Raw genomic sequence first — 496,231 nt, 5'->3', positions numbered from 1 at the left:
TCCCTAGGGAGGCCCAATAGCAACCAATGCCAGACTGACCAAGCCCTCTGACTCTTCCAAGAAAATGATGCTTCCTTTACATCAAATACTTGAAGGGAAGGACATTCTACTGACATGAGACTGATGGTCCAATGTTTCTGGTGGAACACCTTGCAGGTTCCAGGTAGTCCTTCTGAGGTTTCCTGGGGCTGCAGACCCCAGCAGCCAGCTGCCTTCTGGTTGTCCGTGGGGTGCTGTCAGCATTTTAAGCTCTGTTCATGGTCCAGCTTGTCAGCTGTCCTCGCAGACCAGCTTCTCTTCCTTGGCTTTTAGTTCTGGTTGTCTGGTAGCATCATTTTCCACTCAGGCTAGAATTGGAGGTCACATCTGTCTTTCTGAATTCTTTTCTCTTGATCAGACTTCCCACCCAATTGATACTCAGTCCTGTTGCTCTCTTACTGAAATTTTTTGGAAATCTTTTTTAAAAAAAGAAAGACCACCTCAAATTCTACATCCTTTGTGCATCTTTCCCACACACCAATTGGGCCAGGGGCTCTCAGAAGAGGAAGGTATGTGTGTTGGAGGTATATCAGTCAGAGAAACTTGTAGCATTACATGGGACTTTGAGAGCTAATGTCCTTGTTGGTCTTGGGTTTTACCTTTATTTGCCCTTCTCTTCAAGGATTTTAAAAAATTTAGCACCTGTTTGTCTACAGCGGTAGATTATGTGCTTCTTTAGAGAAAAGTCTAGGTGTTCTACATCTATAACACATAGTAGTCACTTAACACTTTGTATTCTATCCAACCTATGATACATTCCAGGCACATTTCTTAAGGATCTTGCTGAGAAAAATAGGGCACAATGGTTGTCATGCTTTTTTCATTTTCTCTCCCTACTCCTAATGATTAAGAGTTTGCTTACGAGGCTAGTAGGCTAAAACAGCAAAAATATCAATTTGTCTAAAATTGACTTCAGACAGAACCCTGAAATGAGAGGGTTACATTTGGGTATTCTCCAGACTCTTCCCCTACTCTTGTCCAAATGGTCTACATTTTGTTCCTTCCTTGACTCTACCGGCCTCCCACCTGGATTTTTCCTTTTCTTCGCTCGCTCTCATCCTGTCCCTCCCCCTGGTGTGCCTTTTGCAGGGTGTTCTCATAAGGACACTTCCAAACCCTCTTCAGCATTCACCGGGCAACCAGTGAGCAGGGGACACACTCTGGGCCCAGGTAGCCAAGCTGAGCAGAGTCAGCCAAGGCACTTCAGGACCAGGAATTTCCCATTCCAATTTTAATCGACACATCAAGGGACATTTTGTCCGCAAAAGCAAAACAAACTAAAAAGCACATTCATTTGTGTTCCAGGTAGTAGGTAAGAGGCCCCAGTCCAGCCTTTCTTAAGCCGAAAAAAGGACTCACTCCTAAAAGGAGATTGGGGCAAGATGGAGACTTCATTTCAAGCTGGCTGATTTCTCAAATTGCAACACATAAATTACCTAGTCCAGGCGAAGGACAAGCCTTGCAAGCGGCAAGGCGGGAGATGTGTTCCATGTGGACGACTGAATCATCCCATCGTCATTCTCATTTTTTTTTTTTTCCCCTTTGTAAAGGGAGCGCTGCTTTTTCTTTAGGTGAGGCTCCGAGAAACCTAGAAGGGCTGACACCGAGGCGAGAACGGAGCCGGCAAAGAGGAGGGACTATGGAGGGATCTGCGGGACTGGACCTCCGAGGCAGAGGAGACGGCGGCCGGTCGGCGGGACAGGCGGACCCCCAGGCGGGCAGAGCGCCCGGCGGCAGGAGCCCAGCCCTCGGGAGACCCCGGCCTCCAGCGCCCGGAGAAGGAGCCTGGGTGGGACCGGGGGGCCGGGCCCTCCGGACGGGGGGTGATGGACAGGCGGCGTCCTCCAATGGCGTCCTCCCGAGGCCGCGGGGCGGGCCAATGAGCGGGCCGCGGGGGCGGGCGCGGGCGCGGGGCGGGGACTGCCGCGGGGGCCAGCGGCGGGGAGCGCGGCGTGGAGGTGCCAGCGGGCGCGGGCGCGGGCGCGGGCGCGGGCGGCTGCAGCAGCGAGGCCGAGGTTCCTCCCGCGAGCCGAGCGGGGTGCAGTGGGGCCGGCGGCCCAGTGGCGCGGCGGCGGCGGCGGCGGCGGCGGCGGCGTTGGGAGGACGATGGCAGCACTCGCGGGAGCCGCGGCCGTGCTTGCAGCCGCAGCCCGCAGGCGCTGGCCGTGGCTGGTGCTGGCGGCGGTGCTCGGGCTGTGTGAGTGATGCGGACGCCGCGGCCGGGGCGGCGGGGCGGCGGGGCCTCCCGGGGCCGGCGCCCTCCCCCTCCTCCTCCTCCTCGCGGCGGCCGCCGAGGCGGGGAGGGGGCGCGGCCTGCGCGCTCCGGGGCCTGGAGGGCGCGCGCGGTTGGGGAGCGCCTGGTTTTCCTTCTTCCCGGTCCCTGCGTGTGCGGGAGGAGGGGCGAGCTCCCCACCTTGCTCCCTCCTGGGGGCGCTGCCGGGTGGCTGCCTGGAGCCTGCGCGGGGTCGCCCGCCTTCCCCGCCTGTGCCCCGGGGGTGCCCCGGCCCGCTGGATTCCGGTTCGGGAACCCGGGGTTCCCGACCTTTCCCACCTCAGGAAGGCGGCGGAGGAAGGAAGGTCGCAGGGTTTGCTTTCGCAGGGCCTTTGTTGGCTTGTGTCCTCGTTCTAAACGCACGTCCTCTTTGAGCCTGTAAACTCCATTTCGAATGCTCTCCAGTGCATTTTGTAAGCCTCCGGGATCGAGGAGTCCTGCAATCTCCTGGGTCTCGCCTCTAGCCGCCGAGCACCCATACCGACAGTACATCTGCATTACTTCTGGGTTGCACTGGGAATAGCACTGAAATGACCGGGCTTAAAAAGAATTTGGTCAAATCCCTAATGATTCCAGACAGAGTCACCACGGTTTGACAAGACACCAGACATTAAAAAGCTCATTTTTCCTTTTTTTTTTTTTTTCTAAATGACCTTTCTTTCTTGCCAAATTTCATGGGTCAACTTAAGGTAAACCTCAGGCTCGATTTATTGCATTGGATGAGTTGTTTTATGGACATCTGAAGTGGTGTTGGCCATAGGACATTGTGCTGTTCAAAGCCGAGGACTTGTTGCTGTTTCAGAGTGCGGTTAAGTAATGGCTATAAAGAAGGCCAACTCCTAAGAAACCACGTAGACTTTTTCCTTTCTTTTGTTTCCCAAAATGTCAGTTGCATCACAGTGGCTGAATACAAGTTTACTCAGTAATTTCTCTCATAGAAAAGTCCTTAGTGTAGTCTTTGGGACCAGGAAAACTATTATTTAACCGGTGATTCCAGAGGTGGTGAGGTGTAAAGGTAAAAGCCCTCACCTTCTAGAGGTTGACAGATGAAGATATACGGTGTTTACATAAGTCAGAGTCTATTCTGTATAAATGTCTGTTCTGAGGGAAAAAAGGTTAAAAGTTTCTTGTTGGTGATGGTGCCAGTATTTGTGTTTTAAGTTAACCGGTAGGAAATAGCCTAAACATAAGGTTTATGAGAAATCTTGTGTGTGTCAGACAGAATAATTAGGAAAGTTCAGACATTGCTACTGACTCTAGGTCCTAGAAGCAGCAGAACTGACATACTGAATATTAATGGATATTAATATGAAAAGACCATCAGAATAATAACTACAAACACCTTGGATGGGCCCGGCTCTTCAGTAAGGAAAAATGAATGTTGACAGATGAAAATCAGCCACTAATGCTACTGCTTAATTTTGGGAAACTATCAAATGCTTCCTCTTGCCAAATTGTCTTTTCCTGGTTGTGGGTAGTGTCTATAGCAGTCCACTTTGATAGAAGACCTTCCTGAATTTGATCCAGATACAGTTATTCAGCAAACATTGATTAAGCACCTTGTAAGTATTACAATGCACCAAACATACTTGGGAAGGATGGTCCCTGCTCTCCTGTAACTCACGGTTCAGCGGGAGAAGCACCCTGCACTAAGTCATATAAAAAGTCATTTGATGGTGGTGTGCTGTGAGAGCTTGAAGAAGGGCCATCATCTCAGACTGGAGTTGAGGGCCTGGAGGAAGGGATGCTTAAGCTGAGTAGGCACTGGGCAAGGAAACAGTAGGAGCAGAGTCCTGAATAGACCTGTTCTTACATAGGTAGGTCAGTGTGGTGGGAGATAGGTGTGTGCGGTGGGAGGGAGATGGGGGCAGTGGAGGTGGGGGAGCCAGCCAAAGGCATTAACTCACAAAAGATCTTGTAAGGCTGGTTTTTTATCCTGAGGACTTGGGGAAGCTGGTGAAGGATTTCTTTCTGGAGATGTGAAGAATGGATTGGAGGGGTGGGAGACTGAAGAAACCGGAGAGGGCTATTGTCATAATCCAGAGGTGGAGGATGAGGGGCTGAGTTAAAGCAGTGGGATATGAAGAGAGGACATGCCCGTGAGCTAGTTAGAAAGTACATTTGATAGGGCTTGGAAACGGATTTGCTGTGGCCTTGAAAGAGGAATGAAAGATAATCCTAATGTTTGGGACTTGGGAAATGGCCTATTTTTGGCAAGTGGGGCTTTTCACAGGTGAACGTGGGATTGAGGGAATAGTGTATGAGGAAGATGATGATGACGATGAAGTTACTTTTGGGTATGTTGAATTTCAGATACTGCTGAGACATCCTAACAGAGGTGGGCAGAAGACAGTAGGATAGATGGTTCTGGAGATGAGAAAGTTCTAGTTGGAACTGCAGATTTGGAATGCATCATGTAGATAGTAGTTAAAGCTACCATTGCTTGGATGAGGTCACCAACAGAGACCTGTAGAGAGTGTATTGAAGGAAATAGGAGGGCCAAGGACAGAGCCCTGGGGTATACGGAACCTGAGAAGGAGGTCTGATGAGTAAAGGAAGAACTGGAAGAATGCTGTCTTTGAAACCAAGAGATAATGAAGTTTTAAGCAAGAGGGAGTGGTGAAGAGTATAAGAAGACATTAAATATGATGAGGATTAGTTGGATTTGGCAATTGTCAGGTCTGTGGTCCCCCATAAATAGAAATGAACACACAATATATGAAGAATAAATTTCAGTAATTTGCGCTGACCATTTTATTTTTTTAAGATTTTATTTATTTCTTCATGAGAGACACAGAGAGAGAGGCAGAGACACAGGGAGAGGGAGAAGTAGGCTCCATACTGGGAACCTGATGCGGGACTTGATCCCAGGTCTCCAGGATCAGGCCCTGGGCGGAAGGCAGGCCCTAAACCGCTGAGCCACCCAGGGATCCCCTGCGCCGCCCATTTTAGTAAATGGCACCAACATGCATCTTGTTGCTCAACGCAGAAGCCTAGGATCCACCCTTGATTCCTCCCTGTCTTTCATCTAGCCCCACATCCAACATGTTCTGCCCTCTGTAAAATGCATTTGGAATTTGCCCACTAGTTTTCTCTTAGCGGTCCATTCTTAGCATTTTAGTCAGATTCACCCAGCTGGTCTTCCCGTTCCTCTATCCTGCCTCTTTTCAAAAACTTTTTATTTTTTATTTTTTAAAGATTTTATTTATTCATGAGAGACACACAAAGAGAGAGAAGGAGAGGCAGAGACACAGGCAAAGAGAGAAGCAGGCTCCATGCAGGGAGCCCGAAGTGAGACTCAATCCTGATCGTCTCAATCCTGTTGTAGCCTCATTCATGCCTTGGGCTGAAGGCGGCGCTAAACCGCTGAGCCACCCAGGTGTTCCTTAAAAACTTTTAAAAAAAGATTTTATTTATTTGAGAGAGGGCTCACGTGAGTAGTGGAAGGGGGAGGGGCAGAGGGCGAACCAGGCTCCCCACTGATCGGGAGCCAGACTCTGGCCATTCCAGGACCCTGAAATCATGACCTGAGCTGAAATATTCTGACTCTTTTTAATTCATTCTTCACCCAACTGCAAGAATGATTTTTATAAAACTGCAATCAGATCATCTTGCTTTCTTGTTTAAAAGCCCTAATGGCTTCCCCTTACACTCTGAATGGCATACTGGCTTCTTCCATGGCCTGCAATGCTGTGTGGTCTACTTCCTGTCTCTCTGACTTCAGCTTTATGCCACTTGCCCCCCCGCCCACTATTTTCAAGCCACATGCCATCTTTTGCTTTTTGACATTCATTCTCACCTCAAGTCCTTTGCACTTGCTGCTGCTGCCTTTTCCTGTTCTTTCCCCAGAACTGCCCAGAGTTGTCTCCTTTTCATTCAGTAAGATCATAAATGTTACTTTTTTCAGAGAGGCCTTTCTCCATCCACCCTCTCCAGAGGAACTCCCTGTTATCATTCCTGGTCCTTTATTTCCCTGTTGAAATTTCTAACCACTTGGCTTTTCTTTTTTCTTCTCTCAGAATCTAGGATAGAGATAGTGTTTGTCTTGTTTGTAGAAATATTCCTAGTGCTTAGCACAGTGAATACTACAGATGCCAATGTTTGTTAAAGGGCAGTGAGGTATAGGTATGTCTTGATATCAGTTTGTTAGCAGTTTGTAATATGCAGTTAGGATTTAGCCTGGCATATGGTAGGTACTCAATAAATGTTTCTTGAAAAAAGGAATATTTGTTCCAGGTGTGATTTCATGTATTATCTGGTTATTTTCACTCTTTTAAGTACCAGTTCATATTTCTTTGGAAACGAATGAAATGAGTTAACATTCTTCAACTACTTTAAACACCATAGTTTTAGAATTACTAGTTATTGTATTTTTAAATTAATCATGGTTGTTGTAGCCTTTAAGTATTTTATCAATAGGACTTTTGATGCTTGTTGACAAAATTCAGACTTGAGACACTACCTCTGCAGTCAAAGGCCACATATTTCTTTTCTTTTTCTTTTAAAAGATTTTATATATTTATTCATGAAAGACACACAGAGAGAGGCAGAGACATAGGCAGAGGGAGAAGCAGGCTCCATGCAGGGAGCCCGATGTGGAACTTGATCCCAGGACTCCAGGATCACACCCTGAGCCGAAGGCAGACACTTAACCGCTGAGCCACCCAGGCGTCCCTTCTTTTTTTTTTTTAATTTTTTATTCATTTATGATAGTCACAGAGAGAGAGCGAGAGAGAGAGAGAGAGAGGCAGAGAGAGAAGCAGGCTCCATGCACCGGGAGCCTGATGTGGGATTCGATCCCGGATCTCCAGGATCGCGCCCTGGGCCAAAGGCAGGCGCCAAACCGCTGCGCCACCCAGGGATCCCCCAGGCGTCCCTTCTTTTCTTTTTCTTTTTTTTTTTAATTTTATTTATTTATTTGAGAGAGAGAGAGAGAGAGAGAAAGCCAGAGTGAGGGAGAGAGAGAGAGCTCACGAGCTGAGGGAGCGGCAGGAGAGGGAGAAGCAGGCTCTCTGCTGAGCAGGAAACGCTACACGGAGCTGGAATCAGGGACTCTGGGATCATGACATGAGCCGAAGGCAGATGCTTAACCAGCTGAGACACCAGGTGCCCAAAAGGCCACAAATTTCAGTACTAGTTCCCTCAGCCTTTAACTTACTCACTAGGTGGGATAATATAGTATATGTGCTGCCAAAGCGAGCACACTAGGTGGGATAATAAAATTAAACTTACTCCAGGGGCACCTGGGTGGCTCATTGGGTTAAGCATCTGCCTTCAGCTCAGGTCATGATCCTGGGGTCTTGGGCTCTAGTCCCACTTCCGGCTCCCTGCTCAGTGGGGAGTCTGCTGCGTCCTTTCTCTTCGTCCCTCTCTCCACTTGTTCTCTCTCTCAGATAAACATACAGAATCTTAAAAAAGAAAAAAACCAAAACTTAGTCCTTAAAAAAAGATACTCTATCACTTGTTTTTGCCCTAACTCTAGGGTAGTCATTAGGCTCAGATACTCCAAAGGAAGTAAAAACAAATCTTAAGTGAAAAAGAGATATATGTGAAAAGTACATGAAATGAAAATTTATGTATTTACAAAGTAAAGGCACTAAATGAAAACCTACTGGGTGCTTGGTGCTGTTTTAGTTACTGGGGATATAGCAGGGAGACTGGATCCTATACAGGATGAATATACTGAAAAAAATAAAGGACAGATTAAATTCCTAACAGTCACCACTTTTAAGAAAATATGATTCACCTGTTAAAGAAAATATGATTCACCTCTTGTGAAAATTTGCAGAATTAAACTAGAACACTTGTATTACAAAATAGATAATTTTTAAACTTACAAGAGATATGTTGTAGGATTTCATTAATGGCTGATCTTTCCTACTGAGTTTTTAAAATATGCTTTAATTGGGAAAGACTTGTTATACATGGTTTTTAAAAAACATTGCTGCATGCCCTCCATCTAGAAAATGCTGGCCTACCTGTTGAATATTTCTCACATTCTTTTCTATTCCCACTGAGGCTGATTTATGTGATTCCATGGTCACATTTTTCCTGGATGATTAGATCTTCTACAGGGCCCCAAGGGTGTTTTTATTTAAGTTCTATCTTTTATCTGAGAATTTGAATTCTCTGTGTAAGACATGCCTCTTAAGTGTACCTAAACTTTGCAAAGATTTTAATCTTGTTCTCTAGGATCTCTGGCATCATTTGAAATGAGAGAGTAAAAGGTTTGCTCTGACAGAATTTATTATAGATTAGTTTGATCCTTAGGCCCCATCAAAGGGAATTTAATTATTAGAAAAACTAGACATCTCTCCTGAGGTCTTAAGTATCATATAGCTTTGAGTCTTGGTTCCTAAGACCAGTAAGATATGAAGCTTTCATGTATCTTGAGTGATTTTCCTTTCTTCCTTTTCTACTCATTTTGCCAAGTGCTTGACATTAGCAATGCCCTAGAGTCCAGACCATAGTCCTTGGGATTTTGACTGCCATAACAAGGCAGAGGTCAGATGGCTTTGTGACCATTCATAGTGCCTAAATTGAGAAATTTAATTGTCTCATGGGAACCTCATTTCTTTGCCCTTAAACCACTTTATTCAATATCTTTTTGAATGCATGTGGCTTGCTGTAATTTTTATTCACTTAAAATTTTCCATTGTTCCCATTAAATCTTTTACCAAGAAAGAAAGGATGATTTCATTAATAAATTCTCCTTCAGTTAACTTATCTTTCAAACTCAGACTCTCTTTAGAAATTGTGAACTTTGCAATACCTCTGACTCTCTGGGCATATAGTTGGAATATAGTTGGTCCTTAAACGACACTGGGGTTAGAGGTACTGACCCCTACACAATCAAATTCAAGAGTAACTTTTTTTTTTCTTTAAGGATTTTATTTATTCATTCATGAGAGACAGAAGGAAAAGGAGAAGCAGACTCTCTGTGGGGAGCCTGATGTGGGACTCGAAACCAGGACCCTGGGATCACGACCTGAGCCAAAGGCAGATGCTCAACCATTGAGCCACCCAGGGCGCCCCAAGAGTAACTTTTGACTCCCAAAAACCACTAATAGCCTACTGTGGACTGGAAGCCTCACCAATAACATAAATAGTTGATTAACATATTTTGTATGTCATATGTATTATATATAGTATTCTTACAATAAAGCAAGCTAAAGAAAAGAAAATGTTAAGAAAATCATAAGGATGAGAAAATAAATATACAGTACTGTATTAAAAAACAAATGGGGGGGATCCCTGGGTGGCTCAGCGGTTTGGTGCCTGCCTTTGGCCCAGGGCGCAATCCTGGAGTCCCGGGATCGAATCCCACATCAGGTTCCCGGCATGGAGCCTGCTTCTCCCTCTGCCTGTGTCTCTGACTCTCTCTCTCTCTCTCATAAGTAAATAAATAAATCTTAAAAAAAAATTAAAAAAAAAACAAAAACAAATGTATAAGTGAACCTGTGCAGTTCAAACTGGTATTGTTCAAGACTCAACTGTAGTTGTCTTGCAACTAAGTTTAGCTAAATGCATTTAGAAATGTACTATGTCTTTGTCGAGCCTCAGTTATCATTTTTTTTTTAAGTTTTTTTTTTTTAATTTTTATTTATTTATGATAGTCACACACACACACACAGAGAGAGAGATAGGCAGAGGGAGAAGCAGGCTCCATGCACCGGGAGCCCGACGTGGGATTCCATCCCGGGTCTCCAGGATCGCGCCCTGGGCCAAAGGCAGGCGCCAAACCGCTGCGCCACCCAGGGATCCCGCCTCAGTTATAATTGTAGATAATTGCTGCACAGATTGAAATCCATGACTTGAGCTTTGTTCGTGTCATGCTATAACCAACTGAACAAACTTTGATTTGCAATGAACATGGTTTATGCTACGGCCCTGATACTCTACTTGGGAATCTGAGACTTTATTAAGTGCAATTTAAAAATATTTTTTAAAATGCTTTTATCAAAGTTAAAAAATGTATTCTTTTTCTCTTCAAACATTAAGGATCACAGTGTGGAGTTATGTCACTTTAATGTAATCTTGTGTTTTTCCTAAAAAAGTGAAGGTACTATGTTGTAGACTGAGCTTCAGTGAGAACCTTAGATGACCCTGTACCAGAAGGTATCTTATAGTTAGTTGCTCTTCAGTCGCGTCCAGGTCATATTTGCTATATGCCCTTCTTCAAAGAGTGTTGCTCAGAAACACTGGTAAAGGATTCCATTTCCTAAGAGAAAAATGTGTTAAAATGCAAGTATTTGGGGCATCCCGGGTGGCTCAGCGGTTTAGCGCCCCTTCGGCCCAGGGCACATCAGGCTCCCTGCATGGAGCCTACTTCTCCCTCTGCCTCTGTGCCTCTTTCTCTGTGTTTCTCATGAATAAATAAATAAAAATCTTTAAAAATAAATAAAATAAAATGCAAATATTTGAGACCTTTTTTTTTTTTTAAGATTTTATTTATTTATTCATGAGAGACACAGACTGAGAGAGAGAGGCAGAGACACAGGCAGAGGAAGAAGCAGGCTCCATGCAGAGAGCCCGATGTGGAACTCAATCCTGGGACTCCAGGATCACACCCTGGGCCAAAGGCAGATGCTCAACCACTGAGCCACCCAGGCGTCCCAAGACCTTCTAAATGGCTAAGAAGGGCAGAGAGAAAAGGAATGAGTAGTTTAGGAGAAATTTTGAATTAATTGATACTATATCTGTCTATATAGATATAGATACAGATCCTGTGTGTGTGTGTGTCTTTTCTGCCAGGTATAGTTCTTTCTTAGCCCTTAGAATTTAGATATAAAACTAGCTTCATGCTATTTCTTTTGCTCTTCCCTCATTCACTGAGTGCTTACTATGTGCCAGGTCTGTGCTAAGCAATTATTATTATTTTTTAAGATTTCATTTATTTATTCATCTGAGGCAGGGAGGGGCAGAGACACAGGCAGAGGGAGAAGCAGGCTCCATGCAGGGAGCCCAATGTGGAACTCAATCCTGGGACTCCAGGATCATGCCCTGGGCCAAAGGCAGGTGCCAAACCACTGACCCATCCGGGGATCCCCCTCTGCTAAGCAACTTAAATGCATTATCTCATCTACAATTCTGTGTGATTATTACTATTTTTATGAATTTCGCAGATGAGCAAACTAAGAATCCAGTAGCTTGTGTAACTTGTGCACAAGTCACATAAAGCTAATCCATGGTAGGGATGGGACTCAAAGCATTTATTTGCAACCTCTCTGCTATATTATAGAATTTCTCCTTCAAAGTCTCTAACCATTTCTTAGGAGGTTTTTGGCATATCTGAAATGTTTACATAGAGTCTTTCCTCTGTGCCAAGGTATCCAGTTTCCTGCTCTTTGTGGTAATGTTTGTATAAGAATCTTGATGGCTTGCTTCCTGCTGACTCTGCTGTGGAGGAACAGAGCTGCCATGTTGAAGCCATCCTTACTGACAATGCAGAATCTGTGCCACCCAATGCTCTGATACTCAGGGTGGTTTTTTGTTTTGTTTTTTAAAGATTTTATTTATTTATTTATGAGAGACAGAGAGAGAGAGAGAGAGAGAGAGGCAGAGACACAGGCAGAGGGAGAAGCAGGATGCCTGCAGGGAGCCTGATGTGGGATTCGATCCCAGGACCCCTGGATCACGATCTGAGCCCACGGCTGACACTCAGCCACTAAGCCACCCAGACGCCCCATTACTCAGGGATTTTTAATGATATGTTTTTTGTAGGTTTCTCTCTTATACTGATCCTTCTGGCTACCACACAGAGCAAGTCCATTTAACCAAGCCTCCGATACCACGCTCGGCTCAGAAAGGTCCCTTGCCCCATAGCAGAAGGCACTATGGACCAAGCCAGTGAGCCTGACCTTTTGGATTGGGTTGAGTTCTTCCCTGGAGGCTGTGTAAATCCTTCCACAGTTGAGACTTGTGTCAGGCTAGACCCCTCAGGATGTCCAATCAGGCCCTAGGGGTTTGCAGAGAGGCTCCCCACTGGCACCTTTGCCTGGCCCTCCACTCCATCAGCAGAGGTTCCAGAGCTCTGCTGCTTTGCCTGCCACAAGTCGGAGTCCCAGCCCTTCTCTCTGAACTTGTTGGGGACTTGGTCTTAACCACTTTCAGCTATTAGGAATTTAATCCTCCCTCACCACCCGCCCCCCCTGACTGTAAGTGTAGAAGAACCCCAGTGAGGCTTACTGAATTTTACAACACTGGAGAAATTAGAGAATGTATTATTTTTTTTAAGATTTTATTTATTTATTCATGAGAGATAGAGAAAGAGGCAGAGACACAGGCAGAGGGAGAAGCAGACTCTCTGCAGAAGCCCCATGTGGGACTTGATCCTGGACCCCAGGATTCCTCCCTGAGTCAAAGGCAGACACTCAACTACGAGCCACCCAGGTGTCCCCAGAGAACGTATTGGTAATGAGCAGAGGTGATAGCGATTGTAATCGGACTCTAGCATAGGGATTTCAGAACAGAACATGCTGAGAGGCAGTTTCGCATTGTCATTTCAGAGTGTAGGTCCACAGTCTCTTATCAGCAATTTAAAATGCCCAAATTGGGACGCCTGGGTGGCTCAGCAGTTTGACACCTGCCTTCAGCCTAGGGTGTGATCCTGGAGACCTGGGATTTTTTTTTTTTTTTTTTTTTTTTTAGATTTTATTTATTTATTCATGAGAGATACACACACAGAGAGGCAGAGACATAGGCAGAGGGAGAGGAGAAGCAGGCTCCTTGCAGGAGGCCCAATGTGGGACTTGATCTGGGACTCTGGGATCACATCCTGAGCCAAAGGCAGATGCTCAACCGCTGAGCTGTCCAGGCATCCTGAGACCTGGGATTGAGTCCCGCGTTGGGCTCCCTGCAAGGAGCCTGCTTCTCTCTCTGCCTATGTCTCTGTCTCTCTCTCTGTGTCTCTCATGAATAAATAAATAAAATCTTTAAAAATGAATAAATAAAAATGCCCAAATCTCTGAAAACAGAAACTTTTCCCCTAAGTTTGATACAAGTTCTTTTGGCTGCAAAAGTTGACCTGTACTAAAGAGAGGCTATTATTAGTCCTGATCCCATTTGGTATGATCAATCATGTGTTTCATGACAGAAATACTAATGCATTTGACTGTGGAATGCTGCCCTGAACCCTATTGAGGCTCGTAGATAACATATAGTGAATGCATTGTATTAATTTTTTTAAATCTGAAAAATTCTACATCTCAAACACAGCTGGCCTCAAGGGTTTTCAGTAAGAGGTTGTAGGCCTGTGCAGTATTTTATCTCTGACATTTTCTTCTACTCTCAGAAATACTAAGAGCTACACAAGACATTTTTAGTTCTTTAAATGTTGTGGTACATCTAACTAATTAATGGTTTGCTACTTTAACATGCCTCATTCAAATTCCTTTCTCAGTTTATGTTAGCTTGGACCTGGCCTCCCTATCATTCAGGGGTTCTGGGTCTGTAAACTGGCTCAAGTCTGGAAATTTTTTTTTTTAAATAAATTTTATTTTTTCATGAGACACAGAGAGAGAGAGAGGCAGAGACACAGGCAGAGGGAGAAACAGGCTCCACACAGGGAGCCCCACATGGGACTCGATCCTAGGTCTCCAGGATCATGCCCTGGGCTGAAGGCGGCGCCAAACCGCTCAGCCACCTGGGCTGCCCTCAAGTCTGGAAATTGATTGAGGGGTGTGACTTTCTGTTTCTGTGACTCAATTTAGACTTTCATTCACTTGACCTAGAACTTTTCTGCGTATAAAGATCAAGTAAGAATTTAGTAAGCTGCTCATCTGTATCTCATCTAGGAACACCATGATTGTCCAGCTAATGCTGAATGCAGGTCTCTGCGAGTCAGACTGTTCTGATCCCTGCTCTCATCTCATCTAACTTATTATCTGTTAGAGTAACCGTACCCCCCTCTGGCTATTGCATGCTGCCGCTTTACCCCTGCTGCTCTAGGATGCCGTTGCTTCCATTGTATTTAGGAAGCATTGTGTCCCACTGAAGGTCTGGCGCACAGAGCAGAGTGATCACAGAACTCTTCAAGGATGTGGGGCTCCTCTCACAAATTTATTTCTCACAATCATGGTGAAAGATGTGTCTTCTGGACCCTCCCATAGTGGGTGAGAGGTCTTAAATGACAAATCCACTCTTTTTTTCTTTTTTTTTTTGACAAATCCACTCTTAACATTCCAATCTCTTGGGACGCCTGGGTGGCTCAGTGGTTGAGCACCTCCCTTCAGCCCAGGGTTGGATCCTGGAGTCCCGAGATGGAGTCCCACATCGGGCACCCTTTAGGGAGCCTGCTTCTCCCTCTGCCTATGTCTCTGCCTCTCTCTGTGTCTCTCACAAATAAATAAATAAAATCTTAAAAATAAAACAAAACAAAACATTCCAATCTCCTTAAGCCTTTGAGTCCCTTCCTCTATGTTGAAGCAAGATGGATCTGGCACTTCCAAGTTCATTTACCATGGGCCACATTGTAGCCAAGGAATTGAAACAAACTATAAGAACTCTTTGACTCTCCCAGTTGCAACATGAAATGCAGAATATTTGTTTAGTGGGCCCATATCAATAAATTTGGCCTGATCCAACTTTGTTTCACTTACTGTTATCCCTCATATTTAGTATCCCATCTCACACACATTCCCTGGATTTCTGTCCGTATAAATTAGAAGAATCCAGTAATTCTTTTGGGAGTATAGTGGGTCTCCTTTGTACAGGTAGGGGCCTTCTGTGATTTGAGTCCAGTTATAAATCTGGAAGCAGGGGATCCCTGGGTGGCTCAGTGGTTTAGCACCTGCCTTCAGCCCAGGGCGTGATCCTGGGATTCGGGATTGAGTTCCGCATGGGGCTCCAGTTCCGCATCGGGCTCCCTGTGAGGAGCCTGCTTCTCCCTCTGCCTGTGTCTCTGCCTCTCTCTGTGTCTCTCATGAATAAATAAATATAAAGTCTTAAAAAAAAAATCTGGAAGCAAAGAAGAGCGGTGGGGGTGGGTCCTGAGGAGAACCAGCAGTGTCTTTCAGGGCAGCTGCCTCAGGAGAGGCCATTCCAGTTTCCTTGGGGAAAGCTCTATTCTTCTCCTTAGGGGTAGAGTGGTTACTTCTACGGGCAGAGAAGACTCTTCAGTATTTAGGGGTTCAGGTTCAGTGTTGCCAGCTTCATCAGGGTCCCCAATTTTCAGGATTCTGTTCTTAATCAGTGCCCTCACTTTATTTATTTAAAGATTTTATTTATTCATGAGAGAGACACAGAGAGAGAGAGAGAGAGAGGCAGAGACACAAGCAGAGGGAGAAGCAGGCTCCCTGCCGGGAGCCCGATGTGGGACTTGATCCCTGGACTCCAGGATCACGCCCTGAGTTGGGAGGCAGACGCTCAACCTCTGAGCCACCCAGGCATCCCAGTGACCTCACTTTAGTAGTAGATATCCTCTGAGGTTGGGGATTCAGTTTGCTTTGTAATTCAGCCACTCTCAGGTTGAGATTCTGGGTTTGGTTTCAGCAATCTCATCTCTGTGACTAAAGGAGATAAAAGTCTCTTTCAGGATAGACATAGAAGTTTTCTGATCATTTATTCAACCCTTAAAGTTGGAATTCAAAGCCCTGAGCTCATCTCTTTTCCCACTTCATCTAGTAGCATTAGGAACAATCAGTCAATATCATTATATTCACTAGTTTGATGAATGTTTAGAGGTATTATATACCTGATGACCCAGAACCTTGCCTTTTATAAGCATTTGATTAGGAGTATCCAGTGGAGATATTTTGCAGATCTCTATTACCACATCGTTCCATGGACAGTGTTCTTTTTATTACTAGAAATGGAGTCATTAGTGTCTTTAATCAGATTAGAAAGCTGATTCCAGAAACCCCAGGACCAAATTCAGAAAACTTATCATTGAGATTCTGCTCTTCTAGAACCACTCTCTGTACCAAAATCTGTATTAGGGTCCGAGAAACAGAACCAGCAGGATGGATGGATGGTTAGATGGATGGATGGATGGATGGATGGATGGATGGATGGATGGATGGTTGGATGGATGGATGGATGGATGGATGGATGGATGGATAGATAGGTAATTTTAAGGAAATGGCTCACACAGTTATGGAAGCTTAGTAATTCTAAAATCAACAGGGTAGGCCAACAGACTAGAGATTCAGGGAAGTAGTATAGTTTGAGTCCAGGTACAGTATGCTGGTAGAATTCTTTTTCAGGGGTGGTTATTCTTTTGTTCTTTTAAGACCTTCAACTGATTGCGCGAGGCCCCCCTTCATTGTGAAGGATAGTCTACTCAAAATCTACTAGTTTTAGTGTTAATGTCATCTAAAAAATATCTTCATAGAAACCTCTAGATTTATCTTTGACCAAAGATTATTGGTCCAGCTGGTGACCCAACCAAGATGATATAAAATTAACCATCAATGTAAAAGATAAGGCATATCTCAAATTGTTGGTTTCCCCTGATTGTACCCAATTCTGTTCTTTGCTGTATTTCAGCATTTCCTATTCACATCTCAAGTCAGCGATGTCTGACTTTGGTCTCCTCTCACTATGTGACACTTTGATGAAGGCCACCTGATATTGCCCAGTCACATATCCTCTTCCAGGCCTTTTCTTTCTGGACTTCTTTGCTTTCCTTGACATCGTTAACCACTCTGGTCTTATTTCCTTTGTCTTTGTGACATGACTTGTGATTCTCATCGCCTTTCCCTGTCTGCTCCAAGCGTTGCTCTTCCACCTGTGCCCCAGGGTTGATTTTCCTTAGGTTCTGATAGTCTCACCATGTGCTCATCTTTGGTGATCTTCTTTTTCTCTTTTTTGACTACAACCCATATTCAGTAGGTATAGGCATTCAGTAAGGGTTTGTTAAGTAAATGGTGACTCCCAAATGTATGTCCATCACTCTGAACTACAGACTCTTACCCACTGTCCATTTCCATTAGAATGTCCAGAGGCACCCCCAAACTTTGTTGAAAACTACTTCAGGACACCTGGGTGGCTCAGCAGTTGAGCATCTGCCTTTGGCTCAGGACGTAATCCTGGGGTCCAAGGTTTGAGTCCCACATCGGGCTCCCTGCATGGAGCCTGCTTCTCCCTCTGCCTATGTCTCTGTGTCTCTCATGAATAGATAAATAAAATCTTAAAAAAAAAAAACACAATAAAACTCCATGTATCTCTTCTTTCCCACATGGGGCCTCCACTTCACTCCCCATTGTTCTCACTGTTTCCTGCTTCTCCTTAGCCTTTTCCTCAGTCACCCAAGCCAAAAAGCTTGATCATCTTAGACTCCTCTCTTTCCCTTACACACCTCCATGGAATTTTTTTTTAAATTTAAATATTTTATTTATTCATGAGAGACGGAGAGAGAGAGAGAGAGAGAGAGAGAGAGGCAGAGACCCAGGCAGAAGAAGCAGGCCCATGCAGGGAGCCTGACCCCCGCCTGAGCCTGGCCTGAAGGCGGCGCTAAACCTCTGAGCCACCCAGGACACCCCCACCTCCATGGATTTAAATCAGTCTTGCCAGTGTTTACCTTTTATTTCTGAATCCAGCTCTTCCTTTCGCTTGTGCTAGGACAAGTTGCCAGCCATTTGAAGTCCATATTACTTCGAGAGCCTCCTAATGGTATATGTTCCCCTCAGGTCTACCCTCCCAACTGTTACCAGAGGGATCTTTCATAGGCAGATGTAATTGTGCTACTCCTGTGCCAAGACCCTCTATCCCTATTATCTCTAGGATGAGCTCAGGTCCTTAGCTTGATTCATCTGTCTTGCCCTCAGCACCTGCCATTTCCTTCTTTGCTCTTTATTGATTGTTTGCAGCATTTCTTCATGATGCTTGTTTTGTCTTGATTTTGTATATGATACGTTCACTCTCCCTCCTTTTTTTTTTTTTTTAAAGATTTTAATTTATTTATTTATGAGAGACACACAGAGAGAGTCAGAGACATAGAGGGAAAAACAGGCTCCTTGCAGGGACTCAATCCCCGGACCCGGGATCATGCCCTACTGCTGAGCCACCCAGGTGTCCCTCACTTCCTGATCATATTTACCTTTATATTTACCTGGCTAACTCCTATTTAGCCTTTCAATCTCAAGTGCATTGTCATGCAGCAGATATCCCCAGGTAAGGCCAAAACACACTGCCTCTAAGCTTCCCCTCTATCACTTCATATAAAAAATTATCTTTTATTTATTTATTAAAAATATTTATTTATTAAAGAGAGAGCACAGTGGGGCAGAGGGAGGGGCAGACTCCCTGCTGAGTAGGAGGCCACATGTGGGGCTTCATCCCAGGACCCCGAGATCGTGCCCTGAACTAACGGCAGATGCTTAACCAACTGAGCCACCCAGGTGATGTAGTTTTGGAATATAGGTGAGGTTTAGTGTGGGGTCCAGAGCCAGTGGCCAAGAAAGAATTCTTGAGATGTCTTTGGTGCAAAAAGGTGGTTTTATTAAATCTGGGGGACAAGACCCGTGGGTAGAAAGAGCTGCTGCCCTGGAGTTGTGAGAGGTGGCTGATTATATACTTGAGAGTTGGGTGAGGTAAGGAAAAGGGGGGTTTTCAAAAGAACTTTCATATGCTAAAGAGGACCTACCAGTTACTACAGGCCTTGCCTTTGTTAAGGTGGTTTTTCCCTCTAGCAAGGCATTAAGACAATTGGGAGCTTCCTGGAGGAATGTCACACATAGCACACCCAGTAAGTGTGGGGCCAGGGTGGGGGGGGGGGGGGGAGGTTGCCAGGTGTCAGCTTGTGCTTTGTCCTCAGTTTCTGCTCCCTCATCACAGGCACCCCTATAAGATTACCTCTCCAAATGCAGAAACTGTGTCTTATTCACCTCTGGGTCTCCAACACTTAGCACAATACCTAGAACATGTTGAGTGTTGAATAGGTACGTGAAGTGTTAAACTGAATCCCAGGTGGGAACTATAAACATTAGAGAGTGAGTGAAAATAAGGAGGCAGGTCCTCCTAGAACTTGGGACTTCAAGATCCAGGGAGTCTAGACACTGGATTTCACAGTGATACGGCTCAGGGGGAAATGGTAAAACCAAGCTCTTAAGGGCATGACAGCCAGCAAGAACATAATGTTGGCTTATTAACTGACAGCATTGTAAATGTTGGGAGGTTAGACTGCTTATGTGGGTGGGGCTGGTAGTGCATTTTTCTCCCTGTGCAAAGGCAGACTGTCCTCATAAGATTGCCCAGGGATTATGGGATCAGCTCAGTGGATGTTTATTGAGAGACTATGATGTCTATGGTCTTCAAGGCAAGGTAGCCTGCAAAAACTTTCCATGGTAGTGATATGGTGTGAAGTGGTGGGGTTGGGAGCCCGTGGACAGGAACAAACTCTTGAGACAACTTTGGTGCAAAAGGGTGGTTTTATTTTTTTTATTTTTATTTTATTTTTTTTTAAAAGGGTGGTTTTATTAAAGCTGGGGACAGGACCCTTGGGCAGAAAGAACTGCACTGGGGTTGTGAGGAGTGGCTGATTATATACTTTTTTTTTTTAAGATTTTATTTATTTATTCATGAGAGACACAAGGAGAGGCAGAGACACAGAGAGGGAGAAGCATGCTCCATGCAGGAAGCCCAATGTGGGACTCGAACCCAGGACTCTGGGATCATGCCCTGAGCCAAAGGCGGATGTTCAACTGCTGAGCCACCCAGTTGTCTCTGATTATATACTTTGGAGTTGGGGGAAGTGAAGACAGAGAGGTTTCCAAAAGGATTTTCGTATGCTAGAGAAGACTCACTGGACCCTGGAGGCCTTGGTGTTGTCAGGCTAAGGTTGTTTTTCCCTCTAGTGAAGCTTAAGACAGTTGGGAGTTCGTGGAGGAATGTTATATTGCCTATCTCAAGTGTTTATCAACAGGCTGCAGATTGTAAGGACATTTAATTTTATCATTAAATTTCCGACATTTCCTTCGGCCTTTGTTTCCCTCATCAGTAGGAATTTAAGTGACAGATGCAGCGTACTGGTGAAATCATGCTCTTCCCTAGAGAGTGGTACACTGCTCTCTAAGAGTCACACTCTAGACATGAAGATACCACTTAGGAAGTTTGACTGCTCTGTAGGCTTTCCTGTATCTTGAGAGTTCCCTAGACAGAGCCTGGCATTTACAGTGGATTCTCTACATCTAAATGGTGTCAGCCACTGAGTGTTCACACTTCTCATTTCAAAATACATTGACATCTTTTTCTTTTTTTAAGATTTTATTTATTCATTCATAGAGAGATAGAGAGAGAGAGAGGCAGAGACACAGGCAGAGGGAGAAGCAGGCTCCATGCAGGGAGCCCGACGTGGGACTCAGTCCCGGGACTCCAGGATCACACCCTGGGCTGTAGGCAGTGCTAAACTGCTGCGCCACCGGGGCTGCCCAACCTCTTTTTCTTTAAGTGATCAAGTTTTTACCAGATTTCAGGGTATTTATTATATTAATGTTACATGGAAAAAACATTGGACTTAGGAGTCAGAGTGCACAAAAAATGCACACAAGTGTGGCCAATGCTCATGTCACCTAACAAGGCAATGGCCTAAAGATGAACATATCTCACTCATTTGAATTCTCCCTACTATTTATTTTTTTAAATTTTTATTTATTTATTTATTCATGAGAGACACAGAAAGGGGCAGAGACATAGACAGAGGGAGAAGCAGGCTCCTTGTTTGGACTCACACAAGGAGCCTGATGTGGGACTCAATCCTGGACCCTAGGATCACGCCCTAAGCTGAAAGCAGACTCTCAACCGCTGAGCCACCCAGGCATCCCTTATGTGTCTACTTTCTTGGCCCTCCCACTAGAGTGAAAATTTACACTAAGGCCCAGAAAAGTACCTAGAACATAATAGAAACCCAGTACATGTCTGTTGAATGTATTTGTTGGTTACCATATAACAAAGTGTTGCTATACTGTATTAAAGTTTATTAGTTTATTTTTTTTAAGATTTTATTTGTTTATTCATGACACACACACACACACACACAGAGGCAGAGACACAGGCAGAGGGAGAAGTACGCTCCATGCAGGGAGCCTGATGTGGGACTCTATCCCAATCCCCAGACTCCAGGATCACGCCCTGAGCCAAAGGCAGACGTGCTTAACTGTTGAGCTACCCAGGCATCTTGAAATAGAGGAGCTTTCTGAAATTTTACTTTATTTTATTTTATCTTATTATTTATTTATTTCATTTATTATTTATTTAATTTTAATTTTTTAAAGATTTTATTTATTCATGAGAGACACAGAGAGAGAGAGAGAGAGAGAGGCAGAGATAGAGGAAGAGGGAGAAGCAGGCTCCATGCAGGGAGACTGATGTGGGACTTGATCCCGGATCTCCGGGATCACGATCTGAACCGAAGGTAGACATGCAACCGCTGAACCATCCAGGTGTCCCGCTTTCTGAATTTTTAAAATAAAAATTAAAACTTTCTAAAATTTTAAGGTATAATTTACTTCCTAAAAGTGTGGAAGTTGGGCCCTGAAATTCTCAGGTGCTGCCTTCCCATAAGCGTTGCCATGGCACTCCACGAAGCCTTGGGGAGCTGGATACCTGGGGAATGCAGCCAGAGAGCTTGTTTTGTACCTCAGTCTTAGGGCATGTGTGGATTTACCCTTCATTTGTCATATCCCTGTTGACCAGTCACCTGAAGGAGGTCCTCAGGTGTGCTGTCTCTTGAGGATTTGTTTCTTACTACTCTTACCATCTCTCCTACCCTCTTGTCTTTCTGAACCTTATCATTACCTGAAAATGCACCAACTCCCACATCTCACCCTATAGTTTGAGCACCGTCTCCTTAGAGTCTGACTGCAGAACTTTCTGGAACTCATTATGTCTGATGCCTCACCACTCTTTATTTACATTAGTCATTTCCTGGCTGCTCCTTTCTCCCTCTCCAACCTGGAGTGTGTGGTCCATTGTTAGAACCACCTCCTTGCACATACACCTACCTTCCTTGCCTTCTGTCTCTTCATTGTATTCAGTGAGGAAGCCTATCATCTCGTTTCATCTACTCAGAGTTTTACTGCTCTAGTTATTGCCTCTCTGTATCATGACCATATGATTTGCTCTAGAATTCCTAATCTTTAATAACCCTGGGGTCCCACAGCCCCCCTTAGCTACATTTCCAGACTCCAGCTCTCAGTGAAGTTTCTCAGGAATTGTCTGTTCTCCTTACACACCTCCTCCCTGTTCTTTTTTTTTTTTTTTTTAAAGATTTCATTTATTTATCCATGAGAAACACAGAGAGAGAGGCAGAGACACAGGCAGAGGGAGAAGCAGGCTCCATGCAGAGAGCCCGATATGGGGCTCCATCTCAGGTCTCCAGGATCATGCCTTGGGCCCAAGGCAGCGGCTAAACCACTGAGCCACGCAGGGATCCCCTCCTCCCTGTCTTCATGGAGTCCTACCTTGTCCCAGCTGCCTCTCCCTCATTGAAACTTCTCATGTCAGTGATGTAGTTTTGGAATGTGGGCAAGGTTTGGTGGGTTGCAGTCCGGAGCCAATGGCCAAGAAAGAATCCTTGAGACACCTTTGGTGTAAAATGGTGGTTTTATTAAAGCAGGGGGACAGGACCTGTGGGTAGAAAGAGCTACACAGTGGGGGTGGGGGTTTGGGGGGATGGCTGATTATATACTTGGAAGCAAAAAGGGAGGTTTTTTAAAAAATATTTTATTTATTTATTCATCAAAGACACAGAGGGAGAGAGAGAGAGGCACAGACACAGGCTGAGGGAGAGGGAGAAGCAGGCTCCATGCAGGGAGCCCAACATGGGACTCGATCCGGGGTCTCCAGGATCAGGCCCCGGGCCGAAGGCAAGCGCTAAACCGCTGAACCACCCGGGCTGCCGAAAGGGAGGTTTTCAAAAGAATTTTTGTAGCTAAAGAGGACCTACAAGATATTGGAGGCCTTGCCATTGTCAAATTAAGGTTTTTCCCTCTAGTAAAGTATTAACAGGGCAGTTGGGAGTTTCCTTCTGGAAGTTTGGTTGTTGATAAGAACACTTTTTTTTTTTTTAAGATGTCATTTATTTACTCATGAGAGACATGGAGAGAGATAGGCAGAGGGAGAAGCAGGCTCCCCTGCGAGGAGCCCCATGCAAGACTCGATCCCGGCCTCACGACCTGAGCTAAAGGCAGACGCTCAACCGTTGAGCCACTCAGGTATCTTAGGATGCTTTTTTTCTTATAAATCAGTAAGACATTTGTAAACTGAGGGAGACAGGTCTTACTGGACTGTGATCTCTATTAGTTAACCATTTTCCTTTCTTAGCTTTAGGGCAGCCAGGAGTACCTGAGGAAGGTCCCACGGACCCCTCCACCTGGGAGTGGGGAAGAGGGGTTGCAGGGTGTCAGCTTGTGCTTTGTCCTCAGCTTACCTTCTGCTCCCTAATCATTGGGATCGCCCATGCACTCCAGGCTGTGGTCCCTTCTTATCGTTCCTGTAGTCCTCTTCTGAGACCCCTCTGCCACTCCTCTTTCCTTGGCTTTCTGACACCCTGTTCCCTTCTCACAACCTGCTCCCTTGCGACCATCTTGGCAGGTTCTTCCCTGCCTCCATACCTGACTTTGGCAGATTCGAGTTCTGCAGACTTAAGCCTGGCCTCCTCCTCTTTGTCTACATTATTTTCTGATGTGATGACATTTTCTTCTGTGATTGGATTTGATTTTTTAAAAATATTTTTATTTATTTAGAGAGAGTCCCAGAGAGCACATGCAGGGGGAACAGCAGAGGGAGAGGAAGAAGCGGGCTTTCTGCTGACCAGGGAGCCTGATGTGGGGCTCCATCCCAGGACCCTGGGATGATGACCTGAGCTGAAAGCAGACGCTTAGCCGACTGAACCACCCAAGCACCCCTCTTCTGTGATATTTATTTATTTATTTAAGATTTTATTCATTCATTCATGAGAGACACAGGCAGAGGGAGAAGCAGGCTTCATGCAGGGAGCCCAATGTAGGACTCGATCCCAGGACTCCAGGATCACGCCCTGGGCCAAAGGCAGACACCAAACTGCTGAGCCACCCAGGGATCCCCCTCTTCTGTGATTTTAAATACCACCTGTGTATTGGTGGATACACAGGTTTATTTTTATTTATTTATTTATTTATTAAAACATTTTTTAAAAAGATTTTATTTATTCATGAGAGACATGGAGGGAGGGTGCAGAGACACAGGCAGAGGAAGAAGCAGGCTCCATGCAAGGAGCCCAATGTGGGACTCAATCCTGGGTCTCCAGGATCACCCCCTGAGCCAAAGACAGACACCCAGCCAGTGAGCCACCCAGGCATCCCAATACACAGGTTTATACCCAGCCTAGACCTCCATAAGCTTCAGACCTGCATATCCAGGTACCCTCCATTTAAAGGTGTAGACCTCAGGATGTCTGGGTGGCTGAGTGGTTAAGTGTCTGCCTTCAACATGATCTTAGGTCTTGAGATTGATTGAGCCCCATATCAGAGTCTGTGCTCAGCGGGGAGTCTGCTTCTCCTTCTGCCCCTCCTACCTGCTTGTGTGTATGCTCATGTACATGCTCTCTCTCAAATAAAACCAAAAAACCCTTCAGTCTGATCAAATTATGTTTTTTGCTTTCCGTAATGTTGAAAGCCTTGACTATAAGTGCAAATATAAGAGTATGTCACTTAATTGTATTATTATGGGCAGGAATATTAATAACTTTCAGTAAAAGATAATTTGCAACTTTGAAAGTATGTGTATTTCCTGAAGAAAATTTTCTTTTTTAAAGATTTTATTTATTTATTTATTTATTTATTTATTTATTTATTTATTTATTTATTTATGAAAGTCACAGGGAGAGAGGCAGAGACATAGGCAGAGAGAGAAGCAGGCTCCTCGGGGGGAGCCCAATGTGGGACTTGATCCCAGGACCCTGGGATCATGACCTGAGCCAAAGGCAGTTGCTCAACCACTGAACCACCCAGGTGTCCCTCCTGAAGAAATTTCTGTAAGGAGTCCCTAGTCTATTATCAATCTACCATAGTCAGAACAGTAACAATAGTTTCATTTTTTAATTAGAGCCAAAACTCTTAAATATGTCATTTGTAGGTAGTGGTGGTAACTTTAAAGCAATATGTTTTGGGTCTGATATGATATAGAATTATAAATGTGACAGAGGAATATCTTTTTCCACTCATTCAGTTGATAGGTTTATTGGTATGTTTTATCACTGAAAAGCAGACACTTTGTGAGAATGTTCTCCACAGTTTTTTATGGCTGCCAGAGCCAGCTTCACAGGCATGCAGCCAGCACAGTCACGCAGGGCCCCACATTCAGAAGGACCCTATAACCAACTTGGGGTTTTTGTTTTGTTTTGTTTTCAACTTGGGTTTTAATGGTCTGAGATCACCATCTTGAAGTTTTGAATAATTTATCTTCGCATGTGTGTTTGATACATGAAATCTGATGACACAGTGGGGTATGCACAGACTTAAGAGCCTCTGCTCACATGCAAGCTTGCCTCCTGCCCCTCTCTGCTTCGCTGGGATGGGATTTTACTCAACTGCTGTCCAGCCCTCGGTGTCCTGGGTTCTGCAAGCATCTCCGCTCTGTGATTGCTGCTCTTCTACCAGGAGTCAGTGACAGGTGAATGCTCTATCTGTGGGCAGAGTAATTTGCTGACCATTCCCTTCCCAGTTTGATGGACAACTCAACAGGGACCTTCATCTTCCTGATCCAGGTACCAAGCCCTAGCTTGGGCCCTACAGGCCATGTAGCAAATGGCTGCATTGGGTGACTGGTAGCAAGTACCATGGGAAATTTCTGGACTAAGATCATATTGCCCATTCTCTGTGTTCCAGAGTTGGCAGCATGACTAATCATTTGTACCTTATTTTGGAGCATTCCCAAAGTTACTTGCTAAGAAAAGCACTGTTGTCACTTTTAAGGGGCCTACCTGTAGCTCACCTCCCACCTGTGGGCGAGATGGCCAGAGCTGGGCCACACACAGCTTTGATTTGGCACCTCAGTTTTTACAACCTGCCCTGTTCTTTGATCTGTTAAGAATGTAGGTCTGCCTTTGATAATCAATACAGACCACACTGGTGAAGAATATAACGGAAATGTTTCTCTAAACAACTTTTATCAGTAGCCCCATTAAGGGAAGTGATATTTGTAAAGGATTGTTGAAGTAATAGTACATTTATTTTTGTAGCTGTTCTATGTTTTGTCCTTGGTTTGGCTTTGTGCTTGGACACTTGTGCTTTGGTCCCTTACAAAATTGCTTTCTTTGAATTTGTTGTGGTGTCCTGTTGTTAGTGTGTGTGTTTTTTATGTTTTATTTTATTTTTTATTTTTTTGGTTGCCAGGAGAGCTTGCTTTATAAAACTCACAGTTTACTACTATATGTTGTTTCTGGGGACATGCCTCTTGCATTACTCAGCATGCCCTCCTTACATAATGTGTATGAGAAATCTCTCCTAGAACACTGGCCAGGAAAAGCTTTGTTTTAGCCTGTATATGGACCATACCTCCTGCATATCTGTGTTCTATTCTCCTATCCCCAATATTGCTCTTTTATTTTAATATATATTTTTCCCGATTTCCAAAATTTATTTAATATTTATATGTATATGTACTTACAGTAAGCCACAGCAACTCCTTCATATAAGTAAGCAGAGTATAAGTAAGTAAAAGTAATGATGCCTCTTGTTTCCTGTAGTTAGGTCATATTGTTTCATTTTCCAGTGGTCTAATTCTGGTTGACTTGTCTGTCCTCTGTCTCTGGACTCTGCATGAACAATTGCTGAACAGTCTTGACTTACGGATTACTTTAGAACACTTTCCATTTCCAGAAAAATAGATCTCATTTAGGTGGACTGGGCAGCCTTTCTAGCCTCTCCTTCTAACACTGGTACACCATTGCCAAAGCTAGCCAGCCTACTAGCATTACTGGATACAGCCAAGGAGATTGGCACTGCAGAAGTGCTATGGCAGGTACAGTGCAAGAGTGTGGAGTGACCTATGTCTGCACTCAAGGTGCTTAGAGTTTATTTGGAGAGATAACAAATATGCATGAAATAAATAGAACCAACATTTTTGGACTTCTTACTAACACAGTGGTTGTTCAGAGAAGGGAGGGACAATTGTGTATTTTCATAGGTACCCCTTAGAGCCTAGAAACATCACGTTGCACAAATATTCCTAAATGTTACTGCAGCTGCTTATTTATTTATCAGAAACATGTGAGGAGCTGACCATAGGTCGGGCATTCCTCTCCTAAGTCCTTTGCATCCCTTTCGTGAGACATTAACTCATTTTGCTCTTGTAAAACCCTGTGAGATAGACACTATTATTAGAATACATTTACAGTAAACAAAGCTGGGGGGCACCTGGGAGGCTCAGAAGGTTAAGGGCCTGCCTTTGGCTCAGGTCATGATCTTAGGGTCCTGGGATCAAGACCTGAATAAGGCTCCCTGCTCAGTGGGGTGTCTGCTTCTCCCTCTACACGTTCCCCCCCCGCTCATGCTTGCGCTCTCTCTCAAATAATTTTTTTTTCAAATAATTTTTTTTTAAAGATTTTATTTATTCATGAGAGATAGAGGCAGAGACCTAGGCAGAGAGGAAAGCAGTCTCCATGCAGGGAACCCGACGTGGACTCAAACCCGGGAATCTGGGATCACACCCTGAGCCAAAGGCAGACCCTCAACCGCTGAGCCACCCAGGCATCCCAATAAATAAAATCTTTAAAAAAATTGTTTTAAAGGAAAAAAAAAAGCCAAGACACAAAGGGGTCTTTGCCCCAGATTATACATCATTGCAATTTTATGTACTGCTCTGGTTTCCACACTGGCAGACCACAGGATCACACTGGTAGTTTTTCAGGAAAAATTGTGATACCTTGTTAAAAATATACCTTAAGGCTGAGCAACCTTTTCATATGTTCTTGGTGTCCCCTTTACAAGGGGGACAACTTTTGATATGTAAAACAAATAAGATTCATTAGAAAATGTGACTAAATGAAATCCAAGAGTTTTACACAAAGACATAAAGGCAGACCTCCCTCTGAAATTAAGTTCACATATTGGCCTTCATAAAAGTCCTTTTCGTGGGCCCTTTACAACAGTGAGTGAGCATCTTTATCTGATGGTTTCATTAAATCTGTTTCCTTTTAACTGGGAGTGAAATCACATTTGCTGCCACCAGTTCTCTTATATGTTTGGGTTAACCTTGATGCTGAAATATTTAGTATTCCCTTGGTCATTATAGACAAAGAAGTGTTGTTTTTTTTTAAGTTTTATTTTTATGGCATTGATGACTTTTTAACTTTTATCACATTCCTTTTGTACTTTATTAGCAGGTGCTTAGTAAATAGGAACTTTTTAAAATTTAATAAATGGGATTCTTATTTTACTGTGCATATCTTGAGTTTTAGGCTTAGGTGTAGCCAGTTCTGGGCTGACTGTAGGGAAGCGGGATCAAATGTGAATAAAATCTAGACTTAGATGCCAAAGGCCTGGGAGAAACTGGGAAACAATTATCAAGAAATGTGTTATAGGTAAACAGTCAGAAAACAACATCTTTCCTTTTAGGATTTGGGGTTTACTGCATATCTTTAAGAGTTTTTCATATTTTAATATCTCTGACATTGGGACATGCCTTACAATTGGTGAGTTAGAACCAGCATTTTCAGTTGCCAATGGCACATAAAATAATGTGTCTTACCAGCAGTGGCCTTTTAGAATTTTTTTTTTAATTTATTTTTTATTGGTGTTCAATTTACCAACATACAGAATAACCCCCAGTGCCCGTCACCCATTCAGTCCCACCCCCCGCCCTCCTCCCCTTCTACCACCCCTAGTTCGTTTCCCAGAGTTAGCAGTCTTTACGTTCTGTCTCCCTTTCTGATATTTCCCACACATTTCTTCTCCCTTCCTTTATATTCCCTTTCACTATTATTTATATTCCCCACATGAATGAGAACATATAATGTTTGTCCTTCTCCGACTGACTTACTTACTTACTTACTCAGCGGCCTTTTAGAATTGATGAAACATGCTGGTTTTTATAACTTTATGTCTTTTCAGCATAAGTTCATTTAAACTTCAAAAAATACCCACAAACAGAACCAAGTTGAGGGAGACTTCACAAATGTGATTGTCTTGGAGTTGCCTTGAAGGAAAAGTAGGCGTTGGCCCAATTTGAGTGAGTGGGCTAGTAGAGATGGCATTCCAGACAAAGAGAATAGCATGTACAAAGCATGTTGTTGTTAAGGAATGTATTGTGTTGGAGAAAAGACGAGGACTATGGTGTGGCAGAAATGTTGGAACTAGGGTGAGATGGGGAGACTGATAACCAGGCAGAATGGTAACCTGGAGCCAGCCTTGGTGTGGCAGGCTGGGGAGTGGAGCTTGTTTGGTACACACGTGTACCTGGTATAGCAGCTGTCCCGTTTGCATCAGCGAGGGGGTGGGCAGCTTTGACATAGTAGATAGTGCTGCAAATAATGCATTATGTCAAATAAGATCAGTAGTACAGAGATCTTCCAAATGAAAGGAGCTAGCCCGATGGTGTGGGATTAAATGGAACTTCACTGTGTGGGGCTATTTCCTTCTGCCCCAGTTGAGACTGGAGCTGGGTTTTGGTGGCCTGTTCTGGAAGCCTGTTTCTATGACTGCGGGTGAAAAATAGAGAATGGCTCTCATGGGGCAATTTTAATCCAATTGGATGGAAATTTGCAGGGAAGCATTAGGAAGAGGTGTTTTTGTTTTTTTGTTTTTTAAATTATTTATTTATTTATTCATGAGAGAACACAGACCGGAAGGCAGAGACATAGAAAGAGGCAGAAGCAGGCTCCATGGGGATAGCCTATCGATCCTATCAATAGCCTATTGGTCCTATCGATCCCAGATCTCCAGGATCACACCCTGAGCCAAAGACAGACGCTCAACTGCTGAGCCACCTAGGGATCTCATGGTGTTTCTAAGCTGTATTTGGCTTTCTTCCAAGGGACATTTGTGCTTGAATTTTTTTCCTAAAGTAAAAACATTTATTATTCTCATTTTCCTCTAAAATATAACGTGGTAGAGGAAGGTTTTATTACAATTTTTTTTTAAATATTGGTTTTTGGTTTGTGTTTTTTTTTCCCCCCCAAAGTTTGGGGATTTGATCCATTATAGGACATATTCAGTTTGGGTCTCCAAACAAAGAGGCACAGGAAGGGGCACCTGGGTGGCTCAGTAGGTTAAGCGCCTGCCTTCAGCTCAGTTCATGATTCCAGGGTCCTGGGATGGAGCCCCACATCAGGCTCCTTGCTCGGCGGGCAGCATACTTCTCCCTCTCCCCCTGGCACACGTTCACTTTCTCTCTCTCTCTCTCTCAAATAAATAAAAATCTTAAAAAAAAAAAAAAAAAAAAAGAGGCACAGAAAATTTGTTCATCAGAGAGCCACTGAGATACAAAGAGTTAGAAGACCAGTAAGGAAAAGTTAATGTAACCAGAACTAAACAGTATAGAGCACTGCTGATTTTTCTGTTACTTCCGGGTAATTGTAATTCGTTCCCACCTGCAGCTCCTGAGTGTATTGTACACAGAGCTCTGCATTTTTTTTTTTTTTTTTTTATGATATTCACAGAGAGAGAAAGAGAGAGGCAGAGACATAGGCAGAAGGAGAAGCAGGCTCCATGCACCGGGAGCCCGATGTGGAATTCGATCCCGGGTCTCCAGGATCGCGCCCTGGGCCAAAGGCAGGCACCAAACCGCTGCACCACCCAGGGATCCCCTGCATTGTTAAACTAGTGGAAGAGATTAGTCTATTAAAAATTTTCTTTCATTTCACTTCCAACGAAAATAATTTTTTAAAAATATTTTATTTATTTATTCATGAGAGAGAGAGAGAGAGAGGCAGAGACTTAGGCAGAGGGAGAAGCAGGCTTCACGCAAGGAGCCCAATGCAGAATTTGATCCCAGGATTCCGGGATCACACCCTGAGCAGAAGGCAGATGCTCAATCACTGAGCCACCCAGGCGTCCCTAACGAAAAGAATTGAACATTGCTGTATTGGCGTAGTTCAAAAGTTTAAAAAGAGAGCACACAATAGAAAATCTTCCTCTGTCTCCAGAGTCCTTGCTGAGGAGGACAACGTTGGTCTCCCGTGGATCTTTCCAGAGATATTTAATTGAGACATGAGCAAACCTGTAAGTTGATAGCATCCCATACACGTTGTTCAACAGCTTGCTCTTTTTTTTTTTTTTTTTTTAAACAGTGGTTTTATTGATAAAACTCACCTACTGGGCACCCCGGGTGGCTCAGTGGTTTAGCGCCGCCTTCAGCCCAGGGCCTTGATCCTGGAGACCCGGGATGGAGTCCCACGTCAGACTCCCTACATGGAGCCTGCTCCTCCCTCTGCCTGTGTCTCTGCCTCTCTCTCTGTGTCTCTCATGAATAAATAAATAAAAATATTTTTTATTTTTATTTTTATTTTATTTTATTTTTTTAAATTTTTTATTTATTTATGATAGTCACACACAGAGAGAGAGAGAGGCAGAGACATAGGCAGAGGGAGAAGCAGGCTCCAGGCACCGGGAGCCTGATGTGGGATTTGATCCCGGGTCTCCAGGATCGCGCCCTGGGCCAAAGGCAGGCGCCAAACCGCTGCACCACCCAGGGATCCCTAAAAATATTTTTTAAAAATAAAAATAAATAAAACTCACCTACTATAAAATTTACTCCTTTAAAGTATAAATTCAATGGTTTTTAGTATATACAGAGTAGTGTGGCCATCATTACTACCTTTTTTTTTTTTTTTAACTACCTAATTTTAGAACACTTTCATTACCATAAAGAAATCTGTTACTCTGGGCACTGGTTAAACATCTGCTTTAGGCTCATGTCATGATTCCAGCGTCCTGGGCTCCCTGCTGAGCAGGGAGTTTGCTTCTCCCTCTGCCCTTCCCCCTGCTTGAGCATGTGAGCTCTCTCTCTTTTTCTTTCTTTTTCTTTATCTCTATCTCTCAAATAAATAAAACTTTTTCTTTTTTTTATAAGTCCTGTGCTCACTAGTAGTTATTCCCCATTTCTCTGCCTGCAGCCCCTCTAATCTACTCTCTGTGGGTTTGCCTATTCTGGAAATTTTTTATAAATGGAATCATATAAAATGAGACCTTTTGCATCTAATTTTCCTTAAGATTATGTTTTTCTGGGGATCCCTGGGTGGATCAGCGGTTTAGCCCCTGCCTTCAGCCCAGGGTGTGATCCTGGAGTTTCAGGATCGGGTCCCACATCAGGCTCCCTGCATGGAGCCTGCTTCTCCCTCTGCCTGTGTCTCTACCTTTCTCCCCCTCTCTCTCTGTGTTTCTCATGAATAAATAAATAAAATCTTAAAAAAAATTATGTTTTCCAAGTATCTGTGGTATAGCATGTATCAATATTTTGGTTCTTTTTATGGCTGAAAAATATTTGTGTGGATATACCTTTCTTCGTTTACCTTTTCACCGGTTGATGGGCATGTTTTCAGTTCTCTTGGATGTATACTTGCTAAGTCATAAAGTATCTCAGTGTTTAATCATTTGAGGAACCGCCAAACTTTTCCAAAGGGTTGTACCATTTTATATTTCCACCAGCAACATTGAGAGTTTAAATTTTGCCTTGCCCTCACTAATATTTGTTATGTGTTTTTGATGATCGTTATCCTAATTAGATGTGAAGTGGCATCTCATGTGGTTTTCATTTGCATTTCTCTAATGATTAACGATGTTTCAACATCATTTCATTTACTTGTTGGGTTATTTGTGTATCTTTTTTTTTTTTTTTTTTTTTTTAAAGGATTTTAGTTCTTTATGAGAGGCGCAGAGAAAGAGGCAGAGACGCAGAGGGAGAAGCAGACTTCCCACAAGGAGCCTGATGCTGGGACTTGATCCCAGATCCTGGGATCACACCCTGAGCCAAAGGCAGACACTCAACCGCTGAGCCACCCTGGCGTCCCTATTTGTGTATCTTTTTTGAAGAAATATCTATTCCAGTCCTTGCTCATTTTTAAATTGGTTTTTTTTTTTTTTTTTACTGTTGATTTTAAAGTTTCTTTATATATTTTGGATACAGGCTCCTTATCATATATAAAATTTGCAAATATTTCTCCCATTTTGTGGGTTGACTTTCTTGATGGTATCCTTTGAAGCACAAAGGTTTTAATTTTGATTTAAGTCCAGTTTACCTATTTTTTTCTTTTGTTCTTCATGCTTTTGGTGTCATCTTAGAAACCATTGCTTAGGGACACCTGGGTGGCTCAGCGGTGGGTGATCCTGGGACTCCCGGGATTGAGTCCTGCGTCGGGCTCCCTGCATGGAGCCTGCCTATGTCTCTGCCTCTCTCTCTGTGTCTCTCATGAATAAATAAATAAAATTAAGAAAGAAAGAAAGAAAGAAAGAAAGAAAGAAAGAAAGAAAGAAAGAAAGAAAGAAAGAAAGAGAAAGAGAGAGAGAGAGAGAGAGAGAGAGAGAGAGAGAAAGAAAGAAAGAAAGAAAGAAAAGAAAAGAAAAGAAAAGAAAAGAAAAGAAAAGAAAAGAAAGAAACCATTGCCTAATATAAGATCACAAAGATTTATTGTGTTTTCTTTTAAGAGTTTTATAGTTTGGGCAACCCCAGTGGCGCAGCGGTTTAGTGCTGCCTGCAGCCTAGGGTGTGATCCTGGAGACCCTGGATCGAGTCCCACATCGGGCGCCCTGCATGGTGCCTGCTTCTCCCTCTGCCTGTGTCTCTGCCTCTCTCTCTCTCTGTCTCTATGAATAAATAAATAATCTTAAAAAAAAAAAAAGAGTTGTATAGTTTTAGCTCTCACAGATTGAAGTCTGTGATCCATTTTGAGTTAATTTTTGTATATGGTGTGTCTGTGTTTTGTTTTTTTCTTTTTTTTTTAATTTTTATTTATTTATGATAGTCACAGAGAGAGAGAGAGAGATAGGCAGAGACATAGGCAGAGGGAGAAGCAGGCTCCATGCACCGGGAGCCCGATGTGGGATTCGATCCCGGGTCTCCAGGATCGCGCCCTGGGCCAAAGGCAGGCGCCAAACCGCTGCGCCACCCAGGGATCCCTGTTTTTTTCATTTAATAATATGTCTTAGAGATCATTTCATATCAACACTAAGGAACTTCCCCGTTCTTTCTTACGATACCATGCTATTCCCTTTTAGAGATACACCGACATTTATTTAAACAGTCCCCCCCCATACATAAACATTTAGATTTGGAAATTATTTCAAATATCATATGACTTGAAAAGTAATTTCCTATCAGCCTCCTCAAAATGGCAGTTTCAACCATTTGACCACTATTGTTCTAAGCAGTTCTTGCCAGCTAGAAACCTTTGAATAAATGCCAGTCCTCTGGGGAGTATGATTCCAAAGAATGGTTTCAGGAGATTTCATTTCACTAAATGTTTATAATAAGTTAGGAAGCAGAATATTCAGTTCTGTGAAAATATCTGGGGAAGATACGTTTGGAGGAATAAGGTACGCAAAAATTTTGTTGTACATTTTTTAACTATATTTGGTTACAAATGACTTAAATGAGAATTTGTCCTCCTTTTGCTTTTTTTTTTTTTTTTTTTTTTTTTTTTTGCTGCATAGTTGTGTCTCACATATATAAATCTAAGTGAGTAATAATCTAAACTTTGGGCAATCAGCCAGGCACTCCGTAGACTATAGAACATCTGGGGGTTATGAAATGTGGGTTTTTTTTTTTAAAGAAAGAGTAAACTCACAATGCACCAACACTCGATTAATCTGCAGAGGCTTATCTGGGTACTGGAAAGTAAGCAAAAAAAAAGGAGGGGGGAACAGACAGCTAAGATTAATATGACAAAATCTGTTCCTTCAGTTCTTGAGCTTTACTCATAACAGTTCTTTATAAAGAAACAATTTCCTCTTACTTTATACACTGACCAAACCAGCGTGATGGGGACACCTGGGTGGCTCAGTGGTTGGGCATCTGCCTTCGGCTCAGGGTGTGATCCTGGGATCCGGATCAAGTCCCGCATCGGGCTCCCTGCATGGGCCTGCTTCTCCCTCTGCCTGTGTCTCTGCCTCTCACTCTCTCTGTGTCTCTCATGAATAAATAAAAAATTTTTTTTAAATCCTTTTTCTGTTCTTGGTAACATGGATACCTTCAATCAATTACTTACCCTCTCTGGGCTAGAGTTTTTTTCATCTTTAAAATGAATCCTGAACTACATGAGTTTTTCCATGCCCATAATAGGTTAGAACAATTAATTAGGAGGTGCAGGAGGGGCTACTGGAGGCAAGCTGCAGTCAGCTGATGACTTGATCCAAATGGAGCAGATAATAAGAAAATTAAAAGCATTTATAAAAGTTCAAAAATAATCATGCTGAGGACATCTAGATGGGGGCAAATAGTCCTACATATCTGAGTGGATCCAGAGGGCATCACTAAATTTATATTATGTTCCTGATGGTCATACTAGTCTTGTTACCAAGTAGAAAAAAGAAAAACAAAACAAAACAAAAAAAACAGTTATACAAAATACTGCATTTTTCTATTTTTGTTTTGACATAATTTCAGACTAACAAAGTGCAAAAAGAATGCAAAGAATTCCATTTGCCCTTCACCCAGATTTCTCAAATGTTAACATTTTATTACATTTTCTTAAACCTTTTCCCTCTCCCTCATGTGTGTATTTCTCAACTATATGAAAGCAGCAGAAATGATGGTCCTTAAATCCTTAAATACTTAAATACTCTGTGTGTGTGTGTGTGTGTGTATGTAGAAGACCATCATCCTTAAGCTCTTTGAAGTTTCCTAAAGACTATGGGCATTATTTTACATAACCACAGTGTAATTATCAAAATCAGGAAATTAATACTGATATAGTACAAGTACCTAATATACAGGTGTTATTGAGGTGTTGCCACTTGTCCCAATTGTGTGCATTATAGTAGAGAATCATGAGTTTCTTTGAGTTGTCAGGTCCCTTCTGTCACCTCAGTTTGCCTGCGTCTTTTTTCCTTGATTTTACATTAACATTTTTGGAGAGTACAGGCCAGTTAGATACTAGAATGCCCCTCCATCATGTTTGACGATTTGGGTTATGCACGTTTGGTGTTCTGTTCTCAGGACATGAAACAGGGAGGCATGTCTTCCCAAATTGCCCCATTACTAATGACATTACCTCTTTTTTTTTTTTTTTTTAAGATTTTATTTATTCATGAGAGACACAGAGCAAGGCAGAGACATAGGCAGAGGGAGAAGCAGGCTCCCTGCAGGGAGCCCGACAGGGGACTGGATCCCAGGTCTCCAGGATCAGGCCCTGAGCTGAAGGCAGTGCTAAACCGCTGAGCTACCCAGGCGTCCCTAACATCACCTTTGATCCCCAGTTCAGATAATGTCTGCCATATTTCTGCCCTGTAAAGTAACTATTTTTCCCTTTGTATTTAATAACTATCTTGTGGAGGAATACTTTGAAACTATAAATATTGTTTCTCTGTAAACCTGTTGTCTTTGTATGAAGACAGAAAAAATAATACATTTTAGCAATATTTCCATCAAAATGGTTGTGGTGTTACAAAACAACTTTGAGAAGGGGCCTGTGGGTGGCTCAGGCAGTTAAGTGTCTGCCTTCCGGCCCAGGTCATGGTGTCAGGGTCCCAGGAGTTGGGCTCCCTGCTCAGCCAGGAGTCAGCTGCTGCTTCTCCCTCTGCCCACCCCCTGTTGTAAGTGGCACTTGCTTCCTCTCTCAAATAAATAAAATCTTTAAAAACCAAACAACTTCAAGGAACTTGTGGCAGCCATAGGACAGATCCAATCATGCAGAATCATGAATTCTTTCAAAGAAATTAGATATATGTACTTTCTAGGTTTTGTTTTTGTTTTTTTTTAAAGATTTTATTTATTCATGAGAGACAGAGACACAGGCAGAGGGAGAAGCAAGCTCCCTGCGGGGAGCCCGATGCAGGACTCAATTCTTGGACTCTGGGATCACGCTCTGAGCCGAAGGCAGACACTCAACCACTGAGCCACCCAGGTGTCCTTGCACTTCTTAGTTTTTTAAAAATATTCTTCACATACCTAAAGTCAATTTGTAAACTTACAAATGTAAAAATAATTTGGTATGTTGGTAGCATTGTTGCCTTTTTTTTTTTTTAAAGATTTTATTTATTTATTAATCACACACACAGGGAGAGAGAGAGAGGCAGGCAGAGACATAGGCAGAGGGAGACGCAGGCTCCATGCAGAAAGCCCGATGTGGGACTTGATCCCCGGACTCCAGGATCACACCCTTAGCCAAAGGCAGATGCGCTTAACTGCTGAGCCACCCAGGTGCCTAGCATTGTTGCTTTTGAAAGATTAAGAAATGAATCACACCTGGAAGTTTTCCTTTTGTCCAGTGTTGGGGGCAGAATGAAATGAACAAAAATCTTTCAAGGGCAGAGAATCTATTAATGTCTCTTCTTTCTCTCCTTTTGCTGTTTCTTTCATATCTCCACCAAAACGTCCACTTCTACCATATTGCCTCCTTAAATATACCTGGTGGTGCCCATTTCCCACGAGATCAAGTTCCAGCTTCTCAGCATGTCTTTTCACCTTTGAAGGCTTTCTTCTATTCCAGCCAAATTAACCTACACAGTTCATTTGTAAACATCTTCGCCTTTTTCTCTCTTTGCAAAATTCCCTTCCTTTCCATCTACCTTGGTTTTTCTCAACCTTCCAGCTAAAATTCAAGTTCATTTTCCATGAAACACTCCCTTGACCTCTCCATTTTTCAAACTTTCAACTTTAATTAACCAATATAGTGTTTTGCTAAGGAGATGCTTTCATAGGAACTTTTTAGGGAAGATAAGGTGAAACAAGAAGTAAAATACACTGGGGTGCCTGAGTAGCTCAGTTGGTTAAGCAGCTGCCTTTGGCTCGGGTCAGGCCCCGGGGTCCTGTGATCGAGCCCCATGTCTGGCTCCCTGCTCAGCAGAGAGTCTGCTTCTCCCTCTCCCTCCGCCTCTCCCCATGCTTGTGCTTGCTCTCTCTTTCTCGCTCTCTCTAATAAATAAATAAAATCTTTTTTTTTTTTTTTTAAAGAAGTAAAATACAGACCTGGTAGCGTGTGACTCGTTTGGAGGACTATTTTTTTTTTTTTTTTTTTTGGAGGACTATTTTATTGTGTCCGGACCCTGCATGCTGCTGGTACTCAGTGTCTGTTGATGGATGTGTATGTTCCTGCATAGTATCTAATGAGACTGCACCCCCTGCAGACCTAGCTAGTCCTGAATTTGCTATTCAGGAAATTGGTTGTTTAATTGATACTAATCTTTTTAAATTATCTTTAAATTTTTAAAAATATTTATTTATTTATTCGTGAGAGGCACAGAGAGAGAGAGAGAGAGAGAGAGAGGCAGAGACACAGGCAGAGGGAGAAGCAGGCTCCATGCAGGGAGCCTGATGCGGAACTTGATCCAGGACTCCAGGATCACGCCCTGAGCCGAAGGCAGGCGTTAAACCGCTAAGCCACCCAGGGATCCCCCTATCTTTAAAATTTTTATTATCTTTTTTGTTGTTATTTTATTCTAGCCTGCATCTCAACAGGAAGGGGGGAGGGAAATGTTTTCAGTTCTCTCTTGTTTTATTTTCTGTCCAAGGATGAGCATTTATACTTTGAACTCTCTCTGACAGTGATAAGTTGGTGCTGATGAATCTTGTTCACTGAGGTTAATAAGCAAGTTGGTTTCTTTAATTTACTTGAGGAAAAAAAAATGTTTACGTTTCATTAACAATAACTTCACCTTATAGGAATCCTAAAAATTCAGCTGTTCTCAGGTTGTTGACTACCTTATGTGTTCTTTGAAAGCTTTGTCACCCCCAGGAAGTGTCCTGTATGTTTGGCACACAAAGGCCAAGAGGTAATTCCACCCTTTAAGGGGTCCTGAGTCTAGGAGGGGTACTCGAGATAGTTGCTGTACTAGTACCGAAAAGATTCTTGCCTCTCACTTGAAGATGCAGCTTTAATAATCAGCAGTCATAGGGCAGCCCCGGTGGCGCAGCGGTTTAGTGCCGCCTGCAGCCCAGGGCATGATCCTGGAGACCCGGGATCGAGTCCCACATCGGGCTCCCTGCATGGTGCCTGCTTCTCCCTCTGCCTGTGTCTCTGCCTCTCTCTCTAGCTGTGTCTCTATGGATAAATAAATAAAATCTTAAAAAAAAATAATCAGCAGTCATAGAGAGATGTATGACAAATACTGAGTAGTGGGGCAGAAGAGGTATTCAGGTCAGGGAGGGTTTTCTGAAGTCATGTTTAGGTGCAGTCTTGAGATTCTGTAGGATTTTAGAGATGGGCCTCATTGTGTGTCTCATGAGTAAATAAAAATCTCTCTCTCAAAAAAAATTTAGAATCACTGAGGGCTTTTTTTTTTAATTATTTTTTTTTTAATTTTTATTTATGATAGTCACAGAGAGAGAGAGAGAGAGGCAGAGACACAGGCAGAGGGAGAAGCAGGCTCCATGCACCGGGAGCCCGACGTGGGATTCGATCCTGGGTCTCCTGGATCGCGCCCTGGGCCAAAGGCAGGCGCCAAACCGCTGCGCCACCCAGGGATCCCCCACTGAGGGCTTTTTAAAAATCCTGATGCCCAGGCCATACCCCATATCAGTGAAATCAGAGTCCCTGGGGCTAGAGGTGGGACTCAGACATCAGTATTTGTCTTTACTAGACTTTGTTTTTCACAGCAAAATTGAGAGAAAAGTTGTATATTCATATGCCATAGACCCATATTATCCCAGACATGGATAGCCTCGCTTGTTATAAACCTTCCCTGCATTGATACATCATAACCACCTGTAGCCCATGACTTACATTAGGGTTCGCTCTTGGTGTTATACATTCTCAGGGTTTGGACAAATGCATTATGATACGTATCCATCATTACACTGCCATGTAGGGTATTTTCAGTAGTTTCAGTAGGTATCAGTATTTCTGAAAGCTCTCTAGGTGTAGCCAAGGCTGAGAACCATTGTGCTGTATTTTTGTTCTGGGGCTTATTTATTACTATAAGTTTTGGGTACTTTTTATCTGACTTGTATGTGAAAAGTACCTTTGTCTTCTTTGTATAGTCAGTTCCCCATAAAAACCCATATTTTGTTTGAATAAAAGATTCAGTTAAAGCTTGATAATCAGAGTAGTGAAAAGAGCTAGGCTTTGGGGTCATAAAGTCCTAGATTGAACTTTTGGCTTTACATTTGCTGGATAAGGGACTTGGGCAAGTTCCTTAGTCTCTCTGAACTTTTATCCAGTAGATGACACCCAATAGTGCTGTTGAAAAATAATAAATGGGGATCCCTGGGTGGCGCAGCAGTTTGGCGCCTGCCTTTGGCCCAGGGCGCGATCCTGGAGACCCGGGATCGAATCCCACGTCGGGCTCCCGGTGCATGGAGCCTGCTTCTCTCTGCCTGTGTCTCTGCCTCTCTCTCTCTCTCTCTCTCTGTGACTATCATAAATAAATAAAAAAATTAAAAAAAAAGAAAAATAATAAATGTTCCTTAGTTTAGTAATGCGTTACCCATAATAAGCAGTCAGTAAGTTGTGGTTTTTGCATTGCACTGTTTTTGCCTTATTTTGGAAGTGAGGAATACCCTTCTTGTCATTGGCATATTCTTTAATCACATATTCTTTTGTTGGTTCTAATATTTTGTATTGTTTTTTTCTGATTTGGATTAAATTGTGGTTCAAGTATCTTCTAACATACTGTAGACCTTCTGATAAGATCTGAGAGCTCAGAAAGACAGATTTAAGTACAGTGGTCTTTTGTTTGAATAGAAATTTTAAAAGCTGTTTCAGCACATGAGAAGTATAAAATATGTGAGAGTAGGGCAGCCCGGGTGGCTCAGCGGTTTAGCGCCGCTTTCAGCCCAGTCTGTGATCCTGGAGACCCAGGATCTAGTCCCACGTCCGGCTCCCTGTGTGGAGCCTGCTTCTCCCTCTGCCTGTGTCTCTGCCTCTCTCTCTCTCTCTCTCTCGGTCTCTCATGACTAAATATATATATGAGAGATGAGAGTATTATTTTTTATTGTATTAAATGTGCCCCACCCCCACCCCACCCCCAAGGTTTCAACACATTCTTTATGCTAAGCATTTTAGTCCACTAGAATCTATCAGCAGAAGATCTGATTTCTTACTTTCATCTGTTTTCTAAGAACTGAGAAATGCAGGGCACTTGATGTGGACGAGACAGTTGAGGTTCAGCACATCTGCGGCATCTGTGTTGACTGCCTGACTGTATTGACAGCCCATTTGGGATTTGGATGGAAGCCCTGCCCTGTGTAAAGTCCACAGTCTGTCCGTGTGTGTCCCAGGGGCCAGGCACCGTGCCTTTGCCTTGACACTAGGTATTTGTTTATTTGTCTTCAAGAGACTGTCAGTCTTTTAAGGGCAGAGGCTGAGTCCCAGTGTGCTCTGAAAGAATGAATCGTTGACTGAAAAAAAAGAAAAGTGGTAGCAGGAAAGCAGGATGAACAGTACATACATAGAGGGGGCAAAGAAGAAATACCAGGGCTTTAAGGAGTCAAATGATTAGTTAATGACTGGCCTGATTCAGGACCTTTTGAATGTCTCATTTGAGAAACAGAAAGACTTTTGTTAGTGCAAAAAGGTTAAAGATAGAGATGTGGCCAGCTGGACATTGACTGTGAGTGGAAGGAATTGATTCTGAGGAGTTTAGTAATCCTGTGTGTTAGTGGAAGTACACAGACTTTTCTTTTATTATTATTTTTTTCAAGATAAGTTTTTTTTTTTAATTTTACTTCACGTGTCCTTAATGTACTGCATTAGTTTCAGGTGTACAATATAGTGCTTAAACACTTCCATATATACTACTCAGTGCTCATCATGATGAATGTACTCTTAATCCCCTTCACTTACTTCACCCCTTCTCCCCCTGCACCTCTCCTCTGGTGACCATCAGTTTGTTCTTCATAGTTAAGAAGCTCTTTCTTGGTTTGTGTCTCTCCCTTTTTCTTCCCTCTGTTTTATTTGTTAAATTCCACATATGAGGGCAGCCCGGGTGGCTCGGCGGTTTAACGCAGCCTTTGGCCCGGGGTGTGATCCTGGAGACCCAGGATCGAGTCCCACGTCAGGCTCCCTGCATGGAGCCTGCTTCTCCCTCTGCCTGTGTCTCTGCCTCTCTCTCTCTCTCTCATGAATAAATAAATAAAATCTTAAAAAAAAAAATTCCACATATGAGTGAAATCATATGGTATTTGTTTTTCTCTCACTGGCTTATTTCACTTAGCATTATACTTTCTAGATCCATCCATGTTGTTGCATATGGCAAGATTTCATTCTTTGTTTTATGGCCAAATAATATTCCATTGTATTATATATACTAGATCTCTACATCCTCACCAACACTTGTTTCTTGTGTTTTTTAGCCATTCTGACAGGTGTGAGGTGATATCTCATTGTCGTTTTGATTCACATGTCCTTGATGTTGGGTGATGTGGAGCGATGTTGCGTATTGGCTGTCTGGATGTCTGTGAAGAGATGCGTGTTCACGTCTTCTGTCCAATTTTTAATTGGATTACTTGTTGAGTTTTTTGGTATTGAGTTATATAAGTTGAGCTGTGTAAGTTCTCTTTGTATTTTGTCAGATATGTCATTTGCAACTTTATTCTCCCATTCAGTAGGTTGTCTTTTAGTTTTGTTGATTGTTTGTTGCAGAAGCTTTCTATTTTGATGAAGTTTCAATAGTTTATTTTTGCTTTTGTTTCCCTTGCCTTAGGAAACATATCTAGAAAGATACAGCTGTTGTCAGAGAAATTACTACCTGTACTGTCTTTTAGGATTTTTATGGTTTCAGGTCTTAAATTTAGGTCCTTAATCCATTTTGAGTTTGTTTTTGTACATGGTATAAGAAAGTGGTCCAGTTTCATTCTTTTGCATGCTGCTTCCCAGTTTTCCCAACACCATTTGCTGAAGAGACTTTTTCCCATTGTATATTCTTGCCTCAGATGTTGAAGATTAATTGACCATATAATTGTGGGATTTTTTTCTGGGCTCTCTATTCTGTTCCATTAATCTGTATGTCTGTTTTTGTGTCCATACCATACTGGTTTGATTACTACAGTTTTGTAATATAACTTGAAATCTGGAATTGTGATGCCTTCAGTTTGGCTATTTGGGGTCTTAAAGGACATACACTTTTCTTATTGAACATTTCAAAATTTGAGTCTCCTTTGGGATTCTCTCATCTAGATTGGAAGAAAACTCTGGAAACCTATCTAAGCTTCCTGTAAGATAGTTGTCAGCATCCTAACTTGGCCCTGAGTCATCTCTGGAAATAATGTTTGGGGCATGATCCTAAAGGCATTTGTTGTGAAGCAAGTATACTTTTTATGACTGAGTTTAGTTGACATGTTTTATTTTTCTCTCTTTTCTTTCCTTCCTTCCTACTTTAAAACAAATGTTTGTTGGGATGCCTGGGTGGCTCAGCGGTTGAGCATCTGCCTTTGGCTTAGGGCCTGATCCCAGAGTTCCAGGATCAAGTCCCGCATCAGGCTTCCTGCATAGAGCCTGCTTGTCTCTGCCTCTCTCTCTATGTCTCTCATGAATAAAGAAATAAAATCTTAAAAAAAAAAAAAAAAAGTTTGTTGAACACATTGACAAAAAAGCATTTGTGAAGTAAGGAGAATATGATGACAAGCAAGGTGGATACAGCCCTTAGTGCTTCCTGGTTACAGGCGGTCAGTATTCCTGCAGAGGGCAGGGGGCTTCGCGGGGAGGGCAGGGCAGGATACGAAGGAGCACAGGGTGGGGAGTTTGGCGAGATGTGAGGAAGTCACTTAGATTGAGGCCTGAAGCGTAACTGCAGACAAAGAGTGTAGAGGAATGTGTTCCTGACAAGTGAAAAGCTTAATTTATTCACATTTAGGGTTCATTGAATAGAGTATATTTTTATAGTCTCCACTTACTCTGTGTTCTCCAGCTGAGGGACATCCAAAATAGTCAACCTTGGTTCATGGAAGAGAGGAATGGCCCTGTTCCGAGCATGAGAGGCCCCTGACCTGATGACACATGCGTTGTTTCCACTGATGCACATCATCAGGTGGCTCTACTTTATCCAGCCTGATCGTAGGAGTCACAGTCAACACTCTGAGGGAATCTTGTGCTGAATACTTTCACTGGAGCATTCTGGAATTAAAGAAGTAAATCTTTTATGAGCTTACTGATGTCTTCCTTGCTTTAAAAACACAATTTTTATTGTGAAAAATAATACATATACAAAAGAATGTGTGTGTGTGTGCACACACAAACATACAGTTTGCAGAGCTGATGTTAAAATGATCTTCCATGCCCTCACTGCCCACCCTAGGAAATCAAATGTTCCCATTAGTTGTGTGCCTTTTTCATCCTACCCCCTCCACCCTCTTGCACTCAGACCTATCAGTCTGAATTGTGTTCAAGTTCTTTTATTTCTCTTTTAGTATGTTTTAAAAGGTCATATTTATGCTTGTGTTAGGAGATATTACGGTATCAGATTAACACTGTGTACCAACAGCCAACAAGAGAGGTCAGAAAGCTATTTAAATAAATTACTTGATTGTACTCTTTTAGGCAGGAGAATATAATGGCAACATCAAAATGTTTCAAAAAAAAGTTCAAAACAAAAACCTCCTTTCAATTTCAAGGAAAACCGTAGTGAGGGTTGTTAAAAGGGTGAGGTTTTTACAAACCAGGGTACTGCAGATGGACCTAGCAGTAACAGGACAAGGAACTACTTCAATCGTTAAGTTTCACGATCCCTGTCTAGCCCTTGAAAGTGTTTATTCATTCATATTAATGCTATTGCAGTGTATTTCAAATGATTTTATGGTATGAGAGTTTGAATTTACTTGGAGTAGGACCTTTTGACCATGGTAGTTACAAGACATTATTGACATTGCATTACAAAATAGAAGAATATCAAATTGTGGGTATCGTATTTGATTACTGTAGAAATGACCCCTGGTGAGTTGATTCAATGAACTTTTTGATTACTCATCAAATGATTTTTCAGGCTTTTTTCATTTGAATTGATCTACAAGAAGGGTTGTCCTTATTCGTTTTCTTGCCCTTTGAATGTTAGTGTAATTTAGCAAGATTCCTTCCCACAGGAAGAGAGTAATAAGCTCAGCTCCTGTTACCATTTTGAAATTTACATGTAAGCTAATATATAACTCAGAATCCAAAGTTGGCAGGATATAAAAACATTCATATGTCACGTAATCGTTTTATTCCCTTTCATTTCTGTGTTCTTTTTCCTGAGGCAGTTGGTTTTTCCAGGATGCAACAGGAGACTTTTCCCCATCTGAGTTTTTTAATTAAAGCTTAAATACTTCTCACGGCACTAGCATAAATTGTAGGCCTAAAAGAGCCCTGTTTAATATCTCACTCAGCCGGGGATTCCAGTCCCCAGTGGCATGGAATGGTGGCCTTTACAGCAGCCGGTTCTCCGCATCTCAGGTGTACTTTACTTTACATTTGCATTGGTAGCCATTTTAACGGACTCCCTTTTAGGACTGTGAAGACAAGCCATCTGAATTCCGCAATAATTTTACTCTGTATTTCCATAATATTCCTAGTGACTTGGGGGTGGGGGGGGAAAGACTGGACAAAGCAAAGCATTCCCAATTGTTTAAGAAACCCATGAACTCCTCTCTTGCTGAAGCTGCGTGGAATGCAGTCTGGGAGAGAAACCTGTGCTTTGCCCACATGGAAGAGCCATTCCAGCAGTACCATTCCAGCCCATCGCATTTGCTCAGAAGTGCTGTGCTGTGCTTGGCAGAGTGCCTGGGTAACCGCAGGCACTTTCAGCAGGGGTGTCTCCTGAAGCTCCTCCCTGAGAGTGGCCATGCAGAGCTCCCGGCTCAGCGTTCCACACAAGGCTTACTCTTCCCTTGTCTCTCATGGCATCACAGCTTCCTGGGATACTCACATCTCTTTGTCCTTAGCATTCTCTGTGTTTGAGGGCCCTCATCACAGGCTGAGGAGCAACAAAGTGACCAGGGTGGCTGCTGCAGCCTATCTGAGGAAGAAGACTGGGAGGCAAGGTCTGAGAGGGGGTTCGGAGTTCGCTCTTCCTGGCCTTTGTGGGCCTGTGAGGACTTCGCCTGATCCTGGCTAATGTGGAGAACGCTTGGAGTAGTTTGAGCAGAGGAGTGATAAGATCTGATACATATTTTAAAGAGATCTCTCTGGCCTCCCCATGGATTGGCTACAGTTAAGTGGGTGAAGGTGGAAGCAGAGACACCAGTTTAGGAAGCCACTGATATATCCCAAGTGAAAGATGATAGTGGCTTGGACCAGGATGGCAGCACTGGGAGAGGCAGGGAGAGATCGATCATTTTTGAGAGCTGTTTCTAAGTAGAGACAACATGTTTTATGACAGCATGGAGATAAATCATGAGAAAGAGAGGTGTCAAGAAGGCTCAGCCACTGAAAGGCTGGTGTGTTGCCACTTACTGAAATGGAAGAGGCCATGGAATGGTGGGTTTGAGGGTGGGAATCAGGAATTCAATTTGGACATAATGAATTTGAGATGCCAGTTAGATCCAAGTGAAGTTGGTAGATGTGTGTGTGTGTGTGTGTATGTACAAGGGCCATCAGCATTCAGGAACTAATTACAGCCTTGAAACTAGATGAAGTCACCAAGAGAAGAGATAGGTCAACGGGAGGATCTGGAACTCTCCAACAGAGCTCAGGAGAACTAGGAAAGGAGCAGGCTATGAGATAAGAGAACCAAAGAGTGATGTTTCAGAAGTCAAACGGGGGGGAAAGTGTTCCAAGTAGGAGTGATCAACTGTCCGGTGTTGCAGGTAGGTCAGTAAGGTGAAGTTTGAGAATTAACTGTAGATTTAGCCACATGGAGTCATTAGATTCTTTAACAAGAAGAGTTTTAGTGGAGTACTGGAAATAAAAGCCTGAATTGGGTTTATTCAAGAGAATATGGGAGGAGAGAAATTGGGCACAGTGAGTGTAGACTATTCTTTCAAGATTTGTAAAATAGAAGGGACAAAATGGCCATAGCTGTGGGAAGATACAGGGTCAAGATTTGTTCCCCTAAAGCTGGGATATAAATATAGGTATTTATATGGCTGATGGTAGTAAGTCAGTAGAGAGTGAAAAATTCAAGAGAAAGAGAGAGAACTGCTGGATTAACATCCTTAGCCAAGAAAAGATGAGGGAGGTCCTGTGTACAGAGGAGGGGCTGCCCTGGAGAGGAGTGACAAGTAGATGGAATAGGGAAAGGGGGAAGGATTGGTAGGCATTATTAGGAACCCCCTTTGAAGTTGATGGTCATGAACTTCAGGGGAAACCAGTTGGGGGGATTGTGTGCTTTGCTGCCTTGGTGGAGATGCAGGATGGGTAGAGGATTGGGCTGAGGTCTCGCCAGGAGAGTACATTGAGGGGAGAGGCAAGGGAGCTGATGGCACATGCCAGGGAATGAATCCAGTCATGCACCGTGGAACCAGTTTGAGGAGGACAAATGATGTGCTGAGCATGAGACAGTAAAGAGACTGGAGGGTTGATGGATATTAGGTTCTGATGTGGCTGAAGGATCAACAAAGTTCAGGGTATTGGAGGAAATGCTCTGAAAAGCCAAGAGGTGGCAGAGCGTGGAGAAGCCTGAGATGGTAGAGGGGTTGCTGGTATTAATAATAGGGCCTGGGGCCATGGTTCTCATGTTTCAGTATTGGGAGACATTATTGGTTGCCACAGCGGCAAGGGGAGAAGATGCCACTGACATCTAGTAGAGGCCAGGGATTATACTAAATATCCTGTAATGCATAGGACAGCCCCTGAACAGAGAACAATCCAACCCAGTGGTTAGTAGTGCCAAGGTTGAGAAGCCCTGGCCTAGGGTATGTTTGGGAATGGGTGGCTGGGATAGGCCTGAGGTTAATATAATGGAAGAGAAGATAAACAAAGAGACCAGGGCTTTGAAAGGTTCATTTTAAGACCAATGGGATCTCCAAGACTAGGACAACAGTAGTGCTGGCAAGAAAGAGAGCCAGGGACAAGAGGATGTTAACTAGCTATGTATGGAGCATTTTATTTACTTATTTATTTTTTGGAACTGCTGATTGATGGGAGTTGGAATTCGCAATCCTGGCTATTAGAGCTGCATGTCCTAATTAGTCAAAGAGTGACTTTTTTTTTTTTTTTTTTTAAAGCCACTTGTCCATTAACCAGCTCTGGTATAATTAAGTCTTTCTCAGATAGATTGTCTAAAAGCCATCTAGGGATTTGGTTAGTATTTTTTGGTCAAAATTTAGTGAACTTGGACACATGGGCTAGTTCCATCTTGAAATAACCTCTCAGGTGTCAGATTTTGCTAGCCAGCCTTGAGGCAGGAATCTGGTTTAAGAAAACCTTTGAGGAGACTTATTTATTGACTTTGCAGACCGGCTTCCCCTCAGTGTCCACCACTGTGGAGAAAACTAGTCAAAATCACACAGTAGGGCAGCCCCGGGGGGCTCAGTGGTTTAGCACCGCCTTCCGCCCAGGGTGTGATACTGGGGTCCCGGAATCGAGTCCCATGTCAGGCTCCCTGCATGGAGCCTGCTTCTCCCTCTGCCTGTGTCTCTGCCTCTCTCTCTCCCTCTGTGTCTCTCATGAATAAATAAATAAAATCTTAAAAAAAAAAAATCACACAGTAAATAAGGGTTATAAGCCAATGCTGCTTCCTGTAGTTAAGCTAGTCAGATCGCCTGGTCTTGTGCTTTGTCCTTCATTTTGAACTCAGATGCCTTGGGGCTGCTTTTCTGCCTACCCACAATAGCAAGGAACGTCTTTTGTTTGCTTCTTGTTTGAAAGAAGGGCTTGTTTTGAGGTTTGGGCCACAAATAATAATCCATTGTTCTCTATAATAATAATCCACCCTCTTTAGCAGAAAAAAAATCTGCTTGATGCAGTGTGGCCATCAGTTTATTTAAAAGAATAGCCAAAAGTGCCCATTGTGTTCTGAGAATAAACATTTGGAAGATGGTTGGGAGGACTGGGGGAGTACTCTTGTTCTCCTTGGCCTGGAGTCACGGTTAAGACCTCAGGAAGAAAAAATTCTTAATATGATCATCAGTCCCGGGTGACAGTACCCTTCCTTATTCTGCTCATCTGTTACATTCTAAGAATAATTAGAACACTGTAGATCTGGATTCTTTGCAAACTATTTCTTTAAAAAATATCTTATTTGGAAGATAAGCTTCTCTATATTAGCTTTAATTCATTTCATTTTTAGGCTAAATATTTTTCTTTCTAATTTTCATTGAATCCATAAAAATGTCTTTTGAGTGAAGACTATTTGATTTTATCAGCAATCCTTAAAATTCTTGTAGTTGCCTCTGACTACAGATTTGAAAAAAGGACCTATTTTTATATTCTAAGTGATAGACATTTTAATGACTATTTCTGGGCTTAGACTAACTGAATAAATTCAATGGGTGAAGTGAAGTGACCACAGGGTGGTCAGCTAGTTCTTGAATGCATATGTATCAAGCATGCTGAAATGTAATAGTAGATACGATTTCACTAAGGAAAACAAAATATGTTGTGCATGTTCCTTAAATCCCTTATAGGAAAAGGATCAGTTAAATAATAAACATGACTTTAATTTTCTTTTTTTTTTTTTTTGACTTTAATTTTCTTTAATTATTTATTTCAGAGAAGGAGGAGGGGCAGAGGGAGAAGGAAAGAGAATCTCAAGCAGACTCCCCACTGATCGCAGAGTCCAAGGGTGGAGGCACTCAGTCCCAAGACCTGGAGATTATAACCTGAGCCGAAATCAAGTGTCTGACCCTTAATGACTGAGCCACCCAGGCACCCTTAAACGTGGCTTTACATGAAGTGATACCTTATCTAGCATAATTTTAATTGTAGAGACAGCAGGGTGGCTCAGTGGTTAAGCATCTCCCCCTTCAGCTCATGGCATAATCCTGGAGACCTGGGATCGAGTCTCACATCAGGCTTCCTACATGGAGCCTGCTTCTCTCTCTGTCTATGTCTCTGCCTCTCTGTGTGTGTCTCTCATGAATAAATCAATAAAACCTTTAAAAAAGAGAGAGAGAGAATAGTTTTAATTGCATTAAATACGAAAGATGAGAAAAAGTTCAATGTGATAGCAGTTGAATTTAACAGTAAAATATGAGAACTACTTAAAGAAGTGAAGAAATTAGGGCCTCTACATTATTAAAAATAGATCATCAAGGAAACAACCGAGATGTCCTTCAAGAGGTGAATATCCATAAAATGGATATTATTCAGCAATAAAAAGAAATGAATTGTCTTGCTATAAAATGACATAGAGGAAACAAATATTGCTAAGTGATAGAAGCTAATCTGAAAAGGCTACATTTGCTGTATGATTCCAACTACATAATGATCTGGAAAAGGCAAACATAAAGAAACAGTAAAAAGATCAGCGGTTACTGGGGGTTCAGGGGAGGGAGGAGAGGAATGAATAGGTGGAAGGAACGGGGGGATGTTGAGAACAGTGAGATGATTCTGTGTTTTCCTATAATACATGTTATTATGCATTGTCAAAACCCATGAAATGTGTAACAGGGAGTGAACCCTAATGTAAATGATGAGCTTAAAAAAAAAAGATGAGCTTTAGTAAAAAATAATGTAACAGTATTGACTCATCAACTATAACAAAAGTGTTACAGTAACAAAAGATGTTACTAATAGGTGAAACGGGGCAGGGGTGGGAGTGAGGGTGGGTGGGGATAGAGGTAATCTATGGGAACCCTCTGCTTCCTGCTCAGTGTTTCTGTAACCCTAAAACTACTCTAAGAAATAAAGAAATTTAAAAGAAAATTTAAATGAAGAAAACATAACTTTTTTTTATTGGAGTTCAATTTGCCAACATATACCATATTACCCAGTGCTCATCCTGTCAAGTGCCCCCCTCAGTGCCTGTCAGCCAGTCACCCCAGCCCCCTGCCCACCTCCCTTTCCACTACCCCTTGTTTGTTTCCCAGAGTTAGGAGTCTCTCATGAAGAAAACATAATTTAAAAGAAATAATTTAATTTAAAAGAAAAACATTAGGTATAGCTGAACTGGTGAAAATATCTTCTTACTGAGAAACGAAAACAAAATCCCAGACCGTCAGCAGTTTATCCTGTTTACAAGAAGTACCTGGCTGTGGAATATTCTTCCAAAAATGTATAGGATGCAATGGCAACAGATAATCTGTATATATCACATAACTTTCTCATTATCTCTGTTGTCTTCTCTGATAAATTGCACCATAGTATTTATGCTAAATCCTAAATCTGCTTTCCTTGTTTCTCCCTCTCCAGTGACCACTGATGCATCAGGCTTGGAGGTGTATACCCCAAAAGAAATCTTCGTGGCAAATGGGACGCAAGGGAAGCTGACGTGCAAGTTCAAGTCTACTAACACTACAGGCACATTGACCTCGGTCTCCTGGAGCTTCCAGCCAGAGGGGACCGACACCACTGTGTCGGTAGGAATGCTTGCTTCCTCCTGCTGAGCCTCCCTCTGGGTTCCCAGGGCTCTGTGCTGCCCAGGTGTAATGAGCATCCGTTCTTCTGGTGGTTCACTTCCCAAACAAGTGTGTTGACACATAGATTTTAAGGTCCTTCTCTTGTCCCAAGCTCTCCGGGAAAAATTAAGTTCAGCATTTCTCTCTCTCTCTTTTTTAAAGATTTTATTTATTTATTTGAGAGAGAGAGGGAGAGAGTGGAAGCAGGGAGTGGGGCAGTGGGAGAGAGAGAACTGCATGTTGACCATCCTTTATGTATGGGTACGTGCTTTAGCAGTGTTTCACGTTTCAGGGTGTCAGCACTCGGCAGGGATAGTCGGCCACTTTAAGATAGATTCTTTTGCATGATGATGAGTTACATGGTTGACCATCATCTGGATGCAGTTCCCTTGCATACCTCTGTCATATCACCTCCTCACCTGCACAGGAACAAGTGTGTTCCCCACTACAGATTGGGGAGGGGGAGTGGGAAACCACTCAAGAGGGTCATGATCTAGCCAAGATCACACCATACAGACTGGACTTGTTCAAACCCTGTTTTGTTGCCCTCTAGTTACTGTTACTTCCCTTATGTATTCTTTATCTCTCAGATGGGAAAATTTGTTAATAATGTTTACTGTCTCTAGGCTTTAGAGATTGATTAAAGCAATGTTTCTCTCTCTCTTTTTTTTTTAAGATTTATTTATTTATTCATGAGAGACAGACACTAAGAGAAAGAGAGAGGCAGAGACACAGGCAGAGGGAGAAGCAGGCTCCATGCAGGGAGTCCATGCGGAACTTGATCCCGTACCCCAGGATCATGCTCTGAGCCAAAGGCAGACGCCCAACCACTGAGCCACCCCAGCATCCCAAAGCAATATTTCCCAATCTTTCTATTCATTATCACCTTTTTAAGGAGTCTTTTTGAAACATACTTTCCTAATTTCTGTCCCCTTTCTAGAAATTTTAAGACTACATATATACTGTTACATCTCTGCTTTATGTATAAAGAGGAAGATTTTTTTCTTATTCTTCCGTGCCCTTAGAGCCAGTATTTGCCCCCACTGTGAGAGATGTCACCTCTGTGGAGAATGCATGGTCTAGAAACTTTAGAAGCTGCTATTCATCTGTGGAAGTTTTTTTTGTTTTTTGTTTTAAGATTTTATTTGTGAGACAGGAAGGCAGAGACACAGGCAGAGGGAGAAGCAGGCTCCATGCAGGGAGCCTGACTTGGGACTCGATCCCGGGTCTCCAGGATCACGCCCTGGGCTGAAGGCAGCGCTAAACCGCTGAGCCACCCGGGCTGCCCAATCTGTGGAGGTTTTGAGTGTCGTCCGTCCCCGCTCCCCCCCCCCCCCCTCGGCTCAGAGAGCCTTTGTGCTTAGAATTTCTCCTTGATTCTTTCCTGACAGAATAGAGTTGACTACCTGCCCATTATCTCTAGATCATGATTTCTGGGGAGTCTCCTTTGGGAGAACTTGGAGTGTGTATAGATGACTATAGTCCCTGGAATAAAACCAGTTTTATGTTTAGCCTAAGTAGCTTCGTTTTCATATGTGATGTCTCATTAAAGTTATATGTTTTCTGTTGAAATAGTCTCCAAAAGAAAATCTCTGTTGCACTGGATTGGAATATATATACCTGGTTTCCTAATTCTTGAGTGGACCTGTGTCCCCCAGGATTTACATTAAAAAAAGGAATAGGCCTTGGGTGTTATGCCTGAGAAGGAAGGAAGGGAGGCAGGCAGGCAGTTCACAGAAAATCAAACATCACCAGGAAGACACCCAGTGGTAATAACTTTCTCTCAAATAGTTGGCTGCATTTGTGCTCAAAACATTCTTATCAAGTAGGTTGAGGCAAATTTATATACCTAAAGAACATGCTATATTTTTGATTAGCATTTTTAGCTAATCAATTTATACTTAACCCACCAAATTGATTACAGGTAATTCCAGAATGCTTAGCTATTGATATAAGATCTTATACTTGGAAGTGTCAGAACACATTTAATAAGATGAGCAGGATGCTTTGAATGTTTACAGATTTCCAGGAAAATTCAAGTCTGACATACATACCTTAGATGGCTTTTCTGGTCTGTGGAATCAAGGTCCCCATGTCTAAACTGGAACTCGGGGCACTTGGGTGGCTCAGCGGTTGAGTGTCTGCCTTTGGCTCAGGGCGTGGTCCTGGAGTCCAAGGATCGAGTCCCACATTGGGATCCTTGTGTGGAGCCTGTTTCTCCCTCTGCCTGTGTCTCTGCGCCTCTCTCTCTGTCTCTCATGAATGAATAAATAAAATCTTTAAAAAATAAACTGGAACTCATCTTCTCTCCCCTCTGTTTACCTTCTTTGCTAGTTCTTTTTGGGTAGTTGTGTTTGTCTAAGGACCTGGTTTTAAAATCTTTTTTTTTTTTTTTTTGGTTTTAAAATCTTGAGTCTTGTGGGAGTTTTGTGGTCCTCTCCTCCCTATCTGCTCCCATTTCTTTTCCACCCCTTTTCCTAGCCCAGGAATTAAGAATGTTTGCTATTCTTAACAAGCATGTAGGTTATATTACACACAGCGTGTATGATTGATAAATTGTAGTGATAATAATATAATTGTTATTACTAATATTTTCCAGTGATCATTTAGCATCACGGAGGGTGGGTTTAGAGGAGGTTAAGGCCAGTTAAGAGGCCACAGTCCAATATGATTAGAGCATGAAATGAGGTATTATCAGTGGAGGAACTTCAATAGAGAGAAGAGAGAAACTTAAGAGGTAGAACTGACAGGGTTAGTAGGTTAACTGGGTGGGAAGGAAAGTAGAGGAATCAAGGATTATTCCAGGATTCATGGTTCAGGAGACTGGAGTAATCCACCAGTTGAGATGGGACACACAGGTGGAAGGTGACGTTTACAGGAGAAGGTGACAAACTTGGAGGTGGGGCCATTGAGTTATATAAAGTGAGTAGGCTGGAGTAGGCTGCCGGGTGAGGATTCAGAGCTCAGGGAACCACCACAGATGGAGAGAGGGGTTGAGGAGTTACCAAAATATCAACGGTCCTTAAATCAGAGGAATGGACAAGAACGCACAGAGGTTTCGCTGTGCTCAGAGGTTCTGAAAATGTTGTTTGCTTGACCACAGAGCTTGTGGTTGACTAATGCCCATTTCTACCCTGGTCCACTATGACCTCACCTGTGAATTAAAAGAAAGGTGTGAAGCCTCCTGCAAAGTGACTTGGATTGAAGCCAAGTCTCAGGCTAGATCCCCACTGACTAGGCCTTCCCTAGCTTTCAAGGTGCTGGGCTCAAGGTGCTGGGCTTGAGCGGGTTTCTTCGAGAAATGAGTTCCTTTGCTAAAAGCAAGTATGAGGAAAGTGAGCTAAAGGCTGAATCTTCGAAGAGAAGCAAGAACATTGGGGTGTCTGGGCTTCCTCTCACATGTGTACCCCTAGGAAACCAATATGTAAGAGGGAAAAAGCCTCTCAGAGTAACTGATCTGTGATAATTAGGCTTTGCTTTCTTCACGTCTTTGTATAACTAAATGGTAAGTTTTATGAATTCAGACTGAAACCTTTGGATTCACAGGCTCAATCATGATGTTGTCACTGGCTCTGAAGAGTTAGATAGTCCTGACTTTGACCTTGGATCTACCTATTGTAGTGACCTTGGGCAGATGGCTTCTTTGAGTCTTTTTTTCCTTACGTATGAAAAATGGGCAGTAATCACTACATCAGTGGCATATTGACAAGATTTGAGATGATAGATGAGTTTATCTCTTTAACTGAAAGAGGACTGAATCCTGTGATTTCTAAACTTTGGTCTGGCTTTGATTCCATAGCTTATTTGTCATATGAAGTTGTATTTCTTTCTACATGAAGTCTTTTTGAAAAAACCTTGTGCTGCATGCCTGTTAAGAGTTTAGAGCATCTGCCTTTGAGAAAAGCTCATACGTTCTTTTTTTTCTAATTGCAGTTTTTCCACTACTCCCAAGGACAAGTGTATCCTGGGAATTACCCACCATTTAAGGACAGAATCAGCTGGGCTGGAGACCTCGACAAGAAAGATGCATCAATCAACATAGAGAATATGCAGTTTATACACAATGGCACCTATATTTGTGATGTCAAAAACCCTCCTGACATTGTTGTGCAGCCAGGACACATTAGGCTCTATGTTGTAGAGAAAGGTACTTCCTTGAGTATTTTGGCAAAGGTGACACAGTCTCCTTTATCTCAGATTTAGTTGGAGAACAGAGTTACATTTCCTATTGTGTTTGCGATACAGTTACGCTCCCTGTTTCATGTACCCGTGGCTCCCCAAAATATGCCAGAGCTTGGTGGGGCAGGGGGGGGCCCTGTTTATCCAGCTGTAGTAGCTAGTTTCTTCATTTGTATACCTGGAGCCCACTGATCCAATTTTAGGAGTGTTAATTTTTCAGTATTAATTAGAAGAAGGACCTAGTTCACTATGGTTGGATGGGATGGGCAGTGGAGAATAAGATTAATACTGCTTTGATATTCTCCAAGAGAAAGTTCTAACACTTGCAGTACAGTTTTTTCTTCCCTTTTCTGGAAAATAAGGAGGAAATGCAGCTTCTGGTGTCTCACTTTGAGACAAAGTCTGCTTTGCCAGAGAGCAAATTGAGGTAAATTCACACCCCTGGAATTGCTTTGAGTTCAGAGCCTTGAGTGGGAGGGATTGAGTGTATAGAGATCCTTATTAGCTCTGTAGCTTATTCTGTATCGGTTAACATTTGTACAATATCGGTTAGACAGTGGGAGCTCATAATGTGGACAATAAAAGACGAAGTGGTCACTCCTAAAGCACTTGCTTATTAATTTAATAAAATCCCACTTCCTCTCTTGGTAGCAAAGTACCTTAAAACAATTTTGTTCTTTCTCTCTAGAGATCTTGCCCGTGTTTCCAGTTTGGGTGGTGGTGGGTATAGTTACTGCTGTGGTGCTAGGTCTCACTCTGCTCATCAGCATGATCCTGGCTGTCCTCTATAGAAGGAGAAACTCTAAAAGGGATTATACTGGGTAAGAAACACCATTTGTGGGGGAGGAGGTGGGGGAAAGAATCCAAAAACTTCTATATTTTTTTGTGCAAAAAGAATGGTGAAGAATTAGCTACTTTCACATCGGGATCGGGGGAGTCTGTCCTTCAGAGGTGTGCTGGTGCAGGCCAGCAGAAATCGGTGACCTGCTGGTGAACATGGGCCGTGCACTACTCCCCACTTCCGAACACCTGCCATGGGTTTGTGCAGTGAACCACGCAGCAATGTGGGCTCTGCGTGACAGTACCATATCATGAAACCACACACATCACTCTCCCACTAGGACTGTCATTTGAATCTCTTGGTCATAATCTCACAAGGTTCTTCTTTTCAGTTAGGTAAATAGAAAACTCTAGTCACAGAGTTGTGCTAATAAATGACTCCAGCTGATGTGATGATGAGGGCTTTTCCTTTTCATAGTTTTGTAAGCAGTTTTATTGCTTTGATCATTCTCGAATGCATGGCTCTATTCATCCAGACTGGGGTAATAAGAGTTGGACAGCAAAATATACCAGCAATAAAGAAAAGTAGATTTTTCTTCTTGTGTATGGCTTCTCGAAAAACACCTCGGAGCAAAAGGTGTGTCTAACTGAAGAACCTTCTTTCTCCCCCTCTCCAGTGGGACACCTAGCCATGTAAGCTATGTAGAACTCATGGGGTAAGACTCAGCAGAGGCCGGATTCAGGCTGTCACACGAGCCGGGTCCCCTGTGCGCGGGCTCACCTTACCAGCCCTAAAGGACTGTGAGGGGGTTGCTTGCCCCAAACCCCCTTGCTGGTGGATGGTGGGAACCCGGGCTCTGCTGCTCTGGTTTTTAGGAGTGCTGTGTTTTAGCCAGTTTGAGTGTTCAAATTCAGATCTTGTTTGCTTGGAATGCTTCTTTTCTGCTGACTGTATCTATACCTTGGCATAGTGAGTGCTTTATGATGAAATATAACCCAAGTGTTATACCCAACATGAGAGACTAATCCAGGGTGGTGACATGCCAGTGTGTAGTTCTTGCTTTGGGGTTAATAAAGGAGCAAAAGAGTATGCCATAGAGTCCTGCATGGCATCGTGAATGCTGCTTTTCTTCTTACTATGATTTTTTTTCCCCTTGCCCTGCTTTTTCCACCTTGGTGTGCCGGGATCAGATCCTGCTTATCTTCTACTTCTTAAGAAAAGCTGACATAGACGACACACTGGGACTGTAACAGGGCTGGGGTCCTCTTCCAATCCCACTAGACACATGGTAACTAATCACATTGCCCGTTGCTGTTAACATTCATGTGTATGTATTCAGCCCATCTCCCTTGTTGACAACTAACCAGCTAGCTCTGTGCTAACACAACAGCTATTATGGTTTGTCCACAAATATGTCTTATGTTTGCATTGGCAACTTGTTGAGTGTACCATCCCAGTGAAATTGGGCTGTCAGGTTTCTCAGAGGTTTTATGATCACCTGAATATATATATATATATATATATATATATATATATATATATATATATATATATATATATTCCTCACGTAGAATGACTTTGTGTATGTGTGTGTTTTAGTGTTCTTTCATACATGAATTGTTATTGGTGGCTGAGACCCTCTTTGTGTTAGATACTCAGACCATTTTGGTTTGGGATATAGAGCTTAGAGCTTCCTGATTCAGAGAAGACGCAGTTCACAGAACACAGTTTGCTTTAGTCTTAGTTATAATCACACTAGAATGTGAACCTTCCCAAACTCCTAAGATTTTCTTTAAAAATGCGTTAACAAGGATTTAAGCTGACATGTACCATTAGAGAATCCCTAATGAGGTACCTCCTGCCATTCACTTTCCCTTATTTATTTATGAGATAATGTTTATTGTGAAAGATCCCCAGAGCCCTGAAAAAGTTCAGCCTGTGTGATGTGGCATTCCACAGTTTCTTATCATTCATGACTTCCTGGGTTTTCTTTGGTTGTATTAGTAGGGAAACTAAATATGGGGAACTAAGGAATGAAAGGAATGAGTTGAGCCAAGACTACAAGCCTGGATGTGGATCTGTAATTTTTGGAATACATTCAGCAAAGGTTTGCCTTGTTGCTATTACAAAGGCTTAGCTTGCTCCTTTAAACATCCCAGAGGAGGAGTGATAGCAGGGGAAAAACACAGAGCAGCAAAAGGATAAATGAGCATTATAGGCAGAGTCCCATTCAGCAGATAGTGTGATTGCAAAGTGGGGCAAAGAAGTTGCACTACACAGTTTCTGTACTTACCCTTAAGTAGGTTCATCAACTTCTAAGAAACAGTGTCAGGGATAAGAAATAGTCTCAAGATCTGTGATCATTTTGATACTCATTGTTCTGTTGTGTTTTGTTTTATCTGCTGCTTCACCTTGCCATCACTTGCATTTCTATATTTTTTTCCCATTTATTTTAATTTTTTTTTCTGTTTACATTTGTTCTCCAAATTGCCAACTCATCAGCTGCAGTACATCAGAGAGTGTGTCACCGGTTAAGCAGGCTCCACGGAAGTCCCCCTCCGACACAGAGGGTCTAGTAAAGAGCCTGCCTTCTGGATCCCATCAGGTAACGGCTGATTGCAGTTCTGCCCACCGTACTGTGCTCTGCAGTTTGGTGGTCTGTCACTTTCCTGGTCAGGAAAGAATACTGACCCCTGAGACAGAAAAGAGAGATAACAAGAGGGGAAATTAGAGCTGGCCTAGGAGGACCACAAGAAAATATGGGAGAAGAATCTGACTTGAGGAAAGGTTTCCACCAAAGCAACACTAACAGATGATTTACTAATAATTTGGCTCCTCTAGGCCAATTGAAATTAGGAAATGGCCCCTCAGATGTAAGATGAATTGCTTAAAGAAATAGATCTGGTGAACTAGATTCTGTTTTGAGGTGCTCTATAAGATAAGGAATTAGGAAAAGGTTGATATTCTTGGTATTGAAAATAAATTATTTTGTATGAGTTCTTTAGAAGAAATTGAAAGTAAACATTTATCTGAATAACTGGTAGGCTTGATGAACAAGGCATTGATTTCTACTTCTTTTAGAAAGTACAGAAGAGAAATATCTTTTATTTGGAACTTAGCATAGAATCTAGCATGGTGGTTAGTACTGTGTTTTGACTATGCTCTTGTGACTATAATTGCGGCATGGCAAAAATTCCATAGCTTAGTACCAATTCTGTCCTTCTGGGGTAGAAAGCAATCTAAGGAATTTGGCCAATTACAGGTTTTCCCTGAGGTGTTTTGGAGGTCAGATGGATTTAAAAGGAAATAAAGAAAAGAATAACAGTGTTCTGTGGAAGTAGTACTCAGTCTTATTCCATAACTGTTAATATGTAGTGAGGACCATGAGGCATTGTGATATTAAATCACTAAAAGCATACGCCGAGCGAATCACAGCATTAGGGCTAGAACTCAAGTTCTAGAACATTCTCTGTTAATATCATAGCGTCCGGGCTTGTGACTAATTCCTAGTCTATCTGTCTCTTTTGGATAACGGTATAACGCAGATACCTCACTTCACTAATTTGGATTGCAGATGGGAATAGGGTTAAGAATAAAGGTTTGAGAGTTAGGCATAACATTGGAAAAAGGCTTAGAAGATTTTTCTTCTACTTTTGAAGTGCTATGGGAGTTGCTCACCTGTTGAAAACAAACTAGAAAGAAAAAAAACAACAACAATGGTTTCTGATATTGGAAAGCAGGTTGTGTGGTACTGTAATCCCTGAGAGAAGGGACACAAATAAGAGGAGTCCTGTGATTGTCTGAGTTTACTGCCTTGAGGCAGTTTCCAAGCTGCAGTGCTAGGAGGGGAAGCACAAACAAACTCAGTTGTTTGAGGAATTGAGGAAGAGAAGTCAGTATTTGGGGAGGCCAAGGTTTCTAGGATTTATGAGACAAAGTTCCAGAGAAGAAGAAACTACACAGAAAAAAAAGAGATATGGAATGGCCAGGCTCCTTTGAGCCTTTTCTGAGTAGATAGAGATTTTTGGATGTATGAGAGAAAACACCTAAAACCAGAGAAAGAACCATCTGAAAAGCAGTAAGTTATATGATATCATGCAGGGCTGGGAATTGTTTGTGTTCCTAAAGACCAGAGTGCCTCTTAATACATAGAATATTGGTTGCAGTCCTCCAAATGGTCATGCCCAGTAGTACCGGAATATAGTAGTATTACTATAATAGTAGTACCAGGCTAATGTAGCACCAGAATATGGATACTGTGGACCTGCCATAACAAAGCTTAAAAGGAGGCCTTTAAAGAATCAAACTAAACTGAAAGTATTTTAGCTGCATGCCAGTACAAAATCCAACACTCTTTACAAGAATACAACAAAATCCAGCACCTAACAGTGTAAAATTTTACGATGTCTCACACCAATCAAAAATTACCACACATATGGAGAAGCAGGAAAAAAAATATGACCAGGAGAAAAGCCAATCAATAGAAACAAACCCAGAAATGACAGAACAATAGAATTCATAGAACCAGGACTTTTAAACAAGTATGAAAATCTTATAACTAATCTTAATGATGTAAAGGAAACCTTGACATAATGAGAGAAATATAAAAAAAAGACAAAATGGAAAAAACAAACAAACAAACCACCTTGGATGGCATAGACTATACAGAAGAAAAGATCCATAAGCTTGAAGACACAGCAATAGGAACTATCCAGAATAAAGCATGAAGAGGAGGGCAACTAGAGAAAATAGGCAATATCTGGAAAGAGAAGGGAATAAGAAAAAAAAAAAATAGCCAGAGGCTTTCCATTCTTGGAAACTAATTTTTCTGATATTATCTTAATGTTTCCAAACAACTTTATTTTATTACTACTTCTGGATACTTCAGTTTTAGATATTAACTACCGACTCCATACTATGGAGAATGAAAATGTACATTTCTTTTTCTCCTGGCCTTTCTTCCCACACACGGTTTGTACACATACATATACACAAGCCTCCTCCCAATGAGATTGTATCACTGTATTTAAATATGTTTCAGTATTATGTGTACCTATTTTTTTCCATCATTGTACCACATATATTTGCTTCCTTTTATAATTTTTTTGTTTTTCATGGAGCCAATATTTGCCTTGTTTTTTATTTGCATAGTCTTCTAAGCCTGTATTTATATTCTTTCTCAAAACTCTCCACTTAAACACCTCTGCGCACATGGAAACACATGACGTGTTTTGTTGGTTTCTTTTTTTTTTTTTGGAGACACACCTGTTAGGATCTTCTGCATTTGTTGTGCTTTAGGCTGCTGTATAGCAGTCATCTTGGGCCTTCTCGCCCAACAAATGTTATTTACTCATCTCTTATTTAGACTCAGTTCTTCACCTTTTTTAGTTTATTCCCATATTATGGTAGATATATCCTCCATAATTTTTTTTTCCTCCATAATTTCTTGAGAGAGAAGGCACAGGAGATAAAAATTCTGAGGCTTTGGTTGATAAGCAAAATGATCCCAACGATGTCCACATCCTAATCCCTGGAACCTGTGAGATATATTGCTTGACCTTTCCCAAGGGATTCTGCAGCTCTGGTAAAGGATCCGAGATGGGGAAATTCTCCTGGATTATCCATGCAGGCCTCGTATAATCACAAGGGTCCTCATAAGAAGGAGGCAGGAGGGTCAGGGCCAGCGATTGAAGATGTTATCCTGCCAGGCCTTGAAGACAGAGGAAGGAATCTTCAGCCAAGGAATACAGGCAGCTTCCATAAGCTGAGAAAAGGAAGCGGACTCTCCTCAGAGCCCCCAGAAGTAACACAGCCCTGCTGGTGCTTGAGGTCCTCCTGAGGGTCCTTCTGACCTCCCCAAATGTAAGAGAACCTGTTTGGTTTTAGCACGTCTAAAGTTGTTTTTATTCTCCTTCCTTAAACGTGATGGATAACTCCGTTGGGTAGGATTCCAGGTTAGAAATTGTTCTTCAGTATTTTGAGGCATTGTTGATGTTTCTAGCTTCCATTGTGAAGAAGCGAAGAGGTTGCTCTCTTCTCATTCCTGCTTCTTTGTGTGGTACCCACTTTAAGCCCCTTCTCAGAATCTTTTTTTTTTTTTTAAGATTTTATCTATTTATTCATGATAGACATAGAGAGAAAGAGAGGCAGAGACAGAAGCAGGCTCCATGCCGGGAGCCCGACGCGGGACTCGATCCTGGGACTCCAAAGGCAGGCAAACCTCTGAGCCACCCAGAGATCCCCTCAGAATCTTTTTTTATCCCTTGTATTCTAAAATTTCATAAAATTGTGGGTCCTTTTCATTCATTGTGTTTGCTATTCCGTGTGCCCTTTCAATCTGAAAAGTATGTTCCTCAGTTTTAGGATGTTTTCTCCCATTATGCTTTAGAGATTTTCCTCCTCCTATTTTCTATTCTCTCCTTTGGAAATCCCAATAGGAATTGGACCATCTCCTAGATCAGTCCTTTAGTTTTCTTATTTTTTCTGTTTTGCAGTTTTTGTCCTGCTTTCTATTAATTAATTAATTAAATAATTAATTTACTCATTCATTCATTCATTCATTCATTCATTTATGGGAGACACAAAGAGCGAGAGAGGCAGAGACACAGGCAGAGGGAGAAGCAGGCTCCATGCAGGGAGCCTGATGTGGGACTCCATCCCGGGTCTCCAGGATCAGGCGCTGGGCTGAAGGCAGTGCTAAACTGCCGAGCCACCTTGGTTGCCCTTTGTCCTGCTTTCTAGAAAATTTCTGTAACATTATTTTCCAACTTTAATGGAATATTAAGTTTCTATTATCTTTTTTAAAATTTTCGAAAGCTATTTCTTATTCCCTAATTATAACATCTTGTACTTGTTTTTATGAATGCATTGTGTTCTCTCAGCATATCATTTATGTTTTATGTAATTTTTAAAAATTTTATTTATGGGGATCCCTGGCTGGCTCAGCGGTTTAGCACCTACCTTTGGCCAGGGGCATGATCCTGGAGTCCTGGGATTGAGTCCCACATCGGGCTCCCTGCATGGAGCCTGCTTCTTCCTCTGCCTGTGTCTCTGCCTCTCTCTCTCTCTCTCATGAATAAAATCATAAAAAAAAAATAAAAAGAATTACCTTTTTCTCATAATTTCTGTCTTATGTTAGAAGCTTTACTCAAATACCCAATGATCTTTGGTTATCTATTGATACTTAAGTCACTCAAATCTGATCAGAAGCTCTTTCTGCAGAGAAGAGCTTCCTGGGTGGGTAGTGGGCTTCACTGTATAAAGCACTGACTGTCATCCATTTGGAGACTTAGAAAGTATCCATTGCTGAGAGTCTTTTTCTCTTGGGTTAGTCAATTTCTCTGGAAAGAAATCCCTGCTTCGGAGCTGAGTAGAGGAAGGAGAGAGATGAGGGTTCACTGTTTAATAAGCAGACTTGCTCACCTCTTTTTCAGGGCTGTGCCCTCCCCCCCCGCCCGCCCCCTTGTCTGCTGTCCCTGAGTCAGAGACTGGCTCACTTCCTGTGAGTAAACCCCAGGGTTCTGCCCAGGCCAGACTTCGAACCCAATGGCATTTTCTAGAGGTTGGTAAGAAATAATCCAACCGTTGTATCTATCCGTATTCACATTTTTCAGCATTTGCAGGATAATACCAGATTAGCTTTGAGAGTAAAACTGGGTTCCTCACAGTTGATTCTTAGGTGATTTCCTCTGTGCTCAGGGCAGACCCCTGGAGGCCTCTTCAGCCCCCATCACATCAGGGTTTCTGCCTAGGTGGCCTATACCCAAGTATACTTTGTCTGACTCAGGTTTTTTTTTTATCAAATCATACTGTACCTTTTATTTTACAGTTGTACATCTTCAAACTAGTTTCTGCCTTACATGTTTCTGGAACTTCTAAATCCCTTGCCAGTTAACCCAAGGCTTGGAAGTAGACTATGTGATTGCCTAGCCAATCGGTCTTCTAGCTTTTGTTTTATTTAGATTTGCATTTACTGGTCATGTCCACTTACAACAGGGAATGCTATCCTAAGGTTAAAACAGTTGCTTCATTTACTCCATAAAATTCCTAAGTGCTGTAGAGCATTAGCAGGGGGTCCTAGTGTGTGCTTTAAAAAAAATGTATTTATTCAATTTATATAGAGTGTGATCAGGGGGAGGGGCAGGGGAATGAAGCTCAAGCCACACTCCCCGCTGGTGCAGAGCCCAGCCTTATGACCCATGATCATGACCTGAGCCGGAATCAAATGTGATGCTCAACTTAGTGAACTACCGAGGTGCCCCTAGTGTGTGCTTTTATTCACCATCACCCACCACCTTCAGTTTATGTATCAGGGATGCCTCTCTTTCCAGGCCCCGGAGTATTTGATGGGAGTTCAGAATCCTTATGATATACTCTTTCTTCAGTTTGTTCAAACTGAGGCTGCAAAGTTTTTCACGGTTTAGGAAAAACGTACTTGACCTGATATGTTCCATCTTATTATGGAATTTATGAGATTAATTATAAGTTGGATGCAACGAAACAGAACAGTTCTTTTAAGAATCTAATCAGGGCAGCCCAGGTGGCTCAGTGGTTTGGCGCTGCCTTCAGCCCAGGGTGTGATCCCGGAGTCCTGGGATCGAGTCCTGTGTCAGATTCCCTGCATGGAGCCTGCTTCTCCCTCTGCCTGTGTCTCTGCCTCTCTCTGTCTCTCTCTCTCTGTGTGTCTCTTGAATAAATAAATAAATAAAATCTTTTTAAAAATCTAATCATTCCTCTGGATATTCTGTTTCGATCACTTCCACATACACGTGGGTGTTTACTGTACATGCAGTGTAGACCAGACTCAGAAAGTGCGAGGATAATTAGCACCTGGACTCTGCGCTCAAGAACCTTAGAGTCTCCTGGGTGGTTAAGATCATTTTTAGGCTTTTCCCAGATGTGGAGAATTTTTTTTTAATACCCTAATGAACAGGTTTTTTGGTGTTTTTTGAATACCCTCACAAACAGCCTTGAGAAAATCTTCATATTCAGTTGAACTCCAGGGTAGTGACGTGTTACAAACTAGCACTGACTCTGGGGTCCAGACAATGGTATTAACTTGGGGAGAATTACTTGACATCAGCATCTGTTCCTCCTCTGAAATGAAATGTTGGGGCAAGTTGATCTCATTTTTTTTTTCTATTTTTAATTATAAGGGCTCGTGGCACACTGTGCTTTATAAGGACAGGTATAGGTGGTTGCTGCCCATGCTAGCAATCAGATCGGTGAAGCGGGGATGTGGATGGGAATATTTGCAAACTATCCCTTGGTACTTTCTTCCAGGAGTTCTATTGTGACGCGTTCCCTGATCAGCAAAACCTTCCATCTTCTACCCTCAGGCATCATCTGAGAATCTTTTTCTTTTTTAAAGATTTTATTTATTTATTCATGAGAGACAGAGAGAGAGAGAGACAGAGACACAGGCAGAGGGAGAAGCAGGTTCCACGCAGGGAGCCCGACGTGGGACTTGATCCTGGGTCTCCAGGATCATACCCCGGGCTGAAGGCGGCGCTAAACTGCTGAGCCCCCCCGGGCTGCCCTCATCTGAGAATCTAATTGCATTAGTAATTACTACTTGGATAAATAAATAACTCCAGGAGAGAACTTAACAGGAGTGTGCTAAGAAGGAAATTTATAGAAGATGAACCATAACACCGAAACAGGACATTAAGTTTTCTGTATTATTTTCTGTCTTTGGTCACTATTTTTGTTACCATTGATAGACTTGGTGACAGAAGGCTTGAGTAAAAGTAGCTTTAACAGACAGTCAGGTTTATTAACTCACAAGAGGTCCCAAAGCAAGGTACTTCTGTGTTCTTGAGTTCACTGGCCCAACAGTGTTAAACCATTTTACAAATGGTTTCTTCAAATCAGGATCCAAACATGTTCTTTCCACCATATTCTTTCATCTTCTGTATTTTGTCTTTGTTCTTGAGCTCCCTGCAGCCTCCAGATGGCTGCCGTGGTTTCAGGCAACACCCGAGAAGAGGCAGCCAGGAGAAGAGCTGACTCTCCTCCCATGCAGTTTTAATTATGGAGGAAAATCTTGGCCAGAAGCCCCCCCAGCAAACTTCTCTGAGTCCCCACTGGGAGCAGATCACATGCTTATGACTCTTCCAGTCCCATCTGCAAGGGGACGGGAAATATGATTGGCTTCCCCGCCCCAGGGTGGGGGGGAGGCAAGGAAGGGTGGGATCGTTTATCTGAGCAAAGGGATGGTGACCACTGAACCCAAATTAAGGTTCTTCCAGCAAGTGGAACTGGAAGGTTGGTTTGGGAAGGTTGTTAGGTAGGCACTACTTAAAGTGTTCCAGCATTAGGGATGAGAAGTAAAACTCTTTGTCAAGTTTAGTTTAACATAATTTTTTTGCGTGTGGGTATCTTTCCTGAATCCTTTTCTGGAAATGGTTAATGTTTTGTATGCACAAGGCAGGTATTGGTAGGGGGCGGGGCGGGGGGCAGTGATAGAGTGGACTAGTTACACACCTTTCGGCTGAGTCACAAAGACCCAGTAATGTTTGAAGAAGTATGCAGGCGCATCGCTTCCTCTGGTTCTCACAGCGGCCGGATGAGGTTCTTTTATCCCGTTTTACACATGAAGAAACTGAAGCTTAGTTAGATTGAGTCACTTGTTCAAGGTTACTAGTTAGTGGCAGAGCTGGTGTTAGACCTGGATCTGTCTGGCTCAAAGGCAGGTGCTTATTTTCTCCTGCCCGTCCATTTCTTTTCAAGTCCGTTTTGATAATTGGTTTCATGTATCTCAGAGTCCTAAAAGGTAACTAACTGTGTTTCACACCTATTTTTAGCAGTGGCATAAATACTAAATACTGAAAAGGGTGTTTCATGAACAGTCAGTGAGCATGTGGTAAAAGCAGATGTTCTTTCTTGGTGGTAGTGGTGCTAGAGGATCAGGTGTGATTGAGATTAGGAAGGACCGCAGAGACTACAGAAAGGGGAAGCGGGACATAGCACAGTAGCTTCTGCGTAATTAATACATGCTAACTGGCACTAAAAGAAGAGACCTGGGTCAAGCAATTTGTTTCTTGAAACATTTTCAGTAGTTAAAGACAGTCTGTGTAGTGAACAGTTGGGTAAAAATGTATCCAGAATAATTTTTCATTTGATTGCTGTAATTCTTTGTGGAAAAGCACCCCAACCCCACCCTGCAAAAGAAGTGGAAGGTGGTGGAGATGCGTGCCAAGATGTACAGTAAAAACATCTAGATGCTGTTCATGTATTGTTTTAATTCTCAAATACCTGAAAGTGCCTGCCTTGGTAGTGGCAGAGTCATTTCCATGTTGCTCTTCGTTTCCAGGATCCTCCATGTTCCATAGAGACCCAGAATACTTTCAGGTCCCAATAAGGTTCAGAACCCGGCTTCAAAGAGCTGTTGGAGATTGAACTAGATCTATCAGCAGATGCCTGATCTGGACCCACATCCCAGAATTCCTTTGGTCCATTACATCATCCACGCCTTCTCCAGCACCTACTGGGTCTGCCCACTACTGCTCTAGGCACTTAACTAACAAAGTCCCTGATCTTAGGACCCCATTGTAAGAGGGAAAGGGACTGAGGGCATTGGATAGTGGTAAGCAATTTGGGGAAAAAGAAAAATCCATCAGCAGGAGGGAATTCCTTTTATCTTTCAGTGTTTTCCCAGTTGCCTTCAACAAACTGTTATGTGTTCTTGCCATGAAAGACAACACCATCTCACATGAGAGATTTTACTGATATTTTAACATTTACTGACTGATTACCTATTCTGTGTTCTTTTTCATTTTTGCTTTCTCTGTTCTCTTTCTTTTCCACTCACCTAGTGTATCTGTTACCTATTGCTGTGTAACAAACCACCCCAAAACATAATGACCTAAAACAACCACCATTTATTTGGCTCCCAGTTCTTTAGGTCGTTTGGGCAGATCATCTGGTCAGGAGCAGTTCAGCAGATCTCTGCTGGCCCACCCACATCCCTACAGTTGGCTGGACTGTCTACAGTGGTCTCAATCACAGCTGTTGGTGGGCAGGCTGTTGGCCTGAGAGACAGCCCTTGAGTATTACTTTTTTTTTTATTTTAAAGATTTTATTCATTCATGAGAGACACAGAGAAAGGCAGAGACATAGGCAAAGGGAGAAGCAGGCCCCCCGCAAGGAGCCCGATGCAGGATTCAATCCTGGATCTCAGGATCACGCCCTAAGCTGAAGGCAGACGTTCAACCGCTGAGCCACCCAGATGTCCCTGAGTATTACCTTGTAACTCCACTTTGGGTGCTCCCTGTACAGTGCTGACAGCTGGTGTGTCCCTCCTGGAGAAGTTGGAGTGCCTGCACATCTGCAGGATGACCCTCTAGGGGATGCAGGTTGTGGGGCTCCTGGGTGGGAATAAGATGTTTAGTTGAAACTACAGGCTTCTCGCTACTGAATTTAGGATTCCAAAGTTGAAAGCTTAAGCACAATATTTGACTTCTCAAGGAGAGTTTCCTGGATTGGGAGAAAGGTTGACTTGGGGTTATACTGAACTTGTACGATCAGGGCTATTGTGTTATTGTTGTTTATAACTTTAGAATCCCTGGGTTGGAAGGTACTTTAGGGGTCATGAAGTGCAAACATCCCTCTGGTATTTGAAACTCTTGCTGCTGTTCACACCTCCTCCCCCAGGAGTCTGAGAACTTGCTGTGTCCCCAGGCAGCCCACCTTCCCTGGCTGCTCTGGCTGGGGCCCTGGAACCCCCTTCCTCACTGCTGAGGCCAGGGGGCAGACCTCTTCTATGCTAGTCCATTTAGATTTTTCTTTATATCGCTTCAGGTCATGGCTTTTGGGTTTTCATTTTAAAACAGGAAAACCAGTTACCTGATCTTAGATATCAAAGAAGCAATACTTGTATTGGTTATGATAGGATCAGACTAAAAGAATTACACTCTAAGTAGTACATGGGAGGATATATCTGAAATGTTTTTAAGCGCCTATTTGTACAAAGTGACCCGTTCAAATTGATCATATCTTTTGAGTGACACCCAACATGCTGGTTTCTTACGTGCATCATTCTGAGGCTCACGATTTCAGTGGGTCTCAGGTTGGTAGAAGTGTACATCTTAGTCCTTAAAACTCTGATCCCAGTTACAAGGGTTGAGGAATTCTGTGGCAGGTCAGGTATGAAGATAAGGGTAATTTCCTGAGGAGGAATTTTCTATGTATAGAAATTCCCAGCTACAGAAGTAGACAGTAATGTAACATACCTCCTTGTACCAGCTTTCACAATCACAAGAACATTGTGTTCAACGTTGTGAACACCGTTGTTTTGAAGTCAGTCCTGGACATAGCGTTCATAAGAGGTCTTCTTGAAGACATTCAAAAGAAGGAACTCATTACTCTGGAACCCTAATGTTACCACTTTAATGATTGCTTCTGCACCTGCCCCTGAAGGGACCACCGATTTCCCCAAACCTCTAATTGTCCTTCTCTTCTCCAGGGCCCAGTCATATATGCGCAGTTAGACCACTCTGGTGGACATCACAGTGACAAGATTAACAAGTCAGAGTCTGTGGTGTATGCGGACATCCGGAAAAATTAAGAGAAGACCCAGAACATATCCTAAGCAAGAAACTAATCAAACAGGACGCTTGTGCAGAGAATGTAACCCATAGCCACATGTGGCCTTGGAGACCTGGGCAAGGACAAGCACATGTTTATTCATGGATGGAGAAAAAGATGTGTATAAAGGATATGTATAAATATTCTATTTAATCTGATATGGGGAGCCAATGTTGCATGATGAGAAGATGGTATGATTCTACATATATAAATTGTCTTGCTGTTTTGTACTTTCTTTCAAGGTTGTTTACAGTTGGGAAAAGTCAGAAACATTCTTGTCACTGTCATTTAGATGTGGTTTGCCTTAATGGAGACGGTAGCAGATCTTTAGTATTCCAGTAGACATGGCCCTTTTATCTAAGGGCTTAACCAGTCTTAGCATTTATCGTGGTTGGAGAGTGGAGACACAGATGGAAGTGTGTCCAGGGCGGCCTCTAACCCAGTGTCAGCACCACCTATTTGGCTGTAGGTTTTAGAAAGCCTCCATTAGCTGTGCCGCTTGAACCCAGTTTGAGAAGTTTTTGTGAGTGGTTTTTTTTCCTCTAAAATACAGGGCGGGTTTTTTGCTTTTATAATGTTGTGAGACCGACGTTAATGTTAAACCATTTGTCTTATCAGTTTGTGGATTCGTCCTAGCAAGACCAGCAAAGGATAAATGCCAAGGTCACGTCTTTCTAGGTACTTTTTAGATCAATACCATATACATAATTGAAGTAGGAATCCCAGCCTTGCTTGAGTACTGTACCATTTGGGGAGTAAAAGGTACCCTTACAGTCTTTGCCTAAGACCTTCCTGCTTGAAATAAGGGTCCCCATACAGCCAAAGGAGAGGAGTTTTATTTCCTTTTAAGTAGGCACAAATGGGATAATTACAAAGCCAGCCTGTAGCGTCTCAGAGCCCTCTCTAGAGAGTCCTCTTTATAGAGGGTTCCGTGGTGATTCTGGCAAGAAGCATTAGTCATGGCTCTGTAATAGCTTCAGGGCGCCTCAAAGGTTAAGGATAGTCTAGGGTTTTTTGTTGTTGTCTTGTTTTTTTTTTTAATCAGCAGGGAGGGTTATTAGCACTTCTACTTTGTCACTGTTTTGGAGTTTTGGATAGGGTTCTTTTGATTTTATTTCCCTTTTTTGTTTTTACCTTTTTTTTTTCCTTCACTTTTTCCCATTGTGTCGAATTGGTAGACAACGAGAGGAGGAAAAGTTTGGATATTCCTTCCAAGAGTTCATTTTCTTCCACTGACTACCCTCCTTACCCCATCTCAAGCTTAGGAGTTTTTATCTTTTACTGGGAGTGAAAAACATGGTGAAGGTCACCAAACATTTATATGGTCATTACCCCCTTTCTGGATGATTTGGTTGTAACAGAATTTTTTTTCCGCTTAAGAGGACGTGAAAGCCCCCGGTAGGGGTAGGGCGAGGGCGAGGACGCTGACCTGCTGGTCGCAGAGCACACCCGGTGGTGCTCGCCTTCCTCCCGGGGGGGGGCTGAGGCGGGACTCCCCGGGCGCCCCCCACCCCGAAGGGCGCGCAGGTGAAGGTGTGCACGCGGGGGCAAAACAGCCAGGGCGCGTGCGCCTCGGAACCGGCCTCCCGTCCGTCCGTCCGTCCAGCTGTCCGTCCGTCCACGCGGACTTTTATTTCCCGAGGAGCCCTTGGTGGTGGCGGCTCCGCTGCCCCAGCTCGCGGGGGTCGGGGCGGGGTCCGGGCCCGGCTGCCCGGAGGAGGCAAGCAGGGCCGCCAGGCCGAGCTCAGGCCCCGCGCCCGCGGGGGCGCCCAGGGCTCCCCGAGGCCTTGCAGCCAAGCGGCGGCTCTGCCCTGCCCCCCAGGACTCCAGCGCCCGCTCCGAGCAGCGCAGGCGCCTCTGCGGGGAGGGGCGGTGACCGGGTCGCGCTGTCCTTGCTGCGCCTCCGCCTCCGCCTCCGCCTCCGCCTCGCGCGGCCGCCCGAGCCCGAGTGCGTCCCTTTATAGGTGTCACGTTAACTGACAGGCACTTTTTACCGAGAAAAGGGGCGTCCTTTCCCCGGGTCCCCGACCACAGCACGCGGCCCTAATGCCTCCCGATTGGCCTCCCTCGCCCGGGCCTGCAGCCCGGCCCCGCCCAGCGCGCCCTCGGGCGCCCCCTGCCGGCTCGCCCCGCCCCGCCCCCAGCCGGGCACCTGGCGGCAGGACCTCCTGGCTGCGGTCGCGCAGCTGGGGCGGAGCGCCCGGGGTCGGGGCCTTTTCCTGGCCTCCTCTGGGCTTTTTGGTCCCTTCTGTCGCCTCGTCCCAGTGTTCCCCTGCCTGGCCACGGATGACAACAGTGGGGGCTGCTTTCCGGGTGGCGGAACGGCCCTCTCCCTAATCGTTGGCAGAATGAGACCTCTTAAAATTGTGTGTGATAAGGGGCCACCTAGAAGGAATTTCTTAGAGGTGAAAATCCCAAACCACCTGTAGGTTTTCAGTGGAAATGTATCCAGCTAGGGAAAAAACCATCAAGTTCATTATTAGTTTTTTGTTTTTTCTTCTTCAAAATTGTTGTACTTTTGTGAATGTTTTAATACATCTTTTTCAATTACTGAGTTGTGTTGTATGCTCATTTTTAACCAAGTAGAAAAAGAGATAAAAGTGTTTTCATTCATCCCACTCGGGTGGCACTGTCCTCCTCATTCTTCAGAAACACCACGCATTGCCGGCTTCAGGCCCTTTGCACCTGCCATCCCCTCTGCCCGGAGCACGCAGTGGGCACCTGTTAAGTCTCTGCTCAGAGGTCCCTCTCTGAGAGAGACCTGCCATATATAAAAGAGCAACCTCACCCCCTCCACTGGCTCTCCCAAGCCCCCTTAATTCCACTCTGTTCTTCTCTGTTTAACTGTTCTATCCCTCTACCCATGTGCTTGTCTGTTTTTCCCTGTTGGAGTTAAGCACCAGACCTTTCTGTCTTGTTCACTGCTCCATCTTTAGCACACAGAATAGTACCTGGTACTTAGCAGGGGCTCAGCAGGTGTTGACTGGTTGGATGGTGGATGTAATTAATTCACCACATATATATTGGGAACTATCCTGTGCCAGGCAAGTGTGCTAAGCATGAGGAAATAAATGAACAAGACAAAGCTCTTCAAGGACCTGCCACAGAGTCGGGGCAACAGGGGAATTAACAGTAATAGCTAATAGCTACTAAATCCTTGCTGTGTAGACACCTAACTCTGGGAAACAAGAGTTAGGTGTCTCCTACAAGGGGTAGTGGAAAGGGAGGTGGGCAGGAGGTTGGGGTGACTGGGTGACGGGCACTGAGGGGGGCACTTGGGATGAGCACTGGGTGTTAGACTAAATGTTGGCAAATCGAACTCCAATTAAAACAATTTAAAATATAAAAAATCAATCGATCAATTAATCAATCCTTGCTGTGTGCCAGGCACTACATTTCTTACTCTATAGCATTATGAGTTTAGGCTAGTTGTACTAATCTTTTATTTTATTTTAATTTTTTTTAGAGATTTTATTTATTTATTCATGATAGTCACAGAGAGAGAGAGAGAGAGAGAGAGAGGGGAGAGACACAGGCAGAGGGAGAAGCGGGCTCCATGCAGGGAGCCCGATGTGGGATTCAATCCCAGGTCTCCAGGATCACACCCTGGGCCAAAGGCAGGCACCAAACCGCTGCGCCACCCAGGGATCCCTAGTTGTACTAATCTTAAACTCACTTTTAGAAAGACTGTGTCATGCTTAGAGTATATAACTCACCAAAGGTCACTCAGCTAATAAGGTCCAGAGAGGCAAGGCTGGGTCTGGGGCTACTTGATCCCACTCCTTGTTCTTAAACACCGTGCCCTGTGGCCTATCTCACCAAAAGAAATAAATTGAACTTCTTCCTTATTCAAATAAATGTGCTACATGCCTGTAAAAAGTTTCCTATGTTCTTCAGAGCTACATGGGGGTCAAGTGAGGGAGGTGGTTGTATAGATGGTAGAGACACAGAGGCCCAGGGGTCTTAACCTCGGTTTGGAAGACATTATGATGACAGTCTGTTGAGAGCTGTGTCAGAAATAATGTCTTACTAATAAGCAGTGATGTTTTCTAGTGCTTTATTAATTTTATGAATTATCATGGATGCACAAGCTCCTGGCTTGCATAACTTCATGCTTTCTTGAGTGGGAGAGGAGACATTAAGGCTGGCAGGACCGCCTGTGTATGTGGATCTCACATGAACCGTATCCCTCATGTGTGATGTGGCAAGAAGAGAGACACTTCCCCCAGGACACGAAGGCAGAGTACTGGGAAGTGACAGGTTTTCTGTGGTTCCTCTGGATTGGGAACTGAGTACTGGGGAGTTTCCTCCTGCTGGGGCCCTGGCTTCCAAGCTGCATGGGGAACATGCCAACCAAATACATACTTGTTACCTCTGAGGGCAGCCACAGCCCCAAGTGGGCTGGTTTGGCAGTATTGAAGAGGAAACCTCAGATACTTTCTTACCCCCTTAAAGCTGATCCTTCTGAGTGATTCCAGTGCTAACCAGGTTGGAAATAGGAACCAATGGCTTATTCCTCCTACCTGCCCGTGACTGCTGAGGGAACATTCTCGCAGAGGAGGAAGGTGGCATTTGTAGCGCTGGTGTAGGTGGTGTAAATAACTGACCATCTGTTTTTATGATAGGTTCCCACACACACACATCTTCCTGTGTATTCAAGATATTTTAGAATGAATTTCAAACAGGCACAAAAGAGAATAGTAAAATCCACTTCCACATATCTGTCCTCAGTGATAGCTTCATCCACTCCTTTCTTCTTTTTCCTCTTTTCTGAATCATTTTAAAACAAACCCCAAAACAGGTCAGTTCACCCCTACATTCTTTGATGGGCATCTTTTTAAAAATATGTACATTTTTCTTACATAACCATAATCTCTTGTCACATTTAACAGAAACTTTTTTTTTTAAGATTTAGGCTCAACCAACTGAGCCCCCAGGGGCCCCTAACAGAAATATTTTTAAAAAGTTTGTAAACAATAATTCCTTGATTTTATCTAATGCCTACTTCATACTCAAATTTCCCCTGGTCTCAAAACTGGCATTTTACAAATGGTTTCTTCAAATCAGGATCCAAACATGGCTCTAGTATAACGATGTCATGCCTATTTCAGAAACAAAAAGGACCATAGTACTCAACAGATTGCTTTCTCCCCTCAGCATGGTGTCAGAGAAGCTTCCATGTGAGCACAGAGAGAAAGAACTAGGCCAAGACACCTGGGTGGCTCGGTCGGTTGGGTGTCTGGCCTTGGCTCATGTCATGATCTTAGAGTCCTGGAATTGAGTACCGCCTTGGACTCCCTGCTCAGTGGGAAGCCTGCTTCTCCCTCTCCTGTGCTCTCTCTCTCCCTCTTCACTCTCTCAAATAAGTACAATCTTAAAAAAAAAAAAAAAGAGAGAGAGAGAGAGAGAACTGGGCTGCGAGCCATTAACACCCAGTGGGCCTCCTCTTGGACAGATGCACCATATTTTAAACCATTTCTGACTTCCTGGGTTTTTGTTTCTAGTTGTCTTGTGTTTGTCCCTCCCAAGTGGTACTGTAATTGTCACTTGTGCTTATGAACTGGTAAGGAAAAAAGGCAAATATACATTATCTGCAACTACGGGGAGGCAGCGCAGGATGGGACGAGTCCTCTGGCCCCTTGGAAACGGGATCTGAGGGGGACAGTGGCAGCTGCTAAACTCGCCTCCCCCATCACGTCCTTCCGAGAGCCTTAGGGCTGGCAGCCTGGCCGCAGAGCATGGGGGAGTGGGGTACAGAAGGCAGGCGGGAGCCCTAGCACCTGCAGGGGCCCGGCTGTGTTTACAGGGAAGGAAACCCAAACCTTTCAAGCCGCGGGGTCCCAGAGGAGCCGCTGCTTCCAGCTTCCGTTTCCTTCTGCAAACAGGATGTTGAAACTATTGTCCCTTCTTGGCTCAGGCTTGGGTTTGATTGTCCCGCAGCCGCCCCTTCCCTGACCGGCCTGGGGGCTCCCAAGCACCGGGAAGGGCTGGAGGGCTGGGCTCTTTTTTTCTTTCTTACCTCGACCGTTGGAAGAGGAAGTCTGGCAGGTTTACTCTTCCCGTTTTGCTTTCGAGCCCTGAGCCCTGCCCTCCGGCGCGGTGGCTGACACACGTGGAGTCCCCCCTGCCCCCGTGCCCAGATCTGCGGAGGGAGTGGGCGACAGGGCAAAGCCAAGGCTGCTGGCCGAAGCCCTGAGGCTTGCCTTGCCCTGCTGCGGACTCCGAGGACGCTGAGCTTTGAATCTAGACCCATTCTTGGTTCTTTCTCCGGCTTTGAATAGGGTTATTTTTTTAATTACAGAGTTTCTTTCAACGAGATAAAAAAGAAACATAAATGTTTAACTTCTTTTGTAGGGACTCTCTTAAAATGTACAACAGACCCAGAGGAATGTGGAACATTGCGCAAAAAAAAAAAAAAAAAAAAAAAAAAAAATCAAAAAAACCCAACCAAAACACCCTGCCCTTGCTCTTGCCGGCCGGCCCCAGCAGAAGCCGCGGCACCCGCAGGGCGTGTTGATAACGTGTCCAGACGCTCCCATTTGGGTAGAGCCCGGCCTTTTCTACGTGGAAGCCATTCTTTTTTTTTTTTTTTAATAAATTTATTTTTCATTGGTGTTCAATTTACCAACATACAGAATAACACCCAGTGCTCATCCCGTCAAGTGCCCCCCTCAGTGCCCGCCACCCAGGCACCCCCACCCCCGCCCACCTCCCCTCCACCACCCCTAGTTCGTGGAAGCCATTCCCGAAGGCAGTTGCTCTGCCAGAGGGAGGAGTATTTTGGCAAAGCTTGCTCCTGGATTTTGGTCCCAGAGGATGTCTGCGGGCCACCCCGCACTGAGTCCCCGGGCAGGAGCGCGCAGAGGGCGCAATGAATCGCTCTAACGCGGGACACCCCAGGACACGCAGGCCCTCGGAGACGGAGGCTGGGCTAACGGCTTCATGTTGGCTACGTGAGGTTGAGCAAGAGACCAGGAAGCCCTCCCGGGGTTGGGGGGCGGGGGGGGGGGGGGGGACAGGAAGAGAGCTCATACCTGGCTGGAAAGAACTGGCCGCCTTCCCCGTCCTCTCCAAAACATACCATGGGAGAAAGTGCAAGATTTGGGTTCCTGTTGTACATTTTGTCTATTTCAATTCATTTCAAGCTTTTCAATCTTAGGATTCTTCCAGGGTTACCTGCCTGCCTCCTCCTCCTCCAGGTCAGCAGGCGCGCATTGAAGTCACTGCAAATGCAGTCCCTGCGCATTGAAGTCACTGCAAATGCAGTCCCTGCGCTTCTGACAGGGAGGGATGGAAGTAGAAAGCAGTCCCGCCAGCGAATGACCTGGGCCTTAGACTAACACCAGATCTGCTGTCTGCCACTAGCTTGGCATCCTGGACTTAAAATAGAGAAATACATTCTTTAAAAAAAAAAAAAAAAGATTTTATTTATTTGAGAGAGAAAAAGCACACTTTAGAGAGCAGGAGAGGGAGAAGCAGGCTCCCCACTGAGCAGAGAGCTTGATGCAGAACTTGATCCCAGAAAGTGAGACTGGATCCCAGGAAGTTGATCTCAGGAAGTGGGACTTCATCCCAGGACCCTGGGATCATGACCTGAGCCAAAGGCAGAGGCTTAACCAACTGAGCTACCCAGGCACCTGGGAGAAATACATATTGATAAGAGGTTTAGCCTATCCAGCATGATACATTTTCTCTTAATATGTTAATACCTCCCCTCTGATCCACGCTGGTATTATTCTTTGCTATAGAAATGTCCCGATTCAACTTTCAGTGGTTCTGCTTTGGCATGTTAAGGTTAATGAAGTTATTGCACTGTCCCATATGGTAGTCAGTGGCCACATACAGCCATTTACATTTAAATTTGAAATTAAGTAGAATTTAAAATTCAGATCCTCAGTCACACTAACCACATTTTTTTTTAAGATTTTATTTTATTTATTCATGAGAGACACACACAGAGAGAGAGGCAGAGACACAGGCAGAGGGAGAAGCAGGGTCCATGCAGGGAGCCTGACGCAGGACTGGATCTCGGGTCTCCAGGATCACAGACTGGGCTGAAAGCGGCGCTAAACTGCTGAGCCACCCAGGGGTCCCACTGACCACATTTCAAGTGCTCAATAGCCACATGTGATTCTGGAAAGTATTGGACAGTGCAGAGATAGAACATTTTCTTCCTCACAGAAAGTTCTGTTGGCCAGCGCTGGTGAAGACCATGCAGGAACTGGCAGCCGTTCAGTCCGTTGTGCCACACACATGATCACAGGAGACCGGTGAAGGCCATTCCAGTTTGAGGGAAGAGCCCAAAGGTGCAGGAGGGGAGAGAGAGGCTGAAGTGATTGCAGCATGGGATCTGGCAGGGAGCCAGGCCTTGAAGACTTGCAGTCCCAGTTTCTTAGCTGGGATGTTGTCCTGCAGGCAAATCGGGTTTTACGCAGAGGAGTGGCACACAGGGACTTGCAGGTTAGCAAGCTCACCCCACCAGTTGGTGGGGGTGGCCATCTGAAATCACGAGAGCTGTTAATACGTCGCTATTTCAGAGCTCAGTCATGGAAAAGCAGCCGGATTTTCAGCAGCAGAGGGAAGGACACTGGTCAGGAGGGTCTGAGGAGGGCTGGGGAGACTAGGGAAGGCCTTGGGCAGAATATCGTGACTGGCAGGGGCTGGAGACCGAAGACTCCAGATGAGCAGTGATCCGCACCACGAAGAGGTGGGAAGCTGGGTTGCAAGCAGGTGATCCTGAGGGCGCTGGGGTTGGGGCAGATGGGAGCCGGAGTGATCTAATAGTCCATTTAGCAAGTTCTGGGAAGGCTTCTCCCTAGATATTACTTTGAGCATCCTCCTTGGAAAGCCAATCTCTGATCTCTGTTCTGCATCTTCTGGTATTTCTCCAATCAAAGACTTTACTTCTGTCTCCACTGCCCCCGCTCTACTGCAGACCACCTCCATTCCAGGCTTGCAACAGTCACTGCCTCCCAATCTTCGGGTGGGCAGCTCCCTTCCAGCCCTGCTCTACAAAGGGGTGGTCTTTCTAAAACAGAAATGTGGTGGTCTCCGCACTTCCTCAGGAAAGTCAGCACCTCCTGTGGTGCTGGCAGGTTAAGGTCCCAACCTGGAAGCCGCCTGGTCCACCCAGATCCCACCGGCCTCCCACATGCCTGGCTCAGCAGAGCTCCGTTCAGACCAAGTGGGAGGACCCGGCTCTCCACGGCACTGGATACCACGTCCCCTGGCTAAATCCGATTTCTTCTTCCAGGAAGCTTCCTGGAAACTTATAAAACCACATCAGGGTGCATGCCTCTCCGTTTTGCCCTCCCGTAAACCCTGTGTGTTCCCCTCCATAATTTTGAATTTTAATTGCCCATTTGTTCCCTTTGCAGAATTCTGAGTGCCTTACCTGGATTAACCATATCAAAGGTAGATTCTATTATCATCCCTATTTTTTTTTTTTAAGATTTTATTTGTTTATTTGACAGAGAGAGGGAGCACAAGCAAAGGGAGCAGCAGACAGAGGGAGTGGGAGAAGCAGACTGGCCACGGAGCAGGGAGCCCCATGGACCCTGGGATCATGACCTGAGCCAAAGGCAGGTGCTTAACCTCCTAGAGCCACCCAGGCGCCCACATCATCCCTATTTAAAAGCAAGGGAACTGCCACAGGTAGAGGTTAGCTTGCCCAAGGACACAAAGCTAGCAACCGGCAGTAGATGCAATCTAGTGAGCACCCTGCAGACAGTCCTTGGAGCCCCAGCCCCAGCGCAGAGCCTGGCCACCGCAATTGATGTTAAGTAACTTTCGTTCATCTGCAGGGGGTCCACCTAGGTTGCTCGTCCTCGAGGTGGGTGCCTGTGAGAGTGAACTTGAGATGATCAAATGAAAATGCATCAGTCCGCAAGCACCTCCGAGCGCGTCCTGTCTGCCCCGGCGCCGGCGCGGGCTCGGCTCTGCAGGTGGAGGAGGAGGAGAGGCCCTGCGCTCCAGGACTTCCCGGACCTCAGGGCGGAGGTCAAAGGCTCATGTTTGTTTGTTTTTGCTTTTGTTTTTTTAAAGGCTGTATCATGTCTTCTCATTCCCGTCTGCTCCTGAAGTGCTTTCTCCTCAAAGGAGGTCTAAGCCGAGTCCACGTTCTCCAGCGACGTGGCTGCAGGAGAGGAGGGCGGCCGTCGAGCAAGCAGAAGCGGCTCCCGGGGACCCAAGGCGCCGGCGCGGGCCTGGACCAGAACGTCGGCTTCGGGCGGCGGCCCCGGCCGGAGGCGGTGCTGCCCCCTGCTGGCCCGAGAGGGGAGCGCCCCTGCCCGTGCCGCCGGCCGGAGGCGGAGCCGCAGCCCGACCCGACCAGGGACGCTGGCAGGACCTGTGGGTCCCCTAGACCCGTGGCCTACATCTCTGGCAAGCTCCAAACAGCTCTTTTCTGTTGGCCAAGCAGTGCTCCAGCCTGTGGTCCCTCCTGCACGGCCAGGCTGTCCTACACCCCCTCCCACCTTCAACTCCTCTAGGAAGGGACAATGTAACCAAAATGCTGCTCTACACTCTGTTCTGATCAGGGCACGTCAGGCTCAGCGAGCTTTGCTGGGGTACCTGCTTCCTCTAATGGATTTATGAGCTTGCCTAGGTCAAGGGTTGGTCTTTTATGTCTTTTAAATCATAACTCCACTCCTTCATCAGTCCCTGGTACGTGGTGATTAGTCAAGGCATGTTAGCCGGATGAGTAAATAAGTGAATGAATAAGATGAATGATACACTAAATAATGAAGGCAGTTAGAAAGCAAGTAATTTTTATGTAGCACCATGAGAGAAGTATGCAACTTCCAGAATAACAACTTTGAAGGGGATGATACTTACAGGAAAGTTACTCTTTGATGTATTTATTTTTAAAATCAATCATCAGCCTAATACTACTAATTTTTTTTTACTTGTATGATGTGTCGTCATTTCCAATTTCACCTCCATCGTCTTCTGCGACCCTCACACCCATGCACTGAACCAGGGAGGCTAGGTAATGAGCCACAGGAAAAAAGCATGTGTGGGCAGAGCTTGCCTTGAGACTTAATGCTGTAATTTCCTGGGTTGCTGTTCTTCCCACCTTGTCAGGCCACCAGGCCTCTGTGGAACCCAGTTGTGTTACCAGGATGAGAAATACACACCCTTGCTTTTTGCAGGACAATGAAATGCTGGCTTACTAAAGAAACCCCTGGATGGTGTCACTGCCTGTGGAAGTCAGTATGAGAGATCAAGGTATGCCTTAAAGCAGGACATGTGGGTCCATCAGGAGAACCTCCTTCTGGGCTCAGAAGAGGACTGGAATCAACAAATGGAAATCCTGGTGCACCTGCACAAGAGGGTCCCCTGGTCCATGGAAGGAGCCAGCACAGGGAACTATGGCAGTGCAGATGTGGCCTGTGTCTACAGGGATTACATCTATGCCCTCAGAGGCACAAAATGCCACCCAGAACTGTTCTGTCTGCCAACAAAGGGAGACAGTGACTACACGTGGCTCTGGGGCAGTCTGGAACACGTGGCTCCAATATCTGGGAAATGAAGTTGAATGCTATTGCTTCCTTAAATAAAACAGATTTAACTCTAAGCATGTACATGTACATGCATCAGAATTACTAGTATTTCAACTTAAAAAAATCTATTTCCACAGGGCAGCCCCGGTGGCTCAGCGGTTTGGCGCCGCCTGCAGCCTGGGGTGTGATCCTGGAGACCTGGGATCGAGTCCCACGCCAGGCTCCCTGTGTGGAGCCTGCTTCTCCCTCTGCCTGTGTCTCTGCCTCTCTCTGTCTATGAATAAATAAATAAAATCTTAAAAAAAAATCTATTTCCACAGATACTTGATGCATGTGAAAGCTACAATCAGGCACCACAAAAATGTGTCTTTTCAGGGGATCCCTAGGTGGCTCAGTGGTTTAGCACCTGCCTTTGGCCCTGGACACGATTCTGGAGTCCCGGGATCGAATTCTGCATCAGGGTCCCTGCATGGACTCTGCTTATGTCTCTGCCTCTCTGTCTCTCTCTCTCATGAATAAATAAAATCTTTTTAAAAAATGTGTCTTTTCAAATCTTGCCCTTACAGACCAAGAGAAGAATTTGCCATTTGCAATATGGTGCTACAAAAAGTGGAACAACTAGACATGTAAAAATAACATTTTCAGTTTAATATATTAACTAGAAATGTATCTGTCACAACACATACCATTTTGATATTGATATTTTTCCACAGGACACACATTTTGCATGGGTCAAAATGAACAGGTCAAGTTGAAAATGAGAGCCAAAGGCAGTTTGTATAAAACTGGGAGAGAGTAAGCATGACCCTGCCGATCCTGTCTGACCCTCTAGGAAGAGGGAAGAAACCAGTGTATTTGGTTCTGTGTCTGGAACAGAAGAGAATGTGCAGGGACCTGGGGGGTGCCGGCTATGAGGAAAGGTTAATAATGGATAATCGCAAGAGAAGGAGTCTTCCTGAAATCTTTGTCCTCTTTCATGAAATGTTAGAAAGGATCGTCCAGGATATTAATTCTCATCAGGAATTTGTTTCTCTGAATATCCTGCATCTTTACCTTGTCAGATACAATTTTTTCCCATGATGGGAGACTCGAGATTGTTTTAAGCCATTGGTTTTCTGTTAACTCAGAGCTTGAGTACCACCAATCCTGCGAGTAGGGAGAAGGCAAAGGATTAATTAGTGCTCTTCAACTTGTGTGACCAAGGTTGATCTCATACAGGACTGGTTCCAGTGTCCAGCTTTCAAAACTGAGTGAACCCACTGACAAAATGTTGAATTTTGCTGCCCAAACTCAGATGCTGACACGATTCTTTAAATAAACACATATAAGCACACATCCATTCACTTGTTCAACAAATACTGAGTGCAAGGTGGGGTGCTGGTTGCTACGTGTGATTTTTGCCTTCTAAGAGTTCACGTTCTCAAGGGGGAGGAAAGACATGCATAGCAACATAACACAATGTAGAGAGTGCTGAGGGCCACAATGATGGGGCAGAGATCTTCCTGAAGCAGATATGAATGTGAGGGAGATTCTATGGGAACTTGAAGGGGAAGAGACGGCACACACACCCGAACTATGGATCTCTAACCCCTTTCAGGAAGAGTCCAGAAAGGCCTGTGATGGTCTTCCATGCTTGGGGAAACCTACTAGGCAATAGGTTTCTGGGGCTTCCTTAGAAGGGTGGGCATCCCCATCCTGGCTTGCTGGATGATGGTACATACTTTGTTCATGCTCAGCCAGCATTTCTCCAGCACATTCCCCTGTGTTTCACAGAGCTGTATGGCTGTGTTCAGGAAGAGGTCACAGTTCTGCCCGTCTCCCATTAGTATACAGACATAGGCCATCAGGTGGTAGAGCCTTGGGTAGAAGACAGGACCAGTGGTATTCTGAGCCACTAGACTCTCCAAGTTCTAAAGGAAAAACAGCATATCTGAGTCAGAAATTAGTCCTTGGCCACAAAGATTTTTCCTCTGCAGATGATTTGGAACATTTCAAAGATTTAAGCAATCAAATGAAAAAGTGTATTACAGAGACATACGTACATGTCACCTTGTATGGTGACACATGTCAAGTGAAGTAGCCTCAGACCAAGAATGTGATATGGATGGGCTTACTACTCTTCTCTGCAACCACATTAAAAAAAAAATCTTTTCAGGGGTGTCTGGGTGACTCAGTCGGTTAAGCATCTCCCTTCCACCCAGGTCATGATCTTGGGGTCCTGGAGTCGAGCCTCCCCCACCTCCACACACACACTGGGCTTCCTGCTCAGTGAGGAGTCTGCTTCTTCCTCTCCTTCTGTTCCTCACCACCCCCCCACCCCTGCTCATGCTCGCTCCCTCTTTCTCTCTCAAATAAATAAATAAATAAATAAATAAATAAATAATCTTAAAAAAATTTTTTTGATTAGCAAGGCAATATAGTTATTGTTCAAAATTCAGGGAAAAAAGTATAGACTAAGAATTACCCATAAGCCTAGGATGGAGAAATACTTTTAATATTTGGGTCCATGCTTTCCCACTTATTTCTTTGCCTTTCTCTCTCTCTCTAAAACAACAACAAAAATAAGCAGGCTGGATGTAACATGATAAGAAGGAGAGGGGATTATGTCATACTAGAGAAGATGCGGCCTATCAAGTGTCACCTGTCAATTCCAGCCAAAGGCTGCCCTACTTTAGCACTGTGGGCTTAGAGTCACCAGGTACTCCAGTTTTTTGTGTTTGTTTGTTTCTTTGTTTTAAATATTTTTATTTATTTATCCATGAGAGACACAGATTGAGAGAGAGAGAGAGGTAGAGACACAGACTGAGGGAGAAGCAGGCTCCCCGCAAGGAGCCCAATGCAGGACTCAATCCCAGATCCCAGGATCATGCTCTGGGCCAGAGGCAGATGCTCAACCACGAACCACCCAGGCGTCCCAACATTACAGTTTTTAAAAGAAGAGTCAGAGATTCAGAATTTTTATGTCAAATATCCCAATGTTTAAATGCACCATTTCTGACTCAACCAAAGTCTTCTTTGTGAAGTATATATAGTTTTCATTTTCTCCTAGTTTTTTAATGTTATAAACCCAAGATTAATACCTTCATAGATAAGTTTTTTCTTTGCCATCAGATTTTTCCTTAGGATAATTCCCAGGAAGAGAATTAACTGATGTGCATATTTTAAAGATATTTTGCCAGAATGCTCCCAGAAAGTTTATGGGAGTCTTTCGGAGTATGAATGTGTCTTCTTTCATGTCTTTGCTAATTTGATAATCAATGAAACAGTATCTTATTGTATTTACTTCAGTATTACAGAAACGGAGTTGAACATTGAGTTTTCCTGACCAATCTGTTCCATGTCTATTTCATTCATCAGTTATTTAAGAAATGAAATCTACTGTGAACAAGACATTGTTCTGTGTCCCGTGGGAGAGTTTACAGTGGGCTCTTCACGTGTGCTCCCACGTTCCCCCAGCATCCTCTACCTAGCCTTCCCAGCCCTGGGCCCCCTCCCCCACATACTTTTCTAACTCGGTAAATCACAAAGTCCTTGAGTGCAGAGACAATATTTTTCTCATCTTTATTGTAACCCAGGAGTACCTACTCTATTTTTAACCTGTACTCTGTCTTTGGGATGGGTGAGTTTTATCACTTTACTACTCATTAAATAAAGATGTGTTTCTTTTCAGCACCTGCTAGTTTATCTATCTGGATTTTCATAATATCACTTTGGCCAAAAGTGTGGCACACCTTTATTAGTAATCAATATTTAAAAAAGATAATGACAGCCAGTTCACTTGTCATATGCAATGTGCCTGGCATTTGGAAGGAAAAAAAAAAGAATGTTTGAATAAATCATGTGTAATATGGTAAAAAACAAACCTATTTTAAAAAAAAGATTACTTATTTATTTATTTGAACAGAGAGAGTACACACTAGCAGGAGGATCAGCAGGCAGAGGGAGAGGTCCTGCTTCCAGGACCCTGAGATCATGACTCCAGCCAAAGTCAGACGCTTAATCAACTGAGCCACCCAGGTGCCTCCCCTATTTTTTCTGACCAACATGGAGTTAAGCATGTCTCAAATCCCACATAGGTCATTCTTTCAACTCAAGGAAAGACATTTACTCTATCAAATTACATGAAATTACATAATAATTACATGAAACGAAATAATACATAATAATTACATGAAATGAAATAATGTTTTTTATAAAACCAAGCAATTCCTGAGTGTGAGTCAGTAGAATGCTTTATGTATCAGAAATAATAAACACATGCTCTATGGCAAAGAGTACATATCTCTAAGCGGTGCTGACAATGACCTATAAGTGGTGTGAACAAGTTGCAGGAAGAGACACATGGGTGTTGTGTGAGTATGGTAGCTCAAGGCTCCTACCTGGGCAGATGGAAGGCTCTCTGCAGTTGGGAAAAGGACCTCCCTCCTAGTGAGGTTCTCAAGATTAAAGAAGCTACTATAGGGATGTCTGGGTGGCTCAGCAGTTGAGTGTTTGCCTTTGGGTCAGGTCATGATGCTGGGGTCCTGGGATTCGAGTCCTTCATCAGTCTCCCTTCAAGGAGCCTGCTTCTCCCTCTACCTCTCTCTGTGTGTCTCTCATGAACAAATAAATAAAATCTTAAAAAAAAAATAAAAGAGCTATAGACTTTAAGGTGCCTTGAAGTCCCAGGATGCCTTGTTTTGAAATATTTTAACATCTCTGAAATAGGGACACTCCTAAATTTTCAGCATCTGGATTCTGCTTACAAACTTAAGGAACCTGCAAGCAGTTTCTTTTCTTTTCTTTTTTTAAAGATTTTATTTATTTGAGAGAAAGAGAGAGAGGAGAGAGAAGGAGCAGGTGGAGGGGCAGAGGGAGAGGGAGAAGCAGACTCCTTGCTCAGGACTCAGAGACTCCGGGATCATGACCTAAACCAAAGGCAGATGCTTAACCAACTGAGCCACCCAGGTGCCCCCTGTGAGCAGATTCTTCCCTAGATCATGAGAAAGTAGTTTGGTCAACATCTTGATTTTAAAGATTTCTAAGACCCCTAAGCAGAGAACCCAGATAAGCCTGTCCAGACTTCTGATCTGCCAAACTGTGAGATAAAAGGTTTGTGTTATGTAAGCTGTTAGTTGTGCTAAGTGGGGACCCAGCAATAGAAAACTAATACACCTGTGCTTAGTCTTTTTTTTTTTTTTTTTAAGATTTTATTTATTCATTCATGAGAGACACACAGAGAGATTGGCAGAGACACAGGCAGAGGGAGAAGCAGGCTCCATGCAGGGAGCCCAATGTGGGACTTGATCCTGGGTCTCCAGGAATCCACCCTGGGCTGAAGGTGGCGCTAAACCACTGAGCCACCTGGGCTGCCCCGTACTTAGTTTTTAAGTGAACAAGGCAAACAAGCGTCAAGTCAATACAGGAGATCCAGCCGTTTGCTCCCTTGTAGGGCTTGCCCCATCTCGGCTGTAAGCCTAGAGCCAATAGCAGGTGTAATTTGTTCCTGCCTTGTACTCCTGCTGCTGTACCTGGTGGTTACTACATATCAGCTGAATATTTTATTGATGTATGGATTTTTGCACTCAGCACAATTTTGTTCAGGGAGTGGAAGATATGCATTCTGTAATGCTTATACTGAAGTGTTTGAAGATGCATTTTACAAGTTTCTTTTAAGAAGTTAACTTAAAAGACACATTCAGGGGGTGCCTGGGTAGTTCAGTTAGTTTAGCATCTGCCTTTGGTTTGGGTCGTGATCCTGGGGTCCTGGGATCAAGCCCTGCATTGGGCTCCCTGCTCAGTGGGGAGTCTGCTTCTCATCTCTCCCTCTGCCTGCTGCTCTGCCTTCTTATGTACTTTCTCTCTCTGTCAAATAAATAAACAAAATCTTTTAAAAAAAAAAAAAGGAGAGAGACACATTTAAGGTCAGCTGAACAATTTAAACTTCCTCGTGCAAAGACTTAACCTATCAAGATGTTCACAGGAACAAGAATAAAATGCTACAAAAAATTTCTGTCCCAGAACAGTTTGGCATATCGTCTAACAAGATCTATGAGATTTATCTATAAGAGAAAATACTATGCTTCTTTTTAACTCATGGTATAGAAAACAATCTACTGGCATGAAATTATTCACAATATATTTTATTTGGTAGCATGTTTAAAAAATAGAAATGTGTGCCTGTGTGCATACAGAAAAAAAACTCAAGCAGTGGTGTCTCTGTAGGTAAAAAGAGGTTATCTCTGAGAAGTAAGGTTGTGGGCAATTTGTATTTTCTTCTAATCTGGGGAGAAGGAGTTATCTTAAGAATTTGTACTATAAACATATAAATTCTGGAATCCAAGAAAATTATCGGAAGGAGGCAGACAGAAATCCACTTAAGGAGTGGTCTGTCCTGGGCTTACCTTGAGTAGCTCGACTCCACTATCCTGAGCATTTTCAGATTGATCTTCAATCTGCTTTTGAAGGTAGAGAACTTGTCCCTCCATGTACCTACTGATGCCCTCATAGTATAGAGCGGTCGGTGTTCTTCTTGACACTAAGTTTTTAGCTCTATTGGAAAATATGTGAAAGTTGTCCCATTCCTGGAGCCTGGCATACCTGTGCCATCACAGAAGAAGAACACAAATCAGAGCTGCCCTTGGAATGAGCTGAGGTTCAGAAATGGGTCTCTCTGCAAGTAGAGTGCCTGGTACCCAGGCCCAGAAACCTGCCGCCCACTCCCTGGTTTGGGAAGGATGCGATATGGAGCAGGACAAGAATAGAATTTTTTGATGGTTTGAGACAAGCAGAATCCTGGGGAATGCTCAGGTAATATTAGCAACCACTTGTTTAACTCTTTGGAAACTAAATAAAGTGAAGGATCTTAGACATTTGGAGCTATACATTCTAGAGCTTGAAGAAATTGCTCCACTTCCAAAGGGAGATGGCCTAGGCCAGTGCTACTCAAAGTGTGGGCTACAGATGAGGATCACCAGCGTCACCTGGATGTCCCTTAGAAATGCAGACTTGTTGGTCCAAGACAAGTCTGAGGAATCAGACACTCTGGAGATGGGGCCAGGAATCTGTGTCAACAAGTGTTAACAAGGGATGTCTGGGTGGCTCAGTAGTTGAGTGTCTGCCTTCAGCTCCGGATCCCAGGATCCAGGATCCAGTTCCACATTGGGCTCCCCACAGCAGCCTGCTTCTCCCTCTGCCTATGTTTCTATCTCTCTCTGTCTCTCATGAATAAATAAAACCTTAAAAAAAAAAAAAAAAAAGGAGGGAGAACGGCTTATTGGTGACTGGGGAAGGAGGTAGGCAGGTGGAGCCCGGTACCTGGCCTCTCTAGCCTGAGGGGCAGTGAGGCCCATAGGGTGGGAGCTTCTGGTAGCTCTTCTCTCCACCATGTGGTGGAAAGAGGTCTTTCTTGAAGGGGGAGAACTGCAGTTTTCCAGAACTTCCTGCTGCCAAGTGGGCAAGGTTAATACTGGGTTTCAAAAGTAGGAAGCCCACCTACTTGCACACATAAGCCACACCCTCCCACATCAGTTCCAGCAACAATGTTTTTCAACATAATTCCATCTTGATTGGGGCGGTGGGTGGGCAAGTGGTGCTGTTTATGAGTCTCCCTCAAACACCAAGACACACCTCCAAAGCAAATACTCTTACTCCTCTCTGTGTTACTGTGCCATGGTTTGGATGTAGTAAATGCTTGTAGCGCTGAGTGCACCTGAGGTGGTCTTGCTGGAGGGGGATGAACTAGGTGACCCCCCAGGTGCCTTTCAGATATAGCTGTCTCAAGTATAAATTATAAATTCTTTTCTTTCTATCTTTTCTTTCTTTCTTTTTTTTTTTTTTAATATCATAAGACTCTTATTCAGGATTCAACATTTTCTAATTTGGGAGTTTAGTGATATGCAAACACATTGTTACCAGATAGCAACACTGGAGTAAAGTCCCAGGAGGATTCCACTTTGGAATTTGAGGATTCTGTTGTCTTCATTTTGGTATATGAATTCCAAACATTCTTCAAATGTCTTATAAACAAAGCCTAAAACAGAAATAGGAGAGCCTGGGTGGTGGGTTGGGGTGGTCCTGTTCTGGCCTAGTAGCTCCCAGGCAGGTTTCCCACTGTGGGGAGAGGCCAGAGTCTCTGTTGACTTTATGAATTGTCCAGTGGATGGCAACCACTTTGTGAGCACACTGCCCTGTGTTCACAGAGTTCCAGCTTTTGTGGAAGTGTATGCACACAGGGCACAACTCCATAGGATTGACCAGACAGGAGTGAAGTTTAAACCAGGCCTCCCTGAGGGACCCTGGACTTCCCCATCTCCCCACTGGTGATTCCCTTGTTGGCAGCAGTATCTGTATTCCTTTTCAAGACCACATGGTGGGGAATGAATGCCCAGCTTGGCCCCACTGGTTTACTATGGACACTAAGGGCCGCCTACTTGGTGTAACCAGGAGTTATAGGGACAGAACTTGTTCTCTGAATCTCCAACAGCTACCAGGGCCTGGACTCATTAGCCATTTAACCCTTCATCCTAAAACATCAAGTTTTTAAATGTATTCTGCTAACAAGTACTCTAGTAAAAGAAACATAGTAAAACATTGTTGTCACTACCACTTGTGTGTAAATAGATCTAGATGCTAACCTGGCAGCTTCTTGTGAACTAAATTCTCTTCCTTGTTGGTCCTTCACCATCCTTGCACCTTCCAGATGGCTCCTCAGCTCTTACACCAGGCTCTCCCCCTCCCTGTCTTATATGTCTTTCCAGACCGAGCCCTAGTGGTCTCAAGACCCCAGCCCCCACAGCACCACACCGACACACATACCACATCCCCAATTTCTTGTAAATTCCAAAGCCACATTTACCAGAATAAAGCATGATGTCCAGGCAGACAAAATAGAAAAATGCTTTGCTAAAGATGTGCTCTTCCGTTATAGAAAGGTCCCACAGCCAGCCCAGCACCTGGACCAGTTGCTTGTTTCTGTGGCAAAGGAAGGTGGTAAGATTAGGAAGTGCTGGGGAGGAGAGGAAGGAGGTTAGTAATGATCTCCTCTTCATGCTACCCAGAGTTCCAGATCAAATATGGCCCTGATACAGATTTCAAAGCCACTCCCAAATCTCAAATTGGCTCTTGGCTCAAACTGTTGTCACAGACCTGTGTCTATCACAGGGCAGCCAGATTTGGGCCAAGCTGGCAGGAGCTTTGCTCCTGGCTGCTCTTCTCTGGACATTTGACTCCCCTGTGAGACTCTTCCTGTTTCCTCCCCCTGCCGGTGGAGCACCCCATTCCCCACAGCAGGATGATGGGCTGACTCTCCTCCAGTCACTGACCAGAGTAGACAAACTAGGGATGATGTATGTAAGAGACTGCTGTGCAGGGGTGCCTGGCTAGCTCCATCAATGGAGCGTACAACTCTCCATCTCGGGGTTGTAAGTTTGAGCCCACATTGGATGTAGAGACTACTTTAAAAAAATAATAAAATCTTAAAAGAAAAAGAAGGCTATGCAAATAGTGGTATCCCAAAGACTATGATTATCAGTCACATCATGCCATAGATCCCACTCCCTTGTCACCCCATGGTCAGGGTAAAGTGTGCCCAGAATGCTCAATTATTATGGCTTCCTCCCTCTAATTTTGGAAAATACTTTCAGCTAAATACCTGTTTTTCAAGAAGAGAGATTTACTAAGCCAGCAGAGGACCCTATAGCGTCTGTTGGGATTCTGGAGCAGTGTCCACATCTTCTGGGCTCGAGATCCTGGGAAGAAAACAATTCCAGTGTATTTCAAGGTGTCACTTGTATCTGCATGTCCCTTCTTGCCCAGACAAACTTACCTAAGTCAATGGCCAAGTCCAAGTGACCCATTAAAAGCTTGGTGTAGCCCAGTTTATCAGCCACATATGACACGATTTCAATGCCTGAGTCTTTCAGGGGGAGACTGGAGATCTGTTCCATGGCCATGATTTCATATTTGAACCACATACCCTGGTAGCCGGCCAGTTGGTGGTACAGTGAATAGTCCAGGTAGGCCTTAATGATCTGAAATGGCAGCAGTGGAAAAGAGAAGTGGCAAAACTGAGAAGGAACCCAAAGCAGGAAGCTTGGGGACATCGCCCAATGTTGGCCAGTCCATTGAGGATGGAGCTGGTCCTTAGGCCAAGGCATGGGCTTAGGTACAGAAATTTTTTTTTTTAAAGATTTTATTTATTTATTCATGAGGGAGAGAGAGAGAGAGAGAGACAGAGAGAGGCAGAGACACAGGCAGAGAGAGAAGCAGGCTCCATGCAGGGAGCCCAGACGTGGGACTGGATGTTGGACTCGATCCTGGGTCTCCAGGATCAGGCCCTGGGCTGAAGGCGGTGCTAAACCGCTGAGCCACCCGGGCTGCCCTTAGGTACAGAAATTAAACTGGGTTTCTGCCACCTGTTAATTGGATTATCCAGGACAAGCTCGATGGTTCCTCTTATCCACAGAGTCCTTAAGCAAAATATAAGAGTTTTAATTTTTGTGAAAAATAAGAGCAGTGGCTTATATATGTGAATATATGATTGCGTAGCAAAAAGCCTGGAAGGACTCACTCCATGGTGCATATCTGGGGAGGAATCTGAGGGACAAGAGGGACTTTACTTTTTACTTTATACATTTATGTGATGTTTAATTTTTATAACAAGTGTGTATACTTCTATTTAACAAAAAAGAAGGGTGGGTTTGGTTTGTTTACTTTTAAAAAGAGGAAAGAGTAGTTGTAAACTGAATTGAGAGACTTCTGAGAAGTCGGTTATTTACTCTATAAGCAACTCTTTTAAATGATAAAGTTGCCCCAGAATATAAATGCTTAGGGACAGGTGAAGAGAAAGCTAAAAAAAAAAAAAAGTGTTCCTAATGATAGAAGGAAGCCCCATTAGTGGGGAGGCATGGGGAGGCATTTAGGAGAAAACTTTTTTTTTCTGTAGAATTCTTCAAATCACACAAAATAAGCAGTCCACAAAGTCTGTGTCACAGACAGGTCTGGGGGCATTTGTTAAACCACAAAGTCAATCTGAGGAAGTTCCTGTATTCTTGTTCTGGGCTGTGTTTCAGATGCTGCTACCACAAAGGAAGGGCAGCTGGAAATTGTAGACCAGGAGAGGACCGGCGGGCAAATGAAATGTCCAAAGCTGTGACTGAGCCCAGGACTTCTTGGATCTGGACCAAGAACACAGAGTCCAATGGCTTTACTTTATGGGGAAAATACACAGCTTGGAGGTTATGTGGTTTGCCAGTGGTCACACCACAGATAGGTGAAGTTCCGGAAACTACTCTCTCGGGGCTCATTCTGGGTCTTTCTGTTATCCAACAATGAGTGTCTCATCTGCTTCTGAGCACCCAGGGGAGCACTGGCCAGGCTGCTCTGCCCTCAGTCATGGCCACATTGTTAACAAGCCTCTTTTGATTCACTTTCCAATTTTGGCTTTCCCATTATGGTCTCCTGTCCCCTAGTGCCACCATGTTTTTAAGAGACACCTCGCAAATATGAAGGGGAAGTAAAACATTTTATTCACTAAATATTTCTTGAGAATGTGCCAGACACTCTTATTGATGCTCAGGATATGACAAAGGTGACAGACAAGGTCCCCACTCTCATAGAGTTTACAGGCCAGTAGTGGACACAGGCTATACACTAACAAAGGAGCAAACAAGAAAATGTCAGATGGTACTAAGAGCTACTAAAATAGTGACAGGTTGAAGAGTCAATGGGTTAGGTGGTCAGGAAGGGCCTATGCAGGAGATGACCTTCTGCTAAGCACAGGGAGCCACAAGAGGAGGATGGGCAGAGGGCTATATTTGATGGGCTTTATGCATATTTATGTCTTCTCAGCTTTTGAAAGGTACTAATATGCTGGGGACACACTCCTGGCTAGGAATTTAAGCTCCTCCAACATTTGCAGAGTGGCTTGACCATTTCCCTTAATTCTTGATAATTAATCACTTCAAGAGAAAGTTACTGCTCCAGAAGGAACCTAGACTTGATGCATTTTTTTTAAAAGATTTTATTTATTTATTCATAGAGACACAGAGAGAGAGAAGGGCAGAGGAACAGGTAGAGGGAGAAGCAGGCTCCATGCAGGGAGCCCGATGTGGGACTTGATCCAGGGTCCCCAGGATCACACCCCAGGCTGCAGGCGGCGCTAAACCGCTGTGCCACCAGGGCTGCCCTGACTTGATGCATTTTTATAAAAGAATCAGATCATTCATTAGATGAACTGGATTTAGCTTAATAATTTCTTGATCTTGTCTCTTGGAGTTTCCTGCATCTAGCCAAAGATTTCTCAGTTTATGACCTCACAGGGCAAGGGAAGGCCACCCTGAGATGGGCCATTTTGAGATGAACATAATTTTTAGTCAAAAGCAATCAAAATCCAGCATTCAAGAAAAGTTTTTTTTTTGTTTAAACACATTTATTTGTTTTATTTTTTAAACTGAAATATAATTAACATACAGTGCTATATTAGTTTCAAAGAGCTCTTTACCTGTCGCTCAACTGCCTGCTTTACCAGGAAGAGAGCTACTAACAGAGATTCCTCTTTACCTCAGAAATTTATCTGCATAACTGAGCAACACCTTTGTTTTCCAAACATCTCACCTTCCTGCTAACCGGCTTCCTCCCCTTGGCACCTCTCTCCCCAACCCCTTCCCTAATGTGTATAAGCGTATAAGCCTCGTGTTGCCTTCTTTGAAATTTCACGTCTATGCGGACTCCCCATACATACGCTATTAAATTTTATTTTCTCCTGTTAATCTATCTCATGTCAACTTGATTCTTAGTGCAGTCAAGGAGGACTCTGAAGGGCAGAGGGCAAATTATTTTTCCCCAACAATTTAGACCAGTAGTTCTGCCACTGTGGTCCTGAGACCTCCCTAGAGCATTTCAGGGAGTGCATCAAGAGGGCAAAGCTAGCTTCAGGATATCAAGGCACTATTTGTGTCAGGAAAAATGGTGCCAGACCAAAACAAAACAAAACAAAACAAAACAAAACAAAACAAAACAAAACAAAACAAACAAAACTCGGTTGATGTCCTGTCTAGCTCACTCATTAAGGTTACCTCTGTTACCTTGTCTTTAGGCTATTTTACAGCTCTGTACGAGGCAGAAAACTGCTAATAATGTAAATTATAAATTAGCATAGAAATATAAGTGTTTAGGGGAATGCATGAGATTATTGCCTCATGACTAGACTAGTTTTACATCCAGTCATAAGTTAAATTCTCCTTGGAACCAGTTGTAACATACTAGTTCTCAGTAACTAATGTGTTTAACAGGATCTTTGATATGTATTCTTTTTGTATGTCTATGAGTCACAATTTTATCTTTTTTAAAAAAGACCTATCCTTTAACATTTTCCTTTTTTACCCTCATTCTCTACTGGCCTACAATGCAGTGTTCCAGGGGCAACATCTGATGTTGCAACAGAGTGAAAGTGGAAGCAGATTGAGAATCCAGCTATCTTCTATGAAGTCAGACATTAAGATATTTGCAGAAATTAAATACATGCCACTCTTCTCACTAAATTTTTTGTTTGGGGACATTGGTCTTTTTTCCCCCCAATTAAAATGTTGATTATGTTAATATGTAAGAGATTTATTTTTCTTTTTTCTTTTTTAAATTTTTTTGAGGTTTATTTTTCTTTAAAAATATTTTTTAAATTTCTCAGTTTTTGTTTCTTATAATTTCAGTAGATACAACCCATAGAAATAAAAAAGCCTTGAGGTCCTCAGTAATTATTAAGAGTCCAAAGTGATACTGGGACCAAAAGTGTTTGAGAACTGCTGGCCACGGCAAAACAGTCCAGCCAGGAAGGGCTTTTTACACTCTTGTGATTTTGAATCCCCATTGGCTCCCAGTAGGAGTCTCCCTCTAAATGAGATACAGAAATTTAAAAAGCAGCTACAAGAACACCCTACCTGAAAATCATCTTGAGTTTCCAGTGCTGTATTCACTTGCATCATAGCTGCCAGGTGGCCATAATACTTGTAGTGGAAAAAATAATTTAAGCTATAGATTTGCCACAGCAAGGAGAAGCAGGCTGTTTGCCTGTAGAGCTGTGCCAGCCTCCTCTTCCTATTAGATAAAATACGCACATGGAACAAAGAAAGAAGGTATTGTCACCAGCATGTTTGAGAGAAATGCAAGTAGAGTCCTCATTACTGGCTGGGTGGTCAAAGCAGATGTGAGTGTGAGTCCTGCCTCCTTTACAAGATGGTAAAGTACAGGTACGTTAATTTTTCTGAAGCACATTTTCTCCACCACATGATGGAGACCATAAGACCAACTTTGTGAGGATTCATTAAGATAATTTATGCAAATCACTTGTCCCCAGTCAGGCCACTGCCATTTAAATGAAGTTATTTAAAAAGCACATTTATATAATTCATCACATTTGATTCTGATAACAAGCCTGGAAGAAAGGAAGAAATAATGAACCCCATTTTATGCAAGCAGGTGAGACTCAGGTTAAGTGACTAACCCAAAGTCACACAGCTAGAATGTGGTGGTGCCAAGGCTCAAGCTCTGTCTACTTACAGCCTGGCCATTCCAGTGTGTCATGTCCTCCACTGAGCATAGCTAGCTCTCAACTCAATAAAGGAAATGAACATTTTTAACAATCACATTCTGTTATGATTTGAATGTATCTCAACAGTTCATATGTTGGATCCTAACCCCTAAAAGTGATGGTAACAGTAGGTGGGCCCTTTGGGAGGTAATAAGGTCATGAGGGTAGAGCCCTCATAAATGGGGTTAGGGCTCTTATAAAAGAAACCTCAGGGATGCCTGGGTGGCTCAGTGGTTGGGTGTCTGCCTTTGGCTCAGGGTGTGATCCCGGGATCCTGGATTGAGTCTCGCATAGGGCTTCCTGCAAGGAGCCTGCTTTCTCCCTCTGCCTGTTTCTGCCTCTCTCATGAATAAATACAATTTAAAAAATTAAAAAGAGAAAAGAGAGACCCCAGAGCTCTCCAGCCTGTTCCCACCATATGAAGATTAAAAAGTCTGTGGAAAAAAAAAAAAAAGTCTGTGACCCTGAAGAGGCCCCTCCCTGACCATGCTGGGACTTTGATCTCAGACTTCAGTAATAAATTTCTGCTGTCTATAGGCCACCTAGTCTATGGCATTTTGTTATGACAGCCTGAGCAGACTAAGACACATTCCAACAATGGAATGGAATGTCCCAGGAGGTGTTGAACTCCTGTGCTGGAGGTATTAAAGGGAAGGATGGATGACCACCTACGAAGAATGTGTGGATTCTCAATCTTGGCTTCAACAAGCCATTTAACTGATAATGTAGCCAACAGTCCCTTCTATTTATGATAAAAATGGGAACCAAAGCGAATTTGCTTTGATATTAGTGATTTAACAAAACCAAGAAAACAAAAGAGAATTGGAAATATTTATCAAAAAGCAGATTTTATTTTTTAAAAGGAAAAGGTTTTATTTATTTGAGAGAGAGAGAGAGGGAGAGCTCAGAGGCAGAGGGAGAGGGAGAAGCAGACTGCCCACTGAGCAGAGAGCCCAATGTGAGGCTCCATGACTGAGATCATGACCTGAGCTGAAGGCAGATGCCTAACCTACTGAGCCACCTGGGTGCCCAAAAAACACCAGGTGTTTTTATTTTAAATGAAAACAAGAAAGGAGGAAGAAAGCAATATCCTGGAGACTGCCCCCCCCCCCCGAAACTTTTATTTTTATTTATTTATTTTTTAAAAAAGATGTATTTATTTATTCATAGAGAGAGAAAGAGAGAGAGAAGCAGCCTCCATGCAGAGAGCCCGACTTGGGACTCAATCCCAAGGATCCAGGATCATGCCCTGGGCTGCAGGCGGCGCTAAACCGCTGCGCCACCGGGGCTGCCCGCCCTGGAGACTTTTAAAGAAGAATTCTAGGTACTTAACATTTAGGCATTGACATTGTGTTGTGGAAAGTATTTTTCAAAGCTTTTCAGGAAACATGGACAGGGTACAATTCCTTACAGCATAGGACGTTCATGAGAGACCTACATTTGAGTTGTTTCTTGTGCTCATTTTTGAGATCAGAACTTTTTGACCGGATGGTATTGGAAACCCATAGCTCTACACTTTCTTCCCCACCAGTACTTCTTTTCCCTTTTGCGAGTAACTTCTTATTCCTTTTACAAAATATGCTGTTAACTAGGCTTGTCAGATGTAGGGGATGAAAATGTGGGATGCCCAGGTAAATTTGCATTTCAAAAAACAATAAATAACTTGTTTAGAATGCATACATCCTAAATATCTTCTAGAAGATGTATATGTCTCCTAAAAAAATGATTCGGGACGCTCACGTGGCCCAGTCAGTTGAGCATCCGATTCTTGATTTCGGCTCACGTGGTGATATTGGGCTGGTGGTTTTGAGCCCCACATTAGGTCCCATGATGAGCGTGGAGCCTGCTTACGATTTTCTCTTTCTCTTTCTCCCTCTGCCCTCCCCTGTTCACACACACACACACACACACACACTCTGTCTCTCTCTCTAAAACAAAACAAGTGAAAAAATGATTAGAACTTCAAAGTTAATTAGGCATGCTGTGTTTTTTTTTAATATTTTAAAAAAGATTTTATTTATCTATTCACGAGAGAATAGATAAATAGATAAATAGAGAGAGAAGCAGGCTCCATGCAGGGAGCCTGACGTGGGACTTGATCCCAGGACTCCAGGATCATGCCCTGGGCCAAAAACATGCATTCAACCGCTGAGCCACCCAGGTACTCGGGCATGTTGTGTTTGATCAGACAAATCTACATGTGACCAAACTCTGATTCCCTCCCACCTCTCAGAGAGATCTCTGCTGAACTCTCCCCACCACTCCCTCCTGGTGGCTCCTGAGACAGCAGGCCCTTTCCCAGGAGCCTGCCCCATAAGCTGCAAAGGAGCTCAGCTCCACCCCAGGCTTCCCCACATTTAAGGGAACACTTTTGGGAGAAGGCAGCGGGCGTGGTGGTGTGGAGAAAAGTGCTATAGCAACTGGCTCCTAGAAACAGATGTTTGCATCTCAGGCAGAACTAGTAGGGATACTGCTACTGGCCTCTCCTAACATGGGAGAGATGTCCCCGTCAGCCCTCCAAATCCCCAGCTAGGTGGCATTTCCCTTGGTACAGATTGGGATTGGTGGAATGTATCCAAAAACTCATGTTGTGGAAAATTTCAAAGATACACACAGTAAAGCAGAAAATTATCATGAACTACATGCACTGAACATGCACCTTCAACAACTACCAATGCAGGGCTTGCACTCACAGCCTGAGATCCAGGCCTGAGCTGAGACCAAGAGTCAGACGCTTAACCAACTGAGCCACCCAGGTGTCCCCTTTATTACTTTTGATGGTTCTTTATAGGCAAAATTTACATGCACTGAAATGTATAAATCTTAGTGATTTAATCATGACTGATGGACACTCCCATATCCCTATCCAGATAATAGATGAATGGGCAGTTTGTCCTCTGGCAGAGGCCTTTGGGACCTTCTATGCCATTTTGGGGGAGGGACAATACTCAGTGTCCTACCCATGAATGGAAAAGGGCTTGTGACCGAGGCCCTAGGAGCAGAGGTGCAGCTTCCAGGGGGGCACGGCTGCCCAGAGGGATTGATGGGACCGACTAGGGCCTGGCATCAGAGCTCATCTTGCAAAGGGCTCCCTGAGGTTTTTGTCATCTGGACTCATTTTCACAAAAGCTGCTGTGAAGTGTTCTGTGTTCTGGGCCAACCCCAACCTCGCTTAGTAGCCAACCCACCACCCTTCCACTCCCCCCACCCACCTACCTCCCCCCCCCCGGCACTGGTTCCCTCCTACATCTTTGAGCCTCCATCACAGCCACCAGGCTTTCTGGTGCTTCTTAGAGGCCCAGACTTTGCAGGCAGATGGAGTATGTGCAGGTCTCTCTCGGAAGAGTGAGACCTCCCTCCTTCCCTTACCTTGGAGGTGAGTTCTCTTGGGCCTGTTGATTCACATAGTAAAAGTGTCTGCTTTTCTCTAAATGGGACTGAACAAACAGGGAGATTAAGTTGTGAGGAAGCGTTCGGTTGAGAAGCTTCAGGGCCTTCCGCAGCATTTTCTTAGCAAGCACCATCTGGCCCATGTTGAAACAGACCTGCAGTGAGAAGCAAGGGGGCGAAGAGAGAGGAAAAGGTAACTCAAGCCACAAGAACAAAATCCCCCTGTGCCTGGCATAACAGGAAATGTTTATGAATGTATGAAGGATGGCTGGATGACTAGGATTCTGCATCCCATCTTTATGTGCATGATTACCTCTGAGAACATGTTTACCCATGGATGCCCATTTTTGGAGGTAGTTAAAAAACATCTCATAAAGACAACAACCAGAAGAGCTGGCTGCTGGCAAGTGATGGCAAGGAGGTGTGAGTAGCAGGATTGAGGTTCTACAGTCCGGGGGAGGATTTTTGGCGATGGGGGGGTGGTTGCAGGAAGGACAGGGATGGGTTCTGCTGTCTCTCTATAATGTCCCCAAAATAGTGGGTGGCCATGTTTGTAATGGGTTCTTACCTGACCTTTGAGGCTATAAAATGTAGCTGACTCAAAAGTATGACTCCAGGATTTGTCGTTCTTGAGCATTTTCAGCAACCTCTCTCCTTCATTCAAATATGTGTATGCCTATAGCCAACACAGGGGCACAGAGTATTGAGTCAGTGGGGGTCTGGCCGCAGAGGGACACAGCCCAGTCTCTCTTGAGTGGAGAAAAGCAGCTGCCACGGCAGGTCTACTTTCACCCCCACCCTGGCTCCTAATGAGAAAGGGCCTCCACTCTGGCAGCTCTGGGTGGATAAAGATCCCAGTGAAGATCCTGGCCACCTGCATGCCCATCTGTGTCTGCTGGATCACTTGCTCTAGAGGAGGAATCCAGGACAGTATCCTCCTCTGAATAGTTCCACCCTCGATGGCCCCTATTTCCAACAATGTACCCACTGCTCCTGATGGGATCCCCACATCTATGAGAAGCTGGTCTCAATTTTTGGAGTGACTTATGAACCACTCCCATTTCCTTTGCCAGGGCCATCATTAGAAGGTGGAAGAGAAAGGTAAGGCCCTGAGCAACTTTCCCCACTTCATTTTATTTTATTTTATTTTATTTTACTTTATTTTATTTTTATCTTATTTTTAAGATTTTATTTACTTATTCATGAGAGACACACACACACAGAGGCAGAGACACAGGCAGAGGGAGAAGCACGTCAATGCAGGGAGCCTGATGTGAGACTCAATCCCAGGTCTACAGGATCACACCCTGGGCTGAAGGCAGTGCCAAACCGCTGAGCCACCCGGGCTGCCCTCCCCACTTCATTTTAAATCTTCTTTGACACCATTAGACAGGACAGCTTTGGTACATGTGAGTACCAAGGCAAGGTCAGATACGAAGAGTAAAATAGGGGAAGGTGATATCCTCAAGTCTCAAATAGCTAAATGGCTACGAGTGGGAGGCAGAAGAGGGAAACATGAGTTGACCACCAGTCTTCCAGTCATGGACGTAATAGCTTATTTTTGATAGGAGACAGGATGCAAATGGCACATTCTGGGTAACTTGAACCAGGGCTCTGCTTCCAATCGTTGTCTTCCTGACCATTCCTCAGTCCTTGCTAATTGAAATGCAGGTGCTTAGCAAGTTGGTCCCCCAGGGCTACATAAACCTTCTCTTTTTGGCACTCCTGGCCATATCCCCCTTTTATATATATATAATATATATATAATATATATCTCCACATATATCATATATGTTCATATCTATATCTATATTATATATTTATATGTGCATGGGCAACTTTCATCTTTAACATAAATCCTGAGAGAACTGGGGCTTACCAACATTTTTAATGATTTAATTTTTATAAAAATCTAAGGTATGAGGGTCGATTAGGCTGCTGTGATCAAAAAGCTATTGTAAATTTGGAACAGACCACCAGTGTGGACATGAACTGCAGGCATGCCTATTCAGATATGTGAAGCTATTTCTGAAGCTGGCTCGAGTCAGATGAAGCAAGGGCCAGAAGGGCACTTCTTTTAATCTATTCTTTTTCTTTCTTTCTTTCTTTCTTTCTTTCTTTCTTTCTTTCTTTCTTTCTTTCATTTATTTATTTATTTATTTTTAAAGATTTTATTTCTTTATTCATGACAGACACACACACACACACACAGAGAGAGAGAGAGAGAGAGAAAGGGAGGCAGAGAGACACAGGCAGAGGGAGAAGCAGGCTCCATGCAGGGGGTCCGACGTGGGACTCGATCCTGGTCTCCAGGATCATACCCCGGGCTGAAGGTGGCACCAAACTGCTGGGCCATCGGGGCTGCCCTCTTTTTTATTTAAATTCAATTAACTAACATATAATATATTATTAGTTTCAGAGGTAGAGGTCGGTGATTCATTAGACTTATATAATGCCCAGTGCTCATTACATCGTGTGCAGACAGGCATTTCCCAAAGTGAATTCATGCAATGTTAGTCTAGCTAGCTGCTCTATGAAAAGTGATCTAGGGTCAGGTAAATATGAGAAATACAGTACGCCCCAGAACTAGCCTGACCCTCTGGATGATTTGCATGTATCTTAGCACATTAATGCTATGAAATATTTGCAGTTAAGAAACCTATTTAGCTTTATTCAGCTCAGTGCTTCCCACCTTACTTAAGAATAAATTATTTTTATTTCATTATACATACATTGAATCCTCACATTTCTAGGGACATATTGCCCTGGAATGTTATTTACAATTATCTTGGAGAAACAATAGTGTTTTGGCGGTCTAAAGGAATGTATGGTAATTTAGCACAAATTACATGAAGACTAAAGTGGGTGAGCTCTTTTGGGGATCACAACCAGATTCATACCTATCCAAAGACCTACAGGTAGTTGAGCTTGAGCTCACGGTGTTTTTTTTTTTCTCCAAATATTTTATTTATTTATTCATGAGAGAGAGAGAGAGAAACAGGCTCCATGCAGGAAGCCTGACGCGGGACTCGATTCCAGATACCCTGGCCTGAAGGCGGCGCTAAACCACTGAGCCATCCGGGCTGCCCGAGCTCATGGTGTTTAGGGAGGACAGAAGGCAAGTGCCTTGAGGAGGAAGACTCGGCTGAAACAGCAGAATTAGTACCAATAGTCCTTTTTGCATCATTTAGAGAATGAGATATGACATCTATCCCCATCCCATAGAGGTAGACAGTTCATGGCAAGTTTCTAAAGGTGACAATATTTTAACTGATATATAATGCTAGTTTCAATTTGTTCTAACTTTCATTTCTCAATCTCAGGTCATTTCCCTTCTAAGCAATTTTCTTTTCTTTCTTTTCTTTTTAGCAATTTGATTTTCAAAGGAAAGGGGTGCTGGCAGGAGTCAAGAACATGAAATAAAGAAAGAACCCTAGGGCTTCTCTTTGGGCTCTGTGGTCTCTAACTTGTCTCAAGGGTTGGGGAGACCTCAGTAGAAACACCTTACCATGTAATTATCACCCAAGATGAGATAAGCTGATGTAATTTCTAGGAAGTAATATAAGGCTTTGTTGTTTTCTCCCAAAGCCAGAAAATGGTGGGTCAGAGGCATGATGACGATCTCTACGATCTCTTCACACTGGCAAGATTCCAGAGGAATGATGTTTTCCTTAGACGTCCTCATTTTTGTTATAACTGTGTCAAAGAAACTCAAGATTTTTTCTCTTATTTCTTCAGGTCTGTCCAAATGCAGAAATAAATAGGAGTAATAACTTATAGCTTCACTTGGCTTTTGATAGGAAAATATCTTTAAAAACGAATAAAAGAGCAAGATAATAAAATCTAATGCAGATGCTACTGACAGAAGTCACCATGCATGCACCCCAACATTTCCCCACTGTACCAATGGGGCCAAAAAGAACTGACCAGATGATTTCAACAGTATTCTGAACTTAATGACAATTGTTTATGCTCTACCTCCTAAACAATTACAAATGCCTGTACCTGAGATTTTCAGGAAATAGCTCAGATTTCTTAGGAATCTCTATTTTGGAAAAGGTGATCTCTTCTTCAGCTAGAAAATAAACAAACAAATGAATTGCATGGATCACAGAATGTTCCACGTGGCAGAAATGTTTGGTGTCCACGAAAGACTCTTGTTCCCCTTTTCCGATACAGTTTCTGGTGCCCATCCAGGCTCTATATTTCCCAGTCTCTACTGCATCTCAGGTGAACCCGCTAAGTCATTTAAAATGGAATTCTATCATAAGAAATATATGGCACCTCTGAGCTGTTTGGTATCTTCTCTACCCTTTGCTTCCACCAGAAAGCAAACAATTTTGAGAATCTAAGGGATGGTAAAGAGACAGAATGGAAGGAGCCTGGGTCCCTGACTTATTGAGGTCAAGGCCATTTGTCAAAACTTTCTTTAGATCATTATATGTGCAGGAAAAAAATTATTCTATTGTGTCATTGGGGAGGAAGAATTTCCTCTGCCCTTCAGAGGTCCAATTAGCTGAACTAAGAATCAAATTGACATGAGACAGATAAACAGGGGAAAATCAAATTTAATAAATGCCAATGAGGGGAATACAGGCAGACATGGAAATTCCAAACACAGTGAGGAAACATGAAGTTTATATGAGCTAAGGAGAAGGAAGGTAGAGGGTCTGAGGATACAAAGGGGGAGAAAGACCATTAGCATGAAAGTGAGAGGAGATGTTTGAAAAACAAAGGTTGCCATATTGTGCACAGAAGTTTCTTAGGTTAAAAAATATCTCTATCAATAGCTCTCCTCCTGGTAAAGCAGGCAGTTGAGGGGCAGGTAAAGAGCTTTTTTTGAATCTGCTGGATTTGGATTGCTTTTATTTTATTTTAATTAAAAATATTTTTATTACTTATTCATGAGAGATATGCAGAGAGAGAGGCAGAGACACAGGCAGAGGGAGAAGCAGGCTCCATGTGGGGAGCCTGACGTGGGACTCAATCCTGGAACTCCAGGATCATGCCCTGAGCCAAAAGCAGACGCTCAACCGCTGAGCCACCCAAGTGTCCCTGGATTGCTTTTAATTCAAAATAATATTCATGCCAGAATGGCCCATCTTGGAGTGACCTGCAGTGGCTCCTACAGTGTTAAGCCACTGGCAGTTTGGTTATAGATGATAATATTATCCTAACTAATTTACCCTGCAGCAACTAATTCTAACTATGAGTAAATGATCTGTTTCCAGTGGAGGAAATACAGACGTTTAAATACATACTTCAAAGGCTAACTAAAGGACAGAGAACCTTGAATTTAAAACCTTCAGCCCATTCAGACTCCATAATGATCTTGAAACAGAAAACAAATGAGGATGGTTGGATCTAGCCACTTGTCTAATGTAGAAGGAAGGAAGAACCCCACGGAGGGGAAGGGACTGGTCTCAGATCATCTGTTAGGGATGGAGGCAGGACGAGAACCTAGGTCTCCCAGCTCCAAGGCCAGTGCATCGCTCCACAGATCTTGTAATTTATAAAAATGCAGTTTAAGCACCTAATTATCACCTTCTTTTGAAAGCCTTCTGTGCCCTTGTCCCCAGAGATCTAGTGCCTGGGTCACACGTGCCCTGAGCAGACCTACCTCATGGTTCTTATTACCATACTCTGTGAGAAATAATTTGCCCATCTCTCCTTCTAGATAGCCAGCTAGTGTATTTCTAATGACTAGATGTGAATAAATTCAATTTGGCTTTTTTCTTCTACTCTTCTAAAATCGTTCTTGTAAAGGTTACCAGTGGTTACTGTGTTGTCAGATCCAAAGGTCACATGCTTGTCCACATCTTATTACACCTCTCAGCAGCGTTAAATATCCGCTGAATAAAATGCACATTTGTTGAAAAAGATCGGTAAGAAAGTAAAATGCTATTTCTCCTTCAATATCTCTCTCTATATATTTTTAATTTTTATTTATTTATGATAGTCACAGAGAGAGAGAGAGAGGCAGAGACATAGGCAGAGGGAGAAGCAGGCTCCATGCACCGGGAGCCCAACGTGGGATTCAATCCCGGGTCTCCAGGATCGCGCCCTGGGCCAAAGGTGGGTGCTAAACCGCTGCGCCACCCAGGGATCCCTATATTTTTTGTTTCAAATGGTAATAGTGATAGAATGAGATGCAGAGACCAGTAACATAGGCCAGAAAAGGGAACAAAGTTGGGGAGTACAAGATATGCTTTTTGTCATTATATCATTTACCCCTTGATGAATAATATTTTTTAGTTCTCGATTTTCTTCATTATGGACATATTTTATTAAATTTCCCTACTTTAAAGGAGATCTGTAAAATTCAAAAGGAAAAAATATATAAAAAATGATTGTAGGCTCTCAAGAAAGGAGAAAAGCAAAGATATCACTTGCTCATCTCATGGTTTCAAAGACCTAGAAATAAGATCTCAGGTTCAAGGCGACAGATTGAATTCTTTTGTTTATCTCCAGCACCTCCAGGTCCAGGACATTTTATGCCATTAAAATGAGAATAAAATAATCTTAAAAAGCTTAAACACACTATGTATAGAATGGAAGGGATCCATTCTTGTCTTAGGCAGGAGCATCCTCTTTGCCTGGAATGTTCCTCCTCAGTCATCCATAAGACAAAATCTTTCACTTCCTTTGTTTTTTTGTTTGTTTTGTTTTGTTTTGTTTTTATGAATCTCACCTCTCAATGAGGACTCCACAAATGGCTCTGCATTCCTAATCCCCTTTGCCCTACCCAACACACTTTTCAGTTTTCTTCCTTGGGATGGGATTTACCCCTTGTAACATACTATAGACTTTACTTCTTTATTATGTTTTTTCCTCTATCACTTCTCCACAATAGAATGCTCTTTTGTTCACTGATGTATCCTTATGCATGCAGCAGGTCTGGCACACAGTAGAACCTCAGTATTTGTTGAATGAGTAAATGAAATGTTGGGTGGGGTTTCAACACATGTCTGGAAGACAAAGGAGCCAGAGGAGTGGTTGCTGATGAACACTGATGAAGTAGGTAGAGCGAGTTGAAGGACAGAGCCTAGGAGGAAGCCCATGGACTACAGATCTTTGGGGTTCAAAACTTAAGAAGAAAATAACAGTGTTCAAGAAGGATTGAGAGAGAATTGAAAAGAGAATAAACTTCCTATCTAATCTACACTTAATGCCATGTCTTTGAACCTCTTCCAACTACAACTGACTCTTGAACAATGCAGGGGTTTGGGGACACTGACCCTTTTCCCCTCAGCACAGACGTTAGTCAAAGACACGAGAGGTCAGAGAAGTGCTGGAGTGAAACTGCTAAGATACATTGGAGAATCCAAAAATAAATAAAGTTGCTTTCTTTGACAGCCCTAGTCAGCCTGCTTAAAACCAACTGTGGGGATGCCTGGGTGGCTCAGTCAATTGGGCATCTGATTCTTGATTGTGACTCAGGTCATGATCTTGGGGGTTGTGGGATGAAGCCCCATGCTCAGCAGGGAGTCTGCTTGGGATTCTTTCCCTACCTTTTCCTCTGTCCCTCCCCCATCCCTAAAGTAAGTAAATAAATAAATATTAAACAAAAATCAACTGTGATTTTACCCCTCACTGCCACAAAATGTATAGATATAATTACAGATACAGACTTACCCACGGGTTCCACACAGTTTGGAATCTTCCCTCCCCTTTCTCTTTTATTTATTGTTTATATTATTTTTTTAAAGATTTTACTTATTTATTCATGAAAGACATACAGAGAGAGAGGCAGAGACATAGGCAAAGGGAGAAGCAGGCTTTGTGGTTAAGCATCATGCAGGGAGCCCGATGTGGGACTCAATCCAGGCATTCTGGGATCACACCCTGAGCTGAAGAATCATGCCTTGAGTTGAAGGCAGATGCTCAACCACTGAGCCACCCAGGAGTCCCCTATTTATTTATTTTTAAAGTAGGCTCTGCAACCAGCATGGGGTCCAACACAGAGTTTGCACTCACAACCCTGAGATCAAGACATAGGCTGAGATCAAGATTCAGATGCTTAGGGATGGCTGGGTGGCTCAGCGGTTGAGCACCTGCCTTTGGCTCAGGGTGTGACCCAGGGTCCCGGGATCGAGTCCCACATCAGGCTCTCTGCATGGATCCTGCTTCTCCCTCTGCCTGTGTCTCTGCCTCTCTCTCTCTCTCTCTGTGTGTGTCTCTCATGAATGAATAAATAAAATCTTAAAAAAAAAAAAAGATTCAGATGCTTAACTGACTGAGCTACCCAGGTGCCCCTTGCTTTCCCTTTCTCTTATCTCCCTCAGCCAAACCTCTCCCTCAGTACTTTCACTGGTTCCTTGAACAGGGCCCTGTGTTGGGATCGTCCCTGAAGCTTTTGGATTTGCACTTGCATCCTTGTCCACCCTCACCACCCACCCTCTGGGTGCCGGCTTTGTTGTAGGAGTCTGTCCTCTCTTGGTCCTCAAGTCCTTCTTAAAAGTTGTTATTTTCTTTGAGTCTTCCATTCTAAGGACTAAGGCTCTTCTCACCCTTCCAAGAGAATGTAGGAAGAACTTAAAATGGCTCTAGGCTGGCTTCTTCTTTCATCTGATCCAGAGAAACCCTCATGATCCAGATTCTAAGGCTCTGAACCTAAAGCCTGACTACTCTTTTTTGAAAAGGGAGACAGGCAAGATTTAGTACCGGGTCAACAATAGGTTTGTGCCACAGTGCAAAGCTGCCTTCTCTCCAATCGAGTCCTGAGAGGGCATTGCCTTCCTCACTCTCTGACTCCACTGACTGCTGTACCAAGGAACCTCTTCCAATTTCCCCTGCCAGCTTTGCCCCAAGGTCCTACCCTGCACTTTGGGAAGCTCAGGTGTACTAGGCACACCATGAGCTTGGGAATGAGACTGACCTGTGATTGAATAGTCTATCATTCATTCTGTGGCACTGGAAAAGTTATTGAATCTTCCAGAATCTCAGTTTTCTTGTGTATAAAATGAAAATAACCCTCCACCTTGAAAGGTTAACGTGAAGATCAAATGAGAATGCATGTGAAATAAAGAATTAATGAAAATAAATATTTATTTTGGGGAGTGCCTGGGTAGCTCAGTTGGTTAAGCATCTGCCTTTGGCTCAGGTCATGATCCCAGAATCCTGGGATTGAGCCCCACATCGGGCTCTCTCCTCAGCAGGGAATCTGCTTCTCCCTCTTCCTCTACTCCTTCCCCCAATCGTGTTCTCTTTCTTGCTTGCTCACTCTTTCAAATAAATAATTAAAATCTTTTAAAAAATTATTTTTTGTACCTACTAGTGCTAGGCACTTTACATAAATTTCTTTCCAATTTTTTAAAAGATTTTATTTATTTATTCATGAGAGACACAGAGAGAGAGAGAGAGAGAGAGAGGCAGAGACATAGGCAGAGAGAGAAGCAGGCTCCATGCAGGGAGTCCAATGTGGGACTCAATCCCAGGACTCCAGGATAATGCCCTGGGCTGAAGGCAGATGCTTAACTACTGAGCCACCTAGGCATCCCTCTTTCCAATTTTTAATATCCATATAATATAAGAATTCTGTCTTGTGGCCTCTGCTTTCCCAACCAGATTTAGCCATAATCACCAAGGCCTTTGGCTAGAGCATGTAGCCCTCTGGTGCTCCCTGGTCAACCATGAGGGAGGGCTGAAGTTGGGGTTGCTGCCCTGAGCCTCACATCCATCATGCCTACATTAAGTGAGTCCCTAGTTCCTGATACCCCTTGAATCCTTTCCTGTGTCTTCCTAGATTGTGTGGCTGATTTGTGCTATAAGACTGTAACTTTCTCACTTTTGCTTCACAGATGGTCTTGAATCCCTGCCCTGAGCCCAAGCCCCCTTTTCTGGGGCCCTAACCTGCTTAGGTCTGCATAATTCTCCCCCACTCATATTTTTTCTCTGGTGGAACCTCATTTCAAACCTGACTGCCAAAGCAACATTCTTACCTGCCAAGAAACAGTAGTCCCTCCTGCTCTTGTTTCTGCTTCAACATGTGAGACCCCCCACCCCCACCCCCCACCCCCACCCTTGGATTCCATCCCTTGGTGTGAATTATTCTGGGTCAGTTTTATTCCTCTGGATATTCTTTGAGCTCTGATTGCACCCATTTGCCAGAGTCCCGATCCTCAAACTCTGACAGTCTCACAGTGAGACTATTTCTGGTGGACTCAGCTACTCACATGTCTCCCTTACCCACTCCAGTGACCTACACAACTCTCACCATTAGTAAAGCTTGCTTGAGTAAAGTCCCCTCAAGGGACTTGAAGCCCTCAAGGTCCACATCCACTCCGTTTTCCAGGAATAGCTAGGACTAACTAGGAATGAAGTATGTTTACCTTTAAGTCCCTGGAACTTAGCCATCCTCTTAATGGTATCCATATCCAAACTGTTGAGCCGAATGTTCACTGTGAAGTGGTGGAAGGGAATGAAGTCCCCACTTTGGCAGTGGTCACATTTATGTGCACTCTCCTCTAAGAAGCGGGCACATTTCAAGTGCATGGCTTTCTTCTGGTCCTTCAGCCACAGCTCATAGGCTGTCTTCTGCATCATTGGCCTGCAGAATCGAATGATGTGGCACTCAATTACCTCACTTTCCAGCTCACGGAGCTCTTCCTTCTCACCATGAGCTAGGGAGAACAGAAAGGCAACAGATCAGCCCCTGCGCCCTCACACACATCAGTTCTTTGATCAGATGTGCCTTTAACTGACAGAAAATGTGTGTCACTTCCAAGTTTTACTCACCCATTCCGTCACTGGGCTTCAGAGACAGGGAGCGATAATTCACTTCAAATGAGACTATATTCTGTTTTAGAGCCATTTGGAGCTCCTTGCCATTCCGGAAACAATCAAAGACGTTGGATTCCACTAGACTTGCCAGGGCCTTGATCATCATTTTCATATTCCAACAAGGGAGAATCTCAAACAACAACTCTGTAGTGAAGGTCAGGCCGATAATAGCAGCACATCTCACCAACATCTGGTGGGAAAGGTTCATGCTGTCCAACTGAACCAGAGAGATTTCTGCAGGGGGAAAGCCACACAAGAGGGAACCAGTTACCTGTCTGTAGCAAATACAACTTAGAGATGGACAACTGTCCTACTCTACACTGCTTGTTTCAAAGGAACCCAGGCACACCAAACCAAAAAAGATTTGCTTACTACCTATTTCACAGACAGCATGTGTGTTGCGAGTACAAAAGAGGGAGGTGCTGCTATCTGAAATATGCACAGCATACCGGCCAGACAAGAATGAGATGGATTTCGAGGTGTTTGGGTTTTGGGCTAAAGTGTGACAGGGTTTGTGAGGAGAGGGGAGGCCGTGGTAGGCCATGGCAGTCAGAGGAGAGCACCTGCCATCTATCTACCTGCTATGTTCACTTCTCCAGCTGGGCCTTGTCTGTCCTCCTCACTGACTCTGCCTCCTCCTAGCCACAAGCCTCCTCTCAGCCTCCCCGGAGACTCATTTGTTCTTGAGACATCTACTACTGTCTCTATGCTCATAATAAAGTGCCAGAGAGCTTTGAGCTTCATTTCCAACTTCTCACTTAAGCTTGGGTGTCACAGTCACATGGCTTCCTGGACATCTTGACCAGGATGTCCTTTCATTACATCACCTGCCTTCAGGACAAAATCTCACTTTCTCCAATTGTTCACAAAACACTTGGCAGAAGCCAAGTTACCCCACCTTCCTACTTTCGTAGACATAGTGAATGAAACAAATGCTTTCCTGAAGACTTAGAACCTTGAGGTGTCCTTAAGTCATCCTTCAAACACTTTCAGTTTTTTATAGATGGCATGTCTGGAGCTTAATTCATACTAGAACATGGCTCGAAAGTCATTTTTCTTTAAAGAATAATACTGCTCAGATATAAATTCCATGCTTGTCATTTCTTATAAAAGTAAATGGCAGAAAGTTTCAGGATTTGATTTTCTCTCTCATTATTTGGCTTTGATTTAATGAAAAACGTACTGTACTTCATTTATGCAGTTGAACTAAACTTTGTTCAAATCAGACTCCAGAATATGCTCAGGGGAGCAGATGGCTCCAAAGCAGAGGCAGAAAACCTAAACCTTCCATGGCGATTTCGACTGCTTGGGGCAACAGAAAAGAACCACCACGGTCTGCTATGGTCTTTCTCTCTCCCTTGCAGACAGTCATCCTAGAAAGGACAAGGGGAGTCCAGGTCCTGGAAAAGGAACATGGGGTCAAATTTTCTTTACCTTTTAATGACGCTGGTGGTGACAAGTTTTGCAATTTGACATCACTAGTGAGGTTACAGACTTCTTCAATTTCCTCATCATTACTGAGAGTAAATATTTTTAATTCCTCTGTAGGTCTACTAAAATTCTCTGTAGGGAGATGAAAAGGAAGAAAGTTTGAGAGCCATCTGATTTTCTTTTTTTAAAAAGATTTTACTTACTTATGGGAGAGAAAGAGAGCATGAGCAGGGGAAAGGGGCAGAGGGAGAAGCAGACCTCCCTGCCAACCAGGGAGCCTAATGTAAGGGCTGGATCCCAGGACTCTGAGAGATCATGACCTTGAGCTGAAGGCAGTCACTTAACCGACTGAGCCACCCAGTCACCTTATCTTGATTTTCCAGTAAACTTCAAGATGGATCTTATGAAAGAAAGAGCAGGTAGGGATGTCCGTTGGCTTGCCAAATATTTTGGAATATCATTTTAAGTAAATTAATATATGAAAACCTAAATGGGTTCAAAATGTTCTGCTTCCCCCAAAAGTATTGGTAAGAATTATTGGAAGTCTTACATAATACATGCAGTTCTACAAAAACTTGATTCAAAGGTTATCAGGATGTATCTTACAGTATATATTAACATATATTTGCATGCACATTCAAATACCAACACTCGGATGCAAACACGTTCTGTGGGAGACTGTATTTGACTTACAACATGGTAGTCAGAAAGAGATATTTAAAATGGCAAGGTTGGGTAGCACACTTGCCTAGTAACTTTGTCTCCTGGTACTCCAAAATGCATTACCTACTTATTCCTCCAGACATTCATGTAACACTTGAATCACATGACACTGTGATATGTGATGTGGAAATACAAAGATCAACATAGTTAAGTTTCTAATCTCCTGGATAGATAAGATATGTACACAAAGAGCTAAGCTTCCAGGCAGTAAACATGTGAGTCAGAGTTCAATATTGATACAGTACAGACCTTTTGTGCACCACAGCCTGTGAAGGCTATAAATGTGAATAATGCATGCTTCCAACCCTAAGGAGCTTAACATCTATAGAGACAGATACTGAAGTAATTAGTTATAATGTCAGAAAGAGTGATTCAAGAGCTAAAAAGCACAGAGCAGTGTGTTGTGAGAATAGAGAAGAGAAAAACAACTCAGTCTTGGTGGAGTCAGAAAGGCTTTACGGAGGAGAAAGTATTTTGGCTGAACCTTGAAGGATGAAGGGGTTATCCAAGTGGAAGACTGAGGGGTGATCAACGCAAGGGCATAGAAGAGGACTCTGCAAATTAGGGGACTGGAAGGAAACCAGTGCAGCTCAACTACAGCGTGTTGGATGCTGGAGCACTACTGGGGGATGGGGCACATGTCGGGAGAAAGGGTTTGGGAGCAGATTGTGGAGGGCATTTAACATCACACTATGAAGTTTGGACTTTATTCCAAAGTAAAGAGGAAATATCACAGGTTTCTGAAAGGGAGATAGCAGTCATCCACCAGCTACTTGTAGGAAGGTAACAGGGAAGTGTGTATGGGAGAAGAGAACAAAAGAGGGAAGACTATGTAAGAAACGGTATCAATGGAATATGAAGAAGTGATGGTGGGTAGGACAAGGTAGTGGTACCAAGCGTTGTATGGAGGAAATGGGTCTGAGCAAGGTGGTGATGGAGCTGAGGTGCAAATGTTGCCGAGAATCAAACTGGGAGATACAGGAGGAGGTGCAGTATGGGAGGGAGGTGCAGTATGGGAGGAGGTGCAGTATGGGAGGGAGGTGCAGTATGGGAGGAAGGGCATTAAGGTTTAAGTAGGTTGAGTTTGAGGGGGTCTAGAAGATGATCCAATGGGCAATTGGGAATATGCCCTGAGCAGGCAACAGTTGAGGGAGAGAAGAGCCAACTGTGTGAAGCACCTGAGGAGAGAGGACAGTGGTCTGAAGCGGAAAGGAGTATACTGTGTCACAGCAGCAGAAATGCCAGAAATGCAACCAATGTGGCTGGAACACATTTCAGAGCATTGATGAGTCTAGACGGAAGTGAAAGTCAGATTCTCGAGGGGTTTCCAGTCCTGGTTGGGAGGTTGGATTTCATTGTAAGCTCAGTGGGAAACCACTAAAAGTTGTGCATATGTTTCTAAAAAAATCTTTGTATTTGGAAAGTTTCAAACTTACCAAAAGTTGTAAGAATAAAACTGTGTACTAAGAATAAAGCTATGTACTCTTTATTCGAAGTTACCTATTGTTAATATTTTTCCTCATTTGCCATATCCTTTGTTTTTTCTATATGTACATATTTTTTTCTGGAGCATTTGAATGCAGATTGCATTTTTTTCTTCCAATATGGGATCAAGTCTAGGACCTTGTATTGTATTTAGTTGTCATTGTTTTTTTAAAATTTAGGTGAAATTCATATACAATTAACCATTTTAATGTTTATAATTCAATGGCATTTGGTGCATTCACATTGTTGTGCAACCAAAACCTCTCTCCAGTTTCAAAATTTTTTCATCACCCCAGAAGATCCTGAACAGTTTTAGTGTTTATGTTTACATATTATCTTTTTAAGATAATATGGTTAATATATTGTTGTAACAGACCTATCTAAAAATAATGATCATAGCACTCATTGTCCACCTGATGATCCATTCTCCTTAAAACTAGTTTGAAAAAAAAAAGAAACTAGTTTGGCCAAGAGAAACCTTTCTTAACTGTTTTTAAATCATGATTACCCACAAACAAACAAACAACAACAACAAAAAAGCTTTCTTTTAAAAAGCAAACTTATGTCTCTCATTCTCTGAAAAACAAACCTCTTAACTCAACCTTGCTTTTCTCTCAGACAATTGTCTGTTTCACTTCTCTAGATGTGACCATGCTGGCCATGTGGTCCTGTGGGTCTGTCATTATACACAAAATGACAGGCAACAGATGAAGCCACAGACCAAAACACAGTTCATGGAGGGACATGAGGCCTCTGAGCTTTACTCCATCACTCAGGAGACATGGGGAAGCAAGAGGAATTTTTTGCGTGTGAAATTTCTCTTATTACCACTTTTAGGTGGTAATTTTCTATCCTGCTATGTATAGAAAACCAGCACTATAAGTTCCTTTATTACAAATATTTGTCTAAGCACGACACTGATTTTCCATTCACATGCTCACCCTTAAATGTATCTCAGTAAAGGAGTTGTTATTCCACAAGCTTAGCAATATTAGTGTGCACAGTGCTTAGAGCTATAAAAGAAACACCATCACTTACTGGAGAACTTCCATTTCTAGAAAGATGGAGTATACATGTTTTTGTCTATTCCCCCTGTTAACTACAGCTAAAAACACTGTCATTATATATAAAACAAATATAAGAAGACACTGAAGGTGGAGAGAAGTCAGACTGGCTAGAGACACTGGGACCCAAGGAACAACACAGCAGTGAATTTCCTTATATCCCAGACTTGAGTGAAGAATCTCACAATCCAGAAATAACAAGGGTTGCAAACAATAGCCTGAACTTTCTGCCTAAGGACCAGCAAAGAGGCATCTAGCAAGACAGGAAATTGTTAGACAATAAAAATTTTACTTCAGCCAAACAAACAAACAACAAAAAATCCCCCAAACAAATAACTGTAGCCCTGTCTGCTGCCACCAGCAAAGGCTGAGGGATGAGCCTAGGCTTCCATCCCAAAAGCTGAAAGAAAAGAACTGTCAAACCAGAATCCTATATCCACCACAAAAAGCCTCCACAAATGAAGGGGAAATCAAGATAGTCTCAGATAATGAGACACTAAGACAGTTTGTAGCCAGCAGACCTACCCTGAAAGAATGACTAAAAGACATTCTCTAAACAGAAAAGAAACAATTAAAGAAGAAACAGAATATCAGAAAAGAATAAAGAATAAGATAAGCAAAAATATGGGTAAGTACAATAGATTTCACTTCTCCTTTTTAAGTCTTGTAAATTGTGTTTGCAGTTTAAACAAAAATCATAACAACTTCCTTATGTGGTTCTAAATGTATGCAGAAAAAATATTTAAAATAATTATAAATAGTAGATGGTAAAGGAATGTAAAGGGGGATAAAGTTTCCAATCTTTACTCAAACTGGTAAAAACGGTGACACCAGGAGACTGTGATAACATATGTATATATTATTTAATAGATAGAGCAATCACTAAAAAAGCTATACAAAAAGATAGCCTCAAAAATGCCATAGATTAATCAAGATAGAATTCAAAAGAATGCACAAATAGCTAAGGGAAATAGGAAAATAAAAAACAGTGCCATGGGGAGAAGAAAAGGAACAAAAGATAAAATGGCAGACTTAAACTCTAACATATCAATTATTGCATTAAATGTAAATGGTTCAAAATATAACAATTGAAAGATAAATCACTTGAAAGTATTTATTTTTTTATCTGAGTATATTATAGCACTAAAAATGCATGCATAAGAAAGAAATGTCTCACTGATAATCTAAACCTCCAACAATGAAGAAGAGCAAATTAAACTCAAAGTAAGCAAAAGGAAGGAAATAATAGATAAGAGCAGAAATCAAGGGACGCCTGGGTAGGTCAGCAGTTGAGTGTCTGCCTTTGGCTCAGGGTGTGATCCCAGAGGTCCAGAATCAAGTCCTGCATTGGGCTCTTTGCAGGGAGCCTGCTTCTCCCTCTGCTTATGTCTCTGTCTCTCATGAATAAATAAATAAAATCTTTTAAGAAAGGATTTCAACAATCAACAAAACAAAGGGCTGAATCTTTGGAAAGATCAAGAAAATTGACAAATCTGTAGTTAAGACTGCAAGAAAGAGAGAAAATACAAATTACCAATATCAGGAATGAAACGGGTTATCACTACAGACCTTACAGACATCAAGATGATACTAACGGAATACTATGAACAACTCCAGACACATAAATTTTTTTTTTAAGATTTTATTTATTTATTCATGAGAGACACAGAGAGAGAGGCAGAGACATAGGCAGAGGGAGAAACAGGCTAGTTGCAAGGAGCCTGATGAGGGACTCAATCCCAGGACTCCAGGATCACGCTCTGAGCCAAGACATATAAATTTGAGAACTTAGAGGAAATGGACTAGTTTCTCAAAAACAAAACAAAACAAAAAACAAAAAACCCCAACCCTACCATAATTAATACACTATAAAATAGATTATTTGAATGCCTCGTAACTATTAAGGGGATCAAAATTTTAATTTATAAACTCCCCAAAAAGATGTTGAGGTTTTTCCTTACATTTTCCTTGTCTAGCAGGCAAAATGGCAGTTTTACCTCTTGAAGACACTCCTGTCTCCCCCAGGAGCACCCTACCCATCCATAGAGCTTATGAGTCATAAGAGGAAGAGGCTTCTTCAAGATGGAGCAATGCAATACTTGTAATTTTTGTAAATGGCCCCATCTTTCAAAATGATGTCATTTCTACATTTGATATGTTTGTATTTCTGTAGGATGTATATAGTTTAGGGGATTTGTTTGTTTGTTTTTGTCTTTTAGAAAAGTTAACATGTCTGTTTTTATTTATTGCTTGAAAAAGATCATTTGAAGAAAAATACATTTTCAATCACCAAAGAAACCAACTAAACCAAAACTCCCCCCCCCAAAAAAATCTCCATGGGATGCCTGGGTGGCTCAGCGGTTGAGCATCTGCCTTCGGCTCAGGGTGTGATCCCAGAGTCTGGGATTGAGTCCCACATTGGGCTCCCCCTGTAGGGGACCTGCTTCTCCCCCTGCCTATGTGTCTGCCTTTCTCTCTGTGTCTTTCATGAATAAATAAATAAATCTTAAAAAAAAAAATAGGGATCCCTGGGTGGCTCAGCGGTTTAGCGCCTGCCTTTGGCCCAGGGTGTGATCCTGGGGTCCCAGGATCGAGTCCTGCATCAGGCTCCTTGCATGGACCCTGCTTCTCCCTCTAATTGTGTCTCTGCCTCTCTCTGTGTGTGTCTCTCATGAATAAATAAATAAAATCTTAAAAAAAAGAAATCTCTAGGATGGGATGGTTTCACTGGAAAATTCTACCAAACATTTAACGAAGACTATCTCCAATTCTACACAAAATTTGCCAAGAAACAGAAGAGGAGGAAACAATTTCTATTTCATTTTACAAAGCTAGTATTACCCTGATGTCAAAAACAGACAAAAACGCCAAAGAGGAAGAGGGAGAGAAAAATACAGAACAATATCCCACATGAATATAGATGGAACAATCCTTAACTCCATATTAAGCCAATAGAATTTAGCAACATACAAGAATAAGAATAGAACATGCCTAATAGGGTTTATGCCAGGGATGCAAGGCTGATTCAATATTTGAAGGGTAATCAATGTAATCTACTATACTAGCAGAAAAGAAAATTCACATAATCATAACAATCAATGCAAAAAATAACCTGATAAGATTCAAAGCTCATTCTTTTTTTTTTTAAGATTTTATTTATTCATTTGACATAGAGAGACAGAGCAATAAACAGGGGGAGCAGCAGAGAGAGAGAGAGAAGAGAGAGAAGCAGGCTTTCTGCTGAGCAAGGAGCCCGATGCGGGGCTGGCGGGGGGGGGGGGCTCAATCCCAGGATCCAGGGATCATGACCTGAGCTGAAGACAGAGGCTTAGCCAACTGAGCCACCCAAGGTACCCCTCAAAGCTCATTCTTGATAAATCTCTCAGAAAAATAGAAATAAAGGAGAGCTTTCTCAACTTGAAAAAGAGTATCTACAAAAAACCTACAGCTAACAGCATACTAATGCTTGAAGATTGAATGCTTTCTCCCTAAGATCAGGAATAAGGCAAAGATGGCTACTCACACCACTCTTAAACATAGAACTGGAAGTTCTAACCAGTTGAAAAGGCCACGAAAGAAAATAAAAAGTATACAGATCAGAAGGGAAATAATAAAATTGCTCCTATTTGCAGATGACATGATTTTGTACATAGAAAATCCCAAAGACTCTACAAAATAAAAATCTCTTAGAATTAATAAGTGAGTTCAGCAAGGACACAATTCAGTTGCATTTCTACATACTACCAATGAACATGCGAACACCAAAATTAAAAACATATAACATTTACTATATATATATATATATTTTAAAGATTTTATTTATTTATTCATGAGAGACACAGAGAAAGAGGCAGAGACATAGTCAGTGGGAGGAGAAGTAGGCTCCTCACAGGGAGCCTGATGTGGGACTCAATCCCGGCAGTCTGGGATCATGCCCTGAGCTGAAGGCAGACGCCCAACCACTGAGCCACCCAGGTGTCCCTTATCTTTTTAAAGAGATTTTTTTATTTATTTAAGAGAAAGAGAGAAAGTGTGCACATGTGCACGCACATGCACACACAGGGAAGGGGCAAAAGGAAAGGAAGAGAGAGTCCCAAGCAGAATTCTGCACTGAGCATGGAGCCTGACTCAGGGCTCAATCCCATGACTCTGAGCCACAACCAAGAGTCCAACACTCAACTGACTGTGTCAAGGCGCCCCTACAATATATTTTTTTTAAGGAAATATTTAAGCGTCAATCTAACAAAACATGTACAGGATTTGTATGGCTGAAAACTACAAAAGACTCATGAAAGAAATCAAAGAAAATCTAAAAATAAGTGGAGAGATGTACTGTGTTCATGGATTGGAAGACAACATAGAAAAGATGTCAATTTGCCCCAAATTGATATACAATGCAATGCATATATATTGAAATTCCTATTAAAATCTCTCCCAGGGGGCATCTGAGTGGCTCAGTCTGTTAAGCAGCTGACTCTTGGTTTCAGCTCAGGTCATGATCTCAGGGTCCTGGGAATCTGCTTCAGGATTCTCTCTCTCTTTCTCTCTCTCTGCACCTTCCCTGTGCTCACGTGCTCTGTCTATCTCTCTCAAATAAACAAATCTTTTTTTTTTAAGGTTTTATTTATTTATTCATGAGAGACACACACAGAGAGAGGCAGAGACACAGGCAGAGAGAGAGGTAGGCTCCACGCAGGGAGCCCGACATGGAACTTGATCCCAGGACCCCAGGATCACACCCTGGGCTGAAGGCAAGCGCTCAACTGCTCAGACAGGCATCCCTAAACAAACACATCTTTATTATTATTTTTTTTAACAAATCTTTAAAAAAAATCCCACCAAGATTTTTTGTAGATAAAGATGACATTATTCTAAAGACTTATTAATTTTTTGAAAGGGTGGGGGAGAGGGAGAGAATCTCAAGCCAACACCCCATTGAGTGCAGAACCCACTTGGAGCTCAATCTCATGACCTTGAAAATCATGACCTGAGCTGAATCCAAGAGTTGGATGCTTAACTGAGTGAGCCACCCAGGTGCCCCCAGACAAGATTATTCTAAATTTCATAAGGAAAGGCAAAGGAACAAGAATAGCTAAAACAATTTCGAAAAAAGAAGAATATGGGAGGAATCAGTTTACATGGTTTCAAGATATAGAGTAATCAAAACTGAATGGTATTGGCAAGGGATAGACACATAGATCAATGGAACAGAATAGGGAACCAAATATACACCCCCATAAATACATCCAACTGATTTTTGCCAAAGGTGCAAAAGCAATTCAAGGAAGAAAATACAGCCTTTTAACAAATGGTGCCAGGGCAAGTGGACATCCATGGAGTGTAGGAAGGAGAAAAGAAGGGCTTCAACCTACGTCTCACACCTTATATGAGATCAAGCTTCCTTTCCAACTAGGGCCCAGCAGAATGGCTCCCACAAAGAAGGGTGGTGAGAAGAAGGGCTGTTCTGCCATCAATGAGGTAGTGACCAGAGAATACACCATCAACATTCACAAATGTATCCATGGAGTGGGTTTCAAGAAGCACTCAAAGAGATCTGGAAATTAGCCATGAAGGAGATGGGAACTCCAGATGTGTGCTTTGACACCAGGCTCAACAAAGCTGTCTGGGCCAAAGGAATAAGGAACGTTCCATACCGTACCTGTGTGCGATTGTCCAGAAAACATAAGGAGGATGAAGATTCACCAGGCAAGCTCTATACGCTGTTACCTACGTACCTGTCACCACTTTCAAAAATTTACAGACTGTTAATGTGGATGAGAACTAATCGCTGATTGTCAAATAAAGGTATAAAACTAAAAAAAGAAAGAAAAAAAGAAAGAAAAAAAGAAAGAAAGAAAGAAAGAAAGAAAGAAAGAAAGAAAAGAAAGAAAGAAAATTAACTCAAAATGGGATCACAAACTGAATTGTAAAATGTAAAGCTTTGAAAAAAAGGAAAAACACAGAGAGGAAAACCTTTTATATCTAGAAATAATCACAAGGAGTTCTTGGATTTACATGACTCATAAAAGGAAACATTGATAATTGAACTTTGTCAAAATTAAAACACTTTGAGAGATCCTTTGCAGAAAATGAAGAAAGGCCACAAAGAGAAAATATTTGCAAACCCACATATGACAAAGGACCCATATTTAGACTAGATTAGAAACTCTCAAAACTTGGGGCACCTGGGTGGCTGACAGGGCACTTGAGCACCTGCCTTCAGCTTAGGCTCCTAGGAAAGAGACCCCAGTCGAGTACCCTGCTCAGGGAGTCTGCTTCTCCTTCTCCCTCTGCCTCTTCCCCTGCTCATGCTCTGTCTCTGTTTCTCTCAAATAAATAAAATCTTAAAAAGAACGAAAAAAAAAAGATACTCTCAACATTAAGAAAACATACTCAACATTAAAAAAACAAGTAATCCAATTAGAAAATGGGCAAAAAGCATGGAAAGATATTTACCAAAGATGTAGAGATGGCAAAAGAAAACATATGAAAAGGTATTCAACATCATTAGCAATTGGGGAGATGCAAATTAAAACCACAGTTAGATATCACCAGACATTTATCAGAATGGCTAAAATAAAAAACATAGTGACAACAAATGCTAGCAAGGATTGCAGAAAATTTCAGCTCCCTCCATACACTGTTACTGGTAATGTAAAATTATATAGCCACTTTGAAAATAGTTTGGCAGTTTAGGGGCGCCTGGGTGGCTCAGTCAGTTAAGTATCTGCCTTCTGCTCAGGTCATGATCCCAGGGTCCTGGGGTGGAGCTCCACATAAGGCTCCCTGCTCAATGGAGAGTCTATTTTTTCCTCTCTCTCTGCCTACCACCTTCCTCCCCTACTCATGCTCTCTCTACCTCTCTCAAAAAAAAAAAAAAAAAATCTGGGATCCCTGGGTGGCTCAGCAGTTGGGCGCCTCCCTTCAGCCTAGGGTGTGATCCTGGAGTCCTGGGATCGAGTCTCACATCGGGCTTCCTGCATGGAGCCTGATGCTCTCTCTCCTATGTCTCTGCCTCTCTCTCTCTGTCTCTCATGAATAAATAAATAAAATTAAAAAAATAAAATAAAATCTTGAAAAAAATAATTTGGCATTAAAAAAAAAAAGAACAAAAAACTAACAATGTAACTATTGCACTCCTGGGTATTTATTCTAGAGATGTGAAAACTTAGATTCACACAAAAACATGTACACAATGCTTGTAGGAGTTTTGTTTGTAATAGCCAAAAGCTGTAAGCAGCCCAGATTCTGCAACAGACAGATGGGATAACAAACTGTGATGCATCCAAATTCTGAATACCACCCAGCAAGTAACAGCAACAAAGGACTGATACACAGGACAACCTGGAGGACCTTACAGAGTCATGATGAGTGGAAACACCAATCCCAAGAGATTACACATATTGTATGAGTCCAGTTAGACCCCATTCTCAAAATGACAGAATCACAGAAATGGAGAGGGGATTAGTGTTTGCCAGTGGTGAAGGGGGAAGGGATGGTTGACAGAAGTGAGGGTGGCTATAAAATGAGCCACAAGAGGAATGGTGATGGGAACCTTCCGTACCTTGACTGCCTCAATGTCAATATGATGGCTGTGCTATTATACTGTCACTTCCCATGGTGTTCCTAATAGGAAAACTGAGTAAGCATGCATGAAATCTCTCTATATTGTTTTTTTAAAAATGAGGTAGCTAAGTAGGTAATATTGATTTAGACACTTCATTTATATTCCAAGAGGCTCCCAGAGTTCCTCCTGTGGTGTAAGACACAGAGAAGGTGCTCAGTAGATGTTTGATGAATGAATAAATGAAGAAGGATTTCAGTTCCCTTACCCCCATTTTATAATCACTGCCTACCAAAGACGGTTGTAGCTAGTCCTCAAATATCAGCAACTAACTGGCACAGGTGGCATTGGAACTCTGGGCCCCTGGCTTCACAGTCCAAATGCTCTCTTGATCCCATCTTTTATACCCTCTCTTTCCAAGGAAGAGCTAACATCTCTTCAACCACCATAGGTCTCCTTTATGTCGAGACACATATTTTCGTTGTCGTTTGCTAGCACATGGATTTTTCTTATTACCGCCAACTCCCTAAACAAGTATGTGCACCACAGACTTTCATTGTCATTTAAGCTAGCTTTAACCCTCCACATTCTAGAACCCATCCTTACCCTGCTCTCCCTTTCTCTTCACTAATACTAATCTCCTAAAAATTCCAGCTGGCCTCCTCTCTGCGTTATCTCAGGTTTCAGCCTCTCGTATGTCTCTGCAGCATGGGAACCCTGTTGACAATCCACTTTGAGCTAGAAGTTCTACCTCTGGAAATCAAGGGATTTTGTCCCCCCAACTTAACATCTAACTTCTCTCTTCTGTGTTGATCCTGGGCTTTAAGATTCCCTAGTGTTCTTCCATGTTCTGCCCAAGAACAGCATTTGCAGTGTTCTTCCACCCAGTTCAATGAGTCTCCACAATCACAGTTAAGTTCTCTATAGAGAACTTGGATATCAGGTCCAAGGCTCCTTGCCTCCCCAAACCTCCTGACCCTGTAACATGATACAGCCTATGGAAAACCCATTCCTGCCCTCTCTGCAAAAGGAGCTAGAGAAAGAGCCTGAACTGGGGACTTACTGAACAGATTATTCCAAGACACGTTGGTCTTTTCCTCAGACTCCATCGGTTGGAAAACGAGTACCCTGTGATGGTCAAGGTTTTTTAGCAATTCTTCACAGTAAAATGGAATCCCACAGCTTCCCTCCACCAGGTATCTGCAGTGGAAACAAGGAGACCTCTTTATACCAAACAACCATTTTTTAGGAAGCAAAAATAATTGACTCATTTAATTATTTGAAAGTAACTCTATCTGAAACTAATATTATTCTCTATTTGTTTCTGTTCGTTTTCCTTTTGTAGGGTCACTTTTTAATTTTCCTTTCATTTTTATTATTTATTTATTTTAAATATTTTATTTATTTATTCATGAGAGACAGAGAGAGGCAGAGACCCAGGCAGAGGGAGAAGCAGGCTCCCTGCGGGGAGCCTGATGCAGGACTCTATCCCAGGACCCCCGGGATCACGAACTGAACTGAAGGCAGATGCTCAACCACTGAGCCACCCAGGTGTCCCTCTTTCATTTTTAAAAATTAAATAAAACATTTACATTTTTTCAAAGCCAACACTAGACACTCAGGTACATCAGCAGTCTTGACTCCCTTGCTCTCCTTATAAATAACCACACCAGTCAGTTTCTGGTTTATCTTTCAATGTTTCTTTTAAAAAATGTAAACAGAGGGATCCCTGGGTGGCGCAGCGGTTTAGCGCCTGCCTTTGGCCCAGGGCGTGATCCTGGAGATCCGGGATCGAATCCCACATCGGGCTCCCGGTGCATGGAGCCTGCTTCTCCCTCTGCCTATGTCTCTGCCTCTCTCTCTCTCTCTCTCTCTCTCTCTCTCTCTCTGACTATCATAAATTAAAAAAAAAATTAAAAAAAATGTAAACAGAAACACACAGACTTATTTCACTCCTTTTTCCTTAAAAGACAGGATGTTACACATGCTGCACACTTGGCTACACCTTGTTTTTTCACCCAAGAATGTATCCTGCTCATCCCCCCATATCAGCAGATCTTTCTCATTCTTTGTAATGCCATATAGTGCTTCATTGTGTACATCCATCCTATTTTATCCTACCATCTTCTTAGAGATGGACATCTGGATTGTTCTCAGTCTTTTGCTAGTACAAATAATTCCTCAACAAACCTTTGTCCATATGTCACTTTATACTTTTGTTTAATATATCTTTGAGATAGATTCCTAGAATTGGGGTTACTAGATCAAAAGGTAAATGCTTATACATATATATATAATATATATATATAGTATATATATATATACATAGTATAAATATACATATATAAGTATATATATATACACACACACACACTAAATATATACATACAAATATAGAGAGAAAGACAGAGGCAGAGCAAGAGACAAAGGAAAAGAGCATGCCAAATTCATGCCTGGAGTTATTTTAAATGAGACTGTGCAAGACATCCTTCTTCTAGAAGCAAGGCAAATCCATTAGGAAGAATGGATGTAGATACTAAGGTGGGTTGGTTTTTTTTGTTTGTTTGTTTTAGATTTATTTATTTGTTCATGAGAGACACAGAAAGAGACAGAGACATAGGCAAAAGGAGAAGCAGGCTTCCTGTGGGGAGCCCAACACAGAATTCGATCCCAGGACCCTGGGATCACAACCCGAGCCAAAGGCAGACACTCAACCACTGGAGCCACCCAGGTGCCCCACCAAGGTGGGTTGTAAACAGCCAGCTAAAGAAGGGGCCCTGCCCATGCTGTGAAGGCCACCCCTGTCTGGACCCCAGTAGGGGAGTCATTGAGAAGCTCAGAAAGCAGTAGTTCGAGAGCCAGCCTTCCACACCTGCCATAGACAGAACACCAATTCCAGCCTACCTTAAGGCCAGCTGAGTGAGACCTTGCTTATTTGCAGGCTGTGTCTTTAAAGCTTACCAGTTTGCCTGTGTGGACGCCCTCTGTCACTGTTGATTAAATTGAGCACGCCCATAGCCAGCATAATGAGAGGGAAGCAAAACTCACATCTTTGAGCAAAATTTGAGAAAGCGTAACAGGAGCACAAACAAGGAAAAGGTAAGCAGGGTCCCTCATGCCAACCATGATAAAAGGCTCTTTTGAAAGGTAGGACCAGTGAAAATATGGAAATAGGCATATTCCATATTCTTTCAGATAGATCTTAAGAAACATGATGAAGTCTGGATCTGGAGAATGGATATAGATGTGAATACCTCAGGAGAGAAACAGGATACTCACGTGTCCAGTTCCTTTGTGATGCCCCTGACATTGAGGTCCAGGCAGACCTTGTTGCGAATATCCTTTGGCTGCACGGCTCCAAGAGTGACGTAAGTGGTGTTCCTGTTCTTCATGATGGCATTGGCAGCTTCACAGGGTGTGTCAATGAAGGGAGACAGGGACATGATGATGAAGATAGGAACAGTCCGGATAAGCTTCTCCATAAAGGCCCAGGAAGCTGGATCAACAAACTGGCCCTCATCGATGATAAAAATAATCTTTTCCTCTTTCACTGTCTGCACAAGGTAGAGAAAAAGGAAAATGCTGTAGGACCTTGGGTTTTTATTCATGGGTATAGGTAAGTGTGTGTATGCACTCAGTTTTGTGGTGCTCAATTCAAATATTAAAATCTTTCCGAGGGCAGCCCCGGTGTCACAGCGGTTTAGCGCCACCTGCAGCCCAGGGTGTGATCCTGGAGACCTGGGATCGAGTCCCCATGTTGGGCTCCCTGCATGGAGCCTGCTTCTCCCTCTGCCTGTGTCTCTGCCTCTCTCTCTCTCTGTGTCTCTCATGAATAAATAAATAAAATCTTAAAAAAAATAAAATCTTTCCGATACATTTGTATTAATTTAGATTCCATTAACTTGTAATTTGTGGCCATTTGGACAGAGCTGGCTGGAATGGATTCTTAGTCAAATCCTCGTGTAAAGATAATGCAAATGTGGGGGATCAATGGAGTTACAGCCAAGTAAAAGCACCCACTGCATAAAAATGACTGATATGTTTACCACAAGTCATTTTAATCTCTTGACAAATGAAGATCTCCTGGCTTTATCTAATTGACATTTATTCAACCAACATGTATGTATTCAACACATACTAACTGAGCATCTACTGGGCAAGGTGCTAATACACAGTGCAGAAGGAAACTGACCTAGTTTATGTTGTTCTAGCACCAACTACGGTATATGTTACGCTTGAAAATTGATCACGTGTCCCTTTCCTTGTATAGGTTCCCTTTCTCCTACTAGTCTGAATTATTTATTCGCTCATCAAGTATTTATTAAGCAGCCATCAGGGTTGGGTTTTGTTCTAGGTGCTGGGGATACAGTATTAAACAAAATAGGGGCTTACATTTTATTTTTTTATTTTTCATTTTAAAAAATATTCTATTTATTTATTCATGAGAGACAGAGAGAGAGGCAGAGACAGGCAGAGGGAGAAGCAGGCTCCTCACAAGAGAACCCAACGTGGGACTTAATCCCCCAACCTGGGATCACGCCCTGAGCCGAAGGCAGACACTCGACCACTGAGCCACCCAGGTGTCCCAAGAGCATACATTTTAGGGTCAGCCCCTTGCAGAGCGGGCCCTGCATCCCACTGTGTGAGGTGTCTACACGGAGAGGACCTTCTCTGCTCTTACTGCTTCACACTGCTCTTCACCTCTTCTGGCTCCCTCTGGGGAGATGCTCGATTAGCCCATTCTTCCCTTCATGTTTTTATAAATGAAAGCAGCAAAGCTACTTTAAAATTTAAAATTTCACAAGACAATCATTATAAAGTATTATAATCTGTTTTATTATATATACATAATAAGTCTGACCTTACAAACCAATTCTGTGACCAGAGATTTAGCTCTTCAATGATCTGAGGACATTTTAATAGGGAAGGTAGCATTATATTTATTTTGTTTTTGACTGATACCTTTATTTTCTTACTTTAAAAAAAGATTTTATTTATTTATTTGAGAGACTGAGAGCACAAGTGGATGGAGCAGCAAAGGGAGAAGCAGACTCTTTGCTGAGCAGGGAGCCTCAGGCCTGGGGCTCAATCCCAGGACTCTGGAATCATGACCTGAGCTGAAGGCAGATGCCCAACCGACTGAGCCACCTGGGCACCCCTGACTGATACCTTTAAAAATATAGGGCAGATCAAAATGTGAGTTTTCACTATATGCTGGCTCTGTCAAGCAGGAGCTAGACAAGCATGAATTCCATAGTCCATCCTAGGTCCTGGTTTTTTCATATTTAAAATGAGAAGATTGAACTGGATTCTCTTTGATGTGACTAAAAGCCAACATTTACACTGCACTTACTATGTTCCAAGCACTGTGTGATGCTCTTTACATAAATTAACTCATTTATTCCTCATAAGATTCACAGGAAGTGGTCCTATTGAATCTGTTTACTGAGAAAATTTCAGTTAAGAAACTTGCTAAGGTTGCAAAGATAGTAAATGAGCCGAAGATTACTGTCATCACACTTAGCTAAAGCATAGCTTTTGTGGTGGTTTACAAACTAGATTGCACATCAGGACCAACCGAGGAGTTTTAAAAACAAAAGCCAACAACTGAACAAATTCCTAAGCCCAATCTAAGCCCCTTTGAATCTTTAGGGGGTAAAACTCATAAATTCATGTTTATTAGTTTTTTGGGTTTTCTTCATTTTCTATAGACGGTATTTTTATTCGAGTATAGTTAACATACAGTTTTATATTAGAAGTGGGGAAGGAGAAATTTGTATCAGAAACTTAAGACAATGCCACAAACTTGTATTGATCATTTATAATGTGCCAGATGCTGTCCTGCTCAACAGTAATACAAAAAATGAATCGGGCTCCTTGTCCTTAAGAAACTCACAGCCTCCTGAAGGAGAGAGACATACATATAAGGAACAAATTGTCATAGTGTATGGTAAATATAACAAGAAAGATGTTCAAAGTGCTACAGAATCAGGGTGGAAGAACTAGCATGCCTGGTGCTTTGGGGACTTTTCACCAAAGAAGTGATATTTAAGGATGAATAGCATTTCTCCAGGTTAAAAACAACAACAACAACAACAACAACAACAACAACAACAACTTTTGGCTTCTATGTCATTAGCCTTGGGAATTATTTGCATGTATGAAGTATGGGTTGGTGCGATCTGCCTATGCTCGGGCAGTTATATGGAGGATGAACTGGAGTGGAGAGGTATGAGGCATAAGATTAGTTGGAAGCTATGGAAATGGAATAGAGAGAAGTACAGCAAGGAACAGAGGATGGAGACATTGCAGAGACCACCCATGGGAGAAATGGTAGGAGCTGACAGCTCAGTAGATGTGGTAGCAGCGGCAACCGATGAGGAAGTGGGAGCAGAAGCAACTTTAAATGAAGCTTGAATGAATTTACCATTAATGGAATCAAGGATCAGAACTACATCCACGTGTTATATATGGAAGGTTCTTGGAAATATGGTTCTGGTGCTCATGGGAGAGGCGAGGACTGGAATATAAATTCGGTGATTGTCAACATAGAGTGGATTGTCATGAGATGACTCAGAGATCTAAGATGGGGAGAGTGCTTTTTTTTTTAAAGATTTATTTATTTATTTATTTATTTATCCATGAGAGACAGAGAGAGAGAGAGAGAGAGAGAGAGAGAGAGAGAGAGGCAGAGACACAGGCAGAGGGAGAAGCAGGCTCCACATAGGGAGCCTGGCATGGGACTCAATCCTGGGTCTCCAGGATCACACCCTGGGCTGAAGGCGGCGCTAAACCGCTGAGCCACCGGGGCTGCTCCGGGGAGAGTGTTTCTGATCAAGAGGCACTGTTCTATGTTCTACACAACCCTGTGAGCCAGGTACTACTGTTTCTCTGTTTTATAGATGATGAATCAAAAGCAGAGACAAGTTAAGTCATTTGCTCAAGATTACCCAGGCAGGAAGTGATAGGCCTAAGGGTTCAAATGTTGGTAGTCTGACTCCAGAGCCTACATATATAACCATTTGGATATATACTGTGTCTCATGCAGAGAGAGAAGGAAAGAGGGTTGGTTTTAAGGAGAGGCCAAACCTCGAGGAGTGATGTTCCAGGGACTCTGTTCAAGCATAGCTAAATTCTGAACACTCTTGACTTGAGGTCTGGAAGGAAGGAAGGAGGAGGAGATGCGAATGTGTTAGGATAAAGCTTTCATACACTTCCAAGCTTCTAGCCAATGGCCTTTGAACCCCTCAGCCACCCCCCGTTAGCCTCCTCCATTGATTGACCCACAAGATGCTCTTACTTGCTCCAAAATCTTCATAAACAATGCTTCCAATTGCTTTTGCTTTCTCAAGGTGGTCATCTTGGAAACCTCTCGTGAAATAGGGAACTGTATAAAGAATTATGAGAAGATTGAGTCTGGGGGTATAGCAAAGGGAGCTACTAGCTGTGTGACTTTGGGCAAATCACTTTGCCATTCTGTGCCTTCAAATCCTCATATGTTAGATGATTCACAACGTCCCTTCCAGCTGTGCTACCCTAGATCACTGAGCCTAATAGATACAGGAAGTAACAGGGCATACTCTGTCTTTGCCCTGGCAGTCACCTGAGGGAGCAGAAGGACTCTGCGTGTAGCCCCAGTTAGTAGAGTATACCTCTGATGGAAAGGTGAAGAAAAAAATGAATCAGCAGGTGGCCGTTTGGATTTTCTTGAGTATAGTATTTTTAGATACCTCCAATGTCTCAGGAGGGTGGATGTTCATTCAAGGAGGATTGGGAGTCACTTTCTTATCACCCACATGAGAAAAGGAAAAACTAATAAAATGGCAAAGGGATGCTAAGTCATCCGACCTGAGACAGGAGCTGCTGCAAGTACCCTGCACTCTTTCTTGCAGAGGTACAATCTAGCTATTTACCTGGACATGGAAGATGTCATTTAGGAGACAGTAGAACTTCTCATCCAACAGAGTCTTGACTTTATGTTGAAGGTTGGTCTGTCGTTCTTTATAATGTTTACAAGTATCCAGACCTAGTACATTGGCCATGAGTATCTGGATGGTATAAAAGTTTTGATGGAAGCTGATCTTAGTCAATGCGATAGCAATAGTCCTGTTTATAAAAAAGACAAGAAGCAGAAAAAGGTTCTTAAGTATATTTTTGGAAAATAATAAAGGCTGAAGGAGAGCCCTGACTCTTCATATTCAGTTGTTACAATAGCAATTTCCCAAACTATCTGGAAGCTGTTCATTACTCTGGCTTCAGATACACTCCTTCATTCCACTGTGTCCCTGAGCCCTCCTAAATGACCCTAGCCATGTCCTCTTCTGCAGCTCCACCTGCACCTCTTTGCTGCAAGCCCTCAGACTCTCACCCACACCACTGGGAAACATGCTACTACCCCTGCCTAGCGCCATGATTCATTGCATCACCCTTCCAGAAGCCTGGCATATCTGGATAGATACAAATCCTCTCTCCTATTTACAAGTTTTCAGTGGCTCCTACTACTGAAAGGTGTTAAGTCTAGACTTCTTTTATTTGACATACTAGGCTTTCCCAGATCTCATGATGTCATTTCTTGCCGCTCTGCCCAGCAATCTACCCTCCACCAACAAACTACTGACAGTTCCCTGCACATCCAGAGCTGTTTCTTCTTCCCAAGCCTTTGCGTAGGCTATCTCCCCTGCCAGCAGGTTACCGCTCCTCACAGCCTCATCTAATCCCTCATATCTCCTGCTTCTCTGCAAATCTCAGCTCAGGTGCAGCCTCCTGGAAATCTTCCCCAGGTTGGGTTACAGGCCCTTCTTTGTTTTAGCTTTCATGGTACTCTATTGCACACCTCCATCACTGTCCTCAGAGCATTCTATTTTTATTTTTTCTCCTTCTCTTCCGTGAAAGCTCTTTGAGGGCAGGGATCAGATATTATTCATCTTCGGGACAGTAGCACTTGTCATGGGTTGGCTCATGTCTCCCCCACCAAATTCCTGTGTTGAAGTCAGCCCCCACTACCTCAGAATGTGGTCTTATTGGGAACAGGGTCATTAGGGATGTAATGACATAAGTTAAGATGAGGTGATACTGGCTGATGGGGCCCCTAATGCAAAGTCACTAGTGTCTTTATAAGAAGGGGAAATTGGACACAGACAAGGCACAGGGAGAAGACCATACAAAGATAACAGCAGAAGGGATCCCTGGGTAGCTCAGCGGCTTAGCGCCTGCCTTTGGCCCAGGGCATGATCCTGGAGACCTGGGATCGAGTCCTGCATCAGGCTCCCTGCATGGAGCCTGCTTCTCCCTCTGCCTGTGTCTCTGCCTCTCTCTCTCTCTCTCTCTCTCTGTCTCTCATGAATAAAAATCTTAAAAAAAAAAAGATAACAGCAGAAATTGAGTGATGTTTCTACAGCCCAAGGAACACCAATCATTGCAAGCCAACCACCAGCAGCTGAGGACAAAGGCCTGGAGCAGACTGTGCCTTACAGCCGGCAGAAGTAACTAGCCCAGCTGGCACCTTGATCTTACACTCTTAGCCTCCAGAACGCAGAGACAATAAACTTCTGTTTGCTGAGCCAGCTTATTTGTGGTACTTTGCTACAGCAGCTCTAGCAAACTAATAGAGCACTCAACAGCTCTTGGAATATAGTAGGTACTCAATAAGTGATGGGATAAATGAGTGAATAAATATCTCTGGTTGTTATGAATGATCTCCTTAGCAATGTTAAAGATATTTATAAACTGGCCTTTCTTTTTTAAAGATTTTATTTATTTTTTATTCATGAGATACACAGAGAGAGACAGAGACACAGGCAGAGGGAGGAGCAGGCCCCTCGCAGGGAGCCTGATGTGGGACTTGATTCCAAGACCAGGATCACACTCTGAGCCAAAGGCAGATGCTCAACCGCTGAGCCACCCAGGTGTTCCTATAAACTGGCCTTTCTTAAGCTTGACATTAAAAGACATTAAGGGGCACCTGGGTGGCTTAGTCAGTTAAACATTTGCCTTTGGCTTGGGTCGTGATCTCAGGGTCCTGGGATAGAGCCACGAATCAGGTTCCCGGCTCAGCTGGGAGTCTGCTTCTCCCTCTCCCTCTGCCTACCCCCTGCTCATGCTCTCTCTCTCTCTCTCTCTCTGTCAAATAAATAAATAAAAATCTTTTAAAAATAGAGTAGAAAAACAGCTTAACAATAATATAACGTTTATAAGCATTTTCCCCTTAAAGCTTTGAGGTTCGATGATGAAAGAATATGAGATACCATCATCCTCGTCTTAAGTCATCATCACTGTTATTGAATACCATACTATCCACTGCCTTGAGAGTACCATCAGGGCTGTCCCAGAGAGCCCTCATGACATTTTTCATAAGAAAACATATGAACAGTGCAAGATAAGTACCTTAGCCCTGTCTTCCAAAGGAAAATCCAGAGGCCTATCATTCTCTGTCCCCAGCCATAGGGCTAAATGGTTTGAACTAGTGATTCTCTGTCTGCTAGCTGGATAAATGTCTGTGTTTGTTCTGAAGACCCCATCTAGCCTTGCTCTCAATGTCTGTGCCAGGAGTTCTCAAATATTCTGCACATTGGAATTACTCCAGAAAGCTTTAAAATACTGATATCCAAGCCCTATCTTGCATTAACTTAGGATCTCCATGGGTCAGCATAGCTTCTCATTTATTAGTTCAATATGTTTATTATTATTTATTTAGTACCAAGGGCATGGCACCCAATAACTGAAAGATTGTGGGTGGTTTACATAAGGCACATAATATAAAGGAGAGGAGCATTAAAATAAGTGAAACTCTTAAGGACATCAGGTTTCTCTGGATTCATAAGAAGTAATCATTGCAAGACACTCACCTGTGGTTCTCACCTTGGGCCAGATACTCAATTTCCATAAGCATCTGGCTTTTTCCATATCCTGATAATCCTTCGTACATCAGAACTCGGCTGCAGTTGAACACCAAAAATTCCTTCATCGTACACATGAAGTATTTGATCTCCTTATCACGTCCTGTTGTTTTTATGTTTTAAAAAAGGGGCAAACCTAATCAACATAAAATAGTCTAGAGATATAAGAAAGCACATAGTGATACCACTTGTAAAAATACCTTTTGGGTTTTCCATGGAATTGTTCATGAACTTTCTTGAGATCCTGAGCACTTGAAAAAAATTTTTAAATCTTTTTCTGGAGCTTTCCAGAAATGTAGTGTTACAGTTTGTTTGATCCCCACAAGCAGTGAGGGCAAGTATTCTTATAATGATCATTATAATGTCCATTTAATTTTAGTGTAGAAAACCAAGATTTTGTGTAGCTGACTGCTTAGATTACACCACCAAAAACTAAACCAGTGTTATCTGGCCCTGAGGCTTATATTCTTTTCCTTTTTATTGTTTTCTATAATACACTAGAAGAAACCTATAGATTATTACATTGGAAAATAAATGTATTAAAGTTAGGGTTCCTATATTAAACAATTATGGATAAAATATTTCTAATTCTGGGAAAGAAACTTGCTCTTCATAAATGAGAAATTATACTAATCTCAGGGCTACTAAAAACATTATCAGTGATAAGAACATTCAATTTGCTTTCAGAATTCATGTGTAGATTATTTCTTTCATAGAAACAACCTATATTCTTAGTAAAAATAAGTTATAGTGTCTTTCTGATTATAAAACACATGCTCGCTGTGAAAAATATGGAAAACTTAGAAAAACATAAACATCACCTTGGTTACAATCTGGATGCTGTTATTTTTATGTGTTTTTAAATATATGTAATAGGATGCCCTGACTGAAGTCTCACAAACTTAGCTCACAATCTTTAAAATCTTTAAAGCCAAGAAGGAACTAGCAGAGCTGTAATTTCAAAGGAGTGAGCAATTTCTGTGGAAAGAGCTGGCGACCCCTTCAGGGCTGCTGCTTCCTCCTTTGCTGGATTGGTCACTGCTGAGGGCCCATTTTAGATGTTCATTCATAGAGTAAACACATACCCAGGTGTGGTCTAATGTCTATTGAAAACCAGGACCATTCCTCTAAGCTTCGATGTTTTATACAAAGAAGCTAAGTGTTTACTTGGTAATGTAAATTGCTGGGCATGATTTAGTTAGAACTAGCCTACGGACTATATCCCTTCTTTTGGGTGAAACATTCTCTTTCTGAAAATGCATTTGAACTTCAATATTGTGAGATGTGTCATGCTCTTCTCTGGCCTGAGGCTCACATAGGTAGTCAGAAGACAGAGCCCAGAAGGCCATAGAGCAGCATCTTCTGGCTCTCTATGTCCTATTCACATGGAACCCATAAGGTCAGACCTTATGGATTATCTTTCAACTGGGTTCTAAAACAAGGTCTAGTCACCTTGACTTGAAATACATGCACCTTGTTTCTATCTGGGACAGTTGCATGGATTTTTGATCTTAAACATTTTTTGATTATAGTTTTGTTGATATCTATGCTGTTAGCACATACAATTTCATTTACAGGAACTCTTGTAAAAGAAGGGCACTTCCTATAGTCCTAACCTCTGGCAGTCTCTTTTTGGCTAGAGCTTTAAGGAAAAGATATGTGGGCTTGATTTTTACCTCACACTGGTGGAATCAGGGAAAAAGGCAACTCAAATATGGGCATATTGGACCAATGTGTTCTAATAGGACTGCCATATTGAGTCCTTGATCTTGTAGAAGGGGGTTTGCTGTCAATCATGATCACAAGGATATCGTAGGCTGAGAAGTAAGGCTTCAGAGGAGGGGGGAGAGTGAATATTCCTTCTCCTTTTCAGCCTTCAGGAGTCTGGGCGTCTGCATTTACAAGAAGGGATTAGACTCTGAAAAACACCTGCACGCAGTGAAAATGGGCAAGGCTGCTGACCTTTTGCAGTTTGGGAATGACTGCCTTCTCTCAGACTCTGCTAAAATCAAGATTCTGTCCTGGCAGACAGTGTCCCAAAGTGTCCTCCTAACTGTCCTAACACAGGACCAGGATTTAACCTATGATGGTACTTTTAGGGTTGTTCAACTCTAACAGAAGGAAATTTCAGTGTTCCTAGAAATGGCTGCCTTCAGAATCTATGGGCCTGTCTTCAGGAGGGTCTCTTCCCATAAAGGGTATATCCATCCCTCCTTTTATGTCCACTTCCCTGTCTAGTCTAGTTTTGAGTTAGCTTTCTTACAATAGGGTCTCTGTCACCAAGAATCACAAAAATATCACTGCTACTGCCAGATAGATCACAGATCTAAAGCTAAATTTCTGGAAGAGAATCTTTTTTTTTTTTTTTTTACTGGAAGAGAATCTAAAAAAATATCTTCATGACTTTTGAATGAAGAAAAATTTCTAAAAGTATACAAAAGTACTAACTATAAAAGATTGACAAAATGGATTACATTAAAATATTCTGTTCATTAAATACATAATCAACAGAGTAAAAAGGCAAGCACAGCATGGGAAAGTTATGTACCAGAAAAACAAATGACAGTATACCCATTTTTAGGATATATAAAAAATTCCAAGAGATCTATAAACATACAACCCAATTGAAAAATAGGCAAAAGATTTGCATAGATGCTTTATAAAAGATAATGTCCAAAGGGCCAATAAATATATGAAAAAGGAGCTCAACCATATTAGGGAAATGCAAATGGAAATCACAATACGACACCACTACATACCCAACAGATTGATTAAAATTACAAGGACTGTTTAAACTAAGTTGTTGGTAAGGATTAGGAGCAACTGGAAATCTCATAGCACTGTTAGTCAGAATACAAACAAATACAACCATTTTGGAGATTGTTTGGCATCACCTACCAAAACTCTGCCTTTTGTCCTGACAGTTTCACCCCTACATATGTGCTCGACAGAAACATGTACATGTGTTTGCCAAAAGACATGGATGAGAGTCTATATGGCAGTATTATTAATAAAAACCAAGAACTGGAAATAACTCAAATGTTGATCAATGATGGAATGAATAAATTGTTGTATATTTATAAAATGGAATACTACATAGTGAAGAAAGTGAATAAATTACTGCTACACCTACTACCATGATGAATTTCATAACATAAATCTGATCGAAAGAAAGCATATGTAATTACACATTGTACTTTCCCCTATAGGGATATCACAAACAGGTCTGAGTGATTTAAGGTGTTAGACATCTTGGGGAAAGGGTGAGGAATAAAGTGTGTGAGGGTTCCTGGGAGTACTGTTATTTTTCTATTTCTTTGCCTGGATGGTGGTTGTATGCTCATTTTGAAATAATTCAGTAAGATGCAGGTGTAACATTGGTGTACTTTTCTGAATGTTTTGTTATAGTTCAATAAAAAAGTTTAAAAATCAAGGTCCACTACCTACCCAGCAAAGGGTAGCCCTCATTTCTGTTGCAGATGAGATATGCCATACCAAACATGCTGAAGAGAAGGAAAGAAAAGATGTTAGAGTTAGAACAGGAAAATACCAAGAGCAAGAGGGTTTCATTCTTAGTTCCCAGAAAGTCTCCTTTTCAATCTCTAAAAACAGTCTATCTCCTGATTCAAGGACTACAGATGCCAGGGGGGAAGAGAAAAAGAGAAGTTCTTACCTGGTAATAGAGAGTCCAAACAACTTAACGTAGAGCCTTTACCATAGTGCCTGGTACAGTGTTCAATAAATGCTTGTGAGTCTGCACTGGTGGAACCGAATCCCTTTCTAGGGAAACCAGACACCATTATGGGACCCATAGACTTGGAAATATTCTATCAAGTGCTCAAACAATAATAGCCCACCTTTTGGTGAGTACCTACTATGTGCCTGGCACCATTTCAAGTGCTCTACGTGTATCATCCTTTATTCTTGACAAAAAACTTTTTAAGGAAGTACTATTATGTCCATTTTACAAATGAGAAAATTGAGTTGCAGAGAGTTTAACTTGCCCAAGATCCCATGTGTAGTAGTGACAGTGACAGAGGATACTGACAGAATAAGTAGGGGTGTCTGAGTGGTTCAGGGGTTGAGCATCTGCCTTTGGCTCAGGGCATGACCCCAGGGTCCAGGATTGAGTCCCGCATCAGGGTCCCTGCGAGGAGCCTGCTTCTCCCTCTGTCTGTGTCTCTGCCTTTTTCTGTGTGTCTCTCATGGAAAAATAAAATCTTAAAAAAAAAAAGAAGTATCTATAGAACCAGACCAGGGTATGTACACTTGGCCATTACATAATATGTAATAATATGTAAGAAATATTATTCAATATTTCTTGAAGGAGGCTTTTTGGTCCAATGGATCATTCCCTTGCCTGCACTATCATACTGTTTTGTTATGCCTTTGTTATAGCAGATGCCATCTGCTAATTTTGTATGTTGTATATGTTAGTCTTCCCCATTAAATTGTGAATTTTCAGGGCAGGAACCAGGCCCTGTTCATATTTGTATGTGTATTTCTATACTCTCTTATCTGCAGCAATGGTCTAGAAAAACTAAGAGGCAGCCAGCCTTTGGGATCAGGTAGTCCTGGGTTTCTGTGGTACACTGACTGCATGATGGCCCCATTTGCTCACCCCTACTTGTTTCTATGCCCTGTGCTACGTCACTCTGGAGTGCCCTCCTTCCCTAGGCTCAGTCTTGTGAATGCTTTACCAAAGGATGTTATTAAACACAACAGAGAGACTTGAAAAGTGCTTGGGCTTGCTCTCTCTTGCTCTTCTGATATTGCCACAGCAACATGCTTGGGCCAGTCTGATAAAAGATGAGTCACAAAAAGCCAAACTATCCCCATTATGTCAGCCAGACTTCCCAGTTATCCCACCTGACATGGTCCTGGGTTGACCCACAACCTGTTGAGCCCCAGGCATATGAACAAGCCTAGTCAAGATCAGTCAAATCCAGCCAAGATCAATTAAGCCCCACTTCTTGGTGGGATAAATGAGTGTTTATTGTGGTACTACCACTAAGGTTTTGTGGCTGCCTATAATGCAGATTATTGGGGCATTTTGAGTCTTGGCTTTATTGCTTACTAGATTTATGACCATGGACAAGTCATTTAACATCTCTGAATCTCAGCTTCAAAATTTATAAACTGGAGATAATAATCGATTCTACCTGATATGGTTGATACTAGAGTCAATTATATATTTTGAGGTAGAGTGCCTAGCACTTAATAAGGGTCCACAAAAAATTAGTATTATTCACTCATTTATTCAAACAGCATTTTATTGATGGTCTACACATGCCAAGTACAGTGCTGCAGCCTGGGAATACAAAGGCGAATAATAAAGACTCCTTGAACCAACTGGAGCCTTGATTCTTTTTCTGATCCTTTAAGACCTAGATTCTAGCCTGCTAATATAAAGAATAATACTTCTCCACTTTCCACTTACTCATTCATTTATTCCTATGAGTGCCCACTATATGCCAAGTACTGGGCATATAAAAATGGACAAGAAACAGCCACTGTCCTCAAAGAGCTCATAATGTAGTCAGTGAAAAGCAGATCAGGTCAGTAATTGTGATGCGTATGTGGAGGAGGATAAAGCTGGATTGTCTGAGCTGGATTGGGCAACTCCAGAGCCAGCCTCATGAAGGAATAAATCCCTAAGCTAGATTTCAAAAGTTGACTGTGGTTTCCCAGTAGTCTGGGGATAGGGTGGATGATGGAGAGGACAATCTATTTAGATAGCCCAGAGAAGGGGCACAGGAGGAGATGAAGTTCGAAAAGCAGGTGGTTACCTTATACATCATTTCGAGGAATTTGAACATGATCATGAAGATGATTAGAAACCACTGAAGGATTTTAAGTACCAAGGTGATACTCATACGTCTAAGCTGGGCTTTGGAGAAATATATTTCACTAAAGACCTAGAGAAGGAACAATATCTTCTACTCTTTTGGCCCTATTGATGCCTGGCATACAGTTGGTATGATCAGCATACGGTTAATGATTGGTCACTTTGTCCATCTGGGTCCAAAGAGATACTCACAAGAGGGGATTCTCTGTTCTGTTTGTACAACATTTGAAGAATCACCCTCAGATTATCAGTAGTGATGGTGGAATGGGATCTTACACCATTTATAACATCAGTAGGATAGAGAAAGATAAAGGATTTTGAAATCTGGGCCTTGTTCTGGGAAAGGAATAGATTTTAATTTCATAAGTTGGATTCGGATCCAACATGGGGGACTGATGATTTTTGCTATCATAATTTTCCCACTTCTTTACTAAAAGATACCACAAAATCAATGCCCCACACTCACACTTTCTCATTAAGTCCCAAACACTGATAGACTGGTCCAGAATCTGCAACACCTTTCATAACCTTCTTTGGAAGCTCTTTAAAAAAGTAGGCTGGTAGGTTGCTGCCATTGTAGGTGACAGAGTCACATGTCACGATCCCTGGGTAGTACATCATCATCCTGGCAGCTATGTTGACTTTTTGACCAATTACTAAAACAGAAAGGAGAAAGGAAAAGACCAGGGAGAAAACAGACATTGAACTAGCAGAATGTAATCTGAAACATACTGTCCCCAAAGGGCATATTCGCTTGTTACTCCTTTCGCTTCTCATGAATGATACAGAAGTCTCGCCTTTGATTACCCTTATTTTGCCAATGGTTATTTAAAAATATACAGGGAGTTAACTTGATCAGCTATCAGCACAGTTTCTACCTCTCCTGGGAGGCCATGAGAACAATGTACTCAGAGATAAAAGGGTCTTGTATAAAGAGAGGGTTTTGTATGTGTGGTGGCCACAGGCCTGAGGGCTCTAGATGAGGTACAGCTACAAGACAACCACAAGCTTGGGCAGAGAAAAGTGACTTCAGGAGAGGAACAAAATTGCATCTGTAATGTTCCTATATGTGCAATTTTTCATCTCATTCATTTTCGAAATCAATTAGCTTCATTTGGCAGTTTCTCTCTTTTAAAAAGATTTTATTCATTTTTGAGAGATAGAGACAGAGAGGGACAGACAGAAAGTGAGCGCATGAGCAGGGGGAGGGGCAGAGGAAGAGGCAGACTCCCCATTAAGCAGGGAGCCTGATGCGGGATTCTATCTAAGGACCCTGAGATCAGGACCTGAGCCAAAGGCAGACGCTTAACCAGCTGAGCCACTCAGGCACCCCGTGGGCAATTTCTTAAAAGTGAGTAAACAGGGCTGGGAGGGATGTGTGTGTAAGACAGACTCAGGGAATATTTTAAAGGGTAATACACTGTGGTACATAGAGTCTGTAGCAAGCTGTGCAGGTTTGATCCCCAGCTCTACCTCTACCAAATTACTCAGGCAAATTAGTACTTTCAGATTCTCCCATGCCTCCATTTCCTGATCTGTAAGTGGGGATGATAACAGTATCCCTCTCAGGGGGCAGTTTATAAAGATTAATGAGTCAATTCATGCACATCACTTTCAATAGTGCCTCAATGCTAATAAGTCTTCAATATTGCTACTAAGTAGGTATTAATTATTGCACTGTTAATATTAAATATTAACACAAACACTTCTGATCAAGATACTCTTTTAAAAAACTGCATATTATGGAAAATGCATTTATTGCATTTGGCCATGCAATAAAGCATAGTATCATGAATCTCCACATACCTGTCACTCAGTCCCCAAAGTGACAAACCCGTGGCCAATCCTGCCCCATTCTAACTCCCATCTACTTGCCACCCTGCATTATTTTGAGGAAAATCTCACACATCCTATCATTTCAGGTATAACTATTTCAGTATTTTAGATGTATTGTTTCTTAATATCTTAAACTGTAATAGAGTTGAGAAGGGAAGTAAAAGCAGTGAAATCTTGAGATAACATTTACTTTCCATTTCCTTTTGAGATTTGTATTATTTATCAAGAATACCAATATTCTTCTTTAGGATTTTTAAATTGGAATTAAGAGGTGTAACTGTCTAATGTTCACAGGAAATTATTATAAAGGCCTCCTCACTGCATGAGCTGAGGGCCTCTCCTCTGTTGCTCCCCTTGAATGACTATATATTTGATACTCATGTAGAGCCCCAGAAATGCACACTTTGTAAGCAATGAGCTGCCAATAGGCGAAGCTACATGGCTTGGTTCCTCCTGGAAGATTCTAAGCTTTAGAAGGCCATGTCTTACTTAGTTTAGCCCTTCCTCCCACAAAGCAGGGTGGCAAGGTGCGGCGAGATGAGCTAGCTCAGCACACCTGTGTACTCATGTCTCACAGAGTGTCCGATGATTCCACAGAAGACAATCCCGCTGGCCACGCCGATGGAAACAGTACTGGTGCCCGGAAGAAAGCAAGAGAGTTGTAAGGCAAAAGGGAAAGATAATGGGCAGAGAGAAAGTGGGGAGTGTGGGGACATGATGATGAATAGGGCAGGGGGACAGGGAAAGGATTTTCAACAAGTAACTGTCTTTCATTGTGGGGAATTTCAGGCCACTGTACAGGGCCTAGAAATGGGAAGGAGGAACAGTTTGAGACACAGAACTAAGTTCTTAGAAGTGATAAATCAGTTCACTTTTCTGCTATTTTTAGGTATTCATCTGAGTGACTTTTCTAGAAAATAACTTCTCATCACCTCAGGTGGACTTCCAAAATAGAGTGACTGGTTGTAAATGATTTAAGTATCTTATTGCTAGAAAGAACAAAGTCATTATTTTGAAAGGAAGGAACTCAGATATAGTATGTGGCATCAAAAGCTAACTGTGTTAACACATGAGTATGGCTGAATATATAGGTGACTAGGGGCTGACGTGGTGGAAATATTTAGAGCAAGGGGGTGATACCTGTCAAAGTAGAGCTACAAGTTGGGTCATTGGGGTGCTCAGATTGGATGACCCTGAGGGCCTGGGCTTTTAGGCAGCCAGGGCTGGGGACAGTAAATCTTATTTTCTTAACAATTTTACAGTGGGTATATCATCTTGAGGCCAGATCAATATATGAATTTCCAGCCAAAGGACTCATTGTATTTCCTAGTTATTAAAAATAAACTCAGGTCTCCTACATGGTGTTGGTAGTTCAACCTTTACCAAGAAGTAAGAGCAGAGAGACAACCCAATTAGATTTTCTTGCAAACCTGCTAAATTTAGACTTTTTAAGAGTGTCCTTTCTGCACTTTGCCTTTACTATCCCTCTATCCCTGCATCCCAGCTGGGTTGGCCCTGAATAATAAATACAAAAACAGAAGGGGTTCCAGTCAAGAACAGCCCTCTTCTTACTTCCTGTTCCCTGACACTTGTCTTATCTCCCCAGCTACTAAAAAACCTCAGGAACCACCAGATGGGATCAAGGTCAACACTCACTGGATTTTTTGAACCTGAGAGCAGAAGTCAAATATATCCACTGCACTTTCCAAGGCATGAGTGACCTCATCAGGAGCCTTTTCCCCAGGGAAGCCAAAGACACAGAGGAAGGAGCAGCCCTGTGAGGGAGAGAGTCAGCAAACATAGCTGGTGCATGGTGATCTTTATAGTGGACCAGTCCAAAGGCCCAGTGGAAGGTGGGCAGCAACTTTCACTTTTTGGATCACATTTCATCATGATTTCTCTCATATCTATTTTATTTTTAGCAAACTTCATATAATTTCTAGGGCATCAGCAACAGTAGGGCTCAAGCCTGAGGGGGGCTTGCTTTTCTGCAGAAATAATGGGTTGTACTGGGCTACATGAGCACTCACTTGTCTCTTCCCTTGCCGCCAAGATCTTATGCTACAAGGTGCTAAGTTTAAATCTGAGAAGCAGCACAGAGCAATATGCACCAGCACTGCAATCAGAAAATTTGTGTTCTCAGGCCACTTCACAATTATGGAAACTTGGTTAACCACACACTGTGAACCTCAGTTTCTCAATCTGCAAATGAATATAACAGACCTGTCAAGGTTGCTTTGGCTACTAGAATGAGGGTTGTGTGTGTGTGTGTGTGTGTATAGATACACACATATATAACTTTGTAAACTACTTTATAGTATATATACACCTTACATAATATATATTCCATATTTTATATAGAATATATACTGTATAGTATACATATATATACTTTTGTAAATTTAATGCTATATTTGTAAAAATATGTAACATTATATACACATAGAATGTAAACTTGATATATAGTCACATTTTGTAAACTGTAATGTTCTTTTCAGATATTTTATTATTCTTAGAGATAAAGGCTTAAACTGAGAGTGGTTTTTCTTGGCATAAATTTAACTGTTCCAAGCAGAGATTAAACTCTGAAGCTTGGCATTTTTAGTTTCAATCACCTAAAAAATTAACTCAGTCAGATGCTGTTGTCTCTAAGAAAAGAGCATAATAATTAAAGGACAATGGGCTACAGATTTCAGTCTGTATATGTTATATCCAGATGAAATGCAAAAGAGAATGCCTTGATTTCTTCAACCTTCTCCAAAAAGAGTCTAAGTGTCAGATCCTAGTTGGTGCTGGGCTCTGTCTTGATGGGAGAAAGGAAGCCCTGATTCAGGTTCTGTGTAAAGACTAGGGGGTAACCCTTTCTGCAGAATGCCCAATAAATGGATGAGTGAGTGTGAGTGAGGCAGTACTTTAGTGCTCTCCTCTTTCAATGCAAAAGCACTTGAGATGGGGAATCAATTCTCACTAGCACCTCTGTGGTAATTTGTCTATGACACGTTTTTCTCTGAATTAAGAGCAGATGAAAAACACCCAGAAGCTAGAGGTGCCACCTGCCCTCTCCCTCCCTGCCATGCCCCACCCCCACCCCCACGAAGCTGGAAGGGGAACTGGCGGTGTAGATACGGCAGGTAGGGATTCTTGAAAACAGGCTTCTGGGGTGTAATGGTTACTAGACACCATACCTCAAATGCCTGGGAGATGAGGGGGTAGAGATGCACCCACAAGGAGAGCTAGTAGAGCATAGCACTTGAGGACACTACCCTGGGAAGGCACACTACCCAGGTTTGAATCTAGCCCACTCTATTCCACACTAAGTGGATGATCATGAGCAAAACTTAATCTCACCTTGTTTCAGTGTCTCAGTGACTCAGCACCTACTCTTAGAGGTGAAATGAGTTAATAGGTGTAATGCATTGAGAACAATACCTGGCACATAGTGCCGAATCCACCAGATAAGCTATTTCTGTAATTATAAATAAAAATGGATATTTTTAGGTTAAAAGTGCCTCTTCTTTCCTTCATCAATGTCTATAGGTGTGAGTGCTAACTTTAAATTATTGGTAGGTTTCCACCCCCCTTAGTTCATATTTACCTTGTCAAACATGAAAACTTTATTGATTTGACCTCGGAAGATCCTCAGGACGGAACTGATGTGCATGCAGGCATCTTGGATGGCTGAGCCTATGACTTCTGCTTTGTCTTGGTCCTTAAACACCAGGTTCACAAACACAATCGTCACTGGGCGGAGCTCAGACAAATAACCCCGAAGCTGTTTGTCATCAATCTGTGGGGACAAGAGCAGCTTTCCTTAGCATGTGTCCTTGCCAGTGGACACAACTCCACCTCCCTGACTTTATCACTGCTTGGGAACTAGCTTTTGGAGATTCTTTTTTGTTTTTTAATTAATTAATTAATTTATTTATTTATTTATTCATGAGAGACACACACAGAGAGAGAGGCAGAGACACAGGCAGAGGGAGAAGCAGGCTCCATGCAGGGAGCCTGACGTGGGACTCGATTCTGGGTCTTCAGCATCAGGCCCTGGGCTGAAGGCAGTGCTAAACCTCTGAGCCACCTGGGCTGCCTGCCTTTGGAGATTCTATAGAAAGCTGAAGTTATCATAATGCTTGTGGTACAACATGGCAGAGTCAGCCCAAAGTCGAGCAGATGGAAATGGAATGCACTATTCAAATCTCTCCCAATGTGAACCTCCATACTTCCTAGTGAACACCACAACCATGAACATCTCACCCTTGCCCCAACTGCTAGCTCCCTAGTGCGAGTATGAGCCATCACAGAAACAGAAAGAAGTATTGTTCCTTTTGGCTCTCTTACAATTTAGGGACAAGAATAGCGTATTATGTAATCCAACCTTTTTTTTTTTTAAAGATTTATTTATTTATTTATTTATTTATTTATTTATTTATTTATTTATTTATGATAGACATAGAGAGAGAGAGAGAGGCAGAGACACAGGAGGAGGGAGAAGCAGGCTCCATGCTGGGAGCCTGACGTGGGACTCAATCCCAGGACTCCAGGATCACGCCCTGGGCCAAAGGCAGGCGCTAAACCGCTGAGCCACCCAGGGACCCCCTATGTAATCCAACCTTATATTTCACAGCCCAGGATAGTCCGTCTGGAATACTTTCTATTCTATCCCACTTTATCTTTGAAGGAAATAAAATCATATTATCCCCACTTCACTGATTAGATAACTAGGACATGGAGCAATAACACAAGTTCCCCAGGGTCACAAGGAACCCAAATCTCCAGGTTCCATTTACAGCTCACACCTGTATACCTGGGCAGTATATTTCATTCTGCTCCTTCTCTCCACATTCATCCACAACAGGCCCAGGGAAAGGAAAGAAGGGTGTTCCCAAATCATGCCTGCCTATCATCATTCTTGAATTTTGTTAAAGTTAAGTGCATAACAAACCAATGGAGGAAAATCTTTGCGTTTTCTCTTCAAATGGCACAAAAGTATCAGATGCTCCACGGATGATATAAAACATATCTTCTAGACAAAAGAGGGAATTGTGCATAGGAAATCCTGCAGTCATGCTTCCTAACTGTCTGGGACAGTCCTAGTTTCAGGTAATTTTATTCTCTTCATATAAGATGATTAAATAATTTCTAACAAATTGATGTGATGACTTTCTTTGATTTCACAAAAAAATCACTAAATAAAAATTAATATTAAATATTATTGAAGATTAAATCTAGCAAATAAACGAGTTGAAAATTATTCCATCAGACTGAGTGTTCTGAGTTATGATTTGAAAAATGCAATCTTTGCATCTCTGAGGAGTCTATTCTTTAGATGCAGGACCAGTCTTGGTTCTGTAGTGAAAGGTTTGTCTTTTGCCTCCTTTCAGCTCCCTTAACTGTATCTCTTCACCCACTGTACATCATTCCTACCCACAATTTTTCTGGTGACTCATGGAGTCTATCTTGTATCCCATTCCTGCAGACTTTGTTCTCAGCTGATTGCAGCTAAAGAAGCATAATGTAGTTATATCTCTTGGAGGTTGGAAGGGGAAGTCTTTCTGGAGCTTCAAAAATCTTGAAGAGTCAAACAATTGTAGATACTAGAGGTAGTGCTTCTAAATTGGGCTGAAGACGGAGGGGTATGTTCTGATACCACTTCCACTCACACTGTGAAGGCAGCTGCCCACTGTTCAGGCTTGCCTGAGATTTCCTCCAAGACAGAACTGCATTTTGATGGAATTAAGGGTTAAAACATGCATGTATTAGGAAGGTGTACAGCATGTGCAAAAAATGTAAGATTCAGGGGATCCCTGGGTGGCTCAGCAGTTTAGCGCCTGCCTTCAGAAGCCCAGGGCGTGATCCTGGAGACCCGGGATCGAGTCCCACGTCCGGCTCCCTGCATGGAGCCTGTTTCTCCCTCTGCCTGTGTCTCTGCCTCTCTTTCTCTCTGTCTCTCATGAATAAATAAATAAAATCTTTAAAAAAAAGTAAGATTCAGACAGAACAAAATTCAAATCCTAGCTACAGCTCTTACTTTATACCTCAGGAAAATTCCTGGTATCCTTCTGGGTCTTAGTTTTCTCACATATAAAATGGAAATAAAGATATCTAGCAAGAATTGTGAAGAATAAATACACAAGAGCAGAATGCCTGGCATATGGTGAGTGTTGAGATTCACATGAATTAATATATTTAAGAGAGCCTAGATCTAAGTGAATAAAAATGGAAAATTTTAGGGAATGGAGGTAGTTCTGGGCATTCTAATTATCTGTACTGTTAACTCCCAGAGCTCAAGATCTAAGGTGAGTGAGTTAGAGAAACAGCATACCAATGTTAATTCACTTGAGATCTTTCTGCTATGTGGCATATAGAAAGGGTGACCACATGTTATTTGCTTGGGAAAGATAGTTCCTATCTGCCTAGTTGTATAAAACACACAGTCCTGGTTTACGCCCATTGTCACAGTGTAATTATGAATAATGCCTCCTTTAATTCTTTTTTTTAAATTTTTATTTATTTATGATAGTCAGAGAGAGAGAGAGGCAGAGACATAGGCAGAGGGAGAAGCAGGCTCCATGCACCAGGAGCCCGACGTGGGATTCGATCCCGGGTCTCCAGTCTCCAGGATCGCGCCCTGGGCCAAAGGCAGGCACCAAACTGCTGCGCCACCCAGGGATCCCTCCTCCTTTAATTCTTAAAAGTATACCGATTTGAAGAATACATTTTGTAGTCACCCACACATGGAGAAAGTCAGCCCCATCTCTTAATTTAATGAAACATTTTACTAGCTACTGGTTTTCTTGATCTTTCCTGATGTCCAAGATCCCTGACACCTCAAAAGCCAATAAATTAAACTGTGCAAATACCTGCTTCAATATGCTTTCCATCACATATTTTTGTAGGGACAACTCCAGCTCAGGGTCAGACTCCAGCATGCACGCAAGCCTCAAGAGGTCTAAGAGAGCAGAAGGAGGAGCAGGATCAGAAAAGGAAGCGTGGTTCTGCAGAGCTAGAGACAAGAGCCTCCCAATCCCTGTTCCCTTAGTTGGTGGTCTTCACAGTCCAGTCAGGGGACTATGGGACACCTTGTAGCCAAATAGAACCAAGGAAAATCCACGAAGAAGTTCTTTGAAGTTGCAGGTTTCCCACAATTCAGTTGCATAGAGCTCAAAACCCTGTTACAGTTGTGGTTACACTTCAGAACTTGGGGAGACTTTTATTTACAGACTTGAGCTAAAGCTATTGCCACAGAGGATGCAAATAGACAGATGAGAGTATGACCACAGAAAAGGAAGACAGAATAAAGGGGACAACAGAGGTGAAAGAGGAGCACAGGTAAGATTCAGGAGACTTCTGATATCTGGGTTTCTGATCCCTGGTTTGATACCAACTCATTGTGTGGCCTTGGACAAATCACCTCATTGCCCTGGTGGTCCCTCATTTCCTCATCTGGAAAAAAACTCAGTGAGGTTTCTTTTTTTTTTTTTTTTTTTTAAGATTTATTTATTTTATTCAGAGAGAGAGAGAGAGACTGAGAAGCAGAGACACAGGCAGAGGGAGAAGCAGGCTCCATGTAGGGAGCCTGACATGGGGACTCGATCCCGGGTCTCCAGGATCACACCCCAGGCTGCATGCAGTGCCAAACCGCTGCACCACCAGAGCTGCCCTCAATGGGGTTACATAATTTTTTTAAAAGATTTTATTTATTTATTCATGAGAGACACACAGAGAGAGGCAGAGACACAGGCAGAGGGAGAAGCAGGCTTCATGCAGGGAGCCCAATGTGGGACTCGATCCTGGGACTCCAGGATCACTCCCTGAGCCAAAGGCAGACACTCAGCTGCTGAGCCACCCAGGTGCCTGGGTTTCATAATTTCTATGGTTCCTATCACTATGATAGTTAACAGTTCCATACTCTAGGCTAACAGGAAGTGATAGGAATGAGCTTGAAGAAACTAAAAAAAAAAAAAAAAAGAGAGAGAGAGAGAGAAAATGGTGATAGGTTTTCAGCATGGAACAGAATGACAATGCAAAAAAAAAAAAGAGATGAAAACTAAAAATGAAGTCTTAAAGAATATAAATTAAGAAGCAAATTCATTTAAAACTGTTTATTGAGTGTATTCAAAGCCTAGTATATTCAAAATACCATGCTAGGGAGCACCTGGCTGGCTCAGTGGTTGAGTGTCTGCCTTTGGCTCAGGTCATGATCCTGAGGTCCTGGGATTGAGTCCCACATCAAGGTTCCCCATGGGGGAGCCTGCTTCTCCCTCTGCCTATGTCTCTGCTTCTCCCTGTGTATCTTTCATGAATAAATAAATAAAATCTTAAAAAAAAGAAAAGAAAAACCCAAAATATCATTCTACGCACTACATAGGAATAAAAAAATAATTAGGAAGCTTGGGCTTTTTCCTGGAGGCACTTACTCATTGTATGTTCAAATATAACATATGTGGAAAAGTTAAAAAGGAAAAGAAAAGGTCAAATGGGTTAATAGATTATAAAGAGGAAGAAGTTGTCAATATGAAGTGGTTTAATCAGAAAGAGGTTCACAGGAGAACTAGAGAATCTTCCTGGATCTTTTTAAAAAATTTTGTTTATTTGAGAGAGAGAGATAGTGAGAGAGCAGGAGGGTGGGGAGAGGGAGAAGCAGATTTTCCACTAATCAGGGAGCCTGACATGGGGCTCCATCCCAGGATCCTGGGATCACTACCTGAGCTGAAGGCAGGAACTCAACTGACTGAACCATCCAGGCACCCCAAGAATTTTATTGGATCTTGAATGACTCTGGCATGGTACTAGGATTGAGGAGGCCATGCCTAGCAGAGGGACCAAGTCAGTGAAACTCAAGAATGAGCACAGTATGTTCAAGGATGGTGAAGATTCTCTCCTGGCTGTGAGTACCGGAGATTAAGAAGAAATGATATGGGGCACCTAGATGGCTCAGTCAGTTAAGCGTCTGGCTCTTGGTTTTGGCTCAGGTCATGATCTCATGGGTTTTGAGATAGAACCCCAAGTATGGCTATGCGATCCGCAGGGAGTCTGCTTGAAGATTCTCTCCCTCTGCCCTTCCTCCCTTCACTGTCTCTCAAATAAATCAATAAATCTTAAAAAAAGAAGAAGAAACCATATGGAACAGACTGTGGAGGGAGGTAAGGGGGCAGGAGTTATAAAGGTCTAGGTACTATAGTGCAATGTTATGGAGAAGTAGGTGTGCCTGAAGTAAAATAAAGAATTTGGCTGGTTTTTGGTCCTGGTACCTGGGAAGTAACTTCAAAATCTTGGAATTTCTCAAACAATGGGATTGTCTTTGTTCTTCATGGTAGGACCTTTGGACCACAGCTGAATTTGTGCTAATGAGGTCTCAGGATGGGGTTGGTTATGCTGAAAACAGCAACCATGGGAGGAGAGGGTTGGGGCTTTGAACCATGTGATATGGGCCTGACTTGTGACCTCTGAGGAGGGCAAGGGTTTAAGATTGAGTTTAATCACATGGCCAATGATTTAATCAATCATGCTGACTTAATAAAACCCCAATTAAAACTGAACACCCAAAGCCTGGATGAACTGGTTTTGGTTGGTAACCACACAATAGATGTGCAGGAAGGGTGCTATCCCTGAGGACACAGAAGCCTCATGGTAGGGACTCTTCAAACTTTATCCTATGTTCCCTTGATTTGGCTGGTTCTGATTTATGTCCTTCACAATAAAAGTGACATCATAAACATAGCACCTCCTTAAGATCTGGGAGTCATTCTAGTAAATTATTGGGGGGGGAACCCCTAGATTTACAGACAGTTGTCAGAAGTGTAGGTGGCCTGGTGATCCCAGAGCTGATTGCTGGTTGGTTGCTGAAGTTGCAGGAAGCTCTTGGAGAGAACTTAACCTATGAAATCTGTGCTAACTCCAGGTCCTAGCATCAGAATTGCTTTGTGATACTGCAGTGCCCAAAACAAAGCCTGAAAGAGGTTCTTCATTGAAGGCACCCATAAGACCTAGGAGATGGGATGAGTTAGATCTCAAGGGGTGTCACTGGACCTTCTTAATCTCTGGAGCTGTAGGGTTCTTGGCCATTCCTGGTCAAGTTTCCAACAGTTTCCCTCCTGTCCCACCTCCTGCCCCATTACATACTACAGCTTAGTAAAAGTATAATCTACTATTTTTAATGTTAGAAATATGTAAGGCTTGTACTTAGATGATGAGGAAGGAGAATGATTCAAAGATGCTCCTGAAGTTTCTAGTGTGGAGGAAGAAACAATTGCTGGGGAAACACAAGTAGCATAGAGTTTAGACATTGTCGAAATAAATTTCTAGGCCCATGCTGGAGCTGCTTCTTTTGCCTGTGGTCAGCAAACCAAAACTTCGGGAACTGTCATGTCCCTGAAAATGCCTCAGTTGACCAGAAATGCAGTGTATCTAGCCAGCCAATCCTCAAATGCAAGCCAACTCTCCATCTTTTCACCCCAAATAAGGTTGACTATGTGGCCCCAGACAGTTGGATATTTTCTTTTTGTTGCTTCCTTATTCTTTACTGTAGATCTTATAAAAGTTGCTTGTCTTCCACCCCACTTTGCAGGTCTCCTAAAGGAGACTCCACTTCATGAAGCATTCAAGATTGTTTGCATCATCTAAATTGACTTTAACAACTTTTTAATAATGTGTTAATGTTGGAGTACCTGTTTGACATCTAGTGGAGATGACCCAATGGCAATTTTTTTATGAGTCTAGAAATGATGACAAAAGTCAGGGCTGAATTCTGACAGTTAGAGCTGGGTCTTATGTGAGGCAAGCAACTTGCAAGACCATGACTATTGCCTCCTTAAATTTCATGCCCTAGGCTCCTCCTTTCTCCACCCTAGTCCCAGTCTGCTGAGAGTCCTAGGGAAGTCAGGCATAAATGAATAGAATGGATTTCCAAAAGGGGAGTAGGAAAGACTAGAAGGTCAAGGATAGATCCCTAGAATTACCAACATTTAAGGAACGGGAAGGAGACTAAGCAAAGGTAGTGAAAACAGGTGGCTTAAGGTGTAAAAGCAAAACTAGGAAAGATTATTCATGAACCCGAGGAAAGAGGCGAAGCTCATGTCCAAAGAAAGAGAGTAATCTAAGGCCAACCAGCTAGCATAAGGCATGAAGACAGGTCACCTGCTTTGGCAAATTGATGGTCATTGGCCCTGCCTTCAATGGTCTCAGTAGACAGGAGAAGTGGCTAGAAGCTAGATGTCAGGGGCTCAAGACTGAAGAGTAGGTGAACACATGCCCCCCCCCCCCACACTAGGCATATGCAATTTTTACCCAAGTTTATTGGGTGAATAAATAAGAGAAGATAGAAGAGGAAATACAGACATATAGGTTACTCTTCTAAGAGTTTTGGTGGTGAAAATTAGGAGGGGAAAGTAGGGTTCATAGAAGTTTTATTTTTCCTTAATCATGGGGCAGACTTGCACATGTTTGGAAAATGAGGGGGAAGGCTCATTGCCAGAGCAGAGGTGGAGGGCCTAAGGAGGGTTGTACTTGGAATCGCTGTAATTAGGCATGGGAAGAGGTTCCTTTTGTGTGCTGCTGAGGACTGGGAGGTGTATTGAGGAGGCCAGCCACTTACAATAGGGCCCTTGGTGTTCATAAGACCCTATTGACTACTGGTAGAGATAAAGGCTCTTGTCCACAGAATCTACTTACTTTTGTGGTCACCAGAAGGGTAATAATTCATGAAAGTCATACACTTTGTGAAAAATTCATCAAAGTTAAAAGTAGAAGGTGGTTTTAAGAAATTAACCTAAATAAAGAAAAAAAAGAGAAGTTTTTGGTTATTCTGAGGGTTGTCTCATTCTTTGAATAGAATTTTTCAGCAGAAAGGGCAGGGAGTATGCTTTTTCATGTCCAGGACATGGAAAACAGAGACTGGCATATCTAGACAACAAAGAAAGAAAAAAATAAAAAAGAAAGAAATCCAGATTTCTTTAATCTGGATGTGCTCACATTAAAATCTTTCTGATTAGTCCTTAAGGTCTCAAACTTTAGTGTGTACACACAAGGCCACATCAGGCAGCTCACCTGTGTACTTTTCCAACTCTTGGAACTTTTTTCTTTTTTTCTTTCATAACATTTCAATGTAAATAAAATCTGGTTAAACTATATATCATTTCTTTCTTATAAGGATAAGAGGACAAAGGGGCTGATGCCTAAAAATGTAGTAGGAGCATCATCAGCAATAAGATTCATATCAAGATCAGGATCCCCATGGATCTCCATGGTTCATGGAAATGGTACAGACTCACTTCTGTGGTGTTCTCGCCTCCCACCCCATATGAATAACCTTAGTCCAATCATGAGAAAGTGTCAGGCAATACCAAAGAGAGGAACATTCACTGAAATGGTCAATATTCTTATTGAGGGACATTCACCAAAATGGTCAATATTCTATTAAGTATCAAGGTCAAATAAGATAAGGAAAAACTGAAGAATTGCTATATATTGTGGAAGACTAAGTAAAAATAACAACAAAATGCAGTGTGAGATCATGGATAGAATCCTGGAACATTCCACCGACGATATTCAGTGGGAAACTGGTGAAGTCCAAAGAAGGGTTTTAATTAGTGAATAGTATCATACCAATGCCAGTTTTCTGGTTTGTTTTTTTTTTTTTAAAGATTATTTATTTATTTATTCATAGAGACACAGAGAGAGAATGAGAGGCAGAGACACAGGCAGAGGGAGAAGCAGGCTCCATGCAGAGAGCCTGACGTGGGACTTGATCCAGGGTCTCCAGGATCATGCCCTGAGCTGCAGGTGGCGCTAAACCGCTGCGCCACAGGGGCTGCCCAGTTTTCTGGTTTTGACTACTGTACTCTGATTATGAAAGATGTTAACATTGGGGGAAGCTGAGTAAGGGATATATGGAAACTATTGATTTTGAACTTTTCTGTGAGTCTAAAATTAATTAAAATTAAAACAATTTCTAAAGGTATAGGGAATGATTGAAGATGGGGAGTGGGGCATTGTGAGCCAGCGAGTTGGTGTAGCCTGGGGAGTATGGCAGGAAGAGTGATGGGTGGGTATGAGGGTGGTAGACTGATGCACGATATGGAAGAGCCTCTTGCCTTCACCAGCAGCTACCCAAATTCTCCACCTCCTCTCTGTCACCTGTTCTGGGTTCAGCTGGAGGCACAGCCCTCCTCTCTGCTGCATATGTTCCAAGTCCAGTTTCTCTAACTGGCCATATCCCAAGACAGTTCTGTTTATAGTTAGTCTCCAACTTCACCAAGGTGTTTGCTACTAGATGGGGCTGTGGGGAAAGCCTCTCTCCCCTCACTAAACAGCTGCCCCCGCTCGCCTCCTAACCTTACCCTCAGTGATCCCTGGCCCTGAGTTAGGAGGGTGTTGAGTAGCGCAAGTGATGGCCAATGGCAGCCCTCAAATGACAACCCTCTGCTCCCAGGGAATAGGCAGGAGACCCTTCCTGTTCCTTAAGCAAGGACACTAGCTCCACCAAAGGCCTCCATACCTAAAGTCCGTATCTTCAGTTAGCACAGAAGCCGAATCATTTCCTCTGGAATGTCCAGCCTTGGCTCCTGGACTAAAGCCTTGTAAGTCCAACTCAGGTGGTCTCCACTTGAGGAGCTTCCACCTCAGGAGCTTCATGGGACCAGCCTTCCCAGTGGCTTTCCTGCAGGCGACCCCTGGCACAGAGTCACAGAACTTTCTGCAAGCACAACATTGCACCTACCTTAACTGCTCTCTGATCTGGAATCCTCTCAATTTCGATCATGCTCCGGTCACAGAGCTGCCAGCAGTTTGGTGACAGAATGACATCGTTCATCTGTGCCATGTTCTGTGCCAGGCGCACATCATCTACTGCCTGACCAATCACCAGGAAGAAGTTGCGTGTTTCATCTCCAAAGACCAACATGGTGATGTGGCCAGCAGCCAGTGCTGGCAGGGAGGCAAGCACGAGAAGCTCTGGATTATTCCCCAGCAGCACTGGTTCTCAGGACAGTCAGAATCTTGATGTGACTGTACTACCTCAGAGCAAAATGTAGTTTCTAAGACTTTACACAGGAATCAGAAAATGCCTCTATGGGCCCAGGACTTCCAAAGCTCTTCTTTCTCCCAGAGCTAGAAAGTTGGCTACTAGTCTTCATCTTTCTGGACATTGCTCTCTAGATGGCCCCATCAGCCCCAAAAGTGATTTTATCTTTTCTTCAATTTACTTGTACTTCAGAGTAAGAGAATAACTTTAGTAACTCCTTTCAGAGAGGATATGTGTTTTGTCCGAGATGGAGGCTTTAACTAAGAAGAAACCTTTAGGGTTGAATTTCAGCAATAGGCAGAGGGGAAAGGAGTGGATATTTTGACAACTAGGTTCCCATTCCAACCTTGTGCCCTCTGATTGTTTTCAAGCTGAGAGCTGAAGCTTTTGGTACCTCAGTGACAGAAGACAGAATGCTGTGAAATATGACACGTATACAAAATGTGTATATGAACGACCTATAGGTGATACACAGTTCCTTTAAATTACTGTGATTGACAGCGGCAAGACCTGACAATACTAGCAGTAATAGTGATAACAAAGACTTGCAGAGTGGGTATTTATGTTAACTGCTTAAACTCACTTCTTGGAGCCTGTGAGGTAGATGTCAGGATTAGCCCAAATTCCCTTCACTAGTGAGGATGCCAAAACTCATTCTGGTTAGCCCAACCCCAAAGTTCAAGACACGATGGGTGGGCTGAGCCACTATGTTCCACCATATTCTGTGTTTTCTCTTAGGGAGAGAGACACCTCAGGGGTTGAGACCCATTTTCAGACTGCTGTAGCAGCTCCCCTTTCTCAGGACTTACCGATCTTGACTCGGATATCCAGGCCTTCTTCAGATTCCTGTGTTTCAAACAATCCATGGATCTCCAGGCTACATTTAATTACCACCGTGATAATGTTTTTCAGTTGCCTTCGCTCCACCTTCCAGAGGGCTAGCAGCGCATCACCTTGAAGAGACAGACACACTGGAGGGCTCCTGAACTGCCCTGAGGGCCAGTCTGTTTTGTCTGAAATCTATATAGACACTTCCTCTTCAGACATGCCTCAAGCCAGCCACCGCTTTCTGTGAAGCACCTCCTTTGTGAGAGCACAGGCACCTCGCACTCCTTCCTTACCACTCCCATCTCTGTGAGCCCCCATACCTGCAAATTTTAAGATGTCTCCTCCAAAAAGCAACACTTCTGAGGGGAAAAAAAAGAAAATAAGGTAAATCAAACTCTTAATTTCTTAAAACTAATAACAATTCATTCTCCATCCATGGAATAGAAATTCAGTCCAAAGAACAATTCAGAGAAAAAACTTATATTAAGGATGTCTGAGACAAGTCGCTTATACCCATTGGAGTGTGTTTCCTCAAGTATAGAATATACACATTGAACTAGATGATGCATATGCTCTGTTTCTGGGAATGCGAAAAAATAGAAAAGAAGGTGGGATTTCTGGGGAGGCCTGAGGATAACCACCTACTCCCCTGATAGTGGAATGCTTCTTACTGGTCAATCTATGTTATAAGCTGGGGCTTGAGTGACATGGGTGAGTGGATGAGTGACAGGATTCCATAGAAGTGAGAATCAGAAAATTGGGAAACCACCACTAGGGTCAACTTGGGTTTTGTATACTACCAACTTGTATTTTGTTTAGCCTTTATGACAGAAGTGGGCATTTTCCCCTCTTCTTTATGCATCATCACAAATTTGTTGAGTACCATTGTACTGAGTGGGACACAAACAGGAATTAGATACGGTTTCTGCTTTTAAGGAACATTAACTTTCGTCTAGTGGGTAATATTAAAATATTAACTAGGAAACTTACATCCTGATAAAAGACTAGACCTCGAGTTTACCTTAATAGAGTACATCTTTTTCTTCATGAATAGGTCAAATTAATAATACAAACAAGATGGCAGGCAGAGGTTGAAAAGTCAGTCGTGCTTCTAAATTCCTCATTAGAAGACAAAGCACTAATGAGTTATTTATAAATCACTTATCTATTCATACATGTAGTCTTATCTTAAAGACTACATTTGGGTTATGTTGATGCTCACTTTTTTGAGTAATTAAATATAACTAAAATTCTTTACTTTGTTTTTAAAGATTTTATTTATTTATTTGAGAGAGAGAGACAGAGAGAGAGCATGAACAGGGGATGGGCAGAGGGAGAGGGAGAAGCATGCTCCCCGCTTAGCAGGGAACCCAATGTGGGGCTAGATCCCAGGATCCTGGGATCATGACCTGTGCTGAAGTCAGATGCTCAACTGACTGAGCCATCTGGGCACACCTAAAGTTCTTTTTTTTTTTTAAGATTTTGTTTATTCGGGAACCCTGGGTGGTGCAGCGGTTTAGCGCCTGCCTTTGGCCCAGGACGTGATCCTGGAGACCCGGGATCAAATCCCACGTCGGGCTCCCGGTGCATGGAGCCTGCTTCTCCCTCTACCTGTGTCTCTGCCTCTCTCTCTCTCTCTCTCTCTGTGTGACTATCATAAATAAATAAAAATTAAAAAAAAAAGATTTTGTTTATTCATGAGAGAGGCAGAGATACAGACAGAGGGAGAATCAGGCTCCCAGTGGGAGCCTGGTGTGGGACTTGATCCCAGGACCCCGGGATCACACCCTGAGCCAAAGGCAGATGCTCAACCACTGAACCACCCAGGTGCCCTGCACCCCTAAAGTTCTTTAAAGGTAATCTCTAATTCAGTCTTTTAACTGGTGCAAAACACTCTTTCCCTCAAATAGTCTGTATTAGTGAGGTCTGGTTACATTCCTTTACTTACACTATATTATATTTCAAAAGAGATTGGTTTCTTACACATTTCATGAGGAAAATAAAAATAGCATTCTAACCGGTTATAACCAAAAAATACAGAGAAACAATAGGTGAAATATACTTAAGTCAGAAACCCATGGGGACACTTACTCTCCACTATTGCACTTATGTAGTGGTTGAGGATCTCCACCAACTGCTCAGCCCCTCGGTCCATGTACATGGCTGTGCTGAACTTCTCAGTCATTGCAGTAAAACCTGTAATAAATGTTCACCTAGTTTCCTTGGCTGCTTGGAGGAACCAAGCAGAGCCAGGAAAAGAGGAACTCACTGGAGAGCACTGCGCCTCAGCTTTTAAGAATGGGCAAGGTCTCTTCTCAATGATCTTCAGCTGGTCAAGTGTCAAATATGCAGCCTCCCCTATCTAAGCTTATTATTTTAGAGGGTCAGGGAAAGATGCCAGCTACTTCTTCCCTCCAAATTTCTCACCCTTTACAGGAAAGACCGCAATTCCTTTAACTGGTATAGAACCTTCATTCCATGGTAATGAAAACACACAAAATGTAAACACTCCTGAAGAGGTGACAAGCTTACTGTTAGGATGTAAACAACATCTGAAGAGACCATTTCCTGAGGTCTAGTTTGCCTAGAGGTGTGTGGGGCTTGGGAGCTAGATTTGGTGAAATTGGGCAGGGACATGGAGCCTAAAGTTCCAAGCATGGGACTGGGGCATCTTAAAGGTTTGCCCATGACTGGACATGCTGGGTAAGGGAAGACGAAAGGGCCAGGTACACAGGGTATCCCTCCTCCATTGTTTTCTTCATGGGAATATCTGCTGTAATAGCACACAAGCTCAAAAATGACACCCCCCCCCCCCAGCAATCAAGCTGTGTGTGTTCATCCACATGAAAGAATTCCCCCTGCGCTTGCCTGAAATATCAACAAACATCAGGACTCCATCAAAATAATCCACAGAGGGTAGCTTTGGAGAGAAGTCTCCATAGACAATGAGGTCCGGTAAATGAGCTGCTATTCTGACGATGGCCCGGTCCTGTGATTCTTCTTTTCGAGTGTGCATGTTCAAGGCAAAAGTTCAGGGTCACAGCAAAAAGTCTCCAAATAGGCCTTCTACAAAGAAAAGCTGAGAATGGAGGAAATCTGACTTAAATTAATTTACTCACTTTCCTATTTCTTTTTCTCCACTTGCTTTGTTCTAAACTACAGACTACTTATTTATGTGGTGATGATGCCTGAAGGGTTGAGTCCCACTTGAAAAGGGCTACTTTTCTATATGGAGAACCCCTGACTTGCTGGGTATCCCAATCCTGAACAGCTGTGAAATATATGAGCACTATTATAAATGGAATGGGGTGAAAGAGGATAGCTGAATGAGTCCATTCATTTTCATGAAGAAATGGGCCCTCGGGACACAAGCCCTGTTGAAGAGGAGCCAGTGGCACTATCCACTCAGCTCGTGATCTTTCTCCTCCTGTCCTCATGGTTCATCCTCCTCTCTCCTTCCATTTCGGTCTCCCATTCTTTTCTTCTCCTTTCAGAAAAAAAAATATTTTTTTTAAAGATTTATCTATTTGAGAGAGAGAGGAAGAGTACAGAGAGGGAGAGAGGGAGAGGGAGAAGCAGACTCCTCATTGAGCAGAGAGCCTGACATGGGCCTTGATCCCAGGACTTGAGATCATGACCCAGCTGAAAGCAGATAACGCCCAACTGCCTGAGCCACCCAGGCTCCCCCTCCTTTTTGAAAATTAAAAAAAAGTATAGATGTGAGTTTATGTGGGTATTTATATAAAGGTGAGTAGTAAAGCAACGTATCACATATAAGCAAGAGATTAAGAGAGATTAAGTTTATTAAGGTATAGTCTTAAATAAAAAGAGGGAAGAAATTCAAAGGTGTGTGTGTGTGTGTGTGTGTGTGTGTGTGTGTGTGTGTTTAAGGCTTTAAATTGTAAGTAAAAGGGAGATGTTGAAATTTTAATTTATTGCCCACCTAGTTCTAAGAAAACCAGAATTTCCTAAGACTTTCCTTTAGCTGTTGGGATCAATTAAATGTTCATGCCTGAATGTTGTAAAAATCATGCTCTATGATCGTGAACAGAAATAGGACACCCGATATATTCAGAGCAATCCAAGTTCCTGGAATAAGTAATACAGATAACAAGAGAGTTTAAAAACAAAAAAGGAACTGTTACTGACCGGTTGGAACTGGTTGGTAATTTCAACCAGACACAAATCATACTGGGGTACATGAGCATTAGAAGGAAAAAGTGAGACAGTAAACACGTATCACAGACTTAAGAAAAACATTTTTTTAACAAAACAAGGAAAACATTAGTATATTTAGCAAATTTTAAAATGTACAGAAACCTTTAAAATGGAGTACTAAATATTAGGTATTGAGTAAAGGAAAGGAAAAGCCTTGGTAAACTCAAATGTGAGAGAGTGAACAAAAGAGAAACACATACCCAAGGTTAAAAAAAGGGGCAGCATTTAAAAACTCAATTAAAAAACCACAGCATGTGCTAGGAACAATGAATAGAAAACATGTAAATCAAATAAGTAATTTCAGATACTGAATTTGATAAGTCTTATATGAAAAGTATAACAAATCTTGTTAAGACAGAATTGAACTCCAAGATAAGAAGGTATTTAAAAGCACTTATTTTAAATAAATTCAAGTAGCCAGCCTGAGATAACCTATATACACAAATATTGAAAGAATGGACAGATGTTAATCCTGGGAACAAGAGAGGAGCTGGAAAACTGGAGAGTGGCATGTCTCTTCCAAATTTCAAAAGATGTGGCTACAGAAAACACAGACTGGTAAATACAGTGTCTCAGTCAGTATAAGCTAGATTATGGTTCATTAACAAATACTCCAAAATCACAATGGCTTAAAATAAAGGCTTATTTCCTGTTCATTTTTTACTTGTGCTACATGTCTATTGTAGTCATCTGAGGCTTTGCTCTATTATTGCTTTCACATTGGGATCCAGGCTGGGACATTCTGGCTAGCAAGACAGTGGGAAAAAAGGATTTGATGGGGTAGACTCATTCTTAAAGTGTCCTCCCAAAAGTGAAATATTTCTCTTCTAACTCACGTGACATTGGCTAAAGAAAATTATGTGAATGCAATTTCAAATAAGTGTGAAAGTGCAATTCTACTATGTGTGCAGTGGGAGACAGAGATGGAATATTTGTAATAATTCAAATATTTGTTAATATGTGAGCACTTAGATCAGCAAGAGGTGGTTAAAAGGAGTTAAAATAGATTTAGAGCCAAAAACAAAGTTATTTCCTTTTTTGAAGAGTTATTGAATTTTTAAATCAATAGAATGCTGTAGGTAAAATATATCTTGACTTTAACAAGGCATTTAGCCAAATTTCTCACATCCTCATGGGTAAGATACAAAATTATAAGAGTGATAAAAACACAGTTATCTTTTAACACAGTTAACAATCCGAACCTAAAGGATATTCATTTGTGTTCTGTTATCCACTCAGACAGCAGTCTCCATGGGCATGCTAGAGGACTTAAAGATGTAATTGGAGAGAGAGCTAAGGTACTTAATAACAGAATCAGGATCTTAAAATATCTTAATTGACTAAAATGATAATAAAATTTCAGAAGAACAGAGACAAACTGCTATGTGTAGAATTTTAACAAAATCAAATGCATAGGCATATGGTGTGAAAAACTAGATACATTGCAAATTCCATGCAGCTAAAAAATATCTTTTAAAAAACATTTTTATTAAAGCATAACATGTTGAGGAAAATGAACAATTCATAAGGGTATAGCTTTATGAATTATTATAAAATGAACAATCCATGTAATTCCTACTGATATCAAGAAAGAGAACATTACCACTACAGAAGCTCCTTTCATGCTATGGCCCAGGCATGCCCTCACACTTCTGCCAAAAGGTAACCCCCTCTCCTTATTTCTAACACCATAGGTCACCTTTACCAGTTTTTAAGCTTTACATAAGTAGAATCATACTATATATATGCTTTCATTTTTCTCAAATGTTTGTGATATTCATCCATGTTGTATGTGTACCAATAATGTTCCTTTTTAGAGCTGTTTAGTATTTCACCAGCTGATTAGATCACAAGAATTCATCCATTGTACTCATACCAAGAGTATTCCCTGATGAACATTACACTTAATATTTACTTTATGTAGAATATTCCAATTTTTTACAGGGCTCATTTCATCAACTATATCAAATCTCTCCTAAAAAGTTACATCCTTGGAAAATATTTCTATTTTAATACTGACCTATTGGATGTTTCCAGTTTTAGGCTATTAGAAACAATGTTGCTAAGAACATTCTTGTACATATGTTCTGGTAACACACATGCATTTTGCTTGGGCATCTACTTAGGAGTGGAGTTGGTGGGTCACAGGATATACATATATTGAACTTGAGTAGATCCTGCCAGTTTTCCAAATTGGTCGTACCAATATACACCATATGAGCAAGATAATCAGACTTCAGAATCTCTGTCTCCCAGCCAACACGCTGCTGCCAGTCTTAAAAAATCTTAGCTATCTCGATAGGTGAGTGGTGGTATGTGTGGTTTTGTATAATCCTGGTGGTACTAATGAAATTAAGTAACTTTTCATATGCTTATTGGCCACTGGGATACGAAGCAATCTTAAGGTATACAGGTAGTGTTCAAATCTGATCTAGAGCATTGGGATTAGTTCTGGCCGTTTTATCTGAAGGTCACTAACCATGGAACATGAATGATGGGAGAGATTGGAAATGTTGTCAGGAGATGATGACATTCCAGTGAAAATGCTAGTCATCTTCAAATATTTGGAAATGTGAAAGTTGTAAAGTAGCACGAAGACACAGGTCCCTGTGCAAAGTCTAATGCAGGCCCCTGCACAAACTAATTCCTCTATTTTCTCCCTCAGGCAGGGATTCGGTGTGGCTAAGTGAGAATAAAGTTCACAAGAAGGTTGACAAGTAAAGGCAAGTTAGCTTCCTCAGTAGAGAGGATCAGTTTATCAAAGAATGGGTGATCTTAACAGTATTTCTGTAGGCATGGATGCTCTGAAGAGGCTTGCACAGGTGTGCTAAGCAGCCACAGAACTGAGGTAGGACTGAAGAGAACTGAGCAAGGCTGTAGCTCTATTCCCTCTCCTGCCATTGCTGACTTCTCAGCCATTTTGATTTTGGCTACCATTTGTGAGACTACCAGGATTAGTACAATATATAGGACATTCAATTACATTTAAATTTTAAATGAACAATGAATAATTTTTAAATATAAATATATCCCAAATATTGCATTTTATTTAGCAATGCTGCTTCTAGCCTGTCAATTCTGGTAAATACCATACTCTCCTCACATGCACAGTGTACACTCTCTTGTTCTGGTTGGAACACTGTGTGGAAGGTGGGTTAGATTTATTTTTTGTGGCTCCAAGAGGAGGAACTAGGCTCAATGGCTGGCAATCACTGGGAGGCAGATTTAAATGATGTAAACTCCCCTGCCTGGAAGTTTAGGAAGCACTGGATTTCCCCAAGAAGGGCACAGCTGTCTTCCCTGCAAGATCACGGTGATTCTTATAGTTAATGGAAGGATGATTACTTAGATTCCATTGTTTTAAATAAGGTGATTTGAGAACTTGGACAGTTTTTTAAGTTTATAACTACTAGATAAAGAAAGTAGATGCATTTGGCTACTATTTATGAGAGAAACTAGAGTAAGAAAATGATTTGTCCATGAGCTGAAGAGGCACAGATGTCTAAAATAAATGTTTGTCTTATGAACACTCAGAAGACAACAGAACATTTCTATTTTAGATTAATATTTACTTGTGGTGCACACATTTGAGACCTCTTTATGTGAAGCATTTTACATAGGTTGCCTCAAAACAGCACTGTGAGGTAGGCCCCATCCCCATTTTATAGACGCAGAAACTGAGGTTCAGAGAGATTTCCACAGCTGGAAAGCCCAGGTCGGTGGGATTTGAACATTCATGTTCTTTCTACCACACCTTGCTACATTCATTTGTTTTATGACACTTTAGGGATATAGGTCATAAAGACCTGGTGAAAAGATGTATTTAATCTTAGAGTACTTCCAATGCATATTGATGGAACTGTCATCAATTATTTGGCCAACTCAATCATAATCAAGAAGAGAGCTCGAAAAGAGCAGGCACTGAGGGTGCATGAATGCACTGAGGAATGAGGATATCTGAAAGGATGAAAGAGTAAGCAGGTGGGTGAGGCCTGAAAGATATATTAAGAAAGAGTTCTCTGAAAGAAGGAAGGAGTGCATGGCTTCATTCTAGTTAAAACTCAGCAGTATCTGAAAATGAAAATGAAATTAAAGATCAATTATATCCATCATGGTTTCTCTAAACATCTCTTTTAGAAACTTCTAACAGATTTCAGCTTTCATCTAGTTTTTCACTACTATGTCAAATCAGGCTTTATAAGAGCCCAAAGAGGAGATACTCTGAACTTAAAGGGATAATGTTGTTAGGAAATCTTGCCAGACCACTCTAGCCAAGGCAACTTTTCCTCTGAGTTATGAGGGCACTTTGTGTTATAAATGTATGTGCCTTATTTGCTATTTAGATATCCTTCCCTATCTATTGGTCTGCTTATGTCTTCTGTGATTTAAACTCCTGTTTTAGAGACCATGTTCTACATGACCTTGTTTTCTCCACAGCATTTCCTACCAACCCCCTCACACAGTTGGCATTTGCTGTTTGAGGACTGATAAAGAGGAGGCTATCATGTGAGAAGTAGCAGGAAAGGGGTAACTAAAGAGGGCAAGCCAGGTAAATAGAGCATCCAGAATAAATAGGATGAGGCAACATTTAAGACTTCAAGTTTCTAACCTCACTTGATTGACACAGATTTACATTATCTATCTATTATCTATCTATCTATCTATCTATCTATCTATCTATCTATCTATCATCTACCTACCTACCTACCTACCTACCTATCATCTCTCTAGGATTCCTAGCTCAAGGACTTCCCACTTTCCTCTAAGCCAGTACCTGTCTTCTTCCCAGAGGGGTGACCTCACCTTCACCTTTGCAACCATTCTTCCTACTGGGATGCCACATACCTCCTCTTTCTCCAGGGCTGAGGGAAAGCCAGAGCCTAGATCAGGTACCAGATGTTTCAGGAGTGCAGAAAATAGAAAAGGGGCCTGGGTGACATTATTCTGAAGACAGCAGAAGTGCCATGTCCATCTATAGCTGACCCATAAAATGACAGTTTTGTCTAAAAGCCGTTTTCCAGACCACACCCTCATCAGAAGCTCATTGTTTCACGCTCACTAACTGTGCCTCTGATTGGCTGGCATGGTCCCCCCCCTCCCCCACCAGTCCCAGTGGCCTGTTACTCCTACATGGACTGGCTGGTTCACGTTCTCCATCCAGACCTGTGGGGCAAGGGTCAGGGAGACTGATGGCCCCAAAGTAGTTTTTATAACTCTTTCTCTGACCTAGTAGAGGGGGGTTGAAATTAGGCAATAGTTAGTGGGTGATTATAATAAAGCCATGTATCTCCTGAATAAGCAAACACCCAATTTTGGTTAGTAATAATTATGGCTTTTATCAGGACCGTGAAATTTATCAGTTAAATATTTAGTACTTTAGGGATTTTTGTGAGGTAAATTTTTGTTTAAAGAATTACATATCCTTCTTTTTTTATTCAAGTGCACATTTCTAATCAAATTTACCCCAAAGATAACCTGCAATCCAACATGGCACTGACCATAATGTTTTTTAGGAGGGTTGCAGATTTTTTTCTAACAGCTTCAATCCTGTTTTGATTTTCTAGCTCTTCTTATATATGTCACAACTACAATTAACATTTAGTGACACATATGTAAAACTTGAATTTAAAAAAGTTGAACTTTAAAAGTAAGTAATCATTCTCAAGATGAGTCCAGCCCTATCATTAAATTTACTGTGTTTCAAAATATTGTAAAACACAGTTGTCTTAGGGAGAAAAGAGATTAATTTAATTATATTTTCTTGAGAAAATTTTGTGATGTTAGTTGTGGAAACCAGTCTTAATATAATTAGAATCATACCTCATGTAATTAAACAGACTCCTTAGGGAGAAAGCCCATCTTAATACCAGTGCTTTCTATTTTTGTTTCATCATATAAACAAGCTCCAGTAGAAACTGTTTTCCTTCATGGAGAGGAACCTGGGATTTGAGGTCAATCCTTGTTAAGATTCAACCTTTCACCATCATTTGAACAACTTAAAAAAAAAGACAACCTGTTTACTATGGAGAAATGACAGCACTGATGTACTTTGGATCAATATTTCTTTGAAATGAATGCCAAACCACAAAAAAGATAGGCTAAAGAATTTATCTTTTTTTTTTTTTTTAAAGAATTTATCTCTTCTTGAGCACTCTCCACCCTGCTTCTGGCCCCACATCACAAGCAGCATGTTTTCTGCTTTAGCCTATGAAAATCTTAAGAGTTCCAATAGCTACGACCCCCAGAAAGTGTGCAAATAGGTTAACACAGTTTATACCCTTTTTGCAGATATACTTTGGTATAAGAAAGTACTAATCCTGAAACTTCCTAATTTTACACCCATCATCGACCAAGTCCTGAGTTAAAACATTATTTCTATTAGTCTTTATAACAATCCTATTACGTAAATACTTTCACATTTCCATTTTACTCTTAAAAATACTAAAGCCCAGAGACAAAGATTAATAAGATCTCACAGTTAATATGTACCAGAGTTGAACTGAAACCCAGGCCTGTTAGACCTCGCATTGAGGACTTACCTAATAAAGCTTTCAGGGCTGGTTAGAAATTTTGATATAGAAATCAACTCAATTAGACCGATCAAGTGATCTGTACCATTGTGAAATGTACTTTTATGGACTTCAGTACCCATATTGGTAGTAAGGACTTCTGGCATATAAATTCTAAGTTTTTGAGAGTAGTTGTGAAACTGGTCGTGGACTATGTGTTTCAAGTGGTAAGAATTTTTTTATTGGAAACTTATTAGAGTCCTTTGATTTTTAAGATTCAGTAATGGAGTGGATGAATGTTTTGGGGCATAAAGAAAGCATGAGCTGGTAGTCTGTCAATGGAACTTCTGAGAACCAAAGGGAAATGTGATTGCATCTAACTGCTATAAATAGTTTGACTGACAAGTGGGGCTTAGGAGAACTCATAGGAAAGAGCAGGTTTTTATTTTATTTTATTATTTTTTAAGATTTTATTTATTTATTCATGAGAGACACAGAGAGAGAGGCAGAGACACAGACAGGGGGAGAAACAGGCTCTCAGCAAGAAGCTGATGTGGGACTTGAGCCCAGGACCCTGGGAATCACACTCTGAGCTGAAGGCAGATGCTCAACCACTGAGCCACCCAGGTGTCCCAGGAAAGAGCAGGTTTTAATGAAAAGGAAATATCAGTTCAACATATACATTTTAATAAGCCTTTTGTGTCTATGCCATATTTCTTAAGAGATGGGGCCTGCAAGTGCTAGAGGCGTGCTGGTGGAGCATACTGTCAAAGACGTGTTGCCTGCTTTGGAGAACAACACGTAGCTGATACAGAAGATCACTGAGACATTCACACAGCAGCTTCAGGCAAAGGGAAGAGGACTAAATGAATTCCAGGAAGAGTACAACATTTGTCTCATGGGGGAAGATGAGAAGCCAGCAGCCAAGGAGAACTCAGAAGGGGCTGGGTCTAAGTCCAGCTCAGCTGGAGTGTTGGTCTCTTAAGGACCACGGCCTTTGCATTTTCTTCTACCCCAACTCCCACTTCTTCTAATTTCTCTTTATTGTTATTATTATTATTTTCTCTGCTATTGTAATATTTTTTGTTAATTAAATGTTTTGGTCAGAAAAAAAGGTTTAACCGTAGGAAACACATACACATGTGTGTTCACATAGGCCAAACTAATTTAACAGCATGGTTATACAAAGAAAGCAGTGATAATTGGGCTCTTCAGGACCTCTTCACTTTTTCCTATGTCAAATTCTCTAATCCTTCCTCCTCAAAGATGGACTAAAGAGAAAGGATAACTGATAAAGTATAAGGTTTTCACTGCTAACTGCCAGATTTTGATCACATACAGTATTTTAAAAGTTCTTTTGTCATTGCTTCTTCAAACTTAGAAATAACTTGCTTTGGTGATTCCTCTGACTACAGTTCTACTCAGGACTGGCTCTTGTAGAATTTTTAGAAGGAAACCCACTACTCTAAACAGGAGCTCAAATTGAATAGACTGTTGATTATTTCTAGCACAGAATAATCTATGTTGTCTCTCTTCATAAGAGGGATAAAAGTCGTAATGTTTATAGAAGGCTGACTTATGTCCAGGGCACTCTACTAGACACTTTAATCTGCCCAAAGTCATAGATTACAAATCACAGAGCTGGGATTCAAATTTAGGACTCCAGAACCTTTTCTGCCACATTATATCAATTATGGAATGTAATTCAAAAACTCAGAGATCCTCTGTTACTCTGTGGCTATTAAAGAACTGCTAGCCATTCCATTATCCACTTCTCACTCTCTTTAGCTCTATTTCCTTTTACTTCCAGGGACTTCATCATCCTTCACTGTACAACAGATTATTTAACCTTTTAACCATCTCTGGTAGACTAGAACAGAAGGAGCAAGTATGACTTATTATGGGCAAATAGTAGAAAAGAATGTTACTCATATCCATAAATAAGTTCCTTAAGTCATATATAAAGAAACACTGTTATTAAAAGTTTGCTTTATTTTTCTGTTAAATCAAGTATTAGCCCCCAGTTTACAGTTTGATTTTTTTATGCCTTCCAAACAGTAGCACAGTTAATATCACCTTATCAACAGCCAAATTATAAATCAAATTAGTCCCAGTGGTTTATGTTCACATCTAGATTGTTCAGGTGGTCAGGAACTCTTATTTGTTTGCTTTAGTTTTTAATTCTTGGTTATATCTATAAAGGAAACAGAAAGAAAAATAATTATGAATCACAATAGATAAATGTATAATAGGAAAAGAATGGGAAGTATATTCCATGTCTTCTTTCTCACTAGTCAAGAGGCTATATATTGGGAACTACAATCTTCTCAGGGGCATGTGTGAAACAGGCAGAATAGAAAGTGACTTAAGAATTTTATTTGCATCTAGCCTCTAAATGCCAAAAAGTTTGACAACAGTTTCCTATACAAAACTATTATTTTGGTAAATATTTTCATTCTTGAATTATGTAAGAAGAGTGAAACAAATATGTGAACATATAGATAAAATTTACTAAAGTGTGGTCATCTAGAACTTTTTATTTTATACTTACAAAACATCTGTCCTAAGAATAAAATAAATTGGGAATGGGATCCTGTCTAATCACTAAAAATAAATGTATTTTTTGTGATGCAGGCAGGCTACTGGGTTGTTAGCAGTTTGTAAAAGCTGGGTTAGCAGGACAGTAAAGCTAAGTCCTATTTCCATTCTCATTAATCTAAAGAAAAATTAACCACAAAGCCATAGTCTTTTGCTTCTACAACACCCTGAGCTTCATTTATTATTCTTTCCAGATTTACAAGAGTAGAGAATATAAGCACAAAAAGTAACTTATTCCATGAAGTTTACCATACCTCCCAGATTTCTCAAAAAGTTCTGATTTTAAATACTCAACAGTGTTCTTCTAAATGCTCCAGAGTCCAACATTTATATTTTTAATTAAATCTCCCAATCTGCTATTGTGACTGAGAGGTGCCAAAAATCTTTTTGTCAAACTGCATCTGAGTTTTTGCTTTAGAAATAGTTCTGAACGTTGCACTTAGCATTTTCTTAGCTCTACTACTGAGTTAACATAAGGTTAGAATGAAATGGTGGCTGAGAAAAATACTCGTGAATAAAATCACTGTGCAAATCAAAGTTTATAGGAATATAAGTAAGCTCTAAAACTGTTAGATGATTATGAAAGAATGGAATTATAAACCCAGGGATAGTAAAGATAAATAAAATCAAGATATAATATACTCTGCAGAATAGGATGCCTTCTGAAAGGAAGGTAAATTATAACTGAGTATTTTCTATTTCTTTATTGAGATCATTTAATTTTTTTTTAGCCAAAGAACATTGTCTTGTAATTTAGAAAGGCAGTTCAAACAAACCTAGAGCCTTCATCTAAGATGAGTTCACTCCAGAATGCTAGCCAATCACTGACAAATAACGTTAACTACTGAGTATATTGGCAAATTTTGGAAACATTGTGGGTTCATTCCCAGGCCACCACAATAAAAGCAAGTATCACAATAAAGCAAGCAAATGAATATTTTGGTTTTCTGGTGCATATAAAAGTTATGTTTACACTATACTATAGTCTATTAAGTGTGCAACAGCATTATGTCTAGGAAAGAAGTACATACCTTAATTTAAGAATACTGCTAAAAATTGCTAACCACCATCTATGTTTTCAGTGAGTCGTAATCTTTTTGCTGGTGGAGGGTCTTGCCTCAATGTTGATGGCTGTTGACTGACCAGGGTGGTGGTTGTGAAGACTGGGGTGGCAGTGACAGTTTCTTAAAACAGGACAACAACGAAGTTGTCATGTCAATTAACTCTTTCTTTTACACATGATTTCTCTGTAGCACACGATGCCACTTGATAGCATCTTACCACAGAAGAATTTCTTTCAAAATTGGAATCGATCCTTTCAAACTCTTCTGCTGCTTTATCAACTAAGTTTATGCAATATTCTGAATTCTTTGTTGCCATTTCAGCAGTCTTCACAGAATCTTCACCTGGAGAAGATTCTATCTCTAGAAACACTTTCTTTTGCTCATCCATAAGAATTAACTCCTCATCCATTCAAGTTTGTTCCTGAGATTGTGGCAAGTCAGTTTTATCTTCAGGCTCCACTTCTCATACTTAGTTCTCTTGCTATTTCTACCACATCTGCAGTTATTTCCCTCAGTGATGTCTTGAACCCCTCATGTCATCTATGAGGGTTGGAATCAATTCCTTCCAAACTCCTGTTCACAGTGATATTTTGACCTTTTCCCATGAATCACAAATGTTCCTAGTGGCATCTAAAATAGGGAATCCTTTCCAGAAGGTTTTCAATTTACTTTGACCAGATCCATCAGAGGAATTACAATCTATGGCCTTACAAAATATATTTCTTAAATAAGAAGACATGAAAATTGAAATGACTCCTTGATTCATGGGCTGCAGAATGGCTGTTGTCTTAGCAGGATGAAAACAACACTAATCTTGCCATACATCTTCATCAGAGCTCTTGGGTGACAAGGCACATTGTCAACGAGCAGAAATATTTTGAAAGGAACCGTTTTTCCCTGAGCACTGGGTCTCAACAATGGGTTTAAAATATTCAATAAACCATGTTGTAAACAGATGTGTTGTCAATTTATAGGGCACAGGCAGAGGAGATTTACTATTATTTATTCTTAGGTCTTTAGGATTCTCAGAATGGTAAATGAGCACTGGCTTTAACTTCAAGTCATCAGCTGCATCAGCCCCTAGCAAGAGAATCAGACTGTCCTTCAAAGCCTTAAAGCCAGGTATTGACTTCTAACTATGAAAGTCCTGGATGGCATCTTCTTCCAATATAAAGTTGTTTCACCTACACTGAAGATTTGTTGTTTGCTGTAGCTACCTTCATTACTTAATCTGGTAAATCTTCTGGAAAATTTGCTGCAGCTTCTACATCAGCACTTGCTGTTTCACTTTGTACTTGTGTGTTATGGAGATGGCTTTTCCTTGAAACACATGAACCAATCTCTATTGGCTTCAGATTTTTCTTCTGCAGCCTCTTCATCTCTCTGAGTTTCACAGAATTGAAGAGAGTGAGGATATTACTTTGGATTGGGCTTAGGCTTAAGGGAATGTTGTGGCTGTTTGATCTTCCATCCAGATCACTAACACTTTCTCCAGATCAGTGATAGGCCATTCACTTTCTTATCAATCATATATTCACTAGAGTAGCATTTTAATTTCCTTCCAGAATGTTCCTTTGCATTCACAACTTAAATGTTCAGCACGAGAGGCCACCTTTTGGCCTGTCTTGTTGGCTTTCAACATGCCTTCCTCACTAAACTTATTTCTAGCTTTTGTTTTAAAGTGAGAGATGTACAACTCTTTCCTTTCAATTGAACCCTTAGAGGCATACTGCAGGCTTATTAATTGGCTTATTTTTAGTACTACTGCATCTCAGGGAATAGAGAGATCTGAGGAGGGAGAGAGATGGGGAATGGCTGGTCGGTGGCGCAGTCAGAACACACACATTTATCAGTTCAGCTCACTCACTGTCTTATGGGGGCATGGTTTGTGGTGCCCACCCCAAACAATGACAGTGGTAACATCAAAGATCAGTGATCACAGATCATCTATAACAAATATTATAATGAATACTACTCAGCCATCAGAAAGGATGAATACCCACCATTTGCTTCGACGTGGATGGAACTGGAGGGTATTATGCTGAGTGAAATAAGTCAATCAGAGGACAATCATCATATGGCTTCACTCATACGCAGAATATAAGAAATAGTGAAAGGGATTATAAGGAAAAGGAGGGAAACTGAGTGGGAAAAATTAGAGAGGGAGACAAACCATGAGAGACTCCTAACTCTGGGAAACAAAGGGTTGTGGAAGGGGAGGTGGGTGGGGGTTGGGGTGCACTGATGAGGGCACTTGATGGGATGAGTACTGGGTGTTATTATACGTTGGCAAATCGAACTTAAATAAAAACAAATGTAAAAAAATTTTTTTTAAATGATAATTTTTGAAATATTGTGAGAATTACCAAAATGTGACACACAACAGACATAAAGGGAGCAAATGCTATTGGGGAAATGGTGTCGATACTTGCTAGGTGCAGGGTTGCCACAAACCCTCAATTTGTGAAAATGTGCAATATCTATGAAGAACAATGGAGCGAAATGAAATAAAATGAGGGATGCCCTGTAAACAGTTTTAAAAACTTCCAAATGTTCCTGGAACACTTTCTGACAAGACCAGCAGCTCACTCTAAAGATCATTTCCAATACCACATAACCATACACATTTAGGTCCCATTTTATTATATATAATGATAAAAGATTCATGGAGGAAATTACTTAATATTTCATAAGTTGTGTATGTTGTCTTAGAAGATTCTATGAAAGGGCTACATATCTAGATATAATACACAGACAGATTTAAAACCTAGATAGCAAACATATTGTTTAACACTCTTAACTTAAACCCCTTGACTTTTCTATAAATTTCTGCTTTAGGCATATCCCATCTTATCATTATACATGAATCTAAAAAAAAAAAAAAAGGCATTGCCATCTGGGTGGCTTCTGAGGCAGATTTTTCTTTTTAACACCTTTGATAGGCTTACCTCCAAATACGGAAGAGCTGAGAAGCTCCTGCTGCACCCACAAAGAAATTAACAGCAAACAGACTCCAGTTTTTGGGAATAATTACAAGTGAGTATCTTGACCAAATAAACCCTGTTGAAACAAAATATTTTTTTAATTTTTAAAAGTTTTTGTTTTTATTTATTTTAAAAGATTTTACTTATTTATTCATGAGAGACAGAGACAGGCAGAGACACAGGAAGAGGGAGAAGCAGGCTCCCCACAAGGAGCCTGATGTGGGTGGGACTCGATCCCAGACCCTGGGATCACGCCCTGAGCCGAAGGCAGGTGCTCAACTGCTGAGTCACCCAGGTGCCACAGAAACAAAATATTTTTTAAAAAGCATGGGTACTGCCGCAATATCTTTTGAACATTCAATATTAGAGTAAGATAATTATGCATAAGACCATGATAACATAATGTAGGATAAAGGAAAAAGAAATGCTGTACTTTGAGTCTTTCATAAAGTTGTTATGATTCAGTGTTACACAAAATATTTAATTCTTACATCAACAGGTAATCTTTACAGAGCAAATGTTTATTAACTTTTTCCTACTTATAAAATAGGTTCATGGCAAAAACTTAAAAAACAAAAATCCATGCAGGTACTTATTCATAGTAATTCTCTTCTGCCTTCTCCATGTATAATAATTTCCCAGAGTAAACATTGTTAATTTCTTGGTATGTGTGTGTGTATGTTTGAGTGTGTATATGTGCTTAAAACTTTAAGCTATTAAATAAATTGATGTAAAACAAAATAAATATATCACACGTCCTACATGGAATACAGAAAATATTTAACTTACCTGTGGCCATCAAAACAGCAGATTGAGCTGTGCTGAGTTTCTCTGCAGGTCTGGCCATGTCAGCCAATCCGGCACACACCAACCCCTAGAAATACATGTCAATATACAGAAAGAGAAGAGGTACCATGAGAGTGCAGTAATAATTCTTAATTTAATTAATTAATTAATTAATTAAAAGATTTTATTTATACATGATAGACACAGAGAGGCAGAGACACAAGCAGAGAGAGAAGGAGGCTCCATGCAGGGAGCCCGATGTGGGACTCGATCCTGGGCCCGCAGGATCACTCCCTGGGCCAAAGGTAGGCACTTAACCACTGAGCCACCCAGGCGTCCCTAATTCTTAATTTTACATAAAACATAAAGATTTGAGATTTCCATATGACAGTTGCTGTAATTTTAGTATCCGTGCATTAAGCAAATGTATACATATCATCATGAAAAACTATAAAGAATTCAGGAATGCTTTTTGAATTTGTGTTTTATTAACCACATCAAATAGCTTCATATACTTGAAAATCAGTAGTGTATATGTATTCTAACAAATAGTACTTCTTTCACTTATGAAATTATATATTCTTTATATATGCTGGAAACCACTGGTGTGGTGGATGCCTAAAAGCTCCTTAAGGTAATCTGTATAGATTCCTCCTTTCATGTTTTTGTCAACGTTCTTTTTTAAAAGTAGAAGTATCAGGGACACTTGGGTGGCTCAGTCGGTAAAGTGACTCTTAGTTTTCACTCAGGTCATGATCTCATGGTAGCAGGATCAAGCCCCATGTCAGGCTACATGCTCAGAGTGGACTCTGCTTGAATTTCTCTTTCCTTCTTCTGCCACCCACCCCCTCAAGTTCTCCAGTGCGCTCTTTCTCTGAAAGAGGTAAATAAATCTTTGGAAACAAAAGTGGAAGTTTCAGAAAAACTGTTATAATTTTAGTTTTGGGGTCACATTTTTCTTTAATGTCAAAGTACACAAGGTTATTTCTTCTTCTGCTGGTTTTTTTTATTTATTTATTTAATTTTTTTTATAAAGATTTTACTTAGGAACGCCTGGGTGGTTCAGTGGTTAAGTGTCTGCCTTTGGCTTGGGGCGTGACCCTGGAGTCCCGGGATCCAGTCCCACATTGAGCTCTCTGCATGGAGCCTGCTTCTCTCTCTACCCGTGTCTCTGCCTCTCTCTGTGTCTCTTATGAATAAATAAAATCTTAAAAAAAATTTCATTTATTTGAGAGGGAAGAAGACAAAGTGCACAGGTGCAGGGGGAGGAAAAAGCAGACTCCCCTCTGAGCAGGAAGCCCTGAGTGAAGGCAGATGCTTAACCAATTGAGCCATCCAAGTGCCCCATCTCTGCCGTGTTTTTAACACTGTTGTATAATCCCCCTACTGATACCCTTGCCATTAGTATCACTCAGAAAATATAGTAATGAGTCTTCCTTCACTAGAGTATTAGTTATGCTTTTCTATTGTAGAGATGAGAGTATGTAATAAAATGATTTTTATTGATGAAAAATTCAAGCATACCCAAATAAGAGATGAGTACAAAGAATGCTTACAAGCCCATCACCCAGAGTTAATTATTGAAATTTTGCCACATTTGTTTCATCTCCTCTCTTCCCTTTCTTTTTTTCCTTTAAATATTTTATTAAATCAAATTCTAAATGTCATTAGAGAATATGTTTTTAAGTAATTATTTTTAGGTCTCACTGGGTTTCTAAAAGATGCTCTGACATGGAAAATATAAATCAGCAAAGGGTTTTGTTCCTATGTAGAACATAGATATACTTGTGAATTTATACACAAACTTAAACTGAATACAAAGGGGGTTTTGAATTAATAAAGTCAGCAGTACAAGAAAGCAATGATTCTGATTTTAAAAGGGGGAAATGGTTACACAGAGGAGTATAATCAGAGGCAAATCATGGCTAACACTATTTTGCCTCTTTCTATGCCACTGTTAACTTTCACCCACAGTCCTGTGATTTTTTTTCTCCCAAATACTTCCTTGATTATCTCTCCTAGATTCTTCTTCCAGGTCCCAATATGCGTTTTCTCCATTTCATATTTGTTCTGCTTCTGAGGGTAATATACTGCCATTGGGAAGGGATGAAAGGGATTGATGTCTACTATTAATCTACTGGGTAATCTACTATTACATTGCAGCTTGTTGGATAGATCTATGAACACTATAGGCTACATTCTAACTTTTTTGGGGGAAGAAGTCAGTGGTCAATGATTTTGTTTATGCTCCCAGTATACACTTTATTTTTCTGGGACTTGTTAATAATTGTTCTCTTCCATGAAGGTCTTCAGCTCTTTTCTCATGTTTCTAAAAAACTCTTTTCTATTTCTATATCACTCTACCCTTATGTAAATTACCTTAGAAAATCTCACCAAATCTAATCTCTGTCATTTACTAGCTGGTGACTTTGGTCAGATTACATTAACACTTTGCTTTAAATTCCCCATGTGTAAAATGAGACTATTAATAGCTATCCCTGCAAAAGTAATGTATGACTAAATGAGATATGTCTTAAAAGTATTTAGCACAGTGTCTAGAAAATATTAACAAGAACAAATAGTAGCTTATGTCTGTAGAGCAACAGAGAAAAAGGAATATTAGTTTTCTGTCTTTTCCTGAATTATTAGTCTCAGGATAGGAGGCAGATGGCCTGTGTTCCTTTTCATCTTTATTATGAACTTTATTCAAATGATAGAACTATATAGAGTCTATTCAGAGAGTGTTTAGAATAAGTAATAAGATTATATAAAATACTCTAACATACAAAGCAAGTACTGATCCACAACAACTATCACAACAGTATGTTTAGTATGTATATTTGAGAGAGAGAGAGAATGCACAAGCAGGGAGGTGGGGGGTGGACACAGAGGGAGAGAAGCAGGCTGCCCAAAGAGCATGCAGCCTGATGTGGGGTTTGATCCCAGGACCCTAGGATCGTGACCTGAGTTGAAGGCAAGATGGTTAACTGACTGAGTCACACAGGTGCCCTTCAGTTTTTTTTAAAGATCTATTTATTTGAGAAAGAGAGCGTGCATGCACCTGCGCATACAAACAGGGGAGAGACAGAGGGAGAGAGAATCCTCAAGTGGACTCCCATGGAGCCTGACGTAGACTGGATCCCAGGACCCCAAGACTATGACCTCAATCAAAATCAAGAGTTAGGGCTGCTCAACTGACTGAGCTACCCAGGTTCCCTGTAATCAATCCTCTTTGGCATCTTTTTATCTCCATCGGGTCGGGTAGGTATTCTCCAGATAGTATAAAACATTGTGTTTGTTTCTTTTCTTCAGTATTTTCTCATTTACTAAAAAAAAAAAAAAAAAGTCTTATGACACTTTTAGAGGAATGTTAAAAAAATGAGATACCACTTTAGAATATTCCAATTTCAAATGCTTAGAGATAGCAAAGCCCTCAAGATATTTAAAAAGATTTTATTTATTTATTTATTTATGAATGAGAGAGAGCCAGTTAAGAAGGGGGAACAGGAAATGGAGAAGCATGCTCCCCACAGGGCAGGAAGCCCGATGTGGGACTTGATTCCAGGACTCTGGAATCATGATCTGAGCTCAGGAAGACCGTTAACCAACTGAGTCACCCAAGCACCCAATCCTCAAGATTCTAAGCCATTTGTTTTTTTAAAGATTTTATTTATTTACTAGAGACAGAGAGGTGGAGATGCAGGCAGAGGGAGAAGCAGGCTCCCTGCAGGGAGCCCAAAGCGGGACTCGATCCTGGGACCCCGGGATCACTACCTGAGCCAAAGGCAGATGCTCAACCACTGAGCCACCCAGGCACCCAAGATTCTAAACCATAAATTAATCTATAAATAATTCCAGCTTAAAAAGAAATAGGTATTAAAAATCTGCATGGATAATCTTGAAATAGTTTGATTTATTCCTAAATTGAAGAAAAAACACAAAAATGAGCTATACAAAATGGTATATTGTTTGAGAGTTGAGTGTAACTGTGCAAAAGACTATGAACAAAAATAAAGGAAGCTCTTTGACCTTCACATAATAGTTTCCCAGGTTAGCCAAAGATCTCTAACAAGTTAGAGATCTGTAAACAAGATAACAGATGCCTGAGGCATGCTGAATACCCATGGCTCTTCATTTTATGCTGTATTCACAAATTTTTGCTCTCACTAGTTGAGGTGAATTCTTATCAACTCTGTCCTTAAACCTAATGTAGTAACTTAATGAACAATTAGGTAAATAGGTGAAACACAAAAGAGGGTTGTCATTTCTATGAAAATTAAAGTGACTGCTTTGGAAAGATTGAATAAAGGCAAGTTGTTAAAGCCTGCTGTCAAATTTATGTGAACGAGACAGATATAAAAAGACTGGGTGGGAAAGCCATAAAAATCTAGCAAATTTCTGCTCTTATACTATTGTGAAATTATCTATGAAATTGCTGTGTTTCAAACAAAACTAAAGTGGAAAGTAAAAAAAAAAATTTTTTTTTAAAGTAATCTCTACCCCAAACCTGAGACTCAAACTTATGACCCTGAGTTTAAGAATCACATGCTCTATTGACTAAGCCAACCAGGCACCCCTAAAGTGAAAATTACACATGATGCACTGTGGAATAATTCATCCAAAGTAGAAAATGTGGAACTTGAAAGAATCCTTACACCAATAAAAGCCTTAGTCTTATAGATGATTGCCAAATGAATATATATTAAGTTAAAATAAAATATTTAAAGTATGTAAGGATTATCTGTTTTGTTTTTTATAATTATCCACTTTGACCTCAATGATTAATTATTTGGTTTCAACCAAATATTTAATAAAGTAGCTAATTAAGTGGCTAAGAAGGAATCCGATACAGTTAAATGTCTGAACAAGTATACTCTTAAATTCTTAATATAAAACATATGTGGCTTGGAGCAGCAACTGTCACGTGTCATGGATAGACTACCGTACATGAAGTATTATCAATTGGTCTGGAATAGTATGTATATAAATACATAACAAACAAAAGTAGTCTCCTCACCAGAGAACAAGGCACAGTTTCTACTGCTGTGCTGTCATCAGAAGACTATGTATGATTTCAACATGAACTTAAAATAGATGTTTTTAAAGGAGACAGATAACCAACAAGGCACTTATGAGTATATCATACTGTCAGTGTTTCAAAATACTGGAGGGCCAGATCAAAAAAACACCAAAGCTATTGATAAAATCAGTAAACTTTTAAGTTGTGGCAAATTTGAGGTCAAAGAGAACCCCCAAATTTATTATAAATAGAGTAAGTCATTCTTACTCTTATAATAATAATAGTGCTATAAACAACAGTTAAGCAATCAATTATATTTTATAGACATATAATTACTATATAACTTTCATTGCTGACACAGAGTAGAGGAAGAAAATAATAATATATTTTCCATTATTTAAAAAAAATCACACTAGTTTTAAATGTTTATTTTTGCTTTGATCTGCATTTTAATTAAATTATTATTTTTTAAAGATTTCATTTATTTATTTGAGAGAGAGAAGGAGAACACACAGGGAGAGTGAGAGGGAGAAGCAGACTGTCTGCTGTGCAGAGAGCCCAACGTGGGGCTCGATCCCAGGACCCTGGGATCATGACCTGAGCTGAAAACAGACGCTTAACAGACTGAGCCATCCAGGTGTCTCTGCATTTTAATTAAATTAATAAGTAGACAACACATTTTAAACATTAAAAAAAAAAAAGACATTCATACATCATACTAATGGAGTTTTCTACAGATGGACCATTAGTGTTCGGCACCAAAAATTTCAAGTGTTTTTTTTTTTTTAACCTTTCCCACTGACTTTTTAATTTGTCCCATCCGCAACTGCTTCATTTCTGCTCTGTAGTTATCACCATTTACGTTAAACATTTGCACAGTTTATAAAAATTATGTTAAGGGCAACTGAAGTAGTAATTTTCCTTTCTCTGCTGGTATTCTTTGTTGCGTATTTTGTCATCTCACAATAACTAGATTGCTACAATCTCTATTACCATTTAAAAACTGTCTGAAATTCCATTCTAGCCACGAGAATTAATATATAAACATATTTATTCAAACTAAACACAAAATTATGTGTAAAGTTGAATGAATAATAAAAATGAATTTTATCTTTAATGGTTACTATAATCGCTTCTTGGCCTTTTGGCTAAGATCAAGTGTGACAGTTACTGTGGAATGATTTCAATCATATCCTTTATGATTCTGAATCCCATTATATAAAGAAAGTAATTCATGTGACTGTATAATGTTTACAAATATAAGTAAGACAGCTTACAAGACAAAACTGCTATAAAAGTCTACACTAAAATTCAGTTTGGACCTTAGAATTCTTGTTCTGGGCCTCTTGTGAAGAGTCTCCATATTCATAGAGTTCTTCTACCAAACAGGAATGGTAGAACACGAGTGAACAGGTTTCAGCTGTGGAGTATAGACATATATGGAGGTAGATTACCAAACTTCAATTCCCACTCCTGGGAATAAATGTAGGATTACAATGTAATGATGGAATTTAGTGTACAGTTACCTTGATGAATCTCATTCAATTACAGAGCAAGAAAGACATAAATCAAATGTCTGTTTAACTAAGTCCCATGAGGAGTAGAAAAAATGATATTTATTGTGGGAAAAACATTAGTAAATGTACATAATTCTTGTCTTTAGTAAATTTTTTTTTTGTCTTTAGTAATTGAAAGTGAGTGAACACTACTTACTAATTGCTCACCACGTCAAGAAAAAAATCAGAATGAAATGTCAGGGAAACACATGAAGTTAAGGGCACCATTATTTACAATCACCATAAATGATTGACACTTATTCTGAAAAAAACTTTAAAGACATGAGTGATAAAAAGCAGTATTATTTCCCCCTACTTCAGTATACTACATAGTAGTTCTAAACATAGCTGTAGTACTGTCACACCAAACTAAAACTAGTGTTGAATGTTTTGAGTGAGCATAACCATTAAACATGAATATGTTGAAATTTCTTCTTCTTTTTTTTAACTGATGGGACCTTTTCTCAATATATTGTTAAAAGAAACCCACAGGCCCAAAGTGGCATCACTTAGGCCAAGTCACCAATACCTAATGTAATTGTACTTTTAACCTCCCCTTGAAATGTAGTCTTAACCAGTTAGGAATGTTCTGGTCAGTACCAATGAGGTAATCTTGTCACATGGGTCCTCTCCCCAACTCCCAAAGAAAGATGAGATAATTCACCTACTAAGATTCTTTTTTGGGTCTCTAAATGAAGGTGACCTCACCTGGAAATAATCCTCTTTTCTAAAAGTTTATCATTCCCTTGTCCTACCTTTAAAAATTCTCTTTCTGTAGCTCTTGGGAGCTCCCCTTTACTTGCTAAATGGGATGCTATCCCACTCATGAATCATTTAATACAGCCAATTAGATCTTCAAATTCACTTGGTTGAATTCTGATTTTTAACAATATAAATAATAATAATAATAATAATAATAATAATAATAATAATAATAAAAAGAACTACTCTTCAGTTCTCTGTAAAAGGTAGCTCCCAACCACTAATCTACTCTAGTCATTTTACAGTTAAGGAGACAAAATGGCAGATTTGACTTGCCTAAGGTCGTAAGATTGGGGGACAGTAAATTCTGACATTCTCAACTACTTAGATTTACAACTGAGTTTCTGAAACTGTTCTAACAATTTTAAATGGTGCATTTATGAAAATTAAAATAGACTACAACTCAATAACAAACAACTTGATTAAAAAATGGACAAAGGGTTTGAAAAGACATTTCTCCAAAGATATACAATGGTCAATAAGCACATGAAAAGATTCTCAGTATAACTAATCACATTAGAAAATGTAAATCAAAACCACAATGAGCTACCACTTCACACCCATTAAGATGGCTATTACAAAACAACAACAACAACAACAAAAGTAACAAGTATTGGCAGGCAATGTGGAGAAATTGGAATCCTTGTGAATTGCTGGTGGGAATGTAAAACTGTGCAGCCACGGTGGAATATAGTAGGGCAGTTGCTCAAAATAATACTGATCCAACAATTCCACCTCCAGGTATATGCCCCAAAGAACAGAAAGCAGGGACTGGAATAGATAGATGTATGCCATTACTTACAGCAGCATTATTCACAATTGCCAATAGGTGGAAGCACTTCAAGTGTTCATCAACAAATCAATGGATATGCAAAATGTGGCATCTATACAATGGAATATTATTCATACTAAAAGTTTGACACATGTTACAACATGGATAATAAACCAGAGTGCACTGTGCTAAGTGAGACAAACACAATAAAGACAAACACTGTACAATTCCACCTATTTGGGGTACCTAGAGTAGTAAAATTCATTGAGACAGAAGGTAGAATGGTGGTTGCCAAAGGCTGGGGGGAGGGAAATGAGTAGTTTAACTGGTACAGAATTTTAGTGTTGCAGGATAAAAGGAGTTCTGGAGATTGGTTGCACAAAATGTGATGTACTTAAACAAAAAAAATGGTTAACATGGTAAATTTTATGTGTAATTTACCACAAAAAAAAAAAAAAAGGCCACAGACCAGTATTTTCCAAATTTTAGAAGGCATCAGAATCACCAGGAGGGCTTATTAGAACACAGATTACTAGGCTCCATCCACAGAGTTTCAGATTTAGTAAAACTGAGATGGAGCCCAAAAATCTGCATTTCTAATAAATTCCTGGGCAATGGAAATGCAGCAGGTCTAGGATGACACTTTGAGAAGCACTGCTATAGGCCAAAACTGGCCCTTCCAACATAAAATCAATGTTTTATTATCTCTACAATTATCTCTTTTCAGCTAAATGAGAACTTCAGGAACGGAAACTCTGACGTAAGTTAAAAAGCACTGGTCTTGGAGTGCTTCTGATCTAGGATCAGAAGTCCTAGATTCTACCATTTACCAAATGTTAATATACACTCTTGGATGATCTTTTCTATTTTTTTGAGACTAATTTTCCTTGTCTGTATGTATTTTGGTGTTGGTATCTTCAGTTCATGTACTAAATTAATAATAAAAGTTAAGGGCAGCCCCGGTGGCACAGCGGTTTAGCGCCGCCTGCAGCCCAGGGCGTGATCCTGGAGACCCACGTCAGGCTCTCTGTATGATGCCTGCTTCTCCCTCTGGCTGTGTCTCTGCCTCTCTCTGTCTCTATGAATAAATAAATAAAATCTTAAAAAAAAAAAAAAGTTAAACTGGGGGTAGTTTCTAATTAGTTTAATGTTTTACTTAGTCATAAAATCTTAGAATGAAGTTTCAAGGGTCCACAATTACAAGCTCTTTTTTTTTTTTTAAAGATTTTATTGATCTATTTGAGACAGAGAGAGAAAATGAGAGGGGGGAGGGGCAAAGGGAAAGGAGAAGTCGACTTTCCACTTAGTAGGGAGCTGACATAGGCCTCAATCCCAGGACCCTGGGATCATGACCTGGGCAGATGCTTCTTTACCGACAGCAACACAGGTGCCCCAATTACAAGCTTTTTGATAACAATAATGTTCCTAGAAGGCCTTTTATCTATGGAGTTTAGAACAACTCTACAAGTAGGTAGTGTGCTTTACACAGTAAAAATGACACGTCTGAAATTATTTGCATGAAATCATCTCCAGGCAATGAATACTTTAAAAAGTACATACATCATAAAAGTTACTTTAAATTAGTTATTTACCTTTTTTTTTGCAGATATTTATTTACTTTTAAAAAAGATTTTATTTATCTGAAAGACAGAGAGCATAGCCAAGGGGAGGGGCAGAGGGAGAGGGAGAAGCAGGCACCTTGCTGAGGGAGAGGGGGGCTCAAACCCAGGACGCTAGGGTCTTGACTAGAGACAAAGGCAGCCTAGCCTCTCAACCAAATGAGCCACCCAGGCCCCCCAATAAGTTCCTTTTAAAGAATATTTTTTTCAGTAGTGCCTGCAAAAACTCAAGACTTACCCATTTCATAATTGGAGCCCAGAAAAAAACTGTTTTGGGACCTGAAAAAAAAAGGGAGAAAAATTTAGAAATAAACCAACTATTTTATGTCTTTTCTCAAATTTTTAATTTAAATTCTAGTTAACATACAGTGCAATATTGGTTTCATGAATAGAATTCAGTGATTCATCACTCACATACAATACCCAGTGCTCCTCATAGCAAGTGCCCTCCTAATACTCATGACCCATCTAGCCCATCGCCCATCTACTGCCCTCCATAACCCTCAGTTTGTTCTCTATCTTTAAGGGTCTTTAATGGTTTTCTATGTCTTTTTTCAGTCATCATCACATTTCAAAATCCTCAAAATTTAGCAATCTATTCCTAGTCATTTGTACTATGCTTTCTGCATTCTATGTATTAACATTTAGAAAGTCACCATAGTACCAACCTTACATACAAGTTGTTTTGATTTCCTTGTCAATTACTTGTGGTTTTGTGACTTGTTAAAAATGATCTAAAGCATAAGGGAGATAGTTTGGCAACCATTTCCAAAGCTTTGCCTTGAACATGAAATCGAATGTTAGTTAGTTCACTCAAGGATAACCTCCAAGTTGGAGAAATTAGAAACTAGAGATTTGTGAGATGAGCCTCAATAGCTATTATTCACTAATTCTATTAATATTTCTTACTATAAATGACTTGTTGCCATGTGTATGATAGTAAAAGCTCCTATAAAGAGTTTATACTTCTAGTAAAACAAAATTTTTAAAAAAGATTTTATTTATTATTTGAGAGGGGGAGAGAGAGTGCGCATGGGGAGGGGCAGAGGGAGAAGCTGACTCCATGCTGAGCAGGGAGCCTGGCCTTGGGGGTCGACCTGGGCAGAAAGCAGGTCCTTAACTAACTGAGCCACCCATGTGCGAGTGAAAAATGAGCCTAATTTTAAGGTTCACATGAGAAAGGGGAAAGACTAAGATCTATAAGCTCTGTAACAGCAGGGTTTTTACTTTAGATAGTCTGGTATCCATTGGCCTTTTGCAAAATGTTAAATAAATGTTGGTAGCATTGAAAACAATTCTGGGGTGGGATCCCTGGGTGGCTCACTGGTTTAGCGCCTGCCTTCGGCCCAGGGCCTGATCCTGGAGTCCAGGGATCGAGTCCCACATCAGGGTCCCTGCATGGAGCCTGCTTCTCCCTCTGCCTGTGTCTCTGCCTCTCTCTCTCTCTCTGTCTCTCATGAATAAATAAATAAAATCTTAAAAAAAGAAAAGAAAAAAGTAAAAAATTCTAGGTTCTTAGATAATGTAGAATTTGAGAAATAGGAAGTTTCAAAGCTAGAAGAAACCTCCGTTCATGTAACCTAAATCCTTCAGTTTACTAGTGAGGCTCAGAGCAGATCCATGACCTAGTACAAGTGGGCAGCCAGTAAGCAGCAGAACTGTGACTGGAACGAAGCCTTCTAGCTCTTTAACTACGAAACTGCCCACTTTTAACTCTTCCAAATCATATATCTCATTTAACTTTCAAGAAGCTACAGGGACAGGAAAGAAACAGATTTTGGTCCATGATAATTTAAAATATAACTAAGCATGCTAAATCCAACATATATCAGAGTACTTAACATGGTGAGTATTCTCTCACACACTGGGTCAACAAATCCATTTATTTCTTAACACACAAATTAAACAACTTTATATAAGAAAACTAATTTATTAGCAAATTCAAAAGTTTTAAAATATATTCATGACTATTATTGCTGCCTTAGTATTCTACTTTGCTTTGAAGGAATAAATCATTTGTTTTTATGGATCATCAAAATCATATCTAAAATGGCATCATTATCTAAGCATAATACATTTTACTTCTCTTCCTCTATCCCCAATTAATATTTCTCTTTTTTTCCCAATTAATATTTCTCAATAGTGCCAGCAGATAAAGATGCATTTATCCATTTTCCCCCTAGTAGGTGAGCAAGTGTTCACAGTCATTAATGAAAAGGAGTATTTTTGTTCAATATGTGTAAATAACATTTAAAAGATAAAACTGACTTCAACCTATTATTTAGAAACAAAACAAAATAAAGTGAAGTTGAAAAGGTAATGATTTAAATTAAGACCTAGTTGTAGTTCTGGGTTTAATTTATTGCAGATAAGACTATTCATTCACCCATAATAATTACTGCATGCTTTACAATGTACCTAGCCCTGGGTATATGTGCTGGTAAATGAATACAGGGCTGGCTTTTATTAACCAAGCACAAGAATTCTGTTCAACTAAAGTCACAACTGAAGGCTAACATTTTAGGAAAACTTAGTTTTAACATGCTTATATCAATGCTGCACTAGTTTCACAGTAGGTAATATCATCATCTCAAAGTAAAAATGAGCTCAATGATAACACTCTTTTAGGGGTTGCATTTTGGCTGAACTACTTACTATCAAGGGGGTTGGTATGGGGCACCTGGCTGGCTTAGTCAGTAGAGCACATGACTCTTGATATCAGGGTTTTAAGTTTGAGCCCCACATTGGGTGTAGAGATTACATGAAAAAAACAAAAACTGGAATGCCTGGGTGGCTCAGTGGTTAAGCGTCTGCCTTTGGCTCAGTTCGTGATCCTAGAATCCCAGGATTGAGTCCCACATTAGACTCCCTGCATGGAGGCATGGAGCTTGCTTCTCCCTCTGCCTATGTCTCTGTCTCTCTCCCTCATCTCTCATGAATAAACAAAATCTTTAAAAATAAAAAAATAAAAACTTAGGAAACTAATTGGTTAATCTTAACCCTAAGGAGAGAAATTTGAAAAACGTAAAAATAGCATCTGCTTTCTCTATAACTTTGGCTTATTAAGTAGTTCTACAAAAGTATCACACAAATTATTGCCTGCCTTTAGCATTAAGTGATGGCAATGTTACACATTTTGGTCTATCTTCTACAACTCAACTTAGTCATTGATATTTTTTTATCCCTCCAAACTAATTCACATTGTTCTTACAGCTACTAAATTCATTAATCAATCACATTAATCATAAATGTGATTTTTATACAGAGATCTAAAAATCTACTATAGTGTAAATAATCGACTATAGTTTGTTGTATATCCATTTACCTATCAAAATTATTACCTCCTTGAAGCTAGTGGCTAAAAAGTATTCATACTTGCAGCCCTACCACCTAATGTTGAATAAAAATAAGAGTTAGCCAGCACAGTTGGAAGCAGTTTATATTAACTGGAGTTTAGACTTAAACTGTGATATATAAATATGTACACAAGTATATAAGTATGTGTGTGTATATACATAGGCAAACAATTGAAAAATCCTTTAAAATCAGAATTTTTATCAGTCTGACACTTAAATATTGAAAGTCTGGCTTATAGTCAAAAAAGAGTTTTTAAGTAAGTTTGCTGATTTTCTAGAATATTTAAACCTAACCCTAAAGTTATACTGCAATCTGTCATATTTTCTCAATTTTCAAACTCTAGAAGATCATGGCATAGACTCTCTTTCCTTGTGAGCCAAAACAATTATAATGCTAAACATTTTCTCACATAGATTGGACAGCTAGTCATCTTCCCATGTACTTTCAAGTTTTTCAATATTTTAAATTGTAGTGCAAAAGTGGACACAGTGCTGAAACCGCTCCTGGGAGAATTAAAGCTATTGAGGAGTTCTAAATTTTGACATTCTTATAACTGAGTAAAAATCTCTATATACTCAGTTTCTGGGTTACTGAACTTATCTTTTATCCAGTTCTAAGCTTTGTACTGTACTGATCAGAGCAAACATTACACTCAGAACTCTAGCCATATAACGATCCTCTCTTCTATATCTTGAACAAGATACGGAAACAATGTCCTTTCTTTGGTTAAGACTAGGTTGGAATTTCAAAAGAAATTTTTAGTGGGCTAAAGAAATATAAAAAGAAAACATGAATGCACTGAGTTCCAGAATATAAATTTCAAATCCTAATTTAATTAAATTTTAGACCAGGTCCACTGGTTCTCAACCAGAGGTGATACTGCCTCCTAGGGCACATTTAGTAATGTCTGGAGACATCTGTAGTTGTCACAACTGCAGCGGTGCTGCTGCTGCTGTTACTGATGCTTGCTGGGTACAGGCCAGGCAGGCTGTTAAACATTCTACAATGCACAGGACAGCCTCCCACAACAAGTAATCACCTAGCCCCCAAAATGTCAACAGAGCAAGGGTAAGAAACCCTAGCCTAGATGGATTGACAAGCATGCAACTAAGTTTCCTGCCATTTAATGACTCTAAATCTTAGTTTATACTTAGAATATCCCAATATTCTGACTTGTCTTCATCTGGCTAACTCCTAATATCCTTCAAAAACATATCTTAGATTTCATCTCCTCAAGGAAGCCTTAACATCTCCAGGTTACATTAGATGCACCTTCTCTAAACACCCAAAGCAGCCTGTATATTGTCTATTGTTTTCTGTGCTTAACAATTAAAATGATTTATTTATGCATCTGTCACGTGAACTAGACAAGATGAAGACAAGGCCTGTTTCTTAGTTTTCCTTAACAAATAATATTTGTGAACAGAACTGAATTGAATTAACTATGTCCAGGACAGGTGTTAAGCATAGACATGCAAATTTTTGGTTTGACCAGATATGTCTTGACACTGCTTCATCCTGAAGGGTAGAATCTGCTATTTACTCATCTCCATGGACATCAAGTTCCCTTTACATCAAGGCTGTACCAGATTTTCACTTATTAGTTACTCCACTCTTAGACCATGACACTTTCCTCTCTGGCTCCTGAAAATTCTTCCTCTAAGTCTGATGCCATAACGCACTTGATCTTATAGGTCAATCTTTTCAAACTGTCTAGTTATTTTATTTAGCTTGAGTTTCTGAGATTCCTATTACAGCACACCTGTCTTATTTTTCTTCGCCATATACAAAGTCTCTGGGTCATATGCAGTATCAATTACTAAGTTTACTTTTTAATCCCTACAGGAGGCGTGGCTTCATCACTCAAGGGTAAGTCAGCACATTGTTTTGGTCTCTGGCTTTGAACTTCTCAGCCAACTTCTCTCTTCCTATTTCAAAACTGATGCTTCCTCCTCTGCTATCCTCCAAATTGTTTCCTGAACAATGCCTCTGGGTTCTGGTTCCTTTATGAGCTTAAATATTTGATCCTTCAGAGTTTATGAACAGTAGAGCTTTTCAGTAAGTGTTTGCCTGGTAACTAATTTACTCAACTGCCTCAAGCCAAATGATAATTTAAAAATATTTCCTGTTCCTTTCCCTTACAACCAAACCAAACAGAAAAAAAAAAAAAAACCCTACAAACATGTAATTATGGTTTCTAGAACCTGGACCAAGAGAGGTATAAATATTTTAGTTAGTGAGTAATTTTAAATTTTTTATATTTTTTTATTTTAATTTTTTTTTTTATTCATAGAGACACAGAGAGAGAGGTAGAGACACAGGCATAGGGAGAAGCAGGCTCCACGCAGGAAGCCGGATGTGGGACTCGATCGAGTTTCCAGGATCACACCCCAGGCTGCAGGCGGCGTTAAACCACTGTGCCACGGGGGCTGCCCAATAATTTTAAATTATAAAACAAACCTTCAATTATTTTAATAACTGCTAAGCACTGAATTTAAAAATATCATTAGAAAATATGTATTATAAAACATTCTAAATTTGTTTTTGAAGATTTTATTTATTTATTCACAAGAGACACAGAGAGGCAGAGACACAGGTAGAGGGAGAAGCAGGCTCCCTGCAGGGAGTCCGATGCAGGACTCAATCCCAGGACCCCAGGATCACAACCTGAGCCAAAGGCAGATGCTCAATCGTTGAGCTACCGAGGCGTCCCAAGACATTCTAAATTTTTAATATTTCTGAGATATCTGAGGATGCATCAGAGTGACACAAATAATCTATAAATGCAAAGAAACAATTTTCTTCATTGTTAAGAAAAGGAACCCAGCAGTTTAGCAATACCTGTCATCATACAATGGACTAACAAAAAATTTTAAAGAAAACTTATTTTAGTTTGCTTTTCCATTCTATCTTACTAATCATTTTCTACCTTAAGAGTAAAAAAGTCAAGTATATTTCGACATGTATGAATTCAGGTACAGAGGTTGTTTTCCTGAAAACAGGAATCAATAGTGGAAATGGTAATGGGGAAACATTTCAACTTACTCTAACATTTCTAAAACATAAAATTTTGACAAAACAAAGTATTTGGAAATAAGTATCAAATAATGAGAAGACAACTGTCTTTCTAGACATGGTAAAAACAAGTTCATACAATGACACAGCTATTCTTACAAAAGAGAGAAAAAAATGAGATAACTACGACACCTGAATGGATTAGAATACCTTAACATCAAGATAATCAGAAATATAAACAGAGTATCTAGCTAACATTTATTACAATGAGTAAAAAATTTCAATAGGTAGAAACTTTGAACGGCTGAAAATATACTGAATAAAAATCACCTCTTAAATTTAATTTAGAGTCCAAGATGAGGGAAATGTGTCCCCACCAAACATAAATGTGCATTCTTGGGATGCCTGGGTGGCTCAGTAGTTAAGTATCTGCCTTCAGCTCAGGGCATGATCCTGAAGTCTCGGGATCAAGTGCCACATCGGGCTCCCTTCATGGAGACTGCTTCTCCCTCTGCCTATGTCTCTGCCCCTCTCTCTCTGTGTCTCTCATGAATAAATAAATAAAATCTTAAAGAAAGAAAAAAAGGGACACCTGGGTGGCTCAGTGGTTGAGCGTCTGCCTTCAACTCAGGGCGTGATCCTGGGATCCCAAGTCGAGTCCTGCATCAGGCTCCTTGCAGGAAGCCTGCTTCTCCCTCTGCCAGTGACTCTGCCTCTCTCTCTTTCATAAATAAATAAATAAACAAACAAACTTAGTAGCTTAAAACAACCATTTAAAAAAATTAATAAATGTGCATTCTTTTAGATAAAAAATTAACAGTTAATTAACATATTTTAATCTTGTTTCTTAGAAGTCCACTCTCGGAAGTTAAAAAAGGCCTCAAATGCTGACAATTTGGAAATATCAAAGAAGAATTAAAAAAAAAAAAAATATATATATATATATATATATATGCACAGCAGGGGGAACGGCAGGCAGAGGGAGAGGAAGAAGCAGGCTTCCCGCTGAGCAGGGAGCCCAGTTATGGGACTCGATCCTAGGAGGGACTCCAGGATTATGCCTTGGGCCGAAGGCAGGCGCTCAATCGCTGAGCCACCCAGGCTTCCCAGGTTTGTCTCATTTTAAACGTGAAGTTGATTGAAGGTTCAAACTTTCACAGCAGAATTTGAGAAATTCTGCAAGAGAATATCATAAACAAATATTTAAGAGACATACATTTTCAAACAAATTAACAAATCTAATGGTCTTGAAAAATTCTGATGAACCTGTTGATAAAATAATGACATACATTTACTTCCTAATTTCCTTATCTGAGAGGAATTACTGTTCATGAAATATCATATAAATTCTACCCAGGGGAAAAAAAAATTCTACCCAGGAAGTGTGTCATTTATTGCATGTATGATTCAGTGCTCGCTTCAGCAGCACATATATTGTATGTATGATTCTACCTAGGAAGGATTTTCTTCTTAGAATAACTTTATACACATGCAAACAAGCACACACACAAGTATTGTGTTGAGATGCTTACTATGAGTCAATGTGAAAAATAATGTTTCTCATTGAATGCTTTTCACTTCTTCCTTTCCCTTTCAGACTGTTTCTCTAGTGTGGAATTACCTGAATCAAATACATAGCACAGCAAGGATTAAAAACTAAGACACCTAAATCCTAACTTAACAATTATTACATAGTTTTCCCCAATGAGACCTGAGTTTCTTAAAAACTCTAAAAACTAAGAAAAGCTCTAGTAAAAATACCAAATTGAAGATTATTATAGCTGAAAAGGACCTTAAGGAAAATCCAAGCTTCCTTATTTTAACAGATGAAAAAGAAAGGCACTTAGATGTTAAGTAATCTGTCTTATCCTCAGGTAGTTCCAGATAGAGCAAGGACAAGAACATAGATCTCTTTGATCTTCCTCTTCTACTATGTCATACCATACCTTAAACATTTTCATACTCTCTTAAAACCAAAATTAATATTCTTGAATGACTTTGAAATGTCAAATTATTTATAACTTTCCTTAGGGCTTGCTTCTCCTTTGGTGTATCTGTTGAATTAAACTAGGTGATGCATAAATAGTCTTAATTTCTTAAAATTAGTTTAAAATCAGGTTAATGGACAAAAGTTATATGAAGTATCAAACTAACAGCTACAGCTGGATCATATTCCTTTTATGATCTCTTCTGAAAATACAAAATCTCTGAGTAAGGATTTTTATTTTATTCACTAACATTCCAAGTGCCAGAACAGTATCTAATACACAGTATGCCCTCAATAAATATTGAATAATTCAACATTCTTGGTAGCTACTGGTTTAAAGATATCTTACTTTTCATCAGTATCTCACAGTTGTATGTAAAATCCCAACTTTCCACTTTGGTTCTTATTCTTTAATTTTAAGGGTATGTATATATAAACATAATATATACTAGATATGATATGTAATATAATCTAGATATCTAAAATACCTATATATCTATCATAGACTGTCATTAAAATTCTTCAAATAATTGCTGAAGCAAGAAAATAAACTGTTCTAACAGAAATGCTAAAGAACTATGTTAATTCATAACTATGTGGGCATCTACACTGTTTATTTACTTGATCTACATTTGGCTTTATTTACATGTAATAAAATAATATGTACAGTGAACTAAGGTTTATTAGACTGTCTCATATAACACTATTTCCCTTAGTATTTAACTCTGAATTTTCCCTTAACGATATTCCCTTATGAACACTGATAACATGGGTTCATTTAGTATGTTTTATTTTATTTTTAAAGATTTTATTTGACACAGAGAAGGAGAGAGAGAGAGAGAGAGAGAGAGAGAGAGAGAGAGTGAGTTATCAAGCTCCAGTGAGGGGAGGGGCAGAGGGAGAGAATCTCAGGCAGACTCCAGGTGGAGCCATGGAAGCTGGATGCCGGGCTCGATCTCACCACCCTAAGATCACGACCTGAGCCAAAATCAAGAGTCACACACTTAACCAACTGGGCCACACAGGTGGCCCTGTTTATATTTAAAAACATATTCTTTAGGCGTTTAAGATAAAAAGGGAAAAAACAATTCTCTTACCTAGGAGAAATACAAGAATTACTGCTATTAAGATCTTAAAGTAACTCCTGTGATCCTTCAGAGGAAGAATACCATGTAATGTAGAGAGAATGATAGTCTCAGCAACAGCACACTAAGCACTGCAACTGATTTCACAGAACTATTTTTTCAAAAGATCTCACTTAAGCCAAAATGTAACTCAAGAAAAGCAAAGCGATGGTGAGGTACAAAGAATGATATGGCTCAGAAACCTCTTTTCTGGGCCGACTTAGTTGAAGGATAGTTTTTATTTATTTTTATTATCATTTTATTTCCCCCAGATTCACTGAGATAATTGACATATAACATTGTATTAGTTTAAGATGTACAACATAATGATTTGATATATATTTAACTACAAAATTATTACTACAATAAATTCAGTTAACATCAGTTGCCTCACTTCATTTTTTTTTCTTGTCATAAGAACTTTTAAGATGTACTCTCTTAGCAGTTTTCAAATACATAGTATGGTATTGTTAACTACAGTCATCATATTGTACATTATATCCCCCAAACTTATTTATTTTGTAACTGGAAGTTTATACCTTTAGACCACCTGTAGGATAGTTTTTGGATTCTTGGTCTCCTAACTACTTTTGAATATTGGACTCTATCATTAAAAAAAAGATAAAAAAAGTTTCTTTTTTAAGATTTTATTTATTTAGGGGCACCTGGAGGACTCAGTGGGTGAGCACCTGCCTTCAGCTCAGGGCATGGTCCTGGAATGTCAGGATTGAGTCCCAAATCGGGCTCTCCTTGAAAAGCAGGTTCCTTGCAGGGAGCCCGATGTGGGACTCGATCTCCAGACCCAGGATCACAACCTGAGACAAAGGCAGATGCTCGACCTCTGAGCCACCCAGGCGTCCCTCTTCCTTTTTTTCTGAGCATACATCCCCTACATATATATTGTATGTATTTATAAACTATACATATAATTTATATACATATATACATATATATGTACATATGTTGACTCCACAGAACTCAACTGTGTTCTCCATATAAATATATATATAACTAGACTAATTTATTTTTATATTATAAGATATATACAGAATAGAAAACTTAAAAGGATAAAATAATAGTACACATTAACAGAAGTTGTACTGTTTTCTTTCTACATTCCAATGTTTCATTTTGTGCATACTTCGGGACAATTCACCCTATTTTGGAACTCATAAATATACAAAGGAATGACATGCCTTCACTAACAATGTTTCTCTCCCTCAACTAAGCTTTTAAGTAAACACTGGGCAACATGACTTCAAGGTTATTTCTCTGACAAATACCTGGAATGGAGCTATACTGCTGGTTAGTGTAGAGTCATATTTTTTAGTCAGGAGGTGGTAGTGGAGAGTGATATACCTTATGAGAAGTGAACTTGTTAGGACACACATTTGATTAGAACTCTATTCTTACTTTATAGAGGTAGATCATAATGTGCCAGGAACAACATACATGAATGATGATGGCCGCAAGGTTACTATAATATATACCATTATGATATAATAATATATGACACATATAACAGTACTATAACCCTAGTATATATCTATATAAAGACATATTTTTGCTGCCTTACCAGACATTCTGCCAGTGACAAAATTATATCTCAGATATTTAGAATTCAGTGTATGATATCTGTTAATATCCTAGTCTTGCATATCATTGTATATTGTGAACTTATGTGAATTCCAGTATGTGAATTTAAACTGTTTAAATGAGGATTCAATAACATACTATTATGCAAAATAGTACACAAAAACCTTGAATAGTCACTCTGATGACTCTTGGAGCAATAATTAGCATTTCTTCAGATTTTATTCAATACTAATGAATTAACAGTAATATTTTTCATGCTTCTCCATTTCTACATTGGTGTGGCTACAACTTTTTAATCATAAATAATTTTGCAGGGATAGATATTCTTACTGTGTATGTTGGTTAAAAGCTTAGATGAGAGGGCACTAACATTTTTTGAGAGTCTAAGTGCAATCACTTTGCTAAATGTTTTATAGCCATTATATCATTTAATTTTCACAACAATCCTTAAATGATAATAATTACTATCCCCATTTTATAAATCAGAAAAATAAGGCTTGGGGGCTTTAAGATCAAGGTCACATAGCCAAGATTTAAACCTTAAAAGCAGAACAGGCTCTGAAGCCATACAGAGCCTATTCTTCCCCTACTCTGAAAATGGGGTTACAATAACTGAACTAATCCAAGAATACCCAGATGAAGTGCACAGTCTACAAATGAAAGGTAAATCCTCTTGATTCTCAAAGATGACTAAAGCAATAATTATAAGTGGTTAAAGCCAAGACCCCAGAAAAGATCACTATAAAACTAACCTCCACTTCTGTATTAAAGTAGTTTAAAATGATCCTCCTCTGCCCTGTCCTTATCCTACAGCCCAAATACAAAGCTGAAGAGGGTCAAAGTTGACTCTATAGAATTCAGTTGACTCTAAAACCCAGATTACTACAGAAGCATTGCTCAACTCTCCCTCCTGAAAATCTTTGTCACCAAACACAGCACAATTCCAAAAAACTGAGGGTTAAAAAAACCTAAAAGGCAAATAAACTAAATAAATTTCCTAAAGACTAATTTTATAATGGGTATGATACTGCAGTAAACAATATAATACTTAAGTATAATATTTATTTTGTATTTTAGTAAAGTATTATACTATTCATCATTTCATTATCAAACTGGAAATCAGAGTCAGGAACCATCTCAGACTCCAGAGAGCTCCTTCCTAGTCAAACGTGTGGAGAAAAGACAACTTTCCTAACGATGCCAACTGCAGAGGAAGGAAAAAAGAGTCACTTTTGGGGTGCACTTCAACCTTTCAATTTGTAACATATTTTCTCATTCACTAAATTTTAAGCTTGAAATAGACCTCAGTACCTCGGGTTTTAGTTACCAGCCAAGTAATATTACCGCCCGTTTTATAGAAGAGGTAACAAAACTCTAGGTCTTGAAGAGTTGGAAGGATTGGGATCTTCCAGTTTCTTATACTATTTTTTTTTTTCAGCCACAAGAACAGTGTTTTCCAGCAGGACAAGTGAGAGCTAACACTTGTTAGGCATTTATGAAGACTCAAACGCATGTTATCTTTAATTCTCACACTGAGCAGATTTTACAGGGACTAAACTATCTAGGATTTCGCCCAAGGTCACAGCTACATAGTAAGAGGCACAACAGAATTAAATCCGGGTCTGCCCACATGAAAAAGTCTAGGGAGAATCAGTCAGAAAGGACAGCCTTCAACAAACTGGATCTATGGGACTAGGTATGACACTGACTCGGAAACCCGGGTAACGCATCTGCAGGCCTCGGCCAGCTGGAGCTGAGGGAAGTGTGACCTTTACTCCAAACCGGTGCGACAAGATCCGCGTGGATCAATATACACCAGTACTCGTGGAGGATAAGGGGAGAGAATGAGAATCTCGTGGGGGCCCAGGCCGATCTGTGGCCGCGGGAAGCGAGAAGGCTCAAACCCAGAGGCCCGGGCCGGGGTGTGGGTCGTGCCTAAGGGATGGGGTGCAGCAAAGGTCGCGAAGGGCACAGAATCGATAATCTCAGGTTTAACGAGAGATGTTGGAGGAGATAAAGTGAAAAGCAGGGAGGACGGGAAAGTGAGACCGGGCTCGCTTGAAGGGAAGTAGTTGGGGCTGCGGGCGATACCTCCAGCGGCGGAGTTGTCCGTGGCCGCTAAAGGTCTATTTCCGACGAGGGGGGGGGAGTGAAGGTCTCGCTGAGAGCTATTCCGGGTCTGTTACCTGCCGGGTGGTTGTACAGCGGCCTCAATTTCTCCGGCAGCAGGAGCTCCACTTTATCCAGGACCCGGTGGTAGGTGGCCCGAAGGCCCCGGGCGCCAGCGGCTGACATCTCTGCGGACGAGTGGTCGTGGGCGGTCGAGAGGGAGAGCGGCCGCGTGCTGCTCCCTGGATGACAACGAAGGGCACTCGTCACTTTCTCCTGCCACAGCGCCTAGCGTCCTCCTCTCTCCGAGGTTGCCCTTCCCGCGGCTCAGGCTGCCCCCTGCGAACCACAGGGGTGGCGAGAACCCAGGAAAGCACTGAGGGGGCGGAGATACAGCGACGGCCCGCCCCGGGCCCGCCTCCTTCACTCCCGCTGCCCAGGAGGAGGAGGAGTCATGGCAACAGGTGCCTGGAGGACTGCCTCCCCACGCCAACCCGGCGCCCCGGCGGCAGCGCGCCTGCGCAAGCACGGCCGCCCCACGGTGATTGGCCCGCCTCGTGGTGCGGGCGGGGTCCAGCGCGAACCTCCAATTTCTCCTTCCTGCCCTCGAGGCCATGTTGGAGAAGGGAAAGTGAAGCTGCACGGGCTCTAATCCCCCTCCGCTTTAAGAGAGCCCGCAGTTAAAATGGGCTTTCCGGGCCTTCAGTGCCCCAACTAAAGATGACGCCGCACAACGCTCTTGCTTCCCTTGGAATGAGCCTTGTGACTGAGAGACCTCACATCTCAGCTCCTCCTCTCTCTATGCCTCACTTATCCGTAGAGAATCAAGGAGTTAGCTACAGAACCCACTTTCCTAGGGTTCTGCTCGTCAGCCGTGGCGCAGACGAGCGTCAGCCCCGGGGGTGGTCGTCATCTCGCGAGAAGCGCTTGGAAGGGAGGGTGTCGAGAACGAGGAGAGGGAGGAGTCGCGGCCGCCTCCGCCTCCTCCTCCTCCTGTCGGAGGGGGGCCGAGGGAGGGGACTGTTGCTGATCTCTGGATGTTCTGGGTAGTCTGAGAAGGAGAGTATGAGGCGAGCTCCGGCCCGGGCGCGGCCGGGCTTCGGGGGCGAGGGCGCCGCCGCCATCTAACTCGCAGCGCCCGCGAGGCCCGGCGCGCGGATGGTGCCGGTGCGGCTCGGGTGTTGATCCGCGGTGTCCCCTCCCCCTTCTCCCCTCCCCCACGCGGTGGTCTCCCCTTCTACCCCGGCCCGGCAGAGCCATGTCTCGGGGTGGCTCCTGCCCACACCTGTTGTGGGACGTGAGGAAAAGGTCCCTCGGGCTGGAGGACCCGTCCCGGCTGCGGAGCCGCTACCTGGGTGAGCGGGGGCGCGGGGGCCCGGGGGCGGAGGCGCTGAGGTCGCCGCCCAGAGGGGGGGAGGGGGCCGCGCCGCGGGGGCTGTTGGTGGGGAAGCGCCTCGGCGGGGCCGCCCCGGAGACCCCGGGGTGCTGGGTGGACGTTGGCTGGCGCCCCCGGTGCGGGTGTCCTCCCACGGCCAAGCCCCCTTGCGTGCTGCCGGCCGCCGCCCTTGCTGGGTTTCCCTCAGGGGGCCGGGTGGGCGGCAGACGCTACTGGCCGGGAAAGGTGTTGGGGGCGCGTGTGGAGTGCGGTTCGGGAGAAGACTTGCCCAGCCTCCCGGAGCTGCTTCGTTTGGAGCCAAAGTTGGCGCTTGTGCTCCCCTCCAGCGCTCTCCCCGCTCCGCCGAAGGACTAAGTTTTTGTTGACAGCACTCGCCTCCCCTCAGTCTTCGGAGGGCTGGGGTGTCGGCCGCGGCGCGGCGGCCACCTTGAGGGACTTCGTGCACCACACGGACTCGGCGTAAACTGTGGTGCGGCGCCCAGCCAAAGCCCAAAAGTGATAGCCGAGCTCTCCCCACCCCCGCGCGCTTCCCCGGTTCCCCTGTGCTCTTCAGTTCGTTTTGACCGCTTTCAGGAGGTGTAGGGTTTCATGTTCCTCTTCCCACCCCTGTAAAACACACTTGGCATTTACGGTTTCTTAGTTAAGCTTTCTAAAAACAACCTTCAATACTTGAGGGAACAGTATTCCACTTTTTTTTTTTTTTTTCCCCCCGTTTTGGGTAAATTGGTTATATGAGGATTCTGGGTCAAGCTGAGCTAGCTCAAACAGTCCAGGATCTTGAAAGTGGACGTTTTGAGTTAAGGGTCTTTTTTGGTTTCTTCCTCTGCCGTCTCTCCAGCGCCACTTTGTTCTTTTTTATTTGTCGGTAAGACATTTAAAACGTTTTTCTTTCCAGTTTTGTCACTTTCTGCTAAGGAAGTACTGTTGATGACATTTGGTTTTTGCCTTCAAGTCGGTAGAAGAAAATGAAATCTCCTTACACCTAACGGTTCTGGTTTGTAAATGATTTGAGAGAACTGAGCAAGCATTTTTTTTTTCTTATTCTTGTTTTTTAGTGTCTCAAGTGACATATGAATACATTCTCGTTGTACAGACATAATAAAAATGAAGCAGAAATCCCTGTGATTCCCTCCCATTCCAGTTTTACACACACACTTTTAGAGGTAACTGTTCTCTGTTTCCTGAATATTTTTCCAGACCTTTATCTTTCCATTTTTACAAGCACATATGTACATACAGAAATGCCAAAGTTCTGTGTGCTTTTGTGTGTCTGTGAAACTTGTATATATGGTGTCCTTTTGTAAACTTTGTTTTACAACTTACTTCTACATTAGGTCTTAGAGATCTTTCCAGGCAGTAAAAATAGACCTATTCAGTCTTTTAAACTACCACATAATGTTTAACTGTATGACAGTACAGTAGTAGACTCAAACCTTTCCTCTGGAAATAGATCTTGGTTGTTACTGAGGCATTGCACTGAACATCCTTATACATGCTTGTGCATTTGTTCTAGGATAAGTAACCTAGAGTGGTCTTAAAATTAAACATTAGTGGAGAGTGATTTTTTAAATCATTAACCTAAAAAAGATGTGCAGTATTTCTCTTAATTTTTTTTAAAGTTTATTTATTTATTCACGATAGAGAGAGAGAGAGAGAGGCAGAGACATAGGCAGAGGGTGAAGCAGGCTCCATACAGGGAGCCTGACATGGGACTCCATCCCTGGTCTCCAGGATCATGCTTTGGGCCGAAGGCAGGTGCTCAAACTGCCTTGAGCCACCCAGGCTGCCCCTCTCTTAATTTTTTTTGAAAAAGAACTTAATTTTAGTTTAATAAGACGAACCTTTTTTTTTTTTTTTTTAAGATTTTATTTATTTATTCATGAGAGACAGAGAGAGAGGCAGAGACACAGGCAGAGGGTGAAGCAGGCTCTATGCAGGGAGCCAGATACGGGACTCATCCTGGGACTTGATCCTGGGACTCTGGGATCATACCCGGAGCCAAAGGCAGACACCCAAACGCTGAGCCACCCTCAGCTCACGCCTGAGCAGGCGTCCCAAACGAATTTTAATACTGTGTGTTCTGCATGAGTAAATTTGTTTGGTCCTGTATTAGTTGGACTGTTTAAGTACTGATTTAGATAAGTTTATATATTAATGTTTTTTTCTGGTTCATTTAGTTCAGCTGTATCTATGAAATATGAGTTAAAATATGAAACTCTACATTTCCTTTTTTTCCCTTCCTCCTTTAAGTGTGATGTTTGCATTAGGTAGAGGGAAATTGAAGAGCAAGAGTTCCCTGACATCAATAGAAAGTCTGAATTACAGATTTTCAAATATCAGCATGCATGTGTGTGTGTGTGTATGAGGTTTCTTATCTTAATGTTTTAAGTGTGTGTTAATATATTCTTTATAGTGTATTCTCAAAACAGCATCCTTTAAAAGTGGTTTTCTAAGTACTTGAAAATAGCTTGTGAAGTAATTTCCTGACCTTAGTAGATCTTCTTTACACCATTATTTTATCTAACTCTCCCACACCCCTGTGCTAATCTTGGTTTAGCATTCAGGAAATAGTAAAATCCGCATTAGTAGTACCTGAATCAATGAGTTTTTAAAAAATAGTATTTTAGAAAGTAGATTCCTTTTTTATTTTGAGCCTTCAAACATTTTGGTTGTTTACAGTATTGTAGGTTATTTTTTCAATTTATTCCCATTATTTGCATTTTTAATAATGAATTACTGCTAAATAATTCACAGATAAAATTGACAGATGTTTCTTGTAACGTTTACATTTCAAATTATTTCATTATAGCATGTGTCTTTCTAATACCAGTATTCAAGCTTTGCAGGTGATTTCAAATTTGATAAATTACTACTTTTCCTCCTATCAAAGAAAACTAGAGTTCATAAAACATCTTGTTATGTTGTGGGAATGAAGATAAATAATTTTTCATAAGTTATTTAGAAGAAAACGATATATATGTTCACTTACAATCTCCAAATTCACAAGAGTCACCTGAACTAACAGATTGTTGTTTGGTTTACCATGGATTCAGAAGCTAGGCCAGCTATTGTAATCTTTATGAGCTTGATCTAAATTTCATTGTAGGATTTATCTTTTTATTTTTTAATATTTTATTTATTTATGAGAGACATAGAGAGAGAGAGAGAGAGAGAGGCAGAGAGAGAAGCAGGCTCCATGCAGGGATCCCAATGCGGGACTCAGTCCTGGGACTACAGGATCACGCCCTGAGCCAAAGGCAGTCGCTCAACCCTTGAACCACTCAGGCTTCCTGGATTTGTCTTTTTATTATCTATCTATCTATCTATCTATCTATCTATCTATCATCTATCTATTAAAGATTTTATTTATTTATTCATGAGAGACACACACAGAGAGAGAGAGAGAGAGGCAGACACACAGGCAGAGGGAGAAGCAGGCTCCTTGCAGGGAGCCTGATGTGGGACTCATCCTGGGTCTCCAGACCATGCCCCGGCCAAAGGTGGCGCTAGACTACTGAGCCACCCGGGCTGCCCACACACACAGCTTTATAAAGATAAACATTGCTTATAAAATACACTGGTTTCTGTACGTTTCCTCTTTCTATTCATATTCCTCTCATTTTAAAGACTTGCCCACAACTTGAATTTATACTTTCTAACCCTTCTGTATATAAGGACACTAACTGACAAAAGAGTAAAGAAACTTTTCTAGGGAGTTGCCATGATATATAGTATGTTTAATATAAAATGCTTAAACTATGATTAGGGAGTGTCCTGGTCAGCTTGGGCTGCTGTAACAAAATAACATAAAATGGGTAGTTTATAAACAATCGAGATTTATTCTCTCAGTTTTGGAGGCTGGAAGACTGGGAGTAAGGTGCTCACATCAGGATCTTGGTTTTGTGAGGAGGGCCAGCTTCCTGGTTCATAGCCTTTTCACTGTAACCACACAGGGCAGAAAGAGGGTGATAACTCTCTGTGGTCTCTTTTATAAGGGCACTAATCCTAACCTAATCACATCTCTAAGATCCCACCTTCTTGAAGGTTAGGATTTCAACATAGGGATTTTTGAAGGGACACAACCATTCAGACTATAGCAGGTAGCCAATGATAGCTTTATACTGGGATTAGGAAGTCTTTGTCGTTTGAATGTCATTGGAGCCAATATGTATTGAAATGGATAATTTTGCATTTGGATTATTCTTTTTAAATATTTATTTATTTTAGAGAATGTGCACAGGGGAGGGGAAGAGAGAGAGAATCTCAGACTCTGTGCTGATCATGGAGTCCAACACAGGGCTTGATCCCATGACCCTGAGCCGAAATCAAGAGTTGGATGCCTAAGTTGCTTAGCCACCCAGGCGCCCCTACTTTTAGATTATTCTTTAACATATACTGACTACATCTACATTATGTAGTTCTTCATGTGTTGCTAAGTTACAATGTATTATATGAGAGTCTGTAAATTCTGATTTATGCTTCCTTGTTAGCTACTGGGGAAAAGTTGGTGGAATATTTGTATTTTGTTTCTTTAGTCTTGAAATCTCAACGTTGAAAGATGTCTGATTTTAGTAGTGAGCAATGACTGTCAAATATGACAAATACATGTAATAGAATAAGCTGAATAATTCCTGAAGATAAGACTACCAAAGACATCAATCATAGCAACTGCAGGAGGAAAATAGCTCTATGGTGGATTTCATTTCTTCCTTGTATAGGATGAAAGTGCTTAGAAGGGATAGGAGCTACTGGTAACATAGAATTTATATTACAGGGGTGTTTTAGGTCAGTATTTCTAGAATGTTTGACCATGATCCACAGTAAAAATACATTTATATGGCAACTTGTGATACACACCTACAACTAAAATAAAAGATTTTTCGAGGTGGTGGTGTTACTACTTTCTGTTATGTATCATGTTAAAAATGGGGGTGTTGACCCAGTAGATTATTTAATGCATCTTGGCTTGAGGTTTGCAAAACTATACTAATCATTTGTATTTTTAATAATTATAATAGAATGTTATTAACTTAGTTAATAGGTTGGGTAGGTTTACCAAGTACTTGCAGCAGATTAAAAAAAAATTTAAAACACTACTGGTGGAATGTCTGCGTGGTTCAGTGGTTAAGCGTCTGCCTTTGGCTCAGGGTGTGATCCCAAGGTCCTGGGACCAAGTGCCGAATGGGGCTCCCTAAGAGGAGCCTGCTTTTCCCTCTGCCTATGTCTCTGCCTCTCTGTGTCTTTCATGAATAGATAAAAATCTTAAAAAAAAACAAACAACATTGTGGGCTAATAAAGAAAATATAAATAATGAAATCTTATTTACCCTCAGGAAAAGTAACTAGAATAGGACCCTTTTCAATTCTTATTTCTTCGTAATACCTGCAATGGGATTGCTATGTTGTATAAGTGTATTTAACTTTATAAGAAATTGCTAGACTGTTTTCCAAAATAGTTGTACCATACTGTGTTCCCACAGCACTTGGCATTGAGTCTTCCTAATTTTAGCATTTCTAGGTATGTGGGTATAATAATATTATTATTATAATTTACATTTGATTTATTCCTAATGATTAGTGATGTTGAGTATCTTTTCATGGCTTATTTGCCATCCGTATATTTGGTTAAGTGTTCAGATGTACCTTCTTAATATTGTAAGAATTCTTTATATATTCTTGATACAAGCTCTTAATCGAATACATATTTTGCAAATATTTTTCTCCCAGATTTTTCTTTTTTTAAAAAAATAAATTTATTTATTCATGAGAGACACAGAGGCAGAGACCTAGGCAGAGGGAGAAACAGGTTTCCTGCAGGGAGCCTGATGCAGGACTCAATCCTGATCCCAGGACCCTGGGATCATGACCTGAGCCAAAGGCAGATGCGCAACCACTGAGCCACCCAGGCGCCCCGTCTTGTCTTTTAACAGTGTCTTTTAGTTTATGCTTTTTCTGTCTATTTAGGAATCTTTACCTAATCCAAAGTCACAAAGATTTATACTGTCTTTTTTTTTTTTCCCTAGAAGTTTTCTATTTTCAATTCTTACATTTAGGTCTATGAACAATTTTGAGTTAATTTTTATATGTGCTGTGAGGTAAGGGTCTTTTAATTTCTTTGCATATGAATGTGCAGTTGTTCCAGCATCATCTGTGAAAAAAACGATCTTGTCCCCTTTGTTGAAAATTAATTTGCCATATATGTAAATTTATATCGCTACCATGTTCCACTGATGTAGGTGTCTGTCTTTATGCTAGTTTTTCATGTCTTTATAGTGAATATTGAAATCAGCTAGTGCAATATTTTGAACATAGTTCTCTTTGTTCAAAATTATTTTGGCTATTCTGGGTTCTTTTCATTTCCATGTAAATTTTTTTTGTTTTGTTTTAAATAAACTCCACCTCCATTATGAGGCTTGAACTTTTGACCCAAAGATCAAGAGTTACATGTTCTGTTGACTAAGCCAGCTAGGCATCTCTCATTCCCATGTAAATTTTAGAATCAGTTTGTCAATTTCTGCAAAAAAGACTATTGGGGTTTTGATTGATACTGTGTTGAATCTATATGTTATTTCAGAGAATTACAGTCTTTACAATATTGAACATTCAACACATGATGGTCATTTTTGTCTTCAATTATTTATGTATTCTTTCATTTCTCTGTTTTCTATTTCTCAGTGTACAGTCTTACTCATATTTTGTTATATTTATCCTTGTACCATAATATTTTAAATACTATTTTAGATAGTATTGTTTTTTAATTTCAGTATCCAGTTCATTTTGGGTGTATTGAAATATAGTTGATGTTTTTTTTTTTAGTTGATTTTTTTTATTAGCCTTATATCCTGCAACTTTACTAAACCTACTCATTTCTTCTTCTTTCTCTTCCTCTTCTTCTTGTAATGTCTACCCCTAACATGAAGCTTGAACTCATGACCCAGAGATCAAGAGTTGCATGCTCTACCAACTGAGCCAGCCACACACCCCAGTTACTTCTTACAACTTTTTTTTTTTTTTTTTTTTGCAGATTTAGGGGATTTTTATGTAGATGATACCACTGCATTTTAAAATAGTTTTGCTTCTTCCTTTTTTACCTGTATTTTATTTTTCTTCTTTTTCCCTTTTTCATGCTTAATTGCACTGTCCAGTATTGCCCCAGAATCTTGAGTGGAAGTACTGAGAGTGGACATCCTTACCTCATTCCTCATCTTCGAAAACATTTGTTTTCACTATTAAATATCTTGTTAATGATGTGTTTTTTGTAGACACCCTTTGAAGAAATCTCCTTTCTTAGATTGCTGAGAATGGTTGTCATGACTAGCTGCTGAATTTTGTCAGTTTTTTTCCTGCATCTATTAAGTTGATTATATGATTTCTCTTTCATCAATTCTGTTAACTTGGCATATTGGTATATTGAATTTTTTTTTTAAGATTTTATTTATTTATTCATGAGAGACACAGAGAGGCAGAGGCACAGGCAGAGGGAGAAGCAGGCTCCATGCAGGGAACCTGATGTGGGACTCCATCCTGGGTCTCCAGGATCACACCCTGGGCTGAAGGCGGTGCCAAACCTCTGAGCCACCGGGGCTGCGGAGCTCCAGCCTTCTGATGGTGAAAGTCAATATGGCTGTTACTTTACTTCCAACCACCAGTCTTGTGTAAAGACTTCTTTCTAAGAAGTATACAGGAAAGGAATTCTGAGAATATGATTCAGTGTGAGTTGACACATTTCAATGCCAACACACAATGTTAATTATTTTTCAGATGGGAGGAGTTTCCTGCCTTTCTCTCAAGGATAGGCAATGTGGGCAATATATGCTTTTCTCTCTTTCTTGGGGTAGTTGCCGTTGCCTGAAATGAGAGTGAAAGTTTCCTGCCTCAGAGATAGGAGGCATTTGCTGAGGCCATTTCTGTCTGGAGTTTCCCCAGTGACTTTAGCTTCCCCTGAGAGAAGGGCCTGAAAAGTGAGTGGAGTTTCATTCCTGTGTCCTACCAAACTGGGACTCTTTCTTGTCTTCTGCCCTATTTTCCATGTTTCTTGTGAACTCTTGGTAGAAGCTAATGGAAAAGAGCTGGTGGCCGAATGAAGGACTCTGCCTGTCTATAATCTCAGAGATCCTCAACTGTCTCGCTAGCCCATAATTGGCCTTCAAGCATTCGGTTTGAATTTCACTGTTTTCTTCTTACACACTTTAATGGTAGCCCCCTTGTCTTGTGCTTTGTCAAAGATGAAACAGTTCTGTGTTCTGTCTCACCTCAAAGGTAGTTTTGTCACCCTTTGATTTTCAGTACTCCTGGTTAGCTGTTATGGTGCAGTAGTAGCCAAAGAGGAAGATTATTTTAAGGAGATAGCAGTTAGCTGTGACAAATTAAGACTGAGGTCATGAAAAATGTGTCTTGAAAGGGCCCACTGATTTATCAATAACCTATGATTTCTAAGAATAAAGCCTGTGGAGAGGAGGGAGCTACAGGGACAATGCAGGGGCAGGGGAAAGACCTGACAGTGAGCTCAGGAAGGCAGTATGTGGAGATGACTGGGAAGGTTGGCATAAAGACAAAGAGCTCAAAGGACAATAGAGTGAAGTAAAAAATTTTGTGTAAGTGCTTTTCTATCTCTTTCTCTCACTATCACCAGCCTTATTCTTTTTCCTTAACTGAACTTACCTCAACTCCTAAATGAGGTCATTTACCAAAAAAAAAAAAAAAAAAAAAAAAAAAATTCCTCTCTTTTCAGGCAGTATTAACTTAGAACAATACCACCTGTACATAGGGAGAGAACTTAAGTTTAGAGCTTATCAGGCACATCTATAAGTTTTGAGTATGGTGATTAATTTACTCCTGACAATCTGTTCCTATCAAATGTAAAACTTACAGAAATGTAAACAAAGGCTCTGAGAGGTTATATTTTGCCCAGCTTATGCATAGTATGTTCTAAGTTGGGCATTTGAACCTGGTTTAACACTTCTTAGCTCAAATATCTCAGAGTGTAATAAGGGAGATAGGTGTGTGAATAAATAAGTTACAAAGCTGTTTAATAAGTTATACAGCCATTAAAAATGAGCAGTAGCTCTATACTGTCATTGAAAGATGTTCACTCTGTATTATTGAGGGAAAGCATTATAGAACAGAATGAATGTTATGATCCCATTTACTTATTCATTGATTCAGCAAATGTATATCGAATGCCTATTTTGTCCTAGGTACTGTTCTAAGTAAGCATTTAGGATGCTTGGGTGAACAAGAGTGTTTCCCTTTTATTGAGCTTATATTCTATTAAGATAGAATGTCAAAGCAGTGATGGAGTTCTGAGAGACAGCATGAGTTGTAGGAAAGACTTGAGTAGAAAACCACAGGGATAGGTAAATTTACCTGTAATAATTGTGTAATTGTTGTGAGACAGTTCTCCATGTCTCTTGCATTTGTGCACATTTGTGAGCTGAGCACTGGCTGCTTTGTTCTGGACTATCTTTTCAGTGATAGATATATAGGAAATAACTTTGGAAGTTACAGTATCTCTCTGGAGCAGAGGGCAGATTTATTTATTTCTAACAAAAGTAATGTCACTCTTTGGGCAGATTTGCTTGATATTTTAAAAAATTTGGATTCCCTCACTTCAGGGTCCCCAGTTGTGATTCAAACCCACTGAATGTACAGTATTCACCTAGACTGCTCCGTATTTTCCTGTGGAAATTGGGGGACAAGGAACAAGTGTGAACCTGAGGCTTAACACTGCTTGAGTAAAAAAATCCTTTGCCTCTAACTCAGGAGACCTGTGTCTTCTGCAGGCATTCATGAGGTGGTATAGCAGGTACTTAGCTTATAAGTAGTCTAGACTTCACAGTTTTTAATAACAGGTATGAGTTTATTTTTATTTTAACTTGAGGGGGCTCAGTTTTTTAAACTTACAGTTCGTTTTTGTTTTCATTTTTTAAATTTAGATTTAATTAACATATAGTGTGATATTAGTTTCAGAGGTAAAGTTCAGTGATTCAGCAGTCTTATATAACACACAGTGCATATTTTATCACGTGCCCTCCTTAATGCCCATCACCCAGTTATCCCATCCCCCCATCTCCGTCCCCTCCAGCTATCCTGTTTCCTATGATTAAGAGTCTTTTATGGTTTGTCTCCCTCTAATTTCTCTTGTTCTATTTTGTCCTCTCTTCCCCTATGCTCCTCTGTTTTGTTTCTTAAATTCTGCATATGTGTGAGATCGTATGATAATTACTTTTCTTTTATTGACTTACTTCATTTAGCATAATACCCTCTAGTTCCATCCACATTGTTGCAGATGGCAAGTAGTGCAATTGCTGGGTCATAGGGTAGCTCTATATTCAACTTTTTGAGGAAGCTCCATGCTGCTTCCCAGAGTGGCTGCACCAGCTTGCATTCCCACTTACGGTATAAGAGGGTTCCCCTTTCCCTGCATCCTCGCCAATATCTGTCATTTCCTGATTTGTTGATTTTAATACCATTCTGACTGGTGTGAGGTGGTATCTCATTGTGGTTTTGATTTGTATTATTTCCCTGATGCTGAGTGATGTTGAGCATTCCTTCATGTGTCTGTTGGCCATTTGTAGATGTTCTTTGGAGAAATGTCCATGTCTTCTGCCCATTTCTTGATTGGTTTATTTGTTCTTTGGGTGGTAAGTTTGATAAATTCTTTATAGATTTTGGACACTAGCCTTTTACCTGATAAGACATTTGCAGATATCTTCTCCCATTCTGGTGGTTGTCTTTTGGTTTTGTTGACCATTTCCTTTGTTGTGCAAAAGGTTTTTATCTTGTGAAGTCCCAATAGTTCATTTTTCCTTTGTTTCCCTTGCCTTTGGAGATGTGTCTAGCAGGAAACTGGTGTGGCCAAGGTCACAGAGGTAGTGCTGTCTGTATTCTCTAGGATTTTGTCTGTATTCTCTAGGATTTTGATTTTCTTATCTCATGTTTAGATCTTTCATCCATTTTGAGTTTATTTTTGTGTCTGGTGTGAGGAAATGGTCAAGTGTCATTCTTTTGCATGGGACTGTGCAGTGTTACCAACACCATTTGTTGAAGAGACTGTCTTTTTTCCATAAGATTAGTTGACCCTAGTAAACTTACAGTTCTTTATGGCGTCTGTCAGCTCCTATTTTTTGGTAGTGCATTTAATTACTAAAAGGGAAAAGGAGGTTTATACTAGTTTGTTCTGGAAGCACATTTAGTGGGATGTGTGGACAACACAGTCATTTTGATCTCCAAAGTCACATACAGAAATATCATTCAGGAGCTGTTACATAACTGTAATGTCTCAGTGCATGTTTTTATGTGCAGGTTTCATGTGTAGGAGTTCTTGCTAGAAGAATTTACTGTCTTCTATTCTCATGTCCCACCACCATTTTCTTTAGACAGAGATGGCTAGAGCCCTGTTTCAAACCTAGATTTTAAAAATTTTGGGAAAAATTTTTTTGGTGCTGCTGTTGCTTTTTTTTTTAGCACTTTAATGAATTTTAATTACCATCAAGTTGTTAATTTGAATACTGTTTCTTAACTCTTAATTATATAACTCAGTGGGATTGCCAAGCCTGCCGTTGGCCAAAGGAAGAAAATTTTTTTTAATGTTTTCTGTTTACTAGTTAGCATTTTTTAAAACTGAAACTCAGATTTGAAAAGTTAATTATATAAAGTACAGCCAATTCATGAAAATACTTTACTAAATTTCTGTTGGTTGTTTTATTCCAATGTTTCAGAATCATACAGCATTCCCCCATACACAAAAAAGAAAATTCTTCAACCCACATGTTCATCCTTTACCTAGCCAGCTTACCAGTTATAAGCGAGGAGAAAGAAAGAAAACAATTTGGCTTCAAGAAGATCTTGATCTTTATGTTGAATGGCAAGAAAAAATAATAGAGAAATCTGTCCCTTGTGACAGTATACAGAGAGCATATCAAATTTAATTTTATTTGAGAGCTCATCAGCCTGATTACTTAGCTAATTATTGTTCTTTGTCATATATTCAACTTCTTTTCATTACAGCTTCTGAATAAACATGAAGCTTTTTGGTCCTTCTTTGGCAAAGATGATTCATTTTTTAAAGGGAAACATATTTCTCTTTTTCAAAGGGATTTGTTCTATTTTTGCAGTATTGTTCTACTATTGATGGACATCTAGGCTGATTTTATTTTATATTTTGCTGCCACATTTCATCATTGTAAGATGAACTTTAAAATATTTCAACATTTCTGAAATTGAGATGTGTTTAAAAATAAGTGGTATCTTACTAAACACTGTTTGCCAACCTATTTAAGATTCAAAACTCTATCACCTACTTCCAGTCCTCTCTTACCTTCTCTCTGCTTTATTTTTCCATAGAATACTTTGACCAGGTGACACATTGTTTATAGTCTTTCATAAGCTCATTAGGGTGCAGGGATCTTTTTCTGTTTTATCTCACCACTGGACTCCTAGCTCCTAGAACACGGCCTAGAGTGGAGTGAGTACTCAGTATATTTGTTGAATGAATGGTTGAATTAAGGGAATATTTAAATGATTACTGTGGTCCAGACACTATCCTTGAATGACTTAATCTCTACAATAACCACATGAGATAGGTAAGAACTACCTAATGAGGAAATGAGGGCTGAGAAGGAGGTTAAACTACTCAATATCACTCAGTTTGTAAGTGGAAGAGTTGAAATTGGAGTTTCCTCATGCTGGATCCTGGACTCTTAACTTCATTGTTACACTTTTCTCAACAAAAATGATTTATGATTTATTTAGTTCTTTCTTTTTAAACAGGAAGAAGAGAATTTATCCAAAGACTGAAACTTGAAGCAACCCTGAATGTGCATGACGGCTGTGTAAGTAATCACTATGAAGGACTTTAATACTAAGTGCTCAAATATTTGATTAAATGCCCCATCCTCCCAGAAGAGATTATGACTAACTGTAATAAAACGGGAGAATAAAGCTTTATGTTAAAACATAATGAAGTAAATTTTGAATTTAGAAAAGTATATGGGAGATTTTTTTAAGCACAGATGACTTTTCTAATATTATCAAAAGGCTTCTAAGAGAAAAAAAGACTTCTATCTCTTGTAGTCCACTGATACTTATTTTGTGAAGGTCACTAGTGATTACTTGTGATTACTTCTTAAGAAATTTAGACATTAATTAAACATATGTTCTTTTTTTGAAAGACATTTTTCTCTTGGTTTCTGCTGATACCACACTCTCTTGGTTCTCTTTGTATCTCATTGACTCACTGCATCTTCTTTGTCTTCTTAGCTGACTCCTCCTCTTCTAGACCTTTGATGTTGGATGTATCAAGACTTTGTCCTGGCTCCTCCCAGCCTCTTTTCTCTTCACTTTTCTAAGACATACTCTCCTGTCCCATTGCTAAAAAACTACAACCACTTCCATCTCTCCAATTCTTCCCAGAACTCTAGATTCATGTATCCGGCTCTCTACTTAACATTCCCTGTTGCATGTCTAATAGGCATTCCAAATTTAGCAGGGCCAAGATAGAATCCTTTTCCTTTTAATTTCTGTTATGAAAATTTTAGACATGCTTTTCATGTACTTATCAGGTGGATTTAGCAGTTACCAAGATTGGGACACATTTTCCATTTCATTTTTCTCTTTTTTTCCTTGGTGAAGTATTTCAAAGTAAATCCCAGCTATTATATCATTTCACTCTATATGTGGCCAAAAACAATGGACTTTTTTTATGTAACCAAAATGCCATTATATAATTTAACAAGATTGACAGTGTATTTTTGGTATCATCTGATACACAGTCTATAATCAGATTTCCCTCCTTGTTTAAAAATGTCTTTTTATAGTTGTTTGTTCAAAAAGGGATCTAGGCAAAGTCGCTTCCTTGATTGCCATGCCTCTTAAATCACGATTAGACTAGAGCGGGCTTCCCGTTTTTTCTCCCTGCTATTGCTTTGGTACAGATTCTGACTCAGTTTTGCTATAGACTGTCCCACATTCTGGATACTGATTTGATTTCTTGTATTGTCATTTAACTTGTTTTTATATATTTTTTATTTCCTGTAAGTGGAAGTTACTTCTGGAGGTTTGATTAGATTCAGATATAACTTTTGGGGCAGGAGTATTTACAGATGATACTATATGTTTCATATTATGTGGAATAAAGAGGCACAAATGTTTTTTTTCTATTTTTAGTAATGGTAAGATTGATCATAAGAGTGAGGTGGCTAAAACAAAGACTTGATTTTCCCTTCTAAATCTATAGCCTACATTTCAGTAAGTAGCACCACCATTTATCCAGTTATATAAAGCTAAGAAATTTCAAGTTATCCTTGATTACTCTCTTTCCCTCAACTTCCACATCTAGTCTTATCCATAGATAAATTCTCCCTCCAGAATATATCTGGAATTATTCCATTTCTGTCCCTATGCTGCCGCCTAATTTGAAGTTTCTTCCCTCGCCTGGACTATTGCAGTATCCTTGTATTGGTCTTCTCATTATTCTACTGACTCATTCAACACATAGATCCTAGAATATAAATTACTCCTTTTATGTTATTTTCTCCTTTTTACCTCTAGGATGTAAGACTTACAGTATGGTTAACGAAGGCAGAAAGTTTGAAAAATGTCTTTATCAAACAAGCCCTATGGTTTGAGTTTGCTAGGCTATTTTTTAGAAAATTTTATTTATTCATGAGAGACAGAGAGGGAGAGAGGCAGAGACATAGAGGGAGAAGCAGGCTCCCTTTGGGGAGCCTGATGCAGGTACTCAATCCCAGGGACCCGGGATGACGACCTGAGCCAAAGGGAGATGCTCAACCACTGAGCCACCCAGGTGTCCCGCTATGCTGTTTTTTGATAACTCCCAAGAGTCAGCAGACAGTAATTACCAGCAATTACTGAAAGTCAGCATATTTATTTACATGAATAAGGGTATATTTTTCCTGTTATATTAGAATACCCTATTCATTACAGAAGTTTATCTTATCAGTATACTTATTTTTTAAAGCTATTTTTATTTTTATTTTTATTTTTTTAAAGATTTAAATTATTTGAGAGAAAGAGAGAGAACATGAACAGGGGCAAAGGCAGAGGGAGAGACAGAGGCAGAGGGAGAAGCAGATTCCCCACTGAGTAGGAAGCCCCATGTGAGGCTCGATGCTAGGACCCTGGGATCATGACCTAAGCTGAAGGCAGACACTTAACTGACTGAGCCACTCAGTCTCGCCTGTTCTTCTTCTTTCTTCTTTCTTTCTTCTTCTTCTTCTTTTTTTTTAACACTATGCTTCTAAATTGTTGTGGTATTTTTGAAAGGTACTGAGACCAAAACAAGAAAGGTAAAACTCTGAGATGTAAGGCCAAGGAAATCTATAGTCTTACAGATGCCTTGGGTAATTTTGATCTAGGTGATCCATGGATCATACTTTGGAAAATACTACTATAGCTGCCTATTGAAAGCATGAGACTTGAAAGGAAATTACAAAGGAAAAGTTACAGTGACAAGTTCCTTACTATAAAGAACCCAGCATTTAAGTAAAGAGGGAAAAAGTTTCTGTAATCCTGTCCACCAAACTTCTCTTTTTCCCATCCACAATTATGGAATTATAATTATGTTGTAAGTACAGTTTAGGTATGTATTATTTATTTTATTTATCTATTATTACTATTTTTTAAATGTAGGCTCCACCCATTGTGGAGTCCAGTGTGCGGCTTGAACTCACCACCCTGATGAGATCAAGACCTCAGCTGAGATCAAGAGTCAGATGCTTAACCAACTGAACCACCTAGGTGTCTTTATATATTTTAAAACAAAAAACACATTTGGGGGGAGCAGGTCAAAATAATATATACACATGATTAAAAACAGATCATAACAAAAAGTAATAGATGGTGTCTCATTCTCCCTATTCCTTTCTCATTGTCAGAAACAAATTCTTTTCATAATTTTTTATTTCAGATCTTCTGATGACTTTTCATATCCATGTATTATTTTTATGTTTATCTTTTTTGAATTAACAACTTCAAACATTGTCTACTGAGTTCCTGCTATGATAGAAGAGGATTTAACCTATTTATAAAATGCCCATTTTTTAAGATGTAGGCTTCTTAGAATTTTTATATTACTGTTCTTAGTCTCTACCCTGGTCAGTTGAACTTTAAACAGCATATGTAAACATCCTTTTGTCTTTCTGCCATTTAGAGATAGTATCTTTTGAATGTTCATTCTGTAAGAGACATTTAATTCTTTCATGTTTCATTCCACCTTTTTTTTTAAGATTTTATTTTATTTTTAAATATTTATTTATTCATGAGAAACAGAGAGAGAGAGGTAGAGACACTGGCAGAGGGAGAAGTAGGCTCCATGCAGGGAGCCTGACATGGGACTTGATCCCAGGTCTCCAGGATCATGCCCTGGGCCAAAAGCGGCGCTAAACTGCTGAGCCACCCAGGCTACCCTTAAGATTTTATTTTTAAGTAATTTCTCCACACCCATCATGAGGCTTGAACTCACAACCCAGAGATCAAGAGTATCGTGCTTTACTGACTGAGCCAGCCAGGCACTCCTATCCCTCCACCTTTTTATCTCTGTTTCACACCTCCATCAGCTCGTATGCTTTTATATTCTGAGTGTCAGTTACATGCACCCTTTATGCATGTCCTGGGCATCTTCTGTAACTTGTCTATGTTTTGAAAGTCAGAGTTTAGTAAACTGTGTTAATAAGTCTTATATGTATATGCACTTTCCTTACTTTTTGTTAAACTCCTCAAAATAAGGAGAGGGTGGAAAGAAAATTTATAAAGAAAACTATGTGATAGATCATCTGTTTGTAATTCTCAAGTGCTCCAAACTCTCCAGGAGGTTTCCAGCTAACTAACAATAAACCCAAGGCCTTATTGCTTGCAGGCCCTGTGATTTGGCACTTGCCTTCTCCAGTTTCATCCTGTAACTATGTTCTCAGTTACACATATTTGTTCCAGTCACACTTATCTCTTCGCTGTTCCCTACATACACCAAGTATGCCTCTGCCTTATGTATTTTATGCCTTCTCCTCAGAATCTCTTACCCCGCTGTATCTGTAAAGCTCACCTGATTTCATCTAGCTTTTAAATGTTACCTATCAGAGAAGCTTTTCCTAATCACCTTCATCAAATAGCTCCCCATCCAGATCAATATCGTTCCTTCTTCTGTTTTTTTTTTTTTTCCCCTTCATGGTACCTATCACTATCTGAAATTATAATTATACAAACACATGTATTTATTTGTTCATAGTCTATACTATACACCTGCCCCAGAACAGTGGACTAAAAAAAATCTTTAGAAATGATTTACTTCATCTAGTCTCAGAAGGAGTGCCTGGTACATACATGGTGCTTATGATTGAAGAGGCAAAGTATGTGTTATGTATTATGACTTTATATCTTTAAGAATCAAAGGTCACATCTTTGTCCTTACCCAAAGGAGAATTTTCTAGTATTAATTTCAGATGGATTCTCTCATAACGGACAATTACCTGTATGATATTCTCAAATTTTTACAAGCTGTGAATTCTGTGTTTTCTCATTTTTAAATTTACTCTCAAATTTTATTGAATATATTCTCAAAATATTTTTCTAAGGATGACTGGAAAGTAAACTTTCTTATAAGCTTAACCATATGTTTTTCTGCTTTCACACTTTTTAAAACGTGTTGTCCTTATTTTTATCTTGCATTTAATTTTTAAAATAGATAATACTTTCTCATGGTATAGAAATAAATTATTTTAAAAAGTATATAAAAAGTAGCTCCCATCCTTGTTTCTGCTCCCTAATATGTACAACCACTTATTTTAGTTTTTTGGATATCTATTTTTTCCATCTCCCTTGAGATGTTATTTACCTGTATAGCATTGTGTAGGTTTAAGGTGTACAGTGTGGGGATCCCTGGGTGGCGCAGCGGTTTGGCGCCTGCCTTTGGCCCAGGGCGCGATCCTGGAGATCCGGGATCGAATCCCACATCGGGCTCCTGGTGCATGGAGCCTGCTTCTCCCTCTGCCTGTGTCTCTGCCTCTCTCTCTCTCTCTCTCTCTGTGACTATCATAAATAAATAAAAATTAAAAAAAAAAATTAAAAAAAAAATTAAAAAAAAAGGTGTACAGTGTGATGATTTGATACACATAATGTGTTATGAAATGATTACCAAAATAGGGTTAGTTAGCACATCTGTCACCTCATGTAATTACCATTTGGTGGTGGTGAGAACATTTAAGATTTACTCTCTTAGCACCTTTTGAGTATATGACATGGTATTGTTAACTATAGCCACCAGCCATGCTGTACATTAGATCCCCAGAACTTATTCATCTTATACATTAGGTATATATTAGGTACATAGATCCCCATTTAGGTCTGTACATTAGGTCCCCAGAACTCGTCTAATAACTGGAAGTTTGTAGTTTTTCAACAACAGCTCATTTCCCAGCTGTTGGCAACCACCAACCAATCTAGTCCCTGTTTATACCAATAAGGTGTTTTTAGATTCCACATGTAAGTGGTATCAGACAGTATTTGTTATTCTCTGTCTTGCTCTCAGTGTTCATCCATGTTGTTGGGAATGACAGGATTTCCTTCTTTTATATGACTGAGTAATATCCTATCTCATATATATATATATATATATATACCACATTTTCTTTGTCCATTGGTTCATAGATAGACAGGTTCTTTCTATGTCTTGGCCGTTGTGAATAATACTGTGGTGAATATGGGAGGTGCAGGTATTTCTTCAAGATAATGATTTTATTTCCTTCAGTTAAATACAGTAAGATTGCTGGATCATATGATAGTTCTATGCTGAATTTTTTGAGAAACCTCTGTACTGTTTTATTTTCCACAGTGGCTGCACTAATTTATAGCCCCACCAGCAGTACACAGGGTCTCCCTTTCCCCCACATACTTACCAGCACCTGTTCTCTTTTGTGTTGTCTTATTCTGATAATAGCCATTCTAGTGGGTGTGAGGTGACATCTCACTATGGTTTGAATTTGCATTTCCCTCATGATGAGTGATATTGAGTACCTTTTCATGTATTTTTTGACTATGTGTGCTTTTGGAAAATGTTTATATAGGTCCTTTGCCCATTTTTAAATCAGATTATTTGTGATTTTTTTTGTTAGTTATAGGAGCTCCTTTTATATATTTTGTATATTAACCCCTTATCAAATGTATGGTTTGCATATATTTTCTCCCATTCTGTAGGTTTCCTCTTCAATTTGTTGGTTTCTGTTGCTGTGCAGAAGCTTCTAAGTTTGATGTAGTCCCATTTGTTCATTTTTGCTTTTGTTGCTTGCGCTTTTGGTGTCATATCCAGAAAAATCACTGCGAAGACCAAGGTCAAGGAGTTTTTCATTGTTTTCTTCTAGGAGTTTTATAGTTTCGGGTTTAATGTTTTAAGCATTCAAAACATTTCAAGTTAATTTTATTTTATTTTGCACGTGAGCATCCAGTTTTCCAAACACCGTTTACTGAGAAAACTATGCTTTCCCCACCAAGTATTTTTGGATCCTTTGTTGTAAATTAATTGACCATATATGTATGTGTTAGTTTTTGGATTCTCTATTCTGTTCCATTGATCTGTATGTCCGGTTTTATGCCAATACTGTTTTGATTATTGTAACTTTGTAATAAGTTTAAGTCAGGAAGTGTGATGCCTCCAGATTTGTTTTGCTTTCTGGAGATTCCTTTGGCTATTTGGAGTCTTCTATGGTTTCGTAACAAAGTTAAGGGTTTTTTTTTTTTTTCTGTGAAAAATGCTACTGGAATTTTGATAGGGATTGCCTTAAATTCATAGATGGCTTTGGGTAGTGTGAACATTTTAATAATATTAAGCCTTCCAATGCATGAACTTGGCATATCTTTCTATTTACTTGTGTCTTCATTGTCTTTCCATCAGTATTATGTAGATCTCAGTGTACAGATCTTTCACCTCTTTGGTTAAATTTATCCCTAAGTATTTTATTGTTTTAGATGCTTTTGTAACTCAGCATCAGATAGTGTATTGTTAGTGTGTAGACATGACATGTAACTGATATTTGTTTGTTGATTTTGTATCTTGAAACTACTAAATTCATTTATTAGTGCTAAGAGCTTTTTGGTAGTCTTCAGGGTGTTCTATGTATAAGATCATGTCATCTGTACTGTATTACTTCAGTATTACTTCATCATTTCCAATTTGGATGCCTTTTATTCCTTTTCTTGCCTAATTGTTCTGGCCAGGACTCTAATACTGTGTTAAATAAAAGTGATAAGAGTTATTTATTACTATTTTCTTGTTCCTGATTTTAGAGGAAAAAGTTTCAGCCTTTCACCATTGAGTATGATGTTAGCTATGGGCTTATCATATACAACCTTTATTATGGTGGGATATGTTCCTTCAGTACTCAATTTGTTGAGAATTTTTTATCATGAAAGATGTTGAATTTCATCAGATGTTTTTCTGCATATATTGAGATGATCATATGATTTTTATTCATTATATTAATGTGGAATATTACATTTATTGATTTGTGTATACTGAACCATCTTTGTATCTCAGAGATACACCCCACTTGTTTATGGTGTATGATCCTTTTGATGTGCTGTTGAATTTGATTTGCTAGTGTTTTGTTGAGAATATTTATATCTATATTCACAGGGAATATTGACATGAAGTTTTCTTTTTTTATAGTACCTTATCTGGCTTTGGTATCATGGTAATGCTTGCCTCAGAAAATGAGTTTGGGCATGTATCCTCTTCACTTTTTCGGAGAGTTTGAGAAGGATTGGTGTTTATTCTTCTTTAAATGTTCGGTGAATAATTAAAGCTCCTGAAGCCATCTGGTCCTGGGCTTTTTTGGTTGGTTTTTAATGGTCTTTGATTACTGATTGAATCTCCTTATTTGTTTTTGGCCTATTTGGATTTTTAATTTTTTTTTGTGATTTATTTAGTCTTGGTAGGTTATATGTTTCTAGTAGGTTGTCTCATTTATTGGTGTATAACTGTTCAGTGTATTTTCTTATAATCCTTTGTATTTTGTTATCAGTTGTAATATCTTCTTTTTCATTTATAATTTTTATTTATTTGGGTCTTCTTTTTTTCTTGGTAAGTCTAGCTAAAGGTTTGCCAATTTTGTTTATCTTTTCAAAAACAGAACTTAACACATTAATGATTGGTCTTTCTTTTTTCTTAGTGTAAGCATTATTATTATTTCTTATTATAAGCATATAATCCCTGCTTATAACTGCTTTTGCTGCATCCCATATGTTTTAATTCTATTTTCATTTATTTTGAGATATTTTTTTATTTCTTCTTGAATCCACATACTGCCAAGAGTATGTTATTTAATTTCCACATCTTGGTGAAATTTCCAGTTTTCTTGCTGTTAATTCCTAGTCTTATACCATTGTGGTCAGAAAGATTTAATTCTTCTAAAATTTGCTAATATTTGTTTTGTGATCAATCATGATTTATTCTGGAGGATGTTCAATGTGCACTTGAGGAATGTCTGCTGCTGTTTGATGGACTGTTTCATATATGTCTAAATTTTTATCTAAAATGTAGTTCAATTCTAATGTTTCTTATTGATTTTCTCTGTATGATTTATCCATTGTTGAAAATGGGCTACTGAAAGCAGCTACTGTTGTTTTTGTTCTTTGTTTCTCCCTTTAGGTCTGATATAATAATTAAAAAAGATTTTAGAGATCACTTCTCAGTCTTTTGGCTAAGATTAAGTGTAAAATACATTTAGACATTCTAGTAGGTATCTAATGATATCATGTTGTGGATTTAATTCTCTGTCCTGTCTAATCTTGCTTATTCATCTGTATCTCACAAAGTTCCTAAACTCACTTATTTTTCTAGTACTTATATTGTCTCTAATTTTCTGAAGAAATGGTACAGAATTCTCATTATTTATTTTTAAAAAATGTTTGGCAGAGTTCACCAGTAAAGCCATCTGGGCCTGGAATTTTCTTTGTGAAAAATTCTAAATTCAATGCCTTAAAAACAGACTTAAAAACAGTAAATTTTGTTTAGTATGTGTGTTTAAAGGATTTTGTCAGTTTGAATTATTGGCATAAAGTTAACCCTAGTATTCCCTTAATGTTTAGGTATTTGTAGAATGTATAGTTAGTGATGTCATCTTTCTTATTCCTTATATTGGTAGTGTGTCTCCATGTTTCCCCGCCTCCTTTCTTTTTCTTGATTAGTCAGGCTACATGTTCATTAATTTTTGTCTTGTCAGAGAACCAGCTTCTAGTGTTTTTGTGTCTCTACTTCCTCCCCCCTCGTTTTTCTGTTTTCTATTGTTTCATTGATTTCTGATCTGATACTCATTATTTCCAATCTTCTGCTGACTTTTGGTTTCATTTGTTCTTTTTTATAATTTTTTTGATTGGAGCTGAGAGCATTGATATGAAACCTTTATCTTACTTACCTATTACAGATATTTTAGTGCTGTAAGTTTCCAAGTACAGAGTTTAGCTGCAACCCATAAATTGAGATATGTTGTGCTTTCATTTTCGTTCAGTTCAAAATACTTTGTAATTTGTAGGATAATTTCTTTTGAATATCTGTTATTTTGTAGTTTCAAAATATTTCTTTGTATTAATGATTTTTACTTAATTCCATTTTGGTCAGAGAACATATTCTATATTCATTGAAATCTTTTAAAATTATTGAGATTTGTTTTTATGGCCCATAAATATTTTCTATATTGGTAAATATTTTTTGTGTACTTAAAAAGAAGTCTCTTCAGGGTTCCTCGGTGGCTTAGTTGGTTGATGGTCTGACTCTTGATTTTGGCTCAGGTGTTGATTTGGAGGTTATAAGATCAAGCTGCATGTCAGACTCTGTGTCAGACAAGTCCACTTTATTTTATTTTATTTTATTTTATTTATTTATTTATTTATTTATTTATCCATTTATTTATTTATTTGAGAAAGTTTATTTGTTCATTCAAGGAGAGAGAGAGAGAGAGAGGGAGGCAGAGACACAGGCAGAGGGAGAAGGAGGCTCCATGCAGGTAGCCAGACGTGCGACTCCATCTTGGGTCTCCAGGATCAGGCCCTGGGCTGAAGGCGGCGCTAAACTGCTGAGCCACCGGGGCTGCCTGATTCTCTCTTCTCCCTCTCCCTCTGCCCCCCTCTCCCTGCTTGTGCACATGCTCTCTCTTGCTCACTCTCTCTAAATAAATAAATAAAATCTTTAAAAAATCTTTAAAAAACAATGCATATTCTATTTTTTAGTTGTTTAAGATGTGATAGTAAATCTGGTTCATGCTATTCCATCTTGCCTGAAGGGGAAGTCTATTTTGTTTTTTAAATTTAGATACAGTTCATATACGATAAAATTTACCCATTTTAAGTATGCAGTTCAGTGTTTTTTTTAGTATATTCATAAAGTTGTACAGTTATCACAACTATCTTAATTCTAGTATATTTTCACCCTCTGAGAAAGTCCATTCCAGTTATCATTCACTCCCATTCCCCCTCTGCCAAGCTGTTGTCAGTCACTAAATCTATTTTCTTTCTCTACAGATAGGCCTAGTCTAGACTTTTAAAATATCATCATTTCATTTTGTGGCTGAATAATGTTTCATTTTATAGATATTTTATTATGAGCAAATGGATAGTCATATTTTGTTTATTCATTTATTAGTTGATAAATGTTGGGATTGCTTTCCCTTTTTGCTCTTAGGTATAATGCAGCTATGAGCTTTTATGTACAAGTTTTTGTTTAGTACATGTTTTTAGTTCTCTTGGATATTATATCCCTTATTGTGGAGTTGCTGGGTCATGGGCTAACTCTGTTTTAGTTTTTAGGAAATGGCAAACTGTTTAGTGACGCAATTTTATATTCTTATCAGCAATGTATTAGAGTTACAATTTTTTGACACACTAGCTAACACTTATTTTGTTTTTTAAATATTATTATAGCCATCCTAATGGGTGTGAAGGGGTGATTCATTGTGTTACTAGTTTTCATAAAGATTGATATCTGTATTTCCTTCTAAGAGTTTTATAGTTTATAGGGCACTTACATTTAGATTTTTGGTCATTTTCAGTTTATTTTTGTATATTGTATTCCTTTGCTTGGGTATATCTAGTTGTCCCAGCACCATTTGTTAAAAAAAAAAAACCTCTTTTCTCCATTGAAAGGTCTGGGATCCTTTGTCAAAAATTACTTGACCATAAATGTAAGGGTTTAATTCTGGACTCTCAGTTCCATTCCATTAATTTATATGTCTGTAATCATGACAGTACCAGACAGTCTTGATTACTAAAGCTCTATAGCTCTGTAATAAGTTCTTTTAATTTTTTTTCTTTTTAGGTAGCGTTGTTTTATGTCTCTGGGTACAAAATGAATTAATTAAAATAAATTTAAACAATAAAACTTAATGACTCAGACATTTCATTGTGAATTTACAGAATATTGTGTTTGCTAAATGGCAGTATGTATTTTCAGTAGGTTAGCTGGGAAATTCCCCTTACTGTAGACACGAGATTCTTAGTGATACAAATTTTGAAACATCAGTTAACTGAAAGATGGCATACTTATTTATATGTCCAGGTTACTTAAGTTTATTTTTTGCTTTCTTTTTAGGTTAATACAATCTGTTGGAATGAGACTGGAGAATATATTTTATCTGGCTCAGATGACACCAAGTTAGTAATCAGTAATCCTTACAGCAGAAAGGTAAAGTGGCTTAAAAAATTTGTAATTTAATGAGAAAAATTAAGAAGCTAGAAATTAAGAAACTGTATATAATTATGGGAATGGGCATTTGTAATAGAATATCCTTGTTTCACTCAAGTTAGTTATGTGATTTGGAAGTTATTACATGCCTATCCCTGAATCTCCTTAAGGAAACAGTATATTTCACCCAGCTTTTGACTCTGGCAAATTGAAATATGCTTCATTTTATCCACGTGGGTAAAATTGCCAAAGGTAACATTATCCTTAGTAGACCATTCTTTGGGGGGAAAAAGGCGGTGTGATTTTTTTTTCTTTCATGTGCACAAAATCTACTTTTTAGCCAAGTGGTTTAAGAAACATTATTAGTTTGCAAAAACATTATCTAGGCTCTAGTGAAATGCTTTGTGATATCTAATACCATAAACTGCAAATCATTTGAGTTTTAGGATTATGTAATTAGGATTATGTTCTGATTTTTATTGACTCTTCTCTATATTTGGAGAAACTACATCTATTTTTGTATCAGTGAGAACTTGGTGGATTGGCAGACTAAATTGTTATTGAATAATAACAATCTTACACAATAAATTATTCATATATTTCTTATTTTTCCACATTTAAACAGTTAAGATATCAAAATAGAGGTCTTTCAGCCTGATTGAGGTTCGTATTGAAGATATCTTTGATTAAAAGAAAGGTCATAATTTTATTTCAGAGGTAGTTTTACTTAATTGTCCTGACTTAGCAGAGGGAAACTCAATGTTTTCAAATTCCACTTATGTTAGGTCTACTACCATTACTTTTAAGGTACCTGTACCAAATTCCAGTGTGGAGCTTGGGACCTGGCTTGGTGGCACATAAAAGCATTCTGATTCCCTAAGAGTGGAAGCTCTGAAAAAGGCCAAAAAGCCTCTTGGGTTTTTATAGAGACTTCATAACAGTTCTGATTGACTAAGTAATCGTTCATTGACTGATTCATCCTCCAGCCCCTCTCCCCTCCTGAGTTCCAACTCTTTAATCTCATGATTACTCCCGGCAACCAGTCCCCACCCTTTGGTGGGGTCCAAAAGTCACCTTCATTAATACTAAGATACAAGTAGGCTCTGAAGTATTTTCAAAAACCATTGACAAAGACCATATATATGTGAGAAATACATCTGGATGACCCTTTGGTTTCTTATAAATCATTATATTGTACTAGGACAATCTTTTCCTTAAAGTGGAGGACATTTCCTGGGATGATGTATATGTGGAATGCTTTTTGACCGTCACTATCAGAATTTAATTAATTAATTTATTTTTAAAGATTTTATTTATTCATTTGAGACAGCGGGCTACAGAGAGAGAGAGAGGGAGAGAGCATGAGCATGAGCAGGGGGAGAGGAAAAGGAAGGGGAAACAGACTCCCTACTGATTCAGGAGTCCAATGTGGGACTCCATCCCAGGACCCTAAGATCATGACTTGAGCGGAAGGCAGATGCTTAACCATTTGAGCCACCCAGGCGCCCCACTATCAGAATTTTAATGCTTATGGTATTCATGGCAGTTGACTAGACACCAATGGAATAATCTTTTTGTTTTTGAAAAGATGCAGAACTTCACTGAAACAAAACTAGTAAAATACACATAAAATTAACTATCTTAATAATTTTTAATATTTCTGTTCAGTGACATTAAGTATATTTACATTGTTGATACTATCACCACATCTAGCTATAGAGCTATTTTTATCTTGCAAAACTGTAACTCTACCCATTAAACAATAACTCCTTTTTCTTCCCTCACGGCAGCTCTTGGCAACCACCATTCTACTTTTTGTGTCTCTGAATTTGACTACTATGAATACCTCATATAAGCATTTATAATAGTTGTCTTTTTGTTACTGTCTATTTCATTTATCATGATGCCCTTAACATTTAACATGTTGCAGCATGTGTCCGTTTTTCTTCTTTTTTAAGGCTGAATAATGTTCTGTTGTATGTATATACCACATGTTGTTTCCATTTATCTTTTGGTGGGTACTTGAGTTACTTCTATCATTTTGATGATGTGACTAATGCTGCTCTGAACATAGGGGTACACTTATCTCTCCAAGTCCCTACTTTCAATTATTTTGTGACTATACTCAGTGTAATAAGTTTTAGAAGATCTTGTTTCTTCTTTATACTCATATTTTTGGAAAAAGGACATTTGTTTTGATGCATGGTTCCCAATGGAATGTATATTTGAAAAGTGATTGCTCTTATTTCCAGTTTAAGAAATGAGTAATCAGATAATACTTGTAAAGAGTTAGGATATAGGACTTTATCTTTTTCATATAGTTGTCTTAATAGATCCAAATTTGCTATCCTCTAGGAATATTTAAAAAATTTTTAAAACATAGATGATTAATTACATAGGGAAATAATGTGTTTTGATCCTGAGTCACATATTACCTGTTTTTTTAAATTTTTTTTTAAGATTTTATTTTATTTATTCATGAGAGACACAGAAAGAGAGAGAGCGAGAAAGAGAGAGAGAGGTAGTGACACAGGCGGAGGGAGAAGCAGGCTCCAGGCAGGGAGCCCAATGTGGGACTTGATCCCAGGACCCTGGGATCACGCCCTGAGCTGAAGGCAGATGCTTGACCGCTGAGCCACCCAGGCATCCCAATATTAACTGTTCTTAAAGTTTGACTTTATTTTTAGGTTCTGCGAGTTCACAGAAAGATTAATTTAATGCATGGTAACACATCCTAATTTTATATGTGGTATGTCTCAAATATACGTTAAGAGCGAAGTTCCTTTTTCCAATAATTACAGTCAAGTGTATTTGGACCAATCTCCCACTGAAAACAGCTAAAATATTCTTGATTAAAGACTTTAAAAATTGTCCTAAAAAATTTGTCCTAAAAGTAATAAGTAACTGCCTTGATAATAAGGGATTATCAGTCCAAAATGGAAGGGGAAAAGCGAGTCCAGAGAAGTGAACGTGAAAGCCACTTTCTCCCTGAAGGTATTTGCCAATCCAAGCATATATAAGCTTTAGTTTTGATGGCCTTGAAGGTCAAGGTAGACAAGCAAAGCTCAGGAACTAAATCAGGTATGGATTTCTATAGCAGACTCTCCCCGGTATGCTGGGTCACCCCCCCCTCCCCCCCGCCAAGAGGTCCACCTCCTCAAGGTATAGATGAAACCAAAGAAAGGCAACCTTGTGATATCTAATATTAATCCTGAGTGTACTGAGTATGCAAAATTTTTCTTGATTTGGTCTCGCCAGCTACCTGTAAGTTCTCAGACCATAACAGGTTTCTTTACTCTGTTCTTTTGCTTGCACTGTTCTCTCTTCATGGGATGTTCTCCTGGTTTGTAATACACCTCCCACCTATTTGGCAAATTTAAATCCATCCTTCAAGTCTTGGCTCTTAGCTGTGGTATGCCTCTCTAATTGCCTTAGGCAAATGTAGGCACTACTTCCTCTATGTTCTCATTGTACTTTGTGGATAATTAGATTATTATATCATGTTTGTTTGCATGTTCCTCACCATTAGACAGTGATTTCTTTGGGAAAATGATAGCTTTTTTCTTTTTTGTTTCCTCAACACTTAGTAAATTACCTGTCACATAGTTAGGTGCCCCATAAATATAGTAAAAGGCAGGCAAGGAATTTTTGTATTCAATTCCTTAGATATGGGTATGGGTTAGGTTTAGAGAGAAGTGATTTTTACCAAGAGATTGAAGAACCAACATCTTCTATCTGGATAACCCTGGACCAAGCTTAAGGTTTTGGAAGCATTGTAAGTGACATGATGGAAAAGGAAAGATACCTGCTTGGTCTGGTAGCTTTAGCCAGAGTAATCTGATGATCAGTAAAGTCATAGATGTTACAACTAGTTCACATTCACATTTATAACTAATTGCATTTATCAATATGTTATTTACATCTTTGAGTTACTCTACCAACTTCTGCCTTTCTAGGCCATTATTCTTAGATGTTTTCTGAATAAGTATTATAATGCATTGACTCACAGAAAGCACAGAGAAGAAAATAAATCCAGCTGCCAAAAATAGTAACTGCAAGTGCACATCATTTTTAAAAAAATCAATCTTACTACTATTTACCTTCAGTAGAATGCATATCTGTATTGATTATATAGTTCAGTTTCAACAATTCTAAAATTCTGACCTTTGTTGAAATTACTGATCATATGCATATGAGTACTGTTCTTCCAACAATTATCTATTAATAAATTGGGGAGAGTGGTTCAAAATGAAATTAACGTGGTAGGCAGTGGTCAGATAGTAGGCTTAATAGGCAATATTAACGAGTTTACATTTTAGTGTAATTGAAATACTCACTGGAGTATATTAAACATTCATGGTGATATGATTTGCGTTTTTAAAAGATAGCTCTGGCTGCTATCTGGAGAGTAGAGTTTGAGTAAGATCAGAAGTGGGAGATAGGAGGCCATTGAGTCATCTCAGTGAAAAGGGATGGTAGGTTAGACAAAGGTAATGGCATTGAGTTGATGAGAAGTAATTTGGAATATATCTTAGACCTGGATTTTCTGGTGGATTTTATATAGTGGATGAGGGAAAGAAATGAAGGACGATTCTTTAGTTTTTGACTTGATCAACTGTATGGGTGGATATTGCTGCCATTGAGATAAAGATGGAGAACACTGGAAGGGTAGTAAGTTTGAAAGAGGACATCTGAAATCAAGAGATTTGTCTAAAAGGAAAAGGCTTAAAATTTTTACTCTTTAAATCTTGATCATTTTCATAAAGAAATCCATCTCAATATATGAATAATATGTGATATGTCAATACACATACTAGTGTATTGAGTGCTTTTGTTTCTTAAGCTATGCATAAACCTGTTAAGTGGAGATAAATCATGAGTCGTTAAGAATAATGTCTGCTGAATGTGACTAAAGCAAAGACAAAAGATGAAGAAATTACTATATACACTGTATGCAGTGACTTTTACATAGTTAGCTACTTGGTAAACCATGTCAAAATACCTGACAGAGGTAAAGGCCATGACACCTATTTTGTTTAAAGGCTTTACATTAATTATTCTTTGTATTATTTTTATACCTTAGTCTTGCAGATCTTAGTGTCTTATACTTGAAGAGAGGAATGAAAGAATTTAAAATACTTATTAACAGACAAATTTTATTCTTCATTGGCTTTGGTTGATATAGGTGCAAAAGATACTCCCCCACCCTGTTTTTTATTTGACTCTAATTATATGTGCTTTATATGTGTAAGACTTACTGTGGAGTAATTTATGGCACTCAGCAAATCCTTATTTTGGCCGTAACTCAGTAACCTAAATCTTAAATAAAATGAAGTGACTTAAGTATTCAAAGTGGTCAAGATAGATAGCTGCTAATAGTCATTCCAAATTTTTGTTATGATTTAGTGTGGTACTCTCTGATAAAAATTTGGCAGTTTGTGTTATACACTAAATACTTACAACCAAACCTAAAATAAAGTTGAAATATATTTTCTTAACTTTGTTTTAAAATTTAAAAACTTTCGGAAAATAAAAAAAAAATACAATAAACATCCACAAATAGATTTTTTTTTTAAAACAACTGAGCGTAAGTTGGAGGCATCATGCACTTTATTCATGAATACTTTGGCATATATCTACTAAGACAACATTATCCTATTTTTAAAAATAAGTAATATTGAATATGGAGTTAATCTTCATTACTTGTGAATTTCATATTTGCAGATTTGCCTATTCATTGAAATTTATTTTTATTTATTTATTATTTTTTTAAAAAGATTTTATTTATTCATGAGAGACACAGAAAGAGAGGCAGAGACACAGGCAGAGGGAGAAGCAGGCTCCATGCAAGGAGCCCAATGTGGAACTCAATCCCAGAAATCCGGGATCGCATCCTGAGCCAAAGGCAGAGGCTCAACCGCTGAGCCACTCAGGTGTCCCTGAAATTTATTTTTAATTCCTAAGTTGATACTTCCATTCATGGCCATGCACATGAGCAGAGTGGAAGAGAATTAAGTCATTCAATACACAAATCAATATTTACATTACCAGCTGAGATAAACAAGGCTGACTTCTTATTTCAGCTCTCATACTGTAAACATACTATATATCTTTTTCATGGTATATTTTGTGTCACATTTTTGCATTTTTGTGCTTTTTATAATGATTTCACTGTTTTAAAATGTCCCCAGATATCATGTTGAAATACTGTCTTGTGTTCCTAAGCACAAGAAGCCTGGGATGTTTCTTACGGAGAAAAAAATGTTAGCTGAGCTTCATTAGGCATGAGTTATAATGCAACTGGCCATGAGTTCAATGTTAATGAGTGAACAGTATATATTAAATATGTCTTTATACAGAAACCTATAAAACAGTGCTGTGTATTGATTAATTAAGGAAAATGTGGCATGAGGCTCAAAGGAACCTAACCACGTATTTCCCTAGGAGCACTGATTCAGTACTTGTTATTAATTCAGTGTTGGTGGCGATTTATCAGGAATGATCAGTCATCTATATGCTATTACATACGTGATTTTCTATTTGACAGTGTATATATGCAATACATGCACATATATATGAATATGGTCTATATTCAAATTTTCTCACTTGTTTTATGCTGTTGTACTGCCATGCCTCTTTCAATCCAAGCTCCATCCATCATTTTTTTTTTTTAAAGATTTTATTTATTTATTCATGATAGTCACACACAGAGAGAGAGAGAGGCAGAGACATAGGCAGAGGGAGAAGCAGGCTTCATGCAGGGAGCCCGACGTGGGATTCGATCCCGGGTTTCCAGGATCGCGCCCTGGGCCAAAGGCAGGCGCTAAACCGCTGCGCCACCCAGGGATCCCTCCATCCATCATTTCATGCAGTTGTCATATTTCCTTAGTCTCCTTTAGGATAGTTTATCCAACTTCTTGGTCTTTTGAGACATTGAGATGATACTTATTTTATTGTATTACCATCAGAAGAACAGTTGTTTTATACAATGTTTCTCAGTTTGGATTTGTCTGATTGTTTCTTCATGAATAGATAAAAATTAAACATTATAGATAAGAAGTCTCTACAGGTGACTTTGTGGTATGTGATGTTAGTTTGTCTCCTTACTGGTGATGTTAAGTTTGAGCTCTCTATTGTATAGGAATGTTTACCCTTTGCAGTTAATAAGCTGCTTGTGAAGTGGTATGTTGAGACTGTGTGAATATTCTCTTTCATAATAATCTTTCTTACAGTGGTTTTAGTATTGATTCTTGCCTTGATCAGTTATTAAAATGTAGCTACAAAATAGTGATTTTTAATTGTCATTCCTTCTACATTTATTAATTGACATTATTTTATAAATAAGAGGATTGTCCCTACTGTTTTTTCAAAAAAATCACTTTGGGATTATGGATTTTTAAAAATTCAATATATTATGATCTATTACTGATAATATTTTTTTTATTTTTTTCATTACCCCAGTTTGGTGGGTTATTTAAAGACAAATTTGTCTGTTTTGACATATCCTTATTTTTTTAAAGCACACCAGAGTCCCACTGCATTAAATTCTCATTGTACATACAGTGTGGGGATGTACCATAATTTATTCACTAAGTCTTTTGTGATTTGCTGTAATGAATAGCTCTTTAAATAAATTTGTGCATTTTTTTTCTTGTATTGTTGGAGGTATGTCTTAAAGGTAAATTCCTAGAAATAGATTTGTCTAGTCAAAGGGTAAACACGTGTCTAGTTTTGTGAAGTGCTGCTAAATTCCTCTCCACTCATCTTGTGTACCATCTAATGCTCCACCAGAAATGTTGAAAAGCCTGTTTCCCAGGAGGCTTACTTACATAATGTATTGTCAAACTTGAATTGTTGCCAATCTGAAAATGAGAATTAGCTTTTCAGTGTAGCTTCAATTTGCATTTCCCTTATGAACAAAGTTGGATGTTTTCTCACATTCTTAAAGACCCTTTGAAAAAAAAAAAAAAAAAAGACCCTTTGTAGATCTTTTTGTGGACTATATAGATCTTTTGCCCATTCAGGTAAAAAACCCCAGGTTTTGTTAAGTTTCTTTCTCTCAATTTTTAAGCACTATTAGGGGAATTTGTCCTTTATCCTTACTGTATGTTGCAAATATTTAAATATTTATTTTAAACTTTATTTCTGTCACAGGAATTCTAGTCTTTATTTTTTTAAAGATTTTATTTATTTGAGAGAGAGATAGCATGAGCAGGGGAGGAATAGTGGGAGAGAGATAGGAGCAGACTCCCTGCGGAGCAGGGAGTCCAACACAGGACTCCTTCCTGGGACCCCGGGATTATGACCTGAGCCAAAGGCAGACGCTTAACCACCTGAGCCACCCAGTCGCCCCATAGTCTTTAAATATAATTAAGGAAGGAGATGTTGGGACTTCTGCTGTAGTTTCATCTTACCATTTCAGGATTCATTTAAATCAGTTTACTTTTATTTTGTTATCCTGGAAGAGAATAACTTAAAAATCATCTAGTGAACAGTTTCAGAAGTCTGTTAGGGTAGTCCTTTCTCCCCATTCCTGTACCCACTCCCCAGGCCTAAAAGTAATTTGTTTGAAGTCAATTATCTGAGGAATATAGGAAAATATTTTTAAAATAATAAAGATCATCTTCTCTGTCTCTCTCTCTCTCCCTCCCATTTATAATAGTCCTTATTTACTGAGATTTTATGAATAAGACAGATACACCAAGTAGGTGGAAATACATAATTTAATTTTCACAGCACTGTTCCTACTGATGGTACTTGCTTTTCATATCTCAGAAAGAAAAAAAGAAAATATGTGAGATTCTGATTTTTTAAAAATTATAATAGTTGAGAATCAAATGATAATTTTTTATTGAGATAGTAATGTTAATGAGAATTTATTCCTGGCTATGATTATATTAAATATGAATGTTTCTTTCTAGGAAATAATAAATCACCAAGAAGTTCTTTCTCTGTGTTGTAGGTTTTGACAACAATTCGTTCAGGGCACCGAGCAAATATATTTAGTGCAAAGTTCTTACCGTGCACAAATGATAAGCAAATTGTGTCTTGCTCTGGAGATGGAGTAATATTTTATACCAACGTTGAGCAAGATGCAGAAACCAACAGACAATGCCAATTTACGTGCCATTATGGAACTACCTATGAGGTACAGTATTTTATATATATGAAAATATATTAGTGTGTGTTTTTTTAGAAGTATGTATATGTGTAGATTTGTGTATGTAATATACATACTCATGCATATGTAGTCAGAGAAATTGACAGACGATCTAGATTTCAGTAAAGTACTTGAGAAAGTGTGTCTTGATAGACTTGTGAATAAAATTAAGAAATAAAATGTAATAGTAATAGAGTTTGTAATGTCAACCTTTAGAAATATTTCTATTACTGTGCTATAAGCCTGTATACTAGGCTTTAACCTCTTCAGCACTTTATCTCTGTCTTATATAAAGTCGTTGATGGCATGTTTATCAAATGTTCCCATGGCAGAAAGAACACTTGTACACTAGCCAAAAGAATCAGATTCCTAGAAGACATTAATAAGTTCAAACCCGGAGCTGAATTAAATGAGGTGAAATGAATTTAAGATACAATGATACTGCTTAACTTGATTCAGAAAAATTGCTTACTTTTCAGACTGCTCTTTTAGAATCTTTTCACATCATTTTTTTGCATGAAATCATTCATCGGTTTCCCATTATTTGTTAACCTGGTATGTCTTTTTCCATGATCTGAATTTCATTTCTCTGGTGACCTCATGTTTTGGTGTGTACTTACAAAAATAGCATATAGCTGCATTTTATTTTCTCATCCATTTCATAAATTTGGCTTTGAACTGGAGATTTTAGTCAATTCATGCTATTGACAATTTATTGTGAGTGGTGATATATTTGGATCTATTCATTTATTTTACTGTTTTCTGTTTGTGTTTTATTTTTTTTTAAATTTCCTCTATATGTATTATCCTTTGCCTTTATGCCTTTCTTTAAAATTGCTTGAAGATTTTGCTTTCTGTTTTGTTTCTGCTATTTGCATGGAAGATAGACATTCATGCTTTAGAAGAATAATTAACAAAGCCTAAAATCAATACTTTTGCCCTTCTGAATAAAACACTTTAGAACATTTTAATATCTTCATCCTGTTTCCAATTTTATATGCTTATATTATTCTGAATTTAGTTATATCTTTTCTCTCATAAATTATATATTACTGTCTCATTAGTTTGTATTTGTTTAGACTTGCCTACATATTTACCAATACTTTTTGGCTCTTCCACCACAGATTTTCCATGTGGGGCCATTTGTGTACCTAAAGTACTTTCTTTACCAGTTCCTCTAGTAAAAGTTTGTTAATAGAAACAATTTTCATTTCCTATTATCCTTTTCTTTTCTTCATTCCTTCCTTTTTTTTTTTTTTTTTTCATCTCTTTCCAGAAAATGAAGAATTTTATATCAATTCATCAAAGATAGTTTTGCTGGATATTTGCTGCATATCTATTTTTTTTTTAAGATTTTATTTATTTATTCATGAGAGACACAGAGAGAGAGAGAGAGAGGCTGAGACACAGGCAGAGGGAGAAGCAGGCTCCATGCAAGGAGCCTGATGCGGGACTTGATCCCAGGTCCCCAGGATCACACCCTGGGCTGCAGGCGGCGCTAAACTGCTGCGCCACCAGGGCTGCCCTGGATATCTAGTTTGATAGTTATTTTAATTTAGGTGCTATTCCACTGTGTTCTGACTTTATTGTTGAAGAGAACTCAGTCATCAGTCTAATTGTGATTTCTTTATAGTTAATCTGTCTCTCTTTGACTCTTTTTTTTTTTTTTAGATGTTATTTATTTATTCATGAGAGACACAGAGAGAAGCAGAGACATAGAGGGAGAAGCAGGCTCCCTGTGGGGAGCCTGATGCAGAACTCAAGACCAGTACGCTAGGAAGGCAGACACTCAACCACTGAGCCACCCAGGCACCCCACTGCCTTTTTTTTTTAAAGAGATTTATTTGAAAGAGAGAGAGAGATAATATGAGCAGGGGGAGGGGCCAGCTCCATCCCAGGGCCCTGGGATCATTGCCTGAGCTGAAAGTAGACGCTTGACCAACTGAGCCACCCAGGCACCCCTCTTCCTTGGCTGCTTTTAATTATATTTTTCTTTACTGTGTTTTCTCCTTTATTAATGTCACCACAATATAGTTAAGTTTGGATTTCCTTTTTTATTTTTCAAACTTGGAATTTATTGATGCGTTTTTGGCATCAGGAAATTGGCATCTTGAAAAATGTGGGAAATTTGCAATCAATAGGTTTTTGGTTATTTACCATTCTCCATTTTTTTCTTTTGGAATTCTGATTACATGTATTAGATGACTTTATTCCATCTACCATTAAGCTTTTTTTTTTTTTAATTGAAGTAAAACCATTTAGGAAAAGTACATAAATCCTAAGTATATAGCTTAGTAAATTACCACAAAGTAAATCTATTCAGATAACAACTACTTAGGTCAAGAAATATAAAAGCATTAAGTATCCCAGAAGCCTCCTTGTTCTGACCTCTAATAATTTGTCAAATTCATCCATATTGGGTGCAACTATAATTTGTTCATTTTAATTGCTATAGTATTCCATTGTGTGAATATATCATGACTGATTGATTTCTTCTGTTGTTGATGAAACTTTTAAATTTGATTTCCTGCTTGGAGAACATTCCTTTACATGACTCCTAAGTACAAAATGCATGTACTTTGTTGCACATATACTTAGAAGTAAACTTGCTTGGTCATAGGATATGTATTTGTTTATTTTAGAGATATTACTAAATAATTTTCCAAAATAATTGTAACAACTTATATTCCTGCCAGTAGTATACAAGAGTTTCTATTGTTGCCCATCTTTGCCAACAATTGGTATTATTAGTCTCTAATTTTGGCAGCTTATATAGTGTCATTTTATGGTTTCAAGTGCCTTTCCCTGTTCATGCTGCTGAGGTTGTGCATCTCTCCATATGTTTTTTGGTTATTTGGATATATTCTTTTGTCAGGTGCCTATTCAAATGTCTCTCCTAATCTTTTCATTGGGTTTGTTTTCTTATTTTTGATTTATAGGAGTTTCTTAATCTCTTCTGTATATGAACCTATCTTTTCCTACTCTGTGGTTAATTTTTCACTTTCTTAATGATGTCTTTGGATGAACAGATGTTTTTAATGTTGTCTAATTTATTGATGTTTTCCTTTATTATTAGTGCTTTCTGCATCCTGGTCAAAATAGTTTTACCTTGGGGATCCCTGGGTGGCTCAGTGGTTTGGCACCTGCCTTCAGCCCAGGGCATGATCCTGGAGTCCCAGGATTGAGTTCCACATCGGGCTCCCTGCATGGAGCCTGCTTCTCCTTCTGCCTGTGTCTCTGCCTCTCTCTCTCTCTCTCTCTCTAAATCTTTAAAAAAATTTTTTTTTCCTAGTTTGAGATTATGGAAATATTCTTCTATTCTCTCTTTTAAAAAGTTTATTGTTTTGTCTTTGCATTTAGGTATTATAATTCACCTGCATTTGATTTTTGTGATAATATGAAGTTAGGGTAATTTTTTTTTCTCCTTATGGATTTTTGTATTAACATAATTTATTTCTTGGAGAATTAAATGAGAATCCCAAATAGCATACAAAGAGCATTCTCCATAAAGACATTTTAACAATGTATACCCATTAACCAAAGGTGGTTTTTTTTGCTGAATACATATAAACTGTAATGTATGTGTGAATAGGATATTTTTTCAAAGCTGAAATCTATCCATTGAACAATTCCACTATTCCCTCTTCCCCTATCACTTGCAACCTCCATTTTACTTTATTTCTGAGTTTGATTATTTTAGATACCTCATATAAGTACAATCATGCAGCATTTGTCTTTTTTTTTAAATCTTTTTTTTTTTTAAGATTTTATTTATTTATTCATGAGAGACACACAGAGAGAGGCAGAGACACAGGCAGAGAGAGGGAGGAGCAGGCTCCATGCAGGGAGCCTGACACGGGACTCGATCCCGGGTCTCCAGGATCATGCCCAGGCTGAAGGCGGCGCTAAATCACTGAGCCACCGGGGCTGCCCCAGCATTTGTCTTTTTGTGACTAGCTTATTTTGGTTAGCATAATGTCCTCATGGTTCATCCAGGTCAATCTATGACAGGATTTCCTTTTCTAAGGCTTAATACTTTCCCATTGTATGTATATATCATACAATCCATTTACTTGTCATTGGACATTTGGGCTTTCTACTTCTTGGTTATTGTGAATAATGCAGTGAACATGCGGGTGCAGATATCTCTTTGGGACCCCGGTTTTGATTTTTTGGATGTATATACCCAGAAATGAGATTGCTGGATTATGTAATAATTCTATTTTTAAAAAAGATTTGTTTGAGAGAGAGAGAGAGAGAGAGAACAGGGCGAGAAACAGAGGGAAAGGGAAAGAACTTTATGCAGACTCCTCACCAAGCATGGAGCCTGATACAGGGCTCGATCCCACCGTCCTGAGATTATGACCTATGCCGAAATCAAGAGTTGGACATTCCACTGAATGAACCTAGGCGCCCCCTTATTTTTAATTCTTTAAGGAACCTCCATACTGTTTTCCATAGTGGCTGTTCCATTTTACATTCCCAACAGCAGTGCATAAGGGTTCCAATTTTTCCATATTCTTGTCAACCCTTGTTATTTTCTTTTTTTGTTCAAGAGTGACCATTTTAATGGGTGTGAGGAGATATTTCATTGTGTTTTTGATTTACATTTACTTAATGAAATGTTCTGGTTGAGTTGAATGGGTTCTTTTTATATTTCGTGTATTAACGCCTTATCAGTTTGCATGTTCTCCCATTCCATAGATTTGTTGAAGATGGCTATTGTAAATGAGACTGTTGTCCTAATTTTCTTTTCAGATTGTTTATTGATAGTATATAGAAAAAGCTGATTTTTGTAACCTGCAGCTTTGCTGTATACATTCATTAGGGTTCTTTTTTTTTTTTTTTAAGATTTTATTTATTTATTTGAGAGAGAGAGCACCAGCAGCAATGAGAGGCAGATGGAGAAGCAGGCTCCTTGCTGAGTGGGAAGCCTGACGTGGGGCTCAATCCCAGATCCTGAGATTATAACCTGAGTGGAAAGCACTCAGGCAGAGTCACCCAGGCGCCCCTCGTTTATTAGTTCTAACAGTATTTTGTATTGGGATCTTCAGCATTTTCTACATATAAGATCCTATCTTCACCAAACAATTTTACCTCTTCCTTTCTAATTTCAGTGTTGTTTTTTTTTTCCTTGCCTAATTGCTTTAGCTAGAATTCACTGCTGTATTGAATAGATGTGATAAGAGTAGGCATTTGTACCTTGTTCCTGATCTTAGTAAGAAAACTTTTAGTGTTTTACCATTGAATATGATAACTGAGATTCTATATATGGTCTTTATTAGGTTGAGGTAATTTCCTTCCATTCCTAGTTTGTTGAGATTTTTTATTGTGAAGGAGTGTTGATGTGTCAGATGCTTTTTTTGATATCAGTTATGATGATCATATGGTTTTTGTTCTTCATTATGTTAATACGGTATATCATATTGATTGATTTGCATATATTGAACTCATTTTTGCATTCCATTAGTAATTCCCACTTGATCATGCTGAATAACATGTTGTTTTGGGTTTTTTCTTTCTTTTTTTTTTTGTATTTTGTTGAAGAGTTTTACATCAGTATTCATCAGGGACATAGTTTATAGTTTTGTGTTCTTTTAGTGTCTTTGGTTTTGGTATCACAATAAAGTTGTCCTTATAGGATGAATTTGGAAGTGTTCCTGTTTCTTCAGTTTTTTTGGAAGTGTTTGGGGAGGATTGGTGTTCTTTAAGTGAAGGTAAATTTCCCCAGTAAAGCCATCTGGTTCTGGGCTTTTTTGGTTGGGATTTTTTTTTTTTTTTTTTTTTTTTGGTTGGGATATTTTTGATTAGTGATTCAATCTCCTTACTAGTTACAGATTTGTTCAAATTATTTATTTCTTCATAATTTAGTTTTGGTAGGTTGTATGTTCCTAGAAATGTATACATTTCTTCTAGAAATGTGTTGTGTAATTGTTCATATGAGTCTTAACATGCTTTTTATTTCTGTGGCATAATTAGTAAAGCCTCTTCTTCCATTTGCGGATTTTGTTGAATCTTTTCCTTTAGTCTAGGTAATAGTTTGTCAATATTGAAGATCTTTTTTAAAAAACCCAATTTAGGGGATCCCTGGGTGGCTCAGCAGTTTGGCGCCTGCCTTTGGCCCAGGGCACGATCCTGGAGTCCCGGGATCGAGTCCTGCATCGGGCTCCTAGCATGGAGCCTGCTTCTCCCTCTGCCTGTCTCTCTCTCTCTCTCTCTCTGTGTCTATCATAAATAAATAAATAAATCTTTAAAAAAAATAAATAAAAAACCCAACTTAGTTTCGTTGATTTTTTTTTTTTGTCTTCTATTTCCTTTATTTTTGCGGTAGTCTATTATTTCTTTCCTCTTCTAACTTTGGGTTTCATTTGTCGTTCTTTTGTTAGTTTTTTTTTTTTTAAGATTTTATTTATTTATTCATGAGGGACACAGAGAGAAAGAGAGACATAGGCAGAGGGAGAAGTAGGCTCCCTGTGGGGAGCATGATGTGGGTGGGACTCTGTCCTAGGAGCCCAGCCAGGTCACAACCTGAGCTGAAGGAAGATGCTCAACCAGTGAGCCACCCAGGTGCCTCCTTTTGTTAGTTTTTTGAAGTGTAAAGATAGATTGTTGATTTGAGATCTTTCTTATTTTCTAATGTAGGTGGTTACTGCTATAAACTTCTCTCTTGGTAGTGTACCATTTACATTAAAGTAGTTACTGATAGAGAAGTACTTGCTATTGCCATTTTACCAATTTTTTTCTGTATGTTTTGTAATGATTTTGTCACTCTTGTTTTTCTGTTTCATTGTTTTTTTTTTTTAGTGACATCCTTTGATTCTTCTTTTGTACATCCATATATTTTTTTCATTGTGGTTAAAATAAGGATTTTATAAAACATTTTATAGTTACAACAATTTATCTTAAACTGATAACAAATTAACTTCAATCACACACAAAAACTACTTCCTTTATTACATCCTGCTCCCACTATGTTACCACTATCACAGATTACATCTTTTTGTATGTTGTATTCATTGACATAGCGCATAATTTTTAATGCTTTATCCTTTTAAATATCTATGCTCAAATTAAAAGTGATCTATATATCACTATTTATAGTATCACACATTTCTGTATTTATCTGTATATTTACCTTTATCAGAAACCTTTATATTTTTATACTGTAGTGTGTTGCTATCTCATATTTTTTATTTTAACTTGAAGAATCCCTATAGCAGTTCTTTTAAGGCAGGTCTTGTGGTGATCAACTCCTTCAGCTTTTGTTTACCCGGGAAGGTCTTTATTTCTCTGTCATTTTTAAAAAACAGTTTTCCTGGATGTAGTATTCTTGGTTTGCAGGTCTTTTTGTTTCTTTTCTTTCTTTCAGCACATTGAATATATTATCCCACTCCCTTCTGGCCTATAATGTTTCTACTGAGAAATCCACTGTCTATAGGAGCTCACTTGTACATGATGATTCATGTTTCCTTTGCTGCTTTCAAGATTCTTTTTGACTTTTTTAAAATAAAGATTTTATTTTTTTATTTGAGAGAAAAAGCACAAGCAGGGAGGGGGCAGAGAGAAAGGGAGAAGCAGGCTTGATGGGTCTTGATTCTAGGAGCTGAAGGCAGACACTTAACTGACTGAGTCACCCAGGCACCCCTCTCTTTGACAAGTTGTCCTATTTAGAGTCCTTTGAGCTTCTTGAGTGTGGATATCCATTTTCATTGGGAAGATTTAGGAAGTTTTCAGCCATTATTTTTCAAATAAGCTCTCTCCCCTCCTTTTTCTCTGTCTGGAATTTCCATATATATTGCTCAGCTTATTGTGTCCTGTAAGTCCCTTAGGGCGTTCTTCAATTTTCTGCATTCTTCCTTTTTGTTTCTCTGACTGAGAATTTCAAAACAGTTGTCTTCAAGTTTGCTGATTCTTCTTTCTGCTTAATCAAGCCTGATGTTGATCCCCTCTAGTGAATTTTTAAAGTAATTATTATATTCTTCAGTTCCAAAATTTCTATTTGGTTCTTTTTCCAGTACTTATCTCATTGGTGATATTCTCATTTTGTTAATGCATTGTTTTCCTAGTTTCATAGTTGTCTATTTGTGTTGTCTTGTAGTACATTGAGCTTCCTTAGAATGATTAATTTGTAAATTCTTTTCATAGGTAAATTCTTTTCATATATTTATTAGAGTTAGTTTCTGAAGATTTATTTTGTTCCTTTGATTGGGCTCTTATCCTGTATGCTTGTGTGCCTTGTTATTTTGTTGTTGTTGTGATTTTTCTTTCGAAAAAACAGCCATCTTTCCTGGTCTTTACAGACTGGTTTTATGCAGGGGAAAGCCTTCACCAGTCAGCCTAGCTAGAGATTCTGGAGATCCCTTAAACTTTTTTATGACAATGTATCTTCTCTAGTCTTGAGTGTATAATTTTCCGTTTAGAGAGATCATGCTCCCTTTCCTGTCTGCAATACTGAAGGTTTTTTGGTGCTGCAGGGAGCCGCTGAGCTCTCTTTTGTTGTCAAGATATTCCTGTTTTATTAATGCTGAGTCAAGCAAGACAGAAACTAGTCCATTGTCAGCCTTCTACCTAGAAGCTAGAGTGTTGAACAGACATTCCACTCTTTTTTTTTTCCTTTCCAATGGAGATGCTGCAAGTTGGGCTTTTTTCCCCCACTATTGAGCTGTGCTGCCTTGGGGGAGACGCTGATATGATTGAAATGAAATAAGCTTTTCTAATTATATGATAATATATTATATATATTATCATATGTTATATATATTATATAATATGGCTGCACTTGGCTTTGAACTTACCTGGTTTACTGCTTTCTTAACTGATTTTTGGTATTCTCCTAAAGGCTTTTTGATTATTTTATTTTATTTTATTGAGAGAGAGAGAGCAAGCATAAGTTGAGGGGTTCGGTGGAGGGGCAAAGGGAGAGAATCCTAAGCATGCTCCACACTCAGTATTGAGCCCGTTTTGGAGCTTGAGCTTATGACCCTGGGATCATAACCTGAGCTGATATCAAGAGTCAACCGCTTAACCAATCAACTGAGCCATCCAAGTGCCCCAAGGCTTTTTGACTTTATATTGTTATTAAAAGTAAGTGTTTTTGTGGGAGAAATGGGTTGAGGCTTTCTGTTCTACAATCTTGCTGTTGTCACTATATTTCCATATGGATTTTACTTACCGTCTTTTACTGAAAGATTGGTTTTATTCCCCCATTGCTGTTCAACATGCCATTAATTGTAAATCAAGAGTTCATATATGCATAGATCCATTTTTTACTCTTTTTTGCGCCATTGGTCTGTTTGTATTTTATAAGTACCAAATTGTTTTAATTGCCATTGCTTTGTAATGACTCTTGATATCTAGTAGAGTACATTTTCTTGTTCCTGCTTCCAAGAACATTTTGACCATTGTTGATTCTTTGTGTTTCAATCTAACTTTTCAAACCAGCATATTATTTTCCAACAAAAAACAGTTTGCTACTTGACGGGTTGAATAACACTGGGTGTTATTCTGTATGTTGGCAAACTGAATGAACACCAATAAAAAATAAATTTATTATAAAAAAATAAAATAAAATAAAAATTCTGATCACACATACAAAAGTTTAACTGTGAGGTGATAAATGTCTAAGCTAAAAAAAACAAAAAACAAAAACAGTTTGCTGAAAATTGGATTGTGATTATACTGAATTTAAAGATAAATTTAGGGCAAACTAATACCTTACAATTATTGTATATTCCAATCAATGAAGATGATATATTTTTGCATTTTAAAGGTATTTATTTTAACTTCTCTCAATAATATTTTATAATTTTTAATGTGGCATTACTGTACAAATTTCCTTTAATTTTTTTTAAGTATTTGATATTTTGGTACTGTTGCAAATGTTATCTTTTTAAGAATTTTACTTTTTAGGGATCCCTGGGTGGTGCAGCAGTTTGGCGCCTGCCTTTGGCCCAGGGCGCAATCCTGGAGACCCTGGATCAAATCCCACGTCGGGCTCCCGGTGCATGGAGCCTGCTTCTCCCTCTGCCTATGTCTCTGCCTCTCTCTCTCTCTGTCTCTCTCTCTCTCTGTGACTATCATAAATAAATAAAAATTAAAAAAAAAAACTAAAAAAAAGAATTTTACTTTTTAAATGTTGCTGGTATAAAAAATACAATTGACTTTATAATATTTTAAAACTGGAAATCTTTTATTCACTTATTAATTCTCATAATTCAACTGTAGATTCTTTTGGATTTCCTATATACACAGTCATATCTTTTTTGAATGTCATAACATTTTTCTTTATTTTCGACCCATATACCTGTTCCTAGTTTGCTAAGAATTTTATCTTGAATGAATGTTGCATTCAGAAGGTTCTTTATTGAGATTTAATTGATAGATCATACACTGCACACATTTAAAGTGTACAATTTGTGGAGTTTTGACAGCTTATTGTACCTTGAAATCATTTCCATAGTTCAGGATAATGGATATATCCATTATATTCAAAAATTTCCTTATTCCCATTTTTCTTTTTTTTTCTTTTTCTTTTTTTAATTTTTTAAAATTTTTATTTATTTATGATAGTCACAGAGAGAGAGAGAGAGAGAGAGAGAGAGAGAGAGGCAGAGGGAGAAGCAGGCTCCATGCACCAGGAGCCCGACGTGGGATTCGATCCCGGGTCTCCAGGATCGCGCCCTGGGCCAAAGGCAGGCGCCAAACCGCTGCGCCACCCAGGGATCCCCCTTATTCCCATTTTTAATCCCTTTCTCTTGTCTCTACTTAACCCCACATCCTTGGGAAATCACTGATCTTTTAATTACTGTACTTTTTGTGGAGTTACATATGAATGAGATTATATAATCAAACCATATGTATTCTTTTGGTCTGATTTTTTTCACTTAGCATAATTTTTGAGATTCATTTATGTTGTTGAGAGTATCAATTACTAACTCTTTTTATTCCTGAGTTGTATTACCCTTCATCTTTGGATGGGCATTTGGATTGTTTCTACTTTTAGGCTGTTACAAATAATGCTGTTTTGAATATTTGTATAAATGTCTTTGATGGACATGTACTTTCCTTTTACTTTGGTAAACACATAGGAATGGAATGACTGAGTTATGTTAGAGGAATGAGTTTAACTTTTTAAGAAACTGCCAAACTTTTCCAGAGTGGTTATATCATTTTACATTTCTGTAAGCAGTGCCTGATAGTTCCAGTTGTTCTGCATCCTTTTTAACATTTGCTATGGTCAATCTTTTTTTTAGACGTCCTAAGAGATATATAATGGAATCTCTTGTGTTATTTCTCAATTATCTGATGATGTTGAGCATACTTTTTATGTGCTTATTTATCATCTTTATGTACTTGGTGAACTGTTCAAATCCTTTGCCCATTGGACTTTTATTTCTCATTATTGAGTTTTGAGGGATTTTGAAAATATGTTCTGGATATTTTTCAGGTATGTGATTTATAAGTTTTTCCTCCCAGTCAATGGCTTTTCTTCTCATTTTCTTAACGCTGTCTTTCCAAAAGAAGTTCTTAATTTTCAGGACGCCCATTTTATCAAAGTTCTTTGTTCTTATGGGCTAATGTTATAGCTAAAAACTTTATTTAACCAAAAGTCACAGGGATTTTTTTCCTAGAAGTTTTATAGTTTTATGTTTTACACTTAGATCAATGATCTATGTTGTAATAATTTTTTAAGAAAGTCTGAAGTATTGCCCGAATACTTTTTTGTTACTTTGCATATGGATATCCAGTTTTCTGACACTGTTTTTTTTTCTCCACTGAATTTCTTTATACCATTATCATAAATCACTTGGCTGTATGTATATCACCTATTTTTGGTCGGTACCTGTTCTCTTCCAGTGATTTATCAGTAAACTTCTATTATCTTAATTACTGTAGTTTTATAGTAACTCTTAAAGCTAGTAGTATAAGTCCTCTGCTCTTCTTCTTCAACTTACTTACGGTATTTTAGATCTTTTGTATTTTCACATAAACTTGATAATCAAATTGTCATTTATACCAAAAATCCCGCTGGAATTTATTTGAATCTATATATCAATTTAGGGAGAATTGACAGTATTAAATGTCCCAATCCATGAACACAATATATATCCTGTTATTTAGGACTTTTATTTTATTTTTTATAATTTTCAATGTTAACATGTCTTACATATCTTCAAGTATTTTATATTTTTCGTATTTTTTGTAAATATTATTTTTCAATTTTCAGTTTCTAATGGTTTTGTTGCTAGTATATAGACATACAATTGATTTTTATATATTGGTCTTGTATCCTGCAACTTTGCTGAATTCTAACTTATTAAATTTTTAAAAAATTAATTGCATAGGATTTTCTACATAGGTGATCAGATCATCTATGAATAGAAAAACATGTTTCTTTATTCTTTATTTTATTTTACAAAATAATAGTGATGTCTTTCAAAGCCAACTGTTTAAATGTTCAATAACATTACCTGTACTTTTGTTTTCCTATGCAGATTATGACTGTACCCAATGACCCATATACTTTTCTCTCTTGTGGTGAAGATGGAACTGTCCGGTGGTTTGATACACGTATCAAAACTAGCTGCACAAAAGAAGATTGCAAAGATGTAAGAATCAAAGTTTTATACAAATGACAAAAAAATTAAGATTATAATTAAAATTGGATGATAAGTAATCTCTGGGTTATAAGATTATGGGTAAATGTGATTGTAATAAATTTTGCTGATCTAGTATAATTGCTCAGTGTTTTAGTCTTCTATTTGGGAGTTGACTTTTAATTTTTCCTCTTCAGAATGCAATTTAATTACTCAACTATTGTTTGTTTCTTTAAGCTCTAATTAAATTTATATTTCCATATGTATTGTTTATTTTGGTTGGTTTATAAGAAAAATGTACAATACTGTACTAGAAGTCAATTTTGGAGTTGTGTAGCAAACTATAAGGAAAAAAGGAATCTCCCTTAGAGTGATAAACTGCCAAGGAGGAATATTGACTGAGTATATTTATTATGGTCTCACATAAGCTGAATTTGTTAGAAACACTGATAGAAACATGAAAAATAAATTAAAAGAAAACCATGTTGTTTTTGTCTTCTCATTATCATACTGAGTTAGGATTTCTGAGAAAGGTTATTTTCTTTTAATTAAGAGGAAAATGTTTTAAATCTTTAGAGGAGCCTCTGTACAGCAAAGCTGTATATAACTGGTGTTGTTTTATCTTTTGTAGGATATTTTAATTAACTGCCGACGTGCTGCCACATCTGTAGCTATTTGTCCACCAATACCATATTATCTTGCTGTTGGCTGTTCAGATAGCTCAGTACGAATATATGATCGGCGAATGCTGGGCACAAGAGCCACAGGTAAAAAGCTGATATTACAGAAAATATAAGATTCTGTGAGCGCAAAGAATAAATATTTATGACATATTTGCAATTTTAAAATTTCATGAGTTAGTCCTAAAATTCAGCAAATACAATGTATTTAAATAATATGGGTTATTATTAAAAAAATAGCATTTTACTAGGATGCCTGGGTTGCTTGATTAGTTAAACATCCAACTTTTGATCTTAGGGTCGTGAGTTCAAGCCCTACGTTGGACTCCACACTGGGTGTGGAGCATACATATACATGTAAAAATAGCATTTACCAAGATTTTATGACCCTATCAAGGTGATACTTTTGCAGTTTATCACTTTAAAAAGTTGTAACAGTTGATCATATTAATTTCCTAGGGCTGTGATAACAAATTACCACAAATTGGGTGGCTTAAGATAACTTCCCATCTTTCTGGAGGTTAGATATCTAAAATCAGTCTATTGTAGGGTTTTCTGCTGGTGGCTCTCAGGGAAGCTCTTGCATGCTTCTCTCCTAGTTTCTGATGATTGTTGGCAATATGGCTTTAAATGTTTCCTTTCACTCTCTCCTTCCACATTTATATACCATTCTCCTCTGTATGTATCTGAATCCACATTTTCCTCTTATTGGGACACTGGTCATATTGGAACTAGGGCTCACCCTAATCCAGTGTGGCCTCATTACATCTGCAAAGACCCTATTTCCAAATATTCCAGAATCATTCCGAGTTCTGGATGGACATGAATTTGGGGGGGACACGATTAGCCCACAACATTTGGCTTTCTAATTTCTCTTTGTGGGAGAGAGGAAAGTTAGGAAAGAACAGTGACTTGGGTATGTGTTAATGTACAGTATATACTTATGCCTAGTTAAATTACTATTAGTGATGCTGGAGCACTGAAGTTTAAGATGTCAGAAATTGATTCTTACCTTTCCAGAGGTTAGAGATCTAAAATCAGTCTTTTGTAGGGTTTTCTGCTGGTGACACTCAGGAGGCTCTTGCATGCTTCTCTCCTAGTTTCTGGTGGTTGTTAGCAATCTTGGCTTTTTAATGTTTCCTTTTATTCTCAGCTTCTACATTTATATACCATTTAAGACTGATTGTATTAAACTCATTTGCTCCTTATCCATTATGGATATTCAGACCACCTCTGAAATATCCAAATTAAAGCCAACTTATTAGCATTTTCTCAGTAAGGGGAGGCCAGGATTATATACCCACACATCCACCAAATATACATACATTATATACACATTACATATATTCGCATGTTTTATATTGCTAAAAATAAAAGTGGACTTGGCCAGAAACTAACAATGCCAATCTCAGTGTTAATTTATATCCAGTAAAAATGGACATAGATTACTGAAAGGGAAGACTAGGTTGAGGGCACCTGGGTGGCTCAGTCAGTTTTTTGTCCAACTCTTGATTTTGATGCAGGTCATGATTTCAGGGTCATGAGATTTCAGAGCCCTGCAATGGGCTCTTCTGAGCATGGAGCCTGCTTAAGATTCTCTCTCTCCTTCTCCCTCTGCCTTCTCCCATCCTCCCCACCACAAACCCCCCACTCATGTGCAGGTTCTCTCTCTCCTATTATATTGATGATTGCCAAAATTATTAAAGTTGGAAATGTGTCCTCATTCTGATATCAAGAGGAAAATTTCATGACAATCAAAAATCTTTTAAAAACATAGGGGTGCCTGAGATCCCTGGGTGGCTCAGCGGTTTAGTGCCTGCCTTTGGCCCAGGGCGTGATCCTGGAGTCCTGGGATTGAGTCCCGCTTCAGGCTCCTTGCATGGAGCCTGCTTCTCCCTCTGCCTGTGTCTCTGCCCCTCTCTCTGTGTGTGTTTCTCATGAATAAATAAATAAAATCTTTAAAAAAAAAAACAAACAGGCATAGGGGTGCCTGGCTGGGTCAGTCAGAAGATCATGCAACTTTTGATCTCAGGGTCATGAATTTGGGCCCCACATTGAATGTAGAGATTAATAAGAAAAATAAATAAATCTTTTTTTAACCTGAAGCAAAAGGTAAATCATTTAAAAAGGAAAGTACACTATTTTATCTAGTATACTAATAATAAATATAACCTTAACTATTTATATTCTAAAAATTATATTACCTTCATTGGGGGAAAATTTTTGGAAGATGATTTAGTATAACTATAATCACAAATCATTTTAATTAAATGACTCATATTTTGAATAATACATTCATGTAATTTATAGAACATTTATGTAATCTATGTAATTCCAGCCACTCAGGAAATTTTTTTTTGAAGATATGTAGCCTTTATGCTATATTCTCTATTATTTTGTTATAAAATCGGGCTATTGAGAAAAGGGCCTCTTCTAGAAATAGAATATGATATTTTGGATTTTATATTGCTACATTAAATCATACATCTCATAATTTAGATTAGGAGTTTTAAAAATATTTTTCTTAAAAAATGTATATAACTTCCTGTTTTCTTATTTAGGGAATTATGCAGGTCGAGGAACTACTGGAATGGTTGCCCGTTTTATCCCTTCCCATCTCAATAATAAGTCCTGCAGGGTGACATCTCTGTGTTACAGTGAGGATGGCCAAGAGATTCTTGTTAGCTACTCCTCAGATTATATATATCTTTTTGACCCGAAAGATGATACTGCACGAGAACTTAAAACTCCTTCTGCAGAAGAAAGAAGAGAGGAGGTAAGTTTACTCAAAACCATATTCTTCTTTCAGTTCAGGAAACATTAATTCAGTGACTCCTGGGGCCTGTAGGGCTTCAAAAAATAGAATAGATTTTTAAGGCATTTATAGTCTAGGTTTTGTAAAAAGACATGGAATATACATGAAAGAACAGAGGCTAGGGATACCTAGGTGGCTCAGTTGTTGAGCATCTGCCTTTGGCTCAGGTTATGTCCCTGGGGTTCCAGGATCGAGTCCCACATCAGGCTCCCTGCATGGAGCCTGCTTCTCCCTCTGCCTGTGTCTCTGCCTTTCTCTCTCTCTGTCTTTCAAGAATAAATAAAATCTTAAAAAAAAAAAAAAAAAGAACAGGGGCTAATAATTAAGAATCAGGCTCTAGAAAAATATTGTGAATTTTTTTTAAAGAGTATATCCACTAGCAAAATATTTAACTTTGTTGGAAGCACAGCAGCAAGCAAGAAAATCAACAGTTCTAATGGTTGCAGAAAAAGCAATTAAAATAATAAAAACTAGGATTTGTAAACTCCCAAGAGACTAAATGTTTATGTTCATACACCAATCAGAGTTTTATCTGTTAGTATTTACTATTCAAATGTCGACAGCAATCCCTTTCTCTCCTGATCGTGCTTCTCTTTCATGGTTATGAACATGCATCCCTAGGTACATTTTACAAAATACATAGGACTTAGTGAGTGGGAAAAAGGTAACTTAAAGTATATACACACACATACATATGCAAACAGTGGGGAGAGGAAGGAATTGCTGTCTACATGTGAATGGTAAATGGTAATATGTAAAATCTTGTTAAACATAAACATTTAGTCTTATTGAAGTTTATATTATCACATTTTATATCTATTATATATATACACACACACATATATATAAAATATTACATATTGAAAATTGGGTAGAAGAAATACTACCACTAAAATGACTCAAATAGTGAACCAAACCATTGGAATGCCTGGCAGGCTCAGTTAGTAGAGCCTGCAACTCTTGATCTTGGGGTCGTGAGTTTAAGTCCCACAGAGATTACTTAAAAATAAAATCTTTAAAAAAATAAAATAGCAGATCATCTTCTTATTTGTAAAAGGCAAAACCCAGAAATAATACATCCTTGAAGTATTCAGCAATAGAAGAATGATTGTTTTAACCTCACAGAAACTGCTTTCCCCAACATCTTTTGCACTTTGGATTTTTTTTTTAATGTTTTGTGTTTAATCACTCTACTGTTTGGCTTGTAAATGTTTTTGAAATTAACTGTTGCTTTATTAATAATCAGTAACTTTTCGGTATTGGACCAACCCCTATTGAACATACCTTAAAGGTACTCAGGAACAACAATTTTCTAGTTTCTACAAAACTAAATCCAGTTCTTATGATTACAGGTTTAGAAGGCTATAAAATGAGGGGAAAAAATCAGGATAACTTTATAAATATTTTTGGGAATTTTAAATATGCTAGTGTATTTAAGTGAATGAGGAAATTGACAAAGAAGAGTATGATGGCTAATGAAAGCTATTTTTGAATTTATTGGTTTAATTGAAAACATGAGATCTGCTCTTTTATTTTGTTGCTGCTGTGTAATTCCTCTTGAGATATGTGCTCTAGTGAAGTTACAGTCTAGCTTTGTGACTATTACATAATGAAAGTTGGAAATGCAGAAACATTTTTAAGTGGGCCAACCAGCTTTTATACCATAGAATATTTAGCCAAAATATGTTTACATAATCAGTGTGAATGAGGCTGAGTCATGAACACTTGGTTATTTTTTGAATGTGGTTTTCTCAGTATTCTTTGTTGAATTAACTAAATTAAGAATAATACTTCTCACAGTAGATTAAAATTACAAAAATAAATCATGCTTAGTATACTAAACCAAGCAATCACAGGTGTATATAGAAGAAGAAATTAGTAGTCTGTCCCCTTCTTAAGCTCATCAGGTTTTCTTCAGTATTTTATGCCAAATCCTTGATAGTAGCATTTGGATACATTCTACTCACCAGATCTTTATTGGGCACCTGCATATACTAGGTCCTTTAGAAACTTTAGAAATTCAAGGACAACTGTGACAAAGACATGGCCTCTTACTCAGGAATTTACAGTTTAGTGGAAAGATACAAATAAAAGAATATGTAAAACTTTAACAATAAAATTACACATGAGTTATGTTATAAGAGGAGCAGAGGAAGGAATAATGTATTTTGACTGGAAATGTAAGAAATGATTGGGGTTTTAAAATGTGAATAAAAGTTTCACATAATGATTTTTTTCTTATGTATTCATGATATTTTTATATTTTCTTAATTTGTGGAGGCTTCTTTTTCTTTCTTTATATCCTCTTATAATTTCTCTTTCATTTTTCCATTCTTTAGTATTTTTTGTCACTTCTCATTTTTCTTTTTTTGTATTCTGTTTTCTTTTTATTGTCTTTGCTGTCTTCCTTTTCCTCTCCTATCTATTTGACATTTTCCCCACTTGCCCTACTTCGTTGTTGGTCCACGTTGTTGAATCTGGTGTCTCATTTTCTGTTCTCACAGTTTGTTTCAAAAATACATATCCCAAATCTGTAGGACTACTTTGCATTCTCACTACCACTACTACCCTGATCCAAGACATCACCATCTTTCCTAGATTGTTGTGGTAGCTTTTAACCAGTCTCCTTGCTTTCACCCCCAACCTCATAGTCCTTTAGTTATGTAGCACCTAAATGATCCTTTAAAATCAAGTCAAATTACGCTACTCTTCTGATCAACACTCCCAAGTGGTTCTCCATCTCACTTAAAACAAAAACTAAGGTCCCTATAGTGGCTTCAAGATCTTCTATCATGTGCTTCTTGACTTGTACTGTTTTCTCAGTACTTCTACTGTACTCTGCTCTGGTCACCTCTACTGACTTATTTAGGCAGCCTAAGCATGCTTCTCCCTTATGTTTTTGCATTTACTGCACATCAAATGGTCTTCCCACATATCTGGATTTCATCTTTTCTTACCTATTTTTAGGTTTTCACTCTTGTCACATTCTCAGTGAGGCCCTCCTTAACCTCCCATTTTAAAATCGCAGCCCTTAACTCCTAGGTACTGCCTATCACTTTTGTCTACTTAATTTTTTTTCCCCATAATACTCAACACTTTCTTTTGTATATTTTACTTTTTTTTTTTTTTTTTTTTTTTACCATGTGTTGTTCATCTACTCCACTAGTTTGTAAATTATGTAACATTGGAGTTTTTGTGTGATTTGTCCATTGATCTTTTCCTAATACCTAGAGTGGTACCTGGTACATAGAAGGTGCTCAGGAAAGTCTTAGTTGAATGACTGAATTAATGCTTGCACCATTTTCAGTATTCTTTTTTTTTCCCTCTTTTTTTTTTTTTATTGGTGTTCAATTTACCAACATACAGAATAACCCCCAGTGCCCGTCACCCAATCACTCCCACCCCCCGCCCTCCTCCCCTTCTACCACCCCTAGTTCGTTTCCCAGAGTTAGCAGTCTTTACGTTATGTTTCCCTTTCTGATATTTCCCACACATTTCTTCTCCCTTCCCTTATATTCCCTTTCACTATTATTTATATTCCCCACATGAATGAGAACATATAATGTTTGTCCTTCTCCGACTGACTTACTTCACTCAGCATAATACCCTCCAGTTTCATCCACGTTGAAGCAAATGGTGGGTATTTGTCATTTCTAATAACTGAGTAATATTCCATTGTATTCATAAACCACATCTTCTTTATCCATTCATCTTTCGATGGACACTGAGGCCCCTTCCACAGTTTGACTATTGTGGCCATTGCTGCTATAAACATCGGGGTGCAGGTGTCCCGGCGTTTCATTGCATCTGTATCTTTGGGGTAAATCCCCAGCAGTGCAATTGCTGGGTCGTAGGGCAGGTCTATTGTTAACTCTTTGAGGAACCTCCACACAGTTTTCCAGAGTGGCTGCACTAGTTCACATTCCCACCAACAGTGTAAGAGGGTTCCCTTTTCTCCGCATCCTCTCCAACATTTGTTGTTTCCTGCCTTGTTAATTTGCCCCCATTCTCACTGGTGTGAGGTGGTATCTCATTGTGGTTTTGATTTGTATTTCCCTGATGGCAAGTGATGCAGAGCATTTTCTCATATGCATGTTGGCCATGTCTCTGTCTTCCTCTGTGAGATTTCTCTTCATGTCTTTTACCCATTTCATGATTGGATTGTTTGTTTCTTTGGTGTTGAGTTTAATAAGTTCTTTATAGATCTTGGAAACTAGCCCTTTATCTGATATGTCATTTGCAAATATCTTTTCCCCATTTTCAGTATTCTTGACTAGGTTATTTTGCATATCTCAAAAAGTCAAGCTTGAGACTGTTTTTAACTTGAAGACCTTGTTCCAGAAAGAGTTGCTGAAGTTAAAACACTATTTCTTTGCTTGTATAATATAAAATTCCTCTTTCATAACTATGGAGCAGGGCTCTTTTCTATTCTAAATATAGTTCACATACAGAGTGAGGCCTGCTGTTTCTGGAAATGATTATTTGTCTAAGATTTTGGACACCTGCCACACTAGGCTTTCTCTAATCTTCTGATTATTCCCTGTCACACTTGTGGCTTCCTGCAGATTTTGCTATTCTTTGTTGTTCTTAGCCACATTTATATACTTATGGAATTTGTGAAGGTTTTTTTTTTCTGTCTTCTTTGCCGAGGGTGTAAAGATTCTCTCCATCTTGTTGCTCAGTATGGTTTCCAGGGGAAAACAGAAAATTTACAGATTTCTATCAAAATCTGCTTAATTAAAAGGAAAAAAAATCAATGTTTTATTAAAAAATAAAAATAAAAGAAGTGAGCCACAAAAATGGGAGAAAATGTTTGTATATCATTGATTTATGATTTAGAATCTAGTAACCAAAATATATTGGAACCACAGTAAGGTACCATTTCACACTTACTAGGTCGACTAAAATTTTAAAGGTCAATAACAGCATTGAAGATGTGGAGAAATTGGAGCTTTCACACATTGCTGGTAGGAATGTAAAATGGTGCAGCTGCTTTGGAAAACAGCTTGGCAGTTCCTCAAAAGTTAAACATAGAGTTATCATATGATCTAGCAAATCCATTTCTAGATATATACTGAAGAGAATTGAAAACATATGTCCCCATAAAATCTTCCACATATGTTCCTAGCAGCATTATTCACAACAGCCGAAAAATGAAAACTACTCAATGCTCATAGACTGATAAATGAATAAACAAAATATGGTATATCCAAATAATGGAATATTATTGAACCATAAAAAGAAATGATACATGGTACAACATGGATGAACTTTGAAAATACTATGCCATATGAAAAAAGCCAGATAGAACCACATATTATTCCATGTCTATGAAATGTCCAGAACAGGCATAGCCCTAGAGACAGAAAGTAGATTCATGGTCACCAGGAGCCAAGTGCTGGGAGGAGTGAGGAGCAGCTGCTCACAGTTCTAGGATTTCTCTTTGAGGTAATGAAAACATCCTGGAATTAATGGTGCAAGTGGTTGCGCAGCTTTGTGCATATGAACCACTGACCTACACGCTTTAAAAGGGTGACTATCATGTTACGTGTGTTATATCTCAATAAAAAATATTAAACATTATAAAAGTTACAGAGAATGATCAAGGGTGTTAAATGCTATAGACATCAAATGGATTAAGTTGTGAAAGGTGTGCCATTTGGATTGGCAATTGATTGTCGATCACTTTTTCACTGATCAGTGAACTTAGCAAGTAATCACTCATGGGTGACATTGATGAGAATGAATTCAGTGGAATGTTGGGAACATAAGATGACTACAGTGAATTGAGGAAGGATTAGAAGATAAAAGTGGAATAAATATAGACTTCTTTCCAAGAAGCTTGGCAATAAGGCTTCAGAAAATGGGAACGAGTATAGCTGGATAGAAATATAAAATTGAGGTGTTTTGTTTGTTAAAAATGGTAAGTATCTTCAGCATATTGTAAGGAAGAAATGAGAGAGGAAATGAATGTACGTATGGGAAAGAGCATAATTGTCAAAGCAAAGTGCTTGAGGAATTGAAGGAATAAAATGAAAAGCACAGATGGAGTTATTAAGCTTAAGCAAAATAAATGATACATCTTCTGAGAAAGGTTAGAAGGAATTAGGAGGTTGTAGACTATAGTAAGTTTGTAGGATGCAGCTGAAGTAGGAGGAAGAGTAATTAGCCAAAAATGAGGGAAACCAGATAGAGTAGAGATCCTGAAGTGAGTAATGAAGGGTTGCAGTAGATGGGGGGGAACCGGAGAGTAAACTGATAATAAAATAGTGATAATTCCTATTGTCAGGTATGTAGATACTTTACCTAGACTACATGTATCATCATCAAAACTCAGGCTCATTGGGGATCCCTGGGTGGCTCAGCGGTTTAGTTCCTGCCTTTGGCCCAGGGCGCAATCCTGAAGTCCCGGGATCAAGTCCCATGTCGGGCTCCCTGCATGGAGCCTACTTCACCCTCGGCCTGTGTCTCTGCCTCTCTCTGTGTCTCTCATGAATAAATAAATAAAATCTTAAAAAAAAAAAAAACGAACAAAACTCAAGCTCATTGCAGTTAAATAACTTTCCTGTGGTCAGTTGTAAAGTGATACAGGTGGGATTAGAAGTCACATATACATGATTTCAAAGTTGCACTCAGACTCTAATTTAGGGTGAAGATGTTAAGTGTAGGCTGTACCATCAATAGGTACCATCATTATTAAGAGCCGTCTTTCATGTTTTGACTTAGGATCTCTTTTGCATACTCAATAAAGAAAGCAAAGACATGAAAAGAATTTGTTAGACTTCAAGTATGCTTTAAGAATTGAGCAAATGAGTTTTCTCTTCATCTTTTAGTTACGACAGCCTCCAGTGAAGCGTCTGAGACTTCGTGGTGATTGGTCAGACACTGGACCCCGAGCGAGGCCTGAGAGTGAACGAGAACGAGATGGTAACTCTACTTTTCAGCCTTTCTAATATAGAATTTAAAAATTAATCTTTTAACTTATTTCTTTTTTTCTTATAAGTGATGCTGAAACAAACATCCTTGTACTTTTATCTTAATATACTTGTGCAAATGCATCTGAAGATCAATTCCTAAAAGTGGAATGAATGACTGGATCACTGGATAATACATTTACTTTTGATAGCTATCATATTACCCTCCAAAATAAGTACACTACTTTACATTTCTACTGGAAGTATGAGAATGCCCATTGCCATGTAAAACATTGGACATCATCAATCTTTTTAACTTTGCCTATTAGATATAAAGTGAAATGAAAACTTCAATTTCCAACCCAAGAGTTTTATAATAGCAGATAAATTATTTTTCTTTTATCAAGTGCTTTTGATAAGCATAAGAAACTACTTTGGGAGCCTTAAGATGGCACACTTTTAAAATAGAATTAATCTGTGTGTATGTTAATAATTGGTTGGTAGCCAAAATCTTATTTTAATGACTTTTGAATTCTTTTAAGATCAAAAGCATATTCCCCAATATATTATCCTTGTCATCATCTTATATATTTAAACTTAAAGCAACACTAAATAAAGGCAGTAAAGTATGAAATTCTATTTTCATGAAAATTCAAGAACAAATTATTTGCATTTTAAATTATATGATTATAGAATTATCTTTAATTTGATGTCATACTTAATTTGATAATTCCCTAAAGAAAACATATATTTGAAGGAGAAAAGGAGTAGAGGGAAGAGACAAATACAATACTTTCTAGTTTTTGTTAATTTCAAATATATGGAATATGCTTACAGTGTGGTGAAAATCAGTTTAAGGAAATTTGAGAGTGCAAACCTTTCTTTTAATTGATATAATTCATGAGCTGGTGGAACTAAAGATGTGGGTTGGGGGTCAGTCAGGGTGAGAGGTGTAGAGGTACTTAAGAATAGACAAAGATGAAATATAAATCCTATTCTTGAACTCAAAATATAGATGGAGAGTCACTTGCAAAAATATATACTATGAAATGTGATGATAACTGATAGATTTGTGTACATTAATAGAATTTATTTAGGCAATTTGATTCTTTTTTTTTTAATTGCTCTCATTTTAAAGGCCTTAATATCTGGGTTTTTGCATTAATGAAAGATCCTGACTTACTACTGAATTCACTGATAAGAACTGTATTGTGATAGGTGAGCAAAGTCCCAATGTGTCATTGATGCAGAGAATGTCTGACATGTTATCGAGGTGGTTTGAAGAAGCAAGTGAAGTGGCACAAAGCAATAGGGGGCGAGGAAGATCTCGACCAAGAGGTAATTTTTCTTAATTGAAGTCACTCAAAAGCTGGCAAAAGCTGTTTTATTGACATTTGCTTTACTTATATCATCCAGTTTATATCTATAATAATCACAGGTCCTTAACTATATTGTGTGAAGCAGTAGAGGACCAAAGGTATTGAGTATAATTTGTCCCTTCACGTTCCAGTAGACCTACCTCTTCTTTTTCGCTTTTCTCAAGAAAAGTAAGAAAACCTGATACTTCCCTTTGAAGTCTTTTTTGTATGCATTCTGAGAATGGAAATATATAAAACTCTGTAGATGAAGTTTTATATGATGAAATAGTTTAACCTTTAGGTTACTTATGCGTTGGTTATTAATTGCTGTTTCTAGTGTTAGCTGACCTATTTTCATATTTTAGTTCATTACTTTCTAGCTTTGGGCTCTTGAGCAATTAACTTAAAAAATTCCTTGGGGGCACCTGGGTGGCTCAGTGGTTGAGCATCTGCCTTCGGCTCAGGTGGTGATCTCGGGGTCCTGGGATTGAGTCCTGCGTTAGGATCCTTGTGAAGAGCCTGCATCTCCCTCTGCCTATGTCTGCCTCTCTCTTAGGGTCTCTCATGAATAAATAAGTAAAATCTTAAAAAAAAAAAGTTCCTTGGCTGCGGGTGTACTTAAGAGTTACTGAATTTGTGCTTAAGTTTAAGAAATACTTAAATCATGGTGATTAAAGGAAAAAACTTGGTATTTTGTGGTAGTTGCATCTTATAAGACATGAACTTGATTAGTCCATTCTTTCTTTTAATAACATCTAGAATTGAGGAAAATTGTTAATGTTTATGGATTATTCCTAATTATTCCTTTGCAGAAAGCACGAAGCCTAGCATTGCACATAGTAGATACTCAAGCCTTTTTGTTTATTTTTTTATTTTTTAATTTTTTAAAAGATTTTATTTATTTGAGAGACAAGGAGCAGAGTACATGAGTTGGGTGGGAGAAGAGGGAGAAGGAGAAGCAGACTCCCCGCTGAGTGGGGAGCCCAATGTGGAGCTCTATCCCAGGACCCCCAGGATCATGACCTGAGTTGAAAGCAGATGCTTACCAGACTGAGCCACCCAGTCACCTCAGTCAAGCCTTTTTAAATCATGACAGTATTATGTTAATTTAGTGGTTAAGACATTATTACTAATGAAGTAGGAATCAGGAACTAATCTTTTTGTTTCTGTTCTATTTGTATATATACTTTTATTTTTTAAATTTTATTTAAATTTATTTTATTTTAATTTTATTTTAATTTATTTTATTTAATTTAAATTAACATATAATATATTATTGGTTTCAGAAGTAGAGGCCAGTAATTCATCAGTCGTATAACACCCAATGCTCATTATATCATGTGCCCTCTTTATTTTTTTTTTTAAGATTTATTTATTTATTCAGAGAGAGAGGGGCAGAGACACAGACAGAGGGAGAAGCAGGCTCCACGCAGGAAGCCTGACGTGGGACTCGATCCCGGGTCTCCAGGATCACGCCCTAGGCTGCAGGTGGCACTAAACCGCTGCGCCACTGGGGCTGCCCATGTGCCCTCTTTAATGTCCATCAGCCAGTTACCCTATCCCCTCACCACCTCCTCTCCAGTGACCCTCAGCTTTTTCCTATGATTAAGAGTCTCTTACAGTTTGTCCCTCTCTGATTTCATCTTGTTTTATTTTTTCCTCTCTCCCTCTATGCTCCTGTTTTGTTTCTTAAATTCTACATGAGTGAAATAATATAATTGTCTTTCTCTGATTGACTTACTTCATTTAGCATAATATAGGAACTTAATCTTATTCTGGCTTATTTGTAACTTCACTCTTCCCAAAATATTTAAATATTTACCAAAGATGTTATGTTGTAGAATGGAAACATATCAATAAAATTCATTCTCGGGGCATCTACATGGCTCCATTAGTTAAGCATCTGACTCTTGATTTCAGCTCAGGTCATGATCTCAGGGTCGTGAGACTGAGCCCTGTGTGTGGCTCTGTACTGGGCATGGAGCCTGCTTAAGATTCTCTCAGGCAGCCCAGGTGGCTCAGCGGTTTTGCACCACCTTCGGCCCAGGGCATGATCCTGGAGACCTGGGATTGAGTCTCATGTCGGGCTCCTTGCATGGAGCCTGCTTCTCTCTCTGTGTGTCTCTCATGAATAAATAAATAAAATCTAAAAAAAAAAAAAGATTCTCTCACTCTGCTCCCCTCTACTTTTATGCATGCTTTCCAAAACAACAACAACAACAACAAAAAATAAAATCCATCCTGCTATTATCCAGTCATTAAATCAGAGTCATCATCTTCAAATTAAGATGTTATTTTTAGGCATTTTACAACCTATTATTTAGCTTTGTCTACATGGGGGTACCATATTGATCTTGAAAGACTGATTATTTTAACAAAAATGTTCTGTAGATAGATTTTTACCCCTCTTGATTAGCCTATTTGGTCAGAGGGATCAAACCCCCACTGAGTATTTTTGATATCCTGAAATTATATGTTCCTGTGTGTGTACATGAATGTGCAAGTGCACGTGTGTTTTCTGAACATACCTCTTTAGTGTAGCTGGTTTTGGAAAGCAGTCAGTATTTGAATTTGCATTAACATGTGTTTTTTGAAGGTGGAACGAGCCAGTCAGATGTGTCTGCACTTCCTGCGGTCCCATCAAGTACTGATTTGGAAGTGGGGGAAAGTGCAATGGAAGTAGATCCTTCAGCTGAACAGTCTCTTCAGCCTTCTACGTCCTCTGCAATGTCAGCTCAGGCTCATTCGACATCCTCTTCTACAGAAAGCCCTCATTCTACATCTTTGCTGTCTTCTCCAGACAATGAACAAAGGCAGTCTGTGGAGGCATCTGGACGCCATACTCATCATCAGTCTGGTGAGGATGCTACTCTTTAAATAGGCTGTGGTTCATCTGATCATTTCTGATTATGAATACTTCTTTATGTTCTGGTTTGAAAGATACTAAATCACATGAATTTGTTCTTGCCAGAATAAATCAAAATGACATGTTATATGTGAACATGTAATTTAAACACAAACTTCAAGTGTGCCTAACTTGCATGAATTTAACAAATATCAGTATCTTCAGTTTACCTAAGATAATTCTTTAAAAAGTGTAGGTGCCAGCAGATAGTGTTTTGACATAGCTTCATGCAGTTGATTTAAAAATTACTTTTATAAGCCATTATAGACAAAAATGTCTTTCTAGACTTAACTTGGTTCTCTGTATTTATATTTTTTATAATCTTTCTTCAAATCATGAAATACTTTAAATACATTCTATGTGGTCCTTTTAATAGCATCTCTTTTTGACAACATACACAATTTACCAAAAGATTTATTTCTCCTATACTTACATGAAAAGGATTTGTTTTAACAAGTCCTTGTCTTCTTGATACTTGATGTTAGTGGAAAAAAAAATCCACTCCTAAATTCTGTTAAAATACTATTTTCCTCCCAATATTAAAACTACTTATGTTCAACTTTTTTCCCCCCAACTATGGAATGTACTAGTATTTATAACAGTAGTTTTCAGCAGATATGACTATAGTTTACTTGGTATTTCAACTGTATACATGTAATTATAATAAGCAGTAAGATTTTATTCATATATTTCTCTGGGTTCTACTAAGGAGGCATTCACTTGACATACAAAAAATACTAGAAACCAGAGATACAACTGGCAAGCCTAAACTTAAATCTATAAAAAATTCCTGATAGCTTAACTGCCAAGCTATCACTATTCTTCTCTGAATTCTGATACCAGATCACCAAATAAAGGATGTTTTAAATTAGGCATTTTTTTAATCAATTTATCCCATTTTTGGTCATTCATTTCAGTTTCTATGGGAATGGAAGCCAGAGTCAATTATGTAATTATTAATACTTATGCACAGTTTATCTGTAATAATAAGCTGAAAGCTGAGCTATTAAGTCAGGTTTTCCACTGTCTAATTGATATAGTTAGCATTTCAACCTATGGTAAAGTAAAATATTTTGGAGTGTTTGGGAAGTAGAATCAAAAGTTTGTCAAAGCAGATAAAATTGGTAAAAAAAAAAAAAAGAATTTTAAAGTTATGGCATTCTTGGAAATTTTCTTAAAGATTTTGATCAATTATAAGTTATCAGGAAAACTTAGTAAGAAAATTCCCTAGCTTATATTCATGTGCCACTGAATTCTAACTAATTCCAGTTGTTTTTTAAACCTATTTCTGAGTAAAGTACTTAGTTTGGAGTTTCATTTTTCTTTTTTGTTACAGATATTTAACACAATTAATATTGCATTTCAGATTGTTAAATCCCTTTTAATATTTAATGTAAGTATCAGGTAGTCATTTGAATCATTAAAATAGGGAAATGATTGATCATTACTTGGTACCTTTGCCTGTAATCTTTTTAAAGAAGTAAGGAAATATTTTTCTTTCCTTTTTTAAAGATTTTATTTATTTATTCATGAGAGACACAGAGAGAGGCAGAGACACAGGCAGAGGGAGAAGCAGGCTCCATGCAGGGATCCCGATGCGGGACTCTATCCCGGTCTCCAGGATCAGGCCCTGGGCTGAAGGCGGTGCTAAACCGCTGAGCTAGTACGGAGATATTTTTAACTGGTCTCTACCAGTTATAAGAATTTTAGTTGACTGCACTTTGGAAAATCAGAATACTTCCATATTACTCAAATAGGGTCAGTATTGAAGAAAATGATTTGATGTTAGATGTAGTATCTAAGGATTATACCTGGAATTGTTTTGACAGCAAGCCTTTCTTTATCCCTGAGTACAACATTTTAACAATACAGACTTAATGAGTTTTTTCTGTTTTGTTTTGTTTTTTCCCCAATCTCTTTTGCACTTGTAGGTTCAGATAGGTTTATGGATACTAGGAATTCTCTGTGTGGTAGGGGGAGCTGTGATTTTTATTACAAATATATACCTCATTTTATTGTGCTTTAGTTTGTTATGTTTTGCATATTTTTTTTTTTTTACACATTGAAGGTTTGTGGCAACCCTGCGTCGAGCTAGTCTGTTGGCAGTATTTTTCCAACAGCGTTTGCTTGCTTCATGTCTGTGTCACATTTTGGTAATTCTCACAATATTTCAAACCTTTTCATTATTATCGTATTTGTTAGGGTGATCTATGATTAGTGATCTTTGATGTTATTATTGTCATTGACTTGGAGTACCACAAATGCCACCTATATAAGACAGTGAACTTATTCTGTAAATGTGTGTGTGTTTTGACTGCTCTCTTGAACAGCTGTTCCTCTCTCTCTCTCCCTCTCCTTGGACCTCCCTATTCCCTGAGATATGACAATATTGAAAGTAGGCCAGTTGATAACCTAAAATGGCCTCTAAGTGTTCAAGTGAAAGGAAGAGTTACACATCTCTTACTTTAAATAAAAAACTAAATATGATTAAGCTCAGTGAAGAAGTCATGCTGAAAGCCTAGATAGGCAAAAAACTAGGCCTCTTGTGCCAAACAGCCAAATTGTGAATGCAAAGGAAAAGTTCATGAAGGAAATCAGAAGTGTTGCTCCAGTAAACACACAAATGGTAAGAAAGCGAAACAACCTTATCTCTGATATGGAGAAAGTTTTAGTGATCTGTGTAGAAGATCAAATAGCCACAACATTCCCTTAAGCCAAAGCCTAATCCAGAGGAAGGCTCTCACTCTCTTCATCTCTCTGAAGGCTCAGAGATGTGAGGAAGCTGCAGGAGGAAAGTTTGAAGCTAGCATTTCCCATTCTGAAAATCCTAGGTCCCTTATAGATAGATAGATAGATAGATAGATAGATAGATAGATAGATAGATAGATTTGTTTATTTATTATTTATTTATTTATTTATTTATTTATTTATTTATTTATTTATTTAAGACTTTATTTATTTATTCATGAGAGACACAGACAGAGGCAGAGTTATAGGCAGAGGGAGAAGCAGGCTCCATGCAAGGAGCCCAATGCGAGACTTGATCTCTGATCCCAGTATCATGCCTTGAGGTGAAGGCAGATGCTCAACTGCTGAGCCACCCAGGTATCCCTCCCTTAAGATATATGTTAAATCTACTCTGCCTGTGCTCTAGAAATGGAACAACAGAGCCAGGATGACAGCATGTCTGTTTACAACATGGTTCACTGAATGTATTTTTTAAAAGATTTATTTATTTATTTATTTATTCATGAGAGACACGGGGAGAGAGAGAGGCAGAGGGAGAAGCAGACTCCATGCAGGGAGCCCGATGTAGGACTCGATCCTGGGTCTACAGGATCACGCCCTTGGCCACAGGCAGGCACCAAACCACTGAGGCACCCAGGCATTCCGGTTCACTGAATATTAAATCCACTGTTGAGACCTACTGCTCAGAAAAAAAGATTCCCTTCAAAATATTCCTGCTCATTCACAATGTATCTGGTTATCCATGAGCTCTGATGGAGATGTACAAGGTTAATGTTTTTATGCCTGCTAACACAACATCCATTCTGTAGCCCTTGGGTCAAGAAGTCAAATCTTCTTATTTTAGAAATACCTTTTGTAAGGCTACAGCTGCCAAAGATAGTGATTCCTCCAATGGATCTGGGAGTAAATTGAAAACCTTCTGGAAAGGTTTCCTCATTCTAGATAACATTAAGAATATTCATGTTTCAGGGCACCTGGGTGGCTCAATCAGTTAAGTGTCCGACTCTTGATCTCAGGTTCAAGCCCCACATTAGGCCTCACACTGGGCTTGGAGCCTACTTAGAAAAATAAAGAAGAATATTCATGAGGTCAAAGTATCAACATGAATAGGAATTTGGAAGAAGTCAATTTCAACCCTCATGAATGACTTTGAGGTGTTCAAGGCTTCTTCAGTAGAGCAAATAACTGCAGATGTGGAAATAGCAAGAAAACTAGCATGAGAAGTGGAGCCGGAAGATGGGACTGACTCACCACATCTCAGGATCATACTTAAATGCATGAGGAGTTGCTTCTGGTAGATGAGCAAAGAAAGTATCTGTTGAGATAGAATCTACTCCTGGTGAACATGTGTAAAGACTGCTGAAATGACAACAAAGAATTCAGAATCTTACATAAACTTAGTTGATAAAGCAGTGGCAGAGTTGGAGAGGATTGATTCCAATTTTGAAAGAAGTTCTGTGGGGTAAAATGCTATCCAATAGTGTTGTATGCTTCTGATAAATTGTTAAAGAGTCAGTTGATGCCACAGCCATCCCACCCTTCACAGCCTGATCAGTCAGCAACCAAAAGCATCAAGGAAGATTCTCCATCAGCAAGAAGATTATGACTCACTGAAAGTCGGATGATGGTTAGCTTTTTTTTTTTTTAAAGCAATAAAGTATTTTTAAATTAAGGTATGTATATTGTCTTTTAGACAGCATGCAATTGCATACTTAATAGACTATAGAATGGTGTAAACATGACTTTTATATGCACTAGGAAACCAAAAAGTTCTTTTGACTTGCCTTATTGGATATTTGCTTTATTGTGGTGCTTTCGAACCAATCTGCAGTTTCTTGGAGGTGTGCCTCCATTGCCTTACATAGAGATAGAATGAGAAAGTGCTTCTTGCCCTGCCTTAGGTACCTCTTTATGTAAATGTTTCCCTTATGTCCCTTATATTTCCTCTGTCACATTGCTGAGGTAAAAGAAAGGCACGGTGGGAATGTGAAAATTTGCCTGGCAAAATGCCATCTGTGAACCTAATTATTTGCCCTCTTTTAGTCTGCAACTGAGTTGTGGTGAAGAAAGTAACAACTGCACATTTCATTGGGTGCTCAACACTGTGTCAGAAAAGTCTTTTAAACACTGCTGCTCAACAACTAAAAGTGTTTATTTTGCACCTTCTTGTCTCTCAGACGTTTATCACTTTCCTTTACCTTCATCCTCCCCTCCCAGCTGTCACCTTCCATTCACAGTATGTGTGTGGGGGAAGCACTCACCTTCCTACTTTTCAGTCTCTTGACACTCTCTCATTTGGGTAAGAAGTATGTCTGTTCCTGTCAAAGGCTAGTCAGTGCAATCACTATCCCTTTCCAGATTCTCTGGCTTTTGCATCATAAGTATTATCTTTTCTACTGCATTGGTCCTTTTCTACTTCAAACATGCTCTGTTACTACCTCCTTTCTTAAAAATACCTTCCCTTAATTACCCCACACTCTCCCCCAGCCTTGTGCCTTTGCTCCTCTCATGATGAGTCTTCACAAGAAGTGCTCACATATCGTTTCCACTGTCTTTCCATCTTCCATGTGTTTTCACCTAACTCCTGTCTGCCTTTCAGCTCTATATCTACTGAAGCTTTTGGTCAGAGTCACTGGTGACTTGTTAGTATCTTAGTATCTTACTAGATTTTTCATTCATTTGCATTTAACATAGTCTGACACTCTTTTCAGTTCTTTTTTTTTTTTTTTAAGATTTTACTTATTTATGTATGAGAGATGTAGAGAGAGGGGTAGAGACACAGGCAGAGGAGAAGCAGCTCCCTGTGAGGAACCTGATGTGGGACTCGATCCCAGGACCCTGGGATCACTCCCTGAGCCAAAGGCAGACACTCAACCACTGAGCCACCACCCAGGCGTCCCTGACACTCTTTTTCTTGAAACACTTTCCTTTCTTGGCATCTGTGTTACCACTTTGCCTATTTATTCTTATTACAAACTCTAGCTGATTTTCAGTAATCACTGTTGATGCTTGTTCTATTTCCTTCAGAATATTTTAGTAGAACTTCTTAGTCTGCACTCTTTTCTCTGTTCTGTAACACTGGGGGACTGCATCAATTTACATAGCTGTGAATAGCTTTTCTAAGGTGAAGATTTCTAAATGTATGTCAACAATCTGATCTTCCACTTTAAGTTACAGACTCCTATGTCCAGCTGTTCCTTTGACCCTTCTTTTTGGTTATCTCTCAGTATCTTAAGCTTAACATGTCCACACTAAAACTTAATTTAGCCTCATATCCTTCCCGTCTGCTAATCTCTTCCATCTTGGTGGTTTTATATTTTAGTAAACTTAAAACCACCTGCCCCATTTGCTTATTTTAACAGCCTATATGTTATTCTTGATTGCTTGCTTTCATGTCCCATGCTCAGTCCATCAGCAAGTCTTGTTGGTTCTGTGTCTAAAATAAATTACTCTTCTTCCATCCATCATTTTTAATCTTCTAATTGATCTCCCTGAATCTGCTGTCACTCTCTTACCATTTATTTACCATGCAGCAGTATTTTACCGTGTTAAATCAGATTATATAGCTTTGCTGTTTAAAACCCCTCAAAGACTTCTAATTGCATTTAAGAGTAGAATTACCCCCCCCCCAAAAAATTGATGGATTTAAAAAAAAAATATTTTACTTATTTATTCATGAGAGACACAGAAAGAGAGAAAGGCAGAAACAGGCAGAGAGAGAAGCAGGCTCCATGCAGGGAGCTCGACGTGGGACTTGAACCTGGACTCCAGGATCACGCCCTGGGCCGAAGGCCAGATGCTCAACCACTGAGCCACCCAGGTGTCCCAAAATTAATGGATCTTAAAGAACCTACGTGGCCTAGGTTTTGTCCACCTCTCTAACCTAACCTCATTTCACAGGACTTTCTCAGTTCCCAGTGATCATTATGCTCTACCTGCAATGGTTTCCTTTATTCCATTGAATGTGCCAAGTTCTCTTCTGCATCTTTGTTTCTGATTCTGAGCCTTTGCACTTGCTGTTCTCTGTACTTAAGAAGCTCTTCCCCCTGACTTATTGCAGCCAACTTCTTTTTCTTGGTGTCTCAGTTCTGGTGTCCTTACTACCCTAGCCAGATTCATCTTCCTTTACTAAAATATTCTTTTATATAGCCCTGTTTACTTCCTGAAAAGCACTTACTAAAATTTGTAATTATTTTGTTAATTTTTGATTGATTTGTGATTTATTTTGCCTTCTTAGAATGGTTTTATTATTATAATATTTGAGAAGGTGGTTTCTTTGGATCGAATGGGGTTACCAGCACATAGAAAATTCACTTTAGATTTTCACTTTGTGAGAAGTGAGTCACCTAAGGGATCCGTGTGTGTTTAATTAAATAACCCATTCAGACCATGAGAATTTAGTTTCTGTAACATAGTATGTGATACGGCTTTTGTGTGAATTCCTGCTTTTTTACAAATGTCCAGATTTACAAATTTATATAGGTCTATTCAGAATCTTCACAGCTAAACTAAGCTCTGTAGAAAAATTGTTGAGAAATAATATGGCATAGAATAATAAACCTTTCAAAGCCCAAATATCCAGATTATAACTTCCTTAAAGGGTACCAGGGCCTATTCAGTCTAGAAGCAATATATAGATTAGAAACAAGGGGAAATATTAGATTAATGGTTACTTTGGGGAGACCAAAGAAGAGACCAGGGGAACTTGAAAGTCATTAAAGGAATGACAGTTCTAAGAGAAAAATGCACAAGGATCACCTGGACAAGAAGCAAGTTGGCATTGGAGGACAGATCCATAGCAGGCAGATAAACTACTAGCAGATTAGAGACCGAAATAATCCAGTGTCTAGGACAAAAGATGCTGTGTATTGGAGAGGCAGGATATGAAATTAGAAACAAGTGGACCTTTGTCGGGTCTACTATCAGTGGGAATGGAGTCATTACGGAGATTAGTCTGGAGTCTTTCAGAAGAAAACAAGAAAAGGGTAGGTTGTTACAGGAGATGGAAGTACAAATTTCCCATTAGCAATTCCTGACACGTTGAGGATTTTTTTGTTGTTGTTTTTAAAATTCAACCTACAGTATTCATTATATTCACTTGGCATTTTGGTTCATGTTAACAAAAACGAATTCTCAATGCATTTATTTGCATTATAAATTATATGTTTATACATTTTTAAAAGGATGTAATGTGTGTATGTCTTACCTGCCTTTAATGTTTCAGATTTCTAGCAGTACTGTTTAGTCTGCTTAGTCTGGTTGGAATTTTTAACTTAATATTTGCCCTTCCTAGTTGGCTATGTGGTGACTTCTTTCCATGGCCTCATTTTTGGTTTTAACCCAGGGGAGAAAAAGCCACATACAACCAGCCTTAAAAGTAAACAAACAAATTGTTCTTTTAAAAAGCACTGGAAGCATTGAATAAATAGTTCATGACATCATAACTAAATCTTGATTTTCCAAGGTATAGAGAGAGCCTACTATTTATATGCTGCAGCATCTAGTGGGTCTAGGTGGAGATTCTTCTGTCTCCATAAAACACGTGACAGCACAAGAGAGAGGGTTTGAAACAATAAAGTCAAGGGAATTTTCTGCGATTTTTCTGTTTTAGCAAAACATGTAATCTCTTTATGGTAATTTCTTTTGAAGTGTAAAATTAACAAACTTTATGAGTGCATAATTGTTTGTTTTATACTGCTAAAAGCATTGCTATTATGCTGTCAATAAATAAGATGTATGTATATACCTAAAAAGAAGGCACTATACCATTGAGCATCACAATTTATTAGTCAGTGAATACTGTCTTGCTTGGTACTAGAGAATTTTCTAGGAAGAACTAGCATTGAGAGACTGTGATGATACTTGAATTGTTTGCTAGATCTTTTTTTGTTTGTTTGTTTGCTAGATCTTAACTGCCAATTGACTGACTGAATAAAATTCTTTATAATTAGAGGTCATGGTAACAAGGTGTTAGTATCTCTGGCACGATTGATTCCTGAAACAATAAACCAAATGTACACCCTTATGATCTATGTAAATGAGACTGAAAGTTGTTTGGTAGTTTGTGTAATTTGCTGCCAGTGTCACTGAGAGACATAAAATTCTTTCCCCTCCACCATCAAACAAGCAGCTCTTGAATCTCTGCATTGCCTTTGCTTATAATGGATGAAGTTTTTATTTAAAACCAGTTCTTCCTCTTACTCACTGCAGCTCATCTCTTTTGGTCTACTCAAGGACATCATTCCTGCCTTTGCCCACTTCTTTTCATGTATCACGTTTTTTCCTTCCCTTAATGAAATGTTCTCCGTTAGCATACAATCATCATATCAACTAAAACATCAACTAAAACAAACCTCCCTTTTAACTCTTTACTTTTCCACCAACAATCATCCAATTTCTCTGTTCCCTTTTAGCAGCAAGACTTCTGGAAAGAGTATATATACATATATATACTTTGTGTCTCTACTTCATTATGTCGTCTTTCTCTTGAACCTGTTCCAATCGGGTTTTGGCCCTGTGATTTTTGCTGAAGCAGCTCTTGTCAAGGTTGTCAGTGACTTCCAAGGTGCAGAAGCCAGTGATAAGTTCTCAGTATCTTTTTCATTGTATCAGCGGCATTCAACACAGCTGCTCCTCCATCCTTCCTGACATACTTTCATCCCAGCCCACAGGTTCTGCTCACTCAGTCCTCTGACCTCCTCATTGGCTTCTCCTTCTTATTGTACTCGGAGATTCTTCCTTCCTGTTCAACATTGGAGTATCCCAAAGTTCAGTTCTTAGACTTCTTTATTATCACTTACACTCTAGATAACTTCCAGTAACATCACCGATGACATCCCATGTAGTGGGATGTGAATTCTATACTGTTTTATTCAGTCCCTACTCAGCGTCTCTACTGGGATACCTGTTAGTTCTCTTCCTTCTGCTACCACTTGCTCCTCCCTTTTTCCTATTACAGTAAATGACAGCTCTTATTTTTCTTAGGATGTAGGCCAAAAACTTTGGGACCATTCTGTATCTAAACTACCAGCAAATTCTTCTGCCATTACATATAATATGTAACTCACACCCAGACACACTTCCTCCTCTGAGGATTTTCACTTGCTTTTCTCTCCACCTGGAACGCTTCCTCCAGATACCCAGGTGGTTTACAACCTCAGTCCTTGAGGTCTTTGTTCAAAAATCATCTTAGGAGAGAAGCCTCCCTTAATGACCATACAGAAGACAGCAACCCCTCCTCCACTACCTCTGTCCCCCTTACCTTAACCTGCCCAACTTCCTTCACAGTAGTTGTCCTTGCTTGACACAAACACATACATGTATATTACATATATGTGTGGGTGTGAGTTCACTGATTTTTTTTTTTCACTGATTTTTTTTTTCCTTTCAGAACATAAATCCACTTGAGTAGGGACTATTTTGTTTAGTGTTTTATTTATTCTCCAGAGCCTAAAACAGTGCCTTGTAAATAGTAGGCAGAATTTTATGTTATATTTCTACTTTTATCTAGGACTATTGCTTTAAGAAAATATTAAGGATTATGTAAATATTTTTAGTTTAAAAATGAGTAAATGATAATTCCAACATAAAAAGAAATATTTTAGCTGAAAAATATGTAACTGACTTTTTAAAGAGCTCTTCACTAATAAATTCCAAGAATTGTTTACAAATGCATAACTTTTTCATAATTTTAATTGAATTTTAATTATTATTTGATTGAAGCTAGTAATTTTGTGTATAGATTAGATAACTGATATTTTTCAATTTTCTTTAGTATCACTTTGTTTAAAAAGATGAAATTAGTGAAGAAAGGAATATTCATTTTAAAGACTTTGCTTATGGAAGACTTTATTTTCAACCTATTTAGTTACTTAAAAATTCTTAGAGAACTATATGTGTGTAATTCATTTCTAGTTAAATAGAAGAAGCATTTGAATATGTCAGTGTGTGTTATCTCCTAACTTAATGATCATTTTTTTAATAAGTACTTTGTTTAGTATTCTTCCATGAGACATGTATTTTACCTATCTTTCTTTCTTTAATATATAATCAGATTCTTACTATTTCTATTTTGTTACTATCTCTTCACCTTTCTTTTTCCATCTGTGTCAGAATTTTTAAGGGGGCCTGAGATAGCTTTGCTCCGCAAGCGCCTACAACAACTGAGGCTTAAGAGGGCTGAACAGCAGAGGCAGCAAGAGCTAGCTGCGTGCACCCAGCAACAGCCTTCCACTTCTGGTCAGTCTTCTCATGAGGGCTCTTCCCAGGACCCTCGGGCTTCAGGTTATTACTGTCCAGTGTCCTCAAGCAGCTGGTAGAGTTGGTGTTTTAACACTGCTACTGTGTAACAAGATGCTTCCCTTTTCCCCTTGACAAAGAGCTGATGGTGCTTGCAGCTTCTCCCTCCCTTTCTTGCATATGGTGGTGTTCATCATTCCATGGCTAGAGGCAGCAGTATTTGCCAGAGAGATGAATATAAAATAACCCATTATTTTATTTGTAATATTTCTGGGAGGGGGAAGATGTTTATTACTTCTATGGCTAATGAACTACTTTCTAATAATCTAGTGAATTCAGAGCCTGTTTTGATATTTTTACTGAAATTTCTTATATGCCAAAATGATATCTATGCTCATGGCCCCTAGTTCTTCCTCCTCTTCTTTTGAAAGTTAACCAGGATTCCTATGAAGTAGTAATACTAGATTTTAGAATTATAGTGTTGTTTGGCCATACCAGCATGCTGACTCAATTATCCTCTTCTGTAATTATTTGAAAATTTTCAATATTTGCTTGCTTGTTCCTTGTATACATATCTGATATATACGGCAGCAGAAATAACCCACAGTCTCATGTTGCTGTTCTTATGCTTTTAAACTCTGATAAGACAGTGATAATCTGTGCCACTCTTTTTCTTTGAGTATTTTAATGGCCTGGTTATTTTTATGGCCAGCAAGCTCATGATGCTCAACATTTGTTGACAGAATTAATGAAAGATTTAGCATAAAATAATTTGTCAATTTAATTCTTTCAAGATGAGTAATAGGTTCTATATATTCTATTCTATAGGTACTACATGGTAAATGCTACAAATCTTTAGGAACTAGAGTGTGTCTGGGTTTTGATAGTAATAAGATTATGATACTTTGATGTACTACTTTGTTTTTCCACCCTTAGGAATGATAAGTTGGGGTATTTGTCAGTTACTTTGAGAACTCTGATTTAATTTGTTTGTATATTGGTAGAACTGAACAACCTCCACTTTATAAATATTTGTTCAACTATGTACTGGTAACAAAAGCACATTATATAATATCATGGTGAAATAAAATAGATTTAAATAACTGTAATATAGGTGTGAGGTTTGGAATAAATTCTGGACGATTTTTAATTCAATGTAATATTAGTAGAGGGAATATTGGCCAAGCAGAGATGTCTCTGACCATTTATTTTTATTTTCCTATACTTAAAACTACCTGGAGAGTTTGATTAAATTGCAGTCATGACATTTAAAAGTAAGACATTTTGTTATGATTTTGTGCTATTTATAAACCTCTAGCTTATGTGTTTCAAAAGTAAAAAATATGCAACATAAAAACCAATAAGAAGGAAGTTAAAATGCTCCTATATATACACATATTTTTATAATACTGAAATTCAGCAGGTAAGAAACTAAATATTAAAGTGAGTTTGAGTATAAAATATAATACTGTCTACATTAGCCAGAAAGAAATGAAATATACATTGTAGACATTAGAAGAATATTTTGAGACTTAGCCTTTCACATCCAGTCTACCAATTTGAATTGAAGCAAGTTCTTTTTTTTACAGAAAACTTCAGAGTGGTTATGTGGTCTCTGTAAAATAAAATGCTATTGTACCAACTCTGAGTATCCTTCCCCATTAAAAAAGTCTCTAGTTTGATAATCAGTGTATTTGTGGTAATCTTTAAAAAGCTAAAGTTCAGTAGATACCTTGCCCGGTTTTGAGGTTGAGAAACGTGTTACCTGTACTTTGGTTTTGAACAATACATTGGGCCCCTGAGGCTATCTACATGGCCAATATTAGAGACCTTTAGTGCTAACCATCCATGTATGCTGCTCCCTTCACCTACAAGATGAAGTACTTCCTCTCTGTCATATGCTTTTAGCATAGCATTCATATAAGACCCTAATAAGTTTAATCTGTGACATACCCTGGGTTCATTTGATCATGCTACTTTTATTCTGTCCACACATGTGACAGGAACGCTATTCAGTAATTAAATAAGAAAAAGTTAAATAACGCATAGTTTGTTACAAAAGACCATCAATAAAATCTATTTATTTTATTCATTTAGTAAATGTGGGATAAGAGGAAAAATGAATAGGCTTAATGCAAAATTTATATCTTCAAGGACACACAAATTATAAAAATACAGAATAGGAATTAAATTTATGAAATTTAGCAGGGAGATAGGTTTTATTTGAATAACAAAACATGTTCTTAATGATTAAATATAATATTGTCTGTGTATTATGGACATTAATTGATCCACCATAGCTAACTTTTAAAAATTTCATTTCTCAAAGTCAGAATATATTATTTTAAAATATTTTTACTTTTTTTTTTTTTTTTTTTAGCTAAAAACAAAAGTGCATTTTTCCCCTAGGCTTTTAGGAAGTACATCATAACTTCTAGGCTTTCAGTGATTTTTTTTTTAATTATAAAGGGATGAATTTGCCTTCATCATATTATTGCTTAGGTACTAGATTGGTTGAGTTCTTGTCCTGTTCCTATGACTAGATGAGCTTGAACAGGTCAGTTGGCTGCTTTATGTCTCAGTTTCCCAATTATTGATTGATTTAGATAGTATTAGCCTACCATAATTTATAGAGATAGCATAAGGATGGGGTAGAAAATACTGGATAAAATTTTTATGCTCCTAAGTAGAGAAATACACATAATAATGTACTATCTTAATTATAATATCTTTCACTTAGTACCTCAAAATTACCTCATATCACAGCCGTATACAGTTGATGGCATTCAGGGTTTTGAATGAGCATGAAGATGAGTGCCATAAACAGCTATGACAGAGGCAGTCAGCATATTGCTGATTTTAAACCCAACTCTTTTTTTCCATTTCAGGTCCCCTGAAGTCATGGGTTGCTGGCTCCTGCTCAGAGTGACAACACCCTGTGGAGTCTGCTCTACTGGCTCGACCACCACAGAGCCCCACTGGAGCATGGAGCCAGCCTAGAGAGGGTCAGGTAGGAACTGTTTTTTCACTTTATGGCACGGTTTTGCTGATTGGAAAAAAAAATTTTTTTATACCCAAAAAGGGTATAAAACATTGGTGATTATTTTTGAAAAAGGGCTTTTCAAAACTGAGCCATATTGGAAAAAATCAGCACTTACCCGATCCTGTGCAAGCAGGCTCTATACAACATCCAATTCCCCACTGTCTGTGACAATAGGCACATGTAGCACTTCTCAAATGGATGCATTTGATCCTGTTTTTAGTGCTTATAGCATAAGTAGTTAGTAAATAAGATACAATGTTGATCTAGTTCTTTAGTCTTTAGCTACCTTGAATGACCAACTCCTCAGTGCTTCAGACATGAGAATTGCTCTATATTTTTCAGAACAGCTTCCTGTCATTATTTATCATTCAATATCATGTTTCTGAAAAACAGGCAAGTAATAATAACATTAATTGACCCTTTCCTATGTGCTATCTAAGTAGTTTATGCGGATCATCTCATTAAATCTTCACAAGAACAGAATGTGGTAGATACTGTGATTATCCATATTTTACAGATGGAGAAACTGAGACATAGAGATGTTAAATGGCTTGTCCAGGTTACAGTATTACTGAGTGGAAAGGTCAGAATTGAACCCAGAAGTTTGGCTGACAAGTACTTGTTATTTGCCTTTAAAACTATAATTCCTTATTTTGTCTACAATTGAAAAAATTCTGATGAGAAAATTTTAAAAATTCTAAAGAATTTTTTCAAGACCAAAACTCTTTTTTTTAAATATACAGAAATTGGCCATGAGACACCTTGAGCTCAGCACTGCATGAATTTTTGCCTAAAGTTTATCTCTACCTTAAAAATAATATTAATAATTTTAAACACTTCCAATAAGCAGACCAATCATAATGCATTTTGTAATAAATTATCATTAGACCGTATGGTCTGATTTTTATTTGTAATGGTGCTTTCTGGAATATATTTCACAGGGAAATGGAGTAGAGCATGCAGATACCTAAAGCAATCAGCATTGAACTACTTCTATTGTGTTAATATTTGGAAATATTTCTGTAAGTTAGAAGTTATGGGTATTGTGTTTACGAATAACTTGTGGTATAAAAATGTGTTATTTCAGATGTTTATGAGACAGGAAAATAATCCTTTCAAAAACAGTTGCATGGTACCCAAGATTAAAAATAGGACAGAAGCAATAACCAAGAAGGATTTTTTTCTTAAAGATTGGTTTTTCAAGATGGAAGGAACAACAAATAATTCCCCAGATACATACAATAATGTGACAGACTGTAAAACAGTAAGGAAACCCTTTTTGTTTAATACTATTTTAACATAAACTTTGTTAATATTTTAAATCATTAAAGAGATTGAAAATACATAATTTTGAGGCAGTGACAGCATTCTTGATCCTTCATTAATGTGTTTTTTAGAGACATATTCTTTCCTAAACTTCACCTAAAAAATTAAATAAGATGCATTTTATTTCATAAGATTTGTACATTACATAGTACTTATGGAAAAATTAAATATTGGAAAAAGATTATCTGGAGAGTTGATAGTTTTTTTTAATTGATTTCTTAATTATAAATGAGAACACAATGAAATGTATAACAGATACAAAGAGACAAAAAAATTTCATAAGATACTTTTTAGGAGGATTTTCCAATATTTCACTAGGACTCAAATTTTTGTTATGTATTTCTAGACTTTAGGGAATGTAATTTTTGTTTTCTCTAAAAACCAACTTACCGGTTCTTGAAAAACAATACAGGAATGTTGTATCTAACTCTAAAATGGATAAATGAGAAGTCTTAGAAAGGAAAGGAAATACTTTATTTCCTTATTGAAATACTAGCATTCATTCTTTCTTTTTTGTATTGAAATACTAGCATTCATTCTTTCTTTTTTGTATTGTACAGATTTGTTGAACTGAATGTTTAATGAAGAGGTGATAACTAAGGATAAGTCAAAGCTATTATTCAGATAATCATGCTTTATCAAAATCTAGTCATACAAAAGTCTCTGAGCAAACAGGTTGTATCAGAAGGTAGATGATTTTAAGTTGATAGAAGTTGGTCCCAGGAACAGGATTCAGACTTTTAAATGTAGAAATTGAAGCAATCAAGTGATATAAAATTGCTGAGAATGCAGGATATATCGGAAAACTTTTCTTAGCTATTATTTTTTTTTCTTAGCTATTAAGTTGAGGATATTATCAATGCAAAATATTTTAACTACTTTTGGGACAATAAAGCCTTGATCAGTAGAACTGGTGATTATCCAAAAGTATAAAGTTTTTGTTTTATTAACATTTGTTAAGAACTGGAGCACAGGACACTAGAAACTAGGAATTATTCTGATGTTTAGGAGAGAGCTGTGTTTATTATCCACATATAGCTCTACTGGGACACTGGAACTCAAGCCAGGACTTGGTAGCCACCTCCTCCTATTCTCCAGTGTCTTGCTTAGGTTACTAGGTTCCTAGGATGTCCAGGAAGAAAGGAGATGATTAGATCTCAAAATGTCACAGACTATTTGTTGTCAGAACCAGATTTAGAATCAAAATTCACGGACTCTAGACTAGTGCTCTTTCCATTTTTATCATCCTGCCTTTCTTTATATCAGTGTTTTCCAAACAATGGAACCCATTTATAGAACAGATTCTTACACAGAAGCTCAATGCATCAAAAGGATACAAAATTAAATGTTCTATTTGAAGCCAGGGTGGAAAGCATGAAGCCCAGACCATTAAGCATACTCCTTTCCTCTGTTCTTCTTTTCCCATCAAGCCCCTAAAGAAGCCTAAGCCTTCAACCGAGTACAGTTTTAATATGTAGAACATACCTGAGAGTTTAAAAAATTACCTATATTTCTGTAATGGCAATTACTTCATTGAATTTTTCTCTTATAAACCATTTTCTTTGTCTGACATCTTCACTTGAGCTCCTATTTTCAGCCCAAGGTACATCAACCAACATCTAACAAAGTGTAGCAAGCATCTCCATTTCATGCTTTGAATCCTCCAGTCCAGAAGGAAAGCCATCTTTAAGGAGCTGGCAAGGGGTTTGAGAAGGGGAAGGAGTCTTCTGTTTAGTGAAGGAGATACTCCAGTTCTGTTTTATCTACCATGTACCTTGTGACTGTGCTAAATTTGAATTTGATAAAAAGTATATGCATGGAAGTAGAAGAATATTTTCTTAACTCATTCTCAACGTTGCTAAATGCTTGCGTGGAATAACTGATCTGAAGCACATGGCCCCGCTTACTCACTGCTTGGGAAATATACCACAGTACTTACTTCTATTCCCTACCCTTATACATTTGTCTCTTAAGCTTAGAGTTGATCATGACATTGCTGTGCAGTTTTCTGCTGCTTACTTTTAAGTTGAAATCTCATTTTTGTTTCAGATTCTCCTTCTTCTGTGGTTAACAAACAGCTCGGATCCATGTCACTTGACGAGCAACAGGGTGCGTGCAACAGGAGATGCGCTATGCCCATCCATCCATAGTTTTATTGCATTGCATAAACCAAGCTCTCTCTCACTTTTTCATAGCATTTCATTTTGATTATGGTCTAATAATCAGTATTTTATGGGGTAAATTACCCTAAGTGGTGGTGTGTAAAAAGGTCCTCCTTGGCCTGAACAAATTACTTTCTATATAAACTAAGTTAATTTCTACCTTTGGCCCCTTATGTCAACTCTAAATTCTCTTTTTATAACAGTATTTTAATAGGTATAAGCTATATGCATTTTTAAAATTCTAGGTATGATAAAATTATGTAGAACTGTGAATGTGAGGTTACCATATTACCTAGTGGCTGATTTAGAAATGGTTATTTGAACACAGTAATATTCTCTATTACCAAATGGCTGTACTAATGGTATTTGATTTTATGTCTCACTTACCTAGTAGTCAAACTCCTGGTAGCTTTAACTAGAAGGAATACAATTATGAACTCCAAGATTAAGCTTAGGAGCCATCAATCAGAAGGGAAAATAGCTTCCATTACCACTTGTACTTTTTTGTAGTAGGAGAGGAATGAAATCAACCTGAAAGCTGTGAGCATAGCCTTATGAGGTAGACAGGCTACTTATTTATCACACTTTATTACTAGTAGAGCAAATACAGCACAGAGACGGATCGGTAGAAGAAGACATTCTGACAGTAAGAAGGGGAAACTAAAAGAAGGATCGAAAGAGGAAGACTGTAAAAAACTAATCAGCTTTTAGAATTAGGGCAAACAGCTTTACTATTGCCCCTCAGAATTCCTTGGCCATTTATAAGTGTATTGTGATGCAGAGGTTTAAAATAAAAAGGTTGATGTTATTAAGAATAACTAAATAATATTCACTTTTCTCTATTTAAAGACAGGTGATCATTTAATAGACTTTATAAATATTTTTTTAAAAATTGTAGAAAAATAACTTAGCCCTAAGGCCATAAGTTTTAGTTGGCTGAAAGTTTACACATGTAGTATTACTCATTTGCCAATAGTATTTGGGAAATTAAATATTGCTGAAGTAGTGTGAAATAGATCTAATTTTAGCTATCTTCATGGAGACATATTCAGAAACTAATTTTAAAATAAATTACTTCTGATCTTAAATTATTCCCTTTAGACCTGAATTGACAAGTGTCGCTACAGGTTTTTCTGTTCTTGAGGATGAATGAATGAATGATGAATGAGTTGGTAAATGGATTTGAGAACTAAGAAATAAAGCATGTTTTTTATATATATACATTTATTGTAGCGATATTAACAGTGAAGAATAATTCCCTTATGGTAAAGTATAATTATATCATCATATTATAATGTACTATTGTTTAAAACTGCCCTCTAATCAAATAATCTTTTTTTGTAAGGATATATGAATGTAAGTAGTATATCACTACCAGAGAGTTTGTAGCCAGATTCATATTCTATTCATGACATAATTCCATAGTAATTTCCATAGATTACATTGAATATTTTATTCAGTTTAAGTTGGTACCTAATTAACTTAAGATATGGGGTATGGAGAAAAAGACAAATAAAGGATAACTGTCAGATTTTTGGCATCAAGGCCTGGGTGAATGATGATGTCGCTTAACTAGGGTAGACTAGTTTGGAGGCAAAAATCACGAGGTTCTTTGTCTTTTAGTCATAGAAGTGTTATATAAAAGGGCAAATATTGAGTAGGCTTGGCAGAAGCTGTATCAGAATAGACCATCATCAATGAACTGTGTAATAAGTCCTCTGAGCAGGTTTTTCTACTAAAGGTGAATAGTATATCCAAATGAATTAAATCCTGAGGTTGTTGGTTTTTTTTTTTTTTTTTTTTTTACATGCCTTTTTGTTCAACAGGATTACATCTTATGAAGTACTAGGGACTTCTGCATCCTGGGCTTGTATTACCTAAATATAACTTCTATAAAAATTAAGAGAAACTGCCCACCACTGTCTTTCTCACCTGGACTAATGGAATCACCTCTTACCTGGAATCCTTGTACCCACTCAGGCGATAGGTGTTGTTCCCCCACCTCCAGCAATAACCAGAGTGAACTTTTAAAAACATAAATCTAATCATGTCCTTCATCTACCTAAAACTTTTTAAATTGTGTCCCTTTGCCCTTCAAAACAACCTAAATCCATGCCTTGGTTTACAGAGCTCTATATAGCCTGGACCTCTGTCTCTCCAGCCTTATCTCAGGCTACCCCTCCCTCACTCAGCTCTTAATAAACAACCTGCTCTTGTCCTTCTGAGACTCCATTCTTCTTTGCCTCTCAAAACCCTTATTTATGCTGGTCCCTCTACCAAAGTCCTTTTGCCGGCTGCAGCTTTTATTCATCAAATCTGTTAGAAATTTCTTTCTCAAAAATAATAAGACATTTTAATTTGAAGGAATTCTGCCCTCTTTTTCTCTTTGTGACCTAGTATTTTCCTTCATTGCATTTGTCAGAATTTGTGATCATAGATTTAGGGGTTTGTTTGATTCCTATATTCTCTAAATATTGCTTTCATTCACTATTACACTTAGTACCTAATACCATATCTGTTATGCATTAATAAGTATCTGTTAAATGAGAGAGTAAATGAATTTAAGCAGTGGGATGCCATAGGCATTATTTCAGTGTGGGAGAAGCAGAACCATATTTATGTATTGGAAAGATTTTTTTGGCAGGATTATAGATGGTTTGATTGGAAGGGAGTAAAATTGAAAACTGTGAGACCATGTGAGGGGCTGTTGCAGTAGTCCAGGTGAGAGATGCTAGGGGTCCAACCTAAGGTAGTTAGTGGTGGGAAATGAGAAGAGTGGACAGATTTTGTTAAATATTTAAGAGACAGAATTGATGGCACATTGGAACTGAGTAGTTAAAAATGAATGAGGGAACCATATGCAGATATCTTGTTGGTAATATTGATGCCATCAGCCAAGATTGGGATTTCAGGAGAAACAAGCTGGTTATAGGGGAGAAGGGATCCATCAGATTTTTTTAATATGTTGAACTTGAAGTACCTTGAGATATTCAAATGGAAAAATGTTATAGACAGTTGGATGGGTATATGTTTCTGGGGGTCACTGGAGAGGCCTGAGGTGGAGATAAAAATTAGGAATCATCAGTTTATAGATAGTAGTTGAAACCAGGGGAGTGGATAAGAGTGGGAAAAGAGTGTTTTGTTTATCTTGCATTTTTGACAAAAGCACATTTGATAAATAAAAATATATTTAGTCTAAGCCTTCAGACTCATAAATGCAAATTGCCTACTTGCCTCAGTAGTTAATTTCTTTTTATCAAAGTACTTTTTAAAGAAACAGTGTCAAGGAAATAAGTATACAACATGCATATTGTTTTTATCCTGTTGTAAAATACTTTCTTATATTATGCAAATACAGACTTTGCGCACATTGACAGCCTTTTTGTGCTAATTGAGTAAGCACAATGATATCTGTCATGCATTTTGTTTAATCTAAGCAGTGTTTTAATGAGTAGTTCTGGTGTTTCTTTTTATTTAGATCTCTAATTATGTTACACTTACTGTATTATAAGGGAAATAATCTTCTGGCCTCGTGCTGATTTATTTTATGCCTATTTATTATTTTACTTATTTATTGTGCCTATTTATATTATGAAAACAAGCACTTTTTTTTTTCCTGTTAAAAATACTTGGGTCAGCGATATTCCCCTGTTAAAACAACAAAAGAGACCTGTGATCTTAGCTTTTAATTTTTGACAGGGTATAAGAAAATAATTTTACCTGAATTTTATTTAAATTTTGGCCATAACTAAAGTGAGTTGCTTTATATTCATTACAGTGATAATCATTAAGTGGAAGCTAATAATGTTTTTACATTTGAAACTTAGGCAATTGTGTATATGTTAGACACACTAATTAGTAGCTTTAGAAATATAAATGTTAACTCTCCGTTGTGAGTATTATACAAAAGCAGGCTTCTTTTGATGTTGATAAAATGTTAGAGAGTGAGACTTGTGGGTTACAGCTCTTCGACTAACTGCACTAGGGTAGATGGAAAATGGGAAAGTTGATTTTTTTATATTACTTTGTTGCTTAAGATGGAGCAACTAGACTCCTTCCCCAACTACCAAATCTAGATTCTTCTCATTAGTGATATATTTGATCATTTGGAAGTTAAATCCTATTTCATTTTTATTGCATATGCTCACTTGTCCTACTTTCATGCTAATAACCAAATCGGTATCTGTATAAATATCCAGTTAAATTGTTTTCTAACTCAGAATTGTGTATGGTAAAAAAATAACAAATTTATTGAGTTTTTAGTGTGTGGCTGGCATTGTATTAAGAATTTGACATGCATTATCTCATTTGTTCTAATATAATGAGTAGTAATAGCCTTATTTTACTGATGAAGAAAATAAGACTCTAAGAAATAATAAGGACAAGGCAAATAAGTTCTGTCATTAGTTCTGTCATTAGTTGTCATTAGTTCAATTCTTATTTAATTATCTGTTTTTACCTGTGGCAAGTACTGGGCTCAGTTTTAGGACGCATAAATGAATAAAGCTAATGCTCCCTGTGCTTGGAACATAGTGTTTATTAATATCAGCAGTGTTAATAGTAACAGACTTGATTAACCATAATAATATTATGCAGAGACCCTTATATTGCAGTCTTTGTGCCCATCATTACTTTGAAATATTTTTATATGTACGTTTACTTAATCCACGCCACAACCTTATACAGGAGGTACTGTTATTCTCCTTTTCCAGATGAGGAAACCAAGGCAAAGAGAGGTTAAGAAACTTTCCTGAGGTCACATACTGTAAGTGTATTAAGCATTATACATGTGGTTCAAACCCAAACTGGGTCTGCCATCTGTGATCATAACTGCTATGTTTTGCCTTATCTAACAGTAAAGATAGGTGGTGAAAAAATGTAAAAGTGTGATGAGTGTTATAAAAGAGGAAGTAACAAGGTTCATTGGGGGAACATGTAAGTAAGTCTTCATCTCTTCTGGTTGAGGGCCAAGTGAGGAATTCATGAGGATGAGGCATTTAAGCTGAGGTCCAAAAGAGGAGTATGAGTAAATTAGATGAAGGAGCGAGTACAGGGAAGCATGAATAGCATGTGGAAAGGCTCTGAGATAATCACATTAGCGTGGTCGCAAGAATCTCAGTGTGGCTGGAGTGTGTGTGTAGGTTCAAGAGATGGGTGGAGCCCAGATTGAGAAGGACCTTTGGGAGAGTTTAAGGTTATAGATTTTAGTTTAAGAAAGTAGGAAGCCAAGGAAGTATTTAAAGTAGAGTATGGCCTGATCTGCTTTGTTCTGAATAGATAATGGTGAATTGACTAGAGACCAAATCACTTAGGAAGTTCTCTTGGTAATAAAGATTTTGACCTGATGATAGAAGTATGGCAAGAGAACGCAAAGATTCAAGAAATATCAAGGATATAGAATAAACAGTATTTGATAATAGTCGAATGAGGCAAGGGGTTGAGGAGGAGTCCAGAGTATAAACTGCAGTAACAATTCCAGAATTTCTATATGGGAGAGGTTTAACAATGGCAAGCTGGTTGGAGAGCACAGGGTCAGACAATGTGTCTTCACATATTTGTGGCTGTTTGGGGTGTTACTGATGGAGATGAACAGATACCATTTCTACCTGCTGCAGGGGCGACTCTCAGGTTTTGATTGAGCACAGTTAAGTGGGTGGATACTTTATTAAATATATATCCTGAAAAAGGAGTAAAGTATGAGAGGAGATGCATACAAGGACATGGGCATTACAGGCTTGGTTTTGAATATGTTGATTTTAAGTTATCTGTGTGAGACACTGATGTGAGAAAAGTCAGTTAGGAGTTGATTGGATGGATATGAAGCTTAGAAAAGATGTCAGGGTTCCTGACTGGCTCAGTGAGTAGAGTTGCTATACTTGATTTCAGGGTCAGGAGTTCAAGTCCCATGCTGGGCCTGGAGCCTACTTTAAAAAACAACAAAAACGGATGCCTGGGTGGCTCAGCGGTTCTGCATCTACCCTCACCCCGGGTGTGATCCTGGAGTCCGGGATCGAGTCCCACATCAGGCTCCCTGCATTGGAGCCTGCTTCTCCCTTTGCCAGTGTCTCTGCCTCTCTCTGTGTCTGTCATGAATAAATGGATGAAATATATATATAATTTGTGTGAAGAGAGAAAGAAAAGAGAGAAAAGGAAAGGAAAAAGAAATCCCCCCCCCTTTTTTTTTTAAAAAGAAAGATGTCAGAGCTAGAGAAATAAATTGGAAATTGTCTGTATATAGATGGTATTTGAAGCCATAAAAGTAGGTGAAATTGACAGGATGAATATAAAAAAGTGAGGGGAGGAAGTATAATGTTTAAAATATCTCAAAATCAGAAAAATCCCCAAATTAAAGATTTTGCTAGAGGAGAGCTGGTAAAGGAGATAAAGGAGCAACCACAGAGGTCAGGGGTAGAGTAGACCAGCACAGTGTCATGAGATTAAGAGAAGAGAAATTCTCAAATACAGGAGAGCTGTGTATGTGAGTGCTGCTGATAGGGCAAGTAGTTTCCAAAATTCTCCACTAAATTAATGTGGAGGAGATTGATATTAAATTAGTGAGAGCGGTTTCACAGGCTGATAGAGACAGAGGCCACAGTAGAGCAGCAGGTGAAGAAATGGGAGATGAGAAATAAAAGCATTTCAAAATAATAAGCAAGGTGGACAATCGCTGGAGTGAAAGTGGTTAAAGAGTGTGTTCTCTGAAGCTGTCTACCGTGTTCATTTTCATCTGGAAGCACATTTTTTAACATATTAATTTGTTTAGTGTATTACAGATTTAATTTTTTATAAATATTTATTTATTTTAGAGAGAGAACAGGTGAGATAGGGAGAGCACAAGCAGGGTGAGGGTCAGAGGGAGAAGCAGACTCCCTACAGAGCAGGGAATCCCATGTTGGGCTTGATCCCGGGACTCTGGGACCATGATATGAGCGGGAGGCAGATGTGTAACCTAATGAGCCACCCAGGCGCCCCCCAGATTTAATTAAAAAAAAAAAGATTATGCCTAGGGAAACAGTTATGAAAAGAGATACTGGATGAGGATTTTGGTAGGGCTTATGTCCCATGTGGGGTGGGCATCTTTACCTGTTTTCTTCCTGTCTGTTCTCCCTAAAGACTAAATGGGAAATAAGAATAGGGACTTTTAGGGATCCCTGGGTGGCGCAGTGGTTTAGCGCCTGCCTTTGGCCCAGGGCGCGATCCTGGAGACCCGGGATCGAATCCCACGTCGGGCTCCCGGTGCATGGAGCCTGCTTCTCCCTCTGCCTGTGTCTCTGCCTCTCTCTCTCTCTCTCTCTGTGACTATCATAAATAAATAAAAATTAAAAAAATCTTTAAAAAAAAAAAAAAAAAAAGAATAGGGACTTTTATACACAGAGAGCTATAAGACTCACAGGTCTCCAGCAGGCTAAAGAGAGCGTAGGTTGTGTTAAGTGAGGTGATAGCTACGTTTCAACCCATAAATTCTAAACATCACTGGCAATATGATACCAGGCACAGTCTGAATCTATATGTATCCCAAACCCGTGCTTAAGTTCAATTTACATGTCTGTGTTATGAGATGAAACTTGGATTAAAGTTAGTATAATTGACACAAAGGTTGAGTTTTGATTTTCAGGGAGAAAATTTGACTAGAATATTCTTTCCAAAAGATTTTATAGGAGGAATTTCCTAAGAAATATCCGTATTAAAGTGAAGTTGTACTTTGTTTGGTTTTGGCTTTCATAAACATAATTTATAAAGTCAGATTGCACTAGTGAGAACACTAATTTTTTTTAGTTTATTTTTTTTGAAAACACTAATTTTTAGAATTAAACCCGGTATCTGTATGGTAGATGATTTCTGTGAAGAATCTACTCCTAAAAATAGTTTCTCCACTTTGAATCAGAATAGCCTCCTTATACAACTGTTTGGAAGAACTGGGTATCCAGTAGTCTGAGGTCTGCAGAAACGGTACAGATTCCTGACCTATAAAAGTGAAAGTTATTTCATTGTTCTAAAAACTATATTTGAAAAATTTGCCTTTCCTTCTATGTAAGCCAAGTAAGTTGGGGAACAAAATTTGGGGAGATAGTTGAACCTTATCTTTGATGTATCTACATTTTTTCAGAGAATTTAGAGAATTCAGAATTCAGAAAAAAAGTTTCCTTTTAGATTTTTTTAACATTTGACATAATGGAATGAGAAGTGTCAAATTCTTTGCATAATAGAAAATACTTTCAGTAAAGAAATAGTTTCTGTGTTATCCACAGGTTACCTAAGCTACTATGAATGATTTTTTTGTTTGTTTGTTTGTTTTTTCTATGAATGATTAATGTATGATTGTATAGTTATGATAGCGTCCCAGTGACAGAAAAATGTTGGGCAGAGCGATTCTAAACAAATTATTGTGGCCATATCCTCATTAATTATCTTCCTTTTGATTATTCTTTAAAATTACATATAGGATAGGTCACCAGGGATACCCTAGCTAAAAATCCAAGAAACATCCATAGCAATATTTAGATGATATGCAAACTTAGTTACCAGGATAGTGTATTTTGTACTATTGTTAGCACGCTTAATTTTTTGTATGTCTTTGAGCATGTTTTTTTAGAACCATAAAGGATTATAATTTCATAATGTCAGTGCACAGATTAAATGGCTTAAGTATATGTACATTACCAAAAAGTGTATTTGTGGTTCATGTGTTAAAGGCTCAAAAGGTATCTAATTATATTCCAGACCATTCTGAAGTTTTTTCCTGAGTCAATACACTAACCTGAAAGGCTCTTATACCATATCTGGACAGGGTTTTTAAAATTTGGTTTCCAGAGTCTCATGTAATTGACTATTCACTTGTAACCTCGAAAATGAGGTCTTTTACAGGATGTCGTCTTGATTTTTATGTGATTATTATTGTGCTTCTGAAACATGTGTCTTTAAATAGGTGGTAGTTTGCCTTGTTACCAGCTACTATCATCAGTTGTTTTAATAATTATTCTTACTAAGCAATATAAAATGGCCATCATTAAACTTCAGCAGTGTTCAACAACTTAAAGGGATATTCCCCACTACCCTGCCTTTGTGCTAAGAGCACCATAATTTAATTAATTTTATTCTCCTATAATGTTTTTAGAGGAAGGAGAAATAGTTCACTAAGTACCCTGCAAGAAGATACAGTGTAGTTTTCCAGTAGTCTGGGGCCAAAGTGACAATTTGGGCTATCAAAACATTTATCAGTTACATTAATATTGCTGCTATGAATTAGACAAATAGCACTACCAACAATTGATATTTCTTAACTGAAATATTTATTTAAGCAGTTTTATTTTCTACTTTTTATTCATTTCCAAGACAGCATAGCAAGTAGGAACTTCACATAGAAGGAAGCCTAGATGACTAGAATAAAAAATCTAGCTCAAAATCACCACTTTCATCATCTGTAAAGTGCACATGGGTATACATGCTGCAAAGGTTTAAACAAGAGTACTTGGATTTCCTAGGACATAGTAATGCATAATGATTTATTTTTAAAGATTTTTAAAAATTTATTCATGAAAGACACAGAGAGAGAAAGGCAGAGACATAGGCAGAGGGAGAAGTAGGCTTCATGCAGGGAGCCTGATGTGAGACTCAGTCTCTGGAATCCAGGATCACGCCCTGAGCCTAAGGCAGACCCTTAACTGCTGAGCCACCCAGGCATCCCAGTGCCTAATAAATTTTAGTTATTATTATGATGGTGCTTTTTTATATAAAATCATTTGTTTAGTTCTAACCCCATTGGCTGTTAAATTAAAACTTCTGTTGAGCAAGAAATATTTTCGTTATATATTTCTGTGCATTGTGTAAATAAGGCTTTGAATAACACAGTATTTAGATTGTGTCCAACTGCTAACAAATAGAGCAAGTTAAGGAAAATTTAAATGGTTATAAATATTTTTTCAAGTACAGTAAAAATGAAGCATTTAATTTTTTAGTTTTTTTTAAAGTAGATTTTTCTTAGGTATTTCTACCTTAAAATATGTATTTTATCAGGAAAAAAAAGTGAATTAATTCATTAGTAAGCCAGGAATCTTAAATTCTGAGAAAACTCAACATGACAGGGTACATATGATCAAGAGGAAGAGTCTGAAGTTAGGAAAGGTAGACTGGAACAAACCAAGAGATAAATCCTAAACCTTAGATAGATACTCTAATTAATGCGTCAGTTCTGCATTGTGTGGTGTTTCTGCCAGAGGCACTCATTATTTATGCACAGTCTTCAAGGAATGAACTAGACTCGGGAGTCTGAAGTTTGTGTAGCTAACAGAAGAGTGCATTCTGTTTATACAGTGATGGGCCAATTTCACCCATGGCTGGTGAGTTTATTTATAACCTAAATGTACAAATTTTGTCAACTATAGTCATTTCATAAATTAAATGAATATCACTATGTTTTGCATGATTCGCAGTATGTAGATTATATTCCTGAGAGGTTAAAGAATAACTTTGTAGTAGATACCATAAGAAAGAAGGTTTTCATTAGCATCAATCATCTCAGGAAGCTTCATGCTTTCCATGAGGGGGGTGTTGTATACATTTAAATAAGATATTTTTACACCATTTTGACCTTCAAACAGCTCTTTGTTTACTATATTCCCATAGTAATAGCATTCAGATCTCTGTCTCTTTAATTTTACTCAAAAGAGAAAATTTTGATACAGCATTTAAATGGCTTCTTAAAACAAGCATCTGTAACTGAGGTGGATGTAAGAGATTCAGTCCTGTAATTCTCTCACAGCTGCTTTTGTTTTCTATTCCTTCTTTACCATAGAAGAAAAATAAATAGCAAAGCACTTATAAAGTGTTGTGAGAGATAATTAAAGAATGAGCCCCAGCTCTGCCTCTTGGTTTCCTGCTTCATTCTCAGTCTCCACTGTCTGTCCTCGTCAGTTCTGGGTGCCTAAAATGACCGTAACTTGGGCAGCAGTAGGACAAAGATTTCAGCAACGTAATTAAGAATAAGGGGAAACTAGGTGTGGACGTGTGACCAACAGCAAATTTTTTAAGGAAGGTCAAGGGTAGGACAAATGTTTTAAAAGTCCCATTGATAATTTTATGTAAGCTAAATGTCTGTTAATTCAGTTTTATCAGAATGCCGTTTGATAAAATACCTCCTATAAAACACTGAATGTAAACCTGAATCTTTGAAAGTTGTGTAATGGATTGTTAATTTATTTCCAGCAGCTGTTTATATCAACGACATAGTCCTAGCAAAAGTAGTACAGAAACTGTTTTTACCATTTGGGAGGCCAGCTTTATAATTCACTGACGCTCTTATTTTCAAATATTAATATCGGAGAGAATTTCTCGTAAGTTCTAATTGAAGACCTAAGAACTGATAGTCCTGAGTTATGTTACCAACTTGATTTCTCATCTCTTGGACAGAATCCTTTCCCCTTTCCACTGTAGTTCTATATTTGAAGTCTTGTTAATTGCCCTCTCACAGGATAAAAGTTAGAGCAGAGGTTCCTCTCAGATTCTCTCTTAATAAATCCACCAGCATCTTCAAGAGGAATGCAAAAAGACACAAGGCCTCCATTGCAATATAAAGTGAACTTAATAACTGAAAAGCCTGAGCGACTTTGGTTTTATGAAGTTGCTACTGCCTTTGTTGTTATTTTCCAAGGCAGAAGGCTTATTTTTAGTACTGTTATATCAGTTTTTGAACTGGTATCAAGAAAACGGTTGTATCACAGAAGAGTATTCTTTCTGCAAGCAACTGGCAGAAATGTTACATGTTTGATTATATAGCAGTTTGTATTTTTTATATATGTTAATGTTTCTCCAAGCTATTAATCATCATAAAAAGAAAGAAATTTTAAGCTCTATTTTATTTTGTCTTTGAATATCCATGTACTCTTTCCGGAGGAAGGGAGGGACATGGGGAAGGATGGCTTTGTACTGGTCTTTATTAATTTCTGTAGAAGTTCTTGATATTATTTGCCATTTTACAAAGATTTAATATGTTGAGATAGATATATATCATGGACATTCCCTGTCGAGTCTTATGGTGAAATTACCATTTCCATAATTGAGAAAACGAATTCCTTGCAAAATTCCTTGCAAAAGAGGAAGAGGAAACATACCAAAATATATGGTCTTGTAGCAAAGAGAGTTTTAAAAGTATCAAAAGCACATTGTTTTCTTTTCCTCCCCTCCCAATAGAGTGCAGGCTATACTCCCTTCCTAGATTATAGATCTATGAATTTGAAAGAACAGAAAGAATTTCATAGACTTCAGTTGCTGCAAAATTTTTACTGAACAACTTCTTTCGGAGCCCCAGCATCTTCCTTCTCAGTGTTTCTGAAGGAGCCAATGTTAGTTATTCTTGATGCTGTAGCAACTAAAGAATAAAATAATGAGCATTCCATTAAATGAAAGTATCAGTTTCCAACATATCTCATTGCTTGTTAATATTCTTTGATTTCCTAATGACTTAGTATGGTTCTCAAATGTGTGTAATTTCCATCTGAATCAAAGGGAGTCATGTACACAAAGCTAGAATTTGATGCAATGCCACTTTGGAATAGAGTGTTTCTGTAACACTTGGCTTTTGAACTTTAAGTGAGAACCATAACAGCTGTGAGAAAGAATTATGACAAGGACAACCTAATTTAAGTTTTATAAATTTTAGGAAATGTCATCTTTTTATTGGTTTCAGAGACTTTTTCAAATGTTTTAAACACAATTTTCAGATAACAATAATGAAAAGCTGAGCCCCAAACCAGGGACAGGTGAACCAGTTTTAAGTTTGCACTACAGCACAGAAGGAACAACTACAAGCACAATAAAACTGAACTTTACAGATGAATGGTAAGTTCATAATATTTTTGTAAAGCTGTTCTTAGCCATTTTGTAGGATTGTATTAGATATTATTTTTAACACTTCATCTTTATGTTTTGTTGCTGTAATGCATTGGTTCTCAAATTGAGTGTGCTTCAGAATGGCTTGAAAAAGTTGTTAAAACAGATTATACTGGGCCCCACTCTTTGTTAAATTTGAGGTGGGATCAGAGAATTTGTATTTCCAAAGACTTCCCAGGAGACTCTGAGGTTGTTGGTCCTGGAGTATTTCTTCTGATAGAAAATACAAAAGACAAAAAAAAAAAAAAATTTTTTTTTAAATCACCACTGGACTGTGAGTGCCAAAAAATAAACCTAACATTTTGAAGCTTTTTGCAGTCATGGTCCTATTAATAGGTATGTGGGTATATATGTGTGTGTGTATATATACACATATACATATACATGTATATATGATTTTGGGTTTTAAAATGTAATTTTAATTATACAGAACATATTCTGTTCTTTCTTGCATTTATTTGGCCTAACTCCATAATAAATATTCCCACATTTCTACTTAATGTTCATAAATATGAATTTACTAGCTGTGTAATATACCATCAGTTAGATTTACCATAGTTTACTTAACCATTTCCCTTTCACTGGACAGTAAATTTCTTTACCTCTTTTTAAAATAATGAAAATCTTTGTTTACAAGCTTTTTCCTACCTTTAAGATTATCGATTTGAGATGTATTTTTAAAAGTAAATTCTATGTAGGTCAAAAGATATTGCCAAATTACTTTCAGAGGGCTTTTCTGTCACCACATTTCTCCCAGCAGCATAGGAAAGTACACACATGTTGCTGTCCCCAGGCCTGTGTTCAATATTAATATATTCATTTATTTTTAATTTGTGTACTTGGTATATTTGATCTTAAAATAATTGTCATTTTTATTTAATTGATTACTAGTAAGATTGTACTTTATATTTTGTCTAGATTGTCTTTAATGACATTTTTTATTATACTTATGGCTCATTAATCTAGCTAAATCTTATGTTTAAAAAAAAACAAATTATGTGAGCTTCTTATATTCTTTCACATTGTCTCATGGCTTTTTGCTTGAGACAGCATCCAAAATTTTGGATTTAAATTTATTACTATATTAATATGATTTAATACACAGATAATATAATCTTTCTTAATACATAAATAATTGATTATATATTGATATAAGTATATGATTAATATGTGGACTCAGAAGGCAAAGTGTATGTGGAGCTGGTGTGGATCAAAGAGACAGAAGAATACTTCATCGTGAGCCTGGTCCCTTACCTGGAGATGGCAAAAATAAACCACTGGTTTGGGACAACATACTAAGTATTGGCCAGGGGTGGTAAAACATTTATGCTGTTTGTTTATTTTGAACTAACCAGTTTTGTTCTTGGTGTTGGAAATTGAAATAAAGCAGTGGTCTATTTGAAAAAAAAATATATGATTAATATACTTATATTAATATAATTTCACAACCCCAGCATCTTCCTTCTCAGTGTTTCTGAAGGAGCCAATGTTAGTTATTCTTGATGCTGTAGCAACTAAAGAATAAAATAATGAGCATTCCATTAAATGAAAGTATCAGTTTCTAACATATAATTATATTAATCATCTTATAACCAATATATTAATTATCTGGTATAATTAATATATTAACATATTCAATTGTATATTATTATATATTATATGCTAGTATAATATATGAATAATATGTAGTTATATATTATTTGTTAATATATAATTATGTGTTGATACGTGATATTATTTATTCCAGTTCACTGGTTTCCATCTGTGTTTATATGTGTCTGTATTTTACATTAAAATCTTTGGTTAAGTAGTATTTTCAAATATTATTGAAATCCTTCTATGTTCCAGATATTATTCTAGACACTGGGAATACATCAGTGAAAAAAAAATTGTCAAAAAAACCCCTGTTCTATTGGAACTTATGTTCTAGGGGAAGGAAGATAGACAATAAATAGTAAATAAGTGAATTATATAGTACAGTAGGAGGTACTAAGTGCTATGGAAGAAAATAAAGCAAGTAAGGGGTGATTAGGAGACCTAGGGCAAGGGTAGGCATCATTGAGAAGATGGCATTTGGACAAAAACTTGAAGGGTAAGAAGGAGGGAGCCATGCATAAATTTGGAGGAAGAGCATTGTAGGCAGAGAAAAAGCCAGTTCAAAGGCTTTGATGCAGGAACAGACCGAGTATGTTCAAGGAACTTTAAGAAAACCACTGTAGCTAGAGTGGAGTGACCAAAGGAGAAAGTAATGGCAAAGGTCAGCCAGTAAGTAAGGAGCGTATTTAAAAGAACGTAGGATGTCTCTGATTGCTGTGTAGAGAATAGGCCATAGATAGAAGCCAGGCAACCAGTTGAAAGACTATGACAATAAAGAGAGAGGTGAGGGGTGGTGAGAAAAGTGGAAATAGTAAAAAGAAATTGGATTCTTGATATTATATTAGAAGGCTGAACAGTCAGTAGAATTTCTCTTTTCTTAATGAGCCTTAGTGTTTGAACTTAACTTCTTATAATCATTCGTGATCTCTATGGCTCTTTATCTTAATACGTAATTTAAGATCATAGAAGATTTCACTCTTTATATCTATCTCTCCTATTCTACTCTCATGTTCCTGTACAGAAAAGGCTGCTTTTTTTTTTATAAAGAATCTCATCAGAACATTTTTTAGCAAAGATCCCACTCTTCTTTTGAATATTACGTTTCCTTCTCTAAAAACTGACCGTGAATTATTCTGTCATTAGTTTCTTTTTTCTTTATCAAAAAGTACTTAGCTTTTTTTTTGATTATGAAAGAAAAAAAGAAAACAATGGTAAAAGGAAAATTCAAAAAGGTAGCAATCTTTTCATCTCTGCCAGTATGGTATCTCGCTTTTATTTTAGTTTCTTTGCTGACAGATCAGGCAATAGAGCACATTAAAAACATAGATGTTAAACTTGACAAGCTGTTGAACCTCTCTGAATCTCAGTGTTTTCATCTGAAAATGGGCATATTTAAGAGAACCTGTTTCAGAGGTTTGTTAGGAAGGTTTAATGAGATCACCCAGTAAAGGTACTTAGCACTTAGCACACTGATGGGCAGGTGATAGGTGCAGGTGCCACCCTTATAGTTATCTTCATTTGTAAATTGCCTTTCATATCCTTTGCCCATTTTTCTACTGTAATGTTTATCTTTTTATTATTGATTTATAAGAACTATTTATTTATTATAGGATTAAGTGATGATGATACCATTTGTCTTTCATTTGTTGCAAATATTTTTCCCAGTTTGTTGTTTGTCTTTCAGTTTACTTATGGTAGTTTTTCTTTATGGTTTCAGCTTGTAAGCTCATGCTTAGAAAAGCCTGTCCTTCCCAGGATTAGGGGGAAAGTTTCTTCTTATTTTCCTCTTATGTTTCTGTGATTTTTAAAATAAAAAATACATGTTTAATCCTTCTACAATTTATTCTGCCATAAAGAATGATGTAGAGCTGTAGCTTAATTTTTCCACATGACTCTTCCTTTGTTCCGGTACCATTTACTCAATAATTTATTCTTTTTTCTGTGACTTAAAATACTGTATTAACATGCTACTTATATTTACTTGGTTACATTTGTCTTTTCCACTAATGGCTCTGTTTTCCTACATCAGTACCATAATATTTCAATTATCATAACTATTAAACACAAAGCATTTTATTTATTCGTGTATCATAGCTTTCTGAATGGAAGAAAAGATTTATATATCATATCAGCTTCTCTTTACCAAAATTGCTATATATTTCTTTCTGACTAAAAAGAAATAACATGTTTGTTGCAAAAAAATCAGAATCTAGAGAAACGTATGGAAAAACTCACTTGAAATAATCCTACTGAGATGACACTTAACATTGGTGCATATCCTTTCTGACATTTTTCTCTGCATACATACCCATGTAGATAATGTATTCTTTTACAAAATATATCATATTATACATGGGTGCCCTTTAATAAAGATCAAATTGATTTCTGCAGTTAGCCTAAAAGGGTTTTTATAAAATCTTGGCAAAAAGTCCATGATAATTTGCATTGTTTGTCGAGTCACTGCTGTAGGTCTGTAATTTACAGTTTTTAAGTTACTGTAACTCCTAAGCTGTTTTTTCTTGTTCACTTTTATTTTAAATCTAAGAATTTATTGCATTTCTATGAACTTAATTTTAACCTTAGATCATTGTACATTTTCCTCTTATTGTCTTTTCCATTCAGTCCCCACCTTACACATAGGCCATGATTTATCACAGAATATTCATTGAAAATTACTTATTTAAATCCATCTAGTATTCTGCTCTAGCCAAAAATGCTGACAGAATTATAGTCATTATCAGGTAAGTATTAAAACTAAACAAGAAGCATTACCCTAGCCTTCTACAAAACCATGGTATTCAATTACTTGCCGTATTTGAATAACCACCCAGAAGTGGAAATGATCCACACAGGGACAGTTCCAAGACCAAAGAACTATCCAGATTTCTTTTCAAGTATTAATTTAAAAGTAGCCTAGAACAATAAAATCTGAAAGGATATATGATCAAAGTCTGTGAAACCAGGAAGAATTTGGATGTGGTGAAGCATCTGTCTATATAATTATATTAAATTTTAATAGAAATGTATAGAAATATATACTTGATTATAGAAGCATCAACACCGTGAACACAAGTGGTCCTTTTATATTTTTAAACCTCTTTTTTAAAGTTAAAGAGGATAGAATAATCACTTTGATTTTGAAAGTAGTGTTTTACAAGTACTATTAAAATAATCCTACATTTTTTGTTATGAATTTTTTATTCTGTATCTCTAGTTGTAAAATATAAAAATTATCCTAAAAGTTCATATTTATTAACTTCTTGGTGGAACCACTTATTTTGTTTTGATGATAGGAGCAGTACTGCCTCAAGTTCTAGAGGAAATGGGAGCCACTGCAAATCTGAGGGTCAGGAGGGACCCTTGGCCCCACAGAGCTCTGTGCAACCACCGGGAGACAGTGACACCAGTATGGCATTGTTTTGCTTTTGTCATTACGAAACCCCAGTGTTGGATGTCTACCTACTTTCTGTTCCTTCGGTGTAGTCGTTCTGTTTCTTGTTTGTAGTAAATTATCTCTGCCTTAATAGTGCATACATTACTATTGATGAACAGATAGCAAATGCAAATGGCAGGAGCCTTACGCATTTCAGATGGGAAGTCAGAGTGAAGCACAGTGTCCCTGTCTGGACACAGTAGCCAGGACAGTGGTCATTGTACTGAAAATATGTGAGATGTAAATGTTAGTTTGAAAGACCTTACTGTTTTTATACCTAGCAGTGAAATCCAAAGTATCTGCATTGGTAGGTAGCTTGTAAAGGGGAAAAAAAGGAATAAAATTTGAATGGGTTCTCAGTGAATCTTATTTCATATAGGAGATGCCATTTAGGGACTTTTTCAGAACCCTTTCCTAGAATATTTTCCATGACCATTATGTGAAATTTAGTGTCTAGTCCAGAGCCTGGAACACAATAGATTTTCAACAGATACTTGGTAAATGAAGGAATAAATGAATTCTGCTTTTGATTAAATGAATAGATATTTTAATATAACATAGTTTACAAGAATTAAATATGTATCTGGTAAGCAGATGTGCAGTTAGGAGCAAAAAAGACTGGTCCCTAATGGGTCTTGGGGTTAAATCCCAGAAATAAGTATTTTCAGTGGCCAAAACAGAATTTATAGTAGGATTAACTATTATTTGTTCATGGTAGTTGAAATTATACCAAATACACAATAAAGGGATAGAAAAAATACTCAGTTTTTAGATTTTGTGAAGTTTAGAAAAAAGGCAAGACTGAGTAATGTCAGTTGTGAGGGATAAGCTAAAGCAGAAATTCTTCACGAAGAGTTCATGAAGGTCTATGCATGGACTTTGGGAGGAGGCAGTGGGTAGAATTGCTCATCCATCCTTGACAGTGTTTGTACAATTTGGTATGTACATGTATATTTGCATTAAACTGAGGGGAGGTTAGATCTGAGTATCAGAAGATTCTGTGATCCAAAAAGGATTAGGAACTGTTTATACAGAGGAAAGCTACAGTATTCTATTAGTGTTTATTTTTATTTAAAAAAATTGGATTTAATGATAATTTGGTTTATTTCCCAGAAGCTCTTGAAGAATCATCAGAGGATGTGACAACATATCAGGAAGGTACATCTGCAGAAAACACAATTGAGAAACGTATAGATATAGGTGAGTTGTCTTGTTCTCTTTAGACAGTTGCTTCATGTGGGAAAATAAGCTGTAATTTACATTACTCTCTTCTGAGTTGGAGGCCATTTTCAAGTAGATGTGTTAGAGAGCTTCAAGTTACATTAAACAGTGTTGCAGACATGACCAACTGTTTCTACTTTTTTTCCTGATAGCACAATCAGATAAATTAACATCTGAGCCGTTGGATTCCAGCTCAGGAGAAAGAAATGACTTCAATCTTGATAGCTCTTGTGAGGTTCCAGAAGAATCCACTTCGTCTGAACAAGGCAAGGAACCAGGAACTTCAGATCAACCCAGCACTGAAGGTGCTACCAGTCAAAATACCACCAATCCTGAGCCTCAGTCACAAACAGAAGCCATCGGGCCTTTGGCTCATGAGGAAACATTAGCCAGGGACTCTGCTCTCCAGGATACAGATGACAGTGATGATGACCCAGTCCTGATCCCAGGTGCAAGGTATCGAGCCGGACCTGGTGATAGGTTGGTAAATTTTTAATTAAAATGAATTATAAAATATACAATTCACAGGACTTTGATGTCACATAAAGGAATCTCTCCATTTTTTACAGTTGCTTTCTCTAAGGGTATCTCAGTTGTATAAACTCACAGAATTTTTTAAACTGTAAATGATTTTATGTATTACATTCTTTGAGCAAACTGTGTGTTAAGAAGGGAATAAAAAGTCTTACTGCTTTGTATCTCTAGCACTGAGACTTGCTCCTCAATTTACACATCAGGAGAAAGGAATGTGGAGAATGACCAACAGGTTGTGTACGAAGTCAGGGTTATATTTAGCTGTCAGGTCCCTGTAGACAGCCTGGCCTTTATCAGTTCTGTTTTGTTTAATAGTTTTTCTGCTTTTTATTGACCCTGGGTTAAGGTAGTGTGATAGTTCTCTTTTTGAGAACCTTATGTTTTTCTGTGTTTTCTACTAAATAACTTAGTTTAGAAAACGAAAAATTACACCAAGTAACAAATATAACTATGATAAAGAATTGCTCATGTATACTTCTTTCATATTTTATTTTGTGTGATCATACGGATACATCTTATTTTTTAGTAGATAAAATAAATCTTTTAAGGCACATAATGTTCCATACTTTTCAAAAACTGCTTCTGCAGATATGGCTATCATATCTCATTATAAGTTCTGCCCTTTTCCAGAGAATAAAATTTTATCTTTAAGTTCCTAGTTCACACAGATCTGAAGAACCATTTCACATACTTCCTTGCTCAATATACTACTGCTTTTAAAATATTCTGACATTTCTGTCAAGTGGAAAATATAATAAAAATATTATACGGCATTGCCATTCTTTAATGGTAAATTAATGATCAAAAACTTTATGACATGGATTTGAATCTTGCTTTTACTACTTAGCTGTATTTCCTCATTTAAATTCATGTTTTTGTAAGGTTTGGTTTCCTTATCTATGAAATAAGGTTATAACTATCTAGAATTGTTACAAGAATTTTTAGAAATCCATCAATCAGTAAGTAGGACCTATCCACTTTGAAAGCACTAAATAAATGATAGCTGTGTTAAACAACCTGGATGTCTGTGTGGCTACTCAGACTTAAAAAGCAATTACAATAAGTATGGCTTTAGGGGTAAAGACTGACAGAGGACGAGCAAAAATCCCAAACAGTACTGCTTGCAGTTCATCAAAACCCAGGAAAGGATAGTTCCTTTAGTTATATTTAGTCAGAATGTTTATTTCGCAGTGGCATTGTTTTACATGTAAAGGAAGTGATCTCTCCCAGTGTTTGTACTTAAAGATTTAAACAAACATCTTCTCTTTAGTCTTTAGCATTCTTAGTCTCTATTTTAGACAAGTAAAACTTAGTTCCATTTCTTTCCATACCCAGAGGGATATCACCAGTTGATGTATACAGATAAGGTTGGCAAGCAGAGCACAATTTGAAAATCAAATTGATGGTTTCTAAAACCCAAGGTAGAGAGATAGAGTCTATAATTATTTTAAGGTTGTACACTTAGGGCCTTTTATTTATATAAGTGAGCATATGTCCTTGATTTTTTCTGTACTTTGTATCTAAAAATGATGTTAAGGTCATAATTGAAAATAAAGTTTAAGTTTATACTTTCTAGTAAAATGGACCATATCACTTAACCAAGTTTATTTGTTTAAATAAGAAATTAATATATTTAATAGATATTAGATACTTGCAAAAATCATAATTATTTAGCATCTTCTATCCAAACTAACTGATAAACACTTTTATATCAAGCCTACCTTATAACTGAGGAAACTGAGGTGCTAAGCAGAGTTTTTGTATATTCTAGACCAAAAAAGGTTTTTTGCTTGTTTATTTTTTTAAACACAGTAGTATAACATCAGTGGGAAGGGAAGATTTGGTAGGGAAAGTGGGTCCTAGAGAACCTAAAACTTCTTGTGATGTATTATCCTTAGAAACTATAATATCTTTCTATTGAGCTTTATCATTTACTTACCATTTTCATAATACTTAGATGATTTATGGTTTAGGGATTCCCCCAGGGGTTGGATCTCCCACAGAGTTGGCACCTGATAGCCTCATTGTTTCAAGAGACCCAGATGCTAAACTAGAGCAGCAGAATCTTTTAGAGGCAGGGAAATCAGGGACAGTTGCCTAGAGCTGACCCCACTCCATACACGTACTCTTGAGTTCATACTCCCAAGGTTGGATTCAGATCTGAAACCTTCTTTGGGTGAACTTACTGAAGAATAATAGAAGAATAATAAAGTTCTTACCCTTTGGGAACTAAAGAAGAGAGAACAAATCCACAAGCTAGTTATAAAAATGGGGAAAACAGTTTTAATAAATAAATGAAATACAATATTTCATATATACAAAGATGTATATACTAAGGTGATGCTAAAGGATTATAGTCACTTTCACCACTACATCAGTTCTTCTTTGAAATTTGCATTATTCTTTTCTAACTATTTGCCAAAAATTTTTAAATGGTGAAAAATCTTTCTTCTGATTTTTATCTAAATGGTTTTTATAGTTCCTAACTTTCTTAGCACCATCTTGATTAAATATTGAACTACCTATATAAGGTATATTTTTAATATTTCTGCACCTTTCTAAGGATCCTTCACCCTTGAGACAACTGCCCATTTATCTTCTCTATTTGGAGAATAGGTATGTTGACTTTTATTCTTAAGAGAGAAACTTAAGATATTTTGCTTCTTAAGAACATGAAAAGAATCATTTACCAGCTTGTAAGTAGGCATATGATTTCTGAGAATTTCTGTTTCCAAAAGGATAAAAGATTTCAAAGCTCTATTTTAAAAATCATGCCATTTGGCTCTTAGTATCTAAGGTTATAGTTCATACTTGGATGAAGTGCTCAACTAAAAAGATACAGGTCTTAAAGTTCCCTTGTTGCCGCCACTTGAGAAGCCCAGTCAAGATTAGTTTGGTTAGAGTAAAGAAATGGCCCTAAAATTAAATATGATTAGAGTATATACTTAGATCTGTACTTTAATGTGTATAAAAATTATAATAGTAGATCTCAATTTTTTGCCCCAAGTTTAATTTTTGAAATGAAAGCTGAAAAGTTTATAACTAAACCTTTTTTTTTTTTTAAGATTTTATTTATTTATTCATGAGAGACAGAGAGAGAGAGAGAGAGAGGCAGAGACACAGGCAGAGGGAGAAGCAGGCTCCATGCAGGGAGCCTGACGTGGGACTCGATCCTGGGTCTCCAGGATCACGCCCTGGGCTGAAGGTGGTGCTAAACCGCTGAGCCACCTGGGCTGCCCATAACTAAGCCATTTTTGATATACATTTAATAAAAATATCAGAACAGTTCTTTGCAATGCAAAGTAATGATTTCTTTATAAAGATTTGCATTTATAATTTGGTTAGATAAATATGACTTGGTTTTTCACTTTTAGGCTGAGATCAAGCATGAGAAGGAACTGTCTTAGAAGATAAAGGCCTTAACAACTAACATAGATGTTTTAAAATGGAATGCTCTTCTCATTAACGATAGCTAGTCTCGATACAAATACAACTAGGACTCTTTATAGTAGAGGTCAGCAGACTTTTTCCTGAAAAGCCAGAGTAAATATTTAAGTTTTGCTGCCCTAGAGACAAAACGGAGGCTATTATGTAGGTACTTATATAACCATTTAAATGTAACTGTAAAATGTTTTACAAATGTAAAAACTATTCTTTGCCTACCAGCTGTTAGAAAACAGATGACTAGCTCATTTGGCCAAAAAGCCATAGTTTGCTAATTCCTATTCTATAGCAAATCAGTCTTAGAGAAGAACAGTTATAGTCTGTGGTAAAATGCCTCTACTGGTAGATATCCAGAGTTTAAAACAATGAAGTCAGTCTCTAAATTACTATGTATTTGGTCCCCTTTAACTTTGTCTAAGGCAAGAGCATAGAACATTAAATGGAAACTAAATTGAAGAAAGAAATAAACACATACTTCCAATCATGGTATTAAAAAAAAAACAAATAAAAATAGTATGTGGTATCCCTTAGTGATTTTTATTTACTGGATTTAGAAATATAGGTGTGGCCCTTGGAATGAAAGGAACATGGTCAGATTTTCTATTTATATGTTTTTCACACAAACTGTTTCCATGGTGCCAAATCAATTTTTACAATAAATGGTATGATGGCCTGGCTGGTAGCTCTTTGTTTTGCCAAACCCAAGAGGTTTTTTGCTAAGAAGCATCTAAGTGAGCTTCCTGAAGAAGTTCTCACATAGTCTTTAAAGTTTTTAGTTATGGGCTCAATCAAGGTGTTCTAAAGATTTTTTCCCATAAATATTAAAGTTATTACCTGTTAACCACTTTTTTAAAAAGTATTTTTTATATGCATAGAACTGTAGTTCCACTTACTTACTCTGGACTGTGAAACGTGGCCTTTATTGGTAAAGTTCTTTGTGTTCTCTAAATTTACCACTGTCTCTTTAGCCATCATTATGATCACTCTCAGTATTTCTAATGATTCAAGTGTATTCTTTATTGAAGAAAATTGCAGAGAAAAAAGTAACTAGAGACAAAGAACTGAACTCCTAGAGAGTTAAAATCCCTGTTATTTTTGCTTGCTTGCTATACAGTCTATGGTTAGGACAAATGAGTCAGCTAAGGGCTTAATTATTTTTTTCTGAAAGAGCAGCACAGCCCCAGGAGCATAACGTAGGTGTCTCAGTGGATGATATGGTGATGTGAGTCAGAGCAGTTCCCTGCACTGTAACCAGGGAGGTTCTAATCTATTTAAAGATAAAAGAGATTAAGTGCACTGTCTTCCTTCTAATCTGTCTTCTGTGAGTGTTCTGTTCCTTTAATTTCCTCAGATACATTTAGTCAAATGACATAGTCTCACATAAGACCTTAAATCACAAAGGGAAACAAACGTTTCCTTAGATTTAGGTGATTAATGATAGAAGTGGTGACCTGAATGCTTTAAATATTTGGTTTTTTGAAGTCTTTGTGAGTGACTTTAGTTATTGTGTTCCCTTCACTAGATTTAATATCAGAGGAACAACAATAGGTGATAGAATAATGAGGTAATTCAGTATGTTCCTTCATTATTTTATTTTTTCTTTATGATGAATTTGCCAGGTCCTCTTTTTCCACAGCTAACCACCTTTCCTATTAACAGTTAATACTTCTTTAAACTTACTGAACTCTAAGTGCTAAGCATTGTAAAGCGGGTTGCTTTTCACAAACTATATTTAGCTGCATGCACTGCATGAGAATAGAATGAAAAGAAGTTTCCTGTGTGCAGATGTAACTGATGTTCACTTCAAGTGTGTCATATGATAAGGTAACTATAATCTGAAATGATGTACTTTAAAGTATTGGTCACTCATTTTGAATATTTTGTTGAAGAATGCTACTTGCTTTTTCTAAAAACTTGATTAGGCTACCAATTAGCATTAGCAACTTTTTGTTATTATTAAAATATACTCTTTTCCCTTGAGAAGCAAAAGTAGACTTGAGTCTAATTCTGTGTAGGTTTAAAATTCAGTTTTTTTTTTTTTAAAGAAAACTTTTCTTTTAAATAGCTTAATAACAATGTCACACATCAAGATGGTCTGTAACTCTGAGACACTTCTGTAATTTGAAGACTAACAGTGGGGTACATTTTTAAATATAACTTTAAACTTTAATCCCATTATTCATCTACCCCCAACCTGGTTTACTGACAAAATCAATCTTGTCCCTAATTCCAGTGACAACATGTCTGTTTTTTACCATTCATTAGTTTCTAAAACAAAGGGGATTATAAAACATAAAATGGAATTTGTTTCAGGGCTTTTTGATTTTCTGCTTCATACCTTTTATCTCAAGTATGCAAAGACAGTTTTTGCTTTTACAGTTATGAACTAATAAACAGCAGCAAAGCAGAAAATGTGATGCTTCTCTTCACTCAGCGCTGAGTTAGACTCATTCTTTACCTTACTTATTTCTTCCCTACATGGAGATCATCAGGGGTAGTTTCTCAGTAAAGATAGTTGTTTCGTGACACCGAGCATGTATTCAGTCTGCCTCCCCTTTTAGCAGATGGGGATGGCAGGGGAATGTAGGAGTTCTGCTTAAGATAAAATTAAGAAAATAGAATTAGAAACAGAATTATTACATGTTAATATCTGTACTGCTCACATAGCCAGTCTTCATTAGGGGCTGTCCAGTAGTGTTCTGTGAAGGTATTTTACTGTAATATGCTGAGATTCTGAATCATAGGTGCCATATTTGATCTATTTCTTTTAATAATAAATAAAATGGTAGTCACCCCTACTCTTCACTCAACTGCTATTACCTAATCACCTCTTACCTGGTCTCCTATCCCAATGGTCCTCCTGCTGCTTGCAGTCTGTGTCCTCATCATAGCCACTCCCACTGGCTCTCCAGTGCCTGTGCTACAGAAAAACTCCAGCTCTTTTGCCTGCTATGTAGGGCATTCTCTGTTGTAGCTGCTGCCAAAAATTGCTGAACCTCTCTACAGCAGACCTATTTGGAGTGTCTCTGAATACACTCAGTGCCTCTGTTGCTTTATTCACTTGTGCCCTCAACCTGAAATGCCCTCCTGTCACCATCACCATCAGGTTGGCCACCTTATCTCAACATTCATCTTAAGTTGCTTATTTTTAAAACTTTTCCTGGCCCATACTTTTCTTAGTCTCAGGTAGGACTGCACGTTTCTTCTGTGTGCCCTTACATGTATCTGTTATGCTGCCTTATAACACTTACTCTGCGTGTATATGTTGCCGTATAGAAGATGTAAACACCTTTAAGGCCAGCATAATAACACATACATGGATATGTAAATAAGAGTTGGCAAAGAAAACATCTTTTCATCTAAAACTCTAGCTAACTAAATTTTCCTCCGTATTTCTTTAGATGATCTGGCTTATTGTTTTCTTCCTTTGAGTTCCTAAACTTGAAATAAAGAAAAAACTATGAATTACAGTTGACCTTTGAATAACATGGATTTGAACTGTGTAGATCCACTTAGATGCAGATTTTTTTAATAAGTACAATACTAGAAGTTTACAGTACTATAAATTTTCTTTTCCTTACAATTTTCTTTATAACATTTTTTCTCCAGCTTTATTGTAAGTAGACAATATGTAATACATACAACATACAAAATACGTGTTACTCGACTATTTATGCTATCAGTAAGTCTTCTCTGGTCAATGGTAGGCTATCAGTAGGTTAATGGGGAGTCAGAAGTCTTATGCAGATTTTCAGCTGCACGGGGATGTGGGGGAGTTGGTAATTCTAAACCACACATTGTTTAAACATCAACTTGTATTGTTTCAGAGGTCCCACAACCTTCCCACATATTTGATGACTTCCTAGAAAGACTCAAAGAACTCAGATTCACTTGTAATTATGACAAAGGAAAAGACACATCAGACAGAGTCTGGAAGAATCTAAGCATAAGCTTCCAACATTCTTCTTCCCGGCATGGGCTGTATAATGTACTCCTTCCTTCAGCAATAAAATGCCGTAACACCTATGTAGTGTTTCTGTTTAGAGAAGCTTGCTTAAGATACAAAATCTGGCATTTTTATTGGGGGCTGGTTGTGTAGACATCCTCCACACCCAAACAAAACTATCTGAACTCCAGACCTAGAAGGAAAGTAGGTGTTCTCGTTATTTGTTACAGATGATCTAGGCAAGCAGGGGGCAGTGTTCCAGGCAAGCAGAACAATGTAGGGAATGTCCCCACAAATCGAGTTTCCAGACACCAGCCAAAGGCCAGCCTTGGAAGCTGACCCTTCTAAAGATAGCAGTGTCAGGCTTGCTTTCCCTTAGCTCTACTAGTACATTTTGAGGGGAAAATGCATTCCCTACCCCTACACACACACACAGCTCATGTCTAGGTCTTTTTGTATGCCCCCAAGTTGTTAGGGTTTTATGTACCACAATGAAAGTGTGCACATGAGCTTTCTATTCACTTCCCACCCTGGGTAGCCTGGGATTGAATTAGTGATTCTAATGGCCAGCTAGGTTGCTCCCCCCACAGTGTCTTTGTGGTTGTCCGAGGAAACATTGTGAGCAATCTCAGAACAGTAAGATCTCTGGACTAGGAACCTCCAGAAGTCTCTGAGCAGTACTTTTTTTTCATGTTACCCTAAGTGCTCTGGTTCTCTACCATGGTGTCACAAAATTTGGGAAATACTACATTGTGTATAACCTCTTTTGAGATTCATAAAACTGGCATAAGAAAACCTCTCAGAAAACTTGGAACCAAAAAACTGTTTAGTTTTACTTAACCCATTATTTTCCACATTCCACAAACCCATTTTGTGGAACACCTAAAAAAAAACAACTATTAATTTGGAAAATGCTCTTCCAATTTACATTCTAAAGTGTATCAAGTTCATTAGATACCTAGACTAGAAGACTCTTTCACACCTGCAAAGAATTTCTTCCTATAGGTTGACTCAGAATTCACCTGTTATGATTGTAGTCCTGTCCTTTAAGTTCTATCCTTAGTTATAGTCCTTTTATATTAAACTCCTTTGGCTAATTAAATTACTCCTTAAATCATTTAATGGTAGGTTAAATAAATCAGTCGTCTCTCAGTCTTGATTAGGCCATTTTTTTCTGCCTTAAAATTTCTTTGTTCTTCCACAAGTCATTTTAATAACACCAATAATATCAATTAATTTGTACCACTCTAGCTATATGTAATGGTGGGAGGTTTTTTTGTTTGTTTTAAGTGGGCTCCACACTGGGCGTGGACTTGAACTCACGATCTTGCGATCAAGACCTGAGCTGATATTAAGAGTCAAGACATTTAACTGACTGAGCCCCCCCAGGCACCCCTGTAATAGTGTTTTATAAAAAGATTTACCATATTAGAAACAATAGGCAAAGTAATTCATGTTTTATATTTTTAGTGCTGTTTCATTTCTTCTTATATTTTAACCTAGTTCTCTAACAACTGAATGTGCCAATTTATTTATTTTTTTAAATAGGGCTAATAGACTGTTTTTCTTTAATTTTATTTAAATTGAATTTCCTGACATATCATGTAACAGTCTCATCTCATCATGTGCCCTCCTTAATGCCCATCACCCAGTTACCCCATCTCCCCACCCTCCCTCTCCTTCTGCAACCCTTTGTTTCCCAGAGTTAGGAGACTCTCATGGTTTGTTTTCCTCTCTAGTATTTATAGACTTTTTCTGACTTTTATAACTTCTAATGGTAAGCTTGGAATTATCTTAAATTTTGCTGACCATTTAGAAACAGATTTTTCTAGAATATGTAGTATTAATAAAATGCAAAGACTCTCAGGGAAAAGGAAGGGATCTAAATAATAAACTTGGGAATCTAGGATTTAATTTTCTTAGGTCACTTATATATTAGATTCATTCTAGGTTTTTGTTTTGTTTTTTAAATGCTGTCTCCCAAATAAATAGCTGATACCTTGAGATGTTTTAGTTTTTCCTTTGAGATTCTTGGATGAATCAATTTCATATTTATTATTTTATCCATTCAATAAATCTACATGAACCAAACACCATGGCAGATGGTAGTGATATAAGATAATGACAACTCAGCCTTCATTAGCTCTTGGTTCAGTGGGATACATGGACACATATAACATAGTAATTGCAGCAATAGAGTTTTGGACAGGCACTGGCATTATTAAGGACTCTTAACCTAATTTAAGAAGGGGGAGAATTCTATTTTTGTAATTCTTGGTTTGTGACACACTATCATTGTTAATTCATGCTTGGTTCCTTTTCTTTACTCATTTTTTAATAATAAGACTACCAATAACTTAGATCCATGTGTACTGTCCTCCATTCTTTCCCCTTGCCCACCTTACCGGGGGCAAAACCATTCTTCTGAATGTCATATTTATCATGCTTTACTTTAAACAAGAAATTATGACAAACATAATTGCCAAAATAATATATCATTTAATTTGCTTTACCCACTTTTAAACTTTATAAAAAAGAATATCATACTGGATATGGGATTTAGGACTTGCCCTTTCTTTTTCATCAACATTATGTTAAGATTCATCCATGTTGTTATGTGTAGCTGATGCTCAATTTTCTGCTGTATAATAATCCATTATATGACTGTCCCATAATTTATCTCTTTTCCTGTGAATGGGCATTTAGGTTGTTTGCAGTTTTTGCTGTTATTAACAGTGCTGGTTTGAACATTCTGAAATATGTCTCCTTGGGTTTTTCTGGGGTGCATACCTAGGAATGGAAGGTTTAATTTTACAAGATAATCTCAAATTGAAAAAAAAAGATAATCTCAAATTGTTTTTCAAAATGGGGGTGTAAATTAATAAAGTCACTAAGTAATTACATTGATCCACATCTTCTCTACAACCTGGTTTTGTTACTTTTTTTGATTTTGCTAATTGATTTGGTGTACAGTGGTATCTTGTGGTTTTGATTTTCATTTCTCCATTTACAAAATGAGTTTATGCATCTCTCATTTGTTCTTTGGCCATATTAGTTTTCTACTGGGTTGTTTTAATTGACTTGTTTTACTTTTCCATGTTGATTGAGTTTTTATTATTAAGGAATTTTTAATAATTTTTATACTAATTTGCTATCATAAGTGTGCAAATATTTTTTTCTGGTTTGTGATTTATTTTATCTTTAAGTTGTCTTTTGAGGAACCATTCTTAATTTTGAATTTTATCATTCTTTAATTCATATCATTTTCTTTTATTTAAGAAATCCTTACCCTGAAATTTCAAAAATTGAAAATTTTCTTTTGAAGTTTCCTTTGGACAATTTAAGATATTAATCTATGTGGAATTGATCTTTATTTGTGATATATATTTGTGCCCACATAGCCCTATCTTCCTTGTTCATTTATTAAATGTTGAATTTCCCCAGGGAGCTGCAATGCTACCCATGTCATATTACAGAGTTCCATATAAACACAAGTCTGTTTCTGGGCTCTGTTTCATTCCATTGGACAATTGTTTGCCTCTCCATCAATACCATGCTCTTATCATTACTCTAGCTTATAGTCTTAATGTCTTCTAAGTCTCTTATTTTTCTTTAAAAGAGACTTGGCTACTCTTTGTTTCCTTAGGTCTGTTTTATGATCAACTTTTTAAGTTCCACACATGAGTCATCAGAATATGATTATAGGTGTAATAAGCCTGTAAATAAATTTGGAGAATTGATTATCCTCACAATATTAAGTTATTTCTACATTTATTTACGGTCTTTTTAAAAATGTCTTTCAGTAACATGTTATAATAGCCTACAAACAGGAATATCTTTCTTTAACTTATTTATAGACACTTTCATTTCCATTGCTGTTGTAAAGGTAATTTTTTAAAAACTTATGCTTTCTTAATAGTTGCTGATGTTTAGAAATGCAGTTGACTTGTATAATGATCCACCTAGATATTTTTCTGTTTTATCTATTAATTGGTATGTAAATTCCTAGTAGGTTTTTTGTTTTGTTTTGTTTTGTTTTGTTTTGTTTTGTTTTGTTTTGTTGTAGACAGTCATATCATTGCAAATAGGAGTTTTATTTCCTACTTTTCATTCTTACTCCTTACAATATATTGGTTAATGAGGATAGTAAGAATCACACCTTGCTCCTGATTTTGAAAAGAATGTCTGCGTGAGTTTATTTAGGTTTGTGTTTTAGGGTTTTTGCAGATACCTTCTATCAGGTTAGGGGGTTCTTTGCTGCCCTAGTTTACTAACAGTTTTATCATGAATGAATGTTGATTGACTCAAGTACATTTTTTAAATCTATTGGGTTATCATATATTTTTTCTCCTTTAATGTGCTAATACAGTAGGTAACACTTGCAGATGCCCTAATACCAAACAGTCTTTTGGGTGTGTCGTATGACCCAGAATGTAGTCTATTTTGGTGAATGTTCCATTGAGAAGAATGTGTATTGTGCTGTTGTTGGATGAAGTAGTCAGTAGATGTCCATTAAATCCAGTTGATTTGTGGTGGTGTTGAGTTCAACTGTCTTTACTGCCTCCCTCCAATGTCTGCCCCTTTCTGAGACAAGTGTGTTGAAGTTTCTAGCTATAATAATGGATTCATCTGTTTCTCCTTGCATTTCTATCCGCTTTTGCCCCATGTGTTTTGACCCTTTCTGGTTAGGCACATACGCAATAAGGATTGTTTATGGAGAACTGATTCCTTTGACATTATGTAATGCTTTTCTTATCCCTGATAAAATGTTGCTTACTTTGAAGGCTGCTGTGTCTGAAAGAAAGAGTTATTCTTGCTTTCTTTTGTTTAGTGTTAGCATGGTATATTTTTCTCCATGCATTCACTTTTAAGCTATGTCAGTTTTTATTTTGAAGTGGATTTATTGTAGACAGTGGATGGTTGGGTCATGTTTTTTGATCCACTCCGATAATCTGTGTTTTATTTTTTTATATATATATTTTAAATTTTTTATTTACTCATGAAAGACACAGAGAGAAAGAGAGAGGCAGTAACAGAGGCAGAGGGAGGGGATCCCTGGGTGGCGCAGCGGTTTGGCACCTGCCTTTGGCCCAGGGCGCAATCCTGGAGACCCGGGATCGAATCCCACGTCGGGCTCCCAGTGCATGGAGCCTGCTTCTCCCTCTGCCTGTCTCTCTGCCTCTCTCTCTCTCTGTGGCTATCATAAATAAATAAAAATTAAAAAAAAAAAAAACAAAACAGGCAAAGGGAGAAGTAGGCTCCATGCAGGGAGACTGATGTGGGACTCGATCCCGGGACCCCAGGATCATGCCCCGGGCTGAAGGCAGGCGCTAAACCACTGAGCCACCCAAGGATCCCCATAATCTGTGTTTTAATTGGTGTTTTTAGAACACTGATATTCAAAGCAATAATTGATATAATTGGATTAATGTTTACCATATTCTTTATTGTTCTCTGTTCTTTGTTCTTGTCTTTTTCTTTTTTTCTGCCTTTTGTGGTGTGAATCCAGTACTTTATATGACTGTATTTTCTCTCCTTTCTTAGCTTATCAGCTGTACTGCTTTTTTAAGACTTTAGTGGGTGCTCTAGAGTTTGCAGTGTACTTTTACAACTAATCCAATCCACTATCAAATAATACTATACCACTTCACAGATAGTGTGAATATCATATGATAAAAAACCTTAATTCCTTCTTCCTGTCCCTTGTATCACTGCTGTCATTCATTTCACTTTAACATAAACATTTATACATGTAAGATACATAGTGCAATACATTATTGCTATTATTATTTTGAACTTAACTGTTAGATAAACAAAGAAAAATGAAAGTTTTTATTTTATCTTCACTTATTCCTACTTTGATACTCTTCTTTGTTTCTATAGATCCATGTGTCTGATTTCATTTTTTTTCTCTATAAAGAACTTCTTTTAATATTTTTGCAAGGCAGGTCTACTGGCAACAAATTCCTTTGCTTTTTGTTTGAGAAAGTCTTTATTTCTTACTTAAGGATAATTCTACAGGGTACAAAATTCTGGGTTGGTGATTTTGTTTTCTCTCAGTGTTTTAAATATTTCACTTCGTTCTCTTCTTGCTTCATAGTTTCTGAGGAGAAGTTGGATGTGATTCTTATCTTTGTTCCTCTCTAGGTAAGATGTTTATTTTCCTCTGGCTTCTTTCAGGATTTTTTTTTTTTTAATCTTTGATTTTCTCTATTTTTAAAATGATATGCCTGGGTTGTAGGATTTTTGGTTTGGTTTGATTTTTTTGGTATTTATCCTGTTTGGTGTTCTCTAGGCTTCCTGAATCTATGATTTGGTGTCTGACATTAATTTGGGTGAAATTCTCAGTCATATTGTTTCAAATATTGCTTGTCTTTTATATTTCCTTTCTTTTCCTCTCCTTTCCTTCTTTTCTTTCCTTTCCTGACTTTCTGGAATTTTCATCATGCTTATGTTACATCAATTGTAGTTATCTCACAGTCCTTGGATATTCTGTTTGCACTTTTTCTTTCAGTCTTTGTTTCCTTTGCTTTTTGATTTTCAAGCATTCTATTAATATATCTTCTAGGTCAAGGATTTTTTTCAACCATGTCCAGTCTATTAATAAGCCTGTCAAAGGCATTCTTCATTTCTGTTTTGTTTGTTTATCTCTGGCCTTTCTTTTTTCTTAGAATTTCCAGCACTCTGCTTACATTGCTCTATTGTTGCATGTGGTACTTTATCCATTAGCGCCCTTAATAGTAATATTTTTTTTAGGATTCTATTTATGTATTTGAGAGAGAGTGAGCATGAAAGAGCATGAGCAGTGGGGAGGTGTTGAGGGAGAAGCAGGGACCCCCAATGCAGGGCTCGATCCCAGGACCTGGGGATCATGTCCTGAACTGAAGGCAGACGCTTAACCATCTGAGCTACCTAGGCTCCCCTATTCATAGTTATGTTAATCATAGTTACTTTAAACTCCTGGTCTGATAATTCCAACTTGCTCTCTTTAAATTGCTTTTTCTCTTTTGGTGTGCCTTGTTTTTGTTTTTTTTGTTTTTTTTTTACTAGCTCTATATGATGTATTATGTAAAAGGAACTGCTCTAAATAAACATTTAGTAATATTGTGGTGAGGCATGGGGAGGGGAAGCATCCTATAGTCTTAAGAGTAGGTCTCAGTCTCTTAGTGAGCCTACATCTCTGGACTTTACAGGTGTTCCTCAGGGTTTTTTTTCTTTTCCTTCAAGTGGGATGGAATGGCCAGAGTGGCTGTAGTTGGCTTTTTTCCCTCCCTTAGGTTAGTTAGGCTTTGATTATTTATGATAATAATCCCTGCTGACTTATTAGTTAGCTAGTTAACAACTTTCCCCTAAAAACAGGCCTACTAAGAAGAATAGGGTGATCTGGCAGTTTTCAGAATGGTTCCTTTTCCTTCTCCCTGCCAGAGACTCAAGGGGATTTTTCTTCAGCATTTTGTGTGGCAATCTGGTCTGGCTCCTAGAGGCAAATCTGAAAATATTGTGGGGAGGGCCTCTATGACTGGGTTCCCCTGAAGTTTTTAAGTCTCACAGCTGTCCACACGGAGCCTCCAGCAGTTCCTCAAACACAGCTCAGGTGTTCTTACCCCCAAGTCTCTGCTCTGTTAAGCTAGGACTCCCAGTTTGCCTGTTGTCTCTCCAGTCTCAGGGACAGCAGTTTTCACTGTCTTTCCCTCTCTTACAGATCCAGGAAGACTTGTTGACTTTTTGGTCTGTTAAATTTTTTGTCAGTTTGTGGAGTGAAGACTTTCAAACTCCTTACATGTTGGGTTGAACAATCTTAATATTTCTGGGGAAAAATGAACTTGATCATGATATGATGTATTATCTTTTTGATACATTGTTGGATTTGATTTGCTGATATTTTGTGAAGGATTTTTGTATCTATATTTGGAATGAATTTTCTTGTATTTTCATGATCCTGTTTTTGGTAAAAAGTTACACTTGCATCAGAGAATTAGTAGAAAAATATTTCATATTTTCACAGTTTGTATAAGATTGGAATGATCTTTTCTTTAAAAGGTTAGTAGATCTTACCTATAAAACCATGTGGACCTTGTGTTTTCTTTTGGAGATAGTTTTTAAATATTATTTTACTTCTTTAATACCTACAGGACTGTTTACACTAGCTCTTCTTCTTTTTTTTTTTTTTTTTTTACACTAGCTCTTCTTTTTAGTGAGTTTTAGTAGGTTTTTCAAAAAAATGTGTCAGTCCATCAAGGTTTGCAAATTTATTATGCTGTTTTTATTGTCTCTTTAATTTCTGCCATCTTGAGTTATAGCCACCTTTTTATTCATAACATTTATTTGAACTCCTTTAATTTTTTCATCATAATGGCAGAACTGTATAATATTGTTACTCTTTGTTTTGTATTTCCACTTTTTCTTTCTTTATTATTTCCTTGATCTATTTTCTTTGAGATTATTTTGTGGGACTTTTTCCCCCCTAACTCCTTTTTTATTTTTTAAGGTTTTTATGTATTTATTAATGAGAGACACACACACAGAGAGGCAGAGACATAGGCAGAGGGAGAAGCAGTCTCCCCATGGGAGCCTTATGGGACTTGATCCCAGGACCTCAGGATCACAACCTGAGCCAAAGGCAGTCAGTCACTCAACCACTGAGTCGCCCGAGTGCCCCTCCCTCTAACTTCTTAAGTTGTATACATTTAACTTTTTTTTTTTTTTTTCAGTAACATCTAACTTGTGGTCAGAGAATGTGGTTGGTGTTAGATGCAGTCTTTGAAATTTATAGAAACTGACTTTGTGGCCTTGTACATGTCAAGTTTGTATCTATTTCATAGGTCCTTGAAAAGAATATTACTCTAATTTTTAATGTGGAATTTTTTATGTGATTATTAGATCAAGACCATTAATTGCGTTGTTAAAATTATTTATATTTTTGATGTTTGTGTATTTTTGTCAGCTTGGCTTATAAAATAGGGAGAGAATTGTGTTGAAATCTTCACTATTATGGTGGATTTGTCTAATTCTCCTTGCAGTTATGTCCTTTTTCTTTTTAAATGCAATTTGAGGCTACTTTTACTGGGTGTATGTTAAATTGTTATATCTTCCTGGTAAGTTGAATTTACTATATGTATGTAGTAATCCTCTCAATTCTTTTGTTTGTTTGTTTTTAAGATTTTATTCATTTATTTGAGAGAGAGCATAAAAGAAGTGAGGGAGGAGGAGGAGGCAGAGTGTGAGGGAGAAGAGACTCCTGGCTAAGCAAGGAGCCCAAAGTAGGGCTCCATCCCATGGCCCGGGCCCATTACCCAAGCCAAAGCAGACATTTAACCAACTGAGCCACCCAGGAGCCCATAGTCCTCTCTATTCTTAATCCTACTTTTTACCTTAGTCTGTTTTGTCTGATATTAATGTAGCCAAGTCACCTTTCATTTAATTAGTATTTGTGTAATATCCTTTTGCTTGAAATGTTTCCTTGTCTTTATGCTCTCAGTGTTTCTTAGACAATCTTTTTTCTCAATTGGTGAATTTACTCTATTTAAATTTACTATCATTATGGATATATATATATTTTTTTTACTATTTTTAAATTTAATTCAATTAATTAGTAGACTAATACTCATTTCAGAGGTGGAATTCAGTGAATCATCAGTTGCATATAATACCCAGTGCTCATTACATCCCATGGCTTCCTTAATGTCCATCACCCAGTTACTCCATCCCCTCACCCCCTCCTCTTCAACTCTCAGTTTGTTTCTTATGATTAAAAGTGTTATGGTTTGTCCTTCTCTGATTTCATCTTGTTTTATTTTATCCTCTCTCCTTCTGTGCTCCTCTCTTTTCTTTCTTAAATTCCACATATGAGTGAAATCAGCATTACGGATATATTTAAACTTTTTTCCAACTTCTAATTATCCTGTTTTACCATTTTTTTGTTTTGTATTTTACTTCTTGCCTTTTTTAGGATTGATTTATCTTTTTTTTTTTAAGTTTTGCTTTTCTCTATTTTCTGCATTGGGTTTAAATTTATACTCTGTATTACTATGATTTTATTGTTTACTTTTAAAATTGTATATACATAATTAACTTTATAATGTCTTTTATGACTTTTGATTTCGGTGCCAAACTAGCATAAGCTATCATAAAAGAATGACTAATATTCTCCAGAACAACTTTGCCAATGGTAGGCTTTTAATAAATATTTGTTTGCTGATTGGTACTCTTCATATGTATGTATCATTTTCACTTTCATTTGATAAAATTTGCAAAGTAATAAAGTACACATTATTTTCAATGATATATTTTTTCACTGTTTCCTATGAAATATTCTCCAGGAAAGTTGTTTCAGTGTATTCACTTTAAGCTTATTATGTTATCTGAGTTGGACATTACGTGATTGTATATGTAAGTGTAGTATCTATTGTTACTTTTTATTTTCTAATGTGAAATTTGTGCACGTGAAACTTTTTCTCTTAGATAATTTTCCTACAGTGATATAGTGGTAGGTGCCCTAATCTTGGATCAAAACTGTATAATATAAAGCACATAACTTGAGATCTAGATTTTATTTATTTACTTTTCTCCTAATTTTTATTTAAATTCTAGTTAGTTATATAGTATAATACTGGTTTTAGGAGTAGAATTCCGTGATTCATCACTTACATACAGCACCCAGAGCTCATCACAGGTACCCTTCTTAATGCCCATCACCCGTCTAGTCCATCCTCCCAAACACCTCTCCTCCAGCAACCCTGTTCTGTCATAAAGAATCTCTTATGGTTTGTTTCCTTCTATTTTCCCCACCCATATGTTCATTGGTTTTGTTTCTTAAATTCTAAATATGAGTGAAATAATGTGGTATTTGTCTTTCTCTGAGTGACTGACTTTGTTTAGAACAATATACTTCAGCTCTGTCCACATTATTGCAAATGGCAAGATTTCATTCCGTGTTTTGATGGCTGATTAGTGGAGATCTAGATTTTAAAATTAGAATGGTTAAATTAAACAAATATTAAGCAGTAAATTAGACCATATTCTACAGCTAACTTTTTTTCTTTTCTACAGCTAACTTTTAAATGAAATGAACATTTTTGGTCTAGTACTGTCCTCACTAGTTCTTAATTATTATTACCTCATTAAGCATTCAGCTTTAATTTTGTCCACACATCTTGTTTTAAATAACTTGAGCTTCTATCTAAATTCTTAATTTATCACATAATTTATCTTCCCGTTTATAGCTCCTAAGGCCTTTTGTTTGTCAGCAAGGTCATTTGTTTCCTCTATTACCTGATACTCTGCTTTCTTAACAAAAGAGTTTTTTTATTTATTGGTTTATTTTTTTTGTTGTTTTTTGTTTTTTGTTTTTTTTTATTCATAGAGATGCAGAGAGAGAGAGGCAGAGAGAGAAGCAGAGGGAGAAGCAGGCTCCATGCAGAGAGCCTGACGTGGGACTCTATCCAGGGTCTCCAGGATCACACCCTGGAGGGTGGCGCTAAACCGCTGCGCCACCAGGGCTGCCCAGTTTTTTTTGTTTTTTTTTTTTAAAGATTTTATTTATTTATTCATGATCGACAGAGAGAGAGAGAGAGAGAGAAGCAGAGACACAGGCAGAGGGAGAAGCAGGCTCCATGCCGGGAGCCTGACACGGGACTCGATCCCGGGACTCCAGGATTGCGCCCTGGGCCAAAGGTAGGTGTCAAACCGCTGAGCCACCCAGGGATCCCTATTTATTGGTTTTTTGCTAAGCATATATTTGTATCTGATTCAGAGTGTCTTCTCTTCTACTTAAGAAGAGAGATCTAATTATATTATGTTTCTTTTGAGAGTATTTGAACTCTTAGTCCTTCTTATTATCACCTCCCAATTAGAAAGAGAAAATCAGAGTAAACATGTCACTTTTTTGCATGGAACTTCCTAATTTTATCTAATTTTATCCTAATTTTATCTAATGGAATTTATGTGTAGACCCATTTTTTTTTAATATACGAAGCACAGTATAAAGGTTTTACAGCACTTTTAAATAAGCTTGTATAACTTACAGTATATCATTTTATGAAAAAGAAAATACATTTTTACTATAAAAGTAGGAGTATGAAATTGTTATATAATTGTTTTAAAAAGTGTTACTAGGGTAGCCCGGGTGGCTCAGCGGTTTAGTGCCACCTTCAGCCCAGGGCCGGATCCTGGAGACCTGGGATCGAAACCCACATCGGGCTCCCTGCATGGAGCCTGCTTCTCCCTCTGCCTGTGTCTCTGCCTCTCTCTCTCCCTCTCTATGTGTCTGTCATGAATAAATAAATAAAATCTTTTTAAAAAAAAAAAGTGTTACTAATGATTTGGTTTCTGGTTTTCCATAGACCCTTTCTATGCATATATAGAATTGTTTCCCTAAGAATTATTCTTTTTTTTTTTTAATTTTATTTATTTATTCATGAGAGAGACAGAGAGAGGCAGAGACACAGGCAGAGGGAGAAGTAGGCTCCATGCAGGGAGCCCGACGTGGGACTCGATCCTGGGTCCCCAGGATCATACCCTGGGCTACAGGCGGCGCTAAACCACTGTGCCACCAGGGCTGCCCCTAAGAATATTCTTTAACCAATGTTGCAGATTTGGCAGTATAATGCTAACAGTTTTCACATAGTTGCTTATGGATTCTCCATATGGTTTTTTAATTTTATTTTTGAAATATTTTAAAGTAATCTCCACTCCCAGTGTGGGACTCAGACTCACAATCCTGAGATCAAGAGTCGCACCCTCCACTGACTGAGCCAGCCAGGTGCCCCTTCCTTATCTTTTTTAATGATGGTATAAATATTCCAATATATGGATGTAACATAACTTATTTAATTAATCTATCCTTTCCATGTGAACATTTAGATTATTTCCAGTCTTTCTGAAAGTACACTACCGAAGTTTTACTACGGTAAAAATTTATATTACATAAATGTATGTATAATCTAAATATAAACAATACAAAATATATAGTATTTGTATATTTGCTTAACTTTTGTGCAGCATACATTTTTTAAAGGTAGAATTGGTGCATCAGGGATCCCTGGGTGGCGCAGCGGTTTGGCGCCTGCCTTTGGCCCAGGGCGCGATCCGAATCCCACGTCAGGCTCTCGGTGCATGGAGCCTGCTTCTCCCTCTGCCTATGTCTCTGCCTCTCTCTCTCTCTGTGACTATCATAAATAAATAAAAATGTTTAAAAAAAAATTGGTGCATCAAAGCAAATACTTTTTTTAAGTGTTTTTTTTTATTTGGGGGGAACTTGGGTGACTCAGTTGGTTGAGCAATTCCCTCTCTCTCTCTGCCCTTCCCCCCGTATCTCTCTTTCCCTCTCTCTCTCAAATAAATAAAACTTTTTTTAAAAAGTTTTTTTAAAAGTAATCTCTACATTCAGTGTGGGGCTTGAACTCATTAACCGCCAAGATCAAGAGTCCCATGTTCTACTGACTGAGACAGCCAGGTGCTCCTAGCAAATACATATTTTAAATTTTAATAGATAATATTTAATTTTTAGTGAACTGGAACACAGTATATTGTTGGTGGGAATGTAAATTGGTGTAACCACTTTCAAAAATTGTTTGGAAGTATCTATTAAAGCTGAGCATATGTACATTCTGTGGTCTAGCCATTTTCCTGGGTATATACCCAGCAGAAACATGGACATATGTTTGCCAAGGACAGTAGCACTAATTTGATAATCAGCAACTGTGAACCAACCCAGTGTCTACCAACAGTTGATTGGATACATAAATTATAATGTCTTTTTACAAAGTAGTATTCTACAGCAAAGGGGATGAATTAATTACAGCTAAATAAGACAACAAAAAAAAAAAAAAAAAAAAAAAAAAAAAAAAATAAATAAGACAACATGGATGAATCTTAAAAAATAATGTTAAGCTAAAGAAGCTAGACTCAAAAATATATATCCTGTGATTCCATTTAATTAGTATTCACAAATTTGCAAAAGTAATTCATACTGTTAGAAGTCAGAATAATAGTTCTCTCTCAGTGGGAGTGAAGCACTGGGAGAATTCAGGAATTCCACTTATGCTGTTTCTCACTACCAGTGCTGGTTCATGGGTTTGTTTCACTTGTGAAAATTCATTGTATTACACACTTATGATATGCCTCCCTGTGTATGTATTCTGCTTCAATGAAAAGTTTCCAGTAAAGGAGTTCACTTAGATTTTTTATATATAGAACCACTCGCCAACGCCTATTAGTAGTTCCTGTACTCTTGCCTCATAAAAAGAAGTCAACTTGTTATTTTCATCTTATTATTAGTGAGGCTCAGCATTATATTATATATTTACTGACCATTTCTTCTATAATTTCTCTGCTCTTGTCCTTTGACTATTTTTCTGTTACAGTGTTCATTTTTCTTACTGATTTGTAAACTTTTTGGTCTATTATATGTCAAAATATAATGTTTTAAATAATAAATTCAAACTAACAAGCTTATTAACTATATCATGTGTTAGGAAAAGTTTCTTCTAATAATTAAATCAGTCTTAAAAGAGCTCATTATTCTTCAATCTCCAGCACCATAACCAACTCAGTTCTTAGGAGAGTAAAATCTGCCTCATTAGCTCCAAATCTATACTTTTGTATGGAGTCCATATAGAGTAGAATCTATTTGAAAGTTCTTGATTTACTGTACATAAAATAATGTTCTCTTTTTCATGCCTAGTCTGTTCTTTGCTGGGAACATCTTTAAATCTCAAAACAAGTTTACCCACTGATATTATATGTTACACTTAATTTCTTTTGGTTTCTCTTTATGCCTTTACATTTCCTCATATGGAGAAGAGAAATGATACTGAATAGGATTTGTTTTGTTTGTAGTAAATTTCATATTAATTTTGTCTATATTACATTTTTATAAAATAGCCCTTTAAAAACCAGTGTGCCGCATGCTATTTCCTTTACTCTCTCAACCAGTACCAAATTTCTAAGTGATCTCTTCACTAAAATATTTTGTTTTAGTAACTCAACTAGTCTGATGTAGTCTCACTGTTGTGTCTGCCTTTTTATGCTTTGGTTGGGGATGCCTTATTGAGATAATATTTAGTTTAAATATTTTCTTGACTTTACTGTACTTTAATGTTCCTCATTTTGGCTCTGTAGTGACTGTGAATGTTTTTTTAATTTATTTTTGTTTTTTTTCTTTTAATATGTAATTCATAGACGCTCTGCTGTTGCCCGCATTCAGGAATTCTTCAGGCGGAGAAAAGAAAGGAAAGAAATGGAAGAATTGGATACTTTGAACATTAGAAGGCCACTAGTAAAGATGGTTTATAAGGGCCATCGCAACTCCAGGACAATGGTACCAAATGCTCATGGCACTCTTTGGAGAAATTGCAGATTCATAATATTAAATTTTTTTTCCATACTGATGATCTTCATATGTTGCTGGTGTGATTCCAGTATAGCATTATTATACCTTACCAGTTACCTCTTTACTCAAACATGGTTCTTTTAGTCCTCGAATATGTTGCCAAAGACCATTATTGTTACAAGAAAATTCTACCCTACTAAGGAAATGTTGTAGAAGGTTAAAATTTTTAGTTGGTACAAGTAACAGTTGCTTCTTTTTGGTCTCTCACACTTGCTGTCAACCTGCCTAGTAGATTTTTTTTTTTTTTTTTTTTTTTTTTTTTTTAGCTCATATTAACACCCTGGTTGATTTGGAGAGAAAGATTTAGATATATATAAAATCCAGGCTCATTGTAAAAGGTAGTCCGATTACTTTAATTATAGCAACTCTTCCTAAGATTGATAAGTGAAGATTTATTTTAGTCACTTTGTCTCTTTAGACTTTAGTGTCCTTATTTATAAATAAAAATAGACCACATGATCTCTAACATCTTTTCAAGTTTTACAGTCCATAAGTCTGTATGCCCAGTGTGATACTAATTATTTACTAAGACCATCTTGCAAGATATTAGCATAACTATTAACTCTGAAACATTCATACTTAGAAAGTGTTGTTCTCAAATATTCATTGAGTCATCCAAAAGTATCTACAGAATCAGTTTTAATCTGCTTTCTTCAGAGTCAAGAGAAAAAGTTACTTTTGGGGGAACTCCTGGCTGGCTCAGTCGGTAGAGGTGGAGCATGTGACACTTGATCTAGGGGCTCTGTGTTCAAGCACACACTGGGCACAGAGCTTACTTAAAAAAAAAGGTTACTTTGGGGTGGGGAAATAACTTAGCTCTCTCCATAGATAGCAGTGGTGGTAACAATTTAAACAGAATGCTCATTATTGATAGAAGTAATCAATGTACATTTCTTGTATTTTGCTTTTTAAAAGTTTGGATGAAAATATTTAGGGGTAAGAGTGAAAAAAGAAAAGAAGTTAAGTAAATATAACAATAGTGCAAAACTGTCTCCCCCTTTGGGTTGGCATAAATAGCAAAGTATCAGCTGTCGATGAAATGACTGAAAAAAAATCCTCAACTAAAAAGATTTTGGATGGTTCATTCAAATGCACCATTGAAAAATGTCTTCCTAACCATTCCAGTATATACTATTCCTTTGTCTCATTGCTTCATAAAAGTAAATATGTTTATATCCTTCCTTCTCAGTTGTGAGAGAATAGCTAATAAAAAGATTGGTACTTTCTGTTCTTTTGGCATAAAGCAAAATGTAAAAGGGAGCCATTCATTTTTTTCTATGATTGTTTTTATTATCTTATAAAGCTAAAATGGAACCATTTTTGGAAAGTTCAACAACATATATAGAAGTTTCCATTATACTTTCCAAAACCCAGAAATCTCATTCATTTAGCAGTTACTAATTCAGCACCTACTGTTGCCAAGTACTGTTTAAGGCCCTATAAATATAACAGTAACAGAGCAAAATCTCTATTTTCATGGGAAACTCTTCATTACTTACTGTCACATCATGCTTATTGATAAATCTCTGTCATTTTAAAATAGATGACTCTCTTCTATTTTTTATTATTTTCTAAGCCAATTAATATTTTCAATTGCAGAATAGAATAAATCTTTGTTTTAATAACTTTGATTTGAATTTTCTTATAGTTTCCTTTGTTTAAACCCTTAGATAAAAGAAGCCAATTTCTGGGGTGCTAATTTTGTAATGAGTGGTTCTGACTGTGGCCATATCTTCATCTGGGATCGTCACACTGCTGAGCATTTAATGCTTCTGGAAGCTGATAATCATGTGGTAAACTGCCTGCAGCCACATCCTTTTGACCCAAGTAAGATGGCCTCTTATAGAAATCAGTACATCAGCTCCAGTTTTATTCTAGTTGTTAATATAGAATAATGCAAATTATCCTAGAGGGCAGCCACGAGAGTCTGTTATAACTCTCATTGGGTTTAAAACAAAAAACACTTATAACCTCCCTTTGGCAGAAAGTATGGGGAAATAGATTAAAGAGTTTATTTTCTAATATTTCTTCTAAGTTTTACAAGTTGCAAGAGGTTTGACTGAACTCTGCACACTGCTTATCCAAACTGAACCTCCAAGCCTGGTTAGTCTTCACATGTGGGAGTTAATTTACCAAAACAAAGGAGCTTAGCTTATGCTTGGCTTCCACTTGATGTTGCCCATGTTTCTCAAAAGAGCAATGGATAAAAAAGAAATTTAAGTGATTTCAAAATATGGTCTTAAAATTATGTTCTAGGGTTAACTGTTAGGAAATCTTCAAAATAATATTCTTAGTTAATTAAATATATCAGTACAATTTCATGCCAGTTCAGTTTTGCTGTACATATACTACATACATGTGTGTGCACATACATATACACACATACATGCATAATGTATAACACATATGCATGTCTTACTGCTTTATATTAATATGCAACATTTTATTTCTAGTTCTAGCTTCATCTGGCATAGATTATGACATAAAGATCTGGTCACCACTAGAAGAGTCAAGGATTTTTAACCGAAAACTTGCTGATGAAGTAAGATTTTTACTTACACTTATTATAGAGCATATGCTACTTTGTTCCTGAAATGCTTTCTTTCTTTTTTTTTTTTAAAGGTATCATTTTTTAAAGATTTTATTTATTTATTCATGAGAGACAGAGAGAGAGAGGCAGAGACACAGGCAGAGGGAGAAGCAGGCTCCATGCAGGGAGCCCGATGTGGGTTTCGATCCCAGGTCTCCAGGATCACGCCCTGGGCTGAAGGTGGCGCTAAACTGCTAAGCCACCCGGGCTGCCCTCCTGAAATGCTTTCTTAAGAACATACAAAGCACCTTATTATTATTTGGTAACATGAACAAGTTTATTCAATTAAGGAGGTGAAATTTTAAGAAAAAGAAAAATTAAGATAAAAACATACCTATAATATCAGCCAGGTAAAATTCAAAATATTATTTTGCTAATTATAAAATTGATCATTGGTAATACCAGATTAAGTATATTATAGTTTAAGAAAAACAGATTGTTTTTTGAGCTTTTTGCAATGAAGAATCATTTTAAAAACATCTCCTCTCGTTTTAAGGAAATTAGTTTTACTATGGCTGTCCTCCATAATCACAGCCAAAAAGAGGCAGAACAAATGATTGGAGAATCTCTTCCTTTATTGTTATATTTTAAGATTTTGAAATTTCAGCTTCTTGTTAAGCCAGCAGTTTTCAAACTGGGTTTGTGAAGCTCTAGGTTTTTTGTGGGGTTGGGAGAGAGAAGGTGGATGATACAAAAGCTAAATTCAGGGCTTTTCCTACCCAACTTCAGCTAGGGTTTTTATTAGTGGGCTTTCATATAAGATTTCTTACGAAAATAAGGGCTCATGGCATTAATCAGCTACTAACTGTGAGTGAGTGCAGCTCAAGTTGATGCTGTACCCTCTTAAAAACATAAAGTAAGGGTCTATTGCTAAAAAATGTAATTAGTAGGTTAGAAAACCGGTACTGTCAACCTAGGTTGACAGTTCACAGCACAACCCACATCTGCTTTCTAATAGACATTTATAAACGTGGTGTATATCAGGCATAGTGCTGAATTTTAAAAAATAAACCTTCCCTCAGAGCTCATGGACTGGCAGGAAAGACAGACATATGAACAGTCAGCCAGAATGCAGAGGCATGCACAGTCGTCTGGAAGCCCTTGCAAAAAAGGAGTAGATGTGCTTGTCAATGGGGTAGATGGGATGGGGGAGTCTTCACAGAGGAGGTGCGAATTGAAACCAGGCAGACAGGGAGCTAAGGAGACCTGAGAATGAAGAATCAGCAGTTTCCAAGGTGTCTAAGGTAAGTGAGCCATTTGGTGAGTGGATAAGAGAGCAGCATCTTGGGGCAAGATTGTAAAGGGCCTGGGGGTGCCCTGCCTGGCTAAAAGTATGTTGTATGAAATCACTGGGGGGCCATTGGCCACATTAGCATCTTTGTCTTCCTCTTAGCCTTTCCTGCCTTCCTTTTTTTCCTTTGCCATGTACTTTGCTGTTCTTTTTTCTTTTCCCCTTTGCCCTTGATTACACATTAGATCCCTAAGTGTTTATGGATATTCATTTAGTCCTGTCTTGGTACATAAGAGACACGCCATTGATAACTTATCCAAAAGTTTATTTTTCAAGATCACTTTGCCTCAGTCAAGTAACATTTTCTCTAAGGATCCGAGTGACCCTGCGGAAATAATTTACCACCACTGTGTCACTAAATGTATCAGGTCTACCAAAGGGGAAAAGGAGCAGACAGACACAAGTAGACTGCTCTGGGAGACGAATCTCAAGTGAAAAATAAATTGAATTCTTGATGTTTTAAGTAGCCTTAAAGTTTGGCTTTTGTCTTTCTGCCAGTTGAAAGCTAGTGTTCTGTGATGTTACTCCCTCAACTGCAAGTTCAAGTAATTACCTGGCATCAAGTAGCCTTAAGGTGGAAATATATATCAACAATGAAGTACATATAAAGAATGAAGTAATTTCTCCTTAGACCTGCTGAATCCTCCTAATCCTCAAGGAAAAACTACAGTTATGTCATGGTTCCTGACATGGTTGTTAAACTTGCCTTATAGGTTATAACTCGAAACGAACTCATGCTGGAAGAGACCAGAAACACCATCACGGTGCCAGCCTCTTTCATGTTGAGGATGTTGGCTTCGCTGAATCATATCCGAGCTGGTAAGAACTGTCAGTGTATTATTAGCACCACTGTTATATCATGTCATTATTTAAGATCTGCTTTAAAGCGATTTATATAATTTTCTTTTAACCACAAAATGAAACAGTGTAACTTCTGAGCTAGGAGTTCTGTGAACTCTTGATCTTAGTACAGTAACTTATTTCCTCATGAACCAAATGTACCAAAAAGTGTCAGAATGCAAAAAACAAAGTCACTTGAAAACTTTTATCATCTGTGCTTCTCTTCTCAGAGGGGAGTATCATACCATAAACCTTAAAATATGTTATAGTAAATACCTTTTAGTGGTAGATGTGGTCAAAATTAACCCTAGCCCAGAAAAAAACAGATGTAACATGCTACTGTAAGGGTTGCAACACATAATTTCAGTAAGCTTTTTAAATAGGTTTTTGTTTTCAATGATATACTGTGAGTTTGAGTGCCAGAGGAACACAAAATATATATATATTACAAGTAATATTCAAGAAGGAAGTGAATAATCTGTTTGTAATGATAGAAAAGATCCAGTATCCATTATAAACAAAATACATTTATCAAACAGGAGCATTGTTCTTCACGATTTCATAAATGAAATTTCTTCATATGCTGGGTAGTATCTGTTATTTAATAACAACAACCATTTCTGGAGTACCTATAATGTATTAGGCATCATACTACTTATTTCACAAATTTTTTCCTAATTAGCTCCAAACGTTTACAGCGTCAATTATTACAAAAGAACTAGCCCCAGGTCACACTACTGATGAATGGTAAAGCCTTAATGTGAAATTGGCTTCCAGGCCCTTACCACCGTTTGACCTTGGAAAATTCACTTGCAGGAATACATTCAGTTCACAAATATGACATGCAGCCCTCTGGGTGATCTGAGCTCAAACTGCTCCTCAGGCTCTCTCACAGCATTCTCTACTCTTTCCAATCCATCCACTCTGGCCCTCTTTGAATTTGGGGGCATGTCAAGCTCTTTTCTACCTCAGGATCTTTAACACTATGCTGTCCCCACCCATCCTCACTCTTTGTTAGGATAACTTCTACTTATCCTTCAGGTCTCTGTAAGCAGTGGATTAATTACCACTTTCTCAGAGAGAGTGGGGAATGGAGAGAGAGTATACCGGGGAAAGGAAAGGGTAGGTAGCAATTTTCAAAGTCCTGGAGGAGAGTATGGAGCACATCTGAAGAATTAAAAGAAGCCCATATGAGATGGAGAGGAAATATTCAAATTGTAATTGTAAATTTGTAAATTGTAAATATTAACTACTACCAGGAAAGAATGAAAGTTTCAAAATAAACATGGAATAGAAACAGAAAATGTTAGTAGTCCAAAATACTTTTGCAGTAGCTTTTGGGTTCCTATATCATTAATCACTGTAACATTTTTGATCCATTTTCTTGAGTAACAGTGAGTAATTCTTAAAATTCATCCATTTAGATTTCAGATTTGAGGAGGCAGCATTTTGTAAAACAAAAACATTTGCTGATTAGGATTCCTAAAACTCACTTGTTTTTGTAAAGAGCTTATCTGGTGAATGGCTCTCCCTGAGTTTCTGTAGAAAACCATTCTTCTGATTCGTGCAGAATCTGTTTTATGCAGCTGCTGATGAGCCAGTGGTTTGTTAGCTAACAGGTACTACCCTTCTCCTTCAATTTTAGTATGAGATAAGATGTCTTATAGCATGAAGATTCCCTTCCTTCCAGTCCTTGTTGCTGTCAACCAAAAAGAGAATTTCTAATTGGTTTAGTCAACTCTCTCTCTTGCTTCTCTTATTTAAAAGACTGGAGAGAAAAAGGTATTCAAGTTGCTTTAATCTTGAAAATATCTAGTTATTTGATGAGTCACATGTTCCCCCTTCCTCTCCTTCCCTCCTGGTCTCCAGTTTTCCAAGTAGATCATGTGTGCATATTCAAGGAGAGTTAGTAACAGACTGTGGTCATGTAAGTGCAGGCTAGCCTCTGTTACTCCTCAAGGCTTCTTGGGAAGTCCAGAGAATAGATTCAGGGCAGTGCCTTCCTGGTGGAGCTGTGATTTTTAATGAAGGCTGTACTATAGATTCTCTGTTGGGCTTCTTAAACTACAAATAGTTGGATCCTAGCTCCTTTAGATTCTTACTCATTTTATCTGAATAGGGCTTGAGCTTCTGCATTTTCAAAAAACCAACCAAAGTCATGCCATGAATACTTCACTAAAGACTGTGGTGTCTTATTGTGGTATCTCTCTCAGTTGGGTGGGGGCCTCCAAATGTGGGATGAAGCAGATTAGGTGAAAGGATCCACTTGAGGCAGAACAAGGGCACTGGAAGCTTGTTGAATCCGCCACCAGGGAGCGGGGGGAGGACAGCAGAGGATAGGGCCTCTGCCACAGACCCAGAGCAGATGAAGGGGCATGGCTACCTATTGCCCTTTTCTGGTAATTGCCTGGTTTAAGTAGTCAGGTAGGACCCATGGAGGGGAGTTTGGAGGTGAGTCTCCTGATGTTGAAGCGACTCTTATTTTTAGTTTTGATTTAAAAGAATTGTGTGTCTTAGACCTGCTTGGTCTGAGCTGCTTTGTAGTCTTCCTGCCTCAGAGGTACAGTTTCAGGAACAAAAGATTTCACCTAATTGATTCTTAGAAACTGGGTTTATGTTCTGAGAGAGGACTCTACAGCGGTTGTTTGAGAGGGGTTTGAGAAAAGAACAATTATTCTGCCCTCTTCCTCATTCTAGAAGCCACTGTCAGTTATTCACTGACCTATACTCGACACTCTGGGCCTCACGGGTCTCTTCAAGGCTTGCTCTGGACTTGGCAGAATTCTCACGTCTACACTCCCGGATAAAGGCTGAGACCGTTCTTGTTAACCCCCCATTTCCCCATCTTCATTAATAATGTGACAAAAGAATGTGGGTAAGAGCCTACATGCTCGGAAGTAGTCTGACACCGCCTCCTCCTGCTTCCCATGTGACAGGAATAGGTGTGTTGAATGTGGTCAGTCATCCAGGATCCCTTTCACCGTAATCTACTTCAGCTGATAGCAGCTTCATGTTTTCTTCTCTAATGGAAGTCTGTCACACAAAAAGACTGTAATCTCTTTATACTGACATTCGTTAGGTAGCCCTTAAGTGATCAGCAATTCTTCCACCGCGTGCAGAGTCCTCAGTGATATATATGAAGGTCTATCCAAATCTTGTTTTTGTTCACTTATTTTGCACATGTGTATTGAACACTTACTGTGTAATAATAGCTAAAATTTGTATAATTCAGGTTGTAAAGCATATACACATACATTATCTGATTCGTTTGGCTTTGAAATGGAGTCAGCACGGAGGGGACTTACTAATCTAGTTCAGTTGGATGGTAAAGATACAGTCCCTTCTGTATACTGCTCTTGGTCTTACTGACTTGGGATCCAGTGGGAGAGTTTAAGCTGCTCTAGGTAATAAAATTTCAGGATTCAGTCTTATTTCCACATTACCATGGGGAACTGCTTCTGTGGCAGAATGGGCTCCATCCTAATAGTGGTACTGGTTTCATACTGTTGCCTTCTTTACATACCCTAAGGTAACATATCTTAGTAAGGCTTTCGTTCTGTTTATTCTACAAACTATCATTGAACATCCTGTACTAGGCTTTGAGAATGTAAGATAAAAACAAACAAACAAACAAACTCCTACCCTCCCAGGAGCTCAAAAAGCCCTTGAAGTCTGGTCTATAAGAAGACATGCAAACAAACCATCCCTGCAATTAGGATCATCGTTATACAGTAAACACAGAGTTTGGAATGTAGAGGAGGGAGTTCATCATTCTGCGAGTCGGATGTTTGAAAAAGTCCAGGAAACCTTTCACAAAGGGGATAATAGTTGCATTGAGATGAGTAAGCAGAACATTTATAGTGGAACAACTGGGGGAATGTCTCAAGCAGAGAACGACAAATATATCGTGAAAGCTTGAGAGAACAATGCCGTGTTCACTCACTAGTTTATATATTCATTTGGGTAGTTAATCTAGATAAGCTCCTTGAGGGAGAGACTACATGTATGTTTTGGCCACTATTGTATCCTTACACGACGACGCCTGGAACATGGCAGATAGAAGTTAAAAAATCGTTTTATAAACAGAAATACACAGATTCTCAAGAATGGTCCCTGGGTTCCCCCACAGCCTCCCTGTTTGGTGGCATGATACACCTCCTTAGTCTCCCAGACTCCCAAGTCCATGGTGGTGAACTGTAATACATCAAGATCTTAGGGTTTTTCTTTTTAATTGTTATATGTTTAGAATTACATGCATATTCAAAGTTATAGTGCTGTTTCCTTTATTCTGTTTGCTTCTAGCCACAAAAAATACCTACACACAGAAGTGAACTGATTTTTACATGATGATGTGTTGAACTGTATACATTTTAATCAGTTTTAAATAAAAGGTACTGAAAATTATTTTAATTATAATACTAAAAGCATTTCTTTTTGTGGGTTTCATATTATGTTTTCCAGACCGGTTGGAGGGTGACAGATCAGAAGGCTCTGGTCAGGAGAATGAAAATGAGGATGAGGAATAACCAACTCTTATTGGCAAGCACTTAGATGTTCTGAAATTTGTATAAGACATTTATTATATTTTTTCTTTACAGAGCTTTAGTGCAATTTTAAGGTTATGGTGTTTTGGAGTTTTTCCCTTTTTTTGGGATAACCTAATAACATTGGTTTGGAATGATTGTGTGCATGAATTTGGGAGAGTGTGTAAAACAAAACTAGCAAAATGTTTTAAAAACTTTTGCCATGTATGAGGAGTGCTAGAAAATGCAAAGTGCAATATTTTCCCTAACCTTCAGATATGAGAGCTTGGATCAATGTGGAAGAGTAATTTTCATTATAGTGAAAATATTGGTTCAAATAAATTTCTACACTTGCCATTTGCATGTTTGTTGCTTTCTAATTAAAGAAGTTGGTTGTTTTAAATATCATGAATTTGACTTTTATTTCATGCCTTACTACCTTGACCCACGTTTTCCAGTCTTTTCTGTAACATGAGACTTTTTCTCTATTCTAGAGTTGATAACCTTTTCTGTTCTGGCTTCTATATGATGGAATCACATAGAGGAGCTTTTATTATTTCTCCTTTTGAAGCACGTTATCTTTACTTCCAGTCATCATCTTTTCGGGATAAATGGTACCTCTGTACCGAGTACAGAAGCTAGGCTCCCAGTACAGTAGCTAGGCTTCCAATGGCAATCCAGTGGATCGCTCCCATGATAGATCTGAAAGCTCTGGCTTCTGGTCTTCTGCTTTCCAGAAAGCTGTTGATCCTCCAGTCTTAGAATTCCGCATCTTCCTTTACTGTAGTGTCTAACTCCACCCATTTTAGGCTGTCTCCACCCAGGCTATATCTTGTGAGCTGAAAATGCTCCTGGAGATTTAACCCTGCTGTCAGCCTCCCTCCCCTCTTCCAAACTGGTGTGCTCTTTTCCAGCGAGGCCATGAATGGACTTCACAGGTGTAGTCAGGCAAAGCTTCCCATTCCTGCATGGGGACCAGGCATTGCCCCTTCCCACAAGATGGCTGCAAGCCCAGGTACACCAGCTACTAAGAGAAGACAGACTGGCTTTTTGGGTTAAGAAAAAATAACTCTTCCAACTCAGTAACTTCCATTGGAATTTAGCATCTGACTCTCACCCCAGACAGGGCACATGTGTTTGCACATTAGGAAATGTGGTAAATGGTCAAAGGGAAAAGGAATTAGAACTTTAGCCAAATAGGGCAACTGCATGATTTCTGGAAAGTACAAGGGTCTTAGTTTTTGGTTACCAATTAGTTGTATGACCTGCTTAAGCCATGTGACAACTCTGGGTTTGTTTCCTCTGATCTAAAATGACAATCTTATTTGTACCACCTGTGTCCTAGGGGCTGTTAGGACCACATGAAGCCATGGAGTTTGAAGGTCTTTACAGAACAACTGAACTGACCACTAGAAGCACACATGACATCATTCCTCGCACTGTAATAAAACAGGGATTTGCTGTAGAGAGGTGCTGGAAGGCTGGTGGGGCAGAGGCTACTGGAGAGCTCAGCGGGGTCAAGGAGTAGCAGCTCTTTGACCAGAAGAGCACAGAAGAAAATGAAAATGTATGTCCACTCTGGCACAGGATATGTTCATAGTCCTGGGGGCTGGACAGAGGGGCATATGCAAATTTTGAACTTTCTGCTCAGTTTTGCTGGGAACCTTAAAACTTACTGAAAAAAAATAAGTGATATTTGTCAAAGGACTTAGGTCCCCTGCTGTTAATTGTGCAGTTTGGGTACTGTGTATTACAAAGGAGCAGGGCAGGCCCAACAAGCAGTCAAGGAGGCAGCAAAAAGAAAACATATAGGCAGAGTTGACACCTCATGACTCCCTATGTTAGGGAGACCCCAGCCAGACAGCTGGACCCTGGGGCTCACCTGCATCTGGGACTAAGGACTGTGATCTCAGTAGTGGCAGGTGAGGTGGTCAGGTTAAGGTGGTAGGTCTTGTGCCTGGGGGTTGCTAAGTCTCAGGCGCAATCTGTCACCCACCCTTTGCCTCTGGTTACGGGACAAACCTCTAGAGAGTGGGTTGCTATTCATTAAGCCTTTTTTAAGATTTTATTTGAGAGCATGAGGAGAGAGAAGCAGACTCCCGCTGAGCAGAACCCTGGAGATCATGACTTAAGCTGAAGACAGATGCTTAACTGATGGCCATCCAGGTGCCCCCTCCCACACACCCCCATTAAGCCTCCTTTAAAAGCCTTGGATTAGGAGGCACCTGGCTGGCTCAATTGGTAGAGCATCTTAAGGTTGATCTTAAGGTTGTGAGTTCCAGCCCCACGTTAGGTGTAGATATTACATGAAAATAAAAATCTTTTACAAAGAGTGTGCCTGGGTGCCTGAGTTGTTAAATGTCTGCCTTTGACTCAGGTCATTATCCTGGGGTCCTGGGATTGAGCCCTGCATCAGGCTTCCTGCTAAATGGGGAGTCTGCTTCTCCCTCCCCCCTGCTTGTGCTCTCTTACTATCTTTCCTCTCTTTCAAAATCTTTAAAAAATTAAGTGTTCTGTATTTCTGGGTCATGTGGGGAAGTCAGTACTTTCTGAATCTAATTGTCTTGGAAGAATTTATGAACCGCATATGGATGGATGTACTGAGGTGAGTGGTGTGGACACTGCCACCTCCCAATTCTATAGCAGTGAGCTCCTTCCTCCTTGCCTTCCTCTCTTCAGCCCTTGGGAAGGGAGGCTGCACCAAGGATGTGTCTGTGCACAGTGGGGGAAAGGGCAGACACCAGGGAGTACAAGTCCAAATCCACAATACAGCTATACAGGTACCAAACAGATAATCAGGTAAATAAAACTATTCTAAATATACTTTTAATCGTTTATAAATACTGTGATTTATAATTATCCTAAACATTTTTCTTCTTTTAAAAAAAATTGTCCAAAAACTTCAAGTGGAATATATTTCAGGATTAGCTTGCTTTTGTTTTGCTTTCAAGGTTTTTGACAACTTCTGCATCCAGCACAGGGCTCTCTCAGCACATCCACATCGCAGAGTGACCTGTTTCCTGGCAGACAGGCTCTTCCCACTGCACTCAGAGGCTGTGAGGCTGCAACTTCCCTGGGAGGTGGCACATTCCATTCCCCGGGTCACCTCTGTGGGAGTGCGGGACTGGGGACTGCCTTTTCATCTGGGACATGCTAACTTGCCTGTGACTCCGGATATTTCAAAGATGGTGGGGTGAAAAACAAAACCAGAAATGGCTTCTCATTCCTAAGCTATTAATACCAATACTATTCAGGAAAAATCTCTGAGGGAAATGAACACAGCTTTGTGTATTATGTTCTCCTAAAAATAACACTGAGCAAAACCGTGCTTTTGGTAATCTCATGCAGATTTGAGTTTGTGCTTTGAAATCTTCCAAATACATCCAATCACTTTTCTTGGGTTGCAGTTTTTTGAGGTCTCGCAAGCCAGTATTTCAGGCTCCCAAGCTCTCTGGTTTAGTTTCTACCCACCTACTAAGCTCAGCTGGCCTAATGACGACTTTTAGTATCCCTCCTCCACCTCCTTCTCAGTCACATGGCCAAACATCTGACATTTGACCCAGACTCTGGCTTAATGTACTTGGGGTGGGGGTATCAGACATTCCCTAGGCCTCCCTGGATTTTGTGTGTCCCCTCTCCCCATCCCAGAGGGTGGTCAGGCTCTGTCCCCTCCTACAGTCACATATGACAGCCACTTTGCTTTAGGGTGGAAATTGTAATGTCCCTTCTGTCTCCCATGGGATTCATCTGGGTTCTGCATATGCTGTGGGTACCAGCATGGACTCCTGTGTGGCCTCTTGCCTCAGGGGCTTGGAGGATCAAAGATTCTGTGAGCCCAAGACCCGCTGCCAAGCAGTCACTGTCAGAGGGGGACACAGGTGTACTTAGCACCCAGGTCACATCTCAGGAGCTGTAAGGGAGGTCAAGGCTGAGTTCGTGCCCTGGTCTGGGACTCTACAGCAGGCCCTGGAGGTCCATCATTTTTGAATGCCATTAACCGAAAAGTTCATTTTTGCTACTTCACACATTCCTCCCTCTATTGCCTCCCCACACCCCCCTTCCCAGAAGATCTGCTTATGCTGTGTATGCAGCAAACGGGGCCATCCCCAGGGCCACAACCCTCAGCACCTCCTGTCTACCTAACAGTGGTCTCCTCAAGATCTTCCCCTTCGTGTCCTGGAGATGCCTGGGAGACCAGTCCACCGCCCCCGCCCACCGATACTGGGAAAAGGCGGTGGCCCAGCTCCAGCCACACACAGGTGCCGTGCGGGACGCTCGGGTCCGGAGGGTCCCCTAGGAAGAGGCCCACCTGCATCCCGCGTCCCCACAGAGGACTAAGTTACACCCCCTATTGTAGCGATAAGGACAGGGACCCAAGGCTGCCCGGCTCCCTCAGCGGCAGCGCCGGACGGAACTCCGAGCCTGCCGGACCCCCTCGGCCCTTCGGAGCCACGTCACCCTCCCCGGCTCCGTGGACGAGAGGCAGTGGGGCTCCAGGCTGACCACCGGCCGCGGGCAGGCCCTGGGGCCCGTCCAGAGCCCAGTCCCCCACGAGCAAGCCCTCGAACGGAGAAGCGCTCCGTCGCCAGGGCTGAACGCGCTCCTAAGGTCTCCATGTCAAAGCCCGTTCCCGTCCGAACGGCCGCCCCACGTCCCCAGCACCCATCTGGGGGCTGCGCCCCGCGGGTCCCGCGGAAGAGAGCCGCCCGCCGCCGCCGCCGCCGCCAGGAAGGCTTCGGGGTGCGGGGCGCACGGCCTCCGCGGCGCCGCAGCCGCACTGCTGCCACCTAGCGTCGCGGGCCCCGAAGGCGAGGACTCCGTGCCTCCCGCCGGGCGCGCAGCGGCGCTGTGCCGGGTAGCTTGGTACCCGGAGCACAGCAGGGGGCCCATCAAGTGGCAGTTTCAGGGATAGGGGCAGAAATGGGCAACAGCCCAAAATGTGGTTCTGTTAAAACTGGGACACGCACGACTGAGGTTTTTCAGCGACCACGTGGCCAAGTGTCCCCACCCCACCCCCGCCCTGCACAGCAGTATAAAGCCAACAGGCCCAGGCTGAGGGGGGGCAGTTGGGGTTTTGACCTTCTGCACTGAGGGCAGGGGTCCCCAAAGAGGCTCTCGGGAACGCGAGAACGTGTGGGGATTCTCTCCCTTTCCTCTCCTCCTTGCCCTGCTCCTCCCGCCCCACTTGCTCTGGCTCTCAGGCCGGAATCAAGGCAGATTTGAATTCCTGAATGCACAAAATATGGCTCTAGCTACCAAACATCCTCCCAGGCTTGGCTCACATGGTCCCCCACCTAAGTGCCCCACCTGGAAATGTTCACCTCCCCCTGGTGGACGTATTGAATAAGCATTACCTGACTGCTCTTTACTGGCATCACTACCAGCCAGGCCTCTCCCTACATTGTGTTGAGTGAAGCGCTTTGCTCTGCACCTAGTGGGCGTGCCATGTCTGGCAGTGCCAAAAGGAAAAAGAGAAAGGCAGTGAGTCCTTCTGCGACATTTCTAGATAGGCTAGGATGAAACCCTGGGATCTAGCTAGTCTGGGATCTGCCACTGGGGCCTTGAGGTTTCAGGACTCTCCCCAGACACCAGCCAATGTGCCGCTCTCACAAAAGCCTAATGGACAAGCCATCCCAGGTTAGTCCAGCCTGGAGTTGAAGATCTCTGTGCACATCAGTTGATGAGGAATATGGCCCCTTTACTAGACGAGTATAGGAAAAAAATACATACACATAGAAAACATAAAATGCCCGCAGACTTAGGAATGCCTCCCAGTAGTGGTAGCGGAATCCGTCTGACCTGCACGTATAGGCAGAGCCCACAGGTGCAACTGCTCTCTGCTCCTCTGGAAAAGCCACCTGCTCCTCCCCGCCCTCTCCAGAACCCAGACCAGTGCCCGGCACCCAGCTGACCTGGGAGCACTGCTGATGGCCTCAGTCAACACAAAGGCAGCAAGCCCCAGGACGAGTGAAAAGGCTTTAGTAAGCAGCTGGTCACTGGCTGCCACGACTGGTCACCAGGAGCCAGGTAGGCCCCAAAGAAACCACCACAGAGGGAATGTACTGTCTGGAGTAAGCTGCCTTGGAGCAGATGCAGCTGGATCTCCCCAGAATCTGCCTTCTTCTGGCCACCTAGAATTCCAAAGGCGGGGAATGTTTTGCGCTTAGCTTATTTTCCAGGAAGGGCAGATGCGAGGGATTCCCTGACTTCCCAGGTCACCACTGCACTACTGCCAGGCCACCCATCAACTGCCGTCCCAACTCAAATGGGAGACGAGCAAGTTCTAACCGTACAAATCACATTCCTGCAGCTCTACTTCCACCTCTTCCTTCACTTCTGGTTCTGGGAGGTCAGCCTTCTGTCAGGACCCTGCTAGACACAGGACGGCTGAGTTCACACTCTGTACCCACAGGGCTGCATTTGCCCGTCAGAAACCATCTCAAAAGCTGTGCTGGTGTTGGTCCAAGGGTCCACTTCCCCCCACCTCTCTCACCTACAGACTCTGACATTGAAGATGACAGCTGGAAATTATCTCGGAGGTCATTTTCTCCAACTTCCCACCCCATTATCCCACTTTCTGGATGGCTTTGAGAGGTGACTGGAAGTCCCGAAGAGTGGAAGCAGAGGAACTGGGTCAAGAGCACAAGTCCAGCGTCCTTTCTGTTTCATCCTGTCTCACACTGCCTGGGGCTGGGGAATCAGCCGCTGTTGCCCGCAGTGGGATTGCTGCCAGTGTACCTGGAAGCCAGCCACTCTGACTGGTCAAATACCACAAACAATCTAGCAGATGAGGTTTCCTTACATGAAGAACAGCCTGTTTCCCAGCTGTGCTGGGCACCACAGCCCCAGTCAGGCTTGGGAAGATTGTGCTGTGTACTAACCAAAGGGATTATCTTTTTAATTCTGGAAATGAAATATCTAGCACTTGCTCCTTTCTTGTGTCTTTTATAGTGGTTGCTCCCTTCTTTTGAAATACTGGAGAATCAGTCAATAGGGAGGTGGGCAAGGTGGCCCCATCCTCATTGACAGCAGCTGTCTGGCCTGATAGTGGCCAGCACCGGCAAGTGACTCTGCTGATTTTGAGGTCATAAGCAGGATAGAGATGTTGGGAACTCCATCTGAGGGGCTCTGCTTCCAGGCTCTCCTCTGGGGACCATTCAGTGTAGAACTGATGACCCCACGTGGCCTGCATCAACCATGCAGAAGCCCAAGGGATGATCATGCTTCGTTAGGAAGTTCTGTCCTCCAAAGTGCACAGGGAAGTGCTTACCTGCTGAGACCTCTGGGACAGTGCTCGGCTGGACTTCTAGGTCATGAAGGAAGAGGAAGTAACCCACAGGGTGGTTTCCTCCCAAGCCAGGGTCCCCCTTCTATGCCTCACTTCCAAAATGTCATGGCCACGCCTTCATCTGCTTGCCTCTGTGCCTTAGATGCCTCTGGTCCCGTTGCCAGGACCCACAAGGAGCACACGTGTGGTCTCACAAGACACTTGTTTTTTTCTGGTGTTTTTTCTGGTGGCTACACCCTAGATGTTGTTCCTTTCCCGGACGCCCCTCTGTGGGACAGTCCACCCTGAGGCCTTCATCTCTGTTCTGCAGCTAAAATGTTCCCTTCCTCGATGCTCTGCAGCTGCAACCTCTGGCTCGCTAGAGTCCTGCTGCCTCGGCGTCCCCCAAAGCCAGCCCCTGGGACAGTCCGTGCTGTGGCCAGGACCCCGGGAAGAGCCTCCTCCCCAAACAGGTTGATTTTGGCTTCGGCCTCTATGACTTTGGCCAAGCTGGCTGCATAACTGTCCAAGGACTCATGCACTTCAGCTTTCACGTGAAGAATAGGGTTCCTGGCAGCATCTGTGAGAGAAGCATAAAGAAGGTTGGCCGAGAGCTGGGACTGGTAACCGAGGGGGATATGCCTGAGGATGCTTCACCGCTTGGGGAGGGGCAGGATGCAAACTGACGGTGTGGGTTTTGTGGCCAAATTCCCTAGACTCAAATCTTTGGCTTCCCACATACTACGTAGGGAGCATGAAACTTACCTGCTTCCTCATCTGCAGAGAGGAGGTCACAGTACACCTCTTCCTAGGGTTGCAGAACCATGATCATTAATGCTTTCTGAGATGTCTAGGCCCGGCCCGTAAGAAAGCCTTGATAAATACTTCCTAGTAATGATACTAAAAATGCCACCATCTTTGGAAGAATTCTCTGGTATTTCAACTATGTAGAACCATATAACGTCTATGACTGCAAACTTGCACAAACCTGAATGCTGCCTCTCCTGAGGCCCCACCCAGGATGACGACCCCTCACAACTCAGGTGGAGAGAAAAAGAGCTCAGTCTTCATTTCACCCTCACACCCACTGCTTATTATTACTATTGCCCTCGCTACCCATCTTTCCCCTGACATTTTGGGGCGACAGCTTATCCCCTACCCCTCACATTTTCTGGAGAGGGGACAACTTCTGCCCCACGTGAGGAACACGCCATCCTTCACCCCATTTCAGGGAGTCTGCAGCCACACACGGGTGCAGGGAGAGTGGAGGAGGGCCACGTGGCCGCCCCCTGCCCCGTCACCTGTGGTCTGACCGGTGCCCTCAGAGCTGCCAGCCCCGCTGAGCCGGCCGGAAGGGGCCAGACTGGCCTGTGTGGACGGACGGACCCGCGACAGATTCATCCACTTCTGGGGCAAAGGTATTAGAAAGCCCACGAGGCTGCAGGCCGCACCCTGTCCTGGGTCCACCTTGTCCGTCTGACGGGCCCCCGTCTACCGCCAGGGTCAGGACCCGAGCCCCAGACTCCGCCACAACCGCACCCAGCCGGGCCTGCGGCTGTCCTCGCGGGCTGGCATTCGGAGGACAAGGGGCACTGTGGGCGCTCTGGACGGTCCCGTCACTCTTCTCACAGCACGTCCGCACGGGAAACCAGACCCTACATTTCAGAGGCGACAAGGTGCTGGGGCTGGATTCGAGTCAGGCGGGGGACAAAAGCGTGGGCGCCGCAGCAGAGCCCCTTCCCTCTCGGAACTCGCGCCCTCACCGACTCCGGGGCGGGGCGGGGCGGCGGCCTCCGCCTCCGCCGACGGGGGACACGGTGGGGCCTGGGGCCGCAGCTGCCCTTCTCCGCGGAGGCGGCGGCTCAGGGCGGTCCGCCCGCGCCGCACCCCGCACCCCCGAGGCCGAGAAGCGAGGGACGCCCCAGGCCCGGCTGCCTACGCCAGCGGCTCCCCGAAGGAGGGGGCGGGAACCAGGATGCGGGCCGTGGGCGCGCACGTGCGCATGTGCGTGTCCGTGCGTCCGTGCGCGTGCGTGCCAGGGCGCACAGGGGAGCGTACGTACGCGTCCGTGCGTGGCCGTGCGCGCGTCTAGCGTTGGGCAGCCTCCCCTCCCGAGCCTGGGCGCCGCCGCTCCTCAGAGGGAGGCCTAGGGACAGGCGTGGCCGCGGGGCCGGGCGGTGGCGGCGGCGGCGGCGGGCAAAGCGCGGAGCCCTGGGATGTTGGGGTGCGCGGGGCCGAGCCAAGGACGGTGCCCGGGCTGTCCCACAGACCAACCTTTGATTTGTTCCACTTCATCCTCAAATGTCACGGAGCTCCTTCTCTTGGGGGGGCAAGCGCCGTGGGAGGGAGGGTTGTCGTCAGACGCGTAGTCCTCGAGCAGCATCACATCTGTTCCTAAAAGCAAGGGGGATCGTGCCCACAGACCCGGCGATGCCCGGTCCTCCTCGCCCCCCCGCCCCCCGCCCCCGCCCCGTGTGTTCATCCCGCCAGCAGGTGCGACCGCCTCCGCATAGCCCCTGCCGAGAACCAGTGATTGCAGGAGGCGCGGCCGGAGACGGGGCGGGGCGGCCGCCGGAGAGGCAGGCTGCGAGCCACAGGTGGCAGGACTCGGGGTGCCGAGGGGAGGGCGGCGCCGGGACAAGGGCCTTGTGTGCTGGGGGTTCTTCTCACCATTGGAATTTCCATCACTGTTCAAATATGTTGTGCTAAATCAACATGTTAAACTTGAAAATGTAGAGTGCTTTGGGGATCAAAAAAGAGCTGAAAAATCTACCTCTCCCAGAAGCCTGGGGAAGCCAAGGCGGAGAGGCAGGGAGGGCGGGTGCGGGGCTCGGGTTGAGGCTGGCCCCTGGCCCCACACCAGCTCTCAATCCTTCAAGGCCTTGCTCAGGAAGCGAGGAAGAGAGGGCAGCCCACGTCTGTCCGCTTCAGAGCAGGCTGAAGGGCATCACTGGGGCCTGCACACAGTGCTCCTTGGCCAGGCGTTAGCACTGGTGGAGCGGCCGTTCACGCCCCACAGGGACCTAGGGTCCCAGGCAGGCTCCCGAATCCCTCAGTGTCTGCAAGTCTATGAGGCGGGAGGGTAATTCGACCCACCTCCAGAGTTGCCTGAGGACTATGGGACACACACACAGCAGGTGCTGAGTCACAAGGCACAGCTCCTAAGGGGTGGGGTGGGGGGGAACCCCGCAGGCTCCCTCTGTGTGGCCCCACAGGCTTGGCTCCTCTTCTGGGCCACAGGGCTGCGCCCTTGCTCCTTCTGCCTGGCCACCTCCTACCTGCTCTTTGGGTTTCAGTGTCACTCACAGAAGCCATTCTAACGCTCCCCCCAAAACACTCCCTGAACGGCCTCTCCTTCAGGAGAGTTCTCATCCTTCCTTAACGGCAGAATCACTGGAAGCACGGGGGACCACTGGCCGTCTTCCGCAGTCCATAGAAAGCTCCAGGAGGGCAGCTCACCACTCTATCTCTAGAACCTAGTTCAGTGTCTGACCAAAACCGGGGCTGGGCAAATCAGCATTTGTTGAATGAAGGAGTGTGATACCGCCTCTGGATCCTTGCTGGTTGTCCGAGAATGGTGGAGAGCCTGGGGAGTGACCCAGAGCCCGACCTTTCCTTCAAATCACACAAGGGACTTGGGGCAAGATGGGCCAGTGTGACCAGTGGTTCAGCCCATCGGCTGACAGGTGATAGAACATTCTAGGGAATATCCTGCCTCTAGGGAATACTGCCCATGACAGAAGGCCTGGTCTCAGTCCCAGCCCGCAGACCGCCCCAGCGTTCCACCCCACAGGCTCAGGCCGGGAAAAACAGGTCAAGGCAGACAGAGGTGGCAGGAATCCTCCGTGGCCCTCAGCCCAGCTTGTGGGTAAAGGCCAGCCCCAGGATGGAGAGCAGATGCCTCTGGCCACCTGCCTCTCACCGGGGCCTTGTGAGGTGCCCAGCAGCAAGGAGCCAGGGCAGGACTGAGACATCACAGGCAGCTGCCTGAAGGAGGCGGCGCCCGCCCTGCAGGATCCCCTGGGGGGCTGCTACTGGGGGACGGGGAGCATCTGTGCGGGAGATGTGTTTCTTCAGGGAGCCCGAGTTTCCCAAAGGCAGGGCACAGGGCATGCAAGGACGGTGACAAGGTGATGTGACTTCAGTAGGACTGCCCCCTGACAGAGGGATGGCTACCCCCAGGTCACAAACGGGGATGCTCCAAAGCTTAGAAAAAGAGTAAGCATCTTGCCCAAGATAACGCAGCTCGGAAAAGGCCGATCAGACACGGACACCCGAGCCTGTGCTGGCCGACAGCATGAGGATGACTGTAACAACTCGTGGTCACTAACACTTTAACTTTTCAAAGGGTTTCACTTAATTTGGATCCGACAGCCCTGGCGGTGGAGGGAACGGGAACTGAACTCCCCAATTTTATAGCGGAGGAAACGGAGGCACGGACACGCTGGCGAGGGAAAAGCCATGCCGAGAAACCCACGCCCAGGGCCTGGCCCTCCTGCCAGCTCCTCCACTGGCACCAGGGTCACGCGGGAGGCTCACCTGAGTCCTGGGAGCAGCTGAAGCCAGTGTCCCCAGTGCTGCTGCTGTTCCCCAGGGGCTGGCCGCCTGCCATAAGAGCCGTGAGGTGTGGGGACAGGCCCAGGTCTGAAAGGTAAAATCCGCACCGTCAGCACAACCCAGCTCCCACAGAGGCGGCCGCTGACCCTGCTTTTCCATTGTCCCACCCACCTCACCACCGGCCTGCCTGTCCTCTCTGTCTCCTACAATGCAGGCTCTCAGCCCCCTTTGCCTCTTGCTCCTACCCTGGGGGTGTCTGCACCAGGATTCCCTGGGTCCCCCAGAGAGGAAACTCTCAGGCCAGCAGCCCACACCAGCGAGGCAGGTGGGGTCAACAGCCCTGGGTGATGACCTTCCAGTGAAACAGGAACACGGTGCCCTGTGACCGCCTCGGATCCCCACTGAATACCAGAAGGGAATTTTTAAGAGACGGGTGTAAACTGCAAAGTGGGAGAGCATGTCCGCAAGCCAGGTGAGGGCAGGGAGCTGAGGCCGGCGGCTGCTTCTCACCCGGCACCCCCGAAGCTCAGGAACTGGAGACCGAGGAGCCTCTGCGGCAGGCGGGGCTGGATGGAAAGCAGAGGCAGTGCGGGGGCCCCTCCACCCTCTTCCCAGCCTGGGCTCAGGGTGCTCAGCCCCCTTGTTGGCAGGGAGTGACCCAGGGGACTGGCCTCGCAGACTCCCCCGGCCACGGCCCAGGCAACACTGGGTAAGCCACGCGCATAGCCCAGGCCACAGAGTTCACAGGGGGACCCCGCCCCTCATCTTACTCTGCCTGGCCAGGGAGTGAGAACCCTTCCCAGGGCAGCTGGGCCTCCCGTGCCCCCCAGAGGGCCTCCACCCGCTCCCAGGGCCTTGCCACTAACACAGAGGATGGCCGAGGTCACTAAACACGGAGAGAGCCACTAGCCTGAGAGACAGAGATGAAAGATTACAAAAGAAAGAAAGAAAAGGGGGAAATAGATCTCAGAGGAGACAAGGGAGGGAGCTTAAGAATTAAAAAAAAAAAAAATTTACTCTCAGGAGTCCCCTGAGAAAGTTGAGAGAATAATAACTCCACGAACAAAAGAGCTGGAGGCTCTGGAGACCACGAGGTCAGGAGAAGGAGCTCCCAGCAATTACAAGCGCAGAGGGCCTGCTGCCCAGCGGACTGAATGACCTGCCGTAACGGCGGCCCAGTTCCTCCCACGGTCCACTTACAGACAGGACAGGGCTCTGTTCTTTATGTTCATCCTAATTCTCCTGAGCGTATGCGGTGATGGACAATATGCTTTCCTTCCTTCCCCGGAGCCAAGGAGGAGACGGTGGGGGGGGGGGGGGGGGACAGGCTTCCTTCTGAATCACCCCTCCATGAACTTGGGGGAACTGTGCTTGTGCAGAGCACAATGGAGGAGGGGACTGGGACCAGACAAGACCCAAACGTGCTTGTCCCCATCCAGGACCTTGGCCTCAGAATATGACATCCCTGCAGGAAGCCTGGCCTGGGGAGGGCCCTGTGGGGGACAGTGCACTGCCAACCGCGATGGCCAAGGCCGTGCTGGGTTTGGGACACCGGCTCTGAGGCTGTGGTGAGAGCCAGAGCACGGCCTGGTCTCCAGCAGCGTGAGGAGCCATCTGAGCCAGCCTGCTGCGGCTGGGCTGAAAGATCTGGGGCACTGCTCTGCCCTGTGTTGATTTCGCATTTGCCACTCCACAGTGGGCACAAATACCTGGTATTTTTCACACGAAGCAATAATATATCTATTGGATTAGGCCCAATCCAAGCCTTGTTACAAAATTTTTAAAAAAAAAGGCACAAAGTGACAGGCCCTGGGGATCTGAGCAAGCCCGGGGTGAATCAGAGTCACTAGTGCCTTCAGAAGGTAAAGGAACAGTAGCACAGTTCTGAGGTGAAACAGGCACTTTGAAGTCACCAGAAAGCCTCTCGGTGGCACCAGGGAAGAAACCTGCAAACCAGGTATGAAAATTCAAAGGCCCCAGGGTGGCCTTCCCTCCCTCCAGCGCAGAGCTCTCCAAGAGGCCCTGCACCAACGTGTCTCTTCTGAGTGTGTCCACATCCTCCTCTCCAGAAGACTGCTAGAAAGGCTCTAACCCAGTTCCAGGAGCTTCGGGCACAGAGTGGCAGGCATTTGTAGAGGCTGCCTTCCCAGGGTGCCCAGGCCACCTTCCCAGCCTGGAGTGGGGGGCCCTGGGCTCTCCGCCCTGCCTGGGCTCGGCCAATGGAAGAGTTGCTGGAAGGCAGTTTGTCCTTTCTCCTGAAGGCCCCTGGTCACCCGTAGCCACCTATCAGCTTTGGGTGTGTGGTCTGGCCTCCCAACACCACATGTTAGCATCCAGCCCACCCTCTTGCACTAGAAGTCAGTGTCAGCTCCAGGGCTGACCTCTCTACCAGAGGGGGCACAGCCTGACAACCTCCAGATGGCCCAGAAATGGCCATTCCTAGCAAATTTATCAATAAGACCTCACAGGCTGAAGGCTTTTGGGGGGCTCAGTGGCAGGTGGCATCTAGGGAAAACCTCAGCTTTTGCACTTCTTCAGCTTGGGGCTAACAGAATGAGAAAACCCAGACCCGCTGATTATGGTGGAAATCTGTGTAGGAAATAAACATGACACTGTGTTTATAAAACTCCTGACATCCTAGAGACAGCTGGGAAGCTCCAGGTCTTTCTGGAGCTCCTCTCTGCCTCTGCTCACAGGCACTGTGAGGGAAGTCTCTACTTCCAGGTACCTGTTCCTTGATTAAAACTTCCCAGGTGTCCACAACACGGAGGGAGGCACAAAACCAAGCCAGAGCTTCCCAGTCCTCTCTTGCTCCTCCGCAACAGATCCACCTTCTTTCTTTCCTGGTGCTACCACCAGAGCTGGGGCACTCTCGGAGGGGAGGGAGGCGGTCCTGAAGCAGGCTCCGGGAGCCAGCAAGGACTTTGGTTCTGGAGTCTGGGTGGATGCGAGCCAGGCCCACTGAGGGGCTCAGCCAGAGGGACAGAGGCACCCCATTCTGCCCAGAAGGGCAATGAGTGATGCTGGGGCCTGCCATCCTGCTCCCTCTCCAGGACTCCCCCAGGCTGCCTGCAGCCTCCCGCCTCCGCCACCCCCACAGCCACCACCACCACCACCAGGAAAGCCAACTATGCAGAACCCCTTCATCCCCACGCTCTTCAACCCAAAAACATCCAGCAAGACTGCTTTTCCCTCAAGAGGAGACCACCAGCTGCCTTGGACTGGCCACCAAACTATAGCTGGCATGTCCCCCCATTCTCTGGCCCCATGACCTCAGCCAGCACAGTCACAGGTGCCCTGCATGGAAAATCGCAACCAAAAGCAGATTTTTTTTAAAGACTATTCATCTATTGGGTGGGGGCAGAAGGGGAGGGAGAGAAGAGAATCCGGAGCCAACTCTGCACTGAGCTCAGAGCCCAACATGGGGGCTTGATCCCACAACCTTGAGATTGTGACCTGAGCTGAAACCAAGAGTCAGACACCTAACCAACTGAGCCACCCAGGCACCCTCAAGCAGATGTTTCTTTTTTTTGTTAGCTACCCTCTCCTCCTCCATTCTCTTTCCTTATTCTTTTTCTTTCCTCATTCCTAAATTTCCATGGAATATAAAACATGTCAAATTTTTTGCCTAGAAGACAAGTGTTTTTACAAACTCTGAATAAGTTAATCAGTGAAATGAAACCTGACCCTGAATGCAGTCCTGGCTCACGAGGCATACTTGGAAATACGGAGTCGCAAAGGCTAGGGGATGGGCATTTCAGTGGTTAAAATCCTAGGATGGGGAGAGATTCTTTTTCTCCTCTGGTTAGAATAAAAAGTCCCTCTCTTGACAGGGTCATGAGTTCAAGCATGGAGCCTACCTAAAATTTAAAAAAAATTAAAAAAAAAAACAAAAAAACAAAAAACTCCCTGACTTCTTCCCTCAAGAAGTAACACTTCATTAGCTCATGAAATAAATCAATGATGCTGGTTTGTTATTGCCTCACAGAAAAGGTCTATCACCACTACCACTGAGTATTCACGATAATTATGAGCTATTTCTTTCCACCCTCTTGAGAGAGAAGTTGGAAGACTTCTCTAAATTATAATCTGAACTGGCTTTTTCCAGTTGATCTAAGTGCCTTCATAATCCCTCTTCCAGTGGCTCGTCCAGGTGACAATCACCCTCAAACATGACCCTGAAAAGCCAGCTACTTCCCCACTAGAATAACCACAGTACTAATGGCTGGAGGCAAGATCCACCAATGCACGCAAGGCTGAAGGAGAGAGAGGACCTCTGCACAGCCTTAAAGGACCTCCCCCATTGTATGTATTAATTATAATGGAAACAACAGTGACTTTACAATGGAGAAACCCAATAGATACCCCTTGAATTGTATAGACTGTATCCCCCCCAATTCATATACCCTAACCCCCAATGTGCTGGCATTTGGAAATAAGGCCTTTAGGAGGTAATCAGGAGGAGATGAGGTCCTGAGGGTGGGGTCCTCATAAGAAGAGACCACAGGGCTTGCTCTGTCCTGTCTCCCCACACCTCCACCACATGAGCCGCAGCAAGAAGACAGCTAGGAAGAGAGCTCTCACCAGAACCCAACCTCTGTAGCACCTTGACCTCAGATTTCCAGCCATCTGAACTGTGAGAAACACATGGCTGTGGTATAAGCCCCCTAATCTATGGTATTTTGTGATAGCAGCCTGAGCTAAGACATCAACTGAGACACCAAAGTAACGTGAGCGAGGTGCCCCTGACGTGATCACTACAGAGAGCATGGCACCCCCACGGCATTCCCCACGGCCAAAAAGGTATAACCTCATTCTAATCCTGAGAACGCATCAGCCCCACACATACTGCGGGGCATTCTACGAAGTCTCCAACCAATTCTCTACAAAAGCGTTACTGTCATGGAAGACAAGGGAAGAGCACAGACTTGTCAAAACTTGAAGAAGACAAAGGTAGCCATGACATGATTGTGAACCGGATCCTGGAGCAGGAAAAGGATGGGAATGGGAAAAATGGGTGAAATCCAAATCAAATGCATAGTTAATAGCACTACACCAATATTAATGTCTTAATTTTGGTAACTGCTATGGTTCGGCCAGGTGTTAACACCAGAAGAAGCAGAGCGGATGGGATTCTCTGTACATGCTTCCCAGCTCTTTTCCAAGTCTAAAATCATATCAAAATGAAAAGGATTAAAAAACGAACTACTGGGTGGCTCAATCGGCTAAGTGTCTGCATTCAGCTCAGGTCAGGATCCAGGGGTCCTGGGTTCAAGCCCTGTGTCGGGCTCCTGGCTCAGCAAGGAGCCTGATTCTCCCTCTCCCTCTGACCCCTCTCCCTCCTCATGCTTTCTCTCTCAAATAAATAAAAATTAAATCTTAAAAAAAAAATTCCATCTCTTCCTAGAGTAATTCCTCTGGGTCTCACCAAAGGTGAAAGGATTGTCTCCAGAAACCTGTTAGCTCTCAAAATCGGTTACTAGATGGAGGAGTCGCTTCACACACAGTAGACCGTGACATTTCAAGGTGAGGGCTGAGGTTTGGCACTGACACATCGTGAGTTACCGGCGACGGTGTGAGGAAACCATGGCCCAGCCAGAAAGGCCCAAGGAGGAGGAATGTGTTCAGAGATGGGCAGCTGGGGAGGGGAGGGGCCCATAAATGGAGTTCGCTTTCCAGAACACTGAAAGGAAAGGACTGGCCCAAGGTGGAGGGTAGCCCAGTCCAATGTGGTCGGGAGAAAGAGGCCGGAGGGCCGGGGCTGTGCTTGCAACACGGATTCTGAGCTCTGGCGTCCCCTGCCTCAAGCTGCTGCGCTTGGGAAAGCTGCCTGGGAAAGACGGGGGACGCTCCGGGAGCCTCTGAGCGCTCACCCTTCAACACGTGAGAGCGCCCTCGAGGCCTGCAGGCGGTTCCTGCCAGGGCGAACATCCCTTGCCCAGTGGACGCCCAAGTTACCTGTGATCCTGTTGGAAATGCTGAAGAGCCTGGACGTCCTCTGCCGCTGCACGAACGGCTCCCGGTAGTACCGATCCCCAAAGCACATGCCCAGCAGCTCCTTGCGAACCGTCTTGTTCCAGAGCCCATAGATCAGGGGGTGGCAGATGGCGCTGGTAAAGGACAGCCACGTGGCCCAGGTCTCCAGGGCCGGGGAGACGTAGTTCCTCCCCCAGAGGGCCTCGGAGGTGATGACAACCATGTAGGGGCCCCAGGTGACCATGAAGGCCCCGATGACCACCAGGATGGTGATGAGGGCTTTGCACTGGTTGGCCGAATAGACCACGCCCTGAAAGGCATTCCTCCTGCTGCCGGAGGAGGAGGTGGAGGTGCTGGAGTTCTTCCTCCCATTCCTCTGTGCATCCTCCTCCACGATGACCACAGTGCCACAGTGCACCTTGCGGGCCTTGACCCTGGCCACGCGGAAGATGAAGCCATAGCACACCAGCATGACCAGGAAGGGGAACAGGGCACACCAGATCTGCCAGAAGGCGGTATAGCCGGGCTCCCGGTGCCACGCAGCCACACACATCCACTTGAACTCGTCAAACTCCACCGACGACCAACCAAACAGAGGTGGCAGGCAGCCGATGAGGGAGTGAAGCCATATATAGACAAGCGCCATCACAGCTCGGTTCCCCGTGATCTTCATGGGATACACCATGGGGTACAGGACAGCATAGTAGCTAGAGAAAGCACAGAGGGAGACGAGAGAGGGGAGTCAAAATAGGGACCATATACCAGAATAGGCACCCTGTGCCCTCCAACATAGGGAGCTTTGCTGAATTTCTCCATCCGATCCAGCCATGTGGTACGTGCTCCTACAAGTAGCTCCTTCTCCCAACTTCTCCCCGACAAGGCACAGACTATGCTATGTTACACAGCTTTCTGGGACCCCGCTTCAGGCAAGAGCTGGGTGCCAGAGCTCAAGTGGTCCCGTTTCCAAGTCACAATGTGAGAGCCCAATCATATTTGGGGCTGTGGGTAATGTTGAGGCATCCACAGGAGTTCTAAGGGATCCTGCATGAAGCCAGATAATTTCTGGGTTGCTGACATTATTAATCCATTTAGATCAGTTTTCAGAGGGTCATTAAAAACCAGAGCAATATCAAAGGACTAAGGGGTTCATTCACTGGATGAACATTTACTGAAGGCCCGCTGTGCTAAGCGCTGTGCTATGTACTGGAAAGGCGGTGAGGAGATGTGAGGGGAGACAGACAACAGGGAGAGGTTGAGGGTCTGGAGGTAAGAGCTAACTGGAATCTTCACGACAACTGCTTGAGGTGGTGAGGATTACCATTATCCTCATTGTACAGATGAAGACACTAAAGCAGAGAAAGAAGATGTAGCCTGCCCAAAACAAGGGGAAGAAACGAGATAAACGCAGTCCCCAATGCACAGGCCAGCAGTCGCTCGTTAACCATCTCCTCCAGGAGTCCACACCATACGGGCGGCTCCCAACCCCTTGGCCGTGGGTGGAGGAGGGATGCTTGGCAGGGCACCTGTTCCAGACGGCAGGGTCAGAGCAGGCTTCCTGTGGGAGATGGCACACACATCCAGGTCTTCAAAGATCAGAAGCCCTGACCCAGGAGTAATAGGGGTGGAAGGCAGCTACGGGGAGGCATGGATGGGAGCCAGTGCCTGCCTCAGGGGAAGGCTACACAGGGTTCAATCAGGCAGGTGTGGGGCGGAGGCAGGGCGGGAGATGGAAGCCGGGGCCAGGGGTCAGGAGCCAGGGGCCAGGGGCATGTGAGCCATGGAGGCCTGACCAGACCATGGGCTGGAAATAAACCACAGTCCTCCCCACTCAGACACTTTATCCAAAGGAAATGCTGTTTAATGGGTAATAGGGTTTTCCCCATGAGGGCAGCATGTGGAAAAGACAGGGGTGGCCACATTGATGCTGCCTGGTATAGGTAGGATGTCAGAAAATGGCCGTGGCGGTGAGGGTCACACACCTCCCGGGAAGTCTCCTGCTCCACTGGGACCATCTCGAGTCACCCTTTGTTCATCAGCGGCTCCAGGACAGGGGCCACTGTCCAAACTGCCATATGCTGCTTGCTGCCTCTCCTGGGGCGGGGGGGACTGCTTCCCCCATCTGCATCCTTGTGAAGGGCCCTCCTAATCAGACATAAGCCTGGGGCTGCTGATGTTGGGCTGCGGGCTCCAGGCAAGATGGAGCCTGGAAAGACAGCGTTTCCGGGTGTGAGATCTGAAAAGATCCCGCAGGGATCTGGCACGGATTACAGCTGTCACTGCGCATGGCCTGGGGTACAACTGTCACTGTCTTATGCTGATACCTGGGCTTGCACCTTGCAATGTCCGTGCAGCCCGCAAAAGGAGCATGCCTTTGGAGTTGGAATGCCTGGGTTCAGATGGTGGCTCTGCTGTCTACTAGCTGGGTGACTTTGGGTAGCTGATTCAACCTCTCAGAGCTTCAGGTCCTTCATCTGTACCATTGCAGAAGCCCGGCCACAGGTCTGCTCCAGGAATGCAACGTGTTGGACTGAGGGAAAGGCCCAGATGGTGCCTGCTCTTCCCCTGGCAGTGGGGGCAGAGCCTGCTCTCTCTCTGACCAACCTCTCCCTCTTCTCCTGAAGATGGGGGCCCATATTGTTCATGCTGCTCCCAATGGCCATGACCAGGAAGGGACACTGGGCTCTTCTGAGTCCCGAGAGATGAACCGGGCCATTCTGGTGGTCTCCTACCTCCTGGCAGGTGATGGCCCAGACCCTGACCTGTACATCATCCCAGCAAGTGAAACGTGAGGAAGTACCTAGGGTGGGATGGAGGGGTGCCTGGGAGGTTTCCTTCACTTACACAAAACAAGGCAGAGATTTTTCTTTTTCTTTTTTTTTAGATTTGAGAGGAAGTGCATGCATGTGTGTTAGTAGGCGGAGTGTTATAGGGAGGGAGAGAATCTCAAGCAGACTCCCTGTTGAGCAAGGAGCCCAACATGAGGCTTGATCCCAGGACCCATGAGATCATGACCTGAGCTGAAACCAAGAATGGGACACTCAACTGCCTAAGCCACCCAGGTACCCCAGATTTCTTTTCTCTGCCCTCTTAAAAACTGTGCAGGCCCTCTGACCTCAGGACACTTCAGGGGCAAGGGCGCGTCCAGGTGTGGGAAGCCAAGCCTGGGGAATGTTAACTGCCCCTGGCTCCTCTGACCAACCCTGCTCTGGCAGTCGTAAAAATAATTACAATTAATAAGCTGTCCTCTGCAACATACCCTTCTGGCTATTCTTAACCCTCAGTTATTATTATTTTATGGCAAGTCTTCTCTTTATTGTAATAAATGGTATTTGCTTCATCCACTGACGGAGGTTCTGGCCATGAGCAATTCCAGTGGGACACAACAGTACTCTCTCCCAGCTGGACCCTGAGTCCCCCGGGATGCTGGGGTCAGGGGCCAGCTCCCAAGGGGTCAGTTGCCAAAGGTCAGAGGGCTGCCCCTTTATCCCCCCAGGACTATTCTAGTTTTGGGGTTTGTTTCCATCTTTTATAAAATTTATATACAATGAAATGCACAAATCTACAGCTCTATAAAGATATGAAAAAATCCCACACCTGCCCACCAAAAAAACATGGATTTCAGAGATTTGAAACGTCATTTCTTTCAACTTAGCATCATTTAGGTCTATTTGCAGGTTCAAAGGAAAATGCAGGTCACAAGCAACTCCCTGCTCCCCTGCAGGTCATTGGAGGCCAAAGCGCAGGGGTTCCTTTCGCCTTCTGGGCTCTTGCTCGTAACTGGCTTCTGGGGCTCTCAGTCTTTCCTCCAGCCACTCATTTTTACACATGAGCCCAAGCAGGACCCCCGGTCCCAAAAGAGGCTCTCACAACATCACGTGTAACTGACAAGCCATTATGCACACGGGGGCTCTAACGCGGAGCCCTCCAATAGCCACGTCTGGGTCAATGAGACAGCTCCACCTACAGATGTGAACAAAGCCCAAGGCAAGAGGAGAACACACGTTAACTCATACTGAACAATCTCCTAAAAGCACTAGTGAATTGCTTCACTATGACTAACCATCTCACAGTCCCAGCTATTTTGATTTATTAAACACGGGTTTTAGAGCTGGGGTTTCATCCATCCCAGCACAAAGTGAAAACATGAGCAGCTTCCAGGCTAAGCTAGAGGTGACCATGTCACAGACTTAGGCATGGGGAAATTCTGCCCTGGTCTAATGACGGTCCCCACCTGGCCCTATCTCCATGTGGCTGGTTTAGGATGTTGACACTTCCACCAAACTTCGCTCCAGTCAGCTACTCTTTCTTCACTTGTGTTTTTTTGCTGTCTTTTCATGAGGCCACAAAATAAACAATTTTGGTCATCTGTCAACTTATTATTTGATTGATTTATTTAGCTGGGGTTCACGACTGGGGATGACGTGTCCCCTGGAGACATGTGACGATGACTGGAGACATTCTGGGGTGTCACAACTGGAGAGGAGCTACTTGCATCTGGTGAGGAGCTCCCAGTTCAGCCCCATGCAGCAAATGTTACCGGCCCACGATATCAGCACTGTCAGGCTGAGAAACCTGGAGCTAAACTAACCACTTGTCAGACATGACCGGTGGTTCCCTGTGCAATCTCTGGAGGTGATTAAAAGCCCAGCCTCTACCTCCTCAGAACTGGACGAGCCACCTACCAGCCATGTGGGCTTGGGTGAGCTCACAAAGCCTCACAACAGCGCCTGGCAAGTGATCAGCAAGCAACCCTTTTTAGTTGAGGTCGTGACCACGGCCCCAGGTTTTCTTCTTTTCCACTTTCTTAGAAATGTAACTATTTCTCTCTTCTAGTCCCATTCTCTCTGTTCTTTGTCTCTGCGTTATTGCCTTTCCTCTTCTCTCTCCCTCCTGACCCCTCCCCATCTCTCCTTCCCTTCCTCTCTCACAGACACACACACAAGCACACATAGTTGCATCTTTAGGTTTGCAATAGACTATGGCAAATAGATGACCTCTGAAATTACCAAGATTGAGTACAATTAATTTAACAAAATTAAGCAGACAGAAGGAGTATATAAATATGTCACTTAAATGGACAAAATCAAGTTAACTGGTCCAGTCAATTTGTATCTTTAAACCACACGAATGATCAATATAAAAAAATAAATGGCACCTGCCATGAAGTTATTTGAAAACTTTTACCACATTTTACGCCAGTCCCTCCCCTGTAATCACAAGGGTCTGGTCAAGGCATCCTACTTGCTGTCCTAATGTATTCATTCAAATGCCACCTTTCCCAGAAGCACCCCTGGCCCTGCCACCCAGGGCTGGACTGGAGCTGCACCCTCGGCTATTTCGGCTTTGTGTTCACACCCACACTCCCCTGCTGCCTCTGCCTTTCGCCTGTAAACTCCTGGTGGGCGAGGTCTGTCCTGTCCGTACTTGTATCCTGCCACCCTCAGGACTCAGCACAGGGCCTCCCCTAGAGTGCCAACCAGTGCCAACCCGTGCCACAGTGGGAAAGAACAGGGTGCCGGAACAGGTCACCCATCTCAGGGACAGTGCGCTCTGACAGCACAACTGGAGGATCTGTCATGCTTGCGGAGGAACCCAACATTCAAGCAAACAACTTACAGCCCCCTAGAGCCGCCCCTGCCAAGCTGGGACAATACCCCAAGCATCCATATAGAGATGACCCCCGTGAGAGGCACTTAAGAACTAACTCCCCAGCTCTGCTCTAGCCATTCGTCCTCACTCTGTGTCCCACAGAACCCAAGGCCCAGGAAAGGATGCTCAAAGATCGCCAATTTTTTAAAAACATAGAATTTAGAACAACAGTGAGATCCCATGCCTCCCACTGCCAACAAAGTTCCAGTTTTTTTTTTAAATGTCATATAATCAGTCTTGATAGGATGCTGACAAATAGCTACAAGAGTAAAAATCTGTACCATCTTCTGAAAAACAACATGCCTTTTACACACAAAGAATCTTGAAAGTGTGTTTTATTGCTCTTACCAAAAACACAATTCCACAACATACACCTCCCTCAAACATGCTCTATATGACAGTAAGCTAAGAAGGGACTGTAAAAACAAATTCTAGTGCCTCCACAGGATGGAATACCATGGAACCATTAAACATCATGTTTCTAAAGAGCATTCACACTTGCAGGTGGGAAAACAATGCTCATGATCACTTGTTAAGTAAAAAAGCAGGTAACACAAACCACACGTGCCATAAAGCCTATTTAAAAAGTGTACTGCATGCAACCAAAGATTACTACAGGTAAATATACTAACATCAAAACAGTCATTGCTTCTGATTGGTGGGATTAGGGATAGTTCTTACTTTATCCTTCACATTTTCTGTATCATTTTCATTATTGGAAAAAAAAAGAGATTTAGAGAAGCCAACTGATTAGTTATGACCAATTTGCATTCCCCACAGCCAGAGGAGGCCAACACGGTCTGGCCTTAGGCCTGGTACAGGCCTGCACTCTGGGTGCACCATCCAGCTACCGTTCATCAGCTCAACAACAGATGGTCCTGAGGGAGCCCGCGGACCATGTCACCCAGTGACAGGAACCCCAGCTAGCCTCCTGACTCCACTGCTCCCTCCTGATCCCACAATTTCAATCTACTCTCGCCCCCCGAAGTCAAACACTTGCCTGTGATGAGTGAAGTGCCCATGAGCAAAATCCTAAGAAGCATGATGAACGGAGGGGCCCAAGCAAAGCAAGAGACAGCAGGCAGCCCTCTGTGAAGCCCTGGACCTAATCTCCCTGACAGATCACTTTCCCCAGTTTCTTTTCCTCATCTACAAAGGGTGCATCAGAGGTTTTAAGAACTTTCTTCTTAAGCATCAGAATATCTTTTTATAAAAAATAAAACTAAATGCAATAATGCAGATTAGATAAAATCAGAGGTACTCTGGTCAGAGGGATGGAGGACGAGGCCAAAGCCCCCGACATCCTCCCAAGGAACTAAGACAGTGAAAGTCACAGGACCAGATGATCTCCCAGGCTCCCCCCTCGGCACCCATTCCTTAATTCCTTGATTCTCAGAGGCAGGCTTACCGGTCGACAGCGATGACCCCGAGTGTGAGCATGCTGGCCGAGCTGATCAGCAGGTAGAGGAGGGCGGAGAAGTTGCACCAGACCACACCAAAGATCCATTCCCTCCGAATGGAGCTGGTGGCCACAAAAGGCAGCACCAGCACGGACAGCAGGAAGTTGGACAGGGTCAGGCTGAAGACGAACTTGTTGCTGAGGGTGAGGAGGTACGACTTCTTGTACAAGGTGACGGCGATGACCAGGTTGCCCAGGCAGACGAAAATGGTGATGATGATGATGGTGATGAAGTCAGTGACGACAGCGCCCCCTTCACCACTCTCCTCCTCTGTGAGGTTACTCAGCTCCTTCCTGTGGCCGAGGGAAGAGTTCAGGCTCATGGTCAGGGCACCTCGGCGTGCGGTGTGCAAAGCATGCTGGACGGCTAGAAAAAGGGGAGACCGACGGACAGGAAAAGACTCATCAGATCCTCTCACATGCACTCGACAGAAGAGCAGCAGAGGCTCCAGTCCTCTTGGCAGCCTGAGACTCTCAGCCAGGCTTCCCCGCTCAAGCTCCACAAAAGCGGCCTGTTTTCTATAACCTACTTTGTGTGGGACTCCCTGTGTCTCCTTGAACGACGTGTTCTTCCAACCTAACCCAACCTAATCACTGTTCCTGTGGCCAGTGTTCAAAGCCCGTGATGTACGGCCTGCGTGCTGGCCCAACAGCCAATTTTGGGGCCCCGCCGCACAGGGGTGGTCCCGGAGATCAGATGTCCAGCCTGGGAACCTGCACTGGAAACAAGCAGCAGGCAGGGGTCTCTGTGCTGCTCCGGGGCCCCTGCAACCCAGGGAGCTCCCTGAGCCAGCGGCAGTAGCATCCCATGGAGCCCACAGAGACCGGGAATCTCAGGCACGCCTCTGACTCCCTGAACCAGAATGTGCATATTTCTTTTTTGGTGGTTTATGGGTTTGTGGTTTTTTTCTTTTCTTTTTTTTCTTTTTTTTACATTTTTTAAAGTTTAAATTCAATTAGCCAACATAAAGTACATACTTTGTTTCAGATGCAGAATCCCATCCCCAGGTGATTTGTGTGCCTGTTCAAGTTCCAAAGCAAGCTTATCGTAGGAACTCTTCTGAGGTCCCTGAGCAGACTTTTGACATGTACAATTCATTCAGAGCCATCATCTTGGCTCTTGTCAGACACAGCAAAGGAGGGCAAGCATCGGACACTAAGCACAAATGGGGATATGTGGGCACAGGGTGAGGCCTTGGCCCACGACACCATTCTCCACACAGCGCAGCCCCTGCTCTTGGGACGCTAGCTCGAGACCTTGGCTAAAACTGAAGGTTAACATCTTAACGTTAAATTCCAAGGGCCACGTTTCTCCAAAAACTTCATCTACTTTCATCAGCCAAAAAACCCACCAATCACTTCCCCTACCTGCTCCTGTTCCCAACAAACAGAAGACACCAGAAAGGACAGCTTTCCTTCCATGAGCCAGATGACAGGACCATAGTTCCTAATCTGCCCACACAGGGCGGCAGAGGCTTTCCCCACTGCCCCTGGCTGACCTGACACCGCTGTCCACACACTTTTGGCCACAGGGAGCAGGTGGGTTCAGAGGTGGCCCTTCCCCTTCCAGCAGTCCCATGTGCTGGTCAGAGAGCTTCCTGTTCCAGGGAGCCTACCTGCTGTGGGTCCTCACCACAGACCTGAGGCCTGCTGGCTTAAGCCCCACCAAACAGTCTGAATCCCTCCTCCACTTGATAGCCTCTAAGTGCTTCCCAAGTGACTTGCTTTCCCTTCTCCAGATTTTATCTCCTGAGTCCCTGATATGAGTCCAGACTCTTGGCTAATTCAGACTCCTTGCTTTGGACCTGTTTGCAGCTAACTGTGACCTTCTTGATCCCATAGTCCCCAAAACCGAACGCATCTTCTGGATGTGGTCTGCTAAGTGTCGAGCACAAGGGGGCAATTTTCTCCATCATCAGAACAACCTCCTCCTGCTGTTCACTCTAAGAATGCATTTTCCTTCAGCAACCGTATCATCCTGTTGGGCTTATCTAACTGTGTGGTCGTCTAAAACCCAACACTTATACACATAGGAATTTCTGTGAAGGCAGCTGTCCCCAATCTTTAATTGATGGCATTAATGTTTTTAAACCTAAATACAACACATTATTTCTACTAAATTTTATTTCGTGCATTTGGGCCCATATTTCCAGGCTGCTGAAATATTCTAAATTTTTGCTCAGTTATACAGTATGTTAGTTACTCCGGCTTTGTGCAATGAATATACCTTGTAGGTATGCCTTCTACATCCGTGTCTTTGTAAGGTTGTCTCGGGGTTTTGTCTTTATTTTGTGAGTTCTGAATTTTGTTAACTTTTTTTTTTTTTTTTAATTTTGTTAACTCTTATAAGTAAATTATTTGGTGTCTCAAAACAAAGGTCATACATGAGCATATTAACTTTGCAAGTGATGACATGGTAAAGAAAACAGACGTTGAGTCATTAGACAAATGACAAAATACAAGAAAGTATTTATAATTTATGTCATAGAGAAAGGATTAATCAATTTAATTTATTTTATTTTTTTTTTTTTTATATATTTTTTAAAGATTTTATTTATTTATTCATGATAGTCACAGAGAGAGAGAGGCAGAGACACAGGCAGAGGGAGAAGCAGGCTCCATGCACCGGGAGCCCGATGTGGGATTCGATCCCGGGTCTCCAGGATCGCGCCCTGGGCCAAAGGCAGGCGCCAAACCGCTGCGCCACCCAGGGATCCCAATCAATTTAATTTATAAATAATTAAAAATACCCCAGAAAGGTGAAAAAACAGAAAATTGAGCAAAAGCTATAAACAGAAAAAAATGTAGCTCTCTGAGGAGATAGATATCAACAAAACTTATGGTCATTTTGCATACATTTATCCATCAAATCATTATGTCATATCCCTTAAACTTACATGATGTTATGTGCCAATTTATATTTCAATAAAAGCAGGTACAAATAGACATAAACAGTTCACAGAACAAGATATACTAATCATACTGTAAACCTATGAAAAGATGCCCAATGTCAATTAAAATAAGAGAAATGCCCACAAAACTACATGAGATACCATCTCTTAAATTTCATGCCACTAAAAACTCACGAGTGCGGCATCACTCTGTTGGTGAGGCTGCAGGGAAACATGCGTTCTCCCACACTCACTCCAAATGTGATTGCAGAAGGGAAAAGCCCTGTGGAGGGGGTTTGGCAATATCTAACAAAGCTCCATATGCATGTGCCCTTTGACCCAGCAATTCTATTTCCAGGTACCTGCCTGAAGGTATAAGTTCATAATATGAAATGACAGATGCACAAAGTTGTTTCATTTGTTGAGGCACTAATTGTAAAAAAACAAGAAATTAGAAAAATGTGAGAAAGAAGGGAAAATAAGAATGTATCCGCATATAAATATGCATAAATATTAGTTTACTTATACAAAAAGAAAAATAGTAAAGATAACTAGAAATTAAGAAACTAATGGAAGCAAAATTTCTCTTAAGTATTTTTCACAGTTTTGATTCTTGAACCATGTAAATATTTTATATGCTAAAAAATTTTTAATACAAATGAATGCAAAAAGTAAAATTGGGGCACCTGGGGGCTCGGTGGTTGAGCATCTGCCTTTGGCTCAGGTTGTGATCCCAGGGTCCTGGGATCACGGTCCACATCTGGCTCCCTGCAGGGAGCCTGCTTCTCTCCCTCTGCCTATGTCTCTGCCTCTTTCTCTCTCATGAACAAATAAATAAAATCTTTAAAAAAAAGGAGACAAAATTATTGCCAACAGAAAAATTAGGCCTAACTATATATATTCGATTGATAACATAACCATACAGACAAAAAAGTTCTATCAAGTAGCTTTTAAAATACAGTATTTTGGGGGCATCTGGGTGGCTCAGTGATTGAGCATCTGCCTTCGGCTCAGGTTGTGATCCCAGGGTGCTGGGATTGAGGTCCACATCCAGTCTCCCCACAGGGAAGTCTGTTTCTCCCACTGCCTATGCCTCTGCCTCTCTCTGTGTGTCTCTTGTGAGTAAATAAATAAAATCTTTAAAAAATAATTAAATAAAATACAGTATTTTGACTACAAATTGTTAATGGTATATATTAAAGAACTACCAAGTTTATGTAGTAGGCTTGATGATAATGGTGTTGTAATTTTATGACTATTCTGAGTGTAGAGCAACTGAGTATGTATGTCTGTGGGAGAAAGGAGGCACAGATTATGGAAGAAGAAGAGGAGAAGACGGACCCTGTAGTGTTAGGTTGGTACAGGAGGCATCAGTATGAACCTCCTATTCAAATATACAGAAACAGCTTCCAAGGAAAATCCCTGAAATGCAGTCAGAAAGATTAAGAGAATGAAACTATAAAATAAAAAAGTAAATGAGAAAATACGTGCTTTATTCCTCAAGCTAAGCAGAGTGTTTTTCACTCATTAAGGGAATCCTATCTGGCAAAATGGTGGACTCAGCCTACATGAATGTCTTTCCCACTCCAAATTCACTGAAATGCTGGCTTAAATGTGACCCCAGTTTTTAAAAAGGAAAAGAAAAGCCAAGAGAGAGAAATCCACAGGTACCAAAAATAGGGAGAAAATTCAAAGTCAGTTAAAATCCCACACCTACGGCCAAAAGAGTGTTAGATCCAGTTCAAGAGCCCTGGGACTGAGGTGGTTTATGTGGGAGGGCAACTCTGAGCTCCACAAGGCAGAGAACTGGAACCAATGCCTGTATAAACCATGGGTTCTAGAAGTGCAGCCCCCTCCGTGAATAAGAGATTAGAAAAGTTCTTCCCGCTGGCAGGGGGAAGCAAAAAAAAAAAAAAAAAAACAACACAGTCATTTACCTGAGGCTCTGGGTAGAGCATGAAAAACACCCCCTGCCATGAGAAAGCAAACACTGAGTCATGTGCCATGCTGATGCAGGTACCAAATCCATGCATTCTGCATGGGGCAGAAATCCAAACTAATAAATCCATGTAAAAATTAATGCTGACAAAAGTAAACATAAAATGGGTCTGTGGTAAATTTCCACATTCACAAAACAAACACTCAGTGAAGGTGAGTGCATAGTGTTCATCATGAGTGACAATCAGAACAAAAAACAGAATTGACATTCCAAGAACTTAAATTAATAGAAAAAGTTGAATAAGGCTATAATATAAATATTATTGAAAGCTTTAAAAAGAAAAGGGGTAAGAATCATAACGAAAGAACAAGATACCATGAAAAAATAGTAAGCAATTGAGAAAAAAAAGAATCCTATTGAGATTTTAGAAATTAAAATTTTTGTTGTCAAAATTAAAAACTCAATGGTTATGCTGAACAGCAGATTTAACTAAAGAGAAAGATGGTAAACTGGTAGATGGCTCTGAGGAAATTACCCAAAATTCAATTAAAAAAATTAAGAAACTGAAAACATGAAAAGTCAAGATTTACGAAAGACAGATAAGAAGATCCAACATAAGTTCAATAGAAGGACAGCAAAAGAGTGAAAAATGTAGGTAGCAGATGCTGCTGGGTGCCTACCCAACCACCACTCTGGCTCTTCTCCTTACTGGCAGACCTCTGACTTGGTTCTGGTGTAATCCTCCTCCCAGTGACTCCAAGATGGTTGATCCTATCCCTAGATCTGGGAGCTAAATCCTGGTTGGTCTAAAGTAATCATTGTGTCCCTTTCTCCATGCAATCCTGGCCAAGTAGTCAAGAGGAGAAGTCGGGGGTTGGCAGGGGTGGAAATGGAGGTACTCGGGGGAAGCTACTCTGATCTCATAAAGACCCAGAAGACAAATCTTTTCCTGAGGGCCCTAAGGCAGGCATCTTGGGATCCTCAGAGGTGCTAAGCCAGCGTGCTATGCACAGCAAGGAGATGGTCAATCCTGGAGCCGCTGAATTAGCAAACCATCTAGTCACTCATCCTGGCTTGTTACAGGAAATACATTTCTTAAAATGATTTTTAGATCTATTTTCAGTTTTGTTACTTGAGTCCAAAGCACCCAACTTGCATTCAGTTGGGCCTAGACTGTCCACATCAAGGTTGACACAATTTTTAAAGGAATGACTGAACATTTTCTAGAATTAAAGGAAGATACAAGTCCTCAGAATGAAGGGTTATCTCAAATTCTAAGAGTAAATTAGAAAAAGTCTGCATCAAGGCACATCACAATGAAAAATGCCAAACATCAAGACACAGAGAAAATAGTAAAAGCAAGTTTTCTGATAAAGAAGTAACATTAAATAAACAGCAGACTCTTCTTTTGAAGAAAACAGAAAATAGAGGCCAAAAAACCGTGGAAGGATCTCTCAAAGTGATGACTGAGGAAAAGAACTCTTTCCCTAAAGTTCTATAATATCATCCAAGAGAGGGCACAATACACTTTTGAGGCAAACAAAACCTGAAAGTTTACTAATTGTAAACTGACTGAATGATCCACTTAAAGACACATTTCATGAAGGAACCCAAAATCCAAAAAATAAACAGCGTGCAAGAATCAACTGTTAGAAAAGAAACTGGCAAATTTATGCATAAATCTAAATAACAACTGCTTAAAAATGAAGCTTAAATTTAAAAAGTTAAACATCAGCCATAAATTTTATATTAAAAAAAAGAGCTAATTTAGAGGCTTTGAAACCAGGGCAAAATTAAAATACTAAGCAAAATGGAAGCTCTTAAAGGCATGGTTAGAGTAGAAAGAGTCCAGATTATTATGTACTCAGGGCAGGAACTTTGGTTAGGGCTGCTTCCCCAGCACCTGCACAAGTGTGTGGTATGTAGTTGGTACACTCAATAATTATCTGTAGATGAAGGACTAGCTTCCAGAAGTTTGTCATTGCTAAATATGAGTATTAACAATGTAAAAGAATAAAAATAGGATGCAGAACTTAAAATCCAAAAGACAGGGGAAGGGGCGCCTGAGTGGCTCAGTCAGTTAAGTGTCTTCCTTCAGCTCAGGTCATGATCCCAGGGTCCTGGGATTGAGCCCCACATCAGGCTCCCTGCTGAGCAGGGATTCTGCTTCTCCCTCCCCCTCTGCCCCTCCCCTTCCTGCTCATGCTTATGTGTACACACACTCTCTCAAATAAATAATCTTTAAAAAAACAAACAAACAGGGACACCTGGGTGGCTCAGCAGTTGAGCATCTGCCTTTGGCTCAGGGCGTGATCCTGGGATCTGGGATGGAGTCCCACATTGGGCTCCTTGCATGGAGCCTGCTTCTTTCTCCTTCTGCCTATGTCTCTGCTTCTCTCTCTATGTCTCTCATGAATGAATGAATGAATGAATGAATGAATAAATAAATAAATAAAATCTTAAAAAAAAAAAAAACAACCAAAAACGAAACCTAAACAAACAAACAAACAAAAAAACCATAGAAAGGACAGGGAAAAGAATTAATAAAGCAGTACTCTCCCCTGTTACTCTCCAGAGGCCCTACAATAGGCACACTTGTGAACTGTAGGACCAGAGAACCCAGGGCTGCCTGCAGAGCTGAGGCTCTCTGGTCCAACCTTTCCCAGGAGGCAGAAGGGGTGTGTGGGCCAAAGAGCTGCCCACCAGGGAACTCCAAAATCCCGGCCTCTGCCAGGAGGCCTCCCAACTTGTGCAGTGGGGAGGCACAACCCCAACAAATCCCCCAGGGGTGTACCTTTAAAGAACAAGAGAGAGGACTCAGATTGCCCCAGCCAGCGAAGGCGTCCTGGCAGGCAGCCCGCTTACCCAGGGCCTGACAAGCCGGGGCCCATTGAATGGAAGCAAATTCACGTGTGACTCACATTACCACTCTGTGGGCCAGTTCTGCCGCCAGACACAAAGGTGGTTCAGAACTCCCACACTCACTGTGCCCTGCCTTGTTGCCTTGTGCCGTATCTCTAAGAAACAACACATGTGTTCCATAACTGAGGTAGTTTTTTTTTTCTTAAGATTTTATTTATTTATTTATTTGTAAAAGAGAGAGAATGAGAGGCATGACTGGGGTTTTAACAAACGAATCAGAAGTTACTCCTGACAGGTTACCAGGGAAGGCTTCACATTCCTTCCTCTTTCCTGCCATGGCTCAGTGTAGCACGGATGTACCTCTTCTGGAGTTACCTTGGCCTCTTGGCCATTCCTAGAGACGGTGAACAGTCTGCTGGGTTGGATTCCTGGCGATGGCTTCAAGTCATTCAAAGCCAAATCTTGATACAGTATTATTTTGGGTTAAAAAATAACGCAGTGTTACGGAATATTGAGACAGGTATTTATTGTGTTTTATAAACCAGTTTGCATGGTAATTTCCAAGAAGTGATCCCAGAAGTACCTTGATCTGCAGAAACAGAATTACTACAAGGTAAGGGTAGATTACCTCTCTTGTTTAATTGTGCAAATTTGGATAGGATGATCTCACCTCATATTTTTACCTAGAACTCTGATTTTCATCAAGTTGTAGTGGCCATCCTTCCTGCTCAGACCACTGTCATCTCACATTTGTCAGAAAAAGACGGTGGCCTGGAGGTGAAGTGTACAAACAGCACAGCTAAACTGCCTGGGTGTGAGGTCTAGCTTCTCTACTTATTAGATACAAAAACTTATTGTTTCCTCATCTATAAAAAGAATATATCTTCCTCGTAGTCATTATGAGAACTAAGTTTACGTTTATTTGTACCAAGTGCCTAGTGGCACACAGCAAGCTCTCCCCACAGGTCTCCCTCTCTCTAGTGTTAGCATTGGAAGGTCTACCCTGATTTCACAATGGGAAAGGATGCTTCCTCCATTTTTTGGCTATGGCCACATGACTCAGGACTTTGGCTGGATCTGCTGAAGGACAGACTAGCTACCAGAGCTTGGTCGGCTGATAAACTGGGCCTAGAGGTGGAGCAGCTGGCTCTCTGGCACTCTGAGGAGAGCGCTCATGGGCAAAGCTGAGGGAAGGATAGTGAGAGAGGGAGAGGGAATGCAATGGATCCATCCAAAGATGCTGATGAAATAATTTGAGACTCTCAATCTTCTTGTTCTTCTTGAGTACATTTTCTCCTTCACTGAGGCCAGCTAAGCTGGGTTTCTGTCACTTGCAACTTAAAGAATCCCAGCTAATATTCTGATATGCCATGGTCTTCATACAAAATGTCAAGACCCCACTTTTTTGGAGATTAATCCCGAGAACCTTCCCTTTTTTTAAGATTAGGCTGACTCCTCAGGCACAGCTCGGCCTTCCTCAGCCTCATCCTAAAAACCTTCTTATCTCTTCCTTCTTGCTGCAGACTGATGGACACAAGCATCATGGACTCCTTTTCATCCCCAGAGAGCGGTCTCTTCGGGATCAGGAGATCTGTGGCCCAGCCTACAAGCCTCTACAAAGAAAAGGAGGCCACCCCTGCCCTCCACCCCTTGTAAGTGAGGCTGTCAGAGTCAGCCTGGGGGGTACCTGGGGGGCTCAGCTGGTAAAGCGTCTGCCTTCGGCTCAGGTCATGATCTCCCGGTCCTGGAATGGAGCCCCGTGTCAGGGTCCTTATTCATCAGAGAGTCTGCTTCTACCTGTGTGCTCTCTCTCTCTCTCTCAAGTAAATAAATAAAATCTTAAAAAAAAAAAAAAAAGGTTCAGCCCAAGAGCCTGCATACAACTGGCCCTGGCTCAGGGGGCTGCTAGGAGGCCATATTGGTCAGAAGGAGACACTTCTCTAACACAGGGCTGCCAGACAGGATGAGACACACCTGTCCTCTCCCTAAGTCTTCTATAGAAAAAGATTCTTTTGGCAGAAGATTCTCTTCTGATATTCTTAATTATACCTAGTTCACTTTCTCCTCCACAGCCACCCCACTCTGTGAGCAGCCTGAGTAGGGATGCCTGGGTGGCTCAGTGGTTGAGCGTCTGCCTTCGACTCAAGTCGTGATCCCAGGGTCCTGGAATCGAGTTTCACATCAGGTTCCCCTCAAGAAGCCTGCTTCTCCCTCTGCCTGTGTCTCTGCCTCTCTCCTTGTTTCTCTCATTAATAAATAAAATCTTAAAAAAAAAAAAAAAAAAGGAGACTGAGCAGCCCGAAAGCTGGGACCACCAGCTACCCTCTGCTAAAGAAAGTAAATGCCAATCAAGAGCCAGGCAGGTACATAAGATACTCAAATAAACAACCCTCCAGGCGAGGAAGTATTCCTAAACACCACTTCAAACAAGCCCAGGTGAGGTCAGTACAGCATTGTTTTGGCAATTCTCTCAGGTCCTCTTCATCTCAGCACCTCCAAGCGCTTTATACACAACAATCACCAGCTGGGGAGGTGCAGTTGGAAAAAAGATTCTAATAGCTACCTGGCTTTGCACCAAGGTAACTGAGATAGACAGTAAACCCCACCCCTCCCACTTTCAAACCAGACCACACAACTCACTGAGAGCCAGAGAGGGATCACAAGATGCCTGGGTTTCCCCAGGGATCCCCAGGATCCCCATCGTCCTGCCATCTTTCCCCTGCACTGACATCAAAGTTGTCCCCAAAATGGCAAGTGCGGCAAGCTGGCCTCAGCAACCCCAGAGGGAGGCCTGCCCAGCTAGCCCAGAGTCTGCTACCATGCACTGTGCACTTCGTTCCTGTCCCCACAAGGCCACCACAAACCTAGTAATGTCCTAGTTCCAAGCCTCTCACTTCACATGTAGGGCAGGTGTGAGCTCTAGTCTGCTTGGGAAAATGCACCGCAGAAGGAAAAAAAGCTACAGTCAGAATCCGAACAGCCTTACAGTCCCCGACTGGGTTCCTGGTGCGCCAGCGGGAGAGACCTGGCTTCAGTCCCCTCTGCACAAGCGTCATCCATTTGAGTACCTCACTGCCCTTCACGGCATCTATTTGTAGAGACTAGCAGGCTGGAGGTCAGGGCTCCTCACTGACTGTGACCCTGTCCCACATAGGTCAACAGTGAGTCTGCTCAAGGTCTTCCCAAAACCAAACCCTCGTTCCTCAGCACAGACATTTCCCAAGGCTTGCTCCTTGATCCATCCCTTTCTCCCTATACCCTTGAGAATCTCATCCATGTCCACAGTGTTGCTTAATTACTTTTAATAATAAAGTGTTCGGAAAATACTGTGAGACATACAACGTGCCCTTATGTGCAGCATCTCATCAGATCATCTGGGTAACTTTTAGAGGTAGGAATTATGCTTCTCCTTGTTTCAGAGAGACAGCATAACATGGTTAAGAGCATGAACTCTGGAATTAGAGAGCCTGGCTTCAAATCCCAGCTCCACTACTTACTGGCTCTGGGACCTTGACATGTTACTTAAACTCTCTGGACATGAGCTTCCCTTCTGAAAAATGGGGACAATTCTCTTGCTCAGGCACCTGCCTCATAGGGTTGGTGAGAGAAGTAAATGAGTTAGTATTTTTACAGTGTTCAGCATAGTGTTTGGAATCACGTGTTTGCTAAATAAATAAAATGGGGAAACTGAGGCTCAGAAAGGTTAAGTGCTGAGTTTGAGAGGACAATAGGTTGTAGCAGCTCTACAGCTTGGTCCAATGGCTATGATGCTACCATCTATCTACAATCTAACCATTCACCATGGGAGAAGATTCAACACGGTGTGGCCTCACCTACATTTCAAATTTCTCACCCACCAACCCGTTCGTGGGCTTTCTGCTCCAGCCTGCTAAGCCATATGTTTCCATTTCCAATTTGTTTTTGCTTCTGCCTCTCCTCTACTGGGAATACTTGCCCTGTCTGTGGAATGGCTCATAAAGATTTACTAAGTCTAAAATATGCTACTGATCTATTGGTATAATAAGTTTATTGAAAGAGGGAAAGAAACAACAAATAAATGGGAGAACAGGGTGACTGAAGCCTAAATAACCAACAAAAAATATACCAGGGATCCCTGGGTGGCGCAGCGGTTTGGCGCCTGCCTTTGGCCCAGGGCGCGATCCTGGAGACCCGGGATCGAATCCCACATCGGGCTCCCGGTGCATGGAGCCTGCTTCTTCCTCTGCCTGGGTCTCTGCCTCTCTCTCTCTCTCTCTCTGTGACTATCATAAATAAATTTAAAAAAAAAAGTCACCACATGGAATTTGGCAATCATTTCTTGGACAGGAAACAAGGGTACAGAAAGAGAAAAAAATAGACACACTGGACTTCACAAAGATTTTAAAATTCTGTACATCTAAAAGTGCTATCCACAGAGGAAGAAGGCAACACACAGGATGGGAGAACATGTTTGCAAATCATAGATCTGGTTAGGGACTAATATTTAGAATGTATTAAGAACTCCTAAAATTCAACAACCTAAAAAACATCTGTGTGTAAAAAAGAACTATAAAATGGCCAGCAGGCATATGAAAAGATGCTCAACATCACTGGGCATTAGGAAAAGCAAATAAAACTATGAGGAAATATCACCTGATACTCGTTAGAATGGCTACTATAAGGGGAAAAACCCCACAACCAGTGTTGGTGAGGATGTGGATGTGGAGAAACTGGAGCCCTTCTGCACTGCTGGTGGGAATGTACTGAAAGAGCCGCTGCAGAAAACAGCATGAGGGCTTCTCAAAAAGTCAAATACAGAATTACCATACAATCTAGCAGTTCCATTTCTGGTTATAAACCTAAAATAACTAAAAGCAAGGTCTCGAAGAGATACTTGTGCACCCATGTTCCCAACAGCATTATTCACACTAGCTAAAACGAGGCAGCACCCAAGCATCCGCTGAGTGATGACGGATAAGCAAAACACGGAACACCTACAGGCTGGAATATTATTTAGCTTTCCAAAGGAGATTCTAACGCAGGCTCCGACATGGATGAAGCTGGAGGACACTATGTCGAATGGAGTCGGCCAACCACAGAGTGACAAATATTACATGATCGCACTTAATGTGAGGTGCTCAGAGCGGCCAGAATTAGACTGAATGCAGAATGGTGGGTGCCAGGAGGGAGGGGTGGAAGGGAGGGGGATTGGTTAATGGGTTTAGTTTTACCAGATGAAAAGAGTTCTAGAGATGGACAGTGGGAAAGGCTGCACAATGTAGTCGGTACCACTGATTTGTGAAGTAACAATGACTAGGATGGCAAGCTTTATGTTAAATACAATTTTAAAAAGCTGAAAAACATATGTATCTGGATTCCTCCTCTCTCACTCCTCTGACAGGGTTTGGGGAGTCATCCAGTGAAGGCAGTGGCTATGCTCACACACTGTCAGAGGGCCCCTGGAGTCCTCTCCTCCAGCAACAGAGAGGGTGTGAGCTGTGTCCGGCCTGGACCATCCTCACCGGCTCCTCGGGCACAGTGACCCCACAGCTGAGCACCCTAAGGAAAACCCTTCGTCTCCAGCAAGATGAAATTCAACTTTCTGGTCATCAGACTCCTTTGTTGCAGTTGTCGTGCACGGTGGAGGATGTGAGAACACTCAGTACCGCGCCAAGCTGGATGTGGAGCTGTGGGCTGTCTGCTGAATTTTTTCAAAGGGTCACTGGCCTGTGTCCCAGGCCGCCATCAGCAACACCAGCCGCTGCCAGCATCACCCTGGTGTTTCCCAGTCAACGGGGACAGGGGATGGTCCATTTTGCCTCCCAGAGAGTCCACAAGCAGCCAGCTGCAGTCTCGATGAAGACAACTCACCAGGGGAGAGTCCTAAGTCCAGAGAGAAAAGGCAGGGAGGGCAGTGTGGAGGGTGTGACCACAGACAGCTCTCTGGGCAAGTTTTAGCAGCCTGAAGGTCGTGCAAGACCTACTAAAGAAACTGTTCTTCCAGTTGCACACAAGGCGGCTAGCTTTCCTGTGCCAGGGCCACTGGACAGCCCAGCCCAGACCACATGATACCCCTGGGTGGGAGAATAGCAGAAACGCCAGCTTTTCCAGGGCAGGCTCGGGAAAGCCTCCGCCGTGCTGGCCCGCAGCCATCCTGCCTGGAACTGGGACCCAGCAGCTCCCAAAGGCAAAGCTGGGTCAGGCCAGGTCAGGACTGCCCAAGGCGGCTCCCAATTACCTGCCGCTGCTGCCAGACATGAGTGTGGTGGGCCAATGGTCCCGGCAGGATCTCTCGCTCTGGCAGAGAGAAGCCAGTGCCACTCCCCCAGAGCTCCCGACTCATAGGTGCAAGTGGCGACTCCACATCTCCAGTCAGATGTCACCAGCATGGCATGCCTAGCACGTCCGGAACTAGATTCTCTCAGACCTCTCTTTTCAAGTTCTTCTTTCTCATGTTATGGCTCCCCTATCCTCCCAGTTGCTCAAACCCTAAACTGAGGAGTCACTCCTGACTCTTTACTCTCTCTCTCTCTCTCTCTCTCACCTCCTATCTGATTTATTAGCAAATCTACGGGCTCTGATTTTGAAATGCTTCTAGAATTCAACTATGTTTTACTATCTTTGCTACCATCACTCTGGTCCAGGCTATGTTATACCTTCTCTCTGGATTATTAAAATACCTTTCTCGCTAGCCTACCTGCATCTACCATAGTGTCCCCATTCTCAACACAGCAACCAGAATGAGCCTGTTCAGAGGCCAAAACAAATGAACAAGTCACTGCTTTACTCATAATCCTAAAGAGGTATCACTCAAAATAAGCCCTGCAGTTTCCTAGATGATGTAGCTCTCCATTACTGTTCAACCTTGTAATAAAACCTGCTTTTTATACCCACTTCAACCACACTGGCTCCTCACTATTGCACAGATACATCAACACACATCTACCACAGGGCCTTTGCACTTACTATTTCTATGCCTGGAATGCCCTTATCCTAGATATCTTTGGGGGCTGCTCTTCCATTTCCTCTAGGTTTTAATTCAAACCACCTTTTGGGCAAGGCCTTCTCAGCCCACACTGCTTTTCATAACCCTCTCCAACACTTTGTGGCTCCAGTCCTTTCCTTACTTTTTCTCTTTAGTACAGATGTACATATTTATTTATCTTGTTAATTAATGCCTTTCTCTCCCTCAAGACTATATGCTTCATGAGCACAAGAAATTCTGTCCTGCAAATTTCCTCACCAGTTAGAATAGTGACTGACAAATTACAGGTACTCAATATATGTGATAAATAATTGAATATGTGAATGAACCATGGGACACAGGGCATCCTGGCACACTAGGTAGTTCTACCATGAGATAAACAATGTTATTATGTTAATTGGCTTTTACCCTTATTTGTTTTATTCATTATCTTCCTAGAGCCTAGCAAGCTAAATTCATATTGCTAAAATTGAGGACATTGTTTAAATGTTTTAAAGTAGTATCACTTCTAAATCTTTTGGAAAATTGTAATGTTAGACCTTCACTGTATAGTATATTTGTCTGCACTTACGTATCCAGCTTTCTGGTGGTATAAAATCTAACTAACGAGGCTCAACAATATTGCAGTTTCCTTCTTGCTACTTAAAAAAATACTAAAATTAGGGCACCTGGGTGTCTCAGTGGTTGAGCGTCTACCTTTTGCTCAGGTAGTGATCCTGGGATCCTGGGATCGAGTCCTGCATCGGGCTCCTCACAGGGAGCCTGCTTCTCCCTCTGCCTATGCCTCTGCCTCTCTCTCTGTGTCTCTCATGAATAAATAAATAAGATCTTAAAAATTTTTTTCCAAAAGGCCAAGCCTACTTCTTGAAGAGACAGACCCTACCTGCCCTGGCCTGTGTAACAAGGCAGAGTGTTACTAGTTCTTGGATATCTTCCCTTTTATTTCCTCTACAAACTATCCTATCACACATCCTCAAAGTCATGCTTTCCAGACTGTGGGTGGCAGTTAACTGTCTGTAGACCAAACAAATGAAGTCTTGCATATGGAACTACTATTCTTCAAATGTCTACAGATGCCATTGTGGTCGATAAAATTAACATTCGTTTTTCACATCGTTATTGATTCAAAGCAGCTTTTTGTAATTAAGCATTTTCTCCAGCTGAAGTGATGTTAAAAGGAGAGGAGGATCCACACAGCCTGGGAAGCTTGGAAAGCACTACCATATGCCATTCCTGGTCCCTGACCTTTGTTGCCACTTATGTGAATAATATCTAGCTCAAGATCTCCCTTAACAGTAAAATTTTGAAGAAAACTTTCTGGAACATTCCACCTCCACAGTGACCCTTCCTATGTCTTACTACCTATAGCTTTCCTTTTACATTTTAGTTATTCTGTCAAAATATGCAGGTCTTAGCACAAGTTTTTATTTTAGGTAAGGACATTTACTCCTCCAGAAAACTTATTAATTCTTCCTCAGTTTCCCCTATGAATTCCCAACAGCACCTTGCATGTGGGAGAAAATATTTTATATGCCCCCTACTCTTTAATATCTAAGTTGATCTGATATTCAATATAAAAACCAGTTTTTGGAACCTTGACAGAAACTAGGTTTGAATTTCATATGACCTGTGTATGTCATGTAACCTCTCTAAGCTTCAAATTCCCCAACAGGAAAAAGAGAGTGAAATTAACCTACTTTATGTGATTGTCAAGAGGATTATATGACTTTGCCAGAGCAGCTAGGCAATAAAAAGAAATAAAAGGCATCTAAATTGCAAAGGAAAGAGTAAAACTGGAGGTGCCTGGCGGCTCAGCAGGTTAAGCATCTGCCTTCAGCTCAGGTCATGATCCCAGGGCCCTGGGATGGAAACCCACTTCAGGCTCCTTGCTTAGTGGGGAGCCTGCTTCTCCCTCTGCCTGCCATTCCCCTGGTTGTGTTCTCTCTCAATTTAAAAAAAAAAAATCTTAAAAAGCAAACATTAATGAATGAATTCAGTAAAGTCCCAGGATACTAAATTAACACACAGAAATCAGATGCATTTCTATACACTAGTAATGAGCTACCAAAAAAAGAAATAAATGGGTGCCAGGGCAGCTCAGTCAGGTAGGTGTTTGACTCTTGATTTTGGCTCAGGTCATGGTCTCAAGGTTATGAGATCGAGCCCCACAATGGACTTCACATTGGGTCAGTAGGTTTTTTTTTCTAATGACTATATCTGAGACAGAGGCCATCACAAAAAGCCCTGAGGAATACAGAATGTCCCCTCCCACCCTTACCACATTGCCACGGGTTCCTGGATACTCCGAGCTTCCCCCTTCCCATCCGTCACTCAGCGACCCCCAGAAAGGTTTCCTGAATTCCTACTTTGTGCTAAGCCACTAGGACACAGAACTGAAAATGGAACCGAAATCTCTCTTCCGGAGCTCACATTCATGGGTGAGGAGATACAGACCGTAAACAAAGAGACAATAAATACACAAAATAATTACAGATAGTGGTAGATGCCATGAAGAAAGAGCAGGGTGAAAGGGGAAGGAATGGGTGATTGGGGGAGTGGGTAGTCAGAAGGTCTCTCCCAGGAGAGAGTTGATCAAAGCAGAAAACAATGCAAAGGAATTTCAGGCCAAGGGAAGAACCTGTTCAAAGGCCCTAAGGCAGAATGAGATTGCTGAGTTTAAGGAATGGTGAGAATGCTGGGGCGAAGTAGAAGAGGGACCAGCAGACCAGCTAGATGACATCACAGAGGGTACCAGACCGTGGTGAGGAGCATGGATAAAAGCCCATGTGTGACAGAGACCCCTGGAGCAATGTGACTGACATGTTTTAAAAGGGTCACATTGCTACTGGGTCAAGAACAGATGTGGGGGGATGGTAGAGGCAGGAACACCAGTTAGAAGGTGGCTGCTGAAGCCTAAGTGATAGGTGAAGGCTTGGACCAGAGTTGTGGTAACAAGGTGGTTTGAAGTGATGAGATTCATTCATCTCCAGCATTTCAGAACTAAAAGAGGCCACAGGAGCAATTCAGTGTAGCCATGTTATCTTACAGATGATGAAAGAGAAGCCCAGAGAAGTGAGTGAGTTACTTAGCTACATATGTGATTACCGTAATCATCGGTAGAGCCCAATGTCCTGTCACTACAGCTCCGCAGAACCGTGGGGTGTAGAATGCAGGTAGGAAGGTGAGCCCTCTAGAAGGCAGTCCCTGTCAAGTGTCAAACAGATGACTGTCTTTATTTTGAGCAAGGATGACTTCTTCACCAAATCCAACATGCCTCCTTAAGCGCCCGTCAGTGCCACTGCTTACCAGGATGCCCTCTGCCACACTACTTCTTCCTCTCCCATCTGTAGAGGAAATTAACTGCTTATCCCCCTATATCCCTTTGCTCTGAGAGCTGTCCCCAAGTCTCTCCTGGAGAGTCACCCTTTGTAGACCTGAAGTCCATGTGCCTTCACGGATATGGCATATGCTTTATGCCGCGCCAACCAGTACATTCCGACTCCCTCTGAGCCACTGAGTTTATGAGGCATAGGGCCTGTTGCTGGGGTAGCTGGGAGAAAGACATCCCTCTCCCACTGGATTTGAACCTGGTAGCATTCCCTAGCCATCTTGAAGGGAGAGCCTGAGACCAGAGCAGGTAAGAAAATGAGTCCCAACAAAATCGTTTGAACCTGGAACCCATGCCTGAAGCCACTCTTGAGCTTTTTAGTGGTGTGAGCCAATAACTTTCCTTTCTGCTTAAGCCAATGTAAACTGGATCTTCATCACTTGTAAAAGGAGTCCCATTCAATACCTAGCATCTCTCTCGGTGTGCTCTCTCTATATACCAACTTAAATGGTGAGGACTCCAAAATCCCCATCTATATCCTGGACAACTCTTTGGAATTCCCGATTCATATCCACCCACCCAGTGAGTGTTTCCTCCCATATGTCACACCCAGGCACCTCAGCTAGAACACGTGCAAAATGGAATTCATCGTCTCTGCGTCTACCATCTCAATATGCTATTCTTCATGTTTTTCACTACTCTAGGAAAAACATCACCACCCACCCAGATCACTCAACACAGAAACCTAGGACATCAGAGAGTACTCGTGCTAGGTAATCCTGAGGGGGCTAAGGCCCTGACTAACATTTTCTGAGTGTGTGACCTTGGGGAGGTTAATAAACATATCTGAGCCTTAAATTTTCATAGGACTTGCTAGGTTTCAGTGAGATGCTGTACGTAAAGCAATAAATGTTGGCTGGTTCCATTCCTTATCACAGACATCTACTGCATCAGTAAATTCTAACTCAAAATTCATGGTCACTGCCACTACCCCAGCTCCAAGCCTCACCATCTTTCCCCACAATGACTACCGGACATTTCTATTTCATCTTCTTACCTCTGGTCTCCCTCACCACTCCCCAGCGCTGCTAGACTGATCGACTCCTAACCAGCGTGGTCAGGCCAGGCCTGGCCCAGCCACCTGCACAACACATTCATTTGCAGCACCCTCCACTGCAGCTCTCTGAATCACTCCCACTTCTCCAAACACCCAGTGCTATTCCTCTGTTCCATGACTTTGCACAGCAATGTGTCTGCTGAGAATGCCCATTTTCCATCTTCTCCCACCCAGGAAAGAGCCCATCCTTAAGACCTGATTTAAAAACAAAAAAGTTCCTCTAAAACATGAAAGAAAACAGAGCTCCCGTATGGACTAACGAGGCTCACAGGCAAATTCAAACCCCGACTTCCCCAGTGTCATAGATGAGGGAACCTGAGAAAAGACAGAAGAAAAGAAACATTAATGTAAAATACGTTTCAATGAACAAAAGCAAAGAAAGAATGGAAGGAAAAGAGAAAATATTAGAACAGGTAATCTTGAGATAGGAGACAGCTTCCCAAGCAGGCCCAAAAACTTGAAGTTCCACAGAAAAGCAATACAGATTCAGCTGCGTAAAGTCATCACTTGGGCACATCAAAGGCATAGCAAAGCAAAACTGGGGAGGAACACATAAAAGGCAAGATATGTGATGTATTAACAAGAAAAGAATTAAAGTCCAGAATTTAGGAAGAGCCTCAAAAATTGATGAAATCACAATTCGACAGGAAAACTGGAAAAGGATTTCATGGGGCAATGTGAAGGAGTGTACATTGATTAATCTTTTTTTTTTTTTAAATGTAAACTTGGGAGAACCTAAAATGCATAGAACTTCGATAGGGAATGGTCTCTAAGAGGTTTGTTAACTTTGTAAAACTCCATAAGCAGAATGAGGTAGCAGAATAGAATACTACTATATTTATTTTTTAGAAGGAGAAAACAGAAGACACATTTTATTTGCCTACAGATGCACAGACTATCTCCAGATAAATACACAAAAACTGGAAAAATTAGTTGCGTCCAAAAAGGGAAAAAGGGCTGAGGTAGGAGGAAGGTATTACCTTTTACACCCTTTGAATGTTGTGCTTTATATATACTATCTATCCCCAAAGTAAACCTAAGTAAATAAATTCAATCTTTTTTCCTGCATAATCACCAGATCCCAGTAAACAAAGGGAAATCTACTTAAATAAATGCTTAAAGTAAAATACCCTTTGGCTTACCAGCTTCACTTGGAGGAGTAAGTTTTATCCAGAAATACTCTCATGTACACAGAGATGTGTGTTCACAATAGCATTACTTGTAAGAGAGGAGCTTGGAATGGGTCTAAGGGCCCATAAATAACCTATTGTTTAAATGAATTATGGTTAATCTATACTACGAAATACTATGCAGCCATTAAAAAGAATGAAGTATATCTATGTCCTTTGTTCTTTTTTTTCTTTTTTTTTTTTAAAGATTTTATTTATTTATTCATGAGAGACACACACATACAGAGGCAGAGACACAGGCAGAGGGAGAAGCAGGCTCCTATGCAGGGGGCCTGACATGGGACTCGATCCTGAGTCTCCAGAATCACACCCTTGGGTTAAAGGTGACACTAAACTGCTGAGCCACCCGGGCTACCCCTGTTCTTTTTTTTCTTTTAAGGATTTCATTTATTCATTTAAGAGAAAGAGAGTGCATGAGCGGGGGCAGGGGGAGGGAGGAGAGCAGAAGGAGAGGGAGAAGCAGACTCCAGCTGAGCAGGGAACCCAACTTTGAGCTCGATTCCAGGACCCTTAGACCACGACCTAAGCTGAAGGAAGACACTCAACCAACTGAGGAATGCAGGTGCCCCTCTATTTCTTTTTAAGTAATCTCTGTACCTAACATAGGGCTTGAACTTATGACCCAAGATCAAGAGTCACACATTTCACTGACTAAGCCAGCCAGGCACCCCTATGTTTTTGATACTGGAAGACATCCAAGTCCCATTGTTTAGTCAAAAAAATAAGTCAAAGAGCACACAATAATATATGATCCCCATATGTATCTTTAAAAATGTTTTCAGGGATCCCTGGGTGGCGCAGCGGTTTGGCGCCTGCCTTTGGCCCAGGGCGCGATCCTGGATACCCGGGATCGAATCCCACATCGGGCTCCCGGTGCATGGAGCCTGCTTCTCCCTCTGTGTCTCTACCTCTCTCTCTCTGTGACTATCATAAATAAATAAAAATTTATAAAAAAAAAAAATTAAAAAAAATAAAAATAAAAATAAAAATGTTTTCAATATATTAAGGTTGGTCCTAAAGTTGGAAATACAGAGAATATTTTATCACGTTTTATAATATAGTATCAATAAACTATGTGTTACATATTCAACTATACCTCCAGGCTCCGTTGGCATATACTCAGGCACTGAGGAAGACCTAGAAAATCATATACTTACAGTGGTTCCCTCTCAGCCAGGACAGGGAATGGAGCAGAAGTGCAGGGAATTTTATTTATCTATACATTTAAAAAATCTCTTATAATAATTCATGTTTTTAAAAAAGTTACTACACTCTAGGCATGCTTTCTATCATTTATCCAAGGTCACAGGTTTGTTAAATGGCAGGGATAGGTACAGGCTGCCTGGCTTCAGATTCTGCTCTTGATGTAGCACTCCCTCACCTGCTACTTGAGTAAAAAACAAACCCAAGCCCAAATTTGATGTGCCTCCTGCTGTTTTACTCCAGCTCACATAGAACACGCCTTCCTTTATGCTCCCAGCTTCCCTGAACATATCTGCCCTGAATGCCTGCTGGGCCCATAACTGGCCAAGGAAACAGATAATACCCGTTGTAAGCATTCTCATGGTGTAAGACTAGAATCAGATGAGATTAGCACTGGCTGAATGAATGAAGTACTGAGTCATAAAGTCAACCCTTCCTCCAAACTCAGACAGGACTGATAGCCATCTCCAGCTTTGTTGATGTTTTTTGTTCTCAAGGAAAAACAGCTAGAAGACACCACTCCTCCCCTCAAGTCATGCTTTATTGCATCCCATTGCTTCCTGAGGTCTAACCCAGAGGTTGTAAGCTGGCAGTCTGCAAACAACCAGCCTGCACACATAATTTGGTTGCCCTGCACATTTTGAAAACTGTTTTGAATTGGTTACCAACTTTTAAAACATGAGATTTTTATTCCCATGAAAATTTACAGCTTCCCCTAAAATCCAGGTCAAGCAATAATGTGCTAGAGTTCTGGGGCACCTGCATGTCTTTTTATAACGAGTCATGCTCCCAGCCAGCAATGGGCACCCCCCCAACCCCTTGCCAGCCCTCCTCCTGCAGCAAGGCTTACCGACCAGCCCAGGTAGCAGCAGAGTTTACACCACAGAACTGTACCTCCTTTGGTGGACATTTAGGTCAGTTCCAGTTCAGCCCATTCTGCCTTCCGTGGAACCCAAACAAAGAGCTCAGCCCCTCTGACCACACAGTCCTCCGTCTCTGATACTCCCACCACACAGGGCTGCAACACAAAGAGAATGGTATAAGTACCAGAGGCTTTGGATTTGGTTTCTAAAATGCTAAGCAGGCCTCTTCTTGAGGAGTCCCTAATCTCCCTGCCACGGTGGTAGAACTCTGGGGCCGGGAGAAGTCCTGCGTTCAAGGACCTGCCTGTGTGAAAAGCGCTGCCAAAGTCAAAAGACCTGAGTTCGATCCTGGCCCCTGAGCCGAGTACTTACCTCTCTTGAGTCTGTTTCCCTACCTATAAAACAGGCTAATTGCACTTCACCGGCTGTTAAGTAAATGATATTAAAAAGTGTATATGACAAGTGCTTACAAACATCTTACAGGTACAAAACAGGATAGGTGTGGACCAGAACAAGAAAAGAGGGGAGCTTTGGAAGAAGTGACAGGAATGGGTGACACAAATCCCAGTTAAAGAAAGGTGGCTGAAGAGCCTGTGTCTGTGTGATCTGAAGTCCTCCTGCCTCCTCTTTCTGCTTGAAGGGCCTGGGAAATGCCTCTTCTCACCTGTCTCAGTGGCTGCAGTAAGATGGGTCAGAAGGGAAGGCCACTTATTTCCCTGATGCAGTGACTCTCCCCAGCTCAGCTCCAGGGCCAGGTCACTGGGAGAGAGGAGGCTGGGGTGAACCCCAAAAAAGAGACCCGGTGACGTCCATCCTCCCCAGCCTCTAGCACGCTGAGATAGGCTTGCCCGAAGTTACCATTACCCCCACTGGACTCAGCAAGGCACTAAGGTCCCTTCCCTCCAAAACCACACCACCTCCCTACTCTACAGTGAAGAAGATCAAATGACCTGCTCTTGAAAGCACTTCGAAAAAGCGGATGAAAGGTACAACAGCGAACAAAAAAGCCCACAGAGATGTGCTATAAAGTGATGCCAATGCCCAGCTGTGTGGTTACTGGAAAGCAGACCTCTCGGAAGCGCACCAGGGCGTCCCAGCTATCCAACAGACGTTCTCATCTCACATGCCTTTGTTGAAAGGTGGCACGGGGTGAAGCTGTGGCCCGGGACGCTGGCCAAGTCCCCCCAAAGCTACCCCAATCTCCCTCTGACAGATGAGTGGGGCCGAGGCGCCCACCCCGCGTCGGCCCGGCGACTTCTGGGCGCGCCTCCCACCCAGCCTCGGGGAGACAGCGCCCCGAGCCCGGCCGCGAGGATGGGAGGACGGGAGGACGGGAGGACGGGAGGACGGGAGGACGGGAGGATGGGAGGACGGGAGGATGGGGCTCCCCCGGTGCGCGCGGATTCCAGCCGCCGGGCGCGGCCGCTCCGCTCCCCCCGCCCCCACGTCTGTCCCCGAGCGCGGCGTGAGCCCCCTGCCCGGAGCGAGCACGGCCCCTGTCGGCCCGCGCGTGCAAGCCCTGCCCTCCCTCCCGGGGGGCTTAGAAAGGGGCTGCGGGCGGCGTGGGGAATCGGCGCGGGCCGGGAAAGGCCTGACCGAAGCCCCCGGCCGCAGCGGAGGGGCGCGCCCCCAAGGTCTTCCCACAAAGGGCTCGGGCTCCCCACGCGCAGGCGGAGCGCGGCCGGGGGGGGCGCGGGGAAAGAAGAGCGCCGTGGGCCGGGGAGGCGAGGGCGAAGGGGCGCCGAGACCCTCCCGCCTTCCCCCGCCCGGAACTCCGCCCGGCTCCCGCCCGGCCCGCGGACCCCGCCGGCTCACCGCGCCGCCGCCGCCGCCGCCGCCGCCGCCGCTCAGGGCCCGGCCCCGCCGCCTCTCGCCTCGGCCGCCGCCGCCGCCGCCGCCGCCGCCGCTTCCTTCCTCCCCGCCGCGCTCGCAGACTGGAGGTTTCGGGTTTCAGTCCGCCGAGCCCCGCCGCGCTCCTCCCGCCGCCCGCCGCCCGCCGCCAGCACGCGGACCCCGGCGGGCGCAGGCCAAGTAACTTTGCGGCGCTCGCGCCCCTCCTCCGCCGGCCCGCCCCCCCCGGGCCCGCCCCGCGCCCCCTCCCCCCGCGCTCTCCCCACCCCGCCCCCCCCACCCCGGCCCCGCGCCGCCCCCCCCCCGGGCCCGCCCTCCCCGCGCGCTCTTCCCCGCCTTCCCACGACCCGCCGCGCCCGCCGCTCTTTGTCTCGCCCCCCGCCCGGGCCCTCCCTGAGCCGGTCGCCCCGTCCCAGTCCCGGCCCTCGGGCCGTCCGTCCCCCTTCGCTGCCCGCGCCTTCGCGCTCACACTTTCGGCGTCGCCGGGGGCTCCGCGCCGCCCCACCCTCCTGGCGGTCGCCCCGCGCCCCCGGCCGGCCTGTGCTGCTCACCTCACCTCTCCTCGTCCCGCCGGCCCTGGACCCACAGCCCGCGGCGCGGCTCCGCTCCTCTCCGGACCGCGAGGCCCAGCGGCGATCAGGACGGCGCGCAGAGCCCGGCGCCGCCAGCTCCGACGGCAGAACCCTTCCTTCTCGTGCTGTTGTCTCCGTCGGTCTGGACCGGCCGCTGGCCTCCTGCGTCTTCTGTGCTGCAGCCTAAATAAGGGGAAGAAAAGTTGAGACCGATGGTGAACTGCATAAGGGAAGGAGGGAGAGAGAAAGAGAAACCCGGTCTGCAAGACTCAGGTCAGAATTTAGAAAGCGCAGTTCACCAAACTCCAGCGAAAACTGATGCCGTGCCCAGGGCAGGACCCAGATTCCTCCGAAATCCATCTGCTTTGATGAAGGCATTAAGTATTCCCTTATCTACCGGTTGGGACTGTGGGAGCTGCTTCCTTATTGTTATTAGGCCACTGAAGCACCATTTAAAGCAATAATTTACTGTCTAGCACTTCCCAAACACCAGCTCGTCTTCAGGGACAAATGGAATAATGGGGAGGGAAAAAAAAAAAAAGTTAATGGATGCCTTAATATTCCTATGGGATGGATGCTTTATTTGGTCCAAAACCGGAAGCTGAAACTTCTCTCAGAGTCTAGGTCACCAGAGACCCAGATGCTGAAGAAGCTTAAAGCAGTGTGTTAAAGCAGATTATTTTAAACTTTTATTCTGAAGTCCCTAGTTTATTTGTTTGTTTTAATCAGCATGGACTGTGGCACTGGCTAATCTTTGTGACCCCGAGGGAGTTATTTATTTAACCTTTCTGAATCTCAGCTTATTCATATATAAAATAGGCATACTCATACCTATCAGTTGCATTTAAAAAGATAAAATGAGATAATGTAAGTAAGACATCTGGTGCCACAGAGCCTGAGAGCTGAGAGAGAGCCCTTTTGAAAGTTGTTATTTAAGAAAGGTCTGAGAAGATACACAATAGGTTGGCGCGGAGAGAATAAGAAAAACAATTATGGATCTTGTGCCTTCATATCCACTCATGATGTAAAAAGACACCCTTCCCATACTTCTTCTATTTCATTTTGAACTCTTCAACTGAAAGCCTTTGCTCCCCTGATGCTCGTTATCAAATATATTATTTATCACAAAGGTTTTTCTTCCCATAGCTCATAAGCTTAGAACATGCAAGGATAGAAATTGCTGCCAACAAATGCATTTTTTCAATTGCTCTCTTAAGATTTTTTTTTTCCTTCTGGAGCTAATAATGAGCTGTAAGCAGTAGTCACTTGGAGGCAGAGAAAAGATAGAAAAATTGTTATCAGTTATTTCACTTAAGTCATGTATAGTTGTGTGAAAAACATGACATGGATTTTGTGTGAGAATTGTTTTCAAGAAAAGAGAGATACATAGTAAGTCTCCTTTTCCGAGGCACCGTCATAAGTAATTCCTTTTGGAGTCCCCCAAAGATTTCTGAACTAAGATAATGAGAGGCTTTGTCCAAGTGAATCCTAAATGCTGTTTGAGGAATCTGCATATGGTAAGACATCTTGAAAATAAAGTATTTTTCCAATCCAGTAGTCTGCATAAAACTAGTCAAAGCAAAACTGTGAGTATGCTGTTCCTTCTGCAAAAAATATTATTCCCCTACTCTTCAAAGATTGACTCCTTACCCTTCACATCTTCAGTGTCACCTCCTCAAAGAAGTCTTCCCTGACCAGTCCAAAAGAGGTTCTCTAACCTTTGCTCTCTCTCAGAGCTCCCTATGCTTTTTCTATATAAAATTTATTTCAATGTATAGCATATCTAATTTTTTTTTTTATTTACTTATAGTATGCCACCATTGGTAGATACAAACTCCATGAGAGCAGGAACCCTATCTGGCTTATTCACCACTATAGGACCAGGGCCAACTTTTTAAATAAATTAAATGAAAAAAATAAAAATAGCTAAAATCTGTCTTAAGGGGCATCTGGTTCTCAAACTTTAGGATTCTCAAGAATCCCTAAGAGATTTCTTAGCTGCAACACCAGAAGCACAAGTGATTAAAGAGAGGTTTGATGTGTTGGATTTCATCAAAATTAAAAACTTCAGTGCTTCCCAGGACACCATGAAAAAAAAGACAACTCACAGAATAGGAAAATAAAGGACTTGGGACGCCTGGGTGGCTCAGCGGTTGAGCATCTGCCTTCGGCCCAGGGCCTAATCCTGGAGACCTGGGATCGAGTTCCATGTCTGGCTCCCTGCATGGAGCCTGCTTCTCTCTCTGCCTGTGTCTCTGCCTCTCTCTCTCTCTCTCTCTCTCTCTCTGTGTGTGTGTGTGTGTGTGTGTGTGTGTCTCATGAATAAATAAATAAAATCTTTAAAAAAAAGGAAAATAAAGGACTTATATCCAGAATCTATAAAGAACTTCTACACCTCAATGATAAAAAGAAAAACATTCTACTTTAAAAAGGGTAAAGGATCTAAACACTTCCTCAAAGAAGGTATAGAAAGAGCCTATAAGCACACGCTGGACATCACTAATCAGCAGGGAAATGTATATGAAAACAAATGAGATTCCACTTCACAAGCATTAAGATGTCTATAATGAAAAAGATGATGACCAGCGTTGTGGAAGATAGGGAAGACTTAGAACCCTACACTGCAGGTGAGAATGCAAAATAATGCAGCCACTTTAGAAAAGTTTGTTAGTTCCTCAAAATGTTAGACATAAAGTTACCACATGACCCAGCAATTCCACTTGCAGGTATTAAATCACGAGAGAAAAACCTACATCCACCCAAAAATCTATATATGAATGCTCATGGCAGCATAATTCATAATAGCTAAAGAGCAGAAACAAACCCAATTGCCTGTCAATTGACGACTGGTTACAAAATGTGGTCTATCCATGTGGTGGAATATTACTCGGTCATAGAAAGGGATGAAGTATTGATGCACGCTCCAACATGAGCAGACCTTGAAACCATGGGGCTAAGTGAAAGAAGCCAAACAGAAAAGGCCGCATATTGTTATGATTCCATTGATATGTAATAGCTGGGAGAGGTAAATACATAGAGACAGGTTAATGATCCCCTAGGGCTGCGGTGGGGTGGTAGCAGGTGACTGCTGGTGGATACAAAGTTTCCCTTAAAGGGGAGGAAATGTTATAAAATTAGATTATGGTGATGATTGTACAAGGCTGTGAGTATACCCAAAACCCATGACTCGTACATTTTAAAGGGATGAAATTTATGGTATGTAAATTATGTCCAATAAAGCTCTTTTAAAATAAAAAGAATCTCATATGGAGTTTGTTAGAATGCTGTTTCAGGCCCTCCTCCTGGAGAGACTGACTCGGCAGGAGTTAGGGGAGCTGCTGTTTGCTGCTCTGCACCCGTTCCCTCTCCCAAGGGTAATATGCCCTCAAATTTCCTTTGGGAAACCATTGCTTCCCCCAGGGGGTCAGTCATGAGGTTTGCACAGGATGACCTCTCCCCAACCCCAGGGCTGGACTCTCATTGTCAGCATTTCATACTTTTTCCAGCCAGATGCTTGGCTCAGGGATGGAGATAAGCCGCAGGCCTCTTGGGTCAGGATGAAGCCTCTAGGACATTTTGGTGAGATTGCTGGGTAGGTGGAACCAACATCTGAGGAAAGAGAGAATGAGAAATAGTAGAACTGAGGTGCCAGCTAAATCATTTGATCCTTGATGAAGCCTTCCCTGAAGTTGATATACCCCCAGACTGATCAGCTATAGGAAGCAAAAAATATTATTTTATTAAGCCACTGCAGGTTTAATTTCTGTTATTTGAAACAGAAAACATCTAACTCAGCAGCTCTCAATATGACATTTTGGAAATCTCTGGGAGCATTTTGGGATTGTCACAATGATTAGAGGGTACTCTAGACATTTAGTGGATAAGGCCAAGGATACCAGATATCTTGAAGTATGTGACAAGGAGAACAATTGCCTTTACATGTGATTTTTAAAAGACCCACAAAGTGGTTATTTTCCAAGTCTAGAGTCAAACTATTTACAACTAAGCACAAAGAAGTTGGTTTTTGTTTTGTTTTGTTTTGTTTTGTTTTGTTTTGTTTTGTTACATACCAGTGCGTCCAGGAATGCTATTCCTGTGTAATTTGAAAGGAAGAGCGTACTTTGATTTGTTCAAACCTCACTAAGACTTATCAGTTTGGAAAATCACATCCTTGTTAACAATGCTCCCCATGGTATTGGATTTACCAACAAAAATTCAGTGACCCGGTCTGCATTTATATATGTCACAGTCACCGGGATCTTATCTACAACTTCAAGTGTCTGACCAATTCACAGTGTCATATAGTAGGATTAACATATTGAAATGAGCATCATGTTGCTATTCATTCATTCAACAACAGTTTTCTGAGTACCATATGCCAGTGCCTGGCCCTAAAATTACAACAGTAAACAAGAAAGACAACAATCCCTGACATCATGGAGCTTATATTTGGATGAGGGAGACACAGTAAAAAAGATAATAAAATAGAGCAAAATATATTCTATTTTAGACAGTGATAAAGTGCTTAAAAAATAATAAGAAGAAAGCCAGGAAGGAGAAATGAAGTTCAGGAGTGGGGGTGGGGCTTGAAAGGTTAAAGAGTCATCAGGGAAAGCTTCACTGAGAAGGTAGGTATCTTATTTCAAATTTATTACAAAGTTATAGAGATCAAAACAGTATGGCACTGGTATAAAATCTGACATAGATCAATGAAATGGAATTCAGAGTCCAGAAGTAAACTCACAGATAAATGGTCAACAAATAAATATTTTTTCAATAATAATTTTTTTTATTGGTGTTCAATTTGCCAACATACAGAATAACACCCAGTGCTCATCCCGTCAAGTGCCCCCCTCAGTGCCTGTCACCCATTCACCCCCACTCCCCGCCCTCCTCCCCTTCCACCACCCCTAGTTCATTTCCCAGAGTTAGGAGTCTTTATGTTCTGTCTCCCTTTCTGATATTTCCTACCCATTTCTTCTCCCTTCCCTTCTATTCCCTTTCACTATTATTTATATTCCCCAAATGAATGAGAACATATAATGTTTGTCCTTCTCCAATTGACTCATTTCACTCAGCATAATACCCTCCAGTGCCATCCACCTTGAAGCAGATGGTGGGTATTTGTCGTTTCTAACGGCTGAGTAATATTCCATTGTATACATAAACCACATCTTCTTTATCCATTCATCTTTCTTTTGAGAGAATGCTTGATGTTAAGGAGTCAGCCCAGTAGGCATCTGAGAAAGCATGTTTCAGGCATGGAGAAAGGCAGTGCAAAGGCCCCAAGGAGGCAATCTATCTAGGCTGTTTAAGAAATAGTGATGAGACCAGTGTGGCTTGAGAAGCATGCTTAGGAGGTAGAAAAATAGGATATGAGTTCAGACAGGAAACAGGAGACCAGATTGTGCAAAGTCTTACAGATCCTTTGGTTTTTCTGGATGTGATGAAAATTATGGCTAGAAGAGTGATATAATCACCTCCCATTATTACTAATATTAAGAGTTTCAAAATTCGGTGTGTAAATAGATTGTTATTATGAATTCTATTTCAAGATACTAAAAGGTTGTTATATCTGTTATTTTAAAAGGGTGTGTTAGACTTCAGAATTACCTCTCTATCGAGTGTATAAGGTCTAGGGTAGCATGCTGGAAGTCTGCATCTTGCCGAGCACATCCCTCAGGTGATCCTGATGCACAGGATAACATGGAAACAAGCCTCCAAACTTTCTCCTTAGTTCCTCCTTCTTTTGTGATATCACACATGTAAGTAGTTTTCTCTTCTGTCTTGACACTGTGCGTATTTCTAGAAAATGCTGAAGTCTTATAAAAGAAGACATGAACACATTATGGCTGATAAAATAGCTCTAGCACACTGAAAACCATATATAAAGAAGAGGGAGCAATGTATCTACAAACTGGTTTCACAGGCATGGGCGTACTCTGGGTCATGTCCACCTGTGAGCAAAGCCATCCATGAGTCTGTGTCTGCAGACTCACTGGAAGGTGTCTTGTCTCTGCACTCTGCCTCATATTTGAGGGTGAGAACAGGGTGTGTGTGTGTACGTGTGTGTGTGTTTGTGTGTGTGTGTGTATACAGGTTGGCAAGAGAGAAGGAAGAAGAATCTGTCCAAAATTATAGGAAATATAGGTATTTGAAAATTTCTGTAGAATATCTTTTGCTGTCAGGATGGTAGATTCTCTGTGTCGGTCAAACCCAGGCAACTTTGTCAAAGATGGTCTCTATAGGGAAGTAGACAATCCTATTTGACAAATATATATTGGGCTCCTACTATGTATCAATTTCCTTATTTGGCATTTTATTTGCATTATTTCATTTATTTTTTTAAAATATTCTATTTATTTATTCATGAGAGACACAGAGAGAGAGAGAGACAGAGACACAGGCAGAGAGAGAAGCAGGCTCCATGCAGGGAGCCTGATGTGGGACTCGATCCTGGGACTCCAGAACCACACCCCGGGGCCAAAGGCAGGTGCTAAACCGCTGAGCTACCCAAGGATCCCCTGCATTATTTCATTTAGTCACCATGATGACTTACTGCTAGTTGATAGACATCTCCATTCATTAAATTCAAAATTAAGGACTTCAATTCTTTCTTTCTCTCACTCCTACCAAGACATCTTATGTACCTTCTCTCTTCCTCAACATCCACATCTATCATCTGAGGATCACTGTTGTACTAAGTCCTTGTGAGGATTAAATGACACAATGAGTGGAAATCCTACACATAGTAGGTGTCCGGTAAATGTCAATGTGTAGATACATGCACGCACACACTGCTATGGACTGAATGTTTGTGGCCCCCCCACTCCAAATTCCTATGTTGAAGCCTAATCCCCTCTATAATGGTATTTGGAGGTAGGGACTGTGGGAGGTGATTTGGGAGGGGATTGGTACCCTTTAAGAAAATGTCCAACAGAGCTTACCTCTCTCTGTCTGAACTCTACCACGGGTAGGTACAAAAATAAATAGCCACCTGCAAATCAGAAAGCAGATCCTCATCCGATGTGAGACCTATTGGCACCTTGGTCTTGGACTTCCCAGCCTCCACAACTGGGGAAATAGATATTTGTTGCTTAAGCCAGTCTATGGTATACACAACAGTATGAACTGATTAAGACATACTCTTCTACATGCAAACATGTACATATAGAATGGATTGTAACAGTACCTAGGAAGATTAGATGAGTTAATAATCACAAAGCAATTAGAATGAGGCCTGGTATATAGTAAGTTCTATGTTAAGTGTTAAGTAAAAGTGAAAATGTAGAGAGGCTGGGGGACTGCAAGGTCCTGAATCAGTGAAAGTAGAAATATTTGGCAAGGAATAGATTTGAGTACTTCCAAGTGTTGTACAGAAACTAAAAGTAGGCTACCAAAAAGTACTCAGGATTCTCCTAATACAGGCTCCTTTTGTCAGCTGCTCAATAAGCATAGAAGCTGTTTTTCAGCACACTGCCTCTACAGCCTAACCTGTTTTGGGGAGACCTGCTTCTGCAAAGTGTGTCTCTGGGTGGAGTAGGACAGGGGAGGCAGAGTTGGTATCATCCAAAGAGCTCTGCCCTTCCAATCTCAAACTAATTTAGTAAATGGTAGAGAATTGCCTCTGGTTAACACACACACACACACACATATATGTATATGTGTGTGTGTGTATATATATATATACACATACATACAAAATACATCATATATACATACAAAATAACAAAATACATCATTTAAAAATAAATGGGCCTTCTCTAGTATTATCTTTATTAAATGATAATAGAAAAGTATTGATTTTCTTAAATTCTTCATTAGTAATATTATTTGCAAATAACTTGTTTTGCAATTCTTTTCTTTATAGATAAAGGTAAACTGGGTCAACCTTTTTTCCTAAATATCTTAAATCTCAAATTAAAAATTGATTAATTGGGTTTAAATTAAATAATTTTTTAAAAAATTTGATGAAGTTTTCCTAGCATAAAATTCTAGGTAATGGCAACCTCCACAAACCAATGACTTATTCATTAAAAAATATCTCAGCTATCCATGTAGTAGAACACATGGAACAATGAAAAACTAAATAGATCTACCTGTGTTTACGTAGAAAGTTGTCTGTGATATAGTAAATGAAAAGGTTTTAGAAAATATGTAAGTATATGGTCCCATCTTTATAAACATATTTGTATCTGTGTGCATGTCTGTATGCGCATTAAGAGAAATCTGGAAGAGTAGACAGCAAATCAGAGATAGTGATTATATTTAGATGTGGGTTAGTAGAAACAGATACTTTTTACTTTATACAATTTCTGTATTGAATTCTTTATAATAAGTGTGTATTATTGTATTTTAAAAACATAGTTTTAAAATAAAAATGCACTTAAGCTCCTGATAAATATATCCAAATGTACATAATAATGTGTGTGTTTTCATCTACAGCAAATACTTATTGAACACAGATCATGTGTTCTTGAGATACACCAGTGAGCAAAGCAGACAAAGACCCCTGTCCCCAAGAAGCTTATATTCCAACCAAAATTAGAGCAGGATATGGAAGACCTGGATGCAAAGGATAGAGGGTAGTTTTTAATATTAAATTTGGTGGTCAGGATAGGGCATACTGATAATCTGATGCTTGAGCAAAGACTTGAAGGAGGAGAATAAATTAATCATTAGGATGTGTGAGGAAGGCATTCTGGACAGATGGACCAACTAATACAAAGAATCTAAGGTTGGTGACACCTGGGTGGCTCACCAGTTGAGCATCTGCCTTTGGCTCAAGGCATGATCCCAGGGTCCTGGGATCGAGTCCTGCATCAGGCTCCTTGCAGGAAGCCTGCTTCTCCATCAGCCTATGTCTCTGCCTCTCTCTCTCTCTCTCTCTCTCTCTCTCTCTCATGAATAAATAAATAAATCTTTGAGGAAAAAAAAAAGAATCGAAGGTGGGAGTGTACCTTGCATCTTTGAAGTAGAGTGAGTAGGCTGGGGTGGCTAGAGCAGAGCAAGCAAGCCAGAAGCAGTAGGAGAGGGCCAGGCAGGTAATAGAGAAGAGGGGATTTGTATAGGATCTCACAGATCATGGAAGGACTTTGGCTTCTGCTAGGAGTAGAATGGAAGGATTTGGAGCAGAGAATGATGGTGTTGGACCAAGATGTTATCAGGAGATGAGAAAGGGTTGGATTCTGGCTATATTTTCTAAGTGGATGTAATAAGATTTCCTTAGATGTTGGATGTGGGGTACAAGAGAAAAAGAAGTGTCAGGATTGACTCCAGGGCTATTTGAGTAGCAGAAGGTTGGAGTTTCCATCACCTAAGATGCAGAACCTGAAGGTAGAGGTAAGTGAAGACATCAGAAATTCAGTCTGGACATGTCCTGTTGGAGATGTCTATTAGTTATCTAAGTGAGGATGTGAAGTAAAGAGCTGGAAAGTGGTGTGAGTCATAGGTTTAAGTTTGGGAATCTTCAGCATATAGTTTCTTTTCTTTTCTTTTTTTAATCAGATTATAGGGATACCTGAGGGGCTCACTCAATTAAGCATCCCAATTCTTTTTATTTTTTTTAAGATTTTATTTATTTATTCATGAGAGACACACACAGAGAGAGAGGCAGAGACATAGGCAGAGGGAGAAGCAGGCTCCATGCAGGGAGCCCGATGTGGGACTCTTATCTCGGTCTCTAGGATCAGCCCCAGGCTGCAGGCGGCGCTAAACAGCTGCGCCACTGGGGCTGCCCTAGTTTCTTTTTTAAAATTTTTTTTTTTTATTATTTGAGAGAGAGAGAGAGAGCACACACAAGCAGGGGGAGGGGCAGAGGGAGAAGAAGAAGGAGACTCCCTGCTGAGCAGGGAGCCCAACTTGGGGACTGGATCCCAGGACCCTGAGATCATGACCTGAGCCAGAGGCAGAGGCTGAACCACCCGGTACTCCAGCATACAGTTTTTAGAGCTACAAGATTTGGTGTGTTTCCTAACATCTGTGATAATAAAGTGCCTCAAACTGGGTGGCTTAAAATAAAAAAATTATTATTGACTCACAGTTTTGGAGGTTATGCATCCTAAAATAAATGTACTGTATTGGAATAAAAGGTTATAATAATTTTCACCATTATTATGACTGTCCTTGGAAAATAGAATATACCAAACCAATAAAGTTTGTGCCCAGGAGGTGATATAAGAGTTTGTGTATGGGGTAGATGCCAATGGGTCAGAGATCAAAATGTCAAAAATGAAACTCAAATAAATTCCAACTCAAATAGGAAAACTAGAATTCCTTCCTTAATAACCTGGAAGCAGAAAAAACTTTCCTAATTATGATGCCCAGAACCACAGTAATAATAATAGGAAAGATACATTTGATACATTTGACTGCACAATTAAAAAAAAAGTAATTTCATGAAAAAAAATCACCACAACCAAGTTAAAGGAAAAATGGGAAACTGAGGAAAAACTATGTGCGATTTATGTCAAAGAAGTATGTGGTAATTAGCATGCTGAACCAGAATTCACTCCCAAATGGCTCAAGTAAGGAGATTTTAATGAAGGAAGTACATGCAGAGCCACAACCAGATGTAAGCACCCAGAGACAAGTGGCATCAGGATGTCCTCAGCTCCCCTAGAGCTGAAGAGACAAGGGGTAGAAATGATGTTACCCGAGCCCACTGGGAGCTGAACTTTTGAGGAGGAAGTGCTTGTGACAGCTTTATCAAGGGAAGTGTAGTCACTGCTGAAGCAAGGAAGAAGAGGGGAAACAGCTCAGCTGACCCTCCATCCTTCTCCCAGGGCCTCTCACTGGCCAAATTCAACCAGAAGCCAACTTACCACAGAGTCAGGTGATGGAATATACCAGTTTGGGGATCCCTGGGTGGCTCAGTGGTTTAGCGCCTGCCTTCGGCCCAAGGCATGATCCTGGAGTCCCCAGATCAAGTCCCACATTGGGCTCCCAGCATGGACCCTGCTTCTCCCTCTGCCTGTGTCTCTGCCTCTCTCTCTCTCTCTCTCTCTCAGTCTCTGTCTCTCATGAATAAATAAATAAAATCTTTAAAAAAAATCAGTACAGGCTAGTATCTCTAATTTCTAAAAAGCTGTTAACAATTTGGAAGCAAGGAGTGCCTAGATGGCTCTGTTGGTTGAATGTCTGACTCTTGATTTCAGCTTGGGTCATAATATCAGGGTTGTGAGATCGAGCCCCAAGTTGGGCTCTGTGCTGGGTATGAAGACTGGAGATTCTGTCTATCTCTCCCTCTCTAAAAAAAAAAATAATAATAATAAAGTCTAAAAAATTTTTAAAGCAAAAATACCAAACACCTAAATAAAAATGGGCAAATGTTGAATATAGTCCATAAAAAAGTGTAAAATGCCTGTAAGGCATATGTTTATAAAACATATGAAAAAATGTTGTTTCACTCCTAATAAGTGAAATGCAAATTCAAACAAGACTAGGACCAAATGTTGACAAGGATGTGGAGCAACCAATACTGTCCTACACTGCTGCTGGGAGTGTAAATTGGTATGACCACTTTGCAGAACTATGAACCATTATCTACTAAACTTAAACATACATACATTATGACTTGTAATTCCACTTCTAGCAGAAATACGTGCACGTGTTCACAAAAGGTGCATATTGGAATGTTTATAGCAGCACTGTTTACAACAGCCCCAACCAGAAGCTATCTAAAGGCTCCTCAATAATAGAATGTAGAAATTAATTGTAAAATACTTACATAATACAATACCAGGTACGCAGTGATGAGAATGAATAACTTACAACCTTATACGATAATATAGTATAGGAGAATCTCACAAGCATAATGAGAAGTTTGAAAAAAATACCCTAAGGATCTGTATTATATGATTCCATTTATTAAAAGTACAGAGGTCAAAATAATCCCTGCTATTAGGAGTCAGGTGGTGGGTGCAGCGAGGTGAGGAGTGACAGGAGGGAATGTGAAGACAGGAGAGTAGTGCTGGCAACTTCCTGTTTTTTGATCTGGGTGTTGGGGGTACAGATACATTCATTGTGGAAATTTAGTGAGGTGTAAACTTGTGGTATATGTGCTTCCCGTATATACGTTACTACTCTAATAAATAAATTACTACAAAAAATAGTTTTTAGAAATGACACTAACATACTATTTTTCACCTAACAGATTGACAAAAATCCAAAAGTTTGACACCATGCTTTGTGCAAAGGCTGTAGGGAAACAGACACTGCTACATATTTCTGGAGAGGGCACAGAAGCTCTGCACACCCTTATACCTTGCCCTATGCGTCTCTTCCATCTGACTGTTCCTGGGTTTTACCCTTTTTAATAAATTGGCAATAGTAAGAACACTCTTTCCTGAATTCTGTGAGTCATAGCAGATACTGAACCCAAGAGGGAAGCATCATGGGAACCCCTGTATTTGTGGGTAACCTACCTGACAGAACTGTGGGTAGACTGGGCATCCCATTTGCAACCAGTTTCTGAAGTGGGGGCAGTCTTATGGGACCAAATACTTAAAGTATGGGATCTGATCTGACTCCAGAAGTTATTGTCGGAGTTGAATTGAATTGTCAGACAGCCAGTTGGTGTTAGGGAATCAGGTAATTGTTGCTGTTGGAAAAGCTACCATGCATTTTGTGTTGGGGGAGAAAGGCCCCCAATTACATACACTTGTACCCTTTGATCTATAACAGTAGCACTTCCAGGACTTTATCCCAGATAAAAAAAAAATGTTGTCTTTAAAAGCCAGAATTATTTATAATTACAGAAGATTGAAAACACTAAAATGTCTGTCAACAGGGTATTGATTGAATACCTTATTCTTCGGTAGAACAAAGAAGTGAAGAAAATTTCTGTAAACCATTATGGATTGGCCACCAAGATATGTTGTTAAATGAAAAACGCAAGGTACAGGAGTCTTTACTTATTATATTATTATCTTTTGTGTGAGAAAAGGAAAGAATATGAATATAAAGGTATTTGCTTATTTTTTAAAGAACAAAACTTTCAGTTATAAAATATATGTCACAGAGATTAAAGATACAGCATAGAGTATATGTTCAATAAAATTATAATAACATTGTGCAGTGACAGTGGCCACACTCAATGTAAGGATCATGGAGAAATGTATAGAATTGCCTAATCACTATGCTGTAAAACTGAAACTGTATGTCAACTATACATCAATAAATCAAGTAAAAAAAAAAAAGGAAGAACAACCCCAAAACTGAATAGATGATTTCCAATAAAAGAAAGGGAGAAACAGGGGAGAAAACAGAGAAGGAAGCAAGATTTCTAGAAATGTTCTGATTGTATGGTTTTGACTCTGAAACTAAGCATATATTTTACAAAACTGAAGAGAATTAACTCAAAAGAAAAAAATCAACCCTGAAAAACTGAAGAAAAACAAATATCACCTATCAATATAAATGGGGTTGGCAGTGGAGTGCCTGAGTGACTCAGTCAGCTAAGCATCCAACTCTTGATTTCAGCTCAGGTCATGATCTCAGGGTCGTGACATTGAGCTCCACATGGGGCTCTGTACTCAGCTCAGCATGGAGTTTGCTTGGGATTCTCTCTCTCCTTTTCTCCCTTTCTCTGCCCCCCCCACCATACACCTGCATTCTCTCTCTCTCTCTCTCTCTCTCTCTAACAAAATAAATAGGGGCACCTGGGTGACTCCGTTGGTTAAGCATCTGCCTTCGTCTTGGGTCGTGATCCCAGGGTCCTGGAATTGAGCTCCTCGTCAGGCTCCCTGCTCAGTGGGGAGCCTGCTTCTCTCTCTTCCTCTGCTGCTACCCCCGCTTATGTGCTCTCTCTCTCTCTCAAATAAATAATAAAATCTTAAATAAATAAATAAATAAATAAATAAATAAATAAATAAATAAAATCTTTTTAAAAAATAAATGGGATTGGTGGTGTAAGAGCTTCACTAGTTTTCTAATGCTGCATAACAGGCTACCACGAATTCAGCAGCTTAAAACAACACCCATTTATTACCTCATAGTTTAGGGAGAAGTCCGGGTGGCTCAGCTGGGTTCTCTGCTCATGTGCTCACAAGGCCAAAAGCAAGGTGCTGGCCAGGCTGGGCTCTTACCTGGCAGCTCTGAGGGAGAATCTGCTTCCACACCACTCCGGCCATTGGCAAAACATGGTTCCTTCCATCTGTGGGGCTGAGGTCCCCATTTTCTTGCTAGTTGGCAGGTGGGGGCCACTCTGCTCCTAGCGACTGCCTGCATCCTCCTGTGGTGCTTCCACCTCAGGGCCAGCAAGGTGTGTCCTGTCCTCATAGGCTCAACTCTCTGGCTTCCTGTTAGTCGCCTTTCAGACAGACAGAGCCCTTTGCTCTGTAGCGCTCTGGTGACTGGGTCAGGCGTACCCATATAGTAGCCCTATTTTAGAGTCAGCTGTGTCCTCTAACATAGTCAAGGGGGTCACATCTCATTGTATTCACAGATTCAGGGATTAGGATCAGATTTCTCTGTGAGGCCATCTTCAAATTCTGCTACAACAACAGAGTGAAAAAATTTCAAGTGAGTTTGGAATACGGTATTTTAACTATACTTCTCCAGTGGGTTATGTTTTCTTTCTCTCTCTCTCTCTTTTAAGATTTTATTTATTTATTTGTGAGAGACAGAGAGAGAGGCAGAGACATAGGCAGAGGGAGAAGCAGGATCCCCAAGGGAAGCCTGATGCGGGACTGAATCCCAAGGTCCTGGGATCACAACCTGAGCCCAAGGCTGACACTCAACCACTGAGCCACCCAGGTGCCCTGGGATTTGTTCTAAAGACAAAAAGAACCTCTGAAAAATCCTAAACTCATCCAGTCATTTTATGTCAGTGGTGGTTGGTATTGTTGTTTGAAAATATTATAAATACTATGTAGAAAAAGCAAATAAATAATTGTGTTTATGTTGTGGGACCTGAGATTTTCAGTGATGGAAAAGGAAAATTAACTATAAAATTGAGGAGGTTAAGCAAAATACCTGCAAAAAGTAATTTGCATTGGAAATGTCAGTATGATCTCATGATTTTTTTTCCTCTTAAAAACTCTGTTTCCTAACTCTGCTCAAAAAGCAAGAAAAAAATGACAACCCAAAAGCAATGAGCGCTCTGGAGCAATGAGCACCCCTAGCAACCAGATACAGTCTCAAAATATCATTTCTCATAAAGAGGAGCTAAATTTCCTTGCAGAAATGGCTAATTATTGTGCTGGACTAGAAAACGTATAAAATGGGCCTAGAACATTTTTCTTGTATCAGAAAAGAAAAGAGATTTCAAAGATGAATGAAGTCATTTCAAAAAGACACAAGAGCCAAAGTAAAGGGTCAATTTGACCATCAAAAAGAATAACTGCAGTGGATTGGAACATACCCAATAAATAAAATCCTTGCTTTTGTAGTTAAATCCTGTGGTCACCACTGGTGATTGCTAAGAAACTGACTAATTTCTCAGAAAAATTAATAAATAAAAGGAAGGAATCAAACATTTGTTCCATCTTTTCTATAAGAATTACATGTCAGTGTAACCTAAAAGTCGGTGAAGGAAATGTTCTTTTTGATAGAAAAATTCCAGCAAATAGCTACAGAAAGAAGAATAGAATTTTTAAATCACCACTTTGCAATGGTTAATGAAAAACTTGGTTGTAGGCCACAATCATCATTTGATACTAAAATCATTAGGCAAATGGTTGATGGACAGCTGATCGATCTTAATATCACACAAAATGGGATGCAATAGGAAGTATCCAGAGCTGTTTAGGAAGTGTTCCTGCATAAATCTTATGATACGGGTGGATGCTCAGCAGGAAAAAGAAATTTAAAAAAATTGCCGTTAAACTTCAAGTAATAATTACTGATTTAGTTGACTACCAGCTGAGAAAAAGTTCCAGTGGAACAAGAGACAAAGCCAGGACTGTTAGCAACACTGACCCTCTTACCTTATGATTTTACAGTGTACAGGCTTTCTTTTCACTGTTTGTCAGTTTGCTGCCTTGCTAATATCAAGATGCCTCTTAAGGATTGGCTTTGGCCAGCAATGAAATGCAAATCCACGGTACTTGGAGGGTACCCTGTCAGATTAAAATGGGAGTCCATTTTACACTGCAGGGTAGAGAAAACCGGTATATTTCAATGAAACTCTGAACCAGCCAAGAAAGCAAAGATATATATATATATTTTTTTTCTGTACACTTAATTTGTTCAGCTTTACAACTCAAGATCTTTCAGTGTTTGCCAACATTTTAAGTACATATCTTTCTATTCTTATTGCCACTGTTACTATATATATATATATATATATATATATATATAATATATATTTATATATATATATGGGATTTGGGGAAATTCAATATATCCCATATATATGTGTGTGTGTGTTACTGTTACTATAATATATGTATATTTCTTTTTTAAGGAGGGCTTGTGGTATAAATGACAATCTACAGTTTGGGAATCAAAAGAGTTGGGCTCTGATCCTGACTCAGCCCCAACCTTGCTGATAGCTCCGGAGTTCACTGTGAGATGAGGATTAAGAGATTGGATACTAGCAAGAGGAGAGGTTGGAGGTGGGACTCCCAATGCTGACAGCCATAGAGACCTCTGAGTGGGCTGAAGAAACACCCACAGTTCTGATGCAGGATGCCCAGGACACCTTTCCTCCCAGCCAGTGGAGGGAACGTCAGAGATCAGGATGGTTTCAGAGGAAATGCTCCCCAGTAAGGAGAGGCAGAAGCGGGGAGAGCCCTCCCAAAGTCAAGCCAAGAGGGATAATTAAGAACTAGTGTTGAGGATCAGTAAGGTTCTTTCCTGCGAACTCTCATACCGTGGCCAATTTAATTTATGGTTGCTTGTTGCTCCCTCAGATGGGGAAGAAAAGGAACCAAGGCTGGAGCCAGTTAGCTCTATCAATCAAGAGACTAGGTTTTGGTCATCTTAAACTCAGGACCTGTATTTGCCGTTTGGGGAACCTTTTAAAAATTTCTTTTACTTCCACTTGGTTCATAGGAGGATATTCTTTTGAAAATACCCATGAGACTTATTTCTATTAAGAACGTTGGAAAAGAGAAAAGACATTTTTTTTTTCTCCCTGCAGGCCAGGGGAGCAGAGTGCCCCTCGTGGCCAATGTTGGAGCTGCAGCAGCCCCCGCGGACCTGGTTGGTGGTCGTGGTGTGAAGGAGGGGTTGGAACCGGCAGGTGGGGAGGGAGAGACTGGGAGGAAGGGAAGGAGGAAGAATAGAAAAGAATAGCATGAAGAGGGACGCCTGGGTGGCTCAGCGGTTGAGCATCTGCTTTCAGCCCAGGGTGTGATCCTGGAGTCCCGGGTTTGAGTCCCACATCAGGCTCTCTGCCTGCCTCTCCCTCTGCCTATGTCTCTGCCTCTCTCTGTGTCTCTCATAAATAAATAAAATCTTAAAAAAGAATGAAGAAATGCCAATACAGGATCATAAAACATATGGTATATTCAACAGCTACTTTTAGCAAGCACAATAATTTTACTCAATACAATGTCATAATTTGTTTCTGTACAGAAAAATTAACACATCAAAGTATTTTTTATATAAAGGTTAGAACTTCTATAGAAAAATAATATTGCTGAAAGAATTGTTCAATTACTGTTGGAATGATGGTCACATGTTATACAGAAGCTATACACTTCATTGAATTTAAAATACTTCCCCCGCAGGGACACCTGGGTGGCTCAGTGGTTGAGCGCTTACTTTCCCCAAGGCGCGATCCTGAAGTTCCAGGATTGAGTTCCACGTCGGGCTCCCTGCATGGAGCCTGCTTCTCCCTCTGCCTGTGTCTCTGCCTCTCTCTCTCTCTCTCTCTCTCTCTCTCTCTGTGTCTCATGAATAAATAAATAAAATCTTAAAAAATAGATAAATAAAATGCTCCATCACAATGGCCATGTTCTACCATATAATTGTGCTAGCAACAAAAATTTATTAAAAGATAAATGTTACCAGTGGGGTGGACAGATCATGAGATACAAATTTAAGATTGAACTGTTAATACTTTCTTTTTTCAGTCCTCTGTCAGGGTGTATCTGTTACTTATAATTTTATTTAGTGATAATGCAAAAAGTTTAATTGGAGTCTCTTTGTAAAAGGGAGTCCCCATCAGATCGCTTTCCTGATCTCTGTCCCTTATTTCTCCTGCATGGTAAATCCTGCAGAGGCAAACTTGTGAGTCCCAAATCTTAGTACCTATTAAAATTACATGGAGAGCTTTGAAAAAAATTCAGACTCCTGGGTCTCTCCCAACACCTACTACAATGGTCATTACATGAGATGATCTCAGGCTAGCATTTGGAGATATGGCCCTGCACTCTCCTACACTGCTGGTAAAGTGTATATTTGCATAGCCATTGAAAATCAATCTGGCAAAAAAAATAATAAAAAAAATAAATAAAAATAAATTAAGAAAAAGAAAATCAATCTGGCAATATCTATTAAATGGTAATATATGCCTTTTGACCCAGAAATCCTACTCCTGGGAATCTATCCCATAAAAATAAAAGCACCAATACAGAAGAATATACATATGCAGGAAAGTTTATCGCAACATTCTCTTTTGTGGCAAAAAAATACAAACAAAGTAAATACCCATTCATAGAGGAGAGGTTGAATAAACTAGAATAACCATACTATGGATTATATTATTAACTAATAAAGAGTTAAAGTGGTATCAATTGATCTGGAAGGATTTTCACTATTGTTAAGTAAATATAGCAATAAGTATGTGTGTGTATGTGTGTGTGTATATATATATATGCATAGTAGTGTATGAAACCCTATATGGTAAGAAGTATATGAAACAAACAACAGCCAATATTTTTTTCTTTTTTAAATTTTATTTATTTATTCATGAGAGACACAGAGAGAGGCAGAGACATAGGCAGAGGGAGGAGCAGGCACCTTGCAGGAAGCTCGATGTGGGACTCGATCCCAGGACCACAGAATCACACCCTGAGGCAAAGGCAGATGCTCAGCCGCTGAGCCACCCAGGTGACCCACTATGGCCAATTTCTTAATAGCACCAGGGAGAAATGTATGAGAAATATACACCAAGCTGCAATCGGTTCTGTTGCGGGGGAGGTGTGGACACAGGGAGGGGGCAAGAGTGGCGTAACAGAAAAAATAATAAGATTATAGAAATATGAGGATCCCTGGGTGGCTCGGTGGTTTAGTGCTGCCTTCAGCCCAGGGTGTGATCCTAGAGTCCCGGGATCGAGTCCCACATTGGGATCCCTGCATGGGGCCTGCTTCTCCCTCCGCCTGTCTCTGCCTCTCTCTCTCTCTCTCTGTCTCTCATGAATAAATAAAATATTTTTTAAAAGATTATAGAAATATATGCATGTGTATGTGTGAGAAATAAAAATTTATAATTTATATGTGATATATAGAATATATGAAATAAATTAAAACAATAAAACTTAGCAGTAGAGTGGCAATTGAGAATGTGTACTATAAAATTCTGTTATTATGGTAAATCCACAAAAAGTAAGTATGCAAATACAAAGTTCTAGAAAGTGATAAGGACAAATGAAAACTGATGTGAATTTTTATGTGATCCAAAGTAAGTTTCTTCTTCAATTTGTTATTTAATACAGAATCTGTAATCATGTAGGTTTCACTTTTTTTTTTTTTTAAGAGAATGAAAAAAGAAACCTCTGCTCTGATACTAGAGGGGATGCATTCTTCCCTTATATGGCATAGCCAAGAGAACTTAGACTTTCCAGCCAGACATTCTTGAGCTTAACTTTTAATTCTATCACTTAGGAGTCTTGTGATCTTAAGACACTTGACTTCTTTCAGCTCTGGTTTCTTTAACTATAAAGTAGAGATAATAATTGTACCTACCTTGTAGGTAAAAGGCTTTAGTAGAGTCCCTGGCACACAGCAAACTTAAAAAAAAAATGGATAGCTTTGTTGTAGATTAATTTATTGTAATACTAATAGGAATCTTATTTTTCTTTTTACCGCTGTGGAATTGTCCAAGAGAAAAAGCTACCTGTGCTGTACTGTCAGTATTTCTCTCCCTGATTCCAAAAGGGCTTCTTGTTTCAGGGGAGATTTGCATCCTTTGGTGAGAGAGAAAGTGACGAGGGGAGGGGAAGTGGGAGATAGGTAAAAACAGAGACACTGAGATTTCTCCAAACTAAAAAAGATCTGGGGAGTTAGGGAAACCATGAGTGGCAGAGACCTCCCTGCCTGCCCTCCTCCATACATGCTGAAGCCTGGGAGAGGGCAGGATCCCCAAGCAGTGGAACTCTCAGGAGGCTGAGCACAGACAGCAAAGCTTCTGTACTTGATGAAGGTTGCAGGCTGGGGCTGTGGGCATCTCTGGGGTAAACATGTAGGCCAAGACCAGACAGGCCTCCTCAAGCATTTTTCCCTGAATGGGATCTTGAACTCTAAGACCTTTGCATTATCCTAAGGATAGGGCTGGATTGCCTTGGGATGAGGAGTTCCTAATCTACTTGGCTGAAGACCTGAGTTGAATTTAAAGAAAATACATAGGCTGTATCTTGTATGGTTGCAAATATCTTCCATATTTTATTCCTTTTCTTATTTGCTTTATTACTATGTGAAAGTGGGGAGGTCGGTTATTGAACTCTTAGGCTCAGCTTCCTCATCTGTAGAATGGGCAGTAATAATTCATAGATCACAGGGTTGTGGGATGCAGAGATCCAGTGGGAGGGTGTCTATGGCACTGTCTATAACATTCTGTAACTGGCCACTACTCCTGCCCCTTTTATCATTCTCTTGGGCATTCTGAGCTCTTGGCCTCTGGACATGATGCTTTAGCACTTGGAGTCATTTTTCCTCTTCTGCTATTTGAATCCTACTTTGTCAGTAAGTCCTGAGGAAAGCACCGTCCAGTTATGCCTTCCCTGACCACAGGCAACATTCATTTCTCTGGACTCTGGAGGCATTTATTTATCTCGCTCAATTCTTTCACTAATCTGACATTTCTGAAGCACTCTCTGAGTGGCGGACATCCTGAGCTGAAGAAGACAAAGTCTTGGCCGGCACAGAGCTCACATAGGCAGATTGTGTCCATGTCCTATTGTCTTCCCCAACAGTTGTCAAAATTTTATTTACCACAAAGAAAGTTTACACGTGAGTGAACTATCTATTCACTTCCCACTCTAAGTAGCCTGAGATTGAGTTGGTGACTCTGAGGGCCAGTTGTGTTGCTCTTTCCACAATGGCTCTGTGGTTCTCCGAGGAAACATTGTGAGCAATCTCAGAACAGTAAGATCTGTAAGTGAGTGCTTCCAGCTCCTTAATGTTGTGGACCAGAAACATCCCGAAGCCTCTGGGCACCATGTGCTTTGTTTTCCTGTTGCCCCAGAACCATTGTTGGGCATTACCATCTGGCCCTTGAGGGTGGCCATGATGCTGAGTAGGACGCAGTTGCCACCTCAGTGGCAGACAGCGTATTTGGGAAATGACACGGGCTCTCTCTCACACTGCCTGCTTCCTAAGGTCAGAAGCGATGTCTTTTACCTCAGTATTATCTAGCGCACAGAACACAGTATTATTCTAGAGCCTAGAATGCAGAAGGTACAAAATGGATGCTCTCTTGACTGTGTGTGCCCTTAGTCAAGAGATTCCCCCTTTCCTTTTCTTACACATCTAGACTCCCCCATCTATCAGTAAGTCTGAAGTGGGTCTTCTTCCCAGGCGTTGTGACCCATATAGCTGGGCTGTTTTCCCAATCTAGCACAAACTAAGCTCATACATGCTGGAATACACAGAATAATACAATCTTTGAAAGACAGCTGAGGATTGGGGTGTGGTCTGGGGCATGGACCTGACAAAGTAGACAGCGAGGATTCTGGGAAGAAGTTCCTATCCAGTTCTTATCTGTTCTGTCACTGAGTGGCTTCAGAATTACTCTTAGATTTCTAGTGGAACAAAGAGATAAAATCATTGGGATTTCTAGAATTCTACGTTAGGGTCAAGAAATAATTCCCTGCATCTTGATTGCCTCACAATCAAGAAAACAGAGGTGTGTGTTTGAGCATTTTAATCATTATGGTAATTGACATTTGTCTAGCATTAATGGTATATGAAGGGCCACCACATTTGGGAGGAAGCTAAGGGAGATCATTCTATCATCATCATTATTATTACTATCTCTATTATGTCACAAAAATACAGATTGGAAACATTATCTAAAGCCATTATAGAATAGCAAGGCAGTAGCAGATTCAGAAAACTGGTCGACGAGTCTAAGTCACACAGATTTTTCACGCTACATCACATAGATTTTTGCATAAGTTTCCCAGAAGCCCACTTCCTCTAGCTCTCAAAGATTTTTTTCATTGTTTAAGAAGGACACAGGTTTTTACATTGGGTCACTTCTTGACAAACCCAGTTTTACAGCCAAGCTTAAGTAACCACCCTTGGTTTCAAATACCCTGCCATTTATTTAGTGAACAACCACTCTAACTCCCAGCTTTCACGTGAGGTGTATTTCACAGGAAAGAAAAAAAAGAAAGACATTTCTTAGGAGGTTCAGTAACAGGAAAGAGACTGAGAAACAATGTGATATTGCAATCGAGTTGATTGGTTAATTGTGCCTTTTTAAGGAAATATTTGTTAAACTGAATTATGATTATGCAGAAATCAATTAGCTCTAGCTCTGTTAGGAAAAGATAATTGTTTTTTTTTTTTGAGGTAATAATAAAGCCCAATATAATCTGGGCCTCTTTATTTGTTCTGCAAGTTAAGTCAGCTAATATGTTTCTCTGATAGCCCCTGAGTGTTTGCAATGGTTGGCTTTTATTTTTCCTTTTCTAATGAGTTAGCATTATTTCCAAGTCATGGTACAAGTGAAAGTAGGCAACGTTGATTTTTAAAAAATAAATTTGGGGGGATCCCTGGGTGGCTCAGTGGTTTAGTGCCTGCCTTCGGCCCAGGACATGATCCTGGAGTCCCAGGATCGAGTCCCACATCGGGCTCTCTGCATGGAGCCTGCTTCTCCCTCTGCCTGTGTCTCTGCCTCTCCCTCTCTCTCTCTTTCTCTGTGTCGCTCATGAATAAATAAATAAAATCTTAAAAATAAATAAATAAATTTGGATGCAGTCAATTCTGCTCTTCCCACAGCTCCTCAAATTCCATGGGTTTCCTATGTTCCCTCCCTCAACCACTTACTTTGCTGTAATATTTATATTCTCATTTTTAGCCTGCTCCTCCCTTCCTTTTTGAGTTCTTCAAAGTCAGAATTCTTGCATTCTCTCATTCTACTCCCCCCCACCTCTGCAGAACCCGGCCTCCCTTTCACATTTTATGTGAAAACGTGGGGATGAGGGGCTGTGGATAGGGTTACTCAAGGAGATGTTGAAAGTAGGTTCTTGTTTCCACTGAGCTCTTTGGCGGTAAGGAATGGAGACTTCCTCAAGTGTTTTCAAGTTCTGAGGGACTTGATCTGATGATACACATGATGAGGAAAATGGTCTCAGCTCGGGGACTGAGTTCTTCTCTTGTTTCTCCATGACTAAGCCTCTGTGTTGAACTATGGATCCCTCTTTTCTCCTTATGTGTCTGATGCTTTGACACCATTCTTCGTTTGTCACAGTAAACATTCTGTGGATGGGGTCCTGCCTTCCCCTCTTTCTGCTGTGGAATCAGAGTCCTGCTCTTGGTCCTCAGGTCTGTGACTGGATCTTCAGCCTGGATCACCCCTACCAATGATGTGTTCCCAGATGAGCAAGAGCTTCTCTCCTTCTCTCCTGTTAGATTTCTCCTGAGGGGGTCACTGTCTCCCTGGACTTCCTCCCACCAACTACCTATGGAATGAATCCATCCTAATCCCTGCCTTGACCCTGGGAGTCCTTCTAGTCCCCAGCCTGGCCCTTCCTACCACTGTTCAAACCCTAGATCATCTGTCTCTTCCCTTGAATGGTTTGTTGAATGACTACTGTATCATTCACAGTCCCAAACAGGCTTTGAGGCCATAAATATGAGTAAGACAAAGGTCCCTGTCCTTGAGGGGCTCAAAATTGAGAAATTTTAATAATAGATTCAACTCAATGGGTAAATCAATGAGGAATTGGAAGTTATTTTGAATTGGGAGCAAGAGGACTAAGAAGGCAATAAGCAGACCAAAGGAAGTAGGATGGAGTATTTGTGACCTGAGGGTGACATAGGTTATGTAAAGGCAGCCCTGTAGAACTACAGTTTGATTCAGTAGGGCTCATTTGGAAGGTAGAATCACACTGTTAAGATACAAAGCAATTATTTTATTGCTCATTCTTCCTATTGAGACTCACAGGAAATTGAACAGAGTAGAAAAATTTTCACTGCTGGGTCATTTTACCTGTATTTATATAGATACCAGCCCCAATCCTCCCATATGTGTGTCACGGGTACTTTTCACCAAGGGGATTCTGAAAGATGAGTTGAGTTCTAAGCTGACTCTTCCTGACACTTAGAAGATTCTTGGGTCCCATTCCTCCCATCAGAGTTTCTCAGGCAAAGTGAAGCCAAATGTAAAGGACTTCCGTATTATTTTGTTTTACTAGAAATGTGGTTTCATTATTGAGATCTTAGAATAATCGAGTTGTCAGAAATCTCTTTTGATATGTTATAAAATTAGTTATCCTAATGAGACAAACCTTTATTAATTGCTTAACTCTAGCATGACCAAAAAACTCCACCAAAACCCAAAACTCCTAATGGTTTCTAAATAAGAATAAAGTATGTGGATATAGTCTAGCCTCCTCCCAAACTCCTTGTAGTTTACCTAAGACATTACACTGTTCTTTCTTCTTCCCTTCTCCATGAGGGATTCATAGCTTGTTTTTGGGTCTGCTTTCACGTGAGAATCATTCCAGTCTGGTCAGTGGCTCCTTCCTCTGTATTTAACAGTGCTTCACGCATGTGTCTATTGGTGTTATTGACACTGTTTATGTGTCTGTCTCCTACGTGTAGAAGTAAGTTCCTGAGGATATGTGCACCCTGACCTACTCATCTTTGATTCCTCAGGACCTAGCCAGTGCCTGCATTATGGTTGGTTCTCGATAAATGCTTATGAATCAATGAATAAGTCTAGGCACAGGGCTAAACTTTTTGAAAAGAATACTTTTAAATGCCTTACAAAAAGGCATTGAAGAAGTCTGTTAAAATATAAATTTATAATTAAACTGGAGGGACATGCAAATCACTAATACTAAACCACTAGTACACTTGTTTTAATTTAAACATAATTAATCACTAACATTATTTAATCATAAACTGATTTGTTTATGATTTATTTTTGAAGTTACCTGATGAGTACTGAGATAATGGGACATAAGGAAAATGGGTTTTAACTGGTGAAGGTAGGCAGCAAAGAAGCAGGTTTGCAAAGCGGAGCCTGGGACAGCAGACTTAGATAAGTTTCTGCAATGATCAGACCTGCATCAGGAAGACAGAGGAAGCTGTAAGGGACTCACTGCTCATAGGGGCTGATGTTAACAGAACAAGTAGAAGAAAGGAGGATGGAGGCTATGATGAAACCAGAGACAAAGCTTGCTTAATATTCTTGAAAATCCAATGAACTTTCTTGATTCATTTATTCAACAAATATCCATTGAAGATTTATCACATGCCAGACACTGCGCTAGAAATTGGGGAACATCAACCCACAGCCTCTCCCACACAAGTTCTTGATGTATGTTATTTGGACCAGCAACATCAGTATCACGTTGGAACTTACTAGAAATGCAAATTATCAAAGCTCTCTAGACAGAGTAATTTGGCACTCTGGGGGCGGGCCCAGCAATCTGTCGTAATAAACCCTCTAAGTAACTCTGCCACACACTAACATTTGCAAGTGACTAGCTTATAGTATGTTGAGAGAAACAGAGGACCAAGCAGACAGTGTATGATGAGAGAAGAGCTTTGATGATGCTTGATAGAAGGTATGGTGACAGCACTAACGAGGCATTTCATTCTGACAGGGGAGAGGGGGAGGGAATGATGGGGAAGAAGATTTTCTCAAAAGACAGAACACTGGGGCCTGCTTCTGAAGGAACATGTGAGTGAGCCAGATGGAGCAGAATGAGGGGGCATTCTCAGCCCAGGAGGGGTTTGTGCAAAGGGAAATAGAGAGAAAGGGAATGAAAGGGAGAGAAGGGGAGAGAAGGGGAGAGAAAGGAAGAGGATGGCAGTACTGTTCACCAATACCCATAAGAAACAAATTCTTACATACATTTTTAAACTGTTTATAGACCATGCCTTTCAAATTCCTTAACTGAAATCTTGTCTTTCTGAGAGGACCCTGCTTCCTTCATTGCCCTCGTGACCTGCGCAGCTCATTTTTCATTAATCCCATGTACCTCCATGATGGTGGTGGGCTTCAGTCTCCTCACTCCACCCTGATGCATCAGAAACATTGCTTTTCTAACTCTGCTTAAAACCCCCACCCTATGAGGCCAAATCACCCCACTTTCCCATTCTCTCACCCTCCTCTTCTCTGTCACCCTCAGGACTGTCAGATGGATTTGGCAACTGGCCTTCTGTGGCCTTTCTCTGCTAAGCCCTGCCATTATCTGGGTGACTTCAATGCTCAGCAGATAGTCTATCCATCCACAATAGTAGCAGGAAATTCCCAGAAGCTGTTTTAATTATTTGTAGCCCTTTTGCTGAAATTAGGATACCCTGCTCGTAGGTTGGCAGGACATGGGTCATGGTCTATGGTAGTAACATCAGGTGTCTCACAAACACGGATAGCTGCATCTGAGATCATAACATGTTTTTGAATAAAAAAAGAGTGTATGTTAAATTTTATTCATGTTAAGAATTAAATGAACTCAATTTGTAAATAACTTATCACAGTGCCTGGCACAGAATAGTGTCCAATAAATCATTGCGGCCATCATCACTATTTGTATCAGCAGCCTCCAGTCATCTCTCTTCAAAGTATACACGTGGGCGTGCACACAAACATACTCCTCCTCATGGAAGAAAACCACTGTGTTTAGCAATTTGTAGGAACATCACATTTTATCCCAATGGCTTCTACTCTCTCTGGTGAATGCTCTAGCTTTTTAGCAGCCTCTGGGGTTATCATGGTCTGAGAATTCTGAGTTTAGTGTACATAAGATTAATGTGAGGATCTTGTTAAAAATGAATCCTCCTTTCAAATCAGATCCCACTCTTATAGATTCTGAATTAGCAGGTCTGGGAGGAGCAATAGGAATGTAATTTTTAATCAAGCATTTCAGGCAATTCTGATGCATGTGGCCTCAGGACCACACTTGGAGAATGAGGATCACTCAGAATGACCAGCATGCATGACTCCATTCATACCCTGGATAGTTTATTGAATAAGTACCTCTGTGAGGCACTGTGCTAGATTAGATACTCCTATATATTCTCTTGTTTAACTTTCCTGACCATCCTATGATATATGTCATTATTGGGAATGACCATAAGAAAAAATAATGAGCAAAGTGAGGGTTGGCAGAGGCCACACAACTAGCAAGTGAGGAGAGAAGGTTGGAGCCCAGGCAGCCTGACTCTGGATCCCTGGTGCTTATCCATTTATGTTCCCCCTCAAAAGCCTGTTTAGATTTTTCCCATTTCAAGGGAAATGTTGAAGATTCCACTTGCCAAAGCCTATTCATTTTTTCATCTCTTCTCAGGGTAGTCTGATTGACCACACCCAATGACATCAATAACCCCTGAAGATGTTTTTCTTTTCATTTTAACATCACCTTCATTTTAACAACTCACACTCTAGTGATGGGGCTCTGCCTCTAGGTCTGCAGGCCATAGCCCATGCACAGCCTCCTGCTTGTGTCTACCAAGGGAGATGACGCCTGATTCCAACTCAGAATCTCCCCTCATCGCACCTCTACCAGCTCGTACCCTCCTCCAGATTCTGAACTTGCATTTAAACCTATACCTTCAGAAAGAAACCCTATTTGTCCATCCAAATTCCCTGCATGTGACTTGAGTAGGTTTCTTTTATCCTTGTTTGGGCCCCAAAATAAGCAGGAAAAAGAAAGAAAAATATTTTGGCCATGTTCCATTTGTTTTGTTTTTAATCCCTGTTTCTCGGGTAGCTGTCTTAAAATCCGTGGTTCACTTGCTCATTTCTGTCCCTGAGTAAATCTGTGCATCCTCTGGAATATTATGGCTTAGCATTTCTGTTACCTGAATTTAAAGCACACACATATAAAAATCTACCTTTACTCAACTCTACTGCTACAAAAACACTTTTGAGAGTATAGTGTGTCATATTTAGGAATTATCCAGTAATTTTTCTTTTAACATAACATTTGAATCAAGGTCTCTTGTGTGTTTACGTTTTCCTGAGTCCCCCAATGGATGCCCATTTATACTAAAACAACACCAATTCTCTATGAAATTGGACAAGTGACTCCAACAGTTAACATGAACAATTATCACAAAGATATAGTGCAATTGATTCTCTTTGTAAACGGTTCTAAAATAATGTGTTTACTGTTATTCCATCAGCTTTTTTGCCATTGTCGTGTGCTATACACTTAAATCTACACTCACAATGGGTCCCTGTATCTAATATATTACACAATAAAGCACTATCATATTTGTATAATAAAAACTTTAATGCCAAAAATTAACACCAAGGACCAAAAAATTAATGAAAACGCTACTGATTCCTGCATCATCCCCACTATCAGCCATTAGAGAGCTCTGAGAGCCAGCCTCAACCAGGTGGGGACCTCTACCTGGCTGGCCACATGGTGGCTCCTGCTTGGGACGCTCAGCTGTTCTCCCAGCAGGTGAAAAGTCACAGGGTCCTTCTTGTAAATTCAAAGAAATGCCTCAGCAGCCTAAGTAAGAATGTGAATTCTCATAAATTGGATTTCTCATAAGCCAAATGGGTGTATATTGGGTTATATCACTGTAGCTATTAAATACCTAGAACACTGATCTCTAAGTAGATACTCCCCTGTTTTACATATTTTGTGAGCCTACATAGTTTTAATTTTGGCTTTTGATATAACCTATTGCTCACCTTTAATTCATCCTTTTGTGGGTCCCCAAACCTTGCCAAGGTGTCGCTTAAATGTTAGGTCTGTGTTTGGTCACAGAAAACTGTAAAGTAGGTAGAGGTTAAATTCTATAACTTCTCTTTCAACTTCTCTTTTCATGTTCCATTCTGCTAATATTTTCTGTCCCCACTGGGGCTTCCCTAAATTAAGAGTACCACATACTTAAAAACCCTTCTGTTCCTGCCCTAAACAGCCCAAAGCCCACTGTTACAGATCTTGGGGGCAGGGTGTGCAGACTCTATCTCTCTCTCAGAACCATTGTCTCCAAAGTTGGCGGGGGGTGCTTGTACCAGCATGGCCCCATTTAGTCACCCTAACTGGGTTATGGTGGTCACCTGACTCAGGCTGAGCCAGTCAGATCTTCTCTTCTGGAAATTTAAAATGTGAACCCAGAGACAGCTATCAAGATGTCTACCGAGAGGCTCTGGGAGGAGAGAGGGTTGTTCACTTTCGCAGCACATTCCAGGAGGTAACCCTGGATTCTTAAATATATAGGATAGAGTACTTAGCTAAAGCTAGTTTGAAGAGGTTTTCTATTACTTTCAATCAAGAGGAACTTGATTAAGATGCTCCCTTAGGGATTATACTTTAGTGTTTAGCCTTCTCTTTCTCAATAAGTTGAGGCATACAGAGGCCTCCTGCAGGCATTTTATTCAGGAGATACTTCTAGGCCCTGGCTTAACCCCCTGAAAACTGCTCTCTCTGCTGCAGGGGCTCCACCAGCCATCTCACTTGTCTGCTGCTTCTCTACCTTTTGCAAGAACTTTTCTTCTTGCCTACCTCAGGATGGAACAAAGGAGGATGCCACCTCCTTTCTTTTGTTTTGATATAAGCACAATTCCTTTTGAGGGTTTTTGAAAAAAAAATAATTTAGATAGCTAGTAAAAACAGGGAGCCAGAGAATGGATTTTTTTTTTCTTTTTCAAAGCAAAGGAGGCAAATAACATGAAGTGAGTTGGGTGGTCGGGATGAAAGCATTCCAAGACCCTATGGTGTTTGAGAGGAGGGTGGTAATATAAACAAATAGGCTTTGTTAAGTATGCATGTTGAAACTGTCAGGGTAAACCGTTAAACAGAAACAGAATATATAACTTAAATCCTTGGCTTAGCTCATTGTGAGAAAACTAGCAAGTTTCTCAGGTGGCCTGTTATAAGTATCTCTGGCCTCTTCTAGCTAATGAACTAAAAGAGCACAAAATTAGCCACATTGATGGTCTTGCAGATGGCTGACTTTCAACATAGGTTTAATTTTCAGGCTTGCAGACCTCTCATGTGACTTTAGAACATTTAGACCAAGAGTGGGGACATTGAGTTGAGGCAGTAAGATTTGGGGAAACTAAGTACCCTGATCCTGCAATCCCCAGCCCCTTTCCTCTCTCTAAGATGGTCCTAATTTGCTTCAAGGCTCCAGGATGACCTCAGCTGAGGTAGACACCTTGCAAGAGGGTGCCATTTCTCTTTGTGCCCAACACTAACCACTTTTCATTGCTTAACCACATCCACTGTCAGTGCATCCAGAGGACAAGATGCAAAAATCACATCCAGAACTTGAAAATAGCAAACAAATTGCAGTATTTTGCTAATTTATATTGGCAAAATTCCAGAAAGCAAGCGTGGGATTTTTTTAAAAAGACTTTATTTATTTATTTGAGAGAGAGAGAGAGGCACACCCCCCACTGGATGCACAGGGCTCAATCCCAGGACCCTGGGATCATGACCTGAGCCAAAAGGCAGACACTTAATCAACTGAGCACCCAGGCGCCCCATGTGTGGGAATTTTTATTTCCACACTGAGGATGCTGGTCCAGTAAAGGAAGAATATAATTTTAGAGAGAGCCGAATGTGTTGATAAATGGATTCAATGTGCTGGTGTGAACAGCTGGGACTTGTTTGTTCAGTAGGCTCACTGAAACCTGATTTCAACCATGACCCTAGATGCCAGAAGTAGAAATATAGATTTTCTTTGGCTTAATGTAGAAGTAATGCAAAAACATAGGGAGATAAGAATGCTGGAATGGATTTCTCTCATGTAACCTGCTTATCCACCTCCTAATTATGTCCCCTGAGAGGACTGGAGTACATGTCCATTACCAAGAAATACACTGATGAAAGGGACACCACCATCCTTCAAAAGAGCTTCATTGGCTTATTTTTACAATGGAGGGATGGAGATGAGAGACCTTCCATTAGAATAGACTCCATGATTTCCATAGGACTGACTACAGTGATGTCCAAGATGGCAAAAGGCAAATAGGAGTATTTAATTGATCAGAGGCAATATGAGTATGATAACTACAATAGGCAGCAAGGGTGGAGTGATCACCAAAATGGATTGACCCACAGAGATCTTGGGCAAGGGTAACTGATGGTGAGTCTCTAGGCTAGAAATAGATGAACAGTACATTAAGGTTCTACTTGGTCTGTACTACCAGCACAACAAAACAAAACAAAAATGAAAGCAAAACTTGGATTGCATCAATCACCATGAAAGCCATAACCCCTCTCTAGTTCCCAGATATGAGTCAGTTCACAGATCCTGAGCCCCTTAAATGAAGGGAAAGCTGGGTAGCTTTGTAGATGGGTAATTTGGCCAAATTGTTTGCATTTTTTTTAAAAGTAGGCTCCATGCCCAGAGGGGAGTCCAACACAGGGCTTGAACTCAGAACCCCAAGATCAAGACCTGAGATGGAGGGTTGGATGCTTAACCAAGCCACCCAGACTCCCCTCTTTGCAGTTTTAAGATCAATCTTTCGGCAAGCTATCCTGTAGTGCAGAAAGGAATCACTCTGACACAGAAGAGACAGTTAAATTACAACTGATGCAGTATACAAATTTAAACAATATTGATTTTCTTTAATGACTGTGATCATTCTTTCAGATGCCCCTACATTGCACAGATTTTAGCATTCAGATATTAGCATTGTATAGAATTTCACATATGAGGGAACAAAGGGAGTCAGACTTCATTGCCACAGCTCTTCTCTCTTTTTATATGACCATGTCTTTTCTCTTGATGGTCCTTGTCTTTCTTTGTCATCACAGAACAGAACACACAGGTCTGTGACAGGTACTCTGATTATGATGTTGTGATCTCCAGGCCACTTATTGGATGTGTCTCCCCTTGTACTCAGTCAGTCACCTAGTCCTCTCCCATACCTATCCTCTTCTCTCTCACCCCCCTACTACTGCCTTCAGCTAGGCCAATAGTCCACAAAGTTATTTAATCATTTCCCATTAATATCTGTAAAAAAAATGTATCCCAATATTTGTTTGAAAATAAAATGCATATGAATATTATAGAACTTGTGCACAATGGAACTAAAAAAACGAAAAAAATATAAATAGAAGTATTAATGTTTTCTTCCTTCCCTCCAATGCATCTTGCTGTATGATAACATGTATGTGTATCTCACTTTGAAGAAACAAGTTTAGGCCATCATACTCCCTCACCGAGGCAGTGACCTCTAATCATTCATTGGGAAAAGTCCCAAGTTCTTTTTTTTCTTTTCTTTTTCTTTCCTTCTTTTTTTTTTTCTTTTTTTTTTCCAAGTTCTTTAGCATGGCATCATCAAGTTCCTTCTTGATGTGCCCCATGCCTACATTTCTCCATTCATCTACACGCTCCCAGTAATAGGCTCTTCTGATCACTCCATCTATACCAGTCTACTTTCTATACCCAAACACACACATACTCAATCACACACACACACACACACACACACACACACACACATAACCCTTTCCACCTAAGCTGCTTAATGTTCTGCACAGAATTTATCCCAGACTGAAATCACAAATTTTCTTTACTTTCTTATTACTTGTCTTCTCCATTGTAGTATGAGCCTTGAAATGAAAGGGATCTCGCCTGTTTTATTTCCTGCTGTGTCCTTATACCTAAAACAGATTCTGGCACCATAGTGGGCGCCCCCAAAAACCCGTGTAATGAGCAAATTTCTTTAATAACCAGTTGGTTGTTCTCAGAACTAAATCTTGGCAAACTAGCACAGTAGATGGTTTGATTGGGTGGCTCTTGAAAAATCAAGTCCCAGGTATTACTCCTTCCCCAAACCCAGCTTTATATGCAGATAGTTGTTGCATGATAGTACTTGAATGGCACAGACAATACCCAGTTTACGCCTAACTATTTCTCTTTCTAATGTGTGAGTGCATTAAATTATACCTTTAAAGATTTTTTTTATACCTTTAAAGATTTGTTTCTTTGTACCCTCAAAGAATTTTAGTCTTAAAGTCTCTAATAAGATGCTGAATTGGAGGCCATAGAAACAAGGGGCTTAATTGTTAGATTTTAAGTTTGGATACAAATATCCTTCTAATAGGAAGTCTTCACTGTAGCCTGCCTAGGAAAATTTGGGAAGGGGACAAATGTTTTGAAAGGGTAGGTGGGAAAGCACTGGCTGGGGTCTGGATAGTGTGGCCTGGTACTTTCCTATCAAGGTTAGTGCATAGAAAATGATATAATAAAATCATTTAGACTAAATTGTAAGTAACTGATTAAGCAAATCATGGCCCATTTCCCTACTTGAAGCCATTGAAATTTTAAATGAAACTGGATAGGTAACATACATTTTGAGAGGAAAGAGGTCCTGCCTTGTATCACTGAAACGATGTCTCAGAATTCCATTGTCAAAATCCACTACAAGAGAGGGTGAGAATGCTATTTTGTTATAAAACAAATGCTTGGCAAATCTCAGGTGCTCACATTTTGATATTCATTTGGATGAATGAGTGGACGCTGAAGTTTTCTTAAGTTAACATGTTGGCTCAGAGGAAGAAGTAAGTAAACCCAGCTCCAGGGCTTAGGAAAAGCCTTTTGAAAATGTATCCGTGCAAGGCAAATCATTCCTTGGCTAGGGTGAGGCATGGGGGCTGGAGAATCTACATTTTCTGAAGATGCCAGGTTGAGTTTGAAAAGGGATGCGTCTGAATAGGCTTAATAGGTTTAAGGGAGAGAACAGCAAGAATAAGGGCTTAGAAGTAGGGCTGAGTGCACGTGGGTAGAGCTGAGACGGAGGTTCTGGAAATGAGGCCAGAAAGACAAGATTCGGGAGATGTCCTAGCATGAAGCCATCTTGTTCTGAGGCAACTGAAGCCAAAGTCATTAGTTAAGACGTTTGCCCAAGGATGCCCAAAACAGCACTGCAAAAGTGGATTTAATGCCAATTTCTCCCGTGTTGCTTCCACTATACCAGGGACCTAGAATAGGAAAGCCTTGAACTGTCCGAAGTCTGAAATTTTTGATAAGGAGTCTTAGTCAACAATTGTTAGATGTCCACTTCTGAATCACGTAACATTTGGTGCTGGACCTCTCAATTCTAAGGGATTTCTGGGTTTTTGGCCTCAACAGAAAAACATACGGCATTTTCTCTGCACGCTGATTCGCCAACATGGACGTAATCACAGCACTTTGCGAGTTCTGTAAAGATCTTGTTGAATTCGCCTCCATCACGGCCGTTCTGTGAAAATACTCCCAGGTGACGTCATCCAAGCAGTCTGGCGGGAGGGGCGGTGCGTCATTGACCACACCCCCTGCCGCCGAAGCCCCGCCCCTCAGTAGTTTCGCCCCCTTTTTTGTTTTCCGGTGCCTCGTGACGTAAGACGTAGGTCACGCAACATTAGCAACTGGCCCCGGAAGTAAAGCTCGAAGAGGCGGAGAATGCGGAAAGGAGGGCCGGCGTCCGGGTAGGGCGGCAGGGGGCGGGGCGGCAGGGGCCGGGCATGGTAACGGCTCGGAAGCCGAGGGGGCTGGGCCTGGCGGAGGCGGAGAAACCCGTGTCTGCCTTCGCCGCCGCTGCCGCCGCTCGTCCAGCGTGTTCCGTGAGGTCAGCGCCGGCGCCGCCTCGGCCATGATGATCCACGGCTTCCAGAGCAGCCACCAGGACTTCTCCTTCGGGCCCTGGAAGCTGACGGCGGCGAAGACCCACATCATGAAGTCAGCGGATGTGGAGAAGTGAGGCTCCGGGGCTCCGGGACTCGGGGCGCGGGCCGGGAGCTGGGCCTGGGCGGGAGGCAGGGCGAGCCGCGCGCAGCCAACCCCCGGGGGCGGGGGCTCCGTCCCTGAGGATGGGACCCTCGCGCGACGCGGAGAGAATCCTGGCGCCACCCCTGTCCTTCGGCGGGGGTCGCCTGGCGTGCGTTCGTGCAACTGTCAGTCCGCCCGGGTTTGAGCGGAGCGTGACTGTGCTGGTGGACTTCGCCCTCGCCGGACGTCCCTACCTGTCCCAGCCTGCGGCTCCTTTCCACCGTTTCTTTCCGGGCGGGGGCGGGGGCGCGGGTGGTGGTGGTGGCGGTGGTGGCGGGGGCGATACTTGTGCTTGGTTTTTAGAATGTCAGGTGCTGTGCCAGGACTTGAGATACGAAAGGTGGAAGAGCCTCTGCTTCCAGGAATGCAGCCTTATGGGAGAGCCAGGCCTTTGTAACACCGTGTGAATAACTGAATAACATCTTTATCAAGATGTACAGGCGGGATTATTTGAGACCGTTGGGAGGCACACGGGCTCCGGGAAATTCGGATGCCTGAGTGAATCTGGATAAAGTCGACGGGATGGGGTGGGGATGGGCGCACGTGTGAAGCCCCGAGGCCAGGCATGGTGCGAGCCGTGCGGCGTTTGTGACGCCTGAACTGAATTTGGACAGAGCTTGGGGGCGTCGGGGACACGTGTAAAGCCAGGAGCGCGAGCCTGGGTTTTTTTTTGAAGAACCGTTTGTTTCTGTGTGGTTGCAGCGTGGGGTTCCAGAGGGGGAGTAATGGGAAGTGGGAGGTAGGGCCCAGGGGAGTGGAGATGGAGGGAATTTGTAGGCCAGGCTAAGGAGTTAGTATTGTGTGTGACTACCACCGGTGTGATTTTATACAAAGGAGTGACATTGTCAGATGTATACTCTGAAAGATTTCTCTGCGGGTGATGTAGAGGATGGATTGGAGGGCTGCAGGACTGGGAAAGGAGACCCGTTAGAAGAGGAGGCAAAAGGGAGGTTTTAGAAGGTTAGGTACCTGGATTTGATGGTTGACAGCAAGAGGGAAGAAGGAGGAGGAGTCTATAGTGATGACAAGATTTCTTGCTTGAGCTATTGCACGGGAAGCTTTGTCATTGAACAAGGTGAGAAATAGGAGGAAGAACAGATTGGGGCAATGATTGAATAGAGGATGAGTTGAGATCGCCGAACTGTGTGAGTTGTGTGGGGGTCATAAAGTGACCGTGCGGCAAGCATTTATCTTGGACCTCAACATGACTGTCCATGGGTTTAGGTTTGGGTATCATCAGCTTGTATGGCACCTGGAGCCTTGGGAGCGGACTAAATCTTGTAGAAGTCATCCAGAAGAAAAGGAAAAAGTTACGGGATGGTAGTGTAGGGCACACTTGAGATTTAGGCAGAGGTAAGTGACCAGGGAGTCATGAAAGGATGTTTAGCAGTGTAAATTAGAGACTAATTATTTTACATATATAACTGGAATATTTTGTAGGATCACCAGATTTTTCCGGATATACTGGGGAAAATTCAGAGAATCACATCTCATATTATTTCATATACATTGTTCAGTAGTTACAATTTACTTAATTGGATGTTTTTTATGGAATATTTATTCCAGTATACTCAATCTAAATCCTATTAAATTTTTAAAGTGTTTAATATTTTCTTTTTTTAAAAGATTTTATTTGTTCATGAGAGACACACACACACACATAGAGAGAGAGAGGCAGAGAGACACAGGCAGAGGGAGAAGCAGGCTCCATGCAGGGAGCCCAACGTGGGACCAGATCCCAGGACTCCAGGATCACACCCTGAGCCAAAGGCAGGCGTTAAACTGCTGAGCCACCCAGGGATCCCCTAATATTTTCTTTTTAAAAATTTTGTTTTATTGTAGTAGGAACACTTAACATGAGATCCTCATTCTTAAATTTTTTTCCCCTTGGAAGTTTGTGCTTTTTTCTTGGAAATATGTGTGTATATATATTTACATCTATATCTTTATCCATTCATCTTTCGATGGATACCCAGGTTGCTTTCATATCTCAGCTATTGTAGATAATGCTGCAGTGGACATAGAGTGCATGTATTTTTTTTTTCAAATCAGCGTTTTTATTTAGTTCAAATAAATACCCAGAAGTGGAATTGCTGAATTATATGGTAGTTTTGTTTTTAATTTTTTGAGGAACCTCTAGGGTTCTTCAAATCGCTGTACCATTTTGCATTCCCACCAACAGGGTGGGAGGGTTCCCTTTTCTCCACATCCTCACCAACACTTGTTATTTCTCGTCTTTTTAATAATAGCCATTCTCACAGGTGTGAGGTGATATCTCATTGTGGTTTTGATTTGCATTTCCTTGATAATTAGTAATGTTCAACATCTTTTCGTGTGTCTCTGTGTCTTTGGAGAAATGTCTTTTCAGCTGCTCTGCCCATTTCTAGATTGTTTTTGTGTGTGTGTGTGTATTGAGTTGTGTGAGTTCTTTATATATTTTGGATATTAATCCCTTATTGAGTATATCACTTGCAAATATCTGCTGTTCAGTAGATTGTCTTTTCATTTTATTGATGATTTCCTTTGCTCTGCAAAAGCTTTTTAGTTTTACATACTCCCATTTATTCTTGTTTTTGTTGCTCTTGCTTGAGGAGACATATCCACAAAATATTGCTAAGACTGATATGAAGGAGCTTATTGCCTAATGCTTTCTTCTAGAAGTTTTATAGTTTCTGGTCTTACATTTATTTTTTTTAAAAGATTAAAAAATTTTTTTATTCATGAGAGACAGAGAGAGAGAGAGGCAGAGACATAAGCAGAGGGAGAAGCAGGCGCCCCATGCCCCACAAGGAGCCCGAAGTGGAACTTGATCCTGGACCCTGGGATCATGCCCGGGGCCGAAGGCAGACGCTCAACCGCTGAGCCACCCAGGCGTCCCTGGTCTTACATTTAGGTCTTTAATCTATTTTGAATTTATTTTTGTGTATAGTGTAAGGAAGTAGTTCAGTTTCCTTCTTTTGCATGTGATTTTCCAGTTTTCCCAGCATCATTTATTGAAGAGACTGTTTTTTCCTCATTGTATGTTCTTGCCTCCTTTGTCAAAGATTAATTGACCATATAAGTGTGGGTTTAAAGATTTATTTATCTGAGAGAGAGAGATCATGTGAGTGGACATGCAAACAGGGAGGAGGAGGAGCAGACGGAGTGGAGGAGGAGCAGACGGAGTCAAGCAGACTCCCCCCTATTGCCGAGTCTTATGTGGGGGTCAGTCTCACAACCCTGAGATCATGACCTGAGCTGAAATCAAGAGTCAGAAGCTTAACCACCTGGGCCACCCGGGAATTCCATAAGTGGGTTTATTTCTGGACTCTCTAGTCTGTTTCATTGATCAATGTGTATGTTTTTGTGCCAGCACCACACTGTTTTGGCTATTATAGCTTTGTAGTATAGATTGAAATTAGGAAGCATGTTACCTCTAGCTACTTTCTCAAGATTGCCTTGCTATTCAGGGTCTTTTGTGGTTCTCCTCTTAACAAATTTTTAAGTGTATAATACATCATTATTAATTATGGTATAGTGTTGTACAGCAGATCTCTAGAGCTTATTCATCTTACTTGACTAAAGATTTATGTCTATTGATTAGTAACTTATTCCCGCCGCCAGCCTCTAGCAATCACCATTCCACTGTTTGATTCTACAAATTTGACTATTATTATTTTTAAAAAGCCTTTACTTATTTATTTATATATTTATTTATTTTATATATAGAGAGAGCATGTGCGAGCAGGGGAAGGGGCAGAGGCAGAGAAGGAGAGAGAATCTCAAGCAGACTATGCGCTGAAGCGCAGAGCCCAGCTTGGGGCTCAGTCTCTCAACTCTGAGATTATGACCTTAGCCAAAATCAAGAATTTGGCATTTAACCAATTTAGCCACCCAGACACCTCAAAATTTGACTATTTTAGGTACCTCATATACATAGAATCATGTAGTATTTGTCTTTCTGTGACTGGCTTATTTTACTTAGCATAATGTCCTCAAAGTTCATCCATGTTGCATATTGCAGGATTTCTTTCCTTTTTAAAGATTGCCTTGTATTCCATTGTATGTATAAATCATGTTTTCTTTATCTCTATATCTGTGGATGGACACTTAGGTTGTTTCCAGATCTTGGCTATTGTGAGTAGTGTTGTAGTGGACATAGGAAGGTTAATTTCTCTAGCACTTAGTATTTTCTAGCTCCTAATAACTAAGAATAAATTTTATTCACATTTATGATGAAAAATTAACATTATTAGATATCATACTAAAGATGTAACTTAAAATGTTAGATCACTGATATATATACATTCAGTTTTTTTCTTACTATTGTATCATAATCATTTTTTCTACTTTATTATATTTTCTCTTTAAACATTTCTGATGATCCTATAATATTGCATCATATGGATATACTGTAGTTTATATAACCATTTATTTATTTATAAATGGACATCCAAGTACTTCTTTTTACTATTATAAATAAGATGGTTATGAGTATTAAAGTGTATAGCTTTTTTCTACACTGGGGATTCTCTCTCTTTTTTTTTTTTTTTTAAGATTTTATTCATTTATTCATGAGGGACAGCGAGAGAGGCAGAGACATAGGAAGAGGGAGAAACAGGCTTGCTGCAGAGCCTGATGTGGTCTTGATCCCAGAACTCCGGGGTCATGCCCTGAGCCAGAGGCCAATGCTCAACTGCTGAGCCATCCAGGTGTCCCGGGGATTATTTCCTTATTACAGATTTCCCAAAACGGATATTTTGAGTCAATATAAATTTAAGTTCTTGGTACTTATTGCTCAATTGGTGCCCCAGTGGACAGAATGTACATTGACACAGTCCTTCCAGAAATCCATGTAAGCAAGTGCTGGTTTCCCTCATTAGTACTGGCGCTTTTGCCGTCATCACCACCTTTTAAAACTTGTGACAAGTTGAAAATTATATTAGAAAAGTTGTTTTCTTACAGGAAACAGGCTAATATAATTGTTGTGGAAGAACAAAAAGTCTATCAGAAACATGAAGCTTATGGAACCATAATACTGTGGTACCTTAAGTCATCTCCTAGGCAGTCGTAGTAGAATTAGAACCTGTATTTATTCTTGATAAATAATAGAAGTGGTGGTGGGCCTTCTGTGATCCAGGGGTGAAACAGATGTTTCTAATAAGAATCAGTATTTTTTCTTTTGTTTAATTTGTTCATGCAGGATTTTTTTGCTTATTTGTTTTTAATATATATGCAAGATTTAATTGGTATATATGATTAGAAATAGATCTAAAACAATTGGAAAAAGGGTAATTATGGTCTTAGGATATGTATAGATCCTTTGTTGGCTTTATGTAAGAATATATCTTTCAATATGATGTTATTTTACCTTACCTAACAATAATAGCTGTGTAGCTATTCAAAAATCCAGAAGTCTTAAAAAAGAAAATGGAAAAGAAAGGCTTCTGATCTGCTAGAGTATCTGTCATAGAGCACTTGCACTGAAGTCTTGTGCTTTCTTTTGGTCCCTTAGAACTTCACTCAGAGCACATTCATTTTTATTTATTTTTTTTTTTTTTAAATATTTTTGAGAGAGGGTAGTTGTTTTTTTTTTTTTTTAAGATTTATTTATTTATTTATTTATTTATTTTTTAAATTTATTTATTTATTTTTAATTTTTATTTATTTATGATAGTCACAGAGAGAGAGAGAAGCAGAGACACAGGCAGGGGGAGAAGCAGGCTCCATGCACCGGGAGCCCGACGTGGGATTCGATCCCGGGTCTCCAGGATCGCGCCCTGGGCCAAAGGCAGGTGCCAAACCGCTGCGCCACCCAGGGATCCCGATTTATTTATTTATGATAGAGAGAGAGAGAGAGAGAGAGGCAGAGACACAGGAGGAGGGAGAAGCAGGCTCCATGCCGGGAGCCCGATGTGGGACTCGATCCCGGGACTCCAGGATCGCGTCCTGGGCCAAAGGCAGGCGCTAAACCGCACTCAGAGCACATTTAAACTTTTGCCTCTGTTGCACACTTTGTGATTATAACATATGGAACTATCACCTGACTTTTGGTTATGCGTAGGTTAGCTGATGAATTACATATGCCATCTCTCCCTGAAATGATGTTTGGAGACAACGTTTTAAGAATCCAGCATGGCTCTGGCTTTGGGATTGAGTTCAATGCTACAGATGCATTAAGATGTGTAAACAACTATCAAGGAATGCTTAAAGTAGCCTGTGCTGAAGAGTGGCAGGAAAGCAGGTGAGAATCCGGGCAGTTACGGGTTAAATGAAAAAGAAAAGTGGAAAGACATCTTCAGTCATGTTTTGTGTATTTTATTAGAGTGAAAGGCAAGTGTTATTATTAAACTTGGTAGTTCAATCATTCTAGGATTCATTTTTCTCTTCCATAAAATGGAGATTAGTTACTCCACCTATTGAATACTTGTTGAGTTAATTGAATTACAGTTGAGCTGAGCTATGTAAGGTTTACATTTTTTGAGCTTTCAGTGTTCTTTAGTGAAGAGGGGGTACACTGTGTACTTTAATGTTCCTGTTTTTGAGAAAAATGTTTACTTGTGATTTGCATTGTAAATGTGAGGAACTTTGAAATAGAGAAAAATGTATTTTCTTTGATAATCAAATTAGCAATTATTATCTATTATGTACTAGGTACCTTGGAGGAATCAACTTTTAAACCATGCCCTTAGGCAGTATACAGACTAATGGGAGAGACTTTATCAGCTATGACAAGTTTAACAACAAATATGCAGGAAAAAAAATATGCAGGAAAAACAAGAAAGATCTTGTATTAGTGAATTTTGGCAAATATATATATTAGGATATTTATATTATTCGTAGAGTGTAATTTGGTGTGTTATATGAATACAGATGGTCTATATTCTGCATCACTGATTATAATCCTTCTCATTTTGATATTTGAGGACGGAGGGTGAACACTCCAAGGAAGTTATTAAACCATACGATTGGACCTATACAACAGATTATAAGGGGACATTACTTGGAGAATCACTTAAGTTAAAGGTAAATCTTATTTTTTGCTTTTATGATAAAGTCAATAATTGTCTTGGGCAGTCTCAGCATTAGAACTTTTTAATGGTTATTTTTGCTGCTACTTTCATCCCACTTTCTATTGAGGAAAGCTTTAGAACCTAATGTGAAGGGATTTTGCTTTTTGATTATAAGCAAAAGATAAGAAGGCCATAGTGGAATAGTTTTTATTCTCAAAGTATGTTTAGTAGCAATAGCAAACTGCCTTGATGTTACCATTATTTTTCAAGAAGCATTAAAATATGTATCTGCCCTTGGTATAATGAATTAGGCAACTTAGAACCTGCTGGTTAGCAGCTTACAATTGTACAGATGAACAGGAAGGTGGGCAGATAGGACTTCTGGTCAGACAGCTTGGGTCTTTGTCCTGCTTGCACTGTCTGGGGCCTGGTATGACTCTAGGAAGCTACTTACTCTGAGTCTCAACTTTCTTAGTAAATTGGGTAAACAGAAACAATGACCTCCCAATAGAGTTTTGATATGAGCTAATTTGTGGGAAAGCTCTCGATAAATTCTAAAGCTCTACATTAATCATGCATCTGTGTAAACTGTGCTTAAGAAGAGATTGACTTTATGGTGAATGACGCTGGGAAAGTGGAATTGGTATGTCTCATATTAGGAACTTTTGAAATCCTACAGTTTGACTGAAATGAAGAAAATTTGGCTTAGGTTGCATTCTCTAATGATCACATTCAATTACAGAGAACAAAATCATTTTAGTGTAAATAAAGTAATTATTAGAGACCCTATATCATATGTTGGCTCTTAGACAGAAATGTTAAGGAGATAGAGCTATGTATGGGCTCCTTGTCTCTGCAGGGATCTTTAGAGTCTTGGAAAGACAGAAGTTCATGGAAGGAACTCTGTTCTCTTTAGTTTCTGCCTCTCATGTAATCCAGGGTTTAACTTTTTCTCTGCTGCTTCCAAGACAATATACATTTTTAGAGAGAACATGTATGCATTTATTCATTCATTCACTCATTCTTGAGCTCTTCCTCTGAGCTATGCACTAATTCTAGGAGCTGTGGATACAGCAAAGAACAGAAATCCCTCCTTTATGGTCTAATGGGGAGCAAGGTTCTTTCAGTCCCTAATACTTCCCAGAGTAATGTTCTTTCTTCTGATTGAGAAACTTTGTAAAGAACATAGTCCATTTGATCTTTCATTGCCAGGAATAAGGAAATGGGAACTTGTTTTATTCCTTTGTAGGAGTGATGACTTACAAAAGGCCTCCTGTGGGTTATGAAGTAGCATTAGCTGTGTTGGAGGAGCAAGAAGCACAGCAGTAGAAACAGGGAGGATGAGAGTTGGAGGTGAAAAGCACGTGTGTTCAGTACTCTTACTGACACATTCACCTGAGATGTAATTTGTTTTGAGGTATTGTTGACAAATGTCAGTGTGAACACCCCCTCACTGGTAGTAATGAGCTCAGGCTTTGGCAGGCCTGGGTTCAAATCCCAGAACCATTACTTAACTTGGAAAAGCAGTTTATTTATTTTTTATTTTATTATTATTTTTTAAAGATTTTATTTATTTATTTATGAGAGACAGAGATTGAGAGAGAGGCAGAGACACAGGCAGAGGGAGAAGCAGGCTCCACCCAGGGAGCCCGACGCGAGCGAGACTCGATCCCAGGTCTCCAGGATCAGGCCCTGGGCTGAAGGTGGCGCTAAACCGCCGAGCCTCCGGGGCTGCCCAGAAAAGCAGTTTAATCTTGCTAAACATTATTTATCACTTTGGTAAACTGGATAATAACAGTTGTAAGGAAATGATTATGTAAAGTGTTTAGCACAGTGTCTGTTACATAGCAAGAGTCCATAAATGGTAGCTGCTATTATTATTATGATAATATTATATCTCAAATGTCAAGGGAACTAAGTTAATACTGAAATACCAAGACCAAAATATTAGACTAGATATATGCCAAGATACTATCAAAAGATATATATTAGGTATTATTGAAATACCAAGACTAGATATATTGTTTATTTTTATTTTTATTTTTTTAAAGATTATTTATCTATTTATTCATGAGAGACACAGAGAGAGAGAGCGAGGCAGAGACATAGGCAGAGGGAGAAGCAGGCTCCATGGAAGGAGCCCGATGCGGGACTCGATCCTGGGTCCCCAGGATCATGCCCTGGGCTGAAGGTGGAACTAACCGCTGAGCCACCCGGGCTGCCCCTAGATATATTGTTTAAATATTTATATTTGCTTTATGATCTAAACAAGTTGATGGTTATGTTCGTTTATTGCCCTAAAAAATCAAGTAACTGTTTTCTAGGCAAAACTGTTAGAACTTTGTTGCTTAATCCTCAAAATAACCTTATATCATAGGCATTCTTATCCTCATTTTGCGGATGAAGAAATGGGTTCAAGATCTTTTTTTTTTTTTTTTTTTTTTTTTTTTGGGTTCAAGATCTTAAAGTATGTATCTCTTAACAACATAATACCAATGTGGTAGCTTATTGTTAAGCATGTTTGTTGTATGGGGAAGATCATCCTATAGGAACATTTTCTGCTTTTGACTTTCTCGATATGTAAGGATTTTTTTTTTTTTTTTTTTTTTTTTTTTTTTTTTTTTTTTTTTTAATTTTTATTTATTTACTTATGATAGTCAGAGAGAGAGAGAGAGAGAGGCAGAGACACAGGCAGAGGGAGAAGCAGGCTCCATGCATCGGGAGCCTGATATGGGATTCGATCCCGGGTCTCCAGGATCACGCCCTGGGCCAAAGGCAGGCGCCAAACCGCTGCGCCACCCAGGGATCCCGATATGTAAGGATTTTTTAACCTATATCATTACTTGGGATTTTAAATTATTTAATTCTTCACCTTTTCTGAAAACAAAAGTCCTGTTATGTATAGAAAATATATGCCCATGGAAGAGAATATATTTTATATGAATAATAAGAATGTCACAGAATGAGACATTAGAATGAAGCCTTTCCTTTTGGCCTTAAATTCTTGCCTTTTAATTGCTGGAGGCTGCTGGTGTGTGTGTGTGTGTGTGTGTGTGTGTGTGTGTGTGTAGCATTTCTCACCCTTCTTGGGTTGTTTTGCCGATTACTCTGTGAGTTGTAGCATAGTGTAAGAGAAGAAAGTCAGTCATAGACTTTTGTACTGCCTAGATTCAAATCCAGCCTTGCTATTTATTAGCTGGGCCACCCTCGGAACATCTCTGAGATTATGGTGTAAGAATGTTATGAGGTCAGATGCTTGATATGTACCTGACAATATGTGGTCGTTTTCTTCATTCCAGTTAAAAAATAAATTTACTTTCCAGGAGACTAGAAGTGGAAGACTGCCTCTTCTAGTTGTATTGCCTTTTAGGAATAGAATGTGTATGATGTCCATGCATTTAAAAAAGCATTTGTAGGGATGCTAAAAAAATGCTTTTTTAGGGATCCCTGGGTGGCTCAGCGGTTTAGTGCCTGCCTTCAGCCCAGGGTGTGATCCTGGAGTCCCGGGATCGAGTCCCATGTCAGGCTTCTGCATGGAGCCTGCTTCTCCCTCGGCCTGTGTCTCTGCCTCTCGCTCTCTCTTTCTCTATGTCTCTCATGAATAAATAAATAAAAATTAAAAAAAATAAAAATAAAAAAGCATTTTAAAAAAAGATTTATTTGAAAGAGAGCGAGAAAAAGAGATAGCTGGAGCCGGAGGAGGGGCAGAGGGAAAGGGGAAGAGAGAATCTTCAAGTTGACTCCCCACTGAGCCTGGAACTAGACAGGCTCGATTCCAGGCCCCTGAGATCATAACCTGAGCTGAAACCAAGAGTCAGATGCTTAGCTAACTGAGCCACCCAGGTGCCCCTAAAAAAGCATTTTTTTTAAAAGCATGTTGGAACATTTGCAAATTCATTCAGTGTAAATTAATATTTTGAACTATTTTCCTCTTTCCTTTTTTTTACTGTAATAAAAAACATATTACAAAATTTGCCATCTTAATTTCTATGTATATTAACTTAGTGTTAAGTGTAATCATATTGTTGTGCAACAATTTCCAGAACTTTTTCATGGTGAAAAACAAACTCAGTATCTGTTAAACAATAACTCCCCACTTCCTCCTCCCCCAGCCCCTGGCAACCACCATTCTATTTTCTGTTTCTATGAATTTGACTACTCTAGATACTTCAGATAAGTGGAATCATACAATATTTGTCTTTTGTGACTGGCTTATTTCACTTAGCATAGTGTCCTTAAGGTTCATCAATATAACACGTGTCAGACTTTCCATCATATTTAAGGGTGAATAATATTTCTGTATACTTGTATACCATATTTTATTTATCCACTTATTCATCAATGAGCATTTGGGTTGCTTGTCCTTGGCTATAATAGTGCTATGGACATAGGTGTGCAAAAATCTCTTTGAGATCTGGCTTTTAGTTTTTTGGTTATATACCCAGAAGTGGAATTGCGGGATCACATGACAATTCTTTTTTAATCTTTTGAAGAACCTTCATACTGTTTTCTACAGTGACTGAACCATTTTATATTTCCATCAACAATGTATGAGGAATTTTGATTCGTACTTCTCTAATGATTAGTGATGTTGAGCATCTTTTATATGCTTATTGGCCATTTATATATGATCTTTAATATCTTCAGCTTTTCAAAGTACATTTTTAAGGGGGACTGTATAGACTTAAACATTGGAAATGAATGGACTTTATTAGTCTAAGGCAAAAGGAGCGATAGAAGTATCATATCCTAGTTGATAAAGTTTTTTTCCACAGGGGTATGGGTTAACAATTCTTTTTTTTTTTTTTAAGATTTTATTTATTTATTCATGAGAGACACACAAAGAGAGGCAGAGACATAGGCCGAGGGAGAAGCAGGCTCCCTGCGGTGAGCCTGATGTGGGACTCGATCCCAGGACCCCAGAATCACAACCTGAGCCAAAGGCAGACTCTCAGCCACTGAGCCACCCAGGTGTCCCTGGGTTAACAATTCTGATATTATTTCATTTTGCAAGATGAAAAAGTTCTGGAGATCTGTTTGACATCAATGTGAGTATAGTCAACATTACTGAATTATAAACTTAAAAATGGTTAAGATGGTAGATCTCATGTTACATAGTTTGGCTGCAATTAAAAAAAAAGTTAAACATACAGATACCGTATAACATGCAATTCTGCTCCCTTGGTTTACATTCAAGAGAATTGAAAACATATCCATGCAAGAACTTGTACCCCACTGTTCATGGCAGCATTATTCATAATAGCTAAAATGTGGAAAACACCCAAATAATCATCAGTGGATAAGTAGAACTGGTGTATCTAGACAGTGGAATATTATTTAGTCTTGAAAAATGAGTGAAATGCAATACGTGCTGCAACATGGATGAAACTTGAAACATGCTAAGTGAAAGAAGTCAGACACAAAACACACATGTGTGATTCTAGAATGATTTACAGAGAAGGCAAATTTGTAGAAACAGAAATTAGAGTAGTGGTTTCCAGGAGCTAGGGAAAGGAGGGAATGAAGAGTTACTGCTAATTAAGGTATGGGAGTTTCTCTTTGGGATAATGCAGTGTTCTGGAGTTAGATAGTGGTGAGGAATGTACAATCTTGTGAAAATACTAAAAACCACCGAATTGTACACTTTCAAAATGTGAACCTTGTATAGTATTGAAGTTATATCTTAATTTTTTTAAAAAAAGAAAAAAAATCACTGTATAACAGCAACTTCACTATATGTTCCTAATGGTATGTACTATAGAAACAAAAAGAAAATATTTTTTCTTATATGTATTACATATATATAAAGATAAATATATATCTTTACACACACAAACCACTTGATTTTTTTTTTAAGATTTTATTCATTTATTCATGAGAGAGAGAGAGAAGCATCAACACAGGCAGAGGGAGAGGTAGGCTTCTTGCAGGGAGCTGACATGGGACTTGATCCCGGGACTCCAGGATCAGGCCCTGGGCTAAAGGCGGCACTAGACCGCTGAGCCACCCGGGCTTCCCAAACCACTTAATTTTTAAAGAGGAAATTTTTAAGAAGGAAATTTAACATAGGGTTCTTAGCATTTACCATTGATTAACTTTGTACAATAAACTAAAAATATTTTTATAAGTTGAGTAATTTCCTTATCATAAGCCTTCATCTGATGTGAGGGAGGTCCTATTTGAAAGAGGTGAGTAGGACTCACTTTTCTTGTAAGGTATCAAGAATGTTTGTAGTATCCCATATCTTTTTTAAGCCAATAACTCAGAAAACACGAAGGTACAGTTTAATGAATTGTGAAATGTAGCCACCCAGGAAAAGAAATAAAATGCTGCAAGCACCCTCCAGCAGGACCCTTCCTGATCACAATTCTTTTTAAAAAATATGTTCTAGTATGATTTGAATTTTTTTACTTTAGCCTTTATTTCCTTGGAACTAGTGTGCATTGTTGTTTTACAGCTTTGGCCTCATTTTCAGTATCTGGAGTCCCTAAGGTCTTTTATTGTCTTGTTATTTCTGTTAGTTCTGGTTTATGGTGTCTAAGCTCCTAATACATCTCCTTATTTTTGTTTAAATCCCAAGATGATGATTTTTTTTTTTCCTCAGAAGAGATTTTTGTCATTTCTAACAGTCACCTGAGGAGGATATATATTTTTTAAATATTTTATTTATTTATTCATGAGAGACACAGAGAGGCAGAGGCACAGGCAGAGGGAGAAGCAGGCTTCCTGTGAGGAGCCCAATGCAGGACTCGATCCCAGGACCCCGGGATCACAACCTGAGCTGAAGTCAGACATTCAGCCACTGACCCACCCAGGCGTCCCCATCTGAGGGTATTCATGTCAAGGACATAGTTCTACAAACATTCTGTAAAGATAGTAAATGTTGTAGATTTTGAGGTTTATAGAGTTTATGATACAGCTGCTCAGCTGTGCTACTGTAGTTGAAAGCAGCCATAGACAATAAGTAAATTAATAGACAGGGCTTTGTTTTGTAAACTTTTACTTAGGAACATGGAAATTTAAGTTTCAGATAGTGAAATATATATGAATTCATATATATATTCATAAAATGAATTTGAATTTCATGTGTCATGAAATATTATTTTTAAAAAATTTAGCTGCTTTTTCCAGTTATTTAAGAACAGTAAAAATGATTCTTAGCTCACAATTCATGCAAAAATAGGTGATGGACCACATTTGGCCACATTTGGCCCAAGGTTTGGGACCAGTATTTGAGTTTATTGGGCTGGTAATATAGGAAGTTGTGAAACCAGTGTTGCATTAGAAGGTATCATCCCAAGATTGGGAGGGGCGCAGGGAATTCTCCCCGGTCCTTCCATTGAGCAGCAATGGAGCCAAAAACCTAGCAGAGCTGAGCTTCTCCCCTAGATCAGCCATTCCAGATACCTCCAGGCCCAAACCAACCAACTCCAGGCTCACTTGCACTTTTTCTGGGCTCCAGTCCTCTTTCAGAGCTCAGTCTAGTAATTCTTCGGCATCTTGACCATTTGATGTTTTTAAAAAGTTACTGTTTTTCATCCAGGTTTTAAGTTGTCTTCAGCAAGAGGATTTGTCTGGGTTTTTTATTCTGACATTGTTAGAAGCCAGAAGTGTTTGATCTGTTTTAAATGTAGCTGTTAGTTTTGGGGTTTTCCCTCTTTTCAGATTCCTGAGTTTAGGGAGGACATAAATAGAATTGAAGAAGAGAAAAGAGAAAAAGAAAATATGTTTTAAATGTATTTGTTCTTACAAATGAAGAAGATAGTGTGAATTAAATATAATGAGTATCCCTAACCCATGTTTTATCTAATTGTTTTCTTTCTCTTTCAAATATTTTATAAGAATGTTTTCTATTTTATTTTTACACTTTATATTTTATAAGAATATTTCAAAAGTAAATGGCAAAAGCTATAGATTCATTTTCACTGGTCACTTATGAAGGTATATATGAAATACTAGTGAAATATTAGCCTTTTACTAATGAGAAAATTGATAGAATGATTGGTTGATTTTTTGGAAGTCAGGTGTTTTTATAAGGAGGATCTTACAAATGTGTTCCTTTGTAAAGCTAAATAAAAAGTAAGGAATTAAGGGGATCCCTGGGTGGCTTAGCGGTTTAGCGCCTGCCTTCAGCCCAGGGCGTGATGCTGGAGACCCAGGATCGAGTCCCACATCGGGCTCCCTGCGTGGAGCCTGCTTCTTCCTCTGCCTGTGTCTCTGCCTCTCTCTCTCTATCTCTCATGAATAAATAAATAAAGTCTTAAAAAAAAAAAAGTAAAGAATTAAGAAGTTGTGTTTATTTAATATTGACTAAAGTTTTATGCTCTTGGGCAGTCCTAGAAGCACCAGCTTTTGTCTTAAATAGAATACAAACATACAGGTGACCAAGACGTTGGTTGTATGCTGCCCTATTGCCGCTCCTCATCTCCCTTCCCACTCCCAGTTTTCTCCTTTGTATGTAGTCTCAGGTCTGCTCCAGATACATTTTGGAATAAAATTACAGAGAGCTTTAGCTCTCTGTGAGTGAGTGAACATGGAAGAATTATGGACATTTTTTCACCTCTTGGAACTCCTATACACACTGCTACTTTCTTTTTATCATAATCTTTCCCCTCTACATCATATAATACTCCTTTAGACTATTCCTTTTTTTTTTAATTTTTTTTTAATTTTTATTTATTTATGATAGTCACAGAGAGAGAGAGAGAGAGGCAGAGACACAGGCAGAGGGAGGAGCAGGCTCCACGCACCAGGAGCCTGATGTGGGATTTGATCCCGGGTCTCCAGGATCGCGCCCTGGGCCAAAGGCAGGCGCTAAACCACTGCGCCACCCAGGGATCCCTCCTTTAGACTATTCCCCAGTTATAGTCTCTTGAACATCCTTTATCATGTTCTTCTAATTCTCATTCAGTTTTCTCAAACTATTCTCCATTTGGTAATGCTATCCATGAGTCAAACAAACTATTTCCTCATGGCGACTATGTAAAGTAAAATAATAGCTACTGTTTATTGAACACCTGTGGCTTGACAAGCATTGTTGTGCTTATTTATGATACAACTATGCCAAAGAATAGAAAAGCTGAACATTTTTTAGTGAAATTGGGTGGAGTAAGGAATGATCTCAGATCATACTCTACAGCTGTTAGGAGACACCTGGACTTAGTGAGCTGTGTATATGACCTGTCTTATTAACATTGTTGATCCTCTTGTTAAGTTCTGAATATGTGTGCCTGTGAGCCCCAAAATAATATAGTGGAAAAAATGACCAGCATCGTCTAAAGCCCTTTGGAATGCTAGGAGTTTTTCCCTCAGAATTTCTCTGAAAGTTCTTATTTACCTCATTATTTAAAGTACTATTTGTAAGTTCAGGGGAGCGAGGCTGGGAATCTAAAATATGTAACAAGATTCAAATGGGAATTTTTAAAGTTCCAGACCAGTGTTTTAAAAGTGGACTTTCACAGCACAAAACTGCTTTGGATGTCTATGACAGTAGTAGTTCATCACACTAATTTTCAGATGATTAATTTTCTCATAATCACAACAGAACACTTGATTTTAATTTGACTCATATGAAAGATGATGAATTTTGACTCTATGTTTTGTGAAGCTATAGTTCCAGCCATCTCTAGTATCTTTTTTTTTTCAGAAACAAGGAATGAATATAGCTCCTCTTTTGTGTCTACTGATGATAGCCAAACGTAGAACTGTGTGTCTGTCTATGCAGAAAAGGCTGGTAGGAAAGCTTTTCTTCTGTGTCTAGCTTTATAAATGTTTATGTGTTCCTTCTTAAATTTTTTCTTTCAGGTCGTACCTACAACAGATCATATAGATACAGAGAAATTGAAAGCCAGAGAACAGATTAAATTTTTTGAAGAAGTTCTCCTGTTTGAGGATGAACTTCATGATCATGGAGTTTCAAGTCTGAGTGTTAAAATTGTGAGTACTATGATTTTTGCTTCAAATTAACTACTTTCTTCCATTCTTACCATTGGTCAGAAATATAAGCCTCACTTAGAATCACACTGTCTTAATATGGTATCATGTGAAGTATCACTTGTGTCTAGAGTACATCTTCATATCCACTACAAAGTTCACAAAATCTTGGTATACTCCTAAGACTTTAGTTTAGCAGAATACTTTCTTTTAAGAGGTGTCTGGCTACTTTGTAGTTTGCTTACTATTTAACTTGAATGAAAATTATGACTTAATTTTCACTGTTGAATGAAATATTATATTGAAAGGATCTGCAGACAGCACCATGGATGTTAGAATTTCAGTGTACCAGAAATAGCACTTCCATCTTCAGCACAAAGGCGGAAACCAGAAACAACATTTGTAAATTCCCTTCTCCCTTTGTATTCTTTTCTATCTGGAGGACACACCACTTCCATTTACAATGTTATTGGTGGAACATGTTTAAAAAGAATAACAGGGGCACCTGGGTGGCTCATTGAGTTAAGCATCTGCCTTTGGCTCAGGTTATGATCCTGGGGTCCTGGGATTGAGCCCCATGTCGACCTGCTGGCTCAATGGGGAGTCTGCTTCTCCCTCTCCCCCCCTGCTCTCTCTCTCTTTCTCTCTCACTATCTTTCTCTCTTTCAAGTAAAATAAAAAATTTTTAAATCTTTTTAAAAATTAATTAAAATAATTAATTAAAAAAAAGTAATACATAGGTCATTAGAAGTTACTTCTATGTGTTTACAAGTAGGTCATAATTGGGGTTCTAACACTACAGAAAAACTTCAACTGAGACTTTGTATTACATGCCTTATCCCTCAAGACAAGCTAAAATGTCATGTCCTCTGTAAGGCACACAGCAGCTCTCCTAGGCAGAATTAAGTCTTCCTCTGCCAGACCCCTATAAATGCTTTTTTAAAACCCCTCGATTATAGCGCTTACCATAAGGTCTGTCAAAGACAGGGCTCCAGCATCAGCAATTGTTCTTGGAGCATAATGATTGTAGATGTTGTGATTGAAATGATAAGGTATGAAAACAATAAATCAAAATAGCAATATAGTTTTAAAGTCAAGTTTTTCTATACAATCACAATTTTAGAATTATAATGAATGTGTAAAGAATCAGTTAATTTAATTTCTTTGTTTTGTAGACAAGGCCCAAAAGTTTAGTTTATCTAAGGTCATGAAACTAATTAGTGACAGTTTTCTTTGTACCATCTGATATATATCATTACCATTAGATAATTGTTTTATTAGTACCTTACTCCCTTGTTCACCTATAACCCCCCCCAATTTAGCTTTTGTCATTTAGATTTGTTCACTTTTCCAACTTACCCAGTCATGCACCTTTCCACTTGCCTACCCACCTACTATGACTAATTGACTATGTGGACTGTTCCTTATGAGTTCCTATATTTGGGTGCATTTGTATCCAAGTAGGTGGCTATTCCTTGATGTATACAAGTGGGTAGTTATATGGGGAGCACATGTGTTTTTGTGGATGAAGGAGTGGGAGAGGATGGGCCTAAATTATGTTTGTACCAGAGTAATAGTGACTAAGTCTCAAACTGAAGGTTAACATCATCTTAACATGTTCTTTTTTTTTTTTTTACCTTGTATAACTCTTTATTTATTTTTTTTACAAGATTTATTTATTTGAGAGAGAGCGAGCATGCACAGGTGCAAGGAGGGGCAGAGGGAAGGGGCAGAGGGAGAGAGAGAATCTCAAGCCAACTCTGCACTGAGCTCCATAGCCTCACGTAGGGCTCAGTCTCATGAACCTTAGATCACGACCTGAGCCAAAACCAAGAATCCAATGCTCAACAGATTTCACCACCCAGACACCTTTGACCTCCCCTTGTCTTGTGTAATTTTAAAAGTTATGCGTGATAGATAGGGTTGTATTTTAAGAATGCCTGGAATGATTTCATTAGAATAGTGTCCGTTTTGGGTTGGTTTCTTTCTAACAACCTAACCCATAGTGCTATAAATAAATGCCATAGCTCCTGGTTTAGTGGTAGGGTATGAACAGATGAAGTTCCCTTTATTTTTAAAAGATTTTATTTATTTATTTTAAAAGAGAATGCTTGCAGGAGACAGAGGAGGGACAGAGGGAGAGGGAGGAAGATAAGCAGATGGAGGAGCCAGAGGTGGGGCTTAACACAGGGCTCTATCGATTGCAAGACCCAGAGATCATGACCTAAGCCAAAATCAAGACCCAGATGCTCAACTGACTGAGCCACCCAGGTTCCCCCCCAAATGAAGTTTCTTCTATAGAAGCAAAGACTAGCCCGTTAAATATAAACATAGTTTATGGTGGTGCCTGGGAAGCTAAGGAAGCAGAGCTTTTCAAGAAGGTCATGAAGGTGGTCAGTATCATGCAGTAAAGAGATCTTAGAATGGGATGGTGTCCACTAGACTGAAAACCTTGTTTATTGGTTTTAGCAAGTAAGATATTGTTATTCATGCTGCCAAGTGCAGTTTAGGTTACATGGTGGGGGGGAGGGTGGTAAGTGAAAGATGTGGAGGTGGAGACAAACTTCCAAAAACCTTCCCTGGATGAAAAGAAACAGAAAATGTCTAAGAGAGGACAGGAGGTTGATGGAGGTGTGCATGCTTTTTGTTTTTTTAAATATGGGGAAGCCTATCATGTTCAGGTACTCACAGGAAGGAGTCATTGTGGAGAGAGGGGAGAAAATGAATGGAGTGAGGTTTCAGAGGAGGGGAGTAAGAGGAAGGCTTCGAGCTGTGTGTGAGACACCAGATTAGAAGAACTGCGGTCTTCTCCTCCTACGTGTCTTCTTTACTCTCACACTCAGAATGCTTCTGACATCAGATGTGTAGGTTTTTTCCTCACACCAAGAATTCTATGACATTAGTGCAGTGTCCTGCAATGTAACTTACTGTCTACTTGGAAATAGTGTCAGATCCCACAGGTTAAGGGCTTAAACCCACAAGACTACCATCCCCAACCCTACCTCTTCAGTGCCAGCCATAAGTAGTAGGTTTTCAGATTACCCACAACTTTTGTCCATTTGGCTACAAATTAGAGGTTTCCATGACCTCTTCCTTTTTTTTTTTTTTTTAAGATTTTATTTATTTATTCATGATAGACACAGAGAGAGGTAGAGGGAAAAGCAGTCTCCCCATGGGGAGCCCAATGCAGGACTCGATCCCAGGACCCCAGGATTCATGCCCTGAGCTGAAGGCAGACGCTCAACCACTGAGCCACCCAGGTGTCCCATCTCTTCCCTCGGATTTGATTATTTGCTAGTACAGCTCACAGAACTGAGGGAAGCTGACTTATGTTTACCAGTTTATTAAAGGATATGGTTACAGAGATATAGACGAACAGCCAGATGGGAGATACATGGGAAGTATGGGATGGTCCCACGTGCAAGACCTCTGCCCATTTGGAATTGGCATACATTACTCTCCTGGTATATATATGTGTTCACCAACCTGGAAACTCTCTGAACCTCATACTATCAGGATTTTATGGAGGCTTCCTCACATAGGCATAGTCAATTATTAACTACATTTCCAACTCCTCTCTTGTCTCTGGAAAGTGAGCATGGGAACTGAAAATCCAAGCCTCTGATCATGGCCTGGTCTTCCTGGGGACAATTCCCCGACCCAGGTGCCCACTTAGATTTGCTTCATTAGGACAAAAGATGTTCCTAAGTGCTCTTATCACTTAAGAATTTAAAAGCGTTTTAGAAGCCCTCTGTCAGGCACCAGAAGCAGAGACAAATATATATATTTTCTATTATTTCACAGACACCGTGTTGGATACTTATCTATATTAGATCATTTATCCTTACGGAAATTCTACACAATAAGCAGAAATGGAGGGTCAGAGATATTTAGTAACTTGCCCAAGATGAATCACAGTGGATCAGTTTGACTCTGCATTGGCTCATAATATTCTAGGATCTAGATCATGGGAGGAAAGAGTAGCCTTAGATAGAAGAGATGTTTCTTCCATGGTGATAGGAGGAAAGGGGGGACAGGATGTAGGTAAGCCTGCCTCTAGTCTGTGATGCCCAAACCTGGAATTTTATCAGAATTACCTAGGCAGAATTTATCAAGATTTAGTTATCCCTTAACACTATGGGACAAAGAATATTTCTTCTCTGACTATCCATAGTACAATTGCTGTATGCATGTTGACTAGAAAGCTGGGTAGACATGTGGAAATGGAGAGAATAGGCCAGGAAAGGTTTTATAGAGAAGCTGATCCCGATCTGAGTCTTAGGTGTATAAATTACCCAGTCAGACCAGGGAGGGACCTAGTAGTAGAACACACTGATACTGAAGTATTTTCTGAACTGGTTGTTTGTGAGAATTGCTAATAGCTTCAGGCTGTCACATTATCATAATGAAGTAGGACAGTCATTTCCAGAGCCCTTGTTAGGTGCTTTCCACTGAAGCTTGCTTGAGGCCACTTAATTGGCCTTTTACAAAGAGTGTTTTCTGACTTAAAATCTACATTTTTCCCAATTGCTTTCAGATAAAATGTGAACCATCTCACATTATTTTTAGTTTAACAGAGCTCTCCAAGGAACTTCTAAAAATAAGTATAAAATTTTAAGGACTACTTTTTATCTTTCCCTGTGGCTAGGAGTTTGGGGGTATGGAATAAACAGCTGATCCTTGAACAGTGTGGGAATTGGGGATACCAATAATCCTCCCTCAGAAGTTGAAAAATCTTTGTATAACTTTTGATTCCCCCCAAATATAACTAATAGCCTACTGTTGACCGGAAGTCTTGCTGATAACATAACAGTTGATTGCACGTATTTTGCATATTATATGTGTTATATACTGTATCTTTACAATAAAGTAAGCTAGAGAAAAGAAAATGTTATTAAGAATATCATACGGAAGAGAAAATACATTTACAGTACTATACTGGTATTTATTTAAAAAACGGCTTATAGGTGGATTCGCACAGTTCACATCTTTGTTGTTCAAGGAATAACTGTATAGATATCTTTGACTTTCAAAACCTTCTTGGAATCATCTGGGATAATGGTAATAATATTCATTGCCTTTATTTGGTATTTTAACCTTGGCCAGAAAACCGCTAAAAAGCTCTTGTTTTAGAATTGTAAAGCTTGTTGCTTATGAATGTTTGGTTTTTCAATTTCCATAGTAATTATAAAACACTCTGAAAAGAAACGATCCTGAAATGTGGTAGCTACTTATATTAAGCAAAGTAACTTACTTTAGATTCCTGATATTGTTAGATGGAGCCTTTTAGGTTGCTTTTAATTTATTTAATTGTTTCAGGGTTTGAAGTGTTTTTACCATCTTAATTTTTAATTCGAAACCTAGACAATTTTAATTAAAAAGAAAAATGCTTGTGGCACAGCTCCCCAGGGAGAAAGAGTAGATTTAGAGTTCTGTGCACCGTGAGGTCTGGGATGTTTTTGGATTTGCTTTAGTGAGTTTCTGAGGAGTTTTGATAATTTTGTGTGAGTGATATTACCTATATCTAATTGTAAGATACTTCAGAAATTAATTTTTGTTTTTTTTCTAAATTAGCTTCTTTTGTAATGTTTGTTTTTAGGTTAGGATTTTGTGTTCTAATACACTGTCCTTGGTAGGGTTTACTGTTGATAGGACTCCTCTGACAAAAATCTAAAGAAAATCTATTTTCATGCTAATAAGTAAATTTTTAAGTTTCAGAGGAAATAAATTTCCCATCTCCCAAATACTTACAGTGCTATTATGTTCCGTAATGGTGTTTACAGCTAATGGTTAGTTCTGTTCTGAGTATAGAGTGAGGAGGCAATGTTGTCCATCTTCTGCTTCTATGTTTTACTTAAGAATCCAAGAGTCCGAGTATGCCAGGTAGGAACATATCTTTCATCGCTGGGGGACAAAATATTCCACAGTGCCTCTGCAGATGTAGCTTTTGTTGGAATGTAGTCCTATTGAAATGTCATATTTTACAGAGACAGAGCCTAAGAAATTGTTTCTTCACATCTCCTGTTTTTATAGATGAAGGAGACCTTGGGTGGTTTAGCTAATAATTTGCTCTAAGTTAGTGGTTCTCAACCTGATTACACTCATTGCTCCACTGTTGTTTTACCAAATACTTTAAGCACCCCCTCCCTTTTATTACCTTGAAATGAAATTCATAGATAATATAACCTACTTTCTTTCCAATAAATTAACATAATGTCCTAATTATAAAAGAGAAATAAAGGGAAATTGATTTAGAATAAAATATGTAATTTGGTATGTAAATGCATAATATGACTGCACTAAAGACATAAAGTCGTCAGGGGCTTACATTTGCATAATGAATCACTGTGAATATGACAGCAAGAAGTGTAGGCTGGCAGAGGTGTGAGGTGTCAGTCAGTGACTCTCATAACACAATCACGGCCATTGGTGATGGCGATTTTTTAAAAAAATGGTGAACAACCCTAAAATAAAGTTCCAAGTAAAGCCAAGTATAATCTGTCCTTGATTTACAAGGTAATTGCGTTCCTGGAAATTGAGTGAATTTTGCATTTATATGTAAAATGGAATTAAATTCCAAGATCAGATCAATATAATGTTTCAATATAATCAATATGTTGTTTTGTTTTGTTTAACCCATATGAATGCCAGGTTAAGATATTTGGAAGTTTTGTGGGATGCAGGATTGAATTTTGTTTATAGGATTGTCTTGTGCATTTTAGAACATCTAACATCTCTGGTCTTAATCTGCAAAATATTGCAATTGCTCATCATTTTGATAAAAAACACCCTCAAAAATTTCCAAATATTCCCCTACAAGAGAACTATTGACTTAAAATATACAGTTGAATTGTGGAAATGGGACTAGAACCTGGTCTTCTAATTCCTAGTCTCCCCTCTGTGTGCTGAAATGATACTTCAGCTTATGTCCTGTGTTGTGCCCAGTGCGACTGTTAATAGCTAATTTGGAAATCTGAAAAAATGTTACCAGTCTTTCCAATCTTTCCAGTAATTACAAATAGCACTCTATCAAGTAATGATCTGCTTCCTGGTCAGTTTGTTGTGACACAGCAAGTGGTCACAGCTCAGGTTCTTCCTCCAAGATCTTCTTTATTCTAAGTCTTGCTTTTTCAGTCTGTTGTTGATAATCCTATCAGAGGGCAGTATGACTGAACCTTTTCCAGAAAAGATAGCTCTAGGGATCCCTGGGTGGCGCAGCGGTTTGGCGCCTGCCTTTGGCCCAGGGCGCGATCCTGGAGACCTGGGATCGAGTCCCACGTTGGGTTCCCGGTGCATGGAGCCTGCTCCTCCCTCTGCCTGTGTCTCTGCCTCTCTCTCTCTCTCTCTGTGTGACTATCACAAATAAATAAAAATTAAAAAAAAAGAAAAAGAAAAGATAGCTCTAGCCTGTCTCATTAGCAGTTGCTAATAAGCACTAGCTATTACTACTAGCTACTTGTCTAGGCAGTAGGGACACAGTGATGGCACAAAACAGATATTCTCACTGATATGTTGCCTACAGTCAAGTGGAGGGACGTGGGCTGTAAGCAAGTAAACCCACAAACAGATATAGCTATAAATCTGTTAATTTATAAGGAAGAGAAGATAACGAGAAATCAGCTGTGATTATGGAATGGTAGGAAAGGCTTCTCTGTAGAAGTGACATTTATACTGAGCTCTGAAGACAAGTGTTAGGTCTGGCAAAAGTGTGCCTTACGGCAGGGCACCTGGGTGGCTTGGTCAGTTAAGCTTCGGCTTTCAGCTCAGGTCATGATCTCAGGGTCCTGGGATAGAGCCCCGCATCAGACTCTGCACTCAGTGGGGAGTTTGTTCAAGATTCTCTCTCTCCCTCTACCCCCCACCTCCCACCCTTCCCACCCCCGCTCTCTCTCTCAGATAAATAAATCTTAACAAAAAAAGGTCCTAAGGAAGGAGAGCTTAGCCTGTGGCTGGTGACTGTCTAGGCAGTAAAGCCACTATTATTAGTGGATTATCTTGTTATTTCTTTATTCTTCATTAATACTGCCCTGAGCTTGTATGGAGTTGTAGGTAGTTCCCTGAATATATCTTCCTATTTGATGCCTCAAAACTTTGTATACCTACTTTTTCCTCTTTGTGGAATTCTCCTTCCCACCCCAGCTCTTCCTTCCATGGTCACTTTGCACTGCCTTCTCTTTCTCCAGCCGACTTAGGTACTTCTTTCTTTGAGTGCTTATTGAACCCGTGCATACCCCTGTTACTATAGCTACCACATCATTTTTCTCTGTTTCCCTCTTTGATAAACTTCCTGATGATTGGGATTGTATCTTTTTATTTATATAAATTCAAGACCTACTATAGTAAGAACTGGACAGTTAATAGACAAATATTTATTTAGTAAATGGTCAAGCATTTTTTTTTAAAGAAATGGCCTTTATTTTATTTTATTTTATTTTATTTTATTTTATTTTATTTTATTTTATTTTATTTAAGTAATCTCTACCCCCAACGTGGGACTTGAACTCATGACCCTGAGATCAAGGGCTGTATGCTCTACTGACTAAGCCAGCCAGGTTCAGCCAGGTTCCCCCAAACATTTTTCTCTTCTGTTCTCTTCTTTTTCCTTTCCTTTCCTTCCCTTCCCTTTCCTTCCCTTCCCTTCCCTTCCCTTCCCTTCCCTTCCCTTCCCTTCCCTTCCCTTCCCTTCCCTTTCCCTTTCCCTTTCCCTTTCCCTTTCCCTTTCCCTTTCCCTTTCCCTTTCCCTTTCCCTTTCCCTTTTTCCTTCTTTTTCTTTATTAAAAAGAGGGAGAGAGATGGTGGGGAGGGACAGAGGGAAAGAGAATCTTAAGCAGGCTCCATGCCCAGTGTGAAGCCCAATATGGGTCTCAGTCTCATAATCCTGAGATCATCACTAAGCTGAAATCAGGGGTTGGACACCTAACCAACTGAGCCACCCAGCTGCCCCAAAATACTCTTTTTGAAGATCTAAAACACTATCCAGCCCCTCTTTCCCTGCCTCCAGGACCAACCTCATGCTCTCTGCTATCCCTGGCTTTCTCACTTTCCTCAATTGTGTACACTTGGAAAACAAATGTGTAGATATGACACAGATGAAAGATGTTAAGAACATATAATGATCTGATAAACCAGTCTTTGGCAGTATAAAATAGTACTTAATTGGTTGTACTGAAGTAGACCATTCCATTTAAGGTCTTTTCTCTTTATTTTATCTTTTATTTTTTATTTTTTTTATTTTCTCTTTATTTAATGTAAAGTGAGTAAGAGACAAGCAACGACAAAGAAATAGGTTATTTCATTTTGGTATTACCGGTGTTGACATTTACTGTAAGTACTGTCAGTTTTTAAAGTGAACATTGTAATTTGCTCTTTGCTTAGGTATTTTTAAAGTCTTTTTTAACTTCAATATCTTTTGACCTAAAAAATATTTTTGTATTGTAGGAAATTGAAGCCAGGATGTTTATATTATAATACAATATATTGAGCCTTATTTGAAGCTATGACAAAGAACCTCTAGTTTAGAGATTTCTATATACTGCTTATTCAGCCTTCCTTTGATGCCTTTGAAAAAAATTTATTTTCAAAAAAAAGTATTTTCTTTTAGCAGAGTAATAACATTTAATTTTCATTAAAATACTACCTTACTGTTTTTTCAGAGAGTAATGCCTTCTAGCTTTTTCCTGCTGTTGCGATTTTTCTTGAGAATCGATGGGGTGCTTATCAGAATGAATGACACAAGACTTTACCACGAGGTATTTATTCTTATATAATGAATATACTAGTTGATGTTGGGCTTGTTCATGTTGTTTCATTGAGAATTTGAAATGAAATAGTGCTTTATATTTTATGGCAGTCCTTCTAACCTTTAAGATTGGGTGTTCTACATTTACTGTTGACTGCCCAGTTAATGAAATATCACATCTTTTCTGAAAATTCTGTTAGCTAAAAATTAAAAATGTTTTCTAAAAGACACTCCCCAGTAGGGGATGTCTGATGCTTCTAAAAAAATCTCATGTATACTTGATCTGTGTTTAAGAAAACTGTCCCCTAACTCTTACCTTTATCATATGTATTGTTTATATAATATCTTGATATTAAAAATACCAATCACATGGCCTCCTGATATTTGTATCACATAATCATTTTGGTAGTTATTCTAAAGTTTCAGAGCTCTGTACTTCATCTGTAGAAACTATTGACATACAAGGTTTTCAAAAAAGTGTTAAAAAAAAAAGGGAGGCTTAAACTGAGTCATGGAAATTCTTCTAGTAGCTTATAGCAGCCTGTCCTTTTGGAATGGATTTGTAACCTCTGATTTGGATCATTTAGAATGGTGAATTAGAGAAGAGATACCAGTGTCAGTAGGGCAGTGATAGTAACAGTGAACTCTCATAACCACCCTGTGAAATAAAAACTGTCATTATTTCTGTTTATAGCTGAGGCATCTGTAGCAAAGAGATTAAGTCACTTGCCCAAGTTCTACAGTTAATAGGTGGCAGAAGTGAGATTTGAACCCAATAGGATGGGGTTGAATTGGTGTTTTCCCAAATCCTGCTCTTGGGGATAGGTGGATTTTTTCCCTTGAAATAACATGGTAACTGTGATCTTTTTAAAAGTGGTACCAAGGTACTAAAGATAGACTGCATTTTTCTGTCTCAGAAAAAGATGAAATCTAAATTTTATGCTTTAAATCAACAGTATTTCTTAGGAATGTATCCTAAAAACATTCTCATATATAGTAATCCACAAATATTAATCAGGCAATTGTATATATTTTATACGCACACACACACGGATGTTCATGGCAGTGCTATTGTTTAAAATAGCAAAAAGGAGAGAAGGAAGGAGCTTCATAAGGTCCACTGAATGGACACCAATATGAATTATTTAATTTACATCCATATAATAGGAAAGTATACATCTGTTAAAATTAATGGCAGAGAGTAATACTTAACTGATATATAAAGATATGCCTCTCAGTGTTGAATTTTAAAAAGTGAGTATGAATCTATATAAAATTTTGTATAGAAATTTCTAAATGTTAAGGATAGTATTATCTATAGAAGCTGTGGTTGCTCTATACTTTTCTATTATCTGATTTTTTTAGTGAACATTAATCTTTTTATTTCCTTTCCTTAATATAAAAGATTAAAATATGTATTTATTGATTAAAATTTTAAGAGACTTTAATCTTGTGTGATTTTTCTTATATTGAATAATGTTCCACCAAAAAACAAATTGTAATAAATTACTTTCTAAAACCTAACTTTGAAAAGTTGGAAATGAGAAAAATTGAAGTACCAAATATGTGACTTATTAAATAAGGAATTTGATAAGAATTTTGTAGAAATGGGAGAGAATAAATTTTGTTTAACCTTTTTTTTTTAAACATGGAATAGCCATGATTATGAAGGTAGATGATAATACAGCTGAAGGAAAAGATGCCATTCCAAACATTAAGTAGTATTAAAATCTCTTGCATTTCTCATTTGCAAATATACATATTTTTTCAAAGTAAAACTTGCTTGTGTTTCTCTTACATGGTAATTATTAAATCTGTTTACATATGATAATCACTGATTTACAGAGATTGGCATTAGTAATTCAGAATTCTTGGTGAGAATTCGTTATCTCACTGCAGAATTAGATATTCTTGTCAGACTCCATACTGCTTTTGCAACCTGTCCTGTTGTCATAGGCAGTTTTGTGTAACAGAAAGGATTTTGTAACCATAGAAATAGATTTATTCCAACCCTCTTTTATTTTTCAACATAGGCCGACAAGACCTACATGTTACGAGAATATACGTCACGAGAGAGCAAAATTGCTAATTTAATGGTACAGTATTTAATATCAGCTTTTAGAAGTCGACTTTTAATGTTTCATTTTGTATGTTTCCATCTAAATCTGTGTCCCTAAATTTTATCGATTCACCTAATAAGCCTCTGTTGGATAAATCCTCCTGGAGCATAACTTTTCTGAACTCACTTTCAATGCAAAACCAGTTCCAGTTCCAGTTGGTATAGGTACCAGAACCATTATCTGATCTAATTTCCACATTTTATTCTGGAAAATGTGACTCACTCTATGTCATGCAACTTTTTGGTGGTGGGTCTGCACCTGGGACCAGCTGGATGCTCTTTCCATTTAACACTTTGTCACCCTATAATTTCTACCCAGTCTATGTTTTTATTCTTAAAATGTGGTAATTCTATACCATACCTTGTTTTGGCCTAATTTCCTTTTTTTTTTTTTTTTTTTTTTTCTCCTCTGGGACTTATGAAGGGCTTCTACAAGTCTGTAGGATTCTATAATAGGTTGCTTCAAAAGTGATACCTTTTTGCAAATTCGTTATTAATCTTTTTTCACTTGTAGTGCTTATTTCTGTATGGGTTAGGAAAGTTGCTTAGAGTCCACGGTAGACCACATTCTGGGCTCTATGTGAAGGCTACTGCTTTCTTTCTTTTTTTTTTAATTTAAGATTTTATTTATTTATTCATGAGACACACAGAGAGAGGCAGAGACATAGGCAGAGGGAGAAGCAGTCTCCTTGCATGGAGCCCGATGTGGGACTCATTCCCCTGACCGGGATCACACCCTAAGCTGAAGGCAGATGCTCAACCGCTGAGCCACCCAGGTGTCCCTGAAGGCTAGTGCTTTCAAGGTACAAAAGCAGGAGGGAAAGGGGATTAGATGAAGGTGTCATAAAAAAAATTTTTTTAAAGTAGGTACCACACTCAGCTTAACCGACTGAACCTCCCAGGTACCCCAAGATGGATTAAATTCTTAATACATCTGTGAGAGCATTATAAATAACATCTCCCTATGAGCTTTGAGGGGCTCATTCAGTAAGAGGTCTGCATGATTCAGTAACAAAAGATACTTATTATCATTAGAAATACCTTATGATGCTCTGTTTTCTAATGTATATATTACAGGTCATTTTAACATTGGTGTGCTGGGGTGCCTGGGTGGTACAATGGTTAAACAGCCGACTCTTGATCTCAGCTCAGGTCTTGATCTCAGAGTCATGAGTTTAAGCCCTGTATCAGGCTGTATCAGCCTCTGCGCTCAGCATGGAGTCTGCTTGAGATTCTCCCTCTGCCCCTCCCATTAGTTTTCTCTCTGAAATATATAAATCTTTAAAAAATAAAATCGGTGTGCTTTTGAATGCTTGAACCAAAGCATTTCCAAAAAGTACCAGTGTAATAACTGAATATGTACTAACCTAGTTTGTATGTGTTTCCTAGCATGTTTCACCTTCCCTCTTCACGGAACCTAATGAAATATCACAGTATTTACCGATAAAGGAGGCAGTTTGTGAGAAGCTACTATTTCCAGAAAGAATTGATCCCAACCCTGCAGACTCACAAGAAAGTAGACCTGTGGAATAGAATGTGCTACAGTATATATTCACCATGGAATTTGACTGGAGACCTTAGCTATTTGGAGGGGAGGGGGTATTTTTATTATGAGAATTAATGGCCTCATTTGTGTGCAGATTTTCTGTAGCCTTAAAGGAAAAAGAAAGGATTGTTCCAGGGAGGTTCACTCAACTGTTGTTTGTACTGTCTGTCTTCCAGTTCATATTCCAGATTTGTATTTTCTGGAGTTAAATTCGGATTTCTAAATTATTACAAAGTGGGATCTCACTGGTAGTGACGTATGTATGTCTCTCGAGCAGTGGGTGCAGTCTGTACCCATCATGAAACACTGTTTCCGCCCCAAGGAGGTTACTGTAAATCACAGAAACACAGCACCTGCTGACTCTCACGAGATTCCTGCTCGTGCATGTTGATGTACCAGCTCTTTACTTTGGGCTTTTGGTGTTTATTCGTACTTCTGGAGAGTCATGAGTTGCCTTTTAGGAAATTGATGTCATACTTTAATGATCTTTACCCAAAACAAATTTAAAAAAAAATTTCCCCTCTAAATTTAAATTGGCTTTTGAAGTCTTTGAGAAAATTTCAGACACAGAACTGAATCATCCAGGGTTCTGGCAAACCGAAAGTGGTGTATCCACGGAAACACCTGAATGTGCTTTGCCACCCACAGGTAGGATGTCAGAGCTGTCCTTCCTCCACCTTTAGGTGCTTTTTCTTATGTGTGGTTCTACTTGTATGGACAGTTTTTTACTTCATTTTCCATGCAACCTTGGAATGAATAAATCCATTGAATATTGAATTTATATTGTTGTCTATCTAATTTATTGGCTAAATTTTGTCACAAGTGATTTTGGTATTTGTTTGCCTTCTGCTACATCACCTGCAAAGTATAGGAAATCAGGATTTTGTTGGCTTTAAGAAAATACATGGCATGTTCACTGTATATTAAATACACCTGTATGTAATGTTTTCTCTTAGGGCAGAAAAGTGTATATATTGTATTCAGCTTTCTGTTGTATTTTATTTGCCATGCAGATTTGAACAGAATAGACTCTTTATTCATACAAGATATAAGAAATGAAAAACTTGTAAGAATATTCATTAGTTGAAGTTTCTGGGCAACATCATTATATATATACTTAACTTGAATCAGTTGTCTTAGTCTCTGAGTCAGGTTTAGATTACTTATTTTGAGAATCCATTGTTTAAAATTGTGGGAAATTAAAAGAACTGACCTTTTTTATAGAGGATGGGAAGTTGATAGGATGAGTGTATTTCTGGAAGCTCCTCCAGTTTATTCCTGTGGAGAATACCCAGGAATAAATATTTGCCCATTGCTAAATAAGACATATGCCGTTTTATATTTATTTGTTCCAAGTGTCTTTTTGTAAGAAAAGAATAAACAATGAGGAATTACTGACCTATGTTTTGCTATTTCATTTATTTCCGTTTTTCCTGAAGCTTAATTTTAAAAAATGGTTTGGTATACTTTTTTCATTTGTGCTTTGTTTGGAACTTGGTCAGCATTATAGCCAGATTCTGCAGTCAGATTATCATAGAAATCTAAAGATAGTTCAGAATATAATCTCCCAGTGTAGCTTTTGGGCTCTTGTTCCTCTTCCTCTGCCTTCCCTACAGCCAGTACTTCTATGGATGTTTTAATTAGCCAGTGTTTGCTGTATGATGGGTTGTTGGTTTTTTTTTTTAATTTTATTTATTTATTTATGATAGAGAGAGAGAGAGAGAGGCAGAGACACAGGCAGAGGGAGAAGCAGGCTCCATGCACCGGGAGCCCGATGTGGGATTCGATCCCGGGTCTCCAGGATCGCGCCCTGGGCCAAAGGCAGGCGCCAAACCGCTGCACCACCCAGGGATCCCCGGGTTGTTGTTTTTGAAAATAGAGATACCTGTCATTAGTATCATTCCGTTTAGTTTTAAGTGAAGTGCCGTGTATCCAATACTGACTGCACTAGGTACAAGGGATTACAATAATGAAGAGCTATAGTATATATATATGTCTTCACAGAGGTAAAGTTTAATGAAGGAAACAAGGTAAAAATAATTACAAATTTTAACAACTCTGATGGAAATAATACTGATTTCATGGGCAGCCCCTGTGGCTTAGCAGTTTAGCGCCGCTTGCAGCCCAGGGCGTGACCCGGGAGACCCTGGATCGAGTCCCATGTCAGGCTCTCTGCATGGAGCCTGCTTCTCCCTCTGCCTGTGTCTCTGCCTCTCATTCTCTCTCTGTGTCTCTATGAATAAATAAATAAAATCTTAAAAAAAAAAAAAAAGGAAATAATACTGATTTCAGAAAATAACAAAATCACCTTTAGGAGAGGTAGTCAGAATTCTGCTTCTGAACAAGGAGTAGAAAGCTTCAAGAGACTGTCACTCCTAACTTCACAAGGAAAAAAAGCTGGATAATCTGCAGAGTTACAGCTTTTCTTGAGCATGTCAGAGAGCTGAAGTTGGGGGACAAGGCAGACCGAATCCCAGAGGGTGATAAGCAACAGGTGGGACACACACATTTTTCATTTTAGAAAGAAGGGTTAAAGAACAAAGTAGCTGCTATACAAGCAGCTAAACATAATCTAGAACATTAAACTCCTAAAGGAATTTAAGAACTTGGAATCCCTGAGAGTTTCAAATAAGGGGACTTAACACACACAAGTTCTTTCCCAATGGCCTACACCAAGTGCTCACAAGAAACACTGGGCCAGGGCAGGGGACCAGAAAGTCCCTGTTAGTGGTTCAGGCATGCAGGAGGTACTTGGCTACTGCTGAGAAACCCTGCCCACTTCTCCAGACCGTTTTCGTGAAGGATGCAAAAGCTTTAGGCTGCTGAGGGAGGTGCTCCAAATCATATCACCCTTACTAGAGGAGAGGCAGAAATATAGTATTTCTAGAGGAGGAATAAAGACAAAACCCACTTGTTTCTGGGCATGGGAAATATTCTGCCTTTGGACACAGGCAAGGAGCCATTATGGCTGGAGAAGGAGTACAAATATCCTCCAACCTTGGCGGAGGGACAGAAAAACCTGGGCCCAGGATCCTACATAGATAATTTCATGCCCGTGGGTTGGGCATGAAGTTTACACAACAGTACAATGCACACTGTCTTCAAGTGTATACAGAACATTTACCAAGGTAGAGAATATTCTAGACCATAAAACAAAGTCATATGAAGTTTGTTCTCTGACCATAACAATTAACCAGTAAAATCCAGTAACAAGAAGATATCTGGGAAATCCCAAATAACTTCCCATGAGAGAAATTAAGGAAGTCCTGAGTAAAGGGAAACAAATACCATATTTGTAGGATGAAAGATTCAAGATGTTAATACACCAATTCTTACCCGATTGATCTATAGTCAGTGTAATCCCATTCAAAATCCTAGCAGGCTTTTTCGTTAGAAATTTATAAGATGATTCTAAAATGTGTATGGAAATCCAAAGAATCTAGATAGCCAAAACAATTTTGTAAAAGCAAAGTTGGAGAATTCAAATTACCTGATTTCAAGACAGTCTAGAGTTATAGTAATCAAGATTGTGTAGCAACTGTGTTAGGATTGACACAAGGATCACTTAAACAGAATAGTGAATCAAATTGACCTACACTGGGATCACTTAAACAGAATAGTGAATCAAATTGACCTACACCTGGCTGGCTCAGTTTGAGGAGCATGCAACTCTTGATCTCAGGGTTGTGAATTTGAGCCCCCTGTTGGGTATAGAGATTGCTAAAAATAAACTAAAAAAAAAAAAAAGATAGACACATACATATCTGATTGATTTTGAATAGTATACAAAGGTGATTCAGTGGAGAAAGGATAGTCTTTTCAACAAATAGTGCTAGAACATTCAGACATCCACATCCAAAGAAGAGAATCTTGAACTTTACCTCACAGCATGTACAAAAATTACCTCAAAATGAATCAAGACCTCAATGTAAAACATAAAAAGGTTGTGGAAGTAAACCAGAAAATCTTAGGGACTCTGGGTAGGTGAAGATTTCTTCAATAAAATCCAAAAAGCCCTAATTACAAGAAAACATTGATGAAATGGGTTTCATTAAAACAAAACAAAAAAAAACTTGTTTTTGAAAAACATTCTTAAAGAATATCAACAGATAAGCCACGGACTGGGAGGAAATATTTCCAAGACACATGTGTGACCTAGGACTTGTTATCTAGAATACATAACTCTTGTAACAATAGTAAAACATAACCCAATTTAAAAATGAGTAGGGGGACCTGGGTGGCTCAGTGGTTGAACATCTGCCTTTGGCTCACGTTGTCCTAGGGCCCTGGGATGGAGCCCCACATCAGGCTCCCTGCGGAGAGCCTGCTTCTCCCTCTGCCTATGTGTCTGTGTCTCTCATGAATAAATAAATTCTTTAAAAATAAATAAAAATGGGTAAAAGTTGTGGATGTTAATTAAGCTTATGAAAATAGGTTCAAAATCATCAACTATTAGGCAAATGCAAATGAAAATTTCAGTGAGATACTACTGCACTTATAATGGCTAGAATTAAAAAATGGATGAGACAAATGTCAGGGTGTGAAACAGCTGGAATCTCCAACATTGCTAGTGAGAATGGTCAACCACTTTTGGGAAACTGGCAGTTTCTCGTAAAGGTAAACAAACGTTCACTCACCTTTCAAGTCAGCAATCTTACTCCTAGATGAAACATGACCACCCAAAGGCCCATATACAAATGTTTATAACAACTTTATTCGTAATTGCCAAAAGCTGGAAGCAATGTAAAATTGCTTCAGTTTGGGACTTCTCAGTCCATATGAGTGTGTGTGTGTGTGTTGGCATATACACACGCACATGTATGTGCATTTTTATCACTCAGCCATAAAATGGAACTAATAGCTAATAGTGGATGAATCTCAAAACCATTATGCTAAGTGAAAGAAGTGAGACATGCAAGAATACATACTGTATGATCTCACTTGTATTAGGGTTCTTTGGAGAATCAGAACCAATGTATGTATCTCCTCCATAGAAGTATGTATGTATATGTATATATGTGCATACGTGTGTGTGTATATGCCAACACACACACACACACACACACACACACACTCATATGGACTGAGAAGTCCCAAGATCTGCAGTTAGCAAGCTGGAGACCCAGGAGAACCAATGGTGTGATTTCCGGTCTGAAACCTAGCAGGCTCCGGACCCAAGGAGAGCCATGTTTCAGTTTAGGTTTCAAGGGTAGGGAAAGACCTTTGTTCCAGCCTAACAGGCGGGAGGAGTTCACTCCCACTCAGATTTTAATTCCATTCAAGTCTTTAATTGGCTGGGTGAGACCCACCCACAAGAGGGAGGGCCATCTGCTCTACTGGGTGTACCAATTCAAATGTTAATCTTTTTCAGAAACACCCCCACAGACACACCCAGAGTGATGTCTGACCAAATGCCTTGGCACCCTGTGTCCTGGCCAAACTGACAAAAAATTAACCATCACAATAGCGTTCTAGAAAAGGCAACACTTTATAGGGCAGAAATCAGATCAGTGGTGGCAGGAGAAAGGGAGGCTGCTGAACACAAAGGGGTAGGAGGGAAATGTGGTAAAAGTGATGGAATACACTATTTTTATGTGGTGGTTACACAACCACAAATATTTGTCAGAAGTCGTTGAATTGGTGAATTCCCTTATATGTAATTGTACCTCAACAAACAAAAAACCCCACAAAATTTGAGGAGCCATTTAAAGAAGGAGAAGAAGAGGTAGTCTGGGAACTATTCTGAGGACATGTCACTGAGGTTGCAACCTGAATGATGAATATAATCTACCTATGGGATTTGTTCAGGGCAGAAAGGGCTTTCGAAGAGAGGAGCGGTATGAGAAAAGACCTTGAGGCAGGACAGATTGGCATATTCATGGAAGTGGAAGGAGCACAAGATGAGGCCAAAGGGATGAGCTGAGGCCAGTTGAGAACAACTTAGGGATTTCTAGTCCTCTTTTAAGGAAGACAGAGTTTAATGCAATGAGAAACAGGGGAAGTTAAGCATAAATTGATTTGACTTACATCTTATATTCACTTTAGCTGCAGCATAAGGATGGATGGAAGGTGTTAGGAGGAGAAGCAGAGCATCAATCGAGGAGGCGAACAGCCAGCCAGGTGTTCGCCTGCCTTTTTGAACCAGGGTTGCAGCAGTGCCTACGAAGAGAACTGGACTCAGAATATATTTTGAAGGCTGGATTTAATGGATTTCCTGATAAATTCAACATGAGGAATGAAAAAAATGGAGGGATTAGGGGGATGTTTAGATTTTTGTCTCCCCAAGTGGGGAGATGTCAGTGGAAACAGGCAGGAAAGACAAGTTGGGGGAATGAAGGTTCTGTGTGAACATGTTGGGTCTGGAGTGGCTATGGGCCATCCACATGGCAATGTGTATGTGGCTCACATGTGCTTTCATGGGTAGTGAAGTGTGCAGTTCAGGAGATGTCTGAGCTGAAGAAAGAAGCTGGGAGATATTCACCAACACGGGTCACGTTGAAAGTCACAGCAGTAGGGCAGCCCGGGTGGCTCAGCAGTTTAGCGCCGCCTTGGGCCCAGGGTGTGATCCTGGGGACCCGGAATCAAGTCCCACATCGGGCTCCCTGTATGGAGCCTGCTTTTCCCTCTGCCTGTGTCTCTGACTCGTGTCTCTGACTCTCTCTCTCTGTCTCTCATGAATAAATAAATAAAATCTTAAAAAAAAGAAAGAAAGAAAGAAAGAAAGAAAGAAAGAAAGAAAGAAAGAAAGAAAGAAAGAAAGAAAGAAAGAAAGAAAGAAAGAAAGAAAGAAAGTCACAGCAGTGAGAGGAAAGAAAGATCTGCCAGTGGGAAGGTAGAAACCAGAGGAGTGTGGTGTCATGGAAGCCAAGCAAAGAGCACAATGTTTTAAAAAAGGAGTTGGTAGAGTGTCTGACTCTCGGTTTCAGTTCAGGTCATGATCTCAGGGTTGTGGGTTTGAGCCCTGTGATAGGCTCCGCAGGGAGTCTGCTTGAGACTTTCTCCCCCTCTCCCTCCCCATCGCTTGCTCACTCTCTCTCTCTCAAATAAATAAATAAATCTTAAAAAAATTTAAAAAGGAGTTGTCACCTGTGTTGAATGCTCTAAGGTAATATGACAGAGTTTCTATCAGCAGCATGGAGGTATCAACGACTTTGACACAGTTTTGAGGGAGTGGGGGGAGCAGAAGCCAGACTGGGCCATGAAACCAAACATGGAGATAACTATTTCAACAAACCTGCTCTCACAGAATTGGGCTGGTGGCTGGGGAGCTGTGGGGACAGTCATGTCTGTGGTGGTAACAGTCTAGGGATTAGTTGGGTGGTTCAAAAAGGGATAACCAGCAGAGCAAGCAGTGCCACTGCAACGAGGGTGATTTAAAGCCTCATGATTGTTTCTTAGCCATTTCTCACAGTAACTTTGTGAAGAATTGTTAATAAGTTAATAAACCTTATCAAAACAAGGTTCCAGAAACCAGAAATAATCTAGTTTCTTTCCTTCCATGCTTAACTACCTCGCTTCCCTCAGTGATTCACAAAATACTAAATTCTTTATTATTATTTTTTCAGATTTTATTTATTCATGAGAGACACACAAAGAGAGAGGCAGAAACCTAGGCAGAGGGAGAAGCTGACTCCCTGCAAGGAGCCTGATGTAGGACTGGATCCCAGGATCCCAGGATCACAGCCTGAGCCAAAGGTAGATGTTCAACCGCTAAGTCACCCAGGCCTCCCCAAATACCAAATTCTTTCTTCAGTCTTTCCCTTGAGTGCACACTTAGCTGTCCCTGGGATGTGATACTCATGTAAATGTGAGGCCTGTTCTTGTTTTAGAGCTTTAGTGAGTTGCATTATAACTGCAGTGTCAGGCGGTGCTTGTGGAAAATCTGCCTGTCCTGGTATCATCTCCAGTAAACATCTTTAGGTGTGTGGGTTTCCCTATTTATGATGTATTTAGGGCACTAGCAGAGGAAACACCTAATTGGATTTGAAGGCTGGACCTAGTGTTGCGGTGACAGGCCTTGCAAGGTATGGGTGTGAGACCTGAATCTGTCACAAGCAGAAATAAAAGCCCATTATGGCAAATATTACCCTGTCTCGATGTGGATGTCCTCCAAAGCATAGCTTGTCCTGAGACAAGCACCAGGGGCAGGTAGTTTGGAAGGAAGTAGGGAAAGAGATAAAGGAGAAAAGGCAAAAAGGTGGAGTGCCAGATGCAGAGGTCCTGCTGTGATCACCTGGGCTTAATATTGCTGGAGAATTCTGAGATACTGTGTGGACCATGTCTCAGATTCGCCCACCAGAGGAGGGGTGGCTGGGCCATTTATATCTCCATCCTGTTAACTCCCCCATCCCAGCTCCAGGGTGGTAACACCCTGCCCCCAAAACACACACGTGCACACATGCGCACATGAAAAGGCACTTGAGGATGTCTACCCCAGGTGTAGGTGGATTCAGGTAGGTAAGGGAACATGAGGTGGGGCGTTATGACACAGCCCATGTTACAACCTCCAAATTTATGTATTGCAAAAGATATCCCCTGCAGTGGTGACCAGAAGAGTCTTGTTGGTATTAACTCCAATTCTGGGTACTCCTGAACACTTCATGGATTCCTTGGTTTCTGTCCACATAACTCTTCCTTTATCAGTAAGCTGGATTGTAATTGATAAAGGGCCTACAGGGTGGGGAGAAGCCCTGAAGACTAATAATGAGACATCAAGCCATTGCTCTTCAGTAGCCTTTCCTACCTTTCAGTGATCATGCCTCTCCCCGGAGAGCTTTTGGAAAAATTATCCAACCTCTCACCACCACCAAGCTGGTAGGTGTCTGTTTTCCCTTACGCCTGGGGTTCTCAATCAGGGATCCACAGCCAATGGCTGAGCTTCTGGTCTTCATAACCGCCCTAGAACCTTTGTTAACTTTTCTGCATATGGGCATATGAAGAGAGGCTCTGTGGCAGTCATATTCTTGAGAAGGTCTGTGACACCAAAGTAGAATAAGAACCACTATCCTGGTTGGTTAAGCAAGGGTCTTTTTTCTATTGTACTTATTAACTTCATGTAGAAGGTTCGAGAAAAGGCAAGAATGCTCACTGGAAATAGAGGGGAAGCCTGGCTGCCAAAACAAATCCCCACAGGGTAGCACCCCCACCCCCGCCCCCAGAGTCCTCCATACTTGCCACAGGTCCAAGGTCTAACTTGAGATCATGTAGAAGACATCTTCCTAGATGTAGGCTATAATGAGGGAGGCTTCCAGGGAAGCAAGAGATCAGAACAAAGGAATAAAGCTCTGGATTTGCACCGTCCACAACGCCAGGCTCTCACAGTTGTGATGGGGATGTTCCTGCCTCAGGTGGAACCCGGGCCTCAGAACACGTCTTACCTGCTCTGTGTGTAACTGGGGTTTGCCAACCGTGCCTTTGAGTCTCCTGTTGCTCACCTCCAGGATTAGCCAGTCTGAGGATTTGCCTTTCTTTCCCTCTTAGGACATTCAATCTTGATATCTTTAGGTCTTTTTCTTGAAAAATCACCAAGAATGCATATCTCAGCTCCAGTTTTTTCTATGTTAATTTCATACATTAATGCCCACAGTGCCGCCCTTTTTCCTGCTCCCTGAATACAGACTCCTTAGAGACTCTGAGAACCCTTTTTTGTTCTTGTTGAGGGGAGGATGCAATTTGACAAGGCACGGGTAAAATTTCATCAAAAGCCACCTGCTTGTCCACCCTGGCAAGGCAGATGTACAGAAGAGCTGTGCGGGGCCGCGCCCTCGGCCAGGAGGACTTGTTGGCTTCTGCGCCGCTCACAGCACAGTGAGGAGCCAGGACGATGGCTAACCCACGCCATCTGGGCAGGGACCGCGGTAGGTTATTTAGCACCTGCTATGCGTCCCAGGCACAGTGCTTGGTGCTGGCAACGCAAAGACAAATAAGACAGGGTCTGTGACCTGCTGTGACCTCTGTGTGAATGAGAGAAACGGCAGATGAACAAACCAGAGCATACTGTCCTGTTAGGATAGAGGTAAGAGTAAGGTGACTGGGGAGCACTGTGTGTGTGGGGGGAGAAGTGCGGGGGCCCAGGATGGGAAGAGAATAGGCATTTTCCAGGACAAGGTGGGGAGTGGCGTCAGGAACACAGGCAGAGGGAGAAGCAGGCCCCATGCAGGGAGCCCAATGTGGGCCTCTATCCCGGGACTCCAGGACCACGCACCCAGCTGAAGGCAGGCGCTAAACCGCTGAGCCACCCAGGGACCCCATCTTTTTCTTTTTTAAGAAGAAAAAAAATTTATTTATTTATTCATGAGAGACACACAGAGAGAGGTAGAGACACAGGCAGGGGGAGAAGCAGGCTCCATGCAGGGAGCCCGATGCGGGACTTGATCTCAGGACCCTGGGATCAGGCCCTGAGCCCAAGGCAGACACTCAACCACTGAGCCACCCAGGCGTCCCAGGAATTCTGTTTTCTTATGCTTGGAGGCTAGGGTGCGTGAGCAAAAGGAGAGAGGAGTCCCAAAAAGAAGGTACGAATCATCGAGAAGTCGCTCACAATTCAACTGTAGGTGGTGTGGACCCACATGCATTAGCTTCCTGGGGCTGTTGTAAGAAATTACAACAAACTTGGTGGCTTGAAACCCCAGAAACTCATTCTCAGGAGAAAGCCTGAAATTGAGGAGGTATTGGTGGGCCTGCGCTCGTGCAGGGGCTTGAGGGGATTCTTTCTCTGCTTCTTCCGGCATCTAGCAGCTGCCAGACTCAAATTCCTTTGATTTGTGGCCCTTTGGTGTCTTCCCCAGGGTCATCACCTCACCTTCCCTCCCGCTGTGTGAGTATCCCTCCACCTCCTGCTTACAGGATACACATGGATCATGTGGGGGCCACCCGGATACACCAGGATGATCTACCCAACTCTTGATTTTTTTTAAAAATTTATTTATTTACTTATGAGAGAGAGAGAGACAGAGACAGAGACATCGGCAGAGGGATAAGCAGGCTCCCCAAGGGGATCCCGATGTGGGACTAGATCCCAGGACCTCAGGATCATGACCTGAGCCAAAGGCAGATGCTCAACCACTGAGCCACCACGGCGGCCGGCCAACTTGAGATTCTTAATCACGTGGGCTGAAGCCCTTTTCTTTCCCTGCCGTATAAGATAACATTTTTGGATTCCAGACGTTAGACACAGATTATCTTGTGGGGTCAGTTTTCAGTTTTCTGCATTGTGGGAGATTTTAGCAAGGCAACAGCTCAACTGACTTCAGTTCACAAAGATCCCTCAGGCGATGGTGTGGCGCATCGGAAAGGACATCATTTACTAAGAGCTGCGGAACAGCGTGGTGAGTGGAGGGGAGCCACGGCAAGGTCAGTGTGTCTAGCCAGGGTGGCAGCCTGGGGGTTGCTCAGGGAGGGACTCAGGAATCCCAGTGCACGATGCCAAGCCTCAGCGTCCTCATCTGTGAAAGCTGGATTATCACAACTGTACCCACCTCTCGGGCCTGCCGGAGGGAGAGAGCTAAATGTGACACAAGCCAGGTGACGGGCGCATGAGCAGGACTCCCCAAAGCACACTGATTCTGACTTGCATTCTGGAATCAGGCTCCTGAGCACAGATGGCTCGAAAGCGGTGAGATGGGGCACATTCCATCCCCTGGCCTCTGACCGACTGGTCGGCAGAATTCTGGTACTTGGTGGGATGCTTTTGCTGCATTCACAGGCAGAAATCACCTACAAGTCATGCTTTCTTAGACCTCCAGAGCCTGCCAATGACTTTGAACTCTAAATTTCATACACATTTAGCAGGAATAATGCATTTTTCATTTTAAAGTGTATTGTTGGGCAGCCCTGGTGGCTCAGTGGTTTAGCACCAACTTCAGCCCAGGGGTGTGATCCTGGAGACCCGGGATTGAGTCCCACATGGGGCTCCCTGCATGGAGTCTGCTTCTCCCTCTGCCTGTGTCTCAGCCTCTCTCTCCCTGTCTCTCTCTCATGAATAAATAAATAAAATCTTTAAAAAAAACAAAACTAAACTAAAGTGTAGTGTTTACAGGAGCGCCTGGGTGGCTCACTCGGTGAAGTGTCTGCCTTTGGCTCAGGTTGTGATTCCGGGGTTCTGGGATTGAGACCCAGTCCAGCCCCATGCTCAGTGGGGAGTCTGCTTCTCTGTCTGCCCCTCCCCTCTGCTCCTGCACTCTCTCTCTCTCAAATAAATAAAATCTTTTTTTTTAAAAAAGTGTAGTGTTTACAGTCAATCAGTATGTATTAGTTAAGGAGTATGTGCAGTTGACTATGCTTGAGTGATTGTGTCAGGAGGCCAGGCTGGAAAGTCCTTTGGCCCCATTTAAAGGGTCCTTGAGTGTCAGTTGAGGCCTTCAGACTTGACGATGAGGCAGTGAGAGGCCAATGGGCACCCCTGAGTAGAGGGTGTGACCCAATGGACAGGGCGCAGGAAGGTGATCACAGCTGTGGTAGTGGCTGGTTGGGTTTGAGGGAGAAGTAAGGCCGAGGCAGGGAGGTCCTTCTGGAAGCTGGTGCAACTCTTGTATGTGAGGTGACTGGGATGGAAGCACAGGGAATGGAGGGGAGAGAAAGACTTGCTGGGAATCGGCTTTCAGAGGACTAGTGTGTGACAGGGCAGGTTCACGTGGCAGGCAACAGAATTGTAACAACACAACTTGGGAGGGATTGGCAGGCAGAGTTGCTGCAGGTTTTTCTTGCCCTGGTGGTAGGAGTGTCTTAGGAGGAGCGAGTTACCAGATGTTTGTGGAGACTGGAAGTTCTGGGGGTCCCTGAAGAAGACCAGGCTCTACCCCTACTGTCCTGGGAGAATAATCAGCCTTCTGTGCTGACTGTTAAAAGAAGAGGCTGCCTGGCCATGAGGGGGCTACAGAGCCTTGTAGGCAACTGGATGGGAGTGGCTGCAGATGCAGGAGGGGCTGGGGGCAGCTGAGTGTTCAAGTCCTTGAAGGGGGGCTCTGAGGAGGGGTGGGTGGGGGAAGGATCCTTCCATGGCCATGGCATGGGGATGGCGGTGGTGGGTGAAGGAGCCCCTAGTTGAAATACAGGCCCTGGACATCAGAGGGGAGCACCCACCTATCTGCTCTGGTGCCCATCCCAGTACCTGGTCTTCTCACTCCTAATCTCCATCACTATGACAACTGTCTCTTCCCTCAGTTCCTTACTCAGCTCGGGCCTCTGCATAGAACCTGTTTGTTCAAAACCCCCCAGGCTAGCTGCTGCTCTGGGATGGAACTTCTACACCCTCTTGGCCACTCCCTCCCTCCCTTTCCTGTCTTTTTCTCCCTCTTTTCCTTTCCTTACCCTCTTTTAAAAATAATCTTTTGAGGCGAAATGTACATAACACAAAATTAACCTTTTCAAAGTGAACAATTCAGTTGTATTTAGTGCGTTCACAATACTGTGCAATAACCACCTCTATCTTGTTCCAAAATATTTTCATCTCCTTGACCAGTGTCTCCCCAGTCCTCCTCTCCCTATAGCCCCTAGCAACCACCAATCTGCTTTCTGTTTCCATAGATTCATCTGTTCTGGATATTTCATATAAATAGCATCACGTAATATGTAACTTTTTGTGTCTATATTTATTTTGAATAGCAGGTAGATTCACAAGGTACATAATTGAAAAGTCAGTAGATACGCAGTGAAAAATTCTCTGCTCCATGGTCACCTAATCTTTCTCCTGGAGGTAAAGAGTGACCTCAGTAGTTTTTGTTTGTTTATTCTTTTTGTTTTTCTATCCTTCCAGATACAGTTTATGCAAATATAAGTAAATGTAGATATGTCTACACACATTCTCTCTGTCATCTACTTATCTCTTTAGGTCTGATTTTTTTTTTCTCCTAACAATATATCTTGGACATAATTCCATATCAACATATAAAGAGCTTCCTCCTTCTTCTTTAATGACTGTTTTGTATTCTTGTGAATGGATATACCATAATTTATGTAACCATTTTTCCCTGATGGACTTTTAGGTTGTTTCCAATCTTTGGGTATTATAAACAATGTAACAATGAGTCACTTGCACATGGGCCAATATATAGATAAATCAGGAGTCTGATATTTTGGTTTCGAACTTTGATACATTTAGGGAAAAATAAGAGTGGAGTCCTGTTATATTATATAATAAGGAACATTCATGGATTGGGAAATATTGGGAAAGACACTGTGCAAAGCATTTTTAAGCAGCTTTTATTGTGTGATACAATTTATATACCATAAAATTCACTCATTTAAAGTGTACAATTTAATGTTTTTTAGTATTTTTCAGAGTTATGCAACCGTCATCATAATCGATTTTAGAACATTTTACCACCCCAGAAGAAACCCTTTACCCACTAGCTATCACTTCCCATGCTCCTCTGCCCCCAAACGGTGGAAACCACATTTTCTTCTTGTCTCTGGATTTGCCCATTATGGGCATCTCATACAGATGAAATCATACGATATGTGGTCTTTTATGTGTGGCTTCTCTCCTTTAGCACAATGTTTTCAAGGTTCATCCATGTTGTAACAATTGTCATTATTCCTTTCCTTTTTATTGAAGAATAATATTTCATTGTATGGAATTACCACACTCTGTTTATCCATTCATCAGTTGATGTATATTTGCTTATGGTGTAGGAAAGCGGTTCAGTGTCATTCTGTCTTACATGAATCTTCAGCTGTCCCAGCATCATTTGTTGAAAAGATATGCTATGCATTTTATACTCATTATCTCATTCACTTCCGGTAAGACTCTATGAGCAGGTATTACTAATATTCTCCTTTTACAAATGAAAAAAAACAAGTGTTAGAAAGATTAAATAACTTTTCCACGGTCACTAATAAATGGAGAAGTCTAGAATTTAAACACATGTCCTCTGATGCCTGAGGATAAAGGTCTAAAGGATTTTGTAAGGTGTAAAGGCCTGGAGAAATGTGTTGTTGTTGAAACCCTGGAAGGAATAAGCTTTCCAAAGGTGAGTGTGTAAAGAGAGAAAATAGAGGGTAGACAACTCAGCCTTGAGAAATACCCATTCTAGGTTTGGGAAAAAGAAAGGAAGCTAAAGAACTGGTTGTTGAGACGGGCTCACGGGACCACTGCTTCTCAGACTTATGGACTTCACAGATGTAGTTTTCACAACGTAACAACTAATACTTTGACATTTTACCATACTATGTATGCAGCTCACAGAGGTATCAGGGCAAGGCACATGAACAGAGTTATGGAAGACGAAAATATTTATTATGCTAAGAATATGAAAAGAAAACCCTACATTTTCCTATCATTATCATTCCAGAAAATCAACAGATTTTACAGAAAAAAGAACAATTCTTCCCACATGTGCATATTATATCAACACGCATACATTACAGCTTGTCATATACATCATATTAAATATTTCCTAAGCATTCATCTATCTGTGCCATGTAGGTACTGTGGCATTATTTTAGTCTTTTTTCATTTCCCTGATAAAATGGTCAAACCTCACCACAGACTGGCATTTTTGACTTTATCCACCTTGACAGCAGAAACTGAATATTTCTTCATTGGCACATAACATTCAATAAATGTTTTCCAAGCGAATTACAGACAGACTAAAAGAATGAATTTGCAACCTTGAGAACAAGAGAAAGAGAAAGTTTTAAGATGGTCACGTGTAATGTTCCTCAGACATTATATAACTACTAGCATAGCTGCAGAACTAGTAAAATTGGCTCCAGTGCAAATCCTAATATTTTGTCTCCTTTCCTCTTCTAGTCCCGAGAACAACTCAAAGTGCTTCCCTCCTCTTTCCAGCAGGAAAGGAGGTTGGTCTCTAACGTTCCTTGAAGGCAGGGATAATGTCCGTTTAGTTCTACATCTGCATGTCAAACATCTGGTATTGTGCCAGGTATTCAGTAGGTGCTCAATCAACGTGGAAGGAATGAATGACTATGTGAGGCTAAGTCAGTGGGGAGACAGGGAGGCTGCCCTGGAGAGGGGACCTGGAGTGATCTCCCAGGGAAAAGGGACCAGAACCAGGCTTTCCCTGCAGTAAGGTCCACACACGCTCGCATCCTGCCTCATGTAGAGCTGCCTCTCCCTTCCACATCAGGCTGAGAGAGCCTGCATTAAGAGCTCTGCTATAGACACAGCTGCCTGGGCTACAGGGTCTGTAAATCTCCTGCTCTGGTAATTTCATCACCACTAAACAGAAAATCTGTTCACTGATGCTTTGGTGGCAGGCTTGATTTTCTCCTATTTGGAAACATGTCTTTTTACATCTAGAACTAAGCTAACATTTTCACCTAGGCAACCCAAGTTCTTTGACCAGGCCTGGGAAACAGAAAAAATGGGAGCCCCTATGTCAGATGCCTAAATCCTTAAAAGCTGTAAATCAAGCTAATCAGTTGTTCAATAAATTATGTTTGATCCTCCTACATTGACAGATAAGTATGGCTTTTATATGACTAAAAATTGGAAAAATATCAAAGATGACAAATATCAATTGTTATTACCAAATTAGACTATATTATAGTAATATAAATTCAATTTCAAAATAAAAGCTATGATTTATTTTTTAAAAATATTTTATTTTTTTTAAAGATTTATTTATTTATTTATTCATTCATTCAGAGAGAGAGAGAGAGACAGGCAGAGGGAGAAGTGGGCTCCATGCAGGGAGCCCAACCTGGGACTCGATCACAGGCCTCCAGGATCACGCCCTGGGCTGCAGGTGGTGCTAAACCGCTGCACCACCAGGGCTGCCCTATTTATTTTTTAATGAGAGACACACAGAGAGAAGCAGAGATATAGGCAGAGGGAGAAGCAGGGTTCCTGCAGAGAGCCTGATGCTGAACCTGATGCTGGACCTCTGGATCACGCCCTGAGCAGAAGGCAGACGCTCAACCACTGAGCCACCCAGGTGCCCCAAAAGCTATTTTTTTAAAAAAGATTTTATTTATTTGAGAGAGAGAGAATGAGCAGGGGAGAGAGAGAAGCAGGCTGCCCATTGAGCAGGGAGTCTGACTCAGGGCTGCATCCCAGGACCCAGGATCATGACCTGAGCTGAAGGCAGAGGCTTAACCGACTGAGCCACTCAGGTGCCCCCAAAGCTATTTTTTAAGTTTTCAAGAGCTATTTTTCTAAAATATTAAAAATCATCCACAAAAGTTAAAGGAAAGAAATATAATTTATAATTAACATGTTAAAAATTAAATTTTAAGTATTTACAGTTAAAATTTTTGACTTTGAAAATGTAATGAAATCTTTTTAAATGTTATTATGAAAAAGCTATTTGTTTCCATGTCTTTGAATTAGTCCCATATTCCATGTATGTTATACCTAGACGTACATATATACACATTAGAGAGTAATATGAAGTGTTTAATAATGAAAAATATTTCTTAGCCTCTGTGAACCGTTGCAATTTCTGCACTAATTTTTGGGAGTACCTCTGGAATTTTATATTAGAGAAACAGAAAAATGGAGACTTGGTGCTGCCAGGAAACAGCATGCTGTTATATAAGCATCTATTGCATTCAAGGTGCCTCAGTGGAAGGATATGACAGGTGGATTTGTTTTCTAAGTGTTGCCCTTCCTGCCAATCTGTTACAATTCACACAACTGCAAAAGCATTCACGAAGTTTCTCCTTCCCTCCTTCCTTCTTTCACTTAATGATATTTACTGAGCACTATTTTCTAGGTGCTTTTCTGGATTGTCAGGATAAAGAATGCGTGGAACTGTGAGGACCTCACAAGGAGACGCTTGAACATGAATAACGGTAATAGTGTGAGATTTAAAATGTGGGAGCACAGAGGATGGAGCAACTGCCGTGTCAGTGTGGGCTGAGCTGGAGAAGGCTTCAGAGGAGATAGCAGAGTAGAACTGGCTTCCATTAGATGCCACAGGATGCCTACCGCATTCCAGGCTCTCCCTGCACACCGCCACGTGTACTTTGCACAAAAACTTTCAGAGGTACTCATTCATGTCCATTTTACAGACGAGAATATTGAGGACCAGAAAGGTTAAGGAACTTGTTCAATGCCACATTGCTGGTAAGCGATGGTTATATCGTTCCAACTCCCAGATCTTCCTAACTTCACGATGGATGAACTTCCCACTCTGCCTGAGTATTTGAGGAGTCTCGAAGGATGTGTCGGAATTTACCTGAGTGGAACAAGGGGGGTAAGGATCAACAGGGAAAACACAACAGCATTTTTAAAAAAAATTTATTCATGATAGTCATCAGAGAGAGAGAGAGAGAGAGAGAGAGAGAGGCAGAGAGAGAAGCAGGCTCCATGCACCGGGAGCCCGACGTGGGATTCGATCCCGGGTCTCCAGGATCACGCCCTGGGCCAAAGGCAGGCGCCAAACCGCTGCACCACCCAGGGATCCCCACAACAGCATTTGTTATTGGAGATCTGAGATGTAAACTAGAATTATGCCTAAGCAGGTTTGAGTCTCCATACAGATGAAATCACGTTAAGGGGTGTAACTACAGCCATCTGAGTGACTTGAATAGGGTCCCGAGCAAATCCCTTTGCCTGATTTATAATTCTTAACAGGACCAAGTGCTTGGTAACATCTCAATTCTCTCCACCCAGACACACATTCCTACTCTTTCACTAGTGTTGTATGTGTGTGTGTGTGTGTGTGTGTGTGTGTGTTGGGGGGGGGGGTTGTTGGGGGCCAGCAGCGGGGCAGATTCTCCAGCGTGTGCTCCCGGCAGCCTCACTGTGGATTTGCTTTTCTGAGCCGAGCTAATCTTGAAGTTAGCTTCCCAGGCATTCCCGGGCAGCGGCCCGAGATGAGATGCGAGCCTGCGTGCTGCCTCCGGGCCTGTCCGGGGGCTACGCGGGCCACCCGGATTCTCCCGCGGGGGACCATCGGCGCAGGAGCCGGTTCCAGCGCAGCTCCGCAGGCTACTAGGCCTTTCCCCACGCCCTCACCCAAGTTCTTCAAGTTTTTGCCCAGATCACACCTCTAGCAGCGTTTTCAGTTGGGATCACAGTAGCTCGGTCTAGACTAAGTCACAAGTGATTTAAAAATAAATCGTTTCCCTGGAAGCCACCTGGAGTAAGTTCAATCTAGAGCAGGCTGTGCGGCAACGTTAAGGAGAAAAACACTCCGACGCCTGGAAGGGACGCAGCGTGGGTGGACCGAGCCCCGAAGGGCCGGGAAGGGGGCGTGTCCGGCTTGGACCTCGGCGCGGGAGCAGCTCCAGGCGGGGCCGACCCCGGGGCCGATCCCGCCCCCCCCCCCCCCCCCCCCCCCCCCCCGCAGTCGGCCCGGGAGCCGCTGGGCGCCTGCGCGGGCGGCCGCCAGGTGGGCAGGTACCTGGGCGGGGCGCGCCGTGGTTGGCGGGCGGCGGCGGGGGCGGCCCGGGCACCCGGAAGAGCCGCCGACTCCGCGGGCGCGACAGGCGCAACAGGCGGCCGAGCGGGGCTGCGCCGTGCGGACCCGGCCCGGGATGGACAAGCTGAAGAAGGTGCTGAGCGGCCAGGACACCGAGGACCGGGGCGGCCTGGCCGAGGTGAGCGCGCTGGCTGCGGGCCCGCGGGGACCGGGCGGGGCTTCCAGGCTTTTCCTGGAAAGCGGCGCGGTCCCCGTGCGCCACCCACCCCCGTGCACCCTCCCCGTGCGCCCCCCCGTGCCCCCCCCCGCGGGTCCTCCCCGTGCGCCCCCCCCCGGGGGTCCTCCCCGTGCCCCCCCCACGCGGGTCCTCCCCGTGCGCCCCCCCACGCGGGTCCTCCCCGTGCCCCCCCCCGCGGGTCCTCCCCGTGCGCGCCACCCCCGCGGGTCCTCCCCGTGCGCCCTCCCCGCGGGTCCTCCCCGTGCGCCCTCCCCGCGGTCCTCCCCGTGCCCCCCCCCGCGGGTCCTCCCCGTGCGCCCCCCCCCCGCGGTCCTCCCCGTGCGCCCCCCCGCCCCCGCGGGTCCTCCCCGTGCGCCGCCCCCCCCCCGCGGTCCTCCCCGTGCGCCCCCCCGCGGGTCCTCCCGGCTCCTCTCGCAGGTGCCGCGCTCCCGGCCCTGCGCCCCGGGCGGTGCTGCCCCGCGCCCCTCTGCGGTCCCCGCCCGAGCGGCCCACTCCGGAGGGCGGCGCCGCCCCGGGAACGGCAGCCTGGCGGAGGGGGCCCGCATCCCGGTAGGTAGCCTGGGCCGGGCGGGGGGCTGCAGCTTCCCCTGCCCGCTGCCCGCTCCGGCGGCGCTTAGCTGTGGCTGTGACACTCCCGCCCGACCTTGGGCACCTGTTGTCGTTGTGACGCGTCTCCGCCGCCGAACCGGGAACTCCTGGAGGGCAGGGCCCGCTCTGGTTCCCCTGAGCCCGCCGTCTGCCCGGGACCGGGAGGTACTGCCCGCGCGTTTGTGGGCCTGCTGCGAGAGAGGGCCGGGGCCCACCTGGAACCTGGGCACTCGGGCCCTGTGTTCTAGAGCCACGCCGAATGTTCACTTCCTATTTCCAGTGCTTTTTTTCGCCTTTGTGTTTGTTTTCCTTTCTGGATGACAAAATGACATTTTACTTTGGGGTGTGCGTTCCATGGGCCCCAGGTTTCCCAGATATAAACTGAAGGTGTTGAACGTTTGAAACGTTAAGGCTTCCTTCAGCTCGAAGCCCATGTTTTCCTTCTAACCTGAATCGGTGTCTCTCGTGGTTTGTTCTCAGCCAACTGCTTTCACCCGCTTTTGCCGTTGCTGATTTCTTCTGCATTTTGTGTGACGCTGCTACCTTCACCTCCTCCGTGAAATCTTAGAACTCAGAAGCTTACTCTCTGAATCTTCATCTTGAAGAAGTAACGCTATAAGAACTGAACTGAGTATTACAGGAATTGGAGTTTATCTTTTTTTTTTTTTTTTTAACATTTCAAAACAGCTCTGTGGGTTCTTTTGTAATTGGTTGCCTTTATTAATTGGTCAAGGCTCAGGAGTAATTTCATGAATTGTTTTGGTTTTGGTTTCTGGCTTCTGTTATGAACTGTGAAGTCAAACCCCAGGCCCAGCCTAAGAGAACTCGGTAGTTGACAGTCATTTGTATCTGAAAGCATTATGCCCTGTGGACTGTCATTCATCACGCTTTTATGAGCAGCTAGGGTTCAAGAAGGAGACACTTTATCATCCTGAAGACGCTTGGGGGAGGAGTGTTGACAGATGATGCAGATATTATATATTTAGAAAATAATCATGAAGCAGACCCTTAAGAATGAGTGATTAGTACAGACTGAAAATATAAATGCTGAGTTTTTTTTTTTTTTAACCTAAAATGGTTCATGCCTGTGTTGGACATAGTGAAGGGCTTTAAAGTGTTGTAAGCTCAGCCACCTCTTAAATCTATTTAAAAAAAGAGTGGGTGCTGCTCTCTTGTTCTGAAGTAGTGTTGTCTATTTCCTCTTTCCAGGTGTGATTTCCAGTTTACATACATCAATGTAGCCATTTCCTGAGTCCCAGACTCCTGGGAAACATTTTGTAGCTGGCTGAACTCATTTTCAGGATTGTTTTTGGCTTGATTTTTACTAATTTGGGCTTCCTTTAAATTGTTGGTATTGATTCGATTGTCTCACATTTCCCATGGCTTGAAGTTGGCAAAGCTGGAGAACTGTGTGCTGAAATTTCTGTTTTGTAAGCTGGGCTACGTGGCCTACAGGCTCTTCAAATAAAATTATTGAAGTTGTCAGAAGGCACCATAAATGAGTGCTTTTCAAATTTTTATTCTTTTAATGTGAACAATAAAAGCATGACTAGTTCAGTTTCTCCTACACAGGAAACTAGGTATAAAAACTGCTTGGCAGTGCTTCATTACGAAGAGCCTTATGACGAGGTTTTTAATTGATACCTCACCGTCATAAATACGCCTTCAACCTTTAGTTTTAGTGGGCTTATTTTTAAAAGTATAGGTTTTATTTTTGCCATAAAGAATTCCAGGGATGAGGAAGGAATGAGTGGGATCTGGTTTGAAAGCCCGGGAATGAAGCAGATTCCTTTCTCACCTTCTTCTGGTTATCAGCCCTCTTTCCTCAAACAGTTCTTAGCTTTCCTTCATTTTGGCAAGAACCTTTCTTCTCTCTACATCCCAGAGTCAAAGGGACCTTTGTTCCTAACCTCCAATCAGACAGCTTGTGTGCAGATTGCCTGCAAATTCTATCCAGGTACTATTTTAGCCTCTCTAATTTCCAGAAAGTGCCCCAGCAGTTTCCAGCAGCCATGAATTTAGAGAGGCATTTTCTATCAACTGAGTTCATTTTTGTAAATTGGCGAAAAGGAGTGCTTAGCTCTCACTGAGACCAGTTGGAAGAAGTGGAACAGCACTTTCCTCTTGCTGTGACCAAGCGTGTAAAAGACTTGCAGTGACTCTGGGTGGGAAAGCACACGGATGAATAGTTATCTGTCCCTCTCCCCTCATTTTGCCAAGTTGGATGACGTGTGGATGGAAATTCAGCTTGAGGGACTTGTAGAATCAACATGTCACTTTCCTTTCTGAAGGAAGAAACCAGAACTGCTTTTTCCTTGTGTCAGCTTGATCTTTACGAGGACTGGAATCTCACTGTCCTGTTGAGACCTTTTAGTACTCTAAATGCCAAGGCCACCTCAAACTTGACACTTAACCTTATGGTTTATCCTCTTAAAATATCCCTCCTGATGCCAAATAGTGCTCGAGCCATGAATCTAATCCAGTTCTGTTGTCACACTTGTCTCCCTGTGCGCAGGTCAGTTCTTACTTTCTACCTTGGCAAAGTAAGCTCTTTGTTTCTTGCATGAGTAGGAAGAGTGGTGTCTTCTGATTTTATTTTCTTCTTGATGGCATCTTGAATATGTTAGAAGTCTGACCTGATTGTCCAGGTGCCTGTCCAGCCTGGTGACAGGGCATCATGTACCTCATTTTGGAGGAGGGGTTTTCCTCAGCGTGGAAGCAGGTGGCCCATCTGTGAGGTCCCGATATCCTGTTCCTACTGTGTGTTACCATCCCCAGTGGTGCCTTTCTGTGCAGTGTCCATTGGTGCCACATGCTTCTGCAAGTGCTGTGTGTGTGATGGGGAATTGCAGTGTCATGAACCCCCTTTAAATATGTGTGAATAGAGGCGCGCCTGGGTAGCTTAGTCGGTGAGGCATCCGACTTGTGATTTTGGCTCATATTATGATCTCAGGGTGGTGAGAGCGAGCCCTGTGTCAGGCTCTGTGCTAGGCGTGGAGCCTGCTGAAGGTCCTCTATTGCTCCTTCTGTCTGTCCCCCTCTCCCTTTCTTAAAACGAAACAAAAATATATGATTATATATAGTTGGAGGAAAAGCTGTTTTGATAACCTGCCCTGAATACTACCTTTCTCCCGAAGAAATGAAGCCATTCTGTAGCAATGCTGGCCACCCCTGGGAGAGCCACTAGTCCTTCTCTTCAAGCTTCTAGTTTGGTAGGAAGTTTGGAGACACGATTGAGAACAGTCCCTGAGCTGGGAACAGTCAAGGCTGAAGGAGTTGCCGGTCCAGCGGCCCTTGCAGCTTCTGCTACCACTTTCCTTCTTGAGCTGGTGGGAGTGTTTTCTGGCAGCTTTCTCTCATTGCGGGATGGAGACTGGGGGGCCAGACAAGGTGAGCCTTGTGTGAATACACTGGCTGGCTAGGCAGGACTTGCAGTCTCAGTGGCAGCTGCCTGTCCCCAGCTTGAAGCAGCCATGGCCCCTTTCATGAGGTGGACAGACTAGGAAGGTCTCTTGCCTAAGTTCTCTACACATGGGGGAAAAACTTGTGGGGGCTACTTGCAGGCTGCCCTGTTTTAGCAGAGCTGTTTTGGGAAATCTTGGCATCCTCTGAACTTTGCTCTGGGGAGGGATTAATTACAGTCAGATGAGTGGGGCAGTAATGAATTAACTAGGATTTGTCTCCCACTTGGGTGACTTGGCTGGTGCCAGAAGTGAATAGATTCAGCTGAAAGCCCTGGCACAGATGACAGCTGTTAATCCTTTGGGCTCTCAGAGATGCTGCTGTCTGCTGTCTTGCCCCCGCTTGCCGGGCCCCTGCCTGGCGGGGGTCGTGCCTGTGCAGTTGTCCTTGTCCTGCCACGGCTATGGCAAGGGTTCTGGCTTCTCTAGGGCCTACTGTCTTGCCTTACTGTGTGCGAAGTGGTTGTGCTTCAGGTGGAGAGTTTCCACCTCTGGGGATGTTCATCTAGAAGCTCAGTAACCTCTTAGCCGCTGCTGGAGAAGATTCATGGATGGATAAGGAGCTGGATTCCATGACTCGGCTCCTGTAGCTCTGAGTGAGTGAGTCGGATTCTTTGCTCCTGCCTTCCTCAGCACAGACTCACACACTACATCTCACTACTAAATCTCATTGTTTTTGGTGCTCAAATATGCATATACATGTATGTAATCAGTTTTTAAAAAATTTCAGGTTGTTGAGGCATCTTCATTAAGCTGGAGTACCAGAATAAAAGGCTTCATCGCGTGTTTTGCCGCAGGAATTGTCTGCTCACTACTGGTAAGATGTTCCTCCCCCCCACCCCCCTCAGCTTTTCCCCACCCTGTCCCTCCTTCCCTCCATCTCTGTTGTTCACTTCCTTCTCTCTTTTGCTCTTTGTGAGAAGCATGGCTGGGAGAGAGAGATAAGGGAGGTGCTGAGGGCGGTGGGAGGGGAGAGTGGGTGTCTCTGTCCACCCTTGATTATATGGCTGTGGCAGGAGGGCTTTCTCCCCGTGCAAACGCCCTGTGCTTTACCTTCCAGGGAACTCTTCTGCTCTGGGTGCCCAGGAAGGGACTGTACCTCTTTGCAGTGTTTTATACCTTTGGTAACATCGCATCAATTGGGAGGTAACTGTTTATTTATTTTTAATCTAACCATAGCCAATCACTAGATGGGACAATGGGTGTGGATTGTGCTCAAGGAAGATGAAGGAGGATGCTTTATTTTTTTTAAATTTTATTTTTTAAAGATTTATTTATTCATGATAGACTCAACAGAGAGAGGCAGAGACATAGGTAGAGGGAGAAGCAGGCTCCTTGCAGGAAGCCCGATACAGGACTCGATCCCAAATCCTGGGATCATATCCTGAGCCACCCAGGTATCCCAGGAGGATGCTTTAATAGTTCGAAGGATGTGGTGAGTAGTAGTTAAAATACATCACATCCCCCCCAAAATAACATACATCTTATATCCTATCCCTTCAAAATATTTTAGCATATATATGTATTTTTTAAAGATTTTATTTTGAGATGGCTGGGTGGCTCAGTTGTTTAAGCATCTGACTTTGGCTTGAGTCATGATTTTGGGGTCCTGGGATCTAACACTGCATTGGGACTCCCCACTGAGCCTGCTTCTCCTTCTGTCTCTCCCCCTGCTTGTGCTCTCTTTCAAATAAATACATAAATAAAATCTTGTTTTTGAGAGGGAGAGAGAGGGATTGTGCATGAGCGCATGAGGGGTTTATAGGGGAGGAGCAGAAGAGAGGGACAAGCAGACTCCGGGGTTAGTGTGGATCCCGACACAGGGCTCGATCCCACAACCCTCAGATCATGACCAAAATCAAGTTTTCGGACATTTAACTGACTGAGCCACCCAGGCGCCCCACCCTGATATTTTTTATCTTAGTTTATTTTTGAAATCCCCTGGGATAAATTTATTGTGATTTTTATATATGAGGGAACCGTGGCACACAGTGGTTGAATGATTTCTTCCGGCTTGACAGCACGATCCTCTCTGCACTCTGGCCTGCAGCTGCCAGAGATTGAGTGGTGGTTTTAAAAGGCTCACCGCACCAGAGGCTGCAGGTGTGATGTATTATTATTCTGTCCAGATAAGACCATCTCAGACCTGGCTCTTGGCTCATGAGGGCAGGGCAGCTAACAGAGTACCCCCTGGAGGTGGACAGCCTATTTTGCATGCTGCAGGTGCACAGATATCCCAGGTCAAGTGCAATTCACGCTTCAGCCACACTTGTATGCTGATGGCACCAGTCCTGTTCCCAGCCGGAAGTGCTGGCCTGACTTCTACCTGCTTGGCCCCCTGGAACCTGAACTCTGTGACCCTTCCTTTCCTTCTCCTTTCCCTTGTATGTCAGTGAATGGCCTCCGAGTCCTGGGCGTCAAAGCCCTGGACCCTGTTATTACTCACGATGGCTTGGTGCTGACCTCTTAATGGCTCCTTCCTCTTTGTCTCCATGGCTGTTGTCCCTGACTGTTGGGCTCACGTGCTCAGTGAGTAAGCCTTGATCACACCCTGGGCTGGGCTCTGAGCACTCACAGACAAGTGTGGTTTGCTTCCTGCCGCAGTGGAGCTTACTGGGCAGCCAGGCAGGCGGACAGATAGATGAACTGATAACCTAATAGGGGGTGGAGAAAGACTGCTCAGGGAGGGGTGGCTGTCATGCTCTGACCTGGGGAGTGGGAGGCACCTGAGCTGCCTAGAGATGGTGGCACTTGAGCTGCTCTTCGCTCTGGCTTGTATCGCTTCCCACCTGAACTACTACAGGGTTCCTCTGCCAGCTTCTCTGCCTCCTTCATTCTTGTCCAGGCCATTTCCTACAGACCTGTAGAGAGCCGTTTGGTTGTAGCCCTGTCTCCCTTTCTTTAGTGGTACCCATTCCCCCTGCAGGTGCATGCATGCAGGAGAGGCCCTTTGAGATGTGGCTTTACCCAGTCCCACTCCCCAGCCAGGCTGACCTTCTTGAATCCCCCCAAATGTCCTTGTGTCAGTTCTGGGGCTAATTTCTCTGCCTCACGTGCTGCCCCATTACATCTTCCTCTTTGTATCCTGCCCCCTCCGTTAAGCGAATCCTTGCTTTGTCAAGATTTGGCTCAGAAGTCACCATTTCTATTCAGTGTCTCCTCTTACCTCTCCCCACCCCCACCCAGAATCAATGACCTCTTCTTTCCTATGGGACTCTGCATATCCCAATATATTTATATGACAGCACAGATAGCATTTTATTACACTGATTTTGTTACAAGTCTCTGAGCCACTTGACAAGGGCTGTACCTCTGCTTTACCTATTTGTAATTGTTCCCAAACCTAGCTCTGTTTTGGGCTGCAAATATTAACCAGATGTTTGAGTACACAACTCTAGTTACCTTCTAGAAGCTTACTTTATGAATGCTTGTGATAGTAAATTGCTGGCTGTCAGAGATGTCTAATTTTGCCTCTAAAGCCGTCTCAAATACTAACTTTTGGAGGGCTTTGCTTTGGGCAGACAGTGTTGGTTGAATGTAGAGTCTGTAAATAGAGTATAAATACAGGAGTGTGTTGGTTAGTGCAGAGAACTATTTAGCAAACCCTAATAGGATCGCCTCTTGGTAGCAGTGCTTACAGAAGTAATAAAGGGATCAAACAGTTATTTCCAGGATGCTGTCTAGGAGTTTATGGCTTTACTTATAGTCTGTTATATTTTTGTATATATGCTACATTTAATTTTTTTTTTTTTATGATAGTCGCACAGAGAGAGAGAGAGAGAGAGAGAGAGAGGCAGAGACACAGGCAGAGGGAGAAGCAGGCTCCATGCACCGGGAGCCTGACGTGGGATTCGATCCCAGGTCTCCAGGACTGCGCCCTGGGCCAAAGGCAGGCGCTAAACCGCTGCGCCACCCAGGGATCCCTACATTTAATTTTTATGGGCAGCCTTGGCTCTTGCTTCTTGTTCACTGTTGGGTAAAGAGTGCACTCAGCTCAAATACCTGAGCTAAGAGTGTGGCCATGAATTCAGGTTGAAACTTAATGGCGCTTTAAAGAGAGGTGGACTTACTTTTTAAATTTGTTTTTACCAAATACCTGGTAGCTCATGTTAAATGCTGGCTGTTACAGGCAACTGCCGGGGTGATGCCACATGGGGTGATGCCAAAAGTGATGCCACACTTTTGCCAGGAATCTAGAGACGTGAGAGACCCAACGCTTGAGTTCAGCCTGGGGGTCTGCTCTTATTATTTTATTTTTATTTTATTATTCCATTCACGTGGAAATCACTAGATGTCTTTTGGCACTTTGGATCTAGTAGATGTGGGTTTGAATGCTGGCTCTCCTAGCTTTGTGACTGTGGATAAGTAAATTAACCTTTCTGAGCTTCATTTTTCTCATCTCTCAAGTAAATAAGTGTAATAACACCTAACTCACAGAGTTACTGGGCTATGAAATGAGGTCAAGTGTGTCCTATCTAGCATTTAGCAAACACTGAACAAATAATAGGTGATACCATCAGTAGAATTATTCTCTGGAGACTATGAAAGAAAGTGAAATGCTCTACTTTTTAGTATCAGCAACCTGAACCTGTCAGGTGTGGTTTTTCTTTTTTAAAATTACCCGAGTCTTGAGGCACCTGGGTGGCTCAGTGGTTGCCATTGGCTCAGGTCATGATCCTGGGGTCCCAGGATCGAGTCCCGCATTGGGCTCCCCATGGGGAGCCTGCTTCTCCCTTTGCCTATGTCTCTGCCTCTATCTTTGTGTCTCTGATGAATGAATAAATAAAATCTTAAAATTACCCAAGTTTTTGGTTTGGTTTGTGGATGGTGAAGGAGGCAAGGTGGCAGGCACCTCTTAGAGGGGTCCTGTAACGTGGTTCTGGGTGTGGTTCTGGAATCAGACGCCATGTACTTCCAGCGTGAGGAGTTGGGGGTTCCTGGGTAGGTAACAGATCGTTTGGGGCTTCAATTTCTTCTTCTGCACAGTAAGTATGATGATTCGTGTCATCACCGCCACAGGTTATTAAAGGATTAGATGAGAAGAAAGCGCAAAAGGCCTGTAACAGTAGCAGTTGGCATGTAGTAAGGACTTCTCAGGTGTCGACTGCTCTTGCTGCTGTGATCACCAGTGGGTGATCCTGGGGGGTGATGGAGAGGCAGCGGGGCGTGCCTGGTGCAGGTCTGGTCTGAACGGCTTGTGTATGTTTGCCTTTTAGCACTGTCTTCCTCATGGGGCCGATGAAGCAGCTGAAGCGAATGTTTGAGCCGACGCGTTTGATTGCAACCATCATGGTGCTGGTAAGGCCTGCCTTTCAGCTGCACTTGTGAGATAGGACTTTTTATTTTTGCTCTATGGAATCTTTTTTCATCTTCAACCTAAAAACCTCTTTTCTTTATCCTTTCATCTTAACGTACTGCCCAATGCCTGTAACCACTGTGGCAGAGGGAGAATTCTGTGTCTGATGATTATTCCCCTGGTGTTTTGGATGGTGTATCCTGGCAGCTCTGTACCCCCAGAGGGCTGGTCAGAGTAGCCGAACAGATGTGGTGGCAAGAGAACTGGGACGTCTTCCTGGTGACAGGTGAAGCCACCTGGGCAAAGCTTGGAGGAAGTACTTCAGAGTGGCTTCACTCTGGAGTGGGCGTCTGGTGTCCTGGAGCTCATTCTTGTCTCAGCATTATCTGACTGTGCCACTGTGTGTGTTTTTGTCCATTTTTCTGATGCGGGTCTGCTATCCTCATGGCCTGTCACACCTGTTCCCTGCTCGGGCAACAGTGCCTTCAGCGTGTCGTCCCATTTCTCTTTGGGCTGCTCTCTTCTTTGTGGCTGTCAAAATCATTCCAGACCACATTCACTGGCCTTCTGTTACAGTTACCTTTATTGCAACATCTGGGACTTGATCAGTGCACTTTTATTTTTAGTTTCATTTCTGTCCATGTCATTTGTTCAAATGGTAAGTTCTCTAGGGCTGTGTCCATGTTTGCTGTTGATTACATGTCCTTTTGGAGCTTTGGACACAATACTGGACACAGAGGAAATCTTTAGGACATATTTATTGGTAGCTACGTTATAGAAGAGGTGAGGACAGGTGTGACCGTCAGCTCAAGTGCCGTTGTTCTCGGCCAGTCCTGGATATGGATGGTCCAGACAAGTCTCTTGTAGAAAGAACTTTCTAAGAAAGGACTCAGAGAAGGTGTTAGGTGACATGTAAACAAATAACCAACTGTCTGATGTCTCATGTTACCCTTTGTCCTTGCGTGCCTTTTCTGCTCCAGACACAAGTTTTTTGATGGGGGTTAAAATACAGAGGTGTATGTTCTACCTATTTTAGTACATTTGAAGGAAAAGATGGATCGATGAGGGTGACCGACCAGTGATGTGATTTTATTTTCTGGGCAGAGAATTTGGGAAAACTTGAAAGTCAAAGAGGATTCATTTCTTTTTATTCTGCATCAGTTCTTATTTGGCTGATTTCATTTCATTGGGACTTTTAACTCTTCTGCCAAACATGGGTGCTTACCTGGGTCCAGTGCTTTGAAAGGAAGGATACCTTTGGTTGTGGGGATCATCACAGAATCTGGTTACTGCAGTGGGGTGAGGATTTTAAGTTTGCCAAGAATGGTGAAGTCTTAAGAGTATTTTCCTCCATGTTGTCACCGTATTCATTATTGTTCTTCCCCTCTCTCCAGTTGTGTTTTGCACTCACCCTGTGTTCCGCCTTTTGGGTAAGTATGTATTTTAATTTTCCTGAGTCTTTGTGGCGCGTGCCTCCCATCACAGCCTGCGCTCTAACCACCTGTTGTTCTTTCAGTGGCATATCAAGGGGCTCGCACTCATCTTCTGTATCTTGCAGTCCTTGGCCCTGACGTGGTAAGTGATGTTTTAAATACCCTCTGCCCACGTCGCTGTCTAACGCAGCCAAAGGAGATGAAATCCCACGTGGTGTGGGTAGGGTAGGAGGCTAGAAAAGCATAGAAACTTTTCAATTTAAGAATTCTCAATGATGCCGGTGAAATCAGACTCCAGAGTGAAATCCTGTTGACTCAGCCCAGTGCCGATAGATGGCATTAGTGGTCTTAGGTGGGCAGGGAAGGCTGTTTGCCTGCTGCAGTAGTTTTTAGCAGAGCTCATGGTTGATTTTGAGGTATTATAACTGTTATTCAGTCACTTCTGTCTGGTAGGAACAAAGATGATGAAGTATTACAGGGGCTAGTAGAACAAGGCTTGTGAGTCAGATAGGAGGAAGGCGAGTGGTAAGGAGCGATGAGTTACATTTGTGATGGAATGGATCATTTAGCAGATGCACAAAGAGGGAATTGTCAGCAGGAGATGAGGGATGGTGAATGACGAAAGGCAAAACCACATGGCTGTGGGTGGTAGGGTCGTGTGTGCGCTGGAGGCCATTGGCAAGACCAGGGAGGGAGTTGTAGCTCAGGAGCCATGTGTAGTGAAAGGGGTGCTGGAGACCTTGTTCCTGGGGGCCAGGGGTGGGGTTATAGGTTCCTGTTCCTTCTAAACCGGTCCAACATCAGAGTGAGAGCAGTGCTGGCAGACCCAGAATTGATGGCTTCTGAGACATTGCTATAATCCTTCCAGAGTTTATCAGAGGATGAGACCTGAACAGTTTCCATAGATGTGTGCTGCTTCAGAAAAAAAATGTTTTCTCTAGTGGAAAGGAGAGAGGACTGGAAGTTTTAAAGCTTCCAAAGATCGACTATATCCCTGTTTGGTGGTACAGAAAAGACCCAGAAATGGGTCTTTGGACTACAAGCTGAGCACCCACCCTCCCTTTTAGTAATTTTGGACTCTTGGATAAAGAAACTTCCCAAATGCTTTTTGGAATGTACTGTGCTCACAAGTAAATGAGGTTCTGTGTGTGGGGAGTATAAGAAGAAAGACTGGCCTGCTTTTAATGACACACATGTTTTGGGAGTAGGTACCAAAAGGCCTAGTTTGATGGCTTATATTTATATTTTGTTTTTTCCAGGGGGATGCAATTGGTACCCATATGTACATGCCTTTTCATGCCTATAGACTGAATTTGAACCTAGTTTTCAGAGGTTTAGCGTTTATATGGGCTTGAGCAAATGGCAATATCCCCTCCAACACTGTTTTGTGTTTTTCTCAGGGCCGACCAACTTACTACCTGCCTGGTACATCACGCCTGGTCCTTTAGGGTTGTGGTGTCCTCCCTCGTGGGCCTTCTTTGGGTGAGGGCGTTGAGCTACCAGGGATCACCAAGATATCTTTGGGCTTCGGTTCTTGAAGGATCACAGCTAATATTTTTATCCATAGTGTAGTTGGTAGTAGGGTTTTTCCTTTCTGTTCTCTCTTCTTTTAAAATTTATAGGAGAGAACAGAAAATTATCCCAGTCAGATAGATGTTATATTCTGTTGAGGATTTGTGAAATATTAGAATATAACTGATCAGGGTTTTATTTGGTAGTTTCAGAGTAGGGCTCTGTGCCTTCCAGATGTGTGGGATCTGCTGGCTCATTTGGTTAAAGCTGGTGGGGTGGCCCTGTGAAGCTGAGGTCACAGGGTTGCCTCTACATGGGCCTTTTGCTCTTCTCTGGCCACTGATGACACCCCCCCTGCCTTCATGCATGGCAGGGCATGTGTGTTCACATGTGTGTGCGAGTGTGCATATGTGTGCATGCATCCTGCACGCTGAGGAGAGGGACAGGGTCTGGGCCAATCAGGGCAGGTGCCCTCACAGCTCAGGGGTCATTCCTTCTGGTGACTCCCTCCATTTGATTTTGTCTCTTCTGTGTTCTCATTGCAGGTACAGCCTTTCCTTCATACCCTATGCAAGGTAAGACTAACTGTATTTAGGACTGTGACTTCTGTCACTGGGGGATGACAGTATATTTGCAAAGGGCCTTTTGTTTCGAGTGTTTTCAGAGAACACATACTATTTTATCATTACTAAAATTCTTTCAGACAAATAGGTAAATGTTGTATTCCTCTTTACAGCTTAGTAAGCTGAGGGTCCCCTCCATCCCTCCTCTGTGGTACAGGGACGATGGGCATTGGCGCAGGACCACCAGTTCTGGTTGCATGTATGTTCTCCTGTGATAGGTAGTGCATATGTTCACATAATCACTCTTTGAACTTGTAGCTTTGTGGAGATCGTCTCAAAGGTGAATGTCACTTTGGTATCACTGAGGAAGGAGGGATCTGAGCTCATTTACTTGAAGTACCCCCATTGATGAGAATATTTCAGCAGAGTTCATGAAGGGAAAGTCAGGGCCAGGGTTCAGAGGACCAGAGTTTCCTAATTAGCAGTGTGACCTTGAGCAGCTCCCTGGACCCTTGTGGCCTGGGAGGACTCAGGGATAAGCAGAGTGGGCTGGGCCAGGTCATTGCCAGAGGCCCCTTCCAGCCTCCACACCTCCTTTAATTGTCACTTTCAGTGATGGGCTGGCCTCTCAGAACTGGCCGTGTGATCTTTGCCTGACTCTGCTCTCATGCAGCAGTTTAATTTCCATACATCTCTGTCATTACCTGGTAGCTAAAAAGCAGCTTTTCTTTAGCTGGGTTGAAAACGTGAGAAATCGCATGGGAGCAAGGGAGGAGAAAGAGCAGGCTTGCTTCTAATACATTCCGACTCTGCTTCTGACAGTGATTTGAAGATGCTGGGGAGTATCAGATGAGAAGTTCACAAGCCCATCAACATAAAGGCAGCCATGTGGCTTGGGAATGGATTCTAGGGGGGTAGCAGTTAGGAACTACTCTGCTGACCCAGCCAGTTTGGGAGGATGGTGGCTTGTCTGAGAAGAGTACAGTGGTGCTGTCTTGGGAAATAAGCCAGAACCTATCATCCCTGAGCATCCAGTGATCTATTTATCTGTTTGCTAACAATTTGAATCACGGACCAGTTCCATAATTTTCAGGGCGCAGTGCAAAACGTAAATGTGGGCTCCTTATTAAAAAATGATTGAGAATTTCAAGATGGCAACCACAGAGCATTAAACCAGGTGTGGAACCTTTGAAGTACAGGACCCAGTGAAACCGCACGTGGCTCTGGACCCATGAAGCTGGGCCTGCTTGGTGCTATCCTTCAGGACTGCAGACTTGACCTGGGTTGGCATTTACAGAGCTTACGTACAAGTGATGGACCAAATGATAGAAGGTTGCTGTAGCAGTGAGTTTTATGTGCTGAAGTAGTGGGGCAGGATCCTAGAGGTAGGCCCTGCAGTTCTGTTTGTACCTTCCCCTGGAGTAGCCTTTCCACAGTGTTCCAAGGAATAGTGGTTACACAGTAGAGCAGGGTTCCATGGTCAAATAAGCTTGGGAAAGGGTTAAGCAAAATTACATGGGTTCCTTGTTACGCAAATTTCCAGGTCCTTTAATATGTGTGTTGTTAGCTGCCACGAGGGATCTTATTTGGCTGTAAAACCCTTTCTTGTGCAGAGTATCTCCTGGGACTACAGTACAGAGCATATCCTAAGAAATGGTGCTCTAGAATTATCTTACTATTAAAGCACTGTGTCCGCCCATGTAAATGCATTCACTCACCTCTCCCTCCCTTCGTGACTTCCATATCCTTCCTGTAAGCACAGCTGAGAGCAGAGGGACAGAGCAGGGGTGGGAAGCCCTAGCACGTAGCCATGTGTGGTGTGGAGATGGGCATGCTTGCCTGAATAGGACAGTAATTCATTGAGCACACACTTTTTCCTTGCATCTTGAGGAGTATGCTCCTGGGATAGGCCTGACGCAGCAAGGTAACAAGTGCTCAGTCATTGTAGAAAGAACCTTTTGTGCTCAGGAACTCCGGAAAGCCGTAAGTAAGTCTCTGCTGTTTGCTGAAAGAAAGGCCCAAGTAACTGTTGGATCTAATGTGTCCAGTGCATCTGGTGGTTCTGGTTGACCTCAGGGTGCATAATCCTACATTCTTGGTTTTTGATAATCTTTACATTCTTCAGGTCTTCCCTTTTGGTTATCATGAGTAGCTATCAGTTATTTAATACTTACTCTATTCACTGTATTAGTTCCTGCGACTGGTCTTTAGGGTAAGTGGGATATCCCCTTATACAGATGAGGAATTTGGAACTCAGTAAGACAAATGACTTGCCCACAATACTACTACTGATGTTGAAGTTGGTGTTTGATGCCAGGTAGGTCGACCCCATAGTCTAGGTGCTTTCTGCTCTGCTAGGTGCTACTCTGGGCACCCAGGAAATCTGCAGGGGCCTTTGGGGTGATGGTCTCCCATTGATCTTTATATTTTTTTTCTCCTAGGGATGCTGTGAAGAAGTGTTTTGCTGTATGTCTTGCATAACACATGGGCAGTTGTGCAAAACTTTGGAAGGCGCTGTGGAAGGAAGCTGGTGGACAGTTCTGTAAATAACTTCTAAACCTCTGTCTTACAGACACGTGCCTTTTCTCTTGCAGCAATGTGTTGCTTGTGATCTGAACATTTGAGGATTGCTTTCAGAGGCAGTGTTGTGTTCCCAAACCCAGATGTCTGTAGCACGGTATGAAAGGGGTTCTGTATCTTATGGAGTAGAATATTTGTTACGCACCTGTTTCCTCTTTAGATGGTATTCCACTGAAATCTCCTAAATAAAACCCTCAGTAAGCAGCCACAGATCAGCCTTGGGAGCCAGTGCTTCCCAGGTGATGACAGGCAGCCCCGTCAGAGGTGGCAGGGGTACAGCAACAAGGGACAGAGTTTTGGGATCATCAGGGGCTTTGTGGACTTGCCCTCAGCATGGAGAGCGCCACCCCGCCTCACCCAGCATGGACGTGCTTCTACTCTGGAGTCTGGGAGTGCGTGATTCTGCTCCCCTCACAGCTGCATGCAAGCCCATGGACAGCCTGGTCGTGGAGTGACATAGCACAGGATAATGTGTTGTTTTAAAATCTGAACTGGTGTTGGCTTCGTTCTTTGGATTCCACACCTGATGGTGGAATGTGTCCTCTTCAGGACACGTGTTCTGTGCACGCTCTTTTTCTCTTGAGGTTTTCTTTCTGTCGCCCCCTTCACATATCTTTTCTCATGACCTCCTGGAACTGGATTGGGGACAGTGCATGGACAGAACAGACACTGTTTGCTCTTGCACAAGAGCTCACGGAAGCTGAAAATCTTGCTGCTTTCCACTGTTATCTTGTTTTCATTATTTATAAATGTTGCTTTTAAACTGATTCTATTTTCCGATCTCCGGAATGGGGCCAGGGAAGAGTGGGTGGGAAGACAGGGCCCACAGGTAGGAGGCATGCCTGTCCAGTGGCCTGGAAACAGTGCCCGAGATACAAACACTGGGGAGGGGGCAATGGACAGTAGCGTGGTTCCCTTGCAGCCCCTGTCTAACCACACATGCTGCTTGGTGCCCAGGACCCCATCTAGTCCTCACAAGAACCTTGGGATGAAGCGCTGATGGTCATCTCGCTGGGCAGTCATGGAAATCAGGCCCAGAGGGGTTAGAGGGCTCCCCCAAAGCGACAGTGGTGGCAGAGCTGGGCTGAGAGCCTGGGCTCCCTGGCTTCAGTCTCCTCTCTGGCCCCGTGTTTCCAGGGGCAGCTCTGGAGGCCTGTCCTCTATTTCACCTGTTCTCATTAGCCCAACCTGTGCCTTCCTTGGTCCCAGTCTCTTTATGTCATTGTGCTGTCTTCTGCCCATTTGCCCTTTGGGGAGGCTTCCTGCTGCATCTGTGGGATCTCCATTGTTCATTTGTGTGCCCTTTTAGCTCTTCCTTGCTGCCTGTCGTAAGTGCTCCATCTAGATTGCTAAAGTTCTTGGTATTGCAGAGCCTCTAAAGCAAGCCCGCCAATGAAGTCTCTTTGGGGTTGCTTTTCTGTTCTTTACCCAGGCCTAGCTCGTCTACTTGGGTGCTTGCTTTGGAATTTCCAAACCAAAGGCTGTGTGGCCCACTTGTCTCCTTGCTTGTGGCCAGTTGCTAAATTCTTTATCCTGTTGCAGGTGAGACCTCAGATGGGCTAGCCTTTTCCTCTGAGCTGAGGAGGTGTGAGCAGGTCCCATAGGGCAGAGTGAGCAGCCAGGCTTACCAGGTCCTCTCTAGGCTCTGGAGGGCATCTGGTCTTATCCCGAGGTTCCTAACCTGCCTTCAGCCAGGAAGGGAAATTATGTGCTACCGTCTGGTTTTGTGGAGTTTTTTCACATCTGACGCGCCTCCAGGAGATAACTCAGATCTTGGAAGCACTCTAGGAAGGGACCCAAAGGAGTTCAGGAGTGTCCATTGTTCTCTTTCTTTTAAGAACTGATGTGAGGCTGGCCTGTCTCTATGAACTCCAGCCAGCCTGAGTAACTAGAAGGCTGATGGCTCTTTTCAGTGTCTGGACTTGACTTTGTGGGTCATGAGGTCAAAATGCCTTTTGAGATGTCACCAGGGTTGTGGTAGTTAGTGGATGTGGGCTTTGACTGCACACAGGTCTGGGTGTGAGCTGTGGCTCAGTCACATAAGCTCTGGCTTCTCTGTTTAAAAATACCAGAGATAACAGTTCCTGCTGGATCATTGTCCGTCAGTGGGTGTGTGTCAGGTGCTTAGCCTGGAGCCCAGTGTACGTGGATGATATCTCAGTAAAAGGAAGGTATTAATACTTAGTCCCAGAGTAATCGATGACCTTTGAAGGTAACAGGTGAATGTATCTGATCATTAATTTATCTAAGAAATACGTATCTAGCATTATATGTCCAGCACGGTAGAGTTGCCAGGCATGGTTTCATTTAATATCCACAGTGACTTTGCAGGCTGGTGGTCTTGTTTCCCTTACAGAAGACAGGCAGAGGGTAGGGGTCTCTCCAGATCTCACCAGTAGAGGGCGGTGGTACTCATGTTAAAGTGCCTGCTTTGCCCTAATGTGAGGCCTGTGGCCAGTTTGCACAGACGGCTCCAGTCAGAACACTGGGCAGCTTTGGATGGTCCTGCCATTCATTCAGGGTCTTCTGGACTCCTGCATCTCCCTCCTGCCACCTCACCCTTTGGTTTTCCCTACACTTGTTTTTGTCTGGTGCAAAGTGGGAGGGAGAAATCCATGTGAAATCTGTAGAAAGCTGTTCCCAGGCAACAGAGCTGTTGCAAGAACCCTCCTTGTTGAGAGTGGGGAATTAGGGTTCAGATCCTCTGGCTTGCAGGCCGCCAGTGGTTTCTGTTTCCTGCCTCCCTCCCTCCTTCCCCCTGCCTGCCATCCTACCTGTTTACTGCTGAGGGAAGGAGAGGTCATTGCATTTTTGGCATGAAAGGAATCATTGAGATGACCCTTGCATGGCAAAGTGTGCTCCCTAGAGGTGAGGTGGTCCTTCCAACTGCATGTGAGCAGTGCCCTGAGCACTCTTCCCTCTGTGGGCACTGTTTTGGGGCTGTGCTAATCCCCACACCCAGACAGCCTTCTCTGGGCCCTCAGAGCCTGCTGTGTGGCTCTCTCCCACCCATTTCATTACCTAGCAGTTTCCTCTTCTGCCAGTCATGCTTGTGGGCAACTCTGGCTTCCAGATCCTGTGTATGGCTGTGCCCCTGGCTGCCTCTGCCCAGGGCAGAGGTTCCCTGGGAAGGTGGGATACCATTCCCCATGGAGCATTTCCACTGGGTTGGTGATCTCAGTGCTCAGAACTTCTCTCCATCATTCTTGTATAGGGACTTTGGGGATTATCCCCTGACTGCATCTCCCTCCCACCCTAATCAAAGTTTGCTTGTTCATGAACAAATACATTCATGAAATGAATCTAAATAAATGACTTTTGGATACTTGCATTAGAAAAGATGATTAAGAAGTGGGGCATACCTTGAAAAAAAGGGTGTGGGAGATACTGGTTTGGCTGCTTCTGCTTTTGACGGTTCTCGAGAGCGACAGGTGTGGCGGTGTGACACATGGGTGAGTGAATTGGGAAACAGAACTCAGCCCATGGCTGTGCATTCCCTTCTCTGTGGGGTGGCCTGCCCACACCAGCCTGCCCTGCCTTCTCTTCCCTCAGACATCTGACTCAAGTCAGCTGCAGGATTGCAAACTGGTTAAAAATTTGACCCTCATTTTCAGGAAATAAATGAAAAAATTCTGTGTTTACTCAGTTTTTGGCATAGTTTATTTTAAAACTTAAGATTTTAGGGGGATGTTTTAAGAGGTACTGTAGTTTTTTTGCAGATAGCAGTTTTTAAGAAGCTCATAGACCTACGACTGAAGTTAACTACAGATTTCTATTGAAAGTCTTGATAGGATATTAAAAGAATTTAGAATTTTTTGATTTTTTGGAAATTCTTATTTATAAAGTCAGATGGGAGGTTAAATCATGTGACTTTATAGTGCCTCCTGATTCATAGTTTACAAATTATATGAAATTCTGAGATCTTGGGCATTTGTAGAGTAAGTGTGGTGCAGTTAATTTGATCCCAATTCCCTCAAGATAGGCCATTTAGTTCTACTTTGGTCTGTTTCCAACTCTTCCCTCTTGAGTCTCTGGAACACTTAAGCTGTGTTGTGGGTTGCTCGGGTTTCTGTGGCGCAGAAAGGCCTCACGAAGCCTGGGCAGAGATCTCACACTAGAGCTTGTGAGTGGAGCTCAGTGAGGCACACGGGAGCCCCAGAGCCTTTGTTAATGCACGTTGACCCCAAATTCCATTCTTCCTAGCAGGAGCTGATGGGCTGATAATGGGCTTAGAAATGCACAAAACCTTTCCTGTGGGATGGGATGAGCTGAAAGCAGAGAAGAGTGAGTTCACCAGACAGGTGCAGTATCGTCCTCCTGTGGACCAGACATGGCTATTTGAAATGAAAAGTCAATCCACAGCTTTGTAATAAACACCTAATGCTGGTGTGTGTGTTTACAACAAGGTAATGTTACTATAGTTAGTATGAAAAAACTCAATAATATGTCGCGGACAAACATTCCCTGATAAAAATGGGCTGCCTGGGCTTAACAACCTTGTGAGGTATCCTTCAAGACCAAATTAAGACTGGTATGTGGGCAGAATGTTCTCTGTGTGTTGAACTTTCCATACTGCAGGTAATGAGCCTTATTCTAAGTACAAGCTAATCATGTGTTTGTAAAATATCCTAAAGAAGAAACCTAGTTTACATTCAATCTTGTGGTCTTTCTGCTATGAGAAGTGTTTATTTTGCCTTTTTCACTATGTTTGCTTGACTTAGCCACCTTGAACAAGGAAAGGAAAAATTAAAAATCCTCTCGACCCTCTCCTTTTGCTGCTTTTGTAAATTCTGATTGTGAAGTTGGGGATAAAGATGTTTAAAAGCCCGTGGAGAATTTACATGCCTTCGGAACATTGTGCCTGTTCTCATAAGATGAGCTTTTAAAACACTGTTAAAACATGAATCAATTTTTGTAATTGTATAAAGATACTCAACTCAATTTTGAATGCTGGTGATTGCAGAACTGAGTTTTTTATATCTAAAAATATATTCTTATGTGCTACTTTTGCTACCTGGATATTCTCTTTCATACAACAAATGTTTTCTTTTTACTGATGCATTTTGAAAAGAAAGAATTTTGCTGGTAATTAAGCTGTTTTTTTCCACCAGACATCATAGACCTACCTTAATCTTAAAATTAAGACCTGTTCTTAATTTTACTTGTTTTGCTTTTTGTTTCCTTCTCCAATAAATGATAGCATTTTGATCTTTAATAAATCTAGTATTGTCTCTTATTCGTGTTTGTTTCCCCAGGAGTCACTAAACCAAATGAAGATTGTATGACTACAAGAAGAGGCGATGTTCTTATTTTACATTTATAGTGTGTAGCATGTGTTATAAGCACTTACAGTTATTTTTGAGCTAAATTGATATGTAGTCCTCTCTTCCCATTGATATGGGGATAACGGTCTAAGTTTTGAAGATTTTTGAAAGTAAGAAATGTCAGATGTTTTTATTTTTTTTAAGATTTTATTTATTTATGAGAGACACAGAGAGAAAGAGACAGAGAGAGACAGAGACACAGGCAGAGGGAGAAGCAGGCTCCATGCAGGGAGACCAATGTGGGACTTGATCCCAGGTCTCCAGGATCACACCCTGGGCTGAAGGCGGCGCTAAACTGCTGAGCCACCTGGGCTGACCCAGATGTTTTTATTTTGGAGTATTCTTGCACACCTACCTGCCTGATCTAGTCACTGCTAAGACTAGGTTGTTAAATTAGGTTGTTCTGTGACTAGGTTGTTCATAATATTTCTATATTCTTTCAATGTTCCAAAATTTATAGTTATGATCATTCTTTCTGTGCTGATACTGGTAATTTGTGTCTCTTCGCTTTATCTTGGTCAGTTTGGCTTGGAGTTAATGATTTTATTGATCGTTTCAAAGACAAACTAGTTAAAAAGATTTGAGCAGATAAAAGTATATGAACAGCCAACAAATACATCTAATATATACTGTATTATCATATAAGTCAAAAAATAGGTAAAACCCAATTCTAGACTAAAGATGCATTTTTAGGTGATAAAATTATACTGAAAAGTAGGACGTTTGCACAAAGGTAGTGAAGACTTTGGGGGTATGGAGAGGTTAGTAATTGGGAAGGGACACAGTGTGAAAGGGGACTCTGCGTGCTGGTTGTCCTATTGTTTGTTTCTTTCTTTTCTTTTCTTTTCTTTCTTTTCTTTTCTCCTTTTCTTTTCTTTTCTTTTCTTTTCTTTTCTTTCTTTTCTTTTCTTTCTTTCTTTTCTTTTCTTTCTTTTCCTTTCTTTCTTTTTTTGAGAGAGAGTGAGCACTCAAGTGGGTGGGGAGGGTCAGAGGTTGAGAGTGAGCAAGAATCAAGTAGGTTTCACACTCAGGGCAGAGCCTGACACAGGGCTTGATCTCATGGCTCTGAGATCATGACCTGAGCCAAAATCAAGTTGGACACTGGACTGACTGAGCCACCCAGGTGCCCTGGTCCTATTTTCTTTTCTTTTCTTTTCTTTTCTTTTCTTTTCTTTTCTTTTCTTTTCTTTTCTTTTCTTTTCTTTCTTTTCTTTCTTTTCTTTTCTTCTTTTTCTTTTCTTCTCTTTTCTTTTTTCTTTTCTTTCTTTTCTTTTTTTTCTTTTTTCTTTCTTTTCTCTTTTCTTTCCTTTCTTTTTTAAGATTTATTTATTTATTCATGAGAGATACACAGAGAGAGGCAGAGACACAGGCAGAGGGAGAAGCAGGCTCCCTGTGGGGATCCCGATGCAGGACTTGATCCCAGGACCCCGGGATCACGACCTGAACCGAAGGCAGGCACTCAACCACTGAGCACTCAGGTGTCCCCTATTTCTTGATCAAGTGGTACTTACTAGGTATTCATTCTGGTAAATCATTATGCTGTGCTTTTGTGTATGTGCACTAATATGGTGTGTTATATTTTATAATAAACCTTTGATTTCATTGGTTTTCACTACTGATTGTCTTTTTTTTAAAATTTAATTGATTTCTTACCTTTATTATGTTTTTCCTTATACTAACTTTGGGTTTAACTTAAATCCTCTAGCTTTTTAAGGTGGGAGCTTAAATAACTGATTTTAGATCTTTTCTGATATAATTCTAGAAATTTCCTTCCAAGTGTAGCTTTAATTGCATCTCACAAATTTTGATATGTTGTGTTTTTGTTTTAATAAAGTTCAAAATACCATCCACCTCTGGACTGCCTCCTTAATCCCAGCCCACCACCCCATCTTCCCTAGTCTCCCCCTTTCCCCCGCCCGCCTGCACTGCCACTGCCTTCACCACCTTCTCCCTTACCATCTCCTCACCTCTCCTGCCTCTCCTCCCTGCTTTTCCCCACTTCCTACTTCTACCTCCCACCCCATCTCCACCCCCTCCTGCCCCTCCCAAACATGGCCTGCCCCAGTGCAAAATACTTTATTTTCTTGCGATTTCTTCTTTGATCCATTGATTACTTAGATGTATGTTTAATTTTCAAATGTTTGAGGATTTTCCAGGTATGTTACTGGTTTATAATTTAATTTGGTTGTAGTTAGAGAACATATTCTTTTTTTATTTTAAATAATTTATTTGGGACTTGTCTTAGACCCAGTATATAGTCTGTTTTAGTAGATACTCCGTGTGTGTGTGTTTTTTTTTTAAGATTTATTTATTTATTTATTTATTCATTCATTCATTCATGAGAGACACACAGAGAGAGGCAGAGACACAGGTAGAGGGAGAAGCAGGCTCCCTGCAGGGAACCCAACGTGGGACTCCTGGGACTCAATCCAGGGTTTACAGGATCACTCCCTGGGCTGAAGGCGGTGCTAAACCGCTGGCCCACTGGGGCTGTCCCCTCCGTGTGTATTTGAAAAGAATGTGTATTCAGCAGTTGAGTGAAGTGTTCTAGAAATACCAAATTGGTTGACAGTGATGTTCAGGTTCTAACCATACTGATTTTGTCTACTTCTATCAATTATTAAGAGAGACATGTAAATTATAATGTGGATTTAACTGGCTTTTCCATTCTATTAGTCTAAAAAATTTTAAACATAAAAAAATAAGATGAAGCAAAATAAAATACAAAACACAAAAATGTACAGCTCAATGAATGCTCTCAAAGTGATGGTGTAACTGGCACCCAAGTCAAGGAATAGAGCATGGCCAGCATCCCAGCGTTCCCTTAGACTTCCTGTGTCCCTCCTTCATAAGGATTCCACTGTCCTGCCTTTATAGTGCCACTGCCTTGGTTTTCTTTGGAGTTATTTCCTTTCAGTTTTTTTGAGAGTTAATTGACATACAGAACGGTAAGTTTAAGGTGTACAGCATCACGATTTCACTTACATGTATTATAAATGATTACCCCATCAGCTATAGATACACCAAAAAAGGTACATATGTTTTTTTTCTTGTGATGAGAACTTTTAGAATCTACTCTTAGTGTGTTAACTATAGTCATCATGTTGGATGTTACATCTCCTGTTTGTATTTAGAACTGAAAGGTGGTGCCTTCTGACTGCCTTCCTACTCCCGCCTCTCACGCCCACTTCTGGCAACACAACCACAAATCTGATCTTTTTCTATGAATTTGTTTTTTTTGTAAATATTTTTTATTTGTCTATTTATGAGAGAGAGAGGTAGAGACACAGCGGGGAGAAGCCCGCTCCCTACAGGGATCCTGATGTGGGACTTGATCCTGGACCTGGGATCACACCTTGAGCAAAGGCAGATGCTCAACCACTGAGCCACCTGGGTGTCCCTGAATTTGTTTTTAGATTCCACGTATATGTGTGACATACAGGCTTTCTCTGACTGATTTTACTTAGCACAATGTCCTCAAGGCTCACTCATGTCACAAATGGCAGGGTTTTCTTTCTTATGGGTGAATAGTATTCTGTTGTGTCTTTATGCCATGTTTTTTTTTTTTTTAATCTGTTCATCCATTGATGGGTGCTTGGGTTATTTCCCTATCTTGGCTATTGTAAATAATGCTCTAATGAACTTGGGGGTGCAGATATTTCTTTGACAAAGCTTTTGTTTCCTGGGATTTTAATTCTCAGAAGTGGAATTACTGGATCATATGATAATTCCATGTTTAGTTATTTTTTTCCATGTTTAGTTTTTTAAGGAAACTCCATACTGTTTTCCACAGTGGCTGTACCAACTTATATTCCCATCAACAGTGCATAACATTCCCTGTTTTCCACAACCATGCTGACACCTGTTCTTATCTTTGTGATCAGAGCCATTTTAATAGATGTGAAGTGGTATCTCATTGTGGTTTTGATTTGCGTTTCCCTAATGATTAGTGATGGTTAACCATCTTTTCATGTACCTGCTGGCTGCTTGAATAATTTTGGAAATTGGCCTTTTGTTGGATTTTTTGACTTTTAATTGGATTTTTAATTAGAGTACTTTTTAATTGGAGTTTTAATTGGATTTCTTGTGGTTTTGTTATTGAATTCTTTGAGTTCTTTATAGATTTTGGATATTAACCATGTGTCAAATATATGGTTTGCAATTATTTTTTACAATGAAAACCACAAAACATTGCTGAAATTAAAGACATAAATGAATGGAAATATATCCCATGTACACTGATTAGAAGTCTTGATAAGTTGAAGACAGACACATAGAAAGTAAAACTCTTTAGAATTTCATCACCCACATATGTAATTTTTGCTATTTAGAAAAATTGTAAAATATGGATAACAAAATTTACCATCTTAATCATTTTTTTACATGTATAGTTCAGTGGTATTAAGTATGTTCATATCATTATCTAATGTGAAATTTTGCCTCATGTTTTCTTCTAGGAATTTTATAGTTTTAGGTCTTGTAATTAGGTCTTTGATCTATTTTTGGTTAATTATTATATTGTGTTAAGTAAAGATTCAACTTCGTTCTTTTGCATATGATTATCTGGTTTTCTTAGCACCATTTGTTGAAAAGACTGTCCTTTCACTATTGAATGGTCTTGGCATCCTTGTTAAAGATCATTTGACCACATATGTGAGGTTTTATCTCTAGGCTCTTTATGCCATTCCATTGGGCTATGTGTCTGTCTTCATCTTATCAAGACTTCTAATCAGTGTACATAGGATATATTTCCATTCATTTATATCTTTAATTTCTTTCAGCAATGTTTTGTGGTTTTCATTGTACAAGTCTCTCACCTCCTTGGTTAGGTTAATTTCTAAATATTTTGTTCTTTTTGATACTATTATAAATGGAGTTGGTTTTATAATTTCCTGTTCAGAATGTTCATTGTTACTGTATAGAAATGCAACTGATTTTTGCGTGTTGACTTTGTACCCTGTTACTTGGATTCATTTATTAGCTGTAACAGGTCTTGTGTGTGTCACATCTTTAGGTTCTACATGTAAGATCATATCTGCAAACAAGGACAATTTTACTTCCTCCTTTTCAGTTTGGATGCTATTTATTTCTCTTTCTTGTCCAATTGTTCTGGATAGAAGTGGGCATGCCTCCTTTTTGTTCATGATCTTAGAGGAAATGCTTTCAGATTTGTCCCATTGAGTATGTTAGCTGTGGATTTTTCATATGCAACTTTTATACTGAGATTGTTTCCTTCTATTTCTAGTTACTGAGCGTTTTTATTATGAAAAGGTGTTGAATTTTGTCAGATGCCTTTTCTGCATCAATTGTGATGATCATGTGTTTTGGTTTTTTTTTGCCTTCATTCTGTTAATGTGGTGTATTATACTGATTGATTTTCCTATGATGAGCCATCTTGAATCAAGTAATAATCCCATTTGGTTATGGTGTGTCATCCTTTTAATATGCTGCTAAATTCATCCTTTTAATATGCTGCTAAATTCAGTTTATTAGTATTTTGTGGAGGTTTTTTTTGCAATGATGTTCATAAGGGATAATGGTCTGTAGTTTCCTCTTTTAGTGTCTTTGGCTTTACAGAATGAATTAGGAAGTCATCCTTCTCTTCAAGTTTTTTGTTTTTTTTTAAAGATATTATTTATTCATGAGACACACACAGAGAGAGAGAGAGAGAGAGAGAGAGAGGCAGAGACACAGGCAGAGGGAGAAGCAGGCCCCATGCAGGGAGCCTGACATGGGACTCAATCCCGGGACTCCAGGAATCACATCCTAGGCAGGAGCTAAACCACAGAGCCACCCAGGGATCCCCCTCTTCAAGTTTTTGGAAAAATTTTTGAGGGATTAATTCTTTAAATGATTCATAGAACTCACCAGTAAAGTCATTAGGTCCAGGACTTCTTTTGGAAGGAGATATTTTCTTTTAAAGATTTATTTATTTTAGAGAGCAAGTGAGTGAGAGAAGGGGCGGAGGGAGAAGTTGAGGAAGAGAATCAGACTCCTTGCTGAGTGGGGAGCCTGATGCAGGGCTCAATATGACCCCAAGATCATGACCTGAGCCTAATTCAGGAGTCAGATGCTCAACCGACTGAGCCACCCAGACACCCATAGCAGATTTTTGAATACTGATTCTATCTTCTTATTAGTTAATAGTCTATTCAGATTTTTTTATTTCTTCATGGTTTAGTTTTGGTAGGTTTTTTGTTTTTAGAAATTTGTCCACTTAGATTGTCCTATTTTTTGCATATAATTGTGCATAGCATAGTATGTTCATAATTCTTTTTATTTCTGTGGGATTGGTAGTAATGTCCTATTTTGATTTCTGCTCTTAGTAATTTAAGTCTTTTTTCTTATTTCATCTGGTAAATAGTTTGTGAGTTTTGTTAATCTTTTCAAAGAACCAACTTTTTTCATTGATTTTCCCCTTTCTTTTTCTTTTCTCTATTTCATTTATTTCTGTTCCAATCTTTATTTCCTTCCTTTTCCTAGCTTTGGGTTTAGGTTGATATTTTTTCTAGTTCCTTAAGCTGTAAAGTTGTTGATTTGAGATCTTTCATGGTTTTTTAATATAAACATTTATAGCTATACATTTCCCCTTAGCACTTTTGCTGCATACCATGAATTTTGGTATATTGTGTTTTTGTTTTCATTCATCTCTAAGTATTTTCTAATTTCCTTTGTGATTTATTCTTTGATCCATTAGTTGTTTAAAAGTGTGTTTAATTTTGACAGTTTTGTGAGTTTTCTCATTTTCTTTATGTTACTGATTTCTAATTTCGTTCCACTGAGGTGAGAAGATACTTCGTATTTTATCTTAATAAATTTTAAAAAATATATTTTTATTTTTATTTTTATTATTTTATTTTTTAAAAATATTTTATTTATTTATTCATGAGAGACAGAGAGAGAGAGAGAGAGAGAGAGAGAGAGGCAGAGACACAGGTGAAGGGAGAAGCAGGCTCCATGCAGGGAGCCCGACGTGGGACTCGATCCCGGGTCTCCTGGATCAGGCCCTGGGCTGAAGGCAGCGCTAAACCGCTAAGCCACCCGGGCTGCCCCAGATTTTTATTTTTAAAATTTATTTTAAAATCTATTGAGAATTCATGGCCTAACATATGTTCTATTGTAGAAGACGTCCCATGTGTACTTGGGAAGAATGCTGTTGTTTTTGGGTAGAGTATTCTATATTTGTCTATTAGATTGAGTTATATTCTTTATGTCCTTGTTATCCTAACTTCTGTCTGGTTTTTCTGTCCATTATTCCAAGTAGGGTATTGATACCTCCAACGATTATTATAGGATTGTCTATTTCTCTCATCAATTCTGTCAGGTTTTTTTTTTCGTGTATTTTGATGGTCTGTCTTTGGGTGTGTAAATGTTTATAATTATTATATATTCTTGCCATATTGAACTTTTGATTAATATATAGTGTTCTGCACCTCTTGTAAACTTTTAAAAATATTTTATTTATTTATTTGAGAATGAATGAGAGAGAGAGAGCACACAAGCAAGGGCAGAGGCAGAGGGAGAGAGAGAAAGAGGGTTCCCTACTCCCTGCTGAGTAGGAAGCCCGACATGGAGCTTGATCCCAGGCCTTGGGATCATGACCTGAGCCAAAGGCAGATGCTTAACTGAATGAGTCACCCAGGTGCCCCTCTTGTAAACTTTTTTGATTTAAAGTCTATTTTTCTATTATGAGAATAGTTACATCTAGTTATTTTTGGTTACTACTTGCATGGAGTATCTTTTTCCATCCTTCATTTTCAACTTGTTTATGTGTTTGGATCTCAAATGAGTGTCTTACAGACAGCATATACTTGGAATATGCATTTTTTATTCATTCTGACAATCTCTGTCTTTTGATTAGAGAGTTTAATATCCTTACATTAAGAGTAATTACTGGCTACCTGGGTGGCTCAGTTGGTTAGTTCTGTTCTTTTCTGTGCTATTGTTTTTTATATAGTTCTGTTCTTTTCTGTGATATTGTTTTTTATAGGCCCCATAGCTTTTTTTTGTTTCCCCTGATTTCTTGCATTCCTGTCTTTTTTTGTGCTTGGTTGATTTTTTTAAATTTTAGTATATGTGCTGCCGAAGTGAGCACAGGTTGATTTTTTTGTAGTGAAATATTTAAATGCCTTTTTGATTTCCTTTTGTGTATATTCTATAGTGATTTCTTTGTGGTTTCTGTGGGGGATTACATTTACATCCGAAAGTTGTAACATTCTAAGTTGAATGTATAGCCCCTTAATTTCAACAGCACACTAAAACTACTTCTTTATAGCTGTGTACCCAGCTATTCTGGTTGTTGATGTTGCAAAATTATACGTCTGTATACATTGTATGCTCCCAAACATAATAATAATTCTTTTAAATGCAGTTAATATCCTGAACCGGATTTGGAATTACAAGCCAAAGTTACAATAATACTAGCTTTTCCAGTAATCTTCTTCTTCTTCTTCTTTTTTTTTTTTACTTTAAATATATTTAAGTATCTTAGTGTCTAAAATCATGTAGAAAACAAAAATATAATTACAAACCATTCTTTTTTTTTCTTTTAAGATTTTATTTATTTATTCATGAGAGACACACAGAGAGAGGCAGAGACATAGGCAGAGGGAGAAGCAGGCTCCCTGCAGGGAGCCCGATGTGGGACTTGATCCCAGGACCTGGGATCCTGAACTAAGCCAAAGGCAGATGCTCAACTGCTGACCCCACAAACCATTCTTATAACAAAATTAGCTTTCATAATTGCTTGTGCGTTTTCATTTATTGAGATCTTATTTCATTTGTTGAGATCTTATTTCTCCATATGGTTTTGAGGTATTGTCTAGTGTGTTTTCATTTGTGGGCATTCTTGCAGGCAGGTCTAGTAGTCATGTACTTCCTCAGCTTTTGTTTCTCTGTGAATGTCCTGATTTCTCTCCACTTTTGAAGGGCAATTTTGTTGGATATAGAATTCTTAGTTGACAGGTTTTTGTTTTTTTTCTTAGCACTTTGAATAAATTGGCTGTCTTCTAACTTCCAAAGTTTCTGATGAGAAATTTGCAGATAATTTTACTGAGGTTCCTGTGTATGTGATGATTCATTTTTCTCTTGCTGTAGTCAAGATTCACTTCATGTCTTTGTCTTTTGAAATTTTGATTATAATGTGTCTTGGTGTGGGTCTCAGAGTTAATTTTACTTGGAGTTTGTTGAGCTTCTTGGATGTTTATATTCATATCTTCTCATCAAATTTGGGAAGTTTTCAGTTATTATTTCTTCAGATACTCTCTCTGTTCCTTTCTCTCTTTGGGGACACTCATAGTGCATATGTTGGTCCAGTTGATGGTATCCCAGTGGTTCCTTAGGCTCTGTTCACTTCAATTTTTTTCTGTTTTTCAGTCTTGATAATTTTTATTCTATCTTCAAGTTTACTAATTCTTCCTTCTACCTGCTCAAATCTGCCTTTGAATCTCTCTAGTGAATTTTTCATTTCAATTATTGTACTTTTCAGTCCCAGAATTACTTGCTTTTTAAAGGCTTTCTATCTCTTTATTGATATTTCATTTTGTTTGTTCATCATCTTTTTGACTGTCTTCACATCTTCTTTGGCTCTTTAAGCCTGTTTAGGACAGTTGTTTTAAAGTCTTCGTCTGATCTATCTGTCATTAAGTGTTTTTCAGTGATAGATGCTGTTGAATTATTTCTTGCCTTTGAATGGGCCATACTTTCCTGTCCTTGTATGCCTTGTGATTTTTTTTTGTTGTTGTTGTTGAACACTGGACATTCGAGTATAGTAATGTGGTCATCCAGAATCAGATTTTCTCTCTCCTCCAGGGTTTGCTGTTTTGTTTTGAAGTAGGCTCCAGAACAGATCCCAAAGGGGCTCAAACCCACAGCCCTGAGATTAAGACCTGAGCTGAGATTAACAGCTGGGATGCTCAACTGACAACCAGGCGCCCCTTGTTTTTATTTATTTTCTGATTGTTATAGAGGGTCTCTGTGCCAAGGATATGCTTGAGCTGTAGTCATTTCTGAGACTTTCCTTGGATGTGCACTTTCTGCTTTCCTAGTATATGTCTTGTTTTTGAATGTCTTAGTCCTGAATGTATGGCTCCTAGAGGGGAAAAGAAAAGAATGAAGGTGGGTGGGGAGAGGGTGCTGGCCCTTTAAATTTTCTGGAAGTGACTTCAGCTGGAGAGGGTGGGGCTTGCAGTAAGTAGGGGGAGATGCAGAATAATGGCTGCTTGCCTCTTTGTGTGCACCTCTGTGATAAAGAGCAGCAATCAGCCATCAGAGGACACAGCTCCAATATTTAGAGGTCAGGGTCCTTCTTATTTGCCGTAGCTTTCATGATCTGTGTGTAGCTGCCCCAGGAACCTGTGCACGGGGGCCTGCCAGGTGCCCAGGGGTCAGGGACAGGAGGCTATTCCTGTGCCAAGAGCTGAAATTCACTGACATAAACTGCCTTTACTGTCCAAGCCTTCCCCTGGAAGTTGTAAGCCTTCAACAGATTCCAGGGTTTCAAAATAGTTGTATCAGATTCTGCCAGTAGAGTTGTTGTCTAGGTGGGAAGACAGAGTTCTGGTTCTTCCTAGTGTGCCATCTTCCCAGAATCCTCCTCAGCAGACTGTTGCCCTTTTACTTTCATTGTTTCTGTGAAGAAGTCTGTTTTATGATAACTGGTAGGTCTTTGAAGGCAGTCTCTTTTTCAACATCTTTGTACTTAGTTTTCAGTATGTTACTGTGATGTATTTGGATATCAGTGTCTTTTTAGGATCATTGTAGGAGTTCTTAGGGCTTTGTGAACCTTTAGCTCATTGTCTTTCATTAGTTTTGGAAAGGTCTTCGCCTTTATCTCTTCAACTATTGCTTCATTATTTTTCTCCGCCTTCTGGGGCTCTTACTGTGATATCTCTCACCCTCTTCTCTGTGTGCTGTAGTTCTTTTGTTTCTTCATACTTCATTCTAGATATCCTGACCTCTTCCAGTGTACGTGGTTTTCAGCTGTGTCTAATAGATCGTTGAACCTATCCACACTGAGTTCTTATTTTCAGTTATATTTTTAGTACTAGAATTTCCATTTAGTCCTTTTAAGAATAGTTTTCCGTTTCCTTTGGAAGAATCCCTACACTGTCTTTTATCTCCCTGATAATGGTCGGCATGTGTCTGTCAAATTCATTGTCAAAGCCCATAGAGTTCTGTTTATAGTGTCCTTTTGTTTTTCTGCTGTTCTTTATATTGTCTTTTTTCCTTGTTTGCCTATTTTTATTATAGGCATTGGTGTCGCATTTGCAGAATGTTCAGTTGAAATAATTTGAAGCCTGGGATCTTCCAGAGACAATTTATATTTGCTCTGGCACTGGCTGGGGGGTACCAGCACTCACGGTAAATTCAAGGTGATTAGTAGCTAAGTCACTCCTTTTTTTTTTTTTTTTTTTTAAGGATTTTTACTTATTTATTCCTTTAGACGTACACATACACACCCAGAGAGAGAGAGAGACAGAGAGGCAGAGGCAGAGACACAGGCAGAGGGAGAAGCAGGTTCCATGCAGCGATCCCAACACGGACTCGATCCCTGGTCTCCAGGATCACACCCCAGGCCAAAGGCAGCGCTAAATCGCTGAGCCACTGGGGCTGACCTAAGTCACTCTTTTTTTACCCATCTGGGACACAGCTTTTCAAGGCCAAATCCAGAGATAAGGAGGATGTATCAGTTGTTTGACCTCTTTCCACCCTCGTCTCCCTGCCCCCTAGACTCAGGAGGCCTTCAAAGTGCT

At 40.7% G+C, this 496,231-nt stretch overlaps 7 protein-coding genes and 2 long non-coding RNA genes across 33 annotated transcripts; 5 read left to right on the top strand and 4 right to left on the bottom strand.

The window, feature by feature from the left end:
- Positions 1–1,678: 1,678 nt before the first annotated feature.
- Positions 1,679–72,884, top strand: MPZL1 (myelin protein zero like 1). Its single transcript, XM_025429661.3, has 7 exons — positions 1,679–1,828; positions 1,903–2,236; positions 51,582–51,748; positions 55,721–55,934; positions 56,655–56,787; positions 59,250–59,352; positions 70,213–72,884. The coding sequence occupies exons 1-7, from the start codon at positions 1,679–1,681 to the stop codon at positions 70,312–70,314; spliced, it is 1,203 nt and encodes a 400-aa protein (XP_025285446.3). The 3' UTR covers positions 70,315–72,884.
- A 9,581-nt stretch (positions 72,885–82,465) lies between these two features.
- Positions 82,466–165,836, bottom strand: ADCY10 (adenylate cyclase 10). 3 transcript variants are annotated; one of them, XM_025430471.3, is made up of 33 exons: positions 165,331–165,836; positions 159,136–159,346; positions 158,359–158,463; positions 156,588–156,626; positions 156,249–156,392; positions 155,137–155,342; positions 153,090–153,186; positions 148,280–148,368; positions 145,015–145,206; positions 143,076–143,194; positions 141,976–142,052; positions 140,050–140,239; positions 137,183–137,238; positions 133,685–133,838; positions 130,754–130,946; positions 130,141–130,227; positions 126,120–126,394; positions 123,904–124,040; positions 112,008–112,136; positions 110,529–110,807; positions 110,123–110,413; positions 103,797–103,866; positions 103,300–103,531; positions 100,360–100,467; positions 99,771–99,946; positions 95,752–95,908; positions 91,644–91,848; positions 91,470–91,566; positions 90,675–90,790; positions 89,732–89,849; positions 88,222–88,417; positions 83,560–83,748; positions 82,466–82,984 (listed from the first exon to the last, which is right to left on the bottom strand). In XM_025430471.3, exons 2-33 carry the CDS (start codon positions 159,281–159,283, stop codon positions 82,823–82,825), a joined length of 4,833 nt encoding a protein of 1,610 aa, XP_025286256.1. In that variant the 5' UTR covers positions 159,284–159,346; positions 165,331–165,836; the 3' UTR covers positions 82,466–82,822. The 3 variants fall into 3 exon arrangements, with proteins under 3 accessions (XP_025286256.1, XP_025286255.1, XP_025286257.1); XM_025430470.3 differs by having other exon boundaries at positions 159,136–159,333; XM_025430472.3 differs by lacking the exon at positions 130,141–130,227 and having other exon boundaries at positions 159,136–159,333.
- On the top strand, positions 164,203–168,108 carry LOC125755419 (uncharacterized). Of its 2 annotated transcripts, none has more exons than XR_007411935.1 (2): positions 164,203–164,466; positions 167,717–168,108. It is a non-coding gene; the product is annotated as an uncharacterized LOC125755419 (long non-coding RNA). The 2 variants fall into 2 exon arrangements; XR_007411936.1 differs by lacking the exon at positions 164,203–164,466 and adding an exon at positions 166,055–167,221.
- An 858-nt stretch (positions 168,109–168,966) lies between these two features.
- On the bottom strand, positions 168,967–197,857 carry MPC2 (mitochondrial pyruvate carrier 2). The gene is made up of 5 exons (XM_025430469.3): positions 197,421–197,857; positions 184,394–184,434; positions 174,430–174,514; positions 173,605–173,716; positions 168,967–169,188 (listed from the first exon to the last, which is right to left on the bottom strand). The coding sequence occupies exons 1-5, from the start codon at positions 197,527–197,529 to the stop codon at positions 169,152–169,154; spliced, it is 384 nt and encodes a 127-aa protein (XP_025286254.1). The 5' UTR covers positions 197,530–197,857; the 3' UTR covers positions 168,967–169,151.
- LOC118355334 (uncharacterized) lies at positions 177,437–184,366 on the bottom strand. Its single transcript, XR_004817641.2, has 2 exons — positions 180,769–184,366; positions 177,437–177,752 (listed from the first exon to the last, which is right to left on the bottom strand). It is a non-coding gene; the product is annotated as an uncharacterized LOC118355334 (long non-coding RNA).
- Positions 197,858–198,308: 451 nt separating the features above from the next.
- Positions 198,309–329,462, top strand: DCAF6 (DDB1 and CUL4 associated factor 6). 13 transcript variants are annotated; one of them, XM_049112350.1, is made up of 22 exons: positions 198,309–198,698; positions 211,510–211,571; positions 223,328–223,420; positions 232,383–232,568; positions 245,075–245,188; positions 245,808–245,943; positions 248,418–248,632; positions 255,505–255,598; positions 256,804–256,923; positions 259,540–259,800; positions 270,709–270,834; positions 277,253–277,312; positions 290,082–290,199; positions 295,140–295,252; positions 296,396–296,479; positions 296,653–296,980; positions 302,001–302,042; positions 319,605–319,743; positions 321,486–321,642; positions 322,269–322,357; positions 324,410–324,515; positions 328,998–329,462. In XM_049112350.1, the coding sequence occupies exons 1-22, from the start codon at positions 198,602–198,604 to the stop codon at positions 329,060–329,062; spliced, it is 2,805 nt and encodes a 934-aa protein (XP_048968307.1). In that variant the 5' UTR covers positions 198,309–198,601; the 3' UTR covers positions 329,063–329,462. The 13 variants fall into 13 exon arrangements, with proteins under 13 accessions (XP_048968307.1, XP_035575266.1, XP_025286242.1 ...); XM_035719373.2 differs by having other exon boundaries at positions 270,709–270,879; XM_025430457.3 differs by having other exon boundaries at positions 198,310–198,698; positions 296,393–296,479.
- On the bottom strand, positions 323,945–382,358 carry GPR161 (G protein-coupled receptor 161). 6 transcript variants are annotated; one of them, XM_035719379.2, is made up of 8 exons: positions 382,245–382,358; positions 378,727–378,930; positions 376,356–376,479; positions 353,917–354,334; positions 346,842–347,566; positions 340,866–340,970; positions 338,601–338,720; positions 323,945–336,906 (listed from the first exon to the last, which is right to left on the bottom strand). In XM_035719379.2, exons 3-8 carry the CDS (start codon positions 376,369–376,371, stop codon positions 336,641–336,643), a joined length of 1,650 nt encoding a protein of 549 aa, XP_035575272.1. In that variant the 5' UTR covers positions 376,372–376,479; positions 378,727–378,930; positions 382,245–382,358; the 3' UTR covers positions 323,945–336,640. The 6 variants fall into 6 exon arrangements, with proteins under 6 accessions (XP_035575272.1, XP_048968309.1, XP_025286250.1 ...); XM_049112352.1 differs by lacking the exon at positions 382,245–382,358 and having other exon boundaries at positions 378,732–378,994; XM_025430465.3 differs by lacking the exons at positions 378,727–378,930; positions 382,245–382,358 and adding an exon at positions 378,140–378,199.
- A 31,084-nt stretch (positions 382,359–413,442) lies between these two features.
- Positions 413,443–451,796, top strand: TIPRL (TOR signaling pathway regulator). 4 transcript variants are annotated; one of them, XM_049112347.1, is made up of 7 exons: positions 413,443–413,483; positions 419,867–420,046; positions 420,729–420,828; positions 430,620–430,751; positions 440,402–440,497; positions 442,521–442,583; positions 443,996–445,550. In XM_049112347.1, the coding sequence occupies exons 1-7, from the start codon at positions 413,458–413,460 to the stop codon at positions 444,137–444,139; spliced, it is 741 nt and encodes a 246-aa protein (XP_048968304.1). In that variant the 5' UTR covers positions 413,443–413,457; the 3' UTR covers positions 444,140–445,550. The 4 variants fall into 4 exon arrangements, with proteins under 4 accessions (XP_048968304.1, XP_025286233.1, XP_025286234.1 ...); XM_025430448.3 differs by having other exon boundaries at positions 413,470–413,751; XM_025430449.3 differs by lacking the exons at positions 413,443–413,483; positions 443,996–445,550 and adding exons at positions 413,508–413,751; positions 451,718–451,796.
- A 10,379-nt stretch (positions 451,797–462,175) lies between these two features.
- SFT2D2 (SFT2 domain containing 2) lies at positions 462,176–484,373 on the top strand. Of its 2 annotated transcripts, none has more exons than XM_049112348.1 (8): positions 462,176–462,313; positions 468,501–468,587; positions 468,831–468,916; positions 472,987–473,068; positions 474,461–474,496; positions 474,583–474,641; positions 476,557–476,586; positions 479,016–484,373. In XM_049112348.1, the coding sequence occupies exons 1-8, from the start codon at positions 462,191–462,193 to the stop codon at positions 479,053–479,055; spliced, it is 543 nt and encodes a 180-aa protein (XP_048968305.1). In that variant the 5' UTR covers positions 462,176–462,190; the 3' UTR covers positions 479,056–484,373. The 2 variants fall into 2 exon arrangements, with proteins under 2 accessions (XP_048968305.1, XP_025286230.1); XM_025430445.3 differs by lacking the exon at positions 462,176–462,313 and adding an exon at positions 463,503–463,661.
- Positions 484,374–496,231: the final 11,858 nt, after the last annotated feature.

This window comes from Canis lupus, chromosome 7 (genome assembly GCF_003254725.2).
Source record: "Canis lupus dingo isolate Sandy chromosome 7, ASM325472v2, whole genome shotgun sequence".
Lineage (NCBI taxonomy): Eukaryota > Metazoa > Chordata > Mammalia > Carnivora > Canidae > Canis > Canis lupus.
This window is presented reverse-complemented; position numbering and strand designations above follow the sequence as displayed.

Bases quoted from the DNA above. Each gene is read 5' to 3' on its own strand.
- MPZL1 (XM_025429661.3), top strand. From the start codon at position 1,679: ATGGAGGGATCTGCGGGACTGGACCTCCGAGGCAGAGGAGACGGCGGC. The intron at 51,749-55,720 runs GTAGGAATGCTT...TTCTAATTGCAG, and splicing joins GGACCGACACCACTGTGTCG to TTTTTCCACTACTCCCAAGG. The intron at 59,353-70,212 runs GTAACGGCTGAT...TCTCTTCTCCAG, and splicing joins TGCCTTCTGGATCCCATCAG to GGCCCAGTCATATATGCGCA.
- ADCY10 (XM_025430471.3), bottom strand. From the start codon at position 159,283: ATGCACACTCGAAAAGAAGAATCACAGGACCGGGCCATCGTCAGAATA. The intron at 140,240-141,975 runs GTGTGCTGAGCT...TTTCTGTTTTAG, and splicing joins TGTGAGACATGAGTACACAG to TAATTGGTCAAAAAGTCAAC. The intron at 103,532-103,796 runs GTACAGGCATTT...GCATTTGGACAG, and splicing joins CTATTTCCTGAAAATCTCAG to ACCTGAAGAAATAAGAGAAA.
- MPC2 (XM_025430469.3), bottom strand. From the start codon at position 197,529: ATGTCAGCCGCTGGCGCCCGGGGCCTTCGGGCCACCTACCACCGGGTC. The intron at 184,435-197,420 runs GTAACAGACCCG...TTTTTTTTTCAG, and splicing joins GCTGTACAACCACCCGGCAG to GTCCCAAAACAGTTTTTTTC. The intron at 169,189-173,604 runs GTAAGCCTATCA...TTTCCTTTATAG, and splicing joins CAGCTCTTCCGTATTTGGAG to ATATAACCAAGAATTAAAAA.
- DCAF6 (XM_025430453.3), top strand. From the start codon at position 198,602: ATGTCTCGGGGTGGCTCCTGCCCACACCTGTTGTGGGACGTGAGGAAA. The intron at 322,358-324,409 runs GTAAGATTTTTA...CTTGCCTTATAG, and splicing joins ACCGAAAACTTGCTGATGAA to GTTATAACTCGAAACGAACT. The intron at 324,516-328,997 runs GTAAGAACTGTC...TATGTTTTCCAG, and splicing joins GCTGAATCATATCCGAGCTG to ACCGGTTGGAGGGTGACAGA.
- GPR161 (XM_035719379.2), bottom strand. The intron at 340,971-346,841 runs GTAACTTGGGCG...TTTACCTTTCAG, and splicing joins CATTTCCAACAGGATCACAG to ACCTGGGCCTGTCCCCACAC. The intron at 336,907-338,600 runs GTTGGTCTGTGG...CTTCTCTCACAG, and splicing joins TGAAGTGGAACAAATCAAAG to ATGCTGCCAGGAACCCTATT.
- TIPRL (XM_025430448.3), top strand. From the start codon at position 413,648: ATGATGATCCACGGCTTCCAGAGCAGCCACCAGGACTTCTCCTTCGGG. The intron at 430,752-440,401 runs GTGAGTACTATG...CTGTTTTTTCAG, and splicing joins CAAGTCTGAGTGTTAAAATT to AGAGTAATGCCTTCTAGCTT. The intron at 442,584-443,995 runs GTACAGTATTTA...TGTGTTTCCTAG, and splicing joins GCAAAATTGCTAATTTAATG to CATGTTTCACCTTCCCTCTT.
- SFT2D2 (XM_049112348.1), top strand. From the start codon at position 462,191: ATGGTTATATCGTTCCAACTCCCAGATCTTCCTAACTTCACGATGGAT. The intron at 462,314-468,500 runs GTAAGGATCAAC...AAAAAATTTCAG, and splicing joins ACCTGAGTGGAACAAGGGGG to GTTGTTGAGGCATCTTCATT. The intron at 468,917-472,986 runs GTAACTGTTTAT...TTTGCCTTTTAG, and splicing joins AACATCGCATCAATTGGGAG to CACTGTCTTCCTCATGGGGC.